Here is a 521,626-nt window from a genome sequence, read left to right on the forward strand (position 1 = left end):
ATAATACACAACTAAGGTACAAGTTACACACATTTGCTAATCAAAGTGCCTCACAAAATGGTCAGCAGACACACAATCATTTTAAGTAGTATGCGAACACACATGCATGCAGTGTTATGAAAAGTTAGATGCAAACGGTTTTTAAATGACAGTCAGTTTTGTGTTTCAAGAAATAATGATAGATATCCAACTGTATTCCATTTCAATTCAGTCATCTTCTGACATCAGCTCCAGGAAATGATCTGAAAGAAGTGAGTCAGATTAAATCATTACTGATCACAAGCCAGCTTTAGAAGCATCACACATTCCCTTTTATTTCCTCTGCTGGACGGAATCAGGTTTCCATCGGGTGTCAGGTTACGAGTTGTGTCGGATGCTCCTGGAAATCAGACCTATCTGGATTCCTAGAGATTGTTTCCCATGCTGGCTTGCTTTTGTATTATTCCTCAAAACTGGCCCAAGTCACACCCAGCATACTCATTATTTTAACTAAACGTTTGATAAATACTGCTGACATTGAATTACCCTTCCATTGTGCTCGTAACCATCTTCAGAAGTGTGAAATCTTCAATAGGTGAACTCATCGTTTGTCTTTTGTTCTGGGGAAAATCAATTACCTCCTGCTTTGATTTATTTAAAAAAAAAAAAAGCTCTCTGAAATCACTTTTCTCCAAAGATTGAAAAGGCCTTGAATTGAATAAATGGGAACGTGTCGGCCAGTCACCTGCATAGGCTGGGTTTTTAGAGAAAGCCTTGTCAGCAATAATGATTGGGCAAACAGTCCAACATTGTCTTTTCATTGTTTTCCCTATTGATCACACTATTGCCCACATCGGAAGCTTCAGTGGTTTAACAAGGCACTCGCCTCTGCGTGGCCCATCAGATCTCTGCACGCCATCTACTCGATGCTGCTAATGCTAGCAGCCAACATGAATACTCAGCATTCTAGTCCTGCGCTGCTCGCCCTAGGATCCGACTTCCATATGTGAACAAAGTGAAATCGCTTCAAATCGTCTTCATTTTAGTTTTAACCACTCTGGATTGGAGCCATTATTAGGACCAATAGAAGAAAAAAAAATCTGTCACAAGCGTTTCCTATCTCTAGGAAGCACATCCTGGTCAGGAGTGCTGGGAGGATTTAATATGTTGAGGCCCCAGGAGGTCCCACGGGTGTGGGGAGGGAGGGACTGAAGAATGTGGATCAGTTTCTGCTCCTCCAACAAGAGAGAAACTGAGGAATTTGAAAGAGAACAACTACCTCACTTTTCCAGCCGACCTGTCTGGCAGGGTCGTTTGGTCACCGACGCTGGCTTGTATTAGGTCGTTCTACTAGGTGGCAACCGTCTGGCTGGAATGAAACCAAACGGAGAGGTTTTATTTTCTTCCAGAAGCAGCCTGATGGTGTGGTTTGCCTCAGGGTTTACGACTCCGGTGGGAATAGTGAAATTCTTGCACATTGAAATTTGAGACTGTACAACCATCTGAGTAGCTTCGTTCATTTCACTTTTCGACGCTTCGGATCACTAGTTTACATTTCCGCTATCAGCGGTTTACTGTCCATGAGGATCCTCTGTCATATACTCAGATATCATGAGTTGTCATATTATAACAACATGTTTAAAGATATTTTAATTTAGTAATTGAATTTAGGCATTACCATTAGGTTTGTTTAGCCCTTTTTGTAGCTACAGATTCAATAATTCAGCCCAGCTACTTGTCATTGGCTGGGCACACCCTGGACAGGTCACGTGTCTGTCACACACACGCTCTGACACACACTCTGACACCTACAGACAACTCATAAGCACTAATTACTTGGACTGTGGGAGGAAACCAGAGTGCCTGGAGGAAACTCACACAGGACAGAGAGGACTCAGACTTCCCTTGAGTTGGATTTGTGTTTCATGTTAAATGACCAATTAAGAGGAAATTTGTTTTTTTTAAGGAATTTAATATTATATGTTGTATATGCATTTATCCTAATTTGTCCTCCCTTCAACATATAAAACAATGGAGTATTAAAAGGCTCTAGCACAGGCAGAAAAAATAATATTACATTATATTTTTTATATGTTTTTTATGATGTATGACATCATTGATTAATTAGTGCAGTAGAAACGACAAGATACAGCTATTTGAGTCATTTGAATTCAAGAAATGTTAAAGTCTATTATTTACAGATTGTGCCCATCCAGTTGGTCACAAAGGAACAGTCGGTGACAAACTGTAGAGAAGCAACACAAAATTTACATTCGATCTTAATGGACCAGAGCTTCAAATGAATGTCTAGGTTTGACATAAACTGAAATTCTGAACATTAAAATTTAAAATGTATTCGACGCATTTTCTTTCAACGGAACATTTATTTGTCTTATCAAAATGACGCCCCCAGATAATCCAGTTCAATAAACCTGAATTCAGCGCCATCTTGCGCCTATATTTGGTACTCGCACTTTTGAGACAACAAGTGACGTAATTTCGCGACGGAAGCAGTTTGTTTCCCATCAGTGGACATTTCTGGCTGATTCATTGTAGCTTGTTTGTGGGGGACTGCTGCTCTTCGGAAATAGACTGTCAAGAATCAAGGTGACCAGACAGCAGGTGAATATTGCTGGACTCTTAAACAGAGATGCCTCGTACAGAATAGTTCAGGAGAATATCAAGTAGTGTACGAAATCTTTTGTGCGCGACCGGTGAAGCTAAGTTAGCATTAGTCATGCTAACCTATGCTAACTCGCTGGATTGTCAGTGATAGAATAGGTCGCGTTATTTGTGTTGTATTTGTATATTGTTTGTCACAGTGTTCGTGTAGAGAAGGTCTAGGTCACGTATATTCGTTGTTTCTCCATCGGCTTTACATAAGCAGCGCCGTAACGCAAACATGTTCTGTGACAGAAGCTATTACTAGTATCTATCAACAACGCTTGAAGATAAATCTGTGGGATTTGGCTGCCAATAGTATAAACCACGCCGCGCATAGTATTTATTGGTTTTGAACTGTTTTGGACAATTCCGCGTTCCCTGTCATACATTATTTGTTTGGAAACTATGTTTGTTTTATGTGTGTATACGTGTTTTTTGTTTATTTTTATATGAATACAGAACATCCCCAAAATGTATGTAGAACAATGGTTGTTTTTAAATGTCACAGACGTTCGAAAACTGAGTAGTTTGTTTCTGTTTGTTTCTTTTACCTAGACCCTGAAATGGACCGACTGTTGAGGCTCGGAGGTGGAATGCCAGGGCTTGGCCAGGTAGTGTGAAAAAAAAAAATAAAAAAATAATCCTCCTATAAAATCACGGACCACATTTACAATTCTCCTTGTCACTTTTGGTCAGGAATTGTTGTCTAAATTTAAAGTGTGATGATATTATTGTACAAATCCTACTTCAAGATTTGTGTCTTTGTTTTCATGTGGCAAGTCAGTGAAGTTAACTCAGGCTTCAGAGTCTCCTGCTTACTAGTAATCGCAAAGGATTCAATCGTGTAACATGTCATTCCTTCATGGAATTCTCTCACTTTCCACAGGGCCCCCCCACAGATGCCCCGGCTGTGGACACAGCTGAGCAGGTGTACATCTCCTCTTTAGCTCTGCTCAAGGTAATACTGCCTTTGTTCACTTAAGATAACATGAGATCAAATCGAATTGCTTTTGACCCTTATTTTCGGACCTTTTTTTTTGTTCGTATGACTGCTTTTCAGATGCTCAAACATGGGCGTGCTGGTGTACCAATGGAGGTCATGGGCTTGATGCTTGGAGAATTTGTTGATGACTATACCGTGCGAGTGATTGATGTGTTTGCCATGCCCCAGTCTGGAACAGTAAGTGCCTTTGAATAAAACCGAAAAAGTGTAAATTGAATGATTCTATACACTCTGTAATTTTCGAAATTTGTGACAGTGAATTAAGTGATGTCATACAACCATTATTGCATCATTATATGCATAGGTTCAAGTAATTGATATGGAACTCTATGAAAACTGTACTTTGAATTGGTTATGGTGTCGTTTTTGAATCTGTACTCACAACATGTTAGAAGATGTACAGTATTACTGAATTGAATTTGATTGACCATCAAGATACTATGAACAGGTACATATTAATCAGAGACTTTTATGAGATTGGTCTGATTTTTTTTTTTTTCGAACTTTTTCTCCCTTCAGAATTATGTGTAAATGCTACATCGATCAAATATTACATTTTTGTTGCCCTCCAGTCCTGTGTGTCAAATACAATATTATTAATTATAATTTAGTTTTATTTAGATCAGGTGCACTTAACTGTAAGATATTTCCATGTTGTCTTAAATTATTTTGTCAGTTGGTAATATGCCTTATTTGGCTTGATGCAGACTGTAATTAATGTCTTGCATTATTTGAGAACTGTGTTGTGCTGTCTATTCCAGGCGTTCTTAACCTTTTTGATCTCTGGGCCAACCTTACCCCGAACAAATGTGCTCGGGGCCCATTCAAGTGATACAACGGATTCATTACTCTGGATTTCATTTGTGATCAATGACCATATGTAATCTTCTTGCATGTAAACAAACCAAAACCTCGTGAAATGACATGTGATCATCGTAAAAATATTTGTCATTGAAAAGTCCAACCAGCAGCAGAACCAGGTGTAAGTCATCAAATTTGCTAAGGAAAAAAGGGAGAAAATACCCTTGATGTAAACTGAATAGAATTCTGACTAAAATAAATAAAACCATGTCTCAATATCATAAAATACAAATATTATATTTATACTCCCAAAGAAGATATAAGTGAAATATAGATAAAAGTATTGCCATTTCAAAACTGCTTCAACAGGTGCGTTCATGAACAGTTTTTACTGTTGGGGGTGGCATCACTTTGTTTATAATTTTTTTATTTTCAAGAACTTCTCCATAGTTGTTAACCTTCACAGATTTGCAGCTGTTAAGTCAATTCAGTGACACACTTCTGCCACCATATGTGGCTAATGTATTAAAACTGAGTGTCTCATGGCCCAAGGGTGTAAAACAAAAAAACTTTTAGCGGCCTTCTAGGAGGTGCTCGCGGCCCAAACATGGGCCCCAGCCCTATGGTTAAGAATCTCTTTATGCCATGCCTGTAGACACAGTAGTGATTGGAACTCACCTTGAATGATGTGGTGTCTTACAGGGAGTGAGTGTTGAAGCTGTGGATCCCGTCTTCCAGGCCAAAATGTTGGACATGCTAAAGCAGACTGGAAGGTGAAAACTTATTTAACCATTTCTCTCATGGATTCTCAGTTTTTCAGTAATTGGCATTCGAGTTGAAACCAATGCTTGTGCTTCTATCATCAGGCCTGAGATGGTGGTGGGCTGGTACCACAGTCATCCAGGATTTGGCTGCTGGTTGTCTGGTGTTGATATTAACACCCAACAGAGTTTTGAAGCCCTATCGGAGAGAGCTGTAGCTGTTGTGGTTGATCCTATTCAGAGTGTCAAGGGCAAGGTGGGGAAGTAGTTTCTGCCTCTCTGTATATTTCCCAGTCATTTCTTTATGGATTTGGAATGGGACCCATGTGAATATCATGCTTGAAAACCTGTCATTTTCAGGTTGTCATTGATGCCTTCAGATTGATCAACGCCAACATGATGGTCTTGGGTCATGAACCGAGACAGACAACATCGAATTTGGGACATCTGAACAAACCATCCATTCAGGTACGTATCAGTCTTTTAGAATTGAGGTAAACCCAGTGAACGTTTGACATACACCACTCAGCTCATATGTGGAATCTATATTTATTTGGCTTTGGAGGTTTTGGTGTCTATATGTAGCCTATTATTGTCAATACAATGGTGTGTCTTATTGACAGACTCGACTGCAAAGGGAGGATACCAGATTCATCACCATTTTTCTTTCAAGGAATTTGTTAAATCTTTATTATGATCTTGTTTGAGACTTAATTCTTGTCATCTTGAGCACAAACCAAAAACGTTCATTACTTTCTCTGTATGTTTCCTTTTGTCCTCCTCTTTTCCAGGCCTTAATTCACGGCCTTAACAGACATTACTACTCCATTACCATAAACTACAGGAAAAATGAGCTGGAGCAGAAGGTAACTGTGAATGCCTGTAGACCAAATTGGCTTTATCTGGGTGTTTTAATAAACTGGTTTTCATCTTTTTTTTTAAGATGCTGTTGAACTTGCATAAGAAGAGCTGGATGGAGGGTCTGACCCTGCAAGACTACAGTGAGCACTGCAAGCTCAACGAGACCATTGTCAAGGAAATGTTGGAGCTGGCTAAGAACTACAATAAGGTATATCGTATCATAAACCCTCTAAAAACCCTTAAGGTAGCTTATCTCTTCGAGACACTTTGGCTCAGCTTTGAAAACTGCGTTTCGAGTGGCCTCTTATACATTGGTAACATTTCTGCACTTGCTCGTTGTCAGAACGGAATTGAACATGATTTCAAAATGGAGTGTTGTTTGCATTCCATATTCTGTCAACAACACAAATGGACCTCGCGCCTCTAGGGTCAGTTCACCCGACATCATGATACTGAGACACTGTCGTGTTTTGATGCAGGCTGTGGAAGAAGAGGACAAGATGACCCCGGAACAGTTGGCCATCAAGAACGTTGGCAAACAGGTACGTTTGAATTAACTCGTCCTAATCTGTTACAATTTGACCTTGATGTTTATTTCAAACTTAACAAAGGAAGTCGAGAATAATATAATAATGTCTATATATTTAGCCTATTTACGAATATTACCAAATAAGTATTCTGCTAACGGTTGATCCATGAATCTTAATTGTTTCATGCAAAATTGAATTTTGTGCGAAATTTCTTTCTCTAACCTCTTAAAATGCAAAAAAATGTTCTATCCTCTTTTCTTAGGATCCCAAGAGACATCTGGAAGAACATGTCGATGTTTTGATGACATCCAACATCGTCCAGTGCTTAGCTGCCATGTTGGACACAGTGGTTTTCCAGTGATGGCTAGTGTTTATAACTGTTAATATTGCAACACTTGTCTCCTTTTATAAAAATAAATGTATGTATGAAATTGAAATGCGAGTGGAAATCATTTCAATAAGCCATTCCTGCAATTCAGAGTTGAAGCAGCGGGCGGTGGCATTGTTTAAAAAGTGTTATGTCTGCTGTGGTGCAGGAGAATACGCTGTTCTCGTGATTATACCAAGTTATTTGAGTTCAAAAGCCTTTAGTTTCATCGCAGAAAACGCAGTCGGAAAGAGGATGAGTATTTGTGCATCTCTATGGGAAGTGGTTTGACCATTTTGCTTTGTGTTTAAGTTTCCACCCATCCAGGTAATGGTACTGAGGATTTCAGTTTCCTATCAAAGATGTTTACAGTTTACATTGTGCTGCTGTTAAGTAAGCAAAATGTGCCTTTTTTATTTCAATGGTCTTGTTTGCCAACCAGAAACTCGAAATCTGTGATGAACATTCATGAAGTTGATGAACATGATTGTGAAACCGGGTAAATTACACAGAATCCTCACTCTGCTGGCTTTTACCGTCAGTTTCTTATTGCTGGGCAGCTGCTTGGATTACGATAATATCAGTAAGTGCAAGTAGCATATGTTTCCACTCCATGTCCGAGTTGTGACAGCATTGGTCCACTGCCATTGAATAAACCTTGAGGTTCTCAAGGTGACATCATCTTTGTTCCAGAACAAAATCTTGGCAGCAAATTTCAATGCAACAGTCGAAGGCCGTGAAATGAAATGCATTCCGTCAGGTCATTTGGGAAACATGTTCCTGCTGTTGTGCTTTCGGGAAATTCATCACCCTGAAGTGAGAAACCCAACACAACCATTACAAGTATTTATTATATGTTAAGTGATTTAATAGCTTTTCACCCGGTTGTTTTAATAAACCATTGTGGTTTTGAAAATGGCCAAGGCAAATACAATTTTTTGTTGGAAGACACCTGGTTTTCCTATGTAAAATGACTCTTACTGGGGTTGTGTTAGGTGATGCCTGGAGGAAAGCTGCTTTACAAATCCATCCTGCAGGCGAAAGCCATTTCTATCCACCAAGTGATTCAGTATTTATGCAGGTTCTACGCAGCCTCAAACCAAAAGACCAGACATTACTGTGCACCATATTTGTTCATTCCATTGTGTGAGGCATCAAGGGACCTTCAAAGTGCAGATTCATCATTTATTTTTATTCAAGTCTGCTGAACTCTCAGACATTTTCAGACGCTGTTCGTGCTGCTGGAAATGTCAGGAGATGTCTGACACAGATAACACCTCTCAGACCAAACCGTGTTCCACCAGTCTGAAGCAGCTGCACAATGTTATCTTGGTCGACTTGGGACTTTTTTGCGGGTTGAAAACATTGAGAGTTTTTGTCAGCCAGCATGTTTAAGCCTTCACCAATTAGGAGACATTGGTCTCTGCTCAAACATGCAGTAGAGTTGGGTTTGGACTGAATAAAAGTTGTGCATTAACTCTTATCCGGGTTTTTATGGCCTGGATTTTGGGGGCCAAGATGGATTTGTGACCCAGTGAGCACTGTGTTTCCCTCCTCTTTTTGTTGGCACCATTAACATGAAGCTTCTTGGTACCTCAGAACCAGGCATCTGAGCTGTGGGATTCCAACCGACAGATCACCAAGTCCCGTGTCTTTGGAGCGTCTTTAGACACATCGGCTGTGAAACTACGCAAATCCTTGCGCAGGTTGTGACTACAGATCCTTCACATGTGAATCATATACTTCCCATTACGCTTCCTGTCCTCATCGTACTCACTGATGTTTCATAAGAACACAGTTCCCCTTTTACCGTCTCTGCTCAGCCAGTCATTAATTAACCCAAGAAGACCACTCCAAAGAGCTTAGCACGATGAATAGAAGAAGGCCCCCTCAGACACTCTCTGGTCCCACTGATCCACTCTGATTTTTAAAGCAAGTTATAAATAACAGGGCTCCAGTAAACATGTGGGCTGCTTGGTGTGGTGACCTCCTCCATCCAGGGCCAACACATGGTCTGTGTCATTGGAGTGGAGCCAGACCATGATTTAACCTTCCCTCGGTAGGTCCACGGATGAGCTGTGTATTCCAGTGTGAGGTATTGCAACAGAAAATGCAGATAAATCTGCCTTTGTTTGCAGCGACTCCTTCAAATTCTTTGTCACTGAGATAGAGCTTATATAATGAGTCCCTAAACTCTGACTCCCCTTGTTTCTCTCAAAGGTAATGAGATCTGAAATGGTGTGTTGTCTCCTTCATCAAAGTTGGGATTGTGAGGCGGTGTACGAGAAGAGGTTAGAGGGTGGGAGATGTTGGGGTTCAAGGAAAAACGTCCACACTGACCTCACAACCCATGAGCCAGTTAGTTTGTGACATGTCGTGACTCATGTGGTAAACTGATGAAGATCAATGGCAAATCGATCCTCATAAACTTTGACTTGTTGTTGACTTGAAAATGACTTTTTGGGGATGCATGGGGAAACATGAACTAAGTTGTTGACATATTGCGTTCACTCTTGCCTTCACTCTTTTAACCCCTAGAATCACCTTACAGCGTGCGAACATTTTGTGCTAGCACGCGAGACCCTATATCTTCATAGTATACACTACACATCTGGCATCAAATCCTTGAAGAATTATGAACCTCCTGCCGTACGATCCAGATGTCTTGACCTGTAATCTCTGTGGACCCATTTTTTCCATCCCTGATTTATTCCGCCTTGTCTGGCATCAGTAAGAGCAACTTTCTCTGGAGGCCTTCAGTGAAATGCCATCCATACAGAAGGTGTACGGGCTGCTGCTCTGTGACCCGCAGAGCTGTTTGCCGTCTCAGCATATCCGACACATAAACACACCCACTGAACCTGAAGGTGCCTGACACAAAAGAGATTTTGGCAACCACTAACGTATACAAACTTAGATAAAATGAACAGCATGGACTTTCCTTTATTGCAGTCTTTCCAAAAATGTTTGTTTTAAGAATCTGTTCCTTCCATAAATCATTCCATGCTGTGCACTTGAAATACGAAAACAAATCTCTCTGTCGCCCCAATGTAAACACAGCTATGCCTGAAGTATCTGGGTGCTGCTTCTGCTATTATGCAATATAAGCCCTCAGTCCTCTAAGAATTATCACTTTCACTTCGTCTTTCCAACCAAACCATGTGGTTTTCTGTCAGCGACAGGTGCCTGGTGGCTGTGTTCAGCCTGAGATTATACACACCGCTGGCAAACTTTGACTCAAGCACATGCATCCTCCAATGGGTAACAAGGGGTTTCCTCTCTTTTCCTACTCATATTTAGCGACGAGCTACAACTTCCGTGCCGTCTGTGCCGCTAAAAGATTTTTTGTTTCACACCTTTGGGCCGTGAGGGCTGCAAGACGTTCAGTTTAAATACATAGTATAGTAGTGTGTCATTGAATCGACTTGACAGCTGCACACACGTGATAGTTACCAACTATGGAGAAGTTCTTGAAAACAAAAAAATGAAACTGTTTTTCTTTGGAATTTCAATAAAACATATAATTTTTTTTATCTATGTTATATTTATTGTATTCACAATTTTATTCAGTTTTTCCAATTTTCTCAACAGTTTGCATCAAGTGTATTTTTTTTCTTTTTTCTATAATAAATTTGATGAACATGACTTGCACCTGGTTCTGCTGCTGCTACTTTTCAATGACAAATAAGTGCCTTTGCAATGATCACTTGGTTTCATGTCATTTCACAAGGTTTTGCTTTGTTTATGTGTAAGTGGATTAAATGTGGTTATTGATCACAAATGAGATCAAGAGCTATGACTCATTAAGAGCAAGAGCACATGAACATGATTGCAGGGATGTTTAGTTTTAGGTGTCAATTAATGAAGGCTGAGGCAGCAAGAGTTATTTTGTTTGTTGTTTGTTGACAAAAATAATGAATAAATTAAAGGTCTCAGGGCATACTTTTCTCTGCACCAATTCCAGGTACACCAAATCGATGTGATGTCACAACCCAAACATCCAATGATGGAGCAGACTGCACTGATGGACTGAAAATTCAAGTTTAAAAAAACCTCTGGATTGAAGCTTAAAAAAATTGGACCTATATTTCCTGTGAAAGGAGTTAACACAAAGTAATATTGACTCTTCAGTCGACACCATTTTGTAAATTTGGGCTTCTTGTGTGACTAAGCTTGACACTGTTTTGACAATACGTCTGCAATGACCTTGGATTTGACCAGAATAAAAAATTGAATCTGTTTCCTGCAGTTACAGGAAACATACATGCCTTATTAATTAATTGTTAAAGAAAACCCAAGACATTTGGTTGTCAAACATGTGTTTCTTTCTTTTCTCTGTTCACATTTACTCATCTTGAGAATAATCCCGATAAGAATCAACAAAGGATGGACCCTCACAAGCTCAAGTGAAATCCCTGGGACTCAAGGAAACATGAAAGCGATGCTGGCCTTTGCTTCTCGTCGTGTCACCTTTGCTTGTTTTCTCCTGGACAAACTGTGGATTCTGGGAAATAGGAAATGCTGACTAACAGTCCATTTGTTTTTCCAGTCCTGAGGACACTGATGCAAGTTCTGCAGGGAAACCTTGGCTCCCAAATAAAAGCGTGTTGCCACACAGAGTGTGCTGGCGAGTGCCTCTGTATAATTATGGGGAGTCCTCCCCCCATGACTCTTATGCAAGGAGGCCATATGCTCCCTCTCCACGGAGTAGTCCAAGCCACTTTGGTTGGGACGTCACCCAAAAGTCTCTGGTCCAGCTAAACACAGTGTCAGAAGATAATAAAGTGACAGGTCACGGATGTGACAGGCTGCAAAAGTCACCATGTGTGAAGGACAGTGTTATTTCAATGGAATGAATCACACTGCTTTCAGATGAAGCTGGGTTTGCCTTGATAACGTTTACAGGAAAAGACGGTCTGGTTCCTGGAGCGATTGAGTTTCCCCCTCTTCTCTGTTATGTCCATCAGTCGGGTCTTGGAATGATGATGTCACTGTCCAGAGAGTTTCCACCGCATCAGGCGGCTTGTGAAGGCCGATGTGTGGGCGTGTTCCAGCATCTGACGCACAGCCAGACCTGTATGTGTGCTCAGGTCTGTCTCAGCAGAAAACCTCCAAGGGCTGGGACGTTAAGTTGTGCTGGTCTTTGACACTTGGGACGCACTGAGCTGAAAGCAAAGTCTGGATGTCTCTATGAACCTCATTGATGGGCCTCTTCTTTGTGTTTTACTTTGTGTCGCCACCTTTAACATGTCCTCTTCCTCCACTCTCCTCGAGTCCAAACCATCAAACCCCCCCCCCAAACCTTGTCTCCACATGAGCTGCCCCCCTCTGTATCTTCATCTCCAACTCAGCCTCTCCTGGCCTGGCCCTCTCTCCTTCACCTTCCTGGATCTCTGTCCATCAAGATAAGATATTAAACCACAATTGGAGTTTATATGTTTGTAAATGTTGCTCATCATTTTATTTCAAATATGTTCTTGTTTTCTTCCGTTAATAATACTAACAAATTTACTGACAATTTTGTCGGAAATGAACCTGGGATAGAAGGTTAGGTTTGATGGTTGTTCTTATTATACAGTGTGAAACTCAGTTGAATTGTTACATTGTTTCTGATGGTTTTCAATATGTCTATTAATATTTTAGCACCATGATTTTCCGTTGATCTTCATTGTTTTTAGTTGTTGGTCTTTAAATTAATTTTAAAGCAGTGATCAGTAAAGTTATCTGTTTTATCACCAAAAGTTTTTTCTTTTTCTTTTTTCCAATCGTTTCTGCATTTCCCTCCATATACTATGCTATTAGGTGAATTTTTTTGAGTTTTATCTGAAGATTGAGTGAAAAGTATATTTTAGTAAAGTATATTCGGTATATTACTGCACCTTAAAATCATCATAATATAGTATTTGCTTTTTGGATGTTATTGGGATTATTATTTCAAACATTTCATTTTGTCTAATCGATACTTCATTTTTCTCACCTCATGTACCTCAGAATATATTTGAAATAAAAAAGCAATTCAATAGCCAGCGTCAAGAGTTATGTAATTCTTCGAGGACATCTGAGAGAAGGTCTGCTGTCGGTCAGAATCCTCTCAACTTCCTCTTTAACACTGCTGACTGCAGCATCTCCACAACAAACCAACTCCCTGCAACGGCTGTGTTCAACGGCAGCAGCAGTTATCTGTTCACCCTCACGTCTTTTATGTCACATATTTGTGCAAAGTTCAGCTGAAGTTCAGCCTGATATTCCAAGTCATACCTCCATGCTAGACAGGTTTATTCAACCTATAGCTATGCAGATGTTAGCGCCTGATACTCGCCGTGCACGACCTCTCCACACCTGCTGTCGGCCCGAGGTGAGTCAGCTGACCAGAGCACAGCAGCATCACTCCCCAGCACGTGGCTCTGTAATGTGCCTGTGGTTAGACTGTTTCACCGAAAACGAGGCCCTGACATGTGGCTGCTGAGTGCAGGCATTACTGAATAAGGGGATGAGATGTTTAATTACAGATTAGAGGCATGGAAAGAAAGACACATGATGACGTCATCTATTTTGAAACAGTCTTCCTCATCAAGTTGAACTTCTTCAGTACGTCCAGTTTGCTGACTTGACAGTAAAAAAAATGATGGAAGTCAGAGGTCACGGGTCGATACTTCATGTTAAGTCTTGCAGCCAGAGAACCTCTGAGGACCCCCGGACCTCCAGTGTTCCTGCTCGGAATTCTCATGTCAAATGGTTTGCCAGGCCAACCGTGAGTCACGCTCTCACGTTTTGGTTATAATTCGAAAAGCCAGATGTCATTCGAATGTGTCACAGCCCACCCTGTCGGAAATAGAGTTGGAGTTTGCCTCATGTGCCTGTAAAACCCACCCTGCTGCTCACATGCTTCAGTCTTGGCGCTGTGTGGCAAAACCCTGCCATTTCCTGTCAGAAAACAAGTCAAATGCCCCTGAAAAAAGCCTGTCTCTGTTTCTTCGAGGCCAAATGGACGGGAAGAGTCACACTCTCGCCAGAGAACAGAGTTCAGCAGTTAAGGAGGAATGGTGCAAGGAAAGATCTGAAGAGGCTGCAACAGTGTCATTGTCTATCGTACTTTATGTCAGTCTTGTCAAATGCAAGGCCTGCGGGCCAAATTGGGCCCATGATGTCATTAGATATGGACCACACAACTGCCTGAATGACTATTTCTGAAATACTAAAATGAGTGGTTGTCTGTCTTAGCGTGCCCTGTGCTGGTCTGGTGTCCAGTCGAGGGTGTCTCCATCTTACCAGCTCAAGATGCTGGGATAGTTTCCAGTAAGGGACCACATGGAAGAAATCGGATGAATGTTGTCCAGTGTCTGACGTCTCATAACCGCAAATATGATCAGAATTGTTATTTATCTATTACTTCTTTAAACTGGTTTGCAGTCACTGAAGTGCTTACAGTGGAATAATATCATTGGTGATGTACTACAGAGTGACCAGATGACTTGGAAATATCTGAAATGCTAGATATCCAGTTCACTTGACTATGAGTTGTTAATGTATTTTAGCATGAAGCTCCTGCGTGTTGCATCAGTGGTTTGTGTTCAGATAATGTTTGGGCGTTTTATCTGCTGAGATAAATGTGTCCAAGTAATTTGACAGTGACTTGCTCTGTAACTCCTCTGAGCCAGAAAAAACAGCTTGATATGAAAAGTAGAGAATTGTTATTTGCTTTGTTTTCTGTTGCACAATTTGAGATAACCATTGAAATATTTCGTTTTATTGCTCTCTAGACTGGAAAGAGACCCCACACGCTTAATATCTCATGAAAGGCACAACACTATTGTTAAAAGTAGTATTTTATATTAGTTACACACACATTTATGTACTACTGCAACTGCTCCTACTACTACTACTAATAGTAATAATAATAACTGATGAGGAAATCTGAAGTAAAATTCAGCATTTGTGTTTTCATCCTATCACAAAGGGCCTATAAGGCCATGTGAGGGCCTGTGCAGGGGTCACGTGCTGTAGTCGGCCAGCCTCACAATGGCCAAGTTTGTTGTGCATGTTGGAGGATGTTTGAACAGCAGTGACGGCTCGTCTTCGCACACCCACCACCTCCACAGCAACACCTCTGTACCAAAGCTGCGGCAATGCCAGTAAATCTCCTCTGTTAGCCGCTGCTGGAGTCACTGTCTGGACTGGAACTATGTGACCCATGCTTCACTCAGCAAATTCACCTCACCCTCATCCGTCATCCTCTGAATCAAACCTGCCGCAAGTGGATATTTCCACTTTCTTTCGACTTGATAACAACTTGCGATTTTATTATTACTGCTGCTGCTCTGCCTACTGGAGTCACATGACTGTTATTTTTAGAATCTTTGTAAACTGAACTATTAACCGGGCAGTTTCTCCCTCCTTAGGTTTGACTTTTCAATGCCCTCTAGACGTCATATATAGGCTGCTTGAGTTGGAACAACACGACGATCATGGTTCACCTCTGCTCACCTGGGATGAGCTGGACTTGCTCCAGCCTCAGGTGAGTGGGCCTGCTGGAGGTGTCTAGACAGGGGTGGGTGAGTCATCATGACGCTCCAGAACAAGGCTCACAGTCAGTGACATTTCCCCTCACAGCCTCGGAAAGTCTCTGCATCTCTTTTGCTCAAGTGTTTGGGGTAATGGGAAAAGCTATTAGTATATTTCGGGGGAGTGTCTGCGGCGCTGCAGCGACAAAGTTAAACCAAAGGATTTGTGTTTTACTGCAATGTTCCAGGAAAGGAGCTTAAAAACAGATGTTCCCTTGGGAGCAGAAGCAGAGACCCTCCCTTTGGTATCTCAAATGTGAACGTTTGTTTTGAAATAGAATTATTATAAGGAGTGGTGAGAGTTCAGAATCAGTTTGACATTGGACTGGGGGACAAACAAGTGTTTGAAAGTAAAGAATACTACACCACCTGCAAGGCCAGTGATGGGCTCATGAGGCTTCATGAAACAGTGTCCGCATCTTTAGAGCTCAGTAGGTGGCGCTTTTGGTTTAAAAATAACACGAGGATTCATTGAGGCCAAATATTTTAGAACAGAGGGCGTCATCTAGTGGCCTCTGAATGTGAGGACACTGTTTCATGAAGCCTCACCAGCCCATCACTAGTCAAGGCTCTTTAATGGAAAGACACTTACTTCTACTCTGGCCAAGGAATGTCAGAAATACCCAGGGAAAACGACGACGACTGCAGTCTATCATGACAAACCGAAGCCTGCTCCCCTTATTTTAAAGTCACTATGAAATACAACAGCATATAGCTCCGTTCTGACTTCTGGACTCCGACATCAGCCACCTGAGTAAACGTTCCCTACAACAACTAAATCAGGGTGCTGAATTGGAGTCTGTGTATGAGCAGACAGTCCTATTCAGTGTGACATACTGAGATGTTTTCACATGAGTCTCAAATACTGTGCATGTCTGTGAAGCTCATATTCAGATACTAACAAAGCAGCTATGTTTTCATTCTGGTTGGTAAACAGGACACAGAACGGCCTCCTCTGCTTCGGCCCATTAGCCTTAGTGGAGGCACGAGTCTTTGGGTATTTACCCGCAGAGGAATTGTCTGTTGACTCATGTTTTTTTTTTTTTTTTTGGATCCCATCGTAGTGCAGGTGGTGACTGACACCTCGAGGCTGAGGTGAAGCCACTGTTCAAGACAGTGTCAGAAGTGATGGTTAACAGGTGACCTGGGGGGGCAGCGGTCAAATTCTCGGTGCGGCTGCTTGTCTTCAAGCCAGCAGAAGTTGAGGCAGCTTTGGGGAAAAATATAAGGTCTCCTGAAGATATGTGGGCCACATCGGATCAGCGAGACAATTTGTCATCAGATCACTTTACATTACAATGTTTCGCATTCAGTTTTATTTTGAGAGGCTATTTTTGTCGCAGAAAGTGCATCAACCCATTGTGGAGCCTCAAGCAAAACTTCAAGTGGCTGCCTGATAATCGGCACAAGCTTTTCCTCTTTGTTTTTCCCGCTCCATGTGCTGGTGAAAGTAAAACACACAGTTTTAAGTCTGGGATGGACAATAGGGAGACTATCTGTCCTCCATAAAGTGTGACAGCAAGGGAGCCAAGTCGACAAACAGTTGTGAACACCTCTTGATGGGCTGTTCCTGAGCGGGTTGGGAGGGTAGGGGTGCAGGGTTTTTCCAGGCCCAGCGTGTACTTTAGGGTCTGATCCACTAGAACAAAAGAACATCTACCTGAAGCAAGTGAAGCGGGGAAGAGGTGCTGGGGAAACCTAACTCTCCCCAGGACACAGCAGTCCCGCAGTGCACCGCAACAGTTTAAGCTCTTGTCAACAGTTGTTTGTCAACACTTCTGTTTGGATGCAATGGTGTTGAACATGTTCAACTACCTGCAGCAGTGACATCTGAAATCTTATTTTAGGATATTGAAATATTTTCTTGAAATCCTACTATGTTACAACCAAACCAGTCACTGGAACAAAGCTGTGGAACACTTTATTTTAATTTACGCTTTACCATCTCATCTGGCGACGATGCCTTCTATCCGTGCCACAGACTCTTAATGCTGGCTCTCGAGTGACTTCCTCATGTTCTTGTGTTGTGTTCAGGATGGATTAGCTACATGAATGGCACTGCATCTGAAATGCTAGTGTTTCTCACATGTCAAGTCAAACCTTCCCATCACTCTGACTGGCCCTGCCCAATCTGGTTGCCATGGTGATGTCATGTAGCACAGTGTTGTGGAGGAAGTACTTGGTCATAGATGTGGACTGAGCGTGAGCTGTCCGGCGTCTTGCTCGTCAGTATCACCGACAGATGAGCTTCACATCCGGCGCTGAAGTTTCCATTGACTCAAGCTTGAACTGCTGAAAACGCTGACCACAGCAAACTATATCTAAGCAACGTTATTGGCCAACAAACAACAATGTGGATCTTAAGTTTGGTAGATACGGCAATGTCAGATATGCAAGTCTCACTGGCCTTACAAGGCTTTCTGCCTTAGATGCTTCCAAAAAGGAAGTGTTCCTGTCATCGGAGCATCATGATGCAAACATTTCTGAAAAACAATATGAAACAGAAGGTGCCTTTTTTAAAATTAAAAAGTAATTTGGGTTGGATTAGTATATTTTAGGGGTCTTGATCATGGCTATTTGTGTCAGTTCTAATGAATACGTTTTCATTTTTTCATTTAATATTGAAACAATTCAAATATACTGATACAGTTGAAATCATAATTGACACACACCAGATTGTATCTCTATCTTTGTGGGGACCTCTCATTGCCATCATACCTTTGTCCCCTCAAGGCAATATAAACAACTATACATGCAGTCTAGTTCTTATGTTTTGTGGGGACCTCTCATTGCCATAACCCTTTCCCCAGCCTCTGACCCTAAACCTAACCATCCAAAACAAACGGCTCACCTTAACCAGGACCCAGTTATTTTGTTTCAATCCTCAAATTGTGGCAAACTTGTGGACACCGGTAAAATGTCCCCATAAGTAGGTGTGTTTCCAAGAATTGCTCCCCACAAGTCCAGCTATACAAGAACAGTCACACACTCCGCATGGGTGTCGATGTGTACCAATGTTATTATATAAGGCGACTGTTGAGGGGAGCAGGCCGGAGGGCAGCTCTGCTATAAAGCAGGCGTGTGTCCAGACGCAGCTCATAAATCTGATGGTGAGACATAACAGCTCTGGAAATTAAGTCATAGCACAAATAGACCACTCGTCAAGGAAATGAACGGCTTCTTCCTGGTAAATATTTACGCTCTTTTCAACTTGAATTCACACCAGCTGAACTTTTCCTCTGAAGATAATTACAGCAGACCACCAGGCCGGTGCCAGGGTTCTCCTGACCACGGAACCTCAAACAGTAGCGGCGCTCCAGACCGCCAGAACTGTCACTAGCTCAAAGTCATTGTTGCATCCTAGTAAACCGTGTGGCAAAGACGTCACGTTGTGCTTTGCTGTTTTTCCTCCTTCGGTTCTGGTCTGAGAGATGAACTTCCCGCAAATGTGTTGACTCAACTATAAAAATGTGTTTTTTCTTTCTCCTGATATTCCTGTCAGAAGCTCAGAGCAGCAGTGTTTCAAACAACATCCTGTTGTTATGTGGTTCTGTATGTTCTGTCTGTGCTGCTCACAATGTAGTTCAATGAGGATGTCCACTGCGAACTGGAAATGTTGTTAACTTGCATGAAATACACTGTTTATGATTTAAAACACCATTTTAGTTTGAGTGTGTGGATTAAAAAGACATCACCTTCTGACTCATCACGCTTGAACTTGTGAATATTTCACTGAAAATATTCATGCTGTCTTTAAATATTTCACACTTACCACTTCAGATCTAATATATAAGGTGTCATTTTTTTAAAGGAATGAACTGTGAATCACATGACCATCGCTCACACAGGCACGGGGCACGTGGGTGATAGAGGACCACCCGACTGAATGGATGAATGGACTTCAATGTTCAGGGGGTGTGGAACGCAAGCAGACGTGGCGCCAACATTTAGACTCAGTCCAAATCAGTGCTGAAGCTTCATGAAACAGCGTCCTCACTTTCACCAGTGCCACCTTCTGAGCTCTGAAAATGAGGACTTAATAAAACTGTGAAGCTTGGCTGGTCAAGTCATGTTGGCAGAAGACATGGCAAAATAAAAGCCTTGCGTCACACAGTTGACCAGGTCTTCACAAGAATAAGACCAATGTAGATGTTGAAGACATGGAGACTGGTGTTGCAACCAACATAGCAATAGAGATGTTCCACTAAAAGGTGAGACGTCTGTCTCCCACCTTCATGCATCCAAGTACTCACTCATCATTATGAGGTCATTGTTCTGTTTTAATTTGCTGGAGGAGAACTTGGGCTCCATGCTGGTCCCTGCTGGGCGGGGGCCGTGCGCTCCACTGAAACTCCCCTCGGCCCCCGGTGCTCGGATGGTATAAAAGTAGGCTGCGCTCCTGTGAGCAGCCTGGTGCAGGAGCTGAGAGGCGGCGCTCGCAGCTCAAGCCGCATCATCTGTCAACTCCCTCGGTCTCTCCGGGCTTGACTCTGCGCTTGCGTTGTTTATCCTTGCCTCCGACTTTTAACCGAGCAACATGACCGGTGTCGCGGTTGCTGGGTTGCTGGTTGCGCTGTGCGTAACCAGCGCGGTCCACGGTTCACCGAGGAGCAGGCGGCAGACGGGACAGTTCCAGGTGTATCCAGACCTCGACGACTCCTCCGCGGTTTCTCCTGGTTTGTTCAAAACTTTCTTTTTTTTAATTTGATTTGCATCACCTTGTTTGAACGCTTCTGTCACTAACTTTGTCAAATCAACTTCGACTTACTTTTGTACAAACTACATTAACGACAACGCAACATTTAGAGTATTGTAAATAAAAAGGTTTTATGTATCAAACGTGTTTAGTATATATATTGGCATAAAATATACACATACTTATTTTTCATACATATTTTTCATGTTAGTAAAAAAAAAAAAATCAAAACACAAGTCGACATAGTGGCAGTGATTGCATTATTATATATAAAAGATATAAAACTGACAATATTTGTACAAATCAAAACACAAATCGAGTTAATCATAAACTATCTCTCCTATACAATCTGTGGCAAGAATGATATTTAATTAATTTACATTTTAGACTAGATATTATTTTGCTATATCTGAGAGATGAATAATAAAGTTAAAGATAATTATAATTATAAAACAAAAATTTGCTTTCTTTGTAGACAGTGTACTCAGTAAAAACTCCTTGTGAGATGTATTCCTAAAATATGATGGTAAAATGCAGTATAAATATATTTTCTTTCTTGTTTCTAGTGGGCTGTGAAGAAAACGGTCGCTCCTTCAGGCTGAATGAGCAGTGGGAGAAACCTTACCTTGGCACTACTCTGGTGTGTACCTGCAATGGCGCTGCTGGCATCAAGTGTAAAACTAAGCCTGAAGGTTAGTACAGTACGCACGGAAGTAATGATATCAAACATGTACATGTCATCATATAATGCTTTATAAATATCGAGTGATACTGAAAAGCAATGTGCCAATGTAACAGTAACGGTTTGGAATGTTTTCCTGAAGGTAATTTCAGTCTACCTCCCAGAGTGAGCCATTTTTCTCCTTTGTTACAGTGGAAGAAACCTGTTATGATAAGCACAATGACCGGACATACCGCGTTGGAGAGACTTATGAACGATCAAGGGACGGCCTCATATGGGACTGCACATGTATTGGCTCGGGGCGAGGCAAGATCAGCTGCACCATCGCAAGTAAGTCAGTTCAAGTTGTCCTGAGTGGAGTGTATCTGTGTGTTCTTAATAGATGAAAAAATGAACTCTTGGCATTTTGTCATTGGCAGATCGTTGTCATGAAGGAGGCAGCTCTTATAAAATCGGGGATACATGGCAAAGACCACACGAGTCTGCTGACTACATGCTGGAATGTGTTTGTCTTGGAAATGGTAAAGGCGAGTGGACGTGCAAACCTATAGGTGAGTTCTTTTCATGAGATCCTAATATATTGCTCCTAACTTCGGGGGGGTTTATCTGGACCAGAGCAGTTCCCAGAAACAAGGTTGTGATTAAATAAATATTTGAGTCCAGTTTAGACCCGGTAGATCGTGACTACCAGGTATTGATTTTTGTGTGTTTTTCTGCTGCACTCTGCTTTAAGGTTTTCAGAGTTTTTGTTTGAATGTTTGAATGTTTCCATGCACAGCTGAGCGTTGCTATGACACTAATCAAGCGGCGTACGTCGTTGGAGAGACTTGGGAGAAACCCTACCAGGGCTGGATGATGCTTGACTGCACTTGTCTCGGGGAAGGAAATGGCCGTATCACCTGCAGCTCGAGGAGTAAGGGCAACAGCCTTGCATGTATTTTCAAAACTACCTGGCTATGTTACCACCCTCCACCCTTTTCAGATCGCTGTAATGACCAGGACATGAGGAAGTCCTACCGAATTGGAGACTCCTGGAATAAGCCGGACGCACAAGGAAACATCCAGCAGTGTTTGTGTTTGGGCAATGGCCGTGGGGAGTGGAAGTGTGAGAGGCACAATGCTGCTCGAAGTGAGGCTCCTGTCATTCTTAACACTGTAGATCAGGTGAACTCTGACCAATCATTAACCAACTGAAACGCTGCTTTGTTTGATGGAATACAGCCCCGGGATCTGTGCTCCTGACGCCCATCCACCCCCTGCCTCTGCCACAGCCGGAGCCCCCTCTGGAGGGAACGTGCCGCACAGACGCCGGGGTCACCTACTACGATGGTCAGCGATGGACCAGGAGCCAGGGCAGCACCCAGATGCTTTGCACATGCCTCGGAAATGGAATTAGATGTCTGGAATGGGGTATGTCAACTTCCTGCCCAAGGTTTTCTTTTGGTTCTGAGCTGTGGAATGTCATCTTGTCTTTACAGAGGCCAAAAATCAGGTCTATGGTGGAAACTCGGAGGGTCAGCCATGTGCCTTCCCCTTTGTCTTCATGGGAAAGACCTACTACTCCTGTACCTCTGATGGACGCACTGATGGACAGCTCTGGTGCTCTACTACATCCGACTATGGAAAAGACAAGCAGTACTCTTTCTGCACTGAGAGATACGGTGAGACTTTAAGTAGAAGACAAGGATGTTTATGTTATAAAACAAAGGTCAAAGACTCTTGCCATGTTAATACATAATAATAAATGAAGATTGCTGTCATTCAACAGCCATGGTAGCGACACGCGGCGGCAACTCCAACGGGGCTTTTTGCCATTTTCCGTTCCTCTACAGTGGACGCAACTACACCGACTGCACGGCTGATGGCCGTCACGATAACATGAGGTGGTGTGGTACCACCTACGACTATGACTCAGATCAACGATTCGGATTCTGCCCGATGGCTGGTAAGTGAAGTAACATGTTTGATTATAGTGGAAAAGTCAAGGTTACAAAAAAAAAAACAGGAGTCATAAATAAATACAAGACCTTAATACCACGATGTGAATCTATAAAAAATATGACTTGTATAAGTGTGATGGATTTCAACTGTATCCCGACACCAATGACATAATTTTACAGTCAACATTTCAGCAGGTGTCTTTTACTTAGATGACTGGAACAAGAAAAAAAAACCTTTGTGACCTCTAACCGAGATAAAGCTGCCTCCGTGTGCATGTCTGTCTGTTTACTTAGCAAACTCCTCTAAAACTAAACTAAAGTACTTTTGGTCCGTGTTTGCTTCAGCCCACGAAGAGGTGTGCACCACCAGCGATGGAGTGATGCACCGTGTTGGGGACAAATGGGACAAACACCATGATGTCATGGGTCACTTGATGGAGTGCACATGCCTAGGCAATGGTCGTGGAGAGTGGAACTGTATTGCCTATTCACAACTGAGAGGTTAGAAAGCTGCACAAAACAGTCCGGCAGCAGTTTCTAGTCTGTACTGACTCGCCTTCTCTCTGTCCAGACCAGTGTATTGTAGACGGTCTGATCTACGAGGTCAACCAGGAGTTCTCCAAACGGCACGATGAGGGCTACATGATGAACTGCACCTGCTTCGGCCAAGGACGTGGACGCTGGAAGTGCGATGCCCTTGGTGTGTTCCTCTGATCAGTGTCTGGTCAAGATGCATGGAGAGGAGTTTTAACATTTGTTTGTGGGCTTCTCTCAGATCAGTGTCAAGAACCACAAACCAGAGCCTTCTATCAGATTGGAGAGAACTGGGACAAAACCATTCATGGCGTTCACTACCGCTGTTACTGCTATGGAAACGGGATTGGAGAGATGCGATGTGAGCCGCAGCACAGTTATCCAAGTAAGGCACCACTTGAACTTTCACATCAAATCATCAAGAGGTAGTGACCCAAAGTGACCTTTGATACAAAGTTAGTCTTTCGTCTGATGCATGAGAAGGCAGGTCCTCCAATCCCCTCTGCAGGTTAGGATTAGATACATAGACAACTACTTACAGTCCCGACTATAAATTGCTCCTTGTTCCTATAATAAATAGCAACTGTCCTTGTATGCGCTAGAATATAAGGACACATTTTCATACATCTTTAGTTGAATAAGAAGCATCTAGTGGGTCATTCCTCAGGGATCTTGTCAGCCATAAGTCATTGCAGCCTCCTGCTTCCAGCCCTTGCATGAACTTTAGTGTATCATACTTTCATTGGTCACTACAGATTCAGGATCCAGATCAGAAATCACCTTTATTGCCATTGTCAGTGAGGATCACACCAACTAGGAAAGTGCTTTGGTACATTGTGCAATAATAAAGAAAATGAAAAAAATAGTAAAAATAAAAATTAATTAATTAATTAATAAGAATATACAATAACAATAGAAGTAATTAATAAATAAATAAAGAACAAGGGCTGTTCACGAAGAGGGGAAAGAGCTTTTCTGGTCTGGATCGACCGCAGCCTCCTGCCAGAGGGAAGAGGAACAAACAGTCCATGACCAGGGTGAGAAGGGTCGGCTCTGATCTGACCTGCACCTCTCTGGGTCCTGGAGACATACAGGTCATGAAGAGGAGGCAGCCTGATCATCTTCTCAGCAGAGTGCACAATGCGCTGCAATCTGCCCTTATCCCTGGAGGTGGCGCTGTTTCTGTGTGGTCTGCTGTTGGCCGAAATCTCTGATCATTATTGAGTGTCAGGTGGCAAAGTAGCATGTCAGCAAGTGTTTGCACTGATTCAGCATGGTCTGGTGAATCCATCCCACCTCAGAAGCGACCACCTTCCACCCCCACTGTGGTCACATAACACTCTTCTGTCAATTTATACCTCAGTTGCAGATTTGTTCCCGTCTGTGAAACCGCCTCCGTATGACTTTTGTGCATGTTTGCTGCCCCGACTCACCAGGTGGTCAAGGACCGGTGCAGGTGATCATCACAGAGGCAGGAAAGCAGCCGGACTCTCACCCCATTCAGTGGAACCCACCTTCAACTGTGCAAATCACCAAGTACATCCTGAAGTGGAAAATCGTAAGTCACTAACTTGGGTCTCAAATACATAAAATATGTGACGCTTCTCTATATATTTTTTTCTCATGCAGAAAAATTCTAATCGGCCCTGGAGGGAGGTTGCCATTCCCGGGAACCTTAACTCATACACCATCACCGGTTTGCGTCCAGGTGTGACGTATGAAGGTCAGCTGATCAGCATCATGCACCACGGACAGCGCCAGGTGACACGTTTTGATTTCACCACGACCTTTGGCTCCTGTAAGTAGATCCCGGGACGCCACCACTCGTAACACTACAACAAAACTAAACACAGATTTATTGATGCAGTGGAAACATCTGAGGGGGAGACGACTCCACTTCCTCCAGTTGTGGACACTTCTGAGTCAGTCACAGAAATCACCTCCAACAGTTTCGTCGTGTCCTGGACGTCGGCCTCAGCGACCATCTCTGGCTTCAGAGTGGAGTATGAGCTCAGTGAGGACGGGGCTAAGCCCAAGGTCCTGGGTAAGGTCGCCGCTCCCTTCACACACCGAGCCCTTGTCAATGCACAAGCGTTTAAATTATTTCTCTTTATCCTCCAGATGTCCCCAAAACCGCCACCTCCGTGACAATCACTGACCTTCTGCCTGGACGCCGGTACAACGTCAATGTTTATGAGCTGCCAAACCAAGGAGCACCGACTCTGATCCTCTCTACTTCACAGACGACAGGTTCTTCGTTTTCTTTCCTAAATGGTTCTTTTGAACATGAGGTGTAACATTGAATCACTATGGTCTACAGCTCCTGACGCTCCTGCTCAGCACAAGATCGACGAAGTTGGCGAGACATCTATCCGGATCAGCTGGGCCAAGCCTCAAGCTCCCATCACAGGTTATCAGCGGTGACCAATATGGATTTGGACTCAGAGGATTTTGGATTTTAAATGAGTGTTTTCCTCAGGCTACCGCGTGATGTACACACCGTCACTGGAAGGCAGCAACACTGAACTGACCCTGCCTGACACGCAGACGTCAGTTACTCTGGTCGACCTTCACCCCGGTCTGCTGTACAACATCAGCATCTTTGCTGTGGAGGACAACCGAGAGAGCGAGCCTGTTTTTGTGCAGGTCAACACCAAAGGATCTCCTCCATCAGGTGCGTATTTAGGAGGCGCAAAAAGGAATTTGTTTTGAGAAGTATTTTCCATCTGTTTGTAAATTATATGTTTTACAAGATTTACAGTACAGACCTTAAGTTTGGACTCACCTCTCATTCAGTGTTTCTCAATTCTCAATTTCCACAACTATTTACATGGTAAATTCTGCCTCAAAGCATTAATACTATGAATGAACACATATGAAGGTATGTAGTAAACAAAGAAGTGTGTAATGACTCAAAACATGTTAATTCAATCCAACCAACCAATATACAGATCTCTCAATTCAACTATTCAAAAGAACATTTCAATGTTAAAAAACTAAATGCAACATTTCAGAACAATTCAACCATTCAATATCCTGTTGGCACTAATATACTCCGATAACACTTTGCTTTGATGACTCTTGACATTCTGGCGATGAGTTTCATGATGTAGTCACCTGATCAGGTTTCCCTACAAGTGACTACATCATGAAGCTCCTTCAGAAGGTAAAAGGTTTGCAGCACTGCCAACAAAGCAAAAGATGGCTGCTTTGTGTCATGTAAAATATGAAACATATTTAGAGTTTTCCTTGCTGCATAATTCCATATATCTGGCTTCATATATATATGATGTCTTCAGTATGTATCTACAATGCAGAAAGGAGTAAAAATACTTCTGTTTATAGAGATCATAACCTGCTATCTTGTCCACAGAGGTCGTCCCTGCCCCGACAGACCTGCAGTTCTACGAGGTTACAGACTCAAAGATTGCATTGACCTGGACGGGTCCACCCAGCGAGGTTACAGGTTACAGGGTGGTATTTTCCCCCGTCGCTCCTGACGGCACGGAGACAAGACTCCTTCAGCTTCCTGTTACCCCCAATGCCTACTCAGAGATCACTCACCTGGAGCCTGGCATGCTGTACCGTTTCTACATCTACGCAGTCAACAGTGGGGTGGAGAGTGAGCCGCTGGTGGGAGAGAGGTCCACCAGTACGTTTTTTTTTTCGTTTGTTTGTAGCTATCACTGAATCAAAGCTGGATGACACGTGAAACAAGAGTATATTTATTCTTGCTCCCTCAGAGCCAGATGCGCCCACCAATGTGCAGTTCACAGACATCGGCTCGGACAGCGCTATGATCATTTGGGATGCTCCTCGAGCCATTGTTTCTGGATATCGTCTCTTTCTGAGTATCGAAGGCTCTAACCCAATTGAGAAGAGGATCCCTGGACGGGTCGCCCAGTACCCTCTGAGGAATTTGCGTCCCGAAACTCGGTACACCGCCACCCTGCACTCGGAGCGGGACAAAGTGCTGAGCGAAGCTGTCACTGCCTATTTCACCACAGGTAGGCGCTGACACAGACAGAGGAAGTGACGTTCCATCGTAGCAATTGACCCTCAAGTTTCTCTTCTTCCTTCCTCTAGCCCCCCACTTTGGAAATGCTCCTGCTTTCAGCACGGAAGTCACTGATACGTCCATCATCATCACCTGGATACCGGTTCGCAGATTTAGCTACAAGGTAAGAAAGAAAGGAGAAAGAAAATGACAAACTAGATGTCCAACTGATCTGTATGAAATTAAATAATTTGAAATGCAATATTTTAGAACACTGTGATTTTATTGTTGTCACTTATTCTTTTGAAATGTAATAGCTACTTTTCTTTAATCTTACGGTTTTGTTGCCTCTTTATGTTTTAACAGTATATGAAAATACTGCTGGGATTCATCGAACTTTATCAACTTGATCTTTTTCAGCTGGCTGTGCTTCCAAGTGTGGAGGGTGAATCTCCCCGAGAAAAGACATCTGACTCTGGACTTATTGCTATCCCTGATCTAATCCCTGGAACACAGTACACTTACACGGTCCAACCGATTGTCAACGGGCGCAACCGCGGAACTCCAATCACACGCAACGTTGTCACGTGTAAGCACCTCAGTCTGCATTGAATCAACACTGCATGTTGATAAATATATTTTTGTCCAAATGGCACGTCAGGTCGACCAGCTGAAGTTGTTTTTTGGTGTTGCTTTCATTGCAAGGTCTTGGATCTTAGGACTTAGTAATTATGTGCCTCATTTTCCTCCCAGCTTTGTCCCCCCCTACGGACCTCAGGGTTCAGTCCAACCCGGACACAGGAGCCCTCATTGTCTACTGGGTCGCATCCAAAACACCAGGTAAATATTGACTATGCTTCTTCCTCCCCACCCGTCAATTGGATGAAGTCTAGACGTTGGCCTCCAAAAAGCATTTTGTTTCACCAAGATAAACATTCCGTCCCAGCAAGGCCTTTCAATCCACGCCAGTGGCTCATACCTGACTGAAACCCCCGCGCAACTTTTCATCTGCACCTTTCTCCAGGCATCACTAGCTACAGAGTGTCAAGCACGCCCACCGTTGGCCAGCGAGGGAACTCCCTGGAAGAGTTTGTAAATGCGGACCAGTCCTCATGTGTTCTGGAGAATCTGAATCTGGGGGTGGAGTACAATGTCAGCGTTTTCGCCGTAAAAGGCAGTTTGGAAAGTCTGCCTGCATCTACTACTGTCACACCAGGTAAGAGTCAGCCAGGGCCTTGCATTGATAATGGGGATGTGAAAACACATTTAGCCCAGTAAAATTCTCTGTATAATACGTAATCATTTTCATAAATTACCATCATGGGTGGCGTTATACAACGTAAAATGTATTACTAACAGTTTTATCTCGTTGTTTGCTTGGGCCTGGATAATCGAGAAATGTCTTGGTGCATGAGCTTCAATCTACTTTAAGTGTTGGCTGTTACTTTGTCTTACCCTGGATGGCACGACCAACTGTGAATAAAATACACTGTCTGTGATACAATGATCATAGCACTTGAATGTGGTGATACAATCTCTAATTCTGCTTGCGCTTTGCAACTCACCTAACCCCTGCAGAAATACCGTCACCACGACCTTTTGACTTTGTCGACATTACTGATACCACCATTGGCCTGCGCTGGACCCCTCCCAAATATACCACCACCGCTGTGTTCCGGATAACGGTAGTAGCATCGGGCGAGAGTTTGCCGTTTTTCCAAGACTCTGTGGACGCGTCTGCCGGTTATTACGTCATACGTGGTTTGGAGCCGGGCGTGGACTATGACATCAGTGTCTCCACAGTAACAGAGGAGGGAGAAAGCAAGCCAACCACATTCACAAAGCAGACACAAGCTGGTGATTTCATTCTTTCACTCTGTCTCTCTCTGTTTGGGTTTGGCTTTGATGCAAATGGTTATTTCCCCTGCTTGTTCTAATCGTGGCGGCTTCACTCCTCCAGCGATTCCTGCGCCGACCAACCTCAGGTTTGGGTTGGTGGGTCCGGACCGCATCCGAGTCTCGTGGACAATCCCCTATGTTGCTACACCGAGCGATATTTCCCGCTTCGTCATCCGCTACCACCCAGTGGCCAATGATGCGAACGTTGAGGAGGTCAATGTGGGCGGAGCCTCAAGCACCTTCCTCCTGCTGAGTAAGTTCATACTCTCCATGAAGTGTAACAAGAATGGTTGTCTGTATGAAGGTTGCTGATATGATCCTATTGTCTAGATCTGCTTCCCAACACCGAATACAGCATCAGTGTGGTGTGTGTGTATGGAGATAGAGAGAGTGAACCGGCCACAGGAACTCAGAGAACAAGTAAGTGCTCAGGCCATATTCAACATTTCGACAACCCAATGATCTCACAATCATTTAGCAGGAGAAAAAATATGAGTTGGAGAAAAAAAATGAATTTGTCTTCCTCTAGCTTTGGATGCCCCAACTGGCCTTGACTTCTCTGACATTTCCACTGACTCCTTCACCGTCCACTGGCTTGCCCCCACTGCCTCCATCACTGGATATAGAGTCCAACACCAGAAGACCAGCGGAGGGCGAGCCAAGGATGAGAGACTGCCCCCGTCCAGGACCCGCTTCACTCTCACTGGACTCACACCAGAGACTGAGTACATGGTCTCTGTGTACGCTGTCAACAACCAGCAGGAGAGTCAACCTCTGACAGGGACACAGAGCACGGGTGAGTCCAAACACACCTTCAACTTTAACCCAAAACACTTTCTGCTTTGCTCTAAACGCATCTCTTCGCTCAACAGTCTCTAATGCTCCCACTGACTTGGAGGTGACGGCATCCTCTCCCACCAGCATCACCATCCGCTGGGACTCCCCATCGGTCTCAGTGCGACACTATAGAATCACAGCTCAGGAAACAAGTGCGTTTGCCACGTATACCTGCCACCATTTTTCAACTAGAAAACTGAACTTTATTCTCCGGACCCTACGTTTGCAGATGAACAACATCTTCATGAGTTTACCGTTCCCGGCTCTCAGAACACCTACACCATTAATGGTCTGAAGCCTGGTTCTACCTACACCATCACAGTCTATGCGATCGGTGGGAGAGGAGACAGCCCCTCTTACAGCACACCAATCTACGTCACCCACAAAACAGGTAGACCAAAGCAAAACCAATGCTCTCTGATAGAAAACACTCATCTTATGCCCACCTCTGCTTCAGATATCGTCCCGCCCACCAACATGAAGGTTACCGATGTGAGTGACAACGCCATAACAGTCCGCTGGTCTCCTGCCTCTGGGCCCATTCTGGGATACAGAATCACCAGTGCCCCCAAGAATGGAAATGGACCGTCCTATACCAGAGATCTGCCTCCTGGTAAAACAACAGTTTTTTGTTGTTTTTTTTTTAGGAAATGAATCTTTCTTTGCCCACTCCTAACATGTGCCCCTTTCCTTCCAGATCAGACTGAGATGACCTTCACAGGCTTGATGCCCACTGTGGAGTACATAGTGACTGTGGCAGCCCTGGGTCCTGATGGACAACCCTCTCCTGCTGTCGTAGAGAACACCATGACCGGTTGGTCAACATTCTTTTTATCTGAGCTACAGTGATGATGAATTATTGCAGGCCTCAGTGTTTTTATTGGTGAAATTGCCAATATCAAAAGTCAATCTTATCTTAAAGGATGGGGGTCATAATGCATCGATGAAATATTAAAATGGCAAACCCTTCACTTCATGAGCTGTTTCTTGAAATGGAATGCACAATGACATCAGGAGGTTTGTGGAACCCAAATTTGGTGTGGAATTTGCATCACCTCCTTTAGATATTGCCAACACACTTAACTGCTGAATAAGACATTTTAAACCAAAAGGTTTAAATTCTAAAATATGTTCAAGCATCATTTTAAGATGTGTATTTTTGTACTTCATTATATTCAAGTTCAAAGTATATCTATTTATTTCCAGTTTTGCTCTTTCTCTCACCCTCTAGCGATGGACCGTCCTAAAGACCTGATCTTCTCTGACATTGACTCCACCTCGATGCGAATCTCTTGGGACAGTCCTGAAGGCACAGTCACATCATACCGCATTACCTACTCCAGCCCAGAAGATGGCGAAAAGGAGCTACTGTCAGCCCCCCGAGGCGACCAAGACTCGGTCATGCTGCGGGGCCTCCGCCCTGGAACAGAGTACACGGTGAAAGTCATCGCTTTTCATGACCGCACACCCAGCACGCCACTGACCGGGACCCAGGCCACCGGTGAGGATAAACCCCATGACAAATTCCCAGAAAAGATCAATCACGCTTCCATTTCTGCGCTCCAGTTATTCCGGCTCCAACAAACCTGGATGTGTCCGATGTTGGCCCCTCCTCCTTCACGGTGAAGTGGAGACCCCCTCGGGCGCAACTGACTGGTTACCGTGTCGTCATCAACCCCAAGTATCTGAATGGCCCCAGCAAAGTCATGAACGTGGCCCCAGACACCACATACGTCATCATCTCAGGACTCATGGTAAACCGACGCTCCATCTGAGTCTCTGTGTAAGTGAAAGTGCAACAGTGTGGTGAAGGTCGCTGCTGGCTTCTCTTCTCAGGTGGCTACCGAATACGAAATACAAGTCTACGCCCTGAAGAACTCCGTCACAAGCAAGCCACTGACCGGAGTGGCGTCCACCATGGAGGGTAAATGTCATATCTTGATGAAGAATGTCTCCTCTTAAGGGGAACACTAATGATTCTATCCTTTCACTGAAAGATGTTAGCCCCCCAAAACGTGTGAAAGTTACTGATGTGAGGGACTCTTCGGTTACCTTGAGCTGGCGTGCCAAGGTGGAGACCATCACCGGGTACCTCATCGATGCTACTCCTTACGGAAGCTCCAGACCCACCATCAGCCGAACTTTCCCTGGAGACCTGCGCTCGTATACCCTCACTGGTGCGTCTTAAAAACGCCAGATACTTGACATGGACAGTTCCCAGTACTGACAAGCTTACAGTTATTTCATTGATTTCCAAGTGATGTGTAGCACATAGTAGCATGGTCTGGTGACTGAGAGGTTGCTGGTTCCATCCGAGCCTGTGCCGTCGTGTCCCTGAGCAAGACACTGAAGTTTGCTGTGTGGCAGCCTGCTGCTGTCAGTGTGTGGTTGGGTGCGTGAGGTGGTGGGTGTGGTTGCTGGAAAAGCATGGAAAACCCCATATAAGCAAGAGCCATTCACAAACAAGCAGTTCAGGCATGAAAAGCTGCTGATTCTCCCTGACTTCTCTCAAGGTTTGAAGCCAGGAACCGTGTACTATATCAACCTTTACACTCTGAATGGCAACACCAAGAGCGCCCCCTTCAACTTGACCATTACAACAGGTAACATTCACTCACGTTCAACCATTTATCGCCAGCGTTCACCACCAATTACTCTTGTTTTGTTGTAGCTCAACCAGTCGTCCAGCCTCCCACCAGCCTCCAGTTCACGTCACGGACTCCCACCTCCATCTCCTTCAAATGGGAACCGCCTGCAACACCCTTCACAGGATACTACGTCACTTACGAGGAGTCCCGTGGGTCACCACAGGAGCTGACACCACAGCCTCACTTTGGCATCAACTATGCCACCATCACAGGTGCGTACATCACTGTTGGCAGAGAAGAGAATGTGAACATTGATGGCGGTACTACCACAGTTTCAGTCATCACAGTGTGCTGTGCCCTGTTGCAATGGTGGCCTTTATGTTGGCCAAGAAGAAATACCAGGACAACATTCAACTTTTGGGACTGTTATTCCAATAGACCCTGAAATAATTTAAATTTTAATTATTAAATACAAATCTTTGGACATAACAGTTTGACAAAACCTAAATACTGCACAATAATTCAAAACCCGCAGTGGCGTCACAATTTCCCCTGCAAATAAAAACAACACAATAACTATATTAAAATAAAGATGGTTGAAATCCCAGTATATAAACTGACAACCGACTTAAATTCACTCCAATCTCTACGTCCAAAATTTACAATGTAATAATCCGCAGACATCTCAATGGAACTTTCCTAAGACAAACTGTTCGGAAAAAAACTATTCAAATATCTCATGTAACACATATACATATACAAGATACATATATTAAACACAAGACACATATATTAAACACACATCATTACGCGACTCTCTTCAGGAGACAGTAACACAAAACACCTTTTCCCAACTGGTTACATTGAGTCTCGTAGCCATCAGCCACATGATCAACCTGTGACGTGGTTGGAATTCCTGTCTACAGGTCTGAAACCATTGACTGAGTACACCATCAAGATCGTGGCGCTCCAGAACACACAGAGGAGTCACCCCCTGATAGGCAGGATCAGCACCCGTGAGTGTCGCTCCACTTGCTAACGCTCAGCGCCAACATGAATGGGACCAGCTCACCCAGCTCCACCGGCTTGTTGGCCTCCCCCTAACACAGCACTGTCTCACCAGCTTGCTTTCCTAACTGTCCCGCGCAGAACCAGACGCACTGCTTCCCAGGCCACAGCCCAACCGTCCAGGTGGGGACCTGGACAACAGGGTCCAGGTGGTGGGCACTAATGGCCAGGATGGGCTCGGGGGCCAAAGCCAAAATGTGGAGTACACTGAGTACAACAACAACAACAACGGAGGAACCCCCCAGTCTCCTTATGGTCAGGTCCGTGAGCCCCTGGTCTTTGTGTCCCTCCCCGATGCAGAGGGCCGCAGGCTGCCCATCCTGAAGTTGAACGTGCCCGTGGGAACACCCCTCAGTAACTACACCAGACTCCCCAAGGAGGCCCAAACCCAAACCACCATCTCCTGGAGGCCCTACAGTCAGAGCAACGCCTACCTGGTGTCCTGCAACCCTGTCACACACCTGAACGAGAAGATGTTCCAGGTGGGACCGATCATCTCCAACGTCTCTGATCCACTGAAGCTCACCAGCTCCCTCTCTGCCACAGGTGCGTCTGCCAGGATCGGTGACCACCGCCACGCTGATCGGACTCACCCCAGGATCCGACTACAACGTGCTTGTGGAAGCCCTGAAAGGGGCGCTCAAACACAAAGTGTTGGAGCAGGTGGTGACTACTGGCAACACAGGTGAGCAGCCTCTGAACGAGAGGGATAACTTGACTGACTGACCTCAGCTGCACCAACTCTTCCCCCCGCAGTTCCTGAGGAGGTGCCGTACTCCAAGGACTCCTGCTACGACGCCTTCACGTCCACGCACCACGAGGTGGGCGCCGAGTGGGAGCGCATGTCAGAGACAGGATTCAAGCTGTGGTGCCGGTGCCTGGGCCTGGGCAGCGGGCACTTCAGATGCGACTCCTCCAGTCAGTGATTCCTCCAGAGAACACTCACGCTTTGGTTGCTGCTGCTCTGTATCACACACTGTTGCTGTGCTCCATCAGAGTGGTGCCATGACAACGGCCACAACTATCGCATCAGGGAGAGGTGGGACCGTCAGGCCGACAACGGACACCTAATGAGCTGCACGTGCCTGGGCAACGGCAAAGGAGAGTTCAAGTGTGAACCACGTAAGCTGCTCTGTCACCTGCTGCGATGCTGTTGGATTCAGAGCTTCACTGAGCTCCTGTCCTCCACAGATGAGTCTGTTTGCTACGATGAGGGCAAGACCTACCAGGTGGGACACCAGTGGCAGAAGGAGTATCTCGGTGCCATCTGTACCTGCACCTGCTTCGGTGGACAGCAGGTGAGAAAATCTTCTTTAGAAAACTTCATTTAAAACTACAAAAATGGCCCCTGTCAACTTAAATTGTTGATAGTTTACCGAAAGACATCTTGTGTTTTTTTCCTATTTCATAAAACATTTCATTTTTATTGATATCTTGACCCTTTTTCCACTTAAAAGTTTTGTTTTTCCTCCAAATGTCAACAACTTGTGATTCTTTTTATGTTGTTTTCACCCATGCACTCATCACCAGATGCACATCACTTCAAATCTTTTTTTTTCATTCTTTTACATTTCATTCTTTTTCTGCTTTCTCTTCTAAAATTAAAATCCTTAGTATAGATTAAAGTGTTAATTCAAAAATATATATTTCATAGTTAAAAATAGAATAATAAAGAATTGTGACTCACTAACAATATTTTTGTTTGTTTTTGTGTTATTTATCCACTTTTCACAATCTGAAACTGAAATTCAGTCCAACATTTTTTCTTGCAATTTCTAGTTTTGAAATTAAAAAAAAATGACAAAAAACTACTATTTGATTGAGCCGTGAAGTAAGGTGTGCGTCCGTCCCGTCAGGGCTGGAGGTGTGAGAACTGTCGCACGCCGGGTTCAGACGCCGCTGTGCTGCAACCAGTGCGGTATGGAGACAACAAACTGCAGAAGATGGTGAGTCGCTGATGCTTTTCGTTCTTATCTGGTGAAATGCAAGACTGTTTTCGTTGTAAATGTAAATGTAAACTGTAGCAAAAGGCAAAAGTGGAACTGAGAAAATAGGCGTAGGAGTTGTAGCAGATAAAAGGATACAATGATAGATGCATCTGTCTTCCCTCCAGAACATTCACTGTCCCATCGAGTGTCTCAGACCGGACTTGCTGGCCGACGCTGTTATTGCCCCAAGTCAGCACGAGTGACGTGTTTGCTCCAAGTCAGCGACTGCGCTGCCCCCCTGCTGCTGGCGACCAGATACAACTTCCGTAACACACATGGATGTCAGACTGCTGCCTCGTCATCGTCTTTTCACTGTTTCGTTTTTTCTTTTCATTCATGGTTCCACCAAACTGGCCAAGTGAAGCACTGCGGTAGAATGTAGCCGAGCCTTTACCAGTCTGTAGTCTCCCGTCGTCAGAAGGAAGCCACACACGAGAGTCTGAGCGAGTCTGTGTGAATGTGAGTCAAGATGTGAGAACTATTTTTGTATTTTGTTGTTTGTACCAAAGTATCCATTTCTGGAAAAACAAAAACAAGTCTCTTATTTTAATAAAACCGGAGAGATTGTGAAATCTTTTTTTCCTGGAGTGTGTGATGAGTCACTATGGCTGTGGTTTTTGAAAGAAAGACAATGGAAAACCTCAGATTTTTGAGGTTTGTCATTCAATTGAAGTGAATTAAAAACAGAAGCTCAGCACGAGAACCAACACTGGAAATTATTAACTTAAGTTGGTTTAAGAGTGGTTCTGGTTCTGAGATTATTGGTGAGAGAAATAGTAATTTTTACAAATATCACCATTAAAACAATTAAAAGCACATTTTTTTGATGGCTCAGGACGGCGCTGCCTACGTCACTTCTGTTATAGAACTGCAACACTTAGTGCCGACAAGTTTTCAGTTCTCCTGGTGAAACAAAGTAGAAATACTGATTTGGTTTTGTCACATTTCTACTATTGACACGCATTACTGCTGGCTCTCTAGGCATTAAACTGCAAACATATACATGACAAATTATGAGTGACAAAGCAGCAAAATCAGAATATGAAAACATGTTTATAGGAAACTGGTAAATTCACATTCAATATTCGACATAAGTGCTTCATTTATTAGCGAAGCTGAACATTCTTAAATGACTGAGCTGGTTTGGGGGATTTGTCAGAGGGCTCAACTTTTCATGGGGGGAAGTGGAGGGAGGACACGGGTCGCGTCTCTGGATTGTCCCCAGGATTGTCAGAAGTGGGGACCTGATGAAGAAACTGAGACCGGATCATGAACCACAGGTTGAACTGTTGTCTCCCTGTCGACCGATATTTTCATATCAATACCAATAAGTGAATGAAAGACAGCGATGAATGAATGAGGTTTGCGGAGTTTATTTCTCACTCAAACGTGATTGACCTACAGCAGTAACAGACTGGAATGTTCCGTGGGCCCGAGCAGGACAGTGGACTGGCTGAATCCAAACTTGGCTGGCTGGTGTGCTCAGTGGTGGAAGAGTCGGCGGTTGGTGTGCACCAGGGTGATGCCCAGCTCATTGCAGGCGTTGATGACCACCTCGTCGGCAGCAGAACCCGCAGGGGCAGCGATGAACTGGACGCCGCTCTGGATGGGAGAAGGTTGGCCTGACTTCTTGAACGTTTGAAACATCATACTGCATCATATCTACCCGTCTGGCTCGGTCAATGTTGTCTCTAAAGGGGAAGAAGGCGTCGGAGCTGAGGGCCACAGCCTTCAGAGAACTGATCCAGCTCTTCTTGTCGGTGTCTGACAGAGGCTCCGGGACCTCCTCGTACATGGACCTCCACACTTCCAGGTCTGGGCCCTGAAAACGTCCATTACAGCGTCACCTAAATGTTACGGGGGAAGAACTCTCATCTGGAGACACGTTTCCTCTCACCTCTCCGATGGTGCCGCTCACATATTGGTCGATGGCGTTGGCCATCTCGGCCCGCTTCACTCCGCTGCGGAACTTCATGGTCAGAACGCGAGGATGATGGCGCAGCCACCAGTTGTCGGCTTTGTCGCCGGCCAGTCGGGTGCAGTGGATGCGAGACTGCTGTCCGGCTCCGATACCGATCACCTGAAGAAGATAAAGGTCAGCTTCTTCACGCCCGTGCTTCCGCTCCGGGGTCATACCTGTCCGTCTTTGGCATAGCAGACAGAGTTGGACTGGGTGTACTTGACCGCGATGGTGGCCACAGTCAGGTCCCGGACAGCTTCCTCCGACAGCTGAAACCCACGGACAGAGGTCAGGCTTTTGACTTCATGACATCAGGGTTTATTATATTAACGTTTCAATGAGTTGCATCAAGTGTCACATGGCATGAACAGAAGTTCTCGAACTAGTGTGGGAGCATGTGCTTTACCAAGTCCAACACAACAATCTAAACATGAGATTAATGATGGCAGCTATTTTAAAAGCATCACAGAGCTTGATCATTGTGACTGAGACTGGTGTCGGTGTGTGTGCGCTCACAGTGCCCTTGGAGACAATGTTGGTGAAGAACTCCTTGTCGATCTGAGCTCCGTTCCTTCTCTGCTTGAGGTGAAGTCCAAACAGGACCCTCACTTCCGCCTCATCGGGCTCGTAATCTGGATCCATCTGGAAACACAACTCCAGTTCCAATGATCCGTCTAGCAACGAGAGATCACGATACAGTGTTAAACACGTCACCTGGAGAACACAGTAGTTGCCGCCTTTCTTCTTGGCAAGGATCTTGAGTGCCTCCTCTTCGTAGCCGGGAGCGACGATGCCGTCAGAGACCTGGCAGATGAAAACCAGGCAACTGAATCCAACTCTGCTGCCTTTAGCCATCACTGTGCCTCAAGTCATCTTATGGTTCACATGTGATTGCTTGGTGAGAGCAGCTCTTCTGGAGCAAGGAAAGTGAACTTGTTGTTTTTGGTTGACAGAGCAAGGACGCACCTCTCGTGAGATGATTTTGGCGGTAGGAACGTCGCACACGTCCGAAACGGCTATGAAGTCGCCGAATGAGGACATCCTGTCTGAGCCTGCGTTTGAGGAGAAGGTTCATGAGATGATGGAAGGATGACAGACTAAACCCAGCTTCTGACCGCGAGCTCGGGCGTAGGCTGTGGCCAGTGGGCTGAGGGTCTCCAGCATGTCGTGCACCATGCAGACGCGCGCCTCCTCCTCCGTCAGGGGAACGCCCACTGCCGCTCCTTCAGAGAAGGAGAAGAGAGACCGTCAGTAAGGATTCGTGAGATGCATCTTGGGGCAGAAGCTGCACTCACCAGCGGGGCTGACGTGTTTGAAGGAGGCAGCTGCGGGCAGAGCCAGGGCAGCCCTCAGCTCCCTGACCAGCTGCCAGGCGTTCAGCGCATCACACAAGTTGATGAAACCAGGAGAACCATTGACCACTAAACATGAGAACTTGTCTGTCAATTTTGACTGTGATAGGTGAATTGAACTGCTCAAATACCATACATCATTCAGCATAAAAAAGGGGGGAAACCTGGCAGAACTGTACTGTTCTGCTACTTTGATTGAACAAGTTAAACAAGTGTCTCAGCCAAAGCGTCTGTATTTGCTCAAGGTCGAGATTTGGGTCACAAGCTGATATGGTCCACCTACCTGTGAGTGGAAGTTTCGGACGGAGGGTGTAGAGCTGGGCGGGGGCCTGGTGGGGATTCATGCCATAGCGCAGGGGCAGCTGAGAAACACCGCGGCTGTACTGCCCCCGAAAATAATCTGAGATTGCGTCGTCGTACTGTGCCGTGTGTGTGAAGGCCTGAGGAGGAACAGAGCATCAGCAAGTCAAGAAGCTCCAGCCTTTGTTTTGACAAACATTTACAGGTGTTTTAGTCTCCGAGCTGTTTCATGTGTGTGTTTGTTGTTGACTCCCGGGGTGAAAGATCAAAGGTCGCCCTCTGTTATGCCGTTTAAAGTGGACTTTGGATGCTGGTGAGGGAGCCAGACAGATTTCAGTCCAGCATCTGTGTGACGCTGTGTGGTCGACTCAAGTGAATAGTCCAGAGATGATGTGGGTTACAATCACACTGACAGCAAATTGCAGCATTTGTCCCCAGGTGATATGAGGTCAGAGGAACTGGTCCGGGAAGACTTATCAGCTCCAGAGTCAACAAGGAAGCTATTAAGGTAAAAAGCTGTAAAACTGGAGTTTAATCTTATACTTAAAAGTAACAAAATTGCCATGTGTGGAACCTTTGCTAGAGGACTGGACCCTTGTGAAGTTTGAGGAAAATCAAAACTTGGTCAGTTTACATCTCAAGTCTACATCCAAAACAACTGCACCAACATTTTCATTTTTTCCTTCAAAATATCACAGCATTATAAGAATTTTAACTCTTTCATTTCCCAGCAGTTTTTGATGAATCAGTGGAAGACTATGGTAAATCTTAGCCGAAAGAAATACAGTCAGCATTTTAGCTGCTTATGTCCTACAGCAATTGATACAATCCACCTCCACCCCAAAATTTGTTTATGAAAATATTTTTTGCTTTAAGGGTTGAAATTCAAATACGATTAAAAAAATGTTGATGCTCCTGTTTGGGAGAGAAAAGATCATTTGTGCAGAGAAATAATACTTTTCTTGCCACACTTTTGTGATCAACATTGAAAATTGTTCACCCTCACGGTGACACAATTTAAATGAAGCAGCAAATTGGAACATGAAAAATCGAGACGTCAAAACGGTGGCAGTTCCCAAAAAGGTCAAAAAAAAAAAAAAAAATCATGATTGACTTTTTATGACAAATGCACAGGAAATAAAGAGCAGCATCAATGTTTCCCAAAATCTTGTGAGGAAATAACAGGGCTTTACTTTGAGTGCCAGTGTCCTGCGGGTTTCCAGTGTGGTGTCCTTCTCTGCTGAGCTCTCCATCTCCTTGGCAACCAGCAAGTAGTCAGTGGGGTCACACACAATGGTCACCCGAGCGTGGTTTTTGGCAGCAGCCCTCAGAAGTGTTACACCACCTGTGGCAAAAAAAGAACCCAAACATGTCAGAGATATAGCCAACAGTCACTGGAGTTTTGTGCGAAACTGCGCTGCTCACCGATATCAATCTGCTCCACAGCGTCTTCCACAGACACATTAGGGTTGGAGACGGTCTTCACAAAGGGGTACAAGTTGCACACAACCACTCTAAATACAAGTGGAATCAAAGGTTATTTTTTTTACGGCAAATGTTTGCGGCAGAGGGATCATAAATCATACGTGCTAACCATCTAGAAACAGTGCAGGTACAGCAGAGATGGATTCAATAGACTACAACTGGTGAAAATAGATCAAAACTGGAATCCATGTTAGGCTGGAAGTGCACTGAGGACAAGGCCGAAGTGCAGACGGTGAAGGTAAACGCTGTGGAAACTTCATCACCAACTTATCTGAACATCTATTTGCAAAAGGGGTCCTACAGACAGATGCACTCAATCAGTTTCGACTGTGCGAGGCCAAAGTCTGTGACCTTTTTCCAGACCTTAACCAATGAGAGTCACAAGACTGAAGCGGGAGCAGCAGTTCTTCAATTAGCTTGTTGCAAAATGAGCGACATGTGCCTTCTGATTCTGCATGTGACAGCTGCCGGAGCAAACTCCACACGGACAGAGACTTACAAACCACTTGAGGACACAGAGCACCAAACCAAAGTCTCAGAAGTAGTAGACCTTCCTCACCTGACCAGGCTGTAGCCCAACTGCTCCATGTCTGCGGAGTCAGCGGGAGTCTTTCTGGCCAGGATGCCTCCATGCACAGCCGGGTGCAGGGTCTTGACTCTTCCCCCCAACATCTCGGGGTGTCCGGTCAGCTCCGACACATCTCTGGACACGACTCAGAGCGTTAGTGCGCGAGACCTCGGCGACCCCACCCAGCACCTTCAGCACCCACCTGACTGGCAGAGCTGCATCCCTCAGGGCTTTAGCGGTTCCACCTGAGGCCACCAGCGACAGACCCGCATCCACCAGCCGCTTGGCGAACTCCACCAGTCCAGTTTTGTCAGATACACTCAAGAGCGCTGTCAGGAAACAGAGGCTTCTCGGTTAACGTCACGCTTAAACACGGTCACGGAGACACGCGACCCACCACGTCGGCTAACATTAGCCACCGAGCTAAGTGACATATGAACTTGATGCAAGTTACTGAAGTGATACAAGTCTTACCAAGGTCGGGTGAAGCCATCGTTGAGGGCGAGGGGGTTCAAGCGAGTCCTGATCAAGCTGCGAGCGGCTGGAGATGCTTACAAAAGCGGCAGGGAGCTGAATAATAGTCGGGGATACAGTGAAGTAAAATATATTTCATCTATCACGCGCCGCAAAAGCTGAACGTCCCGCCCTCGCGAGGACGACCCGCCCCATAAACCAACGCACTCAAGAGACTCAGCATGCGCAAGGAAACGCAATTATTGCTCTCTTTAAAAAAAAATCTCTTCTTCTTTTGATTTAAATAGTTGGATTCACGTTTAGAAGATTAACTAAACTTTCCAATAGTTGTTCAACTTGTCGCGTCACTTGCCAGATATGGTCATTAGACCGGCGTCACTTTCTAATTTATAAAAAAAAACGACTTCAATTAATTGAATCACATTTGGATCTAATGATCCAACAATATGGACACTGGTATCAACATTAATAGAATACGTCAGGGCGCATTTCTGTAGTTCCTACTTTTAGCCTCTAGAGGGCAGACTTGTCTTTAGCGATCCGAAAAGTGTCAACAGGCCCGAGCAGGGCCGCTGACTGAACGAGCTTCACTTATACAGTATGTTATTAGTATGTCATTAAAATTAATTTAAAATTACATTTTCTGCATTGAATTATGCTACTACTACGCAATGTCATCCATATGTATGTCCTCCTTTCTCTCATTTTCCATTTTCAAACAGTGACTGTCGAGGAAAACTAAACAAAACAAAACAAAAATATGGCTTGCAAATGTACATACTTGATTAGAGCTGACACATCAGAAATAAAGCTGTAGATCACAGCCGTGAACAGTACATCTTGTTTTGCCTTCAGACAGTTGTATTTATAACACACATATTTTCATTTCTCAGGGGAAGCAGCCGTAAAAAACGGAACATTGTAGTGTTACAATCTGAAACCATGCTAAACAACAGTGATTGTGTTTGCGCCTCATGCCTCATTGAAGTCGTAATCATCTGCTTCTTTCAGTCATGGGGTGGAGACAATCCTGGGATCTTGTGGTGAGAGCCTCAGCACATTTACAGTGACACGCTTTCTCTCACACACATCACACACATTTTTATGTTTGAGAGGATTTCATGGACTTTCCTGCTTCCCTCAGCCTCTCACCCGAAACCTGACCATCTAAAGCAAATGGCTAACCTTAACTAGGACCTAAAAATTAAATAATAATGACCCAGTTATTTTGAAGTTTTAATCCTCAAATTGAGGCTTCACCTAGTGGGGACCGGAAAAAAGTCCCCACAAACCAGGCTTAAGATGCTCTTGATATGAAAAACTCAGATCGGCGCACCATTGATCTTTAAAGAATGACCCCATGAATTCATGAAACACCTCCTCTGCTTCTCACTCCCATTTAAATTCTCTTTTGCGCGCAAATTTGAAGGTTAATGTAAGAAAACCAGCTTCATGCTCAGTAGTAAAACATCTGCCGCCACCATAAACACTGATGAACTCATTCTGCTGGGTCATGTAGATTCAATAAACTTTACTGGCAAAGAAAACACACATTTTTTTTCACGCTTCCCAACAGCATTCGAAGTCGGACAGATGTGAATTTATGGGGTCCCGTCAGTCACTCCCCCCCAAGGCCATTAGTTAAGTGACAGGAGCCACGGAAACCAGCGCCAATACGCGTGATTACCTTAAAAGATCGCACAATCTGTTCATATTTACGTAATGAGCTCGACATTTCGCTGATTGATTAAACTAGAGGGTGTAAATATTTTAAGGTGTCCCTGATTTACAATCCAACAAAGAGGTCGATTTATTTGTTTAATATGAAAATGGAGGGACCAGACAGGGATGGCTTTATAGAAAGACACAAGCTGACCATTTATTATGGCTCCAGAAGGAGACAGGAGGGAAGAGATGCACATTTAGTCCAAAAAAACAGAGGGAAATGTTGGGTGTTCCGACTCGAACTAGAGGAGAATCGATGACCTCCATATATCGCCACTCAGCCTTATCAATTAGGTGCGATTCCTCGGCCTGAGCTGCTGCTCATAAAGCAGCCGGCTGGTGTTCGTCATGGGCCTGACAAGTCACACAACTAAATGAGCTGCTATTGATTCTCCTGATTTTTCATTATCCAAATTAAAAACACCGACCACCGCCGCAGTCCAATATGAAGTTGAGGAAGTTGAAGTCCTTGAAAGTCAAAATGGAGGTATCCAGATCGAAACTGGAAAATAGGAAGCAACTCTTCCAACATCATTTTGCTGAACCCCCTTTTCCTGTCTCCTCCCTTTGACTCTACCACCTTTTTGCTCTGGTTATCTCCCTTCATATCTTGTGTATTTGACCCCATTGGTTTTTGCAATGTCTGAGTGTTGATGCCCCAAAAGAATGATAATCTTTCCAGTCGCATCATTCAGTCAGGCATTTGAACATTGTCTCAAAACAAGAGAGGAGAAGCAATAAGACCAGATGTGAATCATATAAAAAATTCCATCATGGATGATATGCTCATGATTTGGTGATTAACAAAATGTGTAATGCTGTCCCTAAAAATGTATTGATGAATAAATAAGTTTTTTAAGGTCAGTGATGAATGTGTGGGAAACTATATTTCAACACATACAGTCATATCTTTTACAGAGAGGCTCTGCCTGATGTTGCCTGCCTGCTGGATGTGTTGATGGGAAATTTACTTTATTGCTTGTACTGCTTTTTATTCTCCTTCCGTTACTTTATTGCTTCAGCGCATGTCGGCTGTTTATATTTGAACAAGAGCGTTGCTCTGTGTGTTTTGATGTAAAGCAATTGGAAGAGGCTGAAACTTGCTATTCAAATGAAGACTTATCATTACTATTCATATTTTTGCTATCCATCAATAATCACTGAAGTGGCCATTGCGAAGGGGGAATATCCCCTGACATTTTTATTGAAGTGTTTCAGCACACGCCCTTAAACCTTTCTCACGCTCTCCCATCTCCATTTCAAGTTTCTTCAACGTGACACTAAACCACACCTCTGCTGAGCATGATCACGTATGGACCTGCTTCTTTGAGCCAATCAGAGCCCAGGAAACCAAACGCCACGCTCTAATTGTCACAACTCATAAGCTGCCACGTATGAGACAATAATTCCATTCATACATAGTTTTACTGAGTCGCGACCATAAACCTTTTTGCAGGATTGCTATATATTTAGATACATGAATGGTTTAAAAAAAACGATATGATAGAATAGAGCAGCAAAAGAGAAATCATTGATACATGTGCAGAAAAAATACACAGCAAGGTGGAAAAAAATGATAAGAGAAGGAGAGATAAGAAAGGAAAGTGCATTGTTTTTGGCAGTTGACTTGTCTGTTTGCTTTGAGTTAACCTGCTCATCCATCAGTTCATCCATCCTCATGTGTCCTGCAGTACCTGTACAAGCATTGATCGATTCATGCCTCCAACCCTCCTGTGTACTCCATCCATCTCACCTTTCATGCGTCCTCCATCCTTCTTTCTCGACGCCAATCAATCCACTCATCATGCATCCTCCCTCCTTTGTTTCTTTTTTCCATTTCAGTTTTCCTTCCTTGCTTCCTGTTCCCTGCGTCCTTCTCTTGCCTGGTCACTCAGTGGTGGCTCAAGATCTGGCTCATCGTGTTGAGGTTGCAAGCAGCACCGGTGATATCAGCAGGCTTTATTTGGGATGATGCCGCGGCGACGGAGCTGTTGCCAGAATCAGTGGCTGCTATTAGACTTCCAGAAACATCCTGTTTCCAGAGTTCATCTGAGGTCAGATGAGGACACGGATTTCCCTGTGCACAGAAAAACCTCCTCCAGGTCTCCTGGGGTAACCAAGGTCAACATATGGGTCAGTCGCAGTACCTCCATCCAGATGCCTGGTTTACCATCGCAATGAGGCTTCCAGGAAGCATCCAATAAGAACATCTGAGCCTCAGCTGCCGTTTCTGAAGAGCAGCAGTTCTTGTGAAACTAGTGCATCAGAAGTGTTCAAAAGAAAAAAAAGATTTGGATGCCCCCATTTCTGGGTCCATCGGATTCTTCTGAGGTGCTTCACTCCTTCTTTTCTTAGCTCTACCAAATGTGAGGCTTCCTCCTCTGCCATATTCTAGTGCAGTAGTTTATCTCTCCACATTGACTTTGCATGTAAAACAGTCGGTTACTACGCATGCATTATGTTGGGTGAGAACGTGAGGGAGACTCCAGCCACCTGACGGAGAAAACTCTTCATTCACGCAGTGCAACCTGTTAAACAACAGCGATGCCTTTTGGCTCAGCTCTTTCTTCACCGCAACAGACCACTCGACACATGGGGTCAAGAGCTAAAATCATTCTAGATGATGCATTGAACTAAATATCACAGCTCAATAAAACCAGTGAGTTTCCTAAGTGGCTTTTCTCACCCCCACTATTGCAGTATACAACGAAGAAAGACCACTTCAGTCAATATGTCTGAAACATTAACCACAAATCGACATCTACAATACCTTTAATTTCACATTGAAACCACTAAGATTAACATAAATACATATGAGATCCATTATTGCAAACAAATAAATTATTTTACACATAAGAAATAAAATATTTAGAGTCAAATAATAAAGTCCAATATCACATCACAAGATATTCTCGGCACTAAAACTGAAGAATCACATTGCTCTTCTTTTGTGAGTCGACAGTGGATGTAGAAAACACAATGGCCGATACTAAACATCTACATTTATATGACAAACATTTCCCAGCATGCTTTGATACCACTGTACAGTAGATGATCTGCTTCACAGTTTATACTTGTGTCATTCTCATATTTGTGCAATTCAAAGTTCAGTAGCTGCATTAACAGGTTCACAGCAAATGGAGAGTTCAAGTGTAACTTCTTTTCAGAGTCCTGCTCCAATCTTGCAGTCGGCGCCTTCGTCCTGCAGCGCCTCTAGCTCATCATCAGAGTATGAACTGTGAGCATCGAAGGAGACGTCGCGGTTATGCTGCAGCAAGTCTGTAGATCGACTCATCCCAGTCCCTACACCGTTGCTCACGGCGACAGAAAAATTATGCATTTCCTCATCTTCCTCTGCCTCATCCTCGTCATCCTCCTCCAGCTCCAGTTCCAGCCCTTCATTCTCAGGAAGCGCGGCATGTCTGGGCTCTTCAGATTTACTGGTCACAGTCTTCCCTCCAGCGCGGAGTTGCTCCAACTCAGAGTGAGCAGATGCAGACGCCTGCTCTTTGGCTTTTCGACTTCGTTTCCACTTCATCCTCCTGTTCTGGAACCAAATTTTCACCTGAGGGGAAACAAAGATGTGAATTTATTACATGCACGATCAAAGGGTGGAGTGTTGAAGGCTGGGTCATTTCAGAAATAAAATAACATTAACACAGTTGTGACTTTGTCAACTGGAGGTTGACCGCAGTCAAATTATGTAATGACGAAGAGGGACACAAATCGTCACATGAAATATGTCTCAGCTGATGTTTTAACTCAAACAACATTGAGTACCTTGAAGAACTGTTTGTGCAACTAAATTATGAGTTTTGTCAAGAAGTCCTGGGCTCTGGGAGAGTGGCACCACACGTGCTCCGGATCCAAAGACGCTATTGAGGTGTTCTGCACATGTTTAACCAGATGGAGGGCCTGATGCAAACCCACCACACATAGTTGTCCTCTTCGCTTCAACTGCTACCCCAGTTGCAGTCTGACCACAGGTGAGGGGGAGCAAATGGACGAATGCATACATACACTGTATTTGGCCATAAAAAGTTTTCTCCATTATTTATGGAGGTTTTTAAACTGTGTTAAAATGTGACAACATGGCTGTTGCATCAGTGGAGTGTCCAGTTGGTTGTCAAAAGTCAGCAGGTTTCCAGTCCATCACAGGACGCTATCATGAAGCCAGCCATGAACCGTGAGGCATGTACAGTATTTAGAAATGGGAAAAAGTAACCACCAACCAGATGCTTTCATATTTAGGATCCGGCGACTCTTACCTGTGTTTCGGTCAGCATCAGAGAGGTGGCCACTTCGAAGCGTTTGGGTCGAGACAGGTACTTGTTGAGCTTGAACTGGTTCTCCAGCTCCAGCAGCTGCTGACTGGTGAAAGCGGTTCGAGGCCTTCGGCACTTTCCCAGCAGTCCAGCTTGAGGGCCAGCTGGAGGAGACAAACACCAGATTATCATCACCAGATGATTCACCTCTCACTACCAACCCTCTTCATTATCAAAACTTTCATTTTACTATCTGAAAGGAGACAAGTTTGGCCACGCGTTGCTGTTATTCTCCCTATAATAGCAAGGACGTATGAAGTTCAATATCATTTTGTGGCTGGGGACACTGGCACATATGCCCACTCTCTGCGGCCATCATTAACTGTAATAGCTTTACTACAGTTTATTGTTGACGGCGGACACAGCGGAAGCGGGCACACGGGCCATAAAAACACAGACACGCCATTAACTTAATGAAAATCCAATGAAGGCTTTGGGCTTTTATTGATGAACTACAGGAGGTTTGAGGTGTTTGTTTATAGTTTCTTTGTCACATAGAGACAATTTTATCTTCTTGGTTTTAATAGAGAAATAAATAGAAGTACATTTGAGATGTAATACTGGATTGAAAAGTGAATTCACCGCTACCTTACCAACCAGCTTTCATCTTTGTTTCAGGTACAGAATGCTACTTAACATTTCAGCTTCAGTCTTTTATTTTATATTTTATTCCATTCATTTTTTTTAGATTAAAAATTTACTTTTTTGTATTTTTCCCACCTTGTTTAGTGATCAGCAGAATTGAATTTAAATTTATAAAGTATGACGCAATGCATAAAATCAAACATATATAAAGGTGTTTTAAATATATTACTTTTTTCAAAATATTTCGTTAAAACCTTAATTTCTCTGCCTGTTTTCTTATTTTATTACTGCAACACTTCTTTCTGCTGGTGACATAAATAAAACAGGTGTAATATTTGGCGTGTCTCGTTTGTGAAACGACGCATGATACTGAACATGAATTTGCCGTTAATGCCATTTATTCTATCTCATTCACGGATATTTGTCATCTGAAATGCAATACAAATAAATTAAAGACATTTTTGTTGAACTACAAACACTCAGTATTTATTAAACATTGGGTTTTAAGGTGCAAAGTTACAGAAGCGACGTGGCATTGCGCACAAATAAACGAGCAAAATGTAAAGCGTTTCAGGGTCACATCTATCGATCACAATCACAAAGCATTTCAATAAAAATGCGAGATTATGTACATTAAAAATGTTTGTCAAAATGCTGAAGTTACTTGTTGGAGGGGAATTCAAGCATCTAACTGGGCTCATGACAATGATTCTATTCGTTGCGTATTTTATTTTTAATTCACTTACTTCCGTAATCTGGGAGTCGCGGCATCATGATTCCAGCCCGGATCCAGTGCTCCAGCGGAGACCCCGCCATCGCGGCCGCCTTCAGGTGCTCCGGGTACGCCTGGCTCAGCTGCGTGCTGAAGCCCGTGTAGGCGAAGGCCGGGTGCTGCCCGCCCAGCGCCGACAGCGGGTACATGGGCGCGGGGTACATGCCCGGAATCGCCGCTTGAGGAAAAGAGGCCAGTCCCGGGTGCGGGAGGTTGAGAACGCCCGGCTTGGGAATGATCCCCGTCTGCAGCTGCCCAGTGGCCCGCGGGGACGGAGTGTCCGCCCGCAGCGCGGAGACGGGACTTGTGGAGGGACTGTCGCTGCTCACACCCGGAGACAGGTCCCTGCCGACCCGGCTGCTTTCGTCCGCGAGCAGGGCGTCGATTCTGAAGTTTTTGGACTTTTCCATGGCGGTTGAAGGACTGAACGTGGAAGTTTTACCGAGTCCACCTGCCTGGCATAGTGTCATCAAGGCACGGCACAGTCTTAATAAACGTGTTGCTCAAAGACTTCGAAACCAGCGCTGAGGCTCTGCACCGTCTGCTCGCATCATCCAGGTGTTGTTTTCCAACTTGAAGGCGAAGACGCGCTCAGCGCGCGGCGCTGCTCCACCCCTGCAGGCCGCGCGCTGAGCGCGGATTGGCTGCGGCGCCGACGGGCCTCTAATCAGCTAATTACCCGCTCGTTTCTCCCCCAGAAAGTGAGGTAATGTTCAACCCGGGTCCCGCCCGCCGACACCTCCAGCCGCAGAAAAGCGTCACAAGATTGGACAATAGTGGTCCAGCATGCGCTCGCTGCCAGCTCCCGCTGCATCTGCGACAAAGCGCGCAAGTGATCTTCCTCCTGCGCGGCCTCAGTGCGACGCGCTTCCTGGAGAAAAGACAAACACAGTTAGTGTCACTTAGGCTCCATTTTTACAACGACACCCTCAAAGTTTACGATCAAGATTAGGACGCAGAGATGATTCTTTTTTAATTAACCGCGGAGATAAGATGCGATTTTCAAATTAAACCAGTTTATGATCCAAAATGACCTTTTAACTTCTCAAGTCAGTGAGTCAGTTAATTAAAAGTGAAAGTGTATTTAAAAAACACTATCGGATTTTGGCTGGCATTTTAGTTCGCTCAAGAATTCGACGTTAGTACGTCACACTTTTTATTTTATGTATTTATTTTTACCTTAATTTAATGCCTTTAAATAAGATAAACATGAATATGAAAATACTGGAAACAATAAAACAAAAAGACAGAAAATAAGACCTAATGCATGTTGACAAATATATATTAAAGTTGGTAAAGAAATGAATTATGGATGCAACGCGGGAAGTATTTTTAAATAAATTAATACACACTGTACATGTGTCATTTCGTTCAAATTCAGGCTTATCGTCTTAACGTCATCTTAAACGAAAAATATAACTGACTAAATAAGTTAAAGAGCGAGCCCACAGCGGAAGAGGAGAAGAGTACTGCCATTCAAATGTATGACATTTAAAACCATTTTTATTTTGAGGATAACATCTGCTGTGGTGAAATAAACAAAATGTGAAAGCAGCAACAAATGGATGGGGGATGTTCAACATATGTCATGAGTAGTTGACCTCCAGAAAATTGGATCTGATGTTATGAATCCGCCCACTTCTTACTCACCAGAGAAGCTCAGTGTCTCTCACCCTCAGCTCACTGGCTCAGCGCTGCCCAGCCCCCCGGAGATATCCAGGTAATTTGCTTTGGTCAATTTGTCTTAAACACTTGACCTCAAAAGCAGCATATCTTTACTTTTATGATTTTAAAGTAATTTGAAGCTCCAGCGTCGGTGTAAATCCATCACACCCAGGTGCCTTGACAGAGGGGCACAGATTAAATTGGACCAGCAGCTGATAGTGTGGCCCCCCAGTCAGCGACCGCAGCCTCCTTTTATTGGCATGCAGGGATGATGTTTACAGATATTTTCATTCATCACAAGTTACAATGTATCATTAGGATCATGCAAAAATGGAATATATATGCCTGAGCATTGTTGGACTATTGACGTGCAGCTTGCCCTAAGCCTGGAACTGCCTCCTCTGTTGGCCCACAAGGATCCCTGAGCATTCCACATGTGCAAACCTCAGGCTGTCAATGCTTTTCTTACTTCCAGAGGTTTGGCTTTATTTCATACCTGAGTGAAGTCTGCCCCCGACCGTGTTTTCCTCCAATGCTTCACCAAGGCGATCGGCTCCTCGCGGACAGAACAATAGCTCATTGGTCATGGATGTAAGAAATCTAGGTGAAAGCTCAAAACATCAAACGTGTAGTCATACAATCATTAAACTACTATCGGTTTCCTCCTCTATAATTCTCATTGTCTCTTGGGACATTTTGAGGACACGCTCAAAAACAGCGTGAGAGCGAGACGAGTTCAAAGACGGCCGTCTCTTGGCACAGCACTTCAAAGCTCCAGTTTATCAACTCCCTGAGTCAGGAGACCTTCCCGCCGTCAGGAGTTTACTGAAACATTACCGAGCTTATCAGCAATTACAGGCATATTTTTCAATCATTACCACAGTTAGGAGAGATATTGACCTGCCCTAAAACAAATCTAGGTTTGCACTGATGTGACGGTTGCTTGCCCTATCAGCATGTTTGTGCTTGGCGGTTGTGGGATTGTGTCATTGTCTAAAAGCTGGGAGTTGTCCACCACGTCTGCACAGCTAACAATAGACAGTTTTAGTGTGATGTACTGGACGTGAATTCAGGTAAATGAAGGTATGAAGGAGACCAAAACTGGAGCACTGATCTGTTTTGATTCATTATCTTAAAGATGCCAGACTTCCTGGAACACCTCACTATCATGGCATTCATGAGGGATTCAGACAATTCCTGACTCCTGAGAGCTTTGGATGAACGTCTTCTTCTCTGCCTATTCAAAACAGTTTGAAGAGGACACTACTGGTCTTATTCGCAGCTCCCACAGGAGGAGAAATGGCAGCATTATTTTCATGGAGACCTCAGAACTAAATGCCTCCATTATAATGAATGTTATGAAAATATTATAAGTGTTATGAAAAGCATAAATATGTGTGCCGTGACACTGTTTTACTGGTTATTATAGTTTATGGAAACAAATAAAAAAAAACATTACATCTTTTTTGACAGAAGTAAAATTGAACGGAAACTTGTTTCCGAAACTAATTTGAAAAATCTATTTATTTTGGCTTGTCAGGTTTTACCACAGCTCTCGGTCAGGTGCGGCGTGTCCGTGACATCTTGCGTTCACCACCTGACCTGACAACGCTGACTGGAGCGATGGTGGTGGTAGTTGGGCAGAAGCGTCATCTTCCCAAACGTCATGCTTTTTTTTTTTACCTGGCGTCTTTTGTTGAGTTGCTATTACTGACTAGCAATACTGCATGTTGAAGGGGAAAAAAACCCAAAACAAATAACTAGATCTCACACTAAAACCAATAAAAACAAAGCTGAAATGAAGCATTTTTCAAAAACTGAAACTATTTAAAACTAGCTAAATTTCAAAGACGAAAATTCCAAACTTAATAAAAACAAAAACTAATGAAAAATCCATTATAACCTTGCTGTCTTCACACCTCTCGCCCAGTACTTCAGGGACAACACTGGCCAGGGCTGGACGATTCCCACCAGACCAGGACTACTCCCACCAGCCACTCACTGTGATAAATGGTGTGCGTGTACAATGGGCAGCCTGTGAGGTAAAATCTCAGCGCTGTGTGCGTCTGGTAATTAGACTAATTCCCACAGTGTTTGAGGCTGGCGATAAATCAGCCGGCCTTCTGCCAGACCTTGAGCACAAAATTAATGTTGTCACATTAAGGAGATAAAAGTAATTTACTGGAGATTTGCTTCTTCTCTGGCCATCCTCACCCCGTCCCCCATCAGTTATGAGCCGATATATTGACCGATATTGAGGTTTTGTCACCTGACCGACCTGAGTCTGAATGAGAATTTTGCCACTTCAAGTCTAGTACGACTTCAAGCCTTCGCTCACAGGGAGACACACAAGACGAATATTGTCAAGCCATGTCGACTCTCCACAACTGTGGTGACTAATACAAATGGCGGACGATGATTATCTCCACTAAATAACCATGAAAAGTAATTGTACTGCCACACAAACATGATAATGACAGGCCCAGGTACACGAGAAATGACTTTATTGCGGTGCACTCAGGAACTGATCAACCGAATTGCATGCGAAATTTATTTATGAGAAAGAGGGACTCTCATAAATAAATGAGCCGTGACACCATTATTGCAATCAAAATATTAAAAGTGTTAGTTAAATGACTGATTATCGGCCCAGGCATTATTATCTTGCCTTATCACCTCCATAAAGTCAGTGTATTAGGTGGAATCCAACAAGAGGCGGGCCAGTTCAAAGAGCGCCGTTCCACCTGAATTAAGGAAGTCCAACCATGTTGCACTTTCCCAGCCCGTCCGTTTCATTTCTCACCCAGGAAAACAAAAGCTTCCCTTCAACATAAAGCAGTCGAGTGTGAGTTTATGACCATTTAATGGCTCATTCCATCTAACAGCCAGCCTTTTACTATCAGAAACACAAGGGCTCTATTGTGCACGGACGTGGGAGATATCTTATCAGCTCTAACAGGACATCATTACTTTCACCCTGCTATCTGTGTGCGTCTCCACCTGCCATCATCTGACCACTTATGAGGATATTTAGACCCAGCGAGGCCTTTGAACACCACCACCAGTGTGTTTGCTTCAATATTTATCGGTGCACAGCAACTGTAAAAGTGTCGTATCGTCCCGCTGTTTTGTACGTGCCGCTCGTGGAATTATCTACAGACTGGAGAGGATCTCGAGCGTCTGTGACTTGAGGATATTGTGACGCAGCGACCGGCACCCTGATAATTTCCTTTCCCTCTTATTTACACCAGTCAAAGGTTGCAGAGGGGTGATTGGTATCGAGTGAAAGATAACAGGAGATAGATAGGGATTTAGTTAAATATAAAACAGAATGTTATACGCAGACACAATATACATCCTGGGGGGAAACTTGAAAGATACGCGCAATGATTTAAAATGGTCTCTGAGTATTAACTAGCAGTATAAGGTGGATTTGTCTGCAGCATTAACTTTCATTTGATTTCTAACTCCATTCTGTAGAAAGCTACTGTTTCAAACATGTGCAGCTTTGTATGCTCCTACTTAGGTAAAATATGAAGCAGGTTTCAGGTTTCATTGCGAGACTGGCTACAGCTCATGGCTAATGCTCAATGTAGTAGTCATCTTTTAAAGAGCTGTTGAATCTTTCAAGTCAATCCTCAGATATTCTGTGAGAGGCTATAGAGACAATTTGGCATCTGCTGTCAAGTTTATTTCACGATATGTCCGGCAATTCAACATGCCATGCTTATAACACTCCGCAATATATATTTATTTCAACAAATAAATATACGTGGCTCTCAGGCAGCTTCAGAATAGCTCTCTATCCGAGAGATGGTCCATTTCAAATAAATATGCCAACAATACTAGCGTGCTGAGGCACCTGTAGTTCAATGCCTGCAGATTGTGAATAAAGATTTTTGGAGAAATTGTGACAGTGGTGAGGTGGAGGTTTGTGAATGAAAAATAATGATAAGTCATTAGTTGAATTTTATTACTTATGTTTAAAACAATTGAGGTGTAACCTCATTTTGACTATTCTTTATCTGCTAATGCAGTTGCTATTAGTGAGTGATAAGATAAAGATAAAGATTTTATGTATGTTGTGTTTTTGGCACAGCTACCTGAGCACTATTCCCTGGGTAGATCATGGTGTATAAGTATTGGTAGAATATGAGAAAGGTGAAACTACTTCCACAGAGTGAAACCACTGAGTCAAAGAGGAAGATAGTGGCCTTACAATTCAGAATGTCTTAAACTGAATGAACAAGTGAAGAAAAGGAATTAGTCCAACATTTCTAAATAGAGAGATGGATAAAGTCTCTTTCTTTAGATCTCTGCAGCACTTCATGTGGATTTTTGCGTGAACGTTTAAGTAATTAACAAAGGACCGGGTGTTGAGACCAGTCAATATGTCCCAAAATGTGTATGAATTGATCAAGGTATTGACTTGGTCAATAAAGAAATACAGTCTACTTAAGAGTTTGTCAATTCAGAAGGTGCTGACATGTGTAAATCACAGCCGCTGGAATTCAATTGATCCAAATGTCGCCAGAGGTGTAACAAACTGGGCTTTGCTCAAATGAAGTGTCAGCGCGCCCTTGACACAGTCTAACGTTGCTATTCCAGATACTCCTTCACAGTAGGTATATAAAAAAGTAGGGACCAACAAGCTCGCGCCGACCCCTACTTCCTGGAGGCAATGGGCGTTTTACACTCAAGTGTTTCAATACAGCAACCCTGTTGGCATCTCTATTACTCTTCTATCTTTTACTCGTTGTTCATTAAATTTGCTCCATTTATGGCAACAAGGGTGGAGAGGTCGATGGATCCATCCCTCTCTGTCAGGGAGCTAATTGGAGCTCCGCCCCCGATGAACTACTTGAGCTGGCTCTTTCACATGCAATCGCCTTTGCTCGAGTGAATTAGATGAGCAAACCACTTAAATGCCCCACCAAAACAAGGCACATCGACGAGCATCCCACAAGTCAAGAAGGGGAAACGTGTGTTAGTTTTCGGGCTGGTTATTCCCTCCGGCTGCACATTACAGTCCTAAACAGGCGGTTTTGAAATGTTGGCTCTCTGTGAAATGAACGAACTTTGTCCTCTCATGACTTTGTCGATTCATGATCTGCCTTATGATCGGTATCTAACACAGCAGCACATCATCTACTATCACAGCGTAGCCTTCACTTTGGCGTGAATTAAAACACGTAAACACGTGAATAAACTTCAGCTGCGCTCATGTCCTTCACTGTCCTACTGGTTTGCTCGACTGGCCTGCCTCACACTGTCCTCTACCCCTCCCTCCTTGGAAGTGCGAGATTGAGTTGACACGCAGCAGCATCATGGAAATAAATTGTTCCATTAGGTGCATTGTGTTCTGTCGTCAGGCCAAGCTCGCCGGGGTTATTAATGCACAGTGACTTGGCTTTGATTAAGACGCAGATTTATGTGAAAACAAATACCAGCGGCAGAGGCCCAAACACACTTCTCCTCATTTGGTTATTCACAAACAGAAGCAGTTGAAAATGGAATGGCAAATGACACCAAAGAGTGAGAGAGACCCGAGTGGAATGCTAATGCCATGGCTGAGAAGCTGCCGTGTCTATACTGCGTGTCTATAGAAACGCACAGACGCAGATGACTCAGTCAAATATAAATAACCGCCGCACTCCTCTGATCAACACGACACAAACACAGCCTCATTTGGATTCATTCTGAGGACACCTAGATGGCTTTATGCTACAGCTTCAGCAGCCTTCCCAACACAGGTGAGTGTGTGCGTGGGAGTGTGCATGATCCCATTTATCAGGGCAGTTAACCTCTGGCAGCCAGTAGTAATCTGCTGCAGGTGACCAGAAGGGGATGCAGGCACTCGCTCTAATTAAATCCCTCCTCCACCGACACGGCGCTCTCAGAAGGCGCAGCAGACAATGGCGACCCTCCAACCCAGGCTCCCCTCTAACACAACGCACTGTCCTGTCAGACACAGAGTGAAGAAAAACATTACTTGCTCAGGTGTTGTGTTTCGATGAACACTGTATACATACAGCGTTCATCACTACAAATCTTTTACAGTCTCTCACTGGAGCACCGCTTATTCAGCAAGGGCTGCCGAAAACAGCATCTGTAGGGCAGAGCAGCATTGGTCCCATCACTCTCAGTTACAAACTCAGTTACAGTGACATAAACACTTCCCATGATGCTTTGCAGTGCAGTCAACCAATCGCAGTGGTTGATCGCTACAACATGGTTCAGCCGCTTTCCGAATGTGTCCTACCTGTCGCGGGATGAAGACGTCACATCCGACAGATACGAGATCTTTTATAAGAATCAGAATCAGCTTTATTTCCATGGTCAGTGAGAATCCCACCTACTAGGAAAGTTTGGAATAATGAGCAAACATGAACAAAAATCAAATAAAATGCCAGAGAAAATTGAAATGAAGAATTTCCATAAAATACTATGTTTGTCATCGGATCGTTTGCAAAGTTTAAATCCATTCCGTGGTCTGTGGAACAATGCATCCTGATCGGCTGACATATACAGAGAATTGTTTTTATTTGGTATCGCACAAAAATCAGAATAGACTCCTTAGTAAACAATTATACACCTCCAATGATATTTTTATTAATTTCCCTGGGGAAAGGTTCATCTGTGTTGTAGTCTAAAGAAGGATTCCATCATAGGCGATGGACAGAATCGGACAACAGACTGCATTCAAGAACAGATGGGAACTGATGCATCAAGAGCCACAACATCTGCTGTATTGTCATAACCCTGAACAGGGTGAAGACAATCCCAAAGGTCTGAACACATAATAAAAGCTGTGTCTTAACAAGCTCAACTAGTAGCCACCAAAGTAGTCATGGGATTAAAATATATTTTAACCATCTTGAGGCCTCACAGTCAGAAGCAGGAAGGACAAAGCTGGATCAAGTGATAGTCAGCTCAGGGAGCACCTGTGTGACTCAGGGGTAGGTGAAGCCCTGCGCAGGGTGTGCGGGCAAAAGCCCATCATAAACACCTGGACTCTTGTCAAACCAACCACACTCAGGAGCTGAAGAACCACCAGGTGTCCCCGGGAGGAGGCTGTTGGGTTGTCAGGGGCATCAGCCTACCTTAAGGGGTGAGAAAGTGATCAAGTAAACCACGCCTAAACTTGGAATGGAGGTTGAGCAGCTGGCTTCAGTGAAGGTGGAGAGGGAGTTTTCAATGGTGCCTTAGTCCACAGCTTAGGATCTGAATAAGACCTTGGCAAATAAATTAATGGATCTCTTGCTTTATTTGACAAACCATTAGGACTGTAGAGTTTCCTGGTTGTTGCACTTCATATATTTGATCATCATCACAAAAACATCAATTGCTTCAAAAGAATGACTGAGTGTTTCATTTTTTTTATTCTGAACTTTAGACTTTTACTGCAACCGATATTAATTCTGAATGAGTGTAGGTGTTTATTCTCTATTTCCTTTCTAAATAAGAGTTGATCCAGTGGCGCTGAAGTGGATGGATGTTTGCACCAGCACGGAGTCGTTCAGCGTGGCACCAAGAGTTCACAAGAAGGTTAAGAGCAGAGCCATCTATCCAAGTGTCAGCATCAAAGCAGCGGGCACCATTAATACAATCCAGGGCGGAGGCATCGTCGCCGGGGCTTGGTGACTTTCTTAAGTTGTTTCACACACTTTAAATAAAGAAATAAAACAAACTTATGTCAGAACAAAGATGCATCAAATGGCTTCCTTTGGTGTATTGTTTGTTATCTTGTTTTGTTTTACCACCAGTGGAAGGCTCATAAAGTCTTCATATGTCTTGACTAGTTCAAACAGCCTTGGCTCCGATCATGTCATACACTGACATTGGAAATACTGAAGACAAAAGCGGCCTCCACTGTTGCATGTTGAGGCATAAGCTTAGGCCTTTCAATGTTGTTTTCCTTCCTGTGTGGCGTCGCAGCAGGGGGAATCACATGTCCTGTGTGGGTGCATGGAGGTCCACTCCACACACGGAAGGTACCAAATACTGTCAACACTATCGCACTTACTGTGCAAGAAGGATTCTTGTAGTTTGTTTATTTTATTCTTTTGTACCATTTTGACCTGTTTAGCACCTTTATCTACCCTGCACTAGCATTGCATCTTACTAGTACCTTGAGTTCTCCTTGAGTCTATGGTTTCTCTCATCCTGAGCTTTTCATTGCATCGCAAACCCTGTGTTGGAGATGCATATGAAAAATAAACGCATCTTGAATCTGATAAATCATTTGGGTGTAAAAATGTACTGCATCTTTATGTGCAATAAGACTTAAGAAAACAAAGCCATTTCTTCTGCTGTTGACCTCTCAAACAACAAGTCATGTGATACTAGCTTTGTTTGTTTTCTGTGTTGGCAGGTGATCATTCTGTGGGCGTTTCTAACAAACACACGCAGGTATCCAGGTCTCATTTGTGAAATGGCTCCATACTGAAGATGAAAATGAATTCAAGAACACTTAAATATGTCTTGTTTTTTCCAGCAAAACAAATCCAGGATGATCGGTGTTCCCTCCAGCGCTGCACACCCTTCAGCCAAACACTTTAATCTTCCATCTTGTCCCTCCCCTCTGCACCCCCACCCGCTCGCCACCATCCAATTGGCATAATTGAGCCGGGTCAGGTGATAAAGGGACCTATAACAATCAGTGCAGGTGAAATAAAAAACAGCTCCCGGTTATTACTTCTGTCCCTTTGCTACGTCAATGGAAGAGGAGGAGCAAGACCTGATGATACAGAAGGAGGAGGCAGAGCTGAGAGAGATGAGAAGTGACGGGCTGCCACTCTCCTCATCAGCATGACACAGCTGTCACAGCCCTATTTCAGGAAAATTAAAGGGCCTTACGGTAAACTGCAGGCCGGGAGGGAGGGGCAGCGCCGGTGCAAGAGTGTGTGTGTGTGTGTGTGATCTTGTAGTATGCAGATGGACGTCCACCTCTCGCCTCCCCCTCCTCTCCCTTTGACATGGTAATGGCTCCAAATTGATGAAGACACTTCAGTCATTCAGCGACAACTGGGCCGGTCGTCACATAAACACTGGCACCACAACACAATCCCCCACCCCACCCCTCCCATCCATCAGCAGGCCCCTCCCTGCCGCCCGCGTGGCACTGGGTGGGCGGGGAGCTGTGTAATCAGCTAATCTACTCTTCCCTGTCACCATTATGGAGGGTGGCAGCCCAGGAGTTCCTCGCCAGCCCATCCTCTTCATCAGCACTGATGAACTGCTCATCACACTATTAGTCGCTACTTAGAAGAACACGGCAGTAAACACTCGCTGCTGTAATTGTCCAGTGGATTGCACTTGCTAAACAGATGATCACGTTCTTCACATGAATTATGGGGGCGTTCATGAGGAGTTTTGTCAAGCGCAGACGAGTGTGCATTGAGAGTGAGAGGTCTCGTTCCAGGCTCACAGGAGGCAGGAAGACATCGACAGATATATATACGTGTGGCAGGCAACTTTGATGGTGAAAATACGTCTTCTTCTTTTCACTCCACAACACCTGAGGTTGCTGAGGTTGAGTAGGTTGAGTCAAGTTGTTGCAGAATTGTCAGGGAGAGAATGCTGCGGAGCCCACTGTCAAGTGTGATAACTCCAATGTTTTCACTGTAAAGTTGGTTATTAATACTTGGTTCAGCATTGAGCTGATTAATAAAAAAAAACATATATCTTTTAAAAACATCTATTTCAGCATATATTATCCAGTAATAAAGTTAATCTAATCTCATCTCTCATACAGACCTGGCCTTCGCCCAGTTTCATGTGGCTCTTCACCAAAAGCATCTGAACTGGCTGCGGTTTTGGTCAAGTTGCTGTTGAGATGATCGCTTACACAGGAAATAAGACAGAAAAGTAAGAGCTATTCCAGCGAAATGTCAAAATAGTGTTCAAAGACTCGTGTTTAACTTTTAAACAAACGCCCCGGCTTGGAGCATGTTCAATGCTGATGTGAGTTGCCATCCTTGGTCATCAGATCCACGATCAACATGATTTACATGACTTAGTTCCATGTTTCACTTTGTCATTCCCTAAACCAAACGTATGGCATGTGTTTCTGTGACGGGTTTGAAGCAGGGGACTCAAACGCAGACTGGGAAGGAGTTGGATATTTAATTGTGCAGAAAAGCAAGAGTCTTCTAATGTCGTGGTGGAGATCCCAGACAAGTGGCTGGTGAGGGTCCAGCAGTCCAGTGGTTGAAGCTGGCTGTGCAGTTGAAGTGCAGGAGGTGCAGGCTGTGGAGTTGGGTGCAGGAGGTGCAGGCTGTGGAGTTGGGTGCAGGAGGTGCAGGCTGTGGAGTTGGGTGCAGGAGGTGCAGGCTGTGGAGTTGGGTGCAGACAGGCTGAATTTCTGAGGCAGGGAAGTTCGGTTAAAATAACTCAGACAAGGGTTTCAGCGGGCAGTGGCAAACAGCAGAACCTCCATCTTGAAGACACACCATGAAGGGATGACGAACAGGTGAAGACTGGCAGGTTGGTCCGGTATTTGAACCTTCAGGAGATTGGAGGCAGGTGTGGATGTGACGAGGTGGGTTGGGCGGTGACGTCAAAGGGAGAGGTTGTGACAGTTTCACCGGTTATTCTTTGTGATCGTGGTGTCTGTTTAATTCAGTGGAGTGAAGCTGAGAAGCTCCACTCTGCAGTGTCACTCACACACACACACACAGACCGAGGCCACGTTATTGGTGGCATGAGCCACGTAAAACTATATATAAGTGAAATAAATGGCGCACACATTTCTATCTACGCCGCTTGATATTTTGAGGAGGATCACGGTAAAATGTATGAATTTTAAAAATACATGCACAAGAGACATACGTCGTACGTGAACCAGCAACCTCGTGACACACAGGGACGTGCTTTAACCGCTATACTGCCGCTAAGCCACATGACCAGCTGTTCAGGTGAGCCTCACAGCCTTATATGTTTGTTGGATGTGGCTCTTTTCAGCAACACACTGTGGCTCTTACATGTATGTAGTTAACTCATACAGGTGGCAGTAACCATAATTTTGTCACAGAATTGTCAGATGAAAGTTTCTTTTTTTACTGGTTGATCTAAACCTCTGGTTTCCATTTGTTTTAGCTCAAGCTGGTCACATGATCGGATATGTTTCCTGCCTCAATGAAAACAGATGACGGGATATTTACAATAAACCAACAGTGCACCACCGAAATCAAGTCATTTCTAGGTAACACCTTTTCTAACCAGCCCTGAGAGCTTCACTGAAGTATGCTCATCCATTTTGAGGTTATTCTGTTTACAAACAGACAGATGAACAGTGCTCATATACATAACCTTTCACAGAGAAGCGGACATGAAAATTAAATGAATAATCCAGAGTGTTTTGAACTAATTCTTCTTCATGCGTGTCATCACTTTGGTCTTGATGTGGCGACCTCCTTTTACATCCAGGTACTTGGCATGTATTCCCCGATAAATGTTTTTCTTCACTGACTTAACCTACTCTAAATCCTACCACACGGTTCTAAAGGAAAAAAAGGTCATTCAGGTTCCGTCCTTGCTCCTGTCTATCTGCTGTCCTGGGTGAACAACGTTGGGATGCCTTTATAACAAATCTAACCTGCTGTGACCTTTTGTGGCAAATAAAAAACTATTGATCCCAGCCCACACTCCCACTTTCAAAGACTTATCGCGGGCCTCCATTTCATCTAATCACTTGGCAAAAGAGTCCGGGGTCTAAATAAAGGCAGAATAAATAAAAGAAATTCCTGGGTCCCGCGTGTTGCTCTCACCTTCGCAGATGAAATTAGCTGTTACAAATCAATATAATCCATGCAATCAGCTAACTGACGTGGGGATCTCCAGCCAGTCAGTCAACCAGTCCCGCGGAGGTCTTTGAATGGCCGGCGCCATAATGGGCCCCGAGGGCGAAGTTAGGTGCGGCGCGTCGCTCACTTAATGAAATGAGCGAGCTGAGCGGGTTTGTCGCCCCCTCCCGCTGGATGTGGATGGAGCTGGGCGCGTGCCAGTAATTCAGCCCATGCCCTTCCTGATCACACCGATCCCCTTTAATGAAGCCATCATGCATTTTAACCCAAACACTCCGATGAATAAATGAGCGAAAAGAGAGCGACCGCCGTCACAAACGCCCGCCATAACTCACGCTCCCCGCGCCGGAGGCGGATGGTCCGCACTTCCCGACACGCAGCGCGTGAGCGGCAGCAAAACTTCTGCTTCTCCACGTGCGTCACGTAACCAAAAACAAGCGTGTCCAGATCAGAGTGGCTGCTTCAGATCTTGGAGATGCGTGTGGGAAGGTGTGATTTAGAGAGAGCCGGGATGAGTGCAGGGTGGGAGCCGCGGTCAACTGACCCATAATGCTTTGCTAATTAAATAATTCATTAATTGATTCACGGACAAATCGATGAAGCCATCTGATGGTTTATGGAGCTTAAGTGTGTTTGTGCGCGGGGTCTGCGGGGGACCGGGAGGCGGGGAGAGGTGAACAAACACGAGGCAGACGAGCGGAACCTTACAGTATCGTGAGTGAAACACATACACACACACACACACACACACACACACACACTGTGACGACCTTGCTCCCGTGCAGTGACATTATTCAGAATATGAGTCGTCATAAAGCCACTCCCCGGGGAGTCTGCGGTACCGAGCCTTGTAAAAAACCACAACACCGGTGATTTAGGTGATGATTTCCAGCTGCTTCTGTGTAAAGAAACTGTAAATTCGTGCAGGAGAAAGTCTAATGTGGAGCTACAAGTTCCTTTTAGAGGTAATTACATCAGCAGGGAGCGCAGATAGACAATAAATTTAGCAGGTAGTGTCTTTTATGTTTCACATTATTCATCTTACGTGTTCTTAAAAATGTTTTTCAGACCACAAAAATGATTATGAAGATGAATAGACAAAGCAAGGTGGAGCCAGCGGTCGGGAAAACACACCACACATTTCTGGATAATTTACATTAGACTATCTCTCACATAGGAGACAGGCAAGTCATTTCTATGTTCCCTAACAAACAGCGTTTATTAAAACCTACATATTTATACATATAACACAGTTTCCCTTGGGAATAATACAGTTTTTCTGATTCTGGTATGGAAATACTTGAAGACAAAAACTTGAGTCAAAAGGATTTTAAATTGATTTAATGGGCTTCACACAAGAAAAACATTTGAAGAACTTTCTGTAACATTTTATTTGCAAACAATTCATATCTATTTAAATAATGCCAGGTAGGTGAAATTGAACCTTTTAATGATGTGACCCAGTTCACAGGTGATCACCAGCAGATAAACTGAACAATTCAGACAGCATATACATCAAATCGAGAGGTTTAAAAATTCAGATCGCACAATTATAACCTTATTCACACCTCAAGAGCCCTTCTATGCCCAAGGTTTTTCATGTATAACACAAAATAAGTTTAAATATTTAAAGCATAAAATTATTTTTGCAAGTTATATAAGATCAGGAAGTAACTCTACAGTTCAAGAAAAATGCAAGTGACAAAACTCATCACTGTTTAACAGTACTATTTGGTCCTAGGACAGATATGTTCATAAATAACACCAACAGGACGTGGCGGGCAAGAAGGTGCTGTGAAGAAACAGCGCCACTAGGTGGTCAAAAGCAGCATTGCAGAAACGTGACTGAGGGAGGCCATTAGGTGAAGGCAGAAAAAGGGCACAATTACAAAAGGGTCATCCTGACTCAAGTAAAATGAATAAAAGGAATAAGTTTTGACAAATTAATTTGAAGAATTGTAGGTTTTCAGTTTGTAAAAATATACAGTTAAAATGTTATAACCCATCCATTCATGGATTTAGAATGCCATAGAGTTGCAGTCAAAGATTCAAGAATTTGGTTCCGACATTCTAAGTTTACGAACTTTACATCACCATAGGTATTCTCAGGAATGAATATCAGGCACTTCTTGCACACGGCCGAAAACAAGTGAGACAATAGGTGTTAACATTCATACTTTTAAGTAGCTAAATTCAAATGATTCAGATTTAAAAATATTTTTTTAAACGACAGTGGTCCAATTCTCAAGAGACCCAGGTTAGTAATGTAACGTGCCAAAGTAAGAATCACAACATGTTGGTTTGCGTGTTGGGGCTGCGACTCTGCAAGTCTTGTACCTGGTCGAGGACCCAGCTGATGTTGGGCCGCTCTTGGGGATTTGACACCATGATGGAGGTGAGTAGCAGTTGGAGGCCCTCTGAGTACCTGGAGATCAGCACAACATAAGTCTCTCTCAAAGGCAACAAATATAATGAACTCAATGTTTAATTTCCAGGGGTCAGTCAAAGAACTGACCGGCAATGTTGAGGGATGGCCACAGGGTTCTGCACAGCCAGAGCAACACTGTCACCCTTCTGGAACACCAAGTCATATGGCCCCTCCAACATCATCATGCTGTACAGAACACAGCCCAGCGACTGCATCGAGAGCAAATTGACATTTCAACATTCAAAATGAAAACAAATAAAAATACAGAATACTAGAAAAGAGCTTCACCCATATATCCGTGCGTTCATCTATGACACAGTGACTCTCTACGTTGAAGAGTTCAGGAGCTCTGTAGGAGATGGTGCACCGCTGCGCCGCCCAGTCTTGCACAGTCATTGCTTCTCTGCTTCCTCTCACCTGCACAACAGTGTCTTGAATAAGCAAGGACCAGATCAAATTAGTGCCCACTGCAGGCCATCTACTACGACAGTGTGTGGGGAACTAACTGACTAGGTGCGTTGTTGAGTGAGACACAGTATTAGTAGAAACGGATGGGGCGTCTTGACAGATGACCTATGTGGAGGACCAGGGATACACTCTGCACAAGGCCTTTTATATTTTATTAAATTGCTGTATCCATATTATACTTCACTGACTCCAGGCCTGAGAGATCTGTCACAGTACATTGGTTCTACGCAGAGCCAAAAAGAATGGCCAAGAATGAAGTAGTATCCACTACATTTTCAGTTTTCAGTTTCTGGGGTGGAAGTCGGCGGAGCAACAGATATTTCAGTAAAGCACACAACAAAACAAAAAAACAATGGTTGCTTTTTTAAAAAAATCTTAAAACATCAAACCAGCTTGACCAATATGTCCTCACTTATGAGGCAGAAGATACTGACAGATGTTAAGTGGCCTTTTTCGACCAATGGTGACGGAGATGTCAGCTTTCCGCATGGCCTGTGGGTGCACCAGGGTTTTCCACTGAGTCAAGTGGTTGCCCTTCAGAGGCATCTCTTGACTTTCAGAAAGCGTGGATTCAACAGAGGATAAGGTGATGATAAAGTGTTGCCTGCTTTTCTCCAATATCTCCGTGCTAGTGACTGTACACAGGTACATCTGACAAGGTTTTTAAAGCCTTGATGGTCTATGGATCAAGAATGGTTTAAATTAAATGGTAAATCATAGAACTATTGAAAGCATTTCTTATTTACCTCAATCCTGGCTTTGTTCATAGAACCAAGGTCCATCAGCATCGGGTTGTCATCCTCATCCAGGAGAACGTTGGTCGGCTTAATGTCTCTGATAAATTACACAAGAAATGCCACCATCAAAAAGAAAAGCAAGCATCGTGTTAAAATAAAATATTATATAAAAAGAATAGTATCATCTCTGTAACTCAGCGCTACCAATTCTTGGTCACAACAAGGGTGATCCCCATTGCTCCCCTGGTTGAAGATGTAAACACTACAGTTGAGTAGTAGTAAGTTAATTCAATAAAAGTCAACAGAATTTCACTTGAGGAGGAAAGGGACCCACCTGTGTGCATAACCCTTCTCGTGAATGGCTTTCATGCCACTGCAGATTCCCCGCAGAATTTGCAAAATCTGTTTCTCTGGCATGCAGCTTCCCTTGTCTCTCAGCTTCTCCAGAACAGACCACAGACTTCCCTTCTGCAAGGACGAACCACAATGTATCTGTGACGTCCTCTTAGACACCAACAAGGAAATCTCCTTACCTGCATATAAGGAAGCAGGAGCCAGGCCTCTGTCTTTCCTCCTCGCTCAATAAAGGTGTGTGCGACCAGGGTTAAAACATTGGGGTGGTTAAACATCTGATGCATCTCAACCTCTGTTTGAGCTTCCTGTCGTCCCTCTCGGTCATGACATAGTATCCTCTTCAGAGCATAAAAGCGGCCATCCTTCACCCCTTCGACCAGATCCACGTAGCTAAATCCACTGAAAATGAAGTTAAAATATATAAATATAAAACAGACTAAGTACCATGAATGTTTAAGTATTATCCAGTCTGCATGTTGCAGTCTTCTTATTACACATACTATCAAATAAAAACGCGTTTTCCATCTCCAAATGCAGTAGCACAACCATGAGATCTCAACAGAACTGAGTCCACATTAGCTTACCCTTCATCGAGTTTCTGCACAAATAGGTATTTTTTGTTGTCAATTGTGATAGCAGCACGAGAACATATGCACAGTGTTTGCCCCATCCTAACTGGAGCATCGTCTGAAAAAGACAGTAAAAAGAAAACAACAAGGTTTGAGTCAGATAACACACAAAACATTTGGACTCACACACAGGAAATGTGTCACTACAAAGCAGGGAAGCACAAAAGGTCAGCAGCTCCATGTCTAGGACCACAGTTCGTGATCGATTTAACACAGAAAAGAACGGTATACACGGGATTGGCATCTGTGGTATTTGCAGGAAATAGTCCGGGGTAGAACATAAGAAGCCGGCCATTCCAGTCCAGGACTCCTAGTTCAGGTGTAAACGACAGACAAGCAGAATCACAGCTGTACAACTTTGAAAACCAGACGTAAGAGACATCGGTTATTTATTGCACCGTGGAAGCTAAACACGTCCTCGCCATGATACTACTTTAATCTGACAGCACAACTGATGCTAATGGGTCTGACACACTACTTAGCCAGATAAGAAAAACCTTGGGTTATTGCCGTTCTCTTTTGGAAACAGACATACCTGTTTGTTTTCCCTGTTTGGCGAACCGTCATGTTACGCCGTTCTTCTTCGTGTGTCGGTACTGTTGTTCTCATTGGCAAGGAAAAGAATCAGCGCCATAAAGCGGTCAGCGGCCAGACCTGGAACTACCCGCGACAAGAAAGATGGCGGACTCGGAGCACAAGCAGAGACGCACCTTCGACAGAGGTGATATTTGTGCCATTTTACCAGAAGCATTGTGTTGCCGAAATCTTCTTATTTGACAGTCGCGTGGTTTTTGTTGTGTGCAGTAAAATACAATTGAAGCGGTGTGGTAAAGATGGCAGAATAGCCCTGAGCTAGCATGCTACACAGCTAACGCAGAGTAGCATGCCATTTGTTGATGTGCTATAATGTACGTTATTTAATCGAGTGTAAACACTGAGTTACATTAACGGCAAAGATCCAATGTTTGCAGCGGTTAGTCACCATTTGAAAGCAAAAACCGAAACGTTGAATGAAAAAAAAATCCAAATGTAAAACGTACTATCAAATTAGTTTGGTTTATTATGAAGTTTGCTGTTAAGTTCAGTCACAATGTGCTCTGAGGGCATGTTTTCAAATTTACTGGGGATGTGTGGCTAAAGCAGATACACAGGTAACTGTGATATGATGTGCTTCCATTGACTTCCCAGTAAACTGTGGTTCACCCTGTTGAGTTGTCTTGCCTCAAGCAGGGCCGGAGGAGGAGGAAGGCAGAGTGAAAACTAAGCCTGTGTCTTGTAGCATTGGTGGAGGAAGATCAACCACAGCCACAGCCAAGCGCTCGTCCCTCCATCTCCATGATAGAGATGAGGATGAGTCCTCATCGAAGCCATCAGCGCCCGCCAAAGTCTCCAAAATAGGCTTTGGCATGAGCAGTCAGATCAAGTCCAACCCAATATCAATTAAACTTGGGGCAACAGTAAGTTTAGTGGTGTAAACTATGATGACAGAGTCATTATTATTATTTATTAATAGCATTTTGTTACTTTTCTATTCCACAGAAGCCAAAAGAGACTACTCCAGCAGTCCAGCCCAAAAAACCTGGATTGGCATCGGTGTTCAATGAAGATAGTGATGATGTAAGTTGCCATCACAGTTTTAAAAGTGCTGTAATAAATAATATTAATTCTATCATTGGCGTGCAGAGTGAGCCGGAGGAGATGCCACCAGAGGCAAAGATGAGGATGAAAAATATTGGCAGGTATGTTCTGTATAGGTATCTATTCCATGTCATTTTCACATGAATGTTCTGACGAGTTCTAACCTACTTTTCTTATTTTATTTATTTATTTATTTTTTTAGGGAAACGCCAACATCAGCAGGGCCTAACTCCTTCAACAAGGGAAAACAAGGTTTTTCTGACAATCAAAAACTATGGGAGAGAAAGCTCAAGGCTCAATCGGACAATCTGAAATAACATATATTGTAGTTCCTCTTTTTAAATTGACATTATTAGTTATTCCCTTTCCCTACATTGAACCAAGTTACCGATATTTATGGTCGACAGTAGACGACATAAACATGTCATGCAAGACTTGGATAGTTTGACCATCTTTGCTATTATGATGGTTTTAAAGCAACAATGCAATATTTTGCTTAACAAAACAACCTTGCCATTGGTGACCTGTGTGATAATAGTTTCCAGAAGAACTCATTGATTTACTCGGACACTGTTTTTAAATGTAAAACTTGTTTAAAGAAAGTCATACTACATGATGTCATACTAATTCAATTCGTTTAAAGCCTCCTTCAGTAAAGTGTGACTGCAAGTCTTTCCTATCGACATCATCTGCCCCTGCTGTGTAGTTTATAGGGCTTCACTCTGTGTGTGTGTGTGTGTCTGCGCGCGTGTGTGTGTGTGTATGTATATCCAAAATATTTGTAGAAATGTACATAATTGTGTGCCATTTTATTTTGAATTGTGTTTATGATTGTTTCAGGAAGGGTCCTCCTTTAATTCCAGACATCAGACTTACCGGTCTCACTTGCTTCCTCAATGTGCCGTAACAGTTTTCATAACGTTATTTCAGCAGAATCTTGTCATACATGACGATAAATCAAACGTATACAAATCAAATGTTTACGTAATGTGCAGTTCTAAAACTTGTCGTAAATTCATCGGACTTGGTGGTTGAGGTCAAAGAAAACATTGATCAGATGACTAGCAAACATGCTTAAGTTGAAGCTTGCCTGCTATGTAGCCATTTTGGGAATGGGAATAAGTATGTCCTCCAATATTACGATGGTTTTGGTTTAACCACATTTAAAATGGTTAAATAAAGATGCTGGCTGATGTGTTTTCTTTTCCACTATTTTTTTTTACGTGAAGATGCTGTTGGAGATACACAAATGAGTAGGAACAAGAGAAGGAAAACATGAAGTAGGATTCAGAGAGAATTTTCTTAGAGGTGGACGTGGGGGGTAAAAACAGTTATTTAAGGGGGGCAAAAATTAAGGGGGAAAAAGCTCAGTTTCAAATCCCACTTAAATTCTTACAATGTGAAAGAAAGCCTATAATACCACAAATACAAATTTGCAAGTGCACAGCGACTATGTGCCCTGCAGGGGGGCAGGTGGAGAAGTTGGTCTTCCCAGAGCCTCTCTGTTCTGCTGCTGAACAGAAAACAAAGATATGTGGGCTCCACCACATTGAAGGATCTCATCTCTCTCCTGGGCAAGGTGTTCCTGAGCTAAAACCCTTCTCCACCTCGGCTGAGGATGAAATATCCCTGAGTATCATGCACCAAACTGGTGATAAAGCTCATCTAAAAGCTAAAATCCTGGCGCTGTTAAAGGATAAAACTATCAATTACATTAAAGGCGAGTTAACTCATGATTAATGATAAGTTCATCACACATTTTTTGTCTCAAAGCACATTTTACACAGGACAGGCCAATGATGTTTTCAATGTTTCCGCCTGTTTTTGAGCCTCTCCAGTTATTGTAAAGGATGTTCTTGACAGTATCTGTTTTGTTTGCATCAGGAAAGCATTATTGGTGTCTCTGGTGTTGATCATTTGAAATTGTTTAGAATGAACTTGGCTTTAGTGTGATTAATTGAGATTGAAGCCCAATAAAATCCATTCTTTAACCACTGATGCTCATGTTTAGTTTTTAGTTCAGAAGTGTAAATGCATGTGATCCGTTTTTGACAAAAGCGACCATTACGTCTTACGTATTTCAGTTTATTTTTTGCAAGAATGCAGAGAAACCAATGTGCTAAGTAAAGAAAAGAAATGTACAAAACTCACAGACCACCTGTCATTCAAGTGTATGTGTTCTTCTGAAAACTTTTGTTTTTTATTAAAAACCCGGTTTCAGAAGACGCATATGTTGAGCAGATGCTGCCACGGTGTTAACCACGATCAATGTCTCAGACTCAAAAGTACATTAGATGCAAAGGTGTTGGTGCCATGTTCACCGGAATTTCCCGAGCGCACTTTTGTGCTCGAAGGTTCCAACTGTGAATGAAGAGCCTGAACATGCAGTTGAGTGTCTCGGTTTTAGCCTTGTTTATGTGAACCTTTGTCCACTTGCTGCGAGGGTAGGCTCTGCCTCAGCGACTTCAAGAAGCTACTGCGGGCTCCGTCTGTTCCCCCTGAGTTCCAAACTAGACTAGGAAGAACCTTCATGGCCCGGTGGACCACTGCAGAATGAACCTGGGCGATACCTGTGGGAGTGTGACTGGTCTGTATCAGCAGAAGTTTTTGGATGGAGGTTTTCAACAGAGCCTTTGAAAACAGAAGAGAATATGTTAATAGTTGCATGTCTAGATTCCATGCCAAAGTCAAGCAAAAAACAAAATCGGTGGTTTTGAAATAATGGGTGTGAAGTGAAAGTCGTGAGAAAGCCCGAAAGCTGGTGCTGAATGGCTTTGTGGTGTACATGGATGACAAACGAAACTGAATATGTAAATGAAGTTTAGCATGAAATTTGGCATATTGAAATGTACGGTACTCGCCCAGTTTGGTCTGGACCTGAATGTGAGATCTTATGTGCTGTCTATCATGCTTCCTTATGGACAGGTGTTAGGTGCTGAAAATGGCAAGTTGTGCATCATCTTGTTCGATACAAATCAAATATTTCAGCCTCGACTGTCATGTGATCGACAGTAATCACCTGGACTCCCGATTCTAGAACATACAGGGTGTTGGCATTGGTAAGGTAGTCAGGCGACAGGACACATATGACCATTTGGCTCCTCTGAATCGCACTCTCTACGTCATCCCTGTACACTGGAAAACAAAGTCTGCTGTAAAAAAACAAAAATGCATGGGCACTAACAAACAAAGGTCTTACCTCCTCCGGGTAGCAAATCTCTCTCAGTCATGCAAAGCCGATATCCCCAGCAGTCCTCCAATATTCTGCTGAGTTCAAACCCCACCGGCTCCGCTGAGATCAAAGGACAGCCTGCTATTTCAAAAGATAAGAGGTCAATTCATTTTTATTTAAATAGGTGTAGGACTTGTTACCTTTCAATTCAGCCGTAGGCGAGTCGATCATGACCTCTGCCGCGGTTGGACTTGAATCGTATGAAAGAAAAACATCAAATTCCTTATCTGAAAGTGAAGGTAGACAGTGAGTCGTCCATCAAACACTTAACTCTCTCGACAAGGCAGAACATAAAAGATGTTTTGAGAAGATGAGTGCTGCGTTTGTGTTAAATCCTGACCTCTGAGACGTTTCCCATACTGGCAGTGTGTCCTGGTGAGAAGTTGTAGTTCAAGCCAGTTCCTCCGTAACACAAGTGCCAGTACAGTCACCACCACCAGGAAGGCGACTGGATAACCAACCAGACATGGGTGTTTCCCTGCAATCCAGAAATCACATCAATTTGATATGTTGTTAACATTTCCTGGTTTAGTGTAATATTTCACCAAATACTTTTACTGTTATCCAGCTTTACATAACTCTCCACTCCACACTGTGCACTTCTAACCTCTTACTGTATTTGTTTTTTCATAATAGCCACCACTAAAGCTCCTCATCACTGGAGCTCACCCACGGATTCTGCACCACGTTGTTTGCTATTTGATATATTTCAGATAAAGATGAATGACACTGCTTGTGTGGGACAACAGAACTAGTGATCGTACCCATGATCTTCCTTCGGAGACTGATGGTGACGTTGTTAGTTCCAGCTTTGTTGGAGGCAACGCAGGTGAAGGTGTCGCGCAGATGTTGTGTTGTCACCTTGTCTATTAGAGTTGTCGCCGTGACCTGGTGCCGGTCAATCGGCAGCCATTCTTGTCTAAGCCTGAAAAAAATGTATGAGATTAACTTCCGCATGAAATATTTCATAGTGTAAAGAGTCAACATACTCCTGCTTGTCCACTCGCAGCTGAATTTGGTTGTCCATGTTCCCACCCGGGTTTTTATACCACTGAACCTCTCGAGAAAAGTTGAGCTCAAAGGGAAAGTGTACCTGACACACCAGGCTGTGAGAATGTCCTGAAAGCACAATGATGACATCTATATTAATATATTATACGCCATTTTGTTCCTTTGAATTCCACACCAAAAGATGTTTAAGTAACTAATTTTTATCTCTCCACTTGCTTGTATTTTGCTTGTTGCTTAGAACTGAAATCCCTCTATTATTATAAATAAAATATCAAATTACAAATCACTCATTTGCCACACAAATTCTGCTCTTAAAATAAGCTCTGATAATAATTCTCCTTCTCAAAGAAGTACGTACCGATCTCCACTTCCTCTGTTGTTTTGCGATGTACAATGTGCGGAGGTTCATTTGCTCTGATTTGTGCTGATCAGAAAAGACAGATGTGCAGTGAGTCGTCCATGTTCACGCCTTCTTTCACCTACCTCACCTCACCTACCGCGGACAGTGACTTGTACAGATCTCCGGTAAGTCCAGTGAACTTGTCGTTCAATGATATTTCTGTCACAAAAGAACACTCCGGTGTCGTATTCGCTGACAGTGCAGAGGAGTAAAAGCCCGTTGTCAGAGCAAGACTCTCTGTTCTGCTCGGACACTGGTTTGCTGTCCTGTAAAATCGCATAAGAATTGGAAATAGCCTGAACTGTCAGCCATGTTTGGGTTGCTCACCTTGTACCAGGTGACCTGGGAGTTGTCACTGCAGTTGAAACCTGGACACAAGATCCTCTCCCCGGCGTTCAACTTCAGCATCACACGACTCTCTCCATCAGGCTCCGAACATGGCAGACTGGCCTTACTCACGACATGCAGGTGAAGGAACCGCTCCCTGTCCGGAACCCGGTGATTTGGGGGTTATGATTATGAAGAGGCAGCAGGGTTTGTTTTCAGTGATGCTCTGTGCTACATGTTCAACATTCACCTGCTACCCAACCTTTTAACACACAGACTTCATTCATCCCTTCTCTGCAGGAATTTGAGGAGCAAAGGTCAGTTCCCTGACCTGGAGTCGAACCCAGGTGCAACAGCAAACATGTTACAATTGCACATCAAACTCAAATCGATCAAGCAATTTCCAAAACCTCATATAAATGAAACTTGACACTTGACCTTTACCATGGTTTTAATGCAGTGCTGATGCAAATGCTAGCAGTGAAGTTCGTCATGCATATGCTATGCCAGCATTTTCACCATATCAAGATGGTTAGATAACAGTAATACAGATTGCAGTCCCTCAAAGGTTGTTACTTGGCCCCTCAGCTTGTAACAACCTTTAAAATTTAAATGAGTTATTAAATCTGACAAAGCACGGCCGAGGAGGTTTGAATTTTGACTTCCTACGTCACACACTGTTGATGTCGCAAAAACATGGTCATCCCATCCAACTATCCCTCAACCTATGAGAGAATACATATTTAAAAGTACATGATCAATGATGGTTTATTGAATTTGGTTCGAGGATTCCCACTTTCACACCAACACGGACCCGGTTCTGGAACCGATGCCGTTCTGGATTCCCAGAACTTTGGGCTTTCTATCGAACCACCACCTATAAAAGTCAACACGTCAACAAAATGACCAGTCGCTCCAATATTCTGAAATTGTTACTGAAATTATTGTTGTTTATTCAGTAATGAAGCATGGAATGACTTTTGATGATGAGGAGACGTTGTATATCGCTGCCATTGAGATTTCAATACAACCAAATTCAATTTGAAAATAAAACAATTCATTCCAGAACATGATGTTTTGAAGCCCTGTTATTAAGGTTTGCTATACATAGTAAAATAGTAAAATACATTGTATTTGAAAAACTTTTTCATGCAGCATGAAAATTAATAGTTAGTAATATGAAGGGGTTTTTTTCGGTTTCAAATTCTATTTACGAATTCAAATATTTTTTTCAGATTTGAAACTTTTGTTAATGATGACGAATCTTTTTTTTAGGAGTTCAAAACTAGTGGCAGAGAAATGGTGTTGGGGGCGTGTCCTTGCTCTGTGGGTGATGCCGAATCAAGACTGACAGCACTCAGAATCGCTGTTTGAGGTGTGATGTTTACAGGGCATCATAACATCATTTTTCGAAATTATTTTTGTTTTTAGAATTCAATTAGTTTTTTTGTATTCAAGTCTCGATGGCAGAAATATCCCTCCCACGAGTGCGTGAGTATGGTGCAGACGTGACTATTGTCTTAGTCCATGTCCTTGTCTCACGCCAGAGTGAACAACATATTTAACATGATTTCCATTATTATATATGTGAAATAATTATATTAATTATTTCAACATTATTTCACAATATATTAACACTACTTCCTCGACTTCCTTCTCATTTTGTGAGCAGAGAATTTGTTAGTTACGCCGGCGAACCAACTACCTGGTTCCAACACCATTCCTTTGTCGACTGAACACAAAATACCGTTGAGGAACCATAAGCCATAACGGTGTGAAGTGGCTCTGTGAGGGTCCAGATCAACATTTGATGAGTCCTGCTCCTACTGACTAACTTGAATTCAATTAAACCCAAATGGCGACTCAGTGATCTGCTTTAACAAATTCGCAGATGATCCAACATGGCTGCTATAAAGTCCAGTTGACTGGTTTGAACACATTTTTTAAATGATCTTTTTGAGGGTTAACACAAAGATGTCTAGATGCTTTTACTTCACACTCACCCAGTGAGTCACCATAGGAGAACTGTCTGACATTAAAGACAGTTTCCAAATGAAACATGGGTCATTAGATGAAACCACAGAACCAAAAGGAAAAAGGTGACTGAAAGTTTCATTTTCATTCAGTCATTTTCTGGTCCAAATTGTTTTCACAGACTTGTGAGGACTGGAGACCACCCTCTTTACTTAAGAGAAGTAGCATGCACAGGTCTCCTTAAGTAAAATCACCACTCAGAAAAAAGTGCACCAAACCTACACCAACTTGTAGCCATGTATGTGAGGTTTTCAGAATGGTGTGTCACTCAAAGATGTAACTTGACTCTTTGAGAAAATCGGGAAAATCTGTTTTTGCTCTATTTTCTTATCATCGGTCAATTGCAAATCTAATTTTTTGATCAATTTTTGCCATTTGCCTTTTTTTAAAGAAAAAAAAAGAATTCTACACCTTTTCAAATCTTACAAAAATCACCAAAAATGTCAAAATTGACCAAAAAAAAAAAGATTTGTAATTAACCGATGCTGAGAAAATAGAGCAAAAATAGATTATCCTGGTTTTCTCAAATCCGAGTTTAAATCTTTGAGTGACATTCCATTCTGAAAACCTCATATATATGGCTACAAGTTGGCATAGGTTTGGCTTGGTGCACTTTTTTTCTGCGTTTTGACTTTAGTTAAGGAGAGCTGTGACGCTTGAGTCCATCTCTGGGTGCAGACGACAACTGTCACAGACTGAAAACTGAATGACCAAACACAGCTGACAGACTGTGGCAGACCACATTCTGACACAATATCAACCTATTATCAGTAGTTTGATCACAAACCACAGTTGCACTAACACTAAAACCATCTTTCATCTCTGAAGAAAAAAAACAATACATTCCAACCACCCGTTCTTCAAACAATGTGGCAATACTGCAGGAATTTGAACTGTGTCTTCACAACACTGGGCGTCGCTACTGAGGGAAACCCTCCACATCACCGCTGCACACTTTTTTTCAATAAAATATGTTTGCGTTTAAATCATTAAGAACAATGCAATGCGAAGGTTACTATTTACCCGTTTCCGTCTGTGTAATTTCCAGAGTGCGTGACATCAGTGAAGAACTTTGTCTCACATTCAAAGGAGCTTTTCTGTTCTCCTGGACTTTCTCCAATCCTGAACCACGTCACCTTCCTGTTGTTGCAGGGCAGCATGAAGATTTCACCCTCCACTGCTCTGTAGTAAAGATGTTTAGTGTCCTGCTGGAAACCTGCACAGCACAAATTTCAGCAATAATTTCAGTAAAACTATCCAACCTAACCTTGAAATACCTCTTTCCTTATTGGAGTTTTTCCCACAGCAGCACTCAGAGACGATCGGAGCAATGAGAAAAAGCAGTATTCGTCCGGTCTGCATTGTCTCTCCAAATCCACAATGAAAGCTCAAGATGTGATGCCAGGTCGCGACTGTCACAAAACCATATTTCTCATTGGTTTCTAATTGTTTGTTAACCACCCACGCCTGCTCGGGTGATTTCCTGTGTCAGTACACATAGCCCTCTTTCACCGAAAACTTTTAGTCTACCGTTCTCCTGTTTCCTGAGAAGTTTTGTTCTGATGTCACCTTTTGAATCCAATAGTTCTCATGAGTTCTCTCTCAATTTTTGTCCGTAATTTGAATGGTTGCAGTAAACGAATAACTGAATGACAAATTAAATAAGATTTGTTTAAGCATTATGAGTCAACTCATGTACAGTATATCACAGTAAAATATTGTTGAAGTATTTTTAAATATTCACCCAGAGCGACTTCTGCTCAGCGATTGAACTCAGCACCTGCAGTCACTTGCCACGAACGTCACACAGCCTGCATTTGTGGTCGAATGAAACTTCCAGACCACAACTGGCACGTCACCAAAATCCTCTGCTTGAGTCACAGAAGCTGCCACAAAAATAACTGCCAATCCAGTGGATAAATAAGCGCTAAAAGTGATAAAATAAGAGAACCATAGTGTCATGTAGGGTTGAGTATCAATGCTGCAGTCATAGGAACAAGGCTCCTGTGGGGGAATACTGGGGTGTTCTGAGCACATCTTCCGTGGCGTCCCACTGTCTCCAACCCTGTACGGACATAATCATCCCATTGAATGGGTGGTTTTCCCAGAGCATATCACCCATTCATCTGGAGCAGTAGGCTCCTCCTGTGCCTCCTGGTTGGTTCTATGAGGGCCTCCTAGGGTGGCCAAAAGGTTACTGATACTATATCAAAATTGACTGGACGCAACTAGTCTGGGAATCATATTCCTTAGCTGCGTTATTAAGGAAAAAAAACATGTGTTTTCAGATCCATAATTCATGGCAGCAAAACCAACGATTGAATGGAGTGGTCGCTGACTACTCTACTGACTAGGAGGCACAGTAGGAACCTACTGGCTCATTTCAATACAGTGGTACCTTGGTTTTCGAACGTCCCAGAATCCGAACAAATCGGAATTCGAACAAAAATTTCGAGATTTTTTTCAACGGATTTCAACGGAAAAAACATAACATGCGCGGACCGATCAGCTGACCCACGGTGGGCTTTGTTATTGTGTATAACGCAGCCTCTGTACACAGACGTGTCCCATTAGCTACATTTTTCTTCATATTGAGGTGTAAAACCTTTCCTGTCTCCGCACTGGACCGTGGTAGAGTGTCACAGCTCGCTCTCCACACCTCCGAGGCTGGAGCGCACACTCCAGGGTTTGATGTCCTGTTGTGGGCTGGAGCTGGGACAGGGATGAGGCGAGTCTGGGACAGAGCGTTACTTGGTTTATGACTTTGTCACAGCCAAACTGCACAGAAGCGCACATTCAGAGCTGGACACGCACCGGGCACCTCTTCACTTCTGGAGAGACGTCACTCACTCGGCAACCCCTCCCACATGCAGCGGCCACATACATAGAGGAACAGCGCACCTGCAGCAGACACTCTACATTCACTCCTACAAAAGACTATTTTAAGGCTTGGAACACTTTATTTCTTTTTTCATTCATTGTATCATATCAAAAGCATGAGACAAATCTGTACCTTATTTGTCATGGAATTATTCAAAACTGGAGGCCGTCGGTGTTGGGGTGAGACTAAAAACTGCCATTGGAAAGAGACGAACGTGATCATCTTTCCGCCGGATTTGCACCAACCTTTATCTGACTATCACGTTGATCGTCCCTCTGGATGATAATTCACTTGTGCCTTCACTGATGTTCAGATTGAATGATAGCTTTCGTCTTCCTCATTAGCTTTAGCATCACATGCTACCAAGACACATAAGGACATCTGAAAAGCAAGGCATTTTAAATCATTTAAGCAAAACAATCCAAATGAACTTTTCCGGAACCAAATGCCCCGGTACCCGCACCTTCCGACACCAGACACCCGCGACATGCTCCCTAAATCTAATGAATGCCCTCAGGCTAACTCAGCCTCTCAACTAGTTTAGTGCACCTTTGTCAACAAGCCTAAGCATCATTTCGCTCCTAAAATAATTCCCAAAAGTCGAGCTAATGAAGACAGACTTGGTGAGGCAGAACACAATCCCCCATGATGCAATGGCCGTTCTCAGTTCACCATGTGTTTATAGCTACTTGATGCAAAATGGTAATGACAAAATATAGAATTGCAGCACCACCACCAATGGCTTGAGCTCCAACAACAAAATTTCCTGTAACCGTACGCGCAGCAAATACTTGCAATTCTCGCTGAACAGGCCTTTAAAAACCACAACTCCACCGTATGTTTAAAGGAAGTTGTGGTTTTCTACACAAAGCTGAAAACTCCTCTGTCATTTCTACAACCCAATTTCTGGGGTATTTGTGTTGGATAAAAATGATGGGTTATTATTTGGATAGAGTACTGGTTTTCTATGTCACATATGTTATAATGAAACCACAACTCTGGGGTTGTTTTAGTGAACACGGTTTCTGGGTTGCTTTCTAAAGAGCGACCCACGTTCTGGGTGACACGGAGGCCGGCGACAAGCATCCCGTCAGTGCTGTCGTTGCACTGGCTGAATAAGCATGGAAAGGACTAAGTAAGTGCCCTTGAATGTATTTTGACAAAATGATTGTGACTAAAGTTTGAGATAGAATTAACCCATATATTTAGCCATGTACATCGACTACTCAACCCATCACTCTGGTGAAATGAATAACACAGTTTTCACCAGTAGCTTGTAGGTTCCGTTGTACCCCAAGTATTGGGGTAAAGCAACTCACAATAGGTAGTTTTTAACATGAGTTTTTATAGAGTTGCTGCTGCTATAGAATCATGTGGTCTGCGCTGGTATTTGCTTGTGTTGCGGTGCCATAAATACATGGCACAGATCTGCCAGACTGCTTACAGAGAGTAACAAAGCAGTGCTAATGCGTATGCTACCAGAAATCACTGGTAGCATTAAGTCAGGAATTACAGCATGAAGACATGAATGTTTAGTATGAATTCTAGTCATTTATTAAACTCTGGTCATGTTTATCTGTGTCGATCCTTAGCTTCATGATTATGTCACTCAGTCGTGGGGAAACTTGCAGGTTGAGGCATTACACAGAAGAGAATAAAGATATGCGTATCATGGTTGACAACATTTTCAATTCGCTATTATTAGTTAGGGGTCTGCTTACTGTCATTCAATCATTGAGTGAGCAAGTGTGATAGTTACTGATATCAAACATTGTCACAAGGATTTTGCATCTTTTGATGTGTGGTTTTGGGCCCCCTGGAAGAAGATGGTGCTGGCAGGCGATAGCGCAGCTGCTTCCAGAAAGATGATGAGGGCTGCATGGAGCTCAGGCCCTCCCAGTTCACACAGTGACCTGGCTCATGCAACAGCTCCACGGACTCGGAAAGTGAAGTGGCTCCTTCCACCTTTGACTTTGTTTTTAGGAAAATCAAGTTTGCTTTCCGCTCCACAAGGGCTTCATGAATGGTACTGGGCAGGCTAGACCCCAGTCCAGGGTCCGTCGTGGATGGGACCAGAACCACCGCACGGCTCTGCTCGATGCAGTCCAAAACCACCTCAGCTACCACTGCAACATGACCATAAATCACCATGTACATTTGATATTCATGTCTGACAAGATTATGATCAACTACCTTCTCCAGGTAAGACGTCACGGTGGAAGTCACAGATGGTGTATCCAAACTTCTCTTCCAAAATACTGTGCAACCATTTCAAGTCATTTTCCTTCAGTCCCGAGTCTGTCTCACTCTTGTAGCACAGCAGGAAAGCATCGTACTGCTTGGCATCTGTCAACAGAGGCTTCACAGTAACCAGGTTGTCTCTCAAACACAAGAGCTGCTGAAGGCCTAACTGGCTCACCTGAGTGCTGCCGATGGCAGCCCAGACTGTCCCGCAAGTACAGCTTGATTTCAATCTTGAACTTGGCGTAAACGGCAACAGCAATAACCAGCAGTGCAATTATACCAACAATACTGAGAGCCAGGGGGACGTAGGACACGGGGACTGTGGGGAAAGAAAATGAAACGGTTGTAGCTTTTGTTGATGATGACAAAAGACTGTAAAAAAGAAAAATATGCTAGGTTTACTTTATGAAAAATAGTAACCAAGAACAAATCAAAAATCACAAGATGAATGTAGAATAAAAAAGAAAAAAATTTGGGTGTCAGAGTTTGTCCAATGACTCTTTCAAGTAAGACTGAGATCCCGGATACAAGCGGCTGAAATGAGTTTTTTGTGACGGGTGGTGGGCGCCTCCCTTAGAGATAAGGTGAGGAGTTCTGTCACTCAGAAGAGACTCGGAGTAGAGCTGCTCCTTCTCCGCGTTTAGAGGAGTCAGTTGAGGTGTTTCGGGCATCTCATGAGGATGCCCCTTGGTCGCCTCTCTTCGGCCTGGGTCCTGGGTTGACCGAGGGGTCAACCCAGTCGTGCACAGAAACGAATGCTGTCACAAGAGAACTAGCTTCTAGGCAAATGACTTGAGATGACAGGAAAAATGATCTGCAACAATACACTCATGCTGACATGAAAGTGTTTAGAACAATGACTTTGAATTATGAACGTTACTTCACATTATGCAGCATTTAAGAGTCTAACATGGACTGTTGCTCCTGTCTTTACTCAAACTTGGCTAAACTAAAACAAAAAACATAAAAACATTTCCGATGACTTTTTGCTTTGACAGCCCACTGGTGGCTAACTGTTGAGATACAAACCAGGTGAGGAACTGCGAGCGCTTCGCTTCCTCTCTTACCATTTTTGGCCAGTGTGACGGTGACCCATTGAGAATCTAGTTTGCAAGTGTAGTTTTTTGGCAGATCCTCCTCTAACACGCTCTTGAAAATCAACCATGCAGATGCTTTTCCATCATTATTCCTGAAGAGGAAACAGAATTGACTGCTCAGTTGCGCATGTTTGAGATGATAGCAATAAAAAGCTTTGTTACCATGAAGAGTTTGAATGGATGCGCAAACTGTCATTCTGGTCCACAAACTCATCCCCAACTATCCAGATGACCCTGGCGTTTGCTTCGCACAGGATCTCGGCTTTTTGTCCTGAAGAAGAATATCAGTTACTGACACAACTTTGGACAATTAGACCATGTGTGACACTGACCCAGATCCACCTGAAACACTTGTTTATCTTTTGGTACGATTATCTTTTCATACACCGGGAAGTCCTCTGCAAACAGACACAACAAGATTGATGGTTTGTCTGGACAAAAGTATCGATGAGCTTGTCTCACCCTCTGACTCCACGATCAGTTTCACGATGAAGTGCTTGTAATAAGTACGGCCCTGATACTGGTAAAACCTTGTGCAGTTGTACAGACCGCCATCCGTCTGTGTCACACTGGGGAAGAAACCGTGGTCCTCCATCCCTGAGTCACCATCCTGGAAGACACTCAGTGAAGGCTTTGTGACACCAGCGCGAACAAAAAAGACCTCACTGTCGTGGAAGCACAATACCTTGTTCCAAGTTACGTTGCTTGTCAGTTCTTCTGGAACACTGGGATCTGCACATTGCAGAGTGCAGGATTGCCTCTCACTGCAATGATGCTCATAATACCCGTTTGGATCCACGTGTTCCTGGACTATCAAGGTGAACCAGATCTGCTGCTCAGTGCCTCTGCCAATGCAACAAAAGAGTTCTGTAACTGCTGTTACTCAAGTGACTTCGCAGCAAGGAGATAGCAGCATCAGCGCAGTTCACACATGAAGACTGTGACCAGATTTAATCTGCTTTGTTTGTTTCACCATCCACTAAATCCAACCGTGCCAGATCTAAAAAGGTAGACTCTAATATTGTCATATTTTCATGTTGAAGTTGATGCTGTGAATAAGCTGATACAAATTTTAATGATGGGTGGGACATGGATTAAAACAAAATCATTTACAAGTTTCAGGAATCACATGATCTAATTTAAGCAGAATCTGCTCACATGAGGTGGACAACGTTTTTTCTGTTTCTATCCTGAGGGTTATTTTAAAATTTTCTGTCTGTCAGCACAGTCTCATTTTCTCTCCTTCATCCTGGATGTTTTAGTGACCACATCACATGAGAGCTGAATTATTTGCATCAATTATCATCAATTAATAGAATGAATGAAGTCTGACCCTCTTATTTATCTTAGCTGTCATTGTTCATCTTCCATTATTTTCATATATTAACAGACTTTGAATGCATCAAAATCCTTAAATCAACAATGCCGCTGTTTTTCCAATGTGTTTGTGCTAATAATTGTCCCGAAATGAATTAGCATCTAATATAATCCTCAGGTTCTAAGGAAAGTAAGCAGCATAATACACAGATTTTACCCAACAGTGCAGGAGTAATTCCCCTGATGTTTCTCTGAAGCGCTAAAGATGACAAAGTGATCCTGATGCAGCAGCACCTCCGCCTCTCGCTGCTCGGCTGCAGACATTTGGGACAAGTCCTTCGGCAGGGAAGTGTAACTGGTCCAGGTCGTGTTGGAACCATCAGAGTCAGAGAAGGAAGGACAGTGCAGAGCCACCAGCTCACCACGCGTCACATAACTCTTCTGCAGGTCACACAAGCCTGTGGACAAGGTACGACCACAACCTTAGTTAAGTGTGCTGTTCCTCCCTATCATGCATTCTATTTCAAGTCATGCGCTTCATTTCTATTCTACTTTCACTGTTGTCTACCATTTTAGCTTTAGTTTCCTGCTTTGGGTGTCATCTCTGCCACCTACTCACAGAAGCTGACGTGAATGTCGTCTCTTGCTTTTGAAGGTACAGTTGAGTCTTTGTGTCTGTTGAGCTTTTTATTGCATTGGAAACATTCAATTCCCCCTTGCAAAACAATTCAAAGTGACACAAACTAGATCTCCCACAAGACTTATTGATTGAGGAGCCCATTAATTCTCACCTGCTGTGATATCATGATAAATTGTTGAAAAAACCCCCACATCATTTAAAGGTTTATTTCATTTCTAGCTTTATTAGGGTATACTTTCTTTATTTTTTTGGTTTTGTCAGTTTTAAATGAATTGTGTTCTATTGAGTTTCACAATTCCAGTCCTAACATACGTTATATCATCATATCTTTTTTTTAAAATCAATACAAAATGCTCCTTTGTTCATCACACCTATCATAAGATCTGTGGTATCAACTGGGGCGCACATTTATTCTGCAGTGCATTTTTTCTTGCTTTGACAGCACTTGCAGTGCTATTTTCAGGAAATGGAAGTACCAATGCGTACTGAATGAAAGCATCTAAAATCTGCTCTTTCAGCTCTCTATTTCTAGACATTTATATGTGTCTTCTTCACGTTGTATCTAACTGTATGGTTCATATTTCACAAAATTTCATATTCAATGAATTTGGGCACATCAGTAAATTGTTCAGTCAAGTTGTTAAAGTTATTGGTTTGATGGTGAATGAATTATTGATAAATGTCCACAACTTACCTGTCAATGATGACAGGAGGAGAAGAAGAAGAGACACTTTGACCTTCATGGTGCACTTGAAACCTGGCTGCTTTTCAAATGACTCTTTATATGGAAGGAGGAAGTATAGGAGGAGCTTCAAATTTCCATGACACTGGTCACATTTCTTCTCAGTTTATATATATATATATATATATATATATATATATTACAGTAGAATTATTTTACTGACAAGGAAAATCACACGTTTGTGGGTGAAAAAATTTATATTATTTACGGAAGTGGCATTATCCGCCGATTATCACAAAATAAGGTGATGGAATCACGTGATACTGATCCAAAAATATAAGCAGCTCCGCGCTTCTGTAATGAACACGAAAGAAAAGAATTAGCGAATTCAGTGTTTTCATTTAGTATAAATATCAACACAAAAAATATATATCGAAAATGCACACACGACAACTAAACGCAACGAAAAATAAAATCATCAAATAGTGTCGAGACTCGAGAGACACCCTGTATTTTCCGGGTCATGTGCTCTGCAGTACAGTAAGTGACCACTGCGTGTCGCTATCCCCCCTGGCATCTTCCCTGTAAACGAGCCGTCGTCTCTTCCACTTGCTGTCCTCCGCGATGACTGACATTCTGCGGCAGGTCTCCACTTTGGATGAGAAGACGTTTCCTACCATCGCTCGCCTTCCCACAAAGGGTTTGACCAAATATGCGTGGTTCTTATGAGCGATTGGTTTTGTGCCGAGTTATGATGAGTGATGGTTTGCTTTCAGAGCGCGTCTGTATTTGGGCTCATGTGTCTTCTTATATTGAGCGACAGATGACATCCCAGAAGGTTGGTTTGCACTTTAATGTCAGTCCTACAAGTCCATAGCAGCCAGACACTGTGAGTGCTTGTACTTCCACAGGGAGTGCATCTGGCAGGACTAGGGACTTTTACCTTCTCTCAGCAGAGGCTGCACACTGGGCTTCAGAAGCCCATCTTCCTCCTGTCAGGAGCCTTGATAAAGTCTCTTGGATTAAGGAAAGATCGTCCACTGGCTGTTGGTGAGTCCAGCGAACACACGCCATGGTGACACAACATTTGAAAAGCAACATGTTACACAAAGATGTCAATGAAATTGAGTGAAAAACAACAACAGGGGAGTAACCTGATAGTTTGTCTTCACAGCAACACAAATACCAGTTGTGCAAGTCAACTTCTCTGCTGTGTCACGAGAGACTCGGTTCAGTCGAGATGTTGTTGAGAAGTGCGTGAAGGAGACCCTTCTGCTTCTGGTCAGGTCCTTGCTGTGTGGAGAAAGCGTTTCCCTCACCTTCCCGGGGCTCGGAGTCTTGTCCTGCAGGCAGAACAAGGTACGTACTCATATGTCCCAGGAACTATTTTATCCATGAATCCTCTGTCAGTAAAGTCAATTCTTCACCAGGTGCAAATGGAGTTCAACACAAGCCTTCGTCTGGACGGACGACAGCAGGTGAATTCATCCCTTGGTAATGGCATGAATGGGAGCATTATTGCTTAGAAGTCTTCATCTCAGAGACCAGAGGCCAGAACTTCTGGTCCCCAAAGACCAAAGACGGCAGATCAGCTCATCCTTCCTGCTCTCAGGTCTCCTCTGCATGACAGCGATAAGTTATCACCTGATAGCAAGAAGACCACCTCAGGTACAACCTTCAGTTTTTCGACTCTATTTCCGAACTTTCACTTCCTTTTTTTCCACAGGATTCCCCAGAAAACGGAGCACTAAATCAAATGCGCTGACGCAGCAAACCCGCGTAGAGGGAGAGCTCAGCCCAGCCCCCACACCTGAGGCCTCAGACAGGTATCATACACACACCTGCCAATATGGGTCACTTTGCAGTCCACTGAGCAGCTGTTACCGGAGGTGACCAGAGAGGCTGGAGCTCAGCGGTGGTCCTATATTGTTACTGCCCCAGAGGCAGCGTTGCGCTCCGTCAATTATTTAAAACCACATCTGAGACTGATTCATCTTCTGTCAGCGCCTGTGTGCGCCAACAAAGCGCCGGGGATGCTCACCTCGAATCTGTGTTTCCATGTCGGATGAGCTCCTCCAGGCGGAGATAGATCCTCAGGAGGTTATTTTCAGCCATTCATGACTCTACAGATATCATCGAATGGTGTCTAGAGATCTTCATTTTTTCAGTGCAATTGCAATTTATGGTGCAGTATGAAACAATTTCCCAATGACTGAATTGATTATATTTCCTGGGTTTGCACGACTTCGTTTCATGTGAAGGTTTGTCTTCAACCTCTCATTCAGGTCTCCGCAGATCCCACAGAGTTCACCACAAGAGGGCTCTAAAACAAAGTCATTCACCAGAACCACGTGTGCGGAACTGGTCAGTCACTAAAGTATATTGATGGATTGATATGTTTGTTCGAGATTAATACAAGATTAATATAAGTGAATTTAGATTATTTAATGAGCAAATAATTTGGTTACTTTTCCAACTTTTGGGTGGTTGTTTTTCGTTTGCTGAACCTGAGATCAGGTGGAGGACAGTCATTGATCCTCCATATCGCTCCAGACCCTTGATATTAAGATAGTTTAGTGAATACCATGTTTGCAGACTTTGGCCTTTCATTCAGTCTATATAATAGTTTGATCTGCTAAAGTTGGTCAGAACTTATGTCCTCACGTCTTGTATCTACAGGAGCTGTGTGGCGTGTGTCTGCAAAGATCCAAAAGAAATATTCCAGTTTATGAGAGAGAGCAGAAGCTGGAGGAGGAGAAACATCAGGAGAAAGTGTTGCTGCTGAGAGCTCAGCAGGAGGCAAGACTTCACCTGGAGAAGGAACAGGTGCATCTGTGAGCCATTTCTGGTGACGAAAAAAGCATGTGGTGGACTTGACTTTATGTTTCCATCCATCAGGCCAAACTTAAAGAGAGACGTTTGCAAGCTCAGAAAGACGCTGTGCTCAATCTTCAAATGTCGGAGAAGGATCAAACCTGCAGCAGTTTGGACGGGGTGAGATCTGAACAGCCATCATTTTCTTTCATCTCCGAGTCATAACATTTGACCGTATGCTTCTGTTCAGGCGTCGTTCCTCTTTCTGACTCGACCACTCACACCGCCACGAAAGGTGAAGCAGCAGCAATACATGAGTGCGCTGCAGCATCAGGTGGAGAGCCGACGTCAACAAGAGGCTCTAGAGCTGCGAGAGAGTCGACTCACCGAGCATCAAAACCAGATCCAGCAAGCACAGCGGTGAGACTGTTGCAACTCCTGGCCTTTGGGACTCAGTTAAATGATCATCCATCCGCACAAATTCAGGAACCTGGAACTGAAGAGTCGGCAGCTACAGGAGAAGATGGAGAAAAGGCGAAGCTACAAAGCGGCTCTGGACAGTCAGGTCAGGTATTCACTTCAACAGTGAAGATAGTCATGACTAACAAAGCGACAGAGGAGGAGAGAGATGTTCTGCTGAGTGCAAACAAGTTAAACGTATTTTATCTATCATGCACTGTTATGAAATAAGACTTCTGTCACCTCAAATGTGCAGGAGGGACCATTCAGGTTACCATCTTCCTCTCTCTTGACAGGTGAAGGACAGGAAATGCACCACCCATGTTGAGGTCCAACCTGAAGCCCTCAGAAGCAGGCGATGTGAAACTCCTGTGGTCAACGCAGAGAGACGTGAAGCGGCTCAGCAGGTCTTCTTCTAAACATTCACCACCAGTTTTCTTTTGTGAAGTCATTGAGTTTAGGAACAGAAGAAGCACCTGAAGAAGGGCTGGGGAGAGGGAGAGACCAATCCTGAGTTCGTCATTATCTTACTCTGATAATGAGTGAAGGCCAGCTATACTGTACAACCTCAGCTTGTCCTTCTTCAACCTCCAGAAGGTGTTCAAACCAACAACCACGCCCTGTGCAGGTTCACCAGAACAAGACCATGTCTTGTGGGTTCTGGAGCTCCACCCTCTCTGGGAGCCTCAAAGTAAAGCAGCGGCTGCTCCATACTGAGATGAAGCCTGGTGGGGTGATGCATTACATCTGGGGTGCTGGATCTGGACAGGAAATCTCATCATATCCAGCTGAACGTGTTAAAGAGATGCATTTCATGTCAAATTCAAGCCTAGTTTCTCTGTAAATCCGGAGCCTCATACACTATTATTTCATTATTATTTGGGGGATAACGTAACACTATTGTATATGCAGTCACAATTCAATTGACCAGAGGAATTCAGTCATCATGAACTCATTTAATTTTCCTGTTAAAAGTTATTTATCACTGTTTTTTTTCTGCTGTCAGCTGTTCTGGACGAACTCAAGTGCTGCCACCCAGAGGAAACGGGAAGAAGTACAGAGCCACCGAGCAGAGCTGGAGAGGCAGAAGCAGATGCTCCAGCAAAACCAAAAGGAGTGAGTGGAGAAGCTGTGGGGCTGATCAAGTGTGGCGCAGAGTACTGCATCCATGTGTCGTTCTAGGTTTATTCTGGATCACCGTATCAACGTGGAGAGGAGGAAGGCGACCAGAAAGTCTCTGGAGAGCGAGTGGAGACAAAGTGCCCAGATGAAACACCAACGTGAGGAAGAAGAGAAGGACTTTCTCAGGTGTGTGGAGTGTTTCCCTAGTATGAACATGCACATAACATTCAGTGGCCAGCTGTGGCCAGCTGAGTGGTTGTTCGTATCACTGTGTGTATATCAGCTGATCCTTTTCATGCTCTCAGGTCTGCCACTCAGTCACTGGTGGAGAAACTGGTCCAACACAAACGCTGCCGGCAGTGCAAGAGAAGAACCTCCAACTGTGGAGAAACCAACATCTGGAGGGACTCCATCTATGCGTCTGGATCACAGTTCATGACCTGACTCAGTCCGTCCTGTTTATCTATTTAAGTGTGGTTTTTAAAAAGCGCATTGTCATTTCTAATCCTTCGCATTCGTATTGGTCTAATACAGAGGTGTGACAACCACCAAGCTCTAGCCCTTCTCTGCTCTCCCGAAATCATGGTCACAATTAGGATTTAAAAAAATAAATGTCCCCCTAACTTCGTCGCACTGTTCTTCATGTTCTCTTCATGTTCAGGTTAGAGTTTTTTATCCAATCAGAATCCAGCTAGCTGGCACTGCCAGCCTGCCATGATGTAGTCACATGTAGGGAAACCTGATCTGGTGACTACATCATGAAGCTCATCGCCAGAATGCCAAGAGCAAAGCAGTCATCAAAGCAAAGGGTGGCTGTGTTGAAGAATCTAAAGTATGAAACATGTTTTGAGTCATGATACACTTCTTTGTTTAATACATAATTCCACATGTGTTCATTCATAGTTTTGATGCCTTCAGTGACAATCTACAATGTAAACTATTTGTGTCCAAATTTTTGGCCTGGTCTATATATATATAGCATTCTTTGCAAGTGTATGTACTGTACCACTTCAACATTTGACCCATATACTGTAAGTAATGAGCGGAGCATGTGAGCGGGACAGAAATATAATGAAAAGCCAGCTGGGCCTCTCGGAGGGACCCTGAGTCAATGTGCGAGAAAGAAGGGACGGGGGGAGGTGGGGGTGGTGTTGGTGGGAGAACAGCAATTCAAAAGTCACGGTGACGTTCAAAGTGAAGAGAAACATTGTGATGTAAAAGATCTCCTCTGTCTTGAACAAAGCACAGACGCGCTGCGAGCTGCCTTTTGTACAAAGTTATGATCTGGATTTATTTAGTTCCGTGGTTCTCCATCCAACACAGCAGAAATGTTATGTTGAACTCTGTGTCACGTATTGAAATGTGATTCATTCAGATTCATTATGAACAAAACCTCTAATTTGGTAGAGTCATGTTTTTTTATCGAATCCCACCCTGAAGACAAATGCCATATCCCCCCCTCAGAAGTTTGCGTTCTTGTGAAACCATTTGCAGATTACGTGCTGAAAGATGGAAACTCCGATCGGAGGAGATTAAATCAGATCAATTATCAGTGGAATGCTGAGCTGGGCTGGAGTCCAGGCCTGTTGCTGAGCACCACTGCAGGAACTGTGAGGGACGGTGTGCTGAGCTGGACCATCTACACGATAGAAGTGTAGCCACACAACTGTTTTCAGTTAAACATCTGTGAGCATAATGTGGAACAGAGCAAAAACACAAGGTGTGTTGCTCTTTCATTTTGGGCCCAGAGGCTTCAGAGTGAAAGAGAACGTGAGTGACTCGTTTTTGTTTTGTTGGCTTTCTGACAGTTGCTGTGTAAATTCCTTTGCAGACACAGACCTGAAGGAACGCAGACATGTTGAGCCGGTGATTCACGAGGAGAATCAAAGAAGGATGGCAGGGTGTGGTGTCCCCCAAAGCACGATGAGTGTGTTGCACAAAACCACGGATACCTGTACATGTAAACGTCTTTTGTGCTGCCAGAAGTGAGGGATCTTAGCGGAACCAGTTCAGGTCTGGAGGGACTGTTTCTGATCCCATGTTGAACCCAAATAAAGATGAGGATCCAAAAACAACATCACACATTTTTTATGAAGTATCTGTCATGGATTATTGTCAGCACATGTGAGACTGAAAACTGTTTCCTGTGATAAAAGCAGTATGTGTCGGAGCCAAAGTCCAATAACCGTCACGCCTGCTCCCAGTGGAACGTCTCACTGAGCAACAGCTCAGACACACACGGACAGATTCCTTCAGATAGGCTCCAATATAACACTTCCACGGAGACAATCGGAATATTCAAAGTCATTTCTTAGGAAATACAAATCTGCTCTTGGTTGTGGCCTCCTCCCATCCTCCTCCTCTTCCTGAACTTCATCTGCATCATAAAGAAAGTTAGATCATTGCACGCAGACATGGGAATATCAGCCGCTATTATCTGAAGGCCACAGGTGTCTCGCTTGACTCTGTGTTTCAGTTTTTCCAAAAGCCTCTCTCCATTTCCCATCAAGGCTTTGTTGCTCTGCTCACAAGTTTCCTCTGCTTCTCTGTCCAGAGTTAGTAGCTTTTCTTTTGCAACATTCAACAACCCCAACATTTTTACAGTTCAGTCGTTAGGCTAAAAGCTCCATCAACACTAGCAACCCAGAGATCAAAACTCTAGCGCTCAGTTCTGTTGTATGAAGTGGTGTGTGCTATGACCTGGGAGCCTCTCACCCAGCGGTTATTCATTCTACACAGGATAACAGTTCCATCTATGGAGGGCACATGTGAGCTGATCTGATTCATTCAAACGCCTGGTTTGACAAGAGAAATGTTGCTCTTTATTATGTTCACTCCTTCATACACTTGCAGATACATCAAACCAAGCCATATCAGTGCTGCTCAATGTTGCTCGTCCAAGTCACATGTTCTCTGTTCACTGCCAAAAAACTCAAGTGTCTCCACGGAGCAATAACAGAACGATAAATCGTACGTGATGACGCAAGAGCGAGTGGAAACAATGAGAACACAAGTTTGTTATTCAACCACCAAAGTAGTTTCCCTGCTATAATGCATCTTTTTTTTCTATTTTCAGTTGAGTCTGGAAAAGACAGAGTTCCATTCCCCAGATGAAGAGAACCTGAGCAACACAATTTGTAGGATGTTTGCACATGTCAGTTGAGATGATATTTTGTATGTATTTTAGTATTTTTTTTGCCTTTCAGATTGGCTCCATTGGCGTGTATGAGGATTCATGCCGGGAACAGATGAATACCATGTTAGTGGGAACAAATAAAATCAAGAAGACAGCACCATGGCAACATGGCCGTGAGCTTTGGAGGGATCGTGAGACCCTAATAAAGGCCAGTGAGTCTGGAGTAGGCCAGAGCTGGTGGTGGAGTCCTGGGTTTGGGACGGCAAATTACTTTTTCAAGCTAAAACTTCACATCATTATCTTTTTTTGTTTTTGTTATGGTCATTGGGTTCGGCTCTGGGGCCTCTACAGTTAAATGTGGAATTGTCAGCTACCCATTGTGTGTTATTGGACAGTGGGAGGAAACCAGAGTGCCCTCATTGTCCTGCGTCTCTTGTCTCTTATCTTGCAATTGAACCAGAAGATTGTTACATTTTCTTTTTGGAAGTCAAAACACAGCTCCTGAGGTATACGTGGGTTGACCGTCAGACATGGATGTCGCATCATTGTCATTCATTTTCCAGAATCACAGAGGAAAGGAGGGAATATTTAACAGGATTCCAGGTGAGGTAAAGATGTGTTTCCGCTGAATGCATCTTGAGCAGAGGAGAAGTGCACTCACAGACACCTTTCATCACTTGTTCATTGCTTGTGCTCATCCTACATTTGTTCCCTGTCTGGGGTCACAAGGCCACAGGTCCTGTCCTGCTTGTTTTCAGGCAACAGTGTGTCAATCTGGGGACAGACTCAGGAGACTCTAGTGGACTAAATGCAACCCAGCTGTGAGCAGAGGATGGTGGTATGGATGACAACCATCCTCTGCTCGAGCTGGAACACACTGTGAAATGACTCTTCGTTACTGCGGCCACTAATGAGTCGAGATGGATGTGAACATCTGGAGGAAGTTGGGTAATGTGGATATGAAGGCCAAACGGCTGAAAAACAAGGGTCATTGACCTTCACATGCGCATGAGAGGCATGGTGATGCCCAGCTTCAACAAAACGTTTTTCCATTGGTCTCAACATGTGGCTGCGCTGGAGCTAATCTCAGCTGTCGTTGAATGTTTCTCCACAGTGTGAGACCAAACTACCCAAACGCTCATGGAACAAATGAATCTGACCAGTTTGCTGTTGGGAGTGGATAAACACTTGTCATTACAATGAGCATGCTGCACGCCAACATCACGTGGTGAGCAATGGCAGCTGATCAATAGAGCGAGCGGAGCAGCTGCAGCCACTGAGATCTGTTTCTGCAGTTCCTCGAGAGGAAGAATGGTGTTCAGTCACGAGCACCAGAGAAGTATGGAATAACAGTGAGACGGTGGCGAGGTGTACTGCACTGTAAGAGAGACAGAGATTCAAGGTGAGAGCAATTGTTTCCTTCTGAGGTGGACTCGACTCCAACCAGTCTTAGTCTTAGTTCTGAAGGTGACGTCCTCCAAGTTGGAGCAGGCTTCTCCCAGATTTAGTTTATTTCTACATGACCTACACGAGGTTCATGCATGTGGGTAGGGAAAACAGTGAAATGGACTCTGTGTTGTTTGGCTCAACTCCCCTCCTTTTGTCAAAATGAAGGAGTATTCAGCATAAAGTTGATGTTAAAATCCCAAACATTAGTGAGCAGGAGCGGATGTGTCCTCCCTCACCCGGTCCATGATGACTCAATAATGAGTCCAGGATCAGCGAGTCACATCAAAACATCACTTGTTGATGGGAACTGTGCCAAAAAGATCAGGTTCTGTCCCATTTCCGTATCAAAGCACATCAATATTCTCCACCTGCACCTCATCTTCCAGGTTTATGTCAACATGGCAGGATTTATTATTCAATAAAGATGTCATGAACCTGAATAGATAGCAAGTGAAATGAAAAAATCATGGAGGCATACAATTCACGGAACAACAGGTCAGGGAAAGATTAAATCATCGGGTGATGAAAATGAAAATGTGTGCCGGCAAGATAACATCATTCCCACTCTCGCATCGGTGTGGAAAACCCCTTTTGTCCAAATGACGCTGAGGTCTCCCTCCTGCTGTGTAGAGGCTTCTGCCCACACGGAAGGTCTCATTAACCCATAAACACCACGCTTCCTGCACTGGTCAGTGAATGCAGCCTCATTATACAGTGGGCCGGAGTGGAGTGAGTCACAGATTATTATGCTGGAAACAGTCAAGTTGTGCTGCTGGATCATTTACAGACTGCGCCATGGTGTGAAAGCCCTCCACCGGGATCATGTCTGTCACCTCTGCTTTTTCTGTGCTCTGCTTTTCAGCTGTGCCATCGATCTGAGCTTGGCTCTCGCTGAGTGGGTCTTAATGTGAATAGACTCTTGAGAAAATATTCATCTTTGAATGAATAGCTAAACTTAAACTGTACTGTGAGTTAACTGGTACACAACATACATGGAAGGTGTTTTCGCTGCTGTCTGCTGACCTCCTGACCTATACATCATTGCCCTGAGGAAGGAGTGAGAGAAAACATTTTTTGGAAGTTAAAAAATTGAATGTTCAAACTCACTTAACTCCACATTGAAAGGGTGGAAAAACGAACCAGCAACCTTCTTGCTTGTTAAGAACTTTGATAAGTCTTTCTTTTTTCAACTGCGTGTTTGTTGCCAGTTCACAAGGCGCGCAGCATCGTTGAGGAATCCCAAGCATTCTTTCGTTTTCCCACTCAGCCAGTTCTGACTGAAGAATTCCAAGTTCCCAAGCTGATGTCAACTCTTTATCTGGTCTTGGTATGTCTGATGTCTGCTGGTAAAAACTTCCAATGCCATAAAACCCGCTGAAATGTGAGAACATATTCAACATGTGGAGAAAAATCTCCATCCAAGTGTTGACAGACAACTCAGTCTGCCAATTTTGACATTGAAGTTGGTCAAATGATTCAGTCAAGGCAAACACTTTCTCCCACCTTGAAGCTGCTCTGCTCTGATGAGAACCATGGCCTCAGATTCACAGTGCTGACAGTCATCTCTTCTGCTTTGAACTGGAATAAACCAGTTCAGGGAGCATTGAAGGTCACAAGCAGATGTTTGATCAGAGAGAAGTTAGCAGTGAAAAGTCACTTCAACAGGAAGACATGAGCCACACAACACCTGGCGCATCACAACAGACAGGCCTCAGACAAACTTGAGCTGAAACAGCACAGCCAGATACATTTAGATTCTTTCCTCCCTCATCATAAGAGGCTCAAATATTTCCAAGGACATGAGGGTTTGCATTTCTGTATTTGATCAATACCCAATACTGATTCATGACGCAAACATCTGGACCCTCCCTGACACAACTCTTACCCGCCAAAGCTTCTCAAGTCAAACTGGAACAACCACGGGATGAAATCATTAAGGAGCGATGAAATGGCAGCAGCTGTTTTAAATAGCATTACAGATGAAGCCATTTTAGAAATGCTGGGGTTGGAGTGACAGCCACAATTTGCTGCAATCATTAGTGGAGCTTTTGTTGAAGTGGTGAAAAAGGGATGGGGTTTAAGCCAAGGGAGGAGAATGAAAGGGAGAACTAAGCCAAGGGATGATGGAGAAAGCTCCGTCTTAAGCAGAAACTAAACAAGAAAGAAAAGGACTTTGAAATGAAAGAGTGGACTCAACAGCAACCTCTGAAGCATTTGTCTGAGAACAACACTTAAAGTTTCCTGAAAACCACATTCACACGTCTTCATTATGACTGGTGAAGACTCCATGGTCTCGGTTCTGCTTTCCAGTGTATATTGGTCAACGGTGCTTCAGAAGGGACCGATTGAAACAGCGATGTGGGGGACAGTCATAACCTCAGGGGAACCTGATAAACAAACCTAACACAATCTGGATGACATGAGTCACCGGTGAGCAGCTCACAGGGAGACTCCTCTGTCACATCATGAGCCTCTTGAGTCCAAATTAAGAGCAGTAAGGCCCAAACCGCATGATGCCTTTGGTCACGCTCTCATTACGAGCAGGTCCGGATCACGGACTGAGACAATGCCTGGACTTCAGCTGAGTTTGGAGATGGAGCAGACTCATCTGTGAGCGAGACACTGATGCTTCCCACAGTGTCTGTATCTGCTCTCAGGGGTGGGTGGACGCGCAGGGTGACTCACCTCGGACCAGAGGGGGAGCAACATCTGACAGTGCTTTGCTTCAATTAGAATCACTTGTATTCCACGATTTTGGAAAATCGATTGTTTGTTTCTACGTGGGGAAATTAAAACAGCAAGAAAATGTTTGTTTAAATCAACAATGTTGTGATAGAACGTAAAGATTTCCCTTGCTGCTCACCTCATTTGACTGGCAGGATGATCATACAAGTGGTGGGCTGACTTGGAGCTGGCCTGGTTGGAGACTTCAATCCCTCTTTCATACAGTAATGAGAAACAAATGCACGTGCTCGAGCGTCAACACTCACCAACACTGCTGACTCCTTCAAACCAAAACAAACCTTCAGTCTGAGATGAGCAGATTAAAGGGCTCCAGAGTTGATGTCCTTGGATCTCACTGGGTCTCTCATTGTGTTCCAGCTGGCTGTTTTTAGTCAGTCGCCGTGTACTTAACTGGAATCGATACTAATGCGTCACCTCTCACACGCTAACCCAGTGATTTAATTTAAGTTAAACTAACTTGCACGTACGCATGCTTGGGTGAGTGACTGTGCATCTGTACTTGCATAGCTGTACTTGTGGGGACCAATTCTTGGAAACATACCTACTTGTGAGGACCTTTTGCATTGCTGGTCAGGATGAGGTTATGCTTTAATGTGAGGATTGAAACTCCAAAATAACTGGGTCATTGTCATTGGGTTTAAGTTGGGTTCAGAGTTTTGGTTACGGTTGTCCCTTTGTTTTGGATGGTTAGGTTTAGGATGAGAGGCTGGGGGAAGCATGAAAGTCAGGAATGGAATGGATGATAGCAGTACAAGTGTGTGTATTCATCTCCTTTGGTGGACAAATCTTTGACAAGACACTGATCTTATGAGGACATTTTGCTTTTTGCAAACATTTTGAGGGTGAAAACGGTGAGTTGAGGTGAGCCATTTGTTTTGGGTGGTTAAGTTAAGGGTGAGAGGCTTATAGCAATGAGAGGTCCCCACAAGGATAGAAATACAAGTTTTGTGTGTGTGAGAGTGTACATAAGCATTCCTTATGCTGTCATCACCGAACGGAGGAAGAGGTGGACAGTGCAATCCTTTACAATCGTGGATCATCACCACCTACTGAACCGGTAATTGAGAAGTTGTGTTTGGAAAATGGGTGGATCAGGGGGTGGACTTGAACCAGTTAGAAAAAGAGTGAGACGAGGAGAGCTTAAGGGGGAAGTGACTGCTGGAAGGTTGAGAGAGATCTGATAAAACCTGGAGATGGAGATGACAACATGCTTTTGTCCCCTGAAGAATGTGAAGGTGATGAATCATTAACTTCTACATTGAAACAGGCAGGACACTTGAAACAGCCAAGAGAGACAAGGGAAGAAACACTGAATCATTATGAGGGGAATTGTTTATGCAAAAAAGTGAAACCAAATGAAGAATATTTTCCAAAGAGGTCGTGCTTCAGGATGATATTTCCTATTCTGCTTCATAACTTATTAGTCAGACCACGGAAAATGCCAACAATGAGTCTGAACCATCTTTGATCTGAAATGTTTCATTGTTCAGACCTCAGGCAGTGAACATTGTACCTCCATCGGATCATATTAAACCCAGTTGTGGTCATCAGAAGTCTCTTCACATGGGTCTGAGTCATTCCACAATGTGTGACGTGCAGAACAGAGGGCGCGGGGTTACTCGAGGTCATGGGCCAGAGCTGGTTTCCTGTTGCCGATACTGTTCTGTACATCGTGAGGCGGAAACATGAACGTATGAAAATAGACTGTCAGAAACTCAAGGGATGAAAGGTTGTTATTGCCCAGGACTGGATTTCATCTGGAGTGTAAAGAGGACAGGCAGGGTCATTCCCTCATGTAATAACTGATGTCCTGAGACAAAATCTAATGAAATCATGATCCAGCGTCATCTGACAGTCTCCCGGGTCTGAGTCTCTTGGTCTGTATGGAGCAGCAAAGGTTAAATATCCCACATGGCTCCAACTATTGCATGATCTTCCTCTTGAATTCGCCTCAGGCTTTAGACTTGGCTTCTGTTTCTGCTAAAGATTTCACAGCAAATAACATGAGAGCTGAGCTCGGCCAAGCAGCTGTTACTGGCCACAGGAGAGGTTCAGACTGTGCGGAGGGAGAGGCGCGAGACTGGGGACATACAAAGAGAGGACAGAGCCGACGACTGGTCAGAACAGAGGAGGAGAAGAGCAGAGGATGGCCACACTTGCTTGATTGTGTCTGCTGTCAGAAGAATGAGGTGGAGAGTGGGAGGACTCAGAGCATTACCATGGACAACACGGAGGGGAATGTGGGTCGCCATGACGACCGCAGGAAGAGTCAGACAAACAAGTTCTTTCACTACAATCACAAACACAACACCGAGTTCTACCTTCTTTGCAGCAGGACGGGTGATGCACACCCGAGTGAGAACTGGCTTTTCTATGGTCTAGTCTGTAGTTTTACCATAACCATAGCAGGAGGCTGCTGCATCTGTGCAGTGCAAGGATCAGCATTCAGAAGAGGAAATCACACACACACACACACACACACACATCAAATGACTGGGCCCGTGCCCATCTGGCCATCACTGCAGTTACACACAGACTTGTCTAGGGTGCAAGCCGTGACTCTGGCTTATTTTCAGGGTTTTAAAAAAATGGTTGTTCAATGTTTCACTTTCCACTCTTTACTTTGTTGCTATCATCTGCCATGACAAACCTGCTTCTCTTCTGATTTTTTTTAACAATAGGAAACGTCTTCTTTTCACAAGGCGAGGAGTTGCGCTATCTAAGGTCAGGATCAGAGGTGGGGTCGCAGTGCACCATACTATAATGTTGCTAGACAGAAGTCATACAGGCAGTGGCATCAAGTGAAGACTCGTCTGATATAGTGGAGAAACACCACAGCAAAGTAGCAGAGGAAACAATAGCAGGAGGAGGAGAACTACCAAGTTGTGACTGACTCATGTATCAGTACTGCTACTGAAGTGTTAGTGGTTTTGGTGTTAGTATCACCAGCAGCAGTAATAGTAGTACAAGAAAATCTTATCCTAAAAGCAGTAGCAATAACTAGTACTGGTAGTGGTATTAGTAGTAGAACTTGAACTAGCAGTTGTAGTAGCAGCAGCAGTACTATCACCAGCAGCAGATGCCATAGTTTTAGAAGATGAAGATATGATAGTGCCGACCATGATAACAGTCACTGTGTCTCACTCAGGGAAAGTTTGCAAACAAAAGTCCAAGTGGATTAAAATGCTAAGATATTAAACTTGTGAGGTGAATTACAAAGAAGTAAACCGTAGCAGTAATACTTCAGGCCGCTGTTGCCATGTGGCGGTCCCACAGTGATTAGGATTCTTGCGAGCAACTGCCTCTAATAAGAAGTGGCGACCCTCCAATGGTTGGCTGCCAATATTCTTAGCCGAAATTAATCTTGGTAAGAAAACAAAAGAGATTGACAGCATTGGTTCAGAATAATAGGAGGAGGAACCTGGCAGAAGCTGCCGACCCAGATTCAAGGTGTGCGTGTGTGTGTGTGTGTTTGATCGGCGAATCGGAGCTTTGGGATGGGCGGAGATCGTGCAGTTCAGAACCAAGCGTGATGAGCCAGGAGGTCCACCCAGTGTCCTGGCAAAGGTGCAGATTCATAATCATTCACAGGGACCTTCAAGCAGTTGAGGAGAGTTGGACCTGGTGTTTTGCTGCTCTGAAGACTTTATTTCCACATGAAGGCAAAGCTTTTGCTGCATTTGAAATCTGTTGTCAAACATCTGATCTGATCTGAGCGCTGACCTTCGGTCACATCACATGAGAAAGTGCTGAATGCTGGTCTGCCACCAGCTACACATCAAGGTTGGAAAAACAAAAATTAAAAAACAAATCTCTTACTAAACAAATCAGAGGGGACTAAAGTTATAGCGAAATTGTCTTTATTTATTTCATAAAGAAGCGTTTTGCAATGATATAAAATCCGTTTGTCTTGGCTCGGCTGGTTTTACGACAGCTGTCGTTCAGGTGCGGCGTGTCAAGTCGGTGACGTCAATTGTGTTGACGACCTGACCTGACAGCGCTGACTTGCGCGATGGTGGCAGTTGGGCAAAAGCGTCATCTTTGCAAACTGAATGCAAGTTTTTTGTTGAGTTTTTAGTCCTGACTAATTTTGTGACCTATTTCAGTCGCCAACCTTGTTCCAATACCCCATGTTGAAGGAACAAAAACGAATAAAAACCAAACTGAAACTTCTTAAAATTGACTGAATTTGAAAGAAGAAAATCCAAAACTAGATAAAAAGGAAAACTAATGAAAAATCCAAAACTATTATAGCCTATTACGTACAGTATGTCTCATATATTCCGGTTCATAAATCAGTGAGTGACTTCTTCAAGCAAGGTGCAACCTCCCCAACAAGTCAGCGGTCCACACTGAAGTAAAATCATAATAAATAAATAAATAAACAGCTTATTCGATTTTGTAAGTCACGTTTTTTAATCTTAGTGACGTTCCCGAATTCTCACTTCCAACGGGACTGGGAGAAGGCGGTGCTGTCACGTGACCTCGTCAATATAACGCGCGCGCTCGAGGGTTCTGGTTCCGCGGCAGCTCAGTACCGGGCGCCCTCCTCCTCCAGCATCGCTATGCTCGTCCGCAACTGCTGCCCGTCGTCACTGGTTCGAGCCACCGTGGATCAGAGCGAGTGAGCCGCTCCAGAGAGAATCTTGTCTCTAGTCACGCGGTGAGTCACCGCTCACCTGAAGAGGCCGGACATGCGCAGGTGAGTCAGAGCGCAGCGTCGGTTTCAGGATGGAGGAAAGATCGCGGCAGAGATCAGGTACCAGTCTGTCTCAGTTGACCTGAGAGCTGAAAGAGCCGAGGAGGTTTCCGGGGTGAGGAAAACTTGTTCTGTGTGATGAGTATTGACAGTTTGTACTGTCTGTTTATCATCGGTCACTAGTTTGGCAGGAAAGTGAGTCAATTCTGCCTCGGGAAAACGGAGCCAAGCGAAGATTGTTCACCCCCGAATCTGCTTTCACATCCCAGACTGGAAACTGAAGTAAAACGAGGCAGTTTTGCTTCACTACATGCGAAAGACTCAGTAACTCCATTAATTATTGAAACGTCAGCACCTGACGCAAGACGTCACCCTCTAGTGGTCGTCATATAACATGAGCATTTGTCCTTGATATTCAAATGTTAACATGTTCCTGCCTCTTTTTTGTAAACAAAACCAGTGGGAGACGTCTTCATAACTGGTTCATATTGGATTCTCAGCAAATCCTAAATATTTGAATAAAGTGTCCTGTACTTTCTTCTGCTCTCGCTTCACACCCAAGTTATTATTTGACAAGGAAGTATATTTCGAAGCAGCGGCTCCCACAGGGCTGCTGGAGGAATTTCCCACCAGAGCTTGGAACGCCTGACCTTTGCTCTCCTGTTCTTCTTGCTGCATAAAAGCGGAGGAAGTGTGTCGCTGCCAAAATCCTCTCACACACTTTCCCTGCTGCTCTCATCCATCACTGCAGCGTGACTCCAGGAGCGAGTCTCATGTTGACGTCTGTCCTCTCCTCCATCCTCAGGCTCACTCCCATCCTCTTGGCCTTCATCCTCCTCCCGCTCGTCTCCTCTTCGCTCCCACGGTGGATTCTCCAACGTGTGCCAGTGGTGCTCCCACAGCAGACCCACAGCCGGCCGGACCCTCACTTCCTGTCTCAGGCCCGCCTGGATGTGGCCTCCACATGTGACCCGGAATGCCACAAGAAAGCTCCGAGGCCCAGCTACTGGGACCTGAGGCAGTTTCTGGCTTATGAAACTCTGCACTCCAGCGGCCATCTAACGGAGACCGCAGTGGGGATCTACGGCTACAACCCCAGTTCCAGCACCAGTCCTCCCCGGCTCGGTGGGTCCGACGCCGAGGCTCCAAGGTCACGTATAAGACGGAAGCGGCAGATCTTTGGCCACGATGGTCGCTTCAGCATCGCGGGCCAGATCTACCTGCTCAAGTATCCCTTCTCAGTGGCAGTCAAACTCTCCACCGGGTGCTCGGGGACTCTGGTGGGGGACCGCCACGTCCTCACAGCAGCTCACTGCGTGCATGATGGAAAAAACTACGTGAAAGGAGCCCAGAGGCTGAGGGTGGGGTTCCTCAAGCCCAAGCTAAAAGACACTGCTTTTCCCTCCAACTTCACCAAAGGTGCTGACGGAGGCGTGTACGCTCGGCCCACCTCGGACAAGATGAAGTTCCAGTGGATCCGAGCCAAGCGTACACATGTGCCCAAAGGCTGGATTAAAGGAAACGCCAATGATATCGGGATGGACTACGACTACGCCCTGCTGGAGCTGAAGAAACCTCACAAGCGGCGTCACATGAAGTTGGGAATCAGCCCATCTGCTCGCCGGCTGCCAGGACGCAGGGTGCAGTTCTCGGGATATGATAACGATCGCCCAGGCCAGCTGGTGTATCGGTTCTGTCGGGCTGGGGAGGAGACCACGGACCTGTTGTACCAGCATTGCGACGCTCAGCCAGGCGCCAGTGGATCCGGCGTTTACGCTCGAATGTGGGACGCCCGCCACCAACGTTGGGAGCGCAAAGTGATCGGCATATTTTCAGGCCATCAGTGGGTGGAACACCAGGGGACGTCCAAAGAGTTTAACGTGGCTGTCCGAATCACGCCCTTGAAGTTCGCCCAGATCTGCTACTGGATCAAGGGGAACTTTGTGGATTGCCGAGAAGGATGAGGTGGGGTTTGGGGACTCAAAACCTAAAGATGGCACTGACTCAGCATCACAAACCCTCAGTTCCCACAGTTCTGAACATGAACACACACACACACAGGACTCGTGCAGTTCTCACCCGCTTCAAAAAAATGAGTTTGTTCCTTTAATGTTTGATGGAGTTTCCGACTGTACTTTGAAGTTGTCTTTTGTAAGGGGAACCTCAATTAAAATCACTGAAACTGAGAAGTCACCAAGACCAAGTCTGTGAGTTCACATGCTCTTGCTCATCTCTAAATCCTGACTGATCACTGATCAGAAACAGATGACCAGACACCTAACTTCTCCGGACTGGGTTAGGCTACTGTATCATTGATACACGTGTTGCACAGTTACGATATGTTGCACTGTAAAAAAAAAACCACCATCTTATGGTTGTAATGGTAACTGCAATACCAGCAAAACTGTGGGTCTTTTGTAGCGAGTCCAGACTGAGGGTCTCTACAGAGTAACAGCACCAAGCCACGGCGGCTCGTTGATCATCATAGATACAGAATACAACACCAGAAGGGAAGACGGCAACATCTGAATGTATCCGCGAACCACCCAAGGCTCTCAAATGTTTGTTTCAATAACCGTGTTTCAGTTCTGACACATTAAATGCTGTTAAACTGAATAAAAAGGATTGTATTTTACGCTGGTTTGAATGACTGAACAGTGCATGGTTCTGGCGCCCACTGGTGGTCAAGAGAGCAACTGAACATCATTCACTACAGAAATCCTTTATCAAATTAGACAGCCTTTATAAGACATTGCTTATAGTTAAAAACCAGTGGCATCATGGGAGAATATTTCCACTTTCTTTCTCCATGTGATGTAAAATGTTTTTTTTTTTCACTCAAATTGAAAAGTATCTCATATTTTCCACCCGACATACTTCCCCTCCGGCCCATTCCTTGTGTTCTTTACACCTCTCAGTAACTTAGCAGTATAAAGGCAAACCATGTTTGACTGTCACAAAGAAGTGTTGGATTCTGAGATGTACCAACTGTTTTATTAGGCAAATGATTTCCAGAGGCCCATGAAGGCATCTGATCCGACATGATCCAGACCTCAATCCTATTATGATGCGAGCAGTTGAACCCCAAAAGCCAATGAAACACAGTGTAAACTCGAAGAGCCTGAAGAGTCAAACAAGGACTTCAGCTTGTTATTGAAAATCAAATGCTGTGGAAGGACAGCAGAGGATGTTTGACAAATCCGCTGTGTCTTCAGCGAGCTGATGAGAAAGAAACAGATTGTAACCCACAAGAGAAACATTAGAAGTGATTCAAATTCATCTGTGACGTCTTGTTAAAATAACTTTTTGAAAATAATACTTGCATGTTTGAGGAGAGTTCAACGAGGAGCTCGACACATTCCAGAGACTCAACACAACTATTGTCTGAACATGCAGCTGCAGCTTTGGAACAACAGCCGTCTCAACAAAAACGGTTTCATCACCCCGACGCCACGGAGAGGACGGCTCTTCATTCAAATCTCCCATACTATGAATGTGGTTGAAGACTTTCATGTCAAACCAGAGCTGATTTACCAAACCACAACTCTGTCGATCGCTACAAAACATTTGTCTGCTTCGACCTAATTCACTCTGTGATTGGCCACATGCACTTGTAATAATATCTTTGGTGAAACTCACTTGGCATCCCTGACTCTGCTGTTGCCTAGCAACAACATAACACTGTTGAGTCGTCAGTGTGGTAATGCCCAGCGGAACTCGAAATAGTATACAAAATAAAATATTCTTTTAAATATGTATATATAAACATTAAAAATAGAACCGTATCAAAACATGTTTATGAGTTCACAGTCTGTCCCTTTAACCTCGAGCCAAGCACACAGGCGCCTCTACGACGTCTTCAGACTCAAATCATTGGTAGACGTCGCAAAGGAGTAGGCTTTGCCCAGCACCAGCCGATCTCGCAGCAGTTTGAACAGGACGTAATAGTTGCAGGTGAGAATGAGGCCCAGAGAGAGAGTGTGGTTCCAGCGCTCCGAACGCAACAGAGAGTACAGCTGGTACAGAACCACGCTGGACTCGATCCAGATCAGCAGGTTCAGGATCCGCAACGGCTTGTGGAAGAGAAACTAGGGCGGCAAACACAGGGAGGGAAGGAGTTTGATTGTGTGCTCATAAAACTAACTGGACATCACAAGTGACATGCAACATAGTCATGACGGTTTGATAAATGTCCCGTGGAAAACCTTCTGATCAGAGCTACAATGAAATTTAAAAAAAAACACAGGTTGGATACTCACATAAAACCTTGAGTGGGAGACGTCGGCAGGCAGAGCGACATTGTTGGGTCCAACTGCTTTGTAGAGACAGCGGTTGTGTCGTACCAAAACGCCCTGAGGCCAAACGGTGCTCGCTGTCCACCTGAACAAGAACCAACACTCATGGCAGCAACAGGAAATAGTGCAGGACACTGTGGAGGCGACCACGACTCACATGTGCTGAGGTGTGTTGCTGTAGGAGCCCGGCTCCAATTTCTGCCAGCGGCCCAGATGTGCCGCCGAGCGATGGAGCTGGTCGCAGTAGCTGGGGGGCAGCAGCTGGCTCATCAGCATCACAAAGGCATTGATCCAGACCATGATCAGGTGCTCACAGGACCAGCGCATGTCGTAGTACTGGGTGCTCTGCAAGTGTGAGCAGAGACACCGTGTAACTCAGCCATCCCGACCGCCATGTTCCGGCTAACAATTAGGGAGGCACCGATCCACATTTTTGGACTTCCGATCCGACCCTGATACTTGGACTTGGATACCTGCCGATACCAATATTCCTCTGGGCCAATACCAAAGCTCAGTTGTTTTTTTTTACCATTATTGTTGATTATGCATTAATAAGAGAAGGCAACTAGAGGTCAGTGTCAGACCACAAAAGGAAGTCAGGAGACATGAAATCCTAACAACAGCAAAAACATTTTTCTGAAAAAATTTGCAACTCTGCAGGTTTCACATCGGCATTCAATTTTTAGTGAATGGATGTAAGTCGCTGCTTCATTTGCAATACATCATATACTTGCTCGACTGACAAGTGACGTCGTACAGGCGTCTGAAGTCCAACATCGGAGATATTGGCCTAATTCAAGGATACACACTTTGTTTGAGAATTGCTGTTCGTTCACATGTTGCGACGCCTCGCTTCACTTGCACTCCTGTCATGTTTAGTCAGCGTACACCAGCGCTCCAGCGTCTACTTTGGGTTCCAATTGACTCGTAAGAGTTTCCGCTCCAGGTGCATTCTGCTTGCATGCTAACTGGCTACAGGTTTTCAGCAGAAATCTCAGACCGCTGCTCTGCAAGCTCACTGCAAACAGTGGAATGGACTTCCTGAGACCCGTCTCTTGCTTCTCTCCAACGTACAGGAAATCCATTCCACAGTTTGCAGTGAACTCACGGAGCAGTTGACTGACAAGAGAGTTTCGTTGAAAACACAAAGCTCAGACTTTGCTCCTGGATCAGTCATCGTCTTGGCAATTCCCAAGCCTTCAAAAACGTTGGTATCGGAGCCAAACACTGATGCTGGATCGAATCGGTCCCATCCCTACTTTGAATATTCCATGATTACTCCAGTTACTGACAAAAGGATTCCAAGACCTTCCACAACACTGGGACAGAAATGACGAGCAGACACTCACCCTCACGAAGCACAGAGGCAAGAAGGCCACGTAATAGGCACTGAAGAGCGAGTTGAAGAGAACTTCCTTGATCCGCCGATTGAAGTCGCTTTTCAGCTCCTCCACCTCGGCTCGGATCAGATCTGGCGTGTTGGGCTGCGTGTGTGACGGGCAGTTGTGGGTGGGCATGAGCGGGGGGCTGGAGAACTGCTCCCTCAGATTCTCTCGTAACAAGAAGAGGAAGTCCCGCGGCCGAAAAAAGCTGGTCTCGGTCAGCTCGGGGTGCTGCTGCTCGACTGAGTACTCGCAGTCTGGCGGTGGCGTCTGGCTCTTTGCTACCTCTTGGTGGAAACAACAGAGCGGGACGTACACGCCAAATCTAGATAGAACAAAGCAAAAGGTGAGCAGATACTTTTCCTTTCTGATTGAATGATTTAGTGCTAAAATGGCATCATGGCATAAATTGAATCGCTACAGTTAAAACATACCAGACTATAAGATGCTATTTTTTTTTCTCACGGCTTTAACAACCATGCAGCTAAGGTGAGGATTTTTACAGGCTAACAAGTTTCATCACTCACGGGTATCCCAGGAAGAGCAGGTTGAGCACAGAGTGGTTCTTGCTCATGTTGACCAGCGTCCAGCAGAGCACCCAGCCACACAGAGTGAGCAGACTGAGTCTGGCTGTGATCAGAGCCCAGTACCGCAGAGACGACACCCCACTTTTCTGAGACACCTGAGACAAAATGACAAAAATGAAAGCATTTGCCAAGGTACTGAAGAACTTCTGTGCAGTCACCTCTGAAGCTACCGTCCAGACGAACCTCCTGGCCAACATCACCGTGATAAATGTAGCCAGGTGGTAGTCCATCAGATGGAAGTTCTGAGGGGAACAGGTATGAATCAGCCTGTGTCAGAGTAGTTGAGGCAGATGCAAGCAGGTTCTTACAAGTGAGGTAGAAGCAGACGGGTGGCTGTACGGGTACCACCAGACTGTCTTGTAGATGTTAATGTACTGGACAAACAAGGCCACCAGCAAATAAACAAAGAGCTGGAACTCAAACAGCAGACCGCTGTCCAGTGGCAGCTCTGGGATCCTGGCGTGACGGACCGGCCCAGGGGTGATCAGGACTGACAGAGGTGGAGCTGAAAGACCCAATGAGTTGCAGCATCTGATGGAAAAACACAACGGAAATGGAGGAAGAGATTGTTGGGCATTCAGCAGCATTGAGTAGAAGAAAAATAATAAAACACGGTTTATTCCAGTCTACTGGACGCACCTGAATGAGCCACATCCACTAAACTTTAAAAATAAAAAAATATTTTTCACATACACAAGCCACCTGCATCTTTTAGTCATATTCTATTCTCAAAATCATTATACAAACGGTCAGTCCTTCATCTAGAGTAATGACAAATCTATTCACTATTCTATGTCCTAAAATATTGTTTTTTCATTTCATTAATTTCATAAATAGTTCACCACACTGTTCCACTGAGGTGCCAGCGCAGGAGGAGAACCTGCATGTTTTGATGTGAACCAAGGCAGATGATCGCATCAGAAACCCTCCCAGGACCACTCTACCTAATAAAACAAACATCGACCCAGAGTCGACCGATATCATTATCAAGTTTCCTGGATTAAAAATAAGTTTAAAACCACAATCATGAACCAAAGTCCACCAAACTCCTGCCGAAGAGCGCAGCTCGTCGTCGTCGTATTCATGTGCGCAAATGCAATGTAGCGAGTGCGCCACGTGTTTATCAAATTTATGCCGAGATGCAAAATACTTATCACGGGGATACTTTTTGGAGGTACATCATGTATGATAAGTTATCACCCATCCCTACCATGCATGACAGCAAAACAGAGCCTTGCCCATTAACTTAAAAATGAAATAAGCTTTTATTCCTGGGGTTTCTTTTTGCCAGCAGCACATGCTAATCATGTGCTCATGTTTTTTTTTTTCATCATTAGAATTGAATATTGAATATTACGTAATAGATACAGGAATCACTGAGGGAGATCATTAGAAAGAGACCTTGATAAAACTGTCAAGCTCTGACATCAGAATACATGGTAGTCAGACGGGGGGAAAAGTACAATATTTAGGAGCATTTTTAAGTGGCTCACCTACACCTCGTAATTCTCAGGTACATTACAGGATAACATACTGCCATCGTTGAGAAGGCACATTTCACACTAAACGACCGGGTATTTCCTAATTTAACAATGAGATTCACTTTGAACAATTTTCAACAGGGCACATTTCAAGCTAGTGGCTTTATTGTGTTTTCAAAACCATGGTAAACAAAGGACAAACCACCACTGCAATTATTACTTGGACTTTGAAGTACTAGACCTCACACACTTGTAAGAAAAACATTATCTTCATAGTGCCATAAGACAAAAACTACATAAATATCCTGTCTTACTTAATAATCCATAATAATTTGAATTAGAAATTGACCAAAATGAAAAATTGTGACTGGTGCCAGATAAAATTTAAAACGCTCATCTGAAGGTAATGTAATGTAATATAATATAATATAAAATAAAATGTGGTTGTTCATAGTCTAGAAAACATTTATACATATTTTTTAAAATAAATGTTTTGATGCACACAGCACATCTATATTTCATCTATCTTAGTCCTTTAAACAAACCACGCAGTCCAAAAATGCAATGAGGTAGATAAACCCACAACAAAGGAATTGTCCTTTTGGTAGAAAATAGCTCAGCCACAACACCGAATGCAGACTTTGGATCAAACTTTCACTCCAAAGTGTCGCCATGACGACGGTCTGAGCCAGTCACGCTTGATACTTGACACCATGGACAACAAAGAAATGATGAAACGAAGAGAAAACATGTAAGAAAATCATTTCCACTTGTGTTTAACCACTCCTGTTTGGTCAGCATGTGACCAGGCAGCAAGCAGCGGAGTTGGTGCTGTCACCGCTGAAGTGGTGGATTCAGCTGCCAGATTTGTACAATGGCACCTCCAACAATGGTGGAGTGGGTTGAGAATTAAAGAAAGAACAATAGTTCTTTAACAACATGGGAGTACCTGTTTCTGAAGCTCATTCCATTGCTAAGGTTGCTTCCCACCAGAGTTTGAAGGGATGGCAGGGCAGAGCGACTTAGCTGCTGTCTGCTGGGACCCCTGCGACCTCCTGGCATGGTCGCCGGTTACCTCGGCAACCACAGGCGTCGTCAACCAAGAGCAGTTGGCAGACCTCCCCCTCTCCTCAGAGGTCCACCATATACACCAAGACCACTGTGGGAGGAAGACAGAACACTCAGAACATGGGCAATCTCAAAGTCCACCACGGTACTTTTTGGAACTAACTCAGACACTATTGCTACCTCACTGGGCACACATCAAATAAGCGAAAACACACACAACGGGGAGAAATATTTACATTCTATTTAAAGTCTGTTTGGCTTTTCTTTCATCTTTGTCGGGCACTTCAGGCTATTGACTGTCTTACTATTAAACACTCAACCCAAATGCAAAAAAGATATAAAAGAACAGTTTATTGCTTGCTACTTTAAAAATTCAATGAACATCTTAATCTGTGACTGATAGAAAGGAGAACTAGAGAACATCACTGACTATATACACTGGAGAAAAAGGTTAACAGACTCAAGTGAGTGTCAGATGTGAGAAACAGATTGCTTGTCGATGAAGACAGAAGCCAGTAGCGTTGAGACGTACAGGAAAATGACACAGAACACACTATGAAGAGACCGCATGACTGTGCCAGTGACAGATACCATCTCCACTTTTTCCACTCAAAGCTAGATGAGGTAGGCAGAAAAAGGGAAGTCGAGAAGTCCCGGGTTAAACGGTCTAATTTGCTGCTGCTTCTTTTCTCCTAACACCAACACCAGGCAAAAAATTGTGGATGTTGTCTATTGGCTGAGTTCTTTCTTCATCACAACAGACCGCTCAAACATCCTCATGACCGAAGATGTCACACTGAAGACTTCATTCCTCACTCACTTGGGATTAAGGGGCTTTTCACACTATAGTCAGAGAGACAAAGACTGTTTGGCTCAAGGGTCCGACGTGAAGACAAGTGAACTGAGATTTGGCCGCAGACATGATCCCACCTGGAGAGCTGCACCTCATCCCAGGAAGTGCTGGGGGTGAGCTTCTTGCCTCAGGCCATTCTGAGCTCTGGATGCTGGACACCGGAAACTATGGAAGCAGCGCAACTTCAAATTTGATAATTGCAGAGCAGTTACGGTTTCTGATCGCTGTCTGGGAGTACAATATTGTTGCATCAACTTTGGTGGAGAGCAATAGTCGTTGAACAGCACAGCAGTCCGGGACTCGCTATGTATGCGGGTGTTTGATAACTCGCGTATCATCACCTTTATTAGGCTAATAAACATCTGATTTTATTGACAGACATATTTACTTAAATTAATAATGTTGGTCTCCAACTGTTTTCATTGCCCTGATCCTGCTGCTGAATAGGTGTTCATAGGTGCGCAATGAACAGAAACATAAAGGTATAGAACAACACTCGGATAAAGAGCACTGTTGCAATCTAAAAGCTAAAGGCTTTCAATCAACATGGAACTTAGTATAATGTTGAATTTCCCCCACTGTGGGACTAATAAATGCCATCTAATAATATCAGTCAAGACGTGACTGTCTTCTTTCATCACCACACTTTAACAGGATAAGTGCACCAAAACATTATTGATTTTATTGAAAAGGATCAAATGAAAATGCAAACTGCGCAATTTTGAACAGAAAATACTGAACTGCAATGTCTGGTTACTGGACCTGATTATTACAGGTGTGCAGCTTTAAACCATATGACTATTTAATCCAGTTTCAACCTCTTCAAGCAGAGATACTTCATTCCTGCCACAGATTATTGGCTGGGAAAAAAACAAATTCTCTCAGCTAATAATCCACCTTCTTTTGCATAAATTTATTATAGTTTTGGCAAGTTTACTGTTAAATCATGCCATTCATTGGCTCAGGTTGTTTACTGTTGAGTGTTTTCAAAAACAGTCAATAAAGGTTTCAAAGGACGTCACATTAGACGTTAGCCCTGTTAGCTCTGTGCTGCAGGTCAGGCCTGAAAATGAATTTACTCATGAAATTCTGATGGTATGTACTCGAGTTATAGGCACATCTGGTTGAAAAAAAGTCGAAGTTACTGGGGGGTCAGCGGCAGCATGTTTGCATAGATGTATAGTTTTATAGAATGAGACAGAGACAACGTCTCCTCACTTTGGCATATTGTCAACATGTTCAAATCGTCCACAATCTAATATTGCCCACCCCAAGGAGCAGAGGTGGGGACTGAAAAGCAATTGACTGTCTGAATATTGGTTTGGACCTCATCTCCAACCAGGACAGGAGTCAGTCAGACAGACTACTATGGTCTCCGACGATGATGGACAGATCCTCATCCAAGCACTTCCTATTTGCTACTGGTTACGTGGACATCACAATCAAAAATAACGCTGAAACTAGGGTGATGCTTATGATTCCAACCATCTCAAAGCAGTTCAAACACACTGTTGGGAAAGGTAACTGAACTGTACCAAAAATACATTCTTCAATTCTTCAATATATCTGAACAGATGCTATAGACTGCAGTAACCCAGGTCTGTTTACATGGCTGCTGTCAAAACATTTGCACAACGAAACTACACAGCTGTTGTCGTGTATTGCCTCTTATCCAGCAGTAACACATTTACAATTATCCGTGGCAAAATGTTCCAAACCATACTATATATCCTGCTCACTCATATCTGATGACTGCTTAAAGCACCTAAGACTTAAAGCACTTACTTAGAATTAAACACAGTTATTAGCAAAACGGCCACTTTGCATCCACAATGTGGAATACATTGATAATTACACAGCCACTAGTAATATGCCAATAAAAAGTTGACTGCTGTCACAAAATTGATTTCACAGCATGCTCACCACTGTCGGTTAAACCTGTCACATATGTTTTCAGTTTTTCTCACATGTTTGTGCAATGTTTGTTGTTTGGAGTGTCTCTCAGCACAGGTGTGTTTCAGCATGTTGGTGTTTCTCCGCAAGTATCACTGCATGAGTTTCCCATGTGTTCAAAGGGGACTTTTCCCTGGCAAGTGTCTTTTTACATTTGTTACAAGACTGTCACTTTAATAGTGAGGCACCTAGGTAGATCTGTCCCTTTTCTGGCCCCATTGCCCTCACCATGATTTGAACTCTCACCCTCCGTGCCAACTAGTGTGTTCTCTTGATTGTACACAAGTGAGAGAACTCACCATACCACCAGGAAATGTGGTGACCGAGTGAACGGCTGTAGTTAGAAAAAAAGTGTTCTGAAGTATTGAACTACTTCTGATGACCCTTCTGACATAGGAGCATTAGAGGTCGTGGAAGGTGTCATCTTTATGTTTTTTGATTCGGCTGTACACTGTATGAGTGAAACACATTCAGCAGAAATTCATCTGTGCGTTCACTCTACATGAGCCGATGACCACATTGCCATGAGTGCACTTGGAATGAATAGACTCTGGAACCCGGACCTCAGTAGCATCTTGGATTGAAAATTATGTTTCTGAGTAAATGAGCGGTACTATGGACCATCATCATCACCAGCGGAGCCCTTCTGGAGGGATTCAGAGCCATTACGAGGACAAGCAAGAGTAACGATCTCTCCCCGGGTACGATGTTACGCGGATCTTCTACTGAAGCCACAGACTGACTATTAAACACATTTACAGAGTAGGGCTTAACTTGAGCACCTACTTCATGTCACCAATCTAATCGAGTTAAATTGACCTCTCAATGAAACTTTGAACTAAATCAGTGACATCTCCTTTAAAATCTATAAGGTCAGTAGTTCATAGGTGGTCAGTGCATCTAACTTGCAGCTGGGAGCTAGAGCATGATGAGCTTTAAAAGTTGCTTGTTAAATCAATTCTAAAACACAGAACCGAGAAGCTAAAACAGGGGTGATCTGACGCTGTCTTTTAAAACCAATGAAAAACCTAGCTGCTGAGTTTTGGACCAGTTGGATGTGGGAGATTGGTTTTTGGGAAATACCAGAGAGGAGGAACTTGCAATGATCAAGGTGGGAGAATATGAGTGTATGGTATCTCAAGGGATTCAGAAATTGATAGATTTTTTTAGATGATTTTCAGATTCAGTTGTTGGAACCAGGATGGGACAGTTTTTATGTGTGGATGAAATGATAAGGTGGAGGCAAAAATTACACCCAGTTTTCTCACTATAAGTTTTATGTTGCAGTATGGAATTTGGATAGAAGATCATAATTTCAGATTTTGTTCTGTATAGTTGGAGACGAACCTGCAATGTACTAATGTCATTGAGATAAAACATTGTGCTAGCATAGTGACGCCAAGGTGAAAAGACTGATCTTTTCAGCTAACGCTCTGAGTCAACACAATCTAGACTGTTGACAGTGTTTTACGTCACTGTTCATTTACATTTTTTACAACTTGTATAGGTACAACAAGCACTCAAACGTGTTTTGGTGACATCTGACAAAGAATCAAATGAAAACAAGGACCTTGCAACACCTTTTCAAAGGCTTTGATCATTTCTTGAATGAATAAAAACAGTTAAAATGGCATTCCTGACGTTAATCGCGTCCACTTGAGATAACGTGCAGACCTCTCTCATTCTTGACCATGTAGACGAGAATATAACTCCCTAAATTCGTGGACGTTTGGAAAATCCCAGGTGCCACACAAAAAGAGTGCTCAGAGCATGAATATATAACATATCACATAAATAAATTGCAGCACTTTGGATTTACTTGTTTGTGAAACACGATGGACCCGGTAGTTGATCGACTCTCACACACTTGTAATACCGGAGTTTCCTCAAATGTGATATTATCATCTCCGCAGCTCGTCTTTAGCTTCACGGCCCAGTTGGTAACATGTAGCCCCGCCCCCAACACTGACTAGAGAAGACTAAAACCTCACAGACGATATAAAACCACCAGTACTTACCGTCCTCTATACATTGCCTGTCGACAAGTCTGCATACCACTCGACAGAAAAGCCAAAACGACAGTCGCCGACGGCGAGACACAAGTCCAGCCAAAAGTCAAGCTGAAACAGGAACTAGATATTGCTTAGAGAAAAGTAGCGAATGATGTGGAAGTCCACGACCGGTGGTTTTAGGCAGATAACGCTGCGTGTAACTGAGGCTGCCCGGGGTGCAAACCAATGTTGCTTTAAGTCATATATATATACATATATATATATATATATATATATATATATATATATATATATATCTGTGTAGACCTGCTGTGACATGTACCAGAGCTGCCAGTGTGGATTATGATGGCAACAAAGTCCTCCCTACTTCCACACACTAACACCAGAGCGGAGCCCTAACGCGTTCATAAAAGCCATTTTGGCTGTTTGGAAGTCGCATGTACTCACAGAGAACACGAGAGGGTGAGGAGGACGAGGATGCATTAGTCAGTTGTACGGCTTCCAGCCGGACGTGTCCGTGGGTGAACCGAACATTTCTGCCGAGTCCAGCTTCAGTATGACCAGCTGCACCGCTACAGTGGTGGGCCGCGGAGACAACGGCAGTACTGGCGGGTCGCTGTCACTTTGGCGGAGACCATAAAATGGACAAAAAGTTGGGCGCCAGGTTTTGCAGAGCAACAGTGTACTTGCGCTGCAGCACTGAGACCGACGTGGCAAAGCTGAACCGCCTCTCGCCGTGACGTCATCCATACGCGACTTCTACAACTTGTTAAAGAAAGTCGTCTTTGAGTTACTTTTGATTTATTTGGCATTAATTGCAACTGCTTGAAATGCAGCAGTGAAATAATTCCGAGGAAAAACCAGATTGGAAGAGTGACCTTTACCCAGTTTTATGTATTTTATGTTCCTATAACTATCACGTGATTAATACACTGAATTTTAATACAACGCACGACACGAAATACGGACAGGCCTGTTAACTTTGATATATTATAAACATGAAACAAAAAGAAAGACATAAATCAAGGATAAATTGAGAGAAGGTAATCCGTTCTTACTGAAACGTTCGATTCGTCTTCAAAATCTTTAATAATCCAAATAGTTGAATAGTTCTATATGCATTATTTGGCTTTCTGCCACCACTATTAAATGAATAAAACATTTTTATTGCACACAGGTGTGTGTGTGTGTGTTCATGTTTAATCATTGCTTTGTTTCTGTTGTGATAATACACAGTCTTAACCAACAATAACATTTGTTTACATCCCAAAGCATACTTCCCATGTTGACATGCATTACAAATACAATCTTTACTTTATTAGATCATGAGCTACATTCCATCAGTTAATAAATAAATAAAAACACCATCTAATCCTAAAAATCCTAAAAAAAAAAACTGGTCACGAAAGCATAAGATAAGATTAGGGTTCATTGGATTTTTTAAATTGATATCTAGACCATTGCTGTTCTGTCTCTGTGGCGAACCGTGCATGGCCTCCACCCGATATCAGACTTCTTAATAAAGCTACAGAAGGCAAACAAGAACATGGCTCCATTTACACCCATACATTTATTTGTGTCAATCACACAGCATGCTGTACAGACTAAAACCTAAGCATAATAAAAGCTGAACAAATTAATAAAACAAAAAAAAACATCACAATGAAAACAACTTTATACACATTTTAACTATTAATACATGACCTTCAAGTCACAAGTGCCTGTAGACACAGCTGTTGTGCACAAGTGGACATTATTCAAAAAGATACTATTCACAAAAGAAAAATAAAACTTCATTTCATTGTTTGCGCATGCACACACTTTCATCCCCAGTTTTCCGCAGGATGTGATTATGTAGCAAAAGCTTTTGGTGGCTTGGTCTGTTTTCTATGGCTCCGATTGACTAAAAACTCAATAAGCATAAGACTGGTAAATATATAGCTTTAAAAACAAGACCAATCCACTCCGTCTCGTAAAAGGAGCTGTTACAGCTTCTGACCTGCGTCAGAAGTGTTTCACTCCTATCATTATCTAGACCACAAAAGGGTGTTACACTTGATGAAACTTGTATAGACTCCTCATGCTAGTGACAGACATTTCCTCATACAGAGCTTCACAGGGAGTTTCTCCGCCGTGGACGTTCAGATGACGACGCTGGTGCCACTGCGAGAAACATTGTCCTGAGAGAGACACACTTACTTTAGACGGTTGTCAGTTGGTTGAATTTTATGAAGACTGACAAGTGTGTGCAGGTGTTTGAGGAAAACGAGGATATAGAAGAGAGTTAGTGCATGATGTTTGTCGACTAGAGCAGAGAGTGTCTTACAGAGTATCGCTCTTTCCTCCTTGTACCAGGTTTCTGCCCAGGCTCGTACTCTGTGTAACTCGGAGGGTTATCGGCCCAACCTCCGGCTCCACCTCCTCTCCTTCCGCCGCCTCTCCTGCTGCTGCCTTCATCATCAGAGCTCCAAGAGCCTCCCCGCGATCGGCGGGTTGCTGGAGGAGAATAATTCCCTCTTGACCTGCTGTCAAACAAATCATCTCTGGAGCGCGATCGAGGGCGGTCAGGACCTCCGCGTGCATAACTGCGCCCTCTGCCATCCAGCGATTCCTCACTGTAGCTTCTGGGAACACCTCTGGAGCGGGTCGGAGATGGGTATCGTCGCCCTGCACCTCCACGTTCTTCACGCCGCCCAAAACCACTGCGACTACTCTCGCTAGAGCTGGGTGGGCGAGTCTTTGGTGCAGGAGGGGGATTTCTAGCTTGCTGCTGCTCCCTAATTGGTGGAAGCGTGATGACCCGGCGCTCCATAGGACCATCGTCCAGGGCAGAGATCATGCTTGGGGGCCCTGGGGAGAATGGTACTGTGACAGGCATGGTCTGGGGCGGAGGTTGCATCTGCTGCATGTGAGGAGGAGGCATTGGCTGTGACTGAGGTGAACAAGAAGACACATTGCAATGAGTTAGTGTGGGAGTCACTTAATAATGAGTTCTATTTCTGCCTTGTTTGGTTCCATTGAGGAGTTCAATGTTTTCTGTTAACCTCTTTAAAGAAGACATTTTGCTTCTCTGTGTTCTACTGGTGGTTAAATACTTTTGACTAAACCCTTTGAGTTGACCAATAACCATATTTACAACCAGAACAACTCGTACCTGGAGCAGCGGGCTGGCCATATCCATACCCCGCACCTGGCTCTCCAGGTAATCCAGCATCTGATTGGTGTTAGCAGGGGTGTTGGCCCCATGGACACTGGGAGCAGGCATGCTGTAAGCCGAGGACTGGGGAGGAGGAAGGGGCATAGGTTTCATGGGAATGCCTTTGCCTGATGAAGACCCTAGATGCCAAGTTTTGAAATATGAGTTTTTCATTTATCACCACAGAGGATGACTTGATTATCGTGGGTGTTTACCTGCGTAAAGAAGCGGGTTCATCTGCGACGAAGAAACATGGCTCATTGGGGTGTACAGTGGCTGACCCCCCATCCATGGAGCCATAGCCCTTTGAGCGTCTTTCATCATGCGATGTTGCATTACAGCTAAAAGAGAAAACAAGATGCAATGGAAAACGGACATATGAACCACATATTGTAAAAAAAAAAAAAAACACAACAGACGTTGCAGTTCTATCAACTTAAAGCGACTCATGATCATATCGTGCAGGTATATTTGATACCGCTTGATGGCGCCAGAGGCGCGAAAAAGTTATACTGACGTTCAGTAACCACTAACTTCTCCTGTTTATTTCATGGCTGCCCACAGTTACATGTGACAATAACCAGCTGGATTGTTGCGATCATTTTTCACAAGGTGGCATTCACTGGCCTCCACAGTTCAGTTCAGTGTCAGTCACAGTTTAACTTGAGCGTTATCTGACTCTACCTTTTTCTGGGCAGCAGCACCGCCGAGGACAACACGGACAGCGGACATAGCAGCAGCACACCTGAGGACAACACTGGCAGCAGCAGATGCAAAAGAGGAGGATGAGGAGAAGACCTCCAATGATGATGAACAACACTGTCAACCAGTCTGTGGAAGAGAAGAACAGTCATTCTTCTCTGACGTTAACGGCAGAAAGACAGAGCACAGAGTGGATGACAACAGCGCCTATTCACTGCTTCTCCATCAAGTCCCAGTTTTGACAGCCAATATGTGAGCCATTTCTTTAGCTTTTCACTCAATCCCATCAGTAGACTCTGGGCCCTTTGTACATGCTGAGAGAAACTAGAAATGTAGCACTGCATGGTAAACCTCTGGGACAGAGGCAGTTTCTCACACATGCTGTTAGCAGTCAAACCAGGGCACTCTAATCCAATCGCAAGTTTGGATTTTGAGTTTCAGCTGCTTGCTGCAACATGTCTGTGGTGTTTATCAGTACTGCAGCTGACTGTCGACTGCTCTAAAACGCTTTCAGATATGTTGCTCACGGTAGACAATGAGCTTGATTTCTTTGTCCGAGTCTCCAGAGGTGTCTCCCGCTGCCTGCACCGTACAGAAGTACACTCCGTTGTCATGCCACATCACTTCATTGATCACCAGGTCAGCATCTGCACAACAAAAGTCGAGAAAATTAATGATAGCAAGAGATGGCTATAGTTTCTACTACTGTAAATCATTGACCTACTATTTGTCCATAAGGTTGTTCATGAACATCTATGAGAGACAAACAATGCCACTAACTGATGCTTTGCTCTCTTTACAGGGGAAACATTTCCACTGAATCTCACAACAGCTACATGTATATAACGAGCCAGTTTGGTCTCACACAAGTGAAGGAATCCAGCAGTAACCTGCCGTTCAGACTGAAGGCCCTGAGAAGCTGTGTGTTGTGATGCTCATACACCAAAGGTGTGGCTCACTAGAAGCGTCCAGTGTGTTTGTTCAAAGAAGGCCTGGTTTAATGATGTCTAGACCTTAAACTATAAAAACTGAATGGAACTGAATAATATTACAAAACTCTCATTCCAAATACAACAGAGAACTAGAATAGTATCAGTATCGAACATTTTTAAACTGGTGTGTCACTTTGTAGAAATGAAATGGTGCACAAAAAGCTTTACTATCCTCTGGTTAAGAAGCCAATGAGCCAGAAAACATGTTGAACATACCCAGTGTAGCTGGTTTTCAAAGTGAAAGAAAACTCTGGTACCACATAAATGCAGCCAGAATCTGAAGATCGGTCTGAAATCACAGCCTGGCTACGAAGCCATTGTCTTCTGAAGTGATGACGGGGCATTAAATCATAGGGAAAAAGTGGCGCTAACAGACTCAACTCACTGTTTTGGATAGTGATCTTGCGTTCCCTGTATTCTGGTCCAAGAGTCGGCTCACTGGTTCCTCTTTTCTGGATCACAGTTCGTACTGTTCGCTGGCGGTCTGGACAGTCGTTTGAAGGGTCTTGATTCAACTGCAGCGCGGACTGGTACGCTGCAATTACAGAAAAGTTGCTGAAACTTGCAGAAAAACAACACTAAATGAAGTGGAAAAATCCTCCGACAGACAAGATTACAAAGAGATGAAATGCAATATTTGCATATGTGTTTACATGGACTCTATGAAACCTATGAAGAACCAGGTGACCAGCGACGTGTTTGCACAACATTTTGAAGATTATCAAAGCAAAGGCAACATTTCATAAACGTGATGGTGTTTTAAGGGGTCAAATGACAAATGAATATCCCACCTATTTCTCCTATATATATCACCGTACTCCTCACGCAAACACAGAATGCCGCAGTGAATGTGCCTTTGGAGTTTTTTTGTCAACCCAGCACTCCTGATGCCATGTGAATGGCGCAGGATATAAATTACCCGCATCGTCTTATTTAAAAAATAAAATAAAATAAAATAAAAAAGGACTGTAGCAAAGTATTTTCGACTCACAATGGAGTCTCAAGCGTATGTATCACCACATGGTCCACTATTGCATGCACAGTTGAGCATTTAGGTGGAGATTGATCACCGGTGACTTTCAAAGATGGACAAAGGTAAAGATACTCCACTCTCTTTTCTTGGCGGATGACACCCTGGGTCGAGGAATTCATGTCTGATGGCTGTGTGAGGTGAACATGAGGTGCGACTGGACGCTCACCTGTGGAGTAGTACTCCAGGACCGGGTCCTTACAGAAAGATTTATACCTCCAGGTGACCAGAACATCCTGGGCATTTGCTGAAGTGGAATAGTCACAGCGGAGGATGACGGAGGCGAACAGCGCAGTGCTGCGCTGCTGTTGGGGTACGACCACCTGGATAGACCAGGAAACTAAGGAGGGGCGACAAAAACACACAACAGTGAATGGAAAAAAGACAGACAGTGAAAGAAACGGGAGGGGGAGAAGGGAAGGAATGCTTCAGTGAAGTGGAGTTTCTATTTCAAAGTGGCAAAACCAGAATAACAGGCGACGCAGACAATGAGACAGGAAGTGTCTCACACTGAAACCAACAGGTGGATGCTCCAAACGTTTGGTCAGTAACATAAAGTCAACTGAACACAACATGTTTTCAATATGGGGAGATTGCATATGCAACAAGGAATATACATTTCTAAATAAAGGTTTTGTCTACACTCATTCAAGGTAGTTTGATCAATCGTTACGCGTCCAATGCTATAAGAAGGCCCACTGAAGCAGACAATACAACGTCTTTTTAGTACAACTTGGTCATTTAGTACAAGTAAAACAGGACTTTAAGGCACTACAAAGTCAAGCATAGGGCGAACTTACGCTTCAGCAGAGACAACAAGACGCTCGCGGTGAGCAAACACCCTCGCGTCATCGTCGCAGGTGCTGTGGTCGGAACCAAAGTCCCGGTCAAAATGAGCCAAAAACACACACACAAAAAAGTTATATTGAGAGAAAAAAAAAAACGTTCTGTACGCTCCGCTTAGACACCTGTGTCCATCTGTGTCCTCTCTTGTTTCGTGTTTGCTGCGCTCAGTCGCCAGTGACCACGCCTCGATACAGGTGCGTGTATACGGACGCGTGACGTCACCAAACGGAAATCCGTTTTATTCACGTGTTACATTTTCAAATCAGAAATCACCATGTTAGTCGGTATCAGAGATACTCGTCATAAACAAAAGTAAAAAAATACAGCGAACTTATTTCGAAGAGGAACAGTTTGCTCTCACAGCGAGGAACAGCCACCAGGGGGCAGTTTTCATTCATCATATGTATTTCCTTTGAGCAAGCTACAAGTGAGTGTTTCTAAATTAAAGTTCAAGAGACGAGTCCTAGATGTAAACAGGACCTACTTTAAAATATATTTAGCCAAATAGTACTTTGTTTACGGTTGTTATTTAGGTTTTTTTTCGCTTCTTTTTATCAACGGTGTATTTATAAATGCACGTGCCTGAACGTCTACCCAAGTGTATGGTATAGGTTTGCTCAATTTTTACTGCAACTGAGACTCGTTTCGTAATACTGCTTCACGTTTAAGTTCTTCTTTCATGCCAAACACAAATGTTTGCTTAAGAAAATTTCGGTGGACCGATAGATTAGCCTTGAAATGACATGAAACGAAACACCCGTGGAGAAGATGCTACCAAACACCTGCTCCTGGTTTGTGGGTTGAGACCGTTTCTGTCTACACGTCACTGGTTTCACGGTGACATCAGGTTTCCCGGCTCATTATAGAGTTGACCGACAGCATTCCACACTATGTGGTCCCTCCCATCACAAACACACACACACAAACACACGCTGGAGCTGACCTACAAATGACACAATACAAAGATCCTCTTTGACTATAAAGGATGACTGGTCAGTTCTGCCACTGAACTGCAGGCACACCACTGCAAATCATCCATTTCAGCAGCCAGTCAGTGGATTTAAATGACATAAAAGAGGCAGTTAATCGAGCTTCATTTCAAAAACATTTTTTAATAACAAAAAGAGTTAAGAACAAAACATTTCAATATTTTATATTCGTGATTTTTAATCATACACATGGCTTCTTGCCTGTTAACCCGAGTATCCCACAATGTTGTGATGTTCACGCAGTGTGTGAGTGACACAGACGTGTGGTGAAGACGGACAGTGTGTAATTACAATAGACAAAGACATGACTCACCCCACTTTGACACTTTGTCACTATCTCTCGCTGTCTCTGTCTCACACACACACACTCTTTGTTGTACGTGCGCTGAAACTCTATTTCGCGTATCTAAGTGCTTCCATCCACAGAAAAGCTGCAGACCAGTAACTGTTGTCTCAGCATGGATTCATAATGAAATATTATTAAGACAGTAAATTATTTACAGATCAGAGTACACATAGAAAATTAAAAAAAAACATTTGGCCTCAAAAACAATTTTTAAAAGGTACCCAAACCCTAATCCTATCACTGCTTTTCTTTTGGTATGAAATAAAAAGATTGGAAACAACACACTGCTACATTTTCTTCAGAAAATGAATAAAAACTTTGATGCTTTGTGGGAACTTGAACTTAATATCATAATTGAAGATGAAGCATGGGAATACTGTATGTGTTCACAGGATGTCACAGTGAGGTTGGGAGCAGTTTGACTGGAAGCATTGGAACCATTACTATTCATATTGAAGTTGACATCGGAAAACTTGTTTAGAAAGGAACAAAGATATCACTTTAAATTGGATAAAACCCGGATCAGCATCAAATTGAAAACAAAAGAAGCGTACTGCATGGAAAAACTAACTGCACAGCTTCAGTTAAAAATGGACATTTTCCAAAAAAGATGGAAACAAGTTGCAGTATATGTCCAAGTGCCCTTGGTCAAAGTGGAATTCCCTTTGCATTGGTTTATGGGCTCATTTCCACAGGTATAAATGTAGAAAATGCATAATGTGCGGGATTATGTCTCTGTTCCATTTCATTTTAATTCATTTATTGGTGAATTTGTCGATGCAATCGCTTGTCAACAACTGCAAATGGCAATAAATATTTAAAGCCAAACTCTCTTTAAAATCCTTGACTGGAAAGTGATCCGTGGATCTATTTGCATGTTATTTGTGTTGCTGCCATGACAATATACAGGCATACATCACAGAAGTGCTTGGATTTTTCTGCTGCTCACAGGCGCAGCAGTTGGAGGACGTTGATTGGAGAGGGAAAATACTGCACTCTTGAAAATACTGAGATATGGCTTTGTGACATTTTACGTCCTCACTGGATTCATGAGTGAACACACACAAAATGGAATATTTTGACATCTAAATGTGATGAGGAAATAGCATTAGTAAAAATACTGTTGTGTTAAACACATCTCATCCTCTTTGTCGCACTCGCGGCATGCGTCGTAACTCACTACTAGAATGTGTGCAATCCGTTCCAATCAAATCCATTGCAACAAGTAGGTGTATTAAGTGCATTTAGACACAATATTCTGTTTACCCGCTCATCAACTATGAAGTTAATTAACTTATCGCTAACGGAAATGCTCACATCAACAACAGAGTATACAGAAAATATTCAAGATCACCATTTGGCAAAACCATGTCCCCTTTTGTTTGTGGCACATGGTGATACATTTTTCATCCATTCCATCCAGTATGTCCCTCACAAACAACAGTGTCGTCATGAATCGTACCTGCTGCCTCATCCAGAGTCAAAGAAGCTCTATTGTTCCACAGTCCCGCTGAGTGATCGTACAAGTCCTCCATCCACTCGTATTAGCCCCAGTATTCAGCTCACTCACATACATCAGCTGAGGTCATCATTTAGCGCCACAGCAAGGAAGACGTCCTGCAGATCTGCTCATCATTCAAGTGTGTGTCATCGATTGTTCTGCTGATGTTGTTTATATCCCCACTTGTTTCCAGTCCATGGTAAATCCTGCATCAGATCAGATTGACTGTCCAGCAACATTATGTGTTTCACACAATGAGCGAGTCCCGACTGAGAAGGGTGTTCTGCTGTGAAGAGGAAAAGAAAATGAGTGCAAAAAAACAACAACAGAGCTTTATTCAATTAAACGTCAGGTGGTTTGATCAGCAAGAATATTACTCTGGATGGGCTTGGGGTGGTTTTGTCTTTAATAGCAAGGAGAAGGCACAAACTGGTTAAAGGGGTTTGGAAAAGGCAACACAGTTCTACCTAGTTCTCAGTCTGGTGGCATCTGAACCTGACCTGTCAAAGGTACAACAACAACACTTCTCATTACTGAGGCATTCATTCAGGACCTCAGTAAATCAGGTGAGGCACATCAGTAAGATGTGATTCAGACGTGAACCAGGCGTACGTTCAATTCAAAGCAATAGAAACTCTCCTTAACTTTATTTCAGCAGCTTGTAACCTTGATTTTGGTCAGGTGCAGTGTTTGAGGTTGAGTTTTAACAAAAATTAACTGATCATTGTGACATCAGAGAAAACTCACACCAGTCTCATTCCGTTTCACATCAAAAGCTGCATCAAAACGTAAAAAAATATTAGTTTACCATCTGATTGAGCTTCAAACCTTAAACTAACCCCATGGTTCTGTATCGATCTCTTGTTTTCTGTCTTCTTCTCACACTGCATTTCCTGTGTCTAACGTGGATCCATAAACCAGCGCCAAGTCGCCGTTTATAGTTATTCTTTGAGCATCTGAACCGATGTGTCAGTAATGGGATCAGTGTAATAAGAATATGGAATGGATTTTTTTTAGTTGAACTGTTGAATTACACCAAGTGTGGGCCCAAAAAGTATTTGTTTTAGTTGTTATTTAACCTCCGTCTTGACTCCTTCACCAGCTTCTCCACATAATAATTAAAAATGTTCAAACATTTAATCTGAAATAAAAGCGCTATTTCAAAAGCTTTTGATGGATCTCATTTTGAAGCCAACTCACCATTTTTCTCGATTTGTCTCGGGTCTCGTCTCTGCGACTCGGAGGAAGATGAGTTTGTTGAGAAGAGTGACTGTATTCTTGTTGACGTGGAGACAACCTGTCCGTCATCCTTCGTTCAGTGTCTGAATAGGCGGGCAGCGACTCAATCTCAGGCCTGTTGTTAGGTAAGCGGCTGCAAACCTGGCTGCTATATCTCCAGCTTTCTTTTGAGGGTGAGTCAGAGTCCTCGGCCACCCGCCCCTGGCTGACACCTCGTAACTTGGCCTTTCTCTCCAGCAGGCTGTTGAGGAAGGTGCCATCATAGTCCCTCTCCTGGGAAGAGGACGATGGAGGGCTCACTCTGGGCGGAGGAGGAGGAGTGTCCCGGACGCTCTTCTTCTTCTTGGGGGACGCCAGTGGACTGATGTCAGGTTCTGTTCTCTTGCTTCTTCTCTGATGATATTCAAGATCAATGCTGTCCACGAAATCCACTTGATCACAGCAAAAATGCCGGGGTGCCCCGTTTCTGTGAGACGGATATCGGCTGAACTCCCGAAGCTCTTCACCTTCTCTTCTGGCAGCTTCCCTTCCTCCTCTGTACTTGTAGGACGTCGCAAACTCCTCCAGCTCATCCAGCGAGCCTGTTCTGTCGGGGTGGAACGTTTTTCTCTGCAGATGCTCAGATCGAGGATTCCACCTGAATTTGAACAGATCAATCACCATTTGTTTATGAACTTAGATTCTTATTTTTATGACTGTGGGGATTGTCTGGCTGTTCTCGCCATCACCTGTGGTGTTCTTCTCTGTGATTGGGCTGGCGCTGAGGGTGGCATCGCCGTCGTGAAGGAGAGGAAGCAGGAGGATCATCACTGTATCTCCGTGGAGAGAGGGGTTCCTCTTGGTAGTGACGGGGGTCTGACTCGGCCTTATCGCGGTACCGCTGTGGCGAGGGAGGGTTCCCAACATGACGCTGCAGCTCTGGGTTGCGGTTTTCACAATGGGCCGTTGGCTCTGGCTCCTGGTCAACAATCGGGGGAAGAGCCTGCTTCTGCACAGTCCTGAACGTCTGACGGAATCCTGTTTCGCCCTCATGGAGTGAGCTCAGCTCAGACTGACTGCACGCTGGAGGAGTCAAATTAAAAAGCCAATTAATTCATCTATACATACGAGATGACGACCAAGTCCTTTGGTTCATCAATTAAAATGGCTCCACTCATAACTTATTGAACTCTGATCATTAGCTACCTCCCAAAATATGATATTTGGGAATTTATTGCTGTATTTTTTCTAAATACAATGATGATATAAGTTTGCAATTATTTTTCAAGTAAGCACTTCAATTTTTCAGCATAAACAAGTCAGTAGTTCAAACGCTAACCAAATGTTTGAGTGGTGAACGTAGCCATTCATGAATAGAAAGGCCAGAAAGATGTAGGTTTTCAAGAGACGTGCAGAATTATGACAGCAGCAACTGAAAAAGTAGAGTAGATCCAGTTCAGACATGCATCAAGGAAGCCCGAAAGGACAGAGTGTCAGCAGAAGCATGCTGTGATCAGATGGAATCAGACTGCAGAAGTTTGTTTTTGACATACTCAGGCGATAAATCTTACACTGGTGGCTGTTGGACCTAGCAGGGTTGAAGTGGGCCAGCTGTTTCTCTACATACTCTAGAACCCTGAGAGAGTTCTGATCCTGAGAGGAGGGCACACGGTAGGGAAGACCCACAGCATGCATCGGTACTAGAGGAACACACTTGAGCCGTCAGCAATGGGGAAACGTTCAGTCATTGAGATTACATTTGTTTATTTTGAAAACTTTTAATATAAAAAGTTAATTTCACCAGAAAGAACAGCTTTAAAAAGTCGTCACCTGTGGTGAGGAGGCTTCCATCGGAAGCTGGAACAGGAGTCATTTTGTCAACCAGCGAAGGTGGAGCAATAGGAAGCATCGTTGGGACACCAGAGATGAAGTACGGTGGGTAGGCGGGAGATTGTGGCGTGGACGTGCCTGTTTTTATCCCCTTGCCTGCCTCATACACTGAAATGACAAGGAGCCAAACTTGATTTATCTGTGTAAAAGTTGCAGAAACGCATTGATTTCCAATGGACACTCACAATGTCTGGGGCAGCAGCATGTGTCGGGACAGCAGCAGCAGCTGACATAGCAGCAGCAGGAGTGAGGGCAACACTGACACCAACACACACCAACAAGCAGCAGGAACAACACACTGCCCAGAGCCACCGCTGCCACAAACACCCACTCTGGAACACAAGGCACAATCACATTAGTTCATGCTAATCCATCAAGGACACTTCATCAGATCTCTTTCTCTTCGCTGAGGAACTGAGGAGAGATGGTGTACGCCAAAACTCAAGTCAAGCCGCCTTAACTCTCTACAGTAAATAAGTATGAGAATTCATGAGCTCACTTGAGAGAAGTGTTTTTCATTTTGTATGAGTATTAACAGCTCTGTGTCAGTGCTGTCATGAATGCTTAACTCAAAATGATGGACAAGAGTCTCCTCTGGTAGAAGAGCCTGCCATGCTGAATGTATCACAGTAGAGAGTGCAGTCCAAATTTTTCGGTACTCCAACAAACAAATCCTCCGCGGCCATATCATGAGGCCCCTCCATCCTCCCATTTTAAGAACATTTTTGTGGCAGTGGACCGGTGTGCGGCAAGAACTCAAAGGTCTGGATGAAACAGTACTGAAGCTCAAATGTTCCTATGTGGGTCCCTTTTCCCAGCACAGAAACTAAACAGGAGGTCCTGCAGATGGCCAGCACCACTTGAACCTCAAGGGGAGGTAGATCAGATGCCTTTGCCAGCTGCCCCATGCAGACCTTCAAAACCCAGTGGTCAATGTTTTTTTAAGCATAGAAATAAAGCATGCCACTCACATAAACAGAAAAAAATTCCAACAGCATTTTTCATAATGGACATAAAATGAGGGATTTCTGTTGATGCTTCGTCAACTGGCAGGTTTCCTCACCTCGCCGTCTCCTTGTAGTTTCAATTATTTGAATAAAAAATAAGATTTAAAACCCACAAAAATATAGCGAGATGATGAAATATGGACAACTATGGATACATGATAACACACAGAAGAGGAAGCAGGATAGGAAGCATTTAACAATGCAGCAACAGCAGTGCAGGAAGGAAAGTGACGCCTCATGCGGTTTCCTTCGTCCAAAAAATAAGTTTCCTCCTGAAACTCATCTCAACCACTAAGCTCCAACACACGCCTAACTGAGACTCTCATGACACCAGTCAAAGTAAAACGTCGCCCACAACAGGGGCTCTAATCCTACCTGTATCCTGCTTGTAATCTCACCGCTCAGCAAAGCCTGGCAGGACATTGGATTTATTTGACATGAGAGTTGTACAGAGAATGTACAGTACTTTGTTCTCTCTTTATTATTTAGTGACTTACTGTAAGTGGGGGTAAAATAAACCATACTTCACGGCTATCTCAGAGAAGAAGAGGGAAAATGCATGTCTGAGGTGTTTCAATAATGGCCATCAAGTAAATCAAGTTTGTTAAATCATAATATATATATATGTGAATTTTACATGACTTGTTTTCAGTAGTGCCCCCAGCAATCTAATCTAATATTGAGCACCTTAAATGATAAGTCATACAGTCTTATAATAAAAGATTAAACAATGAAATAAATGCAGCGTGAAGTGATGAATACATATAAATTACGAAGACACTATGAGACAGCAAAGTGAACCACTGTACAGAACCATATGGGTTGAGTTGTGTGGCAAAACAGAGACAAGAGTTCAAGATCATTTTAAAAAGAGAGTTCAAGATCATGTTTCAGCACTGGTGAAATTAATGAATTCAGCAGAAGAGATGGGGTGAAAGTTTGATTAGGAAGATTAGCAAGGATCAGATAGAGCCAGGTGAGGGGTTGGGTAATACACTCTGCCCCTACCTGGCATAATCTTCAAATCAAAGCCAGGCAGCAGATCTTCAGGCTCCCCTGAGAAACCTGGAGGGAGACAGAGCAAAGATGACCAGGAGAGGAGAGCGAGCAAGAGCATGTTGTGGCGTGAAAAGAGCAGAGAATGCATGCACAAAGAAGAAGAGAAAACGGCCGCACAGACAGATCATGTCAAGCAGTAGCCTGCAAATCGTTCCGCATGCATGGGATTCAATTAAAATCAACCACCTTTCATTGGGACAGCAGTTTTAGTCTTCAGTTTAAAGACATGATTCATGATTCGAACATCAGCGTCTATTCATGGTTTGAAATTTAACAAATGGAATTGCGGTTGATTTTAGAGTGCCGTCATAAGAATGTGGTGCTTAGCAAACATGCATCCTCTAAGTGAAACTGCATTCAGGTCAGAGGCCCCAGTGTATGTTAACAACATGATCCTCGATACAACAGCAAACTGGGATGCTGTTATTGGCGCACAGCACAATCGGCCGGCCTATTGATCGGCGCCTGTATGGGCATTTATAATGTCTAACATAACCCCATTTTTCTGTTTTATTTATTTATTTTAATAAGATGCCATTTATATCTAGACAGGATTATAAATGCTATTTACTAATTTCTCTGGAAAATCACACAACTCGTTGCAGCCACGCCTGCAGAGTAGACCAACAGCTGCCGACATTAGAGCCAGCCAGCCACGATGACGGTCGTTTGGCAACACTTCTCCGTAGAGATAAACGGCAACCGAATCGCAGTTCGCATGTGCACCCACAGACTCAAAAGCAGCATTAAAACAAGACACTTGCCGTTGAATCACTGTGCCAAATTTGAGAACTACCAAGACGCTAAATGAGCGAAAGCTATACTGTGTTGTTCAGTGATATTGTTATTTAGTAGATTTGTGTGATTAATGTAAAAAGATTAAAAAAGGGACTTTTGTGTGTGATTTAGCTGAGGAAAAAAAACGGAAATCAGAAATTGGTATCAGCCAAAAAAAATGGTGCAGTGCACCCCTTGTTGCCGTAACATCAGACATGCTGAGAAGTAAGAAAAGCAAGAGGTGCTTGCAGTGTGTTGTTCAGAGCAGTGTGGAGCACAAGAGAAAGGGGAGGACAAATTCTGGCTTGATACCACACATACCTCCCGGTTACATATGCTCTCTGCAGGATTGAAAAAAAGAGAGCTGCTAAGAGTCTTGAGAAGCTGAATAATCACAGTAATGTTGACAACCACATGCTAGTGATTTTCTGACCTCCTCCTTGGTTGGGGACACTTGTGATCAATGTGGTTTGTGAGGCGCATAGCTCTGGATGATGGTGAAAACAACTTTGTCCTCTCAGCAGTTTTCCATGGCAGAAAAGTGTCCTGTTGGTGCTTCACAGGTGCTGACAAGTATCTAAAAAGGTGCATTCCGTGATCCATTTTTTCTCTTGACTTTGTGAACAAACCAGGAACCTTAACCAACTGTAAACTGCTAGCAAGCTCAACACCATTTTTCCCACAGTTGTGAGAGTGTACAAGAGAGACAGATATATGTATGCAAACTTCCCAAATAAAAGGCTGAGTGTGAGTGGAGCGAACAAGCCACAGTGCTTTGTTCGTCACCATGGAAACACTTGTAATTGCCCACAGATAAGTAAACTGTCACTGTAGATACTCACTACTTTGGCAACACACCGGTCCCTGCTGACGCTTGAGCACAAATCAACACGTGCAGCCCAGTTAACACTTTTAATCACATGAATAATGAAACAATCACGATGTGATGACAAACCTGTAGTCCTCCTAAAATATCGCATAAAAGCTATGTACAGTTTCTATAACAACAGACCACGATCTGGCTCCACACAGGCTGGGCTTAAGTGCCACTGTTGGCTATAAATCTGCCCGTTACTGAGGCTGTATTGTTGCCTGCATTGAATAGGTTGATGTATGAATGTGATTTTTGTTATTTGACTGTGAAGACAAACCTTCTCAAACTATGCCTGGTTTGAGTCTGCCACATGGTTTGTCAGCATCATACCAATGGGGCACATGTTTGGTGTGACACATTATACTTCACATTAAATGCAACCTTCAGACAACCACATATAAATCCAATTGAATACAACAAAGTGACACAAGACAGCCTTACCCAGAACCAGCAGCTCCACTGAGGCCTCGTTTTGCCCCTCAAGATCATCAGATATAACCACTTTACAGAAGTAAACGCCACTGTCTCCCCAATGGACTTCTCCAATACGCAGGTCTGCTTCTGCAGTGAAAAGAAAATAGTGAACCACACATCAAAAACTGAAACAACAAAACTGCTAAAAAAGGAGGAATACATGATAATAGACCATTGTCTTTGTGTTTTGGGAATTTGCCATCAGGACTTGCCACAGTAAACACACTGTAAATCAGCATGTGACAACGTAGAGAAAGCCTTTGACAAAAAATGAAACATTTCTTTAACAATCCATATGATTAATCACAGATAAATCGGTGTCCACGGAAACAAATGCCTTTGCGAAAATGACTCAAAACTTGATGAGAAATTGAAATTATTGAGGAACTCTTGCAGTGGCCTTCAAGTATCTGGCTGCTTGTTAGGAATTCCTGAGCAGGGCCATCAATGAAAAAGAATGCCAGGAGGCTTGGAGCGTTGATGAATAGAGCTGATCTATTTCTGTGCCTGAAGGATGCTGTCACCATGAATTCAGCCATGCAACTTACAACTTAAGTTGTATTCACCAGGGCACTGTTCTACTGAGTGACCAACAGGAGGTGGTGATGGAGAGGAGGACCAAGATTCACACTTCTAATGCTTCTTTGAGACTACAACAATTTCCAAACATTAGCAACCAATGTGAATGTAATGCACTGTTAAACTCATATTCACCAATATTTTCTTTATATGCTGAACTCTTCAACAACTAACTGACAAGATCTGGATCGACTGGATCATAATGGGGAAGTTTGTTTTGTGTTTTTGCTTGCATATATTTTACAATAACTAAATTATCATGTCAGTATCATATCATCTTTTACAAGAGGTGATGCAGCTATATCCAAAGGTCTGTTCCATGTGAAGATGTCAGGCTCTTCAGATCATGTCTTTCCATCTTCATGGACTCTTACCACTACTGTATATATTGTTACCAAAACATTATGTGTGCATTAATACACTATTTTAGTGGCCGCACTTTTCTCAGTAAAATACAATTGAATCAAATTTGGTTCTAAAATCTCAACTTTTTGCTGAATGAAGACGTGTCCAGCTGTGTCTATTCAGAACAACATAAACACAGCAGGAAATGGGGTTGTAGAAGAATTTCCTTTTCCTGTTAGCCAAAAACTCATTAAAGCACATTTGTGGGACGTTTTTTCTCCTTCAAGTCAAACATTAACTTCGTGTGTACATGTATTAATATTCTTGTGTGGACCAATCTTTGACAAAACACTAATATTATGAGGGCATTTTACTTAGTGCGGACATTTTGGTCGGACCACATAACAGTTTTTACGGTGAAAACGTCAAAATAACTGGGTCATTATAATTGGGTTTCACTAGATCAGAGTCCTGGTTAAGGTTGGCCATTTGTTGTGGATGGTTAAGTTAAGGGTGAGTGGCTGGGGAAAGCATTGGGGCAACGAGAGGTCCCCACAAGGATAAAGGCACAAGAGTCCTTTCTTGAATGGCTATAACAGTGGGGACCTTTTGCCAGACACTACAAGTTTAAGCCTCAATTTGAGGATTAAAACTTCAAAATAACTTGGTCATTATAATTGAATGTTTGGTTAAGCGTTCCCAGTTAAGGTCAGCCATTGGATGGTCAGGTTAAGGGGAGAAGCCGAGGAAGGCATGAAAGTCAATGAGAGATCCCCACAAGGACAGAGATACAAACTTGTTTGTGTGTGTTTAGTAGAGCGCATCCTCCTCAACCTTCAACAAAAGAAATTCATCACACTGATTCCGAAGCCAATAAAAAATATCTGGACATCAAATGGAGCAGGCGAGAGAAGATGTGTCATGAAAGTGTAATTTAAGCAGGACTTTTACACAGGAGTGAGAGGACTTACAGGCTAAAAGAGGTGACAGCATGAACCACTTCTTTTGTCCATGTTTCTCGAAGAGGGAGAAAAGCGAGATTCCTCCAGCACAGTTGAAGCTCAATAAATCAGAGGCCAACAAACAAGGCCACTGTTCTGCTTTAACACTCAGGGATGTTTCAAGGTTGACAATGCACTATTATCAACTAAAAGGCACATTCCACGTATTTAAACAGATATTCTTAACAAATAATTAAATTTAAATGAAAAGATAGCACCACCTATTGACACAGACAGAAGACTACGACTAAGTCTCTTAGAAGAGTCTCTAGTACAAGGGTCAGGAACCTTTTCGAGCCGAAAAACCCACATATTTTAAAATGTAATTATATATATATATATATATATATATATATATATATATATATATATATATATTTGCAGTCCAGTCGATGGCTCCGCCTCCACAGCCAGTCAGCTGAGCAGCGGGAGAAGAGAAGTGGGAACGTCAACGTTACTGAGCTTGCTGTGGAGGGTGATGGCACAGCATGTGCTGCTTCATTGGTAACAGTGGCCTAAGAGGATGGCTAAAAACTGGGGTTAGTTGTGATGGAATTTTGATTTCTGATGTCAGAGAGCCGTTCAAAAAGCCAGACTCCTTTGTCGAAAGAGCCACATCAGGCTCATGAGCCACAGGTTCCCGACCCCTGCTATAGTAGAAGGTGGGGACAAAATCACTTCTTTCTTCTCACGTAATCTTCCACGGACACCCGCTGTCCTTCTCACTGCGACCCAAAAACAGACTGAAGTACAGGAGAAGTCCTGATGTGATCTCTTACTGTTGATGATGGAAATGTCTCTGGATTTGTAGTACTCTGACAGTGTGACGGAGGCGCCAGTGATGGATGCCACCGTTCGGACCGTGCGACTGTTGTCCGAACAATCCAGGTAACTCGCTGTCATCCCAGACTCGTATCCGCCGCCGACTCCACCTGTAATCCCTGTCAGGCCTCCTCCAGTCGAGCCTCCGTTCAGGCTCTCGTGGAAACTGAACGAGTCCCGTGTTCGGTCCCGGCAGTAAGACTTGAAGACCCACTGCACCACTGGAGTCTGCGTGGATACGCTGTTGTACTGGCACGGCAGCACCACTGACTGGAACAGCACCGCATACCTCTTCTCATCTCTGACAAACACGTGAACTCCTGAGCTGCTGTGAGGGAGGAAACCTGTGGGAGGGTGAAGAGATAATGAGGAAAAACCCAACCAAGTGTAAATTTTAGCACTTGTATGATCAGCTATTAAGGCACTGCTGGGTTAAATATCTCATGTTCCCTGAGTAATTATTGATAGTTGGTGTTTCACCAGAGCGGAAATAAAATAACTGGCCTGAGTCTTTTAAATTGAAACAAGCCCCCAGGAAGACTGCTGTTTTTTTTTTTTTTCCTAAAACAGTCCATCTGCACTTCACATTCCAAAGAATATACTGCAGGTGGAACAGTGGGCATTTGTTACATGGGTGAGCTTCATACTTCTCTTAGAGTCTGGACCCCCTGACAGACACCAGCAGTGGGAAGACTATGGTTCAAAAAATGTGTATATGTAGAGCAGTTTTTAGGCGACTGAAGCTTTGGTGTGAGTCACATGATGACCAGGCTGCAGATTAGCTCAATTGTGTGTGAGTTGTTAGTCAGAAAGTGAGTCACTGGTGTTATCATTAAACACCGAACACCAAACAACCACATCTAGAAAAACATCCAGAACCCTACAATGAAATCCAAATGAAAACACAACCTCTATTGTAACCAGAGCTGATTTTAAAAGCTCATCTAACCACTGATGATGTCAGTGAAATGTGATGATGTGAAATCTAAACTAAAAACTTGAGCACAGCCACCAACATTTTCTTCACTCACTACTACACTGCAGCCAACTCCCTCATTTCCTGCTGGCTAAGCACTGTTGTCTTATCTGACATCATTCTCCCGCACCACCGACCCTGCTGTTACCGTCCGACCACTGTGCTCCCACACACACCAACCCACACCCAGGAACATCAGCATGTGTGCATTGCTTCTACTGCTAGTAGAGTTGAACTGTGGAATTTACAACTGAAGAACAGATGATGCGAAGCCAGATTATCAACTTCTTTTGTCTCCACAGAGGACATTTTACCTACTATTGTCTGTCCACGAAGAGTATGTTTTAGCATTTCAGGGTGGCTCAAACCCTTGAGACTAGGTTAGACAGCCTTTATTCGTCCCGCAGAATTATTTGACCCATAGTATTATTTCAATTCACTATTCAGCAACCAGTTCAAGTTCTAGTTCCATAAACAGATGAAAGTCATGAAAGTCAAGTGGGCTCAGTGCAGGGGGCCACTTACAGCCCTTGCATGTATTAATACGCCCCTCCTGGGACTTGATAAAGGTATTTTATATTAAGATATTCTATGTTTTACATCATTTTTTATGTTTTAAATTCTAAGAGAAACTCATTATGGATGCTTATTTTGACAACATTTTTGTCCCTCAGAAGTTATTTTTTTAAATACCAACAAATAAAGTGCTTTTATATCATATATCTTTACCCCAATTTTCCAACATATACAACATATTCGAATATTTATCATTTACATAGGGTTTGCTGGACTCTCACAGTAGTCTCAGTTTATAATGTGGTCCCTTCAGGGAAGTTATTTTAGATCAAACTGTCACTTATAGAAAATCATTGCCTCACAATGTAGTTTTCCCCACCCTCTGTGATGAAGTTGATACATCCCGTTCCAAGACCTGTTAATGTAAACCTTTTTTATGCAAGTGCACTGAACAACAAACAGCAATTGGCAAATGTCCACTAATGTCCAGAAGACACAGGAAGAAGGTTGGTTATTCAAAGTCACAATCGAAGTGAGTCAACCTTTGAAGCACACATCACAGCGGTGCTGAAGAAGTAATGAAAAGAAACAGCAGGGTCAAAAATGTACCACAGGGATCAGGACTCCTTGATTCTTTGTGCTTTCAGCCAACAGGATGAGTTACTGTTCTCGCAAACAACACGTAAAACTGGAGAGTCCTGGAACTCTCCTCTTCTCTATTAGAGCTTTCTAAATGTGCTTACTCACTTTAGCTATCAGTCATAAAGTAGCACAATTGAACTAAATCCTCTGACAAATTGTGTTTTTTGTAACACGTCTGCTTCTAGTTTCCAACAGAAAAAATGTGCCCCTAGGCTTCGAAGAATTCCGGGGAAAAAGAACTCCAAAGGTTGATTTTCCTGGGATCTCATGGGCCGAGCAACAGCCCAGCCTTTATTGTTTTCAGAGGAATCCACCTCCAGAGAAGAAACCTTTAAAGGCGCAAGACAACTATATAGTCATTTGTGTTGCAGTGCGGTAATCAATTATAAGAAACATCAACAACAGCAGAAATCATATTTGTGATTTCTATAGCAACAACGGTGACTGTTGACTAAGGTTTCCTGATAAAACTGCTGCCAGGCAACACACAAAAAATGTCCAGCCCAATTTTAGAATGCTTAAATTAATAGTCTCTTACTGCACACAAGTTAACTTCAAGAACAATGAGATGAGAAGAATGTGAATTTGATGACAATATATTACGTAGACTGAAAGATCATATTTGAAGAAATACAAACCCATAGCTTTTCCACAGACTACCAGCATTCTGAAGCCCCTTATGCTTTAAGTTATTGGCTTGTCATCTGACACTTCAATGCCAGAGTGAAAGTCTATCTTTCAGTGTTGCAGGTTGGAAGTGAGTATAGGACGACTATATTTACGACATGGATAAACAACGTGACGAATGAAATTAAGTGTCTTTTTTGTGCGTTTTCCACCAGTAGGATTCACTCATATTAGGTCCTGGCTTTTGATTTGCGACAGGTCAATAGAGAGGTGGTATTGTTAGGAGAAAATACTACAAGTAATTATACAAAGCTTATATTTTTTGGGGGGACGGTAGATCATGTTGAGAAGCATAAATGTGCGGCTGAGTCATTTCTGGACAGGAGCCACTGCTACCAAAGCTATAAAGACGTGACACTTTGCTTGAAGGTCAGGCATCCGTGTTAGGATCCATGTGATTCATATGAAAAGAACTTGCTTGGTTTCCACAGAAGTAAAGATGAAAATGATTCGCAAGGCAAACATCATCCACCAGAATCTTTTGGAGGAGTCACCACAGCTTTCACGGGTGCAGCTGGCAGCAACTATTCAACCAGTGAAAACACAAGGAACGGATCAAAGTCAGGGCAATAACAGCAACAATCTATAATAAGATGGAACGATCGGATCTCAAAAACAATTCAAAGCTTTGTCTCTCAGAACTTTTAACATAAGATATTTATATAAGTTATTATTTGAATCGAATCTATGTCCTCATCTTGAATTGAGATGTGAAACTCCAATTACCATTATGTTTACATATATTTTCATATATATTATTTTCATATATATTTATAGATTTGTTTTTTGCTGCCATAGTTGCCCGTGTGACTCTTTGCTCTCTAAACTACTAAACACCTGAGACTAAATGATTACAGGCTGAGTTCTTCACTAAACACAGAAAATTATAATAAATCAAAAAATCATTATACTGACTTATCAAAGTGAGTTATGATGTCAGGCTGAGACTGACGACCATTGATGGGTTTTTTTGTGCCATGTCTAAATTAAAGGCACTACACTGCAACACAAGTTAAAACATTTCAAACTTTCGTTCCTTAAAAAATACCTTCGTTCCGACATCTACGTGTGCGCAACACAGTTGACATTGAATTGTGCTATGTTTAAGTTTTACTTTTAGCGGTCGTATTGCCGTCGTATATATAAAAAAGTGACTAAATAACAAAGAAGTACGATAGTGAAACGCAAACTGAGTTATTAAAGATCGTTGGGAAACTTTTCCAAGTGCAGCAACCTGTTCCTCCTCGCAGCAGATTCCATCTTTTTCACTTCTTACCTGACACATAAACGACTAAAATCCACCACTTCTGGACCAAAAACATCTTCCGCAAACATGAGATAGAGAGTAGAAAGGCTCTTCTGACGTCCACTTGGTCTTCTGGCTGCCTTTTCTTTTACTTCTTGCTCGACCAGACTTCTGAAGTGGCGGATAACGGGACGGCGCGCCAGAGTACGAGCAAGGAATGGTTGCAAACAATGACAATCGACGTCCGCTAGAAACCTTCACAATAAAGGACTCCTTCAAAGGCAAGCGTGAATAAAGCCAGACTTTGAAGTGATGATTATGCGTACATCTCTTGTTAACCACCGCTTAGTCCTGTTAAGGCTTGCGGGGAGTGTGGTGCATATCCCAGGGGTCCCGTCTTTAAAATAAGAATCCTCATATTAAATTAAGCAAGAATTCTGATGTCCAAGACAGAATTATTAAAAACCGTTGTAACTCCAAAAAAGTCAGTTAATTAACGTATTGTTTAGCATCTTCGGTGAAACAGCGCGGTATAGAACCTGTTCATTTGCGATGTACTTTTAAAGGCAATAATTCTATATCCGGTATATGTGTTTGGATTTCGCACAGCAGGAGAGGAAGCCGAACAATAGATGTTGGCGGCGATGGAAGGAGGCAGTGGAGGGGAGTGGGACATCAAGATCAATATAATAATCATTTATTATTTAAATTATATAATCAGTTTTAATATAATTGTAAAACAAAATTTACAAATGTGATTTACATTGTACCACTTATATATTATGTATAATGTTTTTTATTGAGCTTATTTACTTTTATTGCTCTAACCAGCAAATATTTTATTATTTTTCTACCCGAGAAGTGCCACCAACAGCAGTGGGTTGCATAGAAGACAGAAATTCTGCCATCAACCAAAAGACACTTGAATCGAGAGTGGTCTTTATTAGTCCATTTTTCGAACACAGGACCAATGATAATGTGAACGTGCGTAACAAGGCCCATTGCCTTACATGTGGCAGCGAGAACAGACTGCAATACATAGAGAAATAAAGACAGTCAAACAGTGAATACCCCTGTAAGAGAATTACATGTACCACTTACCAAAGACTTTCCTAGAGATTTGTTTTAATTTTGTACTAGTATACACCAATATATTGCACAACGACTGTAATATGCAAGTACTAAAAAAAGACCAGAATATGTACATTAAAAGCTGAATAACATGTCAAATCACACCATACAGCAAGATTAACACAACCCAAAGAAAATGCCAAATCATCACATCATTCTTGCTTGTTTTACAATTTAAATCAAGCTGATTCGAGTAAGATACAGTGGTTGAAAAGTATGTTACAATGAAATATTTCAACGTGAATACAGAGACTGAAGAAAAATAGAAAAACACCCACACGAATAAAATAAACACCACATAAAATTACGGAGATAACAGCATTGTCTCTTAAGCAGTGAGGCTATTCTCCTTCTTTATAAAGAGGTCCTGAGGTCATAAATTTATGAAAATAGAAAAACCTAATGGTTGTCAAAACCGTCAAGAGGCTCAGTCGTCTCTTAAAATTGCCTCATCTGTTGTTTAAAATCAATGTATAATCTCTGGATCTTTACACAACATGGCCGTTGGCCAGTGACAAAACATGAGTCACACATTTAGCACCCAGTACCATGAGCAAAGCACTAAATCTGTCTGACATTACCTGAGCAAGTTGACTATTATTCTTCATAGTCTCTCCTTCTGGGCTTGTTGGAGGGCACTGGGGGTCTGTCGCGGTCATCATAAGGCTCATCATAGCGACTGTTGGTGCGGCGGTCATCCTCATCATCATAACGCCGCTCATCATCGTAGCGCTCATGACGGTCGGCATAATTATCTCGTCGGTCTGTGTAATCGCTTCTGCGATCGTCGTAGTCGCTACGCTTGTCGTCGTAGTCTCTGCGGCGGTCGTCATAGTCGCTACGGCGGTCGTCGTAGTCTCGGCGGCGGTCGTCGTAGTCGCTACGGCGGTCGTCGTAGTCGCTACGGCGGTCGTCATAGTCCCTCCTGCGATCCTCATAGTCGCTACGGCGGTCGTCGTAGTCCCGCCGGCGGTCGCCATCTTCCTCGCGGTACCCACTCTCACTCCCATCTGCATATCGATCGTGGCCATCAGAAGTCATTCTGACACGGGCTTCCTCATCCTCATCTGCGTGACGTTTGTCACCATTTCGAGCCGCTTCGCTGTGATTACTTTTCTCTTCCCGGACTCTAAAGTACAGAGGAAATACAAGCGAGTTAGTTCAAGTGAATGAATGCCAGTCAAGTGAACATGCCATATGTGCAAACAACAACCAATATATTGTATAATTATATTTCGGTATAATTTATTTCTTAGTTTGCTTAATTAGTTCAGTCAAGCATGCTGCTCTGAATTTTACTTGAAATGGAAATTGAACTGTACTTCAAAAAACTACAGGTATGCGAAAGAAAAGATATCATACAAATTGAAGAATTGTACAGAAAACAGCTTTTTGTAAGTAGGAAGTAACTTGTAACAAAACAGCGGTTTGAAAATAAATAGACAGTGTCTGGTTCTTCATGGACGCCATTTGTTATCCAAGTCAACTTGAATAAATAAATGCCTAACTTAAATGTTCATCGTAACTTGGCTGGGTAAATCTTCCGCTGCCATTTTACATTTGCAGGTGACCTTGATTGCCCTACAAAGGTTTTAATGTTCAAACATTATAAATATCACATCAGTATTTCGGAAGATTGTCAAGCCAGTGGAGTGGAGTGGATGCCAGGCCATAGGTGTTGCATGTGTGTGTGTGTACTTGTACTTCTGTCTTTGTGAGAACCTGTGTGAGTTTTTAATCAACAGAATGAGGACATTTTGGCGGGTCCTCACTTTGTCAAGCCTGAGTTTGAGGGTTAAAACTACAAAATAGCTCGGTATTGTAGTTGGGTTTTAGTTTGGTTAAGAGTGAAGGTTAAGTTTAGCCAATTTTTTTAAATGGTTAGGTTTGGGGGGAGATGCTGGTGATGTGTGTTAGGACTGGGACAGTAAGCTTTTGTAGCGATTCAACTTGCTGTCGCCACAATTTATATTGCGATTCTATGTAGGACAATGTTCAATGTTCTGACTTCAACTCACTCTGCTGGTGAGCGCACACTCACATAGATGTTTAAACATAATGAAATCTACATAGCTTTGACAACCAAGGGCCTTTTCCTCTGTTATAATATAGAAGGTTGAACTGAGTAATGTTAGCTACACACGTTGAATAAAATAAATAAATGACAGCTCCACTGTTGATTCCCCTCATCTGCAAGTCAAATGGAGGTTCACCTTGCCCGCTCCTGGTCGATAAAGAACATACATAAGGCATGTCTAAGTGTATCACAAAACCCCTGGTTGCTATGACAGCAGTGACGGCCCACTTTTGCTTGGGAAAATGTTTAGAGCGATCCATACTTTCACCAGCAAAGGATTTCATCAAAACTTGATGTGGAAATGTTGTTGTGTTTCTCTACAATTATGTGTAGCTGAAATGAATGAATGTGAATACACTTTCACATTTCAGGGTGTATTTTAGAGATGGAGATTTGGGTGAAACCTAAAAATAAAATCCTGAAAATTAGCAGTATCGCTAATGTGAATTCCGATGTTTTGCATGATGAAGTAGTCGTAGTAGTAGGAGAAGTCGTACCCCATGGCATAGTCCTCGTGCTTGTCTTTCTTCTTCCGGCAACAGCAGCAGTAGATGACAATGACGAGGATGAGCAGAAAGATTACGACTCCAGCAATAATTCCAGCAGTAGAGCCTACGTTCATGGATGCTGCGTTGAGAGAGAGAGAGAGAGATGTTGGCATTTATGCATGCGTCAGAAACATGTGATCAAGTGCTGTTGTGCTCTCAGTTTGAACAAGACTCACGCGGCATCACCGACAGTGTGATGTTGCACTTGGCTGAGCGGATCTTGTTGGATGAAGTGCAGGTATAATATCCTGAAGTTTCTCTGGTGATGTTGAAGAGTGACAGCACACCGTTACCTGAAGGACGTCACACAACATAACAGATTGGCTTAAGTGTAGACTTTGCAAGACGTGGTTTTCACTAAAATAAAAAACGCTCACACACATCAGAATGTACTGATGAGAGCCTTGTTTCACTTACTCTCCTCTGATCTGGTCACCGGACCGTTCGGGTTCCGGGGAAGGTCACGGACATCACGGCTTTCCCACTTATAAACAGGTGGAGGTGAACCTTCTTCTGAGTGGCAGGTCAGTTTGATGTCCTGCCCATAAACAGCCTTCCCCTCGATCTTACAGATGGGTGTCGACGGCGCAACTTTAAAGAAGAATGAGTTATTCAGCAATACTGTAGAAGATCACATTCAATTCCAGACTCATACCTGAGCTGGTTTGATACAAGATGTCTCACATTAAAAAAAAAAAAAAAAATATGACTGAACAAACAAAAGTTTTTTTTATTTATTTAAATGAGTGAGTAAAAATGTACATCATCTAATAATGGATAAAATGGCAAGAAACTGCAACCAAGTCAGTAGTAAATTTCAGTTCTATCCTTGCATGTCCAGTCTGTGTGACCGAGCAGTCCAACAGAACTGTGACTGAGACCTGTCAATCACTGACCCCCTTTGCTACCGGCATTTCAATGAGTGATGGCACACAGGACATAAATACAAATTCTAGAAGGTTAAACCTATGTGCACTACTCTTGCTAAACATAATGCGCCACAGTCAAGGACGTGAAGTGACAGGCTAAATGCCAGGGAACACAGAGAGTAACATTAGAACTGCATTTGTTCCCAATTCTATTGAGTTGCACTTTGAGATTGCATAACATAACGGCATATTTATTCCATAAGTCCTTCCTAAATCCTAAATTCCTAGGTTGCTTCATTACAATTATCATGTTTCATATCAAAAGTTTTGCAATAGTTCACACATTTTTTGATGTAAGAGTATATATATATATATATATATTTATATATATATATATATATATATATACATATATATATATAAAACACAACACATTTTGAGAACATTTTGGAGAGGACGACTACATTAAATTAGAAAATTAACAAAAACGAAAATTCATTCATATGGAAGTCTGCGCTTTCCATAGCTTCCCTAAAATATTTCCAGGAGAAATTCATGTTTTCCAAACATGCTGACGCATTAAAATGGAAAAATTCAAGGTCCTACCAATGTAGGACTTCCTGATATGATATTTGGACGCCTTTGATGTAAGTTATTAAGGACTATATGAACAGACTGGCATGGGAAGCACCATCTGAGGTATTTGTGTTTTGATCGATTCTTATCAAAAATAAAACAGGAGAAGTTACCTAGCACCACTAAGCGTGAAGTAGCTGCAGGTTTTCCCTCATCATCCCCTGGGATCTGGACACGACACTGAAACACCTTGTTATCATTCAGAGTGATCGAGGAAAGCTTCAGGTCGGCCTTTCCAGATTTCCGGTCAATATCCAGCGACACTCGACCTTCATAAGTTGATTTTTTGTCGAGTTTTACTTTTCCATTGGCATAGTAATAAGTGAGGATCAGTGTCTGCGGCGCAGCAAAGAAAAGAAGCGTTAAAAGATAGAACAGTGTGTTTGGCCAATCGTTGGTGTGAATGGGCAACAGACCTCCTTAGCATTGGCCTGCGTTCCCTCCACTGTCCAAGAGACGATCACTATCTCAGGCGCTGCGATTTTGGACTCAAAGGAGCATGGCAGTGTGATATTGTCTCCTCTTGCGTATTCATAAACATCCTTAGGGATATTCACCTGGAGGCCGGAAACCTCCGACACCACTGCAATGAGAAGAGGAACACACAAGATGAGGTATGTTAAAAACAGAAAATCTGAAGATTTGAGACAAAACAGGTGACAATAAACTGAAGCCTAGAATTACAACGCAATCGTACCCAAACATCACGTCAAATGAAATGACATCATGGGCACGCTGGCCTTGAGTTTGGCTCCTTCATTCATACGACTCATGAACAACCGTGTAATGTAGGACCACGGATTTCAGGGTTTGAACCTTGAACTCGTACGTTACACTTGCTTAAATTACAAAAGAAGCTGTGGTCCCCAAAATGAAATCAAATCAATGGTGAATTGACTGCTGATGAATCATACAAAAATTATTCATGCCCCCGATGTACTCTTTCTGCACAGTGAGTACCAAGATTCATTTTGTACATGCAAGTCTGTCCCAAGCCTGAATAAAGATGTAGTCTCTACGCTCGATCTGCGCAGTGGTGTGCTTCACAGTGAGATCGCGACCTTTACTACTAGTGCCTTAACTGTCTATTTTTGAAGAAGAAAAGCAGTTTCTTTGGTCTTTGATCCACCTGTTGCAGTCATGAGGCACATTTGGTGAGAGTTGAGACATAAGTGGATGAAAAAAAAAAAAAAAAACAAGATGAGCGCTGCATGCTGGCTGAGCTACTTCATTAATGTCACAACACTGCGGAAGGAAATATTCGGCACCACACCCACTGATCTCATTCTGAGATATTCAGTCACTTTAAATTCACATCCTGGATGAAACGTTTGATTTTTACACCAGTTTGTTTTAAAACAAAAACATTCACATATTCACAGCTACACTACATTACATCATCACCGTTTATCACTGCAAGTACACAACAGGGTGGACGACAGTGAGGCTCGGTGGACGTGATATATATATAGACACAAATTTCCTTCATTCATTCATTCATTCATTCATTTCCACTACCATGTCAACATGAATGTGCACACCAATGGAGCAGAGAGGCTGAGATGAGGCCTCTGAAAATGCGGCAGTGAACACTCTCCCATTTTGGATTAGCCTTCAGTTTGCAAGCCTCTAACCACCTGACTGCTCTTCCTCTAGTGACAAGTTACTGCAGCACTTGACTTACTAGTTTAGTACTTTTCAGCAGAGTCAAGTTTTCAGGTTGCAGCCAAATAGCCAGATGCCTACTATCAGTCATTGTAACGTTCTGGGTGACGGAAAATGTATTTAATTATCGTTATTAAAAATAATATTTAAACACAATTCAGTCACTTTATTGCAGAGTGTGAACAAGATTAAGGCCAAGCATTTCTCATTAGTTGGTGCACCGTTTGTTTGAGAGAAGCAGAGACAGTACTACAGTTTTCGAACAACACAAACAGGTGTGGCACCTTTAGGAAGCGTCTTAGGAAACATTCTAGACTCACTCAGACACGCCAGGAACACGACTCGAAGGGCTCCATCCATCGCGTAAAATACGGTCCAGCTGCCTCACCGTCGTAGTCTATTTCTGTTTTGACTGAGTAAAGTGAACCGTAGCTCACCGGTCGGTGTTAGCAACAAAAAAAACGACTCGACACAGATGCGATACCAGGGTGCGCCCGACGCCCCTAGTTATTGACAGCGCTCTCGACCAATCACAGCTGCCTCCGCTTCACAGGTACATATTTTTTAAACCCACCCAGCAGACATGTTCCTGCTCGTCCTCCCCTCCCGGGTGAAGAGCGCGAGCTCATCTGTGCTCTTTCCTGCGTTTGGACTGCAGATGTTTGGGATCCTTCCACAGTGAGACGCGGTTCAAAACGAGTGTCAAATTGATACGCTTATCTCTTCATTTACAGTAGATCTGGCGAACAGAAATAGCAGTCAATTCACTGACAAACACAACGGTTAAGTGGGCGGAAAGCTGGCGAACAAATGTGTGCTGAAACGAGACTGAAGTCTAATCCTGTCGGACTGGTTTGACGAGGAGTAACACACACACACACACACACACACACACACACACACACACACACACACACACACACACACACACACACACACACACACTATAATATCAGTTACTTGTTGCAGGAGTATCATTATTGTTGGTGCATTATACCGACGGACAATTGATCATTATTATTATTATTTTTTATTATTATTTATTATTTCTGTGTAGAGGGGCACCATTTTTAACAACCAAAACAAAAGGTTATTTCTTTGGATTGACAAATCTTTCACGTTCTTCCTCAGAGGACTTTATTACACAGTCAATTAGTAAAAACATACCCGTTGTTGTCTTAATTTAATATACCAGTTTAAAAAAAAAAAAAAAAAGATTAAATGGCAGGCAAGGTTTTAATCGAAAACACCTTCTGTAGTTGAGATCTTCATTTGATGTGGGTCATGTTGCATCACATTTCTGTGTGGGAGTTCATTCCATCCTTTGGGATTTGAGGACCTATTTGTAGGACAATCTCAAATATAAAACACAAGCAAAAGTAAAAAACTATTGAGGTATCAGTGACAGAAAACACTAGAAGTCTGTGATCATCTCATTTGTCTCACTATCATTGAGCTTAAGATTGTTATGGTGAAGCCAGAGCATCAGATCAGCTCCTCAGAGAGAGAAAATTCATTAAGCAGATCTATTCAGACAGGCATAACAGCTGATCTATGATAATGCTGAAATTGATAGGCTGGATCACAGACTTGTTTTTAATGTGTCGTCCATTCCTCAAAGGTTGTGTGAGGTATGTCTAGCAGTGTTGCCTAAAAGAGTCTGCTGGAATGACTCAGATCGAATCAAGTTAAGCCCTCAGACCATTCAAGTGCTTCTTTCTAACCCAGTGTTTACTGTCACCTGTACTTAGACGTTAAACCACTGTTTCAAATGTGGAAGTGTGAATGGCCATTCAGCATGTTGTGAGTCATTCGTTGTGAGATGGCTTTAGGAAGAGCTCTCTGTTTCAATGTATCCTACCTTTTGTTCACTTCATTCGGTGCCACTGATGGACACTCTGCGGGATAAAGGCACTCTGAGAGGAATAATCTATTTCTTCCCTTTCTGCCTACATACATAGGAAGAACACACCACACAGTACAACTCAATTTTCAGTCACCACTTGTAGGTAAATGGAAAGATACCACAATTGCCTTTTCATCTAACCAACCTGTGGTAGGCTAAAAGAGCTTGTTGCAATAGCACCTACAATATACAAATTAGAACACCTTGTATGAAAGAAAATAATCAGGTCAATTCCTGCTGTGTGCTGCGGAAAGACAGAGATGGAAATACGTCGAGGCAGCTGACAAAAAAAACATTCTCTTGCCACCATTTGAACAGATATTAAGAGGATTCATTTGGTTGGGTAAACACTTTTATTAACCGCTGAATTTTGTTCCTATAAAAACTATGAGAGGAAATCAGAGAGAAAAAGGCCATGGTATGGGTCCCATTTTAATTATTGAATGAATGAATAATAATAATAATAATAATAATAGTATGGAGCCACAAAACACAAAAGAGAATACGGACTTCAAAAATTTTTCTTTTAGTTTTTTATTAGTCCTAGTACAGTGGCTGAAAAAGCAGTGCAGTATGTGTACAAGTTAAATGCTGAAGTACACTGGACCAAGGTTATTGTAGTTAACGAAAACTAATGAAAAACTCACATTTTTTATTGTTTATTTTTGCCCCATTTAGCTCCACCCAAGCAGGTCGCACAAGTAGCCCGATTGACAGTGGACAAAAAGTAACTCTCACTACAGAAGGATTCATGAGAAAGGATAACTGTTTATAGAAGTTAAAACTTAGCACTTAAAACACACACTTCTCAAAACAAACTGACGCCCTTGGCCTCAGTATCCTACCAACACCTAGTAAAGAACAGTATTCTAGTTATTGGGGCCTAGATTTTGTTCAGACGTTACCTTTACTTCAACCTCAAGAGGAGACCTCACAGGGGACACGATTTAAATTAGAAATAGCAATAATGTTCCGTTTAGTAATAATGTGTGTTCTTCCGTCTCACCCACATTTGATCGTTGCAATGTAACTTGTGACCACTGGGGGGCAGCCAGACACATGGCGATTGGAAAGTCACGAAAGACCCTGAAAAGTTTGACATATTCAAATTGAGGTTGTCAACTTTCTGTGCGTGCACCAGCTGCATCTGCGATGTTTAGTCCATGTCGACTTCCAGAAACCGGGGCTTAGAGGCTGACGCTCAGAGTGATGGAGAAGTAGCAGTCTGACGCGTCGCGGCGCAGCGTCACTCCACAGCGGTCAGAGCTCGGCACGGACGATGTGGGTCCCCGGGATGGTCATCGCCTCGATCTACGCTTGCATCGCTGTGGTCGGACTCATCGGCAACATCACACTCATCAGAACCTTCTGTTCGGCCAAATCCATCCGCAATGTGCCCAACCTGTTCATGTCGAGTCTGGCTCTCGGAGACGTGCTGCTGCTGCTGACCTGCGCTCCGGTGGACGCCAGCAGGTACCTGTCGGAGGAATGGATGTTCGGCAGAGTGGGCTGCAAAGTCATCCCCTTTATCCAGCTCACCTCAGTCGGGGTGTCCGTTTTCACCCTCACGGCACTTTCTGCAGACAGGTAAGACGCCGTTTTACCCGAAATTAAAAGGATTTGGCCCCAATATAAACAACGTCAACATACATAACAACCCAAATTGAAACTTGTTTACTTCTTAAAGTAAACAAGTTTAACAAGTAAGCCACTTTTGAGGTGTAGAAGTCAAAGCGCGAGTGGTATTCCTTTATTCAGAAAATGAGATATTGTGGCAGGACAAAACGGTCCGGAGTCGCTGGTTGAGAACGTGATGTTTTTTATTGTCTCTCAGACCACAACACTCAAACACGTTTCCCCACATCGGAGCGGGATCCACATCCATGACTCTCGTTCAGCAAGAGGTCTGAGTCAGAAACTTGTCTCGTTCCGTTCCGTTATCCAGTCTCACATTCAGCAAACTTGTTTATGCTATCACTTAAGGAAAAAAAGTATTTATGTAAGCTAATAACTATTCTTACTCCTGGTGTCACAGAAAGCTTGTTCTCCAATTCACTGACCTGATGTCTATTCACTCTCCTCCTCCTCGTCTCCTCCAGGTCCTCATCATCTTTGGCTGCTGGCCTTTAGCTGTCTTTGGTTTCACGCATGTACTTATTATGAGCATGGCAGTGAGAAGGTCTCTGAACAGTTGTAGGTGTCTATTGACAAAGGGTAGCCCTCTCAACCATTTCAGCCAGTTCTCACTAATGGATGCTCTCAGCATTTGATGAGCCCAGACTAGCTGACAAAACAGAATGTTCTTCGAGATATCTCGGTCAGTATCTCATTTAGAGCGCGGTATTAATGTATATAATCAGAAAAAGAAAGTAGTAAATAAATTTTTACTCACGATTTTCAAGTAAAAGAACTTCTGCACTTGTTGGCGTTCCATACCCACCAAACCTGTGAGAGCTCTGGATGGCATGTCAAAAAGTGTGTTGTACATAAGGTTATTACCCATGAAAAGTGATGAGATGATGGACCACAGAAACACTGTACAAAAGAACCCCTGCTTGAAGAAAGCAGGGGTGAGAAACAACCTGTGACAACACCAGCTTGGAGGCTAATGAAGGGCCCATACTAAGACAGACAGCAGCAGCACAATGAACATCATATGACCACAATTGCATCACTGAAACTCCCCCACGATTGTTTTCAACGTTTCACATCATTTGCAAAGAGCAGGTCTCAGGTGAAAGCATAAAGTCATGCATTTTCTACCGATCTGTTGCCTCCTTTCTTCCGTCCGTGTGCGCTGCTCTCATGCACATTTGATATTCCAAGATCAAAGTGCTCTGGGATCGACTGTTTAGAGAGAACTAGTGGTGAAGAGCATCCAATCGAGTCAAATCAAAGCACTGACTCCGTCTCCATTCTGCACCATGAACCATTGTTTTTTGCGGCATAAATATTGGTGTTCATGATTTTCTGCTCCCACCAACGACAGGGTGATGGATGCCAGTGTCTAAAATAAGTTTGTTAAAACTGGGGTCTCCCTTGGTGCTAGAATTGGGAGAACAGTGGCTTGTGCACACTGGAATCAGTGAGAGGAGTTGAAATTCATTGGAAGCAACTGGCTTTGTTTCTTCCCGTCTGACAACCGTCTGGCTCAGGGGTCACCAACCTTTTAGCAACCGCGAGCTACTCCACGGCCACTGTGTGACCAGATGATAAGTGATATTCCTCTCAAATACTTGTCTCATTGCTTTCAAAATAATTACGTATTATTATTAAATAATAATAATAACAATAATGATAATAATAATAATAATAATAACAACAACAATAATAATAATAATAATAATATGGTTATTACATGAAAATTCAATTATTATTATAATTGTTATTTTTTGGGTCTCTGCTGGCTACCTGGTGCCTGTGGGCTCCACGTTGGTGACCCCTGGTCTGGATCACATTCTATACATTCCAGATCTATGATGATGCATCCAACTCCCACTGTGCACTCAACATAAGCCCACATCAAACCTCCCATACACACTCACAGTTGGTGCAGATAATGGGGTCAAAAGCGTGACTTTGAGTTCTTTTCTAACCTAACGCTCGACCGCATAGCGTCATGGCATATTTTCTTATTTATCACAAGTTTTGTCATTATCACTAAATTACAAAAACAATGGCAAAACTGTCTGATTTCTTCACGTTTATGACTGTTTGTCACACAGAAACGGTTTTGTTGCTCTGACAAGGAACTTGCAAATTAGCAAAAGTCATGTACTTTAACAGCATGAAAAAAAACAATTAATTTATAATAATAATAATAAAAATCTGCCTAGCTTACTCAGTACTTTGCACCAACTAAGACATGTTTTTGCACAAGCACACCCATACACAAAAAATGTCAATATTGTCAAGGAGACAAAGCAAGCCTTATGTGCCGTCTTGGTTAGTCCTTGACTGGACGCAGTTTGACTTTTGAAAAGCGGCAAGATTCCATCCATGCATTGCTTTAGGAGCTGTAGAAGTGGATGTGTTTGAGCCGCCTCCCTGAACCCAAACATTTTAATAGACAGCTCTGATTTCATTATGCTGTTTTGTTAATGGTGCTAACAGCGGTGGACAATAGCCAGCGGCGTTGAGAGACAGTCTTCCGTCAAAAAAAGATGCCCTGAACTTTCACATAAATAGTCAGTGGCTGGAATTATCTTGCTGAAGCCTCCGTGTGCCAATTTGCCATGGTGTCATCGTTTATGGGAGCATCGATTTTCTGCTCACAATTTTGGGTTGTATTGAGTATTGAGCCACAGTGATCGTGGACAGAGAATTCTATTCTGAGGCCATGTTGTTGAAGGAGCTGATGGCAATATGACGGAAATAAAATCACAATTGAGAGATAAGGGAGACAGAGATCGCTGATAGAGGACTGGAGGATTATAGCGCGTGGGCCTCATTTGTTGATCGGATAATGAGAACCAAACATCCACTGGAGGCAGGAGGCGGGAATAGTGGATAGAAACAATCAAAGATGTGGCACACAGCTTGTGACAATAATGATGGATTGACTGTTTTTTTAAAGTTGGCTCAGGTAGTGTTGAGCTCTAATGGAGCTGAGATTATGATCAGCAGAGGCGGAGCAGAGAAGGTTCTGCAACCAATGACATTGTCATCCCAAAGATGGGCAGCAGCTGCAATTATTCGATTCATCCCAGCAGAATTTTAAATACCAGAGGTTTTAACTGCACATGAGCCCGTACCTTTGTAGAGAGTTTTGTTGCATGTGTTACGGCACTTCTCATCTGACCTTGTTGCATCTTCAGTCACCCCGCATTCACACACCTTTGTTTATCTTCTGAATGTTGAGCGAACTGATACTCTCTGTGTGGTCGATGCTCAGTGGCAGCTCATGAAAATATCAGTAAATAAAAAAAAATAAAACTCCAGAGGGCTGTGCTAGTTTCTCATTCAAACATCGAATTTAACACCGACAGCACCGCAGCAATGCTCTGTTATCCTGTACTTAGGAACCACAGGGACAAAATAAGGATTAGCAAATAGCAGAAGAGCTCTTACTGAATTTAACAGGAACAGAACTTACTGCAGAAAAGTGTGACAATAATGATTGTCGCCTGACTGTTGTTAAAAAATCATATCAACATACTCATTAACGTAGTATTGTTAACTCTGTCAGGGACGGTCGAGCTTTTAGGTCACTAAGATGGACGTGATACGAGGAGAGAGCAAACAAACACAAGAGTTGAGCTTTAATGGAGCTGAGATGATGATCAGCAGACATAAGTAAAGCATAACATCATGAAGATCTTAGGGATGTCAATCACTTCTCACTTCGTCGTCGGAGGGCACTTCATAGTAGAGCGCATACAGAAAGAACTAAGTGCTCGTGTTAAGGGTGAAAAATGGCCATAATTATGTAAAAATGACAGTGCTTCAACTTTTCTTGTTGACAGGTCAATTTCTAACATGACACTTCAATCAATATACAAGTACCCAAAACCCCCAAATCACACAAACGTCAACAATGTCCCCAAAACACCGCGCAGATCACTTTGAGTATCAAAGATTGCACCCTAACAGAACACCACATATGTTATTTTGAACGTGTGTCTATGTCTATCAACAAAAATGGAGAGCGATATTCATCATCGAGTGTGTTTAAATTCTAAATACAACTGGACTGATTCAAGTAATTTATTCTCCGGAGACTGCATAGTTGCTGAAACCACTTTAGACTGGTGTTTGTACATGGAACTGGCCAAGTTTAATATTTGTCGACTGGTGACTTGCCAGAAATAAGTGAGATAGTGGGAGTGTGATCCTAATGACAGATGACAGATGAGCGGCTCAACAAGTCGATGCACTAATGATTCATTTTTTAATGCATTTTTGTTTTGTTGACAAGGCTCCTAGTTGAACATTTGAACAGATAAGCAGGAAGCAGATTACAGCCACTAAGACTGAAGTGTTCACTGACAGCTTGGTACAGATGGTTGAGCTCATATTCGTTTCCCTTCAGTGTTTTTTCTTGTGTTTTCAGGACATGATAAAGCAAGACGAAAAACAATGAAAGCGTATTTGTTCTCTGCCAAATTTGAAACTGATTCAATTGCTGATTTTTAGCATCCATTTTGCTGATTTGCACCACACTGTACATTTCCCGATGATTTTGTGTGTCTTTCAACCTATGTACTCACACACTATCTTCACACTTGGAAAGGAAGAAGACAGAAATAGCCTCTGAGACATGTGCCCGAGCTTGCAGCGAATAATTGGGCATAACAAGGACAAATTAGCTAAGTTTACATTCGCGAACGCAACATCGGTAGTGACAGTAAGTCATTCATTTTTATTCATCTGCGACTGCATATAGATGTACTTTAGATTGTTGTGGCATAGTTCCATAGAAGCCTGGATGACTGGCAGACATTCAGAAGAAAGATTCATGAAAAAGTATGCATCACATTAAAATGCCCCCCCGAGGTGGATCTGAGTGGCTGTAATCTGCAGTGATCCATGCAAATGTCTGCTCATAATCGTGTGTGTGATCTGTCTTGGTGCAGGTACCGAGCGATCGTGAAACCTCTGGACATCCAGACGTCCAACACCACTGCCGGCATTGTCCTGCGGGCAGCGCTGATCTGGTTCTTCTCCTTGATCCTGGCAATTCCCGAGGCAGTCTTCTCCGATCTTCACACGTTCCACGTGGCTTCCACCAATGACACCTTTGTCACCTGTGCCCCTTACCCACATGCCGGGGATCTCCACCCCAAGATCCACTCCATGGCCTCCTTTCTGATTTTCTACGTCATCCCCCTGCTGGTCATATCAGTGTATTACACCTTTATCGCCTGCAGTTTATTAAAGAGCACATCCAACTTGCCTGTGGAGGGAAATGTACACGCAAGACGGCAGGTGAGATGGAGCGTGATGAGAGAGACTCTCCCCAGAGGGCCTGCGTGGAGTTACTGAGACTCTCAGGGTTGGAGTTCTGGTCGCTCAAGGGAGGATGAGGGCAGAGTCTTCAGTCATGTGGACGGCAGCTGTGCTTATATGAGTTCACAAATAATCTATATGGCAATACCCACTGTTGCACATCATATTCCCTCGTTCGACGAAGTAATGCTTGACTGTTTGTGAATAAACAGGTGGAATCCAGGAAACGAGTGGCCAAGACTGTGTTGGTGTTCGTTGGCCTCTTCGCCATCTGCTGGCTCCCCAGTCATGTGATCTACCTGTACCGCTCCTACCACTACTCCCAGGTCAGCACGCTGCAACACCGCACACCAATAAAAAACAATATTTACCGTCATAATGATGCCAACTCAGAACACTTTTCATGTGTAATATAAAAGGTGCCAGTGAGGAACTAGAGCAGGGTTAGTCAAAATGCGGCCCGTGGGCCACATGCAGCCCTTTGTCTGTATTTAAGCGACCCTCGTGGGGTCAGGGCAACAGTGTGAACTGAATCATTCTTTACTACATCATTATCACAATGTTGAATTTTAAATACAAATTATTCATTTTTTTCTTTTTTCTGTTTTTTACAATCCATTCTTGTCATGAGAAACATTTTCATTTGAACATGTATTAACAAATGAAAAAACATTTTCCAATAAAGTGCCTTAAAATTGCATTTAGATCCCCAGTCATTTTTTTGTAGTGTCAATCTCTTAAATATTTATCAAATGAAACGATCAAATAACATGACTTAGGTCTATAACATCATGGTGTTATTATTTCAAAATATTTAAGTCACAAAATTCAAGTTACATGAAAGAGTTTTTTTTTTCCCCTCATATAAGTCAAAGTACACCGGCCGCACCCTTGAACTAGAGGGCAGAGTTTTGTGTAGCTCTCGTCATGTGGGAAGGAAATCCAGTATAATAGGGATGTTCTTTTTCTATTTGCATCCTCTAGCAACCACCCATGACCACTAAGAAATGATGTGACAAGTCCACTGTAGTTGTCATTACACCGGTGTCTTCATAAGCTCTAAGTGAATAGTATTTGAACTGGAGTGCTTCTTCCATCGAGGTACTCCAGAACGTGTGGTTAACTAGCTTTTTCCGCCATGACGGGCTGTGCTCACAGAGGCGCTTGTGATTTTGTTTTTATCCTTGGATGCATGACCTACCAGTATCAACGCTGAGCCGGGTCGAACGTGATTTATGCTGCTAACTGTGAGAAATGTTTTTCATTTGAGTTGTATTCTAACAAAAGAAAATATTTAACATTATCACAAAATAGATTAAAGAGGCATGAAAAAAATCATTCAAATATGATTCCAAACTTGATGTCAGACAGAGATCAAAACTTGCCTGTGTCAAAAGACCACGCATACATAAAGGATGATTGATATTAGCCTGTATTGAATGTATGTATTTTGGTTTTACATTAGCATTCCAGGGAGAGTTCTTGTTGAGTAAATGCTATTGACGTCGCATGTTATCGCTGAAGGTGTCTATTGATGTTTTACATGCGATGATGTGTACGTAGCACATTACAGCCTTTACAACCCTCACTATCAGTGCCTGTAGTCAAACCTCCTCTTGTCTGCCTCCATGTCAGGTGGACACTTCTCTGGTTCACTTCGTGTGCAGTGTAGTAGCACGAATCCTGGCCTTCACCAACTCCTGCCTCAACCCCTTCGCTCTGTACCTGCTGAGCAAAAGCTTCCAGAAACAGTTCAACCGGCAGCTGTGCTGTTGCTGGCGAGTCATCGGGTGGCGCAGCTCACCGAGCCTCAAACGCGGCAACACGTGCGTGACGTCCGTCCGCAGCACCCATCACTCCATCGCCAGTCTGAGCGTGGTGATCGCACGTCCGCTCAATCAGGAAGACTGCGTCTAGCTAGTCCACCGTCGTACGCCGTCAAACAATTCCGTGGTTTTTGCTCCAATTTTGGGTGTAATAACGTTTGTTTGTTGTGGAACAATTTGAATTGTTGGTGGTGTGTTTCAGAAGAGAAATGTGTTTGAGACACTTTATTAACGTCTCTGCATTTAGGTTTCTTGATATCACCACACTTCCTCACACAACATTTCTGTGTTATCGCTGTCCTTAAGTAGAGTGCACATCATTGAAACCAGATAAAGGTTGTTTTGACCTGCCGGAGGAATGTGGTGACAAAATAACTCTTAAATTACGCTAAAGCTGAGGCAAAAATTTGGTATTCAAGTTCACATGTTATGGTTAGCAAAGTGGCATCGGGGATGTGAATGAAAGGATGGAGACAGTTCTCATAAGACCGTACATGTTTACGACAGGACACACGTCCACGCTCTGACTTTATAAGGTCATTTAAACATTTGACAATTTAGATAATTACTTCTTAAAATCACAAAATCCCTGAAGCTATCAAGCAGGAATAATGACAAGTGGGAGGGATGAAAGCAACAGGGAGTATTTACCCTGTTGACGCAACAAGCATCTACAATTGAGTTTTTCCTACAGAAAAATGTCTCCATCGATAGTGGCATTCATTAAAGGTTGCCATTCTTCCTGATGCAGTCTCCTGGATACACAACAGCCAGTATAGAATTTCACTTTTCAGCTGTCGTGAGGTGGGAATCAAGACCCTGTCTTGTGAAGAGGGAGCGAGAGTGTGCTGTACTCCTCTGATGTAGTTATGTATCTATGTTATGTATGCAGTTCATATTCCTTACTGAAGCCGTTCAAATTCAGATGCTCGGAATTTGGTTTCATAAATTAGGTATGATCAATGAATTATATTCAGTATAAGCATGGAGTGACATCACATTGGTATTTAGCGTGCATCCTGTGATATTTTCCTCAAACACGTTGCTCAAATGATTTTGTTTTTTGTTTTTGTAGATAATATTTTCAAAATTGTTTGCAATCACTTTCAGGAGTGACAACAATCGCTGCTGTGGTCTATTGAATTTTCAGAAAAAATATTTTTCATGTTGTCTTTTGCTGATCATTCTCAATATGAAAATTGTTGTGACGGTTGTTTGATGTGATATTTTTGATCGATGAGTTATTTATATAAAAGTGCACGATGAATATAATGTGAAAAATGAACGTTGAATGTAAACCGATGCTCATGAACTGTTTGGGAATAAACAATATTCAACTTAAAGGGGCCTCAATATGCTTTGCCATTAATGTTACTGTAGCGAATGTCAACTTAGCATGTGGTGAAGTATCAAACAATGATGTTCTTCCATTTCTGACAAATTTTGTCATGAAAATAACAACCATGGATAAAGGATTGAGGAATCGATGGCGCACCACACTGTAGACAGCGCCACTGACAGTCTATGTGAACTATTGTATTGAAAAATGTGTTTTTGACAGCGAGGAGAGGAACATGAATTTGCATATACAAGTCTCTGAAATACAGGATAGGGAGCATTTGAAAAGCCAGAGTGGGTTGTGTCATACAGTTACTGACAAGGTCACTTCTTCATATCAGTATTTGGAGAATCGTGGTGTTGACACAAGCTGGCCAAGTTTTAAAACTCTCTTTTGAATCGCCTCAGTGTTGCTTGAAAAATCCCTTTTTTGGAGTCCAGCAGTCTGGAGTCCAAACAACAGTGTGTCCACTTGCTGTTGGAACACTCTGCGAGTATAGACACGGCTATAAACCAGCTCTGGAGCTGAGAAATGATCACGCATAGATCCATGCTGATCTAAATAATACACTAGAGGACAGACACAATAAAAACATCACAGCCAGAAGGCGCCGTGTTCAAATCCAGCGTGAGGCAAGTGTGAAGGGGGAAAAACCTTCCTTCACTTTAGAGGGCTCTGAACTATGAGAGGGAAACGTGTGAAAACAAAAAGCAAGGAATGAAACGACAATGCCAAAAGCTGATGAAAATATTTATATATTTCTAATTTCTGAACAATAAAATCCAATGTTCTTGTAGACACTAAATTATCAATTAATTAAATTGGAAATAAACAAAAACAATCCAAATTCACACATGATGACAGGTGAACCTTCTTTCCATGTTTTTCCTTTTTTTTAAAAAGAAAATAAAAAAAATCATGCATCAAATCAGTTTATTTCATCATTTTGAATAATTTGTAATTTTCCTAATAATGAAATAAATAATAAAGAATGAAAATAAATCCAGGTCACAAGAAGTTGACTAAAACAAACAAACAAAAAAAAAAAACACTTTCATTGGAAGCCTGCTATGGGTCCAACCGAAACTTCCCCCAAATACCAAACTCCCAACATTTTGAGGCCCAAGAATCCTCATGGGCGTCTTCAAGTGGGTTGACTTGGCTATACTTGACTTGACTTGTTGCTGAAATAAGCCCTGGCCAACTGCAGCAGCACCTTTTTGGACCTGGTAATGTGCGACCATCATCACACTCATGCCTCACAACACGATGATTTCTGCGCCGCTCCACTGCTCAGACACGTCCAAGGACATCAGTGGAAGTACGTCTTTCCATGATCGATTATTTAATCACTAGGGGAAGTGGCAGCTGGTGTGGACACTGCTGGGTGTGTGTGTGTGTGTGTGTGACAGAAGTCTAACAACGACATGAAAGAACACCAACAATCAATACTCCTACCAGGCGACCACGAAAACTCTCTGATAGCTCCGTCCAAGAGATGGCTGAGCACAAAGGTCGTGCATCGACTCACACATTAATCGCAATAAATGTGATCATCTACTAATGAGGCTTATACGTTTGTTGCCAACTGATAAACAATATTTAATGTCTGTGTCTGAGAGGACAAGTTTCGGGCCATGTGCAGTATAATTGTACAATTCCAGATAATGCCCATTTCAGGGGCTTTTCAACTGAAATGCTGGTTCTGTTTAGACCCTGCCTCCTTTGCACAGCAGAAACCAGGAAAACAACTGGTTTTTAGGAACATTTTCATCTGTGAGAACCAGAGAAGGTTGGGGGGAGTTTGAAATGAAACCCTGGTCGTCACTGAGACTCTGAGTCAAAGTTGGTCTATGAGACAATTATGATCGATATCAGCTGCGACCTTTGATCAGCTCATTGATCTATGCATGATTCAGGTGAATTAAGTGTTCAATGTTGCCATGATCTCAACTTTTTCATCGTGAATTCATCTTGGTACAGGCAATCATATTCACACCGACACATGACCAGCCCAGCACCACCTGGATTCTTTCCTCTTCATTTCAGGACAAATGACATCAGGAGAAAAATATGAGTCCAAATTCAATGTCCATATTAAGCAGCAACTCAGCACTCCACATATGCTTGAAAAACTTTGCCAGACCAAAATATATTTTTGCCTCCAGATGGCAGCACAAACAGAGGTCTCAGTGATGGTGTAACACACAGGTCTTTAGGTTCTGAAAAACAACTAAATGTGCTTTATTGGTTGGAACAAAAAACTGCACCACCCTGGCCTTCTGAGGATCAACTGCGGGAAACACTTGGACTTATTTTCTCTGACGTTTTTTTTTGCCCTTCTAAAAACACAGACGCCAGAATTTGAGAGGTGTAGGTGTCTTCATTCACAAACAGTTTTACTTAACCCTAAAACAGAAAAAAATCTTCTATTTAAGAAATGTTTTATTCAACTATTAATGACAATGCAGGATCCTGAGTTGATGCCGAAACACACAAACAAAATCATGACTCTCCACGGTTGACTTTGCTCAACAGAATCAGCTCTGAGGTGGAACAGAGCAACCGTCCTGATGGGCGCTGCAAAAGCTAATGCTGCTATTCAATTGAAACACAAATCGATTTTGAGGCTTCCAGGAGTGGCATTCGGAAGTCCTGAAAGAAAGTCTGATTACAGAATGTAGAAGAATGAGCAGTGGTGAACAAGACCATCCATGTGTGGCACACGTTTGCTGGTTCCAGCCAGGGATGACAAAGAGACTCACCTCACCAGGTGCTTGGTTTGAGTGGCAACACATACAGATTTTAAAGGCCATTGTCAGGGGGGAAAAGGGTAAGGTAAGGTAAGGTAAGGTAACTTTATTGTCAAATATGCTACAGTACGAGACATATAGCATGGATGAAATATCTGTTCTCACAGACCTGGACACGACATACAATCACAGACAAACATAAAGATCACAGACACAACATAAAGATCACAGACACAACATAAAGATCACAGACAGCAGGATACATGCAACAAAAATCGTCACATCAAAAAGCATACAATCTTGGACGGTTCAGCCGTGGGCACAATTGAAATAAACATATTCTAAAATCAGGCTTTTAATTGGACATCACAAAACAACAAAAATATAAAAACATGATGATGATGATGGCAAACATCCTGCATCTCTATACACCAATATGAATGAATGAACCGTTCAAATTGTTATTTTTAAAAGCCTTAAAATGATAAACTATGCGTAGAAGGTTTATTCAGTGCACACATTAGATTGCACAGCCATGCGTGTTAGTGAGATCTCATGTGCTAGTCTGTTTAAATATTCACTGTCAATAAATAGCGCTTTCTTCACCGCTTTCAAAACTGTGGTGAGCTGGTTGTCGTCGTTGTTTCATGCCATGGCAGCTACTTTGGCCACTTGCATCTGAAATCAAGACCAAAAATGCTAGGATTGAAGAGGATTAAGTTATGATCTATGATGACGTGTGTGAAGGGGGTCATTCATGCTCAATCTCCTGAGGAAATATTATGATGACAAAACTCTTGAATAAAAATGTGCTCGGCTGTTATAGCCTGTTATAATAGATTAAAAAATGCTTATTCATTGTTCATAATTGTGTGAGTGTGTGTGTTAATATTCTTCTTCTTGTGATCTTATGAGGATATTTTGTTTTATGAGGACATTTTGGCCGGTCCACATAGGGGTTTTGAGGGTGAAAAGAGTCCTGGTTAAAGTTAGCCATTTGTTTTGGATGGTTATGGTTCGGTTTAGGGTGAGAGGCTGGGGAAAGGGTTATGTCAGTGAGTGGTCCTCACAAAGATAGCGAAACCCAATGTGAGTGCTTGACCGACCTGCAGGAGGCGTGATCAAAACTCTGGTGCCTGTGGGCGCAGATGGAGGCATTGAGAGGACAGCGATGGATGGGTCTTGGCTGGACTATGGGAGCGGGTCTGGGAGGGCAGTCACAGTGGTCCAGATCAATCTCACAGTCGGGCATCCAAGAACTGACCGGGAACTCTGCAAGCAAATTTGACAAACCAACATTACCGTCTGTTCAGAACTCACTTGGAAAATGAACGTCACCAAAGTCACATTCTGCCTATTAATGGAGGTCACGTGAGGTTTACAGGGGAGAGAAGTGGTACTGTACAAAAATAAATCAGGTGGTATCAAGTCAGCAGGTGAGTTTTACGCCCGACCTCTGGACTGATGGGAGTTTGGAAACCCCAAAATACATGAGACATTTTACTGGAACAATGAAAAGTGCAGAGATTCATTCAGGAACTAGAACACTGACAGCTGGAGGAACATGCTGTGTGCTGCCACACACCAAATGTTGTTTCTGAGGAAAGTTTTTGTGTTTTTGTTTTTAAAAAGGCAGGGACATAATTTTTTTTAATCAATTACAGACAAAAATATGAAAGAGATGCAGATAATCACATATAAATGTGTTTGTTTCACAGGGTACAGCACACTCTGTGATGTCATAACCAAAGCATCCATGAGGAAGGAGGCCAAATGAGAGTGCGCTAGACACACTGGATTCCTCTGGAGTGAATGTGAGTGGTCGCATGGCCGTGTCCTGTCATGCAGTGGTCCAGGGTTTCCCCTGCACCTTGCACTACGTGGCTGGACTCCAGCACCACGCAAATTTTAAGGATTATGGTTTGGCGCTTTCTAACGGTGGCTGTTCCGGAGAGTGACACAGACAAAAATACGAATATGAATATTTGGAAATGGATGTAATTGTCCACCATGACGGGAGTGATTGGGGACATCAACCAGGGGCCCCTCACAACAGTGATATTTTCACGCAGAACCTCTTAATTCTCATCACTGCACTGAGATAACTACACACCGCACTGCGGTGTCACCACTATCAGCAGTCGACAGTTGTCACGGTTGAGCATCTCACTGATAAAAGCTAGGCAAAAGCTAGAAAGGCTTTCACTGCGGTTGTCAAACGGCTGCTACGTTTGAAAGCTGCCTGTGAAACTCTCTGCTGGGAGGAAGTAGGTGCTGCTTGTCCACCACCTTCTGTCCAGACTGGGGACACGTCACCGACCATGAAAACAAGAAACATGTTTCGGCTCATTTGTTTTTTCAGACCAGTCGAATGTTTAAAACGTTTTTGTTCCGCTGCTTAATGACCAACAAACATAACAAGAATTTTATGACAGACTTTCTATGGCTTCCAAATGATGAGAGCCTGCAGGAAGGAGAGGAGGGATCTAAAAATATCTTTTGGCTTCCATCCCTATTTTAAGGTCATTAACAAGACAGGCTGACCAGCAGAGAGGGTCGGATTGGATTTCCATTTTTGTTTCTGTCGCTTGAACTATTACTCACAGCAGCTCCGTGTGATCCTGCTGACATTTGCACCTCAATAAAGACACTTCCCAGGGTTCTTACCTGGACTTGAAGCCAGATTTTTTTTATCTTCATTACAGTCTAACTTAGAGAAGCCATACGTTATCTTAGAATTTTTGAAGGATGATGACAAAACAGAGCGACTTATGCTTGGTGTTGTTGATGTAGTACACATGCCAAGCCAGCGGGTGGTGTTCTAACATTCCAGCAGCTAATGAAGAAGAAGCTTGAGCAGCATGCTAGTGTCAGTGTTGTCACTGCCTGATGTGGTCCACTGGAAATTCTGGTGCTGGAACTGGAAACTGCGCATGTTTTACCATCTGATGTTTAGTGGTAAGCGCATGCATACAGGGTTATATCACACACAGGTGATGGTTTTTTTTTTTACTTAAAATAGTCTAGATTTAGAAATGTTTGTATCTGCTATTCTACCTTTTTTTTAAATCTAGCATTATCGAATCAATAAACATTTCAAGCTCCTCCAATACATTTAACCTATCATTATTGTACGGGAAACATTTCTCCTTACATTTGTTTCACATTGATTTAACGGGAGCAGGAGTGAGCGCTTCTGCCACTGAACGAGGTTTTTGTCTACCGTGGTGCGGTGTTGAGTCCGTTTATGTTGTTGGATTAAAAAAAAAACCCTTTGCGTGATATAACCATGTATGCATGAGCTTACCAGTGAACATAAGTTGGTAAAAGATGCACAATTTCCGGTAACCACAGGAGTGACAAGGGGTCGACGACCATTACTCCACATTAGTAACTCAACATAACACATCTAGAATTTGATCAAACTAAATATATAGTAGAATCTTTATTGAAATCTTCTTCTTCTTTTCCTTTCGGCTTCTCCCTTCAGGGGTGGCCACAGCGGATCATCCTCCTTCATCTCACCCTGTCCTCTGCTTTGTCTTCTCTCAAACCTACAAACCTCATGTCCTCCTTCACCACCTCCTCCTCTCCACCTTCTGCCTGGCAGTTCCAACCTCAACATCTTCCTACCAATGTGCTGGCTCTCTCTCCTCTGTACATGTCCAAACCATCTCCATCTAGCCTCTGACTTTGTCTCCTAAACACCTGACATGTGCTGTCCCTCTGATCTACTGCTTCCTGATCCTATCCATCATATCCATCCTGCTCACTCCTCTTCATCACCATACAACATTGCTGGCCTGACCACCCTTTTGTACACCTTCTCTTTCATCCTTGCCATAATAATAATCATAAACTGTTGTTCATGTCATAAACATAATGCAGTTCTGATTAAAATATGAATTCGCAACATATCGCATGTTTAATATTGTGCTAGTCCAATATCCGTCCCACAACATGTTGATGATGTTATGTAGCTCTAAGCTTGTCAATAAAGTTGTCTTTAAAAAAAAATGACCGCTCGTACATATTCGGAAACTACAGACGTATCATGTCCTTGTCGAGTATTGGTAGTGAGGTCGTCGACCCCCTGTATATAGCTGCATTAGCATAACAACCATGTTAGTGTGAACTGACAACAAATGTATCTGTTAATATGAGTGCCCCTAAGCTACATTCCGAAATGTGAAAATGAGCTGTAATTCTGATTGTTTCAAAGAGTCAGTGCTGTGAAAGTGAAGAAAAAGCAAAGGGTCTTTGTGTTGACTGAAGGATTTAAGTAAAGCCCCTCAAAGCAGAGGGTGAACTTTCCAAACAGGCACCTGGTCTGCTGAAGGGGTAAGGGATACATCTGTCGGCGGAACAGTCCCATATCAGACCGCTGGCACAAAGTCTCCTGGAGTCGCCGACTTCTGAAAGCTGTCGCATTGGAAAACAGCTGCCAGCAGGTAAAAATACATCTATTGGCACGAGAAAGGGAGGATTTTTCAGGTCAGACGTGACTGGTCCGAGCTCACCCAGTGCTCCTGTGAGGCTGCGCGTTCCGCCGTATAATAGCCGGCTCCATGCACCTGCACTCGGTGTGGTTGGCGACTTTAATGAGCACAGGTTCTGGAACGAACTTGAATGGAATCACACTGAGGATCTAAAATCAGCAAAAGTGTTAGAACACCCCATCAGTGAGCATTTTCCTTTTACCACAGGCAGAAGCTCAGCTTACTCACGGTTTTATTGACAAAAACAAATGTTGTGTTCCGGCAGGTCACACCCTCCTGATTACAGCAGCCACCACATCTGTCAGGCGCACACACACATCTGGATTTAGCATGTGTCTTTAAAACAGCAAGTATTTGGGGGCATACTTGTTTGGGCTGCAGCATCTAAATTGTCTGCGCATGCAAGGTGCTCCTAGCTTGCTGGGGAAAGTTGTTTCTATTGCACGGATATGAGTGAAAATGTTTGTTCTAAATCAGAGGATCCGCAGCGGGATCTGATGTTTAGAAGGGATGATGAACTCCCACTCCCATGGCCTCATATACTGACGTTGGGAAAGTGGACTTTTGCGTCCTATACTGACGAAAAAGGCAGCCTTCAGCATCACATATTGACATTGGTAGTGTGACGTGAAGAAAAGGACAGAGGATGGAGTTAAGGTCAGCTATGGGATGGTACTCCCTTCATTCTATGGTTGACTTGTGCCAGATAGCTATTTATAGGCCATCAAACGTATGTGTGTTTTAGTCATGGTGACTTTCAGTATGGTCACTAAGAAGGAGAGCCACATAAGGGGTTGTAAATAGCAACTGACACCCAGACTCCTTCAGTGTTTCCATGTCACCCCGGAAAGCTCCCTGTGCTTGTGCAGTCCCGCACCTCCGTGTGGCTGGGGCTATATGGATGTAAAACATGTTTCTTATTTCTCTAAAATAAGATAACACATTTTACGCTGAAAACTGAAAACCTTTTTCAACTTTCCCACTGTCAATATTTGACGCCATGGGAGTGCGGATGGGTTGGATGAGTTGATGGCTCAGCAATGGTGGCCCAGCTGTACGTTTACTCTGGGCCTCCAAAAACCAAAGCCGATTGTTTCCCCTACTATCCTGCACTCCACAGTTCATGTGGTTCCTGATATAAACCTGCTTTCTTTCTAAAGTACGATCAATTCCACAAGGACTCTTTTCCTGCTCTGACCAGGTGACTAAGGCCATTGAGTGAGGATGACACATTCACTTTCCTGTCACTCCAAACCAAAATTGGTTGCAGACCCCCTCTCTACTGGGGTACAATTAATTCCTTTTTGCCTGCACCACCATGTAAGCTGTCACCAGGGGGCCTTGCTGTCACCACCACTCACCCATGTATAGGCCAGCAGCCTGTACAGTGAGTATATGTGCTCCATACTTAAGTGGAGTGGAAAGACAAAGAAAAAAAAACAATTCGGTTCACTCGAGTTCTTCTTTCAGACGACAGCACAAGACAAATCCTACACAAAAATATCATACCGACCGTCATTCAAGCTGATTATGAAGGGTTTATTTCACTACTCAGCTACTGAAGTGGCAACCTGTGCAGTAAATATCACACTTTTATCTCGGCTAACTGCTTCACTGTCAGAGTATTCCACTGTCGGCCCTGTTCTATTTGAAAGTTAATGGTGAGCTACTGAGACCTACCTGTGCACAGACACACACGGAGGTTTGAAGAAGGTGGAGTGGTCCGTCCCCAACTCTTTGGCCACGTCCACGCAGGTCTCCCTGGGCATGCACTGCGTCCTCTGCCACTCCTCGTCTACGGCTGAGCAGCAGAGCAGAAGCAGACAAACACTGAATCCAGAACATTGGAAAAGCCTCTCGAAAAAATGTTCCCAATTTTGACTATGCGACCCAAACACTCAGGAAAATACCATCGATCCATGAATTCTTTGCCTCAAATTGACAGAAAGCAACTTTAGGTAGCTGTACATGGACTCTAAGGCTCAAAGAGCCCATGATGTGTGTCATGCTGACAATTTTCGACAGGTACAAGGCCTGTCATTTAACTGCCGTCTTCACAGTCGTCACCAGAGGGCAGAATATTTTAAACAGCAACTTCAGTGTTAGCAATTGTATTGATGAATAAGGTCATGGAAAGTCGACACTGAGATTCAATATTTTTGCCTCCAACCTTTGAGTATCTCCAGGCTGTAAGACTCTGCTGCGTATCGTGTTGATCGGTGTGACCCCACTGAGGACAGCGGTGGTGAGGCCTCCAGCTGCTGAAGTTTCAGACGACACTTCCACAACTTCCAGTCTGGAAAATCAGCCAGTCTGAGCAGCTCGTCTAGACTGGAGGCTGAACGCACTTTCCTCTCCCACTGCTTCATCACCTGCTGGGACCAGAGATACGACACCACAGTCCGACAGCTTCACCAGGAACATGATTCTTCTGAAGAACACACAACACACAAACAATGCCCACAGGAATGTGCATAAATAGACAAAATGGCTTTGTTATTTTGCTTGATATTTTGAACTGGCTTGTGGTAAAATGTATCCACTACACTACAGTAGAGTTGCACGTAAAAGAGCCCTGAAAATCAGACATATTTTTGTAGCAATAGACACATTAAAGATGATTATTTCAGAGACAAACTGTTATTACCAACTAATAACAGCAATAATGAAATACTTGATGGGTGAAATTTTTTTCAAACAAACATCTGCACACCATCCATATTATTGTACACACATATTAAATCCAAAAATCAGCAAACTAGTTATTAGTGCTGTCATACAGATTGGCATTCTCAATTAATCACACTAAAGCTGAGTTAACTTGTGATTAACAGCCAATTAACCAGAAATGTATCTGTTCTTAATGCCAGTGTTTTCCAACCAAACAAACAAGTCAAAAAATCAAAAATCCAAAAAAGGAACCACAAAAGTCCACTTGAGCTTAAAGTCCTAAAAAAAAATCCCTATTCATTTGTGAAAAACTGTAGCTACTGACGTCCAGTTGTTATTTTGCCAGGCTATTTGCAGAAACAAATGGCAGAAAATGTATTTGTTTTCAATGTGCACAGAAAGGGGTGGGCAATATGGAAAAATACATCATGATTTATTTAGTTATTTACTTGCTTTAAACAATGGTTTCAATTTTATCACTTCTCTTTTGCATGGCTTTATTGTAGTTTTCCAGACAAATCCTTCGCATTCTTTGCCTGAACTTCCTTTATAAAAAGGTTTTCTTTCTTCACATTTTGGAGCGCATTTATTTTGTTGTGCATTGTAGTTTTCCACCAACTTTCAAACCACAAAGCAAACTTTCACAGTCTGTGAGTATCAATAAAGTTTTGAAGTGAGACGCCACATTAGCCGTTAGCTCTGTTAGCTCTGTGGTGTCGCGGGTCCGACAAGGTTCACTCCCTCCATGGTTCTGTCATAAAAGTGTGTGTTTGAGGTGCATTAGGTTTGAAAGCGGCTGGAAGTTGCGCATGTGAGCGGCTTCTTCGCTGTGAGTGTGTGGGAAGAGGAGCGCCACCGCAGCGCTGCTTTGACTGACGGACAGATCAGCGCATTGACACACTGTAGCTCTACAGTAGAGTGTATAGAAAGAATGTGACCGAACAGAAGGAAGGAGCATTGGAGTGGCCAATAATAAACAACCCAATGAACAGATACTGTCAAGACCAGTCATGAGAGGCACTGAACAGGTGCCAAAACATGCTAAAAGCAGAACATTGTGAACATTATTGGTCAGTTGCTTAGCTTATATTTAGAACAGAATGAGATTATATTTGTACAGTACCTATTGACAGCCCTTCAAGTAATTACTGTGTAACTACTTTGTGCACGACACATTGATACTGTTCTGCATCCTTAGAAACGATATGAACCATTGCTATCCACGTGTGACCATTGGTTATGTCCTGGGTTCTGAGAGCAGCCTATGGAAGAGAAGACCTCCGGCGGACTATTCAAAGCCTGTCACACTCATGCTTGACCAGGGCAGTCAAAGGAAGTTCACAGTGACCCGACTACATACACACATACTACATACTACAAAGTGTGTGGCCAGACTCCTCTCTCTCACCATGACATCTGATTATTTCCTCCTCCACATAGTCTAGGTCAGAAGTCCGGGAACATGTCAAATGGTGACGGAGTGAACATAACAGTAACCGTTGAAAGGCAATGACAGAAAGAAAACGCCAGCCACTGGTCATGATGTGGCCCAGGATGAAGCTGTGTGATCAGAAGGAAAAAAGCTCTACTGCACTCAGGTCAGCTTACTCGAGTCACAGAGCTGGAAGGAATCAATGGAGAGTAGGAAAGGAGCGGGTCAATATTTGTTCAGAAACCTCCGACACACGTGTCTTGGTACTTATTTACGGTCTTAGGCAACCTTCACCTGAGAAGAGATGACGTGAGAGAGATTTCACCAACCTTGCTCCCCTCGTCTCTGTGCATGCCGAGGCCCACGTCCATCCAGCTCAGCTCCAACACCAGCGTCACCAGACAGGAGATTCTGCACAAGGTCCGCCTCATCGTCATGGCTGAGCTCTGTGAGCTCTGAGCCTGAGAGTTGTTCACTTCCACAGGCACTTCACAAAGCAACCCTAACCAGCTCTGGAGCCAAACAGCCAAATTAAGAAAAAGAAACCACAGATGTTACATCAAGGACTTAAATCCTAGTTCCCCACCACATGACAGACTGAAAAAAAGAATCGTCCCTGTCAGTGTGAGCTCTTCCTCTGCGGACGACAATGTTTCTTGGAAAAGCTGTCCGTCCTGGCATCATCCCATAAATCAATCCTTCCGCCTCCTTGCGCCCACTCTTTCCTGACTGTCCTCCGCTGTTTAAATCCCCGCGCAGTGTCTTTTCTCCCTGGACAAACCACACACAGCCGAGGAACATGTGTTTTAAATGTGATCCAGAACTTTGTAACGTGTGAGGGGAAGTGGGCTCCCGGCACCCAAACACCCCACCCACTCGCCCACAAGCCCACAGTGAAGGTTGGCTGCTGAGAAATGAGGAGATTCAATGTCTTTGCTACAGTGACAGTTTTTTTATTTTGCTGTAGCTTTAATCTTTTACTTTTTTTTATCACATGCAAAAGAGCACAGTAAGTATAAATAGGGATTCAAACCTTCATCATTGAAGAACAACATAAAATGAGTTAAAACCAACCTCATAACTATAACATGAACATTATGAGAGATGGGGGAACACATGTCACCTATTAATAAACCACTTATTTGTTTATTTACAGTTTATACTTCATGATCATGGTGTTGTTTGGTGAACTTTCTATTCCAGGGTAAATACGAGTCGGTCCTATAGAGTAATCAAACACTAATAATGAGCTGCAAATACACATAGAAATAAGTCGTTGATTTAAGGCGATAAATGTTCCCTAATCTAAAGCGTGACCATAGAAGCCAGCACAACATTAGCACTTTAAGAACTGTCTTGGCTAAGCTTGGAAATATGCACATTCTCCTCCACTAAAACACAAATTCAAACATAAAGAAGTTGCACTTGACATTATCAGTGAGCAATTTCACGCCACACAAAACAGCTTTAACTGACAAAAGATCATTTTATCCAAATGCAATAAACACTAAACAAACAGATCTAGTCCAGAAAAGTAACATTACTATGTAGGAAGAACAAGGCAGCACAGCTCAAGCTTGATCAAAAACAAAGGCACTTCAGAGTGAGGTTTTAACCGTGTCAGCAGTGAAAGGTCATTTTTTGCTTTCAAGTATTTATGTGACAAGTACATCAAATCTGGTGAATGCAGTTGCTGGTCACTCTTTAGCAAACACCATATCAACCATAAACAAACAACTTACTCAGTTGCGTGTTCATATTATTGATCATAATAAAGTACCTGTTAGCAGCTTGTTCCACATGACTACATTCTTTGGATGGACACAACACAAAACTGCACATTATTTACTGATTATTAGAAGTAATAACTTTACTAATACAAAATATTTAATGGCAAGTGGGACCTACTTGTTTGACTGCTGTTGAATGAAAGCGACAATATTTGGTCCACATCTTGAAAAACTCAAAATAAACCAGGATTGTCAGACCACAGAGCCGAGGAGCAGATCGGGGACGACGGTTTAACAAAACAGAAGTGAGTGAAATTGCATTGAATATTTTGCAAACTTGATTCGTACAACTCGGTTCCCAGGCACAACTCACAGCCGCCCTGCCTCCAGTGTCAGCGTCAGACAGCATCCCTGATATTGGATCTCCAGTTTTTGGCTCGCTCAAAGCCATTGCTGCAAGACCTGTAATCTCGGATGGCCTGAGCGATTTCCTCTTCTGTGTTCATTACAAACGGGCCTGGAAGGCAAACCAACAGTTTTACACAACATCGAGGCGCTGTCTTCTTCGACGGGGAGGCAAAGTGAAGCACCTTGTTGCACCACAGGTTCCTTGATAGGCTGCCCAGCGATCAGCACGAAGTGAGACTCTTCAGCATCCTGGAGAATACACAGGGGAATTTTCAAAGCTGGAATGACTAGTCTTCCCGCTGGCAGCAAGATCTCATATTCTGTTTCAAGACATGCACTGTAGGCGCTGCTCCGAGAAAGACACACAGGTGGAAAAAGTCAATTTTTTACCACAAATATCATCAAAAAGACGTGGTTGCATGCAGACACAGACCCAAACAAAAACAATCAAATTATATATTTTTGTTCCTTGCTTACAAGAAAAAAGGTCTCGTTCTGAACTTGCGTTTTCATGAATACATTGCTAAAAATAAATGAAAACTAAATTTCATTAGGTAAAAATATCTGGTGATATTTCAATCAGGATCACCTTGTTTTCAAGTTTAACACAGTCTCCATCGCCAAGCACCACGGTGTGATGGGCCTCCACTCGCCGCTGCTCTTCATCTGGACCTGAAAAACAGAAGAGAGGGGACCAAGCATCATATTAAGCACCATCCATATCACCACTTCCCTGTGAACACAGCTGCAACAGCTTGATCGTGCAGAACTGGTCTCCACACTACACCGCACTCACCTTGGATTCAAGACTCTCCCTCACATGCCCAGCAAGAACCCATGATACAACATAAGACCGTGATATAATCATATGACATGACCAAGATATCATGTATTTAAATACCCCACATCGATTTTTTAAATGACCACTATTGTTTACAATAGAAATGAATAAAAACAATAAAAATTAAAACAGATATTGCCAATATTTAGCTTTGCTTCATACGTAATATTGACAAAAGTTTCTAAAGAAATATTTTAGCAAAATGATTTCAAAAGCACTGTTGTGTAGTTTATGTCTGTCATAACTTCATGAAATGACATCTTATTACATGACACCGTGACAATGTTCGATGCGTTCAAACACCCCATCGACCAGCCTCACTATGCAATTTCACTCAACACCACTGAGGGGACCAGAACACCAGGTTTGTTGTTGCTCCGGTACAGAGCTGGGAAATCCACTCAGCGGTGAGCGGTTTTGGGAATCAAAGCCAGCTGGTGCGGATCTTCACAGACTTCATGTAGCGTTGGAGACCTGCAATTTAAGCCTCTCCTTTAATCTATGGAGCAATATTCATTTAAAAAAAACCTTCATTAAAGCAGTCATAATGAAATATCTAATCAAAAGTTTAAATCATCCACAGAACCAAACCAAAGATGTTTAAAGACGCCCATCGTCTTTCAGAAGCGGAAATAAATATCCTGTTGGAGGGAAACATTGTGTTTCAATGCAGATCCTGACTGAATCTGAGAAGGTCTGTGTCTGCTTCCTCGATGCACAAACACCTGCACATAAAAGCTGTTTGGATTAAATGGCTGTCAAAATACGCAGTTTGAAGTCTAAATGGTTTATAGTGGAGGGAAGGTTTGGAGCCGCTTCACTCGCATAGTTGTGAGGGGGGGAGTGAGGGTCCAGCCACCCAAACTCTCAAGTAGTAAGATTCTCATACAACCAACCTCTTTACATGCACTGTTCCAAAGTGAATGTCCAGACTTGAACAAATGCAACAGGCCACAGGATCGAAGAGGATCCAGAGACAGTTCCCCCATTCACTTCTTTGGAACGGTTACACAGGGATATGTTGAGCACTGAAGCTGACTGTGGAGCTGATTCTGAGTAACGTCAAACTGCTCTGAAAACTCACCTACATGAACACATCCAGCCAGAGTGTAGAGGAAAGAAGTCCATCCTGTGAAAAGCAAACAGCACATTCAAGCATGAAAAAATTCTTGCTTTCTCTTACATTCTTCAACAAAGTGGCTCAGAACTGTGAATGTTGACCAGACCAGATGTTTTGTCTCACCTTTACCAGGTGAGACAAAACATCCATCAGTATTTTAAATATGTTGTGATATGAAGGTCCCTTCAGGAAGCACCTCAGCAATATGCTGAGCTGTTGTTTCCTTCAGCATGTTTTCAAGCTCCGTGTACCCAATTCTCAGCCCAAACAACACTAGTTTTACACATGTTTCTGTACCATAGGAAGCTCAGTGGAACCATGTTAACTGTGGTGAATGTGACGACAAATGTCTGACTCCTTCATTTGAATCAGGAGCTGAGATTATGACAATGAGGTATCTGACAGCAGGAGGACCTGGTTTGTGACCCTCGGGTGTCAGAATGGAAACAAGCTGTGCTAAAAACAATTTTCTAACATGTCGAGGTTGGAGCACGATGCACTTTGTTCCATTGGGGCAGACTCCAGAGCGGAGCTGATGATATGGCAAGATGAGTGAAATGAAGTGGATGATGGATGACTGCAGCTTGTTAGGTGAGAAGTGAGGACGGTGGTTCAAGGAGGTGCAGAGGCCGATAGGTTATTCGGGAATGTGTCAGATTGCAGTGGATAAATAAAAGAAAGGGTGGCAAACTTTGGAGATGAAGAGGAGAGAGAGGTGGACATTATCGAGACTGAGACACCAGGAAAACAGATGAGAGGAAGGTAATAATGGAGGTCTGTGCAAGTGGTGCCACTTAACATCATGTGAACTCCAAACTCAGTGAGGATTGTGCTGTTGTGATATTGGACTATTATTCTGTTTGAGATTAAACATGGTTCAATGCTTAAATGTAAAATCCTGTCCAGCTGTGACACGTCACAAAAGGTCACCAGTAATGGTAAAAATGTACATCTATATTTCTTATTAATATGTATTTCAGTAAAGGAATCGTACTTGAAGTTACAGGATGCAGAGATAAAGAAGGTGGAGGATTTTAAGTGCTTAGGCTCAACTGTCCAGGGCCATGGAGAGTGTGACAAAAAGGTGAAGACACGGGTGCAGGCAGGATGGAATAATTGGAGAAAAGTGTCAGGTGTGATGTGTGACAAAAGGGTGTCAAGGATGAAAGGGAAGATGTACACAACTGTGGTCAGGCCAGCAACGTTGTATGGTTTGGAAACAGTGGCACTGAGGAAAAGACAGAAGGCAGAGCTGGAGATAGCAGAGATGAAGATGCTGAGCTTCACTCAGGGAGTGAGCAGGATGGATAGGATCAGGAAGCAGTAGATCAGAGGGACAGCACATGTCAGGTGTTTAGGAGACAAAGTCAGAGAGGCTAGATTGAGATGGTTTGGACATGTACAGAGGAGAGATGGAGCCAGTACATTGGTAGGAAGATGTTGAGGTTGGAACTGCCAGGCAGAAGGTGGAGAGGAGGAGGTGGTGAAGGAGGACATGAGGTTTGTAGGTTTGAGAGAAGACAAAGCAGAGCACAGGGTGAGATGAAGGAGGATGATCCGCTGTGGCGACCCATGAAGGAAGAAAAGAAACAGAAAGAAGAAGAAGAAGAAAGGAATTTTTGCTAATAAGATGAGACATTTTTACCACATGGCACTGGCTGCACATGTGTGGCTCCACTCTGCAGGCTGAAGTCCAGGTACATGGTTGGGGTTCTGGTGTAAATCTTGGACTGGAAGAAAAGTATAGGTTAAAACATATTTAAGGCAGTTGTAAACAATTCTTTAATTGTGTTTTCTTGTGTTGTGCGGCACAAAACAAAACATCTGAAACACATTGTTGGGAAGTACGTTTGAATGTAACTGCTCAGTGCTCAAGATGTGTTTCTCTTGTTTGGATAAACATCAACCATTAATGTCCTGCCGTGGGATTAAAAGAAACAATGCTCCCAGGCTTATTTAAGGATTCCATCACCCCTTTCGTCTCCATTTATTAAGCTTTATTATCGGCCACATTGTGACCGAGAAGCTTTAGTTACCCATCTGTGCCGCCTCACAGCAGTAAAGCACAGTTGGAGGAAACCTTAGGATCTGGTCCGAGAACTTCAAAACAAATGGCAGCTCCTTTGTGTGTGTTACTCTGTGTTTGTCTTGAGTGGTCCGTCGTGTTACTTTTTCTTTTCTTTAATGCAGCTGACTTTTTAGTAAGAACGCCATTCTTTTAGCTTCAGAATAGAAGAGCATTCTCACTCCATATATGATGCTGAAGGAAAGGTGACCTTTGGCTGACTCCGAAGTGTTTGATGATGCCACACAAAAACCAGTCACCTTTGCTCCTAAGGCCTCTCCTGATATCACCACAACGGTGACTCCACCATCCGTGCGCTTGGGTATCTTGGAGCTTGGAAGCTCCTGGTAAGCTGGCTCCACCATCTTCTCTCGTCTCGACAGGTTCACCCACAACTGCAGGCCCACGACCGGCTCATCTGAGACCGGCATCTCAGCATGAACCACGCCCCGTCCAGCTGTCATCCACTGAACACAAACAAAGAGAGGGTCACACACCCTAAAATACAGCCTCCTGCTGGACCTCTTGATCATCCTCCTTGTCACATCTAACTTTGCTTAAATGATCACCAAACTCTCCAGTTCATGGGAAGTTGATTTTAGAAAGTGGATATTTCAAAATGTCGCCTTTAAAATAGGGATGCACCGACCCACATTTGTGGACTTCCGATCCGATCCGATCCGACCCCGATACTTGGATTTCGATACCTGCCGATACCGATATTCAGCTCGTGGAGCAGCTAACTGTCAAGAGATTCCAGCTGAAAACATGAAGCTCAGACTTGGCTCTTGCAGCGGTCATTATCTCTGCTATGCTGAACCCGATACCGATACTGGATCGGATCGGTCCCATCTCTACTTTGTATTCCTACTCTATTCAAGTTTCATTTCCTGACTTGAGAATAGGTGGTAATCAAGTACCGAGTACCTCCTGGTCCTGGCTCTGTCCAGTGAATCTTACTTCAGAATTAAACACTTGAGTTGAGGTAGTGAACCAATGACCTGTTTGCCTGCACAGTCTACTTCATCATTATTGGATGGCGGCAGGACCAATAGGAAGGTCGTACCAAATTGACTCTTTAATAGGAGACATACATTTGACCTTAACACGAGAACTTTTCTGTTTCCCCTTCAGATGTTTCTTCAAAGATATTTGTATACAATGGTAGCAATAACGCTGCGAATGAATCCTCATTTGGAAGTACTGGCAGTGACAGCGTCACATGTCAACGCTAACAATGTGAAGCGTCGTACTTGCAGATCTCCAGGTCTCAGTTTTCCTGAGTGTCCACAGAAGTCCTCGTGTGCTGTGACTCCCTGGAGCACATACGTCACCTGTTGAAGAAACCTCACATTAATGAACACGAGCATCTGAGGAAGCTCAAGATCATCTACCAAGTGCGAGAATAATTATGACTGGCTCCGCATGCTCTCCTTCGCCTCAGAGGAAGAGTGGGGGTCAAAGGTTATGGTGCACATCTGTGTGAGGTTGGAGCGCCGGGGTCCAGCAGCGATCTGTCCGTGATCCGTCTCCGCAGCTGCGCAAATTCTGGAGTCATTGGAGTGTGAGCAAACACACCTGCTGAAAAGCATGCTAGGAGGCGGGTCCACCCACCCCGGGAGATCTTGGCATCATCTGCCAAATCAAACATCCTCGCAGGAACGTCTGGTGATTTCGGGACAGTACGAGGAGACGGAAGGTTCAAGATCATGTCAGCTGGCGCTGGTGCGACAAACCTTCTGTCAGACTCCACTACAGTCCACATCATTTTACACTGATCTGAGCGAGAGAGATCAGCAAAGGTCACACGCTGACATTTCACAGTGACATTATGAAGTATTATGAAGGGAAAAGCAGTACTTCTGAGAGCCACAACGTGGAAACCAAACCACACTAAGATTGCTTCGTAATCATCTGAGATGGAAGCTGTGGGTTAAAGATTTTCCCATGATCCGACAGGTTGCAATTCCGTGCTGATTGGAGACTTTCTTTCCTGAGTTATTCATTTGCATCTCTTGAGGAAACCTGTTCTCACTCTTCAGACGTCAGCCGTACACCAGCCAATTCCCTCTGACTCAAATGTGCCTGCTTAAACTGTAAACCTGCCTTGCTTGCACACACTAACCTCTATAGTCAACACCCGTCTGTATATCAGATGTATTTAAGACCTTCTACAGCATACCTGCATTGAAACGATGATTTTGATAAGCAGTGGTTCATTTGATGAAGCGAGAATGAGAATAAAGAGCAGAAGCAGAAGTGGGTTTTTTTTTAACTCCTACTGAAACACAAATATGACTCATCCAATTCTGTGTGACATTTGAATGGAAGTCATGTCTGAAAGAGGTCTGTTTACTCGACTGACACACATGTATTTCATGATTTTTCTTTCTTTCTAAATGCTGACCTTGAGGAAATGAAAAGTTTTGAGGCTGCTGACTTGATTCCCACACAAACACTTCCCTTTCTTCAAATCAGCTGCTCCATGATGCTGTGAAAGCTCCCAATCCCTAGACCTGTCACGCAGATGTGTTATCAATCCGGCTATAATAAAATGTTTAATTGGTTATGCTTTTTATTTATTGCATTTTTTTGTTGCTTTCACAAACCTTTCCTGAAACAAACAGACATGTGCAAAATCCTGCTGTCATGATTTCCAATAGGAAATTAAAATGGCCATTTTCCATGAAAGACTTGTGCATCGTGACCAACAATGAGTGGTGCAATTTATATTTTAATGATAGGAGCTGAATAAGAAAAAACTGTCCAGTAAAATTCAATTGAAAAAACATCTACAATCATGCAGCGGTGGAGCTTACGAACTTGCTCACGGCCACTGAAATACTGTCGCCATCTAGTGATCAAATAAGGAACTTGAAAAAGTGAAGGATTCAGTTAAGACAAAACCCAACTGCTCTCTGCAGTTGCATCGCTCACCGTCTCAAATCCCCTGTGAGGGTGGTCCGGGAAACCAGCTGGCTTGCAGACTTTAAACTCATCCAGCATCAGAAATGGATCCAAGTTCTTCAGCTGTAAGCAACACGTGAAGGCATTAAAAAACAATTCAAGTGAATGTATCACATGCTGCGTCCAGCTGAGGTGCTCACCTCCGGCCGGCCGATGCTCCTGCGTACACGAGCTCCCACTCCTTCACTCTGCTCTACGCTTAGAACTGTTTTCTCCACTCGCCTCGGCTTCATTGTGCTGGAAGTCTTCAAAGATTCAAAGCAAACTGTCTACATAATTCAGAGCAACACAGCCAACAACATTAAATAACATCAGAATCATAATAAAAACAGGAAAGTAACATTAGACAGACAAGCATTAAAGACACACACAAAGCAACAACAATCGCAATAATAACAATAAATAAAAAGGCTATTTACGTGGAATGTTAACCCATTTTAAATGTAAAGTTGAAACAAAACAAAACTGCGTGATAAGAGCTGAGAGCAGCAGCTGGCACTGAGTCAGGTGGTGAGTCACGTGATTAGTCAGCTGATCTTGTTTACTACCTGTCGCTCGGTGACTATTGCGGTTGACGTTGCTGTCGTTCACACCTCACCTGCAGCATATCGGAATCGCTTCCGCCATTTTGTTTGACGTGTCATAAAAGCAAATTGATTTCAATTGATTTCTACAAGTCGATTTGAACTTGACAGCAAAAAAAAGAAAACACGTGTTAAATGCGCGATGGTTATGATTTGATCGAGTCATTTACACACATTAGCAGAAATGCCTTGATGAAACCAACCCACAATTCGACGACTGTTGCTGTTTCTACCGGAACTACGGAGAATTTACATTAACAACTTGTTTTTAAAAGTATTAGTGACATTAACGCACCACCAGATGTTCTTCTGACGATGTAAAAACACGGTCAAATTTCACTGACAGCACTTGTTTCTCTCTGTGTTGGCAGACTCACCATCTGAGCTGGCACAACAACGGAAGATCCACAAGGGGGCGCCGTTCAATCCCATTGTGAGTGCATTTCCCCACGAATTATTTCTGCCAGAAAGAAACCGTATTGAAAGTGAAGCGAACAATGAATTATGATTTTGTCTATTTCACTGCTGAAAGACGATGATAGGAAGGAACTGTCCGAATGTAGAGAAGACTTCTTGCTGCGAGTATGAGAAGTGGTGCAACTCTTTCAGTACTTACAAACTGCACCTGTTCGATATGGAAAACTGTTCACTTTCATCATAAAAATGGAGAAGTGTATTCAGTGTAAGTCATACAACTATGAGATTTATTTATTTTTTAGACAAAAATTCTCAATACAAAGACATAACTAAAGCCACAACATTCCGCGCATGTGTTGAATGTACTCCTCAGTTCTGGATTTTCCTCGGACGTGTTCCGGTGCTTCCACGCTGGTCGGCTGCAGTTGTTGACTCAGAATGTCTTTGGCTATTCTCACGCTGGCAGCCTGGCCACCGGCCAAGTTCACTGCATGAGGTCCGACCTGGGAGTTACAGGGAGGTTGGCCACGCTACAGAGTGACCTCATCTTTGACTGGTTTAGACTCTACCTGAAGAGCGGTGTACTGTCCCATCAGGTACAGTGGGCATCCCTCAGCCCACTGTAAGCTCTCGGCTATGCACGGCCAGCCGTCCATGACCTTCCCGAGGGAGAGATGGGTTGTCACTCCGTTCAGCCTTTAAAATACGTTCACTGCTTCGTCTCACCTGGATGGGAAACTCCTTCATCACCTCAGACAGCAGTGGATCCTGCCTCACATCAAGTTTGCAGCCAGTCGCGAGCCAGATCATGTCGCCAGTCCAGCGGTGCCCGGTACTGAGGGAAAGGCTCCAGGTCTGTGCCTTGTAGCACCAGCTCGCTTCACTCACCTGGAGAGAGGTCAGAGGAGAACAGGCTCAACATGGTCTCTGGAGGAAGTCAGCACACCTGGGTTTGTGGGTGCGTGGGTCAGTTTGAGAGGGAAGTGAGAGCTGAGTTTTGCTTCTCTATAGTTGAGAATCGTTCCCCTTCTGTCTGTGCAGCGTAAACCACTCATCATCATTACATTGCTCTCATTAGCTCAATCAATAGAGCGGCCGTTTTTGTGTTTTCTCTCCTTTTTCGTTAAACATTTAGTAGCGTTTCTGTTTTCAAAGTTGGAAACTGTGTGGCCCAGACTTTGTATTCTCACTCTTTGATGTTCTTCTTTCTCCACGGTGATTCAGTGACAGCCCCTTGTTGTCCTTCAGCTCAGGGAAATGCAAACAATGCGTCAACTGCACTTTTATTACAGCACATGCGTTGAGTAAATCTATGTCGACCAACAAGCGGCAACATACTTTCCATGTTGGATTCTATCGCAGTGTTTATCTTTTTGATTCTAAAGCTGTTTCGTGTGTAGTAAACAAGCTTCTAAAACATGTTGTTTCAATTGGAAAACATAAAACAAAACCAGCGCAAAACTTCAACTTGAGTTGAAACTGAACTGTGTAAATAAAAATAGGAGAAACACATACAAACAAGTATAAATAGCAGCAAGTGCAAAGGCACGAAGTACACACGCAAGGGAGCAAGGCCAAAGGTCATCCCTTCTTTACCCTTACTGTACTAAACAAGTAAACAATGTTGTGTAATACTTATCCAACCATTAAAATTGTTGCTTGCATCCTGCCTTAATGATCAAAAAACTAGTGGTGGGACTTTAATGAGTTAATTACAATTAATTAATTACAACATTATTACGGTTAATTAATTAGTTTACTTGAACAGTTTGCTCTCCAGACAACACAGAACCTTTGTAAGTGCAGGAGTTCCTAGTCCACTGATCACACTGATGCACAAGACACGTGGCAGCTAGGATGATAACAACAACAACAAACATGGAGGAATCCCTGAACAAAAGCAAACAAAAGCATCTGTTTGCTTTGGTTCAGGGGTGTTTTTCACTACACAATGGCCATGTTTCCACTACTCTGAGTGTACTTGAAATTCTTATAAGATTGAAATTCTTATACAAATATTTTCAAGAGATGAAAAGAGCTTTAGTTTAAATAAGGTGATATAAAAACTTGAATATAGCCACCATCCTGATTTATTGTGCTGTTGTCAAACTGATGCAAAATAAACAATATTTTGTTGTTTAAATGTACGTATGGGTCCATCATTAGTTTCACTAAGATACCAAATTCATTCAAATTGAAAAATGTGGCTTCTTGTGGCAAATATTCTTACACCATTAAACTGTGATTAATTGAGATTAATTCATCACAGATTCTCACAAATTCTTATAATCGAAATCCCACCCCTAAAAAAACACTATTGTGTAGTATTAACACATCACTTGTCAGGATCATCTCACAGTGTCGAGCTTGTGGTGTGGCACTGACTCCTCTCCACAGTCAGTCCCTGTCCATCACCCACCGACGTCTAAGCAGGGCTACCTGGCAGTAGGGCTTCAGGTCCACCCGTCCGCTCACAATGAAGGGCTGTATCTGGACGTAGGCCTCTGGTGTGACAGCACCTCCTTTCCTGGCCTGCCGGATCATTGCCAAGCGCTTGTGCAGACTTCTCTCGTTGTAGAACTGCCTGAGGAAGGCCTGGCCGTCCATTTTGATGCCGTGTTCCACGTGAGAATACCGACCCACCAGACTCTCCACGTCACCCACGTCGAACTGCTTCAGCTGCAGTAGCAGAAGGGAGAGACTGAGAATCAGACTCTGACAACCTGAGAGGTTGTTGGTCCAACCTGTAGGTACTTCCTCATCACCCACGTCACATGACTGGCACCCTGCTGGAGGGCGAGGGAGACGACATGGGCGCTGGTAAGACCACCACCCACCACCATTACCCTCTGTCCTGCTTCACACACCCACACTCCTGAAAACACACACTATTAAAAGCCCTGATCATTTGAACAACGTGCCATGGATACACATGGATATGACTCACCCTGTGTCTGGGGCTTTGGTTCTCCAGAAACCTGCTGAGTCAGCTGGTGCATGAGCTGCACAGTGTGCTGCAGGCGCTCCTCAGGATAGCTCTCGCCAATGCTGAGCACCCAGGATGGGATGTTGGCCATCTGGGCGCGCGTCGGACCTGTCGCCATGACGACCCGACGTGCCTCTAACACGCGCCCGTCATGAAGCTTGACTTGGAAACAACTGACTTTCTTTTTTGTCCCAAGCTCGGGTTTGCTGGTCGAGTCTGAAAGGACCTCCTGCTCCGTCTCACTCACACCCAGGTCATCGATCAGAGGGGTGATACTCAACACTGTGCCCTGCATCAGCAACTTGTTCAGCTCATATCGCTCCACCTGCATGTTCAGATGAGGAAAAGCAGAGAAGAGAAAATGCATCACCGTGATGTTGGGTCCAATAGAAGGACATAAATAAATCGAAGAAATAAAAATAAATCGTAGATATGATTGTTCTGGACAAGAGGTGGAACGAGGCCATGGAGTGTGGGAATATTACCGTAATTTCCGGACTACCGCAACTTTTTTCTCACAGTCTGAGCCCTGCGGCTTATACAACAGCGCGGCTAATATATGGATTTTTCTAGGCTGAAATCAGATTATATCAGAGACAATGAAATCAGAGGCTTTTTATTAACCCTTAAAGCACTGAAAATGCACTGTTTTTGCCACGTGTCCAAAGCTCCGTCAACAGAGTCGATCTCCTGGAGGTCTGGAATCGAGAAGAAGCTGCTGAGACCGGCAGTGGTGTCGGAACTTTGGGCACACGGGCGGAAACAACGAGGGCTTTAATGTCAATAAAAGATGTGAGACGCTGTCTCGAGACAAAGTGTGTTCGGCTCAAAAATCTGACATGAACACAAATGAGTTGGGTTTTGGCCGTTGGCTTGATCCCGGCTGGAGACCTGCACCTTGTCTATTGTATGAGCAGCGTGGATAAATCAAGACGCTCCGTATTACACAGCTTGTTTCCGCTATTTCCTCACTCTCGATGCTGGACCCCACTTTCAAAATTAGTTCTGAAAAGCGTTTTTAAGCCAGTGTACCACTGAACCTGTGGCTTGTAGACCACAGGTTCATGTATGAACAAAATCGATTTTCCTTTTTAAATTCAGTGAGTGCGGCTAATATTTTGGTGCACTCTATAGTCTGGAAACTACAGGTAGTTTTATACGATATATGGAATCCAAAAATAATATAAATATTTTTTCTATCAGAGAACATGAATGATTGCAGAACATTTTGGGCAGCGATTCCAGCACGTCTGAATCTGGAGTCTCCCAGAGACCACGCAGGCATATTGCGATCGTCAAATGTTTGCTATTTAAGAAGACTTAAAAGTGACTCAGCCTTTATTTTTTTTTAAAATCATTTCAATAATTGTGTTGTTAGAACAACTCCAAACTCACCACACACAGTTAGCATCAGGTCCTCTAGTCATGCGGAACTCACAACACAGGTCCGACCTGGTTTTGAAAAAAGTCCACGCAGAGTTCTGTTCCCGGTAAACTGAAGGACAAGCTCTTCTTGAGCGTGGAGCTGACGTTCAGGCGCCGCTGCTCTTTCTTGCCGAGCCTCATGTCGTTGAAAAATGCGTTTTCATCCAAAATATAGACTTGATCCGGAAGACTGTGAAGCTCTCCCGATCGGTTGTGCTTCACAATAAACTCCTGCAGAGATTTCTGTGGAAGAAAATATTTCACCTTTCATGGTCCACACAGGTCCAAACAGGGAGATGCGGTGGTGGTAAACCTTGTTGAGGGGGTCGGTGTGGACCAGTGTGTGTGAGCGCAGGTGAGGGATGCTCAGAGCTTGGAACTGACTCTGCCATAAAGTGGTCCACACACCGTACGAGTCCACCACCTGGAGCGAGAGCTGAGGCTTCACACTTGGGGTTTGGGCAAGAGGCGATGAGACCTCAGGGCTTTGAACTGCAAATGGAAGATGAGGGTTAGGAGGATTTGGTTTATGGGAAGCTGGATTCTGATCACTGCAGCAGAGGTGGTCATAATGTAATAGCCTACTATTGTTATTATGAACTGTCACAGTACATCTCTTCCTTCTCCTGCCGTGGTGTCGCTTGCTGCTGATGGGCTTCTGTGCTGATGAGTCGGCAGTGCACAATGAGTCCTGTCCCTCACCAGGGTGTGAGAGCAGAGTGGCCAGGGTGAGAGCGTGTGGCCCTCCTCCAATGATCAACACGTCCAGTGTCTCCATCTTTGCTGAAGAATATCACAGAAACAGATGTGACTTTGTAGGACGATACCAGAGCGGCGAAAGAAGAGCCACACTGTCACGGGGAGAAGATAAAAACTCCACACCTGCACCCCGACCGAAGCTGGTATCCAACCTTCCTTAAAGTACATCAGAATTGAGAGTAGATTTTGAAATGTACGAGGTACGTCGAGAATCTTTAAATGGAATGTGGTTTAAATTAAATAAAACACAACAAACCAACATTTCCTGTGCATTTTAAAGCGTAATTCCATAGACACACATGATGTCATCACCTGATTTTTATTTCCAATTTTCTCTTACCCTCCTTTCTTTGGGTTTGACGGCCCCTCTCAAGGGTCACAGTCTATAACCTGACCTCTGGTCTAGCAGAAAGTCTGGGATCCATCATGACACACAGCATTCTCAAACAACATAAAACAACTCCGCATTGCGAGGTTGGCCACATGCATGAGTCTTCATTTCTGTACCTGGTGTGGACGTGTCCGGGGAGCCGCTGTTGCCTTCATCAACCGTGTAGCTGTATGAGAGTGTTGCAGTGCGAGCATGTGCTGCTGTGTAACTCAATCCTTTCCTACAATTTTAGACCTAAGCAGCCTGGCGAGACTGAACTGGAACTGTGTGGGTGTGAGGCCTTGTCTATCCTACTTTGTGGGGACCAGTTCTTGACAAAACACTATCCTTGAGAGGACCATGTGACTTTTGACTAGACCCCACAAGGTTAAGCTTCAATTTGAGGATGAAGACTTCAGAATATCTGCATCATTATACTGAGGTGTAAGTGGGCGAGTCCTGGTGAAGTTAAGGCTGCGAGGCTGGGGGCAGCATTACGGAAATGAGATGTCCTCAAAAGTTCGTGTGTGCTGTTACGGGTTTCTGCTGGAGTGAAAAGACACATTTCCACTTCCTGTTCTGGTGTAAGTTCATGTACTCTAATTACATCCATGTGACCCAAATGAATGAGGGCATTTTCTAATTTGTCAGAGGACTTTCAGACAGTTGTTGGTCTCAGTTTGAGTCTGAGTCATCATGAGGGTGTCTGGGTCCAGCTAGAGTGAGAGTGCGATGGTGACTGTCTCTTCATGGCTGTAGTTAGGTTTTTGTGCTTCTGTAACCTTATGTTTGTATGAGTCAAAGTGTGAGATAGAAGTTTGTGTTGTCTGTGACGAATGTAATGTGCGTGTGCAGTTCAGGAGTGTAATCATGTGACTGGTGTGTGTGTTCGGCGCGAGTGCTCTGTTGGTGGTGAGTCAGAGGTGGGCCTGGTCCAAACAGAGGTTCTGGCTGGTTCTACAAAACGGCAGAGTCAAGTGCCTATCGCTGCTTTCTTCATTGTTCTGAAGTTCTCCTTTACCACGAGAGTCCTCTTCCGCATTGGAGTCCAGTTCCACATCCAGCAGCTTCCTCTTCTACACCCCGAGCATGACGTGGAGTGGATTAAACAGACGAAACCAGAGCATAACTGTTGCTCTTCACCAGCGGGACGCACGAGTGCCAACATGGACGGGCAGGTGAGCCTGACTCTTCTCACGCTAGAGGTTCTGTCCTGACCTCCTGCTGCCTCTCAGCAGAACTCGACGGTGAGTGGGAGTGTGCTGATCGTCCACCGCCTCCAGGATGGGAAGCACCAGTATGAAGTGGGTCACGTCAACTACAAAAAACCAGGCAACGGCAGACAGTTTGTCAGGTAATGGCTGCGGCGTCTTGGGAACCACTTCGCAAAAGCTTCACTTTTCACACACATTACCTTCACACAATCGTCACCCCAGCCTGAGGTAGTGTGTGTCTGTGGCAAATGTAAAATGGAAGCCGCTCACAACCGTTTGAGGAGGGAATAAGTAAAGACTTCAATGATGTTGATTCCGACATCCGTTTGGAGATGAATTGAACCGTCAGCTGTTTATGTGTCTGGTGTGTCCACAGAGGAGAGCAGCTGATGCAGATCAACAGGATGGACCTGAAGGACATCACCCCAGAGGAACTGGCCAACAACATTGCCGATGGAAACTTGATGCTGGTGAATTGAAAGCTCTTGAATTCGACTTCCTAGACTTCCTAGAGGGTGGTATATATATATATATATAATTTCATTTTTTCTCACTTATTTCAGGACAAAAGAACAGAAAGAAGAAAAAATATGTATTAACTAAACTGAAATAAACTTCAATTTAAGAGGGAATGTAAACATACTGAGTCATACCATCATTAATAACAGAAACATTTTAAACTCATTTAAAAAATAGCTTAAACAAGTTGTAACACTACCAGTTCCACAGATCACCTGAAACATAGGCTTGTATGAATACTAGGACCATCAGGTGGTTCTGACGTAGTAAACTGTGCTTTCACATCAGGTCGGGTCGAACTCACTCACTGACAGAATCGTCCGCCAACAAAAACTCAAATTAATGGACCCCATTGTCCAGGCCTCTGGCCGGTTGCTGACCTTGCCTAGTTCATCGACTCTCTCGTCTTCAGACTGTCCACGGGAGCAAGAGTAAAGAGCCCTTAGAAAGGACCTGCCCGGGGAAGGACGCGCTCCACATGGTCTCCAGGGACACCATGCTGCTCAGCTTCAGCATGGACATGATGAGAGCAGGAGACCTGGGGCAGGAGGAGGATGAAGGGGAAGACGACTCCTGCCACATGGAGGACGAGGAGAAGGAAGTGCTGGTGGTGTCCATGAAGAAAACAAGCATCTCGGTGTTGAGCGGACGAGGAAACGACCACCAGTTCTGTGGAGGCTGTTCTGGCCGTGGCTGCACCGTCCATGACATGGTGGTGACGGCCGAGTCCAGCACCGTGACCATAGGTGAGTGAGTGAATTCTTGTTCCACTCGTGAGGAATAGATGAGTGGAGGAAAGAATTAGGGTGCTGGGGATGGATCGGTCACAGAGCCGCATGAATCACTGACAGTATTATTATTGAGTCAAGTGGTGCTTGAACATGTGTATAATTAAATAGGAAGGTGTTTGAGCAACCTGTGTATCAGTGAGTTCTTTCTACTCAGGTGAAACAGTGAATGAATGCTAGGATGAGCGGGGGACAGACAAACAGTTTGATAAGAGGGACGGATAAGTGACCAGTTAGAACCGAAGAAGATAGGAAAGAAAAGGTGAGTAAGTGTTACTTGAGTTAGTTGGTGAATGGACAAACCAATGAGTTACCAGCAACAGATTTCAATATTCCGAGTCATGGGAATTTGGATCTCGGCATTTTGTCAGAAGGGTGTGAGCCAGTGAATGTGTGAGGAAGTTTTTGTGTGGAGATGATAGATAGCATAACTTTCTCATAGCTTTGGAAACATGTTTCTTCACCCTGTGATCTCTTGTGTTGTAAATCCAAAGCAGAATCTGAGCACCGCTGTTCTGTGTTTTGAGTCTCCAGAGGCAACGCCAGCTACCGGCTGGACAAGCAGTCCGAGGCGTCGGTGGAACACGTGGCGACTCACGACTTCCTGAGAAGCCTGTGCGCTCATCAAATGGTCTACCTCTCGCCTGACCCAGGTCCAACATCGGTCATGTGAGGTGTCCATGATCCCAGGGGTGCTCGTCGAAATCGCTTGCTCTCTGGTTCACAGAAAGGATGACCATCTACTACTACAAGAGCAGCGTCCCAGATAAGCACTTCAGAGGGGTCCCTGTGGTGCTGAAGTTCACCGGCTCCAACTGCTTCCTCCGGTGCTGCAAGGAAGGAGGGACGGTGAGGCTGCAGACAGAGGTAAAAAGTCTTCACCCTTTATACAGTCACTAAAAAGAGGGGTTGGAATCGTTTTTTTTATTTTCAGTCTTTAGGTGAGGTTGGTAATTTTTTATTTCAAACATTGGAATATTAAATGGTTTATGATTGTTCCCAGCATATCGAGGTCTGAGGCTAATGTTTGAAAACATGGCGTATTGGAAATATTTTTAATTATTATGCATTTAAATTAATAATATTTTATTCAATAAAAATATTTCCTGAAACCTGTTATAAAAAAAATTGAAATACAACTTTCAGACAGGAGACAATTCAACTCTGATGCCGATGAGGAAAATTTTTTGAAATGCAATAAATATTTAGTGACTTAAGTCATCCAGCAGAAGAATGAGTCAAATATATATTTTAAAATTAAACGTGAACATGCAAGACAGCGCCTCAGGACTGCGTGTTCGTGATCACGTGACGAAAGAAAGCCCGTTCGCAGGCGTTCGAGAAGCAGAAGCTGATGCAGATCTCCAGGAGCGACGAGGCGAGCATGTCCTTCGTCTTCTGCATGAAGTCGAACGGCATGCGGCAGCTGACCTTCGAGTCGGCGCCCTACCCCGGCTGGTTCATCAAGATCGTCGACACGGAGTCTGTGGACGTGGGAACCGTGGACGGCCAGCAGGAGCCGCTGCTCTTCCGCATCATCATCCAGAAATAAGACCACAACAGCAGTACGTTTGCTTCCCTCTTGAGCGACCAAATATCGACTGGACACGACCTCAATAAAATGCTAAAAGAATTCATGTTTCGTAGTTTGCATTTTTCATTAAAATTAAGATGGATATTGGAAGGTTTCAGTCAGGACTGATCTAAAAGCCTTACACCCAGTAGGTAGATGTTTTAAACACTTGGTGTTTGAACAAGAAATGAGGGCCATTTTCTCCGTCATGACCTCACTTCCAAGTGGTTTGACCTGCAATGATTTTAACATGAAAGTCGTTTGTCAGCACATCAAGAACTAAAGCTATAATTTTTATAAACTCAGACGACGTGCAGTGTGTCCTTAACAACAATAATAAGATAACATTGGCATCAACATCAAGTACCGAAACGATATACACGTGACACAAACAAAAACGTCATCAAAACTCAAGTCAGCGAGCGTGTGGCAGGCTGATGGAAGTGAATGGCTCGGGGCGGCACAATTTGTGACCTTTGGAAGTGATAAGACGAGGAATACATTATGAAAGACATCTGGCTCTCTTTCACGTCCTATGATGTCATGACTTGTCATGCTTCGTTCTAGTTCAGTTCCTCCTGTTCTCTCCCTTCTTCACAGTTAAAGGAGCTCAACTGAGCCAATATGGTTACAGGGTTGTTGTGTGCCAGACTGTCAATGTTCCTACGCTGGGACTTGGCGTTTTCTACTGGACCTTTGATCACAGTTTTCTAGTTTCTTGAGCTTATTTGCTCGCCAGGCCTCCTAGTTTTGCTCTTATTCTAACATGTATCTTCTGCCGTGTGTCCCTACTTACCACATTATCTTTTTGTCGGTCCCAAGTGTGGTTGGTCACGTTGCAAATAATAATTTGACCTGAATAAACAGGTGGCGGTAACTCCAGATAGTGTCTGAGCGAATGTAGCCTGGACGGTGTGTTGTCCCCCGCACTAAGAGACTGGTTCCTCCTCACTGTTCCTCAACAGCAGTTCAAACAATATAATTAATTAACACATCATTTAAACAAATATTTATGACCAAATAAATCAGCTAGTCAACTACGTTAGGAGTGCCACAGTATCCTTTTACCACCCATTGTTTAGTGTACGCTAGTTTAACTGCGCATGTATATTTCCTCGATCGTGTTGACCACGGTGTTTCTACTTGTAGTCTTGTTGGTTTGTACTACAAGCGGTTCGGTGACAGATTCACTTCCCTTCTTGTCTATTGTATTAGCTGTTCATGTTTGACTATCAAATCTCAGGCCTCGACCTCTTCTGGACCCCCCAAAACCACACAACCTCTGGTTCCGTTCTGTATGGTTCCTCACATAAATAATGATTCAAAGCAATGAATGAAAATGCAATGAGTGCATCATCATTTATTTAAAGAAATCAGGAAAGAAAGTCAGACCTCCGCACAATAAATACAAAAACATGTCTTCCATACGACAACAAAATATTTAATGTACAAAATACTTCATTCTTTTCTACCAGGAACTTGGGTAGAACAAATACTGAAATTGTAATCTTTATTATCCTTATATTTAATCATTTATTTCAGAAAATTAACATATGTATATATGTATACGTATATTTATATATATATATAGGATTAGCAACATGGATGCTGCAACAATTTCACAGTTACACACTATTAATGGCACAGAATGACTTGTTAACATGGTAGTATGTATTTTCGATCCATACTTCTAAATACATTTCTCTAGACTTTCCTTCCGATAAGTTTCAAGGCTGCAAGGCGCAAAATATTTTCTTTTTCTCTGAAGTGGAGCTCAGTTGGAAAAGCTGAGTGATAATATTATCGTTGTTAGTAAATTATTAAAAAATGCCCTCGTCCACTTATGCGATGACTAGCTTGCAAAACATGATGACACATGAAAACATTATGACACATGTTGAATCGCATCTGATAAGGAGCTGTGTCAGTGATAGATTGTGCATTTCCTCATTGGCTCAACGATGACTTTGATGTTCGTTCTACGTGGAAACCTGCTGCTCAGAATCCTGTTTGCTCGTCCGTGCTGTCGTCATAGCTGCGGTTGTCGTGTCCCCTGGTTGAATCATAGGGATTTTCCAACCTGGACTTCACAGACTTCCTGCAGACACACGTTTGGAAATAACATTTGGTTACGACGAAGGCATGACTGGGAACTGAAAATGATGATATGGTGGACAAACGCACCCCCTGCGTTCCCGGACACCGGAGATGATGAGGTAAAGGCCCATGAGCACCACCAGTCCCATGACCACGCCGAACACCACCAGCCACACTTCCACTGGCTGCTCCACTGGCGGGGCCAGCGTGGGCGCGATTCCCAAAAATTCAAGTGTGACATCGTCCAGACGGAAAGCGCTGTTGATCCGACCTCGAGACAGCCTGGATCCAAAGACATGATACGTTTGGCAAAGTGCCCGGATTCACACAAGTGTGACTGGGTTAAGCAGAAGTGACACACATGCGACTGTCCTCCAACTTACGAGGTACAGTTTTCAACTTTAAGTAGCTTTTCTAGCTAGCCACATGACCTTGAATGTTTTTTGGTCCATAGACAAGAGAAACAATGGATGTCCACTCCTACCGTATGGCTGCCTCCAAAATATCTTTGGGGATGTATTCATCTGTGTTTGCAGGGTTGGTGACCACAATGAAGAAGGAGATTCTGGGGGTGTGCTGGTAGGTGAGGACATTCTCCACACTGTTGATGCAAAAGAGGACATGTGACTCAATGACCAACTGATACACAACCACAGAGAGCCAGAAGAAGCCGACCTGAATTGAAGCGTGTCATTTGTCGTCTGACCATAGTAGTTGTTCATGGCGTAGGCGATGGTGGCTCTGAAGAGGTTGAGCTCGTTCTCGTTCCAAGGGTACTGAAACACCAGTGTTGATATTACCAAACGGATTTTGACATTAGCGAGAAAAAAAACAAGCGAAAACATACCGCATCATCTCCCATGGCAGCGCGGAGGCTCAGCCTTGCTTTGACTGCGTATTGAGAGTCTGCAGAGGAGCCAAGCATCATGGAGAATCATTAGCCCCACTGTTTCTTTTTTTTATAAAGTGTTGTGTGATTTATACAGTAAGACGAAGATGAACATGAATTTTAAAAACATATTTTTAAACGGACTTAAAGCACACATTCAAATTCGCATATACTCACATGGGTCAATATCCGCTTCCCATCCAACAAAGTTATTCTGCTTTTTATTTTCTGCTATCAGCCACTCGTGAAGTTTTCCAAAATATTCCAGCAGAGGTGCAGCGTCCATCCTGGTGTCACCAGATATTGTTTCCAGCACTTTGGTCCACGGCCGCGACCTCCCCAGTTCCAACATATTCCTGACACATTTAAGCTTAGAATTACCTCAACATCAAAAGCCTCTACCATGCTGAATGAAAAAGTCAAGCGTTTCACATCATAGGTATGAATATGGATATTTTCCAAACCTTAACTTGGTGCCTGCTGCTACACTACCAGTGATGTCACATGTATACAAGGGGTCACGGTGACCTGCCGCTTCACAAAGTGCCTTTTGGAACTGGAACTGGTAGATGGTTCTGGTGAAGTACCTGCCGTGGAAGGAAGCACATTGGAAGGTAATGAAGAGCAGCTGATTAAACGGTTTAGCTGTTTGGCTGAGATCAAACATGACTGAAGTTGTTCATTGGAGTTTGACGTTTGATCACCTGATAAAAGAATAGTCTCCAGATACGTGGAACAGAGCTGGTGGGTCGCAGTAGGTTTCATCCCTGGGCATAGGCTCCACAACTCCAACTAGCTCCCTCCTGTGGTGAAATTATGAATTACAATGAGTGAGTGCAAATTGATATCCTAAAAGCATAAGTCGATCTAATAAAAAACATTGAGAAGACAACATATTGGGTGCTTACTTCATGGCCCACCACTGCTTCATCCATTCATCCTGTGTGATTTTCCCAGCGAAGACCTGCCACCTCCACTCCTCCAGCATGTATGTGAAGGGAAGTGTGGCCACAATGGTCAGCGCCTGCTTCAGCAGGAAATTGATATCTGTTTCTGTGGAGGAGAGACAGACAGTAGTAGCACAGTAGCTCTGACTGACACTTCATGATCTCAGACAAGTAAACTCTGCTGGTGACCTGTGACAGAAAACTGTTTAGTGTGTGCGTGTAGCAGAAGACTAGCTCCTCGATTCAATGAATCATTTAAATCGGCCTTACTTTACATAAACTATGTTTTGTCTTTAATGTTTGTAAGATGCTGTCACAACCCAAATTTCCCTATAATGCGGAGGAATAAAGGCAGTTTAATCGAATGTTATAGTGTACTGTTGACCACTGTCACCACCAGGGGCAGGCGTGTTCATTTTGGGGGTTTTTTCGGCTTGAATTCAAGATGCGTCTAAAAAGCCAAGGATGAATCTCTGAAGTACCATGGTCGTTCGTAAAATTAGCAGGCAGGAGTCCCAGGCTCTTCAGGTGTTTGGGTGTTGCAGCAGAAAGGGACATGATCTCTCCCACAGCCTCGTGGAAACCCTCGTTGGCGCCGTCTCTCAGCAGGTACGGCAGATGTCTGTAAGCCATCTGGTACTGGTTGTGTCCCATCTCGTGGTGAACGGTCAGGAAGTTGTCCATGTTGACTGTGGTGCACATTTTAATCCTGCGAGTGACACGAGAGGAATCAGTTATACGACACGGAGCAGATGTTTCATGATATCGTATCAGCTGGTAAAGAGCCAATAAAACAGTCGAGGTGTACCCGATGAGTCACGTCTGACATGCTCACTGACGATAATGCTCATTGAAGTGAATTAAGATCCGAATGTGGTAGACTTAACATTTATCACCGAAACAAAGTTAGACTTTGGATACATATTCTTTCACTTTGTTACTTAATAAACGTACACTTCAGTTGACACATCAAAATGTGATGAGGGCGACTGAACATCAGACATGTGTTCCTCTTATCAGCAACACAGAATCAGATCAATGAGCATCCGTGGCCCAGCCACAAATTATGGCTCACATGTGCTGACCTGTACATAAGATTACTTTTTCCAGTCTTGGCACAAACACGCGGTTGGTGATACGGGGTGAGTTAAGAATGAAATGATTCATCCCAAGTGTCCACAACACTCAACACAACTACAAGTCCACTGAGACCATTTACATTTACATGACTCCAACTGTGCAGTGTAATATTTCACAGTTTCTGACCTGATACATGCAGTAAGGTGTGTGCGATTGAGTCAGCTATAAGACCCAATGAGGTGTCTTCGTACCTGAAGTCCTCCCCGTTTCCCATGTCCCAGGCTGTGGGATGACAGACCACACTGCGCCCATCATCAGGCCTCACAAACATGGAGTTGTTCCAGAAGTTCTCTTCCATTTCATACAGGTTCACAGACATGAAGAATTTTTCAGCTTCTTTGAATAGTCGTATTTCTGTCCAGCCCTAACATTCAAAACATCAACGGCGTTAAGGGGGAACGGCGGAGCGTTATCTTAAAAAACAGTACCTGTTCCACCATGGTGCTGCTGACGTCTATGTCCGGCTTTGCAGGGAAGGGGGTTGACAGAGAATAAAGGTTGGTCCAGAACCGTCCCCACATGTCACCTGAGAAACAGAAGGAGAATAAAACTGAATTAGAGTGTAACAAAGCATGTGCTGTGATATGTGTGGGCGATTCTATTTTTTCACCCTTCACCCATTTAGCCCAAGTATCTTGCAACTGTCATACATATATGGCAAGTGCCGTAGTAGAGGACCAAAACAACAGCAAAGGATTCTGTCATTAACAAACTGTAACACTGAAACGACTTTTAGAAAAATGCTCCTATTTAGTAACAGGTCTTTGAGTTTTACTCATTTTATAGTTATATTTTTTCCATAAATTGTCTAATAAGACTTTATTACCTCAAATTATGTTATGTTCTCCACACCATTGGCTCGTGTTTTTAATTTGCTGTTGGTAGCATGATACTCAAAAAATAACAGTCAGATTTTCATCTAATCTAATGAAAAGAAGAGTGCAATACAAGATGCACACTATAATAATCAAAATAAACTATAAAACAGCAGTATAAAAACAACAGTGCAATGTGAAAATAAAATAAAAGATAAAATAGTGCATAAGAATAGTGCATAAGTCTAATTTAAGTGTGTGCACACATGTGGCTTTGTGTGTGAGTGTTGAGCTTTATCAAAAATAATAATTTCCTTGATACCTTGGATACGACTGACGACATCAGCAAGAATCCACATTCTAGCCATCTTTTCATGGTTAAGGAATTTGCTGTGGTTTGGATCACCTCAACAGCTTCACAACAACGTGTGTTATCAGCAGGATTTCATAACCAGTTGTCACGGTCAGAATCAATGAAAATAATTCAAGAGTCAAGGTCCAATATGCAACAATCCTGATGATGGAAATATGTATCAGTGATACTGGACTGAAGTTCATATACATGAGAGACCCGCTGCCTTTGGGATGGATATTTTCATGAGCTCCATCTTCTTGCAGGCAGCGCGGTAAAACAAGCTGATGTCCACACTTCATTGAAAATTAAGTTTTCCACTTATTGCGCTAATTCTTTTTTCAAACAATTTAGAGTTTTCGATGAGAACAGCGGCGGGCGCTGTGCGCCTCACTGACGCTTAATAAACCATTACCGTCTAAGTGCTTCAGATCTGTGGAAATAAGATGATTTTGTATGGAAATTTAAAGCACAACAATTGAATAAATATTATCAAAACGCCACATTAATTGTGTAATCTATCCTGAAATATTATGTAAATGTAGATGATCATGAATAAGTTTCACGCTGTCAACTGAATTAGACATTATTAAGGTGTTATCAGACACTGAGGGATTCTAAAGGTCACAGAGAAACTGCCGACACATGTCTTTCTAGATGAATCAGCATGGACAACCAAACCATTTCATTTATGGGGAACGTACCCAGGAGGTGGGCTGGCAATGGACCTGTTGGAGCAATCTTTCCTGGGTACTGCACCATCAATTTTCCTCTAACATAGGCGTGCAGCTCCTTGTACAATGGCATAATCTAAACCCAACAGATGGAGGAACGTTAGTGACCACAGAAGACGTCTCTAAAGCCATCGGTGATATGAAACATTTGTAACTGACCTGCTGGTAGATGGAGCGGACGTCATCCATCAGATCGTTTCTCCCGTACTTGTACTTGATGTCTTCATCTAAAGTCTCATAGTTGTATCTCCAGTAAGCACCATAATCTTCGAACCCTGGAGCATAAAATTGGCAAATAAGCAAATAAATAAGCAATACATTTCACACTCATGATGTAACTTCAACATGACGCACCGTTGAGTTTAGCGGCTTCATTCTTCAGGGCCACATAATCCTCGTACAGTGGTCTCATCCTCTTTCCCACCTCTTTCCTCCAACCCTCCCAAACATGCAGACGCGCCGAGTAGTCCTTGCTATCGGCCATAATTTTTTCTAGACCTGAAGAAACAGTGATTTTTGATCACAAAAAAAAGAATGATTCTAAGAGAATTGATAGAAGTTGCTGATGTTGAAAGCTTCATTAGCTCAAAATGTCTTATATTAAAAATACACTGACAGAAATGTACTTTTTCACCCTCATAGTTTTCTGCTTCACAAATTAATGGATTTATTTTTTTTAAATGCCACACCTCAAGACATGATGGAATGGCAGCTCCTTACAAAATAAAAGTAGAGTCTAAGGGTTGAGACACTGTTGCGAAAATCTATCCATTAGTGTCAAAACCCTGATTCTGTTAATTATAAGCAGGTTTATCTGAGTCTGTCGACAGTAGCCAGGCGCCACGTTGTTGTAGACCTCCTTTAATAGCTGCGTACCTGGCTCCAAAGTCTGGCAGTTAAAGGGCTCGTCCTTCAGGCAAACAGTTGCTGTACTGTAGATTGTACTCATCTCGCTCATGACCTTGCTGAGCTGCAAAAATAAAGGAATGTTTCATGTCCCATCCTGTTTGAGGAAATGTGATACAAGCAGGTGCACACTTGTAAACAAGGATCGGTAACAGCCTTACGTGGTCTGCTTTATCTGCTGAAAGAGCACCGGAGCCTTTGTCTTGCAGGGAGATGAGCTGCAGCTTAGTTTGGAAATCACTGATCTCGTCAAGCGAGTAGTTCCGCGATTTCTCTGACATAGCTGAGTAGAAGTCTCCCCAGATTTTGCCTTGTTCGGACTACCAAGATGAAAAAGAAGTAAAGATTTACTTTACCCAGATGAAAGAAAAGTTCAGATGGTCCGACGAAAACTGAGGCTCAGCTCACCAGTTTGTCCGAGTTCTCCTTGGTGATGTTGGTGTTGTAAGCCCACGATGCCAGTGAGTAATTGTACATACATGCACTGGCCTCCTCGCTGAACTGCAGAAGAAACTTTTTTGCCTGGGTTTCCACACTTGACTGCGCAGAAACGGCGCTGGACAGAGCCAGCAGCATCACAAAAATCTTAGAGGCCATGGTTCTGCTCCTCGTCCATCCGCACACTCACACACACTCTGAGGATCGAGGGTACTGTAATCTCTTATACAGTTTCCACTCGCGTCTGCCCTGCCTTGGCCTTTGGACAGTCATAACTCAGGGTGTATGTGAGTTTTCATTAACAGATGAGGCGGACGTGTACTTATCTGAACCCAGATAAATCACCAACCATTATGCCATAAAACCTTTTAAAAATGAGGCGTATTTGTGTAAATTTAACATCTAAAAACGCTTTTAGGTGTTTTAGGTGTAAATCAAAATTCTAAAATTATTATAAATTTAAACAACAACATACCTTGTAATACTGAGGAAGAAGCAATCAGGTGTGCTGTGAATTTCAATGATTTTAGCATTTTTTACACTTTTTTTTTAAGGAACAGAGATTTCCCTCCAAAACAAAACATTTGAAATAAAAGGAAACAGGAATAGGCAGAATGAAATGAGTTGGTAATCTTCTTATCTAAGTGCGGGGCATTTGTCCAGCACAGTATAAATGGCAGGACTCAGTAAGCCCTTTACTGCTGATAAGAGATCCACCAGGAGCAGAGTTTGTTGTTGGAATAACACACCCTGATCCACCATAACTCACGAAAATACGCAGTGTATAGCAGTTATCGTTCAAACGTTTGTAAATAGGTTCATATCTGCTGACAGATCAAAATCCTTGACTGGGTTTATAACCTTATCTTTCGATGAATTTACTAGATTTAGAAAGACATAGAGCCCTCTTGTGGTCATATTTCGTCATCGCAGAAAAATAGTTGGACTCACTGTATATGCATTTAGATGAGTGAATACTCTTGGTGGTTTATTTCCAAAGATATGACATTCATATTGTTCATTTCATCAGATGACTTACATGAATTCCTCTCTGGCATCTCAAACATATAAGATACCATACAGTGGCATAAATGATATCAATGACGCTGACATTTTTTAAATATAAATCCTTCAATTATATGTTCTAGAACAACACGCACTAGTCAAATATTCTAGGCCATTACAAACTGTCCATATGCTCTAAAAGCCCATGCACTTCCTTCCTCAAACAGGAATTTCTATGATGGCAAGCAAACTCTGGCCTTTAGTTTCAATTAAAAATGCAGATCATTCACTGTTGTGATCAATTGCATTGTGGTCTCACACTCACCCAACAGCCAATCACAAAACATCAAGCGGAAACTACTTGAAAATGCTGATGGAAAAGTATCTTCCAAAAATAAATAAGTCAATGAACACATACAGGCAGCAGAAAATTCACTGTATAATTGTTTGCATACTATTTATATTACATTAAATTGGTTCTGCATCCGGTCTGTGGAAAGACTTTGTATTTACTGTATATGAAAGATGTTTGGTCCCTTAACATTTCATTTACTTGCCATGGCTTTCTTTGCATTTTCTTCAGCAACCAATTGAGCAAAGTAAACGTGTCCTAGGCATCTGGATCTGTGTGCATTTATGATAAATATGTTAAGACAGGATAGTCTTTCAAAAGATGAGGAGTCACATGCTGGATAACTCCTGATCAGTGTTGAAGTTTCTGCATGTCTTCTGGCTGATTTGGAATGAGACTCTCGGTGTGTTACTGTCAATCAGTGGCGCTTCAAATTCGCAGCAGCAGCAAGTTTCCTGCAGCCATGTCTATATACGGACTGAGCCTGGAGGCTATAGGCTAATCATGCTGAATGAACCACACGGCAGCCGGGCTTAGAGTCCTGACACTCAGCAGAATCCGTCTGCTGGACATTGTTTGGGTACAGTGTGATGTGATGATCTTTCTCTTGAAGAAAAAATATGCCAATAGTGTTTCATTTCACAACTGAACCACACTTTACTCTTGGTCTCCTGCACATGCTCACCGATACATGCAGGAATATGTATTTTATAAGTTGGTTTAAAGTTCATATCCATAGCCTACTTCATGACACACTGTTCTTCCTGATGGTCTTGACAACACAACAGAACACAATGCACACACACACACACACACACACACACACACACACACACACACACACACACACACACACACACACACACACACACACACACACACACACACACACACACAACAGAAGATTCTGATCAAGAACCTCACTGCAGGTCAATGCACGTCTAAAACATATACTATATGAAGTTTTTTAATTTCTTAGTCCATAAGCCCATTTACTCTTCATAGTCAATGTTTTGGCTGCAACATCGAATAACCTCGAATTGGTAAAATGATTTTTTTCCCCTGTGATTTGTCTCTGTTATTTTTTCTCTGTAATTAACTCATGTTTTTTGCAGAATTTGCATGTCGCGTTTTTTGGTTTTTTTTTATTTCAAAGATTTTTTTGTCTTGGTTTCACATACAATACCCGGAGGACATTGTTACAGATGAGACTTTATTTTACCCTAATGACAACAAGAATTGGTGATTTAACCACCCCTTTCCACGTCTCACACAGCATCCAGCGCTCAGGCCAGGCGTTAAGAGAGCGTCGACAGTCCCGGTTACACCGGAAGCCCAGGAATTTATCATGAATACAAACACAAAATATATTCAGGAGGACGTGTCGACGGTAAAGAACTGAGTTGATCTGTTATCATGCAATAACACTCTGAGGGTTCAGCGACATAAACTGATACATGGACTGTTTGGGGTGTCATGTATAACCGAAAGGCTCTTGTTTTGAAATCTTTTTTTGCCGACTTCCGAGTGTTCGCGGTTAGTTTGATGAGGCTCGGAGGAAACCCATGATCGCAGACACACTTCGCATCCTCACACCACTGACCCGGGCTTCTGTGTCCTGCATGGGTGAGCGAGTGTGTGTGTGAGTGTGTGACGGGGAGTGTGTCTGATCCCGAACCAGCAGCAGGATGGAGGATCTCCAGGACAATCTGGAATGTTGGATTAACGCTCGGAATAACGCGCGCTCGGCCTGAACACCATCGGGGTTTCTCCTACATCTTCACATGAACACACTTGGATGTTGTCTGTTTCTACGCTTTCCCCTTTTCTAGACCCTAGGATTTTACACTTGGCTTTAAACTATCATTCAAAATGCCTTTCGCCAAGCGGATCGTGGAGCCCTCGCTTCTGTGCAGGTACCACATCCCCAACGACGAGGGTCTGCTGTTCGAGGACCTGTGTGAGATCAGCAACGTGGTTCTGTCCCGGACCCTGCGACAGCTGTCCGACCTCGCTCGACACGCCTGCTCCTTGTTCCAGGAGCTGGAGAACGACATCATCAGCACCAACCAGCGAGTCTGGCTCCTCCAGAACAAACTAGGCCAGCTGCAGCAGTCGACCAATGCCCTGGACCCCAAAAAGGAGGCAGTGCGTAAGTAGACCCCCGCCATCACCTTACACGTCCTCATTCGGACGCACACCGTCGATGCTTTTTATTCATTCATTCATGCCCCCTGACATGTGCGCGCTCCGGAATGAGGGCTACCGCTTCGACGGGGCTGATCCCGCATGACGCGCTCCCGTCCTCATTCAAATGTGTCACAGGCTTCCACAATGAACACGCTGCGTCTAAAATGTGCGGTTTCAGACCCAGATGTGTGCGTCTGTCCATCGATGAGACCGAGGGAGGGGGCGGGGGGTTCGGTGTGTTCTCGCTGGGCGTGTGTTGCCGCTGCATTAGCTCAGCGTCGCGGTTTGGTTACTGCGGGTACCGCACACCTGAAGCATGTGAGGCGGGGGTCTGTGGGCCGATCGGCCGACCAGACGTGTGGCATTGAGAAAGACGTGTTCGTGTGGATGTGCCAGTGTACGCAAAGCCAACAATAACCCCAGTTGCTTCACCATCAATTAACGTCAACATGGTCGGGGTGCGTCAGACACACAGATGCACTACTGCTGAACGAAACATTCACAGATGTGTTTCATTGGCGCCATTTAGAATATTCAGCCTCAGCAGCCAAATGAGGTGGTAGGGCCAAACTGAGAGGCATATGAGGGCACCGGAGGATATGAGCATGAAAGCAAAGGGGTGTGGACTGGAAACATATGATGTTAGCGGATGACATTGTGACAGATGGAGAGCAAAGTAAAAGGGAATGCTTTGGAATTCAGATCGTGGCATTTGACCCTACCTGTGCGCATTTTAGTGACCGTTTCATTGTCACGTGTGGTGGAATAAATAGCTCAGACCCAAAAGTGAAGTGAAATTTCTGTTTCACTGAGGAGGCAATAGGGATGAAGGAGGTGAGAAGACTGTTGTGACTGCCAAAATGTGCAGCTGGTTCTTTTGGTCAAATGAAAAAGGACCAGCCTAAGGCAACCCTATACCAAGCACATGATAATGTTGACGTGAACAGATGCTGTACCTGAAAATCAGAGTATGTTGACATGAAAAAAGAGCCGAGCCAGACAAAAATAAACACCTCCCCCATTGTCCTTCTGATCTTCATGCATACTGTCACTCACCGTCTTGAACTCTGGGTCATGACCAAGGCGACAGATGCAACCTCGCTTTTGGTGTATAAGACACAAAACACGACTTCATAGACTTGGCAGCCGCGACAAATCAAACATGGGGTCTCCATTTACATCTCGGGCAGTTTCAGAAACACTTCATTATTATTCAGAGGGATTCATGGCTGCTGGAGGTTATCATAATCTGGGGCAGTCAAAGAGCATTTGGTGGCCTGAAGACAGGAAGCTCACGAACTCCACAATTACGATCGTGCTCTTTCACACAAACATAGGCACAGACACAATGAAGCAGACGTGCCGGTGAGACATGCAGTGGATCCGTGACATCAATTTGACAGCCTTTTAAGATTGTACATGTGGATGAATTAGAATTGGAACATGCACAGTGAGGTTGGGAAAGCAAAATACTTGACTACAGGTGAAAGTATTGCATGATGATATGATTCACAATTATTCAACTCACATTCATTCATTCAAAATCTCTTTCTCATGTGATCATAACAGCAAAGTTGTAACATACTGACAAGGATAATCATCCTTACAAAATTCAGTTCGCAAGCATTAAAATAAAAATATTTTAAAATGTAGTAAAAACATGGCTTTCACTGTCTTTTATTTGCCCTTAGATTTCCCAGTGATATGAGCTTAGATATTATAAAATCATTTTGTAATTCAGTCCAGGTGGAGGAGGCATCATCAGGGCACAGAGAATAGTGACTGCGATATGTAGACAAAATGTCACAAAATATGACAAAAGTTGCCCACAAATACATTTGTAACCAAGTCTTAGCTAAAGAGCAAACCTGGGGATATGCAGAGGAGAGACAGCAGCCACATAAGGAGCACAGTGGTGTCCAATATTTTGAGATATTGATCTGCTACATTCATAAAAAGTAAATGAATGTAATCCAGGAACGGTTGAAAAGTTGCCAAAAACAACTATTTGAGAACAACGGAACAACAGAGACTGGCTTTCATTACAGAAAAAAAGCCTGATTTCAATCTAAGCCACAACACCAACATTTCAGTATGCAATTTAAAGGAAAGCCGGGGGTCAATGAAAATACAGACATATTTGCAGGCTTGGACATGTTCAGTATTAGTCTCCTGCACTGCAGTTTCACACTTGCTTGGCTTTCACTCACAATAAACATCAGTTTCACAATAAATTATGATACAAAAATCAAGATTGGACTACAACAGATGCAGTTCAGCAGGTTGGATCTGCTGGTGTAAAAAGTGAATTCTGCGCCCTGGGGCACACCTTTTGGGAAAGAGTCTCTTAGCAGAGACACATGAGGTGGCAGTTTGAATACATTCAGTGCTGCATTCAGTGCTGCAATTTAAATTTCAATCCCTTTGTTTTTTTGTGTTGAATTTTGTGTCTACAAAAACCTGTCCACCAAACGTTAGTAAACAAATGGTTTGTCAGAGAAGGACGTGGCATAGTCAGTTTAAGACCTGACTGCGATGGTTTGGACAAGTGTACAGGGGGATTCAGGGAACATGACAAATGTTGTAAATTGTAAAGTATGGGTAAAAGAGGGAGAGGAAGACAACTATTGAGTATGACTAATGTGATAAAGGGGACATGAAGAGTTAAGTGACTGGGGAGGATGATAAGGATAGGTTCAGGTGGGGTAGGCTGACTTGCTGTGGTGAGTTCAAGTCCTGAAATCATTGGTGGCTATGAATGGTGGCCATTCATATATGGATCTGTCAGCATCATAGCAACCTTGTATGGTATGTCTACATACAGCTATTTAATATAGTTATTGTTTCATTTAGTATACCATTACTGTGGATGCTGTTATCATTCTGTACAGCGTTGCTTGTGTTATTTAAAGTATGCATTTTAAAGATATAAAATATGTTCTTTTCTACACAGCAATTCTGTGGCTGGAATGCTTATAAATAAAAAGCTGGATAATAATCATAATGCTATCTTGAAATGTCTGGGATGGGACCAGAAAAAAATATATTACATAACAAATAATACAATTTCATGGATGAAATTGAAGGGCTCATTCTGTGAGGGACAGAAATGTATTTCCTATTTACTCAGATGATGTTTTTTTCTAAAATAGCAGGCGTAATGATGAGAAGCTGAGTTTATCTGTGCACACAGACTGGCTGTAGATGACAACAGTTTCCACACTTCTTTGTTGAGTGTATCAAGATTCAGGCAGTCAATATGGTGCAAACTTGGATTGATCCAGGAAGCTTAGCTGTGCTTATGTGGTGCTCACACAGACAAGGCACATTCATGCAGAATGTCCTTCTAGAATTCCTCAGCTCCCGAAATTATTTTGTCACAATAAAAGTCACCATACAACATTTTTGGTTTGGATTCAACGATTTTGTGAGGATTTACAAAGCACTTTTTTTATCTGTAACATAAGGTAAGGTATTTGTCGACGCTAAACACCTTCTCCTGATTCTGAAGTGTGATCAGATGGTGCAACCAGGGTGATTTACAAACTGTTTATGCAACCAGTATGTGCATGTTCCTCACCAGACAAAGCGCCCAATTCGTGAAGGGCATTCTGTGTTATTTTTTGCATTGTATCGTAACTTGGTTCTGTCGTCTATTGATACCCACAGCCCCGAAAAGAGCAACCCTAGTGTTTTCTGGGAGGAGAAAATGCAAATGAATATAGTTACCAAATTATAGATTAGACTAGACTTCTAATTTACAGGAAGGGTTTGGGGTAAAAGGAATGAAAAGGATCATTCAGTAGATGAAATGTGATTGATTTCTATCAGACAACACAAAATCTCTAATTTAAACGAGCATGTCTCCAACACTTAGCTCCTGTTTTAGATTTTACCTATTTGACATGCTATTACAACTGCATTTCAACAGGGTGTCCATAAAGTAGGAGTAGGAGTATAAAAAAAACACATACAAATAAAACAAAACAAAACAATTTTCTTCAATTTTAATGTTGAACAAGATTTTCATCATGCCATTTCAAGTGCCATCTTCATTCTGAGGAGGAAAAATAATATAAATCCTGTAGTATCCGATAGAACGCACCAGAATATTAGCCGCTCCCACGAAATTTAAGAAGGAAAATAGATCTTTTCCATACATAAGCTGGTCCATAAGCCGCAAGTGCACTGCTGCTGTCTGCGCTGCAGACAATGCGTGAGGCGTGATCCTCTACTTCTAGTTTAGAAGACGGGGTCCGGCATTGACACTGACTCATGAAACTATCTCGGCAATGTTCTGATCTTGAATCATGAACTCCTCAAATCTTATTTACATTTCAAGTGTTCAAAAAGTTGTTTACACCCTCCAGTAGATCGTCTCTGTTGGCAGAGCTGCGGACACACGGGCAAAATCAGCGCAATTTGAGCGCTTTAAAGGTAAATAAAACGCCTGTGATGTCATTGGTTTGATGTGATGGGGCTCAATATTTTTGCCAGCATGACGCTCTTTACACAGTAAAAACTAGAGATGCTCCGAGAGACAGGGAGAACACTCAGCTGAAGCAGCGGTCTTCAACCTCTTTTATGAACGTTCCCACTCTGGACGTTTGCAAAAGTTTCAGAGTCAGGTGGCCAAAGAATGCTGCATCTGACACATACAAAACAGAAGCGGATTCAGTCGATTCTGTCTTAAAATGACACATGAGAAAGGCTGGTCATCGGGCTCGGTGAAATTAATGATTATTTCTTGGGCAATATGCTTAGCGTTCCGAATGTCTCGCTCAGACCGGCGAGTGTCTGCGAGTGACCACTGGCTTATAGTCTGGAAAATACGGTAAATGAAATAGACAGCAAAATCCTCTATGTACCCAGGCTTTACGTACACACTGTATATTATATATATATATATATATATATATATATATATATATATATATATATATACATACATATATAATATATGTATGCACTGTTCTCCCTCTTGCCATCCGGCAGAGAGTTCCGTAGCATCCGATGCAGAACCACCAGATTCAGGAATAGTTTACTGTTTATAGTAGTACTGTTTATTTGTACATTTTCTGGACTAGTATTTATCTAATATTTATTTATTTTTGGACATATAGTTTTGATTTTGGAAACCGGAGGCCTCAGACCGAAATTTCGTTGCCATAATAAAGTGATATGTTTTTGTGCAATGACAATAAAGAAAGTCTAAGTCTTTTAAGTCTAAGTCTAAGTATATTGGGTTTGTTTGACGGTTAAAGTCCATCACATTTCAGCAAAAAAAGTAGTCTGCTGCAAATAAAACAACAAGCCAAACTGCAATTGAAGATCAAGTGGTACTTTGCTAGGCAATCTTAGCAATGCTTGGCAATATGCAGAGTCTACCTTTTTTTTTTTTTTTGTGAAGAAATTCTGTTGCCAGCTGGGCCAAACAAACCTCCTGTGTTCAGTGTTCTGTAATTAAAACTGATATGACAGCAAAGGCTGACAAAGACAAGTGATGCAACTCGAAGAAGCGAAAAAGAAGAATAATCCACGGTGATTGAAACGGTCACTAAATCTACATTCACTATACAACCATAGTCTGACCTTGTAGTGACAGAACAAGTGCTGACAAAGTGGTAGCTTGATCGCAAAGAACTTTCTTAATGGTGTTCCAGCTGACAATTATTCCACCGACACCAGCAATTGTGCCCTACTGTTGCTCAAATGCCTCTTGCGTCTTCCTGTGAATGCTCATTTCGCATGCTCCCCGTAAATTTCATGCCCCAGTTCATGAAGCTGGACAGATGACATCTTCTTACTATTTATATTAGCATAAGCAGCTCCGTTAGCATCTTTCAAAACAGGCTGGGACAGAAGGATGTCAGTACGTAGAATGTTTCTTACATATTTTACAAATTTACAGTCAATTTGATGTTAAATCACGGTAGCTCATCCAAGAAAGGCTAACACAACCGTGCAACTCCCTTTGTTAGTATCATCAGTGAGTGAAATGAGTATAATTTAAAAAAAATGATGAGAAATTCAGCTATATGTTTTCAAGCAAAGCTAATCGTGGCAAACACAAATATTCATTCATTGTGCAGCTGACGTTGTTTAATCAGGAATACAAACTTGATTTCAATTGTCTGAATGTGGTTTTGATGCACTGGTTCTGATCTGCGAGCTTTGAGTTCCACATAATCAATGAAAAAAAAAATCTGAACGTTACAATCTAGATTTGAGAGTACTTGTCAATGAAACACCGAAAATGACACATGCAAGTGTTTTTTCATTCAGCATCATGTGACCCTCTCCTTCAGAAAGTATGAAGCAGACTTATGGTTACATTGGTTTCTTCTTTGAGTGTCATTTAAACTAAAATTGACTTTGAATTTGAAAGAGTGGCCTGTGGCAGCGGGGGGTGGTGGCTTTATCTGACTAGTCTGCATAGTAACAGTAGGCAGAGGGAAGTCTGCTTTAACCTGTCAGCAGAGTAAAGCTCATCTCATCTCTACGTCTGCTCATACAGTTACGCCAGAGCGACATCCTTCCACATCATTTACAGAATGCCCTCAGAGTTCTCTGGGTGAAAGAATTACTCAAACGACAATTGTTGCTCTGATAATCGTTCTGATCAACATAGGCTTATTAATAGTTTTCAAGTTTAGTTTCTGTTTTTTTTCTGGCTTCATCTGTATTAAATACTCAAAAATCGACTGTCACTTCTGATCCTTAAACTTGTGCCAAGCCGTCGACATTGTTGCTGCTTTACAAAAAAAAACTGGGGCCATGAATGGGACTTCTATTTTTACAGATCGTTTTAATTTCATAGTGTCTGCCTCCATCTTTGCATATGTGTCCATTCTCCTCCTCCTCCTCCTCCTCTCCATCTATACCTCGTCCCTTGCTGCCCTACTTTCCCAGCCTTCATCAGTATGGAGAGACTTCTGCCTCTTGACAGCATGCTTAATGTTTAATGCACTTTGATTTCCACCCAAACATACAAGCTTGAGTGGAGAGGAGAGCAGAAAGTTTAAGTGATGGAATGAAGAGGATGAGCACATGTGATGCAAAAAATGAGGCAAAATCATGGAGAATTCAGTCATTTGGTCTTTGATTACTAGTCTGTTGGGGGAAGATTTTTCAAAATAAAGGATCTCAAGATGTTCAGAAAAGTGGTGATACAACATCTGGATCAGGACCTTGCCCTGCCTTTTGTAGTCTGGCCAGATGGAGGTGTCCACCAAGGTAACTCAAGACACACAGACCAGGCCACCTGATTTGTAGACAAAATGCAATTCTGTTTAACTGTGCTCAATTCAAACCTCCCTTCACTGGCCATAGGTTCCCAAGCTTCAGAGAGCATGTACATTTTGTATGTAAATGATTGCAGGCTCTTATAGAGAGACAACTGAGACATACACTCTCACCTACAGGCAATTCCTTAATTAATCTCTACACTTTTTGGATGTAGGAGGAAGCGCCAGGAGGAAATCCATAAAAGAACAAACTCCACACAGAAGCATGCAGAGCTGGGACAACCATAGTGCAATATACTTTTAACCACTTCATATATATTATTATATTTCAGTTAGAGCACGTTGTTCAAGTACTGTACTGACATGCTGAACACATCACACACTCTAGATAACACTTTGACTTTCTTTTTCAAAGCTCAACTTGAAGGCTACAAAGCTAATTCTTGCCGCACAAAACGTTAGTATATCACGTTTCCAAATCTGGTCGCTTCAAATCTACATTTAAAAGAGACTATTCACGGCTGTGGGCAGTCAGCCAATCAGACCACAGAGAAACAGTGGTCTGTGTGTTTGCAGTGCACCAACTTTAATTGAAATGCGTAGAACATAGTAGCGTTTGAAAATGAACTGACTTTATTATACACTCACTATTACTAACTAAACTAACTAAATAAGGTGATACTATTTGAATAAGACACACTGAAGAGAGTGGAATTTTATCAGACTGACAGGTATCATGAGGATATAATTGTGTATTTTTTAAAAAAGGGGTTTTGTCCACAGGAAAAAAAAATCACCAAGCAGGCTACAACATTACTTTTTTAAATTAGATAGTTTTTTTCTGTGGAATCTTCTAATGGTACCTTCATTTTTGATCATTTATGTACATTATCATATATATATGCATCCGTTAACATCCCAGCTCATAGTCCTGATCAGGGTGGTGGGGAGTGCTGGAGCCTATCCCAGCGGTCACTGGGCGAGAGGCTGGAATACACCCTGGACACACACACACACAATCTTAGAGTGTCCAAACCTAGTGAGCATGTCTTTGAGCTGTGGAAACCGGAGTACATTGAGAAAACACGTGCAGGCACAGGAAGAACATGCAAACATGTACATTATCATTTAAAAAAAATCTCTTTTATTATGGTAAAGGTTCTCTAGATGAAGGAAGAGATTTGGCATTCATTACCTTCCTCTACCAAGAGGTAAACACTGAGTTACAGGAATCATTGCACTGAACCAGCTGAGCGAGCTCCTTCTTTCAGTTTCTTTTGTGGTCATTGGAAATTCTACTTTAAGTGCCCTGTCTGTGTTGCTGGTGCAGGCTGCAATAAAACATGCATGTCCAGGGTCGTGGTCTGTACATCACAGCGGCTGGCTGGATGGACGGCTTGCCTGCCATATTTCAGAAGATAGTTTCTCTGGTGTCAGTCTCATGGATTTTTCATATTTGTAATTTTGCTTGGGCTTGTTGGATCACTACTGAGTAATAACAATATCAACAACAAAATAATAATATTGGAGACTGCTCTTCTGTTCTGCATTACATTGAGACTCAGTACAGCAGCTTTATATTTACACATATAATACATAATACATGTACCTCCATGGGGTGTTGGCAAGTAATATAATAGTACTACATACAAACCCCACTTCGAGATAGACCTACTATAAGATGAACCCCACAAGATATTAATTTACCACATTGAACAACAAACAAAATGTTTTCAACTTACAAACGATTTTTGACTCTTCATTGCTTTTGCTAGTCTTGAGCAAATAAGAGCAATACCAAAGAGAGATATGAGATACAAAAAGCAGTTTTTGAACATATTCAATCGGAAACACAAATAGCTAAACACATGAGTGAAACAAACTCAGACCAAAGGTTGAGTTTGCCTTACAGCAATGAGGAGGGGCTATTCATCAACCTGCAGTTTCGCCTTCTTAGCCATGGTCATAACACGCAGGTCATGGCAGAAAACACATGATACTATCAGTGGTTGTTCACCTCGAGATAAGTGAAGGAACACTTTCATCTGTTAGTCGTCTCTGTGGCTGCTTTCACGGTTTCACTATCGATCCAGATCTATTGCTCTGATTAAATAACAGTGACTAACATAACTAAGAGTTTAGTTTGCTCTGTGAAACTAATAAATTGTGTCGTGGCGCAGGTAAATGCATCAGATCTGCTGAATGAGGAGAATGTAACCACACACACACCACATAGTCTCACAGCTGGACATTTTTAAAATAGTCGGGAGCTTGGTTCAAACGAATAGCGATATGAAAAGAAAAATGCTGAGAAGACAGCTTCAGAACATCAGAAAATTCAGCAAAAGAGGATGAAAAAAAAAACCCAAAAAACTAGTAGGTCTTACATTAATTTAAAGTTGTGAGGTTGCTCTATTATTAAATGTTAAGTAGTGAGAGGTTGGTGCAGAGCAAAAAAGCTGGTTGGAGTTTGAAAACAATCAGCAACAATCACGGAGTAAGAGATGGCTTAGCAGAGGTTAACCCCCGCTTCAGTTGCGTACTGAGCTGCTCCAGAGAGAAATAAATAAACAGATTGTCTTTGTAAGGATCTTAGTAAGTCGGCCAGAAGAGACTGCTTAATTGGCTTTTGGGAGCTTTGTGGAACGCAGAACACATGGCATCCTTCATGGGGAGAGGGTCAGCTGAACCTTTGAAATCAATCACTCAATTCAGCATATGAATTAGATGGTTAGATTTACTTTACATTTACCTTGGACTTTGCATTAACACACAAGGCCATGAAGGCATGCGTTTGTGTAGTGGTTGTCTTTGTCAGCATCGTGTGTGTGCATGATGGTGCAGTTCCTCTATTGATGTTCTGAATACTGAACAAATATATTTGAATGTTCTTATAGGTGTTTATACTAGCTGTAAGATGCTGCTCTTTGGTTGGAGTAACTCACCTCATAAAGACAGACCAGGCGTGTGTTGGCTCAATGCTGGAGGCAACAACAGCTGCTGCTGCATGGAGCAAAGGAAAGCCTGAAATAAAGCAATAATTCTGACTAAAATTAATGTGCAGAGAGACCATGGAAAAAAAATAAATAAATAAAATTATATATTTAAAATATATATATATATTTAAATATATAATATATATATTGAAAAACAATAATAATTATATATATATACATATATGTATAATTTTATTCAATATCATAAAATTAAAATTCAAAAGAGCTTTAGTTTAAATAAGGTGATATAAAACTTGAATATAGCCACCATCATGATTTATTGTGCTATTGTCAAACTGATGCAAAATAAATATTTTGTAGTTTAAATATACGTATGGGTCCATCATTTGATTCACTAATATACCAAATTCATTCAAATTGAAAAATCTGCTTCTTGTGTCAAATATTCTTTTACCATTAAACTGCGATTAATTTAGATTAATTAATCACAAATTCTCTAATTAACTAGATTAATTTTTTAATAGAATCACACTCATACTTTTTATTCATTTATTTCCAAACTTACTGCTGTTTGTTTTGTGTACAGGTTTGTTAGACGGCTCAGCTGTTTCGCAGAGAGATGGCTAGTGGTTGAAGAATATGCTTTGCATTGAGATGACAGACGCTGCTTTTCACATGGAGAGTTATGTCAGGTAGTAAACAAAAACAGGAGCCCAATTGTCTTCAGCAGACAATTAAATAATGTCACGAGAAAGACAATCATAGATAGCAACGATTAGATTACATTACATTCGATGGCCTTGCATGACTCACAGAAGTGTGTGAGAGATAGTTCTCGAGAGGCCAAGTCCCTAGATGAGATACAAGCAGATTAATAACATGTTCAATAGAAAAGCCCCATTATTTTCCACTTCATCTGTTCTTCGTCTGTTAATATCTAACAGCTGATGTCTCCTTCCTCATCTCTCACAGCTCCACTGCGTCACCTCGCATAATCTAATATTCATCACATTACACCAGCAGATGTCTTCATTGATGTTTTCAGGTTTGGGTGATTATGCAACACGGCTGGAATTTATGCGCAAATTACAACCAAATTACAACATGCACGTCTTTTCAGAACCTATGACAAAATTGTTGGCGCATATTAAGACGTTCACTGCCTTTCACATAAACTTGTGGGAAAGACCACAACAGTAAAGCTGTGGCTCTACTTTGAATCTCTAGCAAATGACTGAACTGCCCATCCATCACAAAGGGAGATGCCCACCCTAAAAGAAAATATATCCGATTGTGTTACTATCATACAAACTCCTCATTGATTTGAGTCCATTTTCTTTTCTCTCTTCTGCATTCTGGCACAGAACCACAGTCAGATGGAAAGTAACTTTAAGTGACGTCAGACAAGTGGCATGACAGGAACTGGTGGATCTACAGTTACAATATTAATTATGTAATGTTAAAATGCCAGCGCAAATGTATGGAAAGAATTCGGAATAAGGAGTGAGCAGTAAAGGTACACAAAAAACACCAGCCGAGAGTTGCCTTCTTGAATTCATATTTTCACAATCACCAAAAGGCACCAAGAAAAGTACACTGCTGGGATTTGTGGACTACCAACCGCTACTTTTTTCTCATGCTCTTTCAAGCAATGAGGCAGCTTATAAATGGATTTTTACCTACAAGTGAGTTTCATGCTGTCTAGATATTGAGTGTTGTCACACAAGACAATGAAATGTTTTATTTACATTAGACAAAAACAGCGGATTGAGTGCTTTAATGTCATGCACACTCAGCCTTGCAGACTTTTTTTTTTTCTTTGAGTGTCATTTTTAAGCCTTTGCATGGAAATCACAGACCTTTCTACGGTGTAGACTACACCACTGCACCTGCGGCCTTAAGACTAGTGCAGCTTATGTATGTACAAAATCTTCTGGTGGGGAAAGAGCAGGAGAGCAGCACTAAATGTGGGGAATTGCATTCACCATAGACTCTGTTATGGCCGCAGGATTTGCAACTATACACAAAGTCTCTTGATTTTTTTTTTTGTCAGACACCTTAAACACTGGCTACAGAGTTCTGGGAAAGGCCTGTTGGTGCAGAAAGATCCAATCAAGATGCAAACTTAGCACACGGCCATTAATGTCACAGTTTAAGTCACGTAAGAAGATTATTGCTTTCAAGTCTGAAGACTTAAAACAAAGTGGTGATTATGCCATTAGATGTTAGCCGAAGGCCTTTCTTTTTTCCTTATATAGCTGGAGCTCATTAAGTTTACCACCATTGGTGTTACACTTTTTGTTAAACTAGGTTAAGATACATACAGAGATATTGTGTTCATTATCGTGTTTAGTCATTTGCATCTACATTCTGTACAAAACTGTGGTGGAAATTTGATGCAATCTCAAACATTATCATTCATTTTTTTTCGTATTTCAAAAGGCGTGGTTGCATTATACAAACAAATACAAATTCTGGATATGTCAATTTGCAACATTGCCGGCAACAAACTGTGTTTAAAACGGAACGAAAAACAAATAAACCATCACAATATCAAATTAATAATTAGTTTTTCTGTCAGTAGAATGCATGGTTTGTCCACATGGGGTTTTACACCGCTCTGTGTTCTGATGCAGTTTATGTGATGAAGCCACAGCTGCACTTTTAAAGCCTCTGGACAGATTTGTGTAACAAATACCGTGTTTAGCTTCCTATTAAAGAGATACACCGGAGAGAAAATCTTGTTATGTTGTCCTTCTGTGGCAGAAGTAGGGCTGGCAGTTGGATTAAGATTAAAAGCTTGGAAACAGTCTCCTCATGTCAACTTAACAAATTTTCTAGTAACGTTAGCGTTACTCAGCGTTAATTGTATTTTTTACATTTTTTTTGCCACAACTTCAGCAGACCAAGTGTTCTTGTTGGAATGAAATGAAATGAAAGGGCCTGTTCAATGTTTGGATTTTAGTTTGCCGTATCACAATTATATACAATATGCTACTATTTCACTTCAATTCCACAAGGACACAAAAGGATTTAATTGATAATTAACTGCCTTAACTTTGCGCTGGTATGAGTTTGAGTTTGAATGGTCACCTAAAGTAGGTACAATTGGCACAAGCCCTCACATGACTCAACCCAACAAAATGACTAGATGGATATTTCAGCTGATACAATTGCTATATGTGCACTTTCATGATATAAATTGCCCATTCTTTTGGTCCAGTAGGCTCCTACAGGGCCTCTGAGTTATTACAGCATGCTGTGATCTGTCCATAACTTTATTTAAACATTTGGGGAATTTATCATTTATCCTTTGCCAAAGAGTTCATAAAAGCCTGGAAGTAATTCAGATTATGGGGCCGAATGTTCACCATATTTTTAAGTAGGGCTGGGCGTTTAAATGTAAAACACAACAAACAAACAAAACATCCTCCCACAAAACTGACATTCATGGCTTCAAACCACTTGTAAAACTGCCATGCTGCTTGTGTTAGTTTAGCCCTTCTTGTTAGCATAGTTTGACACAGTGCCCCCTAGCTTATGACTCATTCGGGAATCATAGATGAGCTCTGAAACACGCACAATGGTGCAGTCAATAAAAAACACAAGTTTAAAATTTGCCGCAAACCTTTATTTTCAAACTCGAATAAACCAAGAACGAGGCAAATGTATACAATGGACTGTTGTTGTTGACTCCATAACGCTAATACTGATAGCGGATAGCCGCACTCTGCTAACTGAGGCTACATCCACACGGACCTGCACATTTTCTTATCTGAACATTTTCTGAGTCGGTGTCAAAAAAGTGTTAGGTAGGGAAGGAGGAAGGAGCCTTTCCTGCCGTTTCTGTGGGCCTGCTAATAATCTAAAACAATGTCGAACATATGCTATGCCAGCACATGCTCACATGAAGCTTTTGGACTAACAATAGCATAATAAATTGATTGCATTTAAGAGACGCTGATGTTTATGTTGTTGGGCTTTTACGAAGAGACAACACTGAACTACTGTGAATCAACAGGGACATGAGAGAGTAGCCTGGGACGATGCATGAATTTCAGGTCCACAAGGTCAAGTGTGAATATAGTTACAGAAGTGTGAAAAAAGCCGTGTGGACGGTTCATCAGCGGTTGTAGAGTCCAGTGTTCATTTTGTCACCCAATTTTGTTTTCTGTCACTTACAAGTTACCTCTTAGTCTTAGTCACATTCAGTTATTCAACCTTTTTAGACGACTATAAGTCGCAATATTTAAGTCTAGTTTTAGTCAGACAGATTTTAGTCATTCTCTTTTTATTCCAAAAATAATTGTTTATTCTTTCCAGTTGACTGGTGTGCCTGGGGGAGCACTGAACACATATTCTTATGAGGACACTCCTGTTTGTTTACCATCTGATGAGGTTCAGTGTGTGTCTTGGCAGTTTGCTGGCTTTCAAGCTAAAGTTGTGGAATCTGTGCGAAGAGGAGTCGTGGCGACATGAGACAATGGGGGGAAGATGATAGCAAGACAATTTGTTTCAGGGACTGCTGGAGTCAGTACATGTGTGTACAAGAGCAATACGTCCACGGTTCTTCAAGGATACTCACGCTCACTGTCACATTGATCAGACTGCAACATCACACACACATACACACACACACTCTCTCTCGCTCTCTCTCATTAGACGAAAATATTGCATTGATAACAAACAATAACTTTTATACTGGAAATAACCTGTATATGACCATTTATGGAAATACATTTTCTGAATTACTTTGAGAAAACACGCACAAATGTATAGATTCGGATTCGGAAGTGGACTTAACACTAAGAAACCTCATTCAAGTTTTCCACGAACTACTTCTATGCAGTTATCAGCTTCCGTGTGGTTACCTTCATGCTGTTTGACCCATGTAATTGAAGAACAAAAACGGTTATTATAATTGTAAATAATACTGAGATAAAAGGGAAGCTCTTCCTCTTCAGTAATTCATCTATGGACCAAATTATACAAGTGTGTGTCAAAAATGTTTCAGTATTCTTTCCATCTTTTCACCAGTAAAATACAGAATGAGCTGATGACATGGTGGAAAGCTAGGACATATGAAGGGCTACGTTGTGTACCCTATATATGAAGCGTCCACCTTATTTCTCTGCGTTGGCTCGAGCTTACACAGGCAGAGCTCCAGGGTGTGCCCAGCATCAGTCAGAGAACTCTGTGTGCCTGCTGCCTCCTGGTGCCCTTATTGGTTGCTGCCCAATCTGGCCATCCAATCATATTAGGCTGAATGAGTCTGTGCAAAGACTAGCAAATAATGTGTGGTTTAACAATAACACCCTGCAACAGCAACAGTGTCATTGTCCACCAGGCTGAATAGTCCATCCTGTGGATAACATTTGTGCACCTGGTATTTAACTCAAGTGGCCCATTGTTCTATTTTAAAGTCGTTGCTTTCCTGAGACTGTTGTTTAGTGCAGTGACTTATAAAGCTGTTGTGAATTATTAAGCAGGGGTGAATTATGGGGCTGGAACGAGCGAGAGAGAGAAAGAGAGAGAGAGAGATGAGAGAAAGGGAAGAGAGGTCTGGACAAAAATAGGTCAACCTAGTCGCGGCAACCCAGGGATGTAGAAATGATTCTCTCTCTGGAGAAGCGTGTGTTTGTGAGCGTGTGTGTGTGAAGGCTGGATATCTGTCAGTAACTCATGTCATAATGCCAAACAATGAGCAATTTGGGATGCGGAGGAAAATAATGTCAGCAAGAGACAAGGTGTCCTCTGTGAAGAATAAAAGAATGGGCATACATGTAACAGATTCATTCATAATAAACCACTGTTTTCTACATTATTTTGTTAATAAACAAATCTCTATTGTTGAATCATTTCTCCATTCCGTCCTATTCTACACATCCACTTTCACAGATCAAAGAGAAGGCATTCATTTACAAGGATGTCTTTTAGTTTTGGTTGTTATTCATGATATATTTCTTTTCCTATATTACTTTTATTATAATCAGAATACTCTCTTTTCAGTAGAGCCAATGAGTATTGGATTGGATAGAATCAAAAAACAATTACAACCAAATCGTAAGTACAGTCCTTGACAGTGCCATATTTAAAATACATAAAGGATGCATTACACCTGAGGTGTCCACAGATCTACAAGTAGATTTCTTCAGGTAGATCACGAGACATGGGAAGACACAAGCAAGTCATCGAAGATATTCAATAGTGAGCTGTCAGTATGAATACTTTGGTATTTACCACTTGTAACTCTGTTGTTCCACAAAGTGAAAAGCCATACATTTAGTTCATTATTTTATGCTTTAATAGTTGGAAAATCCTTATGTCAAAGAGGCTGACGGTCTCTACCATAGTCAGCATCTTCCTCTGTTGCTTAGGTTGAGTACATAAACTGCAAGCTAGGATGGCTTGGTGTTTCAATGTTTGCCACAGACGTACATTTTCATACACAAGCATTGAAAAACAAAGAATGCAAAGTGTTTCCCTTTTAAAAGTAGCTCAGAAGGCAGGAAACTGTGGACACCTTTTTGTTAAACAATTACTTGTTAAAAACATCTCACATACATTTTATTTTACTATTTTGCTTTTAGCAAATCCTGTAGGGATACATACAGGAAGTAAATAAATTCAGAGTTACAACATAGTATGGTGTAAATGTGACCCTTCAGCTGGAACCATAACTAGGCAAATGTTAGAATAATGACAAAAAATAAAAAAGGTTAGTTGATGACAGTAGTTAACTGCAGACCTGTGTTTATTGACAATTATTATTGACAGTATTTCATAGTCCAATTCATGTGTTTATATTTTATCTTAGGGCTGCTATGGCTGCTAATCCTGCCTGTGTTGCTGCAACACAGATGTGAACAGTTCAATAAGAATTCACCACAACGCAGCCCCGTCTTGTTTTTCAGCGAATGGTCTCTAAATATATATTCATCTGTTGATATCATGTCTATTAATAGGATCCCCCACCTCACGATGGGATGTGCAGTAAACACAAATCCCCTTGCTATTAAACACCTAAGCACAGTGTCGCCACGCCCCATGATAGAGCATGAGTAGGAGCAGATACTAAAGTGTGGGCTTCTATGCTGCATGTGTCTAGTCTATGTGTGCAAGTTCATCACTCGCCTCAGATAAGCTGTTTTATATTTACATTTTTGTGGAAGGGGTGAAGAGGTTTTGTAGGCGTGTGTCTTGCAAAAGTGAGAGAAGGAGATAGTGAAACGGGGGGAAGTGAGAGGGGAGAAGCATGACCTACATTTGGCAAAGCTCATCGTATGAGCATGAAACTGCCTAACATCACCCCAGAGCTTCGCAGCATAGTGCTACGTGATTGGCTGCTTTAAGCCCCAGCCTGACAACAGAACTGGCTTCACCCAAGGGGAGAGGATGGGGGCGGCAGAGAAAAGGGGAGAAAATGGGGAGGAGGCACATACATTATATCCAAAAGAGGAAGCAATGTAAATAGTTGATTGGATAGAAATAGAATAGATAAGAGGCTGAGTGAGAGAGATGGTGATTAACACCATAGTGGCACAAAGAGACTCTGAAACAAAGGGCACATTCATTCTCACTTACATTTGTGGGAAATGTAATCATGTACATTTATTTAACCTTGGTTAAACACAACAGGTGCAATTTCCAGCTCACCTTGTGCTGTTGGATCTTGGTCATGTTGTCACTTCATCGCAGACATACAGAACCATGAAGACTACAGACCTTCTATGGTGAATGTAGAAATAATCAAGCTCAGCTCTCTGACAAACCCTCTGAGGCCCAAACCTATCAAACCTATAGGAAACAGCTGAATCAACTGAATGGACTCTATACACCAGGGGGGCTTCCGGGTAAAAAAAAAACAAAAAAAAAAACTTTCTTTTGCCTGGTGTCCACTGGCGGAATGTGTTTAGGCTGCAGATCAACATGTAATGAAAAGGGTTAAAAGCTTTCTTATTGACACACATTTTTCTCTGTAGTAAAATGAATAAAAGTAATATTTGTGGTGCTTAATTGTCAGATTCTGATTTTGTGCATTGGAAAGTGCCATCAAAATCAAAATGACACTTGCAGCAAAAAGCAGGGGACATATTTTCGGAGTGAGAGATTCGATTTTAAAAAGGTATCTGAGTGTGGAGTATTTTTTGTCTTCGCTTCTTTTCTTTTTCTAATGATTCTTTCTGTTAACGTTTTTGAAATCTAATCGCATTGAAATAAAAATTATTCATCGACCAGAAGCATGAGTACGATTTGGATGGTTTGTGTCTTCAGTGACACAAGTCAGTTCATAAGAGACTTCCCTACAAATTCTACATGCGTTCTCGAGAATCATCTCACATGGTGATCAGAAATCCTAACCTAAGTCCTAAATCCTAAGTATTGGTGTTGTATCATGTCTATAATGGAATGAATCATGGCTGCTGTAGTAATACATGTTACGGTGTACTGGCGTAAACTTGCTTCAGTCATGTGTCATAACAGAGCAGAGATTTGTTACACTAGAGAACACACAGACACACAAGTACAGACTCCCTCGTCTGTCAATATGTCCACTCCATCTCTCATATTTTCTATCTGAGAGATTCTCAGGCACAAAGCATTATGGGAATCACTCTGGCACTGCTCTCACTCTTTGCAGCTTTAATCTTTAAGTTGTTTCCATAGAAACGACTACGTTCACTTTCTAACTGTCACATGGTATATTTATGGACAAAAACGTGATAAAAACAAAAGGAACTAAGTCAGAAAAGGTTTGTCGACCCATCGATCTTATACTCAAGTTGTTGCCGAGGTTTCACTTGACTGAAAAAAGGATATAATTTTGTCATGATTTCTTTCTCGGGTCTAGGATTCAACACAGATTGTGTTTGTCACAAACACAATGAGAATTTGGAACACCATAGGTCTTTTGAGGTTGTGGTTCTACAATTGACAAGTGCAGCAAGACTTTGATATCCTTAACTCGCCCATTCTTCCCTTTCATCACACACTAAATGCACAGCACACACACAAACGTGTCATGTTACTCAGAGCTATATGTACACACACATACGCACACAACAAAACACACGGATTTTCCCCCATCAAACACACAGCAGGAGATCACCCCCTTGCTGCATATGTGCCGGTTTCCATGGAGACACGCAGTTAAAAATAACATGGGCGATGGCTTGTCTCGTGCCATTCCAGCTACATGTTTTAAGCATCCCCAAACTCTCAGCGTCTGTGTCTCCTTCGTTTTCTCTTATCTCCGCACACACACACACACACAGGCGCGCACACACTAAATATTGAGATTTGGCACTTTTTATTGAGTATTTCTCTTAAATTAAATATTTAGACCATTTTGGGAATATTTGAGTTTGCAGGATGTATATCTTTGGCAAATGGTTACAAAAATTAACCAGATATATGTACATCTCCATCGTTTATAACTGTCTACACTTCAAGTGAAGTGTATCTTGTCTACTGCCATTGATGAGGGCGGTAATAACATAGTGGAACAAAATCATTCCCTGAATGGACTTGTTTCTTGTGCAGCAAAGAAGAAAATTACTCATATGAACATTTTACACACAGGTGTGTTTTGGTCGATATCCAGGTTGTTGTTTTTAATCTAACATGACATCAACAGCTCTAAAAATAAGACTTTTGGCTGGACTGTTGGCCACCTGTCACTGCTCGCAAATGCAGACATGCCACAAACTGGAATATCAATGAGTGTGTAATCATGGTGACGCACAAGCCAAATGAATGTTGTGGAGATCAGCCGGGCGTTTAAAGAGGGTGTTAGAACAATAGTGCAGGTGCTCTGCCGGACAGTGGGAAGCTCGCTCGCTCGCTCTCCTATGATTTGTTTTATTCTCGTCGCCTTGTGATGTGGGATACTTTAACAGGGAAAATGTACTATTGATATTTGAAAATGCAAGTATGCATTAAGGTCAGAGGAGTTAATGTCTGGGACTCCAAAGGTTTCTTATTAGGGGATTACAACCACCAGTGCAAATCCATTTATTGACTGAGTCAGCCAATATTTGTCACTGTGAAGTAGTTCTGTATTGGAAACCAAATATATCACAAATGAACCTGTAAAGTTATTTTGTTAGTATTTGGATGACTTATGAATCATCTGAATTGAAAAATAGTATGGCAACATGACAGATCATTTGTGGAAAAAGAAGGCAGGAATGAAAAACATAAATTTGGTGATAGAAATGAAGAATGGGGTTTTGCCAAAAGCAACACAGGCACCAAACAAAACAGGTATGATGCTCAAGCCAAGTTTTCTGAGTTTATTTGTCCTTTACCAGAATAGGCACTTCTGAAACTGTAACCAGTCTCTTTCCCCAGTCAGCCAACTGTCCAAAAACACTGCAAAGTGAGTGACTGACAATGTGACACCACATCAGTACTGGTTAGACCATAAAAGACCTCACTGACCGACAATCTCATCATACTGTGAAGGTCCTTGATATCTCACCATAAAAGCAAAGCATGGGATGAGTGTTGCGCTCTCAAAAGGTCTGTGCCTTTGCTTTCCACTGCAGGGGCTTCAAAGCTCCTGAGGGGCTGCAAACATGGCAAGCGCTACTCCAAAATCAGTGAACTACCAGAGCTGCAGATTACAACAGATTACCAGGCAGGGTGCTCACACACTTTCACTGTCCCAGTGTCTGGCTGGTATACTTTTATACATTTGGGGAACTAGCCTTTTAAATTCCAATACAGTAAAGGTTATGCTGTGACTTCTGTGGAGGAAGTTTGATGATGAATTATGAAGTTGTACTTCTATAATTATAATTCATCATGAGATGGACATATTTCTCATCAATGCTAAGGTTGTATACCTCACACTGACTTTCAGATCATAGATGGATTGAGCATGTGATACATACTCTCAGCATGTGGTGGATTAGTATATTAATACTTAGTGACTGAGCACCCCTCCCAACCCCACCCCATACGCTGCATCATAAAGAGATTACAGTCAGAGACCAGCCAGGCTGGGGAGAGACTCTACCATCTCACACTGCCAAATGGGGGTGATATGCAGGAACGGCATTCTTTTGTCAAAGCTAAGTTTTAGTAAGAGGAAAGGAAATGGTTCAGTTGATGCTGAAGATGCAACATGATAGTAAATGTTTGATTGAAATGGAGTGTGTGTTTCAAATGAGGAAGAAAATCGAATATATTGTTTTGGTTATGACGGGTCAGCTGATGGGAGGAGATTGCAGCGATGGATGTTGGGAAGGAGACAGGGGGTGAAGGGGCTGTATCTGCTTTTGATGCTACTCTGGCTCTGCAATGGAATGGAGAGTAAGAGATTACAAATGACCAGAAACAAGAAAGAGCTCAATCTAGGCGAGTAAAACAAGCAGGCACAACCAGCTGCTGATCATGGCTTTGGCTTGTTTGGGACTTGGCTGTGTCTCGGTGCAATCTAAAGGTACTGTTCAAATGTTGGATCACAATGTTGGATTAACTGTTTGTCTGGTGCTAGATACACAGTATATATTGTTGCTGAAATGGACAATTCCATCAATGATGCAATGTGCTACATTTATGTTTACATAAAAGCAAAGCCTTTTTATTCAAATAGAAGAGTCTTCCTTTCCTTGGTCTTGTCAACCTGTGGACGACGGTGTGAGCTGTCTGGTCGTCAAGAGGATGTGGTTACATCAATTTCAGACAGACAATTCCTCTGAGATGTTCACTGCCATGAACCAGTACTTCCATAGTCGACTAAGCTGTGGACTACTACTGTGGTCTTGTCTTGTTACTACTTGACTAATATTGACTAGCATACGTTGTACGTTGCAAATCGGTCTGGCCTCTCAGGCAACGCTCCTTGAACAGTTCAAATTACAGCGTGTAGCACATAGTAAATGTGGCACAAAGAGTTTTTTATTGGATGGAAACTTAGACCAGATTAAGCAAGTAATGAATTGAATTTGTGGTTCTGCGTTATTGATCCCTGGATCAGCCTTCAGAAGCTACCTTTATTCTAGGATTCAGCACAGATTGTGTTGGTCACAAACAGTCTCAATAAACACCTTATCTACTATATCTACTGTGACCTTTATAACATTTAGGAAAACATGGTCTAACGTTCTAGTTGCTTATGTAACAGCTTTGAAGTATGATAACAGTGCAGTTACTGACATGGCATGACACTTGACCCAAATACTTAACAACTCCTAGCTTGAGGAAGTTTAATGCCTGGGTCTGTACCGGAAATGTTCTGACATTTTCATCGTGTCGTGTTTGTGTTCATCGTGGGCTAATTTGTCTTTATTTGGACAAAAGATGAGTGTAATATAAATTCGTAGCATAAATGTATTCCCTCATCATTAATCTCAAGGTTTTGTCCTGATGGTTTTTGGCACATATAGTGTCTGTACATCAGAAACAAGGTTCCCTCATGTGCTTAAATTTAACTTACTTTACTAAGGACAGTTACTGCCACTAATTAGCAGTCGTGGCCTAAGCAGTTGTGAAGGCATGTTGATTCGTGAGTTAGTGTCATTACAAGGACTGCACCTATTAGAATTTGTTGTTTCAGTATCTGTGATATAAGACTGATGACTGGGACCATGGTCAGATAGTGGTTATATCAACAGAGGTGATGGCATCAGAAGAAGTAGAAGTAATTGCAGTATTGTTGTTTGGCGTATTGATAACATTATAAAGTTATATTATAAAGTTTTTAAAGATATCAGAACTTAAGACATCTCATGCGAAAAGAGGGGTTGCACTAAAATTCTCTTCTTCTTTTCAGCGGTTTCAAACCTGGATATAGAGAGCAAGATATCAGTCCACTATCAATCCTCGTGGCACAAGCAACACAATGTGTTTCATCCGTGTACGAGACCACCATGTCTGGAGGAGTTGCATCGAAATGCTCAATTCACTCTCCGAGCTTTACATCGAGGTGAGGTTGAAGTTGACTACTATTCATGGTCTGGTGTTAGTGCTTCGTTTTATGTGGTTTTGTGTCACCATGCTCTCATTTTTATGTCAGATGAAAACCAGCAGTCCACAGGTCGGGAGAAGAACAGAGTGACCATCTCAATTTCTGTAGCACCCCCTATTCCCACCTTCCCATCACCACATACCATTCGTAGGCAGCAAAGAAGTCGACTGGCGCGAGCGGTAAGAAATATTTAAAATTTTACATTTCCCATGCATTAGAATGATTATTGTGACAGTTGTAGAGTTGGACAAAATGTCACCTAAACTACATTTCTGCCACCCTAATGACGAAGTAACATGCCTCATTCTTGTAGCAAGAGAGAGCGGAGAGGGAGCGGGAGTTGGACTATCAACCCAGGAAGGTAAAGCAATACTCACCATTTCTCTGCCCAATTTGTAAATGTTAAGATTAAAGTCTAACTAATGTTGGTTCAATTAAAAGTATATGTATTAAGACTTGTTCCTCTATTTTCAAGGAGAGAACAGTGAGGGAGACAGAGATCCAGACTATACAAAGAAAAGTAAGAGAATCTCCTGCAATTTAAGATGTGTGAGGCAAGTGAGTCAGTCATTGTTGTTTTGTTTTTGCTGTTACAGGAGAGACCAGTGAGAGAAGCAGACACGCAGTCAATCCAAAGAAAGGTAGGGAAGGATCAGCCAAGACAAAAACTATGCTATTTTTTGTGGCTAATTGTGGATATTGTTGAGAAATCAAAAACACTCATTGGGCCAGGGTTTACATGGCAATTGCAAAATAAGTACTATAGCCTCTAGGGACACTGAACACTGCTGTATCTTGTGGACCTCCCTGCCCCACACTTTTCTATGCACAGTTTTGCTTTTTTTTTGTTTTGCCTGTTTTACAGAAAAGAGGCTATAAAATGTATCACATTTTTCTTAACCATTTGATATGCCAAACGTTGTTAATTTTAAGTTGTGTATATTCTGCATCATGTTTGATCATTTTTGTGTTTGACATTTCTTTTATGTTCCTGTTCAATAGTTTGAGTGCTTTTACTCACTACATCCAATTGAAGGATGTACCTTCATTCCATGGAATAGAAAGGTATTGAAATCTGTAGTCAAACAGTCATACATCCATTCTCCCCACGCTGTCATTACCATTCTAATCGTTGTATTTACCCTTTAACATGTAATCCTGTAGTGCTAGCTAACAAGTGACTCTGAAACATGACTACTTATCTAAACTAACCCCTTTAACCTGTTCAACTTAAACATATATTTATCGATTGGGTGCTAAAAGTTCCCTGCATTTTTTTTTTTTGCACTTTTGCAGGCTGCCTCAACAGCAGAAGATGATGATGAGGTTGCTGAGGACACGAGAGCCAAAGTCTCATCGCCTGAGGCCTCCTTGACCAAGGACAAGCAGATAAACAGGTCCAAGGAAAATCCAGAATCATCAGACCTGAAGGCAAACTCGGATTCTCACGGCGTCTCCTCCTGCATTATCCCCATAAATGTCACAGGTAATACACTCACCAGCGGGCATCATTTCATGTTTACTGATGAACAACAAACTCACGAACGAGCGATTAGCTTTTCATTGAAATTGTTCATTTTTTGGACTGAATTCTTATCTTTCAGGCGTGGGCTTTGACCGTGAAGCAAGTGCCCGTTGCTCTCTTGTCCATTCCCAGTCGGTTCTTCAAAGGAGAAGAAAGTTGAGGAGGAGAAAAACAATAACTGGGATACCAAAACGAGTGCAACACGACATGGGTATGCAAATTCGATTTCTTTGATAACTTGCACTTTGATGAGTTCTATTATTACGGAGATTTAGCATTAAACTGAAACTCAAAGGCTGGGGGGCTTATTTTTTTCTATGACTTTTATTAAGATTCCCTTTGAGCGCGATAACAGTCCTAGGCAGTCCTTTAAATCAAGGATGTCTCCTTGCACAAAGTGTGCTTTGGAGTTAGCAGTCCCCAAACCTCTGGAATAGTTTACTATACGCTTTGCCTGCCATTATTGTATGAGAGCCTAAAAACCAAATCCATAATTAAATGTATTACGTTTGTCTCATCTGGTGCATTATTTGAGGATGACTTCAACTGTTGCCTTCAAATTGGTAATTGTGACTAATGTGCCAAGAAACATTCTACAAGTCCACAAGACACAAGTCAGAGAAAGAAACACGAGGCCTCTCACTTGGACCTTCATACATAAATAACAGAATTTGGAACTACTCCCTGTAAACATATTAAGACATGGCTTTTATAACGTAGAGTGCATTTTTTTGGTATGTTTTTTCACCTTTATAAAATTCACATTGTAAATATGGACACAACTAACTGGAAATATGTCATAACATTAAGATTCAGATGAATCACCAGTGGCAAGAGAGCGGACTGTGATTCTCCATGCCAACCCACACCAGCTCTCCCTGTATCAGGAAGACCTGTCAATCAGCGGCCACCACACTCGGGATTCTGGCTGCCAGACAGATGACTTCCTCATAGCATGTAAGTTACGGAACTTAAATGCATTTTTAAATTCAATTTCAAGACACCTGAGAAGGTAATTCTGACACTGCTCGGATAAGGCACCTTATTTCCAAATAATTTCAATATTGTGGGTGACAGGGGAACGCTAGCCTTCTGACCGCTACATTAAAGTGAGAGGCACGAGCGCAGCATTGCATAAATCACAGATAACAGTATTCTATTGTGGTTTGCCTAAGGCAATATTTAGGAAGTCTTTAAGGTGGGTTCTATTATGTGTGTCTGTCTGAAGGAGAACCATATGAAGGGGGGTGACAGTAAGTTGACAGTGAGGTTACCTATAAAACAATGGCATAGAAGTTAACGGAATACTTGTGCCTTTTTGTTTGCAGGTACGGCTGCTCCCTCCAGACGACGTATCAGAGCTCAACGGGGCCATCAGGGAATCCCTGCATCTTTGTCCCATTCAACGGGCAACATCTCTTCCCTTGGAGACCAGTCAGATTCCACTTATACGAGTAACACAACCCGTGGGGGGCGTTTGCGCTCTCGTAGCCTTCCACGAGAGGGTGGACGTCTAATGGACAGTGATGAGGATGACGATGACAATTACGATGACGATGACGACGATGAGGAATTGTCTCCGTACGAAGCAGAAGACTTTATTCCATCAGGCCCCAGTCCGAGGATGAAGATGATGATGATGAAAGATGAAGAGGAAAGTACAGATGATCAGGCAGCACCTGGGCCACTGCAGCTTGGCAGCCTTAAACGATTGCAAAGATCTGGAGAAAGAGACAGAGGGGTTGTGGGAGGTGGAAGTCCAGAGCACAGCTGGATGGAAAGGGGGCGCTCTCGTCTGCCAAGGAAGGTTGACATGGGCAGCTGTGAAATCTCATCAAGTTCAGACACTTTCAGTAGTCCCATTCACTCTGTGTCTACAACAGGAGTACTTGGCAGCCACGTGGACCACAAAGAGGATCACCAGTCATCAAGTGGCAATTGGAGTGGTTCTAGCTCCACATGCCCATCTCAAACCTCTGAAACTATTCCCCCACCTTCCTCTCCACCGCTGACAGGCTCATCTCATTGCGACTCTGAGCTGTCACTGAACACTGTGCCCAATGCCATGGATGAGGGATTCTCACTCGACCCTTCTTACCACTCTGACCTCAGACCTCAAGGCCAGGGCCAGAGGTCAAGCTCATTCACATCCTCAGCGACAGACCAGCTTGACGATGCAGGTGTGAGTACGGCAAGCGAGGGAGAGTGGACATATCCACAAGATCAAGAACACACTTATCAAGACCAAGACCATGACCAAGGCCTAGCATTCGCAAGAGGTTATGTTGCCAAACAAGGCCTAGAAGATCAACCATGTTTCGATGAAAGCAAGGCCAGTATCACTGGAAAAGAAACGTATTATTCATCTGACACTGAGGGTTTGTACTCCCTATCTGTGGACTTAGGGGCGTGTAACCCATCATATAAAAGCTATACATACAACTATGCAGATACAGGGCCTGCCTGTGGCCAGTTGAACACTGTGGCAGCACCACTACCACACGAAGTACTCCCTCAACAACCTACTGATTTCACAGCGGGCACCATGACTTTGGGGAGGCCCTGTCGTCCACTCAAAAAACCAAAAGTAAAACCTCCGCCACCTAAACGAACCTCCTCGCTAAGGGAGACAAGCAGTAGTAGTGTTGACGTTGGAACTGATACGCAGGCAGATCAGGAGCAGCCAAATACAGTCAAAGAACAGGAACTTGCCTTGTCTTCCACTGATATGAAGCTAAACTTGGAAATTGGAGGCGCTCCGGAGCCGTTGCAGACTTCTTGTCTGGTCACACAGCCCATCGGCACATGGGTAATGGGCCTAAGTGAAGCTGTAGATCTAGTAGAGCCTATGTCCTTCACCTCAGCAGACACGCACTCTTTTAAGGATGAAGGTGCTGTGCAATCTGACTATGCAGACTTATGGCTTCACAACACTGACCAAAAGACAAACAATGGTGAGTATACCTCAATGTCGAACTCCAGCACAGCCACTGGCACAACTGTCATGGATTGTGTTAAGTCACCTGACAGCTCTTCCTCCTCGACTGAAAATAAAACCCAGGCACTTCCCCAGAACTCAGATGTGAGGGCCAGTAGCCCACCTCTTCAACCAGCTGATTTCAAACTTGGGTCACCTGAAAAACTGGCTGGTCTGGCCTCACCATCCAGCGGGTATTCCAGTCAGTCCGAAACTCCAACTTCAACGTTGCCCTCATCTTCTGCAGCATTCTTTCCGGGACCTTTGTCACCTTCTACTGGCAAAAGGAAGCCCAAAGTGCCAGAGAGAAAGTCCTCTCTCTCTTCGTTACAGCATTTTCCTAGAGATGGAGCTTCAATTTATCCTGGCTACAAAAGAGATCCAGACTTTCCGCCACCTCCCTCACAACTGGATATTCATATTCTTCAAGGTGGTTATGTTAGACACACATTGTGTCACAGAACGCAGCATATGAACACACTGCACCATAGCAAACAGAGAATTACAAATGCTTCAGCAACAAAGTTGCTGGTCCCTGAAACGGTTCATGCCAATGTTTCCTGTCCAAATTTGTCATCAGGAATTTCAAACACAAGTCTGCAAGTTCCATCTGCCCATCGTTTAGGACAACTACATTCCGTCAGTCAGTCTACAGACAGTTCCAACACTACAGAACTAGAACCAGCAAGTGTATTAGAGAATGCCACAAGACGTAAATGTCCTCCTTGTAGTTCCACTCTGATGCCACCTCCCAAGAACACTCGGCCTCTCCCTCCACGAAGACCACCCCCAAAACCTCCAGCTCTTGAGCAACGGCCTTCAAATGAGCCATCACAACCACCACCTCCCGGTCGCCACCCTGATGGGCCTCCCTCGTATGAAAGTCTGCTACTCAGACAAGACCGGTATGGACCGGGAACATTTTGGGCAATGACAGCATTCAGAAACCGCATGGACCCGTTATCAGAACCTTCAGAGGACAGTTCGCCCTTGCACCGGCCAGTGCCAAGAGCGCCCCACCCTTCACCAGTCGATCTACACACACACATTCACTCCCACAGAGAGTTCAGAGGGCTTACGAATTCCACACATGCACATACTGAGTTCAGGATTTTGGGAGAGCGATCGTTTTCTCAAGATGATGATGATGATGACGAAGATGAAGAAGAAGAAGAACAAGTCAATGAACTTCCAAGGGCTGCATGTTCCAGGGGAGGCATGCGTTCAGATCATCCTCCACCTCCTGCTTATGAGTTTGCTGGGGGATCCCACTTTGACTCAGGGCCCTGGCCTAGTCCACTCAAAGTGCCTGGTACCTCAATGGAGACATCGCATCCTTACCTAATCAGCGATGCAAGGAAAAGAGGACAAGAGGAGTGGGAAGGAGAAGAGGTCAAATCAGGTGCTACCAGAAGTGCCCATCAGCAGCAGCTGCATGAGTATAAAGACGACTCTACTCCAGACACAGAAGACTACTTCAGTAAAGGTGAGGGAGAAAAGGAGCACATTGTTGATAAACTATACACAATAACAGATGCTAATTTTCTTTGCTCTAAATGTATGAGGCCACGAGATGAAATTTCACAAGAACCTGTTTTCCTGCAGATTCCACGCCAAGTGATAATTCACTTTCCCCTTTGACTGAAGACACGAAAGTAGACGAGGACATTATTTTGACATCACCAAACAAGTCCAGAACAACCGAGGATCTGTTCGCCATGATACACAGGTGCAAATGCTTTTATACTGGTTGATATATTAAACCTCAAAAGGAGGTGCAAACAGTGGTGCATAATCATATGCACATGACTGTGATTGTTGTGAGAAGGCGACACCCCAACAAGAAGAGCGTAGATTTTTTCACTCTTGTGTAAAATGAGTAGTACTCGTAGTGCCACTTTGGAATTTTATGGCATCTAGTTCATTCTAACACATGGCATTTCTACACCTGTTTGTGGGCACTCAACCTACCTTGAATCCGCTAACACTTCACTTTACTGAAATTTTTTTTGTGTGTCTATTTTTTTGCTTATCATCTCATGTCTTTACACCCTCCTTTCACTTGTTGTGTTCACTCCCTATTTTCTCCCTAAACCAGGTTCATTTGCCAGATTTATTTAATTTTGTCGATAACTGATTATTACATTCATGTACCAAAATACACCCCAGATTTTAGAGTGCACTAATTGGCACACACACACACACACACACACACACACACACACACACACACACACACACACACACACACACACACACACACACACACACACACACACACACACACACACACACACACACACACACACACACACACACACACACACACACACACACACCATGGTAAAACTGCCTCCAAGTATCCAATCCACTTTGGCACACAATTTCACAGCCATACTCATGTTTTTCTAGTCACATTCAAACACATATCTGAGAAATCCTCATTACAAATCATTAGGCAAACTACTTGATCAGAGTTCAAAACTGTATGTGTTCAGACATTTGCAGGGTTTTAAAAATGCAATTAAAAAAACATCATTAAACGGAATGGACCGTAATACACATACACGTTTGTTGTGATGATGATTTGTTTTATTCACATTATTGTCTAATTTTTGTCCCCTCCAGATCGAAGAGAAAAGTCCTGGGCCGCAAGGATTCAGGAGAGATGAATGCAAAATCTCGCCTTTGCCCTACAGCGATGCCCTCTGGTCCGGTTGCCACCACCATTGTCCCTCCAGCACCAACACTCAATGTCCTGGCAGCACAAGCCGCTGTTGCTGGATCACAACGGGCTCCAGTACCAATCTATCGCAGCGCTAAGAAATCCAACACGTCGAATGAGGAATTTAAGCTATTACTATTAAAGAAAGGCAGCAGGTCTGATTCTAGCTACCGAATGTCAGCTACAGAGATCCTTAAGAGTCCAATAACCCCTAAAATGCCTGGAGATTCTGTTCAGGAGGGTGCCATCAGACAAGTGGAGGAGCCACCCACCACAGTGCAGGATCCTCTTATCTCTGGCTTTGAACCAATCCAGATACCAGGCCTATTTCCTCGAGCAAATTCTGAAAGTTTCATACCGAAGACTTTGCCACTATCAGCTGCATCTCGACAGGGCCGTTCTCGCATCCCCCCAGTAGCCAACAGCAGTCGCTACAGTACTCGTAGCCGTCTATACACTGCTCCCATGCAAGCCATTTCTGAAGGGGAGACTGAGAACTCAGATGGAAGCCCCCATGATGACAGATCCTCCTAGTATCTACAGAGATCATCATTCTGTTTTGTTGTGACCCTTGAATAGCTATCATGTCAGTGGAGATAATCAGTAAAACACTAACATTTGAATAACGCAGAAGTTGAACTATAGTCAAGCTCTTTTGTGGCTGTCAAAAACAGAAGAGGTGAATATATAAAAACATGGCTGTATTGTATTGTAAAGAAAAAAAAGCTCCTGTGCATTTAAAAGAGCAAATGTGCAAACTATTTTGATGAAAATTCATTTTTCTATGCTATGAAGAAACTAATCCAAATGTTTGGTACTGTATTATTAGAAAATAATTTTGTTAAATATGGACTTGTGTGCATGCACATGCACCATTAACAAATATTTCTACTTTGATGTGTTTTGAGTGGTGTGGGTTTGTCTATCACACAGTAACGTTTTTCTTATAAAATTCTAAAAAATATATATGATAATTATAACAGTAAATATTCCTTCCACTTTTGGTACCCAAAACATTCAATCAATTCCACGGTTCATACCAAGTGTTCCTGTCAGCAAGTTTGATTTTTGTGGAAGTCGGCAAAAGCATTCTCTCAAATGCTCTGAATATTACCAAGAGGCAAACATATTTCTTCACAAATTATACACAAAAGATAACATGAAGCATGTATTTTTTATAAAATTCCACACACCATGATAGAGGTTCTCAATGTTGCATGACTGACCACACACACGGAGACATATGAACAATTGTTCTGACATTGTTATTTTATGGGAATAATGAAATAATTATGTGAAAGGTTTTAGTGATATCCGTGCCCCACAAGTATTAAGTATGGAGATGGAGAGGGTGTGTCTCTGGGTGGGGTCAAATTGTCAAAAAAGAAAAAAAAGATACTTGATAAGACAATCGCACCACCGTGGGCCCCCCTCATGATTTGAGCCATGTCAAATAAGATCCAACATTTATTTAAACATGAGACAATTGAGCATGTTTGCAGAGGATTTCTTCAACGGAGGGCCAGTCATTCTGCACATCTATAAATCGCAAAGTTGCATTTCAGGAATGATACAAACGTGAAAAATGCTTTAGAGGGTCAATTTGGAAAAGCTTTCCAAGAGCTAATCTCAGTTTTGCACCAAAAGATTCTTCAAGAATAAAAAGAAAATATATCATATAACAATGACAAATGTATATTTGTACTGAATACAAAGTCATATATATATAAATATATATTTAAGAAAAACCAATGACCATACATTTTTATAGGGAATCAACCTGTGTGTAGCAAAGCAGAACAGGTCACACTGACAAACAAATTGAACGTTACTTGTTCTCTCACTCTAGCCTCTCCTTGATTTGCACTAACCCAGTAGCATTAGACAGGTGAAAGCTCAACAGCATTGATACTATGATTAACTAGTGAGGTCTGTGTCTGACAATTAGAACGGCACAACGCAGTGGAGAGAGAAGCCACCAGCAGTATTGAAAATATAGCAATCCAATTGCAGCAGCCTTTTATATTTGACACTAGTGTTGGAATATGGTGTTCAATTTTTCTCCAATGAATGTAATGCGTGAAGATTATCCAATGTATTGTGTTACAGAAGAAACTGAGCAACAGAACAAAGTTTGGACTCTCACCTGCCTAAAACAGAAAGCAACAGATATACTTCTTTAATTCAAAGACTGCAATTTAGTATAAATGAGCCACTGTATTCTGTGAATACCTCTGCAAGCATTTTACTCTTTTGCAATTAATGTAATTAGCAGTCCATCAGACAGACAGACAGACAGACAGGCAGACAGACAGATAGATAGATAGATAGCTAGATAGATAGATAGATAGATAGATAGATAGATAGATAGATAGATAGATTGATTGATTGATTGATAGATAGACTGGTAGATAGACTGATAGATCGATGGACACCTTTGTAACTCAGCGAATCTGGGATGCAAAATTGACACTGTGTAAGATGGAGAAAGAAAAAAAGCTGTGAAACATTTTACTCATGTTGCTGACACGCACTTGTTCCTGTCCATTGTTTTATTCGTTGTGTTTTCTATCGCATGCAATAATAAGAAAAAGAGAACACCACCATATCATTATTTTTGTCAGGCAGACTGATGAAAAATAAAATATTTTGTATTTTCTGTTCTCATGTCAAGTTCAATAGTGTGTTCTATAGATGTACAAACTGTCTGGCTATTTCTGTTCTGTATAGTTGTGATCACAAACAGGGGTTTATCTTGTACTGTATATCTATTAACAGGACAATCATAAGTTTAAGAGACTGTAAAAAAAAAAGTATTTATAGAGAACTTTCCGATAAGGAACCTGAACATGGCACTGGGTCCTAATGCCAAATTAGCTGAGGTGAGGCCAGCTACAAATCTGTATTTGATGAATCAATCAAAACATAAATGAACAATTGAGAAAACAGGCATATAGACTCTTAAGCTTAATTGTCATTTGTTTTACCACTAACTCATGTCAGAAAAAGACTTTTTTCATACCATTATTATTATTATTGATTCAAACAAATTGTTCTATAGGCTCAATACTGTATTACCTGAAAATAGCAACATGGCTGTATATGATGTTTCGATAATTAAGGAAAAAACATTTGATGTAACAGTTTGTTTAGTATTGCTTTCTCACTGCTCCTGACAATGGAGTGGGTACAAACATGGCTGTGGTTTCTTGGCCAGTGGGGAAAACTGTGAACTTGCTACACAAAAACAAAGACAACTTGGAAGTACAACCAAATAAGAATCACAAACTGGATTCTTCAACTTTCTTCAACCTGTGTTCCAATAGCTAAGCAACATTTTCCTTCAAAGAAAAAAAAAATCCACAGTGTGCAGTATGGAATAACACTAAACAGAGTTTTAAATGTGTGTATGAGAAGGCAAAAAAACAGGTGAACTGTCTATTTAAGAAGCTCCATGTTTAGCTAAAACGTAACAGATTTGAATCACTTTTGTATTTTTGTATAAACATGTAAATAGCTTTTTAAAATAAGAAAATGTTGAAAACTCTTTCTTTTTTAAAATAACCCAATAAAAGAATAAAAAAAAGTTTGGTTTTTTGTTTGTTTTGCTTTGCTCATGATTGTTTTCAATCTTGTACACTTTGAAACACTGAGTAATGTTTTTATTTTTGAAGGCGGAATAACATTGTGAAAGCTCCATGACTACAGTTCATTTTAACAGCTCATCAGGTTGCTTAGTAATTGTGGATAGAAAAAAAGACAATAAATGTGACTTCGTTAAACATGAAGGAATTCTGTGTGACACTTCATTTATTGTGGTCCGAGAAGAGCGAAACTTTTTTATCTCACTAGAGGGCAGCATTTCCACATTTTTTTTTTTCTTTCCAACGACATCGTGAATTTTATCAATGGAATACACAAAAGGGGAGTTCTACCTTTATAGGTGCAAATATGGTAAATTACAGACTTTCCGGATTAGATTACTCTATCATCAGATTACTCTATCAGAAACACTATCATCACAGGCAGCAAGATTGGCCTGTTTAGGTAATGATTATTTATTCAAGTATACAAGTGCTCCTCAGTCACGGTAAGGTTGGGATTAAATCAACATTATTGCTGCACAATTAATATTTACTTTTTATGGTAAAAAAAGGAGTAGTATCTCAACCATGTGATCATGCATCCTAGTAAATTAACTTTATTGCAATGCACAAAAGCATTTCTACTAAACACATCCTGAAATCATAACCTTCAAAAGTCTGGCTTTATTCCATAGCAAGTGACAGGAGATCTGTCTCTTTATAAAGGTGTGTTACGGTTAACAGTTGAATCTAAGTGTTAACAGTTTGTGCAAGTTCTGAGATAATACCGCTGCAATCGCCACTGAGGTTTGTACTGACGTTAACTTCTTTGACTTTTGCCATTTCCTGTCAGCGGTTGCCACAGCCAGTCAGCCTCCTCCACGTCTACCTATCTTGTGCATCCTCACTACTGACACTGTAGATTTCAAGTTCTCCTTAACCACATTCATAACTCAATGGTTGTAGTCCTCTTCTCATTTTGTCTAGTACTTCAAAGATTCATTGTCCAAAATGTTTCCTGTCTCTAATCCACTCAAGTCCAACAAACCCCCTGACATTACTATTAGATGGCCTTCATGACTAAATTCATCTCCAAGCCTCTCAACATTAGTCGGTCTGATACACTTGCTTCATTCTGCATCTCATAACGCCTGTTAGTGACATTGAAAACCTGAGCCAACATACCTCACCATGTCATTGTGTCAGAGCCTACTGTCTCTAAGCCATACGTCATGGCAGGTCAGTACATGGTATAAACTATAATTAAAATTCTAAAAAAAATAATAATAATTGCGTTTCTCTTGACAGTATTTTTTCCTTCATGTGGTGTTTCAGTTCTCAGACAACCAAAATACCTTCAGCAAGGATGTCCACACAGAGTGAGGAGCCTCTGACCACTTTGATGCATGATGACATTGTGAGGTCAAAAAATGCATCCATGACAACTGAGGAGCTGTTTACCCAGATCCACAGGTGCTTTATGTTTTACAATGGTCAATAAGTAAATCATTCACATTGTTGTCATTCCAACTTTTGCTCTGCTCACTTAAAAGTCCCCATGTTGTGAAAAAAATGACCATTTCTGATACATTGGTTGTTATTTAGTGTGGTGCTTAGGTGTGTGCGTAAAAGAAAAAAATAACAAGACTGTCCAGCGGCTTGTAGCTGAGCCGTTCAAATATCAGGCTGCTTGCACATTTGAAGAGTGTGCAACTTCCCTTCCCCTATCCATGGTTGTGTCAGAGTAAATAGAATAATGGTCAGATCAACTCTTTTTTTAAGTTAACTCTTCCTATCAATATCTATTTCTGGTCTATAACATTTCCCTCTGCACATTTCTTCACATAATTCGCATATATATATATATATATATATATATATATATATATATATATATATATATATGACATAGAGAGAGAGATTCAGGAGGTGACAAGGAGGCTTGTTAGAGCGTGCATCACACGGAATAGTAAACAAAACTTGACACATAAAAGAAAGAACTCACAAGGGTCAAACAGTGGGTTTCATAACTTGTACATGATTGGGCAGGTTTCTCCGTTTCTGTGAAACTTTAACAGCTCACTCAACTCTAGTAGGGAAGTGTCATGCAAAACCTGCTTTGATAACGTTATGTTTAAAGATGACTAAGTTATGTACATTTGCTTTTCCCTCCAGGTCAAAAATAAAGCACCTGGGAAGAAAACATGTGGGAGATTCAAATGGGCTGATGGGCCATGACCCCAGAACCAGAAGCACCTGCATGGCCGCTCCACCATCTGCAGCTAGCATCCAGCCAACAAAAAAGAATGTTGCTCAAGCAAGACGGGCCAATGTACAAATTCATCGCAGCGCAGAGAAATCGAACACATCAATTGAAGAATTCAAACTTCTACTCAAAGGGAAAGGTGAGCGATCTCAGTTCAACAGGGTCATGCCAGCTACAGAGAACATGCATCCCAAGAAGCCTGTAGACCATGTCCAGGAGGAGCCAGCAGATGCAATGAGCAGTCTGCTCACTTGCTTTGAATCCATGCAGAGTAGCTATGCCACGGACAATATCTGAGGCAACTTCTGATTCATTTGTATCACTATACTTAAGGTTGGTCATGCTTTACCTTTTCAAAGACATTTTCCTTTTTTCTTGTATAAGGAAAAAGGCAAATGTCACAGCATTTTTGAGAAATATAATCTTGAATTAAACAATGAAACAATTCCAGGAGTTGAGTAATATTTACTATAAATGTGTGTGACCAGTTGTGCAGAACAAAGATGTCCATGTCATTTAGCAGAAAACAAGCTTTCTTGCAAACATACTATAACACAATATATTCATTGTAGGTCGCATGGAAAAAAAGACAATGGAAGCCCATTCCAAAAACATAATGTGCTTGTGCAAGGTAGTTCATCCTTTATTATTCTTATGAAGCGCATTGCTAAGTACTGAACAATAAGTGTTTTCAAGTGACAGCTCTCCTTCAGCTGAGGCAATATTGAATATTTATGGGGGTACATGGATGAGTCGAGGTCATTCGTACGATTTTGCTATGGTCGAAATGAGGAATTGTTTTGTTCCTGTTAACTATTAGGTTTTGGTAAACGTACACTGTCCTGATCGGCAACTTCCGCCCTTTAAATCCATAAACGGCACAGTCGTGGTTTGAGAGAACTTATCAAGAGAAGTTATTCTTTCTTTTTCTTATTTTTTTTTATCTTAACAAAAACTTGAAAAATGAATCCCAAAATGTTCGTCGTTCATGACGTATAAAAACAGATCTGTGGACAGGGCTAATGATGACAGTAGGGGGTTTAAAAGGCTACTGTACCTCATTTGTCACCATGGCATCTGTAGTTGACCCTGAAAACGAAGTCAGACGTCAAACGTGAAAGCTGCCCATTAAATAAATATATACTGAACGACTTACAGGTCCAGCAAACGTTGAGTGACCATCGCAGGACTCAGTTTAGCTAGCATCATCCGAACCGACCTTCTGGTTAACATCTATTCACTGACGTTTGTTTTTGTCGTATTCCTTCAAGAAATCGTAGTAGCATGCAGTCTTATTTGCATATTGCCTCATTGTTTTCCGCGCCACCAAAAAACAAACAAAAAAAAACTTTTTCCCGATGTCAGTAATTTAGCAGCACCTGTTGTTCACCAGCGCCATGTTGCTTCTTCCGTCTATTGACACGGATTGATCAAAATGTTGAGTCATTTCAGTTTTTTAAAAACTTTTTAAACTAAACCCATATCCATTTTCACGTTGCTATAAGTATCTCGCCAAGATCTTTTAAAATTTAAAAATTAAAGATGTAAAACCGATTTTAATTGCAATTTAACTTTGTCCTTTACTATGACGTCATATGTTTAAACCACTGCTCCTTATTTATCCAACACTACATTACAGTACATAACAATGAACAGTGATGTCAGATCAGACTGAGGCAAATATGTAGTTATTCTACCAGACACTATACACTGGTGCCTATTCCCAGCATATTGGTGACTTTATTTAATTATTTTTATTGAACTTGGGACATACTCTCTGTGGGATTAATAAGAGTGTCATGAACAGCAAATCACACATATCGAATAGTTTCATGCTACGTTACGTGTGCAATGGCGGACTGGAGAAGCTTACTCCATGTCCTCTCTTGAAAGGTTAAGTATTGATGTTGTCAAATACATTAAGAAACAAACTCACACACATGAAGCTGTTTGATATCATTTAGTACAATAAAAAAAATGATATGAAACAAAAACAATCTTTTGGTTTGACTTTATACAAAACAGTTGAACTGTGCAGCATTCAAACTTGTCTACCATCGTCACATTGCATTCCGTGTTTCATGTCTGCATTTAAGATAATAAAACTACACCGCTCCAGAGACATCGGACCCATTTGTATGCCGTTAAAATGGGGGGGATACAAAACCAAGCACATAAAAAACTTAAAATTGACAACTCCCCCCGGCCCCCAAAAAAGTAAAATCTAAATGAGACAATGTTAAAATGATGAAATTGAATTGGATCTTAAATATTTGTGTTTGCACCATGTCGGGTTTTGATTGTAGACATCACAAACAACATGACAAAAACATAAGGCTTTAGACAGGTTAACCGTCCTTCAGGAAATTCCTAGAAAAGAGGGACAGCAGTGATTCAATGCAAGTAACAGAACTGACCCCAATTAGGATAAGGGAACGCCACTCGTCTTCGCACCTTAACGCTGAGGTATATGTGTATAAAACAAACATACAAGTCATTGAATGTTTTCTATCAGTGTCCATCACAGCTTCCCATTCACATGACAACTCACTTTGCACCGTAAACTTTCAATGCTGATGAGTTTCGCCACTCCCTGAAATGTATTAAATAAATTTTAAAACAACAAAACCGGGATATTATTGCATTAACAGATCATGCACTTTTCTATTTGCTCCCAGTCTCAAATCCTTATGTTCATCACGGGACACTTCAACAGTAGGTAAAGAAAGAATATATGCAAAAGATACAGTGACTTGATGTAAATACAGGTAAGTTAAAAGACCAATATTTCACGGCCTGCAATCCAAGTAAGGCATGGATAAATACAGACTAATTGTACGAACCCCCGCCTTTGCTAGACATCTACTTTAATGTAAAATAAATAGTCAGCAATTATTAAAAAATGTGTTCAAAGAGTGATGGGGTGGATGAAAGTACCGAAAACGTACAGTCACAACGTACAGCTGAAGGTATGCCACGTTTTCAATACAACCAGATAGAGTTTTATAACCAATGCCACCACAACACATACAGCTTGTTGGTAGAAATACTGAAAACACTACTGTATATCCTCAATACTTAAAGACTCAAACGAATATAAACCAGTGTGCTTCTTGTTGCTACATGTGTTCTGAGCTGCATCAGTGAGGGTTTCAGGGCTCTCCGCGTCCACAGCCTTTTACTGTTTGGTCTGTTTAAGCTTCTCAATGTGGTGACAGATTTTCAGCGCTGGTCCCAGCTTTAGTCCCATATACTTCATGATGACATCACTTCGCAGCAACATCAGAGCCTTGCCGTCGATCTCCTGCAAAGAATTTCAGTTTGTTGAAATGCATGAGCGATGAAGGACTTTATTGGTTTGATGCTAATCATGACAGTTGTCCTCCAGGTAAATATTAAGGTGTTTTTTTTCTTCAAGATAGATTTGATGATCAAACCCCAGAGCCCCAGTTCATTCCTGGGTAACAGCATGATCAAAAAGATTTATGATTCATTCACATGTTAAAGTGATTGGCATCTGTGTTATTGAAGAAATCTCCACTTAAATTTACGTACAGAACTTCTGGAAATCGGAAATATTTCTGTGTCTGCTCCTTTCCAATCTCTAAGATCAACTTGGTGTAGAACGAATTGGTGTATATATGTTTGGTGTGGGATTGGAATAAATAAATATTTATTCATTCACTCACTCACTCACTATAATGTCCCAGCCTTTTGTGTCACTAGAATGAGCCTTATTGTTCAGTTGTGTTGTATTCGGTTTGTTGGGGCAAATTTAAATCCAAGGCCACAAACCTTCAAGGAGTGCAGAGTTGCTCTCCATATCAGACTGCTTAGTCTCTGAAAAGATAAACAAAGAAGACACTCACATGTTTCCGGAAAAGTTCCACATGCGGACCAAGCGCCTGGGGATCAGCTTCTTGGACGAAGCGAATAACTTCATCGACTGTCCATGAAGAAACATCACTGCCTGAAACCTCCTTCTCTTGCGTCATGTGATCCGGGCCAGTGGTTGAGCTGGCAGCTGTCCAACAATGCAAACACAAGCAGTTGAATGTCGGACTTGTGATGTCCAGAGAAGCCCAGTTCAGATCTTACCTTCCACCTGTCTGTGTGCACGAAGTGAGCTGAAATCGCTTGGGTTTGAAGTGACTCGGCGCAAAGGTGGTGGTGGTGTGTGCGTCTGCCCAGGATAATAGGGTCGTTCCTTCTTTGTGGCTCGATATTCGGACGGTGTGTGAGTCGACAACGCCTGGGGGAGGTGTTTCTTCGTAGACTCTTCTTTTAAAAGGCTGTTGTCTGTGTGGGAAACTGGTTCTGTTTCAGGAGACACAGGAGCGTCATTGGAAAACATGCATCAACTCATGCATCAATCTGAAGTCCTTATATAAATCATTAACCAGCAGGATAAGCAATAGGTTAAGATGTTGCTCATCGGGCTGGTGTTGAGGTATGGCCGTGCTTGTGGAGAGATTAGGCCATGGCTGTCTGCTTTAGGTATGCTATTATGTCTTTTTCTTTCAAAGCTGTATTGAGTAGGCCACTTCAAAAAAACATGAAAACGTTTCAATGATCAAAATTAGCTCCTGGTTCCCCACCTGACTTTGTCCGGTCATAGAAGCGCGTGTTTTTGTTGAAGGGGCTGAACGGCTGCGAGCTGAACAGAATGACACTTTCTAGATGTTGACACATATGTTCCAGGAAGCGTAGCACAGCAGATGCACTGGTGACGGACGGGAGCTTCACATAGCGGATCCCATGTTCTGAACGCACTGGAAGACACAACCAAACATGAGTGTGTGGGATGTATGTAAACACAATAGCTTACACACATGCATTCACAGCTTGAGAAGGGAAAAAAAAACAGCAGATGGTTTTTGGGGTGTCTAGGTTTTCTCCGAGTCCCCCAATATGCACTTCTCCCTCCCACCCAAGCCAAGCTTGCACAAATCCTTAAATTAAACCCCCCCTCCTATTCACCCAATCTCACCCAAACCCTTTCCAGAGCAAACTCCCGTGGGACACCCAATCCCTGCAACCCAAACCAGGTTAGATGCACATGTCACATGTAATTACTGACGCAGTGCTCACATCAGCTGCTGCCACAGGCTCTGTCTTTTATCCCCCCAACCTATCCTCCTCCACCCCAGTCTCTCTCTCACTCACCCTGACACACACACACACATATGCATGCACATACTGTAAGATCACAACTGTGTCCTTAAACCAATTTTACCTGGATGATTGCTTGACCCCAAGTATAAATTGTCATGAATACATTAGAATACACAAAATATTCTTCATGTACAAATGCATTTTGTATCCAGTCACAGTTTTACTACTGAAGGAAAATGCAGTTTAAAAACAACTTTCAAAAGATTAATCATTCAATTTCATCAAAAAGAAAATAAACCTCAAAACAGAATTTAAATGTAGCTGGACTGAAAACCAAATAAAACAAATGAATTAAAGAGCCAGGAAGTTTATCTCTTGACTTCAGCATTTTTTTAAAATAAGGAAGTGCTTACCTCGGATGACTTCTCCCCCCGTGTGAGACTGGCTCTGTAGGAAGGAGAGCATGACTGAGGGCTGGTACGTACAGTCCACGCAGGCCTGAACTGCCTGCTGAAGGACTGCGTTGACTGGTGCCGGTCCAAAATGGTCGGGAAGCTGCTGGACAAGTTTCCGGTCGAGGTGGGGACCATAGTTGCCATGCTTGTTCACATACACACACACTGAGACGAAGAAAGAAGGTCATTACAGTAGCAAGAACGGTGGCTGGAGTGAGTCTTGTGCTGCAGTTGTAGGGGACTGTTAAAGCGTAATAACATCAGTGAAGTTACTGACCTGTGCAGACAACACTTGAGCTGTTATTGTCTACTGTGATGTGACTTGAGTTGAGTCTGGTCTCTGCAGGTGACGCTGAAACTGATGAAGCCCCAGAGGATTGCTCGACAGTCAGTTTTCTCTAGAAAAAAGAAAATGTGTTGTTCTACCTGTACTTGAAACGGTTCCACTGGTTTAATTTGATATCATTTTCTGACATGAAAAATTAAGGAGCACAAATAAAATCTGAACCTTTGGCTCATATAGAGCTAAGAATTTAACAGGCTTAAATTGCAGCAGTGCATGATGGTTATGGTGTTACGCTGTGGGCCACATTCAAAAATCTTTTCCCGGAAAACTCAACAAAGGCGCTCAGCGGAGGGAAGAGTGACCGATGACAACGTCTCGGACATCTCACCTTGCTGCCAGGCTTGGGGCCTCTCTTCTTGTGTGGTCTGGAGGACGGATCCTGTGATGTTCCATTCACTGCTGCTGCCGCCGCCGCCTCAGCCGCTGCCTTCAACAAAGCAATAGTCTGGGATTTGGGGCGACGACCTCGGACACCCTTACGCACAGGGAGGGGCGGTAAGGGGTTTGGAAGTCGATACGAGGTCTGCATGGAGGAGGATGATTTGACTGAAGAGCGACGAGTGGTGAGGGTAGTGGAGGCGGAGGAGGGGGGGGCCAAGAGAGCACCAGGGAGGGTAACTGGTATGAGAGAAGAATGAGAGATAATATCAAATCAATTACCATTAAATTGACCATATTTTAATGCACATGTTATGGCTCTAAAAGAGAATAGCAATTCATAACTGATTTTTTATTTAGGTCACAATGCTGACACAAGGGTTCAATATTGACCGTTCAGAGCTGCAATCGTTCCTCAAACATAATTAGGGAGGTTAGAGATTGACAGGAGCTGTGTAAGCGGCCTCTCCTCACGCTGAGATCAGAGTCAAAAGTCAGCAGCCCCCAGAGGCACATTACCCCCTTAATCATTTCGCTGATATTGCGACACGGCATAACAAAAGACTCGATTATGATGGTGAGATATGACTCACTTCCTGTGCAAACAAACTCGCAGACAACGTGGCAGCTTTCTAAAGTCAATGCAACTGGTCTTCTTGCTCAAGGAAAAGAACCATACTGTAGATGAAGCTTTGGTCTTCAAATTCAATGTCAAGCAAAAATACAACGTGAAGTATTTTTTTAAAGTTAGCAGCATAAATTAGCGCATCCTTGAATTGTAGTGTCACTCAATTCTGACTTGACCCTGACCAACTTGTTATTTTCAGTATTTTTTGGCTGTGACTCTGCTGCACTGTATGATTGTGTTTAATCATCAGAATCTACAAGGACCTCCCATTGATGAATAAATTGTGTAAACTACCATATTACTGGGTCAAACTGTTCAACCATGCAAATCTGGCCAAGCACTGTTAAGTGAAATTGTTGGATAATCTGTGTCCTACGTTGCAGGAGGGGGATACACTCCACAGTTTGTGGAAAGAGCAAATCATTGTAAGTCATTTTTTGCAGATTTTTTTCTTTTACAGAAACAATTATGATTATCAATATTTATAATATCATTATTTATTTTGTTAGAGACTGAGACTGGTTGTAGACATTAAGTCTCTCATGGGACCACGGCTTTTGTAAGAGCCTCCTTGACTGAGGCGATATGCAAAGAGTCTGGAAGGTTGACAGTATTCTCGGAGGGTTCGCTTGGGGCGACCTAAAAGCGACTTAATTGAGAAATGAGTCAAAAGGGGGGATATGAGGGGTGTTGTGTTTTTGAAGCTTGGCGTGCTCCCAGGCGTCATAAACACTGGAGACTGAAGCAATGACTAGACATTCAACCAGCAGCTCAGGAGGTTCTGGTTCTATTTGGATTCAAATGCCTAGATAAAGCACACTGACACGGTTGTACAATTGCAAGTTGAGCACCTTAGTAAGAAATGAAAGGGAAAAAAAAAGACAGCACACCCATTATGAAGATAGTAAGTGCCGGAGAGGGCACTTCCTATAGAAAGTCTATAGAGTTGTGGTTTTTTTTAGGTAAATAATTAGGAAAAACAGTTTCTCCAAGGATGTAACTTCAAGTCAATAAGATGTGAATGATTATTTTGTGGGAAGTCAATGCTTTTCATGGGGAATGGCCCTGGCGAGGTCATAATACTACAGATATGTTTTAGAAAAAAAAACATTGTTAAACATCCAAGCCTTGCGGAATTTGTGCGCACCAAAAAGTTATTGTTCCAGTTATGTTCGGTGAAATGCCATAAGCGCAAATGGTGGCAACTCGTACATTGTCCTGAGAAAATGTGAAAATAACTATCAAAGTTTGTTATGAAATAGAAATCCATTTCCCCTTATTTATTTGTATTTTTGCCATGTACCTACCATGGCATTCAAATAACACATAAGACATTTTTTAGTTTTATAATTTATGAGGAGATGGTAATGAGAATTAAATTCTAAAGTTCTTGTCTTTAAAAAATAACATGAAAACCCTAATGCAGTAAAAAAAGATATTTCCTAATGGCTAAAAAGGAATTGAGACATATGGCCTGGATCGTGAATATACTGACTCAACCCAATGACCCGAGTGAGCCGCCCTGAGGAAACGTGTTTGTGTGTGTGTTAGAGAGAGTAAAGGGTTGCTGAAAAGTGTGTCTGCTGTCTATAGATGGAGGAGGGGCAATATGAAGTTACCGCTCATCTCATTTCAAACCTTCTCGCACACATGCAAAATCTTCAAAACCAAATATCTATTCAACAATGCAGGTTGTTGTGAAAAGTCTATATAGACGCGAACAGAGAATAGCTTTGGGGAACAGCCTCCACAAGTCATTCAAGTGTATTCATGCACGCAGTCTGTTACATGACCTGCCACAAAGACTTCTGTCTCACATGGAGGCTTTTTAATCAAAACGACACAGATGGAAAATAAGTAAATAATAATAAAGTTTTGACAATGCTCCTTGGGCAAAAGCAATGGCACGAACGACCGGACAGGGGTCTGATACAGAGACACATGATTGGAAACACATGGAGCTCCACGCTTCGTTATATGCATCAACTACCGTTCAAACACATATCAATTTTCATTAGTTCTGAAATGGTTGACCAACAGCGTTAATATGACATATTGAAGTAAAGGACGAGGATTTAAACAAGACCACAGGTATAAAAAATGCTCTATGAGAACATGCACAAAGAGAGTCCTAGGTTAAACTGAATCAAAGAATTTAAATGTTGCAGCATGGAGAACTTAAACATGCCTCAGCAGTAGGTAAACAATGAAAACTTTTCAAATTGAGACGCTGCTCTGTTTGTGTCAGACTCACCAGTGAATCCACACCAGAAAGTAGTAGCTGTCCTGCTAAGAAGTAATCGTATCAAAGTCCATACATTTAAACAGTCCCTCCGATGAGTTCTGAGTCCTCCTTCAGACTAGGGTGTCCTCATCATCAGCGCTTTATTGTTCTATTTTTTCTTTGCTCTGTGAATGTCTCTCTTGTTTCACCCCCGACAGAAGCCCACAACAAAGCCCCCCCCAGAACAACTACTACTGCTGGCTGAAGCCACAGCGAAGCTTCCCTCCCAATGAATGAGAAGGAGGAGGAGGGGGAGGAAAAAGGAGGTGGTGTTGTGATTAGCATACACGCTGGGGAGGGGTGGAGGAAATAGAGGGACAGGGTGGGTGTGGTGTTAAGAATCAGCAGGACGGGGGGTTAAAAGCTTCATCTGTGTTATCCATATACTGTATTAGAATTTTATTTGGGTCATGTGCTATATGCAAACTTTAACACCGCGGGCGGGGATGGAGGGTCATGGAGAGCAGTGGGAGAATAAGGGTCATGGCTTGGTTTGGGGGGTAAAAGGTTAAAATGGAAAACTCCTGGAGCCCGCAGGCACATCAGCAAACTATCGCTCATCACACACACACACACACTCTCTCTCACGACCCCCCTCTCATAGTGAAACCCTAAACCAGTAGGACATTCTCCAGTTGAAAGATGCCGGGTCTATCCCCAGGAAAGAGTGGGCAGGGTGAGATATCAGGTCATAGATACGGTCAGTGGAACAAAGAGCAGGCTGATACAAACGGAATCGTTTAGAGCCGACACTTGACCGCAGAAGTTGATGTTGGTGTAGATAAATAACCTTTTTAGGTTGAGCAATTTTGGTTACAGAATTTGGTCATTGGCGGACATGCTTATTTGCAGCATTTCTGGTCAACTCGCAGTACATCGGATGTGGCTCTGAGGTAGGCATCTGAGCTGACAGGTTTAGCTAAACTTGCTGAGAGAAAAAAACAGCAGCTTCGTACAAGAAGTTATTCAATTAGAGTGTGTATCGTTCCAGGTTTTCTAGCACGCCAACACTGTCAGTGAACAAAGTGAAAACACTTCACAAAAAGGACTCCTGCAACAAACAAAAACTGAAAGAATAGCAATAAAAATGCATCATAAGAGGAAGGCATATCATTTATCAAGATTGTGAGTAGACTTGAATAGTTATCACAACATTACACTCTCTCCAAGTCACACCAGACAAAAGTCGAAGGCATTAATGGAGTAGTGGAGCTTGTCTCAGCAATTTGGAGTGAAAAGTGTGGAGCACCCCGGAGAGGAAGCCAGTCCATCACAGGACACAAATAGACAGGCCCAGCGATAAATCATCCATTCATTTCTCTAGATATTTTGGATTGCGGTGGAAACTGTAGCAAGCTCGTACTGGATAGTGATTTTGTCTTGTTAAAATCGGTCATGTCAAAGCTATGAAAGATGTTTTTTAAGAGTCTTAATTTTGTATCACACTTCCTGCAGAGGGATAATTACATAGAAAGCACTTGCTCCAAGTACCCTGTAATTATAACATGCTGATGATAATGAATGGTTATAAATTAGTGTTTACCGCTGATACTACATTGAAAAAGCACACATTTCTGAACAAGAAACTCTGTTAAACTTTGTACATGCTATGAGAGTGGTATATTGAAACTATATAGTGAACTCTGTTGACAGCGCTCTTGTTGATTAATTAACTTGTTCAACTTTAGAAGCGAGTCCCATGGTTCAACGCACTCATCATCGTCAGCACACTTTCTTCAGCCGGTTGTGGGAATATACCGAACTTAGGCAGACTAACGCAATAATTTGGTTTTCTGAGCCGTGATGTAACCGCAGTCATTGGGAGATTGTGTTAGAAGAGCTTGGCTGAGGTGTGCGCTCCCTGAGTGCTTTTCTAGATTATCTACATTGAATTACTCAGAAATTGATAAACATTGTTCTTTCACATTGCAGTATAATAGGGGTGTGCAAAAAGAAAAGACTGGCTTAAATATGAGCCACTACACTTTCCAATTGTTGAGTTTTTGAGTCTAATCCAATCTAATCAATTTAAATGAAGTGGAAACAACAAAACAAACAGATAACACATAACGCATCATGGAGGTGGACGTGAAGATGATGTTTTTTCCCAGCAAAACACTACAAAAATGCCGGCTCATATTGTGAGACGTCACAGACACACAGTGCCCGCAAGTTTTCCACAAAGACAGCTTTACCAAGAGACTAAAAGAATAGTCGCCTGTCAAGGTCCTTTCCTTCTAATTCAACAAGTTTAACTGAGCTACCGTATTCTTAAAGAGCCTTTTTATTTTTGTTACTTAAACCATAAGTAACAGTTGCAACAATTCCATATAAGCATAGATAGATGTTTTAAACTTAGTAAATGTGGAAAAGACACTTAACTGTCTCCATTCGTCTTGCAAAGCGGATTCAGTTAGATCATGAACAGAAATCGGATCAGTAATAGTTGAATAAAATAATTTCAATCGAGTCATGGCCCCAAAAATCGGAATAAAAAAAATTGAGAGATAGTAAAAGATTTCCACCCCTACTGTATACGCTAAATAATCTTGCCATGGTACTTTGTTTTTTAAGATGTTGATCAACTATTCTGGGATGCTCCACGCGCACCATCCTGAAGTAATATCTGAAATCTTACGTATATTAGTTATTACAGACTTATGACTAGGGATGCTCCGATCGGGAGTGGTCTCACTTACATGAGCCCCTAAAACTCTCTGTGCACGATCAAGTGCGAGCGCTTTAAACGGTGTATTTAATTTTGGCGCACTTCCCAGAACAGCATTTTCCCAAGCATGTGCTGCAGGATGCACACTTTACATGACAGATTGAAAGAAGCTCCACAGCAGAGATGCTGCTGCAGAGTGAGCAGCGCGTATGGAGGAGTGGACGCAACCAGCGGGGCCTTGTCAGAGCACCGGCTGTCACACATGATCAGTTGTAGTGATCAGTAACCACCAATCACGTTGAAATGGGCCGATCACAATTGGTGACCGATCAATCAGAGCATCCCTCCTTATGACACAAGTTATAATAGACTTATTAAACAATGAATTACACAATCACAAACAGGGTCATTCTTCTTCACAAAAACAACTTTCCTGACCACACAAAGTTTAATTACTGCTCCTTCTAAGAAATTATTATCTCAAATAGCAAGACTCAAGAAAAGCTCTGGTCTTAAGAAGTTAAAGAATGAAATGTTGCAATACAGTTGGGCCGAAGTGGAAACAATAACCTTATTTCACATACTCTCAGAACTGACCAACAACAACTCACTGCTGGACACAAGAAAAAAAAACTTCCAAAAAGAACCTACCACGGGTCCAACCAGAATTTCACCTTGCAGAATTTCTGCAGATTAGGCTGTAGTCTATTAACATGGGCATGATACTCCAAAGAAAATTCAAAACTCAAATTAAGTACGTATCAAGGACCCAATGATACTCCACAGTCCACACACAAGCCTCAAAAAACAATACGATATAGAATAGAGAATGTCCATGCATATGTTCCTCTTTAAGACAAGAAGCGTTTCATGTTATTGTCTATAACAATAGAGAGCATTTTTACAAGTAATGAAGAGTTTTACTTACAAAAGTTTCCAGGAGGCTGCAAACTGTGTTTAGTCAGAGCACACCACCCCACGGGGAAGATATCTCTGGAGTCAAATGGGCACCAATAGTCAAATGCACCTCGCCAGCCATCGAACATTATGAAGATCTCCTGACCCCTGACCTCTCCCACAGTGGCAGGACAAATTAGGTAGGGGTTTTTTCTATCCACAGCCTCCAGCTTCATGCCAGGCTGGAAGTAGTTTTTGGCAGGACTCGCTGGTTCCTGAACAAAGATATGAGAGCATTGATTGTTGAAATTTTTGGATTATTCACAGGCTTCTTGCTCTTTATTTTATCAACATCTTATATGGTATTAAAATACATATTAAACAGGCCTTACACTCATGAAGTCTTCGCTCATATTCTGTAAAATATGTATATATATGTATACAAGTTTATGTGCCGATTTATATTTCAACAGTGTGATTCTGACCGCTACTTTAACTGCTGAGACGTTTGCTGTGATTGGAATCCTTAAATGCCACTCTACCTCCCCCCTCTGTCCATATGGTTTACTGCAACCAAGAGCTCACACAAAAAGGACATGGAAGAAATCCAACCACAGCAGACGCTCGTCAAGGCGACTATGAGATTCCGTGAGAGAGTATTACATAAACCACCAGGCCTTACGTGCAGTGCAACAGTTGTTGTCAACATAATGTGCTACAAACAGAAACATCTAGTACCCAATATCTATTCAGATGCTGAGAAGGGGAGACTCCAAAGGATCTTTTCATCTTTCAAAGTGGTGTGAACAACTCCCAACAATAATAACACTGACTCTTCACATCTACCTTCTTAAAAGCAGAGCTGGGTGCCATCTCAGCTCCACTCAATGTCCGTAGGAGGAACATGGGCCATGAGGAGGCGTTCATCCTAAAACCTGAAAGCACAGAGAACAAAACAGTTTGTTGCTGAACTTTTATTCATTCATTCACTTTAGTGACTTAAATTTCTGTAGCTTGGTAAAGCTCACGTGACTGAACTAGAGGAGAATTATGTTCATGCCACCTGATCCTTGGTGTGGTCCAAGTTCCCCACCCAGCTGAACAGGCATAAAGTCATCTCCATGAAGAGTCTGCCATCGGCTCCTACAGGACACTTTAACTATTTTCCCTTCATTTTACATGTCTTTGTTACTATGGAACTCAGGTCTGATTTATCTCAATGCTTATTGAGTGTTGAAAAACAACATGGCTTTTATTAACTTATTCATAATGAGGAAATCCATCCTGGCCAACAACATGAACACTAAAAACCAGAAACCCTCATGCACTCTCATTTACACAGTCACCACCAACACTACAGCTGACAAAACATGCACTCACAGTAGTGTCCACGTAATTTAAAAATACTGACCTTGAAAGAGCAAGACACTAAAACTCTGTTTTAAACACGTAATAGGACAATCACTGGACAAAACCACAGCAGCATGCAGTTACACAAGACATTTATCTCCATGAAGATGCTACAGCTACAATCCCTGTTCTGTTTGATGGAACCAGCCTCTGACCTACAATGTGTTACTCAGGCTGTGGATTCCTTTCAAGTGAATTCTAGACGTTATTTATAGTATGAAACACATTGAAGTGATCAACAACTGGTGAACAAAGAAGAAGATACACTCCTAACTGCTGCCCAAACAGAGTACACTCAGGGTGGAGAAATATGAATCCAATAGTGGCACTGCATTATGGGACATAAAGTAGAAGTGGTGGGGAGGCACGGGCATCTTAAACGCCCTGTATAGCATATTAGACGCTACCTTTAAGCAGAATTCCCATTTTTTTCCTCACATTTCCAATAGCAACACAGGGGAATGGGTTTTAAATCCTCCAAGCCTCTGAACAGCGCCTTCACAATAGCAAACACCCAGGAAAACTACAGACCATTGCTATATAAATTGGTGTCTGCATCCATCCATTATAGATTCACAAGTCCTACAGCATTTAGCTAAATACAACAAACATCATCTTGACTTGACAAATCTACCAGGCAGATGGTGTTTTTCAGAATCATTTGAGTGTAACAGGAGTGAGGCCACATGTTTGCCCTGTCGAAAAGAAAGTCTGCTTCACCTGCCTAAACAGGCAAATGGACCATCTGTAGTAGTAGTAGCCAGCACACAGGTGGAACTGTGATGTGTAGACTTGCTGGTTAACTCAGTGGCACCTTCAACACGTCATAACGTGATGGTGCACCTTCACCAGTTTAGGAAGATTACACACCGGACTATTAATGCTAATTAATGTTGAGATTTTTATGTGAGAGATAAATAAAAATTATAATAAAAAAAATAATAATAGCAATCGCATTGCAGTTGACGTGCGGTGAAAAACCCAGAATTGTGGTGAGCCTGTTACTGGTGGGCCAGTGAAGCACACTGACTTCATGCACTTACAATTGTTGATCATTTGCCTCCCTTTAATCTTCAATTCTGTTCTTCCAGAGCATATATATATATATATATATATATACATCAGCTCTTATTCCATTAAATGGCTCAAGCTGTCACCAACTGATAAAACCTGCCATGACTTTTTGTTAAGTGCCAGCTACAGGCCAGGATTTTAAAAACAAACTCACCAAGTGGAGGCTGTAGCATGTCTCCATTCCGTTCACAGCTTCCTATCGGTTGAATTTCTGATGAGTCCACAAGCCTCCAGAAGTCGTTGGTGTTGTCACTGCCGTCCAGCCGCAGCCGGAGGCGAGTTCCCATCATGCCCATCACCGTGGCGATGCACACAGAGTTGGGGTTGCGAGGGTCTCGGGCCTCTAATTTCATACCAGCCTTGAAGTCATTGGAGGGCGGAATTCTGGACTGAGAGAGAAAGTAGAAGTTTATTTCAATACCACAACAACAATACTTGTCTCCCTACTCCAAACAGGAGGGAGCCGATGAGACAAAATACTTTATCACAGGAATTATGAGCAAATGTCAGATTAATCAGATTACCTGCAAATGTTAGAAAACAAAACGTAAAAAGTAAAGGAAAGCAATCATGTTGTCTTTTTTGGCATCTCCCACTGCACATCAGAATAAACCAATCTGGATCATCATAGTATCAATGAATCTTACTGGTTGATCTCCTTCTCTGTTATCTCACACTGCTTCACATCAAAGTCACGTGCAAGATGTCATTTAAAAACAAAAATAAAAATCAGACCTGTCTAAAACTAGATGGCGAGGCTGCAGTTGAGGATGTTTTTTGTAGATACTCTTCCCAGCTGAACGGTTCTGCCAAAGGACAAAAAATATAGTTAAGGTTGAAATAGGCAAAGTAATGTGTAATATATATATATAATAACATGTAAATCAATTGACACAGCTGAAATAAAATAAAAATGCACTCCCCTCTATGTAGAAATAGCCAAATAAGTGAGCACTTTAAAGGATTACTTGAGCTGAGAAACTATATAATAAGTCAAAACTAAACAAAGATATTAAAACACATTCTGAAGAACATTCTAAGCGGTGTAATATAAACAAAGCATTATTATTATTATTATTATTATTAGCCAAGCGACTGACACAAAACTGTCTAGGCAGAATTAAACCTGTGGAAGTTTTTTTTTTCAAAACAAGCATAATATTGTCAATTCACTGCTGAGCATTTTCCACCCACTTTCAAGCTGAACAAAGCTTTTAAAAACAGTTCAACTATTAATATCTGCACCAACATTTAATTCTTTCAAGCTAAATTGACTTTTAGTTGAAAAAAAAACCCAGTAACCGGTGATGGTAATAATGCACTGTATCTCATTTTAAAGGAAGTAACTCATAATTCCTCTTTGCAACAATTTCAAGACACACTCAAAAGAAACTCAAGCTTTATCCCTTGTAATTATTTATATTATCTAATCATCAAACTTAAAAGATAAGTAATCCAGAAAGACAGAATATCTCATTTAAGTTTTAGTTCATTGAAAACAAATGTAGCAATGATATTTACTAATCTTGTTCAGTGTAGTAGAATTGTCAATTGGACTTCATAAAATGTTTCCTGAGTTGAACTACATGAGGATGTATAAAATGATTCAATGACTCAAATTCCATTCCCATTAAATATCATTAAGTATTGTAGAATCTATCCCCGGTTTCACCTTTCATATTTTAGACAATATTATTAATATCACCAGCAACAGCTGAAAGAAACTGGTCAATAAATAGGAACCACAGACCGTTGGATTTGTCAAGGGCAGAACCCGCAGCAATGTCGTTCTGCTTCTCCTTCTCCTCTTTTGGATCTAAAACAAAATATCAACCTGATTAAGATTTGAAAACTTAAAATTTAATAACTGATTTATTGAACTGAATTGCTCGTAGTCAAAGTACCGCGTGACATTATAAAGAATAGGTAAATGGAGGTCTACCTTTATATGCTGTTCTACCCATGATGACCAGCGAGGAGCACTGAGCGATGCCACGGAATATTTCCTAGACAGACACTGGAGGATACACATTGGATTACAAAAACATACATCATTAGTAAGGATTACACATCATTTTAATTATGCATAAAGGGGATATTAAATCAGTTTTGTGATAGATGATTTTGATGGAAAATTGATTCAAATTGAAAAGAAAAAAATTTAATAGTTTGGTTCAGCACATAACAAAATGACAAAAGATAAATCTACTAACTTAATAGACCTACAGCGGAGAAGTAAATTAGGTTAAGATAAATATAATATTTCATTAGTTTAAATTCAAATTTCAATACATTTAAATGATAATATATATTCATTATATACCCCTTATTAAATATCAAACAATTGTTTCTCGATGAAAGGCACTTTTGATGATTCCTAAGCTCTTGGTTACTTCTGTATGAAGTAATTTACTGAAACATTTCAATTCAATCAGATTTCATGCCCTTTTAAATTCAGTGCTTTACCAAGGCTGTTCTTAATTGAATAAATGACCATATTAAAAAATATTGACAGAGATTGTAAACGACCATATATTGTCAAAATTATGTTTTCATTCGGCCTGTCACTTTGCTTGAGAAATGAAAGTAAAATCCAGGTTACCAGTGGTTTCAAGTTAACATTCCAGGTCAGGATTAGGAAAAGCCCATAGTCCATGTCATCCCAGGAATTCCAATATGACGAGTGATTCAGTCCAAAGACGGAGAATTTTGATGCTATCTTCTCAGAGCAGAAAGATCTGTGTTTCACTGCGCAGCATCTGTACTTTATTGAGATGGGTCCTCCTGCTGAGGACCTTCTGTCTTCGCAGCGAATCCCATTGAGTCAGACGGAGCAATAAAGATTCCAATCAGCCATAAAAAGCCATTAGGACGTGTGGAAGTTGACGGTCTGCTAGTCCACATGAAAAGGATTCCAGTTCTGCTGCTTGCTATACAGACCAGCTCAGTGTTTGGACTGACCAGTCTGTCTCACACCAAACTGCCCAGTCGAACAGGAAGCACTTAATGTTTACAACCTTCCTCTCCACAAAGGAGGGCGGTGATCTGGGATTGGTTATATGCACGGCTTAGGTGGAAGACTAAGACTGAATCCAGACACTAAGAAACAATATTATACTCAAATAAACAAATTTGAAACAAGAAGCAGTAAGCTTGCATGAGCAAACAAAGATTAAGGATGTATTGATTAGAGTTAAAAACTTGCGATGCAAAAGAATTACGCAATACAATAGGAACAACATGCATTCTGATGGAACACAACCGACGATGACACTTTAACAATACAATTCAACAAACTTGTATGTCGTTTATATTTAAAAAGCGAGTAATATTTGTGGGTTGAATTAATTGTAGCTGTACTGACTGTACCAGTACCGTTTTGGTGCCTTATATGCATTTATACAATTCGAATTGAATTTATTTTTCTGTTCTATCTTTTCAGAAACTGAAGCAGATAAATGTATGCATTTTTTTTTACAACATATGAAGGTCGACGCTAAATAAATAAAAAATATAAATACATGTACATTTGAAAAATGTAGCAAAATTGTTTGTATAAATAATGTTTCAAATAATATACAAGTCTGAACTAAAAAAAATGTGTCATGAATACAAAAATAAAAATATGTCATACCATGCATGCTAACTTATTATTTCACATACTTGAAGTTTTTCGTTGTGTTCATCTAGGCAAAAAAAGCGTTTGGCTAACACAGCGGCAGTTAGAATTATATAGATAATATAGATGATGCACACATGGAAAAGGTGTGTGTGACGCATTTTCAATGAGCTTGTAGTCACATTAGAGTGGGCGGGACAGTTGTTCATCAAACATTGAAAACAAACGAACTTGGATTATTTTAACGTTTGCCTCGATGTGCTTTAAGTGTGACGATGACGAAGGAGAGAAGAAGAGAAAACAGAGAGCCACTGAGCTGAGTTGGATGAAGCTACTGTACAAGAAGAAAACTGTAAACACACGATTGTACTCGTCAGCGAGAAAAAATGTTCATAAAAGAAGGATATTTTGAAAAAGAAACAACCCTTGCGCCGTACAACAAGAGGAGGAAGAGAGAGAAGTGCTACAAACCGTGTGAACGAGCTATTTTGAAGAGATTCTTCACTTTCTATCAGACGCAGGCCGCCGCCATGTTCGCTGCAGCACCGCGCATGTCCACTGCGCACTTCTCCAACAGCTTCTTCTATCAGCAGACTGATCGATATAAATTTGTCATCTGAAGACTAGACACTTGAATCAGTCTGTATTTATATACATTCTCGATATCGACAACCTTTAGAAAGAGACAAACAAGCTAAAAATATGTATATTTTCTATTCATAAAATGACGTAAAATAGAATTAGACGCCAATATTTACATCACAAGCCATTATTATTGTGGTTAACATTTCAAGTTAATTATGAATTACGAACAATATAAAATACTGAAATGGAAATTGAAATATACATTTTACAATATATTTGCACTGTTTCTCATTTCTCATTTTGTGCTTTTTATATATTATCTGAATATTTATAACATTTGAGTTGGATAATGATATTAATAACTACAAATCGAAGCATTGTAATTATAAAAAAAAAATCATGGATTATTTATTTGGCTTTTCTTATTTTAAATGAAATACTTTAGTATTAGCTGTACATGTGTAATAACGGCATTTGAGCCTACACATCATATCACCCCATCAGAAAATAAAAAAACAAAAATCATAATAAGGAATATTTGAGAAAGCACTTATCCATCTCACCCTGTTGAGAGAGCAAAGACTGTCAAAACGAGTCGACATTTATGGGGGTCATTCTGGAGGCTAACCTTAGCAGTAGGGGAGCCTGCACGAGTTTTTTGTTTATTTTTTTATATATTTTTTTAATATAACCACACGTTTGTTGTAATTTTAGGTGGGTTTGGACGTCGTGTTTGATGACCTATTGATGTACTGTATGAATGGATGTTTTATTCATCAACAAGGCACACAGTCAATTTATCAGTGGGCCACCAAAAAGATATTATACATCTATTTACATTGATCAAAAACTAAATCTCCAATGAAAACAATGAGTAGTTGTCATTTGAACCGGGGTACACAAGTCAGGTGAATTCTACAGGTGATGGGGCTAACATAATGTTCAAATGATGTTACCACATTCGATCGGTCAAATAATCATGAAGTGTGGTTTAGATAATACAATGAATGTTAAATTTATTGTTTTCAATTATTTTTCAAGTGATCAATAGAAGATCTATTTTTCAGGTTTTTAACACCCAGGGTAACACCACCTTGTATCAAACAACAACAACAAACTGGCCATCAATAATATTTGTCAGTTTATAACAAATTGACAAATAAAATAAATATAATATTTAGTCTCGTTGGTTACTGACTAGTCTGAGTTGAGCACTCCAAGATCTGTTCCTTTAACGTTCTTTGTAAGCCAAACCATCCTCAGTCATTGAGGAATTTGCCACAACTACTGAACACTGACTCCCCTAACTGGCAGATCGTGGAGCTGAGACGTGGTTGAGGCGGAGGGGAGGTGTAGGTGGAGGAGAGTGGATGTGCAGGAGGACCGTGTTAAATCAGACACAACATGGACCGGCGGAGGCAGAGGAGGTGATGCAGCATCCCTGAAGGAGGACGTCGTTGAACCGATCCCAGCACGCGCCTTCACGACACTTCTCTCCGGGTCGCTGTGTTAAGTTTGATCTCCTCTCAGCGCATATTGGATGTAGAATCGGTGCGGGAAGGTGCGCGTACGTGTGCGTGTCGATTGGCTGTGCGCTGCGTCGCTCACAGGAATGACGACTGCGCTGCTGTAAGCGGCTGCTGCACGAGCAAGGATGAGCAGAAGCTCTGGACAATCCATGTCGTCGACCTCATGATTCCTCCTCATCCCCTCCAGACAAACGAGTGAGTATGATTGTGCCTTCGTGTCACGACGCAGAGATCGTGGTCTCATCTTCCCACTCCATCATGCCTCACATGATGCTCCGATTCTCACAGACGACACACTAAAATGTGTTTTTCCCCCCTTCATTATTTTGTGTTAGTGACGCGCGCTGACAACCTCAGTATTTTTAGGTGACTGTTGTGCAGTGTGCAGATGATGTTGTGCAACAGAGTGTGTGATGTGAGAATAGATGTCGGTGTGTAGGCTGAAACGCGTGGAGCGCAGGAATGGTGGTGCGCTCCGCAGAGGAGAGACGCAGTTACGGTGCAGAGAGGGCAGCAGTACTATCCTCTTCTCCTCCTCCTCTCTCGTGTTCTCTCCCTCACTCCTCTGTCACACACCCCTGTGTGCACGCGGATGGACGTCCCTCACTGATAAATCCACGCTTCCATTTCCATCTCCTCTTCCTGCAGCCATCAGATTCACTATCATTCATTAATAAGAGTTGCACAGTGTGTGATGGTGGTGGGGGTGGAAGTGTCTCACCTCTTCTCCATTTGCATGCTGCTTGCATTTATCAATAAATCTCCCTCCATCTCACCAACAGAAGTGAGAAACGAATACATGACCGCCTAGTATTCAAAAACTAGTCTGAGCTCGAAAAGTCATGAGATTACTGAGGATTATTGCCTTGTGGTAATGTTGGTTCTTCAAACATTAGAAAGCCTCTTCGGGTCCCTTTAAACTGTGCCAACTTTGAAGGAATACCCGTCTCTATCTTACCTTCGTTGAAGCCGTCCACATATGAGCCAGCCCTCTCCTACTGGGAGGAGCGTTGATACCTGTGGATGCTCCAATCTGGACCTGGACTGTGGAGACAAAATTCACAAGATACTCCACCAACTCTTGCAACCAGTACACACCAGACAAGACTTTTTACTGAACCTACCATTCCGCCAAATGTTCAGATTCCACCATCACAGACATTGATGCTTGTGCCTATTCACGCCCTACTGTTAGACCCCAGTCTTTAGAGTAACACTCTGTCCAAATTGCCGAAGCAGAGAAATGAAGGTCCTAGCTTCTCTTTGGCCTTCAGTTCAGAGATGGTACCAGAGGACCATCTGCACCTGTGGGTATAAAAGTTTCTCTTTCATACAGGCGGGGAAGATTGGCAAACTGTCATGGTCATAACCTACTCATCTCTAACACCAGTTTTTCAATAATATAAATGTAATTCTTGCCAGGAATTATCTTCACAACAGGGAAACAACCGTCCAACAACAAATGTCCCTAGTCATTCTTCTGTCAGTAAAGCTTTTATATCTCTTCTTTATTCTTCTGCTACCTAAAAGCACTTTAAAGGAGTGTGTTTAAATGATTTATTTACTGTAGCCCCGCATTTTCCTAATAAATCTTTCAGCACTATAAGTCCCCATTGTGTGTATTATTTCTTCAGTAACCAAATCTCAAATACCTATAGACATGTTAAATATGTGTTATCTCAAGTTATATTCAAAACTTTATTTAATGACAAAAAAAACTCAAACAGCTCAACAAGGCCCAGAATCCTTTGCAAATTTGTTGCAACTCCTAGTTTTGACTTAAGTGTCAATCACTGGAGCATTTCGAGCGATACTCTCAGACATTAGGGCTTCAACTAACTTTATTTTTAAGCACGGATTCATCGGTCGATTATTCTTTTTGTTTGATTAATCCGAACCAAAAGGTGTATATTTTTGCTTAAAGTGAGGTGAGCTGTTTCAACAATTAATACATTATTTACTATTATATTTTAAAAAGAGACAGAGAGAGCTTGAGGGAAATAAGATTTAGTTTTATTAGATGGAGTAGAGTCAGATGTGTTGTCAAGCGAATCTGCTCCAGCGCGCTTCACCGTAAGACGGCTTTCATTGTGTTGTGAATCAGTTCAAACGGTTGTTCGATGAATCCACCCTCCCTCACACACACGATCAGTGTCACATGTTCACAGGAGAGGGTCTTGTGTGACACTTGCTTGTTCAGGATGTTTTGAAAATGCATGGCGATTTAAGTGTCAACAATTGTCTGTGAGAACAACAGCTCAACATGTGTAAATCAAGGACCGCAGTCCACAGACCATCACCGGCTCCTCTGCATGTCAACAAAGCAGCCAGACATCACTGCGAAGTTGTACCTTCTCGATCGCAGTATTGGCGTCATTAAATCTGTAACATGTCAGTACAATCACACAAAATGCTCAAATGCTCTCCACTGACTAGAGGTTGGGTGGACAACAGTAAGCATGCATGGCTGGATGATCAATCGTTGTTGTGTACTTGCTGATCGTCTCGGGTCACTGATGGCTCAAGCTGCACACTTTCAGAACATAATCAACGTGCATGAAGGAGACTTGTTTGTTGGTTCAGACTATGTCTCTGCGACGGTTTTTCCTCAACCACGTTGAAGCCAATGTTTTTTGATACACTCAACCCTACTGCACAGTATAACCACTCAGTCGTGTGACTGAACACTTTAAATAATTGATTTTTACAGCTTTTTTATGAATTGTTTCGATTTGTTGTTGCAGCCCTATCTGAAAGGTTCACTTAGGAAGAGTTCGGTTGAATCGGGCTGATGCTTAAAAAACAAACGTAATCCACTGAGCGGAGTTCTAATGGGACACTCGTTCTCATCTTTCAGCAAAAATTATAAAAAAAATAACAGCAGGTGTTGTCCTCCCTTCAAGTCCTTCAGCATAGTGGTGGTGTTTTTTCCCAGAGGTCATCGCTCCAACCATTGATCCTTTAAGTGAGTCACACAAACATGCTTGTACTTCCTGATGTCAGGGAACCTGTCGTCCCCTCTGAGCGGGTAAAAGGAAGTGTATCAGGTATCAGGTAAAATCTATATCACCTCACATTTCAATAGTAGTGTTTAGGTCGAACTAGCTCTCAGCAAGCAGGTTAGAAGTTACTTATCACAGAAGTTGCATCATAAATAGATTCAGAAATACTCTTTTAATTTGATTTGACAGATGTGAGATTCGAATGTATTGTGTCTTGTTGGCCAGAGTGTGTGAATGATGGACATGACAACACAAGTCTAGCCCTGGCAGAGCAGCCGGTAAGGATGAGTTCAGGATTATAAGTACCCAACAGTTTTTGAGACTCATTTTTAAGATGACAATCCTTACACACGTTTTGTCAATTGAGAGGTCAAGGTGCATTTAAAACCATATTATGGAACTTTAAAAAAAAATGTCCATGTGACTATCAAAAGCTCAGACACCGTAGGATCGTGAATTAATCTTTCGACAACGCCCACCCCTTTTATTTCACGTCAAGTGTCCCACCGTTCATAGGTCTCTACTTTCTTTTCTCCCCTGAATTGTTTCTTTTTTGGTTGTGGTGAATACAAATATTGATACATCTTTAAATTGTTTTTTTTTTTAAAAACAAAATGGATGTATTGTATTCAAGATTCAATCAAAATTCGTCCATGGTGAGAAAATGAAACAGTTAATTCTGTCAGTGAAATAGACTGCTACCAGCAGCCAAAAGGGTTTTCCCAGAGAAGACCGCTGCCAGAAAAAAAAATCCATCAAGTTCATGCTTTCACCATCTTATTACTGGTGCATGAATGGAATATGTCTCAGGCTTAAGTCGTCCATGATTTAGATCTACCCTCAAGGAAATCCTGTCCTATACATCGGCATGTCCTACTTAGCCGCCATCTGTGCCAGAAATACCAGCAGCATAGAGTGTATGTGTGGAAGGACTCTAGCGGTGACCCTTCAAGTGTACTTTACCATCCTCTTTTTGTTCTTCTAGGTTTTACTCTGTGGAGGTCTGGATAAAAATGTAAAGAGAACACTGCCAAAAAGACAGAACCAACAGAAAGATCCTGAGCCTGAAAATCCCCGCACATGTGGCCCTGCATGAAGATGGATGATGATAAGAAGATCTTTGCATTTCTCGTGGATGTCCCAGCCGAATCCGTCAGTCTGTGGTCGAAGAAAGACACGCCCCGTTAGAGACTCTGCTGATTTCACCTGCACAACAAGAGCCCACCCTCGGTGATGTGATGAATAAGTTTGAGGTCCTTGGCATTGTGGGTGAAGGTGAGTAATTTTGACATAGTGCTGTTAGTATTCTGGGGCCATGTATAATTATGTTGCAGGCATCAAATCACGCCATACAGTATAATATGAACATTTCCAACAAGTCCAGTATGCTGGTAATAATTCACAAGAAGAATCACATAGTTTATCTAAAGTACATCTAAAGCTTAACCCACATGTACTATCATGTGTTCAATGCAATGGACCCTATACCTCATATGGACCATGTACATCAGGACATAAAGAAGCACGCCGATTCAGATTTACAAATGCATCATCCTTTTTTAGCAAATGTAGCAGGATAAATGTCTCTCTTCCCTCAAGCTTAATGTATTTTGCTTTCAACTAACATTTTCCTGTGTTTCTTTCTTGTTTCCCTCTGACTAGGAGCCTATGGAGTGGTGCTGAAGTGCAGACATAAGGTAAGACACATTTCATTGCTATCTCTGTTGCACGCAAAGCTTGTTGGATTGAGCTCGGATCTCTGCTACCGAACTGACTAACACAGATCCCGTCTGATTCCCTGTTTGACAATGCATCATTACTCCCTTCAGTTTTGATCAGTTATTGTTCTAAATACTACGGAATCTACTGCATTCATACTTAGTCTGTCGTGGTCAAGCTGGATTTGCTGCCAGTGGAATGTCCCTTTGTGTTGATGCTCAAAAAATTCTCAAGAGACTAGGTGCTCTCTGATTCTGGGTGTTTGAGTCAATTGTTAGAAGACTTTGAATTTTAGCCACTTGTGTGCTCTTCATGGTGCAACCTCACTGCAAAGAGGTTGAGGGTTCAAATTCACCTTCAGGCTATTCTTCAGGGTGAACTCGTGGGCCCTTTCTCTGTGGAGTTTGTTTGTACTCCTCACAGTCAGCAGGGTTTCCTCCTGGCAGTCTGGTTTACTCTCTCAGTCCAAAAATCTTCAGATGACAATCAATAAGTCTTTGTAAGATGTGGGGCTGCAAGTAACAACTATATTGTTAGTCAGCTAGTACTACGTTAATGTGTATTGACAATGTCATATTGTGGTGTTGTAAACAGAATAAATGTGAATTTAAAAATGTATGTTAATTGTTGTAAACACTTGTAAGGTGTTAGTAGCAGTACAGTATGTTGTTTCAAAACTTTATATTCAAATTTAAATTGCTCGAAATGTGTTGTGAGAGGTAGGTGTCCTTTGATCTGACCTTTGATAATAAGTAAATAAATGGTTCTATGATTTCTAAATTTTGGTTTGAGTGGTCATGTAGCCTCAGCCATTTCTTCTTGTATTGCAGATTGTGTTAAGAGAATGTTGACGCCACAACTGGTCTACAAACGAATCTGTCAGGCACTATATTAATCATCAATAATTGTTGACTAGTCATTGGAACCTTAGTAGAATGACAGGCATCTTGTTGCAATTTTGTTATTGGGCTCGAGAAGAGAGGAGGACAAGCAGGGGGAATATTTGTTCTTGGCTATGTATTCATGCAAAGTTAAGCTCCATTCTTGTGTCAGTGGAAAATTACCAGTACAGACTGAGAGTTTATAAAAAGCTTAATACGCTCTCTAATTATGTCCTTTTATCTCAAACTCTTCACTGCTCGAGCTGAGGGTGGCGGCCTGGGTGGAGGGGAGTCTGAGCATCTCCATTGATACTGCTGTTATCATAGCTCAGACTTGGGGAAACAAAAAAGATCCTTGCAGTTCAACATACCTGTAGACGACAATGTGTTATCTTGGACTTGGCTGTTCATCTTATTTTCATGTGCTATGTAGTCTTTAAAAAAGGTCCAGAAAAAGTGGACACATGTGAGACCCAACTAGTGACTAAATCAAGGCTATAGCAGATTAATTATAATAACTCCTGATGAGATAACCTCATTAGCAAAGTGGTGTTGATGAGATGACATCACTTGATGTGATCGCTTAATGTTCCAATGTCTGACTGATGTAAAGACAGTTCTTCACAGCCTGTTGAGTGTGTAGACATGCACCTGAGGTCCCAAATCTATTTTTGGATCTTAGGCTATCTTAGGCTAGAGATGTGGTCACTGAGCTGCAGGAGTCAGTTTGTGGTTCCAGCAGGTGCCGGAACACAGATGTGGCATTTTGAGCGCAAAATGAAAGGGCATGCTCAAAGGCAAAGATCAGAAATTGAAGAGAGGATAATTTTAGGTGCCCTTGTTCGGGAAGAAGATGTAAAGAATGTCCCAAAAATAACCAAACCCTTTTTGAACGCTGCTATAATAAATGTATCAGCTTGGCGTACATTAGCCTAGATTGGGCAACTCAAAGATACCACGCAGAATTTTGACAATGTTTAAAAGAAACATATTTGGTAGAGTATTCCTTCATTAATAACAATAATTACATAGTAATCCTGTTGAAAGAAAGAGGTTATTTGATAACTAAATTGATTCCAGATGGCTGGCTGTCACTTGCAATCTATGCTGAGGGTCTTGCAAAACGTGAAATAAAGTTTAACATGACAAAATTCATCTTCAAACTTCTACTTAATAAATCAACATGCAAGTCTTAGAGAAAGGTGAGTCTTTCTTGAGTTGCCTTTCTACGCTCACCACTGACCTTACAGCCTGAGTTCTATCCTATCGCTCAGCTCACTTTTACGATGCTCCAACAGGCTCGTGACAGTGGCATAGTATAGAAAACAATGACAATATATTAACAACAGTTTGACGCTCGCCTTGTTCCAACTGGCCTCTTCATTGGTTATTGCTACGACGAGTCAAACCCGATAACACTCATCACCCTCAGCCCATTACCAGCATGTGCCATTTAAGCATGTTTTTCTCCCCAACACATTTCTCTTGCGGCTTAGCTTCATAAAATTTTCAAAAAGCCATAAATAATATAGGTTGAGTGAAAATGTAAGATATTCTATGGCTTGCATCCTGAAGATGGCATGAAAGACAGATGCGAGAAAGATGCAAATGAGCGCGCCAGACAATCTGCATCATCAGATTTGTTCAAATAAAGAATGCATCTGACAGACAGTGTGGCTTTTTGTTTTGACATCTCCCGAGTCCCATTTTTGGAATATCTCGACTGTTTGTGTGGAGATTGTGGAGGTTTGTTTTCTGAAGATCTGTGTCAGCTTGGAATGTGCAACAAAAGTTATTTTAAGACCAGTCCTATAATGTCTGCAATACGTCTTCACCATGTTCTTGTTCTGGTCTTATGTGTTCTATCGAATCAGTATTGACTGTAATAATAATAACAACTATAACAATAATAATGAAACATTTGTTTTTAGAGGTAAAACACAACAAAACAAAGCTTTCATCCAATAAATTTATCGAAGAAGTAAGTAGTCAGTTGTGTTTTGTGTTCAGTAATGGACTGAGGAGAAGTAGAGAGCGCAGACAGGAATGTGGGTGATGACTGGCAGAGGTAATCGATGACAGAGGCATCAGCGAGAAGAAGGTTTATAGGACAGCAATGAGACGTAGAGTCTTAGAAATGACTAGATACAGAGGTGTCCAATGGGTGTGTCGAGGAAAGACTGTATGAGTGTGCGGGTCCTTTGGAGAGGTCTAAATGACCAAGATAGGGACATGTGCACAGGAGGAATTGGGATAAATGAAGAACAGAAAGGTGCTCAATGAGGCCTATGAGGAAGACTTACATGACCAGTTAGGAGAGTTGCTTGCTGTGATTGTCGCAGATCAGTTTGAGACATTATAATAGAGTTCGCTGGTGAGTTTTCTCAGCACACTCCTGTGGGACTACGAAGGAAACAAGTGGAAGAAAGTGACTCTATGATGATCTGTCAGCCCTAGTGTGCGACTCGTGTGGAATACTTGTCCGGACCGTGATGGAGGTCCAGCATCTTCAAAGTGGAATCCTGTTGTTACTCAGTGGAGAGTGAAGGTGTTAATTATTCACAAGCATCACATAATTCACGACTCTGAAAGGAAAATGACACACATGCACCAGGGAGAGCAGAATTTATAGCTAGTCTTGTTCATGCAATATTGATCTGCATAATGTGACAGAGACATTTGTTATCGTTTTATCTCAACAACAAATTGGTGTGTTTTCGTTCTTTAGTTCTGAGCCACCAATGTCACAGCCTTGAGTCTAGGGAAGCATGGGCTGTCTCTTGGCTCCACACAGGATTTAACAAGTGCCTTTTGGTTGAAAAGCCGGGAAATTCATTGCTTCGGCTAATATGTTATTTTGTAATTTCTTCTTTTTTGGTTGAAGCCAGCTGTTTCCCTCAGAACACTTTCCCATTTAAGCAACGCAGGCGTGTCTCATAATGAAAATGACGTACTTCTCATTCGCTGATTATGTCTAAATATTGTGATTTTGATGCTGAAGAGGATCTCTTCCCCTCTCTCTGGGGGGCTTCTGCCTCGTACAATGAGCAAATTGGGGGAATTATGAGGTGAAGTGATAAGATTTAATGATACAACCAAAGCCTGAGTCTGGCTCTTGTCTGCCTGGAAAATCATTCTCTTTCATTAATTATCGCCTAAACTACGATTCTGAGCGCAGTCATTTGAATGTGTGAGGTGAAGATTGCTAGAGCTAATACTGAATACATCTGCTCAAGAGCATTGGGAAAAAATAATGCTGAAGCTATTCTATATACTCTTTTTAAACATCAATAAGGCCTTAAAGTGAGTCCACTCTATACGCCAACATGGGTTGAATTTCCTGCTGCACATAGTCATATGTTTTAGTGTTGATGGTTGTCCCCTATTATATTAGATCTTGGCAGCGTCTCAAAAGTTGGAAAGACGTATTTCTTTTCTAGCTCAGTACAGTTTGTCTCAGTCATGTGGCTTTGGGGGAAAATCAGCACAACTGGTTGCTGGAAATGTGGGACTGTATCAATTGTATAATATACAATTCAGTCAAATAAACGGCGGCGTGATGTGAAACGGCAGGGCTCCGGCTGATAAAATGATGCGGTTGTTTCATGTGCAAAGCCAGACCGTGGTAATGAAAGCTTTTCCCTTTCTCCAGGAGAGCAGTTATTTTTTACCATTGTCAGCTGGAAGCAGGTCAAAAGAGAAAAGGGTGGCAAATAGAGTGTGTGTGTGTGTATGACTGAGGGGAAGGTGTAGAGGGAGTTAGTCGTGGCAGACGGTAAATAGGTCACCCTGTTAGAAGATGTGATAGTAAGAATAAATTGCAGACTGCCATTAAGAACCATATTTGTAATGGGTGCATGCAAAGTTTTTCTTTCACATTGTGTTTCGCAGAGCAGTAAATTAGTGAAGCGAACGTGTGCCAGCGCTTGTTCAGTCTTGAGCGTTATATTAGCGTATGTGGGTGTGTGCGGCGCCCAGAATGATGTGTTATGTTGAATTTGTGCGATAGCTGTGACAATAAAGCAACCTACATGGTAGCCAGACGTCCCTGGTGTACGTGCACTCTCTCCCACCTCTCACAACAATGCTGCGAGGAATTAACACCTTATTAATTAGACAGGAACCTGTATGGGACTTTGCAGACAAAACATACATTTCTGCCAGTCAGCAACAGCAACTTTCACAAGAGGTAGTGATGGTTATCTAAGAGGGCTGTAGTGTAGGAAAGCATGGAGCTTTTCTCAGGGTTCCACCCAGCACTTCAGGGATTTTCAGGGAGTTCACTCCCTACTCTGAGGTTTTCCCAGTGTAAGGGGAACCTTCCGCCGTTTATGTCAATATCTAGTCTAGTGTGACTCGCAATGACTTGCGAGACTCCTCCGCTTAAAGAAGAAAACTGCTCAGGACAATGTAATAAACCTTGGGCAGAAAGATTGATAGTGAGTAGGTTCACTGTAGTACTGGTGAAAGGTTACCCTCACACCCACCCCTCACGTTTATGTCAGAAAAGATTTATTTTACACTTGCAAGAGTGGATGGAAGACCAAAAGCTGTTATGTTCATGAGGCTAATATTGCTTCAGATGTACTCGTGATGTAATCAGTATCGATACTTTCAAATGAATTCCCAGCTGCCAATTTCAATTTCTGAAATTCATTTACATCGCCAGCTGTTATGTGAAATAACAGCCAGAATGAACGAAGAACAAGGTCTGCCAAGCAGTGGGCTTGATGAGGAGATGTCACTGCCAGCAGCCGACGGCTTTTGCCGTGCAGCCACACAGACACATCTCTATTGTCTGACTCTGACCCAGAAAACAAACCTGCTATAAAAGAATTGGAGGGCTGTGATTCTTTTTCACGTTCCCTGCCACATTACAAACCAAAGAAATGTGTTCAAAATGGGAACTTATTGATCGTATGATATCCAATAATGATGGTCCATTGCAATGAAATTGTAAGTCCTTAAAAGGCCCGGGGTGGTGCCGATTTTTTTCAGTTCAGTTTAACCAACAAGATGCCAGCTGAAAGAATAAGAATCTTTATAGTGTTAGTCTCAAATGAATTTTTAAATCCAAGTTTATGACTGTCTATTGAGCTCTACTGACTACAAAATAAAATACTTGTTTTTATTTCAGTTTTGCTTGACAGGGAAAAATATCCTCCCAAGATAGTCTTAATAACTGCATAAGATACAGTACATATGAATAATGTTACCAAAAAACTGTGACAAATTATTGTTCTTTGAAACCAATTATTTGTGCAGTCTTATTGGAGAGGTTACTGCATTGTTGAATTTCCCCACTGTGGGACTAATGAAGGCCATCTAATCTAATGGAGAAAAGTTGAGCATGTTGAGGAATACTTCGACCTCTGAAACACCTTTGTACATAAACTCATTTACTTGAGTGAAAATAAATAATCTGCTCCTTGGACAATGCATATCACTCTTGATTGCTGTTAGAATAGTGCAAAAGTATCTGGTCGAAAACCAGCTATTATCAAACAATCTCAACTGGCTGTGCTGCAGCATTCATTGTTTCCTTTTCTCAAAAATAATAACTATCAATAGACCATTCATGAAGAATTTGATGAGAATAGCCTTGTTTTTTTAAGAAAATAGTCTTGTAATATTTTGCAGGAGAATGAATGCTGTTTAAATAACCGTCACTTAAGTGACTTCAACTGTCACAAAGGTTTTGAATTTAGAAAGAAATGAATGATGATGAAAAATATACAATATCTTTTGTAGTTTTGCTCATGAGAGGCATAAATACAGGCAAAGGGAAATGCAAAGTGTGCCCCAAGGTACATTTTAGATACTTAAGGACGAAATGTATCTTGTTCATAGTCAGCGTTTGTGGTTAAATTGTTAAATTGCAGTGGTCATCTACTCATTAAATCGACACGCTCTCATGTTTTCACAGGAAACCAATGAGCTGGTGGCGATTAAGAAGTTCAAAGACAGTGAAGGTGAGTGAAGGGGAGTGATGGATGTGGAGGAGTACGGCGGCAAGGCAAAATCATCACTCTGTTTAATATCCGTGTAGAAAATGAGGAGGTCAAGGAGACAACCCTGCGGGAGCTGAAGATGCTTCGGACTCTGAAGCAGGACAATATCGTCGAGCTGAAGGAAGCCTTTCGCCGAAGAGGGAAACTCTATCTTGTCTTTGAATATGTGGAGAGGGTGAGTTGAGTAAGACGTTACTGTGGTCTGTATTTGAGTGGAGTCATATCCAACTCTTTAGCTCACTTTTCTTGCCCGCTATATTCAGAAAGTCTCCTCATCTATTGTCCACTCAGCATGTAAAAGCGTCACCATGGCAACATATTAACTATGCTGTCGGTGCACTGTGCTTCCCCACTGTGTTGCTGAGGCGTCTTGTCCAAGTATACGGTTTATTATAGGTTGGATTTTAATACTGATTCCTGTCATGTCTTTCTTAATCTCTGTCCAGACTTTTGAATTGTTAAAGATAAAATAAAGATGTTCGCTTGAGCACCATCCTCTATTTCATGATATATGTTTGGTTTGCAGAACATGCTGGAGCTCCTGGAGGAGCTTCCCAACGGGGCCCCGCCGGATAAAGTCCGCAGCTACATCTATCAGCTCATCAAAGCCATCAACTGGTGTCACAAAAATGAGATTGTGCACAGAGGTAAAATAATTGTTGTTGTGTTATACTGCATTATGTAGTAATATTGAACATATATGTGGAACGTATTTGTCCTCAGACATCAAACCTGAGAACCTCCTCATCAGCTCCGAGGATGTTCTAAAACTCTGTGATTTTGGTAAGTTGAAGATTCTTTTAAATAAAAATAAATAAATAAAAAAAGAAGAAGAAGAAACTGTAATGTGTCATGTTTGGCTTTGTTTGGTGACAGGGCTCTTTGTCATGTAGTTGAGTCTGTCAAGAGACTGCAACCATTTTTTTTTAAAAAGCACAACTGTGATTTATATTTTTCATATCTTAGGTTTTGCAAGAAACCTTTCTGAAGGAACAGATGCCAACTACACAGAGTATGTGGCCACTAGGTGGTACCGCTCACCGGAGCTCCTGCTGGGGTGAGTTTTCTCATGTAATTGCGTTTTGAGGGGTGAAAATGATTCAGTAGCACTGTGTAGAAGTTCAGATTGCAGATGGACGCAGGTGTTTGACATGGCAAGATTTCAACTTGTTCCCTGCTTCCTCTCATAGAAGCTTGCGAAAGTAAATGTGTAGCGGAACCATCTGCAGCAATGTTATTTCCAGTATTTGGTTCAGTTTGTTGCACAGTGAGGTGATACCAAATGAGACAACCGACAGTCCTTGTACAGCGTATGTTCTCATCGTGACATTGAGCTGTCTAGATTCCTCTTCATCCTTTCCACAGGTGTTATTCCTGCATCTGCAGCTCTGGACTGAATCCTAACTTAAACAGAGCTGAACACCATCTCGCTGTTGCCTGATTTAGTAAATGCCCTGGAACATTTATTGAGAAAGCGTTTGAATGCCGCCCACTCAAACCCTCTCTTCCTCCAACACCATCACTCCTCTGATTCTCTGCTGCCAGATCTCTAGCCATTTCTAACCAGACTCTGCTTTTCCATCTCTCAAGAGAAGTACTTGTCAGTGTGTTTCACGGTTGCACAACAACTTAGTTCCATAACTACATGGAGTTTAGATTTTTATTCTACAGTTTGGAGTCTCTTCATCACTCCTGTCTTATGTTTTAGTCAAATAATCAGCAACTGAAAGAGCCCTCACATCCTTTCAGAGCCCCCTATGGGAAAGCTGTGGACATGTGGTCAGTGGGATGTATCCTCGGGGAGCTGAGTGACGGACAGCCCTTATTTCCAGGGGAAAGTGAGATTGATCAGGTTAGTAGGCCCAAGTGTTGTAAAAGTAATTTAAGCAGCCTTTGAGCCATTCACTCAGCATGCGTACTGATCCAATTTCTCTCACCGCATGATGGTATATTAAAATATGCCCACGGACCAAAGACTGACTCAGCTGCACAACTGTATCTTTTTTTTTTTGTTTTGTTTTTACAATGACTTTAAATTTTGTTGGATGACCTTCTTCCTCCTTATATTTTTCAGTCCATTTTAAAAGATTGAACTGAGCAAACCATTGCCAGATTAGTGGGGAATATTGCATGAGACACTCAATTCTGGGCTCACTCCCTCTGTAGTTAAGAGAATAAAGAAGATGGCTTCAAACCACCGAGCACTTACTATGCTAATTCATAATATTAAGAATTTCATTTTCGAGCAAATGCTAAATTTAGCTTCACTTTAATTATAGTTTTAAAAACGTTATCATGTCATACATATCGTTTGGAAGGATGAAAGCGGGCCCTGTCCTGCAGACACTTTTCCTACATGATGTGTAAATGTCACATGATGATGTCACTGCATATACTTTAGTTCCACTCTGAAATCTCCGAGATTGAGATAGACTTTGGAGGTCAACCATACTATTCCATACAATACCGAACCGTACTATACCATACTAGACTACTGTATACCACCCTATACAATGCTATCCTAGACTATACTATAGTATACATACCTATACTATAGTGTAATGTATTATGCTATACTACATTATACGATACCACCCTATACAATACTATACTGTACAAGACTATACTAAAGTATTCTATACGATGCTATACCATTTTACACCATACTATGACCTTACCATACCGTACCGCATCGTGCTACACTATACAATACTATACTATACTATACTATACAATACTATACTATACTATACTATACTATACTATGTTTTTAGTATGGCAAAACATTCATACGTCAGTCTGTCCAGACAAGATGTTGCACTTATGAGAACAATAACGATTTTGTGTCTTCTAGCTCTTCACCATTCAAAAGGTCCTGGGGCCACTTCCTGCGGAACAGATGAAGCTCTTCTACAACAACCCGCGCTTTCATGGAATCAGGGTAGGGAACTGTTGTTTTTCTGGGAGTCTTTTATGCAGAAGAGGAGCTGGAGTGTCCTCACTCTTTACGTCCGTCTAGCCAGTGTTGCCAGTGCGTCATCAGTGTGATTGTTTAGGTTCATCTCCCTCAGGGCCAGCTATCTATTCATCATTTGAATGACCTCCAATAAAGCGGTCAATGCATGTGCGCCTATTTTGTGCTCCTTCCTGATCCACTTCTCTGTCTCCCATCCTCATTTCCTTCCATCCTCTACAGCTCTACATCTCCTCTCCTCTCATCATGGCAGTGTTCCCAGCACCATGACTGAGTGGATTGCAATGACTCATGAGATGGTTGAGTTTAGCAGAAAGACAAAAATTCCCCAGAGGAGCAAACAAGACTGTGTGTGTGAGGTTTTGTGGTCATGGGTGTGTGTTCTTGGTTCGCTCAGTCTGAAGGTTTTCTTTCAAGTGTTAATATCAGTTTGTATGTGTACATCTGGGTGTTGCAAAAGCATATATCAAAACAAATCCTTTTTTTGCCCTGTTTTTTTTGGTTTGTTTTTAAGCTGAGCTAAATCTTTGTTGGTGAAATTTCTATATAAACTTGTAACAAAACTTGTAACCTGGTTATGTGTTTCCGTGTCCTAGTTTCCTTCAGTTACTCATCCTCAGACTTTAGAGAGACGGTACCAAGGCATCTTGAGTGGACTGATGTTGGATCTGATGAAGGTGGATTTTCACTCAGTTATTTCACTTCCGTGTCAGTGTTTGCTATTTGACACCTTTGGGTCTTCCCACAGAACCTGCTGCTTCTCAACCCGACAGAGAGATATCTGACAGAGCAGAGTTTGAACCACCCAGCCTTCCAGCCTCTGAGGCAGGTGGAGCGGGAGAGACCACCACCTGCCTCCCCTAATCCACCTCGCTCTTCCAAGAGGAAGACCCACCATCACGGCGAGAACACAGTTCCCACAAGGTCAGACAGAGTTTTTTTTTTTTTTAATGTATCACAGACATTATATTACTTCATTTATTTGTGTTATTCTTCATTAGAGTTTCCATATCTTAACCTAGGGTTAGAGCTAAATTTAGAAAAGTAAATAAGTGCTCATCAATAAATGTATCATTTGATTGAAAAATAATAAAAATTTCCCAGATAATCTCAGAAGTACTTTTTCTCATTGAGTCCAAGAATTCTCTTCAGGCTCTTCTATCAATTGCTGTGGATTTCCATGACTAGTCAGCATATTCTGCACTGTTGCACGACAATCTGGTTTTCCGGACGGACTGTAAGGTCCACTAGGAACTTCTGCTTTGTTGAAAAATGTCCTGAATAATTCATATAACAGAATGTAGAATGGCGACAGGGGAGGAGTAGCAGAAGTAATCTTGGACAGACTTGATTTTACACTCAGGAAAAGAAAGGGATTAGATGTGCTTGCCTTTCGAGTTGATATCCATGGAAAGGGACATGGGTTTTTTTTATTTAGCTGCCTCATAATTCTTATGTTTTACATATAGACTTGTAGACACTCATCTTTTCTTCCTTCCAGGAGCCACGCAAAGGGCTCAAGTAGTCGTCGCTCCAACAGCAAAGAATGTTCTAGCCTCCCTCGCCACGGAGACCTCCATCATCTCGGCAATGAGAGTTTCTTGAATGGCAACAAACCTCCGCCAGCCAGTTTAAGTCCAACGCTCCACCCCAAAAGCCAGTACATGTCCCAGACCCTCAACCGGTCCGCCTCATCTTCCAAAGACCTGGCCAACAACAACCTGCCACACCTTCTCAGCCCTAAAGAAGCCAAGGGCAAGACAGAGTTTGACTTCAACTTGGGGCCCTCGCCCAAAATTTCAGATCCAACCCACAAATACGGCCACAGCAAACCCAGCTCCTCTCGGTCCCAGCCGCAGCAGCCGCAGGGTCCGCGGCACAACTTCCTAGAAGGCAAAACCAACACCCTGCAGTCAGCAGGAGAGAAACAGCATGGTCGCCACAGTCACAGCATGGCAGACTCGGCTCATGGGTCCATGTCTTCTTCTTCCAAAAGTTCTGCCTCTTACCTTAGCTTGTCCAAAAGCCACAGTGCACTCAGCGATGCAAAGTCTGTCGGAAACTTGAGCGACAGTCGACTTCATCCCGACGACCCGAATGCTAACCAGCAAGTAGGAACGGGACCCAGTGCACGGTTCTTTCCTGCAAGCTGTCTGGACCTCAACTCCACTTCGGGGCCTCCTGGACCCCCTGGCAGCCCCTCTACTCGCCACAGTGACCGCTCTGGACACAGCCCTGCTTCACGGAGCAGTGGCAATGTCCGCATGGAGAGCAGCACACTGGACTCATCCTCTAGACACAAGTCCAGGCTCAAATCTTTGGCACCAGGTGGGGACCATTTTGTTTACGATCCCTGCCAGGTATTGTTTGGAGCGGTCATGATCAGTGGTGGTTGCCATACTTTCACATAAAGTGTTTGTGACGGTAGTAGTTCAATGTGGCTGTAGAGTGTAATATATGAAAAGTGATACTCATCGGTTCCTGCATCTTTATATCTCTCCTCCCCAGATGAAGTCAACGCCCCAGAGCTTCTCGACCCTGGAGGAGCGGGGATGCCCTCCACTCACACACTGCCTTCCCCTCATGAATCTTACCATTATGGCTTGGGTTACACCTCCCCCTTTTCCTCCCAACAACGACCTCAGCGGCACTCCATGTATGTACGGAGAGAACGGCACAGACCTCACCCAGCAGAAGGCGGGATGGGAGGGTTACCGCCTCCTGGGCAGGCGATACCCACACGGGCCAGCAGCCTGCAGCTTCTGTCCCCACAGCTTCAGCACCGGACCACCCTCACCGGACACTCGGTCAGCTCGTCCAGAGAGGACTGTACCGAAGACATCAACAGAGTGAGTGAATGAAGAGTCACTCAATAAGGAACAGGAGTAATCAAGATATATTTTCACTCTAAACCAGGGGTCACCAACCTTTTAGCAACTGCAAGCTACTCTGGGTGATACGAAGGGCTACTACACACTTCTGAAATTACAATGTATAATAGATGATAAATGATATTCCTCTCAAATACTTGTCTCATTCCTGAGTTTCACAATAATTACCAATGGAGTAACTATTAAGGAATCACAAAATCAAACATAATAAGGTGCTTATTACATGAACATTTTTACTATTATCATCATTTTTTTAATGGCTTGTGGTCTACTCCCTTGGTCTCTGGTGCCATGCACGCCATGTTGGTGATCCCAGCTCCAAGTGTTCTATGAAGAGGATCCAAATGTAGACGTCAGGTTAAGGATTTCTGATGCAGTTTCTAGTCTGAGTTGCTGTTGTGGCTCAGGACAATGGTTCATCTCAGCTGGCGGGCAGGTCTGGACATGAATACTCACATTACAGTCAGTAGGGTGACAGGCAGGCGGGCAAAAAAACACAGGAGGAAACAGGCGACAGCCTTCCACGTCAGACTGAATATGGACCGACGAGCTGACTTGAACTGGCATGTCGGACCTTCTCTGGAAGAGCGACGCGGACTGCTGGCAGGTCTGGAGGTAGCAGGTGTGCCAGTGGGATGTGGAGGCGTAGCTGTGATAGAAAATGAGCCTCCCGACTCAAAACACCAAAATAAAAAAAATAGAGTAAAAAACAGTCAAGAAGCTTATGTCTAATAGGGATGAGACAGATTACACATTGAACATGATGTTCCATGGAACCTGTGAAATTATACCCAAAACACATTCTGAGTACAGCCCGGAGATTTTCTAGCACTGTTTGACTCCTAGAGCTTTGGCTTTCAAGACATTTGGGCAACGTGGAATGCAGCGGGGGTTTGATACTCGTCAGCCTTCAACATTTTAAGCTCCGTAATTAAATCAACAGTATGTCGGAAGCAATTATCACTTGACATTTTAGCTCAATTTCTTATGCAAAACAGTCACAACATGTATTTTTTTTAAAAGCTCCTGATTTTTTGTGACGCGCCCCACTTGCGCTAATAGACCATTGGCAATTATTCTCTCTTGGCATCTAGAGGTTGAACCAAGCACATTTCTTGAAGTGTGTTGCAGCTCAGGTTTGAGATCATCACCAGTGATTCAGCTGCTGTCGGTGCGTGTGGTGTGTTTGAGTGGAGACTGCCACTGTTTCATATTATCCCAGCTTCTTGCTGACTCTCCCGTCTGTTTCACCGTCCATCTTTCACACAGAGTGAGCAGTCTCCTAAAGACATGAGCCACCCCTGTGCTCCCATCAAAGACTCCACGAGGGACAATGCTGCTGCCTTCCACATACAGCGCTCTAAAAACGAGGTATGACTCTGGACTTCTCTTTGCTTTCAATCGAGACTGTTGCGCTGTTGCTGCCTGCTCTTTGTGACTGAACATAGATATAAAAGTAGACCCTCCATTGCCAGGTATGGGTGCAGAGATTTTTTTGTGTGTGTGTATGGGACATTCGGGGTAACAACAATTATTTGGGGCCAGGCACCCAAATGTAACAAAATTTATCAGGAAAAAAGCGTTAGTTGTAAACCCTATTTAAAACCTTACATTGTAAAAGAAATCATATAACACTGCAAATAAAAATATGCATGTGTTCTCTGCCGTTTCAGTTTGAATAATAAAATGCTAAGCTTCCAGAAATAGTGGAGAGATTTGTTAACGTAATATTAAGATGGAGAGCTAACTAAAGTAGAACAGTTATTTCAGAGCAATTTTCTTTTACAGAAGTTGGGAAAAACATTTTGTGACAGACACAAAAGGAGAACCGATAACAGCTCACGTCTTTTTCCCTTCAATTCTTGCTCAGTGACTTCATACAGTATGTGATAGACGCACTCCGCAATGTAATAAAATGCGTTTTTCAAATACAATAGTGCACCATGTGTCTGATGGGAGCACTGTGCGACCACTGTGGAAATTCAGGCATCCTACTCCCTCATTCACACGCTCCCCAGTGCTACCATGGAGGACGCGATACTGTTCATTGCAGCGATAGCAAATCAATATTTCTGTCACTATTTCTCAGGTTGGAATGTATCATGATGCTCACATGGAAGAAGGAGGTTCCTCCAAGGAGAACAGGATGATTTTCACTGAATCCATGCCGCGAAGAGTTGGCAGTTTCTACAGAGGTAAAGGGCTATGGCTACAAGCAAGGTGGCTGTGTACAGAAGCATGTGTTCATATATGTAATAAATGTATACATTTATTATGGGGTTTTTTTCTCTGCAGAAGGAAAACATAGCACACAACAACACAGAACAAACACACTAGATGCAATTCATTGTATCGTGCCATGGTTCCAAAGTGAATGTGCCATAGTATTGATACTATAATCACTCTTGCTGCCTTTAAGTCTGATATTCGTGTTGACTGTTCTCCAAAGGCCTCACCTGCTCTGATTCGTGTCTCTCTTCAGTTCCTTCTCCAAGACCAGACAACTCTTCCTTTCATGACAGCCTTGCTCAAGGTCGGGTCCCTGTTGTCCCGGTTGTTTCTGCAGACCCCGTTGTCATGACAAACCACTCGAAACGCCAGACCGCCTTTGACTGGTGAGAGTTTAGGAAGTTTGGGATTAAATTTGATAGAAGGACCATTTCTGGTTTCTCTTCACGGTCAGCAGGTTTTAGTTGAAGCATGCATGTAGTGTGTTTGTGTGTCATTCTATAGCTTTCTTGACCCATCTCCTGCTTTCAAGCTGTTACTGATTATTGTCTGAAGATTCTGAAGAAAGCTGGAATTAAGTCACAGATGGAGAAATTAGCTGTATTAAATATAATAAATCTCTGATCACATTGCACTTAGTGTAAGCATTGTAAATGATTTATAACAATACTGATGTGACTCACAATATTTTTAACAGAAAAAAACTGCACTCCACCAATGTACTCTCACTCACTTGAAATGTCTCAGAAGTAAGATTTTTTTTTTTTACGTCAAATGTAGGTAACTAAACTGACTTTTGCTTGAGGCTTCTCTTGAACTTGGTTGTTTTTCAATTGATTGAAATATGGACAAAAGTCATAATTAAGAGCACTACTTTAAACTACTCTCACTGATTTGTAGTACTTGAGACAAGATAGAATATATAAAGAAAGAGCCACAAAGACCACATTTTCGTGGGTTTGACATAGAGTGTTAGCAATATGGATTCAGTGTGGGGCCACGGTTTTATCAGACGCCGAAGGATCCAGCGCATGTAGCCTATTGTCAGTTCCGATATGGTGGTGATGCCATCTTGTTCGTCGAACAAAGATGACAAAGCTAAGACTGGTGAGCTATTGTAGTTAAATACACCTGAGTAGAAGTTCAATATTTTGAGTGTTACAAGTCACTACCCACCTCTGGGCTGGAGTTACATCAAGGATGTTGCTCTTGGTATTCTATTTATGTTGCCAACCTGCAGGTCAACACGCCTCGTGTCTCTTTCAATTCTCAAGCTCATAATTACAAGGATGAGTCACAAGCAACCTCCCGTGTCTCCTGCAGGACTGCTGCTGAGGCAATGGTCATGAATCCTCCTGAGCCCACTAAAGAGAAGGAGAAACAGGGCTTCTTCAGGGCCATGAAAAAGAAAAAGAAGAAGACGCAAATAGTAAGTATTTGTCTTGTTGTGAGGTGACATCTGGAGGCCAAGTGTGGATCATTTTCATCTTTTTAAACATTCCCCCTGTGCTGCTGTCTGCAGTGCGTCACAGAGACGTATAGTCCAGTCAGGCCAGTAAGAGGTGGTCCCTAGCATCTCGCTGTTTCCATGCTTTCCTAGCTGCCTGAAATGTCGATTCCTGAAGTCGAGTGCCAGAAAACCATATCTAGGTTTCCCTTTGCGAGTATATGGTTGATGGAATGGTGTTATTGTCACTTGTGATGACACTTTTCCGCTGTTTCGCTGTGATCCTTCCTTGTAAGCAAAGGCACATGGGGTGGCCGGCGGGATTGGAACTACTCGTCTGACTAAAGGGACACCAAAATGTCCTCATACTACACTGCTCACTTGGTGTCTAATACCATTTTAAAAAACCCTGAAACAAGCAGGACAGAGTACCCTTAAAACCATTGTGAATTCAAATTCACTAGACGACAAGTCCACTGTTAACCGATGCATCGTGAAAGTCCTTGTGCACTCCACATCAACAGCCTCTTCTAAAGAAGCTGTGGTTGTAGACTCAGAAGCTGTCTGGGAACTCATCACCCCCACATTCACGAATCCTGGTGCAATAAATACTACTTTGCTCCGTGGGGAGTTGCAAATTGACTTTTTGCACTTATGAATCATCACCTTGAGTCATCACAGCCAGACACACAGTTGCACAACACTTTTACAAAGATACTGTGGTTCTTCCTTCAACTAGCAACGTTTCTTTGAGGAAATCATTTAGGTTAGTGCAGTCAGAAGTGGCTTCATCACTGAACGACAGGTGGGAACTTGGGTGCAAAAGGAATGTGAGCATGAACAGGTCTGCTTGGTTTATGAGGACGAGTGAGAAAAGAGCATGTGTCCTCTCCACTGGCTCCTCCTCCATTTTAGAATTGATTTTAAGACTGTTAAGCTGGTACTGGATGACCTCAACATGGGTTCTTTATCATGTGTCATGTGTCTTGTCTACGTCCCAGACTGACATGGAGGATGGGAGGAATCCAGGCATCAAGAAAAGCCTCTTCCCACTCTTCAGCTCGAAGAACAGCTTAAAGCACAACGCGGCCGTCAAAGTCCTGCCAGTGGTGGCCTCGCCCATGGTACAGCACCAGCCCCCCGCGCCCTACCCTGCCTCACCAGTAATCTTACCTCGACGGCGCTGTTGCATGACCACAGTCACCTGCTTATCAAATCCTTTCACTCAGTGATGATTGACTTTCCAGGCAGAGAAAGGATTTGATCTAAGCTGTGTGGCTCCATTGTGTTGGTGCATCCATGTGTAATGATGTCGACGCTCTTGTATTCATCTCTCATCATCCTAAACAATGTTGGAAATACACCTCCCGTGTACCTCCGCGCATCCGTTCACTCATTAGAATGACTACCAAGAAATTATATCCAAGAAATGGCAGAGGAGTCGAATACATAAGCAGAATTCTGGGTCAGCAGCTACACCTGACATAAAATTAGCCGTAGTCCGGTAGAGCGACAAAACACAATCTGAGGTCTTGACCCTTTATACACCAACGTCCTCCACGTGGGCTCCGTCCTCTGATTGGTCCTCAGCCATTGACGCCAGTGCCAGTCTCCATCTGTAAATAACTTCTTTATTAGTAGCACAAGCAATTCCAACAACATTAATATTGTATCATAAGTGTACAATTCCCATTAGCAAGGATGTAGCTAACTTGTGATAGATCTGATTAATTGTTTTTTTTTCACCACTCTTCGGTGTAGTGCAGCGTTGCAGCCAAATGCAACAAACCTCATTGTTCTTCATATTCTGGTGTGTTTTTATGAGGACATTTTCACATGGTTTGTTCCAGAGAATTGAGTGTTGACCTACATAATCATGGGCAGAAGGCTTACTGTGGTGCTGTGTTTTTACTGCGGATACCTTTTATATTGTTCATAGATTTTATTGATTTAATGCAGAGTGACTGGAGCTTGCCTCAATTTTGTTGTTTTAATACAATGACAATAAAGGCATTCAATTCAATTCAATTCAATTCCATCAAAATGGCCTATCATCTCCATGGGTCATCATTGTCTGTCCTTCTGGTACTAAATCTACTATTAAGGACTGGTAACAGTGTCCCTCTCTCTTCTTCCCCACAGGTTCCTGGAAACGGTCAGGAGCACATGTCCTTGCAGAGGAGCTCCAAGTCCTCATCTCACCACAGTAGCCGTCGGAAAAACCGAGAAAGGTCCCGGGACCGAGAGCGGGAACAGAGTCGGGACAGAGACAGAGACCGTGAGAGAGAGCGGGAGAGAGAAAGAGAGCGGGAGCGAGAACGAGGGAGGGAACGAGAGCGAGTGAAGGACTGGCCACCAGAGAAAACGGTGGACTCACACTCGCAGGTATGCACAGGCAGCGGCATGTTCAGTTGGAGTGACGTGATTCAGATTAAGTACAAGCCATAGGGAATCAGTTCAGTTACATATGTTTCACTACTACTTTTATTATCAACGTCACTACGACTGCATTGTGATGTCACTGTTTATCCTTTCACGCCAGAGTCAGCCGCTCAAGTCGCTCCGCAGACTCCTGCACCTCTCCCCTTCCTCCTCGAACCAAGGCCCAGCTGCTCCTCCTCCACCTCAAGACCTGCGCTTCCAGCAGCCCCTTCCCAACCCTCCTCAGCCTTCGTCCAAGGGAAGCTACCCTGAGGTCAGAGGGCACACAGACAGCAGGGGCCACTCGGTGGCCGGCAGCTCCACGCAGTCCAAGAGCCGTAAGCCCAGCTACCCCCTGCCGGGACAGATCGAGTCCAGCTGGCACGTGTCTGCTCTGCAGCGGGCTGAGGGAGCACAGTTCACCCCGGAACAGCTGGGTATCAAACCGGGGCAGAATGGACCCACCTTTACCCGTGCCTCCCGCACCAGAATGCCAAACCTCAACGACCTGAAGGAGACCGCGCTGTAAAACCCCCGCCACCTCTGAACTGGCTTTCTGTCCTGGACTCGTCTGCCAGATGCAGTAAATACTGTACTATACAGGACTTGTACTCAATGTACAAGTCGAACTTGAGTCCACTGGAAACCACGCATCCACACCGGGTCGGTCGTTTAAGGGCAGGACACTATCCAGTATTACACTGTTGAGCCCTAACATTATGACCGCCTGACTCATAGAATTCTTTTGCACAAAAAACTTTTTAGTGGTGCAATGGTCAACGAGGTTGTGGGCAGCCAAGCCTTCTTGCTGCACACTGGTGAGATCCCACGGAATTCCTTAAATAGATGACAAGGATTGTGCTCAAAGGTTGCTTCTAACTTGCCCATCATCACCAAATGTTCTGAGCAACATGACCAGTGTGCACTCCACTCAACCCAGACGGCAGAGAATAGGAACGAAAAGAGTTTCATGCAGGTGGTCGTAATGTTATGGCAGAGCGGTGTCTCAGCTTCACACGTCAAGGACACGCCGGCCATGTGGCCTCTCTGCTGCCATCTTGTGCTTACAGGACTGAACTGACGCCAGACTGTCGTGTCCGCACCAGCGGCCAATAAACTCAGTTTAGTTTTGTTTTCTCCTTATTTTTAAAATATGTGTAATTTGATAAGGATGGGGAATAATTCTATTTGTATCAACATTATTTAAGAAATATTTATTTCTTTTAAATACAAGGATATAAGCTATAAATGACACTGTATGTAGGTTATATGGAAATATTATAAGGTAATATAGAGTTAAGTGTGTAACTGCAAGAGCTTTAGATTCGACACAGAGAAATGAATAGATATTTATGTGTTGATAATAATGATATGTCACAAGGAGTATTTAACAGTGAATGTCCTTTTATGTTAGCTTAAATATTTTACTAAGATGCCGTCACACATGACTTTTTTCTTGTTTGTTTTTTGTTTTTTTCCTGGACAGTCATTGCCAATATTTGTCTACAGCTTTCATCCATACAACTTTGCAACAAGTGTGGCTAGAAGGGTGAGACTGTTCCTGCCATTCCACAAGAGCCTGAATGACACATACTCCAGAGACAGAGTTGAGTCGTGCCCTTTGTGGCTGGGATATACAAGCTCAGCCCTCCATGACCCTGGAACAGGCGTGTCAGGCTGCTGATTTAGACCTGAGAGAGGTTAGACTTTCACTCGAACCTTAAATGCTGCACTCTATTAAGCATGTGACTTGACAAAGGCCAGAGGGAAATCTAAGGCAGTTATGTGATGCATACCTTGAATTAGGTAAAGATGATGGCTTCACTTCTGGTCCACTTCGTTGGGATCATCCATCAGGCTCTTTGTGTCGTTTTTTTTTGTTCAGAGGCCACATTCTTGTTTTGTAAACAATTACCCAGCTCTTTGCTGCCATATTGGTTTCGTCAATGGCCTTAAAAAGACAAGAGGGCAGACGTGGAGAGTGAAAATGGTGGAGAAGGTTGTTGGCAGGAGAAACGACATACCTCATCTGTGACCTTGAAGATCCTTTAATTGATGAATCTGGTGTTGCTTTGTGTTTACACAGAGCATGAGACTTTTTAAATGCAGTAAAACAGCAGTCCCACCCTAGTCTCACCTGTCCTGTACATGTCTTTTCCTCATCCAACGATCAGTTGTCTTCCACAGCTTTCATTTCCTGGATCTTGAGCTCCCGTGTTCTTCATCTCTCCGCTCCACATGTCATGTGATTCTTCCCTCCACTGAACCTTCCTCTCTGGATGTCTGTTTGTCCTGGACATGTCCATGTGAACACGAAACAAAACCAGATTCATCTGCACACGTTTACATTTCCTGTGTATGAGCCAGCCAAGATCACAAACTCTGTCCACATGTTTTGTGAATGTTTCTTTCTGACATATTCAGGGATGAATTGATTCTCCACAAGAGCATTTGTCTTCTGTGATCCGGGGGAAAAGATGTTTAACAAAAGTTTGTTCGATGTGAAAATGAAGCTTCAGAATAGAAAATATAAATTGACTCTAGATGGATGTAGTTTCACTCTCAATCACTTGCGGTTTAACTGATGAATCATGTTAAGAGCTTCAACATTATTCTGACCCTAAACGTGAGTGCGATTTAACAAAAGAGGGACAAATGACTGATTGTAAGTAGCTGATGGGATGGAGAGATGACAGAAACCTTGCCTTGCCTGTGACCTGAAGCCTTATACGGTTGTTAGTGACGATGCACTTCTCATCTAAATGAAGGCTTGGACCACCCCTCTATCATGAACATGAATGTGTTGCCTAAAACATCTGCTCTATTTACTCCCCACTCCCAGCCCCACCCCACTTCCTACAGAGTGTAAATATGAATAAAGGTGTATCTATCTGCTGAATTTAAGATAATAGGGTCTCGTAATAAAAGCCAAGTGCACATTGGACCCCATGTTTTGTTTTACTGAACACAAACAAGCGTAAGAGAAAATATCACAGCGGGAAATACAATGAGGAAGATGTGGACTTCACAAAACAGAGCTAAGTAGTAGTAGAGCTTTCACTTAAAAAAGATCAACCAATAAAAAAGACACCCTTATCTGTTACTAGTCAATATTTTGGTGGCAAAAACACCTGAATGAATGCGTCAATTATACAGGGAGGCAAATCACAATGTGTGTTTTTTTTTTACAAAATGTTGATCATTTCTCTGGTAACTTAACAGATAGCAGTTACCATTTTAATAATTTCGTTTAATGTTAGCAGCCTGCAAATCAATGGGGCAGCCACAGACCCTGCCAGGATATCTGGGGCCCATGGAAGGGTATGACAATGGGCCACCATGTAACACCCTTGAAAATACTTCTATGGTCAAACGCCATTTTAATCGTAATTGTATGACACAGTCTGACCAACTGTGTCTGTCAGGTTGTGGCCACTTTCTATTGTGGCCAAAGCAAGAAAAGAACTGTTTTCAAAACCCATGCTTTGTTATCGTAAGTCAGAACAGCGTGAGTAAACATTGATGTTAAACTTTCTTCCAAAATTTGGATTTCGGGTCTTAAATAAACGGAGATTTTAAATTAGTAGTAAAATTAATATTGATACAAACTTAATGAGTGTCTTAAAAAATTTCTTCAGGCCTTCAGTTTCACACTGGTGTTTACGTGTCGAGGCAGCCTGAAAAATGTTTTTCATTTGTGATCTTGTATAGTTGAACTATCTGCATAATGTTATTGAAGTACCTGTAGCATAAGCCTCATTAAAAATGTTAATCACCACCCGAACACTACAGTTAAAGAACAGTATTGTCAAGGAACCTAAAAGACTAATACAAAGTTCCCCCCACAAAATACTATGCTCTGACATTATAACAATATATATAATATCCAAAAACTCTGCTGTTGACGTCACCTTAATGAACCTCTCTGCAGACCTGTGGATACCATCTCCATGGCAACATGGCCTCCAGGACTAATTATTGCTTTGAATTCATGGCATTTTAGCTGCAACTGAAACATTCTACTCCGAGCTCTGCTGCTGTCGAGAAGCTGGTTTCTCATACACATGATGAGTGAACTGGTTCACTATTTAGGACACGTTCAAGTGAAAACTGGACACCAGGTTAAGACTTGGGAACAGCACCAGAGGGGGATTTTTAAGAACATTTGCTCATGCAGAGCAGCAGCTCCAGGCGCAGGGCGATGCGTGTGTGCCATCCCAGCGGCAGGATGCGGATGTAGCGCGCCACTATTGGGGGTCTCAGGAGGTTCTGGACGGATGAGGAGCGGTCAGAGTTCCCGTAAAACACCTGAGCAGCAACAGAGACATCATTTACTGTACTCATCACTTTCAAATTAAAGTAAATAAAACATCTTTTTTTGTTTTCCCACTAAAATGTATCATCAATACAGTACTACAGTACTACAATATTTTTCATGTTTTAGGAGACTGTGACTAAAATTATTTAATCATCTGGGTAATCGAGGATATAAAACCTTGTTGTTTCCAGTCTGGTCTTTGTAGTAGATCCAGTTGAATTTCTCATCGGAGCGATACTGGACGCTGTACTTGGTCAGCCACTCGTCGGCGTCACAGCGGCCTTGTGTGAGGATCCCAGAGATCACCATGGCTTCCTTCAGGTCCACCTGCAGCCACTGATTGTTGTCCTGGAACTTCGAGAGCCACGCACACCTGCAACACACGTGGGAGACCTTCAGACCCACAGAGATGTGTTGCATTGCTACATAGTGTTAGATGATGTGCGCTATTTTTTGTGCCTGTGCACCTTACTTCAGTGTCAGGAATGTCCTTCGGAAAGTCGATTCCTTTTCATGGTTTGAACGTGTGAAGAAATTGACAAATAAAATTGACTTAAACCTTGAAGTTTGGTCATCTGGGTGAGTGTGACACCCTTTGCCGTGCATCATGGGACTTGTAGACACGACTGGTTTGCCATCAGTGATGAATATTTCCCACTTTTCCAGTTTTCCGATCTAGTAAGCCACTTTTACGAATGCTCTTGAGATCACCTCTTTAACACAGATACTTCTAAATCAATAGTCACCCTTGCACTGACACAAAAGCAAGTCAGTGTGTTTAGTGAACCGACTGAAATAAGAGACGGAGGCTCCTGTGGCGCCTCGTTCCTGTCTACTCGTGCCTCCTGACCAACTCCAGCTTGTGTAGTACATTTCGTGATGGATGATCATTAAACTGAAGAACCGAAGGCCATTGCACGTGTTTGAGAGCCAAAATAGGATATACTTTAGAAAAAGATAACTGTCAGTATTGCATCTGCTACACTCACCCGAAACCCTGACTGTTGAGACGGGCCTTGCTGGGAAGCCATGAGGAGAACCAGCCGCTGTACTGGTCCTGGTTGGAGCAGGTGATCTGGTCTGGACTCACTGACCCGGCCTCGAAGCCCAGAGGTCGGTGGTACGGACATTCTGCGAGATGTCAAGATTTAGAGGCATTAAGATGTCACCATGCTTTCCTCCCACTGAGTTATCAGAAGAAAAGAGGCAGGAAATTAAAAGCAAGCTTCACTCTGTGGAGAGAATGGAAGATGAGGTGACATGGCGTGAAGTTGCGAAAAACACCCCTATTATATCTCAGTGCTCGCATGCACATATCTCCTAAAGCCCGACCTACATCTGTGTTAAAGCCAGAGGTTTTTAATTCTTAACATGGAGAGATCAACGCTGTCCATTAGGACATCAGCCAGACAGATGGTCGTGTTCTTGACTGTTTCCTGTTCTGTTTGGGCCTGTTCCTGCCCTCACACAGTACATCCAAGCTTACATAAATCATTGATTCATAATAAAGATCATTATCTGCCCGCTGGAGATGGACACCAGCTTCGGACACATGGAGAAGAATAGTGTGACCTCTGCTCCTCTGTTTACTACAGGATTAATCCCCTCGCTGGCACGCTGTCACATCCAGTCTAATCCCAGAATTACAACCATCCAGCAGCGTGAGGAGGTTTGCATAACTGCCAAACAAATTGGGTTGATCTGTTGTTTGCACAAATGGCGGTGATGAAAGTGTCACTTCCGAGGAGATATTTTTGGAGCAGCTGTGATTTAAGCAGTTGAATAATAAACATGAGGCATTTAAGCGTAATAGGAAAGCGACTACATTCAGGTGGCAATAGTGTTTCACTTGTACAGTGTAATGATGGATGCAACTGAACTTCCAGACCATTACTTTAAAAGTGCTCAAACCACATACTGCAGTGCCGCAGCTGCTGAGACAAGTATAATGCAGATTAGCATTCTCAGATGACTGCTTCATTCTATTTATTGAAGATAAAGGAGCAAGATTTTCCCATCTTTACCTTAGTACTTTGAGCACCTGAATGGAAAAGGCTTTTCAGTACAGTTCTCTCTCAACTGCTCTGTGAAAGTGATTCCATTTCCTCCTGCTCTGTATGGCACACAGCCATTTAAATAATGTGGTGTTAAATCTGGACAACAGTTTCATCATGCATGAGCCAATACACACTAACCTCACCCCAAAATAAACTGTTTTTTTCTCTCTTTAAAATGCGAATTTGTTTTTGATGCTTCCTACCTGGCATGCAGTCCACTCCACGGACCATGGGGGGGCGACTCGGAGGTCCGAAAGTGGTGTAGTCTGTTGGAGTCTCTCCTCCATCACAGTCACATTTGCATGTCCGACCGGTCCAAGCTTCAGACACTGCCATCTAAAGGTACACAAATGTGTTTTACAAACGCATGCTTACCAAGACAAGTACAATAACCCTATGAAAACATTCTGAAAACTTAAGATGTAATTGACACATTTGGTCAAGAAAACCGTTGACATTATACACTCATTATTAAGGTGCATCTCTTCAGTGATGATCGGTCGCGTCATACCTCTTGAGCCTGACCACAGACAATCACTGCGCGGTCAGAAGAACAGGGATGGGAGGGAAGAAGAAAAATGCCACTTCATTAAATAAGATCTTTCCAACTCAGATGACAATATCAGGGGAATATAGGGACAAATAAAGGATCTCATCTCATCCAGCTGGAACGTGGAACTCGTACCTTCCAGGAGCAGCAGGGTCAGCAGGAAGCACCGTCTGAGAGTCATGGTCCAAACTCGCCCCAAAACACACTGAAATGACTGCAGACTGAGCAGTCGAGCCAAGAGTGGGAGAGAGGCTGGATTACAATAATCCACGGGACACTAATGACCTTACCTAATGCCATGCTCATCTCACAAAGCCCCTCCTACAGCTGTTAGTCCATCATCAACACCACCAGTGCCAGCGGGCCATCTGCTGAAGGATGGCTGGAGGAAAACACGCGCCCCGATAAGCTGCAAGGGTGTGACGCGGGCGCACTCCAGGATGACCAGGGGCGCTCTTGTCTCCCACTATATTCATTCATACACATCTGAAGAGGTCAAACTATTCACATGCTGTTCATTAATGAGGCTCTTACTCAATGTCAGAACGTGATGAAAATTCAGCCTGAAGAATGGTGTGGGAGCAAGACCTCGGCAGTGATCAGGATCTTCCTCCAATCACAAGTCTGTTCCCAGGACAAATGAAACACACCAAACATCACATAAGACCATGGAGAGCAAGGCCCCAAGTCCGTATATGCCTCTACAACATCTTTGATGTGTAAAAGGTTTATTAGTGACCATTTTGATCTCCTATGGGAACATCATGTATTTATTTCAATCTTTACCCAGTTTGTCTCAGATTTTCCACTTGTCTTGTTCCATTCTAATTTCAAGGTGTAATATAAGTTAAACAATTGAAAAACATTGGAAAAACTTTTTTTTTGTTAAAAATCAAATAAAATAAAAAAATAATAAAAATCCATAAGCATCCTCATTCATCGTTTTCACATTTTTCACATTGATACATGTTCACATTATTTAAAAATAATGGGATAATAATGAATGCAAAGACTTAAATGATATTATCGTATACGGTAGGTCAACAAATTCAGTGTGTGAAGTAGGTTGCCTGCAGGGATTTTTACTGTCCAGCAGGCAGTATTCAGTGACACAGTATCAGCATAGTGTGTCACTGTGTCGAAACGCTTTATGATGCCTCATTTACCCATCACTAACATTCATGAGGCCTCATTAGATATGACAGTCGCAGATCAGAAAACAAACGGGACGCACCGTTAATCTCAACGATGCCCAGGAGGTTTGGAGAGAAGATTCAAATCTGGGAGCGATTAAGCTCAATCAGGCAAAGCTGTTTCTGATTACTATAAATGAAACTCTGAGTCGGATGCTCACACACTTCCTCCACCACCCGTCTCTGCTGAAGAGCTTTTAAAATAACAGACAAGACCTGCAAGATGAAGGCTCCTGTTCAAGCAAGACAATGCAAGCATGACAGGAAGAGGAAAACTCGACCGTCTGCTGTGCTCCTCTACAGAACCCTTAAAGAGGTCAGTAAGATGCGTCATTCCGAGGATGGAACAGCGAGGTTCAACTTCATCTTCTGCAGGTTGGTCCAGGGGACCAGAGGATTTCAGACTTCCTGAACTGTCCTCGTCCCCGTTATCCCACACCTGTGCTTCTCCGGCTCCTCAGCTGTGAGGCCTCCAGACTGTCCAGAGGAAACCGGCTGAAAGTGATCACACTGCAGGAGATCAATGAAGCTGTCGCTCTTGTAGGGAGGAAGATGTTCACAAGACCTGCAGCATGAAGCGCTGGAACAGGACTCCTTGTTTTAAGCATGCATGTAATATTAAAGCAAGTTTCTATTCAGCTTTTGTTTATGTGTATGGCTCTTACATTATCTTGTGGGCTTATCTTATTGCACTGTGAGTGTTTGTCCTTGTACAAGCGAATGTAATGCATTACTGACCACCATTTGAAAGTTGCCTTCATTTTTTTTCTCATAGTAATTTTTACTGACGAATCATATTGTGGCGCCGCGGTTCAATGGTCAAAGTGAGCTGAGTGTGTCGCGTTCGTGACGTCATCGTAACGAGGCGGGGCTTGCTGTATGTCTCTTGTCCACCACCTGTAGCCTCGAACAACATCCTCGCCTCCAGCATCCTCTTTCGCATGGCTCCTTTCACACGTTTGGCTCCATCACACGTGGAGTGTTGTTCCTCTCTCGCCTCACCAATCTGAAATGGCTCGTCGTTGAGTCGGTAGGAACACTTTAAGCTTCATGTACTCTCCGTTATAGAAGTGAAATGTTAGTGCCTGCATGTCATCTTTTTTTCCAGGGTGGTGTTTGGAAGTGGAAGAGTTCGGTTGTGCCCAACTAAAAGTAGTTAAACATTGATCGGATTTGCGATTTCGTGCTGCTGTTTTTAGAATCGATGTTCGTATTCCATAGTCAACAGATTTCCCACCGTCTTTTGGGTCCACAGGTCCTTGCTTGGTCACTATGGGATGTGGAACCTCTGTTGCCGTGGATACGCAAGTGCCGTCAGGTACTGTTATTCTCTCTATACTCCAACACCTCAACCCCTTGAATGGGTGAGAAAAAAAATGTGTTTGGTTTTAATTAAAGCGTCTTACTAGGTGTGTGTGAGACTCAACACTGAGACTTGGCATGAATCAGCTTAAACGCTTACAGGTTCAGTGACATGAAGCAGGGCTCTCGCCTCTTGTTATTAAAGTGGAGTCTTTATCGTCTCTCGGCACAAAAATAACCACAAGTCTGTGATGATTATCTGTGATATTAGCTTCATATTTCAAATTATGAGCATCTTTATTTATCACAAACATGTTTACGTTTTCCTTCATCATGATACATCTGTTGCTTTCTAGTTGTCCAACTGTTATGAAAAAATACTTTACTGATTGTTTACACACCCATTATAGTTCCCATTTTATTATAAATATGACTGGAAGTTTTGCGTCTTGATACCGGTCTCAAGTAGTAATGAGCATTATCTGTTTTTTTTTTTGTTTTTTTTTTTTGTTTTTTTAATAAACTGCATTTAAATTTCACAAGTATTTCCTCAATACTATTGTCCCTCCTCAAAACTACAATGTTTCTAAATCAGACATAACACTTCTTTTACTTTTAAATTATGTTGTGGCACACACTCCTACTGTATATCTGAGCAATACCTCATGACCCCCTTTTAAAAATCCCATATTAAAAACTCACATGGTGTGCATACAGTGTGCGTATATTTTAGTACACACAAATTTTATTTGTGATTTCAAAATTTTACAAAGCTAATACTCATTCCATTTTCTGATTCAATTGCAGTCCTCACAAACCAGATGTTTGACAGCTGCATGTTTTTTTTCCATTTTGTTCTCATTTCTCGCTGATGCCTCCTGTTTCTCTCTGAGGGTCTTTTAATGTTCTTCTTCACTTGCTGCTGTCTTCCCTAGCGACCTGTCAACTATCCATGTACATGTCACCTGTCAAATGTTTTTATTCAATTACTCGCACTGTGTGTTACTCTCTACAGATGAAGCAACTAAGGCTCCCAGCCCAGCTCTGAGTAAGCCGCTCTGCGTCCCTAAAGATCAGGCTGTGACAGGCATGAAGCGCTTATGCATCCCTGCACTTGTAATTCACGTTGAACCTCTGAGTTGAAATCTGCCCTATAATAATTCAATTCATTTTTGCACAGTTCTTGGAATACTTTATCAACGTATGTTAAAGTTAGAACTGTAGTTATTCCATAACATGTATTCAGATTGTCTTCCAGCTATGAAGGCTGCTATCTTGATCCAGCGATGGTACAGACGCTACATAGCTCGTTTGGAGATGAGACGGAGATACACGTGGAACATCTTCCAGTCCATCGAATATGCTGGTGAACAAGACCAGTTGCAGGTATTGGCAGAGAGCCAGCCTTGTAAACGTGTTCTGTACAGTAATGTCTTCTCTTTGGTGGGGAGTTAGCTTGAATTGTCGACTAAAATGATGATCTTTTACTTCACACTTAGGTTAGGCAGCAACTCTGGTTTTAGTAAAAACACAAACTTTCCCATCTGATGTGTTGCTAAAATGGCATCCTCTACCGCTGCTTGTTTTGTTTCTCTGAAAACCCACGCTGAATAAGATCACACGTTTCACATCATTTCCACTCTGTGTTCAGCTCTCCAGCTTCTTCACATTCATGCTCGACAACTTCACCCAACTCAATGGACATGGACCAGGTGAGATCAGTTTTATTAATTAATTTCACTAGATTCAAAATAGTTTCCAATGAAAAGTCTGTGACTCATAACATTGTTTCATTCATGACTTTATTTCTGTCATTATTAATCAAACTTCACATTGACTGGCATGTTTTACTCGCTGCCTCTGCGTACATGTCAACTCTTCCCTTTGTCCCACCAAACGCGCAGCGGTTTAGTTAGTCATCCCCTTGTATTTCGCTTGAGCAAAGCCGATGCGCGTACGCTGTTGCCAAGCAACTAATGCGACTGTGGGGGCTGCTGTGTTGGTGTGTTGCTCTGATGCAGCTGTTCACTGACCCACTCATCCAGCTAAAAAGCAGAATGGCCCATTGACAAGCTAATCCTCGGGGTGCTGATGCTGCACTTGATGCTTTTGCTTGGTTCTCCAGCAGGTCTGGATATGGGATGTGAACAACCATGTTGTTATGATCATTAATTAACGCTCGTAGAGACAAGAATAGACACCTGAACGTCTCATTCATTGTTGTTTGGATTCATACTTCTTGTAAGTGGCCAGTGTAAGTGCATCCTACATCCTCTCTGGGATTAATGGTACTCAGAAATTCATTTGTTCCTTCACCACCGGTGATCAACGTTCATCTTTGTAGCTCAAAACATTTCCCTTGAAAGCAGTGTGTAACTTACAGGATGTACCGTTCACTGTGACATGAGCCGACCACAGTCATGTCTCTGTGTGTATGTGCTAATGTAGACGCGCTATTCTTAGCCTGCTATTATCTAAATCAGATCAGCGTTTTGAGAGGTGCAATATTAGATTAAATGTCTGTTATTATATTGCATTTCCTGTCCCTGTCAAGTGAGACTGACATTAATGTAGTGATGTGAGTCTAGCAAATCTCATTTTATTATGATGATTTATTTACTGTTGGTTTGTTTGGCATTGCAAATTAATCTGTCATATTTACACTCGGCATCAATTTTGGAGTGTCGAGAGCCAATAGCATCTCTGCAGCCACGTCACGTGTCCTGTTACAGTCTTTAAAATTTGATTTGACAAGGCAAACTTTATCTTCTTAGACCTGATCTCACAGCTCCTGGACCCTGTTGTCGAGCCCTGGTTAGACAAAGAGACATACTACACCCTAGTTGTTGTTCCAGAGGGTTATACCGGCCCCCGACTCTCCTTCCCTCTGTCTGTCGCTGACACCAGTGCACTGCTTCATGCCTTCAAGGAGCACCAGGTATGAAGCAAACGTGACGTCACAAGCCAGGATTTGGACTGACTTTCCTCTGTTCAGACACTACATGCCAGATATGTGCTGCAGCTTTTGCATGAGACCAAGAAGCTCCTCAAGCAGATGCCGAACATCATCCATCTGTCAACGTCCTACACCAAGGAGATCACAATATGTGGTGGGTTACTCTGACTTTTATTTCTGTTGTATTTGCTTTGTCTTTTATCACTGCATTTTTTACTGTTAGAAAGATGATCTTGACCTCAAATGAAGAGTGCATCTCTCTTCTCTGCTCCAGGCTGGTGTCATCACATGAATAATCACCAGTAATACATTCTCAATGTGTATATTGTTTCTACAGTCTACTGTATATTCAATGAGCTCAGTCATACAGCAGGTGGCAGTAGCGTCACCGAGTTTCCATCACACTAAAGAATAGTCTGCGTTCTGGAAATGAATGACAAACTCTCATTTTGTCTCCTGAAAATTTATTACAGTGATGCAGTTGTTGTATTAAGTCAAAATTGCTGGTTTCTGCTGGTCGCATGACCTGCAGTTTGGTCTGGAGGAATCTTGAGAATGTCCGTAAATCCAAAGAATCATAGAGAACACCAGCAAAATCAAATTAGTTCTGTTGGTCCATTTCTTCCCCAACTGTTGCTTAATATAATGGCAAAATATGGCCAACCACAAGCAAGGCAAAGGTCTTGCATTTGTTTGTATTATTTCCAGCAGCTGGGCTCAGTCTGAACAGTGCCCGGATGATTTCATCTTACTATGTTTCTTAACTTGTTCTTAATTCATCATGCAGGTGATCTGCACGGACACCTTGACGACTTACTTCTGATTTTTTATAAAGTAAGTGTCATGTTCTGCTCATCAGATTGACCATGGGTTTTGTTGATGTTGTTCTCAAATGCCTCCAGAACGGTCTCCCTTCTGCTGAGACGCCATATGTGTTTAATGGAGACTTTGTGGACCGTGGCAAGCAGTCCATAGAGGTGGTCATTCTTCTCTTTGCCTACCTTCTGCTTTACCCCGACTATATGCACCTAAACAGGGGGAACCATGAGGACCATATCATGAACCTCAGGTGAGCGGGGTGAGGGATAAAAACATCCACAGGAAAGTAAATGATCCCATGTGTTTTGACCTTGCAGATATGGGTTCATGAAAGAGGTCATGCAGAAGTACAAGGTATGTGATAGTGTTCATATTCGGTTGTGTGTTTCAAGAGTAAAGCTTCTACAAAGCAAGACACAATGATTTAACTGTTAAGGGCAATGTTGCAAAATTGTGACAACAAATATGGAGCCTGATGTAGTCACTACTTTATACTAGCAGATGGCAGAGGCCTCTAACTTCAATTGTCTTCCTATCAGAGTTCCTATTGATTATCAGGTTGTTTGATGTGAGTCTGTGCAGAAAAGCCTTTTAAAACAAATGTATTGAAGCCTAAGTGGACTAATAGCCAAGTTCCTCTCTGTTAAGTTTCCAACTTCTTTCTTTAACTAAATGCTTCAGAATAAATGACGATGCTAGTACAATTCCTCATGTCTACATTTCTGCCCACAGACTTACGGTAATGAGATCCTCCAGCTCTTTCAGGACGTCTTCAGCCTCCTGCCCATCGCCACAGTGATCGACGGCAAAATTTTGATAGTTCATGGAGGGATATCGAACCAAACTGATCTGGACTTTCTCAGCTCCATAGACAGATACAGGGTAATGGTGATGACCTCTGCCCTCTTCCAAATGATGTCACACAACAAAATACTCGAGCTGCTTGAATGCCTGTGTGAAAATTGCTTCTGTTTTTAGGTGAAATCTGCTCTGAGACTGCCTAGATATGGTCTGGAGCAACTGGATATGCGAATGTGCTCCAGACAGACCAAGCGATCGTCAGACGGCTCTCGTCCCAACAGCAGTCGCAGTAGGAACCAAAGAACCCCGGTCCTGAGGTCTGATGATCAGGCCACTTATGACACTGTATCTGTTGGACTCTCACTTAAAGGCTGAATTTCAGGTTCATATCTCCTGGTTGTGTCTCACCAGAAAGAGGCCATGCAGGCTAAGTCGACAAGACAGCACAGCATCCTCTTCTTCTTCCTCCTCATCCTCCTCTGCATCCTCACTCTGCACCCTGCAAACCCCTTCCTGCCTCTCGCCTCGCCAGTGTCCGTCAACTCCCAAATTTCCTTGTGATAGTATGAACAACCTGCAGGTTCCTTTTCTGGATGTCTCTCCTTCAACACCGTCTCACCTGGAGCAGGAATGGAAGCAAGTCAGAAGAGTCCTTGTCATTGCTTCACTTGAGTTTGTGGGGGTTTTTTGCCCTGTTTACCGGTTGCTTCTTTAACAGATTGTGGACATCTTGTGGAGTGACCCTAAAGTCCAGGAAGGCTGCAGTCCAAACACCTTCAGAGGAGGGGGGTGCTACTTTGGGCCGGACGTCACACAGAGTTTGTTGCTGCGGCACGGACTCAAGCTGCTCATCCGATCGCACGAGTGCAAACAGGAGGGCTACGAGATCTGCCACGGAGGACAGGTGATCAGAGTTACATCAGGTAATCCTGCCTTCTGTGCCCATGAACCCCTCCCTGTTTCCTCTGCAGGTGATAACAATTTTCTCAGCCTCAAATTATTATGAGGAGGGAAGTAATCGAGGTGCCTACATCAAACTGGGTCGAGAACTGGTTCCTCGCTTCTACCAGTATCAAGTCAGTCGATCGACTCGCAAGCTGACCCTGACACAGAGGTGAGGGGAGCGGGGCTTCTTCTATCTGTTAGAACCTTAATACAGTGTTCTCACATTAAAGGACAACATTCTGACATCATAACATGTGTTTGCAATGTATATTTTTAAGAACTTTCAGTGTCTTGTTAATAAGCTGTAATATGTTTTGTAAATACCCCAAAGAACATGGAGCTGGTAAAGATTGAAGTAAGACTATTGGGGTCCTGACTTTATGACAGGCGTTGTGTGTATCTTTTGGTCGGCAGAGTTCGAGTGGCTGAAGGTTCCGCTCTCAGAGCGCTGAAGGAGAAGCTGTTTGCGCACCGCTCTGACCTCATAGCTGAATTCAAGCAGTGTGACCAGAACAACACTGGTGAGCGCTTCCTATTTTTCACGATGGCACATGATTTTAGTACTTGCGTACGATTTTAGTACTTGTGCCTCCAGGATGTGTGTCAGTAAGTGAGTGGACGCAGGTGATGGAGTCAGTCTTGAAGTTAGAGCTTCCCTGGAGGACACTTCGACCGCACTTAGCTCGCCTGGCAGGAGGTGGCGGTGTTGAGTACCAGTCGTGCTTTGAGGACATGGGGCACGGGACGCCACTGGCTCAGGTGAGATGGAGCCTCAGAACCAACATGTTCTGATTTAGCCCGTTTGAGGAAATGGGGAAATACAATCCTGTCCCGTTTGTTCTTGCAGGTCTCTGCAAATTTGGCTGAAACGCTCTTCAAATATCGCACTGACATAAAAATCATATTCAACATCATTGACAGAGATCACTCAGGTATGAAGGATTGTCTGCCCCCCAAAATCCTCCTCTGACATTCCCAGTCTGGCTTGCTTTGTCCTCAGGTCTCATTTCTGTGGAAGAGTTCCGTCATACCTGGGGTCTCTTCTGCGCTCACCTGGGGGTCGACGTCGATGAAAAAGCCATTGAGGATTTGGCTCGTAGCATCGACTTTAATAAGGATGGAAGCATCGACTTCACAGAGTTCTTGGAGGCTTTCAGAGTCGTGCACAAGCTGGACAACAAAGAGCAGCAGCTGGCCGAGTGAATGCGAGTGAAGTGAAAGACGGAAGTGAAAGGACTTGGTTTTCACTCTGAATGGACTCAATTCTCAAGATTGGTGTGGATGCATGCCGAGTCACCAGAGACTGTGATGAAAAAGCATCACTGAGCCTCTTTAATTTGTTGTGTTTAATATAATAACGCTAACTTTTAAAAAATGTGATTTTATATTTTCACATTTTTCTTACTTTTACATTGCTCCTGTTGTGTTTTCCTGCCTTCAGACTCTCACTGATTCGTCAACAGTGAAGGTTGTTAAACACGTCCAGGCATCCTGCCGGCCTCTCTGAACACAGGGCTCCAGTTTCCCTGAAGGTGTCTGGCCACCATCGTGCAAAATAAACACATTTACACCACCAGCTGAATCAGAACGAACAACCTCTCTCCTTTAGTCCCAGTGTCTGCTTCTCTGGGCATCTCATTAGACCCCCACATGCATATTAAGAAAGTAAAAATGGGCATCGAACATACACTGTGGAAACGGGTTACCTTCACTAAGTATTTGACTGCTATGTGGTCCTTCCCCTCCCTCCTCTCCCCCCCTTCACCTCCCTCCCATCAGCCTCCTGCCTTTATTATTTCCAAATTCTTCTCCTCACTTTGCTTTCAAATCCTCCCGAGTTCAGATGTGGCTGCTGAATGTGCTGACTGCTCTCTGCACTTGTGTGACAGGTAATTTAAAGACCTCCAGTTCGTCTTCGTCTTCGCTGTGTTGTTCATGTCAGAATTTGTGTCTTTAGTATGTGGAGCAGACAGCTGCAGTGGATTTAAACATCTAGAGAACGGGCGGACGTTCTTCCGTTACGGTGGCCTGATGGTGGTCTACAGCTGTCGGCCTGGATATAAGCTTCATGGATACAGGACCAACAGTTGTGTGGCTGGACACTGGTCCCGAGACCCCCCAGTCTGTGTTGGTGAGTAAGAAAAACAAACAGGAAATTAATGAAAGAAGCCCTCAGGACACTATGAGAGGCTGCTCTCCACCAAAAGATGAATATTGAAGGGTTTATTATCAGTCTATTGGGGACTTAGAAATTATTTGTCCAAGCTAGAGACGTTTTGATTTTCTCTCAAGCAGTGACCTTTATTAAGTTGGTAAATGGCTCAAGTGAGTTCAATGGGCTTTACTGACTGGGACTCTCAGCATAATCTCACACACTTACACTTAGTATTGATTTTGGTTGTTGCCAACAGAGGCTTCATGTCCTCTGCACCAAGAAAATCACTGTTGAATCTTAATATATATATAATATTTAAGTATTTCTTTACATAAATGAATGTAGGAATACAAACACAAGTTTATTGTGGACTTGATGTAGAAAGCGCTGAAGGAGTCTTTATATGAATAAAATGTATGTTCTGTTACATGGTATTTTAAAAGAGCATCTCCTCTCCTCTGTCTCACTCAATAACAAAACACCCATCGTTCAGCGTAAAAAAAATGTAATATCTGTCCACCATCCATGACAAAAATGTTTTGTCATCCATGAAGGTTTTGGTTGCAGCAGTCCTGGCCCCATCACACATGGAACCAGCAGCATGACGGACGACGGCTCCACGGTCATATTCAGCTGCAGCAGCGGCTTCAGGCTTCTTGGTCCTTCCAAGCTGTTCTGCAAAGGCCACATCTGGAACGGCAGCAAGCCGGAATGTCGAGGTGAGAATGTGAAGAATTTTCCTCAAAATGCTCTGGGGTGTGACGATCGTCCTCTGTCCGCTCTTAAAAGATAATTTACACTAGTGGACAAAATCCTTGGCCCCGCTCCATTAGTAAAAGAAAACCCCATGTGGGCAGGTGAATAACTGGAAGCTGACAGAAGTGGTGAGAAATGGAAATGTCTTGAAAATGAGCCAATGAAAATCAGACATTTTTTTGTGTCTGACTTTTGAATTTTGGTTAAACTGACTTTTTTTTAATAGCTCCATTTAAGTTTGAAAGGTTTTCCAGACATCTGTTGATGTTTTCTGGTGCACAATACTTGGTTTCTATTTTCTTCCAGGAAGTGCATGTAAGGTGCCTGGTTTTGTTGAAAAGTGAACCACCTCCTTTATGGAAACCATGTCTTTCAAATGTTTGTTTCTCAGAACTCGACCAAGTTGCACCAGATGTCCAGGTAGAAGGAACAAACTCAGAGGCCGGAGAAGTAAAGGAAGGATCCCAAAATAGTCCCACCTCTCTCATCTTCTCCAAGGACATTCCCTTAGATTCGCTGTCCTCAATTGAGTCCCAAACACAAACCAATCTCAGCACTCAGGACGTCAACTCTACAACTAACTCACAGAATGATGTATCCCTCCATAATCTCACAACTACCAGGTTACCTCATGCTGCCAGCATTGGACCACAAACAACCCTGATGAAGCATGAACTGGCTGAAGGAGACACAGGCCGAGTCACACAAACATCTCCTCGTCCATCTGTTCCCTCTAAATCACCACCACTACCTGCTGCTGTCTCCGCTACTGTGTCATTAGAGTCAAGGAAAGCTTCCACGGCATTTTCAGGAGCTCGTACATTAACTGTCAGCGTTGCTTCCTCTGTGACGCTCACCTCTACAGTCCAGCAGAACAAGCTGTCAACTTCTACCTCAACACCTCAGGAGTCCAGGATCCTCACCAGTGAAGCCCAGCTGACCCGTTCTTGTCCTCCATCCTCAGCACCAAGGGCTGTCAGTAGCTTCTCTGAAACATTACTGCATGACTCCACATCTGCCGCCCCTTCGCTCCGTCCCGACTCCTCAGTTTATCTAACAGCTTCTCCAAGCGCCCCTCAACTCCAGACAGAGAGTGTCCCCGTTACTAACACGGACACTCCTGCCAACGGTCCTGTGTGTCCAAGTCCCCCAGTTCCTGCACATGGGTCGATCCACTTTCACAACGAAGGCACTTCAGAGACCAAACGTTACATACAGTACAGATGTAGCCGTGGTTACACTCTGGCTCATGGAGACGCACACAGCATCTGCCAGGAAGGAGGAACCTGGAGTGGAGTCACACCAGTCTGTGTCGGTACGTTTGTTTTTCTGGCTTTTATGCATGTTTGTATGATTCCTCTGGGTACTCTGGTTTCCTCCCGCCATCCGATCACTTGGAGAGGTTAACTGGTGGGTGTGATCGTGTGCTTAGTGTGTGCCCAGTGTCCCATGCCTCTTGTAGCTGGGACAAGCTCCAGGCAGTGTGACATCATTAAGGAAATAAGAGGGAGAAAATGAAAGCCTCCTGTACTGCAACCTATCTTTGATCTTGCTGCCTGCTCACATCCTCTTCATGTCCTCCTTTACCACATTCATGAACCTCATTGGTTGACACCGTCTTCTCTTACCTGTTTTTTTGCCTGCATGTCCAAACATTTTGTCTCTGATCTTGATCTGTCAATGGGATCTTATCCTTTTTAGTCACTCCCAGTTAATCTCTGACACACTGCTTTCACAAACAGTTTTTACTGTTGCCATGGTGGTGGCATCACTTTCTTTTTTTTCTTTTTTCTTTTCAAGACCTCCATAGTTGTTAACTATCACAGATTTGCAGCTGTCTAGTCAGTTCAAAGATACTCTACTGCCACCATACGTAGCTCATGTATTAAAACTGAGCATCTTGCGGCCCTCATGGCCCAAAGGTGTAAAACAAAAAAAGTTTTAGCGGCCCTCTAGGAGGCCCTCGTGGCCCAACCATGGGCCCCGGCCCCATAGTTAAGTATCAGTGTTTTAGAGAACAAAAAAACACTGAAATAGCCTCATTTCACTTCATTTTCATGTGGTTGTTTCATTTAAAGAGCGACTAACCTCCCAATCCAACTTTCCTGACTCAGGTATATGTTTCACATATGTCTCCCCCTCCATGATGCAGTAAGTGGCACATCATGATGATGTTTGGTATTGAAGTTATTTCTTTCTAAAGGTTACGAGAGTCAAGCGCATGATTACATCACACTGCGCTTGTCTCCACCTCCAGTGCAACTCTTGAACCGCCCACCTCCTCATTAGATGAGGCGTAGCTGAGACGTGTCTGCGTGCTTCAGATCAGAGATGCAGTGCGTGATACAAGTTAGTGAGTACATAGGTTAAAGGGGTTTTATGGAGGCATTCATCCTGACCAATCACAGCAGAGTGGGCGTGTTTGGGAAGTAGAGATTTCAGCTCTGTATTGTTCGGACACATACTGGTGTGTTCAATAGGGATCCAATGTCATTTTAACTTTGAATAAAATCATTGATGCCTAAACCTGGTTCTGGTTGCAGCCAAATCTCGGCACCTGTGCTGTGGAGTTTTAATCCCTGTGTCCTTAAATCCCAGAAATACCTTTCGTGCTTATCATCCTTCCAGCATCTACTTCCTGTTCTATCGACAACGGAGGCTGTAGCCAGCTCTGTTTGGACTCCATTCTGCAGAACCAAACCTCCCATCAGACCCACAGCAGGTCTCATTGCGGGTGCAGACCTGGATTCATCCTCCTGGAGGACGGCCGGACATGTCGAGGTGAGCCATCCGCCTTGAAGCCCCCACATGCTGCGACTGCTGGACACATCTGGAGGTCCAGACGAGGCCATTTTTGCGATCCGGGTCATAGGATCATTCTCATCGATCTCATGTGGATTTCTCACATGTGGATTCAGACATCAACGAATGTCTGGAGCATCAGAACCAGTGCCAGCACAGATGCATCAACTCTTTTGGTTCCTTCAAGTGTGCTTGTGATGACGGATACCTGCTCTCAAGTGACCAGACCTCCTGCACAGGTGAGGCTCTTGTCTTGATGCATCATTCAGTCGTCATCAGCCCGTTCTGTCTCCAACTCAGACGTGGACGAGTGTCTGCAGCCAGCAGCCGTGACTCTCTGCGTCTTCAGCTGCGTCAACACTCCTGGGAGCTTCTACTGTCATTGTCCAGCTGGATACCAGCTTCAGACCGGACACAGCCACTGCCAAGGTTCACCTGCTCACAGTCACACGCCGCATGCCTCCAGCTCACTGCTGTTCCTCCGCCACAGACATAGATGAGTGTGCTGGCGTTCTTGGACGAGGTCCGTGTGCACATGAGTGCCACAACTCACCGGGGTCCTTCAGCTGTTCCTGCTCAAGTGGACACGTCTTGGCTGGAGATGGACTCACATGCGTCTCTGAGTGTCCGGCTGGTTTCAGGAAGAGCCAGATCTCAACTGAAAAGCTCCATGGTCTTAGAGAGGAGTGTGCTGGTAGGGAAAATGTGGAACTCAAAATCTGTCCTCAAAAGAATAAACAGTAGATCTTGATCTCTGTCCTCAGACATAAACGAGTGCGAGGCGCTGGACTGCGACTGGCGGTGTGTGAACCTGCCTGGCTCTTATCGCTGCATCTGCCCAAAAGGATACTCTCTTCACACCGATGGGCGGCGCTGCCTCGGTGAGTGTGACATAGTTGCCTTCTAGAGCAGGGGTCTCAAACCGCACCTCACAGTGGGTGCAGGTTAAACTGTGTGCGCTTATCTGGTTGGAAGAAAAACCTGCACCCACTGCTGCCCCTGTTTGGATCAGTTTGAGTTTGACATTTTTCCCGCCCCTCACCGCCAGACATCAACGAGTGCAGCCGTAAGAACGGAGGCTGTTCTCACCTGTGTGTGAACCAGAGAGGAGGACACAAGTGCGCCTGTCCGTCCACCCACCGTCTCTCCTCTTACAGCTGGAAGAAGTGTGTGCCGAGGGCAAGGAAGTGACCTCTACATACCGTGGTCTTTGTTTTAAATTATCACACCTGGGACAAATGTACCGACAGAGTAAGTATAAATAACGACTTGTTACAGCAGCTTTGCGCAAGAGCACATTATTGGTATGAGAATTCAGATGAGATTCATCAAGTATTTTATTTTATAAGAAAGTTACGATGGCGCCACACTGGGATCCGGTGTCATTTAAAAGCCACACAACAACACAATGAGCATGAAAGGGCCTCTCATGTAAGATCCCTGAATCTAAATTCATTCCAGTGTTCTGAAACTCTGTCTAAAACATTAACATTTCACTTTTTTTTCCTAACTAAATAATGAATAAACATATAATCTGGCAATACTTAAAAAGTATGGGCAGCTACTGACGGTCTAACATACACTGGTTGTCAGAACAGATCAGCTGAGAACCAAATTGGACTCAGCTGAGATGCACCCTGGAAGGTCTCAACTCACTGTCTCAGATAGACTTGGCTCTTGAATATATTTTTATTATACCTCTGTTTGTACACGAATACATGGCCATCGCAACAAGTAATAATAAAATACAGTATTGTGTGGACATGCGCACCATTCATCTGCAAGTACAGTTACACAACTCACATATATTTCTATACACAAATGAGGGAGGACAACACATACATGCACACTGGTCTCACTGTTGAGATTTCCCTAATTTTAGCACCAAACTAAACAACTCTGGCCAATTAAATATAAATAAATATAAATCAGGAATGACTGGCGCACTCTATTCCCATTAAAAACACTGGAATTTAAATGTATCAGTTCAGAGATTAGTTCATAAGATGATGTCACACGCTCCTGGGAGTCGCAAGTCAGAATTGACAAACTGTTTGCAGCATTCTTGGAGTCTTGATGTTGAATATGTTCAACTCTGAGTAAAATCTGCTTCAAGTTTTGTTTGGCTCAGTTAAAAGAAATGCTTTCTTGTGAACTTCGATCTGAAAGGTTCACACGATGACATGATGCAAAAATGAGGTTGGGACTTGTGTAGTTGGTCCATGTCAGGTCAGTGGTTCCCATCTTCACTGCATCAAGCAGCTTGAACTTGGCAGGAAGTCCTGGACATAGGTAACAGCCGATTTTGACAGATAAGTCATAGTGCCGTAGCTGCCACTAGGGGCGCTGTCGTAGAAGAAGTTGCAGATTCCGGTTGCAGGGTCCTTCTGCAGGAAGTAGTCGCTGGCACTGCGAGATTTCTGAAAGAGAAAACAGGTGAGAGGAGGATGGACAGTGAGCTGTGGTCCAGACGGAAGCGAGTGGTACCAGGTCACTCAGGAAAAGCTCGTTGGCCATGTGAAGGATTCGGTCCACGTGGATGATGCCCCCAATGCTCTCCACGTCCACGTCAGCTATTAGGCCCACCACCATCACAGTCTCCACCAACAGCTGCCGGTACTCAGGTTGAGGCACGTGGTTCAGAACCGACTCCACCTGCACGGCAAACTTGATTTCTCCAGCCGTCATCTACACACACAGTCGACCACATGTCACAAAGGAGGTTTAAGAACATCAGCGCTGTTGGCTCTGGAGCGCCACCTCTCTGGTGGTGGAGGACGGCAGCACGTAGCCGTCGATGGACAGGCCGTGACACTTCTGCAGGATCTTCCACACTCTCTGGTAGAAGCCCACAGGAACTCTGTTGATGGCCCCGTCCAGCCGTCGCCTTCGTAACCACTGACCCTGCGTCTCCTCCCAGTGCAGCTGACCATCACTCGGGCCAGGGCCCACTGGAGACAAGACTCCACTGGGGGTGGAGGGACTACTGCAGCGCTGCACAGCAAAAGAAGGACCATTAAGGCTGCAATAGAAGCTGCTAAAGTCACAGTGAATCCCACTGTCAGTGAAACATGCATTTCTTTAGTCATCAGTGAGCGTGTGTCTTAGCAGAGGACACCCTGGAAAGCTCCCCAGTCCACTGTATGAGGGACGTTTTTCTTTAGAGTGACAGAAGAAAGTCATGAGAGAAGATGCAAACTCCAGCCAGCAGTGGTGCAACACCACTAGCCACTTCAACGCTACCTCTCAAGTTATTATAAAGCCCATCACAGTTTGTTCTTTATATGAATTTACAATATCACAAAAACTAAAGTTGCACATAGACGGTGTCTTGGACAGTATTTAGCAAGATCACAACTGTAGCCATATACTTTATTTCATATATTTTTATTGGGAGAAATGGCAACAGTAATGACATGCGTTGCTATCAAGAATTTCTTGGCTGGAAAAACCCTCTTCCATCTTTTAATGAAATACACATAACATTGATTCAAATAATAATTAGCATCATAATGAAATAAGGAAAACAACAATGATAATAGTTAAACAAAACAAATGATATTTTATTCAAATCTGCATCATGCTTGCTCAAGTACTGTTTTAACGCTAGTTTTTAATCTGTGTGAAAAAACAGTTGATCATGAGACAAAATGTTCAGGGCCATGAGACATGTTTGACGTGGCAAGGTTGTCATGGAGACATTCGACGTTTCATGAGCTTCACAGTACGGTCGACTGCATCTCAGTTTGCTGTTCAGTTTGCATCTTTTCCCGCTGCCAGCATGCAAGGTGAGGTCAACAACAGTGTGGGTCAACTGAGGCGCATGCAGCACTCATGCACGCAAGTTAGACTGCAAAATGTTCATTAAAGGGTGAAGCTGTTTTGAGTTTAAATGCCAGCTCATCTTGAACTAAAGCAAACTATGATTGACTGCAATGTACAGTAGTGTCAATGGTTTCATGAAGAAGAATTTCATAAAAGGCTGTGTGTGCAAATGTGGCTGAAATACGCTGCCGTCACTAATGTGCCGGACAGAATTACTGATAAAGAGCTGCTCAGAAAACCGCTTCACCCTTCAGGACGGCTCAGCCCTCTCTCGCAGTCCCGGGCCGACGAGGTGAGATGTTTTACCGTAGAGCGAGGAGAAGTGACATTACTACTCAGGGAATGACCGCCGCTGAAGATCTACAGATGGACATGGATGACAGAGGGACAGTCTGAGATGAGGATGACAACACAAGCATGAGACAACAAGGATAGATGAGATGTCCCACTAGCGACGGCGGCAGGAGATGGTTCTAGCAGAGAGCAAGATGATGTTAGACACGCTCTGTTAGCAGCTGACGGCGCGACATGTCGGTGATAAACCCACACTGATCGGCCGAGAGTCGTCCAGCTGCGTATGTGGAGGGAAACAAGAACAGGCAGAGGCAAACTATTTTACCAGACATTCACCTGCAGCGGAATCTTTTAAGTCAACACGTCTGCTACCAAATTAGGTTTTCAGCTAAGCACCTGTGCTGCCCCCGAGCAAAACTATGGCCTAGACTAGTATCTAAATACACCGCGTCACCTTTGCTTCCATCTAGACTCCAAAAGGACTCAGACTCACACCAAAGGACTGGTTGAACAGCTATACAGTGGTAGAAAAGAGGCATCCTGCTCTACTGTTCACGTTATTTGTTGACTTAAATATTGTCAAGAATTTAGTTTCTTGTAAACAATAAGCAAAAAAATAGTCATTTGTATTTGTTTCTCTCTGTATAATGCAGCCACACCTGGTGAAACAATAGATTTGTCATTGAGGCAGTGTCAAAAGGAACCTTTTTCCACCACTGTACATGGCGTTTCTTTTGTCTCCATGAAGCCTGGAAGTGAACACATGCTTCCATATTTAGAATTAGAGTCTATCACTAGATTAGCCCATTTATGCTAATGCTCACTCCAACATCACTAAAACAGAGAAGCTGTTTAGTGGCGTTTTATCCCGCGTCATAAATGAACCGCCACATCCTCCGTCATGTTTGCTAAATCACAGGAGCGCTTTTGTGCAGTGAGCTGCTCTCTGCTGCCACCTACAGGGGCTACACGTCACCACGTCTATTCAAACGGCACCCTGCGAAGTGGCATCCCAACTGTGTGTCCAGGCTCCAGCTGCTCCTGGGGCTGGCAGGTGCATGTGTGACCCACCTGTTTGATCTCGCTCTTCAGTTTGTGTATCCCCGTGCGTTCCGTCTTGGTGGCGCCAGTGTGACCCAGCTCGTGAATGGAGATGGCTGGACTGGTGGCCGTAGACATGACTGGGGGCACTGGAGAGCAGATGAGACATTTGGCACGGTGGAACTCGACATGACAGAACTACAACATAAATGAACTGCGGACTGATTCTTAAAGTCAAAAGCATGAAATATTAAACAGAAATCCCTGACAAGGACAGTGAAAATGTTTACACTCAGCACCGAAAGCTTTCACTCACTGCTCCTTTCCACTCCAAACTCTTTCCCACTGAGGATGTGATGCAGCAGGTTCTTCATCCCAAAAGGACTCAAGCTCATGAGACTCTCGGAGGCTTCCTCCCCTACAGAGACATTTTCACCGCAGGTTGGTGCGTCACATGCGAGCACAGCTGAGAGACACTGTACCTGAACAGTGGAGGCTGCGGGCCAGTTCGGTGGCCATCACCTGCATGATGAGTCCAATTCTGAGGCGGAGCATGTCCCCGAACAGGGCGGGCTGCGAGCGCATGTACATGGCCAGGTACACCATGATTTCCTACAACACACACACACGCAGACTGAAGTGAGACCATGAGGTCAGCGGCAGGGTCAACACGCTCACCTGTGTGAGGACGGCGATGCTGATGTCCTGACCGCTGGCCTCATAGATCAACGTGTTCAGCTCCTCAGGAGGAAGTGGACTGACAGATGAACGAGACCAAGTCAGTAACGGCGACAATGGTGAGTGCATTTTCACCAGAACTTACACGGTGATGACTCTTTCTCTGGGCTCTGGAGGGAGACCCACCGTCAGCTGCTTGTGGTGAGAGATCAGGTCTGTGCAGGCCTGAACACCAAACACGCATTAGATAAAGGCGCTGCTCTTATTTTCCAGGCCACTTATGAGTCAAATTAAAACTTCAAAAATTTATTTAACACCCAACTGAAGGGTGAAATTGATACTGAACTTTAGAGTATTTAGCTGTACAGAAATCAATATTGCCTATTTTGGACGATATATATTTAATGTTTTTCCCTGTTTATTTTCAATCTCACATAGCTGTTTTCTTCACTGTGATATACAATTGAATTACTTTTATTTGGGTCATTTTCTCAACTTTCTTTAAGAAGAAGAATTTTCACACTTTTATTAAGTGATGAAGTTGATGTTGTTGCCAATAATACAAATTTGCACTTCATGCTACCTTTCTTTTTCAATGATCATAGCAATGTTTACTGTTTTCTGCAATTTTGGGGCTCTTTTCTAGACACTACAGGTTGTTTGGGGAATAAATAGTTGAAGGCGTTACATAGCTGTCCTGAGTGTTAGGGTGCTTTCACACTACGGGTTCTGTCTCAAGACAAAGCTCTTTTGGCTCAGAAGTCTGAGATGTGAACACAAGCGAGTCAGGTTTTGGCCGCAGACCTCATCCCCGTCTCTGGAAACTCTCACCGGGTGGTGAGCTTCTCGCCTCTGGCGACTCGGCGTTAGACGCCGGAAACAAACATGACAACACTCTTTCATGTTTAGTTTTGGCTGTGAAACGCCACATTCTGTCACAGCCGTGGCGGAGCGCCGTCATCATTTTGGTTCTGAGGTGAGGACGACTCATAATGCTAAGAACTGATAGAGAAATAAGGAGGTTAAGCCGATGGTGGTAAATAGGTTGTCACGCGGCTGATGACAACTTCCTTAAGACCTGCTTCATCGTGGATCACAAACCAGCTATTTTGCGCAGAGCGCCGCCAGCTGACAACAAAAAAAAAGGACATTGCCTGAGGCGCAGAGGTGCGAGGCTGCACAGTAGGGGCTGAGTCAGACTCACCCGAGACAGAACCCACAGTGCGAAAGCGCCAGTTAACCCCAACTTAATAAAGGGAGAAACACTGGAGTTTTTCAGAGTTTGTTCACCTCAGCGAGGACCTCCACCCTCTTCTGTAATATCCCAGAGATGTATCTGATCAGACCCCACTCCTTGCAGGCTCCAGCTTGAACATAGAGCTCCTCCAGCAAGGTGCGCACGCTGACCCCGCCCTGACCAGGACCCGACAGCTCCACCAGCCAATCCGCCCCTCTAACGAAAGACACCACAGCAGTCACAGGCAGCCTGATGAGACCCAAGCGGTCGCCTACTTCATGGCGTAGAGAATGTAGAGGATGTCAGCTTGGTCCTGCAGAGTCGGGCATTCCTTCAGCTGCCGCACCAGTGCCGCGAAGTCCGTATCACCATGGGAGTCTCGGGGGAGGTGTAGATCTGCCACACTATGGGACTATGGGGCGACACAGATGAGAACTTTAAAGACACAAGGGGAAAAGTAGAACGGTACCTTTAACTTGTGTGCATGTGCAGCGTGGTGAGGGTGTGGGACTTCCAGCAGGTTAAGAGCTTTACGATGTTTGCTGCTGCGCTTCATGACGGGGCCGACTGGCAGGTACATGGAAGACTCTGGAACACAGACGCACTTTAGAAGGAATCTATCGTGTCAGTTTCCATGACGACACATGGAGGTGTTCCCCAAGGCTCAACGTTATTTGAGGACACTGAGTATCAGCTAATAATAATGAAAGAATTTTGGCTATAAAAGCCATGAAAATCACAGAATTTCTGCTCGACTCACTGGGCATGTTGAGGCCTTGGACCTGTGCCATTAGTGACAGTATATCTCGGGTGGTGTGTTCAGCACTGAAGACGTGGTGCTGCCCCCTCTGGATGGGAGGTAGGTGACACTTGACGGTGGTGCTGTGGAGCAGTTGGGTGAGGTACTGCTCGAACATGTCCTCAGACTTGCCTGGAGACAAGAACCGATTAAACAGTTGAACTCACAGGATTTATTGAAAAGTCACCTGTAGGGCCACAGCTGAGGTATTCTTCGCCATATTCTTCATCCCCATCAACCTCATCTTCCTCCAGTAGATTGTCATCGTTCTCCTCATCCAGGAAGCTGAGGCGAGTGTGGAAGGAGGTGGTTTGAAAGCTTGAAAGGGACGACATCTGCACCCTGTGGAAAGAGAACAACAAGGTAACAGAAGGGCAAACTCGGGTTCATACAGATCAGTTACATAAATGAAGATATAAGAAGTACCATATTCAAGTTTTTATATCACCTTATTTAAACTTAAGCTCTTTTAATGTCATGAAAATATGTGTATAACAATTTAAATTTTATTAGAATTTCAGGTACATTCAGAGTAGTGGAAACCCTGGCCATTGTGTAGTGAAAAACGTCCTGATGCACAAGACATGTTGCAGCTAGGATGATAACAACAACATCAAAAGCAAACAAAACCAATCTGTTTGCTTTTGTTCAGGGATTCCTCCATGTTTGTTGTTGTTATCATCCTAGCTGCCACGTGTCTTGTGCATCAGTGTGATCAGTGGACCAGGAACTCCTGCACTTACAAAGGTTCTGTGTTGTCTGGAGAGCAAACTGTTCAATTAAATTAAATTCGATAAAAACATTTAAACGTTTTTTTGTTGTAATTAATTAATCGTAATTAACTCATTAAAGTCTCACCACTAATATATATATATATATATATATATATATATATATATATATATACACACACGTATATTAATAATGTGTCCAGGCCATAAAACAAAAGCAAACCTTGCTCCACCAAAGTATCCATCTTGGAGTTTCCTCAAGGTTGACAAGATACACGGATCGATTTCATCTCCATCTTCATCTGGAGGCACAACAGAAAAGAAAGTCCAACACAAAGCTTCATGTATCTCATTCACTTCCAGAGAAATAGAACTCCTACAATACACGACACACAAGTCACTTCCACATTAAAACTGTTGGTTGGAACTTGGGGAAGCTCAGACCCACACACTGGACCAGTACAATAGGACGGGTCAGAAGGTTACCGAGCATGCTGCGAGTGATGGGGAAGGTGAGCGTGGGCCGTCCTGTCATCCTCCAACAGGATGAGAGATAAGCCAGCTCTGTTCGTAACATTTCCACAATCATCTGGTTATCCAGCGCCAAGTAGAAATGGTGATGGTCCAGAAACTGGGGAAAAAAACAGCTTTAATAATCAACCAGTCACATGTTGTGCGTGTGTGACTCCTGGTTTACCTGAGGGGTGAATATATACGAGCGATTCCTGATCTCATAAAACTTGGAGGTTCCCAGAACGCCGATGTGCCGGTACGGCCGCCCGCTCAAATTGAGTTTCTTGCAATTTCCTGTGACAAAGATGCAGAAACGTGACACTGCAATTGCAGCAAAACACTAATTTTGATTCTTGGTGAATACCAAGTCGGACGTAGACGTGACTCAGGATCCGGGCCGGGAGGATCCTGATGGGCAGAACTTCTGACATCATTTGCACATCAATCCCCTGGTTACTCAGCAGCTCCTGGATCTCCTCCGACTCGGCAAGAACACAAACTGACCAAGAAATATAGTCATTGTTATGGCAGTGCTCACATCTGTAGAGTGGCTGCCCTCATGTTTGGAGAAGGAATTGTATGGTGGTGAGGAATTACAATGAATATTGGACATGGGGAAAGAGAGATAAAAGAGCACATGAAGGAGGCAGGTGTGACTGGGGAAGATGATCCTATCAATTATATGGTTATGGTGGAGGAGGGTGACTCGCTGCAGATCCCAGGGTCAGCAACTAATTCCATGTTGAATCCATCAAAATTGACCGCCCACTGCACCCACCTTGCACCACAACATCCGGTTTGAAGTTAGTAGAAAATCTCCTGTTGAGAGGATCAATCTCCCCTGGAGCCAGGAACCCCTGAACAAAAACCAGAGCCATAACAGATTGACTTTAATACATGTTTCCCCTGTGTGATTCACTGCTGTTATTGCAGCTGCCTTCTTGGTGACTGCAGAAAATGACCATGTACCTCAGTGAGTAGGCAGCCCAGGATGTAAAGGGACTGTCCCCACATGTGTGGCAGCTGCCCTTTAGCAACTCTGTCCACGGAATGAGGGTTGCTGTACTCTTCTTCCACCTGCCAATGGTACATTGGTTTCACTTAGAGGCCTCCTCAGAACTGATCAATTCATCATCGCAAATTGTTTGTATGACATGGACTGGTTTCGTTTTCCCTGGTCCCACGTTATGAACCAGCTCCAGTTCACACAGGGAGATGTGCAGAGGGCAGGCTGTCATATATCTCCATGCATGCGACGGCATGTTTTCAGTGCCAACACTTCCACTGTTCAACCCTACATAGGTGGAAGACAATGACCGGACCTTATCAAGTGGAACAGCGTAAAGCTCAGGCACGAGTTTGATGCCGTTCTTTCCTCGGATCAAAACGCCCTCCAATGCCTCGTGGTACTCCTGCACCTGCACACAGCGTTCCTGCGTTGTCACACCAGAAGTACCTCAATCACTCAACAGTACTGAGGAACACGGATCATTGCTACCTGCACTTGATCGCCACTAAAGATCCCGTCCAGGAGCAGGTAAGTCCAGAAAACAGGCCACTCACACTCGATGTTCTCAAACAGTTTCAGCTCTGCTGGATCATAATGCAGCCGCGATGGATCCTGATCAACACAAACCAGAGGAAAATGTCAAAACAAGATTGTTTTTAATACGGTTTTCAAAATTAGCAAATATATCTTACCTCCTTGGGACAGAGATATCCATCCCTAATAAAGCGACAGCAGCCATAGCGTCCCTGCAAATACATTTTGAGGAATTTGAGTTGTGTTTCGGCAGGGTATTGAGTCATAAATGTCATTATCTACATAAAAATAGTAAACATACAATTGACTTCATCAGTGTGGCAGTTGGAGAGAACTATATAATAAGAGTGAAATTGAACCGTCACCTGCAGTTTGCTTATGATCTCCGACTTAGTGATGGCCACCAAATCAGCATCCTCCACAGCAAACGCAGGAAAAGAAATGACTGAAAGGAGACCCGCGTCTATCTCTTTTGAGGTTGAAGCTCTGGGCAGCATGGAGCATAGGATGGACTGAAGACAAGATCACAGTTACAGGAAACAGACCCGGAACGATTTCCGGTTTCACTCAGAGACGGTACCTGACAGTGTTCCACTTCATCAGGCAAAACATGAATCACAGACTTTGGTCCTCCGTGAGCGCCGAAAAGATCCAGCTCATCGATTGCCTCTAGAGCAGCCTGATCACACACACCAGACACAGGTGATTTAAGATGACACCAGCCATTTCCACAGCATAGCTTCAAGCACCTTTGCGATTCCCACAGAGCTGCCGTTCAGTTCCGGGATGCCCTGGTTGGTCTTGTCACCACGTTCCCACATCCCATAGTCCTGAGAAGCACAACCAAAATAATCTCAACACAAGTCATTACACATGTAACTACACACCAAACTTACAGCCACTTTGTAGGCAGCTTCAATGTAAAAGACCAGATTTTGGATAAAAGCAACTTCATCCAGGTTAGAAATGATCCGGAGACCTGTGTGGACATCAACAAGGATTTAAAAACATGGTCGTCCAGTAGGCTCAAAGGGAAGTTAGGCCACCACTCGGGTCCTACCCGAGGCCGTCATTTGCGCCAGCATCAGTAAATAAATAGAGGTGGCGTCCACCTGGAGGTGACCCCACTGGTCGTCCCTGACAACGGTGGCACAGGTGGGAGTGTCATACTTGGCGTGCAGGCAATCCTTCGTACTCTGAGTGTGTTTGAACTTCTCCACTTTGGCAACCTAAAAATAAGATAAGTGCTGGTGATGAGAGGGACCGAAGGCCATATTAAAGGCTCGACATCATGTTATTCTTAAAAGCTACGATAAAAGAGAAACATAAAACACTTAATGACATTTCTATTATTACCTTAATATAATATATATAATATAATATATAGTACCTGTCTCATCATGCAGTGAAGAAGTCCCTGCATCAGTTTCACCACACTCTGAAAAAAAAACAAAAAAAAAAACATTGGCGTAATGGCTATATACAGCACATTTTAAAAGACACCATAAGGAAATCTATTCCGTACACTATCAATGCTATACTGCTATATTTTCTACCAAAAAAGTATCTCGGGATAACTTTTATCTTGTGATAATTAGTATCTCGAGATACTAATACCGTCCTCCCACAACTGACTGATTGTATATAGAGATTTAATATAGTGATTTATTCAGAAAATACGGTGAGATACGAGATAAACATTATCACAAGATAAAAAGTTACTCGAGATAACTATTACCTCGGGATAAAAAAATAAAGTCATGCATGTCACATCCAAAAAAATAATCACATGCATGTCACTTCCAGTGCTGCGTAATAGTTTAGCCACATACATTATTTTGAGTAGAAGGCACTTGATCAGAGCGTTTAAAGCGCACAGAGTTTGCCATCAGCAATATTCTGATCCAGAGAGGCAGTTTTAACATTCGTACTTTTATCTTGAGATATAAATTATCTCGACATACTGTACTAATAATCACTAGATAACAGTTATCTTGAGACAAACATTATCTAGAGATAACTGTTATCTCAGGATAAAAAAAATAATAATACAGTCTTGCTTGTCAGATCCCCAAAAAATAAACACATGCATGTCACTTCCAGGGCTCCTTATTTCCTTAGACAATTTACAGTTGTTTTTCCACACTACGTTTGTTTGGACTGTGTGTTGTGGAATCTTGTTGGCAATGCTCAGTCAGGCAACATACAACTGCAACACAAGCGCTGCTAACACACACAGGTCTACCAGACGTATTCAAACAGCCAAAGCAAACAAACACTCATCAGATACCTGCTCCAGTTCATAGGCCTTGGCCTTGTCTTCGTCACGATCTGCGTTCTTGCGGTAGGCCATGCCCAACCCCCACACAGCCAGGACACTGTACACGTTATCGCGCACCCAGGCATCCTTCTTCTGGGCACTGGCTGGTAACAATCCGGTCACAGGGTTCTGTGCAAAACACATACGGCACAAACACAGCTTCCTCAGCAGAATGCAATAAGTACTAATGCATTAGTAACCATAGGCTTGTAATACATAGGAAAATGACATGGTCATTCATCTGACTCCAAAGAGACAAAACGTCCACCTCAGTTGAAACTACAAGTGAGGCTCATTGTTGATGTGTTTTGTTAAGCTTGTCAATGGATGGTGCTCTGAGGTTCACTTCAGGTAGCCACATGATGTTAAACTCCTACTAAAGTTATCGCTTTTGTAACAGTAAAGTACACGTCTGTTGTGAATGTGGACGCCGGCATCTGTCGGGTGACACTGTTGGTTGTCATGGGGCTGTTCTGTGGACCCAAGCACCGCTAAAGATAAAGGAACACAAGTTCCAAGTACTCAGCGTGAACTTTGTACGTGTGTATTCCAATGGTGACAAATATAGGGAAAACCTGGGATGAGAAAGACCTAATAATGTACGAATAATAGATGTATTAATCCATTTTATATTTGCCACACAACTCTTACGAATATATGTATGAAAGTAATGCAACACCAATAATGTTTTGGGGCCTGAGAGTGGAGTGTGGACCCACCTGGTGACACAGAATAGTCTCCTGGACCAGCCGAGCGTAGCCATCCAGCCTCACTCCGGAGTTACTGCGGCTCCTCATCCTCGCCGATCACAATCTAAAGCTGCATCAAACAAACTTTTACATGCATGTACATGCCTGGACACAACAGGGATGAGCGACCGGTGTCGACAGGAGTCTCACTGCAGCGGCTAACGCTGCTAAAGCTAGCGACAGTCAAAACACTAAATGCGCAAATAACAAAGGTCACTGACATGCAAGTCCAAATATGAATCTGTTTTGTAATAAGGCAAACCTCGCATGACATGAGAAAATGCAGCAGGAAGCGCTTTCTCGGTGGGAGGAGTGGATGCGGACGTGCAGGTTGCTGGACGTCCATTCTGAAGCTTACGCGTTGCGCTGTCTGACCACTGAGAGGCGCCAAATCCCCTCTGTATTTCGTAAAGTAGCAATTTATCTGCTAAGATTTGGTCATGTTCAACTTCACTATTTAATAAACTATTGGTATATCCTTCACAAATCCTGTTGTAGACAGCAAATCCCACCAAAAAGACATATATGCCTCATTTAGCCGAGCGTTCATTTGTTATTGAAGGGATGGTAAATTCTGATGAAGTAGTTCTTATTCTCTGTTTTGACCCTAGTGTTGTTTGTACAGTGAGTCGCGTTGTTTTTTAAGATGTTCCACCATCAAAATAAACATCCGAGCAAGCCGTGGATGCCTGTTAGCAATCACGTCAGAGATAACGGGATATCCGAGCCAATCAAAAACAGAGTTGCAGCTCTTGCAGCCAATCAGAAAGCTGCTATCATCGTCGCTGTCTCCCTGACCAGTGTCCATCACCGTCCGCTAGCTGCGTTAGCATCGAGCTAACCCGCAGCAGCACTCAATCCACACGTTGGTCGACTTGGAAGTCATTCGGATTGACATTTGCTGTAAACGACTGGCGCCTGATACACAAACGCAAAGGTAAAGGGTTCGTGGTTTTGTTGAGTTTGATGTATATTGCTAGAGATCGCGGGCGGCACTCGCCAGCAAATGCGTTCAGGATGTGTTTACCATTTACATGCAGACCCAAGTACCGCAAAGTTTTACGTCCATCCTGTGAGTTAATGTGATGGGTTTTTTTTATTTAACACGTAGGAACCACGAATAAATCGCTATATCGTTGAACCATATGACACCTTCCTAGACTTTTTTAATGAACTTTCTTCAACGCACTTCATCGTTGTTCATCATATTTCTTACTTTCCCCTCAGATGCAGTTCATGCTTCTGTTCAGTCGCCAGGGGAAGTTGCGGTTGCAGAAATGGTACGTTCCTCTGTCAGACAAGGAGAGAAAGAAGATCTCCAGAGACCTGGTCCAGACCATACTGGCCAGGAAGCCAAAGATGTGCAGCTTCCTGGAGTGGAGGGACCTGAAGATTGTCTATAAGAGGTAGCGTTTCATCATCATCATCATCATCATTACTACTGTCACAGTCTGTCGTCTTACAGTCATAAAAATGATCAGGGTCGTTTTTCATTGTGAATGCAGCCATTGATGATGTTATGATGGATTGGAGGGAGACAACTGGGCGCAGGGTGCAACTGTTCTTTGACCGAGATAGAGAAATATGAAATACCAAGGTGTTATCAGTATAACTTCATCAACATCATGCCAAGAGGACGTTTCTGTCTGCAGCAAGAAAAGCACTTTGGAGATCGAGAGGGTTAGAATATTGTGTAACAACAGAAAATTGTATGAAAATAAATTGATATTGTCAAATAAATCTATGCACGACGTGCAATTCATTCTCCTAACATTATGTGCATAAGCTAAGCTCATCTCTCTAGTGTAGCTCAGGCAAAACACACTCCTAATTCTGAGGTTGTTCATGCTCATAAACATGTTATATTTTCCACCACTGACAACAGTGTCCCTAAAACAAATGGTGAGTAAGCAAAGATCTTTTCCTCTGATATTAGTGTGTGTTTCTAAATGCCAGCCATTTAGATGAGATTATTATATTCTTGTCGTCTTGTTTGGTGTTGCATCTGTTTTCTTTGTGTCTTGAGGTCCTTAACAAACAATTGATGCTGTATTTTTCTGTCGTCCTCTCATTTACGCTCCGTCTGCTCTGCTGCTAGATGCCAGAAACACCTCCCCTCATAGCTAGTGCTGAACACGGAGCACTCTAGAATAATCTTGTGGGATTTGTGCTGCAGTTAGTCCACGTTCCATACACAGGTTTCACTTGCACTGTGATCACAGGTCTTCTGCTGTTTTTCTGACACAGGTATGCAAGTCTGTATTTCTGTTGTGCTGTGGAGGATCAGGACAACGAGCTGATCACCCTGGAGATCATCCACAGATATGTTGAGCTGCTGGACAAATACTTTGGCAGTGTGAGTTTTTAAAATTCAGTCGTGTATGCCTGTTACATTTTGACTGTTGGAGAAGAACCATTCTGAATATCAGTCATCAAAATGGAGGATCCAAAGACTTCTTCTGTAACCTCCATCTTTGCCCTCGCTGTCTCGATCTAAAGCACATCTGCCGACAGTTCACCCTCATCTGTGATTTATCAAGGATTTTTAAGATCCTTTATCCGGGCTGTTTCATGATCAGACAAGCTCTGTATTCTTACTTGTAATACCAGCCCGGCTATTTTAAACCCTTTGATATTTCACAGGTGTGTGAGTTGGATATCATCTTCAACTTTGAAAAGGCTTACTTCATCCTTGATGAGTTCCTCCTGGGCGGGGAAGCACAGGAAACCTCCAAGAAGAATGTGTTGAAAGCCATCGAACAGGCCGACCTGCTGCAGGAGGTAGGCTCTTCTACTGTGTCTGGGGATGAGTCCATTTCAAATAGACGAAATATAGCTGTTCAATTGGGGCAAATATTTAGGGTGAGACTTGACACGGGATTCAAACTAATGTGCTGCTCATCACCAACAGGAGGCTGAAGCACCGCGCAGCGTTCTGGAAGAAATTGGTCTGACATAAATTGTCACAGGGTTAGTTCCCTCCTGGCAGCCTTCGAGTCTTGATCCCCGTCTACTTGGTCAGTGTTGTGTGTAAATAATCCAGGTTGTGTTACCATAAAGTGTAATGTCTTTAAATGTATTGTCGACGGTAGCTTCAGTCCCCGCACGTACGCACAACCAGAAAATATGGTAGCAGCGTTGATGTCCTGTGAGTTCTGTGCCGTCTTTCGGGATTAATCTGTTACTCAGTTAAGCATCTCACATTCTGGGAGGAAAACAAAAGATCACTGAAGTGAATACTAAATCACATATAGGCTGCTAATGTCAACTTTCCAGAATATGTGATGCTAAAAATCATCAGCAGATTTCAGTTGTTGTTTGTATCATGCAAAAACGTAGCACTAGACTCAACAGATGTTAGCTAGCAAATGTAGTTTCCTGGTTGTGTCCCTGCTTGAATTTTCGCTGTAATGTTGTGCGTCAACTTGTGTCAGTTTGCTCAGTTTTCCCCTAAATCTTTGTCTTGTAAAGAGAATTGTACACTCTGGAAAGGATAGTAAAGTGAAATCAATGCACTTGTTTTTTCTTCTACTTTGGCTTTGTCTGACCAAAGAACACTGTGTTTTATCCTAAAATTGTGTACATACAAATTCACTCGGCAAAAGGGATTAAAATTATGTTCTCAACACAGCCTGTATTTGAAGGTCCATTAAAAAAGAAGAATGACTTTGATTGCTGCAAGTTGAGATTCTTGTTTTTTAGCTGCAGATGCATTTAAAAACGCTGGAAATATAATTCTCAATTGTATCAGAGAAAAATAAACGAATGTGTGTATGCCTCTAAATGTCTTGAATATTCATTGTCTGATCTATCTGCGACAACTGAACGTGTCATAATGTCTGTACTGGTCAGCTGATTGGTCTTGAGCAGATGAGTTTGTGAAATTATAATATGAAATCTAAACGTCTCAGTGAGATGAGTTGTTTTCTGAGCCATGTTTTCAGTTTTGATTTTCAAGTACGTCAAGCCGTGGCATCATTCAAGCAGAGCCTAGTGGGCCCTGGGAATGGTGGTTGAGTTCATTTGACAGCTAACATATTTATCTTCATATTTTTAAGTGTAAAAAAATGTTGCAATTTTTAATCAAGTCAAACATGAACCAATTGAAAAGTCATTTATTTCAAAAATTGGATTTATTTCTGAACAAACCAAGATGAAAGAAAACAGACTTTCAAATGCTTTCACCTAGCATCCCACCCGAGGAGTTCATCTGTCGACCAACACTGAGCAGATCAGTCTTCAGGCTGTGGCACAGCGACAGTCTTTGGTGACAGAGCCTCAGTTAGCTGTGAGTCTTGAACATGACTTGAATCCACATGATTCTGTGATGTCTCCGTTTCCAGCCCTTTCTCCTTGTCCGACTCACCAGAGGAAGAGCCCTGCTCTGACACACGATCTTTCTTCTTGTGCTTCTTCTTACTCTTTTTCTTGCTCTTCTTCGAGTGTTTGTGGCGCCGACCGTTGGTTTTGTCTTTCGTAGGCTTTCCGTTTCCCTCATGCTGTTTTGGGCTCGCTCCTCTTTCTCTGCTTTTGCTCCTTGACCGTTTGCTCTGGTTGTCATCAGCATCCATGCTTTTCTCTCTGGGGCCATTCTTGGTCTCTTTGTCTCTGCTCCCATTTCTTTCTCTATCTCGACTCCGTGACCGCTCTCTGGTCCTATGTCTTCCTCTATCTTGACTCCGCGACCGCTCTCTGCTACCGTTTCTGTCTCGCTCTCGACTCCGCGACCTCTCTCTGCTCCTGCTTCTTCTTCTATCTCGCCCTCGACTCCGCGACCTCTCTCTGCTCCGACTGCGTTGATCTCTGCCTCTCATGCTGTGTCTGGATCGTATGGACCACCTCTCACTTCGATGCTGGTACGAGCTCCTCCTCTCCCTGCTTGTGCTCCGACTTCTGCTCCTCCAACTGTTGCTCTGTCGTCTACTGTGTGACCTCTCTGATCTAACGGGGCTTCTGCTGCTCTGACGGTTTCTCCAAGAACGTTCCGTGTTTCTCTCCGAATTCCAGCCGTCTCTGCGACTCCCACGGACACTGCGGTCTGGTGACACGTTCATGTCCCTGTCTGCTTCCCAGAATTCATTGCCAGGGTTCCGGAAGACGTGCAGAAAATTGCAATTCTTTCCTTTGGGGCATTTGCGCCTGTCAAACAATCCTGAAGGTAAGAAGAAATCATGTCCTTTAATGCTTCGCTTGTCTCAAACTTAATCTTCAGCAAAACACATTGATGGATAATGCTGTGATGCTGCAAAAAATACACAAGATAGACATCTTCCTGGCAAACTTGTCAACTGGGATGCAACTGGAACACACGCTTAGTGGTAGCTGTGTTCAGTGGGCTCAAGATGGCTCCTACTAACAGACATCATGTCCACCTGACGGAGCCGAAAGATTGGTGTCCATTTCAAACAAATGCCGATCTAATGCCAATTGTACAGGTCGACAATGGAACCAAGTTTAGACTGGTCATGAGTCTCCATGCTATAAACAACGTCCCCAGCTGACAGGAAACGTTGAACAGGAAAATGTTCTACTGTCACTGATGAATGATCAACTGACCACAAATGGCGTTCTTCCACCGCGTCACCGGACTGATCTCACAGTGAAGCTGTCGGCCTGCGTACCATCTACCGTTGAACTTGACGAAGGCCTGTTTGCACTGCTCCTCTCTAGGGACCAGAGACGACGGGTCACACAACCACAGTGACACTTGTTCTCATATGCGAGTGTGGCTCAGCTTACGTTTCAAACTGAACATACACGTTTCCTCTCAGGTGCGGTTCATGATTGCAGCTGACCTGGAGGAACAAAAAGATTTCGTGAATAGTACAAGTACGACTTCCTTTCAAGGTCATATCACATCTAGGTTTCCCAGCAATATGACACATTTACAAAGCTGACAGTACAGACACGGAAGCACCAAGTCCAGAACCAAAACAAAATGTTCCAGGGGAAAAAAAATCTTCGCTTTCTTACCTTGAACTGCACCACCTTGCCAACACTCCTGAACTCAGGCAAGACGTCCCGGTAGAACTCAGTGAACGACTCCAGCAGATCCTCCTCGCTGTGCTCCAGATAGGCATCGCCGTCGTAGTCATCACGGCGAGCTTCCACCATGCCGAAAGTCACAAACATCCCGCGGATCATTAACGTCGGACTGGATGTCGGATAAACATGCTTCCTTGAACACCTGAGCTCACGGGGAACAAAGGACACGTTTTAGAGTAGGACATGCACAGAGGAGAGCGCAGGTCCTGGGTACCTGTCTCCAAAGCGACAGGCTCCTGTCTTGAGGAAGAAGGGACAGTTGGCAACATCCCGTTCAGTTCCATAGTTCTCAGAGTTCTCTTTCACTGGAGCTTCAGGGTTCATCCACGGACCCCCATTTGCCAGCTATAAGCACATATATAGAAAGAGAAACCATCTATTTCAGGTGTCAAGTTCATCTGGCCACAAATCACAAGTGACTTCTGTGCTCAGAAAATCCATTTTAGCGTTTGATTGTAAACAAAACATGCTGTTATCTGTGTCAAATTTACCTGGCTTTCAGCTTCATCCAGCCTTTTCTGTATGGCCTCCTACAAATCATGTAAAGACATGGCAGGTAAAGACAGTGGCATAAACTGCATACCTGTTACTGAGGTTAAGACAACATTCAAAACGATTGGACAACGTTATGTTCAACATGTAGCAAACAGCAGAACGATAATGGAACGCAGAAAAGATACATCCTTGTTTTGAGTTGACGGACCTGGTAGGAACCGTTTCTTTGTGCAGGAGTACAACTTTGTGCCACTTAGTCAAGGAAATACTTTAAGAACCAACAAAGCATGTCCCGGTTGTGTATTTTTTTTCTTTTGATTATGCAAAAAACTACACTTAGTAGAAATGGATATGTCTCTCTCGTTTATCCTCCTAGGGCCTGTTTCACCTCTCTCTCTCGCTTCTCCTGCAGCTTCTTCTCCTTTTCTTCTTGTTCTTTTTTCTGCTGCGCCTCCCACTCCTCTCTTATCAACCGCTGAGGAGACAAAACATGTATATAACTCACTTGTTTTTAACATGATTGAAATATTGATTATTTAAATGAATCAACACGTTTACCTCTTCTTCCTCTTTCCGCTTCCTTATTGCTTCCTCTCTTTCAAATTTCACCCTAAACTCCTCCTGAGCTTGTCGCTCTCTTTCAAGCCACTCTTCATGCAGCCGCCGACTGAGAGAAAACGAAAAATGATACACACTACACAGTATAAAACAGAGTTTTAACACAGCATACTGACCTTTCCTCATCATCAGTCACATTATTTTCACCTTCCTCCTCAAGAGTCGCTTCATTTTCAAACCCTATGACAAGACAAACAGTTATGTTATGGAAAGAAACGCTTTCTTCCTTAAAAAATACATTTGAAAAATATTATCACCATACCACAGTCTCTTGCTTTGGCAATTGCTTGTCTTTTCCGTTTTCTTCTTTCTTTCCTTGCAGCGGCCTGACGTTGCTTGTGACTGTAATAAAGCAAATACATCAATATTTGGGACAAATTTAGTATTAATGTGTTATGATGATATGATGCATTGCCGGTTATGTTGACGTGTCTTCCGGCATGCTCTGAACTTGGTGCATAATGTCACAATATTCCACAGAAAACATCCTGGCAGCAGCACTCCAAGGTTTGCATGCAAGTGTGATGATGCAGGAATGACCATCTTCACCTATCGAAAGATTAGTCAAGCCAAGAAATGTATGTCTCACTTTCAGAAGTTTTGTCCAAATCCTATGTAACCACGAAGTCTAAACTGCGTGGCTATGACGAAACGCATCATGCTGGTTACCACTGCACCGACGTCTTTAAGGTTAACATCGAAATTTTATCTCGCTTCTTATTGATTAATCCTTTAAAAACAATACCACAAACCTTAAAAGAGGAGAGACCAGAGGAGTTGACGCTGCCATCAAAAACAATGAGCGAGTAAGAGAAAAAGTATTACCAGCCTGTCATGTTATTTAAAATTAACCACAGCTTTATATTCCAAATGATTATGCGCAATTCCTTCTTTATGCGTAACAGCTTATGTGAATATTATCGTCGGCATCACAGCACACCAGCCTGCTCACATCCGGACCAGCAGCGGAAATTACTCTTCTTCTCTTATCGCGACAAAGAAGCCGTGCAACAGCGTCACCCACTGAACAAAAGTTGCAATATCATATGACAGGAACGACCGTTTGCCAGATTATTTCTTCTTCTTTCTTCATCCTTTGTTCAGATCAGATCTCATGCAGTGGCTACCTTTTCCAACTATGACAGCCCCAATCATTGAGGCCTCAAGGTGGATTTCACAGTCCTGTAAAACCATTGTCTGTAGTAAGTCCATCCTGTTCCACCAATGGTTTGAAGGAGAGTACTGCTCCACTTGGTCATGGTGGAGGTCCATCTAGTTTGTTTTCTAATGTTGAGCTACTGCTGCTCACACAGCGTTGTCTTATGCTTTGCACCTTTGCACCTGTGACTCGAGAGGTTGAGGATTCAAATCCAGCCTAAATTTCAATTCTTTAAATTCCTCCGGCACGTCTCTCCTAGTTCAGGGGCCACAAACTTGTGGTCCACTGGATACAGTTCTGTGGCCCACTATTAAGGGTCAAATTTTGTCATGAGTGAGGCCTACCATGAGGCACCCGCTCAATGTCCAATGTGAGGTGGTTAGAAAACACAATGACTGTAGATAATAAAACACAAACCCAAGCCAATGAATGAGTCTTAACTGAAGCCCCAAAACCAAATAGTATTTTGGAAAATTTAGAGGCTATAGAATATGGCCCCAAAGTATCTCTACATAGATGGTCACCTTACATATTGTTGATATTATTGTGTGCAGTAGATGGAACAAAATGACTAATGTCCTGTAGCAAACAGCAAAAGACCTTTTGCCCCTCTGGTCTGCGGCCCAGCCTCACCGACACTTTGCTTCTGGTGGCTGTCAATCGAGTTCGATCTTTTAAGTCCAATTCAGGGGTTGGGTTTGGTTTTTACATTTAAGTTAAGGGATCCGCTGATTCTGTTAAAACACGTCAGAGTAAGTCTTGTTTTGAAGTTCGTGTCAGCCGACATCAATGGGTCAGTCTGAACCGGGGGGCAAAGGTCCGTCCTATGAAACAGGGGACCAAACACTGATGTGTTTTACGGGTCCAGTTATTCAGTCTGAAGGGAATCTTCACCCAGTCACCAGCTCTGTGTCTTCTTCTGACAGGATGACGACAACCTGTGAGGAGGTTTTTCTTGGAGATAATTTGATAGTATTTCTTGTTGATGCATCAAAGGCTTTCTTCTTCCTGTCAGAATTTCATGTGGACTTGAGTTTATTTTATGCTTAGGCTTAGATTTTGATTTTGAACAACACGACAGGTAGAAAAAGTGCCCATGCAAACAGTTGATTCCAGAAACGGGGAATTTGTGATAACAAATAATAGCATTAAGTATAATTAAGCACAGTCATTTGTGTAGGCTAAAGTAAATGTTCTTTGTCCTTAGCTGAGCTCTGGGTCAGTGATTGATTCCCTTTAGATCTTTCACCATTTTGTAGATAAGATGAGTTTCCATGGCGTTTATTATTTGTAAGTGTTAAAAACCATCTCTGAAGAGACAGAAAACAAAATTAATGGAACACATTTATTACGAGAATTGAAGTAACATGGCATTACACTCTTGTCCGATTTCATCTGCATCCACAGACGCAAAACTACTAAAGACACATTTTGGCTACACCCAGACATCTGGACGAGAAGCACCAATGAAAAGATGGAAGCTCTCATCACGTTTACACCCGACTGCCCCATTAAAATTGAAGCGCCTCCTCTCAGCAGGGATAACATTAAAGATCCACCTTGGTAATTTCTTTGTTACTCCGCTTTCTTTTTTGCTGTGAGCTTGCGAAAGAATTCAGGGTTTGTGGAGCAACGGTAGCACAGAACCTGAGGAATCAGAGCGTAGAGAATGTTGAGCAGCAAGAAGACAGACTGGCCATCAGCAGGTACTCTGTAGGAGAAAGGAGTCCTTGTGTGCAGAGAGGCCCCCATGTGGGAGAACTGCGCCTGTGAACCAACAAAATAGAAGACTCACATTATTGTAACGTTCTGTTCTTAAAAATGGAACGTTTAAGGTGTGTCTTGTATTTAATAGTTTCTAATAGTTTGAACATGTTTCATTGTTGAGGTCCTCGACGGTTCAAGTTATCATTGTCCCCACTCCTTCCTGTCTTTTCATAGACGCTCAAATGTGACACGTGACCTAGCAGCACTGACCACCCAACCATCGGCGGCCCTTTTTATAGCCCGGCTGAACAGCTGACATTTAGCCGAATACCACCAATACCATCATTCCTCCTGGCCTGAGGTCAGCCTCTGGCCTTATCCTGCTGCTGAGTGACAGCTCGGCCTGTGGCTCGGACACAATGACCACTTTTGTATTGCTGAAAACTCTTTGCCCTCTATTCCACAGAGCTGCCGAGAGTCAGTTAACAGACTTACACTATGTGTTTAGCTTGTGTCAGACATTTGAAACAGCCTATTACACCTGCACTTGAATAAGAAATAAAAATAAAAAAAACTGATAAAAGAGTCACTGACTTACATTCACACACTCTCTGCATGATGTCTTTGTCTCAAACTTTGTTCTGGCAAATATATATTATGTATGTAAGGAAATTTGCAGATAAAGTAAACACTGCTTCGCCGACTTCAACTTGGAACCTGACAAACCTGTGGTCGATCATTGAGGTGCTTTCTTCTTCTATTGCCGATGTATTTTCCTTTCATATATTCATGGGGGTTTTTTTTTATCTCCACGGCAGCTCCTGTGAGCGCGGCACTTTTGTGTTCTGGATACAAAAAAAATCTCACCTGAGCCACAGCTCCAGAGTGTACCAGAGTGAGATCAGGCATCCACTCACATCCTGGGACCAGCAAGCCATAAAGCGCGATGACATAGTACGGGCCTGAGTAGAGCATGCTGGCCACCATCTGGCAGCAAAAATCAGGAAAGATCAGTCATTTGTCATGAAAATACAGATGTATTTGACTCAATGACGACCTGCACTTTGGGGTAGGCAGAAGGGTCCTTCAGGTACGGCTCATACTGCTGTGTGTAGTCATGACACCACTGAGTGGAACAGTCCAGGACAATCTACAGTAGAAGACAAACTGTTTAAAATAGAGAGGCACTGCACAGGACGATGCGTCTTAGTGCGACTCAGTCGTCTTCATGGATCCTACCAGCCCTCTGAAGACGCAGAAGCTCACAGCTAGAACCAGATAGATAATAAACAGTACATCCAGAGGTCTTCGGGTCAAACTCCTGTCCGCAGCATTCAGGGTGATCTGCTAGGAAAAAAACAGGTTTATCAACTGAGCGGGTTATTACTCTGCCGTTTATAATCAGGACAAAATATCACGAAATTCTATTCTAAATTGTATCTACTTGAAAATCTTAATGTTGTTACTGTGCACCTTTCACACTGGTTGTTTGATCGATTTGTCCCATTTAGACTCTTGAGTCTCTTTTCAACAGCTGAAGCTACATCTGGCGTGACCAGTCATGAGGAAGAGCTGAGCTAAAAGGCAAAGCTCTTGACTTAGCTCTTGAAATGGGGGGTCAAAATGATCTTTCTGCACAGTCAGCAGGATGAGACGCTCAGCATCAATCAGGGGAGAGAATAGATGGATACTAAAGTTTGGACTGCACCTGACACTTCAAAATTAATGGGAATTGTGCATTTATTCTACAGTATTCATATTATTCATTGTTTGTGCTACTAATAAAGAAGCTGGAATGCTGAAAGAGGGAGTGTGGTTGAGTGTGTGTGAGAATTTGAAGTTGCAGGTGGAGTCCAAAGACAGGAGTGAAGCACACTGGAGGAACAAACATTGGAACTCATTAGAGGGTCCAAGGTCAGAAGGAGGAGGCTGGGAAGTACCATCTTCTCCAGAGCTGGAAGGAACTGGTCCTGATAAGAGCCACCGGGTCTGGAACGGGGGTGCATGTGTGTGATCGTTGCCATGATTACGAGGGAGCCAGCGACCAGGACTGGTGTCAACAGCAGAGGACCAATCGGACGAGGACGGAGCCCACGTAGAGAAACTTTTGTGCATAAAGGGGTCAAGACCTCAGATAGTTTTTTGTCACTCTACCATAAGTCAGGCGTAGTTGCTGACCCAGAATTCTGCTTTTGTTAGACTCCTCTGTCAGGGAATAAATTCTTGGATATAACTTGGATTCTTGGTAGTCACTCTCACGAGTAAACGAACGCGCGGAGGTACACAGGAGGTGTATTTCCAACAAAATGTAACGCTCAGAAAAAGAAAAAGACACTAGTTTTGTTGTAGCAACCTGTTGGTCAATATGCGTACATGTTTGCCTACATTTTTTTTGTGCCGACTGGAAGAAAAGTTTTTTTTTCTGTCAAGCATCTTAGGTATGCGACAAATATGCAGCGGTTACATTGACACACAACAGGTGTGAAGCTGCAGAAGGAGAAAGTCAACACCTACAGTAGGTTGCGAAAACCTTTGCATACTGAAACTCTCAAATTTGTATTTTCCAAACACTCTTCCCACTGTTGATTAACAGCTTGCTGATATTGTTCAGAACTTGCCAAGATCTCGCTCGTTCACATTTCATTCATAGCGATTGTTTGGAGTTTACCTTATTAGGCTTGCTTAGACATGTTGCCACCAACACAGACGTGAGCATATGAGAGCAGCTACAATAATAGAAATCATGCTCTCGGGTTTGTTTGTCTCAGACCATTAAAAAGCGTGTCGCCTGTGACGGAGCTTACCGTCTGCTCTTCATCCTCCGAGTTGGGCTGGCTGAAGATTCGAAAACAAGCCCACACTGAGACTGCAATGAACAGCATGTGAAGGAAGAAGAAGAGACCAACTTCTGTGCCATGTTTTCCTGGTCAAATTGTGAAACGGATGAAACATTAATTCAAAGTGATGTTATGTACTAAACAATGTAACTCCAGTGTGGTGTACCTACCCACAGCATTTCCAAGGACGTAGACGATGGCATGCGTGAGGAAAGACCCCACCCAGTAGAGGCCAATGGCTCTATAGTTGTCCCTGAGGAGTCATGAATAACTTTGCCATGATCCTTTGTAGAACAGACTGTGCCTGGTGTGCGTAGAAATTTTACTTGCCCCCATGTTATCGCAGCAATCATGAGGAGGTACATGAGATAGTGAACGCATCCGTCCCAGTAGGCGATCATGTGGCCATGCGCCGTGTTGATGTGTGGGTCGGCCTGAAGCATCACCACAGGAGAGTTAGATATTTAGCAGGGACACAGTGAGCAGGAAACCACTCGCCTCCTTGAGGTAAAAAGTGACAAATCCATCGATGATGTTGTCTTGCTCCAGTCCAATGATCAGATTCACCACACTGAGGAAGGCGTGGACACCATACACTGCAGGTGACAGGCAGGAGATCAGCGACCGCTAGCAGAGTTTCAGTTTCATTCGTGCGTGTATATTAGTAACTATTTGAATCAGTGGAGAGCACATCAAGTGTGGGATGTGGGCTGAGGACCACTTCAATGCATTTCTGTGCTGCTTCTAACACAGAAACTTCCTTCTGAGAGCATCCTGTTTGAAGCCTCACGATGTCGGGGTGGTTAGGTCACAGCATGATGAGCAGGGCCGTTTTAAATACTAATTCTACTTTAATGAAATTTGGAGGCACACCTGGCCCGATTGCATGGATTTTGCCATTGAACAACAGTAGATTGTGAAGCGGAAAGGACTGAATCACTGGACAGCTGTGCAGCACGTGCATTGAAAAGTTACACTTGTAAAACACTATTTTCCCTATTGGGGTCTATTCTGCAGCCGTTAGGCAAGAATTAATAATAAGCCCACTTGACTGAACCTCCCAAGAGAACGCTCTTTTGTCATTTTTGCAACATGTAAATAGACTAGCAAGAAGGGACTGCAACAATCAGCATGCAAAAAACGACCGAAGTTCATTGTTCCTACCATAAAACAGAGGATCCAGGGAATTGGTCTTCTGGAGGACAAAGCGCACTGAAATGACCAGAATGATGAGAGATGTGCAGCCAGCAAAGACGAAAGCGTCGAAACTGGGACAAAAACAAACAGCAGAAGTGTTGAATGTTTGAATGCAAAAAGAAACAAGTGGGACCTTGATGCACTCACCTGTTGTTGGAACTGAGAGTGTTGAATATATAGCAGATCGGAATGGACATCAAGGACAGAACGAACGCCCCAGTCCCTGCAGACGCGCTCATCGCTGACCAAAAAAACTTACATGCAAAAGTCGAAGAACGGTCCAGTCATTTAAAGTCAAAGGTAGGGAATACACTCTGAAGAATCAGTTTCCTGAAGGATGGGCACCAGTTTTGAACTCGCGAGGCTTGTGAACATGACTCAGAGAGAGAGAGCGAGACTGGGTCGTGTTTTTCTGGTCTTTCTCGCTCTCTCTCTCTCACGCTCTCTCTCTCTCTCTCTCTCACACACACACACACACGCATACTGTACATACACAAACGCACGCGCGCGCACACACAGTGGTTGACAGCCAAGCGTTGACTCTTTGAAAACGCAAAACCCTTAAGTGATTGTCAACCGAATCTACTTTGCATTTCACATTTGACATGATGTTCTTCCATCTAGCGGTGATAAGGTAATAGAGCAGTTACAAAAATCAAAAAGAAAGATCAGACAAATACCAAAATACAATAATATTATGCAGATATAACAGTAATAAAATCTAGAGATAGTTGACATAAACTAAAATCAGATCAGATAGAGGTATGAAATATCCATTTTGCAAAATTGGAATGAAATACTATACAGATACGTACATAGATAAACGATATGAAGTTAAAATATCATTCTTTGTACTAGCTTCTGTGTTTGCATGACGAACATGGCTGTGCGGAATCAAAATTCTGTTTTATTTTATAATGAATGTGCCCTGTGAAATCATGTTTTCACGTCGATGCAAATATGTTGATATACTGAGTCTCAAATAGAACAGTGGGTTCTGTAATGTTGTATATTGTTGACACGAACAGAGACGCAGAGAGAGCACTGTTTGTCCGTTTACTTATCCGTCTTGTTCTAGAATTCTCCACAGGTCAATTCCACAAAACACAGTTAACACACTCCCCCTAGTGGTAGAAGTTATACATATACATCACAGGTTCAACCTAAACGTCCCCTGCTTGGTAGCGTTTTCCACATCGTGAAAAAAAAACGTCTAATTACGTTAAACGTCATTTTCCAGCTTTCATTTTCCGTATATCCAATACATAAATTCAGGGTTTAATCGATGTTGCACAGGTTACTATAGCAATAAAGTTTTGAATTGGGAGGGGCGTGTGTGTCTCTGTCAAAGCTAGTACGCGCATGCGCCCTGGGTGACACAAACAAGCTAGTTGAGCTTGCTAGCCTGCAGACGTCAGATGAAAGATGGCTACTACGTAAATAAATAAAAGCAGCCTTGGGATTTGTCCGGTCTCATGGAAAGGACGACGTAGAAGGCAGAGAGAACGGGAAAGCACTGCCATGGCGACTGGGACCAGCGTTAGCAGCGTCTTGGCGTCCAACCATGACAGACAGGAGGCTGCATCTAACTCGGCTCAGTCCGATGCTGCTGCTGCGCCTGTTGTGTCCGGCGCTCCGGGCTCCGGCTCGGTGCCGTCCGCCTCTCCGCCCGCTGTCGGTTTGCACCGGGAGCCCATGTACAACTGGCAGGCGACAAAGAGCTCCCTGAAAGAGCGCTTTGCTTTCCTCTTCAACAATGAGCTGCTTAGCGACGTCAGGTTCATCGTAGGGAAGGGCAGACAGGCCCAGAGGATACCGGCCCATAAGTTCGTGTTGGCCGCGGGCAGTGCCGTGTTCGATGCCATGTTTAACGGAGGGATGGCGACCACGTCCACTGAAATCGAGCTGCCTGACGTGGAACCGGCGGCGTTTCTGTCCCTCCTCAGGTGTGTCACTGTGTTGTCTTTATTGTCTTTGTCATGGGAAGGGAGTCAGAAGGCTGCATCCCCAAACCTTATAACAATACCTATACATGCTAGAAACACACCTCACGGAAGTGTTTCGACTAGAACAGGCAAAATAACGTCTTGATTATGATTAAGACAAGAAAACAGTCACTCAATAAAACAGACCCATCATTCCCAAATGATGTGGCATCTAACAATTCCCTGGCACCTCATTTGAAGTCATATGCTCTTTTATTATTGTCTCTATTTTAAAAAACAGGTTTTCTTTGTTGTCATAATCTAATTCTGACTTTTACCTCTGCAGCAGTTTATTTGGTTATTTGGGTATCATTTCCTCACTAATCTAGATAAGTGTGTGGAAAGGTCACTTTTTTTATATAATGACTCAGGGAGAGAGGAATTTACCCTTTGCTTGGTGGTTTGCACCTTCAAGTGCACACACTTTATGGGAAAAGAAATTCTTCCACCTGTCGTCACCGTTGGGAGTCGTAAAAGGTTTGAATAAGATGTCACACAAGCCAATGTGTGAATGCTTCTAAAACAACTTGAGCGTGATGGAAGGAGAATTTAAAGCTAGTGCGAGGTGTTGACCTTCATCACCTGTCTGTGTGTTTGAGTCACTCTCAACTTCCTTGCACGCAGTCAACTGTGCCTGTAGCAAAGCTGTATGCTGCCAGTGGTCGGATTCTGACAGGATTTGCTGTCTTGGTTGGGCATTTTGATCATTTCTGCATATTATTGTTGTATTGTTTTTGTTCTATGTTTATTTTTATGGTGTCGCTGTTACTACAGTGATGATACTAGGGATGCGCCGATCGATCGGTGACCAATTATGATCGGCCAATATCAACGTGCCCGGTGAATACTGATCACAACAACTGATCACGTGTGACAACCGGCACTCTGATGAAGCCCCACTGGTTGTGTTGCATCCACTCCTCCCTACTGGCTGTTCACTTGGCAGCAGCATGTCTTCTGTGGAGGTTCTTTCAATCTGTCATTTTAAGTTTGCATCCCGCAGCACATGCACGGGAAAATGCCGTACAGGGAAGCGCGTCAAAATTTAATATGCCATTTTAAAGCTCCAGCACCTGACGGAGCACAGAGAGTTTTTCGGGCTCATGAAAGTGATGGTTCTTCAGCAGCAGTCTGTTAGCACAGCTGACGCTTAGCAAAACCCCTTAATGATTGTCTTTAATGTTAATTTTTTGCCATAACAAGCTAGATTTTCAGATCATGGGGGATTAAAGACAATCTAATGGGATCTAATGTAATGTATAATCTATCTTGTTTCCTTGTTCCTCTTACAAGGTGGTTTACGTCTTTGTTCCCAGGTTCCTTTATTCTGACGAGGTCCACATTGGTCCAGAGACTGTGATGACTACTCTTTACACAGCTAAGAAGTATGCTGTCCCAGCTCTGGAAGGCCACTGTGTGGAGTTCCTCACAAAGCACCTTCGTGCTGACAACGCCTTCATGCTTTTAACACAGGTGACTTTTTAAAAATAACTTTTCAGGCTCATTTGATGACTTATTATTTTATACATAATGGTCTGCATATGTGTATTATTAGATTAGATTAGATTATGTGTTTTAGTCTCACATTGGGGAAATTCAACATTAGTGCTTCCTGATAGAACTTCGCCAATCCATCACATTGGGTTTGGATCACCTGCATCTGCTTTTCCACTCTGCTCCACATAAAAAAGCATGCATAGGCCGCTACTTTGTCAGTGAGATTCTTCCTCCTGCTTCTCACATAGTCCAGATAACGCCTTCTATTAGTCAGGCGACTGTCCTCAAGCCTTCCGTTGTAGTCTGCTTTTTCCTTTTCCTCTGCACCATCATCCACCCTTGGATAATGACATAAGCTGTTCTATCTTTAGTTTAAGCTGGTATTTGTTTACATTCTGCGGTAGTGACACATTTCATTTGCCTGCACATGCAGTTACGTTTGCTCTGAGCTGCAAACAGACAATATCTGGTTTTCTTCCAGGCAAGGTTGTTCGATGAGCCGCAGTTGGCCAGTCTGTGCCTGGACACAATAGACAAAAGTACAGCTGATGCTATAAATGCAGAAGGCTTCACAGATATAGACCTTGGTAATTGACACTTTCCCAGTCTTTTTTTTTATTCTTGCTGCATTGTTTACTGACAAACCTGTGTTTTCAGATACGTTGTGTGCAGTATTAGAAAGAGACACTCTCAGCATCAGAGAGAACCGGCTATTTGGGGCTGTGGTTCGATGGGCAGAGGCAGAGTGTTACAGACAACAGCTTCCCCCAACCTCTGAAAACAAACAGAAGGTCCTGGGAAAAGCTCTTCCACTTATCCGTTTCCCTCTCATGACTGTGGAGGAGTTTGCTGCAGGTAAGAACATTAGCTTCTCGTGCAATCGCCCTGCATATGTTCTCTGTGTTGTTGACTGTCACACTGACCTGCAAATGTCATGATTCACACAGAAATCAGTTCAATATTCTTTCTTGTACAACAGGGCCTGCCCAGTCTGGAATATTATTCGATCGGGAGGTGGTAAATCTTTTTTTACACTTTACAGTAAACCCCAAACCACGCGTCGACTACATTGACAGGCCCCGCTGCTGTCTCAGGGGGGAGGAGTGCTGCATTAATAGATTCCAGCAGGTTGAGAGTCGATGGGGGTACAGTGGTACCAGCGACAGAATCAGGTGAGCGCACGATAATGGATGGGATGATGATGGAAGAGTTTTTTTCATGGTGCTTCTGTCTTCCTATTTTTTTCTAGATTTAATGTAAACAGACGTATATGCATCGTGGGTTTTGGCTTGTATGGTTCAATACATGGACCCACCGACTACCAAGTCAACATCCAGGTAACTGCTTCCCTTATAGAGTGACTCTTTGATTTTATTAGTTAGGTATTCCACTTCAAATTAAAGGTAATATCATGGAAATATTTATAAAGTTGAAGCCAATTTGCAAGTTTATATTAGGTGAAATTGAAAATATAATTAGATTATTGCTTACAAAACTCATAAAAATTAGCCAAGTTGTTGATTTTGAATTTTAAAAGTCTTATTTCAGACCTGTATCAGCTACTCTTTGAGTCTTTGAGAATGGTAATTGTGACATATTTCATGTGTTTTTCCATCTTGATAAGGTCCACCATTTCTCATTTACTGGACATAATGCTTTCAAGGTCAACCTCAACAATTGGGTTTATCTAATAACCTTTTGTGGTTATTATTATTTCAGGAGAGGTATTTGTTTCAGGCCTTTGGCTCCCATTGCATGAGTGACTAGACTAGACTAGACTAGATTAGATTTATCCCACATAATATGACTCGTAATATAAGTGTCTGGAGTGCGCGCACCAGCAGGACAGAGGTGAATGAATGAATGAATGAAATTTGGCTACCACTTGCTAGACCAAGGCATTGTTGTCATATGACCAAATAAGCTTCATATATTTTTTGGAGTCACTGTTTTCTTTTCAGATGAGCTACACCAATGTTTTTAATAGTGCTGAGAGTTAAGTAGATTAGTATTTATTAATTCATTACTGTCAAAAATAATGAATCAATTAAAATAGCAGGGATTAATGAAGTATGAAGTTTGTTTGGCAAGGAACATTTTTCCTGCGTCCCCGTGTTATTCAGTGTGGTGTCACAACCAAAACATCCATGATAAAGTGGAATAATAATAATAGTTCACTCATCACTGGAGCGTTTCCAGCCCGATAGCTAAGATTTTACAGATGGTGCTTAAATTTGATTATTTCCCTGTCAAATATTAAATTGTGATTATGTAATTATAATACCTCTAATTATTTCAATTTGTTTTTTAATCATGTGCTGCCTGTTTTGTTATTTTTTAATTAAATGAAAATAAAAGTCTCCTATTTATTTATTGGCTTAACTTGCTTGTGCTAAAACACATACGTTTGTTTCGCTATTCTGAACCAAACTTAATCGCAATTATAATGACGCAGTTATTTTGATATTTTCACCCTCAAAACTCCATGTGGACCGACCAGAATGTCGGAACGAAGCTAAAAGTCCTCATAAGATCAGTGTCCTGTCAAAGATTGGTCCACACAAGAACATCAACATACACACACACACACACACACACACACACTAACAGAACATACTGGACAGTTTCAAATAAGCAGTTTGGAAGTAATGCCCACCATAGTTCTTGACAGTTTATCTAAAGACACTTTATTTTAGTTCGTCTTCAAGCTGAGATATAAACGGCTCCTGAGAGCCTCACACGAAGGAGAAGTGACGAGACTGCGACGATGGATGGCGACTGTTCCATTTTCATCCTCGGCGTGCTGCTGCCCTCTAGTGGCGGTTTGACAAAAGCTGCAATTGTTCTGCAAAGAGTTCTGGTTATTTTATCCCTGCAGCAAGTTGTTCATGCACGCTCTGAATCAAGTTACCATGTTATTTTTAACACCATGAATGTTCTCTATTGGGTAGTCATCTTTTTGCAATGTCGACAGATCATCGAGAGTGACAAACGTCTGACGCTCGGGCAGAACGACACAGGCTTCAGCTGCGACGGCACCGCAAACACATTCCGAGTCATGTTCAAGGAGCCTGTGGAGATCTTGCCCAATGTCAGCTACACTGCATGTGCCACCTTGAAGGTACCCCGCTGAGTTACAGTCATCGGACTCCATTCATTATTAACGGTCTTTGTTCCCGACAGGGCCCTGACTCTCACTATGGAACGAAAGGCTTGAAGAAAGTTACACACGAGTCTGTCACAGGCTCCAAGACAACATTTTTGTTCTTTAGCTCACCTGGAAACAACAATGGCACTTCTGTGGAGGATGGCCAGATACCAGAGATCATCTATTATAACTGAACTCGATGCGGAACCAGAGACACTGGACAATGCTGCAAAGCCTGAACTGCTGGCGATATAGTGCCTCGTGATATTTTGGAATGTTTGAGGTTGTAAATATTGTATGTGTGACTCGAAAACTCAAGATTGTAAATGGGGGCGAAAGACTAAACTGCTGTGGCCAGAGCTTGTACCCTATCTACAGTATCTATATCCATGTATAAGGCTTTGAAATGTCCTTATCAGAAACCATGCTCCATGGATTTGGAGTGATCCATATTGTCAGTTGGTAGTGGTCAAGTAGCTGCCACCACTCCAGACAACAGCCAACCGCCTTTCATCTCAGTCTATTATCCTCACAAGATCACCCGTCTCTCCCCATGTATTTACATTGTAATGAGCATTTACATGTCCGTGGTACGTGCTGTAATTTATAACTTTATGTTGGAATCATTAAACAGAATCAGCTTTATTGCCCATGTCCAACTAGGAAAGTGCTTCGGTACGTCGTGCAATAATGATTATAAATAATAAATGAATAAAAATATATAGAAGTAGTCAATAGATAAACAACAAACAACAAGGCTGTTCATGGAACAGAACCTTCAAACTTCTCAATCTGGGAAGAATAACTGTCCCAACTTGAAATGGCCCACAATGCTTTGATCCTCCGCGACAAGACCTGGCCCCACTCTCTCTGCAGTTCAACAACATGTACAGCCAATGTTGGTGAAAAGCCAGCTTCACTGAAAGAATGCCTGTTCCCTCAAAACTCTGTTGCCTAGATGAAGTGCTCAGCTGCACATAACCAACAAGAGCCCCTGCACTTCTGAAGGCAGCGAGTGGGCTGTGATGAGACAGAGATCTATGGAGGCTGTCAGGTGAGTCACCGGGATATGCGAGCTCATTCTCTGCCGCCTGCCCACCTCAACAGCCTTTATTGATGCAGAACTGAGAGACAGATTTTCTGCCAGCGTGTGTGCGTGTACACCATGTTATTCTCCGACAGAGACAGTAAACTAGTAATTTTTAATATTACTGGTGTTCAGCATCCAAACAGCTTGCAGTATCTCCTCCTGACTCTACTACTGAAGATGCATAGAAACCCTTCAGAATGTGCAACACATGACTGACTAATATATTCATATAGCCTGTTTAAACATGGTGGTTCTTAAACAGCGTTTGATTTTTGGATTTTGTGTTGCATTTTATTGAGGTCAGCCCAGTAGTTATTGATGGTCACAAAAAAATTGATGGCTGTTTACGTCGATAGTCTTGTGACAGCACTGGTGAGCATTGCGCTGTTGCCAGACCAGTTAATTCAGAGTTGAGTTGACCCCAGGATAATGTCGACCGCTCAATCGCCAACCTACTGAACTGACAACAATGGTCTTGCCCTGTATTTTTGTGGCCCGGATGAAGTCTCAGTGAAACTGTAAAACTGATCATTTCTTGCCTTTTAAATATTTGTATGTATCAATGATAAATGATAATAATAAGCAATAATAATAAATGTTTGCTGCAGTTTGCTGCAGCTTGACATGTATGTTATATATATAACATTTTGGTTGTTTATCACACACCCTTGCACCAACGTCTGCTCCCACATGAGAACAACCTGTGCGGCTAAAGTTGTGTACAGCTGAATAATCCATGGCTGCTGTCTATATTTTAACATTTTTTTGAGATATGACACTAAATTACCTGACTAAAATAGACGTATTTGGGTCATTGTAAAAAAAAAACCCAAAACATTTAGGTGGTTTAATAGTTCAGGCACTCACTCAGATTAATCCAAGCCCTGTCAGGCCACCTTGCTTTCATAGATATTGCTGGACCCCTGTGATGTGTGCGTGACTGATGAGTGTGTATCCCTGTTTGTCCAGCTGGTTAGAATTATACGGTCTGCATGCTAATGATGCACAACTGTTAATTACCATGTGTGTACAGGTCTGTGAGCAGCATGAGGAGCTCTCCACCCCCATACAACAGCTGACTCACTGGGCGCATTGGTTTTGTTCACGACAAGTCGGCGAGATCGGTGCCTTTGTGTTTTTGCCACTGAGAAAAGAGAAGAGCAAAAAGAAAAAGCACACTACAATGGCATTCTTGACGAGAAGCTGACATGTCATTACGCATTTTACTGATGTAACTGATTTCACTGTCTGCCAGACCCTATTATTCAACATCATCTCCAGGGTCACGACGCAGGATGGTCCAGCTTGAGGCATCACTGGGTTTCTGTTGAACCTGGTTCCTCTCTGTCTGGAGTTTCAATGTCCTCCATGCTCCCTCAAGGGTTTCCTCCAGGGACTCTGGCTTCCTCCCACAGTCCAAATAATATGGTGACTTGAAACTGTCCGCAGTTGCTCTAAACCGAGCCGTAGTGGCATCTGGGAATTACAGTAAACAAATGAATTTGTCTGTGATTCTGTGGGGTAATCCTGGAACATGTGCCTTGTTGGGGTTGAAGTTTACCCCAGCTACCTGGGCGCCCTGGACACACACCTGCAGCAAGTTCAGAACAGTGCAGAGAGGTCGCACAAGGGACCAAAGTTTTTTTTTGTTTTTTTTTATTGTCTATAATAGGTCTCCATAGCGGATTTGGCCCCCAGACCGTGAGTTTAACACACACAGAGTAGTTTAAAGTCATCAACTGAGCTCTTTGTGCTTTGACTCAGAGTCAAAAACCAAGACTTTGAGGGCCTGAGACCGAGTAGAGACCATGCCCATTGAGAGGAGCAAGAATTAGACCAAGACTTTGAGAGACTGAGTCCAGATCAAAACTGAATCCAGGTCAAACTACTGGTTTATTCCAAAGGTATCCTTTCAATTACTGATTTACTTTGTAGTAAGAAATAAATGGGTGTGTTTAATAGGACTTCTGGATTCTGTATTCAGTTTGACCTCAGTCTTCCCATGGTTTGGACTCGGTTCATTGGTCTCAACTACTGTGGGATGCCCAGTACGACTGTGGGACCACCAGCATTCTGACCCTAGTGAGGTTGTTGCGGCTGAGTCAACAACGTTTCTTTTTCAGCCATAGGCTGCACTCTATTGGTGACACCTCCGTGAGAATGAGAGGGTGAAGGAAGGAGTTACATTACTTCACAATTATTTTACTATCTCTCTGCTCGCTGCATTCACCAACAGTAAAGAAAAAAAATACAAAATTTGTAATGTAATGTAATAAGCGGACACCGAACGTCACATGAATATTAGATGTGGGTGAGAAAAAGCAGAAGTTTGCACTTGAAGATCTCTGTCTCTCTCAACCCTGTCTGGCACTGTGACTCTGACAAGCCATGAAGTCTTGTGCTCCTTTAACTATTGATGCAGCGAGGGCCTCAGGTGTTCTTCTCCCTCTCTTGCTAGGTCTAAGCCCGCTGCTGTTCAGTGTTTTTTTTTCAGTTTGTCCGCAGTATCAGAGCAGCTGGTTCACTCACAGTGCCTGAGGTCAGAGGGATACTTCTAATTATGCCACCTACCTCGCGGTTGCATTATTTGAGGTCATTCGTTTGTGGTTTAATAAGCATCTTTGGTGTCATTTAAACGAAAATTAAATTAAACAAAAGTACGGTGCATGGAAGAACACATCCAGTCTTTTTTTTTCTAATCTATTTAGTAGAGGCAACAGCTTGGGGCGGGAAAAGGGTGGAGTCCCCACTACACACACGATCCTTCCCAAGCGTGAGGAGTAACTTGGGCTCTTTTTTCTGAAGCTGCGTCGAGGCAGCGTCTAAAGTGGTGATACAAAAGGACCTCCTCTCAATTTCCTGGTCAGTCTTGTCATGACGCCTCCTTATCGTCTTCCTCTTAAGATCTACGTCCCAAGAACAGGCAGTCCTGGAACAAAACCGGGGTCATGTTTGGGAGATTCTGGAAAAAAGGAAGAAGATCAAACACATGTGGAACATTGTTGTGATGGATTAGGAGTATTGATATTTACACTATTCATAAATCGATCGAAATGAAAACCTTCACCTCGGGCCACTCTTGTCGTCCTGTAGACCCCCAGGCTACCGGAACTAAGCTTAAAGTCACACTCAGTAAAACATCCATCCTTTAAAAGTGTCGGTGTTGTGTGATGTTGCGAGCGCCATCTCCTCTCCGCGTCTCTTCTGAGATCCCTCCAGATATAATCAGACTAACAAGCAAAAGTAAGCACTGTCTTTACATGGATGACCTACATGATTTACCCGGAGAGCGCGGTCGGGTGAGCAGAAGAGGAGATGCCATCAAATCGGATCGGCGGCTTCCATTATTAAAGCCTGAAGTGCATGCATTTGCGTGTCTGCACGTGGATGTTCATGTGACGGAGCACAATTGCACACAGGGAAGTACGAACCCTCGCAAACTGGGGGCCGCTCCATCAGCGGAAAACATGCTTGCAGAGCTACTCTGCTGTTCATACGTCACGCTCTGCACTGTCTGCTGGAGGCTGGCCTGCTCTAACCTTAGCCCTGGCACTCCAACACCAGATGTAGGTCGCTCACTGCTGCGGGGCCACGGGGAAGTGCGTGTGTGTGTGTGAGAGAGAGATGATATATTGTGTGTGCAGAAGCATGTGTGTATGCAGGGGTTACAGGCTGGGGAGAAATCGAGTGATGATCGCGCTCCTCATCAAGGACATGGCCCCGGGGCCACTGTCTCCATTGCTGTCATGTTGAATCATGACAAGCCGACTACATGAGGTCCGACAGCCAGCCAGACCAGACCGAGGGGACGTCACTGGCCTCACACTATGGCAGCCTCTGTTGCGCTCGCTACTGGCCGTCGTGTACGAATCTGCTCTGAAAATAAGAAAACAGGCCCCAAATGAGTTTCCATTAAAGCCGCCATGGATGAATGTTGGAGTCACATCAAACTGTCGTGAGTGAGTCGTGGAGGTACTGAGGTCAACAAATAAAAAATAAATCTACCCTGTATTCCATGAAGCTTCACCAATTCCTCAGAAACGATGAATAAAAATATTAATAAAAAAACAAATATTGTTTAAACCATGAGAAATGCATCCTCAAAGCCAATGTGATGACCACCAGGAGCTGTGCTAATACTACAAATAATAACACAAAAATAAAAATGAAAAAACTGAAGTCAATTTCCAGCTTTGAGGCCAAGCGCAAACAATAATGAAAAGAAATTGACAATAGCATAATGAAAGCATACAGTAGCGAGAATCCTAGAATAAAATGGAAAATACAACACACACCATGGTAGTATTATATAAACAAAACCTTTTCTTTGATTTTCATAATCCAAGGCCTTTATTCTCCAGGCAACTTCCTGAGGTTGACAGGAAAGGAGCACGTCTAACACATCAACATTAATAAATGGGTAAATAACATCTAGAAAATTTACTTTCAGAATCCGGACTACTCTGTAACAAAGGCAGCCTCTTGAATTGAATTAAACACAAAGAGGATTGGAACAAATGTTTCAGCAAAATTGTCAGTTCAAGGCATCATTGAGAGTCTGTTACTTTCATATAAACATCCATGTCTCATTTGTGGTTTCTGTCTCTCATTTGTGCTTCAGTGCCATGGACCTTTATTTCATCTGTTATTTTCTTCACCTGTGAAATCAATTTCCACTTCAGTGATGTCGACGCAGCACTGATCCATATTCATATCCTGAGTATTTTGGCTACAGGAAAGAGCTCAATACAAATATAATGTGTGGAAATTGTCTAAATGTGGGACTGTTGAGGTGACTTGGCGCTCAGAAAAGCAAAATACGAAATGAAATACAAGCCGACAAAGTAGGCGGTAAAAACAATTCTAAATGTGGTTTTTTTTTCCAAGTGGGAGACTTTTACTTTAGACTGTAAAGGACATAATAAGCATCCTCACATGTTTCAAAGTTACAGCTTCTTTCCTGAGTGTTGCTAGTTTGTCTGGGATCAGTTTGATAGGAATATATCACTTCAGGATTCATGTCAGGCTGTTTCTGTTTTGCAGTGTCTTTCTACCACAATAACCGACATGGCCAGACAATGTTGTCAGACCTGTTGCTGTATTATTCTTGAGCTGTTGGGCAGGTAAGACAGTACATGTTGAACTTCGCCGCTTGGATCTGTGGCTAACTGAGGTTAGTCTTCCTGCTCTCATCCCAACTTTGCTTAACATCTTAGAAATATTTTTCTTTTTCAGAATTAAATCTGGTGAAAACAGTGTTGATAAACTGCCTCATGTCATCCATCCCTAGCTATCGCCCTGAAACATGCTTGGGGACTGTGGAATAGCAGCAGGTGAGTAATAATTGTTGAAGTACAATTCAATTCCATAAAACAATGCAACATTGCAAAACAGTTGCAATGCCACAAGCTCTTTACTTACCAAAGGCAATAAAAAGTCATAACTCTAGTGAGGCCATCAGAGGTGATAGAATCACTGGTTTGTAATGAATCTAATGACATTAGAAGTCATGCCACTTTGTTCATCTTGAGGTGCACATTACTAGTAAAGAGATGACTATTTACATTTCATATTGTGCCACAACAGGTGTGTCACCCAACAAATGATTTCAACAGCCAACAGAGCAAAGCCCAGTGTGGTGTAGGTGTGCGAGCAATCGACAGAAACAGTGTTAAAAACCTCTTAAAGTTGTCACTACGAGGACCTTGTGTCTTTGACTGTGTAAATAAAGCGCAGAGTCATATCAAACATTCTCACGGTTTTCATTTGAAGGTAGGCAGCGACCAAAAAACAACCCTATTCTCCAAATGCTGACGCCTGCAACACTGATACAATGGATTTCTGAGCCACTTACAAGCAGCAAGAGCTCAGTATTTCTGTGAATACTGGCCTGCCTGCACGGGTTAAGTGGGTCTCATCTGAACTGATTAGAGTGAGTATGTCAGCTTTCCCTGCTGTGTGCCACTTTCAGCCTAATCACACATCCAGCCTCCCCCAGTTATCGTCACAGCTGACTGCGCTACTGGAGTCCAACTCTTCCGCCCATCTTCATCAGAGTCATAAATAGAAACAGAGTCAAGCGACGGCAAAACAATAGGTCAGTGTGACCGTCAATGGCTGCAGAGGTCAGCAACAGACATTCAGGAGAGGAGCGACACCTGCCACGACAAGTGATGCACGCTGGAATAATAATATTAATGATGCCTGTGAATAATTCAGCAGCTCTCCACCGTGTGAACCACTGGTCACATGCTGCTGCTGGCAGGATTCACGCCCTGCTTCGGGTGATCAGGGCCTCTTATTTAATAATGAGATCCATTAGCCTCTTTGATTCTGCAAAACCAGGCCAATGTGGCCGCAGATACATTCTGCACATACTGGACGTGACTCCTTTCTACCGCAAAGCCGAAAGCTACGGAGGGGTTTCTCATACTGGAGACGAGCCTTGTGGGTTCATCGCTGCAGCAGTGTCTGGACCACAGCGTGGCGCAGCTGAAATTGTTGAGCCCCACGGCTGTGTTTCCCAGAAACCAATGGGATGCTCAACCAAGATGGCTGCCGTTTCTCTTTGAGAGCAGATGAGGTGGGTTTTGGGGAACATCATTTGGGGAACATCTTTGGATCGAGTGTTTGCAGAGGAGTTCATTCATAGGAGGCTATTAATGAATAATAATAATATAGATAAGAAATCACAATACTTATGCTGTGATCATTAAAAATGCAACATACCATTAACATGATTTATTTGTGTTTATAACAGATAGACAAGAAAGCATCAAGAATCATCATGAGTTCAACTCCTAATCTGTTGCCTCCACAGCTATATAAAGCATTAGACCTCTGGAAGCATGTAACGCTGCTGATTCTAAATTTGACTGAATCCTCTTCAGTAGTAATGTGGCCGCTCGTGATATGAGCCCTGGCTGGAGCTGGATTGTTGCCCACTTCTGTGCGACCAGTTGCTGTCTCTGTCCCCCTCCCTTCCATCTTGCATGTGTCGTGGTCTATGATAGCCTCCTCTCCATTCTCTGCCTCCATCCCGGCCTGGACCTCCGCCCCAACCTCGCTCTCTTCCCCAGCCGCCATCTCTGTATCCACGACGATCCTGATACCTGGAGGGAGACATGGAAGTGCTTTTAAACAAAGCTTTGGGAATCTTCTCACTCTAGAATTTAGGGAAATGAACCCTGAATGAACAGCTATTGTTGGGCATCAGTGCTAAACAAGACACACGGATCCACCTTGCAAAAGCGTTCAGGTACTTATGTATCCCACAGGGAACACCAACCTGATGTGATGATGGTGGGAAAGAATCAGCCAATTTACAGAGCAAAAAACTCAAAACCACACAGTGCTATATATATGATTGTTGCCCCAACATACTTCTCTGTGCCTCCAATGTTTCACTCTTGGTAAATTGTTCAAACGAATTCCTCATACCGGTTGTCTCTGCCTCTCTGGCCCCCGCCACGACTTCGCCAGTCCTCCACTATAGGAGGTGGGTCGGCAGGTCTGTTCACGTACTCCTGGTACTCATGGTCCTCCGAAGTGAACCTGTGAGCGAACATCTCCTCATAGCTCTGCTGTTTTTCTTCTGTCACGGCCATCCTGTGATTAAAAGACAGAAAACATGATTCTCCAACACCTGACCTGGGCCAAATGAGGCCCTTTGACTGCATTTATGTGGCCCTCCTGGAGTCAGAACACAAACTACAAAATTGACACTGTTGTCTCTGACATTTTTGTCTTGTGCATTGTTTTTTGTTCATTATGATGCAACTGAAAAAAAATTTTCTAGTTTGATTATTTTTCTGAATTGTTCTCCTTTTCCGTTGGCGAGTTTAGGAGCATTTCTTGTCCCTTAAAATACATCAGAATTGAAAGTACATTTTGAATGTACGAGGCACATCGGGAATCTTTAAATGGAATGTGGTTTAAATGAAATAAAACACAACAGACCAATCTTTTCTGTGCATTTTTAAAGGGCAATTTCATAATCATCACTTGATTTTTATTTTCAGTTTTCTCTTACATCCTCTCAACGGGCACAATATATAACCTGGCCCCTTAGGAAATTTAATTGTCCAGCTCTGTCCAACACAATACATTTTGGGTTAAAATAGACCCATTTTATATGAACCAAAATGGGGTCATGCATTCAATGAGCAAGACCTGTTTACCAATTGGTCTGTAATTGACCGACCATAGACGAGAACAAACAGAACAATAGATGTTCAAGACTAATAGTACTTGTTTGTACGACGGCACACGCCTTTGACACTTGATGGAAGTCTTCTAATATTATAGTTGTACATTTGCACTACTAAGATCAAGCATTTATCACGTAGGTGAAATGTATCGAAATAAAAGTCCTCGGTCTTATAAGAGAGCGTGTGAAGTACCGCAGACACAGCTACATACTAATAGGAGCGACGTCTACAATTATCGAATAATAATAATGAAAAACAAACACTGAAACTCACCTTTAAAATGCGAAGCGGGATCACACTCAAAGATTGTTCGTGTGTTTACCGACGAGCCGTTCAAAACTTTGGTGCGTCTGTGAAATACTTCCCCGGAACCTTTGTCGATGGTTCCGCTTCGTGCCGCGGCGCACCTGGACGTGATGAGTTGACGCCGACTGAAGAGACCCGCGAGGGAAAAGCAGAGCGAAAAAAAGAGAGAAAAAAAGACGCTAAACAAAACTATTCTCACTATTACAGCCTGGAATATTGTCTCGAGGGCTCTCGTAATTAACCTTCACCAAGATGTAAGTCATTTGTTCACGATGACGTGTGTCTTTTGGCACTTTATCCTGGTTAAATGTGTGTTTCTGGAGGGCGAAGTGGCAATGAACCAAAGTGAAATGAGTGTGGGCGGCAGTGCGGGCAGTTGTGCGTGAACAGGTGTAACCACGCCGTGTCGCTGCTGCTCCCCGCCTCGCTCGCCACATAATCCCAGTGGAAGGGGAAGAAAGTCCTCAAACCGAACCGCGAATATTACCCTAATCTCATCTCCGCGGATTGTGAGGAGGCGAGTCCGTTAGCGGCGGAGTCAAGTAGAACGCCGCGCCGCAGGGGCGACAAGTCCAACCGACAGGCGAGAGGGGGAACTTGAAACGATTGGACGAGGTTCTGCGAGCTTGACAACCTGGTGATTCGAGTTTTCCGAACAAGTGCTCTCACATTTCACTCGTGTCTGTGCAAGCGAGTGGACTTGTTCGCGGCTGGCAAACGGGTTTTGGACTCACCCGGATCTTTGTTTTATCGCTGGATTTAACAACATTTCAGTCGGATCCTGAATTGACAAGACAACTGTTTGTCAAGTCCGCGGCAATGGGGTGAGTACAGTCAGAGCTCTGCCCTCCCCGATGCCTTTACTGACCCGCAGCTGGAGCCATCTCAAGTCACACTTTACATATGGATTCTGAAATTGTCTTATCATTGACTCGAACGTATGCGGTTTAAATGACAGTCTCTAGAATGTGGAGGTGCGAAGAGCTTGTCCTCCGATGTGTGGAGGTGGTGATGCACTCCCACAGCTTCTCATCGTGATCGTCCAATAGTAGATTTATGTCAACCCACATTTATATATGTATTTCTCATGGTGATAGTTGACATAAACGGCAATAAATTTAGATTCGATCATTATCGCTGAAGTTTTAATTACATTTTAAATGTCTTATTTGGACCCTTGGTCCTTAGTAAATTGAGTTAGTATTGTTTTTTGTTTTTTCTTTTTTAAATGGAGAGGCTGACATAGCTAAGTTAAAGTTGCCATTACGTTGCCATGGAACTGGCCAAAGGAAGTGGCGCTCAGTCATTGCGCATTCTGTGAGATCATCTTCAAATGATTGTGTAATTCTTTATTAATGTAAGACTTTTTTTCTCTGTAATTATCTACTTCAGTTTTTTTTCCAAGGACCTGGTCACTTCACTGCATTTAATTAGACTTGAAAATTTCTGTCATACTTATAAAGTCAGGCTTGACACTCAGGTCGACAGACACTTCTGGAAAAAAAAAAGTTACACAGTTTACCTTTAATATTAGATGATTATGAAGGTTACCATTGGTCTAAGACACTGGTCACGCTATTGTTTCTTTACATGATTACCTCTCTTATTGGTTATGATCTGTTTATCTTTAAGCAACAGAACCCGATAGTTATGAACAGATTTTAACTACTTTTTCGGAAACAATCAAAATAAAACAAGGAACGGATCACCACTGCTCATGCTCGGGATCCCGCAGACACTACTGCCGTCTCTTTGTTCATTCATCCATGTTTCAAATACAGAAAAGAAAAAAAAAAGATAAATAATTTTGTCAACTAAGTAAATGTAGGACAAAAATATGGGGTGAAAATCACAGTATGGGAGGAAAAGAGCTGTTGGCTGGAGGTCTGCGCTCTCTGAGAGCTTTTGTCATTTGGAATTTTAACACAATAAATGCAATGTTAAATACCAAACCTGCAGGCTCAAGGGTTCAATTGTCCATCAGAGTACAAGCGCTGAAAGCAAACCTCTGTCAGTTAAGCTTTTTTATTAATTTATTAACTGCAGTCATTGACAGTCAGGGGAGAACGTTTCATTGTCCAGTGTTGGAGTTTTAGTACTATACTCTATTCCATGTACCTCTATGGTAGTGTAGGTTATGTCTCCTCTTCTAGTATTTTATTCAAACATGTATGAATAAATGGCTTGTCCTGTCGAGCACCAGATCGTGATGCCCAAATCTATTTCCTCTGTCAATGTCATTATCTGAAACATGCAGTACTGGGACGTAGGAAATGAAATCCATCTGCGCTAAATCAATAGGGCCGAGCAGAATGAATAACTTCACCCGCTGGCAAATGTGACATTGATGATGAAGTGATGTAGTTTTGGCCGTTGCAAGCCTGGGCAGATTGTGCTAGATAAGGTCAACAAAGTTTGCATACACAGTCCAGTAAACCAGGAACCTGTGGAATTTAATTCCTGTATTTTTCTGTTTTCATTTTAAATGCTAAATACATTTTGAATGTATTTAACTTGATCTCAACCTCTTTTTGCAACGTGCCAATTTGTTCAATGCTACTTTTACTAGTGCGCTTGATAATGAATTGTTTCCTGTCTCTACATATGAAGTACAGTAATATTTTACATGTGCTACTTGTTTCGTATTTAAATAATTTTAAATTATGTCAATAATATTTGAAAAGCATGGATTGTCATTCTTAGACTATCTCTAGCCAATAAGAAATACCAAACTATATACATTTATAAAGCAACTGTACAACTGTAAAGTCAGGATAAAACAAACATTGAAAACAATAAATGCAGAAAATTAAAACAGGGCAGATACACTGAAAATAAAATCTTGATTTTGTTGAATTTTGAAGGAGTAGTGGATAAATGTGAGTAGATGCCAGTGTGTCATTCTAGAGCACGGCTGATGCTCTGACAAGGATAGTTTCTGTCGAGCAAACTCGCCAAACTAGTTTGTTTACGATGGGTGTCAGTCAATGAAGTCATCTGATGGGTTGAGTAACTCTACAGTCTCGCCCAGTTTTTACGGTGCCCTCTATGTTTTGCATCCCTATTTTCCACAAATGAGTAAGTTACAGGTATATTATTTTATGATAATTCAAAAAGCATTTAACCATCAAATCTTTTTTCATCCAATGCAAATAGTGCTTCTTCTTCTTCTTCCCTGACCCTGAGCTAAGCGAGCAAAACTACAATCTGCTTTCTGCTTTTTAAAGAAAGTCAGCGGCGGGGAAGTGCTTATCATTAATCTCCTGGCTGCCCAGCCAATGACAAGTGAGGCCTTAAAACTCATCGATTAGGTTTTCTTACATCTGACCTAGCTGTGAGTCTTTTGGCTGCCCAGACAGGATCATGTCTTAATCGGTGAATGAATGTGTCTCTCTGGGCTGCAAGTGTCGTCTGGGGAGGTTAGAATGGTATCGAACACAAACATGGGGAAATGATAGTGGACAGACCAATGAGGGATTGACATCTCCTCACCAGATGGTTGATGCCGAGGAGGCCATCTGCTGCCATGTTGTGCTTCTGCAAAGACTTCCTTTTTACGCCGGGCTCCAGATTAAGCTGAGCTGTGTGTTCGACTGCCTCGGTGTGGTGGTGGAGAACATGCTGTGGTTTCAGCTAGTTCACTTGGTCGTTCCCTTGACTCCTAATGTGAACGTTCTGCTGAAGCTTTTCTCTCAATGGCTGGTCGCTCCCCTACACCCGTGACATTACAGTGTTTTCATGGTTATTTGTCTTGTCCATCGTGCTCATTGTGCAGGCCGGTTTTGGATTAACCAGCACGTTTTCCCTTAAACTAAGAAAATGTACCTGAAATTATAATTTCACATCATGAATTATTCATTCATTTTCTTCTGCTTAGTCCCCTAATGCCTCCCCAGGAGGCCAGTTTCTATCCCAGCTACTTCAGTGAGAGGCTGAGCTCATATAGATGGAAGAAGGCATATAGAACGGCTCACGCAAGTTTGGAGTCAACATTTCAGATCAGTTGTTTAGTTGTCTGCTCTGACCGTAGATTTGATTTGAATTAATCAACTGTAATAACGTGCAAACATCATCTCATGTGACTGGTAAACTGTAACTTCATCGGCTAGTTCAGGGCCACCGGGAATCAACTGTGTGTGGAGAGTTTCTGATTTGATGATATTACGGTGAAGCAATTCTTTCCAGCAGAATTTAGTGTGTCGTGTCAACAGTCAACTCCAACCTCTGTTTCAACCTACACTAGTGTACTCGGGTCACCTGCCCTGGAGGCCAGTATGGTAGAGGAAGGTCCCACTTTCCTCCTCTCTGATTGGGTGGAATGGCGCGCCTCACCGAACCACTCTGCAACTGAGTTATTTTGCTGATGAGTGCACAACTTGGTTGCCTCTGTTCAGCTACTTACCTCAGTTGTTCAGCTATTCGTGAGAAGAGGGCTCAGCTGTTCACCGTGCCATGAACGTGAGAGAATGTGACGTTTTCGTGGCCAAGTGAAATAGCCAATCGGAGGAGAACTGTTCAGCCATTGTTTTCCGCACTTGTTTCGCAAAGGCTTTCACAGCCATTGAGAATTTGAAGCATAAAGCTCTAGGCCACTTGTTTCATGGCTATTTTTTAAATGCATCTGGCTGATATATATTTTTCTTTTCTATCTAATGTCATTTTTGTGAAGTCTATGTTTTGTCTTATGAAAAGTAGAAGAGTACTACAGCCATTGTGCTAGAAAGCATAAACCAATAATGCAATTGTGAATAGTTTATGTTTGTATGCTCTGAGTCAGATTTTAAAGTCAATTTTGGGGCTTTCTTGTGGATTATTGCTGTGATATGTAATAACCAGATTTGCACAGCACAGTGTTGTGTGTAAATAATGTGCTGCCTTTCTTCAACCCTGACAATACCTCCTTCTATTATCAGACCAGTAATGCTGCAGAGACCTTGCAGCTGATCTCAAGACCTTGAACCATGTTTACATTTGTGATACTCAAGAGCAAGTCAGCAACACCGGCTTTTTTTTTTTTTAATTGGTAAAGCATTATTTTGAAACGTTAAATTGGAAAAGACATCGGTTATTGCATGAAGAAATGCTATGAAGAAATGGTATATATATATATATATATATATATATATATATATATATATATATATATATATATATTTTTTTTTTTTTTTTTTTTTTTTTATTTTCCAGTATCGGAACAAAAATAAATCTGCATACAACGTGTGTACCTCCAGAGCTCTCTGAGGGAGCATGAAATATAGTCCCAATGCCAGAGTCATGATTACCTTTTGGGTATTGAACAAAATTCAAAAGTGGTGAACATTAAAGTCACCGATTCAACGGCCACAGTCTTGGTGCACTGGTTTTGATGTTGTCATTGGAATTTTAATCACCATTTTACTCCAGAAATATATAGAATGTTTTGTTTTGTCTTTGTTATCCAGAAGTTCCATTGAGGCAGTGAGTGCACGTCTTTTCTTTGAACCCATGTTTACCCATCAGAGGATCTGAACGGGCAAGGCGATCTTCAAAACAGGCCAATGACCATTTAAAGTCCCATCGGCAGAGTGATGTTGTCTGGCTAATGACGAGATGCTATTCTTTTGCTGCGCCCATCATTGTTCCTCTGAGCTTGATGCAGCAGGCCTGCATCTATTTTTGGATAGTTTATTCCTGTTCACACCCAAACTCTGTCCAATAATCGAGGTATTGGGTTGTTGCTGTCATTGTTGCATCACTTTGTCCTGTCTATTCTCACACTAGTGTTTACATATAGTTTTGAACTCATGTAGGATTGTGTATGATCACATGCAGTTTACTTTTGTATCTGAGCTCTGAGAGAAATGTTTAGGTCTCGGGTTAATGGTTAACTAAAAACCTGTCGGAATAGCTAAACTAGTTGGACGTGGCAAACCGACAGCTAATTGGGTCGCCATGCATGAACAAAGAACTTGGAGTGGAATGTTGTGCTCAGGAATCTGAAGACAGCACCTCCTCGCTTGGCATCTGGAGATGCATACCTGAATGCAGTCCTATCACTGATGCCATTGTGTGAGCAGTAGAATCCAGTCCCAGAGTAGTCTTCAATGTGGTCTTCATTCGATTGGCTGTGAAAGCGTGTATTTATTTGCCGTTGAATTTTGAATTTTGAAAACATTAGCTGCTCATCTCTTGCATTACCTCTGCTCACAGGGGAAATGTGGTTCCATTATCTCAGCCTTACGTGTGCTGTGGGCAGAACACTTTGCTGTGGATGTTTATACTGGTGGGCTGCAACAGGGTCACTTGGAGATTTCATCCATTGGTTCTTATTTATTTAGTTTTGACAACAATATTGGTTGAATAATCAAAGTGCCGAAGTGTCTATCCAGTCTTTGTCAGCAAACATGTATAATCAGGACTTGATCTAACATTTTTGTTCATTGTAGATGGACCTGACATTTGTCCCTCAAATGTTGCAGTGCAGAATGAGACTTGTGCTTTATGGTCAAGTTACCCCAATAATTTGGCCATTGACCATGCATTAAAGTGGCAGTAACTCATGAACTACTTTTTTAAATTTTATTTTCTGATTGCGCCAATTGGTTTTGTCTTTTTCATCTGTACTTGAGTATTGTTAGAAGGACACGATAAAAGCTCGTATGTTACTTTTGGATTAGGACATGGACAACATTTTATATAACAATATGCGTGCCACTTAGCTCGGTATACATACTGTACTGCATGACTATAACTAGTTTAGTAAAAAAAAAGTACTTCAGCTCTTGATCAAGAGCAAGCGTGAAATGTGGTTTTAGCTCTAAAGTGACATGTTGATATTAGGGATGTGTATTAGCAGGTGTCTTGCAATACGATACGTATCCCGATACAGGAGTGGTGATACGATATATTGCAGTACTGTAAGTTCAGTACTATATTGTAATAAAAGCCAGGGGGGAAAATCAGATAATGCTGTACAATATCATATGTATGAAACGACTTTATTGTTATGACATCAGTCAAGTTAGACTTTGTTAACTTTCAAAGTCCAACAAAGGACTGAATCGCTTCCTTAAACAACAAAATAACTTGTTTGCAAAAAGAAAACCTTGTATTAAGCGTGTCACAAATGCATATCTATGTATTAAATATCAATGTATTACAACTTAAAATATCAAGATAAGATCACACCATCAATTATTCCTATATTTCAGCCAAAACAACGATACAATATCGCTGAATCCAGTATCGTGATGTTTGAGCATATCGATATTTTCTAACACCCCCAGTTGATATTAATGTTATTCAGAGTTCATATCTCGATTTTGATAAGATGACAACATGTCATTCAGGCCCCTTCTGGATTATTATTATTTTTTGTGTTGTTTGCACAGTTTATCACTGTTCTTTGGGCAGGTACGCTGCACTTGCTGCATCCTCACTGCATAAAATGCATAGGTCAACAGTACATAGCAGCTCAACCGTCACTCACAAGCACACACACCTGTGAATAATTTAATACGCCAGATGGGGATATTTACTGTAGCATGGCTGAGACGTGTCCACCGCTATTTCAAATAAAAGCAATCAGCCCAATATTTTATTTTATTTTTTGAATGGGAGAAAAGTCATGGAGAGTTTGGCAAAGCGATGTGCGATGTGTCTCGCCTTTCAGCAGCTCTCACTGCCAGTGTGGGCTGGCTCCAGACACGACCACTGCAAAGGTCAGTGAGTGTGCGTTTGTGCATGACTCTGTGGATGTAAAGTGACATCAGTGATCAGTATAATGGCTGTTGTTGTTCCCAAAGCAGATGAAAAGCAAGATTAGGCTTAAAGGGGACAGTGGATTTATTAGGCTTTCATTTCTGTTCCACCCACAATCCCACTGGTAGTCATACTTTTATTAGCTCATGAATTTGCTGCTGCTTGCTGACATCCGTTTCTCTTGGTATTAAGCAAAAATGAACTGAATATGCTATTGTTTTTGTGGAGATAAAGTAGTGCACACTTCTTCTTTTTCTGTGGGCACTAAATTGTCACTTTTCTACATGACCAGTGTTATTTGATGAAGTACCTTTTTGACACTGACGCTGACCTCACAGCTCAGCACAGGCGTTGCTGGGATGCCACTGTGGTGACGCTGTTGAAACCTTGGTGGTTGTAACTTCACTTTACTGTGCTTCTCTTCACGAATTCACTTTGGGCTCTTACCCAACTGTAAGTGTCTACAGTTGTCTTATTTAGGATATGATAGAATGCTGTTCCAAAGCCTTCGTACAAAATGTTTTCCACTCCTTTAAACAACACTTTAAGCCTCCACACTGAGTATTGTCTTGAAGTACCTGGTCTTTGTCAATGGCTTGGCAGCGTTGAACCCAATTTGTTTGCTTTAACTGCAATTTAGTGATGCTGTCATGCAGTGTTTTCTGCAGTCCTGCACCAGTCTTTAAAATGTACTTTTGTTTTATTTCAATTCATGGAATTCCCCTTTGTGTTTCTTGTTTTGTACTGTCCCTCACCTGTATTAACCTCCAAAGATTGGATGAGAATTAGAACCAAGACCCACAAATCTTCCACTGCAACTGAAAAAAAACTTGTTTTTATGATGTCGCACTTCCATTCTGCCAAGCAGGTTGGAAGCCAAACGTATTAGAGGCGAGGGGGAAATCTAGCATATGTGATGACATGCAAGAGCGCTGGTGTTCATGCGCTGTGTGTCCTGTTTGGATTTGTGGTTCTCCTTCAGCAGCCTGTCCACACTCGAAATGCCTCCTCTGTAGAAACTGCAATGATAGAGGTGTGAAGTGCGCATCATTCATAGTTGGCATTTTCATGTGTTCTTTTCTTCAGGGAGCAGCCAATCTACACCACCAGGGCACATGTTTTCCAAATCGACCCCAACACCAAGAAGAACTGGGTTCCTGCTAGCAAGCAAGCTGTCACGGTCTCCTATTTTTATGACAGCACACGCAACAGCTACCGCATTATCAGCGTGGATGGATCCAAGGTATGCAAGTGTGAATGCTGGAGGTAACACTGAGTGAGTGACGTGAAGAGAAACAGCCCATCTGTCAGAGGAGGAGAACTGGATTCTCCTTATGGGTAGTCACATCAATCAGTCTCTGCTTTTAGCCAATCTAGAACACCTGCTTAACATGCTATTGTTATTATTGCAGAGAGAATATATGTAAACTACTGTTCTTTAAAGACAAAATCTTGCCCACAAACAGAGGATTTCATTGAGTCACTGTGATCTATAGCAATTCCCTCGGGTGAGTTTGAATAAGACTTATTTTCAGTAATGTGTGGATGTGGGCTGGACACTGAAACAGTGGTCACCTTGTGTAGGTTTCCTCCTCCACAACATTCATGCAGATAAAGTATGACGATAGGTGCACAGATGAAAATGCTCTCTGCCTGTCACGACTCAAGGCTGTTGTAGAAACGGCACTGGTATCATTCAGTTGATTTTCATACCAATATGTAAATCATCGTGCTGCATTCTTCCACACAAACAGTTGCCGTTGTTTGAACTGTGAGACCACTAAATGTAAAGTAAACCATCAAGGCCTGAAACCATCATCTGCTCCTCACTTTTTTCCTCATTCTATTTTCAACCCTCAGAATTACAAAACACAACATAATATATGCCCTTTTAATACAGGCATTTCCACATTTACATTCCAAGTGAGTCCTGGAGGTCTGACTCATCAAGGTTACTGAATGCCACTCCAGTCATGCTGTACTTTTTGAGTCTCTACGTTAGCTGGGAGCGAGACAGGTCTGTCTGGGAGAATAGTCTTTCCGACTCGATGCACCAACGTTGACAAACAGTCAGCTCTCATTTGTCCAACTGCCGAAGCTGGGACGCTCACAGATGATGAGGTAGCAGATCAGCACTTCTGACTTCTCCTGACTCACAGCTCCAATATTACTCAGTTGTCTTGCTTCATGACAGATAATTGTGTTGTGCTTTTTGGGTGGTGGTTAAAGAGATTGCTTGTTCATTGTTCAATGTAACATAAAAATAGATGAATAAATAAAAGTGTGGGAGGTTGATAGAGTGTAGTCGATATTCATTCCTGCTCTTTCCTATTGATTAAACTCTGGGCTTCAACAGAAAAAAACGGACTACTGACTTTGGTTGTTGGCCTTTGTGTGTGGTGGATGGGTGTAGAACTACACTAATACTATAAAGCGAACTAAGGCAGAGACACAGTTTCCGCTTGTTAAATACCAGGCCTGTCAAACTACGTGGTTGTTATATTTAGCATGAAAAACTCTTATTTATCATATGATGGGCATCACATTACATTAACGTGACGAAAAGCATCTTTGTCTTCACTATCACTGTTTATATTTTACAATCCTAATTCCATTCAGTTGAGTAAATGAAAGATTTATACCGCATTTTCACAACATAATGATATTGTGAAAATGCTGTATTCAGCCCAGATTTTTGTGCGCTAGAATCCAGGGAAAGACCCGAAATAAAAACACATTCTGGTGTTCTGTGAACCAACCAATGAGACATGAGTTCAAATTCTTTCAGCCCTCAACTTTGCCTTCTTTCTTTTTCTGGAGCTGCATCTTTCCCCACAGACACACAGTCTGCCACAGTAGAGTGGGGTAAAGTAGCGGACCCCCATGTCCTACTTTTGAGTTTGTAAATGACCCTTGGAGCAGAGGACAGCTGATCTTTGCTCTCCACACGCTTGTGCCACTTGATACCGGGCCCAGCCGCCCAACCCACGCAGCTGCTAGCGTCACTCCACTCACCCTTGAGTCTGTCTCGCCCTCCTACACACCCACTCGTGGCTCAGTCTTGAAAGCCAGTCTACAAAAGGTGAGGACAAGTGGCTTCTCCAGGAATTTAATTCGATCCCAAGCGTTTGCTGAATTGCGATGTTGCGTCACAACAAAGCTTTGTTCTTTCGCCCCAGAGATGAATTATATAAACTAGTAACAATCAATCAGACATTGAAATAAAAATCAGGCAATGTCATTTTTCAAGATTGTTGCGGTTGCACATGCTCAGAAAATACACTTTTTTTTTTTTATGAATTACAAATGATTTGCATACCTCTTATTATTGTGCGTGATACTAAGAGATCACACACAAAACCTGACAAAACACTGAATCCAGCAGGTTGAAGAATAAAATAACTGACTAGATATGATCACGTCACAAAATGTCATGGGCAGCATCATCTCCTGAAGGTGCCTTCAATAAAAATACATCCTACCCTTCTTTAATTTAGATTTTGAGCAAAAGATACAGAAGCTAAACCGAGGTGTGAAGGAATTAAAACCAGTTATTACTACATGATAGAGAACATGTCCTCGGCTCATGGAACTACAGTCACACATCCAGCCGGACAATTGATGAGACGGACCAGGTGAAGACATCTACAGAGTGGACTCAAGACGTCCGGCCACTCTGTAGATGGACTGGCTGACGTATCGTGTTCTCACCAAGCGTAGCCTAGCCAGACTGGAAGTGGCTCCTCTGTTGTGCGTTCAGCTGCAAAATGCCCATTGACACTCACTATGCAGTTCAGCATTGAGGATTAGGCCGTTGATGTTCATGTCACTGTTATATGGACTGTTTTTCTTCCTGCTCACTTTCATGCCTAGTGAGAGTCTTGTGTGGTGGTTTGAAGTTTCAGCTTCCTTATCTGGTGACACACTACAGATGGTAGATAGCAGCACAGTTACCTGCGTTGCAACTGCAAACTTGTGCGTAAGGGTTGTGCCATCGTCAACATTTGGAAAAATACTTTCAAAAAGATGTTTGGTGAATGGGAGACAAATGTACGTCTTCTATTTAACTCGATAATGGAGTCAATTCGGGTCCAAGTCCTGTGATCTTGGTCAACTTCCCTCTGCCTCAGCAAACCTATTTTTCAATGATCATTAAAGTTTTATCTCCTCCGACACTTCACTTTAATCTACACGATGATCTCTGTTAAATATTCACCCAGGTGCTGGAGATGACATGTGCAAGTGCTGCAGTCAGGTTGTTCTGGGGGAGGAATTGGGTCAGCCTTGTTTTGAAGAACTCCTGAATACAATTGACTCAAGGAATCTGAATTTGACTCCCAGATGATGTGGGGGTGCAGCGTGATGAGTATACATCATTTACACAGTACGACTGTACTGTGAAGTAGAGTCCAGGATACAGGACCAGCTGCATGGAGCAATGAGTCAAAGTCAGTTTGGAGGCAGGATGGAAAGAATTGAAGCCAGACGGGAGGTGGACGGTTAAACTGAAGCAGGTTGGGAGAAAAAAATGGTGAATTGAATTGTGTTTAAAATTTTACAGCCTGATCAAGTCTAATCCAGGGGTCACCAACATGAGACCAAGGGAGTAGCCCACGGGCAGTTAAAATAACATTAATAATCATTAAAATTTTCATGCAATAACCATCTTATTATGTTTGATTTTGTGATTCTTGTTATGCCATTGGTAATTATTGTCAATGGGGGATTGAGTTGGAGTCGGTCTGCAATTCGACTGTCAAACCTGTGTTCAATAGAGGATCACAACGCTGTTATTAAGTCATCCTTTATTTTCCTACTTGTGATAACGCGCTTGTAGTAATGTGGCAGTCAGGCGTACAGTTTGGCTGTGTGGTCTGTCCATGCTTTAGTCTTCTAATCTGGTGAGGCTGAAACAATATCTTCATCATGTTTGATCCTATGTTGTGTGTAGGAGCCAGTTCTTTCACTGTGTCACCTCAACAAGTGACTGATGCAAACAGGCTCAACTGTGTGGACGGCCTGCTGCTGAAATGTCATCAAATTGACCAAGAGCGATAGTTTAGTCGGTCAGAATCCCAATAACTGTTCGGTTCTATCTGTCTAACTCTGAAATCACAAGTGGCTCCAGACTTCAACACCGACTGTCTTGTTCTTGTCCATTAGCTTCATGAAAGAAAAGCTTTCATAAGAAGTCATTCACACTGGAAAGGGGATGGAAATGTGCAGCCTGACAAAATAGGCGTCAATCTTTCATGCTTTTCTTGTACATGTAGAAATGTCACAAGTCATTACAATACGACAAAAAAGGTTTGACAAGCCATACACAGTGGAGGCTTTGACAAACATTCTTGTTCAGTTGACAAATGAAAACGGTGGGTTTGAAAAAAACCAAGGAAACATTTGAGGGGGAAAAGAAAAATAGAGCGGAAGGAAAATGGAAGGCAGAAAGAGTCAATAGGGAAAAGGAAGAATGGAAGCAAATGAAATGAAGGGTAAATTAAGACGGTGGGAAAGTATCAACGCAGGCCCTGATGTTTCAATCTGTGCTCTTAATTTCCTGTCCCTGACCCGACCTCCTCACCACTCCGTGTCCTGAATATTTGATGCCAATGACGGCTGTCGCCTTGCACCCTTGACTTCTTAGCCGAATAAAAATTCAAATTGTCAGCATGTCTCATGCTTCTATGTGGTTTAATAATAGACTCTAAAGCAATGAATGGCTGGGGAAAGTGTTAGTGCCGAGTGGATCTGAATATGATTTGAACGTCGCCTCCTTGGTTTCTAGTGAAGTCTCTTGATGCTTCCAACCAGGAGGAAGCCCCGGATCTGACCCGTTACATGGTGGAGGAGACGGTGAAATACCTCACGATTTCCTCCCTAAGAACGAGTCTGGGCCAACATGCTCAGTAATATGTTCATTTTTTTATTTTTTCAATCTACCCAACTCGTGATTAATCGCATATTAAACCCTTGCATTGTCAATGTCTTACATTAAATCTTACATTGAGAAAAGATTATTTGCGATTAATCACTCAAGTCAACTCTCCTGTGCTGTTGAATGAGATTTAAGATTATATATATATATATATATATATATATATATATATATATATATATATATATATATATATGGCTGTAAGAAAATGTATTTACTGTATGACATTTTGTTGTAAATAACTTGTTCTGACTCCCCGACAGGTGATCATCAACAGCACAATCACACCGAACATGATGTTCACCAAGACGTCACAGAAGTTCGGCCAGTGGGCAGACAGCAGAGCCAACACAGTGTTTGGACTCGGCTTCGCCTCGGAGCAACAGCTTGCCAAGGTGAGTCTCAACACTTCATCCTGTTTTGGGGTCCAGAAAAAGTCCGGGAGGATGGTCAATATTGTGTTTAAGTGTTTGAAAAAAAAAATGTAGGAGCTACATTTCCTACACGCGTTGAACTCTGGGACACGTGGGACACGCGTTGAACTCTAGTGTTGCTCCAGCACCTTTTTCCCTCGTTCCTTAATTTTTTGATTCTTGAGGGAAGAAAATTGAATCGAAATAGACAATGTTACTTATTTCTATGACAACAACAACAACATGATTGTGATGTTTCTGGCTGGAGCCCTAAATGTGCAGGCGCTTGTGAGAGAGCAAATGTTGACAAAGCTTTCGGGAGTAACTCTGGTTTTCTGTCTTATGTAGCTGTGATCGCGGGTTGTGGAGTGTGTTTTTAGCGGGGTGTGTGGAGCCTTGTTGAGCCTTGTGTGTTGATGGTCATTATTGACGGCTTGCCGGGTAAGGAGTGTTGGACCGATGAAAGACATCTGCTTTTCCTTTTTTGGCTTAAAGATTCCTACATTATATTTCCAACATTTACTGTAAAAAGAGAGGGGTGTAAAGAGGGGATGGCAGTGTTACAGGGTAATGATTTTTTAATTTATTTTTTGTTGTTCAGACAAACAAATGAGGTGAAATTTGATGATTTCCGAGTGACAGTCGCTGCACACCAGATGAAAAACACTGAATTAGAGTACTGGTCCCTTTCCTCTCGATTAGTCATCAGTTGACTGCATCTTTAATACCCAGCGCTACACTATGTATGTTTGGCAAAAAAAAAGTCATATTTGTCATTTACCTTAACAGCACACCATTTTATTCACAGCATGTAGAACGATGCACATGGATCATAACACATTGCACATGTACTTATTTCATCAAAATAATCACTGACAAATGCCAATATTAGTAGATTTAAACAGTTATCATTTTGATTTATGTATTCTAAATACAGAAATATTTAAAGTTAATGAACGAATGAGAAAGGTTTACATGGATCTACTATTTTTTCTGATTTTAATTGATGAATTTATTTTAATGCCACAATATTGAACATGTATGTCGGCACTTTGCTTTACTGCAGCTCTGTGATATTAAAGTTTTTGACTAAAAAGCCTCTGAACGTCAGAATGTGTATATGTAATATGTACGGAAGTGACTTAGGCGGCTTAAGTTCCTGGCACTCTGTCGTCGACTGACAACTGCATGGACGCATTTCTGAATGCATTATTAAACATAGCTTAAGAAGCCTTCACATGATGACAAAGCCCAATGTCTCCGTATTAAGCTGCTGCATTTTCCAAGTGTCACAAATGTGATTTGGGAATAAAAGTTTCACGACGTCTGACTCAGCCATGCTGAAAAGTGTTTTCGCAGTTTTAAGCGACATCCTGTGTACGGTCCACTGACGGCGAGCGCATGACGTGGAAATGTGACATTGATCTGATGGAGCTCTGATCATCACGCTCTCAAAACATTTCCAGTTTGCAGAGAAGTTCCAGGAAGTGAAAGATGCTGCGAAACTGGCGAGAGACAAATCTCAGGAGAAAGGAGAGACGATGAGCAATCACTCGCAGGTAAATGAAGTCTCATGGCTGTCTCGCTAGACTCAACATAACACCTCTGCCTCTCACTGATAACTGAATCTTCTGGGTCTCTTTGTTAGCAGAGTGTGAAAGCGCCTCGCTGCATTGTCTGCTAGATACAGTGTATATTGTATTAAATAAGTCGACGATGAATATGTGAATTTTCAGTGTTTTACACCACTTACCTAGTAGGAATAGTGCAGCCGTCCATGATCCTGACAGTTAGACAACAGTAAAGAAACGGAGCATTTAAGCATGCAAATGGATTTGCCCTCTTTTCTGTGCTTGCACCCCTTTCCTCTGATAACGGCCTCTCTTCGCTTTCTCTCTGTGTCAAACTCTCCTGCTGTAGATACAACTGGAGGAAACGGAGCCACAGCTGAAGGTCTGCCCTGACGGTTACTTTGTTTTACACTTTAGCTTCCAGTGAACACCGACCTGCACTGTTTCATAGCAAAATAACATGGATGGGTTTGTTTGGTCATTATTGAATCAAAAGACGACCAAAAAAAGTAAGGGAGGAGGGAGAACATATGAGCTCCACACAGAACAAACACAGGAGTGAAGCCAGAATGACACCAAGGTGGATTCGAACCCATGCTGTGCAGTCTAGTGGCAATCTCTTGCCCCAAGTGATCAAACCTTGATCCTCTAAGGGAAGTGAATAATGCCCGTGCACATCTTGATACCAGTCCACCACTATAGATTATCAACCAACATTCCACTGCTCAGAAGCACAGAACAAAATAGGCTCCATAGAGCTGCACCTCTGTCAGTCTTCATGGCTTCATGTCCATGATGTTTCCCTCCCACATCCTCACTTTGTACCTGTGATGCACTCCTCGTGACGTCCTCTACAAGTGAACGTGGTCACTGTCTCCTCTGACTGACGTGATTCACTCCTGACACCTCCGCTCTGAAGTGCATTCTCACTTGCTCCCCAGCGAGGACGTAGGCTCAGATGTTCTTATCGCCAAGTGTTTTTTTTTTTTTTTTTTGAGAGTGCATTTCTATGCATTCTGCATTTCACACTCTCAGCAAGATTAATGAGACGTTCACAGATTTCAGCCCACAAGCATTAAAAAAAAGAGCTGCAGTTAATCCACATCCATTCTGATACGTTGGAATGACGGACAAAACTCTGCCCCTCCTCCTCTCAGGAGACTGGACGGGAGACTCCATCGTCCAACCAGCCGTCCAGCATCAATGGGACGGATGACGAGAAGATCTCTCATGTTGGGCCCGAGGCTGCTGTCCTGAAGAGTGAGAACGAGCTGCTCAAGAGCGCAGTTGAGCAGAGGTGAGGCCTTGTACTGCAGCACCTCATACAGTATACAACCAAGTGGCAGAGGTTTTGCTCAACCCTGCATCCTTGAAAATGTTACTTTGTAAAGTAGCCCCTGACTTTTAATGGACCTGTCCTAACCCTAACCTCATTGAATTCTGGGAATTTAGAGTTTCATTTAGCGTTATCCATCAGAAGAAATCCTATTGAATTCACCAAAGCAAAATCCCAAATGAGCTTGCTCTAAATTCTCCCCCAGTTCCCTCAGAAAACCCAAATCTATTGACCATTTGTCCGTTTGAAAAATGTCCCCTATGATGCAGTGAAGCTTTCGTAATCCAGCCTGTAATAATCTGTAATTGGGTGGGTGACAGATGTGCATCCAGATGGGATGAAACATCATTATCATTCACTCAATTATCCTGGCTCTGCATGGAAACAACACACAAACATGGTTTCCTCAAAATAATGGTAGAAATAATAACAATAATATCCAATTCAGAACACCGAGTGATTAAATGACTCTGAGGTCACGCAGATATTTCCGTTTGGAGAAAAGTAAATGCGACTCACAAGAAGGAGACGTGTACATGTAAGAGACAATATAATATGACAATATGGGAATGGAGGGAAAAATGGGTGAAGGAATGAAAGTGGCTTTCTTCCGATGCCAGACACGGCACTGTTATTCAGATCAACTAGTTTTACAAGGAAGGACAAGTGTAGCTATGATGTGACCTATTCCTTCACTCATTTTCCCTTTTAAGCTTCTCCACACCACATTTTTTTAGGAGCTGGTCATTACATTTTTGGCATGAATTTGACACCTCTTCATGCATCGTGTGTCGGGATTTTCATTTTCCATTTCAAGTCATTTTAAACAAACAAGTGTGTGGGCGCAACATTCAGAGCACATAATGCATTTTTGAGGAGGAGGAGGAGGAGGAGGAGGAGGCCACTAAGAATAAGTCCACCGGGTCTATGTGCTGGTGACACAGCAAGCAAACTAACTAAAAAACTGATAAAAGCCAACAAAAACAGTAAAAGTATTGAGAGAATTCAATGAAATTATTATTCCACTGCAAAGAGTTAGCGGATCCTGCTGTGCTCATGCTGATATGTGGACACGTTTTTGTTCTTTGTTATTGGTTTCATCAGTGGCCCAGTGGTGGGATCATGTTTTGTGTTAACGTGTCACTACACTTACGCAGTAGAGAAGGTCGGAATGTTGCACCACAGGTCTGACGACATTTAGCGCAAGATGTCGTGCGGGTTTCAGAAGCCGAGTGGAACAGGAAAATAACTAAATCATGAAGTCAAAATACATGAAATAAAATGACCTGTTGGTGAGTCACATCCTGGTTCTCCACTCCGGCCAGTTGAAGGCACAGGCTGTTTATTCCTGTGGAAGCACTGTAGAAGCTCCAGGCATCATGTCTTTGTTAGTTTTGTTCCATTATCACCCGTCCTTCTAAATCGCTCCTCTGGTGTCCGCCAGCAACACCAACGCTAAGAAGTGGGAAACCGAGCTGCAGACTCTCAGAGAAAACAATGCCAGGCTGGTGGACGCGCTGCAGGAGTCGTCTGCAAATGTGGAGAGTTGGAAGAAACAACTGACCACCTGCAAGGATGAGAGTGACTCGCTCAGGACCCAGGTGATTACATTGTGTTGTGGCAGTGCACTCTGCGCACGTGGAGATGCATATCCACTGTGGCCCACTTTGTGTATTGACTTTTCTTTTATTATTGACTTTTTTTTTTTTGAAGCCATCTACTGGATAAATGAAATGATATTGCAAAATTATTTAGTACGGTAAATAAAATACTGTTGAGCTGAGGAAGGTATGTTATTACATAGTAATTGAAATGAAGTAATCCTAGGAAGACTGAACTTATACCTCATACCCTCACGAGGTGCATTCTCTCTTGTGTTTCCCCTGTTTGAAAACTCTGTTTTCCTCTCTTATATTGTGAATGTCTTTGTAAGATGAGTTACTCCATTTATGATATAGTTCTGTGCCACTGTTTCTCACTCAGTATCTACGACTTGTTTGCTAGTAGTAAACAATGACCAATGGAGAGAAACTGCAGAACATGTGCTACATTTTGATGTGTATTATTTGTCTGTAAAAAAACAACCTAAAAACGAAGTCTGCAGTGTTTGTGCCCCCCGAGGTAAGTTGCTCCATTTTCTGGTGTTCAGATTGCAGAACTGGAGGCCCAGTGCAATGAGGCGAGTCAAGAGAAGCAGCGAAACGCCCAACTGACTGTTCGAGTGCAGGAGCTGGAGGCCGAGCTGCAGGACAAGGAGCTGGTGAGATGTCTGCTGCTCTTCACTGTTAGAAATGCACTATCTGAGGAAGGAACACCAGGATATTTGAGCAACAGTGTACTTCAAGTGGCCTGTATGGCAAGGTGAAACACCAGTGTGATCAGCTGAATAGAAGTTGAAAAAGTGCTGAAATTTAGATTTGAAGAAGCCTCGGAAATATGCTCCAGTGGTCCGTTCAGTCGGAAAAGTTGATGACCCTCCGTGAAGGTGACCCGCCAGCTTGCAGTAGCTAATGAAAGCGCAGCTCCAGCAGTGGTCAGTACCCTATGTATCGAACGCTGACGGAGGCTACAGCAGTGAACCAGTGACCAGCACTCCTGCATCTGTACCTGACCTTGTCGTGCTGCTGCTACTCCCCACCTTTGAGGACGGGCGTCATGTGACCAGCTTAGTATATATGCTGTCCCATTTCTGCTAAATCTGAAGGGTTAAATGTTCACAATTTGACATTTAGAAATGATCCCCTGATGTTGTGCTTAATCTGATCTGTGGGGAATTTTGGCACAAACCTAGTGATGAGCTTTGTGTCGACTAATTCATAATCCAAAGTGATGTGTGTCGTCCTAATGGACGCTGGTGTGACCTGCTCACGCTCGGCATTTGAACTGAATCTCTGAATCTTGCTCTCATAGGTGTAAACAATAGGCTTCTCCAGTTTTGTCGACGAAGTTATCAGGGAAAGAGAGGACCATGTCTCCTGCCGTGTGCCTTATTTAAAGCCAATCGTCTTGTGCCCTGTTGTTTCATCAAACATAAATATTCTCTTCCAGTACCTGTAGAAGCAGCTTTCCTTAAGTCATGCTCCTCAAAGAGCACCAAAATAAGAAGTGTGATCAAAGACTTGGGGCTGATTTAAGAAGCTTGGTATCAAAGAACTTCACATTTGAAAAGTGCCGTCTCACCTCCCTCTGGAGGCTTTCGTCAAAGAACCTCAAACAAAAAAAAAAAAGAAATCTTGTCTTCAGTGTCTGCACGGGAGGTTCCTCCTGCTGACTCCAGCTTCTGAGCCAACACAAATTCGTGAATTAAAAATGGGATTTCACATTCCTCTCTGAGGGATTGAGGCGTCCCCCTGATTCAATCGATGTGGTGCGCGTACTGTCAGTGAGAGGTTGGATCTGCGCAGCCTTTCATGAACCCTTTCTTTTCAGGAACTGGAGAACCTGAGGAAGCAGGCGGAGACCATCCCTCAGCTCATGGCCGAGTGTGAGAGCATCACTGCCAAACTGCAGGTGAAGTAGAGCTGTGTGTGACAACCCACGTGAGGTGAGAACAGGCACGGCCACTCTGCCTCCAAGTGCTCTCAGCAGCCACGAATGAGACTCCTTCAATCCTGCGCCCCAGGGCTGATGACACAAGCGTCTTGTCACGTGTCACTTAAAACATCTCAGCTATTGTTCTTCATCATGCTCCTGGGCAGGTCCTTTTGGAATGCTCTGTGTAGCTTTTGATAGCAAAGATTCACTTATGAAACACAACTGTACTCCACAGTGCCTCACACGAGGGCCGTGGGGTGACTCGCTCACGCCTGGTTGAGTCTTTACAAGTCATTAGAAAAGCATGCTGGGAGATGTTGTGCATCAGGCTGCTTTAAAGATCTGCGCTTTCCTCAAGCTCCCAAGCTAACCAGAGAAGGCAGGAGATTAATAAATCGATGACTTTAGCGTTTACAAACATTTTATTAACACATGGAAATTAGGGCTGCAACAATACCAGCATGAGTACTTGTATGATTTTTATGACATTGACGTGATGTATTTTGTTAAATTTGTCATTTACTGCAGGGAAACTTGTGACCCGTGAACAACAAAAACCTACTGAGCAATGTTGTTCAAATAATGATGTATATGGAAAAGTTTTAAAAACTCAAAGTAACTTTATGTGTGGTGCATCCCTAATAAAAATGCATGTATCTTTCCACCATGATGGTGCACAGGTCAGTACAGTAGAGTCCAGTTGACCCACTATAGTTGCCCATTGATGGACCTGTCCAGAGTTTTGGGGCCTATGTAGCTGGGTTTGACTCTGGGAGTGTGAGATCGAAAACCATACTTGTAGAAGAGTGAACTTTATCCCCCTGATGAGTACACGTCAGCATCCTCCGCATGTGTTTGTTGTTGCGGAACACCCTCTCCCAGTGTGTCAGTCATTGAGGGTGTGAGCAACACAGCACAGTAACAGGTGTCTCCTGCTTGAAAAACAACCGCACCTTCTCCTGCCAGATTGTGCTTGTCGTAACCATGACTGAAACCAGACGTACCAGCTGGGTCTGTGACTGTCCGACCCGTTGTAGCCAAATCTGACATCAGCCGAGAGTGACGCCGATCCGTCTCTCTCCCGACTGACTCATCGCCGCAGTTTGTCTCCCTGTCTTTCAAGCTGAGTGGCAGAAAGATTGAAACCAACTGTGACACGTCCGAGGCCCCTGCGCCGCATGCAAATGGACCCGCTACCTGCTAAGTAAAACAGAATTTCTTTCAGTGTTGCGACCGACAGCTAGTTTTTTTTCTGGTTTTCAAAAGTGCCCTCACCCCCTCTCCACATGTGTTTGGGCTGATATCTCTCATCTATTTAAAGGGACCGAGGGAGGAGCTCAAATTTCAGCAGTCAGCTGGTGAACAGTGAGGCCAGCACGGCACCCATATAGCACCTGTGTCGCCTGGGCGGCTGGAAGTTTGGCTTTCTCGCTTCAGAACTACCAATGAGGAATGTTGCGGATTCTCCTAACAGATATTTTGGAAGCAACTTCTCCCCATGTCGCCACTGTGGATGAATTCATTCTTTTTTCAGTTGTTAGTATGTCTGACTTGCACCCAGTGATGACCCATCAAGGTCGCCCCACCTCTCGCCGTATGAAGCTACGATAACAATGTGGTGCCTCACACCTTTCACTGAACTTCCTCTGGCTACAGTCCACGTGGTGATCCTGGGTCTCGCCAGACATGGGACAAATTCAGTCCATTTCTTTGCAGTCACACACACACAAGGAACTGGGGGGATCCACAAACGTAAAAATACTGAACCACACGGTTGCCCCCTGTATTAGTTCTTCTTCATTTTAAATTGAATTATTGAATTTAATACTGGTGACTCACTGGACTGGTGGCAAAAGGGAGCTGATGTTAGGCTAGTCGTAGCATCCAGTGGATCAACTGAATAAAGCCTTATGCTTTTACAACTTTACTCCTTCACGTTTAGATTTTCTTCTTTTTAAAAAAAAAAAAAAAAAAAAACCTGCGGGTTGCCTTGGCGACCCATTCAAGTCACTATATTAAAAGAAGTCCTCTCTGTTTGTAAAGGGCAGCGATGTGTGGTTGAAAGTGTGGCTGTGATGAGACGACTCGAGAGGAGCTGCGGCGGTCGCTTTCGTGTCCCATCACCAAGCCTCTTGAACACTTACTGACGGCTACGCTTGTTGGTGCAATGTGACTGTTTGGCTTGAAAGTGTTTGACTGGTCTTGTGTCCTCAGGCTGCAGAGATGAAGAACAAGGAGCTGGAGGGTCGAGTGGACGGCCTCCAGCTGGACGTGGAGGACAGTCGGCAGAAGCAGGGTCAGATGAAGGGCGAGTTGAAGAAGTTCATGGATATGCTGGACGGGAAGATCGACGAGCTGCATGAGTTCAGACAGGGACTCTCCAGACTCGGGGTGGAGAACTGAGAGGAGTGATACGGAGCTGTGAGGGTCAGAGGTCGGGGGTCCCCCCCCCCCCACAGTCACTCCAAACACAATCGGCTACTGCTGCGAACATGCTGGCAGAGCGAGGGTAGGAGGGAGGGGAGAGTCGACCTCTCGCTCTCCCAGCGCATCACACACTCGCGACCTGGTGTTGTGTTTCTGTGGGGAAGAGCTGCTCGGTGGTGGGTTCTTCTCTTCTGTCCCTCTTTATTCCGGAGGCTGCACTTTTGAGCGTGAGGCAGTGGAGAGGACTAAAAGGGCTAAAACCACTTCAGTAACTAGCGGCGTCGACCGCGTGGCCCCTCAGAGATGAGACTTGTACTGACCGTCCTCGCTGCTGCCGCCTCCAGTCGATCTCAGGTGTGTGTGTGTGTGTGTGTGTGTGTGTGTGTGTGTGTGTGTGTGTGTGTGTGTGTGTGTGTGTGTGTGTGTGTGTGTGTGTGTGTGTGTGTGTGTGTGTGTGTGTGTGTGTGTGTGTGTGTGTGTGTGTGTGTGTGTGTGTGTGTGTGTGTGTGTGTGTGTGTTTCCACAGTTCGTAAAACAATATGCACAGTCGGGACGCAAGGCCGCCACACAAAGTGCCTCCAGCTGATTCTACCTGGTGAGGAGACGCGGCCTGGTGATGCCATCGCCATAGTAACAGGATGTGAGGGAAGCATTAACAGAATGAGTGGGAGCCGGCTTCGTAATGACGCTGCTCTTGTCACTATTTGCATAAAGACAGATCCCTCTCCGCCATCCGAAAACCTTTACTGGAGAAAAGTTCTCCCGCAGGCGTGATGTGGTGTGTTCCGTCGTGTCGTCGTCCGTCACCAAAGCTGTTGATGTGCTTCCTCTTGTCCTGGTGGAGGTTTGGTTCGTGGGTGAGGGGACTCGGTGGCAGCATGAGGGTTTTCAACAACACCACCACAAAATCCGATTCCTTTTCTTTTGGTGCCTCTGAGCGAGTGTTTTCTGGTACGACCGTCTTGAACATGATGCCTCTCCAAATTGACCATAATATAATAAAGATACCAAATGGTTTGCTTTCATTATGAAGGATGCTTTTGCGGGTTTTGTCAATAATGAAGACTTCAGTGTTTTGTTTTTCTTTCTTGGCTTTGAAATTCTTTGATGTTTGATCTGCGTGGAGATTTTTGCTGACTATCTCCAACCTGCTTTTCCAAACAATGTCTCCTGTAAATGTTTGTTCAATATTGTAACATAATTCTGAGAATTGTTAAAAAAGAAAAATCTAGTTTAATTATTTTGCTCCGTGTCTGTCATTCCTTTGTGAGTGGAAGAGGCGGGCTGCGATGAGAGTGAGGAGGTGGAAGTCTGGACGCTGGTTTCCACAGGACGGAAGGTGCAGCTGGATCTCCGTGGTCCTTCTCCTAGACAACGCCAGTGAGCTGAAGGACGTGAAATCCCTTCTATGGAAATGACTGCAGTGCTGGAACAGACACCACGTTGCCATGGCAACCCAGTGTCACTCAATATTGAGACTTACCATCTCAAGAGAGATGTGAGGTGAAATTAGGCGTTTGACTGGCCAACTGTCCGTCAGCATCACACACACGTGATGATCTCTCCCAGCAAGTGACAAGCTCTAAGCTCAAGCCTTCTATACGACACGTATGGAGGTTCACTTCGGACTTGCGTGGGTTTCGCTCCCGTTTCCTCCCACAGTCCAAAACATGAAATTGTCTAAGTGCACTGGTAGGTTTCACTGGTGGTCAGTCCATAGGTCCAGCGTGTCCCGAACATCTGGCCCTAGCTGGGACTGACCCCAGCGCCCCCACAACACTCAAAAGGGATTTCTGCTTGAGCAAAACATTCAAAGGAAGAGCACAGAAAGAGGACGAACAAAGAGCTTATTGTATCAGGGCAGTGCTGACACATGCCCCACCGCCGAGAGCATCAACAAAGGCCACATACACATCAGAGCCAAATGACCAGCCAGTGCAACACTTGGCACCTGAACACACCATCAGGAGAGCAGATGGAGTTAGTCAGCACACGCCGGTTTGGGGCCACCAACCTAACAGTCCACGGGGATGGAACATCTCAACCGGCAAGGTCATGCACTTGGTCCTACACTGTTCAAGTGGAGCAGGATTCTGGTCCAGAGAAACAGACTGAATCAGACAGTGGAGTCTATGTAGTGGACTTCTCAAATAAGAACTGATCAAAGGTGAGGATTTCTCTTCAAATAATGTTGCTCTGAGCGCATTTTAAAATTAAGTAGAAACAAATTGATATCAGTTTCACTTATAACGTGAGCAACAGCGCCACCTACATGTCAGTTGTCGAACTGAGGTTTTGTCATTACTGAATTCTGATGTATGACTTTTTCGTGGCGACATCCAAGTCCTATTTTTGTTCATTATCTTATGGATATTTGTATATATATATATAGTAAAATAATAGTAAACTATGGAACCTCAACATTCACGTTGGCCTTTGAAATGATGACGTTGAAGCAACAGATTTCATTGAGAGCTGGCCCTTTAATTCTGCGACATCGGTGCCCGGTGTGTGTGTCAGTGTGCGTGTGTGTCGGTGTGTGTGTGGTGAGTGCGCCCGCTGTCCAAACGTCATTAAGAGGACACTGTTTTAGCAAGAAAAGGAGCCGCCGAAACTCCCTGTTGCCATGGCAACTGCTTCTGGAATTTCATGTTCTTCTTAATCTGCTTTTATTGCTCCTCTGCTCCAGTCCTCACACACCTGACAGGAAGGACGTGACGGATGAGAGATGAGGACCCACCCTCCCGCACCAGAGGAGACTTTCGCTGTGACTCACCAGCATCATCCTCATCATCATGATGTGGGTTACAAGTCAGCCGGGAAACACTCTGCAGGCGCCACATCACCAAAGGGAGGATGCTTGGGATCAGGGAGAGCTGGAGCCATGACGTCATCTGAGCAAGTTTGTCACTGATGGACACCAGAGTACACAGAAGAAAACACACGGCAAGATTATGCTTCACACCTTTGGGGTTGTTGACCCCCCAAAAACCTGACAGTAATCATAATGCATAATGCGACATCACTTGAAAAAAGATCCCCTGTAATGACATCCCAGCTCCAATCTCCAGCTCAGATTTCCTCCCAACCCTGTAGGAGCTGGTAACTGGTCACCATCTTCACCATCTCTCGCTAGGTTTTTAACAGCTGGTTCACCAGCAACCAGCGGAACTCACCAGAACCAACTCAACACTGTCATAAATATGTTATTATAAAGCTGAGAGTTGACACAGAAGCGGGCTAAGGATTGCTAGCTAGCGATTATTTTAGCTTGAACTGACCTTTTGTCCCTGAAACAAATGACACCGTTCATTGTACCTCCACAAGGTCAGCTGAGGAAGGAAGATTGAAGTCGTCTGGGTCAAGTACCTTCACCTCCTCGCGTCATGTTATGTTCAACCCAACATCCACTGACTTTCACTGTTGACAGTTTACAGCAACTCCGTAAGTTCAGCATGTTTGTGCCAATGTCTCAATATCATAGCTGATGGATGATGCTGGTTTTAGCAGGATTTTACAGCAGGGAACTTTTATCCAGGTGTTGTGTGTGTGTTCTTCTACTTCTATCTTTGTGAGAACCTGTATGAGTTTTTAATCTACAGACTGAGGACATTTTGGCTTCTCAGTTTGAGGGTGAAAACTACAAAATAGCTTGGTATTATAGATGGGTTTTAGTTTGGGTAAGCGTAACCATTTGTTTTAGATGGTTAGGTTAAGGGTGAGAGGCTGGGGAAAGCATGTCACTAAGATAGGACACAAACGTGTGTGTGTGTGGAGATCAAGTCCTGACAATGCACTATCCTCATGACGACCTTATAACTTCGTGAGGACCTTTTGCTGGTCCCCACAGGTCCAAACCTTAATTTGAGGATGAAGACTGCAAAATATCTGGGTCAGTTATTATGTCAATGAGAAACTTGTCCCCAGCAATGTGTGTGTGTGTGTGTTTAGTTGCAGTCCTCAAGCTCTGCCATACATTCTTGGCTAGTCTGAACTGCATAAAACCGGTTGCCAGATTCCTTCTGTACCAGTCCTCTGTACATTACACAAAGCCACGCTGGCATGAGAGAGTGGCTCAGTGCCGGGCGTTAACAACAAACGTTGGCAGAAGGAGTGAGTTCACACTTCGTCTCATGTTACATGGTCACTCTGTAATGTGGCCAGCAGACATGATTTCACGACGGCGGTGTGACCGTTGTTGGATGTCATCATGGTCTAAGGTTGTGAGAGTCACACCTGCAAGATGAAACAAGCCACACAACCACAGTGCCAGATCGCATCAATATAGTAATACACGTTCATAAGAATCCTGGAGTGTTGTGGCTAGCACACAGCAGCCGTGTGGGACACTACTGGCGAAGAAAACCAGGGGAAACAGTTGTGATCAGTGCTTTAATTCACTCTGAACTGCAGCGTTTGTGGTAGAGAAACTCCAGAGCGGTAAACCCAGTGAAGCCTTCCTTAAAGCCAAACAGAGGAGACCCGGCGAGGTTAGTGTTTTCAGGACGAGGAGTTCCAAGAACCTCCAAAACAAACACAATCACGACATCATACAGAACATTACAGCCAGCACAGAGCAGCTGACTTCAGTCAGCAAGGCTGTAAAACTCTTTCATTCTCATAGCTCTTTTATAGAAGCATTTAAGCAGCCCTCAATAGTTCCAACCGTTTGAGTGCTTGTTGAATCCGAGAGTGCAGATCAGTGCTGTGACAATCAAAGAGCGGAATCTCAACAGATTTAGTTGAAAGTGACTGTTTTGGATCATCCTTCCATGGCGGTTTCAGACAAGTAAACAAACCTCAAGCTTCACAATGTATATAATAAAATTGAAACCGCTAGTATGGCGCACATTTGGCAGCAACACTCTGACAGACTTAGGCGGACAACGTTATTTCATATACAAACTATCAACAACAAGGAGCTTCATAATAATATCTGAATTCTGATCATGTATCAAGGAAGGTTGAAATGATCAAATAAATGCAGAGCGATTTTACAGGTCTCCCTCATCAGATTTGCATAGTCAGCCGTGCGCCAGCTCCAAGCACCAGCGCTGCGGAAAAGAGTTCCAGCAGATTTGCTACAAGAGAGTGTAATAAGATGTACATTTCTGGGTGACGTAGGCACATGAAACTCATCATCATCATCATCATCATCACCAGTGTGTCCTCAGCTCTCCCAGTCCCCGCTCTGACAACCCTCCTCTGCCTCTTCATCAGAGTCACCTGACACCTTCTTCATCCTGACCATGGCGGCTCTGATGCTGCGCTCCAGGTCATTTTCGCCCCATTTCTCCGCCTCCGTGCGAACAGGAACAACCTGGATGATCAGAGCATGAGCAACCATTTATCACGTGCACAGACACAACATCACTTTCAGATGAGATTCAACTGCTGCAGTGCATTATGGGGCTGGAGTACGAGTGGTGGGGGTGCTTTTTAATCGACAAGCTACTCAAAATAGGCATCAGTGTATTCTGTCCTGGAGCACAAGTCATGAAACCAGTGGATAGATTTTTGAAGAGCTTCTGTGAGGAACCTTTTTCAGGGTGATTCCCTGCTTGATGGCCATCATCAGGCTCGTCCTCACGTCTTCAACGGGGGCTGCAGGTCTGGAAATTGGGGTCTTTCTCAGCTGAATCTGGCCACGCTGAAGTGAGGCAAGCACTTCATCCATCGTACCTGCAGGATCGGAGACACCAGACAACACAAACAATAGAGCCTCAGGTGCTGTGGAGAACTATCAAGAATATCTTGTTTGAGCTATGAAGTCTCAGTATGGGGAAGTGAGTCTCACCTATATTTTGTTTGAGTGTGTTTTTGGCTGGAAAGGGTGGCTTCTCAGTCTCGCAGAGGGGCTTAGGGGTGTCGTCAGAAGGTGAGACGGCTCTGACAGGTGGCGGGGGTAACCTCGGTGGAGGAGGGGCCAAAGGAGGAGGAGGTGGTGGTGGTGGTGGTGGTGGAGGAGGCGGAGCCACGGGAGGACTGGCACATGCGGCAGGTGGCGGCGGGGCGAAGATCTGAACAGGCATGTCATCAGTTGGCTGGGTCTTGGGTGTCTTCTTGCGTCTGGGGGCAGGAAGGAGGGAGGCGGGAGCATCTGTAGATGGAGTGAGGCTGATGGTCGACCCCAGTTGAGAGGCACTGTGCAGCTCAGGGACCAATAATATGGACTGAGGAGTCTTCAGGATGTACTGATGCTGCCGCTTCTGAGTAGCGAAGACAGAAGAGTGAAATATTAGCGGGGAATATTCCACCCTTCCTGAACATAATGACCACCAAGAGAAGATGCCTTTAAAATTCATTAAAAAAAAAAGCTTGACCCTTGGACTCAATGTCCTTGACCTGACAGATAAGCTGAAGTTGAGAATGCTGACCACTGTTTTGTTTGGGAGACTCTAGCTAAAATTGTTCCAGAGCTTCTGTCAAGATCCTGTTGAGTTAAAATCACAATACACAGTTAAGGAGTCTACCACTCAGTTACTCATAGGGTTGTAACAATGAACAAGCAATGACTTCATCATAATAACATTGAACACAAAATCATATTAAAATCTTCAAGGTCGTTGTAGAAGGGCACCGGTTCGGACACAAAGGTGTCACCGCAAACCTCACTCACGATGGAGGAGCCCAACATTGAGAGATCAGACGGGTGGAAATTCTCCTTTAAGGACTCATGTCGACCCATATGAGAGCAACTCATTGGTGCTGAGCAATAACTCCCTTTCTTCCTCACTGTCCCATCAAACTTTTTTGCCGACTGACTCACTCCTCTCCGCTTGTTAACTTTCCGTCTGCGGGAGCTGAGTGGTTGGATTTTGACCCACTTGTGAAGTCAGTGTCAATATCTCATGTGGCTCATTAGTGAGGTGTTGCACAGACCGAGGAGGGCTCTGACCTCTCTGAAGGATCGTAATCTGCTCAGAGTCTTCTCCCGCTCCTTATCCACCCACTGCTTCCTCTTCAGCTCCTCCTCTTTCCTCTGCTCCCGTTTCTAAGAGCACAGTCGTGAAACAAGCAGACACAGAATCAAACGCTGCCTTCTAAGTGTCAGGCTGGGAGGGTTTGTGGGACGGAGGGGGTCGTCTTGTTGCCGTGGTAACCTACCAGGTGGATGTGGTGATGCTGAGTGAAGACGATTGAACTGTGTTGGGCTGCAGACTGCTTCTGCTGGTGTGCCTCCACACACTGATCCTGGACAGAAGACAATTGTAATTCAGCTTCAGCTCAGTGGGAGGAAATTAGAGTGCAGAGAGAAAACCCATGCAAGCACGAGGTGACAGGGAGAAAATTTCGGTGACACACCCAAGAGAAAAATAGACACAGAGACAGAAGATAAATGTAAAAAAAAAATAAAAATCATCTGACCCCTGACCTCTGTGTTGTCAAGCGATGATCAAATCACATCTGTTACAATGTAGCATATTTGAACATAAACCAGTCGCTAAAATGCGATCTGACAAAGTGAATCCAGAAAATCCCCGTGGGTCAAAATCACCTTCTTATTTCGCAGGTACGCCCTCCGTGACCCCAGGTTCTCCCGCTTCTTCTCCAAAGAGAGCAACCGTTTCTGCAGCTGACTGACATCTGGAGAGTTGTGTTGCTGTGTCGTGTGGATCATACTCTGCAGCTCCTCCTGGTCCTCACACACATCGTAGTAGACCACCTCCTCCTTCAGCTCTGCAGACAGATACATGTTACATCACCACAGAGATCAGGGTTTTAACCCTGATCCTCAGGTTTTGGAAAAATCCAAGTTCACTCAAGGCAGAAAAAGTGACATTGTTACCAACAGGTTTGACCTTCCACACTGAGCTGGTTTTCTGCATGTGGAGCAGATGTGAGATCACATTTGAAATGACATATGAACAATAAAAAGACTGACCTTTCAAGAGAAATGTCACTCACATGGGTCAATATTATCAGAAGGGGTTAGTGTCGCGCTTCAATACTTCACTTTGAATCCCGTATTTAAAGGGCTGCAGCACCTGACTTGCAAAACCTCTTGTCCTATTTTAAATGAAGTGCCAAGTGCATTCCTGCTGACTTCATTTCTCAGCTGCATTTTCATACCGTTGAGACAAATGATTGTATTAATATCAGCAGGCTTACAGACATATTGTATCCCAATGTGTGCATTTTAATCACACAGTGCAGAAGAAACTGAAGTTTAAAAATAAAAGAACTGATGAGGAACCAAGTCAAGATTGACGAGGACTGAAGTCACCTTTGAGCTGCCGCTTGACAGTCTCGATCTGAGCCATCAGAAGTTGATCCTCGTTCTTCAGGATCTCAAACTTGCTGTTGTACAGCTCCAGCTGGGTTTCATAGAACTGCATTTCCAACTGGTCCACCGTGCTCTGCTGCCCTTTGCTCATCCCCGACGCCATATTATCTTGTTGCCCTCCTCCAGACAGGCTCGCCAGCTGCAAAACCACCACTTTGTCAGTCAACTTAAAAACACACTTACATATTTTGCACCTTGCAAAACGTTCTACGTCAGTGTAGAGCAGGCTACGTTCCTGAAACGATGGGACACGCACAAATAGACCCCAAGTGCTGATCGAGCACAAACCCTTTTTCCCGTTATTTCATTGCGTCATAAAAGTGCCTCATTTTTGTCCTTCATTCTTGGATTCTTGAGAAAAACAAGTTACTCTCTCATCAGTTTCACACATTAAATTTAAAGGGCTGGGGCTGGATGCCAACCGGCAACCTATAAAGTCACAGCAATACGTGTTAACCACTAGTTGACTAGTGACCCAGGGGGGGGCCAACCAGTCAGAGACTAAGAGCCACATTGTTTTACTTTGTTGCTGAAAAGAGCCACATCCTACAAATATGTAAGGACAATGAATAACAGGTGAAACACATGCCATACGTTTAGTTTAGGGAATGACAATGTTTGATGAAGAGCTGCATGAAACTGGGAAAAGAGCCGCATGTGGCTCGGGAGCCACGGGTTGGCAAGGCCTGGCACTAGTCGCATGGAAATGAACTCTATATATTACACATAACCTAACAAGATCTGTTAGTCAGAACAAATTGAAGATAGTTATTTCAGTAACAACAAGAACAACAAGTTAGTGTCACCTGCCCTTTTGTCTGGCTTGAGCATCTGTACCCCAAAATACGCCTCTGTGAGGGTGAATGTTGATGGGGCTTTCGGGAGTATCTTTGGTTTTCTGAGTTATGTCGTGGTGATGCAGAGTTGTTGAGTCTTGTGAGTTCGTCTGATGCCAATAATCTAATTGTTGCCATGGTTCAACATGTGAGGTAAGGGGCATGGGTGCGACAGAAGACTTCAACATTGGTACGCTTATATTCACTGTAAAAAGAGGAGGGATGGAAGTTTTACAGGAGGGATGATTTCAATAGTTTTTTGTTCATCCTCTGAATCCCCCCTGAACTCGAATACTGCTCAAACACACACACTGGCAGACAATTGACAGTCATCAATAATCTTTTTCTATGGTTTTGGTTTGAGGGAGGAAACCTAGAGGAAACTGTCAAAAGCATCTGTTAAATGTTCTAAATTTCAACATCATAACACTGTGGAGCAGTAAGCGGCTCACTCATTTTACATATTTCCTGAAAATTTCATTTGAATCCGTCTATAACTTTATGGTATTTTTATCACAAACATACAGGTAAAACAATGCAGTCAAAAAAATATAGCATCTTAAAACGAAATCCACTGAAGTAGGGAGAGCAGCGCTACAAAATACACAATTAAGACAGGATCATCCGAACCAGGTTTAAAATGCCAACAAAGGTCCATTTTTAAAGCAGTGTGACTGAATGTTGTCTTGGACAGCCCTCACAGAGCAGCTGATGAAATTGACTGTAATGGAGGCTGTTTTATTATGGGATGTCAACATCATGCCTTCTGGCAGATGTTGCACATATGGATGTTGAAATGTGAGGTGCTTCAGAATAGTTCCTGCTGACAAAGAAGCGTGATCCACCAAACCCACAACAAAATGCTGTCATTTAAACTGACACATTGCAGTCTGCTTTATCGTGTCAAACACTATTTTGGAGTGAATTCACACAGCAACAGGCCAGCGTTGCTAATTGGCTGCTCTACCTGAACACAGAAACATCTTGCTCATTTGTCAGCAGAACACTTTAAAAGCTCTGTGTGAGTAGGTGTAGCATTCTGAGTTGACTTCAGCACAGGGCTTAGACAGAAAGCAGATTACTGAGGGGCACAATCAGCGAGGTGCTGCAGCTACGTGAAGGTGAAGCCTCTAAAAAGGTGTAGTGGGCTCTTGAACACAGCACTCAGACACTGCAGGGGGCTCTCCAGCAGCAGCTCCATCACAGCAGGCTTCCCCTCAACTCCCTAATTGTGACACGAACAAACACGTGTGCCGTGCCACTCACATGCAGCTAAAACTGTTGCGCCTGGAATCAGTAAATACATACATCAGGAGGGTTCATGCATGCAGGAATTGGAAGACAGATATAGGGAGAAATAGGTCAACAACTGCAGTCACAGAAGTGAGAGGTTCCTACAGCAGCCTACCACCCCAATGCACGACATATAAAGCAAACATGTCCCGTTAAAAATCCTGTACTCAGGTTTTAGCACCAGGAAACAAGTAAAAATGTGTGTCAACTGTGAGACAGTAAGTTGAGTGAAGACCTCTTAATGGCAGGTAACAAATTAGAGTGGCTTTCTGGTCTGTGGGATGAAGACATGGGAACAGGAAGTCATGAAGGATTTTCCAGATCAATGTTGCTTGTTGCCTTGCTATACAGTGGTCAGATGGAGTCTGTTCCATTAGTCTACAAGACGGCAGCTTCAGATAACACGTCTGTTTTGGGGATTAGATTTCTTCAGAAGTCAGACACAGCCATCCTCAGTTGGTCATGGGACTGTCTACCACTTGGGTCTTTATTAAAAGTAGGTGGGTTAATTTTTTTGATATATGTAATTGAATCTATTAAGTAATCGAATAAATAATCGGCTGGATGTGGTCCAGCATGGAGCTAGATCTCTGCCACCAACTTGTGCGAATGTGTCTTGGTTATTGTACACTCAAGACATGTTTTTTTTTCTCCTAAAATAAATCTTGTTGCTTGCTCAACGCCGCACCTGCGCAACCTCTCTGCTGCTCAGTCCAAGTGTCATACATGCACGCTCAAAATCACTGGCGCTCTCTCATTATCATGGGCGCAACTTCCGTCCTCAAATCATAAATTTGGCTTGGCGCCAGCAGAGGGCGGCCTTATGGTAACTTGCAGTTCATCAATGGGCGAATTGGTATAATATAGAGCACTGTGTCTTTAAACATCTGGATTCATTTAATGTTACTTACCAAATCCCTACATGACGAAAACCTTCAAAAATGTAACTTACCTGAGGCTGTTGTGTGTTGTTTTCATTGTCTTGCGCCAATTTTATTAACTTATGATTTAAGTTCCAGCAAGACCCGCCTTCCTCCCAATTGTAACAGCTTGTGATTGGTGGTTGAGAGCATGCGTGTGACGTTGAACGAGCAACGGGATTATTTGGAGAGAAAAAAAGGTGATGTGAGGGCAGAAAATCACAATAACCAGGACACATTTGTACAAGTCGGTGGTAGAGAGATCCAGGGGCCACCTACCGAGGAGCTAAGCTGCTTTAAAGAATGAAAACAACTCACATCGATCTACTCTTTGTTGGTAATGAAAGAGGGGTTTAACCTGAGAACATTTTCTTCTACTTTCACTGGAGACATATGACACTATCTGAGCAATATGTGTATGAAACAAATAGAAGCCTGCCTGTGCTTTGATGCTGTCTTTCTTGCGATTAAGGCACATCTCTGTGGCCCTCATGTGCTGCAGGGCTTCTTTGGCCATCAGGAAGCGAAGTTTCTCGAGTCTGGGAGCCGCAGACGACCAAGCAGCAGGTCCAAAGCGGCTCTTGTCCTTCTCCATCTGCCTTAACATGCCTAAAAAGGGAAACTTGGAATCTCAATGTAAAACAAAATACTGTTTTACGACTGAAACGTTCTCATAAGACAAGACAGGAATTTAGTCATTTGTAGTCTACAATGGTAACATTCGCTTCTGAGTTCAGTAGATTTGGGGGAAAGCTAATTCTGGTATCATTATGCTGATAAAAAAAAGTGATTTTCACCAGCCAGAGCCTTTGAAGTTTGTTTGAAGTAGGTGACGGTGATGTCCTGAATCGAGGCAACGGCGTCTTCCGCCTTTGTTCTCCACTCATCAGCTTCCTTCTCCAGTGCCACAATTCTCTTGGGACCCAAGTCCTCAAACTCCAGCGTTTTCTGCAGAGAAAAGGGTTGAAATGAGGACTAAACTTGATGATTAATAAGGACAGATTTAACCTGGATATGATGCTCACTTGGGGATTTATTGCTCACTGTGAAACTTCAAAACACACAATTCTCAACAAATCACTTGTTGGTCTCCTTCCTCAGGGAAAGAGTCTGAACTAAATAGGAACAAAGATATGCAGTGACTGTGGGTCGCAGAAGAGTAACAGTCGTTTGTTATATATATATATATATATATATATGTTGTGGTAGTTGCAGAAAGTAACAACTGGCAACTGGGCATTGCACTTTTGCTTAGAAGTAGTGCTGCTTTTATTGAGAAAGTTATGACAAAATATTTTCATCAATAAACCTTTATCATTAGAGGAAAATGAGACAAAACATCAATGCCGGTCATGTGAACACAAGAAGGGGACTAATGTCGGTGTTATGCTGGATGTTGGGCCTCTGCCTAGGAACGTTTCCCCTCACAGCACCACTCACGATTAAGCCAGATATACTGTATATTGCAAATAGTCAATAGTATTTTGAAGACAATGACAAAACGTGGGTTAGAGATGACGGTTAGAACATTGAAACTTTCTTTACAGTCTTGGTTTCTCTAAAACAAAGAGAGAATAATTGATTAGATAATAACTGTACCTAAAATAATAAAGACTTTCAAAATAATGAATTACTCCCAAAGTCATCAGGAGAAAGAGCGTAAAACATATATAAATTATAATAAATATTTTATTCTATATCCTGATTTGTTGTCAAACAGGTCTGTACATGCTGATTTTTTGTTGCCATAAACTGCCGTCACTTACGGTTTGAGTCAAGGACCCTTAACATGGTTTGATTGGTTTGTATTTTAAGTTAGTATGTGGCTTGACAACATAATTACATACTCATACAATAATGAATATACAAAATACCCACACTAAAAAGTGATTAAAAAACATTTTCATTAACAAAATAACATATCACTTACAAAAACTAGATGTAAATAGTTATGAATGACTCAGACCACAAATACATTACTTATAAAAACTGGAGCTGAATTAGACAAAAAATTGGTATGACTAGGAATGATACATGCAAAGACTAAAACCTAAAATCAAAGGTTTGCCAAAAGCAATGCCACTTGGCAGTTCTCATTTCCACCTGGAAAACTGGATTAGTGTAAATAAAAATCTAGGTCAGGGTGTTTCAGCATGGAACTTTTATATTGACAAATAGACTCATGTACACAGCAGTGTCTCAATGAAAACATCGACCAAGATCATCGTGAAATGACCACAACCCAGTTGACTGTTGCTTTGTCAGTCATTCTGAGCTCAAACTTCAAAGCATAATGAAGAGTAAGAAAGCGGACAGAGTTTCCATTCATCGACTATAAAAATCACATGGAACACCCTCAAGTGTCTCTATTCTTCCAAATGAGTGCAAATACAGGAACTACACGAAATCTATCAAAGACGCATTTAGAAAAAAAGTCAATTAAACATGTCTGTCTGCTTTCATCGTATCTGCGCAAAGTATGAGTCCATGTGGACCGGACAGTTGTGAGACCAATTCGGACCAGTCTTACCAGGATCTCCATCTTGTAGAGGCAGGCCAGCTCCCGCATGTCTCTGAACGGCTGCAATAGGTAGTGAAAGAAGCTGGTGGCAACTGCAACAAGATCTTGGTAGGCTTCGTCCTCTTGCTGGTAAAAGCCCAGGAGGGCGACCATCTGGTCTGCAGTGTCGTGACTTTGGAGCAGCTTTGAGAAGAGAAAACCAAAGATATACAATCAATGTTGTGAGATTCATGATCATTTGGAAGTAAGAAGCCACGAGAAAGGAGAACAACTGGTGAAACCTAGCATAAGACACTCCCCCACCTCCAACAATGACGGTGATTTGGGTACATTACAAATTTGTAACTCCTCAGATAAGTTAACCAAAGGCATAGACAAGATCAATGTTCTTAATAAATAAGTGATATAACTCTCAGCACTAACAATGAAATATTTGCTTTTATTTATCTACAACAACAGATGCTGCAGGTGGTTGTGGATGAAACACTGACCCTCAACAAAATTCTATTCAGATTAACAGTGTAAGAAAAATCATTCAGATGTAATATTGTGATGGAGGTATTGCCATGCCACAAAGGTCAAAGACATTTATTATATTGGACCCGGTGGTTAATGTGGGTGAGTTTTGCTTTTGCAATCCATATGTGATTTGGACGAGTCCTACCCTCAGACTGGAAACCTCAGGCACCAACTCAACAGCCATGACTTACAAAGTACAGGACACTGTCAGTGTTTCGTTTTCTTAAAATGCATTTGTTTACCTCTTTCAACTGATCCTTGGCCCTAGACATCTCCTCCTGCATGGACTTCTTTTTAAACTCCTGAAGATTTTCAAAATACTCCTCGACATCTTGCTCACTCTGCGTAAACAACGTGTCGAGGACTATTTTTCTCCCACAAGTGTCGACGGCAGCGCCGAAATATATCTCCAGCTTTCTACAAGGAGTCTCCAAGTCTCTCTCTTCATCGTCAGCAGTGCGACCCGACCTGCGTGTCAAGAACAGCAAGTCCCAAATGTTGCCCTCTTCGAACTCCGACAAATCCGGGAAGCAGGAAGCCAAAACCTCGGCAACACATGTGAACTGCTGGTGGATGTGTTTCAGGTCGCTGACGGAGAAGAGTCCGGCCCAGCTCAACTGGTAGCCCTCAGCTGAAACGTCTGCCCTCCGCCGCTGCCGCTGCAGGGTCCGGTTGTGGCAGGTGACCGCGAACTTACACTCGATGACGTTCCACTGCACGATAAAGCCGAGTCGGTACGTCTCGGGCTCTTCAAATAAGTTGCTTTTAACTGCCACCCAGTCCTCCAGACTGTCTAACCGTTCACATTCCACGTTATTCATGTTATTTACGTGTTTCTTTTCCGTCCCCAAGAAGCAGCTACTCTGTTTACAACGTCCGCCATTTGTATGACGTAGGAGGCTTTCACGTGCCTCACCACAGTGTCGGAAAGTCAACAGAGTCATTCTATCATGAACTACAGCAAAGAATCGATTTGTTTAAAATCAATCCATCATGGAGGTAAATCTATAATGAGAGCGGGTGATGAATTAAAGCAATCGTAAACAAGAGATTAAAACGATTTTTTTTAAAAAGGTTCAATCGTCTACGAGATACATTGAACGCAACATCCCGCCCCTTTCATTTTAAGCTTTGGTCTTTAAATCACGCGTTTGGGGATTTCCACGCGCTGTCGATGACGTAACATCCCCTTCAATAACTGCACTGTCACTTGGATGAGTTGACCCGATTACAGACGAATATACGTGCCATTAACAACACCATAGTTCATGACCACCAAGTTTGGCCTGTCATTTGAGAGGTGCGGGGTCAGTCTATTTTCACCTCGCTCACACTCGGATGTTTGGACCTGCTCCTCAGCTACTATGGCTGCCTAGGCGGACAAAAGAATATGAAGCGTTTCGGAAAGATGACGACCTTGAACGAGTCCCCTCTTGGTTTTGAGCCCTGTGGGGACGCCGCACCTCCCTCACCCACGGGAGCAGAAGATGGACACGGTGAAGTGGAAGAGGTGGGGTTGCTGATACTTCCTTGTAGTCTCACTGTGAGTGAACAGATCTGCTTGACAAAGTGTGGTGGCTGTGGTGGTCTTGTTGTTGACTATGTGGTCACTGAACAACAGCCACACAGGAACAGCCAAGATGGTTATCAGCTCCTCAAAGTCTATAGTTCTTACTTGGATATGGTTGAAACTGTGTTTGCAACGGGCTAAACCTGAGGTGGATCAAGTGTCTAGTCTGAGTCAGTGGTGAATTGGATGTCTGGTCCTGGACCTTGGGTAAACAGAACAAATTAGTTGGTGTGAATCACAGGATCCTCTCAGGAGTCGCATTCAAGACAGAGTTGCAGAGATGGAGAACTTTGCAGGACACCTTGAAGAGATCTTCCTCACTGTGGAGGTGAAACATTCAGCACAGTTAAGACGTTCAAGTTCACAAAACGCAACCAACATCACGTCATTTGACGTATTTTCTTAGGAGAACTTTGGGCGGCAGGAGAAGCACCTGGAGCAGCACTACAATGATGTCCTGCAGACATTGTCGCAGCGTTATGACGAGCGAGCGAGTGGGCTGGAGGAGGAGAAGAAGAGCAAGCTGGAGGCTCTTTACAACCAGCTGCTGAGTTGTGGCCAAGCCATGGACGAGTCCAAGGAGCTGATCGAGACAGCTCAGGAGGTCTACCGGTGCCAGGACAAGAGGCTGTTTCTGAAGGTGACCTCTTCTGTCAGGGTAGATTAGGAGGAACAAAAGGCATCATAATTCATTTGTTTTTATGAATGTATCAACAGGCAGTGATTCCTGCCATCAAAAGGTAAACTGACTGTAAACTGAGTGGTTTGTGTAGCATGGACCGTAACACGACACAACTCTTGCTGTTGTAATGTCTGTGGTGCATTCAAGTGCATTTTTGAAAAGCCATTGATGGTAATAATGTTTTTTGTTGGGGTGTAACAAGGATTGAAGAGTTTGCCAAAGACCAGCTTGACCTTAGTCTCTCTACTGAGCTGGAGTTTACCACGCCCCTCGCTGATCTGTCTGACGTCAAAACCATGATGGACTCCATCAACGTGGTCCCAGGTGAAGCCTCGTGTCTTGGTTTTCCACATGACTGAACGTGTAATCCCAATAAAGGGACTATGCTGCACAAGGTTTAAAATATTCCCAGTATATAGGAATTGAAGTACCAATTCACTTGAACTATGTAATCTATTGAAAATCCTGCATCTCCAGCTCCATCTGCTCCAGTTATTAACCCTCAGGCGCCCAACTCTGCCACCCAGACGTCGCTCCGTGTGTGCTGGAGTCTCTTTTCCGATGACACGGTGGAGTACTATGAGCTCTACTACAGACCAGTGCTGGAAGACTCACCTGCCGAGTCATCCTCTGCTGCTGGTAATAGCACACGTCGAGCGCGTGTGTGAGAAATTCACGTTTGCCTGTCTGATCAGTCAGCATGGTGAAGGTGAAGGAGACCCACTGCTCTGTGACGGATCTGCTGCCCAACGGTCAGTATGAACTCTGGGTGACAGCCACCAACACCACAGGCATCAGTCCTGCCAGTGAGAAAGCCTTGTATGTCACAGGTGAGTCAACACACTTTAAATACTCAGGCGCTTCTGTCATCACGTCACGAGGAATCAACACCTCTCCTCTCAGTCCCATCGCCACCTGTGATCAAGCAGAGGCAGTGTTGCAGCTGTCCGGAGGCGGCCCTGCTACGCTGGGAGTCTGGAAACACCAATCCTGTGGACTCTTACACCGTGGAGCTGTGTGAGATGAATGCTGACGGCACACAGGCGACCACTGAGTGAGTTGTTATAACCTGCCTGATATAATGTGGCTGGAAAAGCGTCAATTCCCAGAGACACTGCCACTAAATCGTCTGTTGGTGCAGAGCAAAGCTGACCTGGCATGACTACGAACAAGGAATGAACAAGTCATTTAGTCATTATTCAGGTCCCACAGCTGCAGAGCTACTAAATCAAGACTCTGGGCACTGAAATCTGTTCTGGTCTTCATCTGCTGCATCACTGCCTGCTGGAGAGAGACATGAGCATAAGTGGTCGCTGCTCCTTGAGTGGAATGTTGAATCAATATTGAGTTAAGGATTGTGTTTCTTCATCATGAGATTTCTGTCACATTTCTGTGGAACAAATACAACCATGTTAATTTGAGGATGACTCTGGAATTTGGTTGCAGAGTGGGGAAATGTAAACGTTAAGCACTGTAGCAAACATTTTATGACAATTATTTTCTATATTTATTCAGTTTTATTTCAGTGTGGCAATAACCTCTGATGTTGTTATACATCTGTTGTAGGTACTGACTCAGAACTGAAGTTCAGTGTTGCCACTTACTCTACTCTGGAAGCACTTCCATTAATAGTATGCTACGCGACTGTCTAAATAGCATTTAACATATATTTAGTCAGCATATTTTCATCACTATGTGACTTGACATTGTGCGAACAAGGACAGCTTCCTTGAGCGCGTGCTACGTGTTGTAGGAGCTCCACAACACTACTGCCACCTGATGTCCAACTAATCTCACTGCGTGCAAAAAGTGTATTTTATTTTAGATCATCATGAGTGGATTGAGGCGAGACAGAGGGATGCATTCTCCTAAGCGATTATTAGGATTTATGATAACAGAAGCAGTCATCAAAATCTCTTGTTATTGGAAATGTATTGAACCTGACCTCCAAAATATTAATTTGTGCAGGTCCATAGTTGGAGTCCCAACATGTCAGTGTCTGATCCAGCTGCAAGCAGGACGTCAGTACCGCATTTCAGTGAAAGCAGTCAATATTGGCGGCCCCAGTGACAGGAGTGAAGTTGTTACTGTGTCCACAACAGGTCAGTCACAAGTCCAACACATTCTGAGCTGAGGGGTTGCTGGAACACAAAAGACCACTCAAACTACTTTCACCTTAGTTTATTGACAATGGCATTTTATTAACATTTATTGCTTTGAGAACATTTGTAACATGTAGATTTTGGTTGCAATACCCAGGCACATTCTTCCATCTGCTGGAGGAGACGGCCCATCCTTGTCTGGCCATCTCTGAGGACGGGTTCACCATCTTCAGTGGAGATGAAGAGCTGCCCATAAGTGCCATGGCTTTGGACAGCAACACCTTCACCAGGTAAGCGAGCTGCGCTTCTGTTCATGTCACACTCAACACGTTTCGCTGACATACTCGTGCGTAGGTCTGTTGCCATCCTGGGAGACTTGATCCCAGTGAGAGGCCGACATTACTGGGAGGTGGAGGTCGACGACGACACGGAGTTCAGGATTGGTGTTGCATATGAAGATACAGAAAGGAACGCTTACCTAGGAGCCAACAACTCCTCCTGGTGTATGAGACACATCATCACACCATTCAGGTAATCTACTTTTTGGATACATACTAGTATCCAGCCTTCAAAGCTTGAGTTTACTAGGCTTGTATGCTCTTGTGAAGGCACAGGTACGAGTTCCTGCACAGTGGCTGGAGCCCCGACCTGAGAATCACAGTGAACCCGGTGCGTATTGGAGTGGCTCTGGACTATGTGAGAGGGACGCTGTCCTTTTTCAACGTGGATCTGCAGCAGCACCTGCACACCTTCTACTGCAACTTCAGGGACTATGTGAACCCCTGCTTTGCACTGGACAACCCAGGTGCTCTGACAGTGCACAACAGCATTGAGGCTCCTACTTATGCATTCATCTGAAATTACACTTAAATGTGGACTGTTTGTAAAGTGGAGAATCTAAATACCAAAGGCAAAATGGATGTCCAGTCTCTTTTATTATATTCCATGGGAACAGGCAAACACCTTTTTACCAAAAAAGGTTTCATTATTTTTTACAATATGAAACAAAACAGCTATGGTGTTGGGACTTGGACAGAAAAAACAATTTGAAATGTTACAAATTAAAACTGCATTCACACATTTTGAAGAAGGCAAAAACTCTGAGTCAATGTTTAAAAACACTGGCAAACAAAGTTCATGTGTGACACTGAAAAAAGTCCAGATGATAGTTGGGGGGAAAGGGAAGGTCGTCTCTAAACAGATGTATTTGAAAACATTCTCCTCCAAAAATACCTTAAGAATCAGGCCACTAATACATTTCGCGTAGCTTCCCCACCCAGTTTACTGTTAAATAGATGCCTACTTATGTCAGTGGTTCTCTACATAACCACCCCAAAAAACTAGTGTTGTGTGGGCATTAACCGCAATGAAGCAAAGTGGCTGTGGAGATGCAGAGTTGTAACTGGGGAAGGGGGAATGGTTAAGAACAACTGGTCTTACTGCTGCAAGTTTTCTCCTCCTCTTCATCGGAGGAGTCTTCTCCATAGGGCACCAGCCCAGATGAGTCATCCAGCACTTTGGGCTTCTTGAAAATCTCAGAAGCACCTGAAGGGACAAGGAAAGAGAAGAGGGAGAGGGAAATTTGGAGACATGAAGAAACCCAATGGCCAGCAGCGATTTAGCGTCCGTTCAGTCCGCAGCCCGGCAGGGAAGACATTCAAATGAAACGGCAGCAGGGATCCGAAGGCAGACAGGCAGGTCCAGCAGCACATGTTGAGAAAGAGAACAAGGGAGAGACAAGAAAACATATACAAGAAGAAAATGTTAGTTTAATGCTTCACTGCTCCGGATCATAAAGGTCTCCTGCAATCCTCCACAGGGGGGAAGATGCCTTCTTTGGACATACAGCTACATTAAATATAACAAACTTCATATCTTAGGAGAAAACTACATACCCTGTGGTGGACTGACCCGGGTTTCTTTCACGACTTCCTTTGGCCTTTTGCGGGACACAGCAAACACTGGTGGGGGTGGGGGCATGAGAATCCTAAAATAGCAAACAGGCACAACATAAAAATTCAAGACGCGTTTGTCATACACTTTCTACACAGGGTCTGCGATGCAATGACATGCGGAGAACCGTTGAGTCGCACAGAATTAAGTACCAGTAACATGCAATACTAGTGCAGGATCGATAAAAAGGTCGTGAGTTAAGTACTGCACAGTGTGTGAAACGTATGTATCACAGAGAGCGGTTTATTGCAGGTTATAAAAACATAAGGATTAGGATTGATGAACCAAATACAGACCTTTCCACTACTTTCTCAACTCGACCAGCAGACTGAGGTCGTCGAGGCTCTTCTGGGCAGCTGGCAGGGGGCTGCACACAAGGAGTAGAGACGCATAGAACGTTAAATGCATTTACAAAGGTAGCCAATTCCAAAACTAGTTACGGTTTCAAGGATTTTGTTTAAATTCTCAAGTTAAACACTCATTTGTCTGGTTTTGTAAGCAAATGCAGTGATCCAAAGTTTACTTCTTCAAACAATGGATGTTCTCCCTGCTTTTTAATTTAGGAGGCGAGTATCAGTGAATGCAAAATGGTCTTCACTTGCTTCACTTTCTTTACCTCCATTAAAAAAAACTGCTATATTCATCAACTCTGTCAATCAACAATGGCCATTTTTGAAAGACGCACCTGCTGTTGCTTCAACTCCTCCTGCACCTTTGTCTTCGAGTGTTCTACTCCTGTAGCGGAGTCAGGGGTTTCTTGACGTTTTGCCACACCATTACTGCCTTGATTCTTAACACAGTGAAGGAGTAGATTCAACTTTTTTTAAGCTACTAATAATGATATTTACATCACTCATACAAGTCAGACTGAGCCACAACAGTCTACCTGACCGCTGCATGAAAGCCAACACAACAAAAGAATTCCAACTAGAAAAAAAAAAAAAAAAAGAGATTACCTGGTCCAGATAGGATTGGGCATTCTTTGGACACATTGGGTACTGAACCATTGCCTGAGCAGGTGGAGGATTTGTCGGCGTGTCAGATTGACTCGGGGGAGTAGTAGCATTACCCCAATAACCACTGGCTCCTGGATACGCCGAGTAGCCATCGGAATAACCATTTGCTGGGTAGCTGTACCACGACCCCTGGCAAGAGTAATTGCTATTAGGTGGATATCCATGTGCTGCTGCATATGCTGAAATGAAAGTATAGATGTTTAGTTGACAGCCAATGTTCACAAACTCATGAATTACAACCCACTGTTGACCGATCACAAGTGTCGAGAGAAAGGTCATGTGGATAAACTCAGAACAAATTTAAAATGATGAAGAAACCTCTGATAAAGTATACTCACTTTGTGTTGAGCTAGGTGAAGTGTATGTTGACATCTTGGCATATTCCGATTTCACCTGCAAAGTAAAAGAATATAAAGCTTTATAAGTGACACGGCACAGGGCTCAGGTCTTTTTAACAGCCATTTCAAAGTGTAGGCAGGCCCAGAGCATTGGACGCCCCAACTATGGACTCCTGGTAGTTCACACTGCCAGTGTTCATTTAGGAGGCGGGTATCAGTGAGAACTACAAGCTTCATTAGTTTCACCTTCTTTAACCTCCATTTAAACCTCAAATGAAAATAAATAGCGTTACTTTTCAGTTTGAACTTACAGTTGCCAGTAGACTCTCTGTGAGTGTCTTAGCCTCCTCCAATCCAGCTGCATTCGGGTGGCTGCAACAAAAAAATGGAGTTGAGTGTCTCCTTTGTAAACAAATATTGAACTAAACATGCCAAAGAAGAATACCTGATGTAAATATAAAGCGGTTCAAACGACTCTCTTTTGGATGCTTGCTCAATGTAGCCAGAACCTTTTCCCCGGAGAAAAACTCTAGCACCAGTCTCACTCTGAATGTGACCCAGATATCTGCCAGCAGGACCCTCAATTTTCTCTTTAATGTTGAATGTAGGCAAGGCGTGGTCCAGACCCACAAAAACCTTGGTGTGCACAAAGCTCTGGGGATAACAAAAGAGAAGCAATTAGATTAGAAAGCAGATACTTTATAACTATACAGTTCCTGGAATCTATGGTCAGAAACCAGTTTGTTTCTGAGGTTCATGATTTGTAAACTCTTCTGGACATTATTTAAGTGACACAGTTCACGTTCCAACAGTGATCCATCAGTCTAACCCTGGATTTGAGTCCAAGTAACAGCTACATAACGGCTACATTTCATGTTCAGCAACAATACAGCGTTGGTAGCTTTCCTTACCCCTACATGTGGTGCCGCAGGTCGGTGTCCCTGAATTACTGTTTGGTTGGCGTTTGGCACACCGGCAGGGTTCATGGGCCGAGGTGCCTGGGGGTAGATTGTTATTGGCGGAATTACAGGCATCTGTTGCCCTAAAGCAGCTGATGCCTTTGTCACTTCCTCCGAGATGACTTCCTTTATTCTACCCACAGCTCCTAATGACAGAGAAGACATAAAATCACCATTCTGTTCAGGCAGAGAGCACATACAGCCACCCCTACAATTTACATGCCTACTTATTCATTAACAATTTGGGATGGATTTGGGTCACAACTAAATAAGTCTTGTAAATGAAGTTGACACATTTTCAAAACCAGATTTTAAGATGACTATTCACAACAGTCACTTACTGTTTACTTGCTCTTGGGTCTTCCCCTGCACATGTAAATACAAAGGTTTTTGGCTGTGAAGAAGCAGAAACTGAAGGTAAACAGACAATATTCTAATGGTCTTATGGTAATGAAAAAGAACAGACAAGGTAACAGTGTTACACATTATTTAAAAATGAATACCCAGCTGACTGTTGCTTTTCAACATCTGTCATGTAATGCCCTTTAGTTGAGACCACTGCACCACTTAACAGTCGTATCTGAAATAAAAATCACAACTCAGTTAAGATTAACAAGTCAAGGTCCTTGTTTAAGAGTTTGAATCTTGGTAGATTGACACTAACTTCCTCTTGTGTTTTGCCTTTTGTAAGAAGATCTCTGCAGTTTATTGGTACGTCATTAATGTCTACTTCAGCGACAGCGATCTCATCTGGGATTGGCAATGTAGGCGCACGTGGAGAAGCCTGAAAAAGGGGTAAAAGAAATGTCAGATGATTTTCATTCACCTCAAAAAACTGCCAAATGTCCCATTGTGGGATGAACAAAGGACTATTACTGGATATTCAAACTTACCTTCGTGAGTAATGGTTGAGGAGTTAAAAGTTTTCCTTTAGCCATCAACATAGCATTTAATTTAGCTGCCATGGCTGCAGCCACTTCTACTCCTCCTTGGGATGGCACCTTTTCTGACCCATCCGCCACACCACTGTCTTTTTTCTGGAGAGACTGGGACACAGTGCTGCTGTGAACCCCTGATAAGGAGCCATGACTTGGTATACTTCTACTGCTGCTTGGTGGATGTGCAGGTACTCTGGCATTGGGCTGAGCCGCCTGGTCCCACCGACTGGTCAGGCATCTATCAAATAAGGAAAAATATAAAAGGTCATTACATAAGGTAATCTAATCAAAACAAAGTCCTCATTGAACAAGCGCAAACCAATTACTCACAAATAACCAAATGGCAAGCGGAGACTTTTATTTTCGTGTTTTGCAAAAAGAAAATGAACAACTTTCACACAAATCCAAACAGTCTGGATTGACTCATTAATACGTTTCGTCTAATTGCATCTTAATGGACAATTCATAAAGTGGGTGGATCAGAAACGAATTGCACTACATTAATAGCAAAATATGGTTAGAATAATACTGGTTTGTAGTTGATGCAGCCTCATAGTGCGGGTCGCAACTTGGCGTTGCTAACCCCAAGTTAGCACGAGTTGAAAAGTTCGAGAATTTGACTAAAACATCAATAAGGGACTTTAATTAACCGGTTGTGTGCAACCCCTTATGTGACAACATAAGAAATGGAGCAAACTTCAGTCGAATATTGTGGCCTATCTTGAGTCAAATAGACGCTTTAATAGGCAGGCCACGGAAAACATGCTAACAAACGCTAGCATTAGCCAGTTGAGCTTACATAGGTTTTAGCACTGTTACGCTATACATGGAAGTTAAACAGACTCACGGTGTTTGCCCAGTCATTCCAGAGGACATGTTACCCTTCAAGAAATCAACGATGATATGGGAAGTGATACTTATCGGAGAGAAAAAGCCATCGAGCTCGACTCCCAACAAAGTTCTGCTTTACGGCTGGTCGCAAAGTGAGGCACAATGCGGAAGTTGGTCATTTTGTAGGTTTTTTTCTTTATGTAAAACAAATATTTTGTTTAATAGAAAATGAATTCTGCTCTGAATTCTTTTTTCTAAGTATAAGTTTTAAAATAAAAAAACAATGTCATAATAAAAGCTTAAAAAAAAACCCCAAACGCTTATGGCATTTCAAAAACGAAATACAATGACATTTTTTTCACTTTGGTATTGAATGTATATAAACATTCTCCCATGTTGATGTTTTAAGTGAAGCCTATTAAAAAAGTTGTGGACTGGACAGCCAGAAAGATAGCTCTGTGAACTAAATAAATTTGCAAAGAAATCTCAACAACCATTTTAAGAGAATGCTATGAGAAGAACGGTAGGTGGGAGAAGACTTTTTTTTTTTGTGAGAAATGCACTTGCGAGAAATGGCCTTTTAAGGTTCTCTCTCATCGGGTAAAGGTGTGTTCGGGTAGCCATCCAGCTCATTCAGGTTCCCTGTCAGATCTTCCTCTACCACAGAGTTTGCTTCTGGTGTGGCGTTGCTAACAAAGACATGCCATAGGTGGTCACTTCCCACAGTGTTGTGGGAGATGCTCGGCTGATAGACTGGGCTCAATATATTTTTATGTCCATCTTGAAATGGATAAGTCACTGATACAAGTTTGTGAAGATCTGCAGGCCTTTTCTTTTCTATCAGACTACTATCTTTCGTGCTCGAGGGGAGAAGGTAGAGGGACATGTGCGGAGAAAACGGAAAAAATTTAAAGGATAACAACAACTCCGACCTTTAAAACTAGTGGTAGGTTAATAAAACTTCAATTGCAATAATAGGTGAGTAGCAAAAATAACATTCTGAGTGTATTAGTTATCCATTTTTGGTCGACACAAATGTTAATTAATTGTGAAATATTACTCTATTACATATGTTCTGGCTTTGCCTAGGACCCTTTTGTGCTGCAATTTTTTTAACACAATGGAAAACTTGATACCCAATCAATTAACAGATTTATTTTGTATATAAACTTCACATTCCTTACGCTCTTGCATAAAAGACACTACAGCAAAATGGAAAAACTGAACTTTACACGCATACCACATTTTTTTTAACGCTTAGGGGGGAATTGTTGATTATTGTTTCTTGTGAATGGCAATTTGTTGTTTTTAAAAACTGACATTTAAAAAGTGGGAAAAATAACTAGTAATGAGTAATAATGTAATATTACTCATTACTAGTTATAAGTAATAAAGGCAATTAAAAGTTCTTACTATTTAGCCCACCTCAAAGCATGATTAAATTCAATTTATCAATAGACGATTATTAAGAGCATTGGAAGACACAAATCTAATCAAGAATATATAAATAAATATTTTAATAGCACTCACTAGGCCATGGCAGTAACAGCATAATTTGATGTAGTTGTAGATTTCATTCCCCAATTTGTAATGACTGGAATGAATCTGAAACATGAGGCCTGCAAACGCTTATAGTTCCCAAATGACAGCAACACTACTTTATGAGTGTAAAGGTGTCTACATGTTACATAGACATAGACAACTCTGGCTTTGGACCTAACCTGGAAGATAGTGAACGATAAGCAATAGCAGCTATTTTAACAAAAACATTTGCTATTAAAACTTCATTAAAAACAGAACACCAGTGTAATACAAACATTAAAAGTTGAACCTTGCAACATTGCTATTCCATGCGACTCAGAATGTAGAATTTTCTTGAGGGCAGACTTCCTGCACCTGCCGAACCATTATGGAGGAAGAGACTCAGACTCAAGACTTTGACCTTTATTTGATTTTGACCAGTGATACAAATAATAGGCCGATATACCAACCACATTTTTGTGGGCCATTTCTATGATTGTATCCTCAGGACAGGAGTTGGCGAACTCCTCACGGGCGTAGGCACTCTTCAGGTATCGCCACACACCAGTCATGTCTGGGGGAATCTCATAGTCACGACACTTCTTGGTCACAACCTTGACAATGTGTAGCTTAGGCAACAGATTGCAGTCGGCCAGAGTGAGCTTGTTCCCATCCAGGAAGCAGCGCTCAGACATCACCCCCTCACTGCGCCTGCTTGCAGGAATCTTGCCAGGCAAGGGTGCCTTCAGGTAGCTGTCCAGCCTCTTCAGGGTCCTGGTTAGGCCTTTCTCCAGAACCTCATTGGCATCCGCTACGCGTTTGTAATGTAAGCGGACAACATTGCGAAGATATCGTTTTCAGCAGTGTTGGACATCATGTGCTTGGCTGTCAGCTTAGGATATTTTGGAGGACAAAACATGTCCTCCAGAAACTCCTCAATATCTTCCATGTCCATACTGACGTCACCATCGAAGGTGAGGAAAGCTGGGTATGTCACCCGAACAGGATCAGCAGTCTCCATCCTCTAGTCCACGGTTGCGACATTCAATCCTCGTCCTTTGAGCTTGAGGATCATGTAGAGGCGCTGTGAGAAGGCCAAGATTTCTCCCTTGCTGCCAACCATGACGAAAGGAGGCACTTTAAACCGGCGGAGGTCTGCTGGACCCGCTCCCAGTTCAGCATCCTGAGTGTTCTCCTCACTCATGATTTGATAGCCGTTTTCCATGCTTGGTATTTAATACCCCTCACAGAGGAGAGAAGAGCTGCTGGCACGGTGAAAGACTAATAAGTCTGACCAGGATTTACAACGCCAACTGGTACCTAAGAGCTTTGGAGTGGTCCTTATAAATCACAAAGAAGGGAACTCTTTATAATAAAGCAGGTCCATCACTGGGCAGATAAATGGTTAACAATAACGCCTTTGCTCCTTTACAAAACAGCATTTATTCAGCCTTGTCAGGTGAGAAATGCATGGTGTGTTTTTGCTCCCACACCTTCTTCATTGTTAATGTTTCCATGAGCAGTTTCATCTGGACAGTTGTGCCCAAGTGCTTATATGCAAGTGTGTATCTCTAGCTCTATATACCTTTGGACCAGGAATTAATACAAACATACTGTAGCTACATGTAAAACCCACATATGATGAATGTCAGGTACAAATTGGTCTTTCAGGACATTAGAGAGCGATCCATTAAGTACATTAAGGGCTGTCTGCTGATCATTTGTATTGAGATATTAGTTGGTAAATACAAGTCAAGGGACCATAGTCCTCATCCGGTAAAAGCTGAATGGTCCAGTGCACCAGGTCAGAAGGAGTGGAGAAGTTTAAGTACCTCGGGTTGTTCTTCACAATTTAGGGGAATAGGGAGCAAGACCTCGGCAGATGGATCTGGACAGCATCAGCAGTGATGCAGACATTGGACTGGTAAGGCTCTCGAGTTACCATGTTCCATCCCTCACCTGCACTATGGTCACAAGCTTTGGGCAATGACTCTAGGATAAGGTTGTAAATCCAGGCAGCCAAAATTAGATTTCTCCACAGGGTGTCTGCCCTCAGCCAAGAGTCGAAGTAGAACCGCTGCTTGTCCGCATTAGGGCGGGGCATCTGGTAAGGCTGCCCTTTGGACGTTTTCCTGGGGAGGTGTTTCAGGCATGTGAGTCTGGGCGGGGGACACGGGCAGACCTAAGACACACAGGAGAGAAAGCATATTCCAGCTGGCCCAGAAACTTCACAGAATCCTTCCAGAGGAGCTGGTAACAGTGGCCTGGGAGGGGAGGAGTCCGTCGCCCTGCGACCCAGAGCCAGGACAGGTGGCAGAAAATGGATGGCTGGTCAATGGTGAAAAACATCTCAGTAGTGATGTAATCTATATTAAATTAACAGGGACAGACGTGCAAAAAAATGTCTAAACCCCAAGTGAAACTTTGTTTCACAAACAAGCCTCACCAAAGCAAACATTAACATCATTGGTGTTAGCTGGCATCAGTCATCCAGTGTAGTGGACAGAGATCCAGCTACAGTGAACGGGGGAGCTTTATAGAACAGTAGTGAGACATGGCTGAAAAAAGACAGGACAGAGTGAAAGAACGAGTGAAAGAGAAAAAGATAGTTTTCATTGATCAGGAGGACTAAGTGAAGAATTAGTATATCAGTGCTCATGTGGAGAAGTTGGGAGATCAGACTCAGATGGTTTGGACATATGTAGAGGAGAGACAGTGGAGATGACGGAGATACCAGGGAAAAAGAGGGTGAGGAGAACAGATAATGAGGGTTAAGGAAATGTTGTAAATTAAAAGAGGAAGCTGTTTTAACAAAAACAAGCAAATGGGAAATAAAATGAAGCTTCCCGCCACCATGCACAAAACTGAAAACATAACCGCATTATCTGTGAATGAAGGTGTTAAACCATCACTTAACTGTAATTTCTTTCACCTTGTGAACATGTATCAACACCAAAAGGCAGACAACAAGTATAACATAAATATTTTTTATTTCCATTGAATAGTTTCTAATTCTTATTCCGTGCCTTCAGACCATGACGGGGATCAGAAGGAAAAACGAGTCCCCTGCTTGAGCGTACAAATCCGTCAGAGAAAAACAAGTCAGTGTGGTCGATTCCCCACATTAACCATCACGTGTGGCGTTCATATGCTGTTTGAAGAGGAACGTATTCTCAATAAGCCATAATCTCTTAGATATATTAGTATTCTATCCCGAAAACAACCTTGAACACAGAGGTGTTTCCTGCATTAGCGTGATGAACCAAAATAGATCGATCGATGATCAATAGATAGCAGCCAGAGGGAGATTGCTTCAGGACAGTGATAGACAACGCTGCGATCCGCATCCTTCTTCACCATTTAGGTTTTTGATATACAAACTCTTGTGTTTCCATCCAATTCACAGGTACCCAGATAGCTATAACCATTGATCTAGTTTGCTGCAAATCCAGTGTAAAATTCATCGTCTATAAAAATATGGTGATTTACTTGAGCATAACCTTCAGACTACATTATAGTAAAAACTCCAGATGTTGCAGTTGCACAGTGTACTATATAAATATTGTATAAAATAAGGCAGTCTTTTTCAGTAGGATAAACCAGATACAAAAATTTCTGGGAGAAAAAAAGTCCAAAATGTTCTTTTTCTCTTCTCACATTTCTGCTTTTGTCGACTGTCAAGCGGTTTACAGCTTTAAACCAAGAGAAAGAAATAGTCGCAACAATGAAGACACATACACTCACACACACGTGCGCTCACACACACCCACACGCAGACCCACCGACAAGTTCAGCTTATTCACTGATGCCACACGCCATCCCTGGACAGATCACTGAGATCTCAACATTTGTAATATTGTTTACAGTGCAATACAAAAGTGATCATTCAATATGTACTTCATGATGGTAATGAGTCTGATGAATAATAATTAGGTTTTCATCAATCAACTTTGGCTTTTTCTCACTCATTGAAGTAGTGTTATATTCACCAGGAACCTCATCCTCACAATTTAAAGACAAAAACTAAGGGAATTGATATCATTTGACACTGGTGGTGTTTTTTTTCTATTTTAACAGTGACCTGTGACATGGAACAACCTCTGGATGCAAAAAGAGAAGCATCTCCGATTAAATTTGGGAGATGTTTTCTGAAGAAGAAAAAAAATGAATAGCAACATTGAAAGAAATCAGTGGAGTGTTCTTTTTCTGATCAGTGACAAAACCAAGCACACTTGCCGTGGGTGAAGGTGGAACATGATCGGGTGGATTCAACACCTTCACATACAGATTTCCTGGCCAGTGTCGCTCACTCCTTCAGTAAACAGTTTCCACTCAAACAGCAACATCCTCCTCACAGGCGGACGGGACAGTCAGGCAGGGGACTGAAAAGACCCTCTCTCAGTCATGTGACCACCACAAGGCCTGTGAGGCATGTCGAGTTCCCAGAGCTGCTGCACGTCTTTATTGGCTTCTCACAACTCTCTGACGGCAGGACTGTAGAGCCAGAAATGTCACTGCTGCTGCTGCGGCTGCCTGTCAGAGAGCCAACTGCTGTGTAGACGGACATGCGGATGCTCAGCGGACTGGAGAAGAAGGAGAGGACGGTCGTCTACTCAGGAGGCGGTCGCAGGCTGTGTAGCTTTCTTTCATCCAGGCCTTTCCAGTATTTGAAGTTATTGTCTAAGTGCTGCATAAGATTTGGGAGGTCTGCAAAGGCTGTCGAAGTCAAAGAACAGGTCACATTAGGAACTAGCCACCACTAGATATCAGGGTCTTGTTAAGGCTATATTTTAGCCACTCTAAACAACACCATAGTTGCTGATATCAACAGTAAATAAACAAGTAGTTAGTTTAGTAATGGTTCAAAGTATTTTTTCTTTAAAGTGCCATTAACAACTAACTAAACCACATGGAAACATAGAGCGGACTTGGGGCCAAATGTTAAACTTCTCAGACCACTACATAATGAAAAACAAACAAAGATTATATGTTTTATTTAAACAAAAACATGAATGTTTCACGTTTTACAAAATCCTCATCGCTAATATTCTTCAAACATGAAATGTTTTATTGTATTGTATTATTATATTATATTTATTATATTGAATTTATGTACACAATATATTCCCTATCTCAAAATATTAGAGTAACTCCGCTTTATTTGGTTTATAATTGCAATACAATATTATTTACAACATGGAGGTTTTCATTTCTCTCAAAGTGAAACTCTCATGAACAAGTGAAACAACATTTGTATTTCTTGGTTCTGCGAGCAATGTCTTGTTGCGCCACTAAATGCTGCAATATCTTTTTGTGACACACGGCGGCAGTGTTTAATTTTTTTGTCCTATGTACACATAAGCAGTTGTGAAGCACAATTTATATTAAGAAATCTTACCGTCCCATGCATCAAACATGTCTGTGATGAAGTAGTCGATGAAAGAAATCTGGGACTTTGGGATGCTACACGTGTTCCTGTCAAACACAGGCATGACCACCGGTAGACCTTGTCTCTTCTCCTCGTCAGTCTGCACAGATGGAGACAACAAGTGACTAACAAAGAACCTCAGAGCAGCAGCTGCTCCTGACTTGGACTTCATTGGAAAGTCACCTGAGCAAAATACTCCTCCGAGATGCGGCCGGCCCACTCTATGCAGAGCTCCAGTGGCCTGCACGGGTTGGAGATGTCTGCACACTTGATCAGCATCCGCTTGACCAGGATGCGATTTTCAGGCGAGGTGAGAACACTTTTGACCGACTCCTCATCCACATTTCCCTGAGTCAAGAGACAGATGAGAGAAGAAAGAGTTTTCTGAGATTAGCAAGAATCACATCACTAAAAACAATATATTTTTTGCCGCTAAACGGGAGCTAATAACTTCTATCCATTGTCCAAGTTCAATGACTGCTAAGATCTTGTATTGAATCATGATGCAAGGCCAGTAAAAGGTTCTCTTCTGTCCAGGCCCATCTTAAGAAACAACCACAAACACGATCTTTATCAGGCCTAGCCACCATTGCTGTCATGCATCAGCAGGATTGTCACAGAGATCAACACTCACAGAGTTCAAGTTTATGAATCATATTGTAATGAGTGGGATCCTAGATTAAGTTTTGGTAAGAACATCTTTAGATTAATCGCAGTGACCTCAGTCACATGATCGTCAGCAGGCCGCTGGTTTGAAGGCGCAGTTAATGTGAAACACAAGAGCAGAGAGATTTCTTTCTGCAGACTGTTATAAACGGGTTATAGATGTTGTCTCTTCTGAGAAGATGACAGCTGTATCCACAATAGTCGATGGAGTCGATACTAAGCTTTCTTGTCACTTGACATTGTGCGACAGTAAAACAAGCGGTGTATCAAAAGCGTTTTGTTGGAGACCAATCCCTGATAAAACACCTTATGGTGTTAGCTGTCACTGGGCAGTTGGGGACCTTATGTCTTTGTGGGGACCTTTTCCCACTGGTCCAAACCTCAATTTGAGGATGAAAACCTCAAAATGACTGGGTCATTATAAATAGGTTTCAGTTTGGTTCAGAGTCTTGGTTAAGGTTAGCCATTTGTCTTGGATGGTTAGGTTTAGGGTGAGAGGCCGGGGAAAGCATTATGGCAATGGGAAACCTCACAATGTCCCCACAGGGATAGCAACACAAAACGTGTGTGTGTATGTGGGGGGGACTTTTAAACACTGTGTTGGGCATTCCACACTAAGAGGAGAAAGATTGTACCAGGTTGTAAAATTCTCCCCTGACCAAGATATTTGCACCGCTGAAGTCTTCTAGTGCCTTTTTCTGGCGACAGAAAAAGGCACTAGAAGGGAGAGACACTAAACAGGCTATTAGTGTGAATACGAGAGCATAATATTGGAAGGCTCTTTCAATATGAACCCACCGGACCTCCACACAACTACATACACGCCAGCGAGGGAGGGAAGTTAATGATTAATAGTGATACGACTGCCTGCCTCACTTGGACAGGTCGAAAGTTTGGTTGCCACAGAGTCTGTCACTTTACTCAGAAACTTGAGTCGTGTCAGTGAGTATTGGGTCCCAGCAAGACTAAGACACACCTTCCAAAAGACTGAGCGTTTTCTCGATCGAAAAAGTGTCAATCAGTTCTCTTTAAATCAGCTGGATATGACAGCTCTTACTGCTTCTCAGTAAATGACAATACTCATGATACTACTTAATTCAACTCCTCAATCTCACTTAATTTTACTTCATTGATGTAGATCATTTTACATAACTGCCTTTTCGTATTGTATTTTAATATACATACATTTTAATAATTATTTATCCAAATATATGTATGGAAATGTTCTTTGTTTCTCTCCACAAAACAGAAAAAACCAAGAACACAGCTCAGTAAGAACAATGATTCTCAAAACTAAATAAACAAATAAATGATGTGTAAAGAAACACGTAAATATGGAGTCCTTATATTCATTCAATTCCATGAATTAAGACGGCGACTATTATTTCCTTTCATGAGAGGTTTGTAACTTATCCATGACATGAAGATATTCTTCCTCGCGGCAAATACCAGAGCATTGCATAACCTTCAAGTACATGTATTGGGAAATAGATTTTGCTTTGAATACCCAAGGAGCAATTAAACATGATACATATCATGAACTTGTCCAAGTATTTTCTTCACGTCCTGCGGAATATCCTGTACCCACATTTGAATCATGTGATGTGGCCTGACAGTGGATATAGACACCTCATGATGCTTTACACCTAAGGCAGGGAGGTGAGAACTGGGGATTTATTCACTGACATTTAGTGAAATCTGAAACTGTAAATTGCGCCAGTCCAGTCTGGTCGTCTCATCCCATTCATCTTGATCAACATTTACCCCACCAGCAAACAAACCACATCAGTTTGACTCCAGACACAAGAAGAAGTCGCTCTATTGCCGAAACACTAGCATCAGGATTGAAAGTGAGTTTCTGATAACCACAGTGTGGCACAGGTTATTGAACTACTTTGTTTGTAAACAGCTTCCAAACTAACAAAGCTATTGTAATGAAACAAGCTAACGTTCCATAGGTATGTTTGTGTTTCAGTTTAAACGGACAGAAAAGAGATAGATTGACTCAAGAAAATGCAGCGCACAATCAAATCACTGAAATATTTCTGAAAAAAAAAAAAAAAAAAAAAAAAAAATCACTGAAAATTTCTTAAGGCTATAACGTGGATAGGTGGATTAACCAACGTTTTGACTGTTCTTTCACTCATTCTCTTCTTCACTGCTCATGTGTTTCGCAATAGCTACTGCCACCTGCTGACCTCATTGTAATTGAACTATGGAAGGCTTGGTGGAAGCAGGTGCAGAGTAGCTGTTTATTTGATATTTTTCTCTGTTTTTTTTTCAGTGAAATGAGCAACACCAATACCCACAGTAATAAAAACGTTACTGAGAAAATATTTCTGCTTGTTGGTCTCAATTTATTTTTGTCATGTTATTGTCAGAATTTGTGAAAGGGCTACATATATTTGGGTCAACTGCGGGGCAGAATATGACAAGTTCCACCCAGAGGAAATGTTCATGAGCAGTGTGTATCTCACCCCATTCTCCTCCAGAGCAGCCAGCGGTTTATTTATGCTGTTGACAAATTTGTTGACGTGCTCAAAGTGTTTGGTCATCTCCGTAGCTAGCACCATGTCGATGATGGCCTGCCGCAGTGTTCGATATTCAGTCCTGGAGAGTGAAGAATAACGCATTTGGTGAAGACCAGCGAGGGCTTTTCTCATCTGACAGAGGTCATGAATGGGTGCTTTGTTCTTCTTCCCCCTCGGTGGGGAATGACAACATGTGAATTGGGACGTGTATCATGTTTCTCCACCAGAGTTATTCTTTGATCTGAGACCAGAGAGCGACATCTTCAACTGAGCATTCACCTTTCAATGTTCTTGAAGATGTTACACTTGTCATCCCTGGTGGTGATCTGGAAAGCCAGGGCAGCGTGGTGGCTCTCCAGCACTGCTGTGTCATTGTAGAGGATTGCCAGCTCACTCCCCGCGTTGCACAGGAAGCTGTTGGTTCGACCCGGGTGGTCCACGTCGTGCACTGTAGCAGCAATCAGGGCAGCGACCTCATCAATGGGGTCTAAACTTTGCTGAAAAAGAATTGAAAAGTAAAATTTCATTTTTCTGTGATCATACTCAGCTTCATCATTTTAGCGCTGAAAATATATCAGTTTAATTCATGCAATGAAAAAGATCTAAAATTAATTCCATATATATATATATATATATATATATATATATATATATATATATATATATATATATATATATATATATATATATATATATATATCTCACATCCCACATTGTAAACAAACATGTCTGCAGGCTTTCAGGGATACATTAACCTTGGGTGACGTAACTTCACAGTTCACTGGCTAAGCCAATAAAACAGATCCCTCCACTCAGATCAGAAATAGACAGTATGATAATCAGCTTGGCCAGTGTGTGACCTCCACCAGCCATTGAGCCACTGACACACTTGGGCAAACTGCAACTGTCGAGGAGAACGTGACACATCATGGGACGCTTCGAAGCCAGCAACTGATTTAATTTCATTAAGTACAGAAGAATGTTCGAGGCAACATCAGATGGATGATGTTTGCATGGTCACAACATTAAGTCACAACTAAGTCACATGGTTGACAGGCAGGGGTCCGTCTTTCAGACCAATGACAACCATAAACTCAAAGAAGTTAAAAAGTTGTGAGTACAAAGTGACAACGAAAGCTGTCAAAAGCATCATGAGTTGTCTCTGGATTTTTGATATAGCTCAGTGTGTCACTTTCATTATCATGTGGGTGTGCATAAACATGTACATAAGTTGGAGTTCACTCCATGAAACCAGGGAACTGCAACTCACTAAGACCACGAAGTTGCAAAGGGACTTTAATATCAGTCAGCAATTACATAACCATATTCATTTCAGACTACTTTCTCCCTAAATTTACCATCGGGGCTTGCTGGAGAAAGCCAACTCTCTCCACCAAACCAAAATGTGGAGATAGACAAATCAAACTTTGTCTATCTCCACATGTGCTGACCCGTCTGATATACTTGACTCAGACCTTGTCCTTTCTAGTAACTCTTTCCACCTGAGCATCTACATCGGTGCCACTTTAAACTCCGCCTCCTGTGTTTCTGTCAGGGCAAAAGGACAGAAATGTCCAGAATGATGCAGGAGAGTTGAGCTACGAAACATTCCCTATTGCTTCATGAAGGATGGCAGGGTTTCATTCAACATAAATACTCAACAATATAGAGCCGTCGACCTCCTAAACCCACATCATTGATTAGTACTGAAACAATTAGTGACTTAAATGCTGAGTGATCAATAGATAAAAGACAAATAAGACAGTTTGAGGCAATAACTGAGATTAAGGCATAAATGATGCTGGCAAAATAACATGGAAGGAAGCCCAGTCTATATGGCTTTGTGCAGATAAGCTCAATTGACCATGGTTACAGTCATGGCTAGGTTTATATTTAATTTTTCATGAGATCTTCAGAGGAGAAATCATTCCTTTATCCATTGAAAGTTTTATAAAACCATAAAGAAATAGCAATTCTGGCTTCACCAAGGCAAACATCAGACCTGACATAAACCAAACCTAGCTCTAGTGGTGCTGTCTAATACACATCTCTTAAACTACAGAAGTTAGGTACATTTTGATACAGGATGCAACAGATGATCACCTTGACCCTCTCCTTGCACAGGAAGTACGCCGTGGCATGCAGGACATCAGCTGCATGTGAAGAGTTGTGGTACGAGTTGCTGGAGTGATAGTTGGCTTCGATCACCTGCAGCCATGACCTCAGCGTCGCCTCTGGACAATTGAGGAACTCACACACGCCAAATCGAGAAAAGATCTTCAGGCCCAGAAAGGTTAAAGGTCTGTGGAACAGAAGAGCCCCAGTGAATAGTCCCTCTATGTTGCCATCATTCTCTCTAGTGGCTCTTTAAGCGTGTTGCTGCCTCACCGTTTCATGGTTGCAGCCTCTAAGTTGAAGATGTCAAAGTCCCATGAGTCCTCATTCTCCATGGTCTGAGCGATACGAGGCGGGATGTCATTCAACGACAGGGGAGTCGTCAAGTGACTGGGGATGTGATGTGGTTCTGTAGAGAGGTAGAGGGAAGTTACACTTGAACTGCTTTCGCTGAAACATACAGCATGAAAAAACCTTCATCGAAAGGGAGATGCGGTTCGAAGACTCACGTTTTGTAGAAAAGATGTATTCGTTCCCTGACAATCTGCGTAAGCCATCCTGTGGACATGAAAGGAGGATGTCACAAAAATAAACACAGGATGTTTCAAAATGTCAGTCCAAGCCGAAATAGCACTTATTATTATTGATATTGTTAAAATTACTGACACTAAACATACTGCTGATGTTAACGTAAGGTTCTGTTTCTACAGAACACTTTACATTAAAAGATATTTTGCTGCCATTTAGAAATAAATAATCTATGAGATTCAACAAAACAATCTGATTTTAAAAGGTATTTCTTTAGGACAGCAGAACCAAACATAAACCTAAACATAGATAAAAATAAAGGAATGAGAGGGGAAATAGACGGTGAATCCTTTTTTTTCTCATCTGGATTGTAATGGGAAATAGTACCAATAGTGGTTCCCTTTTTATTCTATTTAAAAAAATATTACTATATATTTCATTAGAAAAGCATATTGTTTCTATCAAATAGTTACTATTTGACAGAAACAATTCTTGCTCAAATGAGCTGTTTCAAATCTGGATCTTCTTTGACAGATGGCGCTCTGGTTTTTCAACAGATGGCTGTATTACAGAGGAGTATCTAATGTTTTCGGTTGACAGGTGTAACAAATATGTTTTTGAACTATGCTGTTACTGTTTGTATCTTACTAGGCAATAATCCCTTTTCATCCATCCAGTAACGTTCTTGGTGAGAGAGAGGACGTGGGTGTGTGTCCCAGAGTGAAATGTTTACTTCACCAGTTAAAAAGGAAGAGGAGAGTAGCTCATCTTTGACCCCAGCATTGTCTCATGGTGGTGCTGCCTCTGTACACACAGGCTATTTTGGGACACTCTCATCAGCAAATGATAACTCCTCAATTAATGTTCAGAGGTCTCTGTTAAGGCCAGCACACCTCAATCGGCAAGGCCGAGGGACTTAAAGAAGTAAAGAACACAATCGACTCTGCGGTTTTGTCAGCACCAATCACAGATCACAAATCGCAAATCCTCATCAGAACTGTTCTCCGTCATGAGGGAATATCCATGAGTAAAGTCACGCTCATTCATTTCACCAGAGAACAGGAAGTGTCCAGGCCGACGGAGTCAAGAGGAAAAGGTTCATGTGTGCAGAGACAGAGCCAGAGATAGGGAGGGAGCGAGTTGGGGCGGGGTAGTTTTCCTCTCCAGCTTACAGGAGCACAAAGGACAATCTAACACTTCCTCTGGGGCCGGTGCCAAGACTGCCAACTTGGCACTCTTCAAACTTCTGCTGTTTACCAATCGACCACGCAAAAATCCTCCTATAATTCAATTTAGAGAAGTTGATTTCAAATATTGAATTGTTGAAGAGTGATTTTCCTCATCGTCATCAGAGCAGCCACAAGAGAATGCGTGTGCATTAAGCCAGGTCGCTGTCACAATTGAAAACTCACCCACTTTTGACCACGACCTCTGGATGGTCTGAATTTGTATTCTCATATTGATGAAGTTCATATCCGAACACCTTTTGAAGACCATTGAGAACTACTATTAATAACTTTATTACAGTTGCTATGACTATGATTATTATTATTAGTAGTAGCAGTAGCAAGTAGTAGTAATAGTAGTAGTAGAGGTCGTAGAAATCTAATGTTTTTGTTAGATCCTTTAAAATGATTTATTATTTTTAAAGAGCAATCAACAGTCAAGTAGAATCACTGCCAGGATAAATGATAAATTATTGTAAACAAATGTGTTTCATTGAATTTTCAAAACATTATTCAGAAATGGAAACTTCTTCCAAACTCAAGGCCGTGATTTAAAGCCTAAATAAACACACCAATCATGCACAAGCATTCATGTCCCATCACAGTCATACAAGAAATTCCATGTTTTTTAAATCTCAGAAATTAAGATGCAAATCTTTTCGACATGAGATTGAACTACAGAAAACGTTAAACGTTGGTCACAGGATGACTATCCCTTCGATCAACAACGGGACGACTTCTTCAATATTTAGTCATCTTTTCATGACGGACAGTATGACAGGTGAATATACACTTAATATGGGTCGTGTTGAGGCAAACATTATAGAGAGATAAACAGTTCTGAAGGCTTCAAAGAAGTGTTATCAGGATTTATGTCTTTGCGAACCATTAAAAACAAACATTATAATTTTCACACCACTGACTTGCTAGATGCCGTGTGAGCACCATCTGAAGTTACTTTGTCGCAGTACAGCTCGCCATCTGCTCACCGTCATCAGTCCACCAACAAGGTCATTCGTATGAGGGTCTTCATCCTTGGTGCCCAGCTGAGGGGAGTAAAGCTCAGTGGTTCTCAAGATCTCCAACACCCGATCCAAGGCCTCCGCCACCGGCATAGGACTGCTCTCCTGCGCTGCGTTAATGATGTTGATCACCTGCAGGACGAAAACAAAATCAAAGTATTTCGTATTTTATTTAAATCTAAGTATTTTGTATTTTGAAGAGTGATCTGTTTGTGTATATATATATATATATATATATATATATATATATATATATATATATATATATATATATATATATATATATATATATATATATATATATACATTTGACATATTTAATAATTCGTCTAAAAGAAGATCCCCTGACGTCAACACTGTTTATTCAGCAGACGGCAGCAACACTTGGGTTCACAGGAAGTTCCCTGGGCTTACTACGAGCTGCACTGAGTGTGAAGGATTATTCCCGGTAATGCTCTGACAACACAGAGTGCAATCCATCTTGACAACAGAGCGCATTTGAATTGCGTACGTAGCATAGAGCACGCTGTTATTTTCATTTGAAACGCCAGCACATGAAAGGAGAGAGTGAGTTTAAAAGTTACACACATCTGTGCTGATGCAGCTCAATTAGCTAATAGTCGAGAAGTAGATGTGTGAGCTGCGCACCTTGGTGATGGGGGCTTCAATTGTCATGGAGTGGATTCGGGCCATCGAGGAATGTCTTCGCTGCGAACTCCCTGATTGTACAAGATCAAAATCAAAACACAATTTGTTGGATGATCTAACCTGAGACATGATGCAAGGAAAGTACACGTCAAATGCACATTTTCAAACACTTGTTTCCAACAAACATCCAGGGAGTCGTGCGGCTAGTTTCCATTCCTCAAGCTCTCACCGTCGCTCCCTCGAGATGTAGTGGATCTGACGTCCAGAGAGCCTTTCCGCCGGTCTTTGTGCTTATTAGACTGGATGTCTGGGGAGAGGAAAACACCTTTCTATGACACGAACGATGGCAAGAAGATTCATATTCACAGAGGTATAAAAAGTAGACTTTGACGTCATGAGGAGTCAGCTGCTTGTTTATGCAACAAAACCAAAGAACTCAATGAAAACAAGTGAATCGTGAACTCACTTCAAAGATTGTAGAGTAGAGTGCTGTCGACACTATGAACACCGTGAACACAAACAAACTCTCAAAAACAATCTGTCTCCATCACTGATGTACTAATACAGGCGCAACTTGAATGAACCAATCGAGGGGATTTATTCTCTGTTTATTGAAGTACAAAAACATTGGAAACAATTTCTCCACTGAACAATGTAGCCATGTTATTCATTGAGCATGTGGAGGTGAACTTTCATTATCTTAAAAAAAATCATTCCGTTGCCCAAAACCCGGTTCTTATCACTGAACTAATCCAAGCAGACACTGTTGCTGCTTGTCTGTCCATGGATTTTCTCCATCCACTTGCTCAAACAGTCACACATTCCTACTGCTGGACATGCCTGCAGTGAATAGACCTTTGATACCTTATCAGCCAGTTTAACGTCTTTATTTCTCAAATTCAGTCAAATTTCTTAGTTTTATTCATTTACTGTGACGTTAAAATGTTTGATTTGGCAGTAATTTGTAACAATATCTTGTGGAGCTCACCTGTTTGAGACTCGGCCTGCACACGTTCATTCGACTTATCACTCTGAGGAGAAGAGGACGTGAACTTGTTAGTACATGTGCGCAACTTTTGTATATATTGGGTGAAGAAAGCTGACTTCACCTTATTATTGTCGTTTAAAGGCCTGTTGATAGACACATAGTGTCTAATTTTTCTGGGAATGACAAAACAGAAGACTCATTATGTTACGGCTATCCTGCTGTTGGGAAAGAACAGAACTATAGTCACTTACCCCCCCTGTCCAGTTACAGGTGTGATTTTCACATTTTGCAGAATGTTATCTCCATTCTTCTTTTTGGCATAATAAATCCCCTGCCACTCCTAGAACACAAGAGGAGAGAAACATAAATAAAAGCAGGGAGGAAAAAACTGTCTTATAACACGGTTGCTTGGGCGATGGGGTCAAATCCTAGACTTCCCTCAGACTACTTCCGCCAGGGATCAAAAAACAATCCATAGCCAGAGCAGAGATGCCATTTCTCCACCTGTTCCAGTTCCTGTGTGTGGTAACCAATGAATATGGAGTGTGCATGTATTAATGTGACCACTCTATCTCCACATAGAAGGTGCTAGATTACCAGCAGGTGACGATACAGAAGTGTGGGGCGTGAGTTTTACAGACATATTGTTGACACTGAGCGGTCTAGTTTGGCTAGTCTCGGGAAGTTACCCAGATTAAGGTGTTTGTGGCTAAAAGAACCAATCTGACCCTGACCAGTTGTCGGTCCACTTCGCCAGGAGTGCCAAAGTGGGCAAAGAGGGACACTGATACCTGTGACACGCACTGCTGCTTCGACAGGAATGCAGTGAGAAAAATCTGAATCGACTTACAATGGAAGTCAATGTTATAAAGCAAAAGGAATATGAAGATTTTTTTTTTACTACATGTGTTGGACTCACTGGAAATCCCTTCTGTTTCAACTAGTACCTGTTCTCTGCATTCTCTCCAACAACAAATGTGTTTGTGTCTACATATTTAAACAGTGTCTGGATGGGCAAATCAATGTTTTATGTCTGACATAGTTGTGTTCAGAGCCTCATAGACTGTGTTCAGCTATTTTTAATTCGGGGTTAAATTGTGGCTGTGTGTGAGACAGTGAGTGCAGAGATGTTATGTTAATATTTCCAGTAAGATCAACATCCGTTGCTGACGTGACCGTTTTCTTGGGGTGAATCTAGCCAAGGTGGGGAGCAGGTGTCGACTGCCAATAACCGTGTTTGACAACTCATTTGGACAACTTGAATTATTGACAGGTTGCTGTATCAATAATATGTTTGAAACTACAGTCCATGCCACTGTATTGGTGTCACACACCACATAGGTTGGAGACCGCTGCACCTCCTCACGGTCTCATCATAGTGGTCAATGTATGGGAGTAGGAAAACACCACGTATTATGCAAGTCCATTGCTGTGAGTCTGCATTTCTTTCACTCATCAGAGAGAACAGTGAAGCATTTGTTTTATTACATGGAGTCGCTCATCTGTGCAGTTGGAGTATGAGACGGGTCCTCTTATTTCAGATCCACCGGGACTATGTGTGCGGACAAATATTAACCTGTCACTTTTTGACTATCATGAACAGTATGTTTCGTGTGGCAGCTCCTTTTGATATTTTAAACGTCTTCATGTATTTGTTAAGGTGACATTTCACCTTGTTAACACTCTAGATAACTCTTAAAACATGGAGGGACGTAAGAGGGCACCTTTAAAGAATAGCCCTCTTGTTTCATGTTCCCACCTACAGGCCTCTGTGGAGGCTTAAAAAGACCTGTCCTGCTGTTCCTCTGCCCATGACTGACCTTCCATCTCTGTGTAGTAGGATTACCATGGTGCCATTAACTGACGTTCTCAAGCACATGAAACGTAGCTGCAGGACCAGTTATTTATGCTCACATTTGAGATGAATTCATGCGCAACAATGTCCTTGAACAATACAGCACACTTTTTTTAGTTTCACGATGTAACTAGCCACAATTCCAAGTAGGAAAAGCTCATGTAAGTTTGACTATGTTTTACAGGGTCCTGTGATTTTTCTGGGCCACCTTAGTGATCTACTGGCATAGCAACACTTACCCACTGGACATACTTATATAACACCGTGAAAGTGCTTACCTTTCCTTTACGTATGCAGGAGTTTATCGTTTCAAGAAGATCAGGCTTATTCTTTTCACTTTTAGGCACTTCTATGATTTCTTTTCCCACAAGCTCTCCTTGTTGGTAGCCCATAATGGACTCATAGGCAGGGTTCACATACTGTGGAGGGGACAGGAGGGTGTTATTACATCACATGAATGCAAACATTGTTGATAACACACTACAGTCAACTTTAGAGAGAATTTTAAAAACTTGCCTGGATTACTTGATCTTCAGAGGTGATCTCGATGGCCTCATGGCTTTGTTCTAGTGCTGTGAAAATAGCATTCCCAGCCCTTCAACAGGAATCAGCAGAGAAATGACTGTTACTGCATGTATTATTAGTCACAACTGATCAGACTGTAGTCTTCCCCGGCTACCCCCAGGGGAAAGGCTGGGCACACCTGGGATAAGTTGCCAGTCCATCACATGGCACATGTGAACCGCACAAGCACGCACGCACGCACGCACGCAGGCACGCACACACACACACACACACACACTTTCGCCTTCAGGGGATTTGGAATCATCAATACACTCAATATGTTTTTTGGACCGTGAGAGGTAACCAGAGTGCACAGCACATACATACAACATACCAACATTCATCGCCCTTATTTCTAGAAACGAGGAAGACGATCGAAGTTGGGCCAAATCAGTTCACCTGATTTCAGAAAAATGCTATTCTACACTGTTTTTGACTCTCCAGAATAACAGGTTAAATTTCAATCTGTGATTGAATTTATGGGTCTTACACACTATTGAACAAAAAGATATGATTAGATTTCAAGAGGCAACAATAACGCACAGCAGCATAACAGAACATGAACTGTCAATATGGCCTCACCTCAGTTTGAACTGCGCTTGCACCTCTCCATGCTCCAGCTGTAGCAGCTCATTATAGCAGGCCATCATATTGGCATTCTCCACGTATCTCTGAGGTCAAAGGGCAACCAAAATCAATCAGCGATAAGTTTACACTAATCAATTTAAGTCATTACAACACATGTTATGTTCAACAATTGACCTTGAGAGAAACGCAGATGTCAACTAAAAGTCATCTGCTGCTCAATTTATATTTGGAGATACATCACTTCGGCAGTCAGTGTCTCTTACCCTATTAAAGCCGGCATTGATCAGGGGCATCACAGAGGCTTCTTCTCTGTCTGGCCTTAAAAATAGAACACATGTTAACACGTGCAGGCCGCCATGACAGATGCTTGTCGAGAGAACGTCAGCTGTCTGCTTCATATGACCGGCTGCAGGCGTCTCGACCATAGCCAATCGAAGGAGCAGCATGAAACATTAAAGATTGATAGAAAAGATGGAGACAGAAAAGAGGTCAGTGAGTTGCACTTACCTCTTCACAACAGCGACTATCACAGTGTTTTCTGAAGAGTTGACCGCTCTAATTGACCTGAATGTAAACAGAGGGAGCCTTTTAGCCAGCGAGCAGGCCGGTGGAAAACCCCATGGCATCAAATCAATGTATTTTTCAGTTTTTCACGCTCCGATTCTCCCAGGCAGGCAGGGCCCAGTGGTGGAGCTCTGTGAGCAGGCCGAGGCCTCTGAAAGAATGCAGTGTACAGGGACACTCATCCGCCTGTGGTTTTCCCCAGCCGACGGTCATAAAGGCCCTTTAGTTCCCCAATCCCGACCCGTGCGTGTACACTCAACATATGGATTGGCCAAAATGAATAGGGTTAACATACAGCCTGGGCAGGGAAAATGAATGTTTGTAAAAGTGTTTTTGGTTTGGGTACAGGCTAAAGATAGAGAGTGGTACGGGCAAGCGTCGCTCATTTCTCATTTATTGGAGCGCACTTGGAAGCAGATGACAGAAGCTCGCTAGAAAACGCTAGGGCTGAAGTCAAACGATTTGATTTCAGCAGCCAAGCTGAGTCACATCAGAACTTTGAATTTCAAGACATACATTCAAACCGATTAAAGGCTGATGGTTGTCTGCACGTTTCACCGCAGTGGCAAGTGTTCCACTGACGTCTATATTTTCAAAGTAATACGCAGCTGATAATGCAGTGAAAGCTGTGGAGGACGGCACAGAGTATTTTTCTGCATTCATATTTTTTAATACAAAGCACTTAAGTTGTTGTTAAATTGGCATGACATGTCTTCAACACTTCTATTTACTCTAACTCTACCCTAACTCTCTGTTGATCCATTACAAGCTTTAAAGAAGACAGAACAAAGCAATTTTGGATCCTGAAATAGTTATGTTAGTTGAATAGCAGTTAAGCTGGTGACAACAGCTAAGTAAAAAAAACATTTCATTTCAGATTCTCATTGCAAACTAAACAACATATAATCAAATCTAATACAGGTATTATTGCACAAAGAGTAGATTTTTAGTGGATAATTTATTCAATCAGTGAGGATTCATGTTCAACTGAAAGTATATATATTATCCTTTTGGTGGGTTAAAAATCTGTTAGATAGGATAACCATCATCACATGGAGCCAAACAGAATGTACACTGTTAACTGGGGAGATTGTGGCCACTGACAATGTGCCTTTGGGCATGACATCAAAGCACCAATTACAAGGAAAAAGGAGGGGATTTTGCCACAAAAAAATAAAAATGTAATTTCCTAGTTTTGGATCAGTGAAGCAAATCCATCACTCTGTGCTGTGTTGGCAAATCCAAGTTTGTTGAATCATGGGATTGATATATGGTCGCATGTGTAAATGTCGCATTTTCAAAACTGCTGGGTGAATATAACACATTATGTCTGTCAGACTCTCCTAAGAAGGGGGACCCAGGTGATGACAGGTGGCTTACCGGCATAGTGCTTCAGCGTCAAAGTGTCTGGAATGTCTGTGGTCAATGATGACGAGGTCATGATGCTTCTCCACAAAGGATTCGAGGGCCAACTCTGGGGTCCGGGCCATGCTGCACCTGAAGTTGGCCTTCTCACACGCCCAGCAGAAGCCATTACTCTGACTATCCTCTTTGGCAAAAACTAAAAGTACCTGGGGACAGGGGGGAGGACAAACTCGGTCAAATGAGTCATTTATAATCCTCTGAGCTTTTGCAATATAATTAGTCCTCCAAAAATAACCAAAGGATTAGCATTGAGGTGTCTGTCCAAAAAAAAAAATCATCAAAAAGTGATGTCAAAACACATTTTTAGATTCATTACAGCGCATTTTACCTGATATCAGTGTGGCAGCCGCTTCATTCCCAGGGAAAAATATTGAGCTGTTTTTGCTTTCTCAGTCAGTGTTTCAACCTCATGTGCAATAAAACAAAAATACAATCCAGACTAATACATTCATTTCTGCCTGCATAAGAACTCCCAGAAACATTCAGCTACATTAGTCCAAAGTCAAAGCCCTAATCTGGCCCCTCCCACTATCTCATGTGACATAGCAGGAAGACTTTACTGAGCAACAGGAAAGCAAACAGATGTGAGGAGTCAGTGAGGGTGGTGAAGATGTCACATTTTTCTCATGTTCTGTAAGTATCTTGTTGAAGATTAACTTTGCTTTACACCGTTTAATAGATATTAATTCAGCTGTCCTGAAATTTAAACCCAATATTGCATTTCAGACTCACGTGAGTAAATCTCTGATTCATACGCTTTCATACAATCATTTGGTTTACTATGAATCAATTACACTTCTACACAAGCACACAGTCAATTTACAGATCAAGCATTATTGAATTCCACAGGTGAGCTGCTCCATTTCTGTTGACGATAAATCGGTGATTTCTTTTTTATGTTAATGACACAGGATATTTTTGTAGATCACAAGATTACATTTTTAATGTCTTAACAGGCATTTAGCACGGTCTTCTCCCGCCTACAGTGTTGAGTCTCAGAATCCCAAACAATAACTTGCAAAGTGCGAGCACAGATGTTATCAGCAAAAAACATGGTGGCAGTGAAGCCATCACTAAGAAGGCTTGAGTCTTCTGCAAACCTTTTTTTAAAATTGCATTCAGCAAAGATAGAACATAGAAAATTGTGTACCCATACAAATAATAGCGATGTAAAAATACAGTACGAGTAAAAGCAAGTCAAAGAAGTCAGGGAAGAATATGCTCCCAGGTCAGCACCTGAAGAAGAACCAGTTGCAGTGATACTTACATACATACATACATACATACATGTGTTCTTCGACTAGCATGACTTCACCTTTTAGACAAGCATATGCTGCACACTCCGGCATCAATCATCATAGCTCTGTGTTATACGCTTTAAAAAGGAGAGATAATAATCTAGGTATCTAGGTAAAGTGGCGATGTGTCTTATATTTACTGGTTTTGCCAACAGTTACATTACCAATCTATTCCAGGGTTTCCACCACATATAAACTAGCGTATGCACCGCCATGACTTAAATGACAGCTGCCACGGCATCAAAAAAATTATGTCTTTTTAAAGATGAAATCTCACGTGACCAAACGTATTTAAACACAGTGGAAACATTGAAAAAAACATAACACAACATGGAGCTGGAAATGAACATAATTTTTGGTGTATTATTCACAGAAAACTCATCCAGAAAGAAACCTCAATGACTGAAGTGTGTTGCTTGCGGAACTCAAGTCGCGCACCCAGTCAGATATGTAGCATGAAGAAACGGACCATGTGAGGACAGCTGCAGACTGGAGAGACGTCAACTTTTCAAGATTAAACGTTTTTATTGTCACCAATTCACCCTCGCTTCAATGTTTCTCTGTCGTGCCTTTTTTTTTTTTGAGGCAGATTAAAAAAATCCTGGTGCAAACCGTGTATTAACTATCTTAAAAGGTCTTCTAATATTTATGATTTATATTGAGAATCTTAAAAGAAAAATAAATGAATAAAAACACTACACTGCGAACTGGAATGTATTTCAGTAGTGTGACTGCAGCAATCAAATGGAAGTGGATGCAACCGATTCTCGAGACTCGACTGGTGCCATAAAAATGTCAAGAAACCCAAATCAATTCTTCCAAACGCCGTCGATTTGGTTTGTCCCTTCACCACTGCGTCACAATCAAATCCAAAAAGTGACCTCTCGGAGTTGCAGAATCAGCTCTTGCGTGTTCTTCTTCGTCAGCAGTGTGACCTCAGGTTTCCAGCAGATTTCTTGATTGACGAGACACAGTTCGTACTCAGATGCGTCAGAGATTTCATTATCCGCTGCCGTAATCTATGGCTAGTATTTGGCGGTGGCCCTGACCGGCCGAGGTCTCTCCCTCTACTCTGCCAATCTTGTGGCAAAAAGTGCTGCTGCGACCGTCAGACCAGCCATTGAGAGAACATTCAGTCTCTGCCAGCATATTTTCTTATATCCCATTATATACTAATAACGCTGGAACCAGACGTGCAGGCCAGCATCCAGGAGCAGGGCTGCAGTAAGACTAGATTCATGAGTCACTCTCCCATCGACGTCAGCACCGACTCTTGGCAGACGGCAGACTCAATGTAAAGAAGGGGAAGTTTGTTCTGCACCTTTAGTTTCGCATCACACCTGTAAGGCAGAGCATAAAGCTCTGAGTTTACTGAGAAAACTGGAGTTTCTTTCCTCAATAATGACGGAATAGAGAGCTGCTGGAGATTTATTTTAAGTTCCAAATCTAAGCCCCAGGCAGCAGCAGACAGTCGTCTCTCCTGTGAGCTGTAGCCGTTGCTAATGCAGACCATATTCCTCACTCAACGTTTGACTTACAAGCAGCAATGAGTGTCCCGGTCATAAATACATCACCACTGCAGTTCTGCAACTATGTAAGGTACGCTTCAGGAATTAGATCGGAATTCCACATTGGGATATTGGTTTAAAAGTCAACATTCCAGCAGCAGAGGAGTACCAAGGTCACACGTACTGAGATAAGGTGTTTCTCTTCAAAACCAACAGACTGGAAACACATTCTAACGGAACTGACACAAAGAAGCAATGTGAAAACATCAGATGAATGATTTCATAAAATCGGGAGTTGGCTGAGTCCTGTGAAGCAAAGAAAGAAGAGGAGCAGCGACACAGAGGGCACCACAGGATCAGCTGTGAGTGACAAAAACAGGAAGGGGATATCTCTCTACCTCGCTTTCCTACTGCAGACGCACTGAGGGGCATCAGACAATAAAGTCAACACCCTGCACTGATGGCTTTCCAGGACTTCAATCTTTCTTTTGTTTCACATTCACATAAAGAGTGAAGGGATATTTGTTGCAAATAATATGTGGCGAACCAACCTGTAGGAGCTTCATAATTACAACAGGTTTAAACTGGTGGTTAACATTGTGATAAAGATATAAATCAGAATAAAGAAAGATGGTCAAATCAAATTACTTCAAATTTCAAATCCAAATTTGAATGGGTCCACCGCTCCAGCCTGCTCTGTGACATCATAGAAGGTAGTTCGCAGACCGGCTTTGTTCAAGTCATAGAGGGTCAGGTGATGTCACGCTACCAAATTCCTTTCCCCAAGGTCTCAAGGGAAGCAAAATTAATATCTACGAACATCAATTTAATCTCTCTTTAATTTCTCTACTGAAATTTTGAGCAGGGTTCTAATCCATTTTATGATACATGTATGCAACTTCTTGCACTCATGTGATGAATTCAAACCACAACGTACAAGTTCATCAAACAACACAAAATATATCAGCAATAAAAGTGATCATTACCTGCACACTGGGCACACGTCAACCTCCCACACACACTCACGGTGGGAGTGAACAAGATCAAACGCACAGCTTCCAACTGAATGATGGAATGACCCTTGTCTTACCTGCGATGCCAAAGACTGTCAGCATCACAATGCCTTACATGTATAATGTTAAACCTTTATTTACCCCAGTAGGGCATCAAGGTTTAGCCCCTTGTATTAGCGGGCTTAAAGCAAAGTGAAGCAGCAAATAAATGCACTCCAAAAGGTAAACACACAAAGAATACTTATTGTTATGCACCTAGCTGAGATAATAAATGTAAAATATTAGGCCGGAAGCTCCCAATAACTAAAAGAAAATGATGCCGTAGAAGATTAATAATAAACTGCATGCAAACTTCAGTATTTTCTTACTTATCACTACTCATATTGCCATCATCATGGCAAGTATTATAAATGAGAAATGTAAGTTTTTTTATTTGCTTGTTTCAAATACATTATGATTGTATTGGTTGTATTGGTCAATAACTTGCAAATTACTGTTAAAAACATGTCAAATTGTGATAAAATCATGATTGTATAATTCGAATAAAAAATGGTGAATCATAAGGTTTGTTCAGTATTACCTGAAGTGGGTCTTTAAATAACTTCATTGGTCCAAATTGCACCTCCTTCACCGTTGTCTGAAAACAAAAAGAAGAAATCAACTGTCAGGGATTAAAAAAAAACAAAAAAACTCAGACATAAATATAATAAGCAACTTGACAAATGGTTTTGTGTATTTATTTTCATGAATGAGTATTACGTTGCTAGAGGGCAAGAAGAAAAAAAAAAGGTCTCAAAAGCAACTGGCTCCAACATCATGTGATGGCCTGCATAAATCAAAGACAAGATCAATGATTGCGCATCATACTAAGAAAGATGTGTAGAGAAACTGTACGACATACAGTAACTTCCACTTGCAGCATCAACTGAAGCACCAATCTGAAAACACCGCTTTAAATGCAAGGTAAGATCTGATACATAAGGCAGGGGGGAAGATTATGAGTTCACCGGTGAACAATACAAGCATGACACACCTATTATGAGAAAGGAAAGTATTTTATTGCAAAATGTATGAAACATTGAACAGCATGCATTTCCTGCATTAGTAAACTCCCTTTCTGTCTGCAAATAATTTAGCTTCCTTCCTGCTGAATGTATCCTAGCTCAGGGGTTAATAACCATAGCAACCAAGCCCCTGGTGGAACGCCATCCCTTTAGAATTTCTCCTCTCCATAAACAATCTGCACATGTGAAGTGGAATACAGGGAGGAATGTGCAAGTGTGGCGGGCAGCGGCAAATCACCTCTCGCTAAATTGTAAGCCTTTCGCAAGTGCGGTGAAACAACAAAGAAAGAGCAAAGCTGATTAGCCCGTGGTTGCAGCCAAATTGACGTCATCATGACACTGGGCCATTTGTTGTCGTGTCCACAAGAAAGACATGGCTGCGAGCTGATGCTCTGATCATCTGATTCTTCACAGACACGAGGACTCGGTCGCATGATAAGCGCATGTGACAGAATTCATGTTGGTTTGAGTTAGGCCTCACAATATAGACACGGATTGTTTTACTGTTTGAAGACATTGAGAAATTAAAAATAATCATTCCATGGCAGTTGTTGAAAATAAATGTGTTTATGGGATGCTGAGAATTGAGTTGAGTAGATAATTTATGTTAAACTGCCTGTTATGTCTGGAGAGGCACTTTGTGAACAATGCTGTGTAAATAAAGTCAGAATATCATTCACTTACTCAGTTGTAAAAAATAAAAAATGACAACCACATTCATATATTCAAATATAAATATATACCCACAACATTCCTCAGCAACTTGATTTAAGATTTACTAATGACATGGATGTAAAAAGGCAAAAAACAAGCTAAAGCAAGGGACACCCAGGAAATGTTGCCAACCCATCCATCTCAACTCCTGCACATCCGGCTGGATCCGTTACCCCTCTCTTTCCAGAAAGGATTTTTCATGTCGTGACTCTCCCACATCTATCAATTTACACAACCGGATCCTCCGTCTCCTGCTGTTACATATGACTCCAGTTTCTCTGACGTGCGTCAGAATAAATAATTCAGTCTCATATTTATACACTGTGATTCAAGATTCAACCCAGGGATTCATTTCCTGCAGAGGTAAGACAGAACAGTCCCTCTTTTCTGTGGACAAATGCCACAGATGGACACAAACACACACTGCTGTGCTTTCACTGCGTTTGCGTTTGTTAGTGAAGTAGCTGAGGTCAGGGCCTTGACGTAAGGGCTTTGGCCACAGGGCCTCCCGTTCGGGGAGGCCTGGAGGATCCTCGCTCCATCTCCATCCAGAGACACACAGCTCTCAAAATGACACTGATGCAAGCATAGCAACTGCGGTTGTGCAACTGCAATGGCCCCTGAGAAACACAGATGTAGGGCTGCCGTACTCTCCAGGCGACATACTGCTCTCGTACAGTGAACGTCGCCCTGCAATGAATCATTCAGCCAAGTATTTGCATTCCATAAACATCACACTGGCACTGGACCAGAGGCAAACAAAGTACAGGAAGTGAGTGAGCAAGTAGGGCAGTCAGGCAGCACTGACATGGTGTGTGTTCATACGTCACCAAGAGTGCCACCCTCTCGAAATACTCGTGCTTCCACCAGTCATTGAGGGATCCCACTCTGTGTGTTGCAGAGGCATATAATTCAGTTGATTTGAGGGTCAGCGCACGTCTTGGATATTCCACAGGAATGGCAGACAACCAACTGGGTAATTATTTTTGGGAGAATCCCATTCCATCTTGAGTTCAAAGGGGAGATAATTTGAGAGCAATAGATCTTGAGTACCTTTCTTGTAACCATGGATGACCACTGTAAGTGTTTTCTCAATCCCGCATTTGTTGATCATAAAGAATCCGACGAAACGCGAGAGAGAGTCTTACCATGACCTCTATTCCACCATCTCTTTACTTTATCATCTGCAGATCACCATAACGTCCGCAAACATCATGGAGCCTCACGTGTCAGTCTGTCCATTGCGAAAGCAAACAAAAGCCAGGCAGCTGATCCCACATGTAATATGACTTGAATCCTTCTGTCACCACTGCTGAACACCTCACCTCTGTATTCTGTCCACTGTCTTAGCTGACCTCTTAAAAATCACCATCACTCATCAGAAAATGTAGGACAAATTATCCAAAAAAACTTGTCTTAATTGGCGCATAAAAATGTTAATATAAAGCAGATTAACCATTTAGATTATTGTACATCAGATGTGTATTTGAAATTGAGTTTTGTGACCTTTGACACAGCATCCTGCTCTCTTATCTCCCTGTTTAGATCCTCCTTGCCTGCCAGCCCACCACTCACTCCGTCTTACTCTCTCAGACAGACACATGCACACTACAACAAACACACAAGGAAAGTGGCTTTCCACTAAAGTGAAAAACAGGAAATTGGATGACATTGTTCAATGCTCCGACGTCAGCAGTGAGAGATAGAATGAGTAAACAGCTTCCTGCAACTGAGAGTGAACCAGGAATCTTGGGATGCTTGTTGTCCTTCGGTGAGCTGCTCTGTTCAAACTCCGTTGAAAGGAGTGACACACTATCTATCTAACTTTTCTATGTAATTATGAAAGTAATTTCTGCAAAAGAACATCAAATGATGTGGATGGGACATAGAAAAAAAAAAAAACTATTGCTCTCTGCTTAGCGTACAACTTTGCAATATGTATTTTATGTATATAACTAAAGCTACATGGCTAACCTGGTTCATAAAATGAATAATCGTTTTTACAAGAAATTAAATTGTATTTTAATCATTTATTAAAAAAAGAATGCCCATTTTATTTATTTACTGACATATTTATTTTTTCTGTTTTGCAGCTTTTGATCTGTGATTCTTTGAAGGAAATATGTAAGGATTTAAATAATTTAATGATACAATATTTACAATATTTAATGAGCTATTATTTTATCAACTCATTATTTATTTATTTGTTTAAATTTGTTGCATTTTGTCCTCCACACATGGGTGCCACAACATATTTGCATTTAGAGACATATTTTGTATTTAAAAATGGTTTTATAACGCAAAATAACAAAAGTTGCAGTAATAGCTGCACCTCAGTAAAAACTGTTTTTTTCCCAATTTATGTTATCAAAGCTTTTAGTTGAGATCTTTGGGAACACCTATCTGGGGCTGTTTTTTTATGACATCTAGTCCAGAGGGACTTGCAATGACTAATACTAACTCAGTCGAGAACTACTCCTCAGTTTAAGGAAGGAAAGTTGAGGACGTATGAAGTGCCCCAGAAAAAGTCCTGAGGTGTCCTGAGTTCTGAATGTCAATAAGAAAACAAGTATCTATAGTCACATTCTTTAAACTCAGATGGGTAAACAAACGTTAGAAGACTCGCCAATAGCCTGAAGCTTTTAACGGATCATTTCTTCAGTCAATTAGGTAAAGCTCACTGGCAGCTAAAAGCCAATCACAAGGTTGTCACAAATTCAATGTAGCACCTGACTGGAATCGATTGCTGTTAAGAATTCGGATGTTAGGTTTCTCCACCATCCACTTGTGTATTAACCAAACCACATACCCAACAAGTGCTTGTTCCTTTTAACGCATTCACTACAAGTAGCCCAAATCACAGTGTCATTTTTACCTGTGACCACAAATTGTTAATAAACCTTAACCAGGCTAAAGCGGTTGTGACACTGGTTTATCGGCATTAAAATGTGTCAAGAGAATACACACACCCGCAGAGAAACCATGTGAACAAACAAAGCGAGACATAAACACATATCTCTTCTCACCACTTCTCCACAGTTCCAGTAATTGTGGGACAAACTATACCAAGGTCCATGAGAAAATGACCCAAACTCCCACTGGACACGTCACCACTGTAAACATGTGTATAGCCTCAATTTACAATCAACATCACTACAGAAAGTCAACTACGCTGAGCGAGTGAATAACAGATCAGGATTTGTCTGGACTGAGAAGCACTTTCATGGCAATCTTTGATCACACAGCGTTTATTTTGGTGGAACTAAAATTTCAGCGCCACAAACATAGTAAAAAAATGAAAGTTTCAGTGACACAATAATACCACAAGCAGCTGCAGCAGGTCACTTAATTATTACCTATCTTAATTCTTATTATTGTACAGTTATGAAGATAAACAGTACTTGTGTAGACATTATTTAGCTCAGCAGTGTATATATATATATATATATATATATATATATATATATATATATGTGGCAACACGTACGACAACTATGGCAGCACAGTATCCCCGCATCGCACTCTCTCACAGCGATATATACATATATATAATTAATATAATAAAGTGTCTGTAACTGTTGTTGTTGCTGTACTTTCAAATACCAAACCAATATTTTTGGGGGGTGATTACAGTCAGCAAGATTAAATGATGTTAAACCTCCTGTAGCTCGTAGCAAAAATGGCTTCACAGGACAAAGCTTCTTGTTAGTGGAGGCAGTGGTATGCTGGCCACACTGCAACATGTTAAGTAAGTGTTAGCATTAGTGTGCTGGTGTGACATACTCTGGTGTTTGTTCTGGCTTTGGGAAATACTGAAAAGAAAACCTCAATCCGAACACTTGCTCTGTACTGCTACGCTTTCAACAAGGAGACATGTAGCCAAGATAATAATCCGCACAGTTTTGGAACATCATTTAAGTCACTGTGATTTAATGATCCAACAATTAAAAGATGGTTTCCTCACATCTGTAGCCCACATAATACTGGAGCCAGTAATGCACGTGAGGTAATTTGAGCAGAAAATTACACCGGCATGCCATCACCTCTCTCATTGATATTCCACACATGCCAGCCATCTTTACAACACTGCAGGTGAAAAAGAAAAAAAACCTATAAAGCATTATAAGGGCTTTAAAAGGGGGACGGAAAGATCTGTCGTCAGTGTGATGGCAACAAAACCATATAAGGATTTAAGTATGCCTCCTCTTATTCTCGTGGCCAGGAGGTACAGAAGGCGATTGTTGGACTTCTCTCCAGAAAATTCATTTGACACACAGCACATTACCAGAATTCAGCTTTAGGCTTCAGGTGTATCCAGTGGGCAGGCACCTACAAAGCACTTCTCTGCCAAAGTGAGATCTTTTTTAGTTCACATTTTCTCTTTTATAAAACTCCGCTGAGTGAAGGTCGACCACAACAACTCCAAATATGACGTCCTCAGCCTTCAATTCCCAGTTGTTCACTTCCAGCGAGCAGAATATCAAGATAGATCACATTAGAGTCATTGTTTATCACCCATTCACTGGAAGAGGAAGTGACACAACAAGGACGCAATCAATATCCACAGTGCAACATGATAAACTAGTTTACAACTCAATCTAAAACAGCATTATCAGCTCATTCGCGTTTGCTTATTCCCTCTTGGGGTCGTGGGGGATGGAGCCTAACCTAACTGCTTGGGTGAGAGGCGGGACAACTTGGACAAGTCGCACGTGTAGACAAACACGGACTACGGACAATTCATAGCCAGTTCATCTATGAATGTTTTTCTACTGTGGTAGGAAAACAGAGTGCCTGCAAACAAAATAAAACTCCATACAGAAAGGAGGGAGGGGTTCATCCAACCCCTGAGTTGCCTTTAGAACAAGCCCCTAACATCAATGGCAATAATAGCAATAACTCAATACCTCTAAATCTGAGGCCAAGGTTCTCATCATTCATTGCATTTAACGTTATTTTGTTAATTGCATGTTCTACAGAGCCTTGTCTTTGTTTGTATACAGCCATTAACTTGGGATTAATTAAATTAATCTGCATAGATTAATCACTGTGATTAGTTACATAAAAGAGTGTTCCATAATCCAGAGATTACATTAGGAGTCAAGTGAGATGACGTAATCTTTAAGTTTTATCAATTCAAGGCACAAAGTCAAACAATAAGTAAACTTCACTTGAGAAGACAAGCAACAAGCACACTGATGTAAAAATAAATAAAAGTGTCATAATAAAACAAATATCACACAAGGTCACGACAGTAACTGGAAAAAAATAAAAAATAAAAAAATGATATAAGAAGTCAAGATGAGCAAAGGTGCACAGAATGTTACTACAACTATTCATAATAAGGGTTAAACTATAAACCAATAGCTCCATAAATGGCTGCAGTGAATCTCACTTTCTCTTTTAACTTTGTAGCTTAGTAAAAACTGGAGGTTCCTCAGACTTTGCAGAGGCAAAACAACATGAATAAATACACTGATCAAATTCAACTTGAATAAAAAAAAGACTGCCAAAATGACAATAATCTAATCGTCTGAACTGCAGTTAATGGAATCAGAAAGGACAGTGGACAGAATGAGCCGCTCCCCCTGAGCAACCAAAAATCAGGCCCTCGCCTCTGATTTAATGACATTTCACCCAATTAGAAAAATAACTTTGACAGTGTGTGCTCGGGCTCTTTGCACATGTCTGATGAACACTGACCGAGCCCACAGTCAGCCAGGCAGAAGACTGGAGTTGAGTCACAGCTCGGCTGAGGGAATCTAGGCCATGGATCAGTCAGAACCAGAACATCCTCACTCGTGGTGGATTTCTCTCCCACTCTCTCTCTAGTTCTCTGCCTGAAAGCACTAAATAGGAACCGTGCTGCGCAAAAATGTCAATGTCAAAAAACATGTTTTTTTCATTAGCAAAAACAACAGTGTATCTGTAACTGCCATCACGATGATTGTTCCAATCCCTCAATGTGACACAAGAGCTTTTAACATAGATTTCTAGTGTTAAATGATGTTTTTATTTTTAAGTCCCCTGCGACGCCATGTTGCGAAGATCATGTTCAGAGCAGTGTTAACCCTGATGTATCTTAGTGCCCATTTACAAGTGTGGACAGTAAATCTGCAGGTAAATTTATTTTGTTTTCAGACTGAACCATTTTAATTCTTATTTTAAAGAAGTCACACGCAGCCTTTTATGAATCTCAAAGGAGAGTGAACTTGTCCTGGAATTCAGTCGTGAACGACCGCGAATGACGTCCGTGGTTTAAAAATACAGAGTTTGCAGGAAAAAAATGAGGTTACTTCACCCTTGGTAACTTGTCCCTCTTTTGTGCAGCTCAGCTCACGAACCGAGTTACACAAAACAGCAGGTCTATTTGCGAAGCATGTATTTGTAAAGGTGCCACACAGACCAAGATGGAAAAGGAACACTTGCACAACAGTGGGGAGAAAAGCCGAGTGTGGCACAACACCACTGTTGAGACAGTGCGGAAGTTATCTCAATTGCCCGTTCTTACATTTCTTCACTATTGTACACAAGTGTGAGATTAAAGGTGCTCATAGAGCTGCCTGGCCACATAACCTCAGAGTGCCACAGTGCCAGCGTGTGAGCTGAGGTCTGGTGACTCCTGCCAACAGACAAGCGACGAGGGTGAGAAAGGTAACAAAGATATGAGCATTTAAAAAAAGTATTAGGCAAACACACTTTCCATACATAAAACTCAAATATTAACTACCTCTCAAAGCATGAAACACTTTTGCCATGTTGCAGTCAGGGGCAGAAGTTAAACTTTCAGTGACAGAGTCCGATATTTGGAGCGATATTGAATGTTGATCCGCAGAATTGCGGAGATCGTATGGATCATCTGTCTCATTCTATAAGCTATAGATCTATGCTGATGCGCACACTGTCCTGCCACACTGGCCATCGTAGCAAACAACCCTGTCAAAAACCTGATGTCTTAACCTGATGCGGCTCATACTCAATGAGACACTGTCGCGGCAGAACGATAGAGTGTTCCTTGCCTGACTTGCAACACCCCACCACACACCTGCGCTAATGGCTAACATGATGTCTCACTTGAAACTTTCATTGACTGTGCATTATCAATGTATACCACATTGGAAACACTAAAAAGAGTTATTGGTTTGAAGAAAAGTGAACTAATGTTCAAGATTTATCTGAAAATGCTACAATACTAGAATAAAACGAAGGTAAGTAAGGAATTGTTTGCCAACCGTTACACAGTGCAAGTCAGATGAAGTCGACAAAATGGTTTTCCTGAATAACAATGTGTGATAGGAATCTGTCTGCTTAGTTGAAGATCAAAATAGCTGAAATAGAAATATGTTCTTAAGCTGCTAGATCTTTAATAATCAGGTTCAATAACCAGACATTGATCTGTTCTGTTCAAAATAGTTAAGTTTGCATTTTTATTTGACCCTTTTCAAAAAAGCTATTGAGGGTTTTGGTGCACTCAAATCCTGTTAAAATGACGTGTTGATGAAAACTAATAGTCCTCCCTACACTGATTTTTCATTGGGTGACACGATTATTGAAAGTGATCTTTTATGTTTGTTTTGACTGTTTTATGTTTTTGTTTACCTTTTATATATTTTATATTATATTTAGGTTCTTTGCACGTGTTGGCAAAAGTCTGTGCGTTCTCTTAAATTGGATGTTTCTCCCCTTTTAGGACGGTGTCACATGCAGAAGTGATTTGGTTGCACAGACTTGCAAACTAGTTTCCAAAAACAGATAAAAACTGGTGATATGATATTTTTGTGATATTGCCCACAAAAAAAGATCTGTTGAACCAAGAAAAAAAGAGCAGTTGCGACAAAATCGCCAATCAGTGAGATTTCAATTACTGATGGGCAATTTCAACACGAGGTTTCTCAGTGCCTTAAAAACACAACCTGCACCACTGACTCACAACATAAGAGACAGTCTGGTTTCTTCGCGAAGTACAAGCATTCATCCTACTTACATCAAATTCCCTTTCACAAGCATCAATATTTTGGGATTCCCAGATTAATTCTTGAAATGTATAACCTCCATTTGCGGGCCTGTCTTGAACACTAATCTTCGTATGTGATAACAACATGCTTGGTTGGTGAGCTTCTTTGTTGTGCACTTAAACACTTCGGATTCTTAAACATCATAAGCTTTCTTGACGGCCAAATTTGGCCCTCAGGCCTGAGTTTGGCGCACTCTGCTTCATCCCTGGACAGTTGTGAGGCTCCCTGCCAGATGATGTGTCTGGATATATCCTAAATAAAGTGAAACAGGAGGCATCCTTGCAAGATAAGAGAGCAGACACCGCTGGCATGATTCCATTTAGAAAAACATCAGCTCTACTCACCACCTATTTGACCCTCATTTATTAAAAGCCTGACCACCACCACACAAGTGGATATCTTACATGCAAATGGAAAACAATTATTAAAAAATATATGGGCATATAATGTTCTCTCATGCTTGCACTCGCAAAATGAGACACTTTCAATGAAAGCAATGCACTTTCTCCACCATTCACCTTCAGGATATTTCTGTCCTTATCCAGATTACCCTGAAATCCCACTAAGACCAGAACAATCTTAAGCCATCCCCGGCTCTGGAGCAGCCCCTTACCTAAATGCTCACTACTCTCTCTCTGACCCGAGCTGCCTCTTTAAAGTAGTGCTTCATCCTCCATCGCTCTGAATTCAAACTACTTAAAGTCACATGTTTCCACTTTGTTTCTACTGTGTCCAACTAAGTTTATTAGCTATAAAAAGGCGCCTATATAAATAAACGTGCCCTACTCCTTCTGTGTGAGTGTCAGTTACACTGCAGAGCATGGGCAGCTGTTGATCAGGCCTGTGCAATCCACATTCTCCTTTCTCGCTTGGCTCATTCCAGGTAAGGTCATAGGCCAATAAGAGAAACGACGGGCTAAAGGAGAGGGAGAAGTCAAAGTGGGACACTACCTGGTTACTGACTCTACTTTAATCTTACCAGGAATCCTTCCATTGCTTAACTCCTTCCTTTAAATCCAACATGACACAAATAAAAAGATGGCAAAGACAGTTGTGCCTAAATAAAAGATCACTAGGCATTACAACAAACAACAAACAACTCAAAGTCGCTGCCAGTTGCAAACCCAACTGCGCAATATCAATGACTTCACTGGCCCAGTGGCCTTAGAGAGGATTAGAATTAACAGTAAACCCCCTGCAGATGCATCAACAAAGCTGTATGTGGAACTTTGGCAACGTCTGCTGGGTGTATTTATTTTTTTAAGTATCAGATATTCAGGGGTTCGGTCAAGCGGCTACTTTAGGTAATCACTAGTTCAACAAACCAGTTAAAACTAGAGCAGTGATGTCATGGTTGTGACATACTGTAGCTCAGCGAGTGACACAGGCTGGTCTTGGCACACAAATAGAACAGCAATTGTAGACTTAGAACTGACAAAGGTTGAAAGTTGGAGGATGTCAATAATTGTTTAGCTTATTTTTGCAGGTTTCCGCAACTAAAGGGGTTTCAGAAAGCCTACATATTCAAGGACACAATTTTAAATGAACCATTACATTTTTTTTTTCATTAATAATGACATTTATTGAAGACTGTTCATGTGTTCATTCATCGTTTTGGGTTCAATTGCATTTAAATGGTACACAGAGAAAACAGCCGCATCTTCTAATTACTTTACTGCACTTAGGTTTTAATGCTCTGACTGTGTTCATCTTTGTACGCATGTCTCCTGAGAGTAGCCATGAGACAGCTGGGATTGAATCCACAACCCTTGCAGGGAGTAAATGCTCCATGACTAAATGAACAAGTTAAGTAATGGGAAGTAACCGGGAAAAGGCATCAACAATGAAGTTCTCAACGTGATGCTGCTAAAAACAAACATTGAATTCAAGTTGGATTGAGATTTCTGATTCCAGGAGATAGTATTTACATCTTGGGAGTAATGTTATATGAGCATTTACTGTTGTTATTCATGTAAATGCAAAAATGAAAGACTTGTTCTGTGTTACTGAGCAGAGGCCTGTGAGGGGAAACTGGAGACTCTGCAGGAACGAGCATCCATGTTGCTGTGAGGCTGGAGCATTAACTTCTTGATGACTGGTGACAGAATTGTTAATAGATTATCAATGCCAACTTAATAAGGACACACTTAACCATCACAACATGATGTAATTCAGTAAAAACTCGGCGTGTCACATGGTCAGGGTTAGGGTGACGTAACACTTTAGGCCACATACTGCATGTCAAACTGAAGAACTTGAGGCCAAATCCAGGCCACCAAGTTACTTTATGTGACATAATGTACAAGAAAAAAAAAACAGAACAGAACACAGCCATTCAAGAAAACGCTAGTTTTTAATCAAGAGAAGTAAATCTCTCTCCAGTCTGCAGCTGTCCTCAGGTCTCTCTATAGGTCTGACCACAATGGGCGACTTGAGTTCAGAGAGCTACAGACTTTAGTCATTATCATGTTTCTTTCGGGATTTTTCTATGAATGACATGGCAAAAAATGTTATGTGTTATTCGGTTGTTTCAGTATTCCCACTAAATATGTTTAATTACGTGAGATTTGTTCTTTAAAAAGAGATCATTTTTCTGAAGGCCTGCAGGCTCCAATTGAAGCTGTGTAATTGTAATTTTAAAGAACTTAATTGTTAGGACATTCTGTGACTAGTCGACTGCTAAAGTAACCATTAGTTGCAGCTCTAATTTACAGTACAACAAATATTATATAACCTGCAACACATGTTATTAATGTGCCTCACAAAAATGAAGTACAATCTATGCATTTCCACAGTATCCAGAGAGGCTTTACACTAAGACACATATTTCCGGTTAAAGACCCTTCATTTAATAGAATTTTCTTTTGGCAAATAACTTGGATTGTATTTCACATGACTGCGACACCCATGCCTTAAGCTGATTAGCAGTCCACAAATGCTAACATAGATACACAACAATCCAGCGCACATTAACCAGGTTCATCCATTCACCAGTATGTGGGGATATCATTTAAATCCAGAGGTTAAAAATGACTCGGACTCAGATTACAAACTGATATTGTGATAAAATGACATGTCAAATATGAGACAAAGTAAAGACGGTTTACAGAAGCTTTAAGTTGAGAATTGTGTGTATTTATTGGCGCAGGCTATTGCTCGTGTGTTCTGCCAGCCTCCGTAGCGTGGCGTCTTACGTGCGCATGGCTAAGTTAAAGCCTGGGCTCCAAGAGAGATTAGTGACTCCACTCATGTTTGTATTGTTCACATGGTTCACATACATTACAGAGATCGAAGAAGCCTGCACTAATATTGAAAGAGGAACAAGTCTGCTAAAGAGGACTTGGAAAGAATCTGACCTTACAAGTCAAACAGGTATATTAAACACAGGTGCTGTCAACAGACTTGAAGAACGTATAAATGATTTGTTTATTGTTTCCCTTGTGAGAGCCCTTTCATCGAGACTGGCAAGCACATTAATTATTCTCAGACAAAATGTACACAGTTTTTGTTGAACATGTCCCGCTGCTTTCTTTGGGGCCAAACGATGACGCGAGCAAAGCTTCATCACTCCACCTAATTACACACGACGAGTCATTCAGCTCTTAAGTCCATGTTTGGTAATAAAAGCATCTCATCAAACTCGGTACAGGCAAACAAAGACGTGACGTATTACAGTCTAACTGCAGCAGTGTTTTACATAACATGTTTTATTGACTTCATGGTCTATCAGAACCGCTATTATATGGAACACGTTTTCAGCAGGGAGGAATTATTTCATGGTGAAGAATAAGCAAAGAATAAAGCATCAATTAAATAGGAGAAATGGAAGTTAAAAGGGCACTTAAAAAATGACATTTCTTCTTCTGACTTTTGAAACAGTTCAAATGTGTCTCCAGTCATGTCTTCATTTGGTGTTAAAAAAATGGGCTGATCAAGAATGTGTTAATTTGATCTCCACCTTTTCGAAAATGCTTTTAATCTTCATCAATATTTGCTTTGTTCTGATGTCTCCATACGTCTGAGTTATACGTGTATTGACATTGTGATCTGTGACGTCAGCAGCAAGAGTGAAAGACTGCAGCGAGACCTGTTGTGGTGCGTGTTTAAAAGCAGAAGGTCGAAGTGGCATGAGGTTGTCAGTGGGTCAGAGCACATCAGAGGGAAGTTTGGAGACAAACTCCAGAAGAGAAGATTTGAACACATGGAGAGGAAAAACAGAAGACATGTCAGATGTGATAAAGCAGGAAATGAAAAGGACAGGTGTGAGTAGGGCGGAGGACATAGAAGAACACGTAGAGTGTGTTATTATTATAATCATTATAATCTAAACTGAATCAATATAAAGAACAATTTTGGAACTGGAAAAGTACTCAGAGAGCACACATCTCTGCCAAGGAGCTCACGATTTTACAAAACATACCCAACACTTGTCTAGTCCAAAACTCAAGAATTGTGCTATTTAATGTGTATTTAATTCATCCTATACAGGCTGCATCGGTAAAAACACTGAATCTTAACCAGGACCACCAGTGACCGTGCTCCCAAGTTGTCCACGCTCAAGCAAAAATATTATCAAGAAACCCTAAACTAATCACATGAAGGTTGTTTTAGATTTTCTTATTTCATCACATGCTGTGTCATGTTTTACACTTTATTCCTAGGTCTCTACAAAGGTATAATCCACACAAGTCAGTGCCAAATCCTTAAAAAACTTCCTGGATGCAGATGGAACTGCAGATCACCACCATTGAAATATACACGATCATATAACCAACCTCGAGGACGTAATTAATTCATTTAAAGAAATTAATAAATAAGCCACATCTTACATTTTTAGCAATCCTGTGCTCAGATTAAATAGACAGTTTTGTAGCCTTTTGAGAAAAGAAACGTCATGCTTTAATTGAAATAGGGAATTTAGTAGTAGCAGTGAATTTGTAGTGAGGCGGTCAAGAAGAATGAAAATGGGGGATTTGGAGGTTTATTAATCATTCAGCTTTGTACCAAATGTCTTGCAGGATAGGTTTAAATCTTAAAACATACTCCATACTCCCCAATAAAGACATTCAATCATATGCTTAAAAGATGTTGAATAGTTATTGAAAAAAAAAAAGAAAGAGAGACACTCTTGTAAGGTGCCTTCAAACTAAGTGAGACTCGGTGCTTGAAAGTCCGGCAGTGAAGCTGGGCCCACTCACATCGACATTCCAGAGGGCTTCTTAAACAGAACAGAGAGCTGCTAAGTAAACACTTGTAGTTCCTTCTGTTGGAAGTACACAACTTCTATCATCCCATGAACTATCACATGCTGACCTTATGATGCAAAAATTCTTAACCTGGAGGGGAAGCGGAACAGGCACCATTTCAAACACAAAGGAAAGTTCTGTCTTACTGTACATGAACATAAATTAAACCAAAAAAAGGGCACATGAAGAGAGTCAGTGTTTTGGAGCTGAAGGTGATGAAGCGAGGAACGAAGCCAAATAAATCCAAGTTAGTGATGCATTCCTCCATCTTACCAACCACTTTGGTAAGATATTTTGGATTGAAATCTTGACAGGAGGTGTCGTGGTTTCACTCAAATAAATACATGTAGACACTTGGATAACTATTCACTTTCTCAACCCATCTTAGGGCAAACCATAATGCTTCATGAGTAGAGTGTCTATCATTTCCTTGTGCTTTGAATGGGAGTTTTTGAAGCCCGCAGCCTAAATAATGAAATCAGTTTCATTTATAGCTGTAAAGCTGAGGTCTCTTCGGCTCACCACTTAACACCCGGTGGTCTGCAATGGCTTTAAGAAATTCAGCTGCTCACTTAAATTAGATGTCTCATCTCATTGTGTTCCGCATATTCCCAACTGGAGTCGTGGGTGGGTGGAGTAAATCCCACCTGCTTGGGCAGGTGGTCACCATCTTATCAAAGGGCACACGTAGTAAAAACATTCACACACACCTTCATGCAGTTGACTCTACTGTATATGCTGTTGAACTAGGGGAGCAATCCAGAGACCAACGCTAATATCCCACATAGTATCCCATGACCTAAGCATTTCACATAGTCAACCATAGATTATGTGGATTTAATTTTTGTATTTTTGGGACATGATGCACTGAAAACACCATGGTACTCAGTGACAACTGATTAATAATTAATAGTGTAAAATAAATGCAGAATGCATTTTAAGTCCTTCTGATAGTATTTTAGTGATGATAATGTTAGTTTTGTATGGTAATTAAGTCATAGATTCAACCAGAAAAATGTCTCTACAAATGAGCGAATATGCTAATGTAGAAACACGCTGTCACAAAGTGCCAGAGGTTGTTACAATGATGTTCTGTTGAGAAAGGACCATTGTGCTCATCCTCATGACATTCTTGATGGACAGAGATAAGCAAAGTCCATCACCAGCTCAGTAAAAGACAACAGCGAACGCATTGATGTGGACAAGTGACGTTGGAGCGGAGCCTTGCACTTAAAACACAGATTGGCAGTAAATGGTGACGCCACTCCCAAACACAGGAGGCACTGTGATAGTCAATTCATTTTTCTAAACAGAGAACAGATTGTAACGCTACATACAAATGATCCAAATCCAAAGGAAGGAACTGGACTCCTTGGCATGTGGCAGAATGCTAAGGTGACAAAAGGATAGATACATACTACAGTTCTGTTTCAAAACCCTGTGAAACTGAAAAAAAAATGTTTTCATTGTAACTGACTGTCCTGCTGCAGACCTAACTGCAAAAAGAAAACATCACGAATCTGGACAAACTTCAGAGAAAAAAAACGACAGCTAGAAAGAGCAGTATTACTCTAGCAGCGCACGGCCAACTGAAAACTACAGTACATTAATTCATCACCATGCAAGTGCATCCTGTGGAATAAATTATCCAGCGACTCTCAACTTAGAGTCCTCACACACCAGACAGTCGACACTCACAAAGACGGCTTAGCTTCACATGTCAGGTGTGTCATATACCTACGTACGCACTCTTTACCAAACAGGACGAGTCACATCTTGTTACATTGAGATGGGCGGTTTTGTGTTCCGGTCTAGTTGGAGAAGAGCAACTATACATGATTCTCAAAGCAAGAAGAGATTCTAGTCTTTCTCTACGGTGGACTAGCTTCTTAATTTCAGTGAGTGAAGGAAGTCAAACTGAAAATGTCAAGGCCAGAGGAGAGAAGCAGCGTTTGCCTTACACACACGCAAACACACACACACACAAATGTCCAAGACCTTGTACTTGTACCTTATCATGGCCAAAGCAGCCCAGATGGTAACATACCCTTGACAAAGGCTCACATAGCGCTCCCAAACCACCATTGAGTGGTTCTCACACAGCAGACGCCTGCAAGTTCTCCCTTCTGGTGTCCAAATGTAAGCAAAAAATTCAGCTCTGTTCTGACATTTGTTCCACTGCATTGATGCTTATCGAGTGACTGACATCTGAATAAACAGTGTACATATTCTTTGTTTTAAAAGCGAAACCATTACACTACCTTTTACACTTATGAAGCAGTGAGTTCTGTGGTCATGCATCTGTTTTTAGTTCTGACCACTTGACACACTTAAACACTGTCACAAGGCAGACACATACATGCTGTAAAAGCTCTGTAATTTTCACTTTAATTTGTATTTCCAGATGATAATAGCGGAGGGGACAAATGCACAAACTTATATCTCTCAAACCTGCCAAAACCTTTTATGGTATTGAAGGTGAAATTATCTTTTGTTGCTTGTTGAAATTGAGAAGCTAAGTTAGCTTAGCATATAAACATCAACTACTTCAATTCAATTATTCACAGACCTTTCCTAGAGAGGTAGAGTCTTAAAAAAGGGGGAAAAAATAAATAAATCATATGATAGTGACAGGTCAGTTATTTGCCTCGATCATGTCAGGGTCCTTGTCAGAAGTGCATATCTAATATCAAACTAAATAAATACCTTAATCGACCACAACATCCTGGTTCTGTTGAATCGGCAACAACAAACATCAGTCCTCTATTTAGACATTCAACTACATTAAGGCCGGCATAATCATTTTTGCTTGTACAGTCACCAAAAAAAAAAAATCTCTCAAGAAAAGCCGAGTCATGAGTTTGAATCCGTTTGCATTTGCTGTAACAAAAATAAAAACAAATAAATAAAATAAATTACTAAATAATGTACAGTCAAAAAAAGCATTAAATTAAGTCATAATCAACTGACTTGTATATAAAAAAAAAAAGAAAATGATTACACATGATCAGTGGAAGTGGAATCAGTGGAGCATTTCAGTAACAAGATGAATACAAAAAATGAGTCCCTTAAAAGTGTCTAGGATGTTTGCGTACACTTGAGTGGAGAATCCTTCCTATATTCTTTCCCTGTCATACAATATTTCCTCACTCTATTGATTGAGAGAATAACTTGCAAAAATGCAAAAACATAATTACAAATCCACATGGATTAAATTCTCTTTAGGGTTTTGACTCTTTCTGTAATGATGGCGCAACACAGCAAGGGACCAATCATCACTCAAAGTAACGCAAGGTGGAATTTCTCATAATGGAAGAGGGAAATGATGCGATCTCACGTGCAAGCATGAAATAAATGTGAGCCGCAATGAAATTGTCTTTTTTTTAGTATAAACATATTCTCTTCCCAAATAAGATAAAGAAGACATTCATAGGTTCCGGGGACTATTTAAAGAGACGCTACACAGACCAGGATTAACCAAGCCCAGCTGCAGGAGACTGCTATACCATCAGCTTAACTCAATAAGGTGATTAATTCAATCAAAGCAAGACTGGGTGTCGTGATGTGCGGGCATGTGTCACGCCGACTTCTCGCTGCACACTGCGTTGACATTTAGCCACGGAATTCGGCTTGACAGGGGCCTTCAAATAGCCCAAGGTCTATGAAAGAACAAGCACTTCTGCGCTCAGTTTTTACTTGGAAAGTCTTCCGTGTGTAGCCGCAGCTTTTCCCTCAAAGGCGTACGTCACCAACACATGCTAAGTTACACTCAATAACTCAATATATAAATATATTGGAAGAAAAAGAGAGAGGTCAGATCACATGCTTTAAGGAGCCAATCCCATCTAGAAGAAGTTGGCAACATCCAGTTCATCACAGGACTACAGTCCCACTCACGCCATAGAACACTCAGTTGCAAAAAAGCAAATGTAGGATCAAAGTTCTTGCCGATTTTAAGTTGCAGATTTGGCGTAAAATATAAAAAATGCCAAAATAATACTATTCATTATCCCCCTCACGTTACACTTCATCTCGACCAAACTTTTATTTACACTGTGTACTTGCACTCAAGACTGATACGTGCATGAAAGTGGTGCAGAGGTGACACAGAGGCCAGTCCTGCCAGGCTCATGTTTCCAGACAAGTGACAAACCTCTACATATCCAACAGGTGGGGAGGCACTGAAACACTGTTTAACAGCATTGTTGGTCCTGAAACATCAGCCAGAGGAGAACAATACCTGGAGAAAGAATAGAGGCCCAGGACCTTTGACCCACCACGAGTGGCCTATTTTGTCAAGGCAGTGAAAGGTGCTTGCTGGATAAATAGGCCAGATGTTGGGTTGCCAACGAGTTCAACCATTATATAAAACACACACTCTGCTCCTTTCGGCGAGGATTTGGGTTCCCTTACCTTGCAGCTCAGAGGTTTCAGGGGCAGTCCGGAGACAGGATTTCCTTGATCCTGAGTGGCGTTAGTCTGCTGGGGTGAGTGGGAATCCTCAGACTCTTTTCCACTGTGGTAGACCACCCTATCAGAGATATGAATACTTGAAGCACAGCCCATGCTTCAACCCACTTGAGCCTGTTTTTGTTTCTCTCTTTTCGCACAAGTGCTTGACTTTGAGGGCCAGTGGAGTGTCACTTTTTGACTCCAAAAGGTCCACCCTCACTTTCAGAGTTCCTCTTATAAATACATCTGTGTCATCTAGGCCACAGCAAAGCCGAATCTCCTCTACAATAAGGCATGAATAATGTAGTCTATATTTCTATGCCCCACCCCCAAGACCAGGAAGCTGGTTTCCTCCCCCTGATTTCACTTAATTGAAGATGGTTCACCAAGGCAGCCGTTTTATCCCGTAAACTTGGACGGTTCTACATTGCCGCTGCACTTCTTGTCTTCGTACCACATCACCGTGTTTTTTTGCTCAACTTCACTTATCCAGCAGGCCTGGAGGAGACGCCGTGTAGCAACCCTCAGTCACAGCAACACATGTATCCCATTCCTCATGGCCAGTCTATCGTCAGTGCTCGTCCTTCCCCGCCCATGAGGATCATCCAGTTGAGGGAAACGATGCTTTCTCTGAGCGCGATTACCCACTTGGGGTGAAGACACGGGCCACAAAAGCGGTTCTCACGACACTTTGCTCCTGTCCTGCTCGGCTCATCTTCAACAGGCTGAAATATTCTCACTGCAGACTGCTCCTTCTCTGGCCCTCGTCAAACATCCCAGGCGGAACACAGCGCCTCTCACACCGGCAAAAATCCTCCATTGATCAGCCCCGAATTAGCAGTTGACGAAGAGGGAGCTGCGTCTCGGAGGATTGCTGTTCTCCATTCAGACACATCCGCTACCCGGTCCAGGATGATCCGCCTCGTCCAACAGCGTTAGCAGGCTAGTCCTTCCTTCAGCAGCAGAACTGTGATGTTACGGCTGTCACGCCGGAGGTCTGCGGAGCTTCTCAGCCTCTGGAGAATGCAGTCGCTTGAAAGTGAGAGGGAAAATGGAGAAAAAAAATGACAGGAGCGCTCCGTGCAGACAAGTTTCGGGTGAGAAATCTGAGACGAGGCTGGTCGGAGGTGGAGGGAGCGGAGATAAGGCAGAGTCCAGCTACATTATGTGGGGTTTTTGCCTGTTTCTTCCCTGCTTTTCTGGCGTTTGCCCTTCCATTTCTTCGGCACTGCTTGACAGCGGCACATCCAATAAAAGCACCCGCAAGGATTGACCTACAGCCTTTACTGACGTTAATGCAAATGAGGCCACAGCAGCCAATCAGCGTCGTGCTCGGCCTGGCCAGGCGGAGCTCTGATTTCCGAGGGAACTTTGAAGGCAGCACAGACAAGCGTCGGGTTCCTGACTTCCTACCAACCTTAACATTTTCTTTACTTTTTATTGGCCAATGTGTCTTAACAATTATCTGTCTTGTCTTGAGGTAAACTGAATTAATGCTGCGTTGAAATAATGTTTAGTTAATGAGATTAAGTAGCAGATCATCATGTGTCCATTCTTGTTTTTAATGTACTCAATGACATTGCACGTTAAGCACGTCTTTTATCATCATTTTACATCAGCAGTTGCCACAGCAACTAATCCTCCTCCACCGATCCGACCTTACAAGTTATGTCCCCATCTGATTTTCTTCTTCTCCTCTTATCTTCAGCTCTTCACCTGGTAATGCCATTCCAACCAGCTTCAGCCAACACGCCAGCTGTCTCTCCTATACACATGTCCGAACCGGGAGTCTGTCCTGCCTAACTTAGTCTCCAAACCTCCCCACAATTGGGCAGATAAACTCATTTAAGATCTTCCAGTTACCTCCCAATAACAATCGGAGAATCTTCATATCTGCTGCTAATACCGCAGGTGTGTTAAGTGTGTATTGAATCCTGAATATATCCTGAGGAAGGCTATAAAATGTTGCTTGTTGCTAATCCACCATGCTTTTCATGAGTTGAGTAAGGGCATTTTTTTTGTGCCTGCACTGTTGCTGTGACATGTTTTAATCTAATTTGCTGCAGTTGCTCTTCACATTAAATACAAACAATCTGTCATGCTAAGCCTTCCAGAGACGAGTGTCACAAATAGAGCAATACATTAAAGTTACAGTCATTCCAGTCATGCTTGTGTTCATTGTGTTTTATTGTTGAATTGAAATGATTCACTGATATTTTCTTTTTGGAGTTTTGGAGTCAGGACAAGTTGTTCCTGAGTGGATTGGAATCATTGAACCCATATGGAGGATATTATAATAACATTAGTTACATTATTAGAGCTGATTAGATTTCCTGGTTGTATTATTATTATTATTATTGTTAAATCTATGTTTGTGTTTAACCTTATTGATCCTAGTGAGGACCAATTCTGGGGAAAACACCACCTTGTGGGGCCCTTTCCTCAATTTGAGGATCAAGACTTCAACACAAGGTCATGATGATCATGTTTAAGTTTGGTTAATAGTCCTGGGCCAGTTTATTGTTATGGACAGTTAAATTGTCAGTATCAGTGGTGTGACAAACCCATATGTGTGTGTGAGAGAGAGAGAGTGAGGGAGAGAGATCACTCTCCCAACAGTGGCAACAGTTTTTCTGAGAGGCTTAAGAGTATCAACTGTTTTATACCGTTACATAAAAAGAAGGAGCTGACAGAACAAAGACAAACTCCTACACCACAGGGCCTCCGTCATGTCCTGTGGCTGCACAATGTGCCGGTGTTATTAGGGTTTACCTTGTGTTTTTTGCTTTTTTTTTTTTTTTTTTTTTAACCCTCATCCAGTACAGAACTGGTCAGAACCTCCAAAACTTGGTCTTGATAGAATTTTAACAGTACAGTGATTCTAATGGAAAATGCTTACCGTTATTGTAAGAATTGTCTTCTGTTTGTCCTAACAAGAAAATCTGTACTCACTGGGCGACAGTTTGTTCACTCTCACAGCCAAAGTCAATTAACATGAATTAGAAGTTGCTGCGTAATCAGCATGTACAAGCCATGGAGTGTGGTTTACCACAAGGAAGCATACAAAGATTGTTTAAGCTGACATGACGGAGGATGGGCTGGGTTGAAAGTTGATATCTCCTGTTTTGTCTGGCTGTTTCAACATGCTAAGCCATTTAGCTTGTGTTTAGTATTTCACTTGCTTTATAAGTCAACTGCTCATTTTATGTCAGTCAGTGTCGGTTAAAAGACAGTGGGGTTGTATCGTAAATAGCTGCACAAACAACTTTGCCATTTAACCGGAATACAAGCCTGATTTGCTTGCATTAATGCTAATTTAGATAAATGGTAATGCAACTTGAACAAGTGACTATGTGACTAAGAGATCGCAAACTTCTCCAGTCCGTCCCAAACACAATCTCCAGTATCCTCAAAATAAATAAATAAATCCCTGATAAAAAAAAGGCCCCAAAGTTATTCTTATTTTTTTTTAATTCCTGGATCCAGGTGGTAAGTCGGATCCCTTGTTCCTTGTCCCATTTCACAAGTTTCCTGAAAATGTCATCCAAATCCATCCCTGATCTGTTACACAGCAGACAGACTAACCATGCAGATTTAAAGGGAGCATGACATCATTTCTCCTGGAGGCCCCAGGCTTGACCTAGGACTTTCTGGAAAGATTGACTCTGGGAAGGCCCCAGAGGAGGTTTCTTGGAATTCTATCGTACATGGTTTGGAGCAGGGCTGTTCAACTCAGCCCACATGGGTCCTGGGTGATGCAGGTTTTTGAAACAAGGCAAGCACACATTGTTGAACCAGTGAACCAAGTGTGTGAAGACCGTAGATTGTGGATTGTTAGATGTCTGTTTCAGTCGAAGTGTTAACTGTGTTAATGTGTGCTTTGCTGAATAGAACAAAAACCTGCACCATGCTGACCCTTCGAGGATACAGTATATAACCAAATAAGCACATGTTGGTTAACCAACCAGGTGCAGCAGATTGGACGCATGGAAAGGAGAGACGCGGACTATGTTGTCGGGGAATGTTGGGGATGGAGATGCCAGGGACAAGGAGTACAGGTGGACAACCAGGAGGGCAGGTGATGAAGACAAGCACATTAAGGTGGAGGATGCTGACCTACTGTGGCACCTCGTCATGGAAAATGCCGAAATAGGAAGAGCATAGACCACCGTTGGTCATTGTGCAAGGGAAAAAAAAGGAGACGTCTGACAGTCCTCACCACATGAGGGCGCCGTTAGACAAGCAAAAAATAAGCGCATACTCCCTTTACATTCAGATTTCCATTGGCTCAGGTATTGCCAGCCCACCTCCTCACAGAAGGCAGTAGTGACAGTTTCAGACGTTTTTATACGGGTTAATATGCAAGGATTATTGTTGCTCTGTTGTTTTTTGGTAGGTTGGTAATAATAACTAAATAAAGCAGTGTCACAATTGTGTCATACAGCATGCTGTATATACAGTACTTACTCTTAACACTATAATTTGTGGCTAATACGTCACTGTGTCACAGCTATAGTAGTGACTGAATGTAATAAATATTGTAGAATCCTGGCCGTGGGACTGATTCGTTGTGGAAAGCTCCTGAGCAAGTAGCACGGTGTAAAAGAAAATGTGATTCATTAGATGTTCCAACATAACTTTTAGTCTTGTCCTTATAGCTTATGTTTAGGTTGCTTTTCTGACCACTGCAGCACTATACAAGAGGAACTACAAGTTCCAGGGAGTTGATCAAAATGTGATTTGTATATATTAATAATAAAATCATAATTAAATCAGTCATAAAAAACTGTAGTGGGGACCAATATCTGTGTATATCCATGATCTTTGAAGTGCAAAAAGCTATTAGCAATTATTGAATGACAGTTAATATAAAAAGATGGCATTTGTTTTTCAGCATATTTAATGTTCCAGAAAACAAACTTTACTTCCATAAATCTGCACAAGACATTTCATTTGAGCTGTGCAAACAAAAGCAGCAAAGCGGTTCAATGCAAGTGACAGGAAGCATATAACTGGCCCAGAGTTGCACTTATAGAAACAGCAGAGGCGAAAGGTATACAATATCTGATATGGAACCGCACACTTTTAGAGTATATATTTATAAAAAAAAAAACACTTGTCGGGTAATCCAATAAAGAGTACGAAAATATAAATAGATATGTTACTATTCAATTGATTAAAATCTTTACAAACACTTAGAGTAGCAAGGAAATTAAAGTATTTCTAACAATGACGTACATAACAACTATTATACATAATTTAAATATAAAAAATTCTCTGGAAAAAGATGTGTCTTCTGATATATCAGGATGAGGTCGGTTCTCCCCAGTTGTGCCCTCGTTTGATGACATTCACATACCGAATTGCACCTTGTCCTCTGAGTTACGACTTCAAAGATACAAGTCGTAATCAGTTTCACAATAGCCAGGCCAGAAATGCAGTTAATATTGAGATTACTGACTGAAGGAAAGTCATTTATATAGATAGATGTAACTATAGATATATATTAGGGCTGGGACTTAAAAAATATATATTTCAGTTAAATTAATTAATTTCACAGGAAACATTTTTCGATGCAACACATAATAAATACAATGTGATGCCATAGCCAAAACAAGTATGAACTAGATGAGATAGATCTGAAGGACAGAATTTTTTATGAAAATGTCCCGTGTGCAAAAAGTTTTGATCAATCAAATACTAAAATGTGATGAATGGCAGTTAATCGATTAACACCTACTTAATTGGAATTTTAAAAAAAGTCCCACCTCTAATGTATCGATAAAACCAAAGCTGTTTGCAAATGCACCATGACACATAGCAATGTCACATCAAAACAGAGCACACATATTCAATAAGGGCACACATGTTTCAGACTAACCAATTATTATCCTCACTTTGGTTTCAACCATTGTTACTCATGTTTTAGTTACCAGTCCACACACAACAAACTCAAAAACGTCTACTCTAAGGACTGTCAGCCAATTCAGAATTTGGATTTGTCAACTCAGATTTAAAGCTCAATAAAAACTGCCTGTTTCTGGCAAGGCTAGTGAAAGTAGGACTGCAGGGTACCACGGCGACGGACGTCAGTTGTCCAGCAGTGGAATCCACCACCCAGGGAGTTGGCATGACGAATGTTTACCTTAATGGTCTTGATACCTGCATGAAAAATAAGAGCTTCAGTTTAAGAATGGAGGAGAGTGCATGTCGCTATCTTGCTTCTAAAATCACCACCTACCAAGGTTCTCAAACATCTTTTGAATGGTGCTTTCATTGGCATCCACCATGACACGCTTCTCGTCCAGCATCAGCACGTTCATGGAGAGCCATTTGGAAGACATCCACAGTGGATGGTCTGCGCAGCAAAGTCAGAATTATTGCTTCTACCTGTTTTCAAAGGGTGCTAAGTCACTACCCACCATCAGGAATCAGAGGAGTCGGCGGTTTCACAATAGTCCAGCCGGCCTTCTTGAACATGTCGATCTGCGAGAGCACAACATAATGGGTTTGAAATCTGTGGGGACAGCGTGAAATAACACAAGTGGATGTTTTGTACCTGACGGCATGGGCGATCAGGGTTTGACAGGACCAGCCCCGGCCCGATGATGTTAAAGGTGGCATCAATATGCATGGGGTTGGGGTCCTTGAAGGAGATAATGTGGATCTTGTAGTCGGGCGCCAGGTGACGACGCATCCACTCAATTCCCATGTAGTTTGTAACCTGAGGAAACACATAACACGCTATTGCAGCGGTACAGTTCTGCTATCTCTGAGGCGGCACAACAGTAGCTAACGATTACTTTGTCTTATCGCTTCACTTAGTATACGTCACGCTACATTTACAGCAAGAAAGACAAGTTAGGAGGAACATCAGCCTCACATGTAGAAGAGTTTATGGTACCCAAGAGAGTTCAGCTGCAAGGTAACATCAGATAAATAGTCTTGGTGCGGGCAGTATAAAAGCAGGCTGTCAATCATTTGCCATGACTGGTCGCACTTGGACAACTGACAGTAAATGAGTAGACAAAATTCAATCTGAATATTCAACTTAATAATTTCTAAATTAGCTTGTCGTAAGTTTTAAAGTGATCTAGAAACCATGTTTTCAGGCAGAGAACAGCCAACAGCCAGATTAAGCCGCGGAGACTGATGCTGCACTTAGTCCTGACTTAATATGCTTCCAGGTCAAACAGTCAAGAGGAACAGCAAGCAGGACATCATCAGAGATGGTACACAACCAGTACAACTGAAGTGGTCCGGAATCAGCGTATCAGAGCAATGGGTCACCAGAGCTCCGACAGATACATAGGTTTAGTAAACTCACAAGTTTAGGAATAAAAATTAGATATTCAGAGAAGATGAGGTCATCGCTTATGACCGCGTCTTCTGTGGTGAGGGAAACATTGTTCCTTCAGCCACAGACCCAATGTTGTCTGTGAGGAAAGGAACAACACATGGTGAATAGAAGCACAGTTTGAGTTGGTTTTAAGTGTGAATATCATAGTAAAACTGTCACACAACAGAGCCAAGCATCAGATCACTTGCTATTTTGTGGGGCCCATGTGAATGTCCCTCTATTTCGACTATACCTGACTCCTCTGGACAAAGAGGTCCTTCCCAGCTCGAATGAAGTCGGCAGCATCGAAGCAAGGCTCGTGCTCGGTGGTCACAAACTTCCCCTGAGCAGCCAGCTTGTGTCTGTCCTCCACTGTGCGGATGGGATATTCCTGCAACGTTAAACACAAGTTTAATATGAGTGTCATGGAGCGACTAGTGAATGAAGGTCTCACCTGGTCGTACAACTCATCAGCCATTGTGGGTTTGGGGGCAGTGGTCCACTTGGCTCCCTTCTTGAAGTACTCCTTGATGAGGGGCCTGTATGCACGGTACTCAAAGAAGCGGGCCCTCCAGGCCATCGGAGCCTCGATGATCTCGTTTCCCACCACCATGAGGATGTCTCTGGGCATGGCAGCGTACATTCCTGTCCACACATCACACTGCTGTTCTCACACCAAATAGGGATGAAGCACTTTCATACTTCATCGGTACCTGATGATGTGAAGTCTGGAGTTTTGTACTCCACTGACCAATCAATAGGTTCGGGTCTCTGCACGGTGACCCCCTCCTGACGGAGTATATTGCACATTTCTTCAATCTCAGCAACAGCTTTCTTCAAATGGTCCTCAGGAAAAGGTTGGCCTCCATACTTTTGATAGAAGGACCAGTACTTTTCATATGTGTTCGCCTGTCGGCCAAAGCAGAGGGTCAAGCGTTTGGAATGAGGACTGTTGAGCCAAAGCAGCGGCTTACCTTCACTTCCACAGTGAAGGGAGGCACACGTGCATTCTCAGCACGACCCACGATCACCTCCTCAAGAGGGTCCCACTCATTGTGACTGCACACAGGGCACTCCTGCGGCACTGGCTCAGTAACATGTTCCTCCTCGGCTGCTCGCTGCGTTTGGGCAGCTGCAGCACTGGAAGTGCTCTGGAAGGTTCTCTGCACCCATCCAGTCACTGAGCGGCTGACCTGACCAGACATGGGATTGAGAGAAAATATTAATGACTCCCATCTCACCGTATTCCCACTTAGTAGAGGGACGTCTTTTCAAGCTCAACTGAACATATTAATATCACTAACTTAACAAAATAATAATTAAAATTGAGCAAAGGGTGCCTTTCAGCAGGAACCCACTTTGTAACACCATCAAAGAGACGATGAAATAGCATGATAGCCAGAGTTTAGTTTAACTGAACAGAGATAAGACAAATTCAGTCGTGAAAAGGCTTGGTTTGGTGCCAAAGTACGAGTTGCTCCGTTATCTCACTGATAGCCTGCTGTATAGTGTAACCTTTGCTGGCTCAGGAGCAGCTCCAGTGTCACTGTGTTTGGGAGTGAATCTGCAGCTCACAGCTGCCCACTGTCACTCAGGAAACCCAAGGTTTGCTTTTCAATGTCAATAAAACATTAAAATTGTCCATATTTATTTTAATTTGGTCTTTCTATTTGCACTAAATAATACAATCCAAAACATAGTAGGGCAGTGATGAGAGAGAAATATATTGTTACTACAAAACGATTGCTAAATTTAGGATGAGATTAAAAATAAATCATTTCAGTGCACCACACAGTACTGCGCACCATTACAAAGAAATGAATGAGACGTTATCTCGAAGGAAAAGAAAAAAATCAGACCATAATGAAGAGTCGATAATAGCGAAGAAACGGATAGATTGTGTTTAAAAAATAAGCGGAAAAAAGTGTTTTATTTCCTCCAAGAAATTAATAATGTGATTTTTATTTGAAAATAACAGATTAAAACAAACAGTAAAGGTGTTTTTGACGATTTGTTAAGAACCAGAAACTTAAAAAAAATGCCAGAATACCAACCATGGCTCCGATCAGATGGGCAGCTTCGGCCCCCCTGCTACCTCCTCTCAGACACCTGACTCGCAGCATCGTCCCGAATTATTCTGAGTGTGTCAGTGAAAGCAACGCGGCTGTGAAGGATCCACCTCTGGCTTTGCTCATCCACGAAGACGCCTCGGCTCATGTCGGACTTTATAGCGCCGTGTCTACGTGTCCGGGACACGATTGGTCGACTTGATGCTATGGAGCAACGTGACTTGAGAAAAAGCGCTCCTGAAACAAAATCCCTTAGCTCAGCGAATTCTTATCGGCTGGCCGATTTATGTCGAGTCTTTCTTTGGGCATAGAGAAGTCTGAAGATCGTTTGTGCCGGATTTTTCTTGATTCTAAACTGGTTTTCCGAACCAAAAAAAAAAAGTTTAACCAAAAATATGAATATTAATTATGCAATGCATTTCAGCAGTCTGCTATTAATATATGTTCCAAAAGTAAATCACATTAAACATCAGGTGTGAAATATTAATTAGAGCTCTTCATCTACAGATGCTAAAGTCCAACTGATTAACATGAGTGGATCATCACTGATAGAGCCTCAGAAAATAGAAATGACTGAGGTGACATAATCAAAGTGTGTGAGAGAGAGATCGCTGTCGCCACATGCTTCACCAGGCTCTATGTGCTCACAACCTGACGACCCTGCTGACCTCTGATAGTAGTCCCTTCACCAAAAAAATCCTTGGCTGTTGCCCGAAGTTGTGATAACTGGCTGGGAGGATGAAGCTGTCTCCCAATACCATCGACGAAGGCTCCAAAGGTCACTTGGATGTTTTCAAAAACTTCCACATCATCTCACGAGTCAAACTGCAACTCGTCCGTCGAAGCTTGTCAGGTAAACAACTGAGGTCTAAGAATCAATGATTTCATTCCTGCAACACTTCTATTAAAATCATCTTAATAAAGAAGGTAGACAAAGGTCTCTTCCCTGCATTCATGTGATGTGTCATCTTTAGAATTCAATCTTTTCAGCTTTTCTTTTAAATGTATTGAACTCTTTGTGTTCCTGGTTGGGAATATGGAATGCACCATTGCTAGTATGGTAGCTATGTGGATGAAAAGCCTTTACTGTAGGGATCTTTCTTCCATGCTGGTACCATGAAACATCATGGAGAACATACAGAAACATATTCAAACTTTGGGTTGTTCTTTGTGGGAGCACCGAACTGCTGATCATGCTCTTCACAAAAAAGTCAGACTGATCTTGTTCTGTCACACAACGGTTTTGCAATGTACTTCAGCATTCAGCCTTCTGACTACATTCAAAATAACTGAAATGGATTCACAATGGAAGAAAGTGTCATGTTGTTGTAACTAATGTAACTAGGGTGTAGGGAAATATTGGTGTACTCAAATATATATTTGAATTCAATATTTGAAGGCACAATACTGAGTCAATATTTAACAAATAAATGCTTTGATATGCTGCGCAATTTGTGAAAGAACAAAGATCATTGCATGGCCATATACAAAACTACAAACTTTGATATTTGTTGGTTATGGGAGCTGTTAACCTAACCCTAACCCTAACCCATTTTACAATATATTATTACACTCAGAGTATCACATTACACAGTGCTGTATTGTATTCATCACTCCTGTATTGCTGCACACACCATATGGTAAGATTCCTCTCAATGTGCACCCTCTACTGAAACACAACTATTTTCAAATATGTAACGTAATAAATCAAGCACATTTCATTTTAAAACATAAATGAAAACCTTTCCATTATTACTGATGTGTAATTGATTCTCAAATGAAGGAAAACAATATTACTCAAGTTCATAATGTTTTTATACCAAGTTAATTTCAGGTGATGCCAAGTATTGTTGAGAATAAAACAAAGATTCAAACAACGCACAACTTCAATTATACTTTGCACTCTCTTTAGAGTAGCACACAATGATTAAAACCTGTCAATACACAAGCTAAATTGATGCCATAAACAAGCCTGTCTCAGGATGTCCCCATTCTTCGACCAACTGATGCCACCATCATGAACTCATGGATGTTGACCACCTTCATGGCAACTTCCCATAGAAGCATCCAGCTTTATCTTAAATCGGAACTTGAGCTTCAATCATGGTTTCACAACAGCGTTTATCTGTAGGTGAACATGGGTTATATCACTTGCTGTACTTTTATCGTTATAATGTAGAGCTCATTCTAAACTTTGGGGTTATCAGAAATGGAGATCACTGTGGGGCTCTGGTGCCATTGCCGAATATGATGACGTCAGATACGATGTCTGTTGTGTCTTCTTAACAACTACCACAGGTATTTTAATATTTCTATATCTCATTTGGCATCACTTGACCTCATTTGTGAGAATTTTGCTCCACATTAGGGCAGCTCTAGTTTGTGAATTGGGCCAGGTTATTGACCTCAGTTGAACTCATCAGTAGTTCTGACACTAGACTCTCACAACTGTGAAAACTTCAGAATTCAGACTCGATTTATTATATTGAAGTGTCTGGTGAGGCCAGTAACCAAGATAAACCCGTCAGTCAGCCATCCTAAGACGAACCAAGGCGGGAGTGACGCAATCGTTCCTCACCTGCCTCATCACCTGTTCTGCAGATCTCCATCTCCATGCTTGTTTGTGAACGGCAAAAAACAAGGCGAACCTACAGTGATCACAGTTTCTAAGCCGTCCAGTAATTTAGATAATTTTAGTGATGTTTAGTGAAATGTTGGTAACAATACCCCAGGACTGAAATAAGACATTTCCAAAATGGATTCATATTTTAAAGTTTAGAATAAAAAAACACCTGCTCTCTTGGAAAAAAAATAAATCAGCTTGACAAACAATGTGCTTTAAATAAATCACTGCCTGCTGCAGCAAACCTGATGTTGTAAGTGTAGTAAGATGGAGGTTAAAGCATCATTGACATGAAGTGATGTTGAGCACACTCGAAATAGTTTCTATATTGACAAGTTTGCATTGACTGTATGAGCGATTCTGCATGTAACGTGTTTGTATAAAAGCCCCACGGCACATTCTCCCGAGTATCTAAACAATCGTGGAGACGCTGTATGAGGGTTGGCCCCGCCCACTTTCCATAATAGGCGCCCCAGAAGTTCTGTTTTGCTGCAGAAGTAGCGCTTTTAAACCAGCCAGCGTCATGTGGTTTTACTCTATTTCTACACTTTTGGCATCGGTCATCATCGCCCCCGTGGTGGTGAAAAGCCTCTTCCCCTATCTTTGGTCGGACGTTCTGTATTTCAAGGACCTCCTGTGCATTTTGGTGAAGTTTGTGACTCGACGCAGGAGGAGACCTCCATTCTTGGTGCTGGACCGTTTTTTACAGCAGAGAAGCGCGTTTCCGGACAAGCCTTATATTGTGTTTGAAAATGAGACCTTCACGTACGCCGAGACTGACAAGAGGAGTAACCAGATGGCCAACGCCCTCCTGGATCACCCGCGGTTGGAAGCGGGGCAGCCAGTGGCGCTGTTCATGGGGAACGAACCCGCCTTCATCTTCACCTGGCTGGCTCTGGCTAAACTGGGCTCCCCCGCGGCCCTGCTCAACCACAACATCAGAAACAAGTCACTGCTGCACTGCTTCAACTGCTCCAAAGCTCGAATCATCCTGGCTGCCGCAGGTTCGAATCCCGGTCAACGCAATTGCTGAAGCTAAATGGTTTATGTGGGATAGATCACGACTTGTACACAGGCAACTGAGAGGCAACTCTGATTCATAAGGACCTTCTGCCATGCTCCCTCCTTATAACACACCCTTCACCAGTTGCGTAACTCAACCCCATCCTCTTCAGCTCAGGCCTCACTACCTATAAAACCTTTCCATAAGATCCGTGCAGAATGTCCGATTATGGTCCAGCTGTGACGTCACATACGGCAGTTGTGATCTGATTTTTCAAAACTTGAGTAAATGCAAGTTTACTTTCTAACACACGCAAAACCTTTATTGCAAAAGTCAGTGTTTTCGAATTAGAACGCGTGGTGATTGGCCATCGTCAAACCAGGAAGTCTTATTGTCAATCCCACTTCTGACACCATCTTTAGTTGTGTTTTCACAGCAGAAACTTAAAATACCAACTCATTTGAGAGTGAAAATAAGGAATTGAGTTGCATCACTGTTACTGATGTTTAGGCGGTGAAGGTAATTTATGATCCGTCTTTCATGCTTCTCTCATGCTTTCATTGCTTCATGAGTAACGTCCTAATGATGACACTTGAAACTCATCTGCACATACTTGTGTGTCACAGAACTGAAGTCTGCTGTGGAGGAGATTCTCCCCACACTGCTGGAGCAAAAAGTTACCGTACTTCTCATGACTGAACAGTGCGACACGCCAGGAATGGAGAGCTTTGCCGACAAAGTTCGCCTTGCCTCCGATGCGCCTCCGCCCCAGTCGCTAAGGTCTCATGTCCACTTCAAGAGTCCGGCGGTTTATATTTACACCTCAGGAACGACAGGTGAAGTGTTTGTCGCTGTGGTTTGCTGAGGAGGGCAGTTCAGTTCTGACCTTCTTCTGTGCAGGTCTTCCCAAAGCGGCTGTGGTCAATCAGAATCGTCTGCTCACAGCTCTGGCTCTCTTGTCAGCGAACATGTCACACAATGACGTAGTCTACATCAACTTACCTCTGTACCACACTGCTGGATTCATCGTCGGCTTCATCGGATCCATTGAATCAGGTGACCTAGATTGCTCCGCTTCCGATAGTAACCTTTGTTTGTTGTGTAACTTAAAAACATTGAGATGTGTGCAACTGTTTCTATGTTTCTATCTATTTAAGTATGAGCTCTCAACAAACATATCAGCTTCAACAATATTTTTAGTTCTGCAGCTGTGATGGTGAGGTCACATCCTTTTCCCCGTCCACTTCCGAAACATCGTACCCAGGAATGCTCCCCAGCCTGAGTGCAGTTGTTATCTCTTCATCTGTTATTGGGTTGGTCCAGCAAACTCTGAACTGGATGTGATGGCGCTTTTGTAGCAGCGATGGTAACAGTGGCAGGAGCTTCATGGCCAGTCTTTCGGTTCTATCACATTGCCATAAAAGAAAGGAGTAATGTAAATACATGTTTATTGCGTTAGGGCAACACTGCTTCATGCACTACTAATGATCTTGTAGAACATTTTATATACTGTCGCTGAAAGAAGCTTGTAGCAACATGCACTGACAAAACTTAAATAGTTGTGCAACTTTGCATTAGAAACACATTCTGTAGAACACATTGGCTGCATACTTGCCAATGATACTGTTCCCTCCGTAACAGAAGTAATTCATCGTGCGTTTACTTTGTGCGGAGCATTTATTAGGTACTGCATTCAGTATTAAGCCAACTGTTAAACAATGGGTGAAATTATCATGATCTACAAGTGTAAAAGTACAAGTAAAAAAAAAATCTAGAAAATTTGCCACAGAATGTTGTAGTTATTTATTTTAATGTATTGAAATATGTTTAAATGATTACACAAAACTGACAATAAAAAAATGGATTGAAGTTTTATGAATGATAATTAGAGGTATTGATAAAGAAAACCATAAACAACACAGACATCACATAGCATAATGAATTACTGTGATTTTGACTTGTCTTGAAAGAACTTCAAGGCCTTTAAAACAAAGATAAAACCTTGGGACCACGTGAAAGTCATGTGATTTATGTACGGCTCCTGCATAATCTGAAGTCAAAACAATTCAAAACTTCTGGCAGGACAGGCCTTGCTTTACTTGATAAAATGACTTGGTTACTGAGGTTCAGTAAATAGTTTCATGTGGATCCCAAGTAAACTTTGCCCTCATGGATGAGCTGATATAGTCCCTGTACTCACTGCTCACACTCTTGTCTGAGGAAAAAGCAAGCTTTATTTTCCAGGCCACAAATCACCAAACGTGTTTAACAGTAGATAATCAGTGAGATGTAGCTCAGTTTGGTGTTTTGGGAGAGTCATCAACGAATACCTCAGTCTGGTATAACCCACTGCCTGGTCTCGACTCCACTGTTGGCTTCCAGAGGGAAAAACAAGTTTGCAACTTGATTCCTGTGCTGACACTCTGACTTGTCATTTTCCCTCTTTTTTTCTTTTCCTTCTTGTCCATGGGAAACCCAATGAAACAGCCTTTTGTTGTTGCGAAACCGTAATCTGAACAAGCCGGAGCAAAAAGCCCTCAACCCTGTACCTTAGCTGGCCTTTTTACTAAGTAGAGCAAAGTTCAAGCTTTGGCTGCCAGACCTGCCCACATGTGAGGAATTATTCAATCTCAACCATATGTTCTTATTCAAACCAGGAATACTATGTAGAGCTTTATAGTCACGGAAACACATTGTCAATATACTGCAGCTAGTTAGCTAACTGAGCAGTTTCAATGACCATGAAGTAGTAAGTCATGGGTTCTAATCCTGTTCAGGTAATTCGTCATGGTCTTGCAGACTTCCACCACTCATTTACAAGCCGCAATATTATTGCTATGAATTTGCTGTTTAAAATTCCATTTTTTTTCATGTTTCCATATGTATTACCTTAAATAAATTACTGATATGTTCGTGTATGTAGAAGTTTAGCCTGTAATGAATCATTATATTAGTGTCCTACTATGTCTGACTACACTTTACTCAGGATTGGCCTCCAAAAGTTCACTCTAAACAACATCATAATTGCTGACTATTGACCATAAATAAGCTAGTAATCAGCTAATAGTTTGTATTCCACAATGAAAAACATTAGTCTTTTGATAGCATCGAGCTCAATCGGACAGCACGCAGTAGGGGTGAAGAAGAGAACAGGGAGAAACAAATCCTTCTAAAGATGATACTTCGGAACAGCACCAAAATATTATCTTCTTGTTTTATTATTAACATTTACAGAATCTTCTGTCACTTTGCCGACAGACAGGTGAACTGGGAAAGCAAAATGAGTGTGCCAAACTCGTGGGCCACATCTTGCCCTTTGTATTACTGTAGGTCCATCGACATATTCTCTAATATGATATTAAAAGTGCCGCTGGTAACAAGCTCTTGCTTGTCCTACAATGATGTTTCTTGTCTGACTCTTCAGGATCAACTATAGTTCTGAAGAGGAGGTTCTCAGCCTCGCAGTTCTGGGACGACTGCAGGAAACACAATGTGACTGTGATACAGTACATCGGTGAAGTCATGCGTTACCTCTGCAACACACCAAAGGTACGATAATGATACAATTGACATTCTAAAGTCTGGTTTCTGGGTCACACTGTGCTAGATTTACATCTTCTGTGAATGCTTTTCCTGTGATTTGTTTGTATCCCGGCTGTGATGAACACGTCAGCCAGTGAAAGAGCGACAGGATCTCTCAGATTGAGACAAGTGAAGCGATTCAGATAGAATGATGAAAGATCAAACCATCTTCACTGCCATGACGTAATACGTTGACATTGGAAAGACCACTATTGCGCCCTCTACTGACATTAAAGGCAGGCGTTCGTGTTCGGGAGACGTTCAGAAGGTCTCTTCACTGAATTACATTGGATGCCACTTGCTGTATGTAACTCCAAATGTGGCTGTCCTCCTAACACACGGCAGTTTAACAGGATTTAAATAGCAATTGACACTCTGTTGTGTATAGAACAAAAGCAGCATCATCCCATGCCACTAAACTCCAACCCCTGTCTTGCATGAGGTGCTGCCCTCGGCGTCAGGATGCGGCACAGAAGGTGGAACATGTGCTTCGATTGCAACCCTAATGCATCGACATGCAACGCTGAAGGCTGCTTTAGCCGTCACTTTAGGAGGCAAATGTCCATTTTCCAATGTCAATAAATTACCTCATGGTTCATTTGTCAATCTGCTTTTTCTCTGTAAGCATTTTGTTGGTCAGTATTGAGCATAATTTCTGTGTTTCTCCAGCAGATCAAATGAATGCCTTCTTAATGCAATGACTAAATGCATTACATTCATGAGTCAGGAAGTGGACTCGTGTTTTATTCATGTATTAGGGTTACAGAATCCAGATTGCAAAGTAAAAAAGGTCAGATGGTTGATTCATTGTGCTGCTAAATTTCAGGACTGGCATAAATGTTGGCAGGTTATTGTAAAGTTCCTGATACTGAAAAACACCCTGTAACCAGATTTCTAATCTTTGGTGACCCACTTGCGTTCCAAGAGCGTTATCAGAGTCCAAAGGCGGACGGCTCAGCAGATCAGGCCAAATAGAAAGTCCATTTACAACATTAAATGAAAACAAAAATCTAACAGGAATGTCTAATGGTTCCACTGTTGGCAAGTCTGTGACAAGGGCGGATGAGGTGGGTGAATAATACAGTATATCTGAATGTTGTTACCCTTGGAAGTGCTAGGATAATTTAATACAGAAAAACTAATGGTTCACTCTTTATTGTACTGGACACTACCCCAAATGCAGTGAGCAGGCTGAAGCTACCAAGGACCCCACATTTGCACTGGAAATCATGAGACCACAAATACATAGGTGAAAATCACACCTTGTTCATTGTCTTAGACGCAATGTGTTCAAATATTTGCTGTTGTTCTGCTGCGTACTGTTGAAATTTCACTCATTATATTTGTGCGAGACTGATCTCAAAGAACATAAATTGAAGTCAAAACCTCTGTTGAAGCTCCCCAGGTCGACAGTGTTGCTGGGCGTGTCTCTTTTTAAAGTTTGATCTGCTTCTTCATTAAATATCGCTGAAGTCACAGAACACACTTGTGGCAACATGCTGAGTTCCAGTCGGAGATGAGTTTCCAAATCGGCTCATTCCCACTCCCACAGTCCACAGCTGGTTAACCAAAATAGAAATCATTAAAAGTTAACTATTGCCGTCCATCCTCTTGATAATCTGACCTTTAACTGCGCCCTGCAATCGTTACAGCGTAAGATAGTGATGCTTAACTCTAGCTGATGGTATTGTTTATGTTTCTTATGTTTATTTAGCAATACTGAAGCATGTTTGGCCATTCAGAGTATCATATTGCATCACATGGAGTACCGGGTCATTTTACCCTGTGACCCTCAATCCCTGGTTTGTCTGTATCTGGTCACCTCTAGGAATAGATGCTGGCCTTTGCTGAGGGAGACCATATCAAGTAACTCTGCAAACTGCATATCTTTCTGTGGATATGACAAGTGAATCTATGAGGGCTATCAACCATTGAAATGTGATGCTAGGAGACTGCTTTTTTGTCTGTACTAACCCTGTTCCAATTTATAATCTGTTTGTAAATCTTTCCGAGTAAAATGTGTCAAGAATACAGACTGCACCGTCTTAGGATGTGAATGAAATAACCTGAGCCATAGGTCATATGTGTATATTTTGATGTTTTTTCTCTTGATTGTTACTACAGAGGGAGAATGACAAGGAGCACAAAGTACGACTGGCTATTGGCAACGGCATAAGAGCTGAGATCTGGAAGGAGTTTCTTCAGCGCTTTGGAAACATGGATGTCAGAGAGTTCTACGCGTCTACTGAAGGAAATGTGGGGTTCATCAACTACGCAGGCAAAGTAGGAGCAATTGGACGAGTCAATTTCCTACATGCGGTAGGTCAAAACATGTCAATGGACATAGTTTCACTTAACTGTCTAGCTGCTGCTCGATTGCCCGTGTCATTTTGGAGTTATCCCGTTATTTGTAATGTAAATTAAAGGCCACTAGACGGCAGAACAACCAAGGCATGTGGAGGAGGAGGCGACCGAATGGTTTTACTTTTCTTTATTTCCCTTTTTGTCTATTTTATTTTACCCAGCGATAACAGTGGTGCCCTGCATGGCGTTGTAGTGTTGTTGGGTTCAGTTCAGGCTTGAGACAACTGTCCCTTCTGTGTAGAATTTGTATGTTCCTCTGAGGAATTGTGTTGTGTTGAGTACTTCAACAGTAAATCTCTTTTAACTCATGACTAGCTTGTGGTCAATATGGGATGTTTGTAGTTATTTTCCAGTTATTTCCCAAACTACAGTATTTTGGAATCTCTTCTGTTTTCTTTTGAAGTCGCTGTTTCCATTTGCCCTCCTCAAATATGACACAGACAATGACGAGCCAGTCCGTGGGTCCAACGGCTTTTGTATCAAGTCGCCCAAAGGTAAGAAAATAGATTTGTATTTTGAGTGTATCATCGTTCCTTTAAGTTGACTACAAAGTTGTTTTGTTTCTATGTAGGCGAGACCGGCCTGCTGGTGTCCAAAATCACTGACATCGCACCGTTCACCGGATACGCTCAGAATGAGGAGCAAACGGAGAGAAAACGGCTACGTAATGTTTTCAAGAAAGGAGATCTTTACTTCAACAGCGGAGACTTGATGAGAATCGACCATGACAATTTTATTTACTTTGTGGATCGAGTGGGAGACACTTTCAGGTGACACCTATATTTTTGTAGTGTAACTGTTACAAAGTAAAGCTCATAATAATTGATAATTCAGTTTATGTCACACACGGTTTGAGTGCGTTTTCCCTGCTATTTTTATTTTTGACCAAATTCATTCGACCAACTTTCATTTTGCTTGGCTGAGGCTGAAACGAAAAGCCAGCTTTATCGCCCCCTGGCGGAAGTTTAAAGTCTCGTTTCTGGAACGCTCAACATCACCCTAAACCCACATTCCCGCTAACTCTTTTTAGAGTGTTATGAACGTTTACTAATATTCTGTGGTCTGACGATGACCGTGAAACTTAATAATAATGTATATAATTCTTCAGTTGAATCCCACTTAATGCTCAAATTATTTTAAGACGGTTAACAAATAAAGGTGGTGGACCAAATTATTGCTGCTGGACAATGCAATACTTGTTTGCAGCCTTAACATATGTGCAATAAATGTTAATCTACACACATACAATATAAGATGTTTAATGTAGTGATCTTAATCTGCAGGTGGAAAGGAGAGAACGTTGCTACAACTGAGGTGTCGGACATCCTGACCGCCTGTGATTGTCTCAAAGAAGCCAATGTTTATGGCGTTCAAGTGCCAGGTATTGACTTTGCTTCCATTCGGTCAGAGCTGAGTGACAATCCTCATTATTTGTTTCTGTGCAGGACACGAGGGTCGTATCGGGATGGCAGCTGTCACCATCAAGGAAGAAGCCCACTTTGATGGACCCAGACTGTATCTTCATGTGGTTAACTTCCTACCCTCGTACGCACGGCCACGCTTCATCAGAACACAGGTCCTTTTGCTTTCAGTTTCTTTGGTGGTGTTGGACGATTCTGAAGGTTTATGAAAGATGACGGTCGGATTAGACTGTCAAAGACAAAACACTTTGGTGATGGCTTTCTCTGCTCCAGAATTACTTGACAGGCTTGACTAGAAATCTGCTTTCTAACAGACCTAGTTTTAGTTTGTTTTGGTAGCCAGCAACGGAGCCAGCTATGGATCTTATTGCATTTGCAGTGCATGGAAAGAACATTGTAGTTCTATCTTCGACCACTTGAGGGAGGAAGTGCATCAACTTTGATTTCCTTTACGCATGACTAAATTCAGGCACCTGGTTTTTGCTCGTTTAACTGCATGATAATATAAAATATGATTTGTGTAATAAGTCAATGTTTTTAATGTATTTTCCTGCAGCTTCTAGAAGAATTCTAGAAGAAAAATGATGTTACCGTACTTGTAATAAGAAGGGATTTATTTATTTATTTATATATTTTACTGCTGTAAATATTTTATCTTTCTCATGAGTGCCTCTTCAGTGAGACTTACTTCTTGTCTAGATCTAGCTACCGTCACTGATCAGTCTGAAATACATGACAGTCCGCGGGAGCTCGCACATCACAGCTGCGATGTGCTTTCACTGCTTACCTTCATTTGCTCCTGTCTCCTGTGTAAAGTGGTGAACTACATATCTTGGATGTGGATGACACGATGACATGAGGGTCAGACTTCTCTATACTACGGAAAAAAACCAGGGTTACGGTGGCTTGCAGGACTTGTGTCCCCTAAAACTGACCAATGGTGACCATTATTCTCCCCGAGGAAGGGTTTAAAAGACTACTTGCCCGAATAATTTTTTACATGAAACATTAAATAATTTTTAATATGAAACCTATTATCAATTAAAAAAAAGTCTTGATATGTGCACGGAATGACTCAGTTTTATATTTGCTTTTGCTTCCCGCAGAAAGCAGTGGAGGTGACGGCGACCTTCAAGCAATTGAAAGTGAAGTTAGTTAAGGAGGGATTCGACCCTGACCTCATTACCGACCCTCTTTACATCCTGGACGATGCTGAGAAGAGCTATGTGCCGCTGACAGCCAACATCTACGGCTCTATCGCAGCAGGAAACATCAAACTATGAACTGAACTGAGATGAGAAAAAGTATGGAAACTGCAAAAGTGAAAGCATAATGAGAAAAGTTGTTGATGACTATGGATGCACCAATACTAAGTACTTGGATGTGAGTACTCACCGATACTGAGTACTTACAGCATTACACATAAAGTTACTCTGAGTTTTTTTTTTTTTTTTCCATATATATCGTTATTTGAACAACATTCTGCAGTATGTTTTTCTTCCACCGTCACAAGTTTCAATGCAGTACAAACACACATTTTACAAAATTGTCATAAACTGACGTTCAAAACAAACTGCGCGCTGCTGTATAGTGGTATGGGTTCCGTGGAAGCACTGATCTATCTATGCGTACCAGTACAAGTACTTAAGCCCAGTATCAGACCGAAACCCGATATCGGTATACTGTCTGATGAAAGTCAGCAAACAGCTTGTCCATCAATAAAAAAGAACGTTTCACTTCGGCAAGTCTGGACCAGAAGACGCGAAGACAGCCAATAATAATCACTCTAAAATCGCTGCATGGCAACACAGTGTATCTGCCCAAACATTACTCTGTACAGTCCAGTCCGAGGCCTGGCTCCACTTCTTTACCATTTTAATAAACTTCTTTAAAAGGAACTTTAAAAAATTCAAGACATGTTGTGTTTCATGTTTAATGGAGACAATATGATATGATACAAAGATGTTTTGAAATGATTGTGTCTTCCTTCTTAACTGTGTTCACGTGTCTGCACTTGAGAACCTACAGCTCCTCCAGTGTTCGTCTGGTGGAACGTAGAAAGTGCTCACATCCAGAGTCACATGTACTTTACTTTACTTTTCTAATATTACTAAGATAAAAGACGTGCATTCAGTGAGACAAATCAGAGTCCTCGGATGTTCCGCATTTTAGAAAGAGGAGATCACCTTTGGCCAAGTGAAAAAAGGCGTGTTGATGTGCAAAAGGTTGGCTCCTGCAAAATTCAGAATCATATCATGCATAAGCTAAATGAAAACCATTATGAATCCCAGTGGAAATGATCTTTGCTCGCTTATCTTGCAAGCAAGCAAACGTAACAATCCAGATTTACAGGTTATTAAAGTTGGATTCAAAGTTATTTTAATTAACCATTAGCTTGTGTTTGTGTAACTAACTGTGTCACGTTATTTGTGTTTGTGTAAGTGATTGTGTCATGCCAGTCCTGTCCATTTTGAGAGGTCAGAAACAAGGTTTCCTTGGATTAAGTGTTCACCATAAGTATTCCGACTGTACCAGCTATTTGCACCAGTGTCCTCAACACACAGCGCACCAAGAGCTCTCTGCCCACAGGTGAGCCTGTGCACAAAGTGCACGAAACAGGTTATGTTCTGAAGGAGATGCAAACAGGTGAAGAATCAGGCTATAAACCACTTATGATAATGTTGTGGAGCCAGGAGAGGTTTTCGATGCAGTTTACTTAGCAAATGATCCGAGACAGATGAGGAGATAGTTTTACTTCAGCTTAACACTTACAGCAGAGAGGTAGGGTCAGTGGCCTTCTACTGGTGTGACATCAGGGTTGGGCATTTAAACTTCCAATGAAGCCACATTATACTGTACATTATACACGCTCACTAGGTATGTGCCAAGAAGAACTTAAAATGGGAATAAAACAAGAAGAAACACCAACTAGTAATTTAGAATTATTAGCTTTCAAAGTCCCGCTGCTCCATCTTAACACGCCATAAAGCAAAATGCAATTATCCTTTGAACTCCTATTGTAGTGCGAGCCATGAACTTTGAATGGTTTTGATTATTACCCAGGAAGCCTTGACCGTTCATGCTGTGTACTTCTCAGTATTTAGTTATACAACAGTTGGCAGGATGATTGTGGAATATGGTAGGTGATGGTTAAACAAGAATTTGAGTGGAGTTAATTCACTCACAACATATTCTGTTCTGTAGATAACAGCACATGCAAGTAGTGATCCTTTTATGACCTCAGTCATATTCCTTTCCCTAAAAAAACCTTTGGACCTATGAGTCAAGGTCGATCATAATTTCCTCCTTGACCTATTTTCAGGTCTTCATTTCACCCAAGATATTACCTAACACAGGTCTGTATTGGCATGTTGATAAGTGAGACGCTGCAGTTTAATTTATATGGGAAACATTTAAATTGTCAAGCAGAACAAGTCATCGCACGAGGCCCCGAAGAACCTCTTTGCTGTCGTAATCCTTGAACAAATCCCTTAAAAGATAAGCATCTTAGCAGCATCACAAAAATTAAACAAAGTCATCCATGAATCATGAAAGTGTCAGGTTTCATTCTTGCATGCCTGTTCTGTTGTCATCTTACAGCTCTAAATATTGTTTTCTTTTTCAGTGTTGTTAGACATTCAAAAATATATAATAAATTGTTTCATTCATAATACAGTAATGACACATTGAAAAGATATTTCAGTATATTGGAACCAATTACTTGACAATAAAACCCACTAATATGAATACTGGCTTCAACAAAAATATTCGTGTCAACCACTGTAAACCCAGGTTTTTTGTGTATATAAAGTCAAAATTATTTGTTTATGTTTACCAGTAACATGCTCACCAAATTGAACTCCATTAGTTACTTCTACTATTCCATGAGAATGATGCGTAAAAACATGTCATATTTGATATGTTCCGCTGAGCGTTCTAGCAAGCACTGCAGGACTGAAACGTTAATCTGGTCAATTCATTTTGATTTAATTTTTTTACTTGTTGGATTAAGACAACCAGTGCCCCTAAAATTAGTGAGGAAAGTCAACTAGTTTGGGTTTAATATTTGAAGCAAAAATAGCTTAACTGTTAGAATCAAGCAGTAAAGGTTGGTACGAAAAGTTACGATCTAAAGTAAAATTTAAAAAAGGCTGTTTCAGGAGGCCGGTTGGCCCGGGGCTGCAATTTGAACTAGTCTTAATTGCATTTTTCTTCAAATTATGCACCTAATTCTGTTAATCTCATTAGATAATTGACAAGAAAAACATATTTGTTTTGAAACGTCCGTTACACCTCCAGAAATAGTATTTAACAAATCACTGAGAGGGAGAGACACTTGGCTTGAAGGTTTTTTTTTTCCATAATAAAAAAAACTTTTTTTTCCCACGTTGAATGGAAAATCTCTCTTTAATGTTCTGTTCAGCAGAAACACATGTAGTTAGCTGGTTATAATGACATATTCTAACAAATAGTAAAGGATTTTTAGTAACTGTTATCCATCGAACCCTGTTTTTTTTGTCATAATTCATGTATTTCCAGGTTTCCATCTTGTCTTTATGGGCTATTTTATTCCCTTTTTTTAACAATTTAAAACTTAAAATGGTAAAATTGCTCCTTAATATTTGATAAATGTGTATCACGGCGCAGTTTTGCCGAGTTATGTATGTTCTGTGTTTCATTTAAAATGCATTAATCGTGTTATATTGCTGTTTGGGGAGATGTTTAATCCCAAACATTACGATGAAGCGACGATTTACATCTTTCCTCATGTGCATGTTTCCACCCACTAAAAGGCCACGGGTGGTCAAAGTTCAGGAGGCGTGCGCGACTCAGCGCAGCAGCAGAGGTCCGCAGCTCAGACAGCGGAGAGGATCACCATGTTCTCCTATGTGCTCTTCACGGCTCTGTCCGGCGCGGCGCTTCTGCCTCTTCTACTTTACCTTCGAAACCCCTACGTCTTCCAGGACCTCACCTATGCCATCACTGCTATTAAGATCGGGGTAGAGATGTCCAAGCTCAAGAAGCGCAAACCCTTCCACTCCTTGCTGGGTCGCTTTGAAGAACATGTGGCGAACCAGCCCGACAAGACGTTCATGGTGTTCGAGGAGAGCACCTATACCTACCGAGAAGCGGGCAAGATGGTCAACAAGGCGGCTAGAACTCTCTCTCCTTACGCCAAGGAGGGGGACCCCGTGGCCCTGTTTCTGGGGAACGAGCCCGCGTACGTGTGGCTGTGGCTCGGTCTGGCCAAGCTGGGCTGCACCGCGGCGCTGCTCAACTGCAACCTTCGGAGCAAATCCCTGCTCCACTGCTTCACCTGCTGCGAAGCCAAGTTACTGCTGGTTGGAGAAGGTAGGTTCAACTTTGACGCCGTCACATCCGCCACTTCCAGATGTGTGCTCAGACTCCACCTAACGGGTACCATTGTTATTCTTCTTATTATGTATTATTATTGGTAGTAGCAGAAGTAGTAGTGAGTTCGGGCTGGAGGTGACCACCAAACCAAAGGAGGTGAACCACCATGAGGGTTTTTTATAGACAATGTGGACTGTAACTTGTCCTTGCCAGTTCACAGAAAGAGTTTATATTGAGACAACTTTGTATGATGAACAAATGGAAGTCCTATATAAATACAAGAGAACACTGCACTCTGGTAGTCCTCCACTTACTCTAGAGAACGTGTGATGGAACACCTTCTGCTGCAGAAGATGGCTGTTAGAATATGTAGCAGAATAATGTGCAAAGACTGCTGGTCATGTTGAGAGCCTTGTTGAATTGAGCCGGTTTGAATGAACTCCTGAGGAGGAGGAGCAGAGAAGAAGTGGGAACTTCTATCCACCATATGGTGACGCACTGAGACAAATGTGTGCTGCAATAAAGTAGGAGTGGGTATATGGAACTCACTGACAAAGGAAATGAAAAACGTAATCGATATGAGGGTTTCAGAAAATGTATACGCAGAAACTGCAAGAATACTTTGGAGAAGAGACTTCAATGATCAGATAAAATAGTATATAAAAGTATATAAATAGATATATATTTTTGTCTGTAATGAACAAAAGGTTTGAATATGACAGCAGCACCAACTCATAAGGTCGAAGAGAACGTTCTATACTCAAGCACACCTGTGGGGCATCTAGCCTCAAAAGAGCATTGTAAATGTTTGTGTTTATCCGTATTATATTTGCACAAAGTAAACAGGTATGTGACTGTTCTGTCCTTCCGGACTAAACATTTTCTTTAACCTTGCAGAAAATGCAGTTGGTCAGGTCTGGAAAAAGTGTGGAATTGAACTTAGTTGTCTTGAAAACAATCTGCGGTCCTGTGGGAGGACAAGACATGTCCCTTGTCCTCCGAACGGAAACACACCTCTTCATCTTCCGGGAGAAAATATGCAGTCTCTCTGTTGTGTGTAGCATGTCATCTATCCCAGTGTTTGCTAGTGTTGATATAAGATTTGGCCAAGTGCCATTTTCCAAACCAAGGTGAATATGGTTCTTTCTCATTACAATAAACGTAAGGAGATGTTTCGTCTTGCTGGCAGCGGGGATAAATCTTCAAACATGTAGAAGCCTAACGTTGCCCCAACATCTGCTTTTTGGAAACAGAAGTTTTACATGATTTTAAGGTTGTTATATCTTTGTTATTTCAAGTGTTTTAATTTCTATTGAGCAAAGCTTGGCCCAGATGAAACCATTGCTTAAATAAGTCAGCCTTAAAAAGCATGAAATCCACGGCATTACAATGTTATGGACCATTTTCTGACCAATTGTTATTCTTTTAAGAAATTGAAAATGTTAAAATTAGGGAAATTATTTGGCAGAACATCAATAGAGACAATCAAGAAATAAATATGACTATAAAATTAAAAGGTTTGCCATGGCAAAAAGCAAAATTATAGTTATATTGTCATGCTCTTAATGACTTAAGTCATATACATAATACCTGCCTAAATACATACCAATGATTTTGAATGATTCATATTACATTATTTAAATCAACTTGCCTGGTTGAACTGCTTCCATATTACATTGAGATCTTAATGATCTGTGACGGGTTTTTCCACACAGATCTTCTGGGGGCTGTCGAGGAAATCTTGCCCACCCTGAAGCAAAATGGGGTCCGTGTCTTCATCCTGAAAGAGTCCTGTGACGTCGAAGGCATTGAAAGCCTTTGTGACAAACTCCAGCAGGCCTCGGACCTGCCGCTGCCCAATCAGCTGACTTCCAAAACCCACATGAAGAGCCCGGCGCTCTACATCTACACCTCAGGAACCACAGGTGACATCCGTCCTCCTCCCTTTGGACCCTAACCTTGCTGAAGATGCTTTCACACTCTCAGCTTTTTAACATATTAACATGTATTTTGTATTCTGAAATACCAATTTGCGTCAAGTTCAGCCAGACTATATATCGCCCTGAAATGACAAACCAAACCACTGTTCATACATAGTTACTAAGCAGGTGAATTTTGCTTCACTGATCCCTTTACTCATGTACAAGGTGCAAATTCTTCTGAAGTACATGCTTGCTCCATGACTAAATACTATCATGTGACAGCAGGAAACACAAACATTTCAACGTTTTGCCTTCTCTCAGGTCTGCCCAAGGCTGCTGTCATCACTCAGGAACGATTGTGGTTGGCATCGTTTTTGGCCTCGATAGTTGATGTTCGAACAGATGACGTTCTCTTTGTGTACCTTCCTCTCTACCACTCGTCCGGCCTGCAGATGGGAGTGAGCGGGGCCATACAAAGAGGTACCACATTATTCAGTGTAAATGTATTGTTCAGATTTGCTCATTTAAAACTACAATAAAACAGGAAGGACATACATATCACTATACTAGTGTAGACGTTATCCCCCAACACTATGTAACTGTAGGTGGCTGGTGATGGATGTTAGGAAGGTGGAAATATCTGAGTTATTATCTTTTAAAGCAGGTGACCTGGTAATGGTGGTATCATAACCATCAGAAGTCAAACAAAGGAAATCATTATCGAGTGTATTAGAGGTTGAACAACATGACCTTCAATTGAAGTTGGGTTTCTGGGGTTCAAAGTTCATAAATAAGTTGTTGTTTTTTTTCTCACCCCCAGGCATCACGATTGTCGTGAAGCGTAAATTTTCTGCATCCCAGTTCTGGAAAGACTGCAAGAAATACAACATTACCGTTATACAGTATGTTGGGGAGATCATGCGCTACCTTTGCAACACACCTCAGGTAAAACTGTCACATGATGGAGTCAAACTCTACATGAGTGGATTGTCTTGAATTAAAAAAATAAATATATATAAAATGTTCATCATCTTTCATCATCAGAAAGACAGCGATAGAGATCATAAGGTCAGGCTGGCGTACGGCAACGGCATCAGAAGCGACACCTGGGCGGACTTCCTGCAAAGATTCGGGGATATCAAAATCGTTGAATGCTACGGAGCAACGGAAGGGAACGTTGGCTTCGTCAACTACTCTGGCAAGATCGGATCGATTGGAAGAGACACTTTATTTCACAGGGTGAGAGGAAAGCGCAATTCTCTGGCCAGCACTTTATGTGATGACCATTCCAATTATGGCATTGCTGACCGTTAGTAAACTAGCTGTACCTCATGGTACAAACTTCATAACCACCATCAGAAATGAGGAAAGAAACAAAGTTCAATCACTAGTGGGGAAAAGATAATGCAATAATATATCACATACACTTGACGTCATGAACAGTTATGAACTGTAGTTCTCTCATGCTCATCTGAATCCACTCATGTGTGATGGATGGCAAGTTTGGTTTTAAGTATCCGCCGTTTGTTGTGATGATGATGATGAGTTTTCTGTTTCGATCATGTTGTTGCTTTGTTCATGGCATTGTGGGAATCGAATCTAAAATATATATATATATATATATATATGTATATGACATTGTTTTGGTTTCTCAGATGACACATGGGTACGCTTTGATAAGATACGATACAGAGAAAGAAGAGCCGGTCAGAGACGCCAGAGGGTTTTGCATTCAAGTCCCAAGAGGTGAGTCAGAGACCAAATAATTTGTTTAACCATCTTTGTTAGACAGTGTCTGAGAAATGTTTACATCTGTGTACATTCAATTTTATTGGTTGCTAAAGATGATTTTGTTTCCACTTCTTGGTCTTGGCTCTCTATTACAGCCTCCTCCTCGTGGTTACGTTTTTTAACCTAAGATAATTCAAATTGTATTTTCATAGGTTATTTTAGGACAAATAACCATTTGATAAGGTAATAGCAACAGCCGTGCAAATATGATGCAAAACAATGAGTGACTTAAATGAAACATTTGGGGATATTTGCACGGATGAAATGATGTAACGTGTCTCACACTCTTCGCCTCCCACTGGACCTCACAGAGGAAACTGGTCTGTGTGTGGCAAAGATCAATTCCAGAACACCGTTTGCTGGTTACGCCAACAACAAGCAGCAGACTGAGAAGAAGCGGCTGCGAGATGTTTTTGAGAAGGGAGACCTCTACTTCAACACGGGAGATCTTCTCAGGATCGACAGTGAAGGCTTCGTCTACTTTCAGGATCGCATCGGGGACACTTTCAGGTTTGTTAGTGGAAGTTAAGATAATTCTTTCAAAGTTCTTTTGCTCTGGTTAGTGTGAGCAGTCTGTCGTGAAAGTACAATTTGAACAAAACTCATAAACGTCTTTTGATTACAGAAGAGAACATAAATCTCCCGAAGGAGATTTCAAGTTTTTTTGGCTTTTGTGTGGTGTCTAGTTTGACCTTGGCAAGGTCATGCAACACAAATGTTACAATATTTGACTCTCCCCAGGTGGAAGGGAGAGAACGTGGCCACCACAGAAGTGGCTGATCATTTGTTGACACTCGACTTTATGGAGGAGGTGAATGTCTACGGCGTGAAGGTGCCAGGTGAGAGTGATGGTTCTGTTTTACACACTATTAAAAAACACCTCTGACCGCCTTTCCATGCTCACGTGGTCGATGAAGCTGCAATGTTCAGATGGTGCAGAGAGTTTTAGCTCTGCAGTGTCTTTATATAACATTTGCTTTGGAGTTAACTGTTCACGGGGTTGTCCAGGTTCAACAGCCTATTAATCATTTATTGTTTCTATTATTGCAATGATGATTGAAAGTGATAAGGATCTATTACATCAACACACATGGGGATCGATAAAGTAGATTAAGTAAAGTTAGTCTGGATCAAGACACACAACGGGGATGTGTGTTTGTGTGGAGATGAATCTTATGTGCTGCCTTGTTTATTAGGGCACGAGGGGAGAATTGGAATGGCGGCAGTGACGCTGAAGGAAAACATGGACTTTGACAGCAAGGCTACATATCATCATGTGAAGAACTACCTCCCAAGCTACGCACGACCTCGTTTTATCCGCATACAGGTGATTTAAACTTAAACTTGGTGAGGAACTCTTGCAAAACAAACATCTCACTTTGGTTCTCTCTGTCTTCAAAGGATACTCTCTCCACCACTGCAACCTTTAAGTTGCTAAAGGTGAAGCTGGCGGAGGAGGGCTTCAATCCAGCCATTATCAAAGATCCTCTCTACATCTTGGAAGACAATGCAGGCTACGTTCCGATGACCCAAGAGGTGTTCGACGCCATCACGGAGGGGAAAATGAAGCTGTAATTCACTTCCTTGAAACAAGTTCAAGCTTACAAATACATCAGTTTATGCATCATTTTCAAATTCCATGTCCTGAAGTCAAAGAGGCAGCCTTTAATTATTTCTTAGTCACACACTTTATTCTGGAGTTGAGGATTCGGTCATTGTGGAGATTGTTTTTTTTTTGGGTAGCTACAGGAGTTCGGGCACAGATGTGGTCTCCAGTGGTGTAGCAGAGGGGGTGGCGTTGATCATGTTGGAAGGAGAGGTATAGTTTGCCCGTCTGCAGTGTTTGGGGGCAGCAGGAGAGGCTTTGCGAGGGCAGCAGAGCTGGTGGCGTCCACACTGGACCCATGGGTTGCAGAAACTCGGCACACTGTTGAACTTGGTCAGCTTTTTCAGGACTTCTTTACCAGCAAGATTAGACTGCATCTCTGCCTTCTCTTCCACTGCACCAGTCCCCAGGGCTGCCATCTTGGACTGGCCGGAAAGAGGACCGAAGTAGTTATATGGCAGCGGCTCGCTGCTGCAGCTCAGGGAACGCATGGGCCGCCTCGGTCGGTTCCAGGCCTTATCGATCCACAGCTCCACTTGGGCCTTGTCCATTGTGGAAGCAGCGTCCTGTGTCTCCTCCGACTTTGCTTCCTGGTTATCCTCTTCTCCAGTCACATGATCTTCTGCTAGCGTTGGCTGATACACCTTATCCAGGGACTTCTTCTCAGCCAGGAGAGCAGCCGCGGTGTTAGAAATGATCTTCCAGTCCCTCAGGATATCGTCTGCAGTGGTGTGCTGTGATGTCACCGTAAATCTGATGATGCGCTTGGTGTAAATGTCAGCAGGGATCAAGTACATGGTGCCAGATCGAGTTAGTCTCCTCAGTAGCTCCTGCGTCAGAGCATTTCCACCCTGAATAGACAAATTTGCCAAAGTTAATGGGGATTCATTTCTTTGAAATCATGTGTATCATTATTCCCACCAAATGACCCGTGAAGTCGGTTTATCAACTCACCTTTGAACAAGGTACACGCCTGGGCAATCATTAGCTAGCAGCCCGAAAAACAACATAGCACAACACTTACCGTCAGAGAAAAGACCACAAGGCCTAGATGGCGCTCTGCAGGAACCTCAAAATGGGCCTCCTTCTTTATCTGGGACTCCAGAAGCTTTGCCATCGAAACACCCTGCAAGTCAAAGTGATTTCAGGATTGGCTCCAGAAATATTGTCATTAAATGTGTTTTTTTAAGATTTCACTTTGAACTAAACACCTCTACACTTCACTTAATTCCTCTTTTGATCATAAATCGACTTAGATACAGGGACCATCCTTCAATAATGTGCATTTCATGAGATGATTCTCTTATAATGCTCCACTGGAGAAGGCACTCCCACTTTGTGTAATGCAAGTCCCATAATGCACTGCAATGATTGTTACTCTTTTTACAGCTTAAGTTTTGTGTTAAAGTTTGTATGTCTAATAAAACATTGTAGGCTAGATTTTTGCCCCTTTGTGGCTGATGTTTTGTATTGGATTACATTTGCGGTTCCGATGCATCAGTGACCATGGACTGAGATATGTCTGGTTAGAACTGCTCAGTATGGATGACAGAAATTGACAGAATGACATAATATAATGTAAAAAATGCAAATTAAAAATGGCTTTGAATTAAATCGAAGATGCTGCTGAAAGAAAACCAGTGATGAAATGAGATTTATTGGGATGAAAAATGATTTATGTGACGTGAGTCTGTTGAAAAAAATAAATAAAGACGTGATGATGGAACACAGACAGATGAATGACAGTTCATTTCGGTCAAAGAGTGACCGCTGAGGTTTGACGCACGTGTCTTATGTGGGCCTGAAGTTTTTTCAGTCCAAACGATCGCAGAACAAACCAGAGCTTGAGTGAACGGAAACGCCGACTCAGAGGAATTTGCCAGTGCTGAACGAGAGAATCAGATTCATGTCGACAAACTGAATCAAATGTAAGTGATCGATGAATTGACAGTGTAATATCAGTGACTGGTACCATGAAGTCCGTAGCTGCTTGAGAGTTTTCATGCCTCAGGTAAACAGGATCCACACTGAAGGTCTGCTGGAGCTTGTACTTGTCCCTGACCCTGTTAAAGACATACTGAAGAGTCATTATTCATTATCAGGACTTATTTTCATTAAAAAAAAATGTACACACCAAAATGCTGTGCAGTCGAAATGCACCATCATCCATTTCGAGGGGTTGAAAACAAAAGAGTTGGCAAACTCGATGCCATCTAGAGACCAGCGCAGCTCAGGACAGAAGTAGGCAGAACCAGCGTACGCTGCGTCGACATGCAGCCAGAGTCCTTCTTCTGCACCTGGGACGCAGGTCAAGTTGGTACATTTGAATGATACAGAATATAAAGCTCTTATAAAACGGTAAATGACTGCAAGAACTCACAAACTGGGCCCAGCTCGGAGAGCTTGTCGAAGGCACAAACTCCAGTCGTACCCAACGTTGCACAAAGCTGACATAGAGAAGTGTAGAGAAATTTTCCAGAAACTTTTCTGTCAATTCCATTGACCAAAGTGATTGAAATAAAAAGTAAAACAGAAGCTAATGCTGAGCCATTGTTTCCCACTCACCAGAAAGGGGACAAGTCCATTCATCCGGTCCTCATCGATCGCTTGCTTCAGAGCTTCTCCTCTCAAAGACAACTTTTCATCAGTGGGCAGAAATCTGATCTTCACCAGAGAGATGAGCCCTGCTTTTTCAACCGAGGAGTGGGCCTTCCACAAAAAAACCCCAAAACATGTGAACCCTTAAAATCAAATCCACTTGACATGACTCGCGACAGCCGCACCTGATCGGAAGCGTAGGCCACCAGCTTGGAATTGAGGACTGAGTCGTCAACATCTTGGTCAATCTCTGGACGCAGCTGCAGAATCTTGTCTTTCCTGGCTGCCAGGAGTGCAACCAGCGTGCTTTCACTGACCGTGCCCTGGAAGAGCGGACATGTTGCACCATATGAAGACTTGGAATTTCAAAGCTGTGCCAATATGATAGTGGAAAACCTGGAGTATTCCACCGCCTCTGCTGCTGGGATGATGATGGAGGAAGAACGAGGGGAGTCCCAATGCTTTGCACAGCCAGTCCATCACAGTCATCTCCAGCTCGGTGCATGCCGGACTGGAGGCCTGGGGTCATGAGATAAATGATTATAGTGAAGACACTTTAGATGGGTAAAACACTGCTGTTCTGCTTCATGCATTCATTCTTATCCATGACTCTTGTTAAGGAAGCTCTATTTAAACAGTGTGTTCCTGAGGGAAAATATACATCAATATACCTTTCACTCAGTATTGATGGCGATGTTCCTAACCGAACTAATGTGCTATGCCTTTGAACCAGTGTCTCAGTCAGGCTGACTCCTTCCGAAAATGATCAATAAAGCAATGGTTCCTTACCCATGTAAATCCAACACAGTTGATAGCGTCAGCCAACATGTCTCCCAGCATTGAGGGCCATGATGTCAGGCTGGGATAGTATGCATGCATATGAGGACTCTGCCAGTGAACCACCTGTATTTAAAGTCAGGTTGATCTCTGGTGGAGAAAAATGCGAATGACACTAAACTTCAAGTGTTTGAAGAACTCACTCCGGGCATGACGACCTTTTCAATGTCGCTGAAGATGTTGTCCCAATCCTCTGGTTCTGCTGGAGCCGAGTCAGGCATGAGGTCCCTCAAGTAGCCTGGCTTCACATCTGGTATCACTCTTCTCTCCCTAATGGAGACCAGATATTCTGTGATGTAGTCCACCATCTGCTTGCCTGATCAAGAGAGGAAGATGAAGCAAATGGAAACTGCATTTCAACAAAAGCTTGAAATCATAGAGCTGTTTATTACCTCTGCGGTTGTATTCCTCAGGCTGCATGATGCGAGGGGGCAGGTTGGCAGGTTGTGGAGAGACAGGTTCGGATTTGAGTGACCAGTGAGGTTGATATCGATGTCTGGATCCAGAGATATATATACAGGAACAACGCCGCCCCAGTCTAGTGACGCAGTTAATTCACCCAGAAACTGCTCTTTGATGCAGTTCTGCTCCTCAATGAATGTCTGTACGTAGGCTATTACTCATCAGTACTCACAAATATTGTGTTGAGGAACAACAACATCCTGTGAGCATCTTGTTTTTACCAGCCATTTTTTTTCCTTTACTAATTTGGATACTGAATAATTTATATAGCATGAATATATCCTAATTTCAAAGCTACAGTCTAGATCAGAGGTGGGCAATTACATTTCCGAAGGGGTAAGGTTATATATTGTGACCGTTGAGTAGGACCGTCAAACCCAAAGAAAGGAGGGTCCGAGAAAATTGAAAATAAAAATCAAGTGATGACATCATCTGTGTGTCTATGGAATTACACTTTAAAAATACACAGAAAATGTTGGTTTGTTTGTGTTTTATTTAATTTAAACCACATTCCATTTGAAGACTCTCAATGTGGCTCAAAACATTTCAAAACCTACTTTCAATTCAATAAATTCTAAAATAGCCAACAGAAATGATGAACAATTAAGAAAAACAATCAAACGAGAAAGTTATGCCTCAGTTGCATCATAATGAACAAAACACAATGCACAAGACAAAAATGTCACAGACAGTAAGAATATCAGTTTTATAGTTTTACTCTGAGTCCAGGAGGACCACATGAATACAGTCAAAGGGCCGCATTTGGCCCCTGGACCGCACTTTGCCCAGGTCTGGTCTAGATATTAAATAATACTAAATATTTGCTTGTCACTATTTTTATTACTTCTTAATTTTTTTTTTTGTTTTTCTGTGTATTAATGACGTAGTACAGAACAAAATACAATGTTTTGCTGTTAGAAGTTACTCAACCAGTAATGTCAAAGTGACCCGTTTTTTCAACCAAACTTGGTTTGTGTTTGTCGGGGGGTCGATCGCTGATAAAAGGTTGAGAACCACAGCTCTATACAAACTAGGGTGTTTGGCTGAGTGGCGCAGTGGTGTGCTGAGCCCATAAACTAGCCTCTGCTGTAGATCTGTTCGCCATCATTTCCAAGATGGTGGATTTAACTTCAAATGTATCTACTGTGCTTTCAGTGGCCTAAGTTAGTGCTGTTTTGCGTAATGAGTATTAATCCATTTCATTCTGATGGTAAATAATGGCATGTTTTTTTCTTTCAGAAAACACACTGGTAGTTTGAGTCCCGGAGTGTCACAGCAGCAGCACAACTCTGTGGCTGATTGAACAAAGTAGGGATTTGTGGCACAGGTCTGGGCTCACGGCCTCAGCAGAGTGGCGCAGCGGAAGCGTGCTGGGCCCATAACCCAGAGGTCGATGGATCGAAACCATCCTCTGCTATGTGCTTCACCTTTTTTCACTCTGAGGGATGAGTCATTCACCTCCTTGAATATGGCTTTGAGTCTCATCTGGGGTTTGCGGTGGAGGTACCAGCGTCCGAGTACTGCTCCCGCAAGCCATATATTGGTGCTTTGAAACCATCTTCAACATTGCAGTTCCATGTTTGACAGTGTATAGGGTTCATGCATGTGGTTCCAAGTTCCATCTTGGGTATGAGCAACATGTATTGCTTTATTCTTGGCGCCTCACCCAGGTGACAGAATGATATAGCGACAATTTCCATATCTGAATTTGGCATTTCACAACCGTATGTAGCTATGTAGAAATTCTCCATTAGAGTGGATGTAAAACATTAAGCACCACAGAGCTCATGGATAGGATATTGCCACTCCCACCCACTAGGATTATGGGTTTCATCCAGTCTCATCTGAGGTGGTCTGCCTTTTAAAAGAAGTCTTTGATTACATTAGGTGAATATCGCAGGTAGCTCCGAGTGAAGTCATGTCAGCTATTGGCAGCAGAGTGGAGGGACGGCAGCATGTTTGGTCCACGTGTTGGTCCCATCACAGGTGCGCATTGAGGAGAGCTATCAGAGCACAGTGCAGTGCAGTGTATTACTTTTCTGAGGATTTCAACAGGAAAACCTTGGCGTTTAAAATGGTTGGTAGTCCTGGGGTTTAATGTGAGTGATTTAGCTGCTCAAAGACCAAGTAGCATGTTCCACACAGTCATCTTTATTTTCAAGATTAAAATGATTATTCAAAGTTTCAGACAAATAAAAAACAGGCTCACGAAATCATCCGTAAAGTGGACAATGGCGACCTCAAATACTAAAATGATTACTTGAGAAAAAAGATTGAGACTTTCCACCTGATTTCAAATAAATCTCCCCAACAGGCAGGTTTAACTTCAGATTAGTGTTGTTTGCCAAAAGTTACTGCGACAAGATGAACCTGTATCATTTTCATCAGGATTGAAATGTCCCTGCAGCAATTTACGGCTATTTATGCAAGTAGTTCGTTGAGATATAACTTTTCTAATGCTCAAATTAAAATGCCCAAACTGCATGACAATGTAATACTTTAACAATGAATGAGAACCTTCACAAGGGCTGATTATAAATTGAGTCAATATTACACAGACAGAAATTTCCCCTTTCATTTCAATAAAATTTTACTTAAAGTAGAAATTCATTAGAAAAACATTTTTTTTTGTTTTTGTCCATTTAACTTTAACATTCAACCACTTTTGGGTCTGTTGCTTTAAGTATGTTTACAAGCTGGTTTTCTCATGCAAATATCAGATTTAACTGGATGCGACATATTTTACTGTGGCTGGACCCTGATGACAAAATAATAATAATAATAATAATAATGATGCATTAAGCACAATGTAACCACTGTTCTTTGTGTGCCCCTTGATGTCTCCGTGTCTGAGCCTGATGAAAGCCGCTTCATCCATAATGGTGAAATTTTGTGCCAAGTGCTACCATACGACATCAAAGGCAAGGTGCTCGATAAAAGAATGCTCAATGCCATTGTGTTTGACATCTGAAGCCATTCAGTCTGACACGTGTCAGTGTCGTTCTGGAGGGATGACGCTTGTTTGACTCCTGTGCGTTCTATCTAGACAAGAGAACTGCTGGCTCTTTTTTCACTTTTCGTGAGGCTGGAGATCAGGCGTCAAAACAGTGAGTAAACACATTTAAAACAAATTCATCAAAACAAGCTCGACAGCTCTTATTGTCAAACAAAACATTGACTTCATCGTCGCCTGTTAGAGTGTGGTTTCTGCTTGACCTGCCACACTCCCCCCATTTGGTGAGCCCCTCCCTCCATTCCTTCTGAGCAACAGAATCAAGTGAATCCCTTTTGGACCAGTATGGCAATAGTTTCATCTTAAGGATCTATGATATTTTATTTTAGATATGAATCCACTTTGTTTAACACTCTCTCATATTGAGCATAGCAACTTGTCTTAGCCCAACTTAACTAACACATCTGGATGAATCTGCTGAGAGCGTTTCACAACACCACCTTAAACCTTTTCCAGATGGTTGCTGTTGCACCATGGGGTCGACCAACTCACATTTCCCTGCCATCTTATCCGCTTGCATCATCTACTAGTGCAAAACCAAAAGTCCTTATTTCTCAAGTTAAATAAAATCATAGCTATTTCTGATTTTTTTTTGGTTTTGAAAAAAGTATTTCTTGCATTTGTCCAAAATAAATAACAATACACACATAACAAATGGAAACTATCTGGTCAGAGAAAATATCATAACGTACTGAAATGAAATAAATCAATTTGTTTCTGATGAAAGCATGACAAATGGTGAGTTGTTATTAGAGGTAGTTATGTTGACACTGTTTAACATGAAATTCTGTTTAATTTGCCATCACAGAGTTGTGTTGTGTTACTACAGAATAAGCTTGTCATCATAAAGACCACGAGTGGGAGATCATCAAAGACATCAGAGAATATAACAACAATCTCAAACTTGTCAATTAAGAATGGAGCAATTCAAATATCTAGGCCATGTGCATAGAATCTTGGGAAATATCCATACTGACAGTTTAAAGGATAATTTCAAAATATGTCTTTTTGTGTATCGGACATGAAAGACGATAAATACAGGTGTTTTTTTTCTTCTTCTTTCCTTTCTTCTTTTTTTTTGCGCATTAAAACATACGAAAAATCGAATTTACCTGCAAAATATCTCTCTTAAAATTTCCTTCAAATGTATTTAGTGATGTATAGTTATGTACTATCATAAATAATGGTGTTTCCGTGTTTACTGTGATTCTTGATCCATGCACCTAGGTGGCGATATTCAGCATATAGTTAATTGCTAACTGCTGATAGTGGAACGAAGAAGAGAAACAAGCACTCAGCTGTCCAAAGAACAGATTCAACGCATTAAACGGAGGTACTTTCTGATGCTTGTCCCATTTTTTGGAATTGCCAAAAAGTCGTTCAGAGGCTACATGTAGTCGATTTTCTAGTGTCTTTCGTGTTTATTTATTCGCGTTGTTAGAGCTGTGGATTGCTCGCCCAACTGCGTGAGCTGACAGCTTAGCATGCTAACCTCCCTCGGTTTAGCAGGCATATCCAGTAAGGCTAAAGGTAACATTTTAGAAGATTGAGCGAGCACACGGAACGCAGCAGCAATGTTTACGTGTCTTTAGTGAATAGTCGCCGACTGTCTCCAGGCCAGAAAAGCGTCTACGCGACCGAAATGTCACCAGCTAATGTTAGCAAGCAAACTATTTCCTGTTGACAGATTCGAGAACACGAGCTACATCGTACTACCACAACAACATACTTGTAACGTAGCCAGACATTTTAAGTTCAAAGACTCGTTGTGACATGTCGCATGAGTGAATTATTCAGTTATTTCCTGAGCAGAGTTAATCAGTATACAAGTGTGAAATAAGTGATCCAAAGATGAAGGCATTGCAGTGAGAGTGAGCTCAGAGCACAAGCCGTTTATTTTGCTGTTTTGCGTTTATCAGCGTGATATTACGACCTTGAGTTTTATAACTGGAATTAAACTGTCATTAACATCTGATCGGGCGAAATGTGGCTTAAATGTTACGTGTGTGGTGGGCACTCGGGAGGTGTGGCCTCTCACCCAGAGGTATGATGGGTAGGGTCCTGACCGAGGGTATAGATAGAGGCTGTGCGGGGAAACGTGTTTGAGTGTTGTGGCCCGAGAGACAATAAAAAAACATCACGTTCTCAACCAGCGACTCCGGACCGTTTTGTCCTGCCACACGTGACACTTATCTGCCTACTATATTTGATACCGAGTAATGATTGCTGTGTATTACATTGTAAAATCATGGCTGGTGTGGTGTACTTAAATAAGATTGCAGATCTGACCACTGTGCCTAAAGAGATGACAACTAGTGGATAGTCACCATCATATTAAAACACAAAGGTTTCAGTCTGCATTAATCACACCATGCAACAGTCTCGATAAACCAACTGTCCCTGTGTTATCTCTGTAGCATTGCATTTTAAATTAAGCTTTGTGGCGTTGTGCTGTTGCTCTGGACAGCCTTTGTCACAGACATTGGAAATGTCCCGAACCACAGTTCATTTTCTTCTTTTGCTTTCGCCATTTTACTTCCTGAGGTTGCCACAGCAAGTCTGTTTCCTCCACCTTAGCCTATCTTGCACATCCTCTTGAGTCTCCTCTGTTCTCTCCATATTTTCCTTTATCATGTCCATAATACTAAATGGTTGTCTTCCTCTCCTTTGTCTGCTACTTTCATTTCTAACATTCTACTCCTAACATGTTCCCTGTCTCTCGTCTCCATGTGTCCAGACCATCTGAGTCTGTCTTCCCTAACTTTGTCCCGAAACTTCATGAGTTGTCTGTCTTGATACACTGGTTCCTAATCTTGTCCTTCCTAGTCACTCCGAATGAAAACCTGTGCTCCTTCAACTCTCTTTACTGCTCCTTCCTGTCTTTTTGTCAGGGCTACTGTTTCTAAACCATGCATCATGGCTGCTCTCACTACTGCGCAATAGAGCTTCCCTTTTACTCGAGCTGCTACTCTTCTGTCACAGATCAGTCATCTCCTCCGGTTCCATCCTGTCTGCACTCCCCTCTTCACGTCTTTTACTTTCACCAATTACAGTACAATACAACAGTAATAACAATTCAACAGTGGCTTAAAACATTTTAAAATTGGTAATGACACATTTCATGGGATACATTCAACTCCTCTCTGGCAGAGAACTGAAGATCATGAAAGAATTGTCAACACTTGAAACGACAAATATTTTAACACATCATTTACTGTATTTCTTGTGTCATCTTTCCAGACATGTCCCGGTTGAATGTAGTGCACTGAAGTGTTTGGTGGCAAAACTGAACTGCAAGGATGCCTGCAGTGTCAACAGCAGTCAAAGATATTTATCTGTCTGACTCTTTGAGTGACCTCAACAAGAAGGCAGAGGTCAAGGGGGACAAGATAAGCACCAGAAGGTATGTTTGATTGTAATGTTCATTAGAGGCTCCACTTTTCACTGCTGCAACGTTTGGCCAACAGTTGCATTGTTTTCATTTATCAAGGTCACTGTTTGTCACTCTATCTTGAGGCGAGGGTGGTTAAGATGATTTTGGCAATTATCACACACATATGAGCTTTATGCCTCATTGAAATTGTGCTGTTTGCCTGCATTGCTAGATTGTGATTTATGTGTTCTATTAATTTAATTCTTACTTATATCACAAAGCAAATGCTATTATCCAGGACTTGTGTAATTAGAAATGCTTTCTTGCTTCCTCTCTCTTTGGTCTCCTATATATAACTACTCGTAAAGGGTTTCACAGTCTCTCAGTGTGGCTATCAGAAGGAAGAACGTGCAATTTACATTCTTAAAATAAACTCAGGAGTGGCACTAATTGTCTAACTGCTGCGACAGAAATATAACATTGTTATGAAGAACAAACAGCTGTAATAAACCTTATTACGTCTCATTTGTCTAAGACTCAAATTCTAAAGCTAGTCTCAAGCGTCCATCTCATTTGTTTTGTAACAGTAAGTATGCTCCCTTTATTCAATGGACTTGTTGAGTTGCCTTCCTCTGTGCAGGATTGTGTTGATTCCTGCAAATCATTGTGCCTTTTTCATCCAGTCGCGCAACAAAATGTAACTAAAACTTGTCTGATCAAACAAGTGAACAGTGATTTCCAGCCGTCTTTGATGCATTGTTTTCCATTTTGTCAGCTATGTACAGAGTGCCTGCAAAATATTCAAGGCGGCTGAAGAATGCCGCCTGGACCGAGACGAGGAGAAAGCGTATGTGCTCTACATGAAGTACTTAGCAGTGTATGATCTCATTAAGGGAAGACAGGATTTCAAGCAACAATCGGTATTGTGAAACTACTATTTCTTTTTCTTCCAGAGTTGCAGACAATACAATGTGTTTGTTCTTTTTTCTCCAAAGGCTTATTTCCTGACCATGCTTGGGCCCACCAGCTTAAAGAAGTCACTTGAGGAGGCAGAGAAGCTGGCACAAAGCCTTAAACTCAGGTCAAATCAAATGCTATCTATGAAAATTACATTGTAATATCAGTGCAGTATTTATTTCAAAAAGTTTTTTTTCAACAGGTATGAGGAAATTGAGGTGAAAAAGAAACTAGAAGAGAAAGAGAGACAGGAGGAGAAGAAAAGAAAAGAGGAGATGATGGAAAAAAATGCGCTAGGTGCAACAAAAGGATCTTTGGCAGCCAAGAAGGATGTTCAAAAGGTACAAACCTTTACACAAGTTCATTTAAGAAAATTCATGTGAAGAGTTCCTTTGACATTTAATATTTTTTCTTTTTATGAATAATACTGGTTTTATTCTTTCAGGTCTGTGGGTGTTGGAAATTTTACTTGATCTGTTTTTCATTGATAACCTCAGACGTAAAAAGTTATTGCCACCATTAGTGCTATTCATGCTGATAATTTGTAAAACTCAAAAGTAAAATCTCCCCTACTTCCATCAGGTGAATGGAGAAAAGATCGAGGTGACCGAAAAAGGTAAAATCATGAGACACAATTTTGTTTTCTTAACCAATTAGCCATAATAAACCATTACTTAATATTTTGTTTGTCCGTCATTCTCTCCTGTGACAGAGGTGGTACCAGCTGGCGGGATAACAGCAGAGAAACTGTTTAATATGATGAAGGACCAGGCCATAAACATCATTGTCATGGATGCCCGATGCCAGAAAGACTTTGATGAGTCTCATATTCAGGTCCCGACTCAGGCCTGCCTTAGTGTACCAGAGGAAGCCATCAGCCCAGGGTGATTTTGAATATCTTCCTACACACACTTTGCATGCATTTGTCAGTGATTTTTTTTTCCATTCCTATTACTATGTTCAGCCTAACTCAGATACACTTAGACTGGAAACGCTGCTTCAATACTTGAGCTCCTAAATATTTATCTTGCGTCATGAGTTTAGCAGCCACATTTACAATACACATTTATGAGAAGTGGTGACAGTTGGTGTGCTCTTTTTCATTAAGGTTTTGTTTTTTGTTATTTAAATACTAAACTTCTAAATTCACAGAATAACTGTGAATCAAATTGAGGTAAAGCTCCCAGAAGATTCCAAAGAACAGTGGAAAAAGCGTGGCTTTGCCGACTATATAGTGATACTGGACTGGTTCAGTTCTGTGACTGATCTGAAACTGGGAACCACACTACAGAGCCTCAAAGATGCACTCTTTAAGGTATGCATGCCGTTTGGTGTGTGAATGGCTGGCGTATCCAGCTTTTTCTTCAATATCAGGATATTGTTTTTCATATTTCTGTGTAGTGGGATAGCATTACAATACTACGGAGTGAGCCACTGGTCCTGGAGGGTGGCTATGAGAACTGGCTTCTGTTCTACCCCATGTACACCACCAATGCTAAAGTACGACCTCCAAGACAAAGTATTGTCAACAACCTCCCGCAACGTGAGTATGAAAAGTTATTATGAAGATTGATCACATGAATTGCATCTGTATTTACAAGCTCTGCATCCTCTGCATTGAAAATTTAGTCAAAGTCAAAAAGTGTTTGATTACCACATGTAGTAAGTTGAAAGAAAGTACTTGGATATATTAGCAAACATAAGTAAAAAAAAGACACAAATCTGATGACAGGAATTACTGACTGTTAATGGTTTGCTTCAGTGAATTTCAGTTACCCATCTCTTGAGGAGCCGAAGCCTCCAACACCTCCACCAGCTGAACCTGAGATTATTGCTGAAACTGAGCAACCACAAACTCTAATGAATGGACTTCCACCTGAAGCACCCCAAACCTCTCCACCGGCAACAGCACCCATTGCTACTGATAACAGACCAGATACTCTTGATGCCTCCATCTCTGTGTCGAAGAATTTGTTGCATGAACGGAGTAAAAAGGCACCAGTGGGAGGAACAGCCAAAAAGCCACCGACAACAACCAAAGCATTTCCTCAGGTACTGACCTTTCTTGGTTATTCAAGATGAAATTGGGCTGTGTTTGAGTCTAAATGGAGAAAGAACATTTGTTCAGGCTTAATGAATGCAGCCGTAAGATTTAAGGCCCATTTATGCTCCATTTACATGCAAAATTGCTCGGGTCTCTTTCAAATGATGTTGCCATCACTGATCACATGCTGCCATGCATATGTTGGTATTGCTGTTTATCACTATATCCACCAAGGTGGGAAGCCCAGAGTCAAACGTTTGTTACAAGGACAAACACCAAAACTAACATGGCGACTGTGGAAGAAGCATTGATAACTTCCCTCGTGCACTAATGACAAAATGGAGGCAGCATTGTAGGAGGTGGTGGTCGGTGAGGCTGTTAAATATATCACAACTGGAGAACAGAGAATTGTCCGCCATTATGTCTTCTTCATGTCTCATTAGAGCAACATATCAGTATTGTCACTTTCATCTTTTCCTTCAGTTCGATCGGACCAAGAAGCCCACTGTCCAATGGTCAGATCAGGCTAAACCTAACAAAGGTGCAGCTCACAAAGACTCAAATCGAAATGGACCCCTTATTCCGGACCGGTCAGCGAAGCCACTGGCTAAAGAGGAGCAGGGTCAGCCACACTCAGAGGCAACAGCTGTGAAGGCCTGGCTGGACCAGGAGAAAGGCATTGAGGAGTGTCGTGTAGAAGAGGATAGACGAGAAAAGGACTTGAAAGAGAAGCAAGACGGAGAGGACTGTGAGAAAAAGGAGGACGATGACAAAAGGAATCAGGAGAAGAAGAAGTTAGAAAGACAGAAAGCTGAGGATGAAGACGACAAGGAAAACCAGCCGTGGGAAAATAAAGAGAGTAGGGGAAAGGATCAGAGCGGTGACACACCTTTGAAGAGCATGTCGTTGGACTCGCCTGTACCCAACAATATTGTGAGTGAAATTAAGGTGAGGTTACGTTTGTCTTAAGTCAGGACCACATACCTCACACATCCTACAACCCTCCACGTGGTTCACAAGAATAGTGTTAAGTACTTATAAATATACTATTTTGTAATAAGAACCTGACTTTTGTAGCTGCAGTTGAACATTGTAGCTATCTCCCCCTCCTTCTGTATATACTGAAAGTTCTGTCTTAATTTTATTTTCCTTCACTGAATTGAACCTGTTGTTCCGTAGAGGGAGCCACTGACCAGGGCAAGGAGCGAGGAAATGGGCCGAAGTGTCCCCGGCCTTCCAGTGGGCTGGATGAAGGTATGAGAGCTTCAGAATGTGTTTTTGCTTCAATGCTGATATGAATATATTGAATGTCACTGTAATCCTTTATCCCCCTAGTTCCTTGATACAGTCACTGGAACCTATCGATACTATCACTCCCCGACCAACCGCGTCCACCTATACCCTCCAGAAGTGACAGTTCCTCAAACCCCGCCATCGACGCCACCAACAGTAAAGCAAAAACCAGCAAGAGTGGCAGAGCAGGACACCAGCCAGGAGCAGGAACGGGAGCAGTCCAAATTGAAACGCTCCTATTCTTCCCCTGACATCACCCAAGACCTTAGAGATGAGGCCCAGAAGAAGACCCCCACCCCACCCCCTTCTACTGTCACCCCCACTGTAAACAGAGAGACAAAGTAAGTTCAGAAAACCAACCACGTCACAACTTCTGAAGGTTTTATCTAAGATTCATTTCAGTGAAAACAATCATGCGAGGGTAACACTTAGAATCAAAATATGTTAAAATTCAACATAAATAACTATAATTGGTTTATGTTTTAATATTAAAATATCTTGTCTTGACTGTGCTTTAAAATGATTTTCAGCTAAAAATAGACATGAATGAAAATAGTGAACTGTAAGAGCCATATCTGCATTTCAGAGCTGTAGTTTCTGATGTGTCACTGTAAAACAAAGGGCTATTCAAAGATGCTCCAATTCTGTACCATTGCATTTAACCCATTTTCCAAATTTAAAATTGTTATGAAAGCATTTTGGTAGAAATGTAGGCCACCAATGACAATTAGATATAACTGTGTCTTCTCTGTGTCTGAATGCAGACCTGCTCCTGCCAAGGTGTATTCTAAAGTGGAGATTGTGCGACCATCAGCTGCCAAACTCCGTAACCTAAACCCAACTTTCGGAGGTCTGGGTGCTACCTTGACAGGTCTTCGTAACCTTGGCAACACCTGCTACATGAACTCCATCCTGCAGTGTCTCTGCAATACTCCAGCCATGGCAGAATACTTCAACAACAATTATTACCTGGAGGACATCAACAGGTCAGCAGATGGGATCACATGAGTTGTGTTTGTCAGAAGATTGAACGCTTGTCATTCATCTAAATGGTCTCGACAGGTCCAACATTCTTGGCCATAAGGGAGAAGTGGCGGAGGAGTTTGGTGTGATCATGAAAGCTCTGTGGGCTGGCTTGTACAAGTGTGTGAGTCCAAGAGACTTCAAGATCACCATCAGCAAAATCAATGACCAGTTTGCTGGTTATGACCAGCAGGACTCCCAGGAGTTGTTGCTCTTCCTCATGGATGGACTTCATGAGGACCTCAACAAGGTACTCTTGGCTTGATATAGAATGAAAGTATTGGACTCAACTACTGGCACAGGAAAGATTGAAACCAATACTGTTGTAGTTTTGATTTTTTTTCCTTCTTCTTTTTTCACTGGGTTTCAATTTGATGGCAATGTAGAGAGTAAGTAACTAGCCTCTGTGGTCTTTCTGCAGCAGTGTGAGTGTGGTTTGTCTGCATCTGTGTGGTCTGATGCTCCACCAGAAAACTTCTGCATGTTGAGCCAATGAATGGCTCATCGCTCCTATTGGCTGACGTAACCAGCTTTTTTTTTACATTTATACAAGGATTTTTTTCCTAATATGTTACGATAAATATAAAAGGAAGTCATGAAGTCTGAAGAAAAGAGAGATGACATTCAGATGTCGCACTGAACAAAAGCATTCTATCTTTAAGACCATTCTATATTGTCCAATGCATTTCTGTGTGAACGATCACCTGTCTTTACACCTGCCGTTAGAATACTTTTTGAGCTACTATGAAGTCAGTTGACATTCACAAGCTATTTGGGCTCTGTCATTGGGTGGGATATCAGGCAGCAAGTCAACACCAAGTGGTTTATTTGAGCAACTTTGATATACTGTATGGCTCACAGTGTTGTTCTTGTGTGTGGTGGTTCCAGTCCTCAGTCTGCTATTGTTGTTTCTGGCAGCCCGTTTCAGTCGACAAAAAGTTTGAGCATTTTAGTCTGAATTTAGTCAGACTAATACATGTCTATTTTAGTGGATGTAAACCAATGGCATTTTGGTCTAGTTGTAGTCATGAAAGTTGTACTTTCGCCTCTCTGTATACACATGCGCATGCTAGTAACACACCACTGTTTTGAATGTCAAACGTTAAATCTACGTGACCACAGCCTCCTGAGTTGAAAGATTGAAAACAGAGAGGAAAGTATCGTTTGTCTTAACTTACCTTATTTTGCTCATGGAAGGTCTCGAGGTGTCTAATTCAATTGGTAGTGCCAGTGATTTTGTGGCTGCATATCGTCCCCTCTTTTTCCAGTCTCCATTTTTTTTCCCATCAACAATATTGCTTTGTGTATTTTATTTAGTTTTTCTCAGCTAAACACCGTTAACATTGCGTCTTGTCTTGTTTTTGTTTGTTGACAACGATATTTATTCAGATTGTTCTTGACTGAAACAACACTATTTGGAATCTGTGGACCAGAGACCAGGTGTTGGCCTGCTGAGCTTCACTGACTTGAACTTGTCTTAACTTCTTGGTGTGGAGCAAGCTTGTCATCACTTGCCTTTATCAAGTGAATGATACAGCAGAATAGTGATCTCTACTGCCTCTAGTGGTGAAAAACTTTTAGCTCTTTAGAGGAATTCCTCATGACATCCTCCGCGCTCCGTCATTACACTGGTTCCCTGCTGCTCTTTGTTGGGTAAAAAAAAAAAGACTAGCTTATTGTTGTCCGCCGCCAGCTCTAACCCGGCTGTTCTGTTTGGTTCGAGCGGTCCCAACATGGGTCTGTGAACCTGCCAACAGTGGGTCAGCTGCTCCGATTGCATCACCTCCTAAATTACAGGTGGATATTTGCCTCTGTATCGATGAGAAATGTAAAAGCGTTCTAATGCCAGGTGTGGAGATCATTTCTCATACCCTTCATCTCATGACCTTCTGGCTGCGTGATGTTCAGACCCCTCTTTCACCAGAATGGCCACCTTCTCTCTCTTCACCTTCTCGCCAGATCATGATGATTGCAGCAGACTAGTGAAGGACTAGAATGAGCTGCATGTTGATGATCCTTCAGGTGACACATCAGTGACAAGGCAGATCGATAGTTGCTACTAAAATCATTTGCGACGTCGCCCGTCATCCTCCAGTATATGCAGGACTCCTCTGACTGTGTTGTCTGTCACCAGGCCGACAACCGGAAGCGATACAAAGAGGAGGAGAACGACCATTTGGATGACCAGTCTGCTGCTGATCTGGCCTGGAGCAAGCACAAGATGCTCAATGAGTCCATTATCGTGGCCCTTTTCCAGGGTCAGTTCAAGTCCACCGTGCAGTGTCAGACCTGTCACCGCAAGTCACGAACATTTGAGACCTTCATGTATCTGTCGCTGCCTCTGGCCTCCACCAGCAAGTGCTCCCTTCAGGTTTGTCAGGAATCTTGTTGTTCAATAGGCCTGTACAGCAGGTGGAACCTCGATGTCATTCATCTGTCCGGACACACAATTCCTGTCCGTTCCATTTGGTCTTGAAGTTATAAAAGAACAGCAATGATGTTGGTTGTTGCAGTGTGAGTAGAGCACGCTGTAGTTCCTCCACACAGGTAGCTAGGTGAGCTGCAACTCGAAGGTGGCTCATCTGATAGGTGGTGTGTTCACTGACCGCTCTGAATCTTGAGATCACCGGAATGTTTTTATTTTCTTTTTTATCTCTGCACTATAGGATTGTCTGCGGCTCTTCTCCAAAGAGGAGAAGCTGACTGACAACAACAAGGTGTTCTGCAGACACTGCAAGGCCCACCGAGATTCCAGTAAGAAACTGGAGATCTGGAAGGTTCCGCCTATCCTCTTGGTGCACCTGAAACGGTCCGTTCTGTTCTCTGTGCCTCTGAGGCATATAAGTGGGGATGTCAGAGTAAATGACACGACAATCCTTGTCTCGTCTCCTGCAGCTTCTCCTACGAGGGCCGGTGGAAGCAGAAGCTACAGACGACGGTGGACTTTCCTCTGGACTGTCTGGATCTGACCCAGTATGTCATCGGACCTAAGCAGAACCTGAAGAGATACAACCTGTATGGAGTCTCTGTGAGTGTCTCATCACTGTCGGTCAAGTGAGGATGAAGGAGATCAGGTCCTAACGCAGGCTTTGTCTTCATGTCAGAACCACTACGGGGGCTTGGACGGCGGTCACTACACAGCCTATTGCAAGAACGCCCAGAAACAACGTTGGTACAAGTTTGACGACCACGAAGTCTCTGAGATCTCCACCTCCACGGTCAAATCCTCTGCGGCCTACATTTTGTTTTACTCCACACTGTGAGGGAACGCGAGTGACGCCTCGGTTGAGAGGTAGTTTGGACAAACGTCCCGGCTCTTTGGGTCCCGCCGCGTGGCTGGTGGAAGCCTGAGTGATATTGGAGTGTCTTCATTTTCTATGGTTGGGAGACAGGAAGAGTGGTCGGGGTCAGCGCCGTCGGTAGCTTTTACTTCCTAAACGCTCGCGTAATGAGTTCACCGACTCTAATCTAGATGATATCATGACAGTGGTTTTGGCAGATGCTACACGCCAATACCTGCTGCGCTCAGTGTGTGGTAGTGAGGGGCGTGGCATTCCTCCGCTTTAGATGGCATGTACATACTTACTAATGCTGACATTGCACTTTAAACCATGTAAATACTCTAAGCAAGCTGTTAATCTCTGAAGTGACCAACTTTTTCTTCTCAACAATAGCAGCCAAATTAGTGAGGAGGGGTCTTCTGTTTTCTGAAATCATCTGGCTCATATTGGCAACGCTTTATCATCAATGGAATTGTGTAGCACTTCAAGGCTGCTGAGTGATCATTTGCTAATCTGGTGAAACATTCTACTATCGACATGATATGACCAGGCCAATAGGTGAAATGTGTGTCGTTCTGGATTGGTACTATTAATATGGACATTGGCAGCGCACGGCTTCACACGGTTTCTTTGCCTTGCATGAGATCAAAAACTGTTCCATTTGTGTAGATTTGATTTTGTATTCCTTTACATCATCTTAACAGGGGTCATATATAACCTTCAATAACTTGTATATCTATTTATTATTAAAGTTCTTTGAATTATTTCAGTGTCTTGTTGGATGATTTGCCTGCCGTTCCTCCACTAGGTGGCACTGTACTGACATCCAACCGGCGCCTCTTCAAGTTGATGAAATGCAGCGCACAGTCACACAGAAGCCCGCAACAACATAAAAAAATCAGATAGTTGTATCCACAATTCTCTTCCATATGAGTCTATCCCTGGGCTACTTGGGGGTTAAATCGGCGGTCACCTGGTAGAGGGGTTAGTCCGTTGCAGCACAGCAGCGCACACCGACTCTTTTGATGGAGCGTAATTGGTAGTCATAGACTACTACCGGCAGGTGGCGCTAAAGGCACACGTTCCTGACGCAGCACGGTTCTGCTCCGCTGATGCAGCGGGTTGCGGTTCACGTACTCTCCGCAATGTTTCTCACGCCTCTATCTCCAGTGAAAACAGAGATTTCTGCGATTGTCCTGAGCAACATTTGTCTGTCTTGAAACGTGCCTCTGACACGTGCGCCTCGATGTGAACGTCCGGACCAGGGTCGCGATGGGTGACCTCTCTGACCTCCGACCTCATACACACACACCTGTAGATACTGTGAGTTGGACTCAACTCACACCGCACACAGGAAGTTTCTCTTCCATGAGGGAACAGCTCGTGTGTCTCAGGTTGTTCTTTCATGATGTGCCCCTTTCATGTCTGTTGAATGCTCCGATTGTTCTGGTCCCGGGGTCTGATCTTCTTGGCAACAGTTTCAAAGACTGTCAGGATTAACAAGGACGGCCAGCACTTTCTGAGAAACCTTAATAAGTTTAGTGATATGAAAAGATTACCACCACAACACACGGGGATCAACTGAAGAAGTCACGTGACCGAGACAGTGGCCAGTGATTTATGAAACCGGATGCCAGACAGGCGACGGGTTTAAGCTGTGAGAAAGCAAACAGCAAAGAAAAGGAAGAAGCGCGGGGATGGTGCGTTCAGGTGCTGTCAGAATTATAAGAGAGCAGAGGCAGCATTCCGTGTTCAGCGTGGCGAACTCGGTACATGCTCATCATATAATGGTTATGGTGTATTGATTTTATGTCCTGTTATGAACAATGTCACGATAAATCAATACTTGGATCATGTTCATTCCATTCCATGCCATTTTTGTTTTTACTTGGGTAAAATATTATACTAGTGCGAAAAGAAGGAAACAAGTCAGAGTCAGCTGAGGTTGAGTCCTTAAAATGTTGCTCCCAGAATATGACAAATGCTATTTTTGATGAAGCTATTTCCACATATGTGCTTGTATTGTGTTTAAGTATTAATGGAGCTTTTACTGTAACCTAACCGTAGCACTCGCAAAGGCTTACACGCGAACATTTAAAGTTAGGACGTAAACTCCCAAAGCTGAATCAAACATTTATTTAAAATGATCCCACAATATATTTTTAAATATTTTTAGTTGCTGCTGAAGACAAAACTGAAATGATAAGTGGTGATAAATTCTATAGATGTGGAACTGCACTAAAATATATGAAGTATTTCATTCATACCCCACATGATAACCATCACAAGCTTCATGGTGTTGAACAACATCTTCAGTTGAAGAGAAACACTTTCCTGTTCGGATGAAAGGAGGTTAGATGGAGGAGGTACTTGTTTATTTCCTCCATTTATCCTCCGCGATTGAGGCCGGACACAATTAGCTGGAGGGTCTGTGGAAGACGACCATCGGCTTTCAAGCAAAGACTGTCATGAATATCAAAGGCTGTTGCGTCGCTTTCAGCTTTTCATTTCTCTCGCCTTTATTGTTCGCGCACAAAGAGGAAATGACACAACGCGTGTGAAGAGAGACCTTGTGAAGAGACCAGGCCACATCAAACCGTGTGGAAGAGAGAAGTGCTGGTTCGAGTCAGCAAGAGGGACTGATGTCGTCCACTTCATCTGCCAGTCCCAAATGGACACTTTAGCACTGCCTGACACTTAGCAGTCAAACTCACAACTCTCCTCCGTACCTGCACCTCCTCTTCATCTGCCTTAACCAGTAGTTTAGTAGCTTAATTGTGTCTCTCTGACTCGTGTCCTCAACAGTCTGGAGGTGAAGCTTGGCAGCTCATTTCTTCCACATGATCTCTACACTGCAGGGGGCGGCGGGTGATGACGTGTCCCACTTTGGTTGGACTCGTCGCTCTGACAACACACGCAGACGTTAGTAGCACAAACATACAGTCATGGTGTTCAAACAGTCTTCAGCTGAACTTCACACATGCTGACAAGCACAGAAGAGACGATTATCACAAGCAAACATGGACTCGCACACACAAACGCACAGTTAACGCTCGACACCCAGATGCATGGGTTGCCAGAGTAAACAGACACTCACGCAAATTGTGGTGGAAAACTCCAGACAAAGGTCGGCTTTGTTTTGGAAAACAGGTGCGAGAATCATGGCGAGAATGTTTCCACCCAAATCAGGCCACGGGGCGGAAAATGCCAACCACTGATAACCTTTGTTTTTTTTTTAGCAACCTTGGCGCACGATGAAGCTTCACACTCAGGTGCCGCCATGACTTCCAGGACTATAGATCATTTTTTGTTGTCGACAAATCGGCGCCGACGTCACCTGAGAGTTAAAGATGAGAGCTGTGGTGACTAGACACATGTGATCTTAGAGCAGAGCTGAAGGGCCACATTAAAAACAGTAACTGTTGTGAGGGGCCACCATCAAAAGGAAGACAGCGATGACCACAAAATATGACGGAAAAATATCCAAAATATATAGGACAACTTGACCAGGCGTACAAGATAAAAAGGAATTTATTTCAAAATATATTTTCAGTATTCCTTCAATGTATTCTGAGTAACAAGAAAAACACACAAAAATGGCCAATGAAAAGAAGAACATTTTAGTCTTGAAACAAGAACATGCTATATTTAATGCTGAAGTGGTGGTGGTGACTAAAACAGAACAAAAAAGGCAGAACAATTACAATGTATCAGTTATAGTTTTAGTCTACAAGATTACAAGGGCTGCAGAAATATAGTCATCGGGCCACATATGGCCCCCGGACCGCATATTGCCCAGGTCTGTCTTACACTGAAATCTCTTGACTTTTGGTCAATAGAATTTTGGGATTTCTTTTTGCAGACTACAGTGGAGCTTGTAAGTGGGTTCCTGTCAGTCATCCAACTGCAGGCATCCTCTCTGCTCAGATCTATTTGAAGGACACGTTGTGTTCTAATTTTAATTCGGGACACCGGATATGGACTGAACAAGAGCAGATCCTTCTTGGAAGCTGAAGTGGTGCACTGTATTCAGTGTGCGGTGACTCCCAAGTCGGGACCGAGCTACACAATATTGGATTCTGCATACTGGTTTCTGATAAGGGATGAATTCCCAAGTAGGTCACATGATGTGGCCCTTATTTATTTGGTGACGCTCGACTTGGTTGGGCTCACGCCGGTGAGCAGATAACAGGTCGATTCTGTTCCTTCACTGAGGGGAAGCCGGTCGTTCAGGAAAGAGCTTAGTTTTAAGTCTCGCTCCCTGCCAGCCATGGTCATCTGCTTATCTCCTAGCTCTTATTTATAACCTGGTAACAGTCCGACCGCTCTGAGAGGAGCGAGGTTTGGAGGCGAACATCTCCGGGTCGATGGACATGTGCCAGTGAAGACTGCTTTTTGGGTGCTTGTTGACCCTGGCAGATGCCTCCTCACAGTAGGGTGCAGCAGTGGTGAGGGACTTCGTGTGAAATGGATGTTTCAAATCTCACTCAGCCTGAATTCAACTGAACATGTTGTGATGTGTTCAAACCCTGCTGGAGTAGAGAAGGCCAAGTGGGGTAACTTGTTCTCCAGGTTCCACCACGTTCTGAACCTTCTGACGTCAGACCAGACGTTCCTTCAAAGTGCTTGCAGCTTGTGTTTCTTTATTTAAGAAGTGTGTACACAAGTTCTGGCAACACTTCTCTAGTTTGACCGTACAACTCATGGAGCAGCAGAGTCTAGTGTCCCTGTCTACTGAACACACTGCTTAGCACACACTGGTGAGTTGAAGTTAACACAGTAAAGATCTGCGCTTAAGTTGATGCAGTTGACAGAGCTGAAGTGAGTCAATAGTCAGTCTGCAGTCACGATGACATGGCTCCACCTACAATACAGGCACGGAAATTGCCACGGCAGCAGAGCACTGCAGCCACAAAGAAGCATGTTGCTTACGTAACTCCGCTCACACACTGATGGATCCATGTCCTGGTAATTCAATCCGTCTGCTTGGACGTTTGAGAACCCGATGCGCCGCAGTCGCCCGAGTCTGTCAGGATAAAGAGGAGACGGACGCCAGGCTCTTTGCCAGTTATTTTATTTTGAGATAATCCCGTAGAACAAGGGAACCAATGTTACAAAAAGAATCATGTTCTACATGCTACACCTTCAACTAATTCATCATGCTTGCATGGGAGAAAGTACATAGAAATTGAACAAAATGGTTACAGTTAAAACTGACGTACAGAACACTCACCAACGCCACTCTGTGTGTACCTTCCTGTTGCCTCCATGCACGCAATGATCACATTAGATTAAAAAAAAAAAAAAAAAAATTAAGACTTTAGGTGCTTCTGAAACAAAGCCGTTTTTGTTTTTTTGTTTTGTTTTTTTTTTTAACTAAATGCACCTATTTAAAAAAAACCCAAAGGATATCCATGAAGCTGACGGAAGATGGGAACTCGCACCTGATCAGACGCCTCCTGACAGACGACACGTAGACGCTCGGAGGTTCGGAAATGAGAGCGGGAGTCGTTTCAAATCCGTCGCTCTTCGGTAATCACATTGAAATTGAAACATTTTGCTAAAATAAATATCACACATCTGCTAGAAATAAATAAATGATTACTCAAACACCTCACGACGAAATGCTCATGTGAATCAGATTTCATCTCCGTGACCACTTCTTGGGATGAGGATGGTCATGTGAGTAAAGCACTAGTGTGGCTCCGAGTGTCTCTCGCCGCTGTTACCTTGAGGTAGATAACACGTTTACATCAACGCCTATGATAATGGTGGCTGCTGGCATCATGTGTCAGATTTACAGTATGAAAGACTAACTCTTTGAACGCAAAGTAATTAAAAAAAACAAAAAAAAAACGCGCGACCCACCGCAGCTCATGTGTTCCCCATTTAGACAAGGCAGTTTGAAAGCACTTCGTGAGCTCGTAGGCTCACGAGGCACCTCGTAAACTCTCTGCGGCTCATCTTTCACTCCGTCATCGGCTTATTTTGACTACAGCACTTGACAGTGCGAGCGACACGGCCACCGGTGTGGACATGTTGCCGTGACGGCCTGGAGACGGAGGCTCAATGAGTGACGACCGAAAACTAACCTTCTCAGCGGTCTGCACGCAATTTATTCTGAAAATAACTATTGTTTAAAAAAAAAAAAAAAGTATGAAATGGTTCAAGTACAATAACAAACCTTTAAAAAAACGTCAAGGATTTGCACTTTGATGGAGATCAACTTCAGTTAAGATGCTTGAAGATGCTGCTGTAGGTTTTGTGTGCAATCTGTGGGGAGCATTTGACAGCGCAGGGGGTGAGGGACGCCTGGATGGACTTCAGAGGCAAGTCATCCGAGCTGCCGAAGCCCGGCAGGGCCAGAGAGTCCAGCTGCACGTTGAGGACGATCTCTGTGCCTGTGGAGAGGAAGCCCTCGCTCAAATCTCTCTCCATCACCTCCGAGGGCTCCAGCTGCGGGCAGGCCACGCCCTCCGACACCACCTCCTCCTTCCGGCTGAACAGCCGGTCCAGGTAGCTGGTGTAAGTGCTCTCCTTCTGCAGGGGGTCGTCGCCGCGAATGTCCCAGCAAGCCTCGTCTATCAAACAGCCGTTCTCCCCGACTTGCTCCCCGAAGCTCTCCCAAGGGTGGACGGGCCAGGCGCTGTCGGGACCCACCACTCCCAGCCCCCCGCCGCCACCCAGTTGCGCCAAGTTCACCAAGCACTTCTCCTCCTTCTCCTGGCTGATGGACTTGGAGCCGGAGCGTCCGGTCTCCAGGTGAGACACTGAGGAGTTGAGCTCATTCAGGAGGCCAACCTGGCTCAGGCCCACCTCCTGACAGGGCTCCGGCTGCAGGCTCAGTTTGATGGTGCTTGCGATGAACGAGTCAAAGTCAAAGCCTTGCTGACTCTGAGGCTGCACTTGGTGTTTCTCCTGCTCTTTGTCCTTCTCCGCCGGACACTGGGTCTTCTCGGCCTCCTGCAGGGCCATCTGGGCCTTCACCAAGCCGTTCTTCTCACACTTGCTCTTGGCCTTGCGGTCGGCCTTCTCCTTGCTCTGCTGCTCCTTCCAGTTGGAGAGGTCGATGATGAGTTTGGGCTCGTAGTAGTGGTTGACCTCGCTGTCCCTCCAGATGAGGTTGTCCAGGTAGGACGGTGACACGGCTTTGTAGTTACACGTGTGGCTGCACTGCGAGTCGCAGTACTTGTTCTCGTGGTAGTCGTCCGCCCAGGAGCGCTCCATCGAGTAGTCGAGGGACGGATCGCCCAACAACTTCTCCCGATCTCCGTCCACAAACTTACGAGGGTCGACCTTCCAGACAGAACACACCACCTCAGTTTCAGAACAACACAGGCCCAGGCCTGGGACTAACATGATCATACGCTCAGAAACATCTACATAAAATGTAATTGTTGCAGTGCATTGTGACAGGAGCGTGTTATGCAGTGGGAAGTAAACAATTTCGACCAGGTTGACCTGACTGCTACACTGCGACAAGAACAAAGCTCCAGATGATGCAACAGCAGCACATGATATTAAATCTTTAATGATGGCACCCACCATTATATAATGTTAAGATGCAACAGGTGAAGCAGCCAGCAGACCTGTTACTGCTTGTTACTAACAGTGTGTACCGGAGTAAAAGTTGGTTACAGGAAAAACCTTCAGCCACGGAGTCAAGTGGTGAGGACCATTTCAGGACAGGTTGTGATGTGAGCACCGGCACATGAACTTTTATGAAACACACCTGGACCACCTCCTCATCGGTCACGTCGGACAGGGCGCGTGGGTCCACCTGAACCTCTTCTGGGTCATGGGTGCTGTGCAGGTGCCAGTCAGCCTCAGACAGCTGGCTCTCATGGAACCTGGTGAATGGAAAAGGCGGACTTGAGTGCACACAGTCACAAGGCAAACACTGAACAGGCTCCGGGACAAGTAACACTCGCGCAAACAAACCATCACCCTCAGACAATACAATCCTGGATCTCCAGTACCTGTCCCAGGTGTGGCTGTGGCTCTGGTCCATGAGCAGGATGTCGTCCACTTCATCCTCAATGTGGAAGGGGTGCAGAGAGATGGGCTCATCCAGAGGGAAGGAGTAGTCCGCCATGTAGGGGTGAGCCAGCGCCTCTTCTGCAGTCAAGCGGTCCATGGGGTTAAAGGTCAGGATCTTCTCCAGGAAGTCCAGGGCTGAGTGAGAAGATGGGGCACTGAGATAAGTCACAGTTTCACCGACATGAACGTGATTCCGTCCTCCACTACCTTGAGGGCTGACGTCAGGCAGCAGCTTGGCCAGCGGAGTCTGTGGCACGGACATGTCGTTCCTGATGAACACGGGTATGACGCTGTGGAGCTCCTGCCGGTCCTCTTCTCTCAGCACAGGAATGGACTCCAGGATTAGCTGCATTTGCTCCAACTCATGGGCCCCTGAAACACAAGGCAGCCATCAGGTGAGCCATTACACAACTTCCCCACCAGTCACCGCAGAAAACAAGAACAGGGCGGCCGTGTGCCCTGTGCTGGGCTGAAGGCCAGAAGAAAAAAAAACATCTCTGCTCATCTGGCTGATTTTTAAAGGCTGGAAATTACTTGTGCGGCTTTAATGAGCAGGTCCTCATTGAAGGGCCTTGATGTTTACCTGCAAAGAGGGTTTTTCCTGTGAGCATCTCAGCAAAGATGCAGCCTGCCGCCCACATGTCAATCGCTTTGGTATAGTTGTTGGGTGAGAGCAGCAGACGGGGAGACCGGTACCACTTGGTCACAAGACCTTCGGAGAGATGACCCTGGCAGAGCAGAACACAGGAACCACAAATGTTACACAAAATATTTACCATTAAAACGCTACACCACGTGCGTGTACAATTTGATGTGAACATAAACAACAACAACGTCCTGATTTGATCGCCGCTGTCCTCCTCGTGCTTCACTGCCATAATTCAGGGTGGCAGATGAAGGAGACCTTGTAATACGGAGTAAGACATGATTTTTCCGTTTGCTGTAGAAATGGGACATTGATGTCCACAGTTTTAGATTACCGTAATTTCCGGACTATAAGCCGCTACTTTTTTCTCGCGGTCTGAACCCTGCGGCTTATAAAACGATGCGGCTAATATATAGATTTTTACAGGGATATTCCAATCAATCGGCCACCGATTATGAAAGGCTGAACTCGTTGTGATCTGTGAATGCCGTCCACTGCATGTCATTGCCGGTCACAAAATCCGAGCACATGTGACAGCAGCCGTTCTGATGAGGCACCGCCCGCGGTTTGTGATGCGTCTGCTCCTCCCTCCCGACTCGCCACTCGCTTGGCAACGGCGTGTCTAATGCGGAAGCTTTTTTCAGTCCGTCATGTCAAGTTTGCATCCTGCAGCACATGCACGTTAAAAGGCGTCAACGCCACGAATTCAATACGATATTTAAAACACCAGCACTTGACGGAGCACAGAGAGTTTTCTGGTGCTCATGAAAGTGAAACTGCAGGAACCAGCGGTCACTCGCGACACTCGCCGGTCTGAGCGTGACGTTCAGAAAGCGAAGCATATTGCCCGAGAAATAATCATTAATTTCACCGCGCCAGATGAGCAGCCTTTCTCAGGTGTCGTTTTAAGACGGAATCAACCGGGACCGAATCCGCTGCTGTCTTGTGTGTGTCAGATGCAGCGTTCGCGGTCAATCTGAAACGTTTGCAACCGTCCAGAGTGAGAACTTTCATGAAAGAGGTTGAAGACAGCTGCTTCAGCTGAGTGCTCTCCCTGTCTCTCGGAGCATCCCGAGTTTTTAGAGTCTAATGAGCATGCTCTTTGCTGGCAAAAATATTGAGCTTCGTCACATCAAACCGATGACATCACGGGCGTTTTATTTACCTTTAAAGCGCTCAAATTGCGCTGTTTTCGCCCGCTTGTCCGCAGCTCTGCTAACATAGACGATCTACTGGAGGGTGAAAACAGCGCTTTCTGAACACTTTAAATGTAAATAAGATGTGAGGAGTTCATGACTGGAGTTCAGAACATTGGCAAGATTGTTTCATGAGTCAGTCTCGACACTGGACCCCGTTTTCAAAACTAGTACTAGAGGATCGCTAGAAGTGATCCTCATGCATTTTCTGTGGCGCAGACAGCAACGGTGCACCCGCGGCTTATAGAGCGGTGCGGCTTATGTATGAACAAAATCCATTTTCCTTGTTAGATTTGGTGGGTGCGGCTAATATTCCGGTGCGCTCTATAGTCCGGAAAATACGGTAGATCGTTTTTATTTGCCTGATTGTTTCTATAGGTTGTAACCTGTCTTCCTAAAAAGCTTGAAACCAAAAACCTCGGACCTCGATATTCAACACTGATCCATCTCTTTTCAAGGTTCTACCTCTGCTTCCATTCAAAAAGCCAAGTACGTCTCACATCAGGACTGGTGCACAGCTAGAGGACGTTTCTACAGCCAGGTAAAAAGATTTGCTTCCAGAGGAGGCGACCAGCCCCTCTGCCAGCATTGTGGGCCTGACCCGAGCTGAGGGAGCACTGGGACAGGGGAGATCAGACATGTGCCTTCTCTGTCAGCACTCGGCTAATCCTCCCACAGCACCATCAGTGGCACCATTCTGCACCCAAGCTCAGCTACTTACTGGGACAGAAGGACATGGGACACGGGGGACACACTAACTAAATAGGCTGTGGGTGTTTATGTGCACCCGTGCTTAGTGGCAAATGGGGAAGGATGAGAGGTGGTAAAACAACTCCTGACTGCCCTCGCCCTCCTCCTCCTGCAGGCTGTAGTAGTGAGTTCAAAGTGGTCACCAGTGAACAGGTCTCAAGTTTCTGCCCTAATTTAGCTGAAATACTTAATGGCATACTATCCGGGGGCACAGAGCTGCTCAACATGGCCTTGTTGTCACAGGCTGAGAAATGACACGCCACAGATACATTTCCTCTCACGCCTTTTGTTCCTTCACCCTCCAAGGTCAAGAGGAAAATATAGACACACTGGTGACATCGGATGGAAAGATAAGTGTGACTGCATGAGAACAATCATTGATCACATTCACCCTAGGAGGGTTGATCAGTGCATAAAGTTGAGCTAGTGAAGTGGACTCTGATCTGAATAGAGCCAATCGGAATTAATTAACACACACACACAGCATTAACTTCTCCAAGTCATAACTCAGGGAGGTGAAAGCTTCTCACTTGAATCAAATGGAATCTAAGGCAGCACAGCCAGCAATCCACTGTAATAACCGTATCAACCCAGGAAACTTAATATAGTCAGAGTCATGGGGCATCAGTGAAGTCATATCAGCAGTGAAGAGTTGGGATACAATCACGCTTTCACTTAATTCACCAGCTTTCTCTTCAGAAAAACTGAAGCAGATGTCAGCAAATCTATAGGCTCCATAGGTTCGCGAACATAAAGCTGTCCCTCTGACTTTTATTGGCCCTTTAAAGTCAGTTTGAGAATCCCTTCACATTTCTGGCAGGATAACTGGGTCACATGTGTGGGAGCACTTTAGTGGTTTGGGTTGAGTCTAATGCAGAATTCTTCTGAGGCAGCTATGACGTCAGTGAGCCTTGGAAACAACTTCAACTGTGTTCAACTTGTTGAATTAAAAAAAAAAAAGAATTTTAATGTGAATGCTTGATTGACACTTCACTCCAGTATGTATTCTCTACTCCCTCATGTCTAATCTTCTGAACGGTTAATTACACATTAAAAAAAACCCTGCTGTTGCCAAGCTTCGATACACATGCCACCAGTTACTTCATACCTGAACAAACAAACTTTGTTCAAACATTCTCAAATGATTCTGGAGGACTCTCCTTAGTGACACAAGAGAAACTGCTCACTAGTATTTCAGACTTAGAAGAGATGTTTGAGATGGTAGTTTTTTTGTATAGAAGGAAGTATAGAATTTTGTTTTGAAAAAACACATCTGAATAACAAGGAAACAACAAAAAGAAAACCTAAAAAACAATTGTTACGTGACATGGTCCAGCAACACTTGACACAGTTCATCGAGTAAACTGAGAAGCAATGTTTTTATAGCATCAATTCACAACATTAAGTTCACATAAACAGACAATAACACCTAAGCTAGGCTTAACATTGGCACCAGAGCTGAGCTACCTCAACTAGACAAAGAGCTGGCAGGGAAACACGGGTGAGGAGGGGGTGGAAGTTGGATGACTGCACGTGAATTCTTGTCATTCTTCCGGGCCACCATCAGGGCTGACCACAATGTTCACATGGACCCCAAAAAAATATTGCTTGCTTTCTCAAAACAAAGAGGAGATGCGACAGAAAAAAACAAAAGTCAGGACAAGCAATGTTCCTTTAAAGCAAAGCTAGAAAGTCCGTAGGAAATGTCAAGCCATCCATTGTGTTGCATAAACGTGTTCTTTTAAAGTCACTACTAAGGCTTTATGACGAATAAATAGTGAGCAGCAGCAACGGTGTGCACAGATCTTTGTGAGACCTGAAGGCTGGTTGTGAAAGAGAAGTTACCCTCTGTAGCTGTTCCAAAGTGTCGAGCCACAACGCTGTTTATAAGGGCTCCTCTTAAACAAGGCCTCATTTGGCCTGAAATAGGAGACGCTTCCTATCAGGTGACGATAGGTAGGCTTTGAAAAAGCAGTTAATGAGGATATGAGGACTTCTCCCTGCCCCCATTCACCTTCCATTGTTTTCACAGAGACCACAGACTAAACACAGCAGCAGATCTTAGGGAGGAGGACTGTGAAAAACTAAGAAACTTTGATGGATTGAAGGCCAAGTCATTGGTTCAGTTTTAGTGGGAGCACCAGTATTATTATGGTCAGTGGTCTCTTTGAGTCCAGGCCACAACTGACAACCTTCTTTGATCACATTATCACCTCCACTCTGCAGACTACAAAGCATCTGTGGTGTCTTCAAAAGCCGTTAGGCGCCATTCGTCAGTGTTGTCATTGGGGGCTTCTCTTCCCCAAACACCAAAATGACAGTGATAGCCAAGCATTAAAAGTGATTCCAGTAGGTTAGAAAGTTCTCAATAACGGAGTCGGCTCTTCATTTATCTCTGAGGACCATGTGGTGACAAAAGCTGCTCTTCAAAGCTGAAAATTCCCCGTTCAAGGCAGACTATAATCTACAGATAACCATTTCTTCCCAGCAACAGTGAGCTGTGCAACAGTGACTCTTGCATTCTTTCAAGACATGACTCAGACAGGCGCAGCACCCGGAGCGTCGTCTTTATTCACAAAACCCACTCACAGGCGGTCAGTGCTGTGTGTAAGAAACATCTGAATGTTCACAGTCATGAATGACTTCATGACCACCAGCAGGGACGTGTCACGTGCACCCATTTTCAGACCTGACTGTGACTAATCATAGACACGTGTACACGTCTGTCCCAGGGCAATAAGGAGATCCAGAAGCTACAAGATGAAACTCCCCAACCTACATTTCCTCACAGGACGCCACCATATGGTATTCAAGTAGTATTACCTCATCCCTACACAAGGTGACACAACAGCACAAGGGCAACTGAACCATTCCAATCAGACAAGGTAATCCATATGCTCATTGTATGCAAGTTTAAAAAAAGCAAATAGTTGCATGTGCTTGCGAACCACATGGCAAAATAACATCTGATACTTAGAACTTGGAATTTCCCATCAGCAGAAAACAGACTGACAAGAAAGAAAAATGTGCTTCATCAAAACAGTGAGACAAATTTTGATCATGAGATAATAAAAGCTTAGACACATTACAGAACATGCCTTGGAGCCACGTTTGAGTAAAACTTAGAATTGTTGAAGTAACCTACAGGCTGAAACCCTTATGTCACTTGTAAATGAATGCCATGGTTGCATTTTCCACAGCGTCACCTCCTCGGAAAGGAAACAAGGCGTTAGTCACTCACAGGACCACATCCTGTCTTATTTACTTCCTGAGAGGAAACTGCGTCACCCTAGGGAGCTACACACTAGTGGGCAATAACAATAAACATCACATGTGAGGGTGGCAAATCCTGTAATCCTCTTGAGGATATATTATTTGGAAAGGATCCTACCTTGTGTGAGTAGTGAGGGTCCATAATGCGGGCAAGACCAAAGTCCCCAATCTTCAGCACCAGATCTTCTGTGTTGACGAACAGGTTGGCGGGTTTGAGGTCCCGGTGGAGCACATTGGCAGAGTGGATGTACTTGAGACCCCTAAGGAGCTGGTACATGAAGAGTCTGGCATGGCCCTCGGAGAGGAGACCACGGTCCAGGAGCTGACACAAGTCTGTCTCCATGTACTCCTGCACAATGTACACCGAGTTGACCTCAGTCAGGGAAACCACATCCTCCGTTAGCCTGCGACCATTGGGGCCTAGAGTCTCAAACACCTGCAATTGAAACCAAACACAAGCTCAGAAAAAAAAAGCCTCTACGATTGATTATGAACATTCACTGTACCTTCACAATGTTGTCATGATCCAGCCGTCTGATGATCTTAATCTCCCGGAGGGCGTGCTTGACACTCTGGGGGTCAGTCAAGATGATTTTCTTCACCGCCACACGCTTGTCGCAGTCGGTGTCAACCGCAGAGAACACTAAACCGTTCCCTCCATAGCCCAAAGGCTTTAAGTCCATGTAGCGGGAACCCAGGTCGAAACCATGTATGTTCATCAGGGACTCAAACTTCTCCGCCATGTTGGATAATCTACTTGAGCCACCAAGCTTCTGTACTTAACGTTTTGGTCTGGAGCCTCCTTTAGCCAAATGTTGACACCAAAAGACAAATTTAGATCTCTCACGGCCTCTCAGGCTGACCTGACTAAACCCAGAGCAGACAGCTCCCAAGTCTCCCTCCACCCACGTCTCGCTGTCAAATGCTGAACAACAACATGTAGATGTACCTACTCCCCATTTTCTCTAGGAAAGTTGAAATAACTTAAAATTGGAATCCAAGACAATTGTTTAAAGCCTAGCCTCGAACTATTTGAATTCAACGGAATGGACTAGCAGGCCAATTAAAATGCACTTAAACTAGAGTTCACGTAGTAAATAGCATCCTCACAATGCTGATACATTCAGTGTATTTACTGGTCCTGAGCAGCTACATATGTGCCAAAACGCACTTTTAGAATCTCTTTTTTTTTTCTCCTAAGTCGTCACCAAATCGAAACAAAACAGTACAGTCTGGCCGTTAAGTCTTCACAGAAATGAGACACCCTCAATGATCGGGTGGCTCCAGCTCACCACAGTCACAATCAAAACTATCCTCCATTTTAGTTGGCTACAACCTGGAAGACAAGAGAAAACGAACACAGGAAATCAGTTCAGCGCGTTCACAGTTCAGTCGCTGATAGCACTGGCACGAGAAGCAATGGAAGATGGTGCTACAAGACAGATGTTTGCAATAGGAAACGCGCTTTAAGAAGCAATAGCTGCGGAACAAGCAGCAGATTCGGTTTCACTGTAGTGTCATTAATAGAAACCAACCCTCCCCCGCCTGCTCTCGGCGCACACAAACCGCTCTTTCGTATCGATATGACAAGATAGAAAAGTCCACACGACCTCGTTACAGACCCAGAACATCAGTAGGTTTGTTGTTTGTCGTAGAAAACCAGACTAGTTCAAGTTGAAATAGCAGCGACCGCCGTTCTTTTGGCCTCGGTGACCGGGCGAAGCAAAGACGTCTCGGTCTGGAGGACTTCATTTAAATAGCCACACGAAATATTCGGTAGACATCACACAAATGCGACATACATAGATAAACTGAACCTGCCCTCATTTACAAACTCAGCTCAGCTTGATTCACCACGGCAACTCGGTCGACGCCGCAGACAAAGGCGCCGCTGTGAAAGGACACGACTGACTACGTGGAACAGCTTTTCAGGCGGCGCTCGGCCACACTGCTCGTAAAAAGCCCACTCACACAGCAAGATAAGACACTGTAAATGTTAGAGTAAACATAACAGACCACTTACAGTTCGTATTCTTCTCATGAGAATGTTACGAATGTCGTTAAAGCCTGTGTGGCGCTCGGCAGCTCGCGCTCCCCGAACTGTGACGATCTGTTGCAATCGCCATTGAGGCTGGGCTGAGCGTTGGAAATGGCTGTGACGTCACGGCGGTGCCTTCATGGCTATGGGAAATCCCGTGATGTGTTTTTAAACGCTTTAGGTCAATCGATATTTTACTCAAATGTTACTTCATCGTGGGACCCACGCAACTATTGGCCTTCATTTCAGTTTAATTAGTAGTTTATCACTTAATGTAATGTTAGTTTTTCGAAAACTAACTTGTTGGCTTTCACAATCCGTCGGATACCTGCGATAACATGTGTAAATGCACCCCAAAACGCGTGGCGTCCGACCACTCGTGAGCATCTCTCATTTCTTCGGATATTTGCTTTGATATTTCTGGCAGATACAATCTCTGCAGTGTCTGGACAAATATCTAATCACAAAGTCATACCTCTGTCATCCGATATAGAGACAAGAGGATACGATGTTCTACTGCTCGGGAGATAACAGATGTGTCCACGCACGTGGACATACGATTTTGATATTGAAAAAAAAAATCATTTTCAAGTCATGTGTAAGAAATCCAAGCGTTTCTGAAGTTGCTAAAAGTGCAACGTTTTGCCTAATTCTAACACTTTAAAGTCAAACAAAAAGACTATGTGGACAATATTTTTGACCAAGAATATATTGAAACAGGAAGCTGTTCGCGTGAATTTAGATCCGAAAATCATTATTCCCGCTGTCATGAACGAACCACATATCGCGCGAGTAGTCAGTCACGTGACAGCGCAGCCTTTCGAAATACGCTTTTAACGTGTATTATAATATTTTAAAGCAGAGGAGAGGCATTTAGGTCGAGATCATATATACATCGTGATCTACATACACTTGATGGTGAAACATACGGTTATACATTCGAGTTTTGCAAAATATTGTCCGTACCTTCTGTGCGTTTTGTCTCCTTTCGAGTGTATCCACTTATTATAAAGAAGAAGAAAAAGCTTGTTGTTTTGAGTTGATTTAGCCCCTTACGTCTCCGTCTGTTGTGTCCTGCGGTTGGTAACTCCCCTTGTTATTCACTTTCTGGTGGTATATGAAGTTATTATGACACGCAGTGCATTAGCGGTTTAAGTGGGAAAATCCCACGGACGGGTCGTTTACTCTGGATTTAAAGTCCATCTGGCAGATGCGTATATCTCTCTAGCGTGGCGTAGCGTTATCATCATCCACATAAATCCCATCAAAACAAAGTCATTCAGAAATAAACAAGCGTTTCTTTATCCCTGGGTGTTTATCATTCATCCGCCAGTGGATGCTGTGAATGGGCGCAGCATCACAGCCGCAGCAGCATCAGCATCCGCATCCAGACCATGTGGGGACCCATGTGCCCGAGAATGCAGATGCTTGTGACGGGCCGGGGTGGGCTCTGCGATGTTGCTGCCGTGCACCGCATGCAGTCTGCGACAGAGCAGGAGCCGCGCATCCATGATCAGAATGCTCAGGAATAAAATGTATTTTCTTTCTGCAGTAATGAAGGCTTTTTTCCTCCACTAGTCAATTATAGTTGTTACAATTGATGGCTTGGAGGTTATGTAATAATGTTGTGCAGCTATAAATAGACACGTGGATACTCGACTATCATTTCATGTTTATGTTTTGAACAGTTTTATATATGTATACTGTGGCTTACACATGGAGACTACTTTTGGGTTGCAGTTGTAGAGTCTGCACATTTGTATAATATTGGACAGACTTTCAATATTTAGTTCATATAGTGTAAATACAAATAAACAAATTTAAAAAAAGTCATGTTTGAAAAGTACATTTTAGTGAGTGCAAATGAACATGTTTTCATGACAAATATTAAGACTGCTTGACTTCATTATATTCTAAATTATTTATTACACACACACACAAATAATCAAAATATGACCCTGCAAACTATGCTATGAAAAGTTCTAATTGTTAAAGAGAAAGAAAACTTGACTACAATTAACAATAACAACGGCAGGATGGAAAAAATGACTCATTTGATACTATTGAAACAGTCATAGGTTTTGTACAATAAAAGAAAATGTCTTAACTATGAGTCCTAAATGGGCCTTAGACACATATCTTTTTTTATTTCATTTGTCCTTTCATTGCCAGAGAATCCTGTATTAACAATGCAATGATCATGGTGTTTAATTTATAAGTGCATTCTAAATAAAATAATTCTGAAGCTCAGACCCAGAAACACCTAAGAGACCTTAGATATACACTGAAATATCTATTTGCCTCATACAACTAGGCATCAATCATTATACAAATGAAACATCACCAAAGTTCTGTTTTCTATCATTTTTTAAATAGCCTTCATCGAACTCTGGACTGTAAAACACAGAAACCTCCTCATGCAAATGTTACCTCTCAGATGAGCGCCGCAAACAAACAAAAGTGTTGACACTTTTTCATCTATTAAGTCTCACCAAGAACTGAGGTCTCCTCAAGCCAATGCAGCAACATGTTCTCATCGTATGAAGTCCAGTCAGGAGTAAATCCAACAAGTAGTTCAGCAGGAAATCAGGCTCAACAGGACCAGTCCAGAACAAATTTGAGTGTATTCCCAGTGTATATTTTGCTGTTATCGTACTCCATGTGCCTCTAGTTGTGAGGTGGAGCTGAATGGAGAGTTGTTATAGTACAGGGCAAAGATGGGAGGAGACTACAGTGTGCTCGACAAGTCAGTGTGTCAGACTCTGTGGTCAGCAGTTACTGTTTGTTAGTGCGGTGATTGTGCACCTGCTCTTCAGTCACACTGACAGAGAATTGGACAGAAATGAGCATCTTCCTAGATCAGTTCTTTACAGTGCTGCTCATTTATTTAGTGCACTTTTTAACCCCAAACCATTTGACAGCAGAAATCTAGAATTTCCAGTTTCCAGAGTATCCCTCTCTCTTCCTGCCGGACTGGTTGAAACTCTCCCCACATCTTTTGATGTGTCTGATAAGACAGATTGCTGGAACCTCGTCAGGAAATGTGGGTGTGTGTTTGTTTGATATTCAAACCAGACTGCTGCAGGCTCCAGACTGGCTGTCAAAATATATGAATGGATAAATGATGAAAATGCAGGCAGCATATTTCGCCTCTCAGATACACAGTGAATCCAGGTAAACAAGGTTAGATAAGAAGCAAAAGTAATAAAAAATAATAGCAATTAAAGTCCTTATAAAGTTTTATTGTGATGGCTAATGAAAAAAAAACATAATAAATTTGCACTTATGTTTATGTTATGTTTTTTTTTTCAGTTAGACAAAGTGATCTATCGTTAATTAGCTGATAATTCTGTTAATATTAATAACACTGTTTAGCTAGTGGGCTGGATAGATAGCTGCTTAGTTGTTACATACAGTCTGAGGTCCTTATGTAATAGTTTAACTCCCTGGACCCTGAAACCAAGGTGCAGGCTGGATTCTGCTCAAGCCTTCCTTTGTTCCCGTCTGCTATTGTGATCTTGTTCGCTACGATAGTGACATTCAAGGCTTGTGAAAGTCCCACCCAAACACAGAGTCCTCAGACGGTCTATCTGCCAACGACCTCTTTGGGTTTCGGGTAATCACAATGGAAAGCGATAAATATTCTGTTGTTCTGATAATACGTGCTTCTTTATAGGCTCAACTTCCTCAGTTGTGTCCAGAAACTCAGCATGAACTGATAGTTTGATCTCACTGCTCTCTGTTCTGGTACGATCTCCCACTCCTGCGTCATCATCCAGAATGTGCACACGCTGTTACACCTTGCTACACAGGACACCAATACCTTACTAGAACACAAGTTACACTTTTACAGTCTTAAGGAATGAGGCTTATTCTGTGATGTCATTCAGAGTGTCAACAGATTTATGCCTGCAATAGTTTAACTGATAAGGCGTTCTGCTCTTATCTGATGACAGAAGAGTTGCATCCTAGTGTGTACTTCTACATGTATTGTGGTTCCTGTTCTTGAATATAAGTACTTGACATTAATAAGGCTGCTTCAAACCTAGAAGGCTCAGGCCAAATGCACCCTGTTTTACACAATGTTTCTTAAAGCAACATTTGAAAAAATAATGGGGATAAAATAGAGAAGGAATGTTTGACTGTATAACCAAAAGAACCTGGGATGCTCAACCTTACACAATAATGTGAAATGTCAATATTCCAGAGTCTCATTATCCTCTGTTCTATTTTGTATTTTTGCGAGTGTAATTATTTTACGGCACCAAACAAGAATAGCAGTGAGTGTGTGCATGAGTGCAGGGTTGATGTGTTTTCCGTTTATATTATGTTCAGTGCTCTTCAACCCTTGTGTGTTGGGAATATGTAAAAGAAGATGTTGTCCAAATGTATCAGTGAGAAAACATGTTTGAGGTTTGTGTTGCATCCAACAGCTTGTGCTCCGACACCCCCGGGCCAGTACTGAGGTGTTGGAGCTCATTAGAGCAGTCTTTGGGCACTGTGGACTGGTTGCAAGACCAAATCATCCCAAGATACACAGTCACCACTGAGATGCACCACAGTGAAAGAGAAGCATTTATGTTAGATGCATGTTTTTGGATCGTGGAAGGAAACCAGAGCACCAAGAAAAATGCTGAAAGAAACCAAACTGTTTATGGAGCAAAATGAAGGTGGTTTCTGGATGAGTCTGACCTGCATTCGTAATTGTGAATGATGGTGAGACAGCACAAGCAAAAACAACCATCTGCTTTTGCTTTGCTGCCCTCTCACCATCTGTGCAAAGAACCTCACAGGACCTCGTGTGTGTGTGTGTGTGTTTCTTTGTGCAAGTTGACTCCAAGTTGTCTGAAAAGCTGAGAAACAAAATCCACAAAACATGTTTCTTAGAAAGTCCTTGTTGAGGCCCATGTGCCTTGTGTGTGCTTGTTCATTGTGATTGAATTTGTTTGCATGGGGTCGGAGATAAGTTGCGTGATGTAACGGGATCAGAGGATTTAGAATCTGTCACTTTCTCAATGAGACCATTACATGACTCTGTTCTTGTTCTAATTCGAGGTAAACATGTTCAGGTAATAAACAGGGGCTGTGCAATTTGGCTGTAAAGCTGAGCATTGCAGTCTTAATCCAGATTACGTTTGAATTAGCTCACTTAAGCATTACGCTGCCTTATGGAGCCATTTGTTGAATTCTCTCTGAAACAGAGCTGAAACAGAGTTGAATTCTTATTGTGTTTTCACTGACATCAAGTAAGGCAACAGGCTGGAAACCTTTACCTCCATGTGGAGTTTTCCACCCCTCCCTGCCATAATCGTAAAGATTAGGAAACAGGGTCAAAGTCAGCTGTTGCCAGTCAAGTGAAAACTGGGTGAGCAGCTTGCTGTTCAAAGTTTGAAAGTAACTGTAACTCTAGATTACTGTTATAGAGCAAAATGTCCATGTTGGTTAGAAGGACCATAAAAACATGTGCAGTCGACACTTTTTATGCACAATAACAAGACAAAAAGTAATAACGTTAGATATCTATCCACTGAGGCCACTGCCTACGAGGCCCAGAATACCCATAATATTTATGCCACAAATAAGATAAGGGTCCGTTCATGTCATCACTGTCAGCATTCTGCTGTCGGAACATATTTCATAATTCCCATTTATCCTCTTCAGCGGTTGTTGTTGCTGCTGCTGTCTCAGGCGATAATTATCTGCACATTTGTGGTGTCACAGGCTGACAATTTCAGCGTGTGCAGGTGAACACTGGTGTGCTATTTTTGGGCAAGATTGAGAACACTGATCTGTTCAAGATCATATCCTGGTACGTGCTGCGGAGAAGATGGGATCACATTTTTTATTCATCACTGACAACAAAGACATGCTGATAAACCGTGAAATGCTAACTCACAAAGCCATTTTGACAACAATAAATTTAGCCAAAACATGTTTATTATATGTAATAAAGTTAGGGACTTTGAGTGTCATAGAAAAGGGCGATTGCAGCCTGCTGTACTGACAAGCAGTCATGGAAGAAACCTAGGGGCCCATAAAGGCCCATTTATGCTCCGTTTATGTACGTAATTGTACCGAGTCTGTGTCAAACAATGTTACAGTCACTGATCACATACTTGGACTGTGGATTTTGCTGTGCAGCAACATATCCAACAGGGGGAGCAGCACAGGGTCAAAAGTTTATGACAAAAACAAACTTCAATACAAAGAGGTATTGATAATATTTAGGAGGTAGTGGTTGGTGAGGCTGTTAAACATATCGAGACTGGACGACAGAGAATTTCCGCCATTGTCATGTCTTCTTCGTGTCTCATTAGAGCTACATATCGGGTAGAAACAGCAAGAGTGCCCGCCATGGTTTCTGGTGGTGCTGCTCTGTTGGGTCTGTATCCAATAAATAGGCCTTTAGAATGAGTGATATGAATGATGAAAATGACCTTCCAATTCCATTGAAAGCATCTGTATTTAATCACAAACCAGTAGACTGAACACTGCCTTTAACAGAACCGATCCCTGACGGTGATGGTTGGTGAAGCTGAGTGCACTAGTTGGGTTGGAACCAGTGAGGACTGGTTTGCCCACCCATGATCTACAAGATAAGTGAGAGGGTTTTGGACAGTGGGATGACTCCTGAATGTATAGAAGAAAGACCAACATATAAACTCCTAGCTTTGCTTCAAGAGTTGCCTCAGGCTGGAATTGACCATCATGCTGTGTGGTTGTAGCACTAACTCGTCCTATCCTGGACCTGAGCAGGCCATGCAGACTGAGTTGGCCTGATGAGTTGACAAATGAAATTACTATAATCCATAAGAATAGTCCAAGACCTCCGCAGTGCTTGACACCCTGAAAATGAAACCCCCACCCTCCTGAGCTAAACTTGAAAGGCAGGTGCGGTGAACACCGATGCCCACACAGCCAGCTGGCTGTAGCACACAGCATGTGACAGCGCTTGTGTGTGGATGGAGTCAGTTGGTCACAATGTCTCCAAACAATGTTTGCCTTCCATGTATGTCATGGCAGATCAATGAAGCAGCAGAAGAGAGGAAAAGCACACAGTGTTCAGGTCTAATGGTGAGCCAGTGTGGTCAGCGGTGGCCTGACCACTGCGAGCTGTCGCTGAAGTCTGTCCTCTGCATACTAATGTGAGGATGAAGGCTTTCCTGGCTACTGTGAATACTTCAAACACAGGGCATTAATATCGCAGCTGCTTTATCTCACCAGTAATGCCGCCTTTGAAATCCTTTCCAATCACCTGATGTGTGTACCAGAATGAGACTATTGATTGTTCCGTACGTGCTAGCAATCATTAACTTGTGTTACTATGTCACAGGGCTGGAAAAACACCTTACCGTGGCTGGGGGCAGCACTGCAACCTGCCTCTACACGGGGGACATTGAACCCAGGATTGTTTTGCAACAACATGTAACCCTGTACCTCAATACGCAACACTGGTCGGAGCGGAGGAGGTGTGCGCTCATGCAATAACCCGAGGCCTGTCTTCCTTCGTGTGTTTTCCCAGCTGCGTGATACAAACTCACCAGTTCACCCGAGTGTGGGCTATCAGGAGGTCCTTTGGCACAGGGGTCACTACAGTTCAAATGGAATTGCATAATATAAAAGTAAATGCAGCAGGATTAAAATTCCGCGTCCTTGTCTGTGCACCTTTTATCAGGATGGATTAGATGATGGGATTGGGTGCTACAGAAAACAACCTAAAATCCTGAACAGGGAGTCGGAGATAGAGAAGCTGTATCATGCTGCAGTGGTTACATAAGTGGGGTGGGGGGGGCGATCCCTCCTTTCCTCTCCCTTCCCTCTACTCCACTCTCTTTTCCCTATGAACTATTTCTCTTCCTGTCAACACACCACCTGGGTCACATTGGAAATGTTGCAGTAATGCGACAGACCAATAACCCGAGTGTTTGTGCACAACTGGCCACGCACTGAAGAGTCATTATGTGATTGTGGGTGCATGTGTCCAGATTGTGAGAGCAGGCTGACCGGTCAGGACTGATGTCATCACCTGAAGAAAGAATTTGCTCACCAGTGATCAAATAGCACGTGTTTGAGGTGAAGTGAGTCTGAAGACGGCATCAGTTACAGTTTGTCCAAAGTGTGAGTGTTTTAGTCAATACTTTCTGTAAGAGAAAATTAAATGGGTGTTCATCCAAATTGCATAACTTCTATGTAGGCTGTTGTTCTTACAGCTCAGAAAGGTTGGCTTGCCTGCCGTCCAAGGTTAGTGTGGGAGGCACAAATGTACATATTGGGTACATGTTATGCAATATGCAAAAAATAATCTCAATAATCGAACAGGATTCAAAACAAAAACTACTAAGAACAGAACACAATATTGAGGTGTAAATACATACTGTAGCATTGAAAGTTCTGGCATCAAAGTTCTAAGTATTCTTTTGACTCTGGATTCTCTTCCAAACACAGTGTAATTTGTGAGTTTGCAATGGGAGCATAACCCTACTGATCAGTGGTGTTATTCCTGGGTGGAAGGAACAGAGCAACAGTCATTCGCAGTGGTCGACCAGAGGGAGTTCCCAATGGCCTGGTTAACCTGTTGTTGAGAGCTCAAGAAAAACAAAACAACAAAGAACAGAAACATAAAGACCTGGTGCAAAAATGCACCAATTTGGGGAAATAAAGTAAATAAATAAATGTTACGATTTATAAGAGTCAAGGACAAGAGAGACATCCCCAACACATTAGGGATAGTCACTCACCAGTTTGATAGCCTGTAACAAAATATTTATTTTAAGAATAAAAAAAAAAGTATATTAATTTACTAGACATTCAGTCATCCAGTCACACATTAATTTTCTTCATTCTACATTCATTCGTCAAAGCTCCATGATCAACAATTCTGAGAGTAAACAGTGAGAGAATGGATTTGTTGATGTAGATCCAAGCTTAAAATACTAAATTTTCCTATTATAGTATCTGCATCATCTTCATGAATGAAAAATAATTCCTTACACCCTCCTATTCCATAACTGTCTCACTTTATTTATCACCAAGAAAACCACTGGAGACCCCGGCCAAGGTCATTCTGGCCTGGGAAAGTCTCAGTAGAGCTGAAGGAGGTTTCTAGAAAGCGGAAAGTGGCCCTGTTTATATGACCTTGGATGAGATCATCATGAAATCCCTTGCCAAAAAGAAGTGATATTTTTAAGGGCTGCCCCAAATATCAACAAACTCAAGGAGTCAATTTTTGCGTTTTTTTGCGTTTTGAGTTAAAACTGTCTAATCCTGTCTAAATAAAACCCTGTTTAAAAAAACACTCTTGTTATAGTATGAATTAGTCACTTCATTTGCGGCTCAACTCCGGTTAAACAAGCTAACACATGCAACAATATCAGCACTACTGAGTGAAGTGATAAAAATGTTCAGGTTTACTCATCGTGGCAGCAGAACACAACTATCTTTAACATTCCTTAGACCACGATGAGTCACTAACGCAGAATATGCAGACATGTAGAAACATCTTGGCATCAACTGCGGGTTGACAAGTAAGTTGTCCTCTCCATGGGAAACACTCATGCTTCGGATGAATAGTCACTCTCATTGGGAAAGAGCCTTGGGCTTGTTTCCCTGCAACAGGCTTTGTTCTATATTCTGTTCTTCTGAACCACAATTGAACAAACATGAGCTCAGAATTATCCCTTTCTTTCCTAAAAGGAGGAATCTAGTTTTCTTTCATAATAACATGAGAAATGCCCTGAGACGATACATACCTCTGCCAAGCAGCTCACTCCACATAACTCCAAACACAAGAGTCATATACAGTCTGATCAAGCTTCCATGATTCAAGAATTGTGTTGGTCCAAGTTGTCAAACAGTCACACGCTGTATAAAGCTGCGTGATGTACGGCATTTGAGAAGCTTTAAGTGAATGAAAAGACATTTGTCAATCCGCATGGAGGATTTACAAAACACCACCAACATTCTGTCTCTGAGCAAACTGTAATAAATCCCAAAAACATCATGACAAGTCGCAACCTTTTGCGTTATGCTGTTGAAGTCTTCATGTTTGGTAAAAGTCGTCCGTGCATTGATTGGAAATATAGTCACTGAACTTGGATGAGAACAGCATGTTTGCTTCGCAGTCTATTTCCTGTGATGAATAGCTGAGTCATCACACAGAGACCCAGAGTGAAGTCACACCCGACTCCACAGGGGTGAATAAGTCATGGTGACTTGGGCCTCTCATTAACATGTCATCTCTACCCTTGTGTTCTGAGAGCCTCCAGTACACACAAACACAGAAAGGCAGCGGTCCTCTATAGTTTGGTGGTTCAACTGTTTTGCCATGTGCTCAGTGCTGACGCAAGCATGCACTCCTCTGAGACCAGCCGCTAGCTGCTGTGTGCTGCTGTGCTTTGGGACTGGGGACTCCACAGGTAAATAGGTTTGGGATTGTGACCCAGTTTGTATCGTAAAGTGTTGGGAGTGGGTCCAGCATCAGCTCTTCAGAGCGCCATCTATGTGACTGTCATTTAAGCGGCAGACGGAACACGCCGCCTCCACACTGATGTTCTGACACGACACAAATGTTATGCAAACAGAGACATGCGCTGCCTTTGATTCACTGAAGCTGTGTTTGATGCTTCAGTGGACAGTTGTATAGCGAACAAATAGGATCCGACAGCGCAGACTCTCAGGACTGGAGACTTTCTTGCAATGTGCAGAGGCAGTTTAGTGGGTTATAAATAATGAATAACAGACCATATATGAAGTGGCTATATTAGGCTTCGACCTCTTGATCCCAGCGCTGGAATAAACAGCAATACAGCAGGACATGACACGACTTAACACAGTTACAATGTTCTCTTAATGTGGTTTTCTGAAGGGGAGATGAACCGCGGAAACGTTCGGCTTGTTGACATTGTTTCAGGCTCTGAGTGTAGAATAAATCCATAACTTCAGGTATTCATTTGCTCCCCAACACCAAATAAAAGACATATGAAACACACTTCCTCATGACATTATTGCAATATACAATCTTACTGTCAGTCCTGACTTGACTGCTGGCCTGAATTGCTCTGATGCTGTTTTGATATAATATATCATCTCACTCATCTCTTCCCAACCTGACTTAAAATTCAGGTTGAGAGAGAAAGTTGAGATGCTTTAAGCTACGATATTAGCATGTCACCTGATCTTGTTCACCGACAGAGAACACAAAGAGGGTTGTGCCGCTCGACAAAGAGAGGTGTATGTTCCCCGGCCAGACTTAGAATTTTGCTGGCGGTTTGAATTAACTGCGTGAAAATAGGTCAGTCAAAAATGAATTTGCAATCCTTAGACTTACTGGAGACTATGAACGGTACTCTGTTTTTTGTTGCAAATTCAATAGGTTGGTCAGTCAGTCATGTTATTTATTGATTTCATTCACCTGAACACAGCTCACTGATGGTCCACCAATTACGTTGAACATTACCTCAGTCACCGTCATGGAGCTGTCATCTTTCACAGCACACTTCCTTTGCCAAGTTTTGGAATGAACCTTGCAAGTATCTGAATACAATTAAATATCCCAGTGAGTGTTTTCACTGTATCTCAAGCATGGTCGATGTTAGGTATTGAAGGAAGTTCACTGGCGTGAGCCCTGGCCCACTTAGCAACTATGCAAACAGCTGCTAACATGTAGGTAGTGACTCTTGAGATCATCATCGTCGCAGGTCACAGAACACGGCTGATGTTATGAGTTCACCGCAGGCATCAAGGAACACACATTAGTCGAGGAGTTTGTTTACTTCTGCTGCGTAGCTGAAACTTGCAGAGCTGCACATCACCCAGCCCTGGTCATAGTCTACTAGCTATTTGGCTACATGCTAGCTCAGTCCAGCTATTAACTGCATTATCCAGGTTGAAATTCTCTCCAGTCGTTGGACTAAGCTGTTTACATGCATTGTAAAAGTCGGAACTTAGCCGGATTGACGCAATAACTCGGTTTTATGGGCCGTCATGTAGCCGCAATCGGCGTGGCAGATGCACTGGCGGCTTGGTGAAGAAACTCTCTCTTGTGTTTTCATTATCATGTCCTCCAGATCTGAAAATGAGGTCAGGTCTGTGAGTTTGTAAACTGTAACAAGCTTTATATGGAGGACGAATAATAATAATAATAAAAAAAAACAATTGCAGTTGTGACAGTTCCAAAGACATTGTGATGTACTTGTAGCGCAATACACCTGGTCTGGCTGTGATGAGTAACACAGACCTGCTCTGAAAAATGCTGCGGGACAAATGGGTCAAATCTACCATCACAAGCCTTGAGGCCTAAATCATGAAATGAATGACGGGTGTGTCTGTTACAAAGGACTCCCACAGGTTTTAGGCCCGGTCGAGGCAAGGAGGCTACATCAGATATACAGCAGTTAAAGAATTAGAACATTCCAAAATACAATTGTGAGAATAAAAGAGGACACGCCAGAGGCACTTGTGTGAAGTGCTAGCATTCTTGGAATGGATGATCATGACTAGCAAAGCACTGAGGTCATCCCTGAGACGGTAATTTAAATGGTTGGATGATTGGTACGCCACATCTGTGACACTTGCTTATTACAGGTTATAAGTGATTACATAACTTCTTTGTACTTGAATCTCTCTTTGGTGAGACACACTTTTTGTCCATTTCAGGCCACCTTAGATCAAGCTATTTGTGCTACCTGCTTGCAGCTGAAATGAACTTAGAATACGTTTCTTTTACACGTGACAGCCGGCGGGAGCCAGATCGTCATAGCTCCAGTGTGCTTTGGCTGCTTTCTTTATTACTTTCGGTCTCCTGAGTGAAGTGCTGATCTACGTATCTTGGATGCATGTGTGTGATGTCCATGACTATTGGAATTTTCTATAGTACTGAAAATACGGGTTACGATGGCTTATACAGGATTTGTGTGTGGTAGGTACTAAATGAGCCTTGGCAAAAAAGTGGGGGGGGGCACGTCCTGCTCTTGGTCTCTATATCCTATGGCTTCCAAACATTCTTGGTACACAGCCTTGATCACAACACTACCCCGTGCAGTTACAGAATAGTTGCATTCTTGGCTGTTTCCTGGACTAAGCTGAACAGGGTTCTGTCATATTAGTCTGTACAGACTCAATCCAAAATTGCTGCAGAACACGATCAAAACAGTTAGAAGTCTTAAAAGCAACCCTGGCAAAATAAGGATTAAGATGTAGCTGTTTGTTATAGTCTTTTAATAAATCAATGCTGATATAAACGGTTATTCATTTGTTGTTTTATTTCCATTTAGAAGGGTGGAAGAAGCCATGTTCCTAGTGTTGTTGTGAAGACCACATCAACAGCAACCAGTCTGAGCACAAGTGAAAATGCATCCAAGTCAAAGAGACAAGTCTGAGGACCTATCACCATCTGATCAGTAGCTCCCCAGCTGAGTTTAAAAGATCGGAGGTCATATTATCTAGTTCCAAATACATTTCATTCTGCAGAACACTTTAGTTTTATAGGAGCCTGTGGCAGGTCATGAAATAGAAGATCGGAGATGGAGCTGAGACGATAATTTTAGAGCTGCTGTGAAGGAAATTAGATATTTATATGAAGCTGGTTTCACATAACATCAAATAAAGCAAGTCTTGTCTCCTGGGAAAGACAGGGACAGCCCCGGCAGTCCTAACCAGTATTGCTTTAACCAGCTCAGCAAGGCTTTGCTCTCCTGGCAGCCTGCACTCCAAGACCTCGAATGTGCGTACCAGATGAAGAAAATGGGAAGAGATTCTGGGAAACCAAGGGAAGTGGAAGCACCTCGCAGCTGTCACACAGGTTGACACAAAAGATAGAAGAAAAGGAGGAAAGGCCGGACCGAAATAATGTGGAGTTTCTTGTGAGATTACGGTTCTTCTTCTGACCCCTGAGACATGAAACGTTCATCAGACGGTCTTGTTAATCCGTCAGAGCCAAAGTTGGACTGTCGCAAAGGAAACTAAAAGTGCATCTTAAATCATGTGAGAAACAATGAGTCGTGAGCCAGTCCTTTATCATGAGATAGTGAGATGAAGTGGAAAATAAACACCGTGAAGCCCTCGATGGGAATGGAACCAATGCATTCCATAACATCTTTTCCCAGAAAGAACCTCGTACATGGTTGCGTCTATTTTAGACCGCTAGTGCTTATGTCATCAATGACGGTCAGATCAGCAGAAATATTGAAGTTGCATAAAGATTTGACAGTTTTAACAAATATACATCCCATTTGTTAGTTTCTGACTGGAGCAAGGATGATGTTTACTGGCTGGTTATATTTTATTATTATTATTTTAAATGACACAGAAGTTTCCTGTACACATAGCAAAGTGTGAAGTTTGTTTACCTTCAGGTCAAGTTTCCCAGGTGGTAACCTAGGAGACTGGGGCAAGGCACCCCTGTGGCTCACATGCAGCCCTTTGTAATTATCTGAACCCCATGGGGTCAGTGTGAAGCTCTGCTCTAGAATGGGTCCAAATGTTCCATTGTTTTGTGTTCTTTTGTCTTTGATGTGATACAATCATTCATGTGTATGTTTTTCATTAAATCCATGTTATTGTTGAAGTTCTTATTTTCTTTCTCTGTATTTTATAGACAGTAAGGACTGAATTTCCTCTCTTTACCTCATCTCTTTTCTTTTTCTGTTTTTTCATGTTTTTAAATGTATTTTGAAAATGCTCATTGCAATGGTATACTTTTTAATTTAGAATAAATAGTGACTACTTTTATTCATATGTCGTTCTTTTTAATAACTGCAGTCCTGCATTTATTTAATGAGATTATTGTGTCTCATTCCCTAAGTGAAAAAAAAAATCTATTTATTTTATTTTCATATCTTGTTTCAGAATCTTCGGACCACATTGTGAGAAAATGATAGATTGTTTTTCCGTAACGCTTTAGATATTTGAACATATATAAACCAATAATAAAGTGCTAATTTACTGTTAATAACGCGTAATTACCATTCCTGGGAAAAGATAGTCAAGCTTAACATGATGCCGGTACTTTAGTTAGTCCTTTAAGATGATCAATTACTGGCTAATATGCTGTTAATACACATATGGGTATGTAGTTCATTTATGATAATATATGGTGCAGAATCTTAAGTGTAACCCGTTTTTAAAATGGCTTTATTTATTTATTAAGTGTAAATATATTGGCTCTGAGCAAGAAGGGTTTTATGCAGGTACTATGTGTATAATAATGCTTGACAAAACAAACTCTTTCACAATGCTGGGTGACCTCGCTGATCAATCCTCTTAACTGATTAAACTTTCAACACCGGCCATCTGCAGGTCAGATGTTTGGGTCAAAGAAACACTCTCAGCTTCGTCTTACATTCTTTTCTGCAATGATTTCTACGGAACGTTCCGACAAAGTTACATGAATTTTCTGTCTCATAGTTGCAGTACTTCTCCTTGACCCAGTAAGACAAAGTTATTATTTTTTCCTTATTTTTTTTGGGTACGTATCTGCTGTGTCAGAGTATTAAGAAGGTGGAAAGTGGGTCAGACACGAGAGGCCCAAACAGGGCAGCCCAGCATGCTGCTATTGTCCCTTTATTTCTGGTATGTAATCATTGTGTAGTGGAGTGTGTATTTGTGCTCGGTCTCCGGGTGCTTGGGTCTTGCTTTCCCTCTGATGCTCTATTTATGGAAGTATCCATGGTAATGATGATTTGCAGTCATGGAAAAGAAGTGGGTGGCTAAGTAGCCTCATCTTATTTGGCACACATGGGTGACAATGTTGCGTGTCCTGCCAGAGTGCTGGTACAAAAGACCCAGAACAAGGTCAGGTCAGGAGAAGGATATTAAGGTACAAGTGTGATTTGGCTTTTATACATCATCTCTCAAAGGCGAGGCGGGATCGAGCTATCGAGGTGCATTCTCAGTTGTTATATACAGTACATGGATATACAAATGTTATGTAACCAAGATGCTGTTGGCCAAGTATTCAGCACAGTGAAAACCCACTGGGGTAAATGTGAGAATGATATTTGTGGACCAAAGTAAACTAGTTGTTAAAGGGTAGCATGACAAATATTATAACATTTCCTGGGGTGTCAGAATTTCAACCATGAAATATAAAAGAATGGCTTTGGTTGTCACTATTAAAACATGATGTAGCAGAGCATGAATTGTTGCAGTGCATCATGAGAATAGTTGTTTCCATGTTGGCCTGTTTTAATAGCTGTATTAATACTTGAATTGCAGACAGGGTTGCTTGACATTCCCGATACATACACGCTGATTATTATTTTACAATATTCACATATAAATCTGCTGATCCTTACATGTCATTTTGCCAATATCCCCAGCAGCTTGCAATGGATCATCATGCAGCTCCTCGGCTGTTGCCTATGGGCTGGCACTGGCCCCTTCATTGGGACTGAAACCCACTTAATCGACAAGCATTATGTTTCCCTCACCATGTCGTGAGAAAAGGTTGAATCGAGTTGAATAAAATTAGGGACAGGAAAATCAATTTCACAGTGTCTATTTCAGCCTGACAAGTGACGCTGTTACTGACAGAATGTTACCTGCTGATCACAAAATTGACAAACCAACAGATGATTGGATTCCTAAAATGGGTCACAAAAGGTCAATGAGTCTTTGTTCATTGGACATAACGTGCAGAATCCTAAGTTCTTCTTCTGCCATGTGTGTTATGTATCATTAAAAACATGCACATCTTATAGCATTTTCAATGCGTTCAGGCTATTCAGGAATTAACAAATTACAGGCACCGTGCAGGTTAAGATCTCTGGCGTATCTAACCGAGAACCAGAATGGAAATGCTAGAAAGCCAGGAGGAGGGGAAGATGTCTTGGCTGTGGAGCTGGCACAGTTAGATAACTGAAGGTCAGTCGCAGTGTTCTGTGTTCTGAGTCACAGGGGACTCCGAAATACCACAGAGCCAAGGGAGTGGACCAGTTCT

General features: G+C 42.7%; 44 protein-coding genes, 1 non-coding gene and 1 pseudogene across 85 annotated transcripts; 20 read left to right on the forward strand and 26 right to left on the reverse strand.

The window, feature by feature from the left end:
• The first annotated feature begins 2,471 nt into the window (after positions 1-2,471).
• psmd14 (proteasome 26S subunit, non-ATPase 14) lies at positions 2,472-7,036 on the forward strand. The gene is made up of 11 exons (XM_053865569.1): positions 2,472-2,601; positions 3,199-3,254; positions 3,530-3,601; positions 3,704-3,823; positions 5,150-5,220; positions 5,314-5,464; positions 5,569-5,676; positions 6,000-6,074; positions 6,152-6,277; positions 6,549-6,611; positions 6,862-7,036. Exons 2-11 carry the CDS (start codon positions 3,207-3,209, stop codon positions 6,958-6,960), a joined length of 933 nt encoding a protein of 310 aa, XP_053721544.1. The 5' UTR covers positions 2,472-2,601; positions 3,199-3,206; the 3' UTR covers positions 6,961-7,036.
• A 12,914-nt stretch (positions 7,037-19,950) lies between these two features.
• On the forward strand, positions 19,951-36,328 carry LOC128758661 (fibronectin-like). Of its 4 annotated transcripts, XM_053864845.1 has the most exons (46): positions 19,951-20,203; positions 20,790-20,915; positions 21,098-21,235; positions 21,325-21,456; positions 21,684-21,818; positions 21,888-22,034; positions 22,127-22,315; positions 22,384-22,566; positions 22,674-22,850; positions 23,191-23,346; positions 23,417-23,545; positions 23,621-23,764; positions 24,816-24,937; positions 25,009-25,177; positions 25,247-25,423; positions 25,501-25,629; positions 25,700-25,789; positions 25,859-26,053; positions 26,753-27,031; positions 27,123-27,386; positions 27,466-27,560; positions 27,797-27,965; positions 28,130-28,216; positions 28,401-28,592; positions 28,955-29,233; positions 29,337-29,528; positions 29,606-29,695; positions 29,805-30,071; positions 30,148-30,264; positions 30,342-30,503; positions 30,570-30,725; positions 30,810-30,926; positions 31,344-31,613; positions 31,679-31,866; positions 31,949-32,036; positions 32,110-32,289; positions 32,626-32,715; positions 32,784-32,972; positions 33,627-33,716; positions 33,850-34,250; positions 34,315-34,453; positions 34,525-34,686; positions 34,765-34,890; positions 34,960-35,066; positions 35,625-35,714; positions 35,882-36,328. In XM_053864845.1, the coding sequence occupies exons 1-46, from the start codon at positions 20,065-20,067 to the stop codon at positions 35,957-35,959; spliced, it is 7,341 nt and encodes a 2,446-aa protein (XP_053720820.1). In that variant the 5' UTR covers positions 19,951-20,064; the 3' UTR covers positions 35,960-36,328. The 4 variants fall into 4 exon arrangements, with proteins under 4 accessions (XP_053720820.1, XP_053720819.1, XP_053720823.1 ...); XM_053864844.1 differs by having other exon boundaries at positions 30,342-30,725; XM_053864848.1 differs by lacking the exon at positions 28,955-29,233.
• A 784-nt stretch (positions 36,329-37,112) lies between these two features.
• Positions 37,113-42,051, reverse strand: atic (5-aminoimidazole-4-carboxamide ribonucleotide formyltransferase/IMP cyclohydrolase). The gene is made up of 15 exons (XM_053864849.1): positions 41,896-42,051; positions 41,624-41,750; positions 41,413-41,556; positions 40,794-40,882; positions 40,562-40,713; positions 39,352-39,508; positions 39,012-39,137; positions 38,832-38,939; positions 38,683-38,768; positions 38,431-38,520; positions 38,233-38,358; positions 37,893-37,985; positions 37,654-37,836; positions 37,423-37,578; positions 37,113-37,358 (listed from the first exon to the last, which is right to left on the reverse strand). Exons 1-15 carry the CDS (start codon positions 41,912-41,914, stop codon positions 37,239-37,241), a joined length of 1,776 nt encoding a protein of 591 aa, XP_053720824.1. The 5' UTR covers positions 41,915-42,051; the 3' UTR covers positions 37,113-37,238.
• A 4,732-nt stretch (positions 42,052-46,783) lies between these two features.
• Positions 46,784-49,712, reverse strand: mnx2b (motor neuron and pancreas homeobox 2b). Its single transcript, XM_053866251.1, has 3 exons — positions 49,277-49,712; positions 47,889-48,049; positions 46,784-47,185 (listed from the first exon to the last, which is right to left on the reverse strand). Exons 1-3 carry the CDS (start codon positions 49,710-49,712, stop codon positions 46,784-46,786), a joined length of 999 nt encoding a protein of 332 aa, XP_053722226.1.
• Positions 49,713-64,938: 15,226 nt separating this feature from the next.
• stk16 (serine/threonine kinase 16) lies at positions 64,939-68,055 on the reverse strand. Its single transcript, XM_053866302.1, has 8 exons — positions 67,926-68,055; positions 67,346-67,448; positions 66,941-67,160; positions 66,742-66,875; positions 66,417-66,504; positions 65,491-65,619; positions 65,290-65,411; positions 64,939-65,199 (listed from the first exon to the last, which is right to left on the reverse strand). Exons 2-8 carry the CDS (start codon positions 67,429-67,431, stop codon positions 65,061-65,063), a joined length of 918 nt encoding a protein of 305 aa, XP_053722277.1. The 5' UTR covers positions 67,432-67,448; positions 67,926-68,055; the 3' UTR covers positions 64,939-65,060.
• Positions 67,947-71,027, forward strand: LOC128759407 (PEST proteolytic signal-containing nuclear protein-like). Its single transcript, XM_053866303.1, has 5 exons — positions 67,947-68,111; positions 68,621-68,847; positions 68,930-69,007; positions 69,074-69,129; positions 69,231-71,027. Exons 1-5 carry the CDS (start codon positions 68,069-68,071, stop codon positions 69,343-69,345), a joined length of 519 nt encoding a protein of 172 aa, XP_053722278.1. The 5' UTR covers positions 67,947-68,068; the 3' UTR covers positions 69,346-71,027.
• Positions 71,028-71,153: 126 nt separating this feature from the next.
• On the reverse strand, positions 71,154-77,419 carry LOC128759405 (interleukin-18 receptor accessory protein-like). Of its 3 annotated transcripts, none has more exons than XM_053866300.1 (12): positions 77,310-77,419; positions 77,056-77,248; positions 73,999-74,155; positions 73,769-73,937; positions 73,630-73,695; positions 73,250-73,379; positions 73,025-73,185; positions 72,601-72,738; positions 72,401-72,487; positions 72,228-72,338; positions 72,048-72,163; positions 71,154-71,659 (listed from the first exon to the last, which is right to left on the reverse strand). In XM_053866300.1, the coding sequence occupies exons 1-12, from the start codon at positions 77,392-77,394 to the stop codon at positions 71,432-71,434; spliced, it is 1,641 nt and encodes a 546-aa protein (XP_053722275.1). In that variant the 5' UTR covers positions 77,395-77,419; the 3' UTR covers positions 71,154-71,431. The 3 variants fall into 3 exon arrangements, with proteins under 3 accessions (XP_053722275.1, XP_053722274.1, XP_053722276.1); XM_053866299.1 differs by having other exon boundaries at positions 72,228-72,341; XM_053866301.1 differs by lacking the exon at positions 77,310-77,419 and having other exon boundaries at positions 72,228-72,341; positions 77,114-77,243.
• A 3,047-nt stretch (positions 77,420-80,466) lies between these two features.
• LOC128759166 (interleukin-1 receptor accessory protein-like) lies at positions 80,467-84,985 on the reverse strand. Of its 2 annotated transcripts, none has more exons than XM_053865917.1 (10): positions 84,906-84,985; positions 83,866-84,029; positions 82,940-83,099; positions 82,717-82,864; positions 82,587-82,652; positions 82,417-82,525; positions 82,225-82,346; positions 81,333-81,476; positions 81,107-81,259; positions 80,467-81,039 (listed from the first exon to the last, which is right to left on the reverse strand). In XM_053865917.1, exons 2-10 carry the CDS (start codon positions 83,949-83,951, stop codon positions 80,678-80,680), a joined length of 1,350 nt encoding a protein of 449 aa, XP_053721892.1. In that variant the 5' UTR covers positions 83,952-84,029; positions 84,906-84,985; the 3' UTR covers positions 80,467-80,677. The 2 variants fall into 2 exon arrangements, with proteins under 2 accessions (XP_053721892.1, XP_053721890.1); XM_053865915.1 differs by having other exon boundaries at positions 83,789-84,029; positions 84,906-84,979.
• A 524-nt stretch (positions 84,986-85,509) lies between these two features.
• On the forward strand, positions 85,510-91,318 carry LOC128759170 (coiled-coil domain-containing protein 81-like). Its single transcript, XM_053865929.1, has 15 exons — positions 85,510-85,593; positions 85,670-85,731; positions 85,805-85,943; positions 86,180-86,252; positions 86,324-86,371; positions 87,179-87,257; positions 87,573-87,719; positions 87,792-87,887; positions 87,958-88,127; positions 88,194-88,272; positions 88,463-88,573; positions 89,173-89,282; positions 89,349-89,474; positions 89,594-89,736; positions 91,120-91,318. Exons 1-14 carry the CDS (start codon positions 85,518-85,520, stop codon positions 89,730-89,732), a joined length of 1,455 nt encoding a protein of 484 aa, XP_053721904.1. The 5' UTR covers positions 85,510-85,517; the 3' UTR covers positions 89,733-89,736; positions 91,120-91,318.
• Positions 91,319-101,127: 9,809 nt separating this feature from the next.
• LOC128759377 (serine protease 23-like) lies at positions 101,128-103,952 on the forward strand. The gene is made up of 2 exons (XM_053866256.1): positions 101,128-101,320; positions 102,123-103,952. Exons 1-2 carry the CDS (start codon positions 101,313-101,315, stop codon positions 103,279-103,281), a joined length of 1,167 nt encoding a protein of 388 aa, XP_053722231.1. The 5' UTR covers positions 101,128-101,312; the 3' UTR covers positions 103,282-103,952.
• Positions 103,730-115,653, reverse strand: tmem39a (transmembrane protein 39A). 3 transcript variants are annotated; one of them, XM_053866255.1, is made up of 9 exons: positions 115,396-115,653; positions 110,012-110,221; positions 107,890-108,112; positions 107,740-107,823; positions 107,522-107,676; positions 106,962-107,319; positions 105,770-105,957; positions 105,577-105,697; positions 103,730-104,536 (listed from the first exon to the last, which is right to left on the reverse strand). In XM_053866255.1, exons 2-9 carry the CDS (start codon positions 110,122-110,124, stop codon positions 104,468-104,470), a joined length of 1,311 nt encoding a protein of 436 aa, XP_053722230.1. In that variant the 5' UTR covers positions 110,125-110,221; positions 115,396-115,653; the 3' UTR covers positions 103,730-104,467. The 3 variants fall into 3 exon arrangements, with proteins under 3 accessions (XP_053722230.1, XP_053722227.1, XP_053722228.1); XM_053866252.1 differs by having other exon boundaries at positions 103,730-105,405; XM_053866253.1 differs by lacking the exons at positions 110,012-110,221; positions 115,396-115,653 and adding an exon at positions 109,075-109,168 and having other exon boundaries at positions 103,730-105,405.
• Positions 115,654-116,499: 846 nt separating this feature from the next.
• On the reverse strand, positions 116,500-121,868 carry ildr1a (immunoglobulin-like domain containing receptor 1a). Its single transcript, XM_053865480.1, has 9 exons — positions 121,669-121,868; positions 121,038-121,208; positions 120,224-120,373; positions 119,374-119,493; positions 118,829-118,975; positions 118,360-118,485; positions 118,103-118,284; positions 117,275-117,880; positions 116,500-117,128 (listed from the first exon to the last, which is right to left on the reverse strand). The coding sequence occupies exons 1-9, from the start codon at positions 121,718-121,720 to the stop codon at positions 117,090-117,092; spliced, it is 1,593 nt and encodes a 530-aa protein (XP_053721455.1). The 5' UTR covers positions 121,721-121,868; the 3' UTR covers positions 116,500-117,089.
• Positions 121,869-122,806: 938 nt separating this feature from the next.
• LOC128758963 (immunoglobulin-like domain-containing receptor 2) lies at positions 122,807-138,868 on the reverse strand. 4 transcript variants are annotated; one of them, XM_053865487.1, is made up of 10 exons: positions 138,694-138,868; positions 134,554-134,940; positions 131,817-131,936; positions 129,674-129,730; positions 127,844-127,990; positions 127,599-127,766; positions 127,340-127,468; positions 126,518-126,851; positions 125,751-126,426; positions 122,807-124,833 (listed from the first exon to the last, which is right to left on the reverse strand). In XM_053865487.1, the coding sequence occupies exons 1-10, from the start codon at positions 138,737-138,739 to the stop codon at positions 124,798-124,800; spliced, it is 2,100 nt and encodes a 699-aa protein (XP_053721462.1). In that variant the 5' UTR covers positions 138,740-138,868; the 3' UTR covers positions 122,807-124,797. The 4 variants fall into 4 exon arrangements, with proteins under 4 accessions (XP_053721462.1, XP_053721461.1, XP_053721463.1 ...); XM_053865486.1 differs by having other exon boundaries at positions 122,807-124,836; XM_053865488.1 differs by lacking the exon at positions 129,674-129,730 and having other exon boundaries at positions 122,807-124,836.
• Positions 138,869-139,595: 727 nt separating this feature from the next.
• Positions 139,596-146,055, reverse strand: gpa33a (glycoprotein A33 (transmembrane), paralog a). Its single transcript, XM_053865883.1, has 7 exons — positions 145,910-146,055; positions 144,341-144,507; positions 144,038-144,260; positions 142,837-143,010; positions 142,596-142,712; positions 142,369-142,498; positions 139,596-140,923 (listed from the first exon to the last, which is right to left on the reverse strand). Exons 1-7 carry the CDS (start codon positions 145,947-145,949, stop codon positions 140,392-140,394), a joined length of 1,383 nt encoding a protein of 460 aa, XP_053721858.1. The 5' UTR covers positions 145,950-146,055; the 3' UTR covers positions 139,596-140,391.
• A 2,719-nt stretch (positions 146,056-148,774) lies between these two features.
• grpr (gastrin-releasing peptide receptor) lies at positions 148,775-156,360 on the forward strand. Its single transcript, XM_053866140.1, has 4 exons — positions 148,775-149,082; positions 154,071-154,422; positions 154,656-154,769; positions 156,079-156,360. Exons 1-4 carry the CDS (start codon positions 148,775-148,777, stop codon positions 156,358-156,360), a joined length of 1,056 nt encoding a protein of 351 aa, XP_053722115.1.
• Positions 156,361-160,245: 3,885 nt separating this feature from the next.
• Positions 160,246-169,430, reverse strand: vegfd (vascular endothelial growth factor D). Of its 2 annotated transcripts, none has more exons than XM_053866396.1 (8): positions 169,292-169,430; positions 167,031-167,232; positions 166,541-166,661; positions 165,089-165,158; positions 164,882-165,009; positions 164,687-164,802; positions 161,468-161,633; positions 160,246-161,039 (listed from the first exon to the last, which is right to left on the reverse strand). In XM_053866396.1, the coding sequence occupies exons 1-8, from the start codon at positions 169,397-169,399 to the stop codon at positions 161,021-161,023; spliced, it is 930 nt and encodes a 309-aa protein (XP_053722371.1). In that variant the 5' UTR covers positions 169,400-169,430; the 3' UTR covers positions 160,246-161,020. The 2 variants fall into 2 exon arrangements, with proteins under 2 accessions (XP_053722371.1, XP_053722370.1); XM_053866395.1 differs by having other exon boundaries at positions 167,031-167,235.
• Positions 169,431-169,591: 161 nt separating this feature from the next.
• pir (pirin) lies at positions 169,592-179,070 on the reverse strand. Of its 8 annotated transcripts, XM_053866400.1 has the most exons (11): positions 178,973-179,070; positions 178,234-178,338; positions 178,064-178,156; positions 176,380-176,460; positions 175,387-175,593; positions 174,707-174,791; positions 173,026-173,070; positions 171,690-171,772; positions 171,283-171,349; positions 171,066-171,209; positions 169,592-169,733 (listed from the first exon to the last, which is right to left on the reverse strand). In XM_053866400.1, the coding sequence occupies exons 2-10, from the start codon at positions 178,324-178,326 to the stop codon at positions 171,091-171,093; spliced, it is 873 nt and encodes a 290-aa protein (XP_053722375.1). In that variant the 5' UTR covers positions 178,327-178,338; positions 178,973-179,070; the 3' UTR covers positions 169,592-169,733; positions 171,066-171,090. The 8 variants fall into 8 exon arrangements, with proteins under 8 accessions (XP_053722375.1, XP_053722378.1, XP_053722379.1 ...); XM_053866398.1 differs by lacking the exons at positions 169,592-169,733; positions 178,973-179,070 and adding an exon at positions 178,642-178,832 and having other exon boundaries at positions 169,855-171,209; XM_053866399.1 differs by lacking the exons at positions 169,592-169,733; positions 178,973-179,070 and adding an exon at positions 178,513-178,564 and having other exon boundaries at positions 169,855-171,209.
• Positions 179,071-179,378: 308 nt separating this feature from the next.
• zgc:113276 (uncharacterized protein LOC553748 homolog) lies at positions 179,379-184,283 on the reverse strand. Its single transcript, XM_053866214.1, has 10 exons — positions 184,118-184,283; positions 183,819-183,997; positions 183,533-183,748; positions 182,328-182,405; positions 182,042-182,261; positions 181,839-181,966; positions 181,534-181,773; positions 179,821-179,982; positions 179,664-179,753; positions 179,379-179,597 (listed from the first exon to the last, which is right to left on the reverse strand). The coding sequence occupies exons 1-10, from the start codon at positions 184,281-184,283 to the stop codon at positions 179,424-179,426; spliced, it is 1,653 nt and encodes a 550-aa protein (XP_053722189.1). The 3' UTR covers positions 179,379-179,423.
• Positions 184,284-185,572: 1,289 nt separating this feature from the next.
• Positions 185,573-188,775, forward strand: il1fma (interleukin-1 family member A). The gene is made up of 7 exons (XM_053866037.1): positions 185,573-185,812; positions 185,873-185,988; positions 186,225-186,318; positions 186,780-187,113; positions 187,683-187,808; positions 187,883-188,022; positions 188,489-188,775. Exons 1-7 carry the CDS (start codon positions 185,801-185,803, stop codon positions 188,705-188,707), a joined length of 1,041 nt encoding a protein of 346 aa, XP_053722012.1. The 5' UTR covers positions 185,573-185,800; the 3' UTR covers positions 188,708-188,775.
• A 1,310-nt stretch (positions 188,776-190,085) lies between these two features.
• Positions 190,086-238,243, reverse strand: ace2 (angiotensin I converting enzyme 2). Of its 2 annotated transcripts, XM_053864408.1 has the most exons (20): positions 238,007-238,243; positions 237,908-237,939; positions 197,017-197,109; positions 196,770-196,928; positions 196,579-196,672; positions 196,057-196,200; positions 195,862-195,977; positions 195,673-195,778; positions 194,230-194,327; positions 193,993-194,165; positions 193,144-193,370; positions 192,623-192,767; positions 192,419-192,517; positions 192,179-192,301; positions 191,892-192,070; positions 191,673-191,731; positions 191,501-191,601; positions 191,310-191,426; positions 190,913-191,107; positions 190,086-190,826 (listed from the first exon to the last, which is right to left on the reverse strand). In XM_053864408.1, the coding sequence occupies exons 2-20, from the start codon at positions 237,920-237,922 to the stop codon at positions 190,727-190,729; spliced, it is 2,343 nt and encodes a 780-aa protein (XP_053720383.1). In that variant the 5' UTR covers positions 237,923-237,939; positions 238,007-238,243; the 3' UTR covers positions 190,086-190,726. The 2 variants fall into 2 exon arrangements, with proteins under 2 accessions (XP_053720383.1, XP_053720382.1); XM_053864407.1 differs by lacking the exons at positions 237,908-237,939; positions 238,007-238,243 and having other exon boundaries at positions 197,017-197,575.
• On the forward strand, positions 199,940-234,774 carry nhsb (Nance-Horan syndrome b (congenital cataracts and dental anomalies)). 4 transcript variants are annotated; one of them, XM_053864403.1, is made up of 13 exons: positions 199,940-200,555; positions 223,579-223,731; positions 223,822-223,952; positions 224,087-224,134; positions 224,249-224,293; positions 224,370-224,414; positions 224,776-224,838; positions 225,070-225,259; positions 225,378-225,509; positions 226,109-226,255; positions 226,627-229,761; positions 229,881-230,004; positions 230,904-234,774. In XM_053864403.1, the coding sequence occupies exons 1-13, from the start codon at positions 200,276-200,278 to the stop codon at positions 231,532-231,534; spliced, it is 5,124 nt and encodes a 1,707-aa protein (XP_053720378.1). In that variant the 5' UTR covers positions 199,940-200,275; the 3' UTR covers positions 231,535-234,774. The 4 variants fall into 4 exon arrangements, with proteins under 4 accessions (XP_053720378.1, XP_053720380.1, XP_053720379.1 ...); XM_053864406.1 differs by lacking the exon at positions 199,940-200,555 and adding an exon at positions 221,668-222,246; XM_053864405.1 differs by lacking the exon at positions 226,109-226,255.
• Positions 235,503-237,302, forward strand: LOC128758465 (actin remodeling regulator NHS-like). The gene is made up of 3 exons (XM_053864409.1): positions 235,503-235,823; positions 235,920-236,057; positions 236,760-237,302. Exons 2-3 carry the CDS (start codon positions 235,951-235,953, stop codon positions 237,145-237,147), a joined length of 495 nt encoding a protein of 164 aa, XP_053720384.1. The 5' UTR covers positions 235,503-235,823; positions 235,920-235,950; the 3' UTR covers positions 237,148-237,302.
• Positions 238,244-238,860: 617 nt separating the features above from the next.
• Positions 238,861-256,284, reverse strand: scml2 (Scm polycomb group protein like 2). 3 transcript variants are annotated; one of them, XM_053866153.1, is made up of 14 exons: positions 256,196-256,284; positions 254,048-254,122; positions 253,856-253,921; positions 252,841-252,911; positions 252,260-252,494; positions 250,468-250,556; positions 249,653-249,896; positions 243,095-243,384; positions 242,698-242,818; positions 242,379-242,585; positions 241,449-241,622; positions 240,949-241,167; positions 240,720-240,874; positions 238,861-240,154 (listed from the first exon to the last, which is right to left on the reverse strand). In XM_053866153.1, the coding sequence occupies exons 2-14, from the start codon at positions 254,067-254,069 to the stop codon at positions 240,029-240,031; spliced, it is 2,019 nt and encodes a 672-aa protein (XP_053722128.1). In that variant the 5' UTR covers positions 254,070-254,122; positions 256,196-256,284; the 3' UTR covers positions 238,861-240,028. The 3 variants fall into 3 exon arrangements, with proteins under 3 accessions (XP_053722128.1, XP_053722126.1, XP_053722129.1); XM_053866151.1 differs by lacking the exon at positions 256,196-256,284 and adding an exon at positions 254,708-256,189 and having other exon boundaries at positions 252,260-252,489; XM_053866154.1 differs by lacking the exon at positions 256,196-256,284 and adding an exon at positions 254,708-254,775.
• A 1,355-nt stretch (positions 256,285-257,639) lies between these two features.
• On the forward strand, positions 257,640-284,352 carry cdkl5 (cyclin-dependent kinase-like 5). 3 transcript variants are annotated; one of them, XM_053864560.1, is made up of 21 exons: positions 257,640-258,033; positions 261,826-262,115; positions 262,503-262,537; positions 269,367-269,412; positions 269,490-269,626; positions 269,978-270,098; positions 270,175-270,234; positions 270,418-270,508; positions 271,201-271,303; positions 272,306-272,392; positions 273,022-273,102; positions 273,174-273,349; positions 273,927-274,753; positions 274,934-275,274; positions 276,586-276,687; positions 277,406-277,511; positions 277,799-277,931; positions 278,869-278,974; positions 279,994-280,116; positions 281,135-281,377; positions 281,535-284,352. In XM_053864560.1, exons 2-21 carry the CDS (start codon positions 262,079-262,081, stop codon positions 281,940-281,942), a joined length of 3,363 nt encoding a protein of 1,120 aa, XP_053720535.1. In that variant the 5' UTR covers positions 257,640-258,033; positions 261,826-262,078; the 3' UTR covers positions 281,943-284,352. The 3 variants fall into 3 exon arrangements, with proteins under 3 accessions (XP_053720535.1, XP_053720534.1, XP_053720536.1); XM_053864559.1 differs by having other exon boundaries at positions 257,641-258,033; positions 279,994-280,155; XM_053864561.1 differs by lacking the exons at positions 257,640-258,033; positions 261,826-262,115; positions 262,503-262,537; ... (3 more) ...; positions 270,175-270,234; positions 270,418-270,508 and adding an exon at positions 272,648-272,799 and having other exon boundaries at positions 271,253-271,303; positions 279,994-280,155.
• Positions 284,341-288,603, reverse strand: rs1a (retinoschisin 1a). The gene is made up of 6 exons (XM_053864567.1): positions 288,474-288,603; positions 288,300-288,325; positions 287,992-288,124; positions 286,721-286,862; positions 285,909-286,104; positions 284,341-285,721 (listed from the first exon to the last, which is right to left on the reverse strand). The coding sequence occupies exons 1-6, from the start codon at positions 288,517-288,519 to the stop codon at positions 285,569-285,571; spliced, it is 696 nt and encodes a 231-aa protein (XP_053720542.1). The 5' UTR covers positions 288,520-288,603; the 3' UTR covers positions 284,341-285,568.
• Positions 288,604-290,424: 1,821 nt separating this feature from the next.
• Positions 290,425-297,557, forward strand: ppef1 (protein phosphatase, EF-hand calcium binding domain 1). Of its 3 annotated transcripts, none has more exons than XM_053864562.1 (19): positions 290,425-290,561; positions 290,787-290,849; positions 291,849-291,881; positions 292,092-292,219; positions 292,485-292,545; positions 293,608-293,771; positions 293,829-293,943; positions 294,577-294,623; positions 294,692-294,858; positions 294,926-294,962; positions 295,341-295,490; positions 295,587-295,726; positions 295,821-296,058; positions 296,128-296,313; positions 296,381-296,523; positions 296,769-296,875; positions 296,950-297,113; positions 297,202-297,286; positions 297,355-297,557. In XM_053864562.1, exons 2-19 carry the CDS (start codon positions 290,804-290,806, stop codon positions 297,555-297,557), a joined length of 2,214 nt encoding a protein of 737 aa, XP_053720537.1. In that variant the 5' UTR covers positions 290,425-290,561; positions 290,787-290,803. The 3 variants fall into 3 exon arrangements, with proteins under 3 accessions (XP_053720537.1, XP_053720538.1, XP_053720539.1); XM_053864563.1 differs by having other exon boundaries at positions 295,821-296,049; XM_053864564.1 differs by having other exon boundaries at positions 290,503-290,561; positions 291,849-291,949; positions 292,080-292,219.
• Positions 297,558-298,117: 560 nt separating this feature from the next.
• Positions 298,118-304,111, forward strand: si:dkey-163f14.6 (sushi, von Willebrand factor type A, EGF and pentraxin domain-containing protein 1). The gene is made up of 10 exons (XM_053864565.1): positions 298,118-298,243; positions 298,312-298,485; positions 299,064-299,228; positions 299,657-300,580; positions 301,894-302,046; positions 302,184-302,306; positions 302,368-302,496; positions 302,558-302,761; positions 302,832-302,948; positions 303,116-304,111. The coding sequence occupies exons 1-10, from the start codon at positions 298,198-298,200 to the stop codon at positions 303,256-303,258; spliced, it is 2,178 nt and encodes a 725-aa protein (XP_053720540.1). The 5' UTR covers positions 298,118-298,197; the 3' UTR covers positions 303,259-304,111.
• On the reverse strand, positions 303,419-316,158 carry phka2 (phosphorylase kinase, alpha 2 (liver)). 2 transcript variants are annotated; one of them, XM_053864557.1, is made up of 32 exons: positions 316,060-316,158; positions 315,768-315,867; positions 315,019-315,177; positions 314,119-314,166; positions 313,789-313,957; positions 313,625-313,707; positions 313,478-313,558; positions 313,309-313,407; positions 313,094-313,240; positions 312,887-312,940; positions 312,684-312,806; positions 312,508-312,603; positions 312,155-312,262; positions 311,964-312,042; positions 311,550-311,684; positions 311,370-311,479; positions 311,159-311,303; positions 310,896-310,974; positions 310,129-310,283; positions 309,903-310,073; positions 309,612-309,730; positions 309,418-309,554; positions 309,196-309,358; positions 308,051-308,130; positions 307,906-307,984; positions 307,710-307,839; positions 307,544-307,645; positions 307,258-307,376; positions 306,199-306,252; positions 304,828-305,061; positions 304,555-304,755; positions 303,419-304,487 (listed from the first exon to the last, which is right to left on the reverse strand). In XM_053864557.1, the coding sequence occupies exons 2-32, from the start codon at positions 315,843-315,845 to the stop codon at positions 304,314-304,316; spliced, it is 3,711 nt and encodes a 1,236-aa protein (XP_053720532.1). In that variant the 5' UTR covers positions 315,846-315,867; positions 316,060-316,158; the 3' UTR covers positions 303,419-304,313. The 2 variants fall into 2 exon arrangements, with proteins under 2 accessions (XP_053720532.1, XP_053720533.1); XM_053864558.1 differs by lacking the exon at positions 306,199-306,252 and adding an exon at positions 306,440-306,463.
• Positions 316,159-316,565: 407 nt separating this feature from the next.
• LOC128758893 (AP-1 complex subunit sigma-2-like) lies at positions 316,566-319,574 on the forward strand. Its single transcript, XM_053865362.1, has 5 exons — positions 316,566-316,734; positions 317,025-317,203; positions 318,045-318,153; positions 318,441-318,578; positions 318,709-319,574. Exons 2-5 carry the CDS (start codon positions 317,025-317,027, stop codon positions 318,754-318,756), a joined length of 474 nt encoding a protein of 157 aa, XP_053721337.1. The 5' UTR covers positions 316,566-316,734; the 3' UTR covers positions 318,757-319,574.
• A 369-nt stretch (positions 319,575-319,943) lies between these two features.
• zrsr2 (zinc finger (CCCH type), RNA-binding motif and serine/arginine rich 2) lies at positions 319,944-323,909 on the reverse strand. The gene is made up of 11 exons (XM_053865513.1): positions 323,708-323,909; positions 323,218-323,297; positions 323,072-323,135; positions 322,896-323,004; positions 322,726-322,812; positions 322,334-322,372; positions 322,057-322,187; positions 321,771-321,984; positions 321,537-321,592; positions 321,354-321,463; positions 319,944-320,949 (listed from the first exon to the last, which is right to left on the reverse strand). The coding sequence occupies exons 1-11, from the start codon at positions 323,743-323,745 to the stop codon at positions 320,030-320,032; spliced, it is 1,848 nt and encodes a 615-aa protein (XP_053721488.1). The 5' UTR covers positions 323,746-323,909; the 3' UTR covers positions 319,944-320,029.
• A 1,547-nt stretch (positions 323,910-325,456) lies between these two features.
• On the reverse strand, positions 325,457-330,284 carry LOC128759044 (transmembrane 6 superfamily member 1-like). 3 transcript variants are annotated; one of them, XM_053865662.1, is made up of 10 exons: positions 330,003-330,284; positions 329,823-329,926; positions 329,157-329,254; positions 328,989-329,092; positions 328,829-328,911; positions 328,626-328,744; positions 327,061-327,165; positions 326,879-326,971; positions 326,689-326,808; positions 325,457-325,881 (listed from the first exon to the last, which is right to left on the reverse strand). In XM_053865662.1, the coding sequence occupies exons 1-10, from the start codon at positions 330,092-330,094 to the stop codon at positions 325,690-325,692; spliced, it is 1,110 nt and encodes a 369-aa protein (XP_053721637.1). In that variant the 5' UTR covers positions 330,095-330,284; the 3' UTR covers positions 325,457-325,689. The 3 variants fall into 3 exon arrangements, with proteins under 3 accessions (XP_053721637.1, XP_053721635.1, XP_053721634.1); XM_053865660.1 differs by having other exon boundaries at positions 327,061-327,168; XM_053865659.1 differs by having other exon boundaries at positions 328,626-328,656; positions 328,728-328,744; positions 328,829-329,092.
• Positions 330,285-331,234: 950 nt separating this feature from the next.
• LOC128759613 (BTB/POZ domain-containing protein 1-like) lies at positions 331,235-338,116 on the forward strand. Of its 2 annotated transcripts, none has more exons than XM_053866706.1 (8): positions 331,235-331,801; positions 333,157-333,313; positions 333,819-333,924; positions 333,995-334,192; positions 334,317-334,509; positions 334,587-334,674; positions 336,312-336,458; positions 336,521-338,116. In XM_053866706.1, exons 1-8 carry the CDS (start codon positions 331,377-331,379, stop codon positions 336,677-336,679), a joined length of 1,473 nt encoding a protein of 490 aa, XP_053722681.1. In that variant the 5' UTR covers positions 331,235-331,376; the 3' UTR covers positions 336,680-338,116. The 2 variants fall into 2 exon arrangements, with proteins under 2 accessions (XP_053722681.1, XP_053722682.1); XM_053866707.1 differs by having other exon boundaries at positions 334,380-334,509; positions 336,521-338,115.
• A 6,176-nt stretch (positions 338,117-344,292) lies between these two features.
• On the reverse strand, positions 344,293-346,637 carry LOC128758424 (RNA guanine-N7 methyltransferase activating subunit-like). Its single transcript, XM_053864274.1, has 3 exons — positions 346,059-346,637; positions 345,016-345,183; positions 344,293-344,687 (listed from the first exon to the last, which is right to left on the reverse strand). Exons 2-3 carry the CDS (start codon positions 345,180-345,182, stop codon positions 344,462-344,464), a joined length of 393 nt encoding a protein of 130 aa, XP_053720249.1. The 5' UTR covers position 345,183; positions 346,059-346,637; the 3' UTR covers positions 344,293-344,461.
• On the forward strand, positions 346,186-371,390 carry homer2 (homer scaffold protein 2). Of its 3 annotated transcripts, none has more exons than XM_053864271.1 (10): positions 346,186-346,345; positions 354,918-355,074; positions 360,030-360,161; positions 361,646-361,738; positions 362,100-362,132; positions 362,908-363,047; positions 364,531-364,687; positions 365,236-365,346; positions 366,516-366,596; positions 368,835-371,389. In XM_053864271.1, coding segments are annotated over exons 1-10 (1,095 nt in total). In that variant the 5' UTR covers positions 346,186-346,343; the 3' UTR covers positions 369,024-371,389. The 3 variants fall into 3 exon arrangements, with proteins under 3 accessions (XP_053720246.1, XP_053720247.1, XP_053720245.1); XM_053864270.1 differs by lacking the exon at positions 346,186-346,345 and adding an exon at positions 346,449-346,915 and having other exon boundaries at positions 368,835-371,387; XM_053864272.1 differs by lacking the exons at positions 346,186-346,345; positions 362,100-362,132 and adding an exon at positions 346,444-346,915 and having other exon boundaries at positions 368,835-371,390.
• Positions 371,391-373,198: 1,808 nt separating this feature from the next.
• LOC128758420 (WASP homolog-associated protein with actin, membranes and microtubules) lies at positions 373,199-384,725 on the reverse strand. The gene is made up of 11 exons (XM_053864267.1): positions 383,666-384,725; positions 382,914-383,087; positions 381,181-381,331; positions 380,823-380,992; positions 377,275-377,473; positions 376,546-376,727; positions 376,155-376,241; positions 375,946-376,041; positions 374,845-375,256; positions 374,587-374,729; positions 373,199-374,367 (listed from the first exon to the last, which is right to left on the reverse strand). The coding sequence occupies exons 1-11, from the start codon at positions 384,365-384,367 to the stop codon at positions 374,218-374,220; spliced, it is 2,466 nt and encodes an 821-aa protein (XP_053720242.1). The 5' UTR covers positions 384,368-384,725; the 3' UTR covers positions 373,199-374,217.
• On the forward strand, positions 383,901-394,039 carry LOC128758421 (fibronectin type III and SPRY domain-containing protein 2). The gene is made up of 12 exons (XM_053864268.1): positions 383,901-384,933; positions 385,235-385,321; positions 385,400-385,633; positions 385,711-385,733; positions 385,878-385,999; positions 386,153-386,314; positions 386,371-386,505; positions 386,579-386,729; positions 387,644-387,777; positions 387,935-388,067; positions 388,132-388,308; positions 388,386-394,039. The coding sequence occupies exons 1-12, from the start codon at positions 384,814-384,816 to the stop codon at positions 388,633-388,635; spliced, it is 1,728 nt and encodes a 575-aa protein (XP_053720243.1). The 5' UTR covers positions 383,901-384,813; the 3' UTR covers positions 388,636-394,039.
• LOC128758422 (KH homology domain-containing protein 4-like) lies at positions 387,779-393,986 on the reverse strand. The gene is made up of 14 exons (XM_053864269.1): positions 393,829-393,986; positions 392,937-393,219; positions 392,708-392,827; positions 392,547-392,623; positions 392,385-392,437; positions 391,996-392,189; positions 391,530-391,738; positions 391,396-391,456; positions 391,085-391,139; positions 390,687-390,925; positions 390,416-390,520; positions 390,027-390,097; positions 389,673-389,764; positions 387,779-389,322 (listed from the first exon to the last, which is right to left on the reverse strand). Exons 1-14 carry the CDS (start codon positions 393,855-393,857, stop codon positions 389,198-389,200), a joined length of 1,713 nt encoding a protein of 570 aa, XP_053720244.1. The 5' UTR covers positions 393,858-393,986; the 3' UTR covers positions 387,779-389,197.
• A 1,680-nt stretch (positions 394,040-395,719) lies between the features above and the next one.
• LOC128759340 (chloride intracellular channel protein 4-like) lies at positions 395,720-396,628 on the reverse strand (annotated as a pseudogene).
• Positions 396,629-398,306: 1,678 nt separating this feature from the next.
• Positions 398,307-440,065, reverse strand: pde8a (phosphodiesterase 8A). Of its 2 annotated transcripts, none has more exons than XM_053864858.1 (22): positions 438,753-440,065; positions 419,881-419,937; positions 415,437-415,627; positions 414,000-414,056; positions 413,756-413,810; positions 413,487-413,575; positions 412,857-412,935; positions 412,619-412,759; positions 410,737-410,825; positions 410,607-410,658; positions 410,486-410,528; positions 409,727-409,804; positions 409,498-409,568; positions 408,817-408,981; positions 406,583-406,631; positions 406,347-406,482; positions 406,062-406,260; positions 404,238-404,455; positions 403,905-404,037; positions 400,945-401,109; positions 400,732-400,861; positions 398,307-400,049 (listed from the first exon to the last, which is right to left on the reverse strand). In XM_053864858.1, exons 1-22 carry the CDS (start codon positions 438,903-438,905, stop codon positions 399,943-399,945), a joined length of 2,457 nt encoding a protein of 818 aa, XP_053720833.1. In that variant the 5' UTR covers positions 438,906-440,065; the 3' UTR covers positions 398,307-399,942. The 2 variants fall into 2 exon arrangements, with proteins under 2 accessions (XP_053720833.1, XP_053720834.1); XM_053864859.1 differs by lacking the exon at positions 438,753-440,065 and adding an exon at positions 430,073-430,217.
• Positions 440,066-444,003: 3,938 nt separating this feature from the next.
• gatm (glycine amidinotransferase (L-arginine:glycine amidinotransferase)) lies at positions 444,004-448,320 on the reverse strand. Its single transcript, XM_053866045.1, has 9 exons — positions 448,185-448,320; positions 447,105-447,323; positions 446,844-447,039; positions 446,585-446,775; positions 446,384-446,521; positions 445,351-445,515; positions 445,214-445,277; positions 445,033-445,149; positions 444,004-444,953 (listed from the first exon to the last, which is right to left on the reverse strand). Exons 1-9 carry the CDS (start codon positions 448,251-448,253, stop codon positions 444,841-444,843), a joined length of 1,272 nt encoding a protein of 423 aa, XP_053722020.1. The 5' UTR covers positions 448,254-448,320; the 3' UTR covers positions 444,004-444,840.
• A 2,981-nt stretch (positions 448,321-451,301) lies between these two features.
• On the forward strand, positions 451,302-461,056 carry zgc:158482 (uncharacterized protein LOC100009650 homolog). The gene is made up of 10 exons (XM_053865134.1): positions 451,302-451,826; positions 452,452-452,661; positions 452,726-452,881; positions 455,250-455,374; positions 457,532-457,726; positions 458,175-458,265; positions 458,343-458,541; positions 459,055-459,152; positions 459,217-459,347; positions 460,299-461,056. Exons 1-10 carry the CDS (start codon positions 451,346-451,348, stop codon positions 460,473-460,475), a joined length of 1,863 nt encoding a protein of 620 aa, XP_053721109.1. The 5' UTR covers positions 451,302-451,345; the 3' UTR covers positions 460,476-461,056.
• A 2,992-nt stretch (positions 461,057-464,048) lies between these two features.
• Positions 464,049-471,587, forward strand: LOC128759378 (long-chain fatty acid transport protein 2-like). The gene is made up of 10 exons (XM_053866257.1): positions 464,049-464,544; positions 466,263-466,472; positions 466,791-466,949; positions 467,290-467,414; positions 467,514-467,708; positions 468,125-468,215; positions 468,572-468,770; positions 469,002-469,099; positions 469,457-469,587; positions 469,662-471,587. The coding sequence occupies exons 1-10, from the start codon at positions 464,070-464,072 to the stop codon at positions 469,833-469,835; spliced, it is 1,857 nt and encodes a 618-aa protein (XP_053722232.1). The 5' UTR covers positions 464,049-464,069; the 3' UTR covers positions 469,836-471,587.
• On the reverse strand, positions 470,004-473,721 carry hdc (histidine decarboxylase). Its single transcript, XM_053866216.1, has 12 exons — positions 473,694-473,721; positions 473,445-473,617; positions 473,254-473,367; positions 472,861-472,983; positions 472,650-472,787; positions 472,432-472,575; positions 472,247-472,313; positions 472,001-472,163; positions 471,839-471,929; positions 471,653-471,751; positions 470,891-470,992; positions 470,004-470,717 (listed from the first exon to the last, which is right to left on the reverse strand). The coding sequence occupies exons 1-12, from the start codon at positions 473,719-473,721 to the stop codon at positions 470,004-470,006; spliced, it is 1,956 nt and encodes a 651-aa protein (XP_053722191.1).
• Positions 473,722-475,108: 1,387 nt separating this feature from the next.
• On the forward strand, positions 475,109-475,180 carry trnam-cau (transfer RNA methionine (anticodon CAU)). Its single transcript has one exon. It is a non-coding gene; the product is annotated as a tRNA-Met (tRNA).
• Positions 475,181-476,727: 1,547 nt separating this feature from the next.
• Positions 476,728-489,516, forward strand: usp8 (ubiquitin specific peptidase 8). 3 transcript variants are annotated; one of them, XM_053866260.1, is made up of 20 exons: positions 476,728-476,870; positions 478,004-478,109; positions 480,017-480,179; positions 480,925-481,069; positions 481,145-481,230; positions 481,309-481,447; positions 481,689-481,722; positions 481,819-481,990; positions 482,259-482,421; positions 482,508-482,649; positions 482,869-483,158; positions 483,634-484,098; positions 484,330-484,404; positions 484,486-484,784; positions 485,208-485,429; positions 485,506-485,716; positions 487,601-487,837; positions 488,133-488,275; positions 488,362-488,494; positions 488,571-489,516. In XM_053866260.1, exons 3-20 carry the CDS (start codon positions 480,076-480,078, stop codon positions 488,727-488,729), a joined length of 3,219 nt encoding a protein of 1,072 aa, XP_053722235.1. In that variant the 5' UTR covers positions 476,728-476,870; positions 478,004-478,109; positions 480,017-480,075; the 3' UTR covers positions 488,730-489,516. The 3 variants fall into 3 exon arrangements, with proteins under 3 accessions (XP_053722235.1, XP_053722237.1, XP_053722236.1); XM_053866262.1 differs by having other exon boundaries at positions 483,634-484,083; XM_053866261.1 differs by lacking the exon at positions 478,004-478,109 and having other exon boundaries at positions 476,746-476,870.
• Positions 489,517-494,887: 5,371 nt separating this feature from the next.
• Positions 494,888-507,369, reverse strand: mapk6 (mitogen-activated protein kinase 6). 3 transcript variants are annotated; one of them, XM_053865212.1, is made up of 8 exons: positions 507,183-507,369; positions 503,159-503,988; positions 502,771-503,088; positions 497,371-497,515; positions 496,995-497,159; positions 496,727-496,922; positions 496,480-496,597; positions 494,888-496,043 (listed from the first exon to the last, which is right to left on the reverse strand). In XM_053865212.1, the coding sequence occupies exons 2-8, from the start codon at positions 503,393-503,395 to the stop codon at positions 494,976-494,978; spliced, it is 2,247 nt and encodes a 748-aa protein (XP_053721187.1). In that variant the 5' UTR covers positions 503,396-503,988; positions 507,183-507,369; the 3' UTR covers positions 494,888-494,975. The 3 variants fall into 3 exon arrangements, with proteins under 3 accessions (XP_053721187.1, XP_053721188.1, XP_053721186.1); XM_053865213.1 differs by lacking the exon at positions 507,183-507,369 and adding an exon at positions 505,657-506,047; XM_053865211.1 differs by lacking the exon at positions 507,183-507,369 and adding an exon at positions 504,676-504,989.
• Between the last annotated feature and the right edge of the window lie 14,257 nt (positions 507,370-521,626).

The sequence above is a fragment of the Synchiropus splendidus genome, chromosome 5 (genome assembly GCF_027744825.2).
Source record: "Synchiropus splendidus isolate RoL2022-P1 chromosome 5, RoL_Sspl_1.0, whole genome shotgun sequence".
Classification (NCBI taxonomy): Eukaryota; Metazoa; Chordata; class Actinopteri; order Syngnathiformes; family Callionymidae; genus Synchiropus; species Synchiropus splendidus.

Bases quoted from the DNA above. Each gene is read 5' to 3' on its own strand.
- mnx2b (XM_053866251.1), bottom strand. From the start codon at position 49,712: ATGGAAAAGTCCAAAAACTTCAGAATCGACGCCCTGCTCGCGGACGAA. The intron at 48,050-49,276 runs GTAAGTGAATTA...TGTCTCCTCCAG, and splicing joins GCGACTCCCAGATTACGGAA to CTGGCCCTCAAGCTGGACTG. The intron at 47,186-47,888 runs GTAAGAGTCGCC...GTTTCCCCTCAG, and splicing joins TGATGCTGACCGAAACACAG to GTGAAAATTTGGTTCCAGAA.
- LOC128759166 (XM_053865915.1), bottom strand. From the start codon at position 84,954: ATGAAGGTCAAAGTGTCTCTTCTTCTTCTCCTCCTGTCATCATTGACA. The intron at 83,100-83,788 runs GTAAAATCTGTG...TTGCATTGGCAG, and splicing joins AATTACTCCTGCACTGTTGG to AGGCACTGAGCAGCAGATCT. The intron at 82,653-82,716 runs GTGAGACAAGCT...GTCTGTTTGCAG, and splicing joins ACTGATCGTGGAGTCAGAGG to AGGACTTCCCGGTGTATGAA.
- LOC128759405 (XM_053866299.1), bottom strand. From the start codon at position 77,394: ATGCAGACCGGACGAATACTGCTTTTTCTCATTGCTCCGATCGTCTCT. The intron at 77,249-77,309 runs GTATTTCAAGGT...TGTGCTGTGCAG, and splicing joins AAACTCCAATAAGGAAAGAG to GTTTCCAGCAGGACACTAAA. The intron at 72,342-72,400 runs GTAACAAGTCCT...CTTTTGAAATAG, and splicing joins GCCTACGGCTGAATTGAAAG to CAGGCTGTCCTTTGATCTCA.
- LOC128758420 (XM_053864267.1), bottom strand. From the start codon at position 384,367: ATGACTCTGTTGACTTTCCGACACTGTGGTGAGGCACGTGAAAGCCTC. The intron at 377,474-380,822 runs GCAGGCTTCTAT...GTGGTTTTGCAG, and splicing joins AAGACAGCATCAAAGCACAG to CTGGCGAGCCTGTCTGGAGG. The intron at 374,368-374,586 runs GTTCCTCACAGA...CTGATCATCCAG, and splicing joins AGGGAATCACCCTGAAAAAG to GTTGTTCCTGTTCGCACGGA.
- grpr (XM_053866140.1), top strand. From the start codon at position 148,775: ATGTGGGTCCCCGGGATGGTCATCGCCTCGATCTACGCTTGCATCGCT. The intron at 149,083-154,070 runs GTAAGACGCCGT...GTCTTGGTGCAG, and splicing joins ACGGCACTTTCTGCAGACAG to GTACCGAGCGATCGTGAAAC. The intron at 154,423-154,655 runs GTGAGATGGAGC...GTGAATAAACAG, and splicing joins ATGTACACGCAAGACGGCAG to GTGGAATCCAGGAAACGAGT.
- il1fma (XM_053866037.1), top strand. The intron at 185,989-186,224 runs GTAATGGCTGCG...GTGTGTCCACAG, and splicing joins AACGGCAGACAGTTTGTCAG to AGGAGAGCAGCTGATGCAGA. The intron at 186,319-186,779 runs GTGAATTGAAAG...TCTCGTCTTCAG, and splicing joins CCGATGGAAACTTGATGCTG to ACTGTCCACGGGAGCAAGAG.
- gpa33a (XM_053865883.1), bottom strand. From the start codon at position 145,949: ATGGATGGAGCCCTTCGAGTCGTGTTCCTGGCGTGTCTGA. The intron at 143,011-144,037 runs GTAACTTCTCCT...TCTTCTTTAAAG, and splicing joins TTCACGCTTAGTGGTGCTAG to TTGCGCCGTCGACACCCATC. The intron at 142,499-142,595 runs GTGAGTCTTGTT...CTCTCAACGCAG, and splicing joins CACACTGTCGGTGATGCCGC to CATCCATGAACGTAGGCTCT.
- mapk6 (XM_053865212.1), bottom strand. From the start codon at position 503,395: ATGGCGGAGAAGTTTGAGTCCCTGATGAACATACATGGTTTCGACCTG. The intron at 503,089-503,158 runs GTACAGTGAATG...TTTCAATTGCAG, and splicing joins ATCATGACAACATTGTGAAG to GTGTTTGAGACTCTAGGCCC. The intron at 496,598-496,726 runs GTACTGGAGATC...TCCATTCACCAG, and splicing joins CACAGCCACACCTGGGACAG to GTTCCATGAGAGCCAGCTGT.
- LOC128759044 (XM_053865659.1), bottom strand. From the start codon at position 330,094: ATGAGCGCGTCTGCAGGGACTGGGGCGTTCGTTCTGTCCTTGATGTCC. The intron at 327,166-328,625 runs GTAAGCTCCGTC...TTTTCCTAGCAG, and splicing joins CGGAGGATGAAGAGCAGACG to ATCACCCTGAATGCTGCGGA. The intron at 326,809-326,878 runs GTCGTCATTGAG...TTTTGCTGCCAG, and splicing joins CTGCCTACCCCAAAGTGCAG to ATGGTGGCCAGCATGCTCTA.
- pde8a (XM_053864858.1), bottom strand. From the start codon at position 438,905: ATGGGCTGTGCTTCAAGTATTCATATCTCTGATAGGGTGGTCTACCAC. The intron at 410,826-412,618 runs GTAAGCACTTTC...CTTGTGTTCTAG, and splicing joins CCTGCATACGTAAAGGAAAG to GAGTGGCAGGGGATTTATTA. The intron at 400,050-400,731 runs GTAAGATTTCTT...TGACTTCGACAG, and splicing joins CATGTTTGATGCATGGGACG to CCTTTGCAGACCTCCCAAAT.
- LOC128758661 (XM_053864844.1), top strand. From the start codon at position 20,065: ATGACCGGTGTCGCGGTTGCTGGGTTGCTGGTTGCGCTGTGCGTAACC. The intron at 20,204-20,789 runs GTTTGTTCAAAA...TCTTGTTTCTAG, and splicing joins CTCCTCCGCGGTTTCTCCTG to TGGGCTGTGAAGAAAACGGT. The intron at 32,037-32,109 runs GTAAATGTCATA...TTTCACTGAAAG, and splicing joins AGTGGCGTCCACCATGGAGG to ATGTTAGCCCCCCAAAACGT.
- vegfd (XM_053866395.1), bottom strand. From the start codon at position 169,399: ATGACGATGAGGCGGACCTTGTGCAGAATCTCCTGTCTGGTGACGCTG. The intron at 165,159-166,540 runs GTAGGTCTCAGT...TGCGCCTGACAG, and splicing joins CCGTGTGTGTCTGTGCACAG to ATGTGGTGGCTGCTGTAATC. The intron at 161,634-164,686 runs GTGCCTGTTTGG...ATTTGCTTGCAG, and splicing joins TTACCCCTTCAGCAGACCAG to AGTTCCCGGTCAGTTCTTGG.
- LOC128758465 (XM_053864409.1), top strand. From the start codon at position 235,951: ATGTCCACACAGAGTGAGGAGCCTCTGACCACTTTGATGCATGATGAC. The intron at 236,058-236,759 runs GTGCTTTATGTT...TTTTCCCTCCAG, and splicing joins CTGTTTACCCAGATCCACAG to GTCAAAAATAAAGCACCTGG.
- cdkl5 (XM_053864559.1), top strand. From the start codon at position 262,079: ATGAATAAGTTTGAGGTCCTTGGCATTGTGGGTGAAG. The intron at 274,754-274,933 runs GTGGGGACCATT...TCTCCTCCCCAG, and splicing joins GCTCAAATCTTTGGCACCAG to ATGAAGTCAACGCCCCAGAG. The intron at 280,156-281,134 runs GTAATCTTACCT...TCTTCCCCACAG, and splicing joins CGCCCTACCCTGCCTCACCA to GTTCCTGGAAACGGTCAGGA.
- LOC128758963 (XM_053865486.1), bottom strand. From the start codon at position 138,739: ATGTTTTTGGTCCAGAAGTGGTGGATTTTAGTCGTTTATGTGTCAG. The intron at 134,941-138,693 runs GTAAGAAGTGAA...ACCCTCCCACAG, and splicing joins TTTAGTCGTTTATGTGTCAG to GTTTCCTCCCTCACAGCAGC. The intron at 124,837-125,750 runs GTGAGTTGGCTT...TCCTCTTCACAG, and splicing joins GAGACAAATCGAGAAAAATG to CAGAACACCCTTCTCAGTCG.
- hdc (XM_053866216.1), bottom strand. From the start codon at position 473,721: ATGCAGCCTGAGGAATACAACCGCAGAG. The intron at 472,984-473,253 runs GTAAGGAACCAT...TCATGACCCCAG, and splicing joins ACTGTGTTGGATTTACATGG to GCCTCCAGTCCGGCATGCAC. The intron at 472,164-472,246 runs GTGAGTTCTTGC...CCTGCGTCCCAG, and splicing joins CTCCGAGCTGGGCCCAGTTT to GTGCAGAAGAAGGACTCTGG.
- LOC128758421 (XM_053864268.1), top strand. From the start codon at position 384,814: ATGAAGCGTTTCGGAAAGATGACGACCTTGAACGAGTCCCCTCTTGGT. The intron at 386,506-386,578 runs GTGAGTCAACAC...CTCTCCTCTCAG, and splicing joins GAAAGCCTTGTATGTCACAG to TCCCATCGCCACCTGTGATC. The intron at 388,309-388,385 runs GTAATCTACTTT...GCTCTTGTGAAG, and splicing joins CACATCATCACACCATTCAG to GCACAGGTACGAGTTCCTGC.
- usp8 (XM_053866260.1), top strand. From the start codon at position 480,076: ATGCCTGCAGTGTCAACAGCAGTCAAAGATATTTATCTGTCTGACTCT. The intron at 481,448-481,688 runs GTACAAACCTTT...TACTTCCATCAG, and splicing joins CCAAGAAGGATGTTCAAAAG to GTGAATGGAGAAAAGATCGA. The intron at 481,723-481,818 runs GTAAAATCATGA...CTCCTGTGACAG, and splicing joins GATCGAGGTGACCGAAAAAG to AGGTGGTACCAGCTGGCGGG.
- phka2 (XM_053864557.1), bottom strand. From the start codon at position 315,845: ATGAGGAGCCGCAGTAACTCCGGAGTGAGGCTGGATGGCTACGCTCGG. The intron at 313,408-313,477 runs GTGCTTGAAGCT...GTGTGTGATCAG, and splicing joins GCTCTGTGGGAATCGCAAAG to GCTGCTCTAGAGGCAATCGA. The intron at 306,253-307,257 runs GTGGGTCACACA...GTCCATCTGTAG, and splicing joins TGAAGAGCGAGATCAAACAG to ATCTTCAGCGGCGGTCATTC.
- homer2 (XM_053864270.1), top strand. The intron at 361,739-362,099 runs GTAAATGAAGTC...CTCCTGCTGTAG, and splicing joins CGATGAGCAATCACTCGCAG to ATACAACTGGAGGAAACGGA. The intron at 366,597-368,834 runs GTGAAGTAGAGC...TTGTGTCCTCAG, and splicing joins GCATCACTGCCAAACTGCAG to GCTGCAGAGATGAAGAACAA.
- gatm (XM_053866045.1), bottom strand. From the start codon at position 448,253: ATGCTGCGAGTCAGGTGTCTGAGAGGAGGTAGCAGGGGGGCCGAAGCT. The intron at 446,776-446,843 runs GTACCGATGAAG...ATGTGTGGACAG, and splicing joins TCCAGACTTCACATCATCAG to GAATGTACGCTGCCATGCCC. The intron at 446,522-446,584 runs GTGAGACCTTCA...TTAACGTTGCAG, and splicing joins CTGATGAGTTGTACGACCAG to GAATATCCCATCCGCACAGT.
- tmem39a (XM_053866252.1), bottom strand. From the start codon at position 110,124: ATGCCAGGAGGTCGCAGGGGTCCCAGCAGACAGCAGCTAAGTCGCTCT. The intron at 108,113-110,011 runs GTACTCCCATGT...TTTTTCCATCAG, and splicing joins GGAATGAGCTTCAGAAACAG to ATGCTGCAACTCATTGGGTC. The intron at 105,406-105,576 runs GTGAGTATCCAA...TTGCCGCCCTAG, and splicing joins TCTCCCACTCAAGGTTTTAT to TTTCTCTTCCACAAGCCGTT.
- LOC128758424 (XM_053864274.1), bottom strand. From the start codon at position 345,182: ATGGCCGTGACAGAAGAAAAACAGCAGAGCTATGAGGAGATGTTCGCT. The intron at 344,688-345,015 runs GTATGAGGAATT...GTCTCCCTCCAG, and splicing joins CAGAGAGGCAGAGACAACCG to GTATCAGGATCGTCGTGGAT.
- LOC128759407 (XM_053866303.1), top strand. From the start codon at position 68,069: ATGGCGGACTCGGAGCACAAGCAGAGACGCACCTTCGACAGAG. The intron at 69,008-69,073 runs GTAAGTTGCCAT...ATTGGCGTGCAG, and splicing joins TCAATGAAGATAGTGATGAT to AGTGAGCCGGAGGAGATGCC. The intron at 69,130-69,230 runs GTATGTTCTGTA...TTATTTTTTTAG, and splicing joins AGGATGAAAAATATTGGCAG to GGAAACGCCAACATCAGCAG.
- stk16 (XM_053866302.1), bottom strand. From the start codon at position 67,431: ATGGGGCAAACACTGTGCATATGTTCTCGTGCTGCTATCACAATTGAC. The intron at 65,412-65,490 runs GTGAAGCTCTTT...CTCTCGATGCAG, and splicing joins ATGAACGCACGGATATATGG to TCGCTGGGCTGTGTTCTGTA. The intron at 65,200-65,289 runs GTCAGTTCTTTG...GCTGATCTCCAG, and splicing joins GCCATCCCTCAACATTGCCG to GTACTCAGAGGGCCTCCAAC.
- zgc:158482 (XM_053865134.1), top strand. From the start codon at position 451,346: ATGTGGTTTTACTCTATTTCTACACTTTTGGCATCGGTCATCATCGCC. The intron at 451,827-452,451 runs GTTCGAATCCCG...TGTGTGTCACAG, and splicing joins AATCATCCTGGCTGCCGCAG to AACTGAAGTCTGCTGTGGAG. The intron at 452,662-452,725 runs GTGAAGTGTTTG...TCTTCTGTGCAG, and splicing joins TTACACCTCAGGAACGACAG to GTCTTCCCAAAGCGGCTGTG.
- LOC128758422 (XM_053864269.1), bottom strand. From the start codon at position 393,857: ATGTCCTCTGGAATGACTGGGCAAACACC. The intron at 392,624-392,707 runs GTTAGTGTCAAT...TTTTTATTTCAG, and splicing joins AAGGCAAAACACAAGAGGAA to ATACGACTGTTAAGTGGTGC. The intron at 389,765-390,026 runs GTCTGTATTTGG...TTGCTATTTTAG, and splicing joins GTTGAGAAAGTAGTGGAAAG to GATTCTCATGCCCCCACCCC.
- LOC128759170 (XM_053865929.1), top strand. From the start codon at position 85,518: ATGACTGACATTCTGCGGCAGGTCTCCACTTTGGATGAGAAGACGTTT. The intron at 85,594-85,669 runs GTTTGACCAAAT...GTTTGCTTTCAG, and splicing joins CGCTCGCCTTCCCACAAAGG to AGCGCGTCTGTATTTGGGCT. The intron at 87,888-87,957 runs GTGAGATCTGAA...GCTTCTGTTCAG, and splicing joins CCTGCAGCAGTTTGGACGGG to GCGTCGTTCCTCTTTCTGAC.
- zrsr2 (XM_053865513.1), bottom strand. From the start codon at position 323,745: ATGGCAGCGTCAACTCCTCTGGTCTCTCCTCTTTTAAG. The intron at 323,136-323,217 runs GTATGGTGATAA...GTCTTGTCATAG, and splicing joins TGCCAAAGCAAGAGACTGTG to GGTTTGAAAATGAAGCGACT. The intron at 323,005-323,071 runs GTCAGTATGCTG...GTTTTCTCTCAG, and splicing joins GTGACTGATGATGAGGAAAG to TCGGCGGCTGCATGAAGAGT.
- si:dkey-163f14.6 (XM_053864565.1), top strand. From the start codon at position 298,198: ATGTGGCTGCTGAATGTGCTGACTGCTCTCTGCACTTGTGTGACAG. The intron at 300,581-301,893 runs GTACGTTTGTTT...TCATCCTTCCAG, and splicing joins AGTCACACCAGTCTGTGTCG to CATCTACTTCCTGTTCTATC. The intron at 302,307-302,367 runs GTGAGGCTCTTG...TCTCCAACTCAG, and splicing joins TGACCAGACCTCCTGCACAG to ACGTGGACGAGTGTCTGCAG.
- nhsb (XM_053864403.1), top strand. From the start codon at position 200,276: ATGCCTTTCGCCAAGCGGATCGTGGAGCCCTCGCTTCTGTGCAGGTAC. The intron at 226,256-226,626 runs GTAAGTTACGGA...TTTTGTTTGCAG, and splicing joins AGATGACTTCCTCATAGCAT to GTACGGCTGCTCCCTCCAGA. The intron at 229,762-229,880 runs GTGAGGGAGAAA...GTTTTCCTGCAG, and splicing joins AGAAGACTACTTCAGTAAAG to ATTCCACGCCAAGTGATAAT.
- ppef1 (XM_053864562.1), top strand. From the start codon at position 290,804: ATGGGATGTGGAACCTCTGTTGCCGTGGATACGCAAGTGCCGTCAG. The intron at 291,882-292,091 runs GTAAGCCGCTCT...ATTGTCTTCCAG, and splicing joins GGCTCCCAGCCCAGCTCTGA to CTATGAAGGCTGCTATCTTG. The intron at 295,727-295,820 runs GTCTGATGATCA...GTGTCTCACCAG, and splicing joins CAAAGAACCCCGGTCCTGAG to AAAGAGGCCATGCAGGCTAA.
- atic (XM_053864849.1), bottom strand. The intron at 39,509-40,561 runs GTAAAGCCCTGT...GTTCCTCCTCAG, and splicing joins GCAGGACACTGGCACTCAAA to GCCTTCACACACACGGCACA. The intron at 37,579-37,653 runs GTGAGAGGAAAC...GGACGTTTTCAG, and splicing joins TGAGCGGCACCATCGGAGAG to GGCCCAGACCTGGAAGTGTG.
- LOC128758893 (XM_053865362.1), top strand. From the start codon at position 317,025: ATGCAGTTCATGCTTCTGTTCAGTCGCCAGGGGAAGTTGCGGTTGCAG. The intron at 317,204-318,044 runs GTAGCGTTTCAT...TTTCTGACACAG, and splicing joins CTGAAGATTGTCTATAAGAG to GTATGCAAGTCTGTATTTCT. The intron at 318,579-318,708 runs GTAGGCTCTTCT...CATCACCAACAG, and splicing joins AGGCCGACCTGCTGCAGGAG to GAGGCTGAAGCACCGCGCAG.
- zgc:113276 (XM_053866214.1), bottom strand. From the start codon at position 184,283: ATGGAGACACTGGACGTGTTGATCATTGGAGGAGGGCCACACGCTCTC. The intron at 183,749-183,818 runs GTTTACCACCAC...TTTCTTCCACAG, and splicing joins ACACCGACCCCCTCAACAAG to AAATCTCTGCAGGAGTTTAT. The intron at 179,983-181,533 runs GTAGCCCTGCTT...ACCTCTCTCCAG, and splicing joins ACCTGAAGCCCTACTGCCAG to GTGAGTGAAGCGAGCTGGTG.
- rs1a (XM_053864567.1), bottom strand. From the start codon at position 288,519: ATGACTCTCAGACGGTGCTTCCTGCTGACCCTGCTGCTCCTGGAAG. The intron at 286,863-287,991 runs GTAGGAAGCATC...GACATCTCGCAG, and splicing joins TGGAGTGGACTGCATGCCAG to AATGTCCGTACCACCGACCT. The intron at 286,105-286,720 runs GTGAGTGTAGCA...CGTGTGTTGCAG, and splicing joins CTCAACAGTCAGGGTTTCGG to GTGTGCGTGGCTCTCGAAGT.
- psmd14 (XM_053865569.1), top strand. From the start codon at position 3,207: ATGGACCGACTGTTGAGGCTCGGAGGTGGAATGCCAGGGCTTGGCCAG. The intron at 3,824-5,149 runs GTAAGTGCCTTT...GGTGTCTTACAG, and splicing joins CCATGCCCCAGTCTGGAACA to GGAGTGAGTGTTGAAGCTGT. The intron at 5,677-5,999 runs GTACGTATCAGT...CCTCTTTTCCAG, and splicing joins TGAACAAACCATCCATTCAG to GCCTTAATTCACGGCCTTAA.
- LOC128759378 (XM_053866257.1), top strand. From the start codon at position 464,070: ATGTTCTCCTATGTGCTCTTCACGGCTCTGTCCGGCGCGGCGCTTCTG. The intron at 466,950-467,289 runs GTACCACATTAT...TCTCACCCCCAG, and splicing joins GAGCGGGGCCATACAAAGAG to GCATCACGATTGTCGTGAAG. The intron at 469,588-469,661 runs GTGATTTAAACT...CTGTCTTCAAAG, and splicing joins CTCGTTTTATCCGCATACAG to GATACTCTCTCCACCACTGC.
- scml2 (XM_053866151.1), bottom strand. From the start codon at position 254,761: ATGGACTATGGGCTTTTCCTAATCCTGACCTGGAATGTTAACTTGAAA. The intron at 242,586-242,697 runs GTCAGTAACTTC...TCTTCGTCTCAG, and splicing joins CTCAAGTGTTGTCTGCACAG to TGTGTGTGTATGTGAACAAG. The intron at 240,155-240,719 runs GTGAGTGTCTTC...AATTCTTTGCAG, and splicing joins TGGAACTTTTCCGGAAACAT to GAGATCGACGGCAAGGCTCT.
- ace2 (XM_053864407.1), bottom strand. From the start codon at position 197,205: ATGGCCTCTAAGATTTTTGTGATGCTGCTGGCTCTGTCCAGCGCCGTT. The intron at 196,673-196,769 runs GTAAGGCTGTTA...TTATTTTTGCAG, and splicing joins CAGCAGATAAAGCAGACCAC to CTCAGCAAGGTCATGAGCGA. The intron at 191,427-191,500 runs GTCGGCTTCTTC...TTGCATCAACAG, and splicing joins AATGACACGCTTCAATTCAG to TGTGGAGAATGTCCTCACCT.
- pir (XM_053866400.1), bottom strand. From the start codon at position 178,326: ATGAAGCCGAGGCGAGTGGAGAAAACAGTTCTAAGCGTAGAGCAGAGT. The intron at 178,157-178,233 runs GTGAGCACCTCA...TGTTGCTTACAG, and splicing joins GGAGCATCGGCCGGCCGGAG to CTGAAGAACTTGGATCCATT. The intron at 171,210-171,282 runs GTGCTTCACTTT...TTTGCCTTCCAG, and splicing joins GGAACCTGTGGTGCAACAAG to GCCCGTTTGTAATGAACACA.
- LOC128759613 (XM_053866706.1), top strand. From the start codon at position 331,377: ATGGCGACTGGGACCAGCGTTAGCAGCGTCTTGGCGTCCAACCATGAC. The intron at 333,925-333,994 runs GTAATTGACACT...CTGTGTTTTCAG, and splicing joins CTTCACAGATATAGACCTTG to ATACGTTGTGTGCAGTATTA. The intron at 336,459-336,520 runs GTACCCCGCTGA...TGTTCCCGACAG, and splicing joins CTGCATGTGCCACCTTGAAG to GGCCCTGACTCTCACTATGG.
- ildr1a (XM_053865480.1), bottom strand. From the start codon at position 121,720: ATGACGCGAGGGTGTTTGCTCACCGCGAGCGTCTTGTTGTCTCTGCTG. The intron at 118,285-118,359 runs GTAAACACCCAC...CTTGGCATCTAG, and splicing joins GAACCCGCTTCTTTACGCAG to GGTCTTCATCAGGCAAAGGC. The intron at 117,129-117,274 runs GTAAGACACTCT...TGTCTCTCTCAG, and splicing joins GGAGGAAAGAGCGATACTCT to GACAATGTTTCTCGCAGTGG.